We start from the raw sequence: 537,843 nt of genomic DNA, 5'->3' as shown, positions 1-537,843 counted from the left end.
AGAAATCTTATTTTTAAATAAATATTTTTCAAAAACATAGGACTGTTTTTCTCCCCCACCTCTTTATTAATTAAAATCAACCCAAATTCTAGATTTCAGGACCAAGAAATGATAGGCCACTTTTTTTTAGTTTTATGCAATTTAGATGGTTATTCATAATTAGTAGCCTTTTTAGGATACTGTTCTACCGTAATCCCATAATTCATCACACATCAAGAACTAGGTACACATACTGGGGTTGACATTGACAAACACAATATTTGCAGTCAGACATTTTTGTCTTAGAGATGACCCATATGGCTAGATTCAGTCCTCCAGTTTATTTCCCATTTATTGTGCCAGACACTTTTATAGAAATTTTTTTTTTTGAGGAATAATTTACGTAAAATGCAGAATGTTCAGGTATACAACTAGACATTTTAGAGCTAGGGATATTGAATTCCTTAAAACCTTTGCTCTCATGGAGTTATATTCTAGGAGTTTCTGGATAGCTTTTTATTGACAAATTTCCAAAGTCTCAACTAACCGCTTTACTTGGCCATGCAAGAAGTCAAAAAGGAGAAAGTATATTCGTGAATATAAATTGGTCAAAAATACCATCTGAAAATCCGTACGTCTTAGAAACCATGAAGGACTATGAACTGCGTACGTCTTAGAAACCATGAAGGACTATGAACTGCCCTGAGATGGAAAGATACAAGCTTAACTTTAGTTTTAAAATTCTTAAGTTTTTATTGTCATAAAAATCATGTTGATAAATATCCTGGATTAACACTTAAATGACTTGGTAGAATTGTAGATAAAACTACAAACTTAACTGCGTTGGTGAATGAAAGCAAATTCAGTTGCATTCTGACCAACTGAAGGATTCTAAAACTTTAATCTTGTTTCATTTTGTTTCCTTTGCTCTGATTCTAGGCAACATTTACAATAATTGTACTTCCTTAGTGATGATCAATTACAATGATTCTATATCTCTTTGGTCATAGGACTCCTTTACATTCATAAAAATTACTGCAGGCCCCAAAGAGTCTTTGCTTATTATGTAGGTCATCTTAATTACTATTGGCTGTATTAAAAAATTAAAACTGAGAAGTATTTTAAATGCTTATTTATTCATTGGAATAGCAATAATAAGCTGATTGCGTGTTAACATAAGTAATGTCTTTTTATTTAGAGACTCATGAGTTTTGTTTTGTTTTTTTGCAAAGTTCTAGTATCTACCTTCATAAAAGAAATTTGACATCTCATACTGTTTCTGCATTTAATCTGTTGCATTGTTATTTTGGTTGAAGTATCTAGAGAAATCTGGTCTTATGCAAATAGTGTAGTTGTGAAAAAGAATAATGTTTTCAAGTGGCTGTTCATATTCTTTAATATTACACAAAAACTCAGCAAGTATTGGTTTCCTGAACTTGCAACGTGGAACCAGAAACAATACCAAGAAACGCTTTTAAAGTTTTTAATTTTAATTCCAGTTAGTTAACATACAGTGTAATATTACTTGCAGGTGTACGATGCAAGGTGATTGAACACTTCCATACAATACGCCGTGTTCATCACAAGTGCCCTCCTTAATGCCCATCACCTATTTAATCCATTCTCCCACTTACCTCCCCTCTGGTAACCAGCAGTGTGCTCTCTATAGTTAAAGGAGTCTGTTTCTTGATTTGCCTCTCTCTTTTCCTTTGTTCAGTTGTTTCTTAACATCATATGGTATTTGTCTTTCTCTGACTTGTTTCACTTAGCATTGTACTCTCTAGCTCCATCCATGTCGTCACAAATGGCAAGATTTCATTCTTTTTATAGCTGAATAATATTGCATGGTCTGTGTGTGTGTATGTATATGTGTACACACACACACACACACACACACACATCTTCTTTTTTAAGTTTTTCTGAGAGCAAGCAGGGGAGGGTCAGAGAGAGGGAGAAACAGAATCCCAAGCAGGCTCTGTGCTGTCAGCGAGGAGCCCAAAGTGAGGCTTGAATTCACAAACCACGAGATCATGAGCTGAGCCGAGATCAAGAGTTGGACGCTTACCTGACTGAGCCATCTAGGTGCCCCTATACCACATCTTTATCTGTATTCACCAGTTGGTGGACACTTGAGCTGCTTAGCTATTGTAAATAATGCTGTTATAAACATAGGGGTGCATGGATCCCTTTGAATTAGTGTACTTGTATTTTTTGGGTAAATACCCAGTAGTGCGATTATTGGATCATAGGGTAGTTCTATTTTTAACTCTTTGAGGCCTTCCATAGCTTTTCCACAGTGGCTGCGGCAGTTTGCATTCCCACCAACAGTGCAAGAAGGCTCCTTTTTCTCCATATCCTTGCCAACACCTATTGTTTTTTTGTACTGTTGATTTTCACCGTTCTGACAGGTGTGATATCTCGTAGTTTTGATTTGCATTTCCCTGATGATAAGTGATGTTGAGCATCTTTTCATGTGTGTATTGGCTGTCTTCTTTGGAGAAATGTCTGTTCATGTCTTCTGTCCATTTTGAATTGGATTATTTTTTGAGTGTTTTATAACTCCTTTATGTACTTTGGATACTAATCCTTTATCAGGTATGTCATTTGCAAATATCTTCTCCCATTCTGTCAGTTGCCTTTTAGCTTTGTTGATTATTTTCTTTGCTGTGTAGAAGCTTTTTATTTAATAGTTCGTTTTTGTTTGTGTTTCCCAGGCTCTGGAGACATAGCTAGAAAAATGTTGCTATGGCTGATGTCAGAGAAGTTACTGCCTATGCTCTCTTCTAGGATTTTTATGGCTTCAGGCCTCATATTTAGGTCTTTAATCCATTTTGAATTTATTTTTGTGTATGGTGTAAGAAAGTGGTCCAGTTTCATTCTTTTGCAAGTTGTCTCTACTTTTTCCGACACCATTTGTTGTAGAGACAGTCTTTTTCCCATAGGATATTCTTTCCTGCTTTGTTGAAGATTAATTGACCATATAATTGTGGGGTTATTTCTGAGTTTTCTGTTCTGTTCTATTGATCTATGTGTCTTTTCCTGTGCTAGTACTATACTGTTTTGATTACTACTGCTTGGTAATATAACATGAAGTCTGGAATTGTGTGTGATGCCTCCAGCTTTGCCTTTCTTTTTCAAGGTTGCTTTGGCTATTAGGGGTCTTCTGTGGTTTCGTACAAATTGTTCTAGTTCTGTGAAAAATGCGGTTGGTATTTGATAGGGATTGCATTAAACGTGCCGATTGTTTTGAGTAGTATAGATATTCAACAATATTTGTTCTGCCAATCCATGAGCATGGAATGTCTTTCCATTCCTTTGTTTCATCTTTAGTTTCTTTCATTAGTGTTTCCTAATTTTCAGAGCATAAGTCTTTCACCTCTTTGGTTAGGTTTGTTCTCAGCATCTTACTATTTTTGGTGCAGCTGTAATTGGGATTTTTTTTTTTAAATTTCTCTTTCTAATGCTTCATTATTGGTGCATAGAAATGCAAGAGACATTGATTTTGTATCCTGCGACTTGACTGAATTAATTTATTCTAGCAGTTTTTTGGTGGAGTCTCTTGGGTTTTCTCTACATAGTATCATGTCATCTGCAAATAGTGAATGTTTTACTTCGTCCTTACTGGATTGGATGCCTTTTATTTCTTTTTGTTGTCTTCTTTCCGTAGCTAGGACTCCCAGTAGAGAGTGGACATTCTTACCTTATTCCTGACCTTAGGTGAAAATCTCTCAGTTTTTCCACATTAAGGATGATATTAGCTGTGGATTTTTCCTATATGGCCTTTATTATGTTGAGGTATGTTTCTTCTAAACCTACTTTGTTGAGGGTTTTTATCAAGAGTGGCTGTTGTACTTTGTCAAATGCTTTTTTGGCATGTGTTGAAATGATCATATGGTTCTTATCCTTTGCTTATTGATGTGAGGTATCACATTGATTGATTTTTGTATATTGAACCACCCTGGCAACCCAGGAATAAATCCCACTTGATTGTGATGAATTGTTTTTTAAAATGTATTGTTGTATTCAGTTTGCTAGTATTTTGTTGAGGATTTTTGCATCTATGTTCATAAAAGATATTGTCCTGTAGTTCTCGTTCGTTCTCTCTCTCTCTCTCTCTCTCTCTCTCTCTCTTTTGCTTTTGTGGTGTTTTTTTATCTGGTTTTGATATCAGGGTAATGCTGGCCTCATAGAATTAACTTGGAAGTTGTCCTTCTCTTCTGTTTTTTTGGAATAGTTTGAGAAGAATATGTATTAACTCTTCTTTAAATGTTTGGTAAAACTTTCCTGTGAAGCCATCTGATCCTGGACTTTTGTTTGTTGGGAGTTTTTTGATTACTGAATCAATTTGTTTGCTGGTTCTCAGTGTGTTCAAATTTTCTTTTTCTTCCTGTTTCCATTTTGGTAGTTTATATGTTGCTAGGAATTTATCCATTTATTCTAGGTTGTCTAATTTTTGGTATACACTTTTTCATAATGTCTTATAATTGTGTATTTCTGTGGTGTTGATTGTTTTTTCTCCTCTCATTTGTGATTTTATTTGAGTCCTTTCTCTTTTTTTTCCTGATAAATCTGGCTAAAGGATTATCAAATTTATGGATTTTTTTCAAAGAACTAGCCCCTGGTTTCATTGATTTTTTTTTTAACTTCCTATATCATTTATTTCTGCTCTAATCTTTTTATTTCCTTCCTTCTTTTTTGTCTTTTTAGGTTTTGTTTGTTCTTTTTCTAGCTCCTTTATGTGTAAGGTCAGGTTGTTTACTGAGATTTTTCTTGATTCTTGACGTAAGCCTGTATTGCTATAAATTTCCCTCTTAGAACCATTTTTGTTGCATCCCAAAGGTTTTCAACCATTGTATTTTCATTTTCATTTGTTTCCATGTAATTTTTTATTTCTTTTATTTCCTGATTGACCCATTGATTGTTTAGTAGCATGGTATTTAACCTCCATGTATTTGTGGTCTTTGAGGTTTTTTTCTTGTGGTTGACTTCTGGTTTCAAAGTGTTATGGTAAGAAGAGATGCACGCTATGATTTTGATCTTTTTGAGTTTGTTGAGGCTTGTTTTGTGGGCTAATATGTGGTCTATTCTGGAGAATGTTCCATATGTACTTGAAAAGAATGTGCATTCTGCTTTAGGATGGAATGTTCTGATTATAACTGTTAAGTCCATCTGATCCAGTATGTCATTAAAAGCCATTGTTTCCTTGTTGGTTTTCTGTTTGTGTGATCTCTCTACTAATGTAAGTGGGGTGTTAAAGCCCCCTACTCTTATTGTATTATTGATTAGTTCCTTTATGAATATTATTAACTGTTTTATGTATTTGGGTGTTTTCATGTTGGGTGCATAAATATTTACAATTGTTATATCCTCTTGTTGGATTGTTCCCTGTGTTATATATTGTCCTTCCTTGTCTCTTGTTACAGCTTTTGTTTTAAAGTCTAGTTTGTCCGGGGCACACTAACTGTGTGCTCAGTCAGTTAAGTGTCCGACTTCATTCAGCTCAGGTCATGATCTCATGGTTCATGAGTTCAAGCCCCCACACCAGGTTCTGCACTGGTGGTGTGGGGTCTGTTTGGGATTCTCTCCCTCTCCCTCTGTCTTTCCTTTGTTCCTTCCTCACTTGTGCGTTCTCTCTCTCTCTCAAATGAGTAAACTTTAAAAAAATGAAGTCTACTTTGTCCAATATAAGTATTGATACTCCAGCTTTCTTTCTTTCTTTCTTTTTTTTTTAAGTTTGTTTGTTTTGAGAGAGAGCAAGAGTGAACATGAGTGGAGGAGAGGCAGAGAGAGAGAGAGAGAGAATCCCAAGCAGGCTATGCACCATCAGCACAGAGCCCCATGTGGGGCTTGAACTCACAAACAGTGAGATCATGACCCGAGCCCAAATCAGGAGTCAGTCACTTATCCAACTGAGCCACCCAGGTGCCCATCCAGCTTTCTTTTGACATCCACTTACATAAAAATGTTTCTCCAACCCTTCATTTTCAATGTACAGGTGTCTTCATATCTAAAATGAGTCTCTTGTAAGTAGCCTATGGATGGTTCTTGCTTTTTTAATCCATTCTGATGCCCTGTATCTTTTGACTGGAGCATTTAGTCCATTTAAATTCAAGGTAATTATTGATAGATAGGTATTTACTGCCATTTTATTACCTGTTACACATTGTGGTTGTTCCTGAATTTTCTCTGATTCCTTTGTCTTTCTCTCTCTCATGTTTTGTTGGTTTGCTTTAGCGATACATTTGGATTTCTTTCTCTGTATTTGTATATTTATTAGTGGTTTTTGTTCTGTGGTTATCACTAGGTTTGTATATAACCTCTTCTGCAAATAGCAGTCTATATTAAGTTGATGGTCATTTAAGTTTGAACCGATTCTTCTTTCCTTTTAGGTTTTTGGTTTAGGTTTTTGGTTTTAGGTATTTGGTGTCATATTTTACATCCTTTTATTTTGTGAGTTTTTGACTGATATTTTCAAAGAGTCCTTTTTAGTATTTCTTGCAGGGCTTATTTAGTGGCCCTGAACTCCTCTAGCTTTTGTTTGTCTGGGAAGCTCTTTATCTCTCCTTCTGTTGTGTAGACAGCCTTGCTGGATAGAGTATTCTTGGCTGCAGATTTTCCCCATTTAGCACTTTGAATAAATCATGCCACCTCCTTCTGGCTTGTAAGTTTCTGCTGAAAAATTCACTGATAGCCTTATGGAGTTTCCCTTTATTGTAACTGTATTTTTTTTTTTTTTTTTGGTCTTACTACTTTTCAGATTTTGTCTTTAATTTTCCATTTTAATTGGATCTGTTTTTTGTTGATTTTGTTCGGGGTTCTCTGTGCCTCCTGGATCTGGATATCTGTTTCTTTCCCCATATTAGGGAAGTTTTCAGCTATTATCACTTCAAATAAATTTTCTGTCCCCTTTTCTTTCCTCTCCTTCTGGTACTCCTGTAATGCAAATGTTACTACATTTGATGGAGTCATTTGTTCCCTAAGTCTATTCTTGTCTTGCATAATTATTTTTTCTCTCTTTTGTTCAACTTATGTTCTATTACTCTGTCTTCTGGGTCATTAATATGTTCCTTTGCCTCTTCCATCCTGCTGTTCATTGCATCAAGCACGTTTTTCATTTAGTATATTGAGCCCTTTATTTCTGCTATGTTATTCCTTATCTCTCTTTTAAGGGTCTCACTCATGTTTCCACTCTTCTCAAATCCAGTGAGTACCTTTATGATCATTACTTTAAATTCTTTATCGGACATGTTATTTACATCTACTTCTCTTAGATCTCTGGCCATGCCCTTGTCCTGTTCTTTCATTTAGGACAGATTCATCTGTCTTTTCATTTTGTCTTAGTCTCTGTGCCTGTTTCCATTTGTTAAGAAAGTCAGCAGCATCTCTCATTCTTGAGGGTAATGGCCTTATGAAGTGTCCTGAAGTGTCCTGAGTGTAGTGTCTCCTGTTCCCCAGGACCTGGCACTTATGGGAGTGTCTCCAATGTGCACAGCGTGTGCTCTGCTGTTGTGTCCTGGTCACATTATCCTTCAGGCCAGTTGTCTGCAGGGGCTCTTTTTGCCGGTTACGAGCAGTGTTTCGTTCCTGGCCTGAATGTGGTGTGTTTTAATTAGGTGTACCCTGGTCTGCTTATGAAATGGGAACTGTTGCAACTGCCACTGGAACTAAAGCTCTGCAGAGCTTCTAGGTCAGGGGATGTGGTGTGGGCAGGGGTTTGGGCTGGTCTTCTGAGGGGTCTGCCATATTGGGACTGAGGCAAACATAACTGGGAAGGGAAGTTCTTTGGGAGTTTGGGGAGGGGGGAGTGGGTCTTGGTAAAGTCAGTTAGGTAGTGAGTGACTACACTGCCCTGGTTACTGAAGAGGTTCTCAGCTTATGCTGAGGAGCAGGGCAGAGAAGTAGCACCTGCCAGTTTCTTTGTTCTCTGTGAATGCTGCCTCTCTGGGACAGGCTCTGAGATGAACAAATAACCTCCCCATTGGGTGCCCAAGGAACTTTCAGATGGCTGTTTCCATGCTGTATGTCTGCAGGCTGTTGCCCTGCCTTCTGTCCAGGAGCAGCCCCAATGCTCTTTGGGCTCTACCCAAGCCAAGCCCACTGACTTTAAAACTCCAGGCTTTAAGCCCCGTTGGTTATAAGAACTCAACAAAATTCAGCCTCTCTCGTTTTCTAAGCCAATTTCTATGGGAACTCATTTTCTCTGTGCACTTCCGTGTGTCAGTCTGTCTCTTGTCCTTCTCCATGACCGCAGCTACCTCCCTACCACAGCAGCCACAGTCTGTTTCTCTCCCAAACTGAGTCTCTGCATTTTCTGCCTTCTTCAGTGTAGCCTGTTCTTTACCTTTAGTTGTGGAGTTTGTTCTGCCGGTCTTCAGGTTGATGATCTGGGGTATTTAGGATGATTTGATAGTTAACCTAGTTGTATTCATTGGAGGAGGCAAGCCTAGCATCCTCCTACTACACCTCGATCTTCCAGACTCTCCCCAAAGAACTGCTCATGTTTTGTTACATTGAAATCCACTGGTCTCTTTTTTCCCTTTGGAAAGTTCTCTTAACTACTACATGATTTTGTGACAGCATCCATTGGTCATTTGGAAAATATTGGAATAACACAGATCTTCTAAGTGTTGATACGTTTAACTCTATAAAATTAAATTGAAATTTAGAAACTTAACTTCTCTGACAAGGTCAGTAGTAATGTTCAGTACTAGAAAGCTGTTAAACTCATAATACATTACATTTTTCAAAATTCTGGTTTTTACTTGAAAACTTGAATTTTATCATCGGTAACCACATACTGTCAGTAGTTTTCCCTGAGGTGAGAGGAATACCTCACTTACTTTTGAAAAAAAAATGGTCAGATACCTACATCTGAAAAGCCATAGTTGGTCAGTTACTCTTTTAATAAAAAATAGTGTTTCATGAAAAACATGGCTAGTTCAGCTTGCAACTCAAACAGGTGCAACCTGTGCTTTTCCTCAAGAATAATCATAGTTGGGATTGCAGGTGAAATCCTTTATGTGTACTTCCCATATTGTCAAGCAGAACATTAGAAATGCACTCCAAGATCAAGATTTAATAAAATTAATTATTTTTACTGATACATCAAGGGCACTATTAGGTGAAGCTGGCTTATTCTCTTTTTTGAGCTAAAGTTTATTTGAATCTACTCAATTTGGCTCTTTTTAGGGAAAAAAAGCAATGGAGGAAGATAGGGCAGAACATTATGTGTTTGAGACTCAAGTTCATTTATTCTGTATCTGATAAGTGAAAAGGAATGTTAGCTGCTTAAACAGTTTGCATTTGTATATTCCTGCTTTTGAAGCACTTAAAATATAGCATCCTTAAAGATTTACATCTATTTAGTCTTGTTACAAAGAGACAAAAACTAAAAATGCATGATAGTATTATAATACTGCAAAACCATTTGAGAAGCTGCCAGATACTGTAGATGAACAAATCCATACAAATGCTGCTCTAGGCTGACCAATTACCCATATGAACAGCAATTATATTAGCGTGCAAGGGCAATTGGAGGGAAAATTGGACCCTGTGGACATCCAGCTGAGCAAACAGGACTGAGGAGGGAAGGATAGAGGATGTGTGTTAGTTCGAAAGAAAAAAATACATCTAAGCTGACTTAAAAAAAATATGTGTATCAGTTGCAGCGTATTCTTTAAATGTCCTCTGGTTGCTTAGTATTTTTCAAATTAGCCCTCTTCTCCAAACAAACAAACAAACAAAATGCCTCTGCTTAGATCAAACGCCCCAACAGCAATGTGTTTTGCGTGTAAAAAATACCAGAATAATTCAGGAAATAGAGAACTTGAAATCTACAAATTCAAACATTCAGATGCTACCATACATATGCACTGAAGTGTGTCATTAGTAGTTTGATTGTGGCATGGTCTGGATTGTATTTATCCTTCTTAGTACTGAAACTTACTATTTTTATAACTAAAAGTGTTCCCTACTTCTTATGATTCCTGGCAAAAACTGATTAAGGATCTAACATGATGTGGAGCTTTTGTAGTTCCACACTGACACTATGGATGACTAATCCATAATGAGTGAATAATGACCATCAAGCTAATGAAATTTGTTCTATAAATTGTATAAGCTATGTAACTGTAGGCCAGATATAGCCTGATTCCCTTGAGCAGGTTCATATTTTCATGGCGACCAGAAGTAACTGATAGCAAAGTTTTTTGGGTGATCTATACTTCTTAAAACTTGATTTTTGATTTAGAGAGTTCTTGAATGTTTGAAAGCATTTCAAATATTCTTAATATGGAAAAACATCCACAATACGGAAAATACAAATCCATCCAAAGTGCTCTAATTTTTGCCATCCGTTTTCCATGCATATCAAGAATTCAGAAAGGGCACAGCAGTTTTTTCTGTTTTACAGTGTCTGAGGCCTCAGCTAGAAAAACTTGAGACTATGAAGGAGTCCATCACTGGAGACTGCAATTAGCTAACGTTTCATTTACTCCCATGTCTGATGGTTGATACTGGCTGTCAACTGGGACCTAGCTGGGGCTGTCATCAAGAACAGCTCTTTCCAGGGGCCCCTGAGTGGCTCAGTCAGTTGAGTGTCCGACTTCAGCTCCAGTCATGATCTCACGGTTCATGGGTTCGAGTCCCACGTTGGTGTCTCACTCACTGCTGTCAGCGTGGAGCCCGCCTCGGATCCTCTGTCCACACCACCCCCCCACCTCTGCCCCTACCCCGCTCACACACACTCTCTCTCTGACTCTCTCAGAGGTAAATAAACATGAAAAAAAAAAAAGAAAAAAAAGAACACCTCTTTCTACATGTTTCTTTGGGCTTCCTCACAGCATGGTGGCAAGGTTCCAGAAGAGAGTGGCCCGGGGGCGCCTGGGTGGCGCAGTCGGTTGAGCGTTCGACTTCAGCCAGGTCACGATCTCGCGGTCCGTGGGTTCGAGCCCCGCGTCGGGCTCTGGGCTGATGGCTCAGAGCCTGGAGCCTGTTTCCGATTCTGTGTCTCCCTCTCTCTCTGCCCCTCCTCCGTTCATGCTCTGTCTCTCTCTGTCCCAAAAATAAATAAAACGTTGAAAAAAAATTAAAAAAAAAAAAAAAAAAGAGTGGCCCAACAGAATCAGAAGCTATATCACTTTTTGTGACCTAACCTCAAAAGTAATAAAGCCTGCTGAGATTCAGTGAAAGAGAATGTAGACTGTAGTTATTGGGCAAAATGTCAAAGTCACATTTCACAGGAAAAGTATGTTAGCTGAGATGTCCTCCTCTTGAGGACATCTATGGAAAACAAAATTTGCCACAATCATTGTCTTATGGAAGAAGTAAATTACCTTTAATCATATTCCTTAAGATTTCTGGGTTTTATCTTGTGTTTTAAAAAGTCTTTCCTAAATGAAGGTTATGTATTTTAAAAAAAACTTTGATTATGTTGCTCCTTTGTATTATGATACTAAATTCATTTAGAGTTTATGGACATAAACTCCAATTAATTTTAATTTTTGTAAACTTCAAAGTTTTTCGTATACTTATAAGCTTTTATTTTTGTAATAAGTATGTAGTGGGAGACTAAGTTTAAGTTTTTTAGGTGTACAAAGTATCACCAACACAATTTTGGTTCACATAGCTTATTTTTTCATATCACTTGTGTTCTTGGAGGTGTGTTGCATGCATTTAAGTCTTCTAATTATTATTGCTAAACATTTCAGAAGCATTCACCTATGTTTTTATAATTGTTAACTTCATGTAAGAAATGGTATTTTTAAATACCCCCACCCATTTGAAACAGAAGCCTTTCATGTTTTTGTTTTCCAGAATTTCACATAAATAGAATTATACATTTACAGTGTGTCTTCTTTTTTTTTGATAGACTTCTGCTCAGCATGTTTTTGAGATTCATGCATGTTGTATCAATGTTGTTGTTGTTATTCTTTTGTATGAATACTCCTTAATTTGTTATCTATTCTACTTCCTGAAACAGTTATGAATGATTGGTGTTATTTCTTTAAATATTTGATAAATTTCAGCAGTGTAGATAAATGGGCCCGAGTTTTTCTTTTCTTATTATAGGTCTATTCAGGTTTTTCCATTTCTTCTTAAGTCTGGGAAATTTATGTCTTTCTAGGAATTTGTTTCATCCAGGTTGTCTAATTTGTTGGCACAAGGTTGTTCATAGTATTCCCTTAGAAACCTTTTAATGTCTGTAGTGTCAGTAGTGATGTCCCCTTTTTCATTCCTAATTCTGCTAATATGTCTTCCTTCTTTTGTTAGTCTGCTTAAGGTTTGGCAATATTGTGATCTTTTTAAACATTTTTAAAGTTATTTTAAAAATTTTTATTATTTATTTTTGAGAGAAAGAGAGAGAGAGAGAGTGTATGCAAGCCAGAGAGGGACAGAGAAAGAGGGAGGGAGAAAATCCCAAGCAGGCTCCATGCTGTCAGCACATAGCCCGATCTCACAAACTGTGAGATCATGACCAGAGCTGAAATAAAGAGTAGGATGCTTAACCAACTGAGCCAGTGATCTTTTTAAGTGACATACTTTTGATTTCATCAATTTTCTCCAATTTTGTTTTTTATTTTATTGATTTATACTAAAATTTCTTATTTCCTCCTTATTTCTTCTGCCTACTTTGAATTTTCTAGTTGCTTTTCTTTTTATAGTTTCTTAGGGTGAAAGAAAACTTAAATTATTGACTTTAAACTTTTATTGTTTTCTAACTTCTACTGATTTTTCAAAGCTATAAATTGTCTTCTTACCACTGCCTTAGCTGAATCCCATAAGTTTGATCTGTTGTGTTTTTGCTTTCATTCAACTCAAAATACCAGCAAAACCTTAGTTTGCAAGCATAATTCATTCTGGAAATATGCTTGTAATTCAAAATGCTTGTATATCAAAATGAATTTCACGAACCATTGGCTCAGTTGTGATCATGTGATGTTCGGCATCACGTACTACTTGTATTGGAGGACATTGCTTGTTTATCAAGCTAAAATTTATTAGAAATGTTTGCTTGTCTTGTGGAACACACAACAAGTTACTCACAATCCAAGGTTTTGCTATAGTTTCATTTCTCTTAAGATTTTTCACCATGGATTATTTACAAGCATGTTGTTTAATTTGAAAGAATTTAGAAATTTCTCAAATTTATTTCTACTTTTGATTTCTAATTTAATTCCATTATTGTTAGAAAATACGGTTTCTCAATTATTTTAATTTACTGAGATTTATTTTATGTCCTAGCGTATGATGTCTCTTAAAGAATCTTACAAGTGTATGTGAAGAGAATGTGTATCCTGCTGGTTTGGGGTACAGTGTTCTTTAACTATCAGTTATAGCAAGTTGGTTAATATGTTTTCTCAAATCTTCTATATCTATAGTGGTTTTCTGTCTAGTTCTCTTAGCTATTGAAATTAGGGTATTGAAATCTCTAGATATTATTGAATTGTATATTCTTTTAATTCTTTAAGTTTTTGCTTCATGTATTTAGGGCTCTGTTGGATGAATGTAGATTTATAATTGCTAGAGCTTTCTGGTTGTATACCATACTGTTTGGTTTATTACAAAGATTTTATATGTACAAAATATATAGAATATATATGTACATGTATATATACATGCACACACAACAGCACAAAGGAAGAGAGGAAATGAACCTATATTGGGATAAAGTTTCTGTATTTTGCTGGAATTAAGTTAGTGTTAATTCGTAGTAGATTGTAGTGAGTTACACTACACTGGAATAACCACTAAAAAAATAATCTAATAAAATACAATTTAAAATCAGTAGAGGAATTAAAATGGTACACTAAAAATATATGTTTAAGACAAAAGGCAGTAGGAGAGGAATAGAAGGGGGAAAGGATTTAAGATGTAAGATATAGAACGCAAACAGTAAAATAGTTTTTATAAATCCGATCATATCAGTAATCACTTAAATATAGAATAAAAGTTCCAATCAAAATGTACAGATGGCCAGACCGGATAAAACAGCAAGATTCAACTATACACTGTCTATAAGAGACATAAGACTGACAATAAAAGGATTGTAAAAGATAGACCATGCAAACAATAATCTTAAGAGAGCTAGAATAGCTACAATGATATTGGGCAAAAGAGATTTTATACCAAGAAACATTACTAGAGACAAAGAAGAATGTTTTATAAAAGAGGTATACTGAAGGATCATGGTTTAATAATATCAGTAATTTTTACTGCTTCATGAAGGTTTCTTGAGACTGACCTTGTTTTCTTTCAGATTTAACGAGGATGCACACTACAATGATTACTAATACAGTGGGATGTTCTGTCTTGATTTCTGCTAAAAGACCATAAAGCATGGTTTTAGAACTGCTGAATTAGGTCATTTTCACTTAACATAGTTATCATTGTGGTTGTGTTAAGTCTAACATCTTGCTAGTTTTAAATGACTTGTCCTATCCTTTTTCTGTTTTCCTGCCCGTTTTGGATTTAGTATTGTTTTAATACTCCATTTCATCCCCGCTATTGGTTTATTAACTGTACCCCTTTTAATGTTTTAATCATTTCTTTCAGATCTACAATATGCCTCTAACTTACCAGCCTATTTTCAGATATTATTATTATTCCACTTCATGTATAATGCAAAAATCATACAACATTTTGTTTCCATTTCCCTCTTCTTTCCTTTTGAATGTTGATGTCATATATTTACTGGTACATGTGTTATAAAGCTCACAATAACATTATTATTACTTTTCTCTTACCAGTAAATTATCTTTTAAAGCAATTTAAAAGTAGCAAAAATATTTTTAAAATTTGCCCATCTGCTTACCATTTCTGGTGCTTTCAATCCTTTTTTTAGATCTTGGTTTTATGTATATCTTTTTCCTTCTGTCTGAGAATTTCCTTTTACATTTCTTGTGATTCAGGCCTGCTGGTAATGAATTCATTCAACTTTTGTTTGTCTGGAAAAGTTTAATTCACCTTCATCTTTGAAGGACATTTTTGTTGAATATAGAATTCTAGGGTTGGTGGGATTTCTTACCCCACTTTAAGCCTCTTCCATTCCATTGTTTTCTGACATGCATATTTTCTGGTGAGAAGTTTGTTGTAGTTTTTTTCCCCTTCTACTCAATGTAACATTTTTTTCCCCTCTCTCTCTCTCTCATTTAATAACCCCCTTTTCTGTGTTTTTTAGCACTTTAATTATGACATGTCTTGGTATGGTTCTCTTTGTGGTTTTCCTGTGTGGGATTATTGAACACCTTAAATCTATGAGTTTATTCTTTTCATAAAAATTTTAAAACTTTGGCCATTATATGTTCAAATATTTTGTCCACCCCATCACTTGTAAACACGTTGTAACACTTGATATTGTTCCAGAGGTTACTGAAGCTCTGTGTTGTTTGTTCGTTTGTTTGTTTCAGTATTCTCTCCATCTGTCCTTCAGTTTGAAAGTTTCTATTTTGATGTTTCAAGTGTTTGGTCTTTTCTTCCATAGTTAATCTACAGTTAATCCCATGAAGTGAATTTTTCATTTTAGACTTATTTTTTTGTTTCTAGAATTATATTTCGTCCTTTATATCATTAATTTCTCTTTTTACCAGGTACATGTTTTCCATTAAATATTTAAACACAGTTGTAACAGTAATGTTTTAAATTGTGTTTAGATGTGTCTATTAATTCCATCATTTCTGACATTTTTGCATCTTTTTTTATTGACTAACTTTTCTCATGATGAATTACATGTTCTTGCTTTACCTATGTCTAGTAATGTTTGGTTAGATGTTGAACTTTCTGAATTTGACATTTTTGAGGGGTAGATACTGTTATCTTTCTTTAAGAGTGTTAGATTTTGTTCTCATAGGCAGTTAAATTACTTGCTTACCAGTTTGATCCTTTCAAGGCCCAACTTCACCGTCCTTTCCCATTCACTTCTCAGAGCCCAAGAAACACATTAGATACTCAGTTGGCTTGGTGCCTCTCCAACTTTCAAAGAAAAAATTATTAATCTTTTGGTTTATTAAAAATGGGGTGTCGGAAACCCTCAAATTTAGCTAGAATTTCTTTTAGGATCTCCCTCTCTTAGTTTCAAGGAGAGAAAAAGTTGGGTATCCTCCCCCATGGGGAAGGGAGGGTCACTATAGCCTCTTTCTCAGAATATTCCCTCAGAGGCCACACTTACCTGCCCGTTCTTCCTTTGTGTTAATTGGGGGTACTGGGGCTTGAGGTGGGGAAGACTGAAGCAAGCACCTCTCAGGAAACCTAGGACATTGTGTGCCATTCCTGTCTTCATTTGTTAGGAGTCCAGAACAACAGAGAAAATTCTGTCTTACGGTGACAACAGTAGTAACATGAAGCTGTGCTATGAATAGCTAACAATTGTGGGATGCTTACTTTGTGCCTCTGATGGCGCTGAGAGCTTTCCTGGCATTATCTGCTCTACCCCTCAGAACAAGCCTATGAAATTGTCTTCATGATCTCATTCTTACAGGTGAGAATATGAAGTCACTCAGCTAGGAGATGGCAGAGCCAAAATTCAGATGTGGAGTCTGCATTTTCTAACCTCTAATGCTATTTTTTGCGCCCACATGATGCATGTGGCCATCGGTCTTGTTGACGCTATTGACAGGCTCCATCTTTGGGTGTATCTTCGTAGGTATCAGTTGGAGAGACTGCAGAAAAGTGCCGGTGCTATTAGCAGCCGTTTTCAACCAAAAGTCTCATTCTCCCTTTGGAATCTTCTTGACTTTAGGAGTCTGTGGTTTGGGCATAAATAATAAATCTGGTGTCGTAGAGGGTAATAAAACACTCATTGACTTACTGCCAACTTTACTCTAGGTCCTAGTTTCTTTGATTCTCTTAGGGACTAACTACCTCTTTGGGAATTCATTTCCCCGTGTGGATGTGAATTAATTCCCTCAGGCCACAGAATTGTAATCTGGAAGAGTTCATTTAGCAAATGGCACCCAGCTTTTCTCACCCTGGTTTGCCAAAGACAGCGTGAGGCTTTGTTTGAACACAGGCAACGGTTCTGGACAGCAGATGTTTGCAAATACCATTTGTTTAATTGCTCGGGCCCTTGATAATATATTTTTCTCCTAGGCTGTGGGAAACACATCCTTTATCAGCTTTAAAACAGAGTGCAACTTTGGAGGGCCATTCTGTCTGTCTTTTTTCCTTGTGCATTGGTCCAGACAGATTGAGTGAACAAAAAGAAGAGAAAGGGGAAGCTGTTGGCAGTTACCCCTCAACTTGGCCTCTTATTGCCAGCAACCGCAATATAGAAATGAGTACCCTTTCCCATCCCACTCCCCACCCCCTGAAATAAACCCAACCACCAGAAAGGCCCTCACAACTCACAAGCTGAAAAGACAGTCCAGGAGAAGAAGGGTCACGTGGCAGCAGCCAGCCCTCCCTCGCAGCACATCTTGCCGCATCTGCAGTTAGGAGGCGCCTGGGTTCTGGGAACTCCCCAGGGACCTGGCATGGCCTTATGGCTGGCACAAGCTGTAATGGGGCATGTATGTTGGCCCCGCAAGAGTGCCCGGCATGGCCTGTTGTTCTGTGTGCAGTGACTTCAGTCTCTTACGCGGGCTGTGGACGCTTTGACAGCTGCACCTTAGAGGACGTGGGCGTGTGGTAAGTTGGTGTAGGTTTCAGGCGTATTGCTGGTCTTAGATGAGGCTCGCAATAGGAACTGGGGCTCTCCAGAGCCTTCTTCCATGACGTCTTGTAGGCACAGGCTCTTTCCTGCCCTAGATGAGCGTGCCAAGCCTTAGCACCATTCTGTTCCACCCTTAAAGAATTCCCAGTGATGCCCCCAAAACTACACACAGCCAGACCTCACTTGGAGAGTTTGATTCCATCTGTCTTGATCTGGACTTGGGAATCTGCATCCATGTATCAATCTGTAGGCGATTCAGACGTGCGGCTACCATTGAGAATCACTACCTTAGCGCTTTCCAAAATGGGACCCTAAATGTATCATTTGTGTGTAACAGTTACAAGAAGATCTGTACAGCCAAGAATCTCGTCCTAGCTCTGGCACTTATTTGCTGTGTGACCTCGAACGGTTAACCTCTCTGTGCCTTATTTTCACAATCTCTGTTATGGGGATGATAATTGTACCTACCACATACGGTGGTTTGAGAATCAGATAAATCAGCATATGTAAAACACTTAGAATCCAGTAGTCTCTCAGTAAGTTGTTGTAAGCGTAAACTTATTTAGAAGAAAGAAAAAAAAATGGCCATCTATTTGCTTTCAGGCTTTTTTTATTTGAATCTGGTAAGAAAACAGGAAATTGCTTCGTTCTGCATCTGTCTAGCCATTATGGTATCTGGGCATAGAGAGAGCTGTGGAGCTGTGGAGCTATTTTGTGGGGCCAGATTTTCCTTTTAATTCTTGCTGTAATTTCTGTCTCTCTTAAAAACTTTTTTATAGACTGCAGTTTTAATGAAGAGTTAATTATATATTGTTAAATCTCTTAACGGGATTACTTCTGCCTTCTCCAGGAGTCAGCCCATTAGCCAGATAAGGTACTCATCCCCTGTGACAAATACACATATTCTGGGTACATACTCAGTATTTTTTAAAATGTAACTTATCGTCAAGTTAGCTAACATGCAGTGAATACAGTGTGCTCTTGGCGTCAGGAGTAGATTCCCGTGATTCATCGCTTAATGTAACACCCATTGCTCATCCCAACAAGTGCCGTCCTCAATGCCCATCACCCACTTTCCCTCTCCCCTGCCCTGCCCTGCCCCATCAACCCTCAGTTTGTTCTCTGTATTTGAGTCTTCTTATGGTTTGCCTCCCTCTCTATTTGACACTATTTTTTCCCTTCCCTTCCCCCATGGTCTTCTGTTAAGTTTCTCAAATTCCGCATATGAGTGAAAACATTTGACACCTGTCTTTCTTTAGCTGACTTATTTCACTTAGTATAATACCCTCCAGTTCCATCCACATTGCTGCAAATGGCAGGATTTCATTCTTTCTCATTGCCAAGTAGTATTCCATCGTATATATAAACCACATCTTCTTTATCCATTCATCGGTTGATGGACATTTGGGCTCTTTGCATATTTTGGCTATTGTTGACAGTGCTGCTGTAAATATTGGGGCACATGTGCCCCTATGAATTGGCACTCCTGGATCCTAGAAATACCCTACGACCCAGCAATAGCACTACTCAAGTATTTTTCAAGTTCGGTTCACTTCAACAAATATTCGCTAAGTTTATCCTAGGCGTGAGGCACTTCTGGGAGAGGGAGGCAATGAAGGAATCTGACATTTATTGAGCAGCTGCTTTCTACCAAATATACTAAGAACTTTATAGTCACCTTATTTAGTATCTGTGACTGACCACTATATCTTACAGATGAGGAAACTGAGACTTATAGGATTCACTGTCCTTGTACTTTAGAAAATCCAAGGCTCTACCCTTTCTACTTTGTCATACCATCTCAGGAGGTTCAAAGGTGAAGATGGAGAGGGTCATACCGTATTTATTTAGCATGTCATTATTTATAGTCACGTGCACACCTACACTATATGTGGGGACGTAGGTCCAGAGCTGCTGGCTGTCCTGTATTCCACATGACTTCTCTAGAGCTGATAATAACCTGCGTTTGGGGGGCCTTGACCTAAGGGAGTGCCATTGTCTTATCCCCCAGGATTATTGCAACAACCCCATGAAGGAATTAACGACCGTCGTAATGACTCATGGGCAATATTTAGTAAGCACTTATTATCCAGGTCAGCCTGCCTCCGAAGCCCAAGGTCTTACTTAATCACTGTTACACTATGTCATTATCTACATTTTATGAATGAGGGCAGCGAGGCTCAAAGGGGCTATGGACTTACCCTTGGTGTGACCGAGTCAAGCCCCTTCTCTTCCGATGATATGTTTCTGATCAATGTAGTAAAGAGGACAAGCAAGTATACAAACAAATATACTACAAGGCAGATAAGGAAAGGAAATAGGAAAATGGCAGGTGTGTGGTCTGGTGGGATAGGAAGGAAGTGAACTAGGTCTAATAGGATGAATAAGATTTCTAGAAACAGAAATAACCAGGAAGAATATTTGAGATGAAGGCAAGAGAATGAGTAAAAGTATAAAACACAGAACATTCAGAAAACAACAGACACACTGCTATAAATTCACTGTGGTGTGGGGTGCTCGTAAGGGGTTGGGAGACTGGGTTAAAAAATCTATGTGTGCTTGAATGCAAGGAGGGTTTGCTCGTACTGTGTTGGAGAATGGGAGCCATCGAACGTGCATGAATGAGCATGGAATGTGCTGTGATCAAAGCCACACTTTAAGATAATTGTGGTAGAGAACACTGAGACCAGGGAGAGGCCATTGCAGTAGTTCTTAGGATAAAAGGAGGATCTGAACCAGTGTCAGAGTGTGGGAAGGGAGAATTCAAAAAACCATTGCCCTGGAGAGTTTGCAGAACCTCCTAACTGTCTAGGTGTTGGGGTCACAGAGAAGGAGGTAGCAAATATAGTTCTGTGTTGGAGCCTAGGTCCTTAAAAGGATTGTATCATTATAAATAAAAATAAGGAATTAAGAGGGCGTACGTGGGTGGCTGAGTTGGTTAGGTGTCTTGACTTTGGCTCAGTTCATGACCTCACAGTTCATGAGTTCGAGCCCTGCATTGGGCTCTGCACTGACACTGTGGAGCCTAGTTAGGATTCTCTCTCTCTCTGTCTGTCTCTCAAAAGTAAATAAACAAACTTAAAAAAAAATAGGGAATTGAGAAAGAAGAACTAATGGGGGGGGGAGCATAGGCATCTCAGTTTGAAATAGGGCCGCTTTGAAGTGCAGGCAAGTTGTTAACGTTGAAGTACCTCAACCTGAGTGGAAAGTGATGCAGCCAAATTTTAGTTCAGGTGAAGGTGATCATGGGTTAGGCCATGGAAGGAGCAGGCACAAGAAGAGAGACAAGGCATAACCTTTGGAAATTCCTACATTTGGAAGACAAATAGGTGATGAGCTCTTAAAGTAGGTAAGGAAATACAAGACCATGGAAACCAAAGAAGAGAGTATTTAGGAAAAAAGATGTGCCTAACAGTAGGGAATAGGACAGTCAAGGAAGCTGGAATCAGAGAAAGATCCTGAGAGCAAGTTTGATTCCAGAGGAGTGATGAGGAGGGAGGGGTTGGTGGTAGGAGAGCCCAGACGACAGGGGCTACAAAGTGAGTACGCAGGGTCAGGCACAATGAATGGGCTGCTGACTCTCCCAAGAAATCTGTCAATGAAAGTCAAGAGACAAGATCAATTCCCTCCTGTTTTGGAACGTCACATGGCATAACACATGCAAGTCAAGGACGGGTGGTGGCTAGTAATTCTTTTTATATATGAATCTGCATTTTCAGGGGATCTGGAGAAAAATTTTTTAGAAAGTCTTGGGAAGCAACATGAAAGAAAGTTCTAAAGCAGTTATGCTAAAGAGGATGGATAAAACATAGAATACCACAGGCTGGAAATGAACTTGCAACTTAAGAGATCACGATTTTGGCTTTTATACAACATTCCACTAATAATTAGAGGAGAGAAAAACTATAGCCTCTGGGAGAAAAAAAATATTGAAGTCATTTCCAACCGAGACACCAAGTTTCTGGAACCTGCTATTAATGCACCTGGCTACACATGGCTCTTATCTTGTAGATAAACAAGACAGCTTCCTCAAAGAGACACAGTATTCAGTGTTCTCTTACTGAGAGCTTCATTTCAAAGCATTCGCCTCATATCTTCCAACAGATTACAACAAAAGGACAACATTCTTTTGTTTTCCCTTATTATTTTTTGCAAGCTGCTGTCTCCTCACCATGTTACGGTGATGGTCAGATTAAAATGAGCCCTTTTAAAAACATTCAGTCGGTGAGTATTTGAAAAAGCTACACAAACTTCCAGCTCATATGCTGTATGGATGTAATAACTCTATCATATGCTCTGGAATAAAACCACGTTATGCAAAGAAGGGTGACGATTCCAGATGGCCCATACTTACCTCTGACCGCAAAAGACACACACACACACACACACACACACACACACACACACACACACGAAAGCTAAAATAGTACAGTTAGTGAATCACCCCCAGTTTTCCAGTCGAGATACCAAGACCTACTCTTCTCGGGGGAAATAGAAGTCTCATGTGTAAAATAGTTTTGGCACATGGCTGCCTTTGTCTTCCTGTATATAACTAAGAGGCAGGAAACCAGGAAAATACTCATTGCTTACTTACTCTCTACCTCAAGCCCTTATAACTTGAGAGACCCCATTTGCCGTATTCTTTTCTTTTCGGTTTTCTTTTCTTTTCTTTTCTTTTCTTTTCTTTTTTCTTCTCTCCTTTTCTTTTTTCTTTTTTCTTTTCTTTCTTTTCTTTCCTTCCTTCCTTCCTTCCTTCCTTCCTTCCTTCCTTCCTTCCTTCCTTCTTCTTCTTTCTTTCTTTTTCTTTCTTTCTTTCTTTCTTTCTTTCTTTCTTTCTTTCTTTCTTTCTTTCAAGTGTTCAGCTCTTTATTGAACAGATTACAGAAAACAGGTTTGGTCAAAAAGACCAAAGCCCATGTCATCATCAGACTCCTTTGATTCTTCTTTCTTGGCTCCCACTTTCTTCTCTTCAGCTCGGCAGCCATGATGGAAATGGAGGACCTCCTACTGCTGCAGTGCCAGCAGCCAGCTGGCCCACCAGCCCCTACACTGCAGATGAGTCTCCTGATGTCGACGCTGGCCAGGGCCTTTGCAGACAAGCCTGGCCAGAAAGGTTCAAGACTTACATCTGCTGTTTTAATGAGGGCATTGATCTTATTCTCGGTGACCATCACATCGTCACTGTGCAGGATGGGGCCAGAGCAGAGGCTGATGAGCTCCCAGACCGAGGCCACGATGCGGGGGAGTGTTGAACGGTGCTGCCGGGCACAGATGAAGTGAGGGGCTCACCCCAGAGTGGCCTTAGCTTCCTCGGAGGGACCAGCACCTTCCAGCAGCTGAGGAAAGGGGCTGCCCCCTACTCATAAGTGTTCCTTCTCTTTAGGAGCTTACAGAATTGAAACGGCCACTGCATTAATTTTAATGTTATTTTATTTTCATAAAATTGCACTGCAGAAGATCCAAAAAACCAAAAACATTGCCTGTAACCGTATTCTGAGACCACAATCTTTATTTTGATACATGTCCATCAGTCTTTTTTGCTTTGCGTATTTATGACGGAATTGTATTACAATACAGTTTTGCATTTTCTTCATGTAATTTCATGTCTGAAGCACCCATTCAGCATCCATGCCTCATCCCAGGCACTAACGCAGAGATTCCCTACCTTGTCAAGTAAAGCTACCAGGAGACTGCTGTTTACTAATTCTTGTCTCTTGAGGGAGACACATTAGTTGCTTAGATCTTAATCCAACTGTATGCTGTTCACAGTGTGTTTAGCTCCTTAAAAACGAAGAGACTACATCACTATCCAGAAGGCCTACCTGCCTCCCCATCAACAATGTGATGGTTCTAGGGGTGTCTGGGTGGCTCAGTCAGTTAAGCATCTGACCATGATCCCTGAGTCTGGCTCTGTGTTGACAGCTTAGAGCCTGGGGCCCGCTTCGGATTCTGTGTCTTCCTCTCTCTTTGACCCTCCTCTGTTTGTAGCCTGTCTCTCTCTCTCTCAAAAATAAATAAACATTAAAAAAAATTTTAAAAAACAAAACAAAACAATGTGATAGTTCTTTCACCTTGGGGAAGTCTGAAGAAAAGTATGCTCTCACTTTTTTGAAACCATCGATTGCCTGCTTACCGGACTCATTATCCTGCACTTGCTAAAAACTGCTTTGAAATTGGGATTATCACTGACTTCAACATTAGCCTAGAATCATGGTTTCTTTCTCCCTCCCTTCCTTCCTCCCTCCCCTCCCCTCCCCTCCCCTTCCCTTTCCTCTCAAGCTAGTTAACATACAGTGTCGTCTTGGCTTCGGGAGTAGATTCCCACGATTCATCACTTATATACAACACCCAGCTCTCGTCCTAACAAGTGCCCTCCTCAATGCCAATCACCCATTTTCCCCACCACCACCCCCAACAGCCCTCAGTTTGTTCTCTGGATGTAAGTCTTCTTATGGTTTGCCTCCCTCTCTGTTTCTGTCTTATTTTTCCTTCCCTTCCCCTGTGATGATCTGTTAAGTTTCTCAAATTCCACATATGAGTGAAATCATGTGATACTTGTCGTTCTCTGACTGACTTGTTTTGCTTAGCATAATACCTTTCAGTTCCATCCATGTTGTCACAAATGCCAAGATGCCATTTTTTTTTTTTGCCTTCCCTTCAAGAGAGATTTTCTTAAAGCCTACTATATGCCATATATTCTGCATTCACCATGTGATATATTCCTCATAGCAACCCCAGGAAACAGATAGCATCTCCCTGTGTGGGCAGTACGGGAGGGAAAAAGTGAGGTATTCACCTAAAATCAGAAGTTAGGGAAACAAAATAGCCTCAGAGGGTTAGGCTGTGAAACCAACACAAAATGGAATGCAGAGAAGGAACTTAAAACTTTATGCTAAAGATATTTGTCAGGTTGGCTCCCAAGGATAGCAATATGGTCGTTTGGCAATAACCGTATCTAATGATTAAGCGTATTTTAAAGATTTGATTAATAATGGAAGCGTAGATGAGTGGGTGTCACCGAGTCAAATATATATAGGCTGTGCATTCCCAAGCAGGACCATTGAGTTAGTAATCTTCAGGAAACGTTTATTGAATGTCTCCTGTGGGCCATGCATTGTACTGGATGCTGGACATGCAAAGATAAGTAAGATATAGTATTTGCCATCAAGAAGCTCAAAGTTTATTGGAGTTTAATAGACACAAAACAGAGGCACCTGGATGGCTCAGTCGGTTGAGCATCCAACTCTTGATTTCGGCTCAGGTCATGACCCCGGGGTCATGGGATTAAAAGCCCATGTCAGGTTCTGCACTGAGGATGGAGCCTGCTTAAGATTCTCTCTCACTCCCTCTGCCCCTCTCCCTGCTTGAGCTCTCTCTCTCTCTCTCTCAAATAATAATAATAAGAAATAGACCCATAAGCAGATAATTAAAACAAATGCATGAGGGGAGAGATTTTCTTGGAAGTATAGAGGAAAAACACTCACCTCATCTGGGAGGCAATGGTGAGGTTTCCTGGAGGAGGTGATCTTTGAAATGAGTCTGAAGGCAGCTTCTCAAACTATCCATATTAAAGGGCTAATCTTTTTCTCTTTTTCATTTCCAATTTGCTATGTAAATACAATGAAAATGGACGACGAGACCAGTCACAATCAAAAGTACAAACCCAATTTTGTTCTTTGAGGACGCCAATATGTAATGGCTCTGGCTTATTACTATAAAAGTTTCTAAATGCTTGCTTTTCACTTCCAGACACACCTCATTTCACCCTAAAAAACTCAACAGGACAGTTGAGAGCCGGCACCGATGCTTAGAGCACACTTTGCGAGTGGCCTTGTGTTGAAGGATGAGGAGGCATCAGCCATGAGCAGGGAAGGGATGGATGGGGCGGTGGGGAGGGCAGCCTCAGCAGGGACATGGCCAAGTGCAGGGAATGGGGGCTGGGGGTGGAAGCACTGGGAAAATTCTTTGGGCCTCTCCAGTGACTCTTCCTTACTCCTGTTCTGTGCGGGCTCTGCTTGCCAACTTCTCCCAGCCCTGTGCCTTCCGTCTCTTTCCTTCTCTTGGATACATTTTTCTCCTTCAGACCCTGCATTCTCCTCATCTCCTTCCAAACCTGTAATGACGACTTTTCTGGGACCAAGAGACAAAAGGGAAGAGGGGAAGTTGTGATTAGGGGAACTGCCCCATTTGTCTTCCTCTCCCTTTGGTCTGAGAACATTTCAAATTCTTTTATTTAGCATTAAAATTATTTTTAAATGTTTATTTCTTTTTGAGAGAAAGAGAGAGAGAGAGAGAGAGAGAGAGAGAGAGAGAGAGAGAGAGAAAGACAGTGAGCAGGGGAGGAACAGAGAGAGAAAGAGAGGGAGACGCAGAATCCAAAGCAGGCTCCAGGCTCTGAGCTGCCAGCACAGAGCTTGAAGCGGGGCTCAAACTCACGAACCGTGAGATCATGACCTGAGACAAACGCGGACTGACCTGAGACTTAACCAACTGAGCCACCCGGGCACCCTGAGAACACTTCAAATTCTTACTCTAACATTCCCAAGCTTGCAAACAGAGTCAACAGAGAAAGGAACTGAAGAACTTGAATTTGTTAAATTCAATTTTATGAGTTAATGGAGGAAGGGGTCAGTCTCACATTTTCATTTTCTGAAACTAAAACCTGGAAAGGGGAAAGGGAGTAGAATTTTTTTTAAGTTACATGAACTTAAAAAAAAGCGGGGGGGGGGGGCAGCTTTGTAACATGTAATTTTTTGGTCGTCCTAGCATCACTCATGCTCATTACGAAATTTTGTCATAGCCTCAATTAGAATAATTTCTAACTCAGAACTTGAGAATTGGCTTCAGTGAAGCTTCTGGGTATTGTTTGGGTGAACTGGCTTCCCTGGTTTCAGAAGGCTGTTTATTTGAATGATAAATTAAATATGATTGGCGTTAAATCTAGTTATAAACAGAGCAAATGATGCTTGTGTCGAACTACCCTGGGTACTCAAAGCAACACATGGTTGGGCAGAAGAAACCACGAGGGAAAATCTACAGATTCAACTCTTGCCTTTAAAATGAAAACTTTTCTATTATATTAAAGACATCAAAGCCAAAATGAAACAGAAAACCACTGGGAAAAAGATGTATAACTACACTGACAAAGGACTAATATCTATGTTATACAAATAGTTTATCTACATGAATGAGAAAACCACCAAGCAGAGCATATAGTAGATAAATGTGTAAGAGGGTGTGAGAACCTAGAACAGACCCAAGATAAAAATGGAAGTAGTGAAGTCAAGATGTGTTTAAATGTGAATAAAATTAAATTAGAAGGAAATTCTAATCTCTAACGACGATCTTAACCGTGGAAACACTGGAGGGAGTTGACAGCCATTTGCCAGTTCTAAACCCTGTAACACATGCCTGCGTGACTATTTATGGCCAATAGACAGTTTATGTTTGGAGATGTTTTCCAAAAGGAAGAATACGTACTATGCACACAAGATACCACTGTAGCATTGACTAGAAAGCCAAAATGTTCAATAACAAGAGAATGAGGTATTAAATTATGGCATGTTGACTGGATGAAATAGAAGTATAACCCCCTAAAAATAACTATGAGGACAGTAATTCACCAACTTCGTACTCTCATCACAGAAAAATAGTATGTGGCTTAAAATATCACAGAATAAATCCATATAAATTTTTATTTTTCTATGATTGGACGCTATCAAATGGATATGCCTAAGACTAATAACTGGAAGAGAAAATAGAAGGCTGAAAGAAGTAGCTGTTTCGTTGTAGTGCAACACTTTTTAAATCTCCTCTTTCCTTCCTTTCTTGCCTCCCAAACCCCCATCTGCTTTCTTTCATGTTTTAAATAATAGGTTGGTGTGACTTTTCAAAAGCAGGCTTCCATTTGTCCCGATTTCTACACTTATTTCTTTGATAGCTAGTCACGTTAAATTGTTTTTAGGAACAAAGCTAATTATAAATTGATAAATGAAAAAATTAATGAAATGGTGAATAAAAGAGGAAAGACTTGTCTTACGAATGGGCTGTAACTTGACCTCCGCTCCCCACACGTGGGAATGTCCTCTGTGTGTAGCACACTAAGTAAAGATTTCTTTTTTTAATTTTTTTTTTTAACGTTTATTTATTTTTGAGACAGAGAGAGACAGAGCATGAATGGGGGAGGGGCAGAGAGAGAGGGAGACACAGAATCCGAAACAGGCTCCAGGCTCTGAGCTGTCAGCACAGAGCCCGACGCGGGGCTCGAACTCACGGACCGCGAGATCATGACCTGAGCCGAAGTCGGCCGCCCAACCGACTGAGCCACCCAGGCGCCCCAACACTAAGTAAAGATTTCCTGCTGACCTCAGAAAACATAAAGCCTAGCAAGAAAGGAGGATGGACAGGCAAGCAGATAAAATGTGTCCTCTTCACTGTATTCATTCAGGAACGTTTCAGTAACTTACTCCTGTGAACGACAATCGTGTAAAAACCGGTAAAGTAGGGCCATGAACGTGCTTGCCAGATGGAGACGTCTTTAAAGAGAGGACGTTTAAGGGGGTTTTGTTTACTTAGAAAAAAGAATGAATTTTTATTTTAACAATGTAGTGCATGTCTACAGTGCAAAGTGCCTAGTAGTTTCACCAAGGTTTTCATGACCTCAGACACGCCCTGCTCTCTCCCCCCTGGAGTCCCACAACTAAGAGGCAATCACTTCCAGCGCTCTTCAGAGGCTGTTCTACTCCTGGAGAGTAGCCTCTCCAGGATGAAACCTCAGGGCTTCTGGGTGGAGAGGGTATTTGCCTGGCTGTGTAGGGAGGGTAAGTAATTCCAGGGAGCAGCAACTTCTTGTACATTTTTCAGGGGCTCCTGCTCTGTCTTCCATGGCATCCAGCCCCTGGTTCCTGAGTCCCCTCGGTTCTATGAGACCCACTTTGTCACTTGGCTCCCCATCCTTGCTGCAGGCACTCAGCCACTTCTGGCCTGCTAAGTTGGGCATCGTACATCTGCTTTCCACATTCCAAAGTTTTGTTGAAATGCTTCATCACCTGTCAGCTTCTCTCTGCTTTGCCCTTGGGGGTTTATGCATCTTTATTTTAAAAAAAATCCTTTTTATACTCTTTTACCAAGTTTTCAGGAGGGAGCAGGGAAAATGCATCTTCAATTGGCCCCTTCTGACTCGGAGCCGTAAGTCATACTTTAAAGAGGAATTTAAGGGTGAAGACATGGGGGGACGAGAAGGGCATTTTAGGTCAAGGAAAGCAAGTCCGCAAACAGATTTCTGAAAGGCTGTGGCATCGTGTTTGGGAAATGAGGCTCACAGTTGGCTGGGGTGTGGGGTGTACTGGATGGGGGGCCAGAGGCAGGTAGACAAGTCCCCCATGGTAGACTGGCAAAGATGGCCCAACTTATTTTTCTCCTTGGACGCACACAGTCCCTGCAATGTGACTTTGTAGCTTCCTCCAACAAAGGGGGAGAATCTGCCCCGTCTCCTGGAATCCAGGTTGGCCTTGTGGCGGCTTCAGTCAATAGAATGTGGCAGCAGTGATGAGGTACGGTTCACACTAGGCCACCAGCGGCCTTGTGTCTTCCACTGGCCATCTTGGAACCTGGCCAGGTGCCGTGAGAACAAGCTCAGCCTGCTGGAGGATGAGAGACACGTGACCCACCTCACGTCACCCCAGCTAACAGCCATCCAGTCCCCAAAGCAGCCACCCAACTGGCTGGTAGCTGGCTACATGGACAAGGGAGCCCAGCTGAGGCCAGAAAAAGCATCTGGGCAGGTTCTAAGATGGTGACCAGAAAAAGCACCCAACGGAGACATTGTCTAAGTGTCCAACAACTTAATTGTAGAATTCTGAGGTAAATGTTGTTTTTATTTTTTTAATTTTTCAAAAATATTTATTTTTGAAAGAGAGAGAGAGAGAGACAGAGTGCGAGCAGGGGAGAGGCAGAGAGAGAGGGAGACACAGAATCCAAGGCTCTGAGCTGTCAGCATGGGGCCCATTGCAGGGCTCGAACTCACGGACTGCGAGATCATGACCTGAGTGGAAGTTGGCGCTTAACTGACTGAGCCACCCAGGCTCCCCATAAGTGTGGTTGTTTTTAAGTGGTGATGTTTTGGGGTGGTTTGTGACTCAACTAGAGCTAACCAATATGCCCAACAGAAATTGGCAGAGGCATTGTGAGGCCAAGGAAAAACTACTGCTTAGAATTACAGGATCAGGTTCTAGTTCTTCCGTTGCTACCAACAGGTCATGTGTCCTTGGGCCAGTCACTTAACCTGAGCCCTGCCATCTAATTAAAGATGCTGGATGGTGGACCACGTAAGTGGTTTTCAAGCTTCTTGGCCAAGTAAGCCGCCTGGGAGCTTGTTAAAACTAGCCCTTCTGTCCCCAGTCTTACAAGATTGAAAAAAAACTATAGTTTATTTCCTGGTGACTCGGATGCAGCCAGACCAACAGGCATCTCAGACACCAATGTTCAAGAACGTGAGGGTGTCTTCCAGGTTGAAAATCCAGCGAGCTTCCCTCCCTTCAGTAGGTTTTGCTGTGGCTTTAGATGCTTGTCCACCAAGGTGCCTGGGTTTCTTCCTCCCATGGGGCGGCAACTCTTCACCTTCCTGCCCTCTAGCCCACTCCACTCCCCCAGGCTCAGGTGGCTATTTATGACTCCCAGGCTCACCACCTCAGCAGCCATCCATTTCTTAGCTCTCCCAAAACTCTTTTTAAAAAAAAAATTTTTTTTAATGTTTATTTATTTTTGAGAGAGAAAGAGACAGAGTGCGAGCCAGGGAGGGGCAGAGAGAGAGGGAGTCACAGAATCTGAGATGTCAGCACAGAGCCCGACAACTCAGGGCTCGAACCCATGAACCGTGAGATCATGACTTGAGCCGAAGTCGGATGCTTGACCGACTGAGCCACCCAGGCACCCCTCTCCAAAAACTCTTAATTCTTTAAGAAAATGGTCATTCCACAGTCTTCCATGGCCTTAACCCTTACTCTTAAACAGGAACCCATTCAGCTTTCTCATGTCCTTCCAATCACTGCTTCCATGGTCCTTTGGATTCTCTGATAGACAAGTGCAGGTTTCCAGTGTTCGGTGGCTGGCGGCCCATGAAGCGCCACACCTTGTCCAACCGAGGGTTTTCTTAGGCTCTGTGAACCAGTGTTTTATTTATTTATTTATTTTTATTTTTTTATTTTTTTAATGTTTATTTATTTTTGAGACAGAGAGAGACACAGCGTGAGCAGGGAAGGGGCAGAGAGAGAGGGAGACACAGAATGTGACGCGGGGCTCGAACTCACAAACTGTGAGATCATGACCTGAGCCGAAGTCGGACGCTTAACCGACTGAGCCACCCAGGCGCCCCAATGAACCAGTGTTTTAAAAAGACCTGTCTCCTGCCTCTTGACATCACTCGTTTCCCATCTGGAGTGCTCTTCCCGCAGGCCCACGTCTCCCAAACTAGGGTGTCTCCTGGGTAACAGTTTTGCCATGGATACCAGTGGTTCTATCTCTCAAATTGACTAGCAAGCCTTGGTCTAAGCCTTCCTGTCATTTATTCTCAAATCACATTTCCTGTGTGTGGCTGGGGGAGGGGGAAGGAGGAGGAAGACTTTCCATAAACTGCATCCATATTGTATACTCCCTGTCCTATATCAGAAAAAAATTACTAAATAAATGACCTCAGGACATCAGACAAAAGCAGTAAGGCACATGGCAAAACCAAAGTCATTCCCACCAGCCTTATGACAGTGGTTGGGGTTTGCAGGAGGCAGGCCTCCTGGGGGCTCAGGTAGAAGAGACACCCTCTGTCATCCTGGGTGACCCTATAGTCTGAACTCATCTGACACTAAATGCTCTCTTCTCTCTAGATTGCCCTCTGCACTGGGAGTCAGTTCCTCGAGGGGATGCTAATTAGCAAAGCTGAACAATTTGCAGATAGGTTCTACATCCTGTTTAGGATTCTTTTTAATTTAATTTTTTTTTTTTCTTGAGAGGGAGAGAGAGAACACAAGTGGGAGAGGGGCAGAGGGAGAGGCAGGGAGAGAATCCCAAGCAGATTCCACGTCCGACTTGGAGCCTGATTCGGGGCTTGATCCCGCGACTGCGAGATCATGGCCTGAGCCAAAATCAAGAGTCAGATGCTTAATGGGTGGAGCCACCCTGGCACCCCAGGTTCTGTTAAGGATATAAAAAGTAGGTTTTAAAAATCCGTGTGGGTCAATAATGTTAATTTATTTTTTTTTAATTTTTTTTTTAACATTTATTTATTTTTGAGACAGAGAGAGACAGAACATGAACGGGGGAGGGGCAGAGAGAGAGGGAGACACAGAATTGGAAACAGGCTCCAGGCTCTGGGCCATGAGCCCAGAGCCTGACGCGGGGCTCAAACTCACGGACCGCGAGATCGTGACCTGAGCCGAAGTCGGATGCTCAACCGACTGAGCCACCCAGGCACCCCTCAATAATGTTAATTTAATTCTTTTTATTACGAAGCCGGGGCAATTTATTAGATAACGCACATGTGGCATAATTCACTCAGAAGCCTAGAGTCACTTACTGTGTCCTCAGCCGGCGGTGATAAAATAAATAATCTCTTAACAACTTAATTTCCTTGAAAGGAAATTTTATAGCAATAAACTTGGCTCTTGTTCACACCTTAAAGTAAACAACTCGGTTTCTTCGTTGTTTGGCCGTGAGTGAAGTTTCTGTCTTACTCATGGATCTTTGGGTAGATCTTTGCTAGCAATTTGAAGATAAGCCAGCCTTGTTTCAGACCGGATGGTCCTTTTCATGGTCTCTTACATTCATCTTAGTATGGCCTCCAGACTCTGTCCCCCGCACACCACCACCAGCTTTGTGGTGGTAGGGCACGTGGGCTCCCAGGGTCAACATGTGGTCCCACAGGATGAGCGCTGCCTCGTGTTGGGAGAATTGAGTTCCACACGGTGCTGGGCATTGACTGGGCTGAGTGACCAAGACCATCCTCCCAACCTCCCTGCCTCTCCGGTTCCTTATTCTATAGAAAGGCACAGCAAAATTGGTCCCTATAGCTCTTTCAGTGCTGGCTCTGAGAACACATTTGTGATGACCATTTTAGTCCTTCAGTAGACTCGGAGAAATCATCCAGAGTTCCTCACTGACTGATGGGATCGGGGGTCGGTATCGGGTTTCCTTACCCTCCTATCAGCCCTGGGTACCATCTCTTAATTCAGAGGGGAATATTGAGACCTTCTGTCTTTGATTCAAAAGAAGCTTGGCACTAAATAACATGAACCGTTTATACTCTAAATGCCAGCATGAGCTTTGGAGTTCATTTTTCTCATCTGATCCTCACCCTATGAGGGAATCAGGACAACGGTTAGCATTTTTGTTGGACAGGAAAAGAAAATAACGTCTTGCCACTCTAAGTCACTGGTCCACAGTCACGTGGCTAGTGATGTGGCCCGTGCCACCGAATTCAGGCTTCGCGCTTTTCACCAGAGCCCTTTACACGCTTTACTATCCCTTCAAAAATGAAGCCGCCCCCTCAGAGAGCTGACACCCCCATTCTACCTGTGTTTTCAACCTTTCCCGCACAGATACTCCGCAAGATGTGGTCTGTAGTAATTATAAGGAATTATAACCGCGTATTCAGTTTCCAATTTCTCTCTCCACGAATTGGAGCAGGGAGCTGAGGAGGGAGAGTGGAGAAGAACTGAAGGAAAAGCCCTGCAAAATGAAGAGCCCTTTATCCACCAGCCACACACCCTCCTCAGACAAACACAGGTGCCTCTCTGTGCCAGGCTGGGTGCTGGGAACATACTGTGATGCAGGCACGAGGGGCTTGGGGGCAAGGGTGAGAGTCGGAGGAACCTGTGCCATGTGAATCAGCTGCCTCAAGTTAGCTGTTCAGGCTTTAGGACCATAAGTGCATTCTTCACTGGTTTTCTCCTCCATCTTGGTTTCTCCTTTATCCAATATCAAAAGAAAATTAGGTGAGAACAGCACTGCAGCTCTAAGTGTGTTCTCCAAGGTAGCATGGTCCAAAGGAAATAAAAGGCGAGCCAATAGGTGTAATTTAAAAACTTTCCAGCAGTCACATTTTTTTTAAAAAGAAAAAAAGAAGCAGGTAAAATCAATGATATGTTTCATTTAACCCAATACGTCCAAAATGTGGTCCTTTCAGCATGCAATCAATACAAGAATTACTGAGACATTTTACATTCTTTTCTGTGCAATGGGGGGGTATCTTTTAACTTTTCAGAGCGAGCCTCATGTCGGACCAGTCACTTCACCAGTCCTCAGTAGCCACCTTTGGCTGGTGGCCGCCATGTTGGACAGTGTGCACCACTGGGTTTGCCTCGGAGAACAGACTGGTAAAGCAGCGGAGTGAGGCTCTCACCACCCTCGGTTGGGCGCCCCACTCCAAGGAGTCCTGAGGGACCTCTCCGACTCCTGCTCTGATTGTATTGGGGGGGGGGGGAAGCTGCACCACCCTTCCCGTTGATGGTTGGTCAGCCACAGGGAGCCCTCGGCCTCCTTCAGGTTCCAGCCCCCAGCAGGCCTCTTTTCCTTACCGTGAAACATGACCACCGCCAGAGCCGGCCTGCAGGCGCACTTCAGAGAAGCCCCCGTTTGCAGCCCTCATGAATTGCTCTTTCTTTTCCACCACACACAGAAACCATTTCCCCGACTCCTTTTACCCCCAACGCCCTGCGGGGGGAGCTACACAAGGCTCCCTTTGTTTCCCAGGTTGGAGTTCCACAATGTACCTGCTTTTGATAAAAAGCCTTACCCTGAAAAGCCACATTTTGGTCCCTTTTCTTCCTTTCCCATTTTTTACAGAACCAACGAGCAAACCTTCACTTTCAACATTTAACCTTGTAAAATACGAGCAGGTTTCGACTTTGGAAGTGGATTTGAGAGCTCCCCAGCTCCCTGCCCGGGGTTTGGCTTTCTGAGAGGAAATGGGGAGCTAGGCATCGGTTCCGAAGGCCCCAGAAATCCCTGTCTGATGCCTTTTGGTAATTTGGTGACCCTGCATTATTCTCTACTGCTTACTAAAATCCTTTCCTAACCTCACGGGGTGGTGTCCTTTAAAGAAACGGGTTTTGCGAAAACTGGGCAGTTGGGTAATTCAAAGAAAATTAGGAAGCCCCGGCGTAAATGGAGAGATGGGAACGCTCCGCCCTGAGGACGTTAGCTGCCAGTGTCTGCACGCTACAAAGTTGGGGCCATCCTCCCGCAACTCTCCCACCCCACCTCGGATAACCGGCTCCCGAGAGGGTATGTAGAAGGTGGGCTGTCGGGTCATCGGCAACCTTGTTTTCTCATTTTTAACCTAGAAACCTTACATTTGCTGCACAGCAGGACGGTTGGAAACCACATCAAAAGATCCTCTGACATTGTCTTAGGTACACCTTAAAAAAAGAAAAAAAAAACAACGCTGAAAACAAAGCAGCCTTGTGCAGGACGGGGACACACTGGTGATTCGGAGGCTTATCACGGGGTCTCTGGACAGGGGGTACTTTTCACGTAGGCGACTGGAACCTTTAATTTTGGGAGAGAGTCTTAGTGTTATTGAGCCCAGTTTTCCCGTGGAGAAATCATGTTTTTTACTCCTTTCATTCTCTCCCTCCCATGTGGTTGACTCCAGACTCAACCCTTTCCAGGACTTTGCCTCAGAGGAACCTCATTGAGTGACCAGCGTGGTGCATCTATGCTTTGTCACCCACAAGACTGTGGCCCAGGAAAGGCTGTGCCTTTACAGCACTCGCTAGCTCTTAAGGTGGCATTTTTTTTTAAGGTTATTTATTTTGTGAGCGGTAGGGGGAGAGAGGCAGAGAGAGAGGGAAAGAGAGAATCCCAGGCAGGCTCCATGCTGTCAGCGCAGAGCCCGACCGGGGCCGGATGCTGCGAATGGTGAGATCGTGACCTGAGCCAAGATCAAGAGCAGGACACTTAACCAACTGAGCCACCCAGGTGCCCCCACAGGGATGAGTTTCTTCAAGCCCATTCCCTACCAAATGTAATTGCCTCTGTCCTTGGTTTTTGTCTCAGAGGGATGGCGACCTTCACCTGGGCTCACAGTCCCATCTCAGCCTACTTTCTCTGAAAGGTCCATCAAGCATCCTCTCTTCTTATATGTTTAGCCTACTTTCTAGCTTATTTCCCTATGCTTCCAAACAATGCTTACCCCCTGAATAAATCTATCTATCTGTCTATCTATCTATCTATCATCTCTCCAACCTGTCTTTCCTTCAAGTTACCACTCTCTGTTTTTTGGTAGCAAATGACAGAAGAAGTGACCTGAGGTTGAGCAAACAGAAGGGTTAATTAGAAGGATCCTGCGATGGCTCAGAGAACTGAAAGGATAAGCCAAAAGAGCTGAGTAACCAGGCTTCCGGAAGGAAAGACTAAGGCAGCTCAGGTGCCTCGATGTTTAGAGACTCCCAAGGTTGTTCCAAAGGACTCCCCCTCTCTCTATTGCTTACCTCTGCTTTTGTTTGTGTGACTTCAATCACTGAGACTGTATTTCTCTAGCAGGCTGGAACTATGGCCCTGGACATCTCCCAGGATCGTGTCTTTTCGGTATTGCCAACAGAGAGAAATGACCAACTTTTCTCAGTTCCAGCTTACTAATCCCCCGAGAGGGGCTCCAAGCTGCCTTCCTGGAGCCGTGTGTCACCCTGAAGCGGGTACCGGATTACCATATTCTCTGAACCACGTGGATAGAGCAGATCTCCAAACGAAGCCAGGTTCGCTTAACGGGAAGAAAAGAAAAGCACTGGGAGCAAAAATGGCTTTTCATGATACGCTCTAGTTTCCTTCTTCCTTCTTCTACCAAATTTGTTGAAGGCATTGCTGTGCTTTTTGTATCTACTCAATTAATTTGCATTCATTCGGGCTTCTGTCCTTACCCCTCCATCACTACATATGCCTCATTGGGGTCACGGATGCCTTCCTTCTTGTTCTTGGCTTCTCTCGGATTTCTGACCTGATGAAACCCTCCCTTCTCAAAAGCCTTATCTGTTGTGACCTGAGTCGTGCCACCCTCACTTAGTTCTCCTACTTTCCTTTTTACATTTGAGTGTCTTTGTTGGCCCTTGCCCAGCTGATTATTCCTTCAAAATTTTTATTCCCTAGGACAGTTCTTTGTCCTGATTTGTACCATATACTTCATTTGAGCATTGTGCTGGCCTCCTGAGGCTGTGTTTCCTACATATAAACCAGAACTCCTCAAATCTTCTGGTTCCTTCTCCATCCTGGCCTCCTGATTGACATTTACAGGTTCTTCCTCTAGGTGTCCCTTAGGCATTTCAGATGTGTACAGAAACAGATGCAACATTTTCTTTTTTCCCCTTTCGTCTTCTCTCTAGAGACTTGCCTCTTCTTCTGAAGATCCATTTTATTGTATTTTATTTTTTTAACGTTTTATTTATTTTTGAGACAGAGAGAGACAGAGCATGAACGGGGGAGGGGCAGAGAGAGAGGGAGACACAGAATCGGAAGCAGGCTCCAGGCTCCGAGCCATCAGCCCAGAGCCCGACGTGGGGCTCGAACTCCCGGACCGCAAGATCGTGACCTGGCTGAAGTCGGCCGCCCAAACGACTGAGCCACCCAGGCGCCCCTGAAGATCCATTTTAGATGATGGTACCAATCTTTTAAGCCAGGAACTTGGGTTCTTCACTTTGCCCTCTTCGTTTTCCATGTGGGCAACCGAAGTCCACCTCATTCATATCACTTGGATCCATGTTCTTCTCTCAGTGCCCACATTCCCTGGTTTGGTTCCGAAAGTCATCATTGCTTGCTAGGACTATTGCAAAAGTTTGCAAATTGGCCTCTCTATTTTTAAACTCTTCCCACTCCCTGTGGGGTTGTCTTTTAGTGTATGTGTGTGTAAATAGGCATATGTGTGTGTGTGTATACATGTATATATAAAATATATTTAATTATAATATATATAATTTATATGTAATATAGCATCTATTTAATTAGAATATATATAAATTTATAACACATATATAGTTATGACAAGTTTTTCCAGAATACATCTTGATCATGCTACTCCTTTGCTTAACAACTTACACCTTTTCCTTGCTTTCTGAAGCCCTGCACAATGGGCTTGACCAAAATTCACCCCCTTTTCAGCCCTTGATTCAAACACTTCAAACTGGACCCCATTTTCATCGTGCCTTTTAATATATTTAATGTTTATTTATATTAAATTCATGCATGTGTATAGTTTTTATTGTGAAAAAATCCTGTTTTTCAAGATTTATTGTGAAAAGCGGTAACCTCTGCCTGTGTCCTTTCAGAGCAGCCATTTCAGCTCTTTTAGCTGTTTCTTTGGTGTTACCTCCATATTCTGAATAACATGATGTCTGTCATGTGTCTGGTTTGATTTTTCAGATTTAATATCCTGACCTTTATTTCTGCCTTCCCTTGCCTCCCCAACTCATACATGCACACTTTCCTTTCCATATCCTCTCTCTATAGTTATATCATACACTTGATACATATTCAGACTTTATATTAACATAACTAGGAGAATATTTCTCACAGCTGAGCTGTGTTATATATTATGACTATATTTACTTTCTTGAACAACTTTCTGTTTTCCCTGGAGTTAGTAATTGCCATATTTTTTAAATTGTTTACTTTTCTATACACCAGTCAGTGATTCAGTCCTAAGTTCATTGCCAGAAGTTAAAATAGGTCCTCAATATATTCACACATGGCACTAATCCATCTGTTTTGTTTATATTCTTGGACTTAATCTTTCCGAATCCCTCTGTCTCCTAATCTGATTTTTTCATTTGGGTGGAATAGAAATGAGGTTAGGGAAAAGCACTCAGAAATAAAATATATACATCACTCTGGCATTTGGAGGGAAGAGAAAACACTTTTCCTCAGATGTAATACCCATTTACTTTATTTTTTTTTAATTCATCAATTTATTTCCTAGGCCACAGGACTGCATGACCCCTTGGGCTATTTGGATTGGGGTTTGCTCTCTGACTGGTTCATGTTCACTTACATGCAGGCTTCTCCATTGATATATGATGGGATGACAATGCTAGTGGTAATGACAGTGATTCTACAGAAGATGGTAAACAAATATCTCCAAATGTTATCTGTCTCATCTTGCAGAGGAAGGAGAGCAGTCACAGAACAGGAGTAATCAGCAGTGGTCGTTTCATCACAGTGGAGATGCACATGATGCTCTGAGGAGACAGCTCTTCACTAAAACACTAATGCACATAAAACAGGTCTGTAAGACCAGCTTACATTTCTCCAGTGTTTATAGCCTGCCAGGTGCCTCGTGCTGTGCCTGCATTTTCTCACTTAATTCACACAGTAGCCCTATGACTTTGGATGTTGAGGACTTCCATTTGGTAGAGAAGGAGACCATGTTAGTTTGCCCAAAGTCAAGCAACTAGTATCTGTGGGACTCAGGAATTGAGCCCAGGAAGTCTGACCTTAGAGCCCCACTCTTCCCTCTGTGCCTTACTACTCTTGATCTTAGAAGTGATATATGGGGTGTGGTACCAACCAATAGAATAACAAATGATTGAAGCGAATACCGAAGGTGTGCGGAAGAATGGTGTGGCAACTGCATTGTGAGCATTGGACCACTGGGATCTTTTTATGTTCATCTTGATGTCCTCAGGATTGCCCTTGGGTGTATTTGCTGAATCTCATTTAGTAGAACACATCATTTCCACAAATGTGTCAACATATGTTCTCTCTAGGAAAAGGAAGAGAGGGCACATGTTTTTAGCAATACCTACAAGGTGCTGCAAAATCAGAGCTGGATTTTTACTTGGTCTCACCCTTAGACTTAACATTATGTGTCCCAGGTTATTAAACCTTGTCATTTCCTCACCTCCCATGTCCTGTGTGCTTTTGTTAACACTGTTTCACTGCCGTGTGATCCCCTTCTCCCCAACCCCACCTAGCAACACTTATTCACCCTTAGGATAGTTCAGATATCACCTCCTTGAGGGACACTTTCCATGACTTTTGCAGAGGATTCCTTGTCCACATTCCACGAGGATGTGATTTATCTTGCCTCCAGTACAGTATGTCCCTGTGCTCTCTATACCAGTATTTAACACAGTGCTTGGCTCTCTGATGGCATTTAGTAAAAGCTTATTTAATTAATAAATAAATGTTGAACAGGCAAATAGTCTTATGAAAACTGTCTCTCCAATTCTCCAAGACCACTTTTCCTGGATAAAAAAAATTTTCCAGAACTGTTCCCTCTACGGTTTACTTTATCCTATCTTCATTTTTTGGGGGTTATTTATTAAAAATATTGTATAATGGAAAGTGGCCTACCCTTAATGTCTAACTGACTGTTTTTATTAGACCCAACTGAGCGCAAATATTCCATTCCACTACTTTGTTATTTTTTTCAATGTTCAACATACATATTACCCATAAAAATGTGACTTCCTGCTTTATTTCCAGCATAACACATGAGGGTTCTATAAAATTTACTGGAGAAAATAAAATGTAGCGCAGACAGGAGATTTTTATCTATTCATGTGGCTCCCCACTGTCGACTCATATCATGTAATTCTACTTAGCACTTCTGGGCCCATTTCCTTCAAAGTACTTTCCAAGCATTACCTAAGCGATGTTGTATAGACGAGCGGATGGGACGCCGGGAACTTAAGCCGTAAATGCAGAACTGTTAAACACAGTTCTGAGGAAATTAGATTTTAGACTTGGAAAGAAATATGGTCCTGACACTAATACCCTGTCTCAATTCAAATGACCAAACGTCCACCTCCCCTCTGACATCTCCTCTATGAAGACAAGGGGGATATTATATGAAATGGAAGGGTGACTGAGCAGTGGTGTTCTAAAGATATGAAAAGCTATAATCGCCCCAGAGCAACTACACTAAAAAACGTGGGTTTTTTTTTCTCTCAAGATTGTTGAAAAAAGAACTGCCATCGCTTCATAATCAAGACATAGTATACCACACCTGGAAAGGCCAGTAACAGTTCAAGCACAACCAGTATTTTCATGTAATAATCGCAATTGCGATTTTGTGCCTACTCTGTGCCAGGTGTATACCGTATCTTTAATCCTTTCCGTGACACTTAGAACAAGCTTGTGATTCTGCAAAATTGAAGTTTTGCCCGGGCCAGGCTCTGTGATCCCTCCTAACTTCAATCTGGGAGGATTTTCCAATGTAAAAAGGACACCTTTTAGAAAATGCCATCGAGTAGAGAAAAAGGCCAGGGGGCTAAATAAAGCATTGTGCTCACAGAATGAAGTTTTCCAGACTTAGTTTTTCAAACTCATGGAAATATCTGGAAGGTGCAAATTAACACAGCTGTGACCAGTGGGGAGTGGAACTGCAGAGTATCAAGAGAGGGGTAGCTCTCAGTTACTAGCTTATATAGTCTTCTGTATCACATGCAATTTTTTGAAGCAATAAGCATACAGTGATTTAGGAATTTCGAAGTAGTTTTATGGGAAAAACGTATACACTTGTTTTATAATCCGGGTCCTGTTTTCACATGTTGCTTCTCCCTCCCAGTCCGGCGCCATCTGTAAATCCGAGTAGGAATTCTGCAGTTTTTCCTGCAGGCAGAAGCGTGTCCTGTCTAGTTCATCACTGTGTCTACAACCTCAAGCACCTGCCTGGTGCCTACTGAGTGCTCAGTAATTATTGGTTGAATGAATGAGTTCTGTAAAGGAATCTTCAATTTTCTGTTTCCCTTTCTGCCTTTTGATTTTAGAGAGAGAGAGGGTGAGAGAGCTCACGCGAGCAAGGGTGAGAGGAGCAGAAAGAGAGAGAGAGAGGGAATCCTAGGCAGGCTCCATGCTTAGTGCGGTGCCCAACGCGAGGCTCAAACCCACGACTGTGGGATCATGACCTGAGCCAAAGCCAAGGGTCAGACGCTCAACCAAGCCACCGAGGCGCCCCTGTTTTCCTTTCAATGACCGTATCATAAGTAAAAAATTCTAGTTAAGACCGACACCATGCTTTGGTGCATGTATATGCATTTGTGTTTTAGATGGGGCTTGCTGGGCAGCTGGGTGGCTCAGTTGGTTGAGCATCTGACTACAACTCAGGTCATGATCTCATGGTTCATGAATTCAAGCCCCATATCCGGCTGTCTGCTGTCAGGACAGAGTGTGTCCCACCCCAAACCCTCCTTTGGTCTTTCTCTCTCTCTCTCTCTCTCTCAAAAATAAACATTAAAAGAAATTTTAAACATAAGATGGGGCTTCCAACAAATGGGCAAGGCTAACGAGAAAAGAAAACTAGGCAACTGAATATGTAAATGATGTGCATGTGCTGAGCTAAGGTCAATGACACTGTATCAGGCTGTGGAATAATGACTGCCCAGACATCAGACATCGAGAGACCCTTCCCAGTATTGCCATGCCACGCCCAAAGCACCTGCCCATCACTTTCAGGCCCACGTGGGGGTAAACCAGTGATTTCATGTCTCATTAATGTTGTTAATCTGATTTTCACAGAGTTTGCATTTTCATTTTAAATTCTAGCTTCATGGTTACATTAAAGCCATAAACAATATTTAATCTTATTTGTGCCTGTATTTTTTTTGTTTTATTTATTTATTTTTTTTATTTGTGCCTATATTTAAGTAATACTATAATAAAAAATAATTTAAGCCCAACACCGAGGGTCCGTCAAATTGCTTTTTCAAAAAGGAATTGCGTTGAAGAACTGCAAGTTCAAATTGTCACTGAAACTGTTAAGCCGGACGAAACCAAAGACAGAGTCCTATGACATACCTTGAATCCTACAGTTTGTGTATATTTGGTCCATCGAGCAGAAATGCACGTGGCAACTCGCACCCACGCTGGGCAGTGACCTTATCCACAGGATATAATCACAGACTTCATCTTCTGGTTTTTCAAAATCAAGACACATGTCCTGATCCTGGCCCTGGTGAGCTGGTGGCTTGGCTCTCAGCCACAGCCGTTACAAACTCCTGTGCAGACCTCCACCACGTATGGCTTTACTGCTTACGCTGTTTACTCAACTGCATGCAGCTTTTGTCATTATACATCAATTATCACAGCCAGGAGACCAGAAACTAGTCATATGCAGTTGCTGCCTGTCTTCAGACTTGAATTCCTCTACGCTAAGCTCCCACTGTGTTCTTTTGACCTCACTCCTGAGGCCAAGTGGGATGTCAAGCATTGCTTCGCTCACCGAGCTCTTTTTCCCCGCGCAGCTTCTATCTACCCTGGGCCCAAGGGATTGGTGGCTTTGCTTGAATCGCCTATGTAATTAGCATTATTTCTGCTACCCACCTCTTCTGCCATTTCAAAAGATCTGCCTTCTGAGTAGCCCTGACCTGAGCATGAGATTTATGCGGATAAATTTATGTGGATTTATGTGGATAAGGGAATATATATTGTAACAATGATCCCGAGTTGAAAGAGGAGGAAATAAAATTGTATACAAATGCTGATTACAGCTAAGGGAAATATATGCATATATTATAAAAAGATTTGAAAAAAATTATTGTTATTATATTATTATTATTATTATTTTAAAGTGGGGAAGAGTAGCAGAGAGAGAGAATCCCAAGCTGCTCTGCTGTCAGTGTGGACCCCAATATGGGGCTGGAACCCACGAACTGTGAGATCATGACCTGAGCCAAAACCAAGAGGTTCAAACCACTGAGCCACCTAGGTGCCCCTTATATATGATTATTAATAAACTATATTGTGTTCAGTGTTTATTACATTTTTACCATTGAGCTTGAAAATAAAATTAACAAATCAAAGTAAGTGGGTTTAGTTGACATAGCATGTTTTTGGTGAATGTATGACAGCTCCAAGTTTTCACAACTTGTTCTAAGTCCTCACAAGAAGATGAACAATGGTCAGCCAGAAACTTACAACAGAGTGATACTTAAAGTGATCTTTCTCCTCCTTTCAAAAAAAAGTGGTGGTGGGAGGGCATATGCTTTGTCCAACATTCTAGAACCTCTACTATTCTCCATGATTTCTCAAAAAGACAAAAAAAAAAAGGCTGTTGATGATTCTGATTTCATATTTTCTACTTCTTTCAGTGCCCTTGAAATATTCATTAGGGCTGGGATAATCCCTTGGGCTTTGCCGTCAGAAGAATGTTTATGTTTTTCCTATCTTCTTTGGAAATCAGTATTTCCATTGAGAAAAGAAAAGTGGGTTAGACAAGATTATCACTAATGCACCTTCCAGATCTAAAATATTACAGTAGGAACAACTGTGTGTATTATACACAAATGTGAAAAGATCTATCTGGTGTAAATAAAGTATAAAACAATTGAAGTTGGAATGATATATACATATAAATTTAGCCAAGAGTGGTATAATAGAGTGGTTATTTTGTTTTGGTTGTAAAAGCAAAATTGTTTGGCTTCTGCAACAATGAACACTTGAAAATATATTTAAAAAAATTAAGGAATAGTGTTAATTTTATCTGCAGAATTTATTTCCAGTGTTCCTGTGTTTCGCTAAGAGGCTATGTATTAGGCAGTCACAAAAGAACAAAGACCGTGTGATTCCACTTACACGAGAGACCTGGAGTGCTCACTTCACGGAGAGAAAGAAGGGGTGGGGAGGATGATGGGGAATTACTGTTTAATGGGCACAGAGGTTTAGTTTTGCAACATGAAACACTGCTGTGGATGGGTAGTGGTGATGATTGCATGACAATGGGAATGTACTTAATGTCACTGAACTGTATACTTAAAAATGATTAAGACGGTAAATTTTGCGTTATGTGTATTTTACCACAAATGAAAGAGACAACGTACTTATTATTCAAATGCAGAGGTCTGTGTTAGTCCTATATATTCATGTCATTTTTAAAAGTAAAATGCTTAGAAATAAAATTAATGAGAACTTATAAAATCTAAACGAAGGAAAGCTTAAAATTTTATGCAAGGTACAAAATTGGTGTGAGTAATTGGAGAGATGTGCGTAGTTCTAAGTACGAAGATATAAGGTTAAGACTGCTGAGTATATAAAAAGATCTATATTGGGGCGCCTGGGTGGCTCAGTCGGTTGAGTGACTGACTTCGGCTCAGGTCATGATCTCACGGTTTGTGAGTTTGAGCCCCACATCGGGCTCTGGGCTGACAGCTCGGAGCCTGGAGCCTGCTTCAGATTCTGTGTCTCCCTCTCTCTCTCTGCCCCTCCCCCACTCATGCTCTGTCTCTCTCTGTCTCAGAAATAAACATAAAAAAAAAATAAAAAGATCTATAAATTCAATGTACTCCTTTTGTAGAAAGTAGACAAATTGATTCCAAAGTGTGAATCAAAGATATCTATGTAAGAATATCCCAAAAGGTCTTTAAAAAGAGGAAAGGAAAAAAAAAATACCTCTAGATATTAAAACGTATTCTAAAAACTAAAGTAATTTTAAAAGGTTGGCATTATTTTAATAGGCAGATGAATGGAAAAAAATAAAATTTAATGCATGCATACATTTGCTATCAATAAAAATACAGTCCAAACTGTTGGAGGGAATGGATATATTTATAATATTATCATCATTATATGAGAACGGGTACTGGCTAGTCCTTTGGGAACAAAATACAACTTTGCTTCTCATGCAAAATAAGGTCCCGAGAGCTCAACAATTTAAACATGTTAGTAAGACAAATGTACTAAAAGAAAAATTGGGAAATAATTTTTTGTAAGAGTGTAAGGGAAGGACTTTAGAATACTCAAGATCCAGACACAATAAATACATATTCAATAAATAGGACCATATAGGGGCACCTGGCTGACTCAGTTGGTTGAGTACCTCTTTTTTTTTTTTAATTTTTTAAATGTTTATTTATTTTTGAGAGAGAGAGAGAGAGAAAGAGAGAAAAGATACAGAATCTGAAGCAGGCTCCAGGCTCTGAGCTATCAGCACAGAGCCTGACATGGGGCTTTGAACCTACCAACCATGAGATCATGACCTGAGCTGAAGTCAGAGGCTGAACCAAGTGAGCCACACAGGTGCCCTGCACCTGACTCTTAATTTCAGATCAGGTCATGCTCCCAGGGTCGTGGGATTGAGCCCCACCTTGGGCACCGCGAGTGTGGAGCCAGTTTAAGATTCTCTCTCTCTCTCCCTCTGCCCCTCTCCGCCACTCACGTGCTCTCAATCTCCAAATAAATAAATAAATAAAGCCATATAAAAATTAAATACTTTCGCAGAGAACAACCAGGAATACGGTGAATATAAAATGTTAAGGCTATTTCTCTTAAGATACAAAGAACTCTTAGAATTAATAAGGAAAAGACCAACAATCCAACAATGGCCAAGATATTTGAATCAGTTCACTCACACACAAAAATGTGAATAGTTTATAAACTTAAAAAAAAAATGTTCATCATAATTCAAATAGAAATATAATTAAATTTTTTTTGTTTACATTTATTTATTTTTGAGAGACAGAGCACAAGTGGGGGAGGGACAGAGAGAGACTGAGACACAGAATCTGAAGCAGACTCCAGGCTCTGAGCTGTCAGCAGAGAACCCAATGAGGGGCTCGAACTCACAAACTGTGAGATCATGACCTGAGCCAAAGTTGGACACTTAACCGACTGAGCCACCCAGGCGGCCCTAGAACTATTATTTTTTAAAAGTGATATATGTCAGGTTTCACATAGATTGGTGAAGACTAATATGTTGTGTACATAAGAGTTTAGGGAAACAGGCAAATTTACCCACTGATGGAGAAAAATGGGAATTGCAATGACTTCTTTGGAAAGCATTTATGCAACAAATATCAATATTCTATTTTATTTTATTTTTGAATTTTAAATATTTATTTATTTTTGAGAGAGAGAGAGAGAGAGCGCACGCGGAGGAGAGGCAAAGAGAGAGGGAGACACAGAATCTGAAGCAGGCTCCATACTCTGAGCTGTCAGCACAGAGCCCAAACCTAGGAACCATGAAAATCGTGACCTGAGCTGAAGTCAGCTGCTTAACCAACTGAGCTACCCAGGCGTCCCAAGTATCAATATTTTAAATGAACATGCTATTTTACCCAGTAATTCTCATTCCGAAGATATATCCTCACTTGACCGCAAAAAAGTAAGTGTAAAGGATATTCATTTAAACTCTGTCTTTAGTATTGAAAGACTAGGAATACATCTATCTGTAAATAAAACAGCAATTAAGGAAATCATGGTACTTTTATGCGACGAAGTAGTATACAGTCAGGAAAGGAGTGAGTTAGATACGATAGTATTAAGTGCCGTAGCTTAGGAATAGACAGATTGACAATGGAACAAAATAGAGAGCCCAGAAATAGACCTATCCATATCTGCTCAACTGATACTCAGTAAAGAGGAATATCGAGTAGCTTTGAAGCATATAGTTATTAATAATTTTTAGTTACGAATTAAATAATAGGGTTCTATTTTTGTCTGTCAATTGGCAAGTATTTCTGTTTCTATTTTGATGTTTATTTATTTATTTTGAGAGAGAGAGAGAAAGAGCATGAGCGGGGGAGACGCATTCATAGTTTGTTTGGGCTTAGTTTTTTACACACAAAAAGAATCATCTTCCACATCCTGTTTTGTCATTTTCTTTTCTCACTTAACACGCCAAGAATAGCTTCCCACGTCAGTTAATATACAGCTACATCATCATTCTGAGTGGTAATCTCATTTCATTGTATAAATGAATGAGATTTCCCTTCACCAGTCTCCTGTTGGGCATGCACGTCGATCGCTTTTTAGCGATTACAAATAATGCCTAATCCATTGGTTCCCACTGTGTAGCAAACCACCCCTAAAACTTCATAGCTTAAAATAACGACCTGTTTTCTTAAGCTTTTGTTTATATTTTGATGTTTATTTATTTATTTTGAGAGAGAGAAAGAGCATGAGCGGGGGGAGAGCAGAGAGAGAGGGAAAGAGAGAATCCCAAGGAGGCTCCATGCTGTCAGCGCATAGCCTGACTCGGGGCTCGAACTCACAAACCGTGATAACATGACCTGAGCTGAAATCAAGAGTCAGATGCTTAACCAGCTGTGTCACCCAGGAGCCCCTCAACTGTCACAAATTTGAAGAATGGTAACTTCAGTATTATCAGGCTGTTGATTTACTCATCTTGTTGTTGATTTATTTATTTAGTGTTGTTTGTCCATTCATTCAGTTATTTCATTTATATTTATTGTGCAACATGCATTATACTGGGCGCTGAGCTCTTATTGCTACAAGTTTAGTTGATTAGAGACACTCCAATCGTGGCAATATGAATCTACAGCTTAAAATGCTCCTTTACGGCACAAGTTGCCTTCTAGAAATTTATCCCGCATCAATAATCAGGTATGTGTGCAAAGAAGTAGTTAAAAGAATATTTAGTATAGGACTTGTGGAGGATGGAAATGGAAAAAAAAAATCTCCATCCTTACAAGTACATCTCCTGTAACGTGACATGGCAGATATCCCCACCAAGCCAGGGGGGCTGTTTCAACATCTCTTGAATCTGGGTTGGATTTGTGACTAGGAACGGCCAGCAAGAGTTGAGTGAGTGTTTCGGAAGCAGAGGCTGGAAAAGCGCCTGGGCTCGCGGGCTTGCCTCCTGAGACCCTGAGGCCTTGCGTGGAAAAGCCTAGACTAGCCCGCTGGAGGATGGGAGACCATGTAGAGAGAGGCCCTGCTGTTTCAGCTGCACTGGTTCTTCCAGTGTCCTCAAAGAATCGTGAGCTTAAGAAAACGGGTTGTTATTTTAAGCTATGAAGTTTTGGGGGTGGTTTGCTACACAGTGGGAACCAATGGATTAGGCATTATTTGTAATCGCCAAAAAACGATCGACGTGCATGCCCAACAGGAGACTGGTGAAGGGAAATCTCATTCATTTATACAATGAAATGAGATTACCATTCAGAATGATGATGTAGCTGTATATTAACTGACGCGGGAAGCTATTCTTGGCGTGTTAAGTGAGAAAAGAAAATGACAAAACAGGATGTGGAAGATGATGCTTTTTGTGGGTAAAAAACTAAGCCCAAACAAACTATGAATGGGTCTGGTAGATTATACTCTAGTGTTAACAGTGGTTATTCTAATTTTTTAAATTAATTCTTTGCATATCTGTACTGCCTCGTCTTCTACTTAGGTGAAATGAAATAGTAATGAGGGTTGGGGGGCCAGTTATAGAAGAGATACTGAACGGAGTCTGGTTTCTCTAGGTAATATTCGAATCAACTTTTTAAAAAGCCACCGTCTGTATCTATGCCCTGGTCCCCACGCTGTGCTCTCGCTGTTCTCTCCTCACCGCAGCTTCGTGAACCCACCGGTGGGTCCCTGCTCCTGGGTTCCCCTGCCTGTCTTTCTCCTTTTCTGCTTTTCTGGTCGGCCTCCATGAAACGTTCATTATAATTTTATTCTTTGCTTCTGTTACAGCGCCTTCCTATCTCTACTCGGGTTCCCATGCAGGATCTGTGGTTGCGGATGAAACCCAAGAGCATTTGGCTACAGACACACTTTTGTCTTCCCGGTAAGCAAAGTAACAGGAGAACCCGCGGGATGAACGCCACCAAGTGCACGAGGATGGTGGAGAGCATTAGCGATGGGGGACCCGCTCCCAGGCTTCGTGTCAACGAGAACACAGCGCACTGGCCACTCTTCCGCATACCCGCTTAGTGTTTACATTTTGGCTTTTACTCTGGAGCTGAATATTCTTTCCGGAGTGCTATTAAAAATTCTGACTAATCCTGAGGTAGGTGACAGACAGCCTCTTTTCACTGATGGAAATGTGGAGCACCCAAATGACTAAGTGATCTCTCTCAGGGCGGAGGAAAACCTACCGTAAACTCCGTCATCTGGTTGCCCCCAGTGGTCCACGTGTTTTAAGCTTCCACAAATAGACGCTCTGACAGGAACGGTGTGGAAACTCTGCTGGCATTTCTACAAGTAAAATGGTAATTTGCCATTAAAAATGTACAACATGGGGCACCTGGGTGGCTCAGTCGGTGAGCATCCGACTCTTGATTTCAGCCCAGGTCACGATCTCGGGTTCATGCCTTCACGATCTCATGGTTCATGGGTTTGAGCCTCACATCAAGCTCTACACTGACCATGAAGAGTCTGCTTGGGATTCTCTCTCTCCCTCTCTCTCTCTCTGCCCCTCCCCTCCCAAATAAACTTTAAAAAGAAGCAAAAAGAGTAAAGCATCATTGTTAAAAAAAAATTTTACAACACCGATGAATAAAAAAGTAACAATTAATGGACTTAGACCGGGGAAAATAACAATGGTGTTTATCTACATGTCTATCTCTCTGCCTCTTCCTTCATCCATTTCCCTCCATTTATATGTATATATGTCACGGAAACAATTTTTTTTTTTAAGTGAGTTTACATAGGTGAAGTAACGGTGTTTATCAGGCATTTGGGGGCAGTTTCTGAGCCCTTGTATCAGGTTTTCCAAAAACTCAATCAAAATGCTAAGTGATGCAGTGCAATTATGTGGTTTTGTGAGCTTCGGGATAGTTTTTATTTTTTTAATTGGTTCAGGCTCATGTTTTCCCTAATGATTACAAATGATTTGAGGCTGGGAGCTATGAAATCTGCTTAGTGGAAGGTAATCCTGCCCTGGTAGTCATTCACGGTGCCTGGGGGGTGGAGGGAGAGAGTGTTTCATATATTATCAGTGTGAATGGTTGCATTGAATCTAAACCACAGCAACTGTTAGCTGTGGGTGTGTGCTAATCCATAATTACAGTTGAACCACTTTCTTGGAGTAACCAAAGATTTCTCTACTTTGGGTTCTTTAAAACCATGCGGTAAGCGAGTATGGAAATAAATTCCTCAAGCTATGTAAAATCTGACTAAAGTACATTTCTCTTAAATGCGCTCTCTAAAAAACTGTGCACAACTCTGTCACGTATCAGAAATTCCTATCTTATTACACTGTGAATTTTCTTGGCTGGTTTTGTTTTGTTTTATGATTTACCACTTTTTTTTATTTAAAAAAATTTTTTTTAACATTTATTTATTTTTGAGACAGAGAGAGACAGAGCATGAACGGGGGAGGGTCAGAGAGAGGGAGACACAGAATCCGAAACAGGCTCCAGGCTCCAAGCTGTCAGCACAGAGCCCGACACGGGGCTCGAACTCACGGACTGCGAGATCGTGACCTGAGCCGAAGTCGGCCGCTCAACCGACTGAGCCACCCAGGCACCCCTGATTTACCACTTTTTAAAAGGTTTACTTATTTATTTTGAGAGAGAGAAGCAGAGAGAGAGAGAGAGAGAGGGAGAGAGAGAATCCCAAGAAGACTCTGCAACATTAGTATGGAACCGTGAGGTCATGACCTGAGCCAAAATCAAGAATCAGATGCTTAACATACTGAGCCACCCAAGTTCCCCTATAATTTAGCACTTTTAAGTCCCAATATATTGAAGGGTCAGATAGCAGTGATACTAAGATAATAGGGTTGAACTAAAACCTTCTCTTTTTAATCACACAGAAACTATCTCAAAGCTCTGGTGAATTCCACTGGCTGCTCACGCACCTACCCCCCTCCACAGGAGAGAAGGTTGGAGGCTGAGTTACCACCAGGATGGGACAGGGGGTGGTAGTACTTAAAGAGAGAATCGTGTGCCCGTTTACAAAAATCAAATTAATGCTTTAATATACGATACGCAGAAACTACTTGCTTATTCCTCAGATCTTTATTACCTGTTATGCACCAAGAACTGTGCTAGGTTCTCTGGCTACATCTTCCTGAGACTCTGTCCTCAGAAAGGTGCAATTGTAATCAGAGACACGGGTCAGCAGACATATCTGCATTGCAGTGTGACAATTATTTGGTCAACTTCAGTTGAAGAAAGAGAAAGAAGTCTTCAGGGGAGAAATAACGATTGTAGACCCGGAGATTTCCAAACCAGGCATTGGAGCAGGCAGTCCTGGATATAAATTGCACTTCTGCAGAGAAAGTCACTCCATGACCTTGGGCACGTGCACTTATCGGCACCCAGCTTTAGTTTCTGACCAGAAATGTGATAAATGCACATAATACTAGTGAGGAAATACATGTAAAAAGCTTAGCACAATCCCTGATACATAGGACGCTCTCATTAAATGATAGTTAATCAGCATCATCCTTACGACTCACCACCCTTGCGGTATAGATGAGGATTCAACTAAGGCCTACGGAGGCGTCAATTATCCCAGTTCCCACAGCTGTTAAGAGAAGTTGGGTCTTCAGACTCTCGGTCCTCGTTCCTTCCGTTGAACGATGACATCTGGGAGGCGGACGCCACTGAGAAGCCATCCTTCTTCTGGCGTCTTTAGGGCTTGGTCCAGGCTGTGCCCCTCTGTGCAACAACAAACCAGTGGCCACATTCGCTTTGTATGCGTAGAAATGACACTTCCCTGGTAGGGCAGGAGGCTGCTGTTCTTTCTCCGTGAATTTGCCTGAGATGGGTCAAGTGGAGGAGAAAGAAGGATGAGACGTAGAAAGGCAGCAGCACCAGAGAGAAAGCTCTTTATCTCAAGCCACGGACGTTAAAACCCAGTGCAAAACTGACTTGCCTCTGAAGACTTGCCTCTTGTTTTAACTCTAACACAAAGCAGCCCTGAGCCATCTCTCTCCTCCACCATGTCTTGGTTTGGGGATGAGAATGGGCAGAGGAAATGGGTCCCCTCTAAAACACAGACCTTAACATTTTTTTTAATGTTTTTGTTTATTTTTGAGACAGAGAGAGACAGAGCATGAGCAGGGGAGGGGCCGAGAGAGAGAAGGAGACACAGAATCGGAAGCAGGCTCCAGGCTCTGAGCTGTCAGCACAGAGCCTGACATGGGGTTCGAACTCACGGACTGCGAGATCATGACCTGAGCCGAAGTTGGACGCTCCACCAACTGAGCCACCCAGGCACTCCCACAGACCTTAACAGTTCAGGGAAGAGGGGTTCTGTTTGGAGTCCAGGGTCCCAGATGGGCCTTATGAATGGTTTTTGCCTGTGGGGGGGGGACAGTAAAGAAAGGGAAGAAAGGGAGGGAAGGGGATTGTACCTCCCACCCCCCCCCCCCACCAAGTGCTGCTTCATTTACAGAAATTCGAGTAAAATGCATAAATCAAAGACAAAATGGACTTCTGTTGGCCCAGATGTCTGTGGAGTTCTTTGATTAGAGAGCCTTCCACCTGTCCAGAGCTCCAGAGTCCCCTGGGAGGAACAGCAAGGAATGTGTGGTTGGGTTGAGTTTCTTGGTGACCTAAGGAGAAGGGAGCAAAGGAGGACTCTTCCTAAATCGTGTTGGAACTCCGATGTGCTCAACTGCAGCTGGTAACACGCCGGTGTCCCCGGCAGAGACAAGCCACACCGACCTCACTCAAACTTCACCTTCCCAGGAAATTTATAGTTCTGGGATACTCTGCAGCTTGCTTTTCTGGACCTTCGTATACCCCATGCAACTAGCAGACGTGGAATAGTATCCTTCTACAGGCGAGAGCCTTGCAGTTCCGCAAGGCTGAATGTTATATGCAGCTGACAAAGCTGAAGCCAGAGCTTGACTTTAGGTTCTTCTAATTTCATGCCCAGTTCCTTTCCCCCTATGGTCTGCCCTGCTGTAGTGCATGTTTCTGTAAATGTGGATCCATTCATGCTCGGTTGGTCAAAGGGAAATGGTGTTGGTAGAAGGAAGAAACTGCGTTGGTTCATATATGCTTTATCCTCATCAAAGAGTCTTGGACCAACGAGAGCAGAAATTAGAATCTTCAGTGAGAGAGAGAAACACACTTTGCCTGCTGCTATGCTGGCCGCAGAAGCCCCTAGTAGATGTATTTTTATATATTCAAAATAGAAGCTGGCCTCCGGGCTCCCCCCCCCCCCCCCGGCCTGCATGGTCCCCAGCTCACATAGCTGCCCTCCTTCCAGCCCCACTTCCATGGCGGCCCCATTGGCTCACAGCCCCACTTCCAATTGCCCTGCTTTGTCGTTTGTCAGCTTTGCCCTGATCTCTAGCATTTCCACTCTGTTACTTTTGTGAACTCTTCGTATGTAAGGTGACAGCCTCCAGAGATGCTGAGCTACACACTGGGCAGTCCAAGTTACCTCCCCAACTGCCGATGATCAGTGCTTTGGTACGTGCTCTGGTTATAAAAGCGTGTAGGATTTTGAATGGTCTGCCCCAGCCTTGTGTTTGTCATTAGCCTTATTACTTGGTCTCTCAACTTCTGATAAGGAATATATATTCTCTGTACGAAACACTTTATACACATGATCACATGAGTTCAACACAAGAATAGGTAATGTAGGATGAGTTCTATTATTGAGTTCTATTATTATTCCCATTTTATGGAAGACAAAACCAACGCTCTGACAGGTTCTGTAACGTTCCCAAGTGGGGGGACTGGAGTTAAAGCCAAGGTCTGCCTGATCCCAGTCAGAGGTGTGGCTCGTGGCTGCCATATTAGCACAGCCCCGAATCCTTGTGTTCTGCTCCCTCGTATCAGCTCTCTGAGTTCAATGGCAGACGTGCAATTTGTGAAATTTTCAAATAATGCCAAATGACCTGCCTATTGGCAATGCAGAATGGATACTTAGAGTTGCAGGAGGGTTGTTTTATAAGGGGCCTTGTATTGGTCACATTTTTATGAAGTATGTTGTTAGGATTTAAAGGGATTTGAAAGGTGTTGGCATTCTACTGTCCCCCTGTTTCCTGCCCCCCTCAGGGCCATATAGATGTGGCTACATGAATAAGAGAAAACTGGCAGATCTTACCATAGCAAAGTACAAATAGCTGAATAGCGATTGTATGAGGAAAGACTAAATTTCTATATGACCGAAGGGGAATAACAGAATAGTGGAGGTGACTCAGGGAAGCAACAGATAAAGTGCCGTCAGCTCTATGGGAAGAGAGAGGAGGCTGGCTTGGAAGTCAGTGGAGCTGTTCACGCAGTCTAGACAGTCACTTGGTGGGCACATTGTAAAGCCAGCTCATGCACTGGGACAAAATCGGCCTGCATTCTTACATCCCCAAGGGTCGGTGAGTTGGAAATGACAAAGTGTGTGTTTAAACTTTGCACGATCACTTTCTGAATCTAAATTCAGACTTTAGTATATAGATTTTAGCACTGAAGTGAAGATATCTGTCTAGCCTAGATCGCCAACATTCAAGCCATAAGCTGCCTGGTGTGATGCCTATCCTTGGGTAGAGCTTGGATTTCCAGAGAAGAAGATAACATGGCCTCTTGGTTTATTTTGGAAACATCCACCGAGGATTCTTTAGCCTTTGAATTGATGTTGTGATGTCAAGACCACAATACAAAAATGAAATCTGCATTTCAGAAAATGCGTCATTGGTTCATTATCAACTCTTGGAAGAAGACTACGGTGCAAACTGAGGATTACTTCTTCCGGAAACAATGATGGGAAGGTGATAAAAGACCCAAAGTCAGGAGGATCCTGGTAGTTCTTTTAATGTTAAGTACATATCAGACCACAGCAGTCATTTTATAGTGTCAGGATGACTGGTGTACATTTTGGATGGGTCAGGTCAGGGCTCCTCAAACTTTAACATGCGCATGAAAGGCCATGGACTAAACTGTGTCCCTCCCCTATGCATATGTTGAAGTCCTGATCCCCAGGACCTCAGAATGTGACTGTATTTGGTGATAGGACCTTTAAAGAGGCAATTAAGTTAAATGAGGCCGTTAGGGCAGGCCCTAATCCAATCTGACCAGTGTCCTTATAAGAAGAGGAGATTAGGATAAATGAGACACACCAGGGATGCTGGCACACAGAGAGAAGGCCTGTGAGGACACGATGAGAAGGCAGCCTTGTGCAAGCCAAGAAGAGAAGCCTCAGGAGAAATCAGTCATACCGATGTCTTGATCTTGGACTTCCAGCCTTCGGGCTGTGAGAAAATAGACTTCTGTGGCTTAAGCCACCTGCTCTGTGGTATTGATTTATAGTAGCCCTAGCAAAGCAACACATGAATTACTTGGGGGGATCTTCTTAAAGTGCACATTCTGATTCAGTAGGTCTGGGGTGGAGCCCAAATCTATATTTCTAACAAGCTTTCAGCTGCTGCTGCTGCTGCTGCTGCTGGGCCAGGGATGGACGCTTGGAGTAGCAAAGAGCTAGGTTGTGTTGCGGTCATGATTTTACCTTGAGACCGCAGTGGATTAACAACATAAAGTTTATTTCTTGCTACATATTTAATGTCGGTGGGTTTGGGTGAAGGCATCCACGGAGACGTTGCGGAAGTTGGAATGTCATTTGTTGCCAAGAGGCTTGGGACTTCTGCTTGTATTTCATTGGCCACAAGTATCCCATGGCCTTGACTAACTGCAGGAAGGCTGGGCAGCGTCCTCTTCCTTCTGCCCAGAAATGAGAGGATACCCGGATATCAGTTAGAGCTAGTAGTTTCTACTACCCTCTCATTCTGATTTTACTCTTTCAGACCTTTCACTGCTATCCATCATCAGCAGTGCTGAGTGAGAGCAGGAAGATGTTTGAGTTTCCATTTGAGAAACAGAATGGTGGGATTTCCCCCTTACAACCACGAAACTATATTTTAAACGGATATTTGGGAAGGTGAACACACCCTAGACCCTCAAGACGTTATCGCGAGGCTCTCTTCCCCTTGTGCTGACCTCTTTCCGAGACCATTCAAAATGTAAATCACTGAGAAAAATGTTAACGAGTCTAACAATTATTATTCTTGGTACACATACGCTTCCATGACATTCTAGCAACACGAACTTCCCTCCAGATTTCCCTTTCCTTAGAGGTTTCGAAAATATCCCTAGAAGCTATCTCTTAGAGGGGGCAGCCTGCTTGCAAGTCTTTAAGGAGCTCTAAAGTCTGGTTTGCATAAAAGAAAAAGAAGTTTGTAAGGAAGACAAGGGTTTGAGGCCGGCCATGACCAGTGTCTTAGCAAGATGAGAAGCTTAGAGACCAGAATAGAGAAAGGGTGGAACACGAAGGGATGGGCAAGAGGTTCAGAGTACCATTTTTTTTAAGTTTATTTATTCATTTATTTTGAGAAAGAGAGAGAGAGAGAGAGAGAGAGAGAACACGCACTAGTGGGGTAGGGGCAGAGAGAGAGGCGAAGGAGAGAGAGAATCCCAAGCATGCTCCCTGCTGTCAGGTCAGAGCTCAACGCACGGCTTGATCTGAGCCAAACCCAAGAGTCAGACACTTAACCCCTGAGCCACCCAGTTGCCTCCAGAGCACCACTTTTTGAAGGTTCCTTCCTAAAAGCAAGGAAGAACAGTATCCTAGTCTAGCCCATAAAACAAGTCTTAATACACTTAAAGGAATGAAATTATATACGGGGGGGGGGGGGGAGGGGTTCTCTGACCACACTGTGCTAAATTAAATATCAATAAAAGTAAGCTATCTAGAAAATGTCTGAGTATTTGTAAAGTTAAAAATGCACCAGTACAGGGGCACATGGGTGTCTCAGGTGGTTAAGCATTTGACTCTTGATTTCGGCTCAGGTCGTGATCTCGTGGTTTGTGAGTTCGAGCCCCATGTCAGGCTCTTGCTTATAGCATGGAGCCTGCTCGGGATTCTCTCTCTCTCCCCTCTCTCTGCCCCTCTGCCACTCTCCCTCTCCCTCTCTAAATAAATAAACATTAAAACATATTTTAAAAATGCACTAGTACATAATATGTGAACTAAAAAAATTATGAGACATTTAGAAAATATGTTGAAATAAGTGATAATACAAAAATATATCAAATTTTGTTGGGTGCAGCTACAGCAGTGCTTTGAGGGAAATTTGTAGTTTTGAGTAACTACATGAGAAAATAATAAGTGTATAGAATAAATGATCTATGGTCAACCTTCAGGGATTAAAAGAGAAAATTAAGCTGAAAGTTAACTTTTAAAAAGGAAATTCTAAAATGAGAGTGGAAGTAAATGAAATAGAAAACATATGGGTAATAAAGGAAACCAATGAAGTCAAAATTGCTTCTTTTATTTTATTTTATTTTATTTATTTATTTATTTATTTTTTGTTTTCAACGTTTATTTATTTTTGGGACAGAGAGAGAGCATGAACGGGGGAGGGGCAGAGAGAGAGGGAGACACAATTGGAAACAGGCTCCAGGCTCTGAGCCATCAGCCCAGAGCCCGACGCGGGGCTCGAACTCCCGGACCGTGAGATCGTGACCTGGCTGAAGTCGGACGCTTAACCGACTGCGCCACCCAGGCGCCCCAAAATTGCTTCTTTTAAAAGGTTAATAAAATTGACAGAAAAAACCTTGGCTACACTGATCAAGGGAAAAACGAGAGAAAATGAATTACCATTTTCAGGAATGAAACAAGAGTTCTCATGACAGATCCTACTGACATTAAACCAATAATAAGAGGATTATTAGTATAAACAATTTAGGCCAATTTGACAATGTAGATAAAATGGATACTTTTCTTTAGAACATATGCAATCAAAACTGACACAATAAGGTAGAAAATCTGAATAGCCTGTAGCTACTAAAGACACTGATTTCATAATTTAAAACTTTTCCAGAAAGAAAACTCCAGGGTCAGATGGCCTCATCATGAATTCTATCAAACATTTAAGGAAGAAATAATACCATCAACACACAATGTCTTTCAAAAGACAGGGAGGAAGACAACCCATCTCAGCTCATTTAATGAGTCTAACACTGCATTGCTATCCAAAATAGACAAGGTGATTACAAGGAAAGAAAATTGCAGAAAATATCCCTTAAGAACACAGCCACACAGATCATTAACAAAATATTAGTAAACCAAATTTAGCAATGCATGAAAAGTATATATGACCACCTGAAGTTGATCACAAGAATGTAATTCTGGTTTAACATTCTAAAATCGATTACTAATTTGCAACGTGAGGAGATTAAAGGAGAATTCTGTGATTGCTTCAACAGACACAGAAAACGTTTGACAGAATACAACTCACATTCATGATTTAAATTTTTTTTTTCAGTAAACTAGGAATAGAAGGGAGTTTCTTCAATCGAGGTCACTATAAAAATCTTAGAACTAACATCCTGTTTAATAATGAAATATTGAGTGGTGCCTGCAGAGCTCAGTCCGTTAAGCGTCTGGCTCTTGATTTCAGCTTGAGTCATGATCTCACAGTTCGTGGGATCCAGCCCCGCATCAGTCTTTGCACTGACATCACAAAGCCTACTTGGGATTTTCTCTTTCCCTCTCTCTCTGCACCTTCCCTGCTTGTGCTCTGTCTCTGTCTCTCTCAAAATAAACAAACATTAAAAAAAATTTAAATAATGAAATATTGAAGCCTTTCTATCGAAGAATGGGAAAAAGGCAAGAACGTATTTTCTCACCACTATCATTCAACATTGTCCATAGAATCCACTGAAGTAGCAAAAGGAAAAGTATACAGCTTGGAAAGAAAGAAGTAGAACTTCTTCTTCACAGATGTCATGATTGTGTGCAAAGAAAATAAATGCGAAGGAGTAGACAAACGCCCCTCCCCCACAAAAAGTCACAGACCAAAAACAACAAAAAACAAACTCACCAACTGTAAGAACTTATGAGCAAATTTAGCAAGGTTGCTGGAAGTTGAAAGTCAATAATAAAAATCAATTGTATTTCTACAGTCTGGCAATGAACAATTAGAAAATAAAATGCAAAAGTTTATCTGCAATAATATATACATAAGATACCTCAAATATATAAGATATATATAAGATACCTCAAGAAAAATTTTAAACAAAGATAAACAAAACCTATACATAGAAAACTACAAAACGTTGAGAAAAATTAAAGAAAATCTAAATAAATGAAAATATGTGCCACATTCATGGATAAGAACACTAAAAATTGTTAAAATGTCAATTCTGCCCTAAGTAACCTGTAGAACCATTGTAATCCCAATGAATATCTAAGCAGAAATCCACAAGCCACTTATAAAGTTCATACGGAAATACAAAGGAGCTACAGTGGCTAAAATATTCTTGAAAAGAAAAACAAAATTGATAGACTTGTACTTCTTAAAAGTGATAATAATCAGGACAGTGTGGTATTTGCAAAAGGACAAATCTAGCAATGGAACAGACAAATAGACAAATAGAGAGTCCAGACATTGGTCCACATGAATAAGGCCAAATGAGTTTTGCCGAAAGCACAGAAGCAATGCAATGGAGAATGGAACGTCTTTTCAACGAATGGTTCTGGAACAATAGGATATCAATATGAAAAACAAAAACACTGATCCTTATCTCACACCATACACAAAAATTAATTTCAGATGACTCATAGGCCAAAATATAAGAATTCATCAGAAGAATATCTTTGTGGCCTTTGGGTAAACCAAGTTTTCTTAGATAGGAAATAGAAGGCAATAACTGTGAGAAGAAAAGCTGATATTTTGGACTTTACCAAAATTAAAAACATTATTATGAAAATGAATAAAGAAGCTATGTGGGTGCCAGGGTGGCTCAGTCATTTAAGCGTCTGGCTTTGGGTCAGGCCATGATCTCACAGTTTGTGGGTTCGAGCTGCATGTTGGGCTCTGGGCTGACAGCTCAGAGCCTGGATCCTGCTTCAGATTCTGTGTCTCCCTTACTCTCTGCCCCTCTGCTGCTCGTGCTCTTTCTCTCTCTCTCAAAAATAAATAAACATTAAAAAAATTAAAAGAAAAAAGAAGCTGTGGACTGTAAGAAATATTCACAATGCAGGTATCTAACAAAGAACTTGTCTCCAGAATGTACAAACGACTTCTACATCTCAATAGTAAGAAGAGAAGTTGATTTAAAAATAGACATTAGACTTAGACATTTTATGAACGAGGAACTACAAATGGCCACATGAAAAGGGGCTCAAAATTATTAGTCATCAGTCATGCACATTATACCAATTGAGATACCTTTACACATCCACCCAAAGGGCTAAAGTTAAAAAGTCTGACAACACCAGGAGTTGGCAAGAATATGGAACTGGAACTTTTGTATGTTATTTACAGGTGTGTAAAAGGATAAAACCATTCTGGAAAACTGAATGGAAGTTTTTTGTTTGTTTCTTAAAGTGTCGTTATTTATTTTGAGAGACAGAGAGAGAGGGTGGGTGAGCAGGGGAGAGGCAGAGAGAAAAGGAGAAAGGGAGAATCTGCATCTGGCACAGAGCCCGACTTGGGACTTGAACTCACGGGCTGCGAGATCATGACCTGTGTGGATATCCAGAGTCAGATGCTGAACCGCCTGAGCCATCCAGGTGCCCCTGGAAGGTCTTTTTAATTCAGCTAATTATGCATATATCTATGACCAAAGAATTCCATTGCTTATTTACCCAAAAGAAATACAAACATGCCCACAAAACGATTTGTCCATGAATGCTCATAGCTTTTCTCATAATAGTCAAAAACCTGGAAGCAACCCAAATGTCCATTAACAGGAGAATGGATAAACAAATCGTGGTATATTCACAAAATAGAATGTGATTCAGCAACAAAAAGTGACAATAACATGGATAAATCTCAAAAACATCATGTTGGGTGAAAGAAGCCACCCACAAAAGAATAGATACCACACGATTCCATACATAGGAATTTATTTTTTTTTAAGTTTTTTTTTAACGTTTATTTATTTTTGAGACAGAGAGAGAGAGAGCATGAACGGGGGAGGATCAGAGAGAGAGGGAGACACAGAATCTGAAACAGGCTCCAGGCTCTGAGCTGTCAGCACAGAGCCCGACGTGGGGCTTGAACCCATGGACCGTGAGATCATGACCTGAGCCGAAGTCGGACGCTCAACCGACCGAGCCACCCAGGCGCCCCTTAAGTTTTTTTTTTTTTTTAAATACGTATTTACCTTTGAGAGAGAGACAGAGAGAGACTGAGACAGAATCTGAAGCAGGCTCCAGGCTCTGAGCTGTTAGTATAGAGCCTGACGCAGGGCTTGAACTCATGAGCTATGAGATCATGATCTGAGCCGAAGCTGGACGCTTACCCGACTGAGCAACACAAGCGCCCCCATACATATGAATTTCCAGAAGGGGCACATATAAATGGTGATAGAAATCATAACAGGGGTTGTGTGTGCCCTGGGGGGCAGGGGAATAGATGTACCTTGGAGAGAGCAATGGAGAGGTTTTCAGGTCATTGAAAATATTCTACATCTTAATCATGGGGATTATACAGGTGGATACAATTGTGAAAGTTCATCGCTTAAGATTTGTACAGGACACCATATGTAAATTACCTAAATGAAAAATTTTTTTAAGGTTTACTTATTATTTTTGGGACAGAGACAGGAACATGAGAGGGGGAGGGATAGAGAGAGAAGAAGACACAGAATACGAAGCCGGCTCCAAGCTGTCAGCACAGAGCCCGACGCGGGGCTCGAACTCACGAACTGAGAGATCATGATCTGAGCCAAAGCCGGACGCTTAACCGACTGAGCCACCCAGGCGCTTCTCAATGAAACTTTTATTAGGATAATAAAGAGCAACAGGAGCCCCATCGTTACAGGTTATGGTCCCCTGGAGAGTGCTGTAAGAGGAAGAGTTTTAGGGGGCCCTCAGCAGAACTTTCTTGTCCTAACCTTCATTTTCCTAAGATCGAACTGTTTTAAGAAAATGAAGAACATGGTGAGTTTCCTTTTATCCCTCCTTCTTCCAGTCTCAGAAAGGGATTGCCCCGTCGGCTGGTTCTAAGGGAGACCAGAACCTGAGACATAATCAGAGCTTCTGAGATAAAAGCAGGGTGACCTACGGGACCAGTTCTTGGTTTTAGCGTGTGACAGACCTGGTTCTGACTCCAAGCCCCAGCACCTTAACTCTGGGACAAATGTGTTCCAGTCCTTGACTGGCAATATTGTCAAATGAAGAGAATTATCCTTGCCTTGAACGGTATCGTGAAGAATACTGCCCAGCTCTTTGGTCACTTCAGGGAAGCCTCTCCCAATTTCCCCGATTCTTGCAAACCAACTGCCTTCCCAGTTATACATGTTCATAGTAATGCTCCCTTGAAGCACCCTTCATGGATGTCATTCCGTATTTACCTGTGTGAACATGTGATTGATATCATCTCCGCACCTCCAACTATAAGCAACTCCAGCATAAGGCAAGTGTGTATTTTTGCTCACCAGCACCTAGTACGGTGCCTGGCACTTGACAGCTAAGCAATAAATATCTGCTGGAGAAATGAGGCCCGGCCAAAGCAAGTGAAACCATGAAAGTCTTGCCACCCACCCACCCTGCCCTCCTTCCCCCAATCCAAATCCACACCACTCACCCCTCGATTGCTTTTGGGGGCCTTCTTTTTCCCTTTGTCACCTCCCCGAGTTCATTAGGGCCACTATTGCTTGTCTTAACAATGTGTGTGTGGCAAAAAATAGAGCAGGGGAGTGGAGGAGGAAGGTGTCAGGGTACAGGGAGATTTGTCTCTTAATGGCGGCCTCAGAGAGATAACCCTGCCCGGAAGGAGACCCGCGGTAGGGGACTTTGACTCAGCACTTAAGAAACCTGCAGGTGTCTTTGTTTCTTCCTCAGAACTTTTTACACTGGAGGGCACTCCAGGCCACCTATCACCGCTTTCCATCAAGGTTTGGGGGGTTTCATGTTTATCTGTGTTATTCATATGTTCAACCTGCACCGGGCTGAGCGTTCTTAGGCGCCTTAGTTGTGAAACTTGGGTATCTTTTGGCAAAGGCTTGCCTTGTTGGAAAGGGGCAACATGGCAAGATATTGTTACACTGCCCTCACTGCACCTTTTTTTTTTTTTTTTTTTTTTGTAGCTTATTCTGTGCGGTTTCTGAAAGCACGAAGAGAGAGTGCTATTAGAATTCCATGGACTAAGGATGTTTCTAGAACCAGGCAATCCTCTATAGAGGATCCATTCCCGGCATCAGTGTTCAGCAGTTCAAACATTTAGATGGGAATGTATTTTTTACTTGCTTTTCTTTTTTCAATTTCTCATTTTGAAATAATTGTACGCTCACAGGAAGTTGAAAAAAAAAAGGTTCAGGGAGGTCCCCTGCACCCTTCACCTTACTTTTTGTTTTTATTTATAAATGCAATGTACAATCATTATGAAATTTCTAGGGGTATGAAAGTAGGTAAAGTGAAAGTTCCCCTCCACTGATAATCAAGTCAATAGTCTTCTAACATGTTTTCTATGCATAAATAAATAAACAGACACAGTTGAATTGTTTGTCAGAGATGGGATTGTGCTATCCAGCAATCCCCTTTTCTTTATTGAGAATAAAGTAAAAAAAAAAAAAAATCATCCCATGTCGGTGGCCAGACCTGCCACACATTCCTGTAAACAGCTACCTAAAAAGAGAAAATATTTCAAACACTTCTGTTCAGAAAATGTAGCATTTTTTAGAAACTTGCTTGAGGAAAGTAAAAAAAAAAAAAAAAAAAAAAGGCATGTTCTAAGAGAAGCTCAGCCTCTGTTCCTGGTTTGAATCCAATGACTCTTCTCTGGAAACAAACACCTGTCTTTGGGAAAAGCTGTAGGTGGATCAGTCCTGGTATGACTCCAGCTTTAATAACTGGTCGTTTCCATTCTTTAAAGTGCTCAGTCTCCTTGTTTGGGAGGTCTGCCTACTTGTCCCCAAAACAGTCTTTTGTTGAGCGTGCCGGACAGGGCTGGGGCATTCCTTTGGGAGCCACGAGGGATGGGTGAGATCAGTGAAGGTCAGGGCACAGGGGCGGTGGTGGAACGCAACGAGAAGCCGTTGCTGCAGGTGGTGGGGAGCTGGGTCTTTCCAAGTACCCACGCATCCCCCGTGACATGGGATCAGCTCAGTCTGGGCTTCCTTCCAAAGGAGATACCGAATGGCCACTGACTGCCTTCAGACATCGTCACCGAAGGGTGACGGTGAAGGTGGGCCACTGAAGAGGGTAGTGGGCTGCTTGGATGGTCTCGGTGGCCCGAGGGGCAGGAAACCCTCGTCGTTCACACAATGGCCCCGTCTCTTCTCTGCGGAGCTCAGATCATGTGGGCTCTGATGCAGGGGGATTGCGGTGCATGCTGACCGCGCCTGGGGCTGGGGGAGGGCAAGGCTCAGAAAATGGCCACGTGTCACAGACCTCTCCCTGAATCCTCAGAGACCTTAGAAAACTGGGGCAGCCTCCCTCGGAAGAGATGAGGCTGATTTGATAGTTCTTTGCCCCATTCCTCCCCCCATGCGGCACATTCTCCTCTCTGTTGCCCTCCTGCCTGCCGGGGGCCCAGTGACGGGCTCACCAAAGTTCCCTGACAGGAGCCTGGCCTCTTGCTGCCAGGTCTGGGTAAGTGACTGGGTCACGTGCCTGGCTATTCGAAACCGGTTCTTCAGGCTAATATTCTCTCCCTAATATTATCTGGACTTGCCGGCCTCCCTTGTTTTCCATTTTGGATCCACGCATCACCTCAGGGCCCTCCTTCCATCAGCCCGCACACCCAATGCCTGCTCCTCTCTTTTCCCTATTAACTCTCTGCCACCACAGTGTCACCACTGTCTAAATTCAGTCATTCGTGTGGTAGTAAGGGGGGAAGAAGTGCTAGCTGAAGAGGGGAGAGAGCCAAGGTTGAATTCTAGCCCTTCCATTGATCATCTGTGTGCCTGGCAGGGAGGTCTCAGGTCCCTGACCTTGAAGATGGAGGGGAACAGGTAACACCAGAACTAAAATTTAGACCGATTTTGATAATAACTACAGCTTGGAATGGAGGTTTGTGCAGTCTTAGTCCTTGCATTGAAGGAGGCTATTTTCTTTTTTTCTTTTTTTTTTAAATTTTTTTTTTCCAACGTTTATTTATTTTTGGTACAGAGAGAGACAGAGCATGAACGGGGGAGGGGCAGAGAGAGAGGGAGACACAGAATCGGAAACAGGCTCCAGGCTCCGAGCCATCAGCCCAGAGCCCGACGCGGGGCTCCAACTCCCGGACCGCGAGATCGTGACCTGGCTGAAGTCGGACGCTTAACCGACTTGCGCCACCCAGGCGCCCCGAAGGAGACTATTTTCAACCCCCTTTTTGGGTACCCAGAACCGAAGTTCACAGACTAGTTCCAAACTGTACAGCTAGCAAGTGGCAGACAAGGACCGGGGACGAAATCCCCACCCAGGGGCGCTTCTCTCTGCACACCGCACTACAATCTGTTGCTGCCCTCCTGAGCAAAGGGCTCACGCACTCAGGGTAGAATTGAACATTGGGGTCAAAAAGTTAAACATTGAAATAAATCACGATAAAATAGTTTAAGGAAGTAATTCTCCAAATCGCATCTAAACTTGTGGGCTTCCATGAGTCAAGAGCCCTGAGTAGTGATCACTCCCATCCATGGATCCCGATGGGATTTAGGCCAACCTCACAGCCTGGGGGGATGGACGAGAAGCCAGCAAGAGCCCTAAGGTTGGGTGAGTGCCAGCCCAGTGGGTTGGGGGCCTTACAAAGCACTGTGGAGACCAGAAGGGTTCATGTTTTCTTTCTCATTCTGTCCTTTCTTCTCGTTTTCCCTCTCCTTATCTCTATTTCTAGCTCTACTTTCTCTGGTTATCTTTATCACTCTCTTTTTTATGTTTATCTCTCTTTTTAGTTATTTCTTCCTTCCCTGCTCTCACTCCCCCTTAATTACTGGCTATATGATTTGGGTCAAATTATGGGCCTCGATGTCCTTATCTGTAAATAAGGCATAATGCCAATGACCACATACATAGCTCTTATCCATCAGGGTACTGTGTTAGGTACTTATAGTAACTGCTGTAATCCTCATGTCAATTATAAGGTACTTTATGATTACTAATTCCATTTTCCAGGTGAGAACACTGAGGCACAGAAGTTAACCCACCTGCCTCTGGCCACACTCTTAGTAGGTAACAACACTGTGGTTTGAATCCTGGCCACAGGCTTCCGAGTCAAAGCCATTGACCACAACCATGCTGCCCCTCAAAGAAAAAAGGACAGTGAATCCTTGAAGGCAGTGTGGGATGTATGGTAACCTGTCTGCAAGGATTAACGTCCTCTTGCTCAGGTCTAGGCTGATCCCCAGTTTATTTGCCAATGAGGGAGAAATCAAAGCACTCAGAGCATAACTGAGCAATGATTGGTTTAGCCCATTTACTTTGGGCTAAAGATTTGGCTTTTTTACAAGCTTTTGTTTTGCTGGGTGAGGTGTGGAACTTGGGGGAGATGGCTAGGTGGCTGAAAACACAGGAGGGGAGACTGGGAGGGAGAAAACGCAGGGCAAGGGCACATGCTTTGGAGAGAGGAATTTGGGGCAGAAACTCCCTGAGATTAGGGGTATGTTAGGGAGGTAAGTCAAGTGGGTTGTAACACCTACTAAATTCCCCATAAAGCTTCCTCGTTATTCATTGTGATTTAGGAGTCTAATTCATATATTTTTATTATTTATTTTGAGAGAGAGAGAGCACGTCCAAGCAGAGGAGGGGCAGAGAGAGAGGATTCCAAGCCCTGATGCAGGGCTCTCTCTCAAGAACCATGAGATCATGACCTGAGCTGAAATCAAGAGTCAGATGCTTAACTGACTGAGCCACCCAGATGCCCCATATGTTTTCACATCTAGTTAGGCTTCACCCTCTCTCAGGTGAGATTTGTTTAGCTAATGAATCCAGTCACACTGGCTTCCACTTGTGAGCCCAGTTTGCCTGGTGTCTCCCATTTATGAACTAGCCGTGCTTGCCCTGAAGTTTCGCTCTCAATGAAAGACATTCCCCAGGACCCCAGATGGTGAGTGGTCAGCCCCTGGGCATGTGTCTTGTATACCACCCCAGTCCGGAATCCGCTTCCTTTCTAGCTCTGCCAAGAATCCCCCATCACCAGGCCTCTGGCGTTCCCCAGCCAGGCAAATGAAGTGCACAGATTTGTTATTTCTATCCCAGTCTCTTTGTTCCCCATGGTTCATCCATTTGTACATAAGTGCCGCGGCCTCTCCACCGGCTTCTCCTTCCCACTTCCTTTGTTATCTTTCACCATTTCCCACTAATCAGCAGAAGTGTACCCGCGGTGACGGTGACAACGGACCCTCTCAGCAGATACACCTGTGTAGGAGTCGTGCAATGTGCTAAGTTTTAAAAGGATTCCGAGGCAGGCAGGAAAGTGTTTGTGGGCTAAGCAGTGTTCTCAACGCAGCCTGAAGTGGGACTCTGCCCCCAAAGAGCCCCGGGGAAGCCGTGCAGTCGAGAAAGGTAGATGGCGGTCTTCCTTCCACCTAGAGCCACGAGAGAGGGGGGTCATGGCAAGGTCTGATTCTAGAGGAAAGGGAGGAAACGTGGAAGCTTCACTGGCCTCACCTCCAGGCCCACACAATACCCCCAAAGAATGTTCTGGAAATGCATATGAGGTGCTGGGCTCCAGAGGGCTGCTGGCCCTGAGCAGCCTGTGGAAGTGCCTACCTGGGCCCACCCCTTCCCCCCACCCCTGCCACAGAAGCCGGACTTCCTCCTGCCTGTGGCAGCTTTGGGGGAAGGCAGTTGGGACGTGAATGAGATCGTATCTCATGAATCTGCAGCTCCAGTGTGTACAGTGGACTGGCCTGGCACACAGTAGGGCCTCAGCAGGACTGTGGTTACCTGAGCAAATCCAAACTGGAAACCACGATTTCCAGTGGCGCGCTTGCTCTCCGATCCTTGCTCAAAAGAAAGAAATAGGATTGAAGAATGGGGTGGAGAGAGAGAGAAGAAAGGAAGCATGAAGATCATGGGGGGCGGAGGGGGAAGACTTCAAAGGCAGAGGCCAGGGTGGGGCATCCAGTCCCCTCCACCCCCCACTCGCCCAAGAATAAACAGAACAAAAACAAGGAGAAACCAGAGTCCCCCCCCCCCCATGAGAGGATCAGCCCCTTCCGTGGAGAGTGGGTTATTTTGCTGCCGGCCCAGAGTCGGGCCACCGTGAGCTCCTGTCCCGTCTGACAACAGCCTCCCCCGCCCCACCCTTCGTGAATATAAAAACACCCGAAGGACAGAGCTCTCCACGGCCCTTGCTTTTCATCTTTGGAGTTCACAGGCCGAAACGAGTCACCTTTGCGGCCTCACACAAACTGCATGCAGAGAAAAGAAATAGCCGGTAATACAGCAGTTTTTTTTCCCCTTCACTTTGGTTGAATCAAATAGGACTTTGTCCTTTTTTAAATGGTCTGCAGCAAATGTAACTTCTAAGCCTACAAGTCATTTGGAGAATCCTAGTGGTGCACACCGACGAAAAATAACAACACGCCCTGAACGAGGTCGCTTGTGTTGAGGCTGTGCCGTAGGGGTCCCGAAAATCAGCATCGCCCTTGCCTTTTCATATTTCAGCAAAAGAAAGGGCAGGAATCCATCTGCTTGTCCTAGCCTGGATTGCTGATTGTGGGGACATGACTCTAAGCTTCTCCCCGCAGGAGCCAGAGTTTTACTCTCTAGAAAAAGAAGAAAGGCTATGCAGAGCCCTTGTCTTATTAGTACATGTCCCTTCCTGCTTTCTGCGTGTGCTGATTGGAAGAACGAGTTGAGATTTCAGGATGAAGCAAAAAATGATCAGTGTTGAGGAGAAAACGAATGCCCCTCCAAGTGCAGGACTGAGAGGGACGGTGAGGAATTCAGTCTAGAGTCAGGATTATGGGCAAACACTGCCCTTCCCTCGTCGTTTTCACCAAGTCTTCCCGGGATGAAGCAAATAACGTTTCTAGGCCATCTTCGGGGTGGGGGTGGGGGGAGTGAGTGCCAGGCCTGACGGAGAAGCTGTTCTCAAGGCTGATTTATCCTTGCAGACCGCACCGCTCTTCTTGAACAGTGATTTCAAAGAGTTAAACTGCTTCCATATGTCCAGCATGGGAGTGGAGTTTGTAGCCTTTGGCAACCTCGGCTGAATCCAGCTGCTGCTACCTGTGTGTTCCACTGTGTGTGTGTGTGTGTGTGTGTGTGTGCGCGCGCGCGCGCGTGCACGTCCGCGTGCAGTGACATCTGAACCACGTTCCGACCGTGTCAACCAAACTGTTATGTCTTTGTTGGGGCAGATATTAATTCTGAGCAATTACGGCTCCCTCTTTCCTCACTCCCTCCCACCCCTCTCCCCTCCCTTCATCTGCTCCGCAAGGACCATGGACCATGTCAAACAATATACAACAGAGAAGAATGCAAATAAACTTTAGTCCGCATAGCCCAGCAAGGCAGTTAGCCGCCCACTTGCAAGATACTTAACTCTTGTACACATGATACACAAAGAACGCTAGCTACTTTCACCAATCCCTTTAGACCAAAAAAAAAAAAAAAAAAAAAAAAAAAGCAAAAGAACTGATCCTTGTCTTTCTATCTGTGAGGTTCCAGTTCCTCCTGCTAATAAAGAAGGTTTTCCCATGATGCAGTGTGATAAGGATTGGCCTACATGTAGTCCAGAAAGCCACCGCCGACGTTTCCTTGATTAGGTGTCTTATCTTCCATTGAGCTGCATCTGATGAAGATTGCTAACAGCATAATGGCTGGGAAAACATCGGACAGCTCCATAAAATGGCAGCTATGTTATGACATGTCAGCCAGGACCTGGTGGATGGTAAGTTTGGCGTGTTAACATTTTTTTTTCCTCCCACCCCCTAAGCCTCCCCCCTCCTTTCTTTTGAGCTCCTCCTTTATTGTTCCACGCACACGTGTTATAAAGTTCGCTGCCTGCGGAAAGTTCAAGCTCAAGTTGTGGGAGCCTGGGGTGCCTTCGCACGCCAGTGGGCTGGATAGGATTTCCCTGCTATTGTGGCCAGGGACATAGGCCCTTTTTTTTCTTTCTTTTTTTTTTTTTTTTTTAAGGCAGTGTGAGTTTTTGTTCACTTTTAAAAACAAGAAAAAGAAAAAGAAAAATGTGGATGGTATGGTCGGGCCCCAGGCTGGCTGGTGCGAAATGTATGGAGGTGGGGCAGAGTCAGTGGGGGACTGGAGCCTTCTTGGCTAATTGTTCTTGCATTGGTCTTAAAACAGAGTAATGTACTTCTTTCTTCGGCTTCTCTGAATAGTGATTTAGATAGTGTATTGTATCATGTTGTGTGCAGCTCCCTCATCAGTATGCGACTGTCCCCCACGCTTCGCCTTAATTTGGAATCCACCTCCCTTTCAATGAATACTGTAACTGGAGCAGCCACTGATTACTATGCCACTCAGCGTAATTAAATTTAGTTAATGAGGATATGCATATTCAGTTCATTATTTTTCTTTGCTCTGGCAAATGTGTGTGGGTTTGTTGTTGCTGGGTTGTGGGTTTTTTTTTTTTTTATCCCCATATTTGTCCAGCTGCAAATTTGGGGAAGAGGAATAAAAAGGCATATAAATTCAGGACCTTGAGGAGTTCTGTGATTCAACTTTTAAAATAATGTTGAGAGGAGAGAAGTCGGAACTTTCTTTGATCAGAATGCTGGGATTAGGGGCCAGAGTTTTGGGAAAGAGAACCTTTCACATCAAAAAAGTGCTATGTGAAAATTTTCAATCTACTGATTTCTGTTGTGCGGACAATGGTCTCTTGTATGCAATAGTCGTGACATGAATGGGCAAACCTTCCGCAGGCGAGCATTCCAGTATGAATATTAAATTCATCCTTGCGCTAATTCGTCGGAACATTTATTTATTTTTCTTCCTTCCTTTTCTTTTCTCTTCTTTTCTTTTCTCTTCTGTTCCTTCCTTTCTTCTGCCCCTTTCATTTAAGTCTTGACTGCTTTTGCTGGCTCGCTTTGGTAATTATTATGCTTACTACAGGGGCTGTTTTCTCACAATTAGTACAGTGTGAGACAATGGGCACTTTATTCTAGGAGAGGAGGGGTATGGCCAGCCCTGGTGGTCAGCCCGTCCCCAGTGCCCAGAGAGAAGGGAGAGCCTTCCCATTAGTCCTGGCTTCTGGCGCCGCTGGCCAGGAGAGTTTCTTATTAATGCGTGAACTTCCTGAAAGGTACAAGTTATGCTGTTGCTTCTAGGCTCTTCCTGAGCACACAACGTGCAGAGACTGTAGCCTGCAGTTCTTGTGCGCGTTCTCATTAACGTGAGGCGTGAGAGCCCGCGGGAAAACTTTACTGCCGCGGCTACTTGTTGCTGTCTTGAGTGCTCTGTTTCAAAAAGAAAGGCCAGTTCCTCCAGGAACTCCATCCCCCTGCCTTTCTGTCTGTGTCTGGGCCACTTTCTTCCAATTGGAATACGTTTTATAAGTGATATAAGCTGCACAGTGGCAGGTTTTTGTTTATGGTTGCATCTCTTACTAGACTTTAGCACCGGGCGGGTACCTGGGTGCGGTGAACTCTTAAAATCCTGGCACATACTTGGGGAAAGAGACTGCAGACTGTTTATATGAAAAATTTTGCTTGATGTGACTGTACCAAGACTTGGAAGTGGTGTTTTAGTAGCTACTATGACCCCTAACTATCATTTTACGATGTTCCCAGAAGTGAGTTTTAAAGTCGGTACTTAAAATGAAACATTTTTCTGTTGTGAAAAAGTAAAACATTGGGCCCTAAATCTTTTTACGTAAAAATTGGGATTAATGTGGGTATAAGGAGGTAATCCCTGGAACTATTTCACCACTAAATTTTGTCAATCTGGTTCTGCACAGAAAGACCACAGCTTCCCAAGAGAAGCAACGTTGTAAAGGTTTGTGTAGGCTGAGTATTCATTTTTTCAAAGTATCTTCTTTTATTGCCCGAGAAGATGCAAGAATATACGTAAGGATAGATTCAGAGGCAAAATATGAAGTGAAAAAAGAAACTCTGCATGAATTATTTTCCTATTTAATCTTCGTTAGGTTACATGAATAACATGTATGTCTCTTATTAAGGAAAATTCAATTTCAATAAACGTCGTTAATTTAGGGAGAATGTCTGAGATTAATATTTAGTGTAACACTGACTTCTTGGAATGATAGATGCGCTGTGGAAAGTTTAATCAGAGTAACTATTGCATATCGGTAAAATATTGGAAGAAAAAGGAAATGTGTTGTGGTGACTTTACCATGATTCCCCTGTTTGGGATTTAAGGAATATTTTTGAAAGGTGTTTTAAGGTTCTTACAAACTAGTTTGTTGTGGTTCTGCTCGCACTATGACACTGCTCCTTTTATTTTTGCAATTATTCTGGGGACTTTTGTGTAAGAAAGGATATTGTATCCTTATTTGGCTTAATGAAATGAAGTTTTAGTAACCAAATCCTGAATGCCAAAGCCGCAGTGTCTCCCAGCAATTGCTTCCTGACTTATTGTCTGTTTCACTTAGATTCTCTTATTGTGTGACAATGATCATAAATTCTTCCTGACAGGGAAAAAACCCAAACAAGACGTAGTTGTCCAATTCTACATCTGTTTTCCTTCCTAGATAGGCATGTTTTAGTAAAACACAGGGAGGAAAAACATTTTATTGAGACAGCTAAAAATAAACAAGTACAAAAAGAGTAAACTCATTGTGTGTATGTGTGTATATGTTAAATATCATCTACGTACGTGCAGTTTTTTTTAAGTGGTGCATCTTAGATGTTTTACTTCTGTAGATTATTTTGCATGTAACTCTTTGAAGGAGAAAAATCATGCGAGCAGTATAAGTCACAGTTGGTTGGCTATATTTAGAGTTCTGTTGATGACCTTTCACAATATTTAAAAATACCACTTGGGATGTATTAAAGCTGCATCTTGTAAATAGCACTATTTTGTTAATGGTTATTGATGAGGCTATATGTTTCCTTTTGCACCACTGAAAAATAAAAACCAACAAAAACAATTTTTGGACTTTCCATTCTATTTTGCACTGCTTATTTAAGGCTCTCAGTAAGACTTATTAGAACTTCTTTGTTAGCTGTTTGGAACTTCAGAGTAACGGGTATCCACCAGACATTATTTTTTCCCTAAATTTCATAAGACTAATCCTTTGATCCCATCAGAACTGTAAATGAACATTTGTAAATGAAGGGCCGTTATTTAAATATTAATCCACAAAATTTGTTTGAAAAACTAATTGCTGGTCTATGAGACTTGAAATCCTCGGTCTTATAAATATTAATCAAAATAAACAGGCAGGTAAACATAAAAAGGAAACTAGAACTCCTATTGTCAAAGGCACAAAGATGACTCTTGGCTGAACACTGATTAATCTACTCAATTGTAATGTACTTTTTAGTTTTCTCGAAAGGAAATTTATTTTTTGAGAAGTTGGTGTGTTAAAATACGACGTTTACATAATGTTATCATTTGTTTTCAGACAACATTAATAAGGTCATAGATGCATCACTTGTTTGTTTTAAAAATAAAATTCTGTCCTCAATAGAAAGTTGACTTAAATAATTTGACAACACATGACAATACAGGTACAACAACATTGAAGAGATTGTTTTCACGGCAAATGTTTCTCTAAAAGTCCTTGAGAAGTTGAGGTGAACTTAGGTTCACAACGAACTATTTTTAACTGAAAATTCTAAAATTAATCTATCTTCTTACAAATGCTGGGGCTAGTATATCCTATGGTCTGAATTTTATTTTACTTTGTAACGAAAAAAAAAAAAAAGAGTCCCTAAACAGCCTAATTAGTACACTAAAAATACATTTGAGAAAACTACTGTTTACCCTCATGACCACGTTTATACTCGTGTGGTAATCTACTAGCCATGCAAAGATACATCTGAAAATCAAAATTCAATACTTATTTAATTTCAAATTGTGTTTTCTTTCCTTTAGAAGCATAACTGAATGTAGAAATGTAATCAAAACTGAGAGACACCATATAGATAATAACGGCATCAACTAGTTGCCGGAAGATATTATACCTATCCATTAGATATATTTCCAGAATTAGAAGCTATAACATTTATGTTTCACTCGATAAATATTTGTTAAGAACTTACCACAGCCAGGCAGTGTTCTTGGTGCAGGTACGACCAGTGTTCTTTCTCTGTTCTGGAACCAAACCCATGTCCCAGTGTTATAGGCATGGAATCCTCATCATATTAATGAGGCCTTCGGAATGATTTCTGCTTTCTCTATAATGTTGGTAAATATGTAGCTGTTACATTTGCCGATTTGGCACTCATTGTCAAATGTAGTTAATACATCTTTTCATTCGTTGCTCATTGTCAAAGGTAGTTAGCACTCTTTCTGGGTCTTGTAGGTGAACGTTAACATTGCCATTACCTAAGCCATTTCCTGTGGAATTAATGACATGGGCGAAAACTAACAATTTATTATATACCAGTTCTCTAATAAAAAAAAATGATGATGATGATGATGATGATGTCTGAGTGAAGAAAAAAAATGATTTCAACATCTGTAAATAATGTTACCACTTTTTGCATATTTCACATTTTGTCATAGGCTGTGCTTTTTTCATTATGCATCTTCCATATCTATATTCTTTAGTGATGCTTTTTCACTTGTAATACCATTCTGGCATATTTAAATAAAAATGAACTGTGTGGCAGATGTGGTTAAATATATTAATGTCCTTCCAAGATGCTTTCTTATCTGGGCTTGATTTTTATGTTCCTTTCCATGATTTATTTTCACTTATGTGCTTGCATAACAAATGCAACGTATCAACTTTGGAGAAGAAAAATATCCTTTGGATCCCATCCTAATAAATAGTGATTAAATGGTTATTAATTTAATCAGAGAGTAAGGAAACACAAGTGCCTGTCCATCCGCTTTTCCAGTTCTTTTTTGGAAGCAAAGGGTCATGTTCTCAAGGAGTGTTATCTCTTCTATCTATGGGAAAGCTGGTGTTGATTTTCCAGTGTAGAGACTAGTCAACAAAGAGAGATATCTGATGCTCACAGTGTCATTGAAACTACAGCATATTTCTGGAACATAGCTGAATGATGTCAATCACTACCTTTGGGCATTTTTAAATTCCCTGAGATTGTTATTTTGTGACATTTTCCATACTTACGATTTGTAATATATATTCTGAGGGGCTGGGAAAGTGAACTTGGATATAGGAAAGTATACTAGTGAAAATATACCAGGCCGGTGACAAAGGGTCACATTGCTCTGTTGCATCGGGATGTGCAGAATAGTCAGGGTAATGCCCCTTCAGTGGAGAAGTTGTTTTTACGAGCAGGTCTGTTAAGGGATATAGGTACCGATACTATGTATTTCACTAACTTTAAGCATCTTAAATCTTACTACATTTTAAGTGCTTAAACAAAGAGCCAGGAGAATAGAAAGTTATCAATAAATCATTTCAACTTACACTTCACGCGCTTTGTAGTGGGGCGGATTTAACATGTCACATAATGGACAGCTTTAAGGACAATTTTCATTTCTCACTGTTCTAGTACTTCTCTGCGAAATGACTTTATTCAGAAAGCAATCATTTTGTAACTTCCCACGGTTACGTTCATCTTCCAAGGCTATAGCATAATGGATATGTTTATGAGCACGGGGCTGAATCCTGGGAAATGTAGATTTGGTGACCTCTGGCAAATGAATTTGCTCCTCTCACGGCTGGTAGAGCCAGCTGTAAAGTGCAGATAATCATACTCATTACTTGTCATTCCAACCTGCCGTGAGGATGAATGAGATAGTCAGTGAGGCACCTGGTGAATGTGGTATAAATACCAAGTTCATGATACATACCCAAGGGGGCCAGTGCAAGCGGGGACTATTTACACAGTCTCGGGTGTGAGCACTTAGTAGGTGCTCAAAAAAACACACAGGGTGGAGAAAGGAAACATAATTGTAGCATTTTCTATGGGGCTTTCATAATTATGTTGACTTTTTGAGTTTATACACCCCTGTTCAGTGGGACCTGCATACATTAAAGGAATCCTAAAAATTCAGCATTTTCTGTATCAAATTGTAGCAGATTTCTTAAAAGCAGAGCCTCCTTACACTTAGTGAGATTCCACAGCTAATTTATACGTTAGCTTAATTTTATTTTATGATTTTTTTATGCTTATTTATTTCTTTTTTTTTTTAATTTTTTTTCCAACGTTTATTTATTTTTGGGACAGAGAGAGACAGAGCATGAACGGGGGAGGGGCAGAGAGAGAGGGAGACACAGAATCGGAAACAGGCTCCAGGCTCCCAGCCATCAGCCCAGAGCCTGACGCGGGGCTCGAACTCATGGACCGCGAGATCGTGACCTGGCTGAAGTCGGACGCTTAACCGACTGTGCCACCCAGGCGCCCCTATGCTTATTTATTTCTGCGAGAGAGAGAGAGACAGAGAGACAGAGTGTGAGCGGGGAAGGGGCAGAGAGAGAGGGAGACACAGAACCCGAAGCAGGCTCCAGGCTCTGAGCTGTCAGCACAGAGCCCGACGCGGGGCTCGAATTCAAGAACCGAAAGATCATGACCTGAGCTGAAGTCGGACACTTAACTGACCGAGCCACCCAGGCGCCCCTTGTTAGCTTAATTGTAAACATTGTATACTATGATCTTAAGGCTAAAAAAAGTCAATGATGATTGAGGGCCTCCTATTTAACAAGTGTTTGCCAGGTTCTTTGGGAGACAACTTCTATCAATCAGCGTTCAGCACAGTATGATGCAATAGACATGACCCGCCTCACTACGCACAGGAGGCCACTGGTCTCTGAGGCTAAGCAGTGTGCTGAATTGCTCTCCATTAACAGGCGGGAAGGGACACTAAAACCCACCAAGTCGGAGTTGTGCCTGCTTCTCCCCCAGAACCCAACCATCAGCTGTTTCATCCAAAGACCTGGGCTAGGACTCATTATTTGTGGCCACGGTCAAGTGCCTTGCCACTGTCTGCTGTGCACCTGCCTGCCCCTCCAGCTTCAAGCCTGACCTCTTGCTGAGGCTCAGCTCTCTCTGTGTGTTCACCGAGCTGGTTCACTCCCTCCCAAGCTGCGTCTGCGGATTGTACAGCTCTAGGATTGGAGGTGGCTGAATTCTTTGGAAATGTGATTCCATTCATCTTTCCTCGAGACAATTAGATTCGCTATAGGCATAAGCCATCTGGGGGAAATTTTTTGGAAAGAAATTGGCAAGCAAAGCATTTCCATTTTCAGGTTTTGATATTATCTATTTACCTCATGGGGCTGTTGTGAGGCTCCAATGAGATAAAGCATAATAAACGACTTGAAAACTGTAAGATGCAAAACCAATCGCAGGTACACATATTATTATCTGGTGGTGTTAAACATGGGAAGGCGAAGACAAGCTTTCCAGAATTTTGCCAGTGTTCTGGAGCATGAGATAATGGTGAATTGCCACCAGGCGGTACAGAAAATGCTGGCTGTCTGACACATTACAGGATGCTCTTTGCAAATTCTACTGCTAAACTCGGAAGGATTAATCCCTCACATGATAATGCACGACTAGTTCACGAACATCCCAGGCAGTAGCAGTGAGAGCAGTGACCACGTTTTGTACATTTAATGGGAAAGCATGAAATAAACAACATTTCCAAAATGCCATCTGTACCATTTTGCAGTTCAACCCGTAGCTTTTTTATTTCACACAACCACAAAAGACTAATGTTGTAGCAATTCTTTAGTGAGGTTATTTTAAGTCACATCAGTATGTGTTATAATAGGAAAGATTTAGTTTATCACATAATATAATGGGCAGCATAGTATGCTATAAATGGGATGGATTATTTGTTCTCTTAGTTTCAGGATTGTAAGAGGTAACAATAGCGAACACTCTAGCGTATTTGATACAGTTTTTATGCGGTATGTAGGTTGTATGAATGTTCTGATACAAATGACCCTACTTTACTAGATGACATTTGTGATTATGAATATAAGGTTTGTCTTATGTTATTTAGTTGCTCAACCAAAATTATAAGCCCCCCAAGGACTGGGGACCAGGTCTTATTTACCAGCTCTTGACAGTATTTTGCACATAAAAGGCCCCTTAATAAATAATTTTCAGATTGCATCAAGGCTATGGGTCTCCCATTTTATTAATGGAGACAGTTATCTCAGTGGGTCCCCAGGCTGCGCATTGGTCACTGGTGATGGGCTCCCAGACTGCGGCCCACGTTATGAATCACCACCTGCCCTTTCCAAGATAAAACTTCAATGTGCTGGAAGCGTGTAGGAATTATGATGAAATTAGCAGCAAAGTTTTCAAGCTGAGGGTTAGAGAGGGAGGACGGCCCAAAGCAAAAGCAGCAAATTCGTATTTCCCTTTAAGCAGACAGGCTCATGGTCATTACCAAGTGCTAAGCATCAGACGAATAAACCATCTCGTCAGCAAGGATCATCCTGCTTTCTCAACTCTACCTTTATTACAGTGACTAAGACCTTTTGGGCATCCGATGAGTTAGAGAATTTGGAAAAGGCTAATGTATTTAGGGAATAAAACTTTTTGTCTCTTTTCTTATTTTTGAGGAAATAAGTTTCATCTCAGAGGATTGATTATTTTTCCACTCCAAGATTTCAATTATTTTTCCATGCGTGTTACCTAGATTGCAATGTTGGGGAAGACCTTAGTTGTGTACTGACATCTGAACATACAGTGTTTGGGTGAGGGCTGAGGAACATGCCAAGAATAACAGAAACCTAAAATGGATGGGGTACAATATTCAGAGACACAGGTCTTTGGGAAAGTGAGCAAGAAGGTGCCCAGCCATGTTAAGAAGCAACCGCTTCCAAATTATCTCCTTTGAGAGAGAGAGAGAGAGAGAGAGAGGGAGAGAGAGAGCAAGTGAAAAATATCATTTATTTGGACCAGGTCCCGTTTCAACCACTGTAAGTCTGTGTCTGAATGAAAACAGAGAATAGGGCTTCCAGATGCCAGCACTCAGAGGGATCTACAGCCCAATCGGTCGAGTCTGGAGGGTCACCCGCCCTGACTCTCGTGACCCTTTTCCCGGGGTGTTGTCATGAAAGTGAATTTGGAGGAGTAGTCTTGAGGCCCTTGATGGATGTTGGAGCCCTCTCAGCTAGACGCTGTCCTTCTACATAAGCTATGTTTCCACAGCTGATGGACACTAATGCTTTGCTTTACCTAGACTGCTTCAGCCCTTCCATGCTTCTTTTCAGATATTTTGATGGGAAATGATGATAGAGAGATGTGGGGGGAGAAACTGATCGTAGGCCATTCATTACTTTTGCTCCTGAACCCCATTCACCGCTACAAGCACCATCACTGACCTTGCTTCAGGAGCAGGGCCTCTGGTTGAAGGGTAGTGAAAGATCTGTGGCCACAAGATAAGCCGTCTTCCCTTTACCTTCCGGGCATCTTGAGCTGTTCTTACTGAGTTTCAAGGTTAATGCTGATGCTGACAGCCAATTATGCGGCTGTGCAGGGATAAATTTACATTCCTCAAAGTCGAATTTTGGCAGAGGTTAGCGGGAAAATATGAGATTACAAATAATATACATGTCACAGCGGGCATGGCAGAGGACAGTGGTATGGCGATGTTCTCGAATCACGGATAGTTTGCTATTATTGATAGACCTGAACAACCTCGCACAAAAATCTTTCACCTTTTCTGTAAATTTCCTCAGACTTGCTATAGGCAGAATTGTGAGATACTGTGCAATATAATAATGCCCAAGACTTCAGAAGACACGACAATGCCTTTTTAGCCGTAAATCGAAGGAATAACACTAAACTGCCGCTTTATTTTTCCAATAAGATATTAATTATTTTATGTGAGGCTATTCATATTTTTGGCCCCAAAGATGTTTATAAATGGTACCCCACATAATACAAACCGCATGTTTATGTAGCACGAATGTTCAATCAATTAGTTTACGCACACAAATGCTGGAATATTGATGACACATGTTAGCTTTTAGTGGGAAAAAAGCCAACAGAGCTAATTTGATGCATTGATCCTTGGGACACGCACACAGATGTGAACCTTTGACTTCATCACCAGTGATTTGGCTGACAAACAGTAGCTTGTAATTACTGTTGCGCCATTGTAAATTAATTAACAAATCAATCAATCAGTTCAGAACCAGGAGCCCAACCACATTTGTCAGTTTCGGATGTTTCCCTTCGCTTTATCTCCTTTACACGCGCTGTTCTCATCAGATGCTTTGAAAACATTTGCTTGCACCAGTGTAGCCCTTTCTCAAGCTTTAAAAGAGAATTCAAAACAATAGTTTGGTGTAAGGAAATGTCGCTGATGTACTGATTAACATTCTCAAAACTCTTGGCCACAGGGCTATTGATGGGTAGAGCAAATAATTACCAAGCATTCAAAGGTGTTTGGCCAAAACCATCTCCCCAGGCAAAGGATAAGAAGATAGCATTGCAATCTTTCAGCAAACAGGCCGCATTTATAGGCTAAGGCATTGCTAAGGTAATAGTTCCCAACATGGGCCAAAAAAGTACTTCTTTGATTGTGTTTCCATCCCTATCCTGTATTTTGAAAAATTCCATTAACCAAATTATGAGTTACTGCTTTTGTAGACACACCATCTGTTAAGCACCCCGATGTTCCAGGTTCTCTTCAAAGTACTTTGTATATTATAAATTATAATATTATAATTTTATAATATTTTATAACATTATACTTTGTATATTATAAATTATAATTTTATAAAACATAAAATTATAAGTATTAATATTATGAGTTTATAAAATATTATAATTTATAAAATTATAAATATTACCTTATTTGATTCTTGCAACACCACTGAAAAGTAGATATATCTCCCATTTTACAGCAGAAAAAATGGAGGCTCAAGGGTTTAAATAATTTGCCCATATTTATGCAGCTAATAACGTTATGCCCAGAATTCGCGATCCCCAAAGACCACCAGGGAGCCGAGTCCGATGCAAAAGCAAAGAGCCTTTATTCGAGCTAGCTCGAGCTCAATCCCCTACCTGCACCGGACACAGTGGTGAGATGCCGGAGAGAGAGCGCGAGTTTCAAAAGCACAAAGGTTTTATTGGGGTCTACGGGCAGTTGGTGAGCTAATGGCTGTGGCCTCAGCCGATTGGCTGGGGAAGGGTTGTGGCCTCGGCTGATTGGCTAGGGAAGGGTCAGAGTCCCGTTACGCAGGTCGCCGGGCGTGTTTTGATTGGGAAGTTTGAATGGGTGAGCGGTAGGTTACTCAAGGGGAGGAGGTGTGGTCTGAGGTTTCTGCGATTTTCCCGAAAGGGGCCATGTTGGGGACATAGTCACTCAAGGTGGAGGACACAGAACAAGATGGAGTCGACCGGCATAGGTCCGCTCTTTCAATAACAGGCAGTGCCACAAGGAAAAGTCTGGTCATCGTCACTTTCCACTACACCACAATTAACCAAAGACATCAACGTACTTCTGAACAGTGTGTGGAGTTGATGTAATTCTATCAAAAAGCAAAAAGCTTGACGTTTCTGCTAGAAACCTTATTCTGGATAAACCTGCCATTTCTGAGAGGCTTTGTGAAATATTAAAAAGTAGTTTTTGGGTGCTATTTATTATTTTCCAGCTTTGTTGGGGTATGTTTGACAACATTATGTACATCGTGATGATTTGATGTATATGCTGTGAAATGGTTACAGTAAGGTTAGTAAACACCCTCATCACCTAACATGGTTGCCTGTGTGTGTGTGTGTGTGTGTGTGTGTGTGTGTGTGTGTGTGGTGAGGGTACGTCAGATCCGCTCTCTTAGCAAATTTCAAGTATCCCATGTGGCACTGTTAACTATAGTCACCATGATGCACATTAGATCCCTAGAACTTATTTACCTTATAAATGGAAGTTCTTGGATACCTTTCTTGAGTCTACTTTCAAGAGTTTCAAAAATGAGGGGATGGCCTCTAAACGCTTCTTTGTCCTGTTCACTATCGCTTTTGTCCCTGGGTGTTAACCAGGTGTTACTGCTTTCTTTTGTTTTACTTCATTTTCTTGTCCTGAATCAATAGGGACGGTAGAAAGACGGTTACACTGAGAATTGAAGAAAGCTAGACAGACGTCCCCAGGCTGGTCTGTAAGCATAAGCGAGCCATTTGACCTCTGAGCCCTGCCTACTTCTTTGAGCCACTTTGAGAAGCAAATGATACGCAGTGGTTTCCAACATATGGGGGCTTAACATCATAACCTAGCACACATGTATATAAATACATAGAAGGAAAATAAAGTGTTCATAAAACAACCTTTACCCTGCATATTTGAAATGCACTATTAATAGTTTTAATTTTATTCCATTCTGTCTTTTTCAACAAAAGTGTTGTCCAGCTCAGTTGATATCTTAACCCCCTAGCGGGTCATGATACACGGTTTGGAAAATAACTGAGTGCAAAAGTTTCCTGGTGAGTTTGAATTCACTATCTACACAGAAGTGCTTCAGATTCTTGTGTTTCAAGGTCTTTTATTTGTGAGCCCTACCTTTTCAAGGACTTTGATACTCTTGGAAGAGTGTGATTATTTGGGAGACTGCAGTCCTGGTCTGTGGCCCCATTGTAGAACCTTCCACTGGGATGTTTCTCCTTGGAGCTACTCTAAGGGTGAAAGAATGAGTCCGGTCAGCCCTTGGCAGAAGAACAGGTGGCGAAGTAGGTAATGGCTCCTGGGCTGGTCCATGTTTATCACACGGGTTGAATTCTGAGCCTCATCAGAGAAATAGCAATTATAGGAGAGCTCTTTATTTTGTAAGTACGGTAATGAAATGCAATTGAAGACTTTGAGGGGGAAAATGATGTGTATAGTGTTGAGTGCTCAGTTACTGCTGGAAACAAAGACCAGCTTCTTGGTAAACATTAAAGTGTGGGTAGAATAAGCGTTTTCCTAAAGAGTCCCCCCAGCCCCAAAATTTTTAGTAGAAAGAAGTCTTAGGACTATGGAAGGTATCATCTATTGCACTGTATACACGCATCACATGAATGGAAAAAAGTTAAAGATTATAAACAGTTTCTGCAGATTATGGCAACTTCATATTCCTTCTTACCAGTGTGCATTTTATAATGCTTACAAGGTAGAGAACTGAGGGTAGGTTAAATTAAAATGGAAGGGAATGTAAGATATAAAAATCGTTTTGAAGGGTATTTCAGATTATGCTGAGAGTCAGAATAACATTGTGGTTAAGGGTTGCACTTCTGAAGGGGAACCCTCTTACACTGCTGGTGGGAATGCAAACTGGTGCAGCCAGTCTGGAGAACAGTATAGAGGTTCCTCAAAAAACTAAAAATAGAACTACCCAATGACCCAGCAATTGCACTATTAGATATTTATCCAAAGGATACCAAAATACAGATTCAAAGGGGTACATGCACCCTGATGTTTATAGCAGCGTTATCAACAATGGCCAAAGTCTGAAAAGAGCCCAAATGTTCACTGATTGATGAATGGATAAAGAAGATGCGGTATATGTACACACACACACACACACACACACACACACACACTGGAATATTACTCAGCCATCAAAAATAATGAAGTCTTGTCATTTGCAACGACGTGGATGAAGCTAGAATGTATTATGCTAAGTGAAATAAGTCAGTCAGAGAAAGAAAAATACCATATGACTTCACTCATATGTGGAAAGTAAGAAACAAAACAGATGAACGTACGGGAAGAGGAGGGGAAAGAGAAGAGAGGGAAACAAACTACCAGAGAATCTTAATGATAGAGAACAAACTGAGGTTTGATGGAGGGAGGTGGGCAAGGGATGGACCAGACAGGTGATAGACATTAAGGAGGGCACTCGTTATGATGAGCACTGGGTGTTGTTTGTAGGTGATGGATCGTTGAATTCTACTCCTGCAACCAATATTGCACTGTATGTTAGCTAACTAAAATTTAAATAAGGAAAAAAAGAGTCAGGTTTCTAAGACCAGACTCCCCTGGATCAAATCCCAAATACTCTATTGAGCAGCTGGATTAACTTGGACAAATGCTTTAATCTCTCTGTGCCTCAGTTTCTTCGATTGTTATATAGGGGGATGGTGGCAGTATCTGTTTTGTAGTGTTGTTGTAAGGATTAAATGAGGTAATATACACAAAGCGCTTTGCCCAGTAAATAGCAAGTCCTCGTATTAACATTGACTGTTATCTGCAAATAAAAAGTAACCACAGTGGTTTACAATAAAACATTTAACAATAAGTAAGGTCTGTAACTACGGAAAAACAGAAAATAATACTAAAAAAAAGACCCTCAAATAAAAACAAAAACAGACACTGCATGTTGGGGAAATGACTCTTAGCAGTCAAATGAATGATTTTAGGGTCAACTGAGCAGTTAGTTCAGTAGAGTTCCAGAAAGACTTCACTTTGCAAAGTGATATCTCCTGGATTCTGAGCTCTTGTTTATTTTATTCTATGTACTACTAATGTCACTTATTTTATTTTTTCCCTAAACTCAATGGTGTTTTTCTGGGGCAAAACTTCATCTTCTATTTCTTACCCCCACTTCTCTCAGCCTCCAGTACCCTTGTACAGGCAGGGGATCATTCTAGAAGACTTGTTGATTGGGACTGAGCTTGCCTTAAGTTCCAGTTTCTTAGCCCACTATTAGTGCTTTGGGCACACAATTTATAAATTATATACATTTATAATAGTAATATATGAATTAAGAATAAATATGTAAATTTATAAATAAAATCAGTCCTACTTTTCAACCCCAAAACTGTAGGACAGAAATAGTGGGAGTTGAGGCTTAAGACTGAAGGTGGACCTAACAGACATCGTCTTCTTAGTCCCCTTTCTCACTGGTCCTCTACCCCTCTGTCCCAACAGTCCATCCCCGATCGCACCACCGGATAGTGGATCACAATGAGACTCGGGGAATCTAGGTTATCCAGCTGACTAATGGGGTGGTGTTGATCAGTGAGAGTCTTACCAGCAATGGGCTTCTCAGTTGGTGGGGAATGATTATGGAGGTAGGTACAGGAAGTAGAAAAAGAAGTTCCCTTCTCAAGGCAGCTAGAACAAATCAAGAGTTGCCTGTGTCCACAAACATACATGCCTGTCCTTCAGTTACTTCTCTTACCGCAAACAGAGGGCCACGGGTCGATGGCTCTTTATCCTCTCTACAAAACATAAAGGTCTTTGTGATGACCTTGTTCATAACATCTTCTCATTTAGAACATCCATCTTTACTGTGGTACAGAGACCCGAACTTTTTCTTCCCTCTGAATACGCTATTCTCAACTGCATAAAACTCCCGATTCTGTCAACGAATTTTCATAGAGCATTTACAAGAAATGCTGTATGAACAGGGTAGACTTCATTCCCTTCCTCACAGAGCTTACATGGAGTGGAGAATGCAGCGTGGGAAGTCCCCTGTTAGTCCGGTACTGGCTGCCACGGGACTATATGAGAGAGGCGGCTCACTCATCTTGGAGGTGACATACTTTGTCCAGATGCAGACAACAGAAGGGAGAAGACTAATTTCTGCAGGGGGATCAGCAGGTGCCAAGGCCAAGTGGCAAAAAAGCGCATGGCTTTTGACCTGAAAGTAGCACATAGAAGGTGTCGTGCTTTCAGTGAGGACACTTAAATTGAGCAGAAAAGTCCACACCAGCAGCCGTGGTATTTTGCTGATTGATAGAAAGGGGAAATGTCCCAAAACGGGCCGCGGGCTATTAAGACAACCCTACCTACACACCACATATCCACTGAAAGACAAGGATTCCATTATAGCGAAACTTCACAGGCATAGATCAAATAACACAGGACAAGGGTCTAAGCTCAGATGGCTGCTGTTTCTGCAAGTTTCTGGTTCACCCGGCCTATTAGACTGCAGCCAGATGTACTGTGTTACCTACATAATCCTTATCAGCATTATCAGCAGCATTCCATCTCTGTCACCCAAGTAGCAGGAATTAGGCGGGCACCCTTTTGGAAAGTGGCCCAAAGGGCACAGAAAGCAGGTACGCCTTGGAGGCATGTAACCCGCATCCCTCCGAGCTGGGAGAGAAGAAAAACACATCTGAGTTTCTGCTTCTGCCCCTGATCCTCACTCGAACTGCTCCCGCATTCCAGGGACAGGTTGGTGGGGGGAAAGTTGGAGGTTAGCTGTGGGCCTCGGGGTGATGATTACTTTGTAATGGAACAAATTAAATTATGTGAAATTTTAGATGCTTTCCCCCTGCCCTGGCGGCTCCCAATCTATTTAGGGGTAGTCAGGAAAAGGGGACCTTCACAACAGCTGCTTAGCTGCTTGAGCTCAGAGAGGAAAACCGTAATTTGTCTGTAATCCCTAATGCCAACAGTTGTTCATTAAGAAACAAAACTAATGTAATCTTGATTATTTGCTCAGATTTCTACTCTATCATGTTTTGTACATCTGGCAGGCTAATGTAATTTTCCTCAGAAACCCAAAGCAATCTGGTGCTCAGACAACACCATGCAGATTTAGGTAAATTCCAGGCTCAGATTAGCATAATACTAACTAATCACGAATATCATTTGCATTCATTAGAGTGTTGGGGGAAAAAATTGTTTCTAAATGGCAGAAAATTGAAAGAAAGATTAAGGGCAAGAGCTTCAAAATCCTGTTTGGCTTGATGCGACTATATTACAGATGATTTTTTTTTCTTACAAGGCCTAATATTTAATGTGGAAGTATTAATTAGAGTATTGGAAAAAGATTGCATCTAATTGGAAGAAAACTAAGAGAGATTAAGGACCAGGCGTGTGGACTTGCTTCTGCTTGATTCAAGTGGGGAACAGATAATTTCCCGTGCAATGCCAAGGAGCTTAAATGTGTAAAATATAGGGTGATTAATTTTTCAGAAAGAACCATGGCTTTTTTTTCAGATAACAGGAAAACACGATTTCTTTCTCTTGTGGCGTGACAACTTATTGGGCAGTGCCTCTGTTTTTATCATCATGGAATGAAGATAACAGAATTAAACTCCCAAGTCTGAAATACCCCCAAATGAAGGCGAAATCCCATAAAGCCCACACCCTGGGAAAACGTAGAGGTCACGCTAATAGATCCCAAATGTGCTGATTTTATTTTATTTTATTTTTTTAATTTTTTTTTCAACGTTTATTTATTTTTGGGACAGAGAGAGACAGAGCATGAATGGGGGAGGGGCAGAGAGAGAGGGAGACACAGAATCGGAAACAGGCTCCAGGCTCTGAGCCATCAGCCCAGAGCCTGACGCGGGGCTCGAACTCACAGACCGCGAGATTGTGACCTGGCTGAAGTCGGACGCTTTAACCGACTGCGCCACCCAGGCGCCCCAACTGATTTTAAAAATCATAATAAAAAGCCCCCCACCCCCACCCCCACCCCGCCACCTCCTGGCGGTTAGCTCTTTTCCTTGCAATTTTCCAGGTCCAGCCATTTGGCATAAACGGAACATACAGGCTTGGGCTGGGTCTGTGCTGGACTGTGGTTGCAGGCAGTTGTCTGTAATCCTGCCTTTCCACAGCTCGGCTGCCGTGGGGCTCTGCTGCCGTAGGGCTAAATTCAGTGCTGGCTTCCTGAGGGTTCTGAGCAGGTGCTCGCCAATGGCTTTGGCTTCTCCCTCCAACAGATGAGCTAGTTGAACCTGCTCCCCTGGGGAGAAGCCAGCTGAGCAGCCATTAGCAGACAAGCCTTCGGATGGCCAGGCTGGCCTCGCTGCTTGCCGGATCCTGACTGTTTGGGATTCAGTCTTTGGCCTCCGCATGGATAAGGTTCGGGGCAGTGCGGTACAGGAACTTGTTGCCCCTAGTGTGGGCTGGGGATGAGCAGCTTTGGTGATATCTGGAGGCTTGTTGGAAATGAGGAATCTCGGCCCCCACCCTCGACCCACTGAGTCCAAATCTGCATTTGCAGGGAGCCCCAGGAGAGTCAGAGACATCATTCAAGTTTGCAAAGAGCTGGCGTGTGAGATACTCGGCCCGGAACGTTTAGCGGCAGAACTCCCACACCCAGAACTTGTTACAGTTCACATTCCTGGGCCCCAGATTCAGTTTCAGGAGGTCTGTGGAAGGTAGGGTCCCTGGCGCCGCACTAAAGGAACGCCGGAAGAAGGAGCATGGATTCAAATCCACCTTGGCCTATTGGGTTAGTGGGAAAGTTGGTAAGTGACTTTAAGTCCGATGTCCTCATTTTTTCACATGGGAAAATGGATCCTGTCTTACAGGGTTGTGAGAACTGAGTGAGCTAGGGGCCGCAACCGTTTTTATCACAGTGTCCTGTGTATGGCAGGCCCTGCAGGGACATTAGCTCCCTTTCTCCTCTTCTGTGCTTTGCAACCCACTTCCTTCAGCTGACCCCTTTGCGCTTCCCTGCCCCAGGTCCTTCCCCATGTCCCACCCTAGGGGCAGCCGCCCCCTGAGGCTCCCACACCTTCACCTGTTCCTTCTAGCTGGGACGTTTTCTAAACCCTCCCGAAATGTACCTGCCCAAGGCCTATACTTTCAGCCTCTCTGTTCTCCGCTAAATTGGAAGATGACTCAAGGCAAATTGCCAGGTCTCAAATACTCCGTTCCTGTTGTGGACTTAGGAGATACTGTCTTAATCCTGTGACTCTCAAACCTGGCTACACACGACAATCATCTGAAGATCGTTTCAAAAACGGTCCAAGCCCCCTCCTCCACCGAGATTCTGACTCATGATTCATTTGGCTGGGGTGAGACCCAGCATCTGTATATTTTTTAAAGTTCCCCAGGTGCTTAAAAAGGAGCATCCAAGTGTGAGAACTTGTGCCTTAACAAGACGAATCAAGGAGGCCAATAAAAAGGTTGTTTTTGCTCAGAAAGATCTCTGGCTTGTACCAGATTAGACCACTTCGGGCACCTTTCAGATGAAGTGCGTGCTAACTGTGGACCCACATCTCGTTCAATTACCCCCCACACCATTTTTCGTTTTCTAGTGAGAAATGTGTCCTGGAATTAACTTTAGAGTCCAGGCCCCCTTTGTTAAGTCACTTTAAAAACCCTGTGGGAAAGCCATTTCCTCTTTTGTAAATGAATCTAGGAATATTAGGAATATCTGTTGAGTACCTAAATAATTTCAAAATGTCTTCCCCCTGTTTTCAGTAAACTCCCGTTGGAAGAGAGCCAAGCAGGTGTGCAAAGGCAGGAACGTAGCGGATGTGTGTGCGTGCACGTGTGCACACTCCCAGGATAAAATACACAATAAGAAATTTAAGTATAACGTCACGGTGGGGGAATTGCAGGATTAGCTAACAGACCATGAGTCAGACTCCTGCATTCCCACGTTAGAGTTCTGAGAGCAAACAAACACATCAATACACATCTAGCGATGTTCAGTACATGTAATTCCTTCCTTTGTTCATCCATCTTCTATAAAAGCCACGCTGCCATAAATTGTATAGGTCAACTTCTCTAGCTGGAGTGTAATTAAGCTAACAATTGATAAAAATCATTAAAGCTCTAATAGCTGAGGTAGTCAAGATTCAAACTAAAAATACAGATTGTTTGGAAAATACAAAGGTAACCTAATATACATTTATTCAGCACTTACCATGTGTTAATTGCTCTCATCATTACTTTGCATATATTGTCTCATTTCATCGTCTCAAAAATCTTGACCTGGGCATTATTATTATCTTTGTGTTACACTTAAAGGAACTGAGGCACAGAGAGGCCAAGTGGATTTTTTGAGGCCACACAGAGAATCACTGATGGAGCTTGATTTGCAGAAATACAAGCTACCTGTAGAGTTTGCATTTTTTGCCATTATGCTATATTTAGTGTAGAAACTTAGGAGATTTGGTCAAAATCATAATAAAAGATAACAACAGCTTTTAGTTCCTTTTCATGTCTATTTTGTTTTAAGATGAAAATAAACGATTTAAGCCTTTAAATAAGAAGATGGGGTAAAATAACAAAAGAGAGTGGGAATAGAGGCGTTTTTTTTTTTTTAAAGAGAAATCAATGATGTATGAAGAATAAAACAATAGAATTGGGAGGCAAAACGTTGATCCTTTGGGGGGAAAAAAAGAAAGAAAACAAACCTAAATGCATGAAGGTAGGGTTCAGTAAGAGATATTTTTTAATAATAAAAAGAATATTTTATACACTTCTGTGTGGACGTATTTGAAGGTCTAGATGGAATACGTGCTTTTTAAAGAACATATAAGCTACCAAAAATTGGGTCTCGAAATATAAAACCTGAGAAGTCATATTATTATGGAACACCTTTTAAAAGTTAACAGAATGTTGTTTATTTCTTTTTAAAAAAGCTTTGTACTTGTCTTTATGGGAAACTTCTTTCAAAGTTTCAGGGAATTTCCATGTTGGGGGAATAAAATATGTGGAAGGCTATTCAACTTATTGTATAAAGCTAGCCTAACTCTGATTCGAAACCATGACAAAGGAAGGAAAGAAAGAAGGAAGGAAGGAAGGAAGGAAGGAAGGAAGGAAGGAAGAGGTGGAAAAAAGGAAAAGGAAGGTGGAAGGGAGGAAAAACAGGAGGGAAGATAGGAAAGCACTTACTCTAATTTATAAGTAGGGATACAAGAAACTAAGTAAAATATTAATACATTGATCCAGCATTATAATAAAAGCATAGTAAATTGGTGAATCAAGTAGGTTTTTTTTTTTTTTCCCCTGTAGGGACTTTGGGTTGGTTTAATGTTATAACCTCTCTTGTTTAATCTATTACATCAATAGTTTCTAAGGGGAAAAAACCCAAATAATCATTCAGATGTACACCAACGAAGATATACCTAGAAACATGAAGGTACTTTATTAATATGATGGTCAATAGTCTCAAAGTAGCAGACAACCATCATAATTAATGGCACTGTAGACTCTCCTAGAATGTGTCCTCTAAAAGGGTAGTCCCTTCAAAAACTGAACAATGCTCTTTAAGTTTCTTTGTTGAAAATTTCTTTTAATCTTTATTTTACTTTTGAGAGAGAGAGAGAGAGAGGGAGGGAGGGACAGAGCATCAGCGGGGGAGGGGCAGAGAGAGAGAGAGAGAGAGGGAGAATCAGAATTTGCGACGAGCTCCAGACTCCGAGCTGTCAACACAGAGCCCAACGCAGGGCTCGAACTCACGAACCGCGAGATCATGACTTGAGCAGAAGTCGGATGCTTAACTTACTGAGCCAGCCAGGCGCCCTTAAAAGTAAGTTTCTATACTAAATAAACTTAAGGAATATTTCATTCAATGACCTCGTCCAGAAGTTTGACTAGCCACATATGTGTATAGGGTTTGAGAAGTGTTTGGTCACCCAGTTAGACTGTCAAAATTTTCCACATCACTTGTCAGGACTATTGATCCTCAGAGAGCATCTTGGGAAATGCTGAGTCAGAAAATACAATGGAAAGAAATTTCATTCACAATGGTAACATCCATATGGAATAATTAGGAATAAACGAAACAAGCCTGAAGATGAGGACACATTTTACTGAGGAAGTCTTTATAGACGTGATTAAAGAAGTTGGTTATGGAGAATCACATTCTTTATTCCTAGACAGAACAGTTTAATTTTGCAAAAATATCAGTTCTCCAACATCAGTTAATAAGTTAAATATATTCAACCCAAGAGGGCTTTTTTCTAACCTGAAAAAATGACCCTAAAGTTTATGTGCTAAAAGAAATAGTCAAGAAGATTGAAAAAAATTGGGAAAATATTCTCACTCAACAAAATATATTATAAATATGTAGTGATTAAAGCAATATGTGTTTGGGGTAAGCAATCAGACAGATCATTTCATACAATAAAAATCTCAGAAGTAGATGGGGCGCCTGGGTGGCGCAGTCGGTTAAGCGTCCGACTTCAGCCAGGTCACGATCTCGCGGTCTGTGAGTTCGAGCCCCGCGTCAGGCTCTGGGCTGATGGCTCAGAGCCTGGAGCCTGTTTCCGATTCTGTGTCTCCCTCTCTCTCTGCCCCTCCCCCGTTCATGCTCTGTCTCTCTCTGTCCCAAAAATAAATAAACGTTAAAAAAAAAAAATCTCAGAAGTAGAACCAATTACATATAATACTCAAAACACATTCGAAGCAGCCTACAGTGGCTAAGGAGCAGATTCCAGCAGTCACATGTAGCGAATTCTAATGTCAACCTGCCTCTTATGGGCTGTGGGATCTCGGACAAGTCATTTGACTTTTCTGGGCACCTGTTTCCCTATGCATAAAAGTAGGAGTAACCTGCTTCTACTGATACAAAGTCGAAATAATGCTAGTACTTACTTCATAAGCTAATGTGAACCGATGAAACCACATTTATTTTTAAAAAAACAGAAATTGGTGCATAATGAACATTCAATAGGTTATTGCTATTATTGTTATTATTATGTGGCAAAAGGGTCTTTTTAGATCAGTGGGGAGAAAGTAAATGACCTTCTGGAAGAAGATGGGGCAACTGGTAAAATATTTGGAAAAAGATCATTAGATGCATCCAAATATTTATACCATAAACTAAAATCAAACATTAATGGTTAAAGATTAAAAAACAAGAATTAGGAGTGCCTGGGTGGCTCAGGCAGTTAAATGTCCAGCTCTTGATTTTGGCTCAGATCATGATCGGATGGTTCCTGAGATCTAGCCCCACGTCTGGCTTCCACTAACACTGCAGAGCCTGCTTGGGATTCTCTCTCTCTCTCTCTCTCTCTCTCTCTCTCCTCTCTCCTGTCGCTCTCTCTCTTACTGTCTTAAAATAAATAAATAAACTAAAAAATAACCCAAGAATTAAAGAAGAAAACAAACTGTAAAGCAACCAAGGAAAAAGTGAATATCTATCTCAGTGTACCATAAAGGCAGAATCCTTAATGGAAAAAGCCAATAAATAACTGGATTATATAAAAATGTTATATATTTATATATATATATATATATTAAGTAAATATATATTTACTTAAATTATAAATACATATATGACAATATATTATAAATAGATATATAAACTTATAAACAATGTATTTATATTATATATAAATATATATGAATAATAGAATATATATTAATAATATATAAGTTTAAATATAAATTACAAAGTGAATGGAAAATTTGTGTAATAAAAAGGACTATAAAGACTGCGATACAAGATCATTAATTTTAGGGGCAACTAGGTGGCTCAGTTGGTTAAATGTCTGACACTTAATTTCAGCTCACGTTGCAATCTCATGGTCTTGGGATCAAGCCCTGCATTGGGCTCTGTGCATAGCATGGAGCCTGGTTGGGATTCTCTCTTTCCCTCTCTCTGTCCCTCCCCAACTCTTGCTTTCTCTCTCTCTCTCTCTCTCTCTCTCTCAAAAATAAATAAACTTAAAAAAAATCATTAATTTTAAAATACTTAAAAATTATGAAAACATATAAAGAGACAATGCCATGCACAAAAAAAAATGCTAAAGGACTAAAATATATAGGAAAATCTTTAATACTATTTAAAGAAATTCAAATGGAACCAATGAGGAACTGTTTGTCTCCTATATAATTGGTAGAAACTGGATAGTTTTCAGTACTGGAAGGAGAAAGCGTCACTTTTCAAACGTGGCTGCTGGGAGTACAAACATGTAGACATAACACAATTCTTTGGAGGACAGATAGGCAATATTTATTTTAAAAAATCTTCAAAACTGGCACATCTTTTGACTTAGCAATTCATTGAGGAAATTATCCCAGATGTGGGACCCAAATTTAGTTACGAGGAACCGAAGCAGCATTGTTAAAGCTAGACTTAATCATCTGAAATATTAATGCGGTGAGGGAACTCTCACCACATCCTACCAATAAGGGAAGAGAACAGGTTACAATTCAGTGTTGCCATACGGTCACTCAGAAGAAGTGAAAACACATGGGCACAAAGACTGAGAAGATGCACACGAAACATCGAACAGCAGTTATATCTTGACAATGCAATAAGGATCACGGGTTTCTTGAAACGCGATCTTTGTTTTTTAGTGCTTTGTGGATTTCTGCAGTTTTACGCGGTGGGAGAACAATGAAAATGTATTTGGGTTTTAACTGGCAAAAGCCTTACTTGGACATTTGTATGAAGATAAAAGAGAGATTAATTGAATGTCCTCTATGGAATGAAACCCATACACAATGTCCTCTGCATATATGATACATGTTATATGCAAAAAAGCTACCCGTACGACACGTGGGGTTCCGATATTAACATCCAATTTCTCCCCTCAGACTCTGGTTGAAAATAAACACAACTTTTATTACGAACCCAAGCACACGCTTTAGTCAACAGTGTCAAAAAAAAAAAAACCCTGCGTCTGTTCTAGAGGGGAGGGCATCTGGTCTCTCACTGCACACTTCCTTCCTGCCCTTTTCCTCATTCCCTCTGTGGTTTTGGTCTGTCTCCATTGAGGTATCACTTCTATGGGGGCTTTTATTGCTCATTGCAGATAATTCAGGGTCTTAAGCTCCAACCAGTCGTGTCTCAGATGTAAAACAAGTCCTGATAAACTCCATGGGAAGAAAAGCTGCTTCCGCAAAAATGCTCTGAAAACGTCTGCGCCTGCCAGTTTTTAACCTGAAAGAGTCATTTTCGGTGTGGGCTGGGTCCTGCTGCTTTCTGTCTTCTCACTTTCCCATCCCTCTCCAGTTTGCCCCGGTGCTTCGGAGGCAGGAGGGCGGTTTCACCATTCCCTGGCCTTTTGACAAACAGAATGATTTCCAGATTGGACCCAAGGAAATAAATACAAGGGTGGAAGGAGGGGGGGGGGTGGTGGTGGGGATGCTGTTCCTTGCATTTACTTCCTCCGGAATGCAGGTTCTATTTGGAATTTGCCAAGGCAGACTTTCAGTGGCCCATGACATTGGTGTCAGTGACGTTGATTACAACATACTTCAGGGGGTCCCCGAGAGAAAAAGGAGGTGGGAGATGCTGGTTTCTCACCATTACATTTTTGATGAAATGGAGCCCAACGTAGTAGAAGCAAGAAATGGTGCCATGGTATGTTCTTCATTGATAGAACGTAAGGAACTAATTTTTGCCGTATTATCTTGGGTGGGAAAGTGGGTGGAAGAGGCTCTTCATCTTACACCTTCTGCAGAACATGTGTGGTTGGCCACTGATAAAGGTGCCTACGCTTCCAAATTAATTAGCACACAACTAGCTGTCGTTCCAAAGCATCCAGAAAGTTGCTGATTTACTTCTGTGGAAGAAAGAGATAGGATATAAGGTCTACAAGGGTATAGATTTGGGGTTCTTTTGCTGATTGATAACATCCCCAGCGCTAGGAATAGTGCACAGCCCAGAGTCAGCCCTTCAGAACGTTTGCTGAATGAATCCATTCACTTCAAGAAAACAACCCCTTTCCAACATTTGTTTTGAGCAATAGCTACTCTATTTCCTGGCATCAGTGCGTGTCTGTTTCCTATACCCTCATTCTCACTGCTCCAAATAACGGATGTGCCAAATACTGACCCCAAGGAAATAGTAAATCCTCTCAAAGAGTCATTCTGTGCATTTTCTAAGGGGGGGGGGAGAAACCAAATAAGTTTTAGTTTGTGAGCAGGGCTACAATAAAGAAGTTTCCGTTCTCAACTGATCAAACATTTTAAGTAAGTTGCACGTTAGACCGGACCTTTCTGGTTCAAGGTGACCCGCAGCAGCTTGAACTAGCACAGGCACAAGGGGGGACTTAGGGGTTCATGGAATCCAAGGAGATGTGAAAGAATTATGGTGTAGAAAGGAGAAACTTAGGTCTGGGCCACACTGGAACCAGAGGTCAACAGCGTGTGGCTCTTCTTGGGACTGGGACTCACATCCCAGGCACTGCCTCTTTGCTTCTCTCCTACTGGCTACAGAGAGACTTTCTTCCTGAGATGGGGGTTCTAGACTTCATTTAAGGTGCTGGGGAGGTTTCTGATTAGATTGGCTTGGATTAGATCCTCACCCTGAGACCAATCCACAATTTCCAAACAATGAGGTTACCTAAGATAATGGAATTTCCCAAAGGAGATTTATGGATGAGCAATGGACAGTTTCATCCCGGGGGGGGGGGGGGGGGAGGGATGAGAGAGGGGGCCCTGGGCAGACATTCCCATCCACATCCATTATCTCCATAGAAAAATTGCATTATGGATCTGCTATCATACGGAGAGGGAGTACAAAATATGCCGCCAGATATGAAGAACGAGGTATTACTGAAACGTGCTGGGCAAAACCAAAACATTACGTTCTTTCCCTGGATTGTGTGAGTGTTATTATATATGTCAGCAAAAAGTTTGTAATTTGCTGTGCTTTCTTTTCTGATTCAAAATAGCTCTTCATGGTATCACATCGAACTTAATTCTGTACTTGTAACATTTTATTCTATAGCATTGTTATTATTATTATTTTTTTTACAAAGGATCTCCAAACCGTGTAAGTTTCAGATCCTATGAACTGAATGCACTCGACTTCCCACTTCATATTACTGTTAACATAATCTTGCATTTTTATATTGATCATTTTCTTTCTCTGTTTAAAAGTTTTCTTTATTTTGAGAGATAGGGGTGGGGGAGGGAGAGGGAGAAAGCCGGGGAGGAGTAGAGAAAGAGGGAGAGAGAGAGAATCCCAAGCCGACTCCACACTGTCAGTGCAGAGCCAGACACGGTGCTGATCTCCGTGATGAACTCATGGTTCATCACATGAGCCCAAACCAAGAGCCGGATGCTTAACCGACTGAGCCACCCAGGCACCCTTATTTTGGTCATTTTCTATGCCGGTTGAGGGAGGAGAGGGTGCCCAAAGCAGAGGTGCTCGTAGTGACAGATTCATCCTCTGGAATGCACGAACCAGCTGCCCCCAGGTAAGACCAGCCAGGACCAGCCATGAGAGATGCTCAAGATGCTGGAAAGATGAGCCAACGTTCAGACCTTCAGAGAGAAGCAACGTGTCTCCTGAAGAAAGAGTCGGTGGGGGTGGGGCGGGGGGGGGGTGTTGCTGCATGAGATTTACTGGTCGTATCTCCTCTTTGTTGAGAGGAAAAGGATAAGAATTCCAGAGATGGTAAAAGTGAAGCCTTTGTAAGGATAATATAATATGAAACAAGTAATCGGAGGGGATTATTTTGGGTTTTTTTTTTTTTATTACCTACTGATTCATTCAGCTGTTTTTATTTCCACTTTGTTATTGATTTTTAAAAAGTTGTTCCCGAAATCCAGTTAGTTCACATTCAAGGTAATACTAGGTTCGGGTGTATGAGATGGTTATTTAACCCTTCCGAATGGCAGTTGGTGCTCTTCTAGAGGGCAGTATGTTTGGAAACTCTGTGAAGATGAATAAATAGGAACAGATGCTGCAGCACATTTTGAAGATGTGGATTAGGTTTATTCTAAATGGCCCCATCCTTACCTTTTCCTCATTTCCACCCTTCACCCCACCCCTGAAATGATAACGGTTTCAGAGGAGAACAAATTTGCCGTTGAATGTTGCTGTAACTTGAGAGAGCGGGCGAGGGTGCCTGGCCGAAAGGGAAGAGAAACATTTTCCGGAGAGGTGGGTTTTCCGGAAAGAGAAATGTTTTCTGGAAAGGTAGTCGCTGATGAAAACGCTCAGAGTTTTGTTAGGTTTTCTGAGGAGAAAGAGAAGAAAAAAGATGTTGGTGTTCACCCTTTGGATGGCAGAAAGAGAGAGCAAAGGGAACCATCAGAGCTGGCCAGGGCAGTTCATTTCAACAGACGGAAACTCCCAGGAGTTTCTGGGGGCTGTCAGCCAGGCTGCTTGCCTAAGAGACAGGTGATAAAAGTTTCTCCCCTTTGTGACTCCGGTCAGGCAAGGAATCCAAACAGTTTGGCACGTATGGATAATGTTTATGTAGTAAAGTGGTGACCTGTGCCTCTTTCTCTGCTCCTCCCCGGCTTGCTCTCTCTCTCTCTCTCTCAAAATAAAGAAAACTTTTAAACTGAGAAAGAAAGTGATCAAAATAAAAATGCAAGACTTAGGTTAACAGTAATATAAAGTGGGAAGTCCAGTGCCTTAGTTCATAGGATCGGAAACTTAACACCGTTTGGAGATCCCTTGTAAAAAGAAAATAACAGTGTTACGGAAGGAAATGTTACAAGTACAAAATTAAGTAGGACATGAAGAGTTCATGAAGAGCTATTCTGAATCAGAAAAGGAAGCACAGCAAATTGCAAACTTTTTGCTGGCATATACAATAACTCTCACACAATCCAGGGAAAGAACATGATGTCTTGGTTTTGCCCAGCACGTTTCAGTAATACCTCGTTCTTCATATCTGGCGGCATCTTTTGTGCTCCCTCTCCGTACGATAGCAGATCCATAATGCGATTTTTCTATAGAGATAATGGAAAGATAATTCGGGCTTCTAGCTGAGTTGCCGAAAACACGATTAATGCTTTGTAGACGAGTCTGAGCCTCACAACTTGTTGTCAGGAGCGATATGTCTACAAGGATTCATCTCCGGCCACGGCTTCCTCCTTGTAGTCTTGGAAAAGGCCCCAGTAAAGTGAGATGCGGCAGCTTAGGCTTCCGTGAGCTTCCCATCTGGGAAAGGACCTCCTTTAGGAAGTCCTCCTTTAGGAAGAAGTGGAGGAAGCAGGAAGAGTTAACATTTATGAATCACCTGCTGTGTGAAAAATGCACAGCCAAGGTACATGCACATTTGTATGAGGAACTGATTTCCTGAACGGCCAGAATTTGATGGGGTTTGAGCAGAAAAGCTTTGTGCCACTCTCCAACTCGCTCTGTTTGGTTTCCTGCCCCTGGAGGAGCGCGTACTTTCTTCAGCTTCTCGTATTACTTTCAGGAATCACTAACTCTTCTCACTGTCAGGAACTTTCCCTTAGTCCCTTACCTGCAATCCTGAAGTCTCCAATGCTCTAAAAACCCAAGCTTCTGGAAAAATCCCGACACAAGCTGATGTGAGGTATCTGTTGTCATTACGAACGGCTGACAATGTATTTTGTTGCAGAAATATTGCTGTGTTTGATTATGGGGTGCTGCCTTATGCCCCCCTAGTAACAGGATAAATAAATAGCATACGTTCTGTCCAAAATCCAAACAGTTCTGACACCTCTCTGGCCGCCAGACTTTTGTATAAGAGATTAGTACAGAGGCCTGTACTTGAATCGTCAGCCTACTCCAATAGCAAAGTGTCAACTTCTCATCCAGTTCGGAGCTTTCCTCCCTGGGCAGCAAAGGCCTGATTCATGGATCCTGTAGTGCAGCAATGGGCAAGAGGTCAGGCAGTCCTGCACGGCTCAGAATTACTCTTCCATCTTGATTTTTCTCTCATGCTCCCCTCCACTCTCCCAGCAGCCTCTGCCTCCTCCCAGGTTGGGGAGAGAGGAAGAAGACGCACGTCACGTCCCTGGGGCTGTTGGAATCTGGGACAGGTGCCTTCTGTGGCTTTTGTCTCCTGTGGTTCTTCTAGAAGAGTCCTCCCCTTGGGTGCCTCTTACTGCACCCCTGCAGGGAGAAGTAGGCTTAAGGGCACAGAAGGTTGGGGAAAATCTTGCCCGGAGGGTCCACCTTCTCTACTCAGAATGAGGGAGTCCTTGCCACCTACTGTTCTTGGCTTTGGAGCTTCAACAGAAACAAAACCAAAGTGCCCCATTTAAAACTGTCACACATTTATTATCTCCTTTTTCTTGGTACCCTTGCACCCCCTTCACCCATTTTTTGCTATCTCCACCTCCCACCTCGGGAAGCGACCAATCTCTTCTCTGTCTGTTCTTCTGTGATCTTGCTCGTTTGTTTTGTTCTTGCTTTTTATTAGATTCCACATAGAAGTGAGATCATACTGTGTTTGTCTTTCTCCGTCTGACTTATTTCACTTAGCGTAAGGCCTTCAGGGTCCATCTATGTTCTCACAAATGACAAGAATTCCCTTTTTCTGGTGGCGGGATAATATTCCGTTGTATGTATATAGCACATCATCTTAATCCATTTGTCTGTTGATGGACCCTGAGGTTGTTTCCATATCTTGGCTAATGTAAATAATGCTGCAGTGAACATAGGGGTGCGGATATCTTTTCAAGTTTGTACTTTCATTTTCTTCAGATAAATACCCAGAAGTGGGATTGTTGGATATGTGGTAGTTCTGTTTTTAATTTTTGAGGAACCTCCATACTGTTTTCCACAGTGGCCGCACCAATTTACATTCCCACTGACAGTACATGAGGGTTCCCTCCCCAACATTTGCTAGCTCGCTCTCTCTCTCTCTCTCCCTCTCTCTTTTTTTTATGATGATGGCCATTCTGCATTATCTTATTTTTAATGTTCCTAATTAGCCTTTGAAGTAGGTAAGCCAGTTTTTAGTCTGGTGAGTAAGGTGATTTCAAAAGAAGGAAAATTAAAACGCTAAGATTAAGAGAGCAAAGAACACAAGGAAATGAGGTTGTTACGAAAATCTCTGTATCAAAAAAGCCAAAAAGGTGAGCTTGGAGGAATTCACGCCTCTTCATTTTATGAGCAACCAGAAACAATACAGCTTCTTTGAAAGTCAAGGTAAATGTTTGTCTCTAAAAAGTACAACCATGGAGCAGAAAGAGAGTGCAGTTTCCAAAGAACCACGTCTAAACAAGAGGAGAAAAAAAGACACGATGAACAGAAACTACACCACTATGTTGTCTGGAACTTTCTGTTCCCACTCGCCGCTCATCAAAACCCAGAAAAATCTGTAATCTTTAAAAGTCAAAAGTGGGCTTGAGATCCACTGGGATGAGTTTAGAAGCTTCCATTGTGCTCAGAGTGGGTTTAAATTTGGAAATAAACTCAATCCCACAGATTCATTATACAATTGGCACCATGAAGAGAGGAACTGAAAACTTTCCTTGTCTGAATTTCTCGCCGCTTTTGAGAAGGAGGCTTAACGGGAGAGGCTGACATTTCAGAGACAGAGCTTAGCTGAGTTTAGAAACCAGGGGGTGGGCGGTTTTCAGAAGGCACCTGTAAACACCATGTAGATTAGCTGTGGGAAACGCGTGAGAGTTCCAGGCTGGCATGAAGAATATTCTCCTCCCACCAACGGGAGAAAAATGCAGGACTCCGGGGCGGCAAGGAATGTTTCATTCACTCATCCATTCATTCAAGAAATGCTTCTTAAGTTGGGATTTTTGTTTGTTTTGTTCATTTGTTTGTTTTTTCCCAGGGCCGGGCACTGAGATATTGAAGAAAATGGAACAGTAAATGAATAAATCACGAATGGGTATATAATAACAAATGGAGATGAGTGCTCTAAAGGGTAGTATGACTTTTTATAAGAAGGTGTAATAAGGGGAATTAATCCAGAGGGCGGGAACTGTAAGTTTCCCTGAGAAACTAGTTCTTGATGTGACCTCTGATGAATAATAATGATAGCTACCGTTATTTGAGCCAGCCAAGTTGTCATTGCTGTGTGTGCATATATATGTGTGTGTATATGTATGTGTCTATATGTGTATAAATATGTATATATGTACACACACTCATGCAAGCCCCACAACAACACTGTGAGGTAACCATATTTTCTTGGCTCTCTCTGGAATGTTCTTCTCCCTTATTTGCCCACATAGTTCCTCGGAGAAGTCAGTGGAGTAGACCAGAGGCTATGAAGGCACCACTGGCTTGCTGTGTGACCTTAGGCAAGTTCCTTAACCTCTCAGTGCCTCTGTTTTCTCCTGTTATACTGGGTTCATGGTAGTACCTACAGGTGCTGGAGGACTATGGCGGGAGAGGCAGGCGGGCTGCAGAATCTCGCCATGACCGAGTGCCTGCTATGTGGCTGGCTCTAAGTTGGAGCCTCACACCTTCTCCTCCGGTGAGTCACTTCTCTTCACAGAATGCTCATTAACCAAATTATTGAGTAAAAAGCAATTGTGCCTGCAGGCTAGATTTCTTCTTCAAAAAGGAATTGTGCCACCTGAATAACTCTCTGCTCATTAATTGGCCTCTTTTCTCAGCCAGTTGCAATGGCAGGGCCTCCCGGGTTGCTGAAGTAACGGGTTCGGTTCATTGGAAGAGATGAGCTTTGCGCCCAGAAGACTGGGGCGCGGTTCCCACACCTGCCCTGTTCCAGGCTGTGTGATATTAGGCAAGTCAGTTGCCTTCCATGAAACTCATTTTCCACATCTGAAAAATACATTAATCAGAGCTGCCTCTCTAGGTTGCTATAAAGACCAGGTGAGCTCATGCACATGGAAAACATTCTTTGAATCCACAAAGCAGCATATGATGTTACTGACCAGTTGGGTACCCATTAAGAGCTGACTTCTTCCTGGCCTCATGGACCCAGTCACTGTACTGAACCCGAGCCAAATGCCTCATTTGAGTCGGGGAATCACGAAGGGAAAGAGCACAACTGTCTCTAGCCATCTTCCCCGCTCTCATTTTAGAAGCCCTTTTTCTCCTCGGAGTGGGTCCCCCACCTTCCACCGCCAGAATCCTGGTCCTCATCCCCAGGGATTTCTGCCGGCCCTCAGACTTTCTAACTCACCCAAGTGTGGTTAAATAAGGCTTTACTCCTTCTAGGAATATTTGTCATGTAGGAGCCTCTCCTGAAGGAAATGAATCTCTACTGGCATAAATGGTGGTTCTGAAATCCTCAGTATCAACATTCTAGATCTCTCTGTGACTCTCTTGGCCTCTCTGTCTCTCTCTCTTACACGGACACACAGACGCACGCTCACACAATTGCCAAAGGCTGCCATGATAAAACCCTGAAGGCAGGAGGTCCATCTTAACTGCAGAATTCCCAGTGCTCCGCACAAAGCCTGATATATGATAGGTGCCTAATAAATGTTTGCTGTGAAAGTGAATGAATAAATGAATGAAAGACTGAGCGATTGAAATGACCATTAGGACAATGAGGGTTTCCAGTGCTGTCCGTGGCTGCAGACAAAACTCTTAGACTAGCTACCGTGGCTAGTGTTTCCCCTCACTCCACCACCACCAGTATGGTATCTCTCCTCCCACCGAGAGCCCCATCACACCTCCTGCGATTTGGATCAAATCACTATACATCCTTGGTCCGCATCCTCGGATGGTCTGAGCTATTTCTTATCTGAAGTTGTCCTCGGGTGTCCCTGAAGGCATTTTTGTCCATCTCCTTCTAAAGAGAGCTGATCTACTTGTCTTTCAGCTGAGATTTAATGTTCTGCTAGTCCTCATCCTCCCTGCTCACCCAAGCTGACCACTGAGAAGTTGGAGTCGCTCAGTGCAGACAGGTCGACTCCATTCCAGAGCCTTTTGCTAGCAAGCTCTTCTGATCAGGCTAATATTGGCTCAACCCGAACGTGAAATCCACAGTGGATCTTTTGTGTGGGTTGCAGTCACAATTCGACTCTTAGAGGATTTAGACATCTGGAAAGAGTTCCACAGCTTCTCCTGACCTTCTAGGGAGGCATCAGGAGAGAACAGAGCACACACTTCAGAGACAAAAAGGTCTGGATTTAATCTCAGCCCTGCCACTTTGGGGGCAAGAAAATTTTCTTCTCTGAGGCTTGGTTTGTTCACTCGTAAGATGAATATAATAGCTCTTTTATTTGTCTAGGACTCTTTCAGTTACAAATGACATACACAAACTGGATTTGGGGGGGGAGGGAGTGGGAAACCCATGGCAGTCTGTTCAGTTTCGGGGCCACCTAACCACCTGTGTCCAAAGGCTTAAGGCTTGGTGACTGATAGCTTTCAAGGGCTAAAGGCACATGTGAGGGATGGTCACTCCATGGAAAGGATGCTGGAAAATGAATATTAGTTCATTACTGAACTCCTTCATTGGGCTTCTTATGATGCATATGTAAGGGGCCTCACGTATCATGAGATGGGATTTTTAAAGCCTCCGAAAAATTCTAAAAATATTTATTTATTTTGAGAGAGAGTGAGCATGCACACGTGCTCAAGTTGGGGAGGGGCAGGAGAGAGAGAGTGAGAGAAAGAGAGGGACAGAGAGAGAATCCCAAGCAGGCTCCACACTTAGCACAGAGCCCGACATGGGGCTCGATCTTACAAACTGTGAGATCCTGACCTGAGCCAAAATGAAGAGTTGGACACTTAACACAGCGAGCCCTCCAGGCACTCCAGAAGTCTCCAAAATTTTAAAAGCCAGACACAGAGTGGAGTTTAATAGGCTTTATTTCTCTTTCCTCCTTTTCCCCATCTCCTTTTTAAGATCAGAGCACCTCAGTTATAGAGCCCGGAACATATGCTGTAAGTCTCTGGGATGCAATCTCCCAGAAACTGTCCATGAGACAGGGCCATGAGGACTACTTTGGCCTAAGTGACTCGAACCTTATGACGCTTCTCCTAAGGACCTTCATTTATGCATGTGTGCCCCTTGGTGCTTGTCCCACATTCAGCTGCTAGGGGGGGTCCCCCAAAATTCAACTGGGTGGCACTGACAGAATATAATATAAAATAATCCCAAACAAAGTAACATTTGGCAAGGTTGCTTCCTACTAACAAGGTAAAGAACCGAAACCTGGGTATCTGGAATATGACTTAAGGCTCCATTTCCCAAAGTATTTTTCTATAAAATTTGGCTTTCCCGTCAAGTGGTACAAATTGGGCAAAGTCAACCTGTGTGCAGGTTCTCAGGACTTTGTGGGCACCTTGTGACTTACAGACTTGTTACTTGTACCTCGGAGTGTGTGCGTATTATGAGGCTCAGTCTTGATGGACTACGACAAACTAAGCTTTGTTGACTTGAAGGCTGCCTCGATTCACGGAGAAGGAAATACACAGGGCTCGTGAGAGGTGGGTTATACGCTAAGCGGGAAGTGTGGACCATTTTATGTTCACAGAACACAAAGCGAAATGCCGTGGTTGATATTTTCTTTCCCAATAAACTCTCTGCCGGTGATTGCAGGCGGAGATAAGAGGAAAACCCTTGGGGAGGAAGCTGGCTCTGGGAAGGGAAGTCTTCAGTGTTTCTGATTAGACGTTTTCTTTTCTGGGGAGCAGTAAATGCCACAGGGGGTTGTGTTGGTGCCTCACTTATTAGGAAATATGGAAATGGCTTGGATGGGCCATGAAAAGCAAGGTGCCAAGGTTTCCCAATGCGACTACAAGAAGAAACTGAGGTGGTAGAAAGGAGAGAGATAAGAGCTCACAGATTCGGGAGGTGAAGAGGTTCATATTCTGCCGAAGTCAACAAAAATCACACACATTAAATAATGGTTGGTTAAGGGTCTGACTTGGGCTCAGGTCATGACCTCATGGTTGGTGGGTTCAAGCCTCCATACTGTCAGGGTGGAACCTGCTTGGGGTTTTCTCTCTCCTTCTCTCTTTGCCCCTCCCCCGCTCACACTTTCTCTCTCTCTCTCTCTCTCTCTCTCTCTCTCTCACACACACACACACACACAATAAATAAAACTAAAATAAAACAAATAAACATCTCACAACAGTTCTGCCAGATAGTTTTTTTTATTATTCCCCTTTCACAGGTGAAGAAATTGAGGTTGAGAGACTTTAGACAACTTGCCCAACATTCCATGATCAGAAAGCGGAAGGTGTGGAACATAAACTCTAGGTGGTACTCGAGGCTTAACCGCTGCACCATAATAATTTCTGGATTAGAGCAGGCGAGATTTAAGATAGTCTGGGAAAAAAATTAAATGCAGGGGTATTAATAGACCCATAATGGAATTTTCTAAGCTCTTAGTCCATCTTTAAACACAGTTCTGTCTAAGAACAGGCTTTCCTTGTACACTAGCTTGTATTGTCTCCCCATCTGTGTTTTTAATAAAGATAATTAGGGTCACCTTGCCATAACCAGACCTTCCCATTTGTAATTGTACTGCACCTGGAAACCTGAAAGAACGTACAGATTCATCTTTGCTCTTGGTCAATGCTTGGCGTGGTTTGCTTTGACCTCTAAAGTGCAAGTGGTCTTTCTTGAAGAATTTAGGGAATTAGGCGTTGGACTGGTCTAAATGGCCCGGCAATTACAACTGGCCTCTTGCTCTCTCTCAGACACACAACGTCCACTTTTCTTCTTCTTAATCTACTGCTGCTGGGATGTTGGCAAAAACACCCTGCAGCCCTGCTGATCCTGAAATCCCTGTAGCTGTGTTCGGGATGTACAGGATTCTTTTGATTTTCCTTCCCCTCAACCTCAGCATGCCTCTCCTGGAATCTCTCAGAACCCACGAGCATGGCAGCCTTTTGCCTTGTGATTCATTTCCCACAAGCCGGGGGTACAGCCCATCTGTAAGAGTAACCATCCTTGGACCATCACTTTCCCCCCAGTATTTTATTTCACAGACAGATGGGAGATGGTTGCCAACGTGACTATTGTGAATAGAGAAAAGCCCAGGTAACAGGTAATTTTGTCTGCCTCACAGACCCCACTAAAAGGTACTACTACCCACGCAAACTGAAGACTTTGAGCATTTTTCCCCATCGAAGATTTGTTGAAATGTTTATTTATTTTTGGGAGAGACAGAACATGAGCAGGGGAGGGGCAGAGAGAGGGGGAGACACAGAATCCGAAGCAGGCTCCAGGCTCTGAGCTGTCAGCACAGAGCCGGATGCGGGGCTCGAGCCCACGAACCGCGAGATCATGACCCGAGCTGAAGTCAGATGCATAACCGACTGAGCCACCCAGGCGCCCCTCCCCATTGAAGATTTAAGAAGAACGTGTGTGCAATCAGTAGAGTAAATGGCTTTTCAAAAAGGTAAGAGCCGTAAGCATGGGTTGAAGAGAGAAAATGAAGCACAGCATTACTGCTGTGGGGATGACTTTCAGGAGGGTTTCAGAACTAATGCGCGTAGTGGGTGGGAAGGGCCCCCAGGGGTCACTTCTCAGGGAAGGTGGAGACTGGGTCGCTGGGAATGGCCAGTCTGAAGGGCGTCGGTCACAAACACTGAGGAGAAGCAAGGCAATAGCCTGTCCTTCTACAATTAGGGTTTATGCGTAAAGAAAAGGACCCCGCTAGACCCTGGGCCCACTTAGCTTTTGCTAAGGTACAGTCACTGGGTAAGAAAGAATAGATGCATTGAGTGCTGCGTTCAGAAATGAAAGTGGAAACAGAAATCTCGATAGCTGTAACAGGAGTCAGAGCCATGGAGCTATGCTCTACGAACTACCCTTTTGCCAGCCCTGTAGCATTCCATTTCAGTAACATTCGTAACGTGAAAAGAGCCTGATCCCTTGCCCTGTCAAGAAGAAAAGAGCTCCGGGGAAGCCAGCCCAGGCTTAGAAGGACATCTGCACACAGCAGCAATTAAAAGACCCTTTTTGGTCCGTAATGCTGGTGGAAAATTAAAAAAAAAATGTGATCTTTGACATGTCATAGGATTAGAGAACCAAAAATGACACCAAGAAATTCGACAACAACCTCACGACGTTCAACGTTTCCTGATATGAACGTCGAACGTGTTGAGTCAAATGTGGGAATGCTATTTATTATCCTGAACGTAAACTCCTTCCATGAGGGATGGGATTGTTGTTGTTCTTATTGTTTTTGTTTTTTTTTTTTGCTGAATCTAAACATGGGAAATGAGCAAAAGAGGGAAAATGTGAATTCCACGCCAACATCCCACCAGGAACTCTTAACATAAAAGACAGAATAAAAGACAAAAACCCCCCTTCCCTAAGGAAATCTCTCATGTATTAGCCAAGCCCTTAAAGGGTTTGAGAGAGGAGGTGTATTTCCGCAGGTACGCTCAGTGATGGTGCCTTTAATTGACATGAAATCTGATCTAACTTAAAAGAACTGATCTACTTCAAAGGAAAAGCTAGTCCTCTCTGATTCTGCCACTTTAATTAATGAGAAATAAATAATAATCCTCTTGCCTCAAAAGACCTTCCCCATATTGTGAAACAACCTTTACCTATAGGGAAAGAGTAAGGAGGGAGGAAGAAGGAAAACAGCCTCACATGGAGATTAAAGAAAGTCTTTCATATTTTTTAATTTGTGCCAGACACGCTAAAGCACATCCTCGTCCTGTGAGCGGTTCATTCAGCCGTATTTTCATTCACGATTCAATATTCATCCAAGAAATATTTACAGATACCTACTTGGAGCTGAGTAGGAACACAAAGACTTCTGTGCTCAGTGTTGGACAGAGGAAGGAGTTATGGCATCCTTGCCCCCAGGGTGTTTAGTTAATATCTAATACAGCCTTAAAATAAATGATTTAAGCATTAAGACTACACTATTATGGGAGAACTTAACAATGGAATACATTCAGGGATTTTCCTCTTTTAAAAGATCTAACGATGTTGTATGGAAACCAATTTGACAATAAATTTCATATATATATAAAAAAAAAGATCTAACGAGAGAGCTGTAGAAAAACATGCCTTTTCCTTTCTAAAAATCTGAAATCATATTTAGCAAGCAAGAAGTGCTTCTTCCTCAGTCATCAGTACTTCTGGTAATCCAAAAACTAAAACAAAATCTATGATTCTACTCACTCACGTCACATGGTGTGATAATTTATGTGAAATAATGATGAGGTCTCCTGAAGTGTGGCAGGAAAACGCAAGCCCTAATGATAGGAAGGCAGGCCAAATCTCTTAGAGACAGTAACAGGTGAAGTCCCGCATGGCCCTCCACTCCATCCTTCTGGATGCATCTCTGCGTAACAAAGGAGAGAGAGAGAGAGAGAGAGAGGGCACTGCCTTAGTGTAAGAAGAACCAAGTGGCTTCCATCTTGATCCCTGCTGTTCTACCATGGCTACAATGAGCTCATGTGCATGAGTCTGTGAGGCACTACTTGGTGGCATGAACAATTCATAGAAGATGAATTCAGAAACAAGATCATTTATTTATCTCTCCACCATCACAGTGTTGAAGTTTTGGGTCTCCTTCATGCAAAAAATGGATGCAGATTTTATAGGCCAAATAGAAGTCACATGTCATTATTATCTTTGTATTAAAAAAAAAATGGACCTTCCAATTAATAAGTCAGCTTCTGGCCAGTGTCAGGGAGACAAGAAAAAAACAAAACAAAACAAACCAAAAAACTCGAGATAAGGAGCAGTTTTCCACCAGATAAGGAAAAGTTTCTAGATTATTCCATCAGGATTTTGTCCCATTCAGATTCAGAAAGCTGTGAGTGTCTTGAGGATGCCGTGATGCTCAATCACTGTTGCTTCATGCCAGGCCCCCGAACTTTCTCGCAGCCGTGTCTTTTACCATTCTCTGCCTCAGAATGGTTATCGTTGACCTGGCACATCACGTTCTTCCACGCCGCCTGATGCTTTTACATTTTGGTCCCTCTTCCTGGTTGAGACACAGCTTTATTTCCGGGTTAAGCACCTCTCCCTCCAGCTCTGTCCCTTAACACCTGAGTTTGCTTTCCGACCTCCATCAGATAGTCAGGGGAGATGGGTCATGGCAGTTAGCAGTTGCCTGGCTCAGGGATATTTTTCTCTTCTTGAAGTATTTGATTTCTTCTAATCGCAGAAGGTTTGTGTTCATTAGAAATACTTTCGCAATCCTAGAAAACAATAGACGAAAGAATCTTCCCATAATTCCTCGGCTCAACACTGTCAACCTTTGGGTTTTGGTCCTGCTGGCCATATTTCTTGGTGTACTTATCCCCCGTGCTCTTACGTGTGTAACAAGGATGAATGGAGAGGTATTAAATTTGAAGGGTTTGGCCTCTTCCTCTCCCTCCTCCCTTCTGCCGCAATCTGCTAAGGGAATTTCATCTTTTGGTGCTGGCCTTCTTTCTTTCCTTGTCCCTCCACCCCCTCCTCTGCCCTAACCTCTAAGGAGATTCAGAATTCTTTCCGCCATTTCTTAACCCTGTGTTGCTCAGGGGAGGGTTCAGGAAAGATGGAGTTACATTCTGGTAGACAGTTGAAATTCAGCTGTGGAAAGAGCAGTTTCACAGGCAGGTGCTAAGTGTTAGATATACTGAGAGTGAAAAGAATGGGGAACGGGAACTTTTTTTAAGTGACTTATGTTTTCTTTTTCAGTTCTAGGCACGTGATGGCGATTCTAGGAAACTGTCCAACTTTGTCAGTTGTATATAAATACTCAGACAATGCCTATTAATCAGTTTTAGCTGAATTACATATTAAATACTCGTCACACCAATTTTATAACCTCTCTCAGTTTCTTTTTATCTTACACAGATAATTTTTTTTTTAGTTTGGAAATTTATTTTATTTGCTTTTATTTTCTAGTTTCAAGTGTAAGATTTCGTGACTCATCGCTTACATAGAACACCCAGTGCCGTCATAACAAGCGCCCTCCTTAATGCCCATCCCCCCTTTACCCCATCCCCCCCCACCTCCCCTCCAGTAACCCTTAGTTTGTTCTCTATAGTTAAGAGTCTGTTTCTCTGACTGGCTCATTTCACTTAGCATAATACACCGTAGCTCCATCCATGTCATTGCAAATGGCAAGATTTCATTCTTTTGGGGGGCTGAGTAATATCTATCTATCTATCTATCTATCTATCTATATATATCACCTCTTCTTTATCCACTCATCAGCCGATGGACATTTGGGCTCTTTCCATAATTTGGCTATTGTTGATAATGCTGCTAGCATGATAATAATGCATATATCCCTTCCAATCAGTATTTTTATATTCATTGGGTAAATACCTAGTAGTGCAATTGCTGGATGGTGGGGTAATTCTATTTTTAACTTTTTGGGGAAACTCCATACTATTTTCCAGAGTGGCTGCACCAGTTTGCATTCCCACCAACGGTGTAAGAGGGTGCCCCTTTCTCCGCATCCTCCCCAACACCTCTTGTTTCCTGTGTTGTTAATTTTAGCCATGCTGGGGAATTTTTCTTTGAATATCACTTGAGGTTATACTTTGGTTTTTTTTTTGTTTTTCGTATCATCCTGCTTAGACTGCTATACCATAGTGTCATATAATCCCCAAATCTTGACGGTTTATAGCAACATTAATTTTTATTCATACATGTCAGTTGTGGGGTGTCTCGGGCTCAGTTCTAGGTACTCTTCATTGTTGAGCGCAGGCTGAGGGAGTGGTCCTATATCCTCCTCATCGAAGCGCATAGAATGAAAACAAAGATAGTAGAGCCACTGATGGCTCTTAATGCTTCTACTCATAAGTGGCATTTATCACTTCCGCTCACATTTCTGTGGTCAATCGAGTGACGTGGCCCAACCTGACGTCAGCAGGTGTAGAGATGTAATACTCCCACTGAGAGGAAAAGCCACATGTTTGCAAAAAGTAACAATCCACCAGGCTGTATAGTCATTTGAGTCCCTTAGGAAACATTTTCTCTGACGGAGATTTGCTTGCAGAAATCTTATTGGGGGTGCTGTTGGAACAGCATCCGTGAGCGAGTATGGGAAATGGGATCAGGTGGAGAGAAAGGATGAACTATGACGCAGTCTCACCAAAGGCCTCAGGCGACCGGGGAGCTCAGAGACCGAAATGGCCCTTCACGGTTGTTCCAAATTGAGGCCAGGAGCTTGGATGTGTGTATGTCAGTACAGACCAGCCGTTGGAAGAGAATCTTTTTTTGGAAGGGGCATTGGCCTTGGGCTGGGCAGCTCCCTCTAGCCAAGGGCAATGTTTTTGCGAGCTGGAGGACTGTCTCCAGCCAGGAGGGGGCAGTCTAGGTGGCAAACACAACATCCATGCACATACCCTTCAACATTCTTTATGAAACACCTGTAAAACCGCCATTGCTTTTACTTACATTCGGCTTCTGACTCTTGTTCCACTGATCCGACCCCAGTCAGACACTACTGTGGGTCATCTGCCGGTTTATGTAAATGCTGTGATCACAGGACACACACAAATAGGTGTTCTGCTTTTCTTTGTGTTGTTTTAAAAACCTTCATAAACATTTATCCTGTGGTTGTAGGAGACAGGAAATGAGCACATGAAAACGTTGCAGGTATTTCTTGATCCAGTCTAAGAGCGCTTGCTTGGTAGAGGTTTGCAGACTCTAATGACTAGCTGGGAAAGCCATGGTACCGGCTGCCGAGTTAGCTGTGGGAGGTGTGTGGGGTATAGCAGGAAGGAAGGAAGAATTCCAGGTTTCCTTTTTAATCACATGTCATGGGTTCCAGCAAGGGACTCAAGTTCTTTGATTTCCTGTTTTCCAGTTGGAATCACCCAGTTGTCATCCCTCTGAGAGTTTGCTAAGGAGCTGGGGGACCAGGAGAGAAAGGGTAGGTGCTGGGCAGTAGGCTTTGAGGCTACGTTATTCATCAGGGACCTAACTGCCTGTCCTCTGCAATGTGAGTGAATTACCAGTTTATTTCCCAAAAGAGCTTAAATTTTAACAGGATCTTTCTTGCCATTAGATCGGAAAAGTGCTTTTCTCTGCCAGATATTTACTTCCTCTAAATATTCTAATTGAAAAGGGGGTAACTATAATGTAAACGGACCATTTTGAGTTTTCTGTCCTTCTTCCAATTTTGGCTGAAGCTGAGCTAGGCGAATGTTACCTTAACAATTTCTTTTTAAAAATTCCTGCTGTGCATAAAGGGAAGAAAGGCAGTTTTTGTATGTGCTCAAAGCTCGTCTGAATCCGGGGCAAATTTTCAATATAATAATTACCCCAAATAGGAGATGCCTTTCGGTCCCACAACACTGATTTGTCTTATTCAGACAAAATCTTCCCTGGTCTCTAAGCATGCAAAATATCACTGGTTAGGGAATCAAAGAAAGCCAGAAAAAATGCACTTGGATCAATCGATATGAAAATAAAGCTGCACTTATGTTTTAGTTCATAGATAATGCAACCCAACCTTGCAACTTTGACACCCGCCATACATCCCCTGTGTAGATCAATTTCGAAATTAAGTTTGTTGTTTCTACGACTGCAAAATAATGGATGTCCAATGTAGAAAGCATATAAAATATAGAAAAAAATAAGACGTAAACAAAAATTGCTTATTACCCGACACCCATATATACCCCCTCCACACAGAAAATCATTTTTAATATTTTTTGGTCTACACTACATACAGTCAAGTGTGTGTGTGTGTGTGTGTGTGTGTACTTCTATGCATCCATGCTACATGCCTGTTACAGTTTTGATCAAGGTCGCACCCAGGGAAGGCCAGATATCTAATCACTTCCCCTCATAACAGCCCGCATGGTAGACGTGAGCAGGTGGGAAGACCATGTCCTCCCACTGCTTCTTTGGAACTGTTCTCCTCATGTTGTCGGCCAACTTTCACTTCCTTTCCTTGATCCCTGGGCACTCTTCCCTCCTTACTTTCAGCTTTTTCACCCAGGCCCCACTCTTCCCTTTTGGAACTGTCTCTTGCTTTGACCTCCGTGACAGTGAACCTGTGGGCCACTCACTGCTAATGTCACTGAGGATTCTCCCCTATCTGTTAAACGTTGTTGCTCCTGAGTGCTCCGTCCTTGCGTCTACCCCCTCCCCACGCCCCATACTATCGTGCTACTGCTCGTTTTCCTACGAAGCTACGCCCTCTCCAACCTCCAAGTTTCCTTGCCATTAGCTCTCCCTCGCTTCTGAAAGACATCACCCTCTTGCCCCATGCTCATAGACACACTGTACCCGGATGACCCTTGCTTATTTTTAAGATGTCCGTTTAGAGCGCGCCTGGGTGGCTCAGTCAGTTAACCATCTGACTTCGCTTCAGGTCACGATCTCACAGTTGGGGAGTTCGAGTCCTGCAGGGGGCTATCTGCTGTCAGCACAGAGCCGGCTGCGCATCCTCTGCCCCCCTCTCTCTCTGTCCCCCCCCAAAAAAATAAATAAATATTTTAAAAAAGTTAAAAAGAAGATTTCAGTTTAGACATTACTGCATCTGGAAAGTCTTGGCTGACACCCCAAGACAGCGTGCTTCCCGTGTGTGCCCATACTCTGTCCTGTTCCACCTCGAGCACATACGTCACCCCTTGTCGGTACCTGTTTACGTGTCTGTATGTCCTATTCAACTAAGACTAGAGATCACGTTTATAGTCCTCACATCCTCCAGCTCCTGGCAGTGTCTGGAATTTGGTGGCCTCACAATATTTGTTGAATGAAGAGATGCCAACACAACTATTAACACCATTCTCTGTGGCGTATGGGGCAGACTGGTGCAATTCCTATCAGCCGAATTCCTTCATCACATGTGTTCTGGTCCATGGGGACTGCTGTAACGGAATACCGTAGCCGATGTGGCTCAGACAACAGAAATTCATTTCTCACAGTTCCTGGAGGCTGGAAGTCCGTTCTTCGTGAGGGCCCTCTTCTGAGTATGTCCTCACATGGCCTACATTGGTTAATCGGCAGAGAGAAAGAGAGGCAATAAATCAATCTCGTATCTCTTTTTGAATAAGGGCATTAATTCCATCATGAGGACCTCACCATAGCCCTTTCCTGGAGGTCTTTGAATATTGGGCAAGTTTGTGAGGCCTCCATATAGATCCGGGTTCTCAGAGAGCCTTGACATCATTTGTCTTGTTAACTATTAATCCCTCCGCTTCGAATAGAATAGGGCATATTGCAGATGGCCAATGATTAGCTGTTAATGAATGAAGTGCAGTGAATTATTGCCCTGAGGTTGGAGGTGAGAGGTAATGGGAAGTAAAATTAGATGGTCTACACTGAAGATGTAGGTACATTTAATTTATAGTCATTTGAATCTCTGTAGACCAAGATTTGTGTTCTTATGTTTGTTTGTTTATTCATTTTTTGATGATTTTACAAATTCTTAACTTTGTGTCTCCTAAAAGGGGTTGAGGTTGCTTACGGAAACATGAATTTTTGCAGGAGGATAATAAATAGATGAGAAATTGGAAGAAAGCACAGGACGTTGTACGCTATAAGGACCTGCATCATTTGGCTCTGAACTTGCTAGAAACCAAAGCAAAGAATTGAACCAAGTCGGTTATAAGATTTGCAGTATCCATAAGATAAAAATAAACCAGTTGCCAAGCAGTTAGAATGTAAACTCTGTTAGTCGGAGCAGGGATTTTTGTCTCTTTCCTTCACTCTTGTATTTTTAGTAGCCAGAATAGCGCCCAACAAAAACTGAGTGAGCAAGAGACAACTTTTTGATGAATTAATAAGTATTTTCCTAGCCTTCGGGACTAAGGTACCTTCAAAAAAGAAGAAATCACGTAAAAAAGTACGTAACATCCTCAAGACATCCCTATGATAATTACACGTTTAATTTCCCAGAGCTGTTTACTTCTCACACTTCAGTATAAACTGATGGCATGAAATGTCATTCACCAAAATGAATTCGATAATATCCGCTCTTACACGTCCTATCAGTTACAGCTTTTTGATGATCTCTATTGACCCAAGGATAACATGTCGACTATTTTCAGGCAGTGTTCCATGAGGGTTATTTCTCATAACGTTTGATAAGCAAGGAGCAGCACAGAGTCTGAAATCATATTCTTCAACAAGAAACGACAGCACATGCACTCATTGTTGCTGATGAAAGATGGCCATATGCTTTGCCAGTCGGCTGTCTATAGGAAAGGCAGGGTGACTCTCAGACATGCTTATTGCTAACCTCAGTTGGGTAACTTCTCTGCACTAGGTGCGGGCTGGCAGGTTCCTTTAATCCTCTCCAACACCTTGAGGCAGGTGCTATCACTAACCCCGTATCTTACAGGTGACACACCAATGCTTCGCAAAGCTAATGATAGAAACTAGAGAAGGTAGTAGCGTTGTTAGAGGCAAGGTTTGAGCCAGGACATCAGACCTTTTGACCACTATTGGGGCCCATGTGAAAATGAAGGGAACTTTCCGAGATATGCCAGAATCGACATCCCTCTTTTCCTCCCCCCACAACCAGACACACTTGACTGGTTTTCTCTATAAGCAGAAAGATGATTTTCCTCAGAACCCTTTTGAGGACCTTCCTGTATTCTAGATACCCTGTAGCAGTGAAACAAGTGACGTGGTAACAACATAAAATAAAATTAAATAGGGCGCCTGGGTGGTGCAGTCGGTTAAGCGTCCGACTTCAGCCAGGTCACGATCTTGCGGTCCGGGAGTTCGAGCCCCGCGTCAGGCTCTGGGCTGATGGCTCGGAGCCTGGAGCCTGTTTCCGATTCTGTGTCTCCCTCTCTCTCTGCCCCTCCCCCCGTTCATGCTCTGTCTCTCTCTGTCCCAAAAATAAATTAAAAAAATAAATAAATAAAATTAAATTAAATAAAACAACAACAATAATAACATCTTAATCTTCCAAACGTATTTTGTTGTTGAATTTTTACATTTTTTACGGTCACAAACAAATGGAAAATTGAGGAGAATTTTAGAAATGTATCGTTCCGTTTATTTTCCAACAGCCTAAGCAGGAGTTTATGATTCAGTCCATAGCTCAGTTCCAAAAGGGCCATTTTCCTGTGTCTTTTCCTTGAGCAAATAACACACAAGATGATCATTGTCTGAGTGCAGTATCATAATGGGTTTTCTTTTTATTTGAATTTTCATTTATTGATTTTGTTTCTCTTCCACATGAATAATGCATCCTTTCAGAAGGCATCCAAATTCACATTATTTGGCACACTAAATAAAAAGTCCTTTCTTTTGAGCAGTAACAAATACAAATTACGCAGTCAATGTGGTTTTAAATTGTTTAAATATGTATTTACATGCTAAACTGAGGCATTATTGGAGTTGTTTGTATAGCAAGTGGAATTTTAAATTGTCCAAATATCTGTTCAGCATAATAAAATAACTTTAAATGAAGCTGTTGTGGTTCATTTGGGGGAAATAGCATATTTAAATATTGATATAAACAGCATTTCCTATAATAACTGGGGGGGGGGGGTGGCGTAGCAGTTTAGGTTAACAACACAGTCCCTTAAAGGCCTTGCACAGATTGACAGGCTTGAGTAATGCATTGTATCACTCTTCACAACGTTCTTTGCTTTGTGTTCTTCTGTATAATCGAAGGAGAACCGAAATCATGTCCAAATTGTCCACTCCCAATCCGTCTTCCTAAGGATGCTGAATTCACTGTAAGGGGGTTCCTGCAAATGTGAATTAGTAAAGGAAGCTGGCAGAACCCTCATAGGGTGGACACAGGGTAGGAGGAGGATATATCCCCTCCTGTTCCAGTGCCATCAGAATGGGGTGGGGGCAGAAATATGGTGATTTCATGGCTCCCTGTGCCCTTGACCATGGCACTGTACTTGGCAGGGATTTGTATGAAAGGAGAGAAACTGAGGAGCTATTTCTGATACAGGAAAAGGAGTGAGACACATGAATTTATCCAGCTCAGTGATGAAAAAGGTCTTGTTCGTGGGAGAAAGGAGTGATGTAGAACATGGCGTTTCAGGAAGAATCTGGTGGCCATTTCCTTTTGGAGTCGTCTCACTATTCCAGCTCTTTGTGCAGAAGATGGGGGTTGGTCATGAGAAATAGAAGACTGTGAACAGGTTCGGGAGTAATCTAGTGGCCCTGGCACCTGGGAGAGAACCAAAGATGAAAACATTGAACTTTCCAAGGAAGGAGAGACCTAGTGGATGCTACCATCTAACTGTAAGAGTGGCCATAGACGAAGAGACCACCTACTTTACAGATGGCTGGGAAAACCTTGAGGCTTCGGGAGATTAGTTGAGGGAAGAAAGTTTCTGAAGAGATGAGAGAAATCCAAAGTCAATAGGGGGAATAAAGACAAGGGTCGAAAGCTTATTTGCCTACTGACCATTCCCTTTTTCATCCAGAGCATGTGAGTCACCCTTGTCTGGTTTGGGTTCTTCCTGAAGCATACTCTGAGACCAAGATGCTAACACAAGTAGACTTTGGGGAGATAATCCCAGGAACAAGCAAGAGGGGGATGGGGAAGTGAGAAAGGGAAGAACGGGATGACAATAAAGAATACTTTATCATGCCAGTTGCCTAGAGCTTGAGAACTCAGGGACAGTGTAGAGCTTGCCTCTGAGTTGTCTCAGCCATGGGATTAGGAGGCTGAGCTACTTATCGATACATATCAAGCCAGTCTTTGGCTATTTGTCTTCTAAATTAGTAATCTCTCAACTCCCCCACTGGATGAGAGCAGTTTGTAGATGAGACCAGTCATTGGATTAGCTCCCTAGCACTCTCAACTTCCTTGCACCCAGGCCTATCATATTCCCTGGTCTGACAAAATCCTCAGGGATTTTGCTGACACTGGACTCAAAGTGAGCATCCAAGAGGTCATGGGTAAGGCACCAACAGTGTCTACTACTATCCTTTATTTAAAAAAAAATTAATTTAAAAGCTGGATCTGAGATTTCTCAACTCTTCTTGTTACAAAACGATCTTCAGCCGGAGTGGTGTGAAAGGCAGAAAGGCTTTGTACTTGAAGAAGAGAGTATGGTTAAAGGCACCAGGACATCTACCCAACAGATGTATTTCCATCTCAGCAGGAGACAGCTATGTTTCTGTAAGTGTTGATTAAACTGTTCCCCCATGGTGGTTCCCTTGTTTGTCTCATTCATGTTGTTCTCATTTACCTCCTTTTGCTTTGGGAATTTGCCAGCATGGAACTTGTTTCAACGTCTACACTGATTAGATACAAGCTTATGTTGAGCTGGAAGCCAATAAACGTTTGGCTGGAGAACTCGTGGGGCTCATTAACCCAAAAGAGAGTTTTGGACTGAAAATGCAAATAGACCCAGGCAGGTTAAGATGAATGTGCAAACACTAGACTCATAATGGACTGTCCTTCTCAGGCAGAGACACCTCATTGAACTTTTGAGGGTTGACATCTGGGAAAGCCCTCAAGTTCCTCCATGTAGAGTCTTGTCTCTTGAGGGGAAACTGAATACATGGGTTTGGTGCCATTGACGGTTCTTATACTGGCTCTGAACGTTGGAGTAGTTCTAGAAGAAGCATGGTATAGTTGCAAGGACTCAGGTTTAGGAGTCAAAGAGAATTAAATTCAAATTCTGGGCAAGAAAATTAACTGCCTTGTGACTGTGGACAAGGTGTTGAGACTGTTATTTTCCTAAAAAAAAAAATCTGGGTAATAATTTCTATATCTCAGGTTAGGAAGAAGATGAAATTAAGACACCATCTCTAAGGAACTGAAGAGGGCCTGACATAAAATGTACTCAGAGAAGTGATTTCCCTTCCTTTTCGTTGTCTTTCCAGCTTAGAAAGACATGTCCCCTTTCCTTTCCTTTCCTTTCCTTTCCTTTCCTTTCCTTTCCTTTCCCTTCCCTTCCCTTCCCTTCCCTTCCCTTCTCTTTCCTCTTCATTTCTTGGTTTTTTTTTTAAACAGTCAGTGGCTTACAATATGTTCACAACATTATGCAACCACCACTACTATCTAATTCCAAATTTCTTTTTCTTTTGACTTGTTAACAATGGGCTTTGTTTGTTGGTTGGTTTTATGGTGTTTACAAAGAGCTATAGGAGAACGTCCTTTACTAACAAAGCTTACATTTGAAATGCAATTTGTGCTACAGACCGCATTCATAGTATCACAGAGGATCTTTCCCTGGAAGACGCTGGGGGCATTGCAGAGATGTTTTCCGGATAAAGTGAGACACTGAGAGGTGACCTAAGGACAAAACGTCAGTGAGTGGCAGTGTCTGAGCCAGATACCAGATCTCCTGTTTCCTTTCCCAAAATAGTACTCAGTGGTAACATTTTACCCCAGAAACTTTGCCAACAAGTGCAAAGCACTGTCCTGTGGATGAAGCAGGTTGTAAATCACAGGGTTAAGTCTCAGCAGCATGGACAGGTTGTCAGAAGGAATGTGGCCAAAGGCCGAGCATACTCTTGCCTGGAGGTTTAGGCACAGCCCTCTGTGACTCCCACCGCTCTTTCTCCGTAGGGGCTTTGGTTCTGAAATCTGGTAGCATAGGTTTCAGTCCCGTGAGGGCCTTACCCATAAAGAGAAGGAGAAGACAGCAATTCCACCAGAGCTTGCTGGAACATGACCCACAGTCTTGAGTCTCCTGTAGTCTTGGCACAAGGGGCTCGTTTTCACCTTTCCTCCAGCATTCGAGGTCAATGTCTCTAAACTTGGCAACCTACTCAAACCCTAACCAGACCTAGATTCTCTTTTCTTTCATTAAGCCAAGGATTTTGGATCCCTATTCAGTTTTATTTCTTATCATTTATTCCTGTTAGGCAAGATTGTAGTGGGTTTCAGGTGGCAATGTTTAGAAATCACTTCTTGGTCTAATCCTAACCATCTAGCATCTGCAAGGATGATGTAATATGCCAGTGGCTGTTTAAAATTGTTATAAGAGGCTTTAAAAATATCCCTTGTGAATGTGTACCTTGTTAATGGGAATGAATACACATGCTATTTTATGAACAGTTTGAAAGAGTCTATCAGAACAATTTTTTAAATTAATGTTTGTTTATTTATTTATTTATTTGAGACAGAGAGACAGAATGCGATCAGGGGAGGAGCAGAGAGAGGGAGACACAGAATCCAAAGCAGGCTCCAGGCTCTGAGCTGTCAGCACAGAGCCCAATGCGGGGCTGGAACTCACAAGCCTTGAGATCAAGCCTTGGACACTTAACCGACTGAGCCACCCAAATGCCCCCCAAATTTTAAATGTGCTTATCACTTATCCTGTAGTTCTACTTCTAGGGTTTTTCCTATAGCAATTCACTCACACAGATGCAAAGACATCATTATGATAGTGAAAAGTTGAAGGAAAAAATTAAAAATATATTGGTTATCTATTGATAGAGAGGATTCCTAAATTTAATGTATGATGGGATACTATCCATGAAATTGCTTGAAATGACATGGATATTATCCATAGTGCTTTTTGTGATGAAAGATAAAAAAGCAAATTGCAGAACAGTATGTATCCTTTGATCCCGTCTTGTAAAACACAACACTACCAAAATGACCTATAGGTATTTGTGACTTTTTTCCTTTTTACAGTCATAATGTCTTTTGGGGGTGGACCCTGTTAGATGATTCTACTCATGGGTTTGAAGATGGAGATTGTACAGAGAGAGGTGAGAAAGTCTAACTTGTTCTGCATATTTGAAGGAGGGCGAGGAGAGCAGAAAAGATGAGGGGAGGAGAGAGAAAGAAGGAGAGAAGTGGTCGGAGGTCGGCAGCATCTAATACAAAAGGGAGCAAGCAGCTACCTGGGGCAAGATGGGCAAGAACACAAATAGTCAATGAATGACTGTAGGTTGTTTGCCGTGTCCATTATGGTGGGAATTCTGCCTCATAACCCTCAAACTGCGAATAGGGTCACTATTTCTTTGTGTGGACATGTGTGTGCCTGAGCAGGAACAAGATGGTGTGCGTTCCATGTATGAGGAGGTGTGCGGATGGAGGTATAAACCCAAGAAGGGGCCGAGTTGCCCGTCTGAGTCAGAGATGGGGAACTGAGACTGAGACAGCAGGTACCGATGCAGGGGCCCTGCCCGGCTTTGGTCACATCCCACCCCCACCCACACCCCCCCCCAACTCTGTTGTGAAAACCTGCAGAAATTTGGGGGAAGGCATTAGACTTCCTCACGGCATAACACCAGGGGTTGCAAACCCTTGATCTAGATATCATGGGGCAGGAGGGCATCGGTCAACATCAGGGTTATAAATATAACGGATGTATTCTTTGCCAAAATATCTGTAATACGATCAGATTAACTACCCTAGATCTACTAATCTAAGTACAAAAGAACCCAGTGCATCTTCTTAGTTTCACTTTCTAGTCTATGGATTACGGATTAAGAATGGGATGTGGAATATATTTGCACAATTCCAAGTCAATGTCTTAAATGTTATTATTGCTACAACAGATAACCCTAACGCAACCCAACTCATGAATCACCAAATGACCACCAACCTCTCTGCACAATATTTGACCCAACAAATCTCCGTGGCAACCAACCAACGCACTCCCAGTAGATACCATGTACCACACAGGAAAAAAAAAAAAATCACCCTCTCCTAGTACGTGACATGATAGTTTCAATGCTAATAATTTTAAAACTTCATTTAGAGCAATTCCATTATGTGGATGGTGCCGATGTCTGAAGAGGTTAAGGGCGCCTGGACAGCTCCCTCAGTTGAGTGCCTGACTCTTCATTCCGGCTCAGGTCATGACCCCAGGGTGGTGGGATCAAGCCCTGTGATAGGCTCCAATGCTCAAGATTCCTTCTCTCCCTCTCTCTCTGCACCCCCCCCACCCCACTCATGCACATGCTGTCTCTAAAAAAATTAAACAAAATAAAGAAATCTGAATCAGTAATGCTTTATTCTTTAGACATATATTCACATGCATGCTTAGAAACATATTTGAAATGATACCTACCACTGCTTCAAAGGGGAATTTTTAATTTTACCTGACATACTACTATATAAGCATATATTATAATTAAAATAATTAAAGAAAAAAATGTGTTTTTTTGCTCTCTGGCTTAATTAACGTATCTCATACTTGGTAGGCACTCATTCCTCCTGATGTCACATGCTTATGGAATACTGTCCCATCCACACTACCTCAAGAAGAATGGAGTGCCATGTATATAATCAGCTGCAGCTAGATGCTGCTTGTTTTAAGATATTTTTAACATTATCTAACTGTTCCATGGACTCTTAGGATAAGCACTCCTCATAACAATGGCAAATACCCCTAAAAGCAAAGAAAGAGAAATGTATGTATGCTAGTATTTATTTAGCGCACTGAGAAATTGCAATTCCTAATGTGATCTTTATTCACTTGAACATTATGAGCCAGAAGCTACAAAACGGATTGTTTCTATCGTAATTTTTTCTATCATTTTGCACATGGAATGTGTTCGTTTATTCACAGAGTTTTAATCTGAGAAATGGTTGTGGTCTTTAACAATTGAAAAGATCATGGCCATATATGTCACCCCCCCATGTTCCGTTCCTGGGGATTGTTGGGGTTTTCTGTTGTCTTTTGGTTGGTTGTTGGGTTTTTGTTCAAAAGCTTATGGGGCGCCTGGGTGGCTCAGTCGGTTGAGTGTCCGACTTCGGCTCAGGTCACAGTCTCACGGTCTGTGAGTTTGAGCCCCGCGTCGGGCTCTGTGCCGACAGTTCAGAGCCTGGAGCCTGCTTTGGATTCTGTGTCTCCCTCTCTCTCTCCCCTCCCCCGCTCATGCTCTGTCTCTCTCTCTCTCTCTCTCTCTGTCAAAAATAAATGAACATTAAAAAAATTAAAAAAAAAAGCTTAAGTTTCCAGTGTTTGTATTGGTACCTAAATCCATTTGTGATGTTAACATCAAGAAATTAATCAAGAATTTTACATGATGCACTTAAAAGGACAAAGAATCCTAAAGCAATGAAAAGCCTCCAGAAATTATCCAGAAGACTATACATAATAGCATATGGGAATTTTGAATCCTATTACATAACCCATTAAGTCAACTCACTGGTGAAAATCATGAGAGGCCAACAGCCAATATCTGACCTTGAAAATCAGTCTGGCTTACATCCCTATGCATGTTTGAGGGAATGAGTCAAGGTGCCTAGGGTGGGTGCCATCAATATTCCCTGTTAGTTCATGGATACAAATAAATAAAATATTTTTAAAATTTTTTTTTTCAGCGTTTTTATTTATTTTTGGGACAGAGAGAGACAGAGCATGAACGAGGGAGGGGCAGAGAGAGAGGGAGACACAGAATCGGAAACAGGCTCCAGGCTCTGAGCCATCAGCCCAGAGCCTGATGCGGGGCTCGAACTCACGGACCACGAGATCGTGACCTGGCTGAAGTCGGACACTTAACCGACTGCGCCACCCAGGCGCCCCGAAATAAATAAAATATTAACCTGTTAGTATTTTTCCCACTTTCTATTATTTTTTTTGTTTTCCTTTTTCTTTCTTTTCCCAAGCTTTAATGAGATATAATTGACTTATAACATTGTGTAAGTTTAAGGTGTACAACGTGATGATTTTATATACATGTATATTGTGAAATGATGACCGCAATAAGGTTAATTAACATACCCATCACTTCTCATACTTAACGCTTTTTTGTTTGGGGTGACAACTTTTAAGATCTACTCTTAGCAATTTTCAAGTACACAATACAATACTGTTAACCACAGTCACCCTGCTGTACTTTAGATCCCCAGAACTTATTTATCTAATAACCGAAAGTTTGTACCCTTTGACCACTTTCACCCATTCTATTTTTTCTTTTTCTTTTTGTAATAATTTATTTAAACAAAAAAAACTTAACTAAAAACAAGCAAACAACCGGTTCACCTATTTCTCTCATTCCCCATGCCCCGCCTCCACCATCCACCAATCTGTTGTCTGTATCTATGAGCTTTTTTTTTTTTAGATTCCATATATGAGTGAGATAATATGGTGTTTGTCTTTCTCTGTTTGAACTATTTCACTCAGCATAATGCCCTCAAGGTCCATCCACGTTGTTGCAACTGACAAGATATATACGTACACACACACACACACACACACACACACCACAATTTCTTTATCCATTCATCCATCAGTAGACACTTAGGTTACTTAAGTTGTGTCCATATCTCTTGGCTGTTGCAAATAATGCTGAAATGTACCGGGTGGTGCATTTATCTTTTCAAGTTAGTGTTTTCGTTTTCTTTAGATGAAAACCCAGAAGTGGAATTAGGAACTTCTATACTATTTTCCACCGTAAGTGTACCAATTTACATTCCCACCAACCGTGAACAAGGTTCTTTTTTCTCACTATCCTCTCCAACACTTGTTATTTCTAATCCTTTTGATGAATAGGCATTCTAACGGGTGTGAGGTGAGGTCGCCTTGTGGTTTTGATTTGCATTTTCCTGATGATTAATGATGTTGAGCACCTTTTCATGAACCTGTTGAGCATCTGTATGTCTTCTTTGGAAAAATGTCTATTCAGATCTTCTGCCCATTTTTAATCAAATTAGTTGTTTTTTTTTTTTTCACTGTTGAGTTGTAGGAGTTCTTTATATATTTTGAATATTGGCCGCTTATCAGATATATGATTTGCAAATATATTCTCTCACTCAGTAGGTTACTTTTTTATTTTGTTGATGATTTTCTTTGGTGTGCAGACCTTTTCCATTTGATGTAGTCCCACTTGTTGAGTTTTGCTTTTGTTGCCTTTGTGTTGAGTGTCAGATTTAAAAAAAAAAAAAATCATTGCCAAGACCCATGTGAAGGAGTTTACTGCCTATGATTTCTTCTAGGAGTTTTGGGGTTTCAGGTCTAACATTCAAGTCTTTAATTAGCAGTTTGAGTTAATTTTTGTGTGTGGTGTAAGAGTGACCAAGTTTCATTCTTCTGCATCTGGCTGTCTGATTCTCCCAACACCATTTATTGAATAGACTGTCCTTTCCCCATTGTATATGCTTGACTTTTCTGTGTTGTAAATTATTTGACCATATATGGATGGGTTTATTCTGTTCCATTGATCGAAGGGTCTCTTTTTTTTCCAATACCATACTGTTTTAATTACGGTAGCTTTGTAATACAGTGTGAAATCAGGGAGTGTGATACTTCCAGCTGTGTTCTTCTTTCTCAAGATTGCTTTTGCTATTCATGTTTTTTTTTTAAATTTTTTTTCAACGTTTATTTATTTTTGGGACAGAGAGAGACAGAGCATGAGCGGGGGAGGGGCAGAGAAAGAGGGAGACACAGAATCGGAAACAGGCTGCAGGCTCCGAGCCATCAGCCCAGAGCCTGACGCGGGGCTCGAACTCCCGGACCGCGAGATCGTGACCTGGCTGAAGTCGGACGCTTTAACCGACTGCGCCACCCAGGCGCCCCGCTATTCATGTTTTTTTGTAGTTCCATACAATTTTTAAGAGGATTTGTTCTATTTCTGTGAGAAATCCCATTGGAATTTTGATAGGAATTGTATTGAATCTGTATCCTGCTTTGGGTAGTATGGATATTTTAACAGCTTTAATTCTTACAATCCGTGAGCATGGAATATCTTTCCATTTATTTGTGTTTTCAGTTTCTTTCATTAATGTCTTGTAATTTTCAATACACAGGTCTTTTCTCTTCTTGGTTCAATTTATTTATTATTTGTCCTTATCAATTAGCATTAAGGGTTTTTTCCCAATTGAGTTCATCTTCCTTGATGAAAAAGGAAAAGCACTTAGAAAACTCCAGGAAATTGACCTTATTCTTGTCACTTGCAAATTAATCAGAAAAAATTCTATCACCTTCTTTTTGAACCCTATATTTGGTTTAGGGATTAGGGTCAGAATTGATTTCATTTTGTTTCAAACTTGCTTTCTATTGACTCTAGCTCTGACTCCTAATTGTAGTGAGAGGCCAAGAACTGTGTTTTCTGAGGTTGGATGCATTAAGTCCTTTTTCATTATTGATAATTCCAATAGCATTGCTGATTGATGACCCGGATCCTTTGGAACTCAGGGAGTTAATTGGAGTAATGTGGGACAAATCTACTGATTTGAATTCCTTTCTCCAGTGGCATGGTAGTTGAGGAAAGGGGGCATGCTGATTACATTACCTGGGCACAAAGGTGGTGGAACTGAGAGTCAGGTAAAAATCACAAAATTGTCTGGGAAATGTGATCCTTTCGCCAAAACGGCATAAGAAGGGGTCTTTGGAAAGTCTCAGATTCATGCTCTTACATGGCAGTTTGGTAGGTGGGTTGGTTGACCCTGAAACATACACCCTTGTGAGGAGTTGAGTGGGGTCAGGGAGAAGGGGCATGCCATTGCGTGGAAGGGTGGGGAAAAGTGGAAGTTTCTGTGGGGTGGGCAACTAGGGCTTCCAGTTGAGCTCCGAGGTGGAGAGCAGTGAAGGAAAGGAGACAGTGGGCAGTCAGGACTCATCTTTTTCTGTTTTCTCATCTGCCTTTGGCCCTGGCCTGCTACAGGTTTTCAGTTTCCGGAATGAACCACTCAGGCTTGAAGGTTTTTCTCCTCACTTTTTGAGGTTATGAGTACAGGCTCCACAGGCTCTGTTTTGTCACCTTAATGGTCCAAAAGCTGTTATCTCTGTTTTGAATTTGTGGGAACCCTGGGAGGCTAGGCCCTGGAGCCAGACTGTCTGGGCTCAAGTCACAGCTCTACGATTTCCTGCTGAGTGACCTTGGGTAAATCCCTCAAGTGAGGAAACTACGCTTCGTTTGGGGTAGTTGGGGTAATAATACAAAATTGGGGTAGTAATAATGGTACCTCCTTCATGAGCTGTTATGAAGATGAAATTACTTACGGAGCACATATGAAGTGCCCGGTAAGTGTCAGAGGAAAACATTGCCTGAAAGCAGAACACATGTACTTAGTATACAGCTTATACTCCTGTCCTGTGAGGTTTCTATGAGGGTTGCATAGCCTCATTCCCTCTTCACACTATGTCCAGCAGCCCCCCGAAGCCTGCTCGGTGACCCCGACGCGGAGTGGAGCCAGTTCTAGGGCCAGCACTTAGGGGGTGACAGCCAAAAAACCAAGAACAGTGACTCAAGAAAAACGACGCATCGCATGTTGGAAACCTCTCCTTTCCACAACTGGAAAACAAACCTATTAATTTCCCAGTAAAGGTGGTGACACAGAGAAAATCCTATGGGCCTAGATAAAATGAAAAAAAAAAAAAAAGAATGAAGAGCGTGTTATTTCTTTTTTTCTGGAATATTCTTTGAGAGCAGGTGTGACAAGCGCCAGGCAGTATATGGCACAGGGTGACTGACTCAAGGGTTAGAGGGTGGGCTGTGTGGCATGGGTGAAATGAGAGGCAGATACGGGGCCAGTGTTGCAGGACTGTGATGCTGGGAGAGAAGGCTGTGAAAACCCAGCATGGAAACGTGGCTGGAAGGGCCGTTCGTGAAAAACTCACTCCTTTGGGCTTGATGAGTTTGCTACCAAGACTTGCAAGCAGTCTTACTTACTTTTAATAAGACTGGATTGACTTCTCTACTAAACTGGGAACCTCTTCAAGGCTTTCTTCTCTGAAAATTATGAAGTGACAGAATTCAAAGGATGACCCTTAATTCTAGTCTTAGAATCTTGGCCAGGTGGCAGATGACCATTGGTTTCCTATTGCCACCGGGTCAAAAATTAAATCCTTTGGTGACAGACTGTATAATGTTTATTATACAACTGGATTTTCCAAGGGATCCCTAATGAGACATAACCTGTCCTTTAGTGTTTCCCCAGGAGTACTGGGGGGGGGCAGTTCTGAAATACCCCCGGCCTCTGAGACCTCAGAGGTATTCATGCCATTACCTCCAGAACTACATAAATCCCCTGTTCTTGGGTGGTGGGCGGGGTGCAGGGAAAATCCACACCACGAGGTGCTGAACACTGAGTTCTCTTTTTAAAGCCTCGATATTAAGGGACTTCACTGGATGCGGTTCATGGAAGCTAGAGAGAAAAGTGGAAGAAATTTTGAAGCCACGCTTCTCAAGCTATCTGTGGGGAAGGACTAGTTTGGGTTTGGTTCTTCGTTTTCAATCTGTTGCAGATGAACACTTCTGCAAATTGCGAACAACTAGACAAGTGAGGCTTTAAACTAGAACAACTAGACAAGTGAGGCTTTAAAAGTCATACAAATGCAAGCTCCAAGCTTTAATTACTGGGTTCAGCGGACGTTAAAAGTTACTCTGTAAAATCGCCGTAACATTTCTAAGCCCTTACTTTCCACTTTTGTACTTACCCCACTGGAGACCTGGAATAGAAGGTTTTGCAGAGGGACACTAGTCCATGGGCCACCACGGTGCATAGCACCAGGCTGGAGAATATTGGGGATGATAGGTCTTCATCCATAACTTGGACCTAACCTGGAGCCATTTCAGAGAACACAGCAACATGTACATTTATAGTGCTCACTTAAGTGCGCATATCGTCAGAAAATACTGTGTTGGAAAGTATTCTACTGCAAGGGACACAAAATCCACCTCAGGATTTCAGTCAACCCAATGATCTATAGACTCAAGGCAAATTGTTGTTCGTGACCTTCCATCAGTACTGTTTTGACCATGTGAGGATGCCTATTACCAGTCGTCTAAAGAGCAGGGGAACTCATTGAAGAAAAAATGTCCCCTACGGGTTTTCCGGGATAAAGCAGAGAATGAGGTTTGCCAAGTAGCTCAGGGCAGTAGGACCTGAGGACTCTAAGTCTGAGCAACGTGGGTGAACCAATCACTTCAGGGGCCTTGGGTGATAAGCCTATTTTCCCAGCTGGAAGGTAGCTCAGACTGGACATGACCATGATGTCTGGCCATTCTGAGGTTGAACATCACTAATTGGTTTGGTAACGCGGCAGACTAAATTCCCTGGAAAAGTTCCAGGGCCCGTTGGCAGACAAAACAAGGAACAAAGTAGGTATTTGCTGCTTTTAAAGCAGCAAAAGTGAAACCAGACAAACCTTAAATTCCACTCCCAACTGGGCAAAAGAACTATGTAGATAAAGTCTGGCCAAGGTATCCAATGTCCAAAGATGGGCGAATTTAGTGTTCTTCCTAACTAATGGCTATAATTTGGTAGCTTTGCAGTCTTCATGACTGTTTGGGGGGGAAAGTCCCATTTTCCCCCATGTCACTTACTGCACATTTCCATTCCTATAAAATCAGTGTTTGGCTCAAGCCTTGGCAACACTTCTGGGTTGCATTCCACATGTGGTTTGCATTTTATTATCCGACTTGTTTATAAATAAGCCCAGCCACAGGACAACAGTGATTAAAGACGAGCCGACACCTGACCTCAGGGAGCAGGCAAATCGACTTAGAAGCATTCAAGTTTCATCTAGACTTCTCATCCGAAATGTGCGATGTCAGTGCTGTGAGGAAGGAAGTCGGAGCTTTAGTCATCAAACTTGTTTAAGTGAAACACTGCCTCAGTGATTTTGAGTTTGTTGCTTCCTACGATTAAAGAAGTTTAGATTTCATTTCCACAGTATTTTTTAATAGCAACCTTATGCTAATTCAACATATGCTTACTGTATAGATGATTGTCTCCAAGAATATCAGTACATATGGAATTTTTCAGATCATTAATGCTTTAAACTATGCATCCAGCTCAATTACCTAACCATTTCTGGTCCAAGGTCAGATTTTAGGCACCATGCCTCTCCATTTCCATTTCTTTCTCGTGGTCCAAGGTCAGATTTTAGGCACCATGCCTCTCCATTTCTATTCTTTTTTTTTTTTTTTTTTTTTGTCTTGGAGGTGAAGAGAAACTTAGAGTTCACCCACCCCATTCCATCCTCTTCACAGATGAGGAATCTGACGCCCATGGGGCAGCGGGGGTGGGAGGGATAAAGTGACTCATCAAAGGTCTTAACAGCAAACTTTGGGCAGAATCTAGGTTCCATTCCCCTGGCCCCTTGTCTGGTTCTCACAGCAATCAGAATTCATGAAAGAAACTCTGAATAAAACTGCTGTGGACATATGGTCTTGAATTTATACTACAAGATGCTATTCGTTGCCTGCCTGCTCGTCCATGCTGTCTCTCAAGGAAATCGCCCTACCCCAATCCCCTGCCGCCTAAGCAGCCAGATTTTTGTACCATGCAATTCCTCTAATCCTGCTCTTGTTAACCAGTCTGGAGACGATCATCCGGCCCTGTGAAGTTCATCCATAGAAGGGGTAGGAAGGTAAGCTAGGGCAATGAGATTCTTTCTTCCAGGAGAGTAAACCAAGGAAGAGAGAAAGTTACCTTTTGGAAGTGGGTTCATGGAGTCTGAATAGGGATAGTTTGAAAACAAACTGTACCAGGCGCTCTTCTCCACACCTGGCCTGTATGAACTCGTTTTAACCCTCACAGCAAGCCATGAGCTGGATATTAATATTGTGTTTATTTTCAGGTAAACAAATCGAGGCACAGAGAGGTAATGAACCTGCTGAAGGTCATACCGCTCACTTTAGTGCTATAGCACCTGCTAGTCTGTCTCTCATGTCGTAATCCTCAATATAACTCTTTTTTAAAAAAAAAATAAAAAATGTAGTTATTTAGCACAACAGAGATGGAATATTTGGGAAATTTTTGATTTGAAATATTTAAGCATACCATAAAAAACCACCTAGAAAAAGCATAGTCATTTATACATTTCAGTCCTAACAGTCTTTATGTCTCATTCATTTATTCGAGTTAGAGTTTGAAAGCTCCCCAGGCAGAACCAAGATGGCAGCCAAGATATGGGGGAGGCCTTCCTCAGGAGTGTAGGCTGAAAATGAGGTTCTTGCAAACCCAATGTCTGAAAGGGAATATAAGATAGGGGTAGAGGGGCGCCTGGGTGGCTCAGTCGGTTGAGCGGTCGACTTCGGCTCAGGTCATGATCTTGCGGTCCGTGAGTTCGAGCCCCGCGTCGGACTCTGTGCTGACTGCTCAGAGCCTGGAGCCTGTTTCCGATTCTGTGTCTCCCTCTCTCTCTGACCCTCCCCCATTTATGCTCTGTCTCTCTCTGTCTCAAAAATAAATAAACGTTAAAAAAAATTAAAAAAAAAAAAGATAGGGGTAGAAACAGAGGGGAAGTGGAAACACAGCTAATTAACCACAAAAGAGCCCACATGCTCAGCTTCTAGCCAATGAGTCTCAGGCATCTACTGAATGATATGGGACCATGTGTGCTAAGGCAAGAAACCAGTGAAATGCATAAGACTAAGTCCCATCCAAACTTGGAATTTAGGAGTCATTTTAGAACGTGACTGTGGGGCAAAGGCAAACTCACTGACTGTGCCTAAATTGTATCAGTGAGAGGAATATAGGAATCTCAACATGGCCAAAACCAAAGCTGTGATTCTGAGGAACCAGTCTTTTAAAAAGTCATAAAATATAGCCAACTGAGAGGGCTACAGAGTTTTAAACAGCTGGGATTTGAGCCACTGGCTAAGAGGTCAGCAGGAGAGAGAATAACATCAATGAACTAATACTTATCGATCACTAAAAACAATGTTTCCCAAACCTTCATTATGCTAAATATTAGAATACATTGTGGAGCTTAATATAATGAATGAATGAATGAATGAATGAATCTATGAATGAGTCAATGAACCAATCAGTCAATCGATACATTGATAAAACCAAACCATAGGCCCCAACCTAATCCCACCAAATCTGCAGTTCCAGAGAAGACTCCTGGGAAGCCGCCCATGAACAAGCATCTGGGTGATTCTCATCATCAGAGGAGTTTGTGAAGCACCAGAGTGTTGATCATTATCTCATCTCATCCTTACACCAACTCTTTCAGGTTGACATTGTGTCCCATCCCTTTGCCAGATAGTGAAACTGAGTCCTAGAAATTCACCTCAGGCTACACAGCTTGGCAGGTGATCGAGTCCAGGTGAGTCTCCAGGCCTTTGTTTTAACTGAGCCCCCATCCTCCGTGGCTGAGACTGTGTTTTGCCAAACTTGTGAGTGGCCTGCTGAGTAGGAAGAATCAAGTTGGGGCCCTCTGACAGGAGGGCTCTGTGTCAACCCATTGCTAAAGGAATTCAGGGCCTTGCCAAGTTCATTTTATCCCTCCACATCCTAATGTTGGTATACTTGCCAACTTGGAAAAAAAAATGGACGCCAAAAAGATCGTTCCCCGGAAGGGGCCCCCGGAAAGTAGACACAGGCCAACAGCCATTCAACATAAGGTGTGCAGAACGTGAGGATTGGGCATTGCTGTATCTGTTCCCCTGTCCCTGCTCCACTTACGTTACCTGGTGGGTGAGTGTGGAACATGTAGGCATGAGGTATGGTCAGGGATATAGGGAGAGACGAAGGAGGGCATGAGGGGCAGAGGCTGGGGCGTGAGAAGCTGCCAATATCTCTGGACTTATTTTCATTCCAAACAGTAGCTCCTCCTTTGCCTCTGGTTTCAGAGACAGATTTTATATGAGGGTAGACTTTGCAACTCCTCACGCTTATTGTAGGTGTTACTCCTTGACTGCTTCATCGCCGTGATCAGCAATAAATTCCTTCAAATGAGAAGGGTCTATGATTTCTCTGGGGAAACAATAAAGGAGGAGGATTTGGTTCTGTCTCTTTCCAGCTGTGCGATCTTGGGCAGTTTGCTGGTTTAGAGTCTTAATTCTCTCATCTATGAGTGAGTGTGATTATATCTACCTCTTGAAGTTGTGTTGAAATTTCATGAAACATGTAAGTAAAACACCTACCTGCAAAAAGCTCTCACACACGTTAGCTCCTTCTTCACATACGCCCTCCACATCTCCACCCCATCTCCCGAGTAGTCTCTGCCACGTGCTGCTAAGGCAGATTGCATCTCATGTCCCAAGTTCTCCCTGACAGAAGTACAAAGAAAAGGAACAAGAGTCGCTATGGGCGGTGATTTTCATATACTTAGAAACAGTGCAACAAATTTAAAGCTTCTCAAACCAAATGGAATACCCATTGCCACCCCTCTGCTCCATCTGGGTTCTTGTGAACAAAGGATCTCTTTCCCACGTAAGTATGTATTTCTTGTGTCTTTATCATGCGAGATGTTGAAAATGGCTGCCCTCCCGGCCCCTGGAAAGCCTTAGCCCCATATCTTCCCACCGTATCTTACTAGTCAAGAGGTTTCTTTTAATTAGCCTTTTCTTCTGCCTCCCAGAAGGAAGTACAAGTACAAGCATTTTTTCTGCACTAGTTACCTTTATTTTAAATTTGGCAAGTTCTTAAAAGTTCCTTCCGCATTCATAAAGGCTTGCTAAATACTGAATTATGCAGCTAGGATCTGATAAGGTCATGCTTCCCAGTGAACATCCATCCATCCTTGGACATTCAGTTTGAGTGGGTTGGCTGAGTTGGTTGGTTTTCTGCCTGTGGCACCTTGTGTGTAAGTTGGTTAGTTCCTCTCTGAGAATAAATTCCATAGATAAATCCTCAGGCAAAAGGACATCTCCACAGATGAGCAGCAAGAATACAGATCTGGGGTCACACGAACCTGACCTTGATCCCCATTTCTACCTTTTAATATCGACATTGTTATTTGATCTTCAAAAAACTTCAGTTTTCCCATTCGTGAAATGGGGACAAGAATGCATCCCATGCATGTTTATTGTGAAGATTGAGTCAAGTGTAAGGTAAGGTGAGTGGTGCCCCACAAAAGCTCCACAGACACAAGTCTCTATTTTCTTCCCTGACAGATTCCCCAGAGCCCAAAACAGCGACCGACCCATAGTAGGTGCTCAATAAATGTTTACTGAATGAATATTGAATCAATATTGAATGAACAAGCAAATACTATTGAATCCACCAATAAATATTATTGAATAAGTATGTATTTAATGAATGATTCCTGAATGAATAAATGAATAATAAATATTGAATGAATAAACATTTTATAAAATTCTAGAACAAAGACACTGCCCCCCCCCCCCGCCCCCCGGACTCTCTATAAGCCTTAATAAGAACCAGTCGTCAGGGGCTCGTTTGACAGCCCTGAGGCTATTCCCAGCCTCTCTCTGGCTACTCTGTGCGATGTTTCTCCCACTCTCCCATCACCACCAGATTTCACAGGCTTCTTAATACCTTGCTGACGTGCTTGGATCCGTCTGTGAACTGGTCAGCTACTGTATGCTGACTGTACCAGGAACGAGGACAAGGTCTCAGTGCCCCAGCTGGGATGCAGGTCACAGGGGAAAGTGGGGGGACTTCTCCCTCTGGTAGAGAAACAGCCCTTTGCTCCAATCGGGGCAGCCTGTAGTGTCCTCGCTGACCCGTGCTGCGCCCCTGTGCTCGGAGCTCGGGTGGAGTTGCCAAGGGATGAACTCTAGATTCTAAACAACACTCGTCAAGAAAAGAGCTACTACGTCCCCGGAACTCCTTGAGGGGGATCCCTAAAAAAACCAGGATGGACCTCTGTGGTTTCTCCAGCTCCATGGGCCTGGCACACTGGGGTCCCACATTGCCTTCCCACACATCAGAGGAGCCAGGCCTCAGTTCTAGCCCCCCTGGGGTGAGGAATCTTTGTGTCTCTGGAATTTGAGTTTCTGACTTCACGGAAATTCACGGCACTGTAGAGCCTTGGCTCCATTTCAGGAGTTAAGCCTTGCGGGTCTCCTTTCTGTGGGGCTCCAAGCAAGGCCATCCTGGGGGGTTTGCATGGTCCGGGGCTCCTGTCACTTCAGCCCCAGCTCCCCAGCCATAACCCACATAGTTTCATCTGGTTAAAATGCACATCAAAGGAGAGCATATCGGGGAAATAAAGAGGGAGGAGGCATCACAAAAGGGGCCTTGGGGGGCAGAGGAGGGGTGGGAGAGAAGAGAAAAGAAAGGGGGGCCCCTCGCTGGTTGGACTGTGTCCACCCCTGCGGGGAGTTGGAGGGGAGGCTCTGAAATAGGAGAGTCTCAGCACGGACTGTGCCTGGGATTTTGTTTTCATTCTGGAAGCCCCCACCCCCAAGGCTTTTTCCTCCGGCCTTGTGATCTCGGCAGCAAATGGAGCAGGGAGTCTGGATGGAGAATGCAACACGCAGGGCCCCAGACGATGGTGCCACCGAGACCTCGTTCCTAGACCTTCCATCTGCACGTTCCAGGGCCGGCGCCCGGGGTCCTGTGTGTGTTTTCAAAGTCCCTCCATGTCCGATAGTCGCTGGAAAATAGGAAAAGACGTGTCCCCCTTCTTGAGTATTGCCCGCGTGCTACCACTTGGCAGAGCTTCAGGATTTTATGACAAATAGTAATGAATAATTAACAAATCATTTGAGCGGCTACCAAAAGCCTGAGGAGAACAGCAGTGCCTCGCCTCCCCCCCACCCCAGACGGCCCTTGACAGTGTTTTCTCTCCTCCTAAAGCCTGGCCAGGATGCCCGGGCTCTGATAATGATAACACCTTCGTGGCTGGGAGGGGACCGGATCGCCCCTTCGTGCCTCCTGCTTCTCCCCGGGCTACGCACAGGACTGGCCTGGCCACTCTCTCCGTTCTGCCCCGCTTTTCTGTCAGAGACCAAAGTTTGGGGGGACCCACCAGCTCTGCGGGCTCCATCAGAGCCGTGGTTCAACTGGAGGACAAACGTCCCTCAACCGCCACCCCAAGGGATACGTGGTGCTGCCTGGAGATATGTGGATGGTCCCAACTGGGAGAAGGGTGGTTGTTGCTACTGGAATCTAGGGAGCAGAGGCCGGGGATCCTGCTGCACACCCTGCAATGTGCCAGACAGCCCCCTCAACAAAGCTTTATTTACCTCGCCCCCAAAGTGCACCCTGCGGTACCGGAAGAGTGACGAGCCCAGGACCAAAGAAACTTGGGCTCCCTCTAGTGGTGACTTACACTATGACAGCCAAGAAAGGCCCAAAGCCGCAGGAGGTTTGTCTAGCAGGAGTGTGTGTGTGTGTGTGTGTGCGCGCGCGCGAGCGCTAAACAAGACATTTTACCCATCACGAAACACGCTTTGGTTGATGGTGACAGTGATTCTCATGAATCATTAATGAGCCATTTTCTTCTCTCCATGTTGTTAATATCTATGCAGCGGCCTTTGAGTGGAGAGCAGATTTCCTTCTGATTAGTTAGACAGAGGGTTTATTTTTTGAAATATGTTCGCATGTAGAGGAGCGCGTGAGTGTGAACTGGGGTGCTCTCTTTGTGTTTCCTTCCGAAATGGAATCTCCAAAAGTTTTCATCATGTTTCCTAGTCGCGCCTTTGGAAAGAGCACGTTAGAAGCGGTCGGAACCGACAGCTCATGGATAATGCATTTTGGAGGGGGCGAGGAAGGCGGGTGGAAGGTAACTTTAAGATTCCGATTCTGACCACATGAACCCGAAACAGCGCAAACCTTGCACCGTGCGCTCAAATGTATTTACAGGGAAGAATCTGAAAAACATGCCTTGCCTATGATGGGCTGCTTTCCCAGCCAAGCAATACTTTGTAATGAATGGATTATTTGAGGTCTAACTGACCTTTTCCGTTTAACCAGTAGCCTGTCATCATGTCGTTTCCATGTTCTTTATCATGATCATCATCATATTTATTGAGTAAATTCCACACGACAGGTACCGTGCCCCATTCACTAACTCATCCAGTCCTTAAAACAACCATATAAGGCTCTATTTCTGCATTTTGCAGATGAAGAACTGGAGACATAAAAGGATAAGTAACTTCCCAAGATCACTGAGCCAGTGAGTAAGTAATCAGGGCAAAAATGAAGGTCTGTCAGATCCCAAAGCGCGCTGACCCCCTCTGAAATTTTCAGGGCTCTGGACAGTCGGAACAGTCACCCTCAGGGTCTCCACTAGGCATTCAACCTCTTCTACCCAGCCTTCATTTCTTGCGATGCTCTCTTTATAACCCTCCACATCTGAGACCATTTTCCACCGGGCCCTCAGCTAAGTGCTTTCTCAACTCCAGGTCCGTCTGATCCTTGTCCTCCTCAGAAATGCGCTTCCTCACCCTCCCAACACTTTGAAACCGGTTTTGTTTCAAAGCCCTGTCACCACCGCCACCACCACAAAGCGCTCCCTTATCTTTTCCATTTTGAGAACGCTCGCTGTCTAGGTTTGGATGCAAGCCCGCCTGAATCTGAAGCTTTGGCTCTTTCCATAGGCTGTATTGCCTAAAGAGAGAAAAATAACCCATCTCTGCCCTTCCCTGGGTTTCCAATGCAAGGCTTCTGTGCCTCCTTCCTTCTCTGCAAACTAAACGGAACAGACTGAATTAACATGCCCAACCCACTTCCCAGAATTGCTGCGATAAATAAAAGAGACCATGAGGACGAAAACTCTTTGTCAGTGTACTGCATTGTTAGGGTATCAGCCCGGTCTCCCTCTTTCAATTTTTATTGCCTTTCTGTTTCTCTTTTCTTCTCTACCTATTCCTCCCAATTATATTCAGTCATTCATGAAGTAGGTCACTAGTGATGGGTTGGAGAGAAAGTGGGCTTTTTTTTCCTGCTTTCCAGGATTTTCAGCTATGGAAATGCAACATGTGGGCCAGCAGCCCAGACCCCGTTGCAGGCTGTATTTTTAGACAAGAAGGGAGAAAACAGAATGACATCAGTCATATAAATTATCTGAGCGGCCTCCTATGTCCCAGAAAACACAGATTTTAATAAATGTGAGGAAAAGCCACTTGATTGTACTACTCTGCCATGGAGAGGGTCATTATAGAGTTTCTTTGCCACGAAGAGCATCACCATCCCGACATCGATGGGTAAGGGAAGTGACTGCTTTTTCCAGGGCATGTAGTAGATGCATAAGGAAAAATTCCTGTGGGGATTTCCATTGAAATTGCATTGATTAATCCAGAAGAATTGACGTCTTTACACATTGACTCTCTCCGTCCAAGAACATGGGGTAACTATTCAACTCTTCTTTTTATATCCTTTGGTGCTTAGGCTCGTGAAGACTTTTATATATTTTTGGTAGATTTATTCCTGGATAATAGAAGTTGTTCATAGGCTGTATTTTATTTAAGGTACCATCAGAGGTTTCATATTCTTGTGTCTGGTAAAAAGTGTACCACTATGTGAATATTTCCATTCTAACCTTTGTTGTATACGTATACACAGAACAGGAACCGCTGTGGTCAGCCTTGATTCAGTGGTGCAGCCAATGAATGCAACGTGCTCTCTGCCTTTGGGCGGGCTTTGAATGATTATGACTAAATGAAAAATTAATACAATAAACTGACAGGCCGTGACTCTGTGCCCAGATAGCCAGAGCATTCTAAATACCTGGGAATGACTCTTCTATTATATGGCCCCACAGTCCTGCTATTCAGGAAAGTGTCACTTTCAGGAAGGGACAATTCTCCCAGTTGAGAGCCACTTGAAGAAATCTACTCTTTTCTCTCAAAAATAAGTAACCATTAGAAAACTTTTTTAAAGGGGTGCCTGCATGCCTCAGTCGGTTGAGCGTCCGACTTCGGCTCCGGTCATGATCTCACAGTTTGTGAGTTTGAGCCCCACGTCGGGCTCTGTGCTGACAGCGCGGAGCCTGGAGCCTGCTTCGAGTCCTGCGTCTCCCTCTCTCACCCGAGGCAGACGCTCAACTGACCGAGCCACCCAGGCACCCGGCCTGTACTTTTACGGGTTACCCCCACTGGAAAAATTCAGTGACGTGCCCCACAGTACACTGGGCTGATAAGCAGAAACCGAAGGATATGTTTTGTGTATCAACCTAAAGCACCGATTGCACTACAGTTTTTGGACAATTTAACTCGCAAATAATTTCAAATCTATTTATAGTAAGATGGCCAGAGATAAATTATGAGCCATAAGGCCAAATCTTCACACTGCGACCGTACTGTGGCTTTGGTTCCAGACCACCGCAATAAAGTGAATGTGGCAAGAAAGCAAGTCAAACGAAGCTTTGGGTTTCCCAGGGTATATAAAAGTTATGCTTACACCGTACTGTGGTCTCAGGCGTGCAATAGCAGTATGTCGAGAAAACAATGCACATACCTGAATTAAAACTCCTTGATTGCTAAAAATGCTAACCGTCACGGGAGCTTTCAGCGAGTCGTAATCTTTTTGCGGGTGGAGGGGCCTGCCTTGACGTCGATGGCTGCTCACTGATCAGGGTGGTGGTTGCCGAAGGCTGGGGTGACTGTGGCAATTTCTTCAAATAAGAGCATGGTGGAGTTTGTCACATCGATTGAATCTTCCTTTTTCATGAGTGATTTCTTTGTAGCATGAAACGCTGTTTGACAGCAGTTGGCACACAAATGTCCTTTCAAAGTGGAGTCAATCCTCCCAAACCCCACTGCTGCTTTATTAACTGGTTTACACGACGTTCTAAATCCTTTGTTGTCATTTCAACCATCTTCACAGCGTCTCCACCAGGAGTAGGTTCCAACGCAAGGAACGGCTTTCTTGGCTCCTCCGTAGGAAGCAACTCCTCAGCCAGTGGAGGTTTATCATGGGGTTATAGCAATCCAGTCACGTCTTCAGGCCCCACTTCTAATTCTAGTTCTTTTGCTGATCCCACCACACCCGCAATCACTTCCTCCACTGAAGACTTGAACCCCTCAAAGTCATCCATGAAGGTTGCGGTCCAAGTCTTCCCAACGCCTGGGAATGTTGGTATTTTGACCTCTTTGCATGAATCATGACTGCCTCAAGAACGGTGGCGAGTCCTTTCCAGAAGCTTTCAACTGACTTTGCCTAGATCTAGCTGAGGAATCCTCATCTATGGCAGCTAAAGCCTCCCAAAATGTATTTCTTAAGGAATAACACTTGAGAGTCAAAATGGCTTCTTGATTCCCGGGCTGCAGAGCGGATGTCGTGTTAGCAGGCATGAAAGGAACATTCATGTCATGGGACATCTCCATCAGAGCCCTCGGGTGGCCGGATGGACTGTCAGTGAGCCGTAACAGTTTGAGAGGGCTTTTTTTTTTCTGAGCAGGAGGTCTCGAGAAGGGGCTTCAAAGGTGCAGGAAGTCACGTTGTAAGCAGATGTGTTTTGGTGTTCCATTTATAGAGCACAGACTGAGCAGGTTTAGCGTAATTCTTAAGGGCCTGGGGTTTTCAGAGTGGTAAATGAACACTGGCTTCATCTCAAAGTCACCAGCTGCATTAGCCCCTAACAAGAGAGGCAGCCTGTCCTTTGGAACTTTGAAGCCGGGCATCGACTTCTCCTCTCTAGCTATGAAAGTCCCAGATGGCACCTTCTTCCACTAGAAGGCTGTTTCGTCTACATCGAAAATCTACTGTTGGGTGTGGCCACCTTTATTAATTATCTCAGCTGGATCTTCTAGGTAACTGGCTGCTGCTTCGACAGTGACACCTGCTGCTTTGCCCTGCACTTTGGCGCCCCAGAGATGGTTTTTTTTTTCCTTTAACCTCATGAACCAACCTCTGTCGCTTTACACGTTTCTTCTGCAGCTTTCTCACCTCTCTTGGACTTCCCAGAACTGAAGAGTGAGGGCCTTTCTGTGGTTTCGACTCGGGCGTGAGGGAATGTTATGACTTTCTCCACCTCAGCAATAAGGATGTTGCCTTTTCGCACCATTCGTGAGCGTGTGCATAATTTGGCTACGCGTTTGACGCGAGAAGCCTAGCTTTTGGTCTACCATTTGACAGGCCTTCTTTGCCAAGCTTAATAATTTCTGCTTTTGACTTAAGGTGAGAGGCATGTGGGGCACTTGGGTGGCTCAGTCGGTTAAGCTGACTCTTGACCTCAGCTCAGATCTTGATCTCGGGATCACGAGTTCAAGCCCTGTGTTGTGCTCTGCACTGGGCATGAAGCTTGCTTAAAAAAAAAATAAGCAAATAAAAGAAATAAAGTGAAAGACACGTGATTCTTCTTTTCACTTGAACATTTAGAGGCCATGGTAGAGTTATTAATTAGCCTAGTTTTAATATTGTTGTGTCTCAGGTAATAGGGAGGTCTGAAGAGAGGGAGAGAGGGGGACAGCTGGTCGGTAAAGTAGTTAGAAGGCACACAATATTTATCAAGGTCTGTCCTATATAGACATGGCTTGTGGTACCCCAAGACAATTGTAATAGTGACATCAAAGATCATAGACTGGGGGAGCCTGGGTGGCTCAGTCGGTTAAGCGTCCGACTTCAGCTCAGGTCACGATCTCGCGGTCCATGCGTTCGAGCCCGGCATCGGGCTCTGTGCTGACAGCTCGGAGCCTGGAGCCTGCTTCGGATTCTGTGTCTCCCTCTCTCTCTGCTCCTCCCCCTCACGCTCTGTCTCTCTCAAAAATAAATAAACATAAAAAATTTTTTTAAAAAAAATCATAGACTGCCATAACAAATATAATAATTTTGAAAGTTTGAGGGGGACCTGGGTGACTTGGTCAGTTAAGCCTCTTACTCTTGGTATTGGCTCAGGCTGTGATCTCACAGTCGTGAGATCTAGCCCTGAGTCAGGCTCCGTACTCAGCATGGAGACTGCTTGGGATTCTCTCTCTCTCTCTCTCTCTCTCTTTCTCTGTCCCTAACCTCTCTCAAAATAAATAAATGTTACCAAAAAAAGTTTGAAATAACGCAAGAAATACCAAAATGTGATAAGGACATGAAGGGAGCAAATGGTGTTGGAAAAACACGGTACCAATGAACTTAGTAGCCACAGACCTTCAATTTGTAGAAAATGCAGTATTTGCAAAGCACCAATAAAATGAAGCGTGATAAAATGAGGTATGCCGGTATAGCACCAGGCACACCGCCCAGTTTTCTCAGAGGGTCCCAGTCTTCTCTGCCTTTGGCATTCTTTGGGGAAGGACTGAGATGCTCCAGGAGTTAAGTGTCAGGAAGGATGCATACACATGACACTTGAACCTCGTTCTTGCCTCGCTTTCGCTATGTGCTGGTTGCTCATTGTACTCTTCTGGAAGATTCTTGGATGCTTTTCGTACACTTTTGTACCATTGGGTCCAGTGACTCTAGAGCACCCGTGTGAGACCTGAAAGAGTGGGGCGCCTGGGTGGCTCAGTCGTCTAAGTGTCAGACTCTTGGTTTCAGCTCAGGTCACCATCTCGTTGTTCGTGAGTTCAAGCCCCACGTTGAGCTCTGCGCAGACAGCACAGAACCTGCTTGGGATCCTCTCTCTCTGCCCTTTGAAAGAGTAACTGCCACAGCCAAGTTTCCGTGGCTGACAGGGAGTGAAGCGCAGACACTGGATTGTGGCACGTGACGTTTGGCCTCCTGTGTGACACGTTAGTAACTTATACCGACTGGGGTGAACGGGCTGGTGAAATACGGAGGGGAGGAAACCCACTGTTGCAGGTACTACTATGGAAGAAGAAAGACTTGCGCCCGAAGGATTCGTGCGCGCTGCTGCTCTGTAAGATTAGGCCTGGCAGAGAATATCACCTCTGGCAAATTTCAGAAATTCGACCATGTCTGTCACCAGGTCCTGTTTCCTTTTCTTTCGGATTATTTCTCCCTATCACCTATGTCACCCCATCCTCATTGCCACCTCATAGTTGGATTTCTTCAACAGGTGGTTCAATCGTATTCTCTTTCAATAAACGTGCACAACTCTATGCCCGTTGGCCAAGCACAGGGCTCCCTCGGGGAACTCACAATCTACTGAAGGAGACAAATGAGCTGATTACCAAATAGAGGGGTAAGGACGACCACAGAGAACAATAGTGCAGGATGTTATGACACGATGGAAAAGATGGGGGCCTATCCAGTTTTGGGGATCAGGGAGACTTGATGTCTAATTACTGAAAAACAAAGGGGTGGGGAAGTAGGGAAAGGAAGGTGGGAATCCCTTAAGGCAATAAATAAATAAGTAAATAAGGAAAGGTGGCAGGTGAGCAGATATAGGTAAAGGTCTATCGTGGAGCTCGGTTCCTAAAGACAATAGCAAATTCGGGATTAATGGAGGAAAGTAGGGCCAGGGGTGGGAAATGCAGGTGGAATAATGAAGCTGGGCCAGATCAATAGAAGACTTGTATGTCATATTACGGAGTTTGGATTTTATCATCCTTAAATCAATGGGGAACCAGAAGAGGACTTTAAGCAAGGGAGTGACATTATCGAGTTTATCTTTAATAAGTTCACTCCAACTGCAGTGTGGGAAATAGATTTTCTTTGTTTTAAAGTTATTTTTAAATGTTTATTTATTTTTGAGAGAGAGAGAGAGACAGAGGGCAAGTTGGGGAGGGGCAGAGAGAGAGGGAGACACAGAATCCGAAGCAGGATCCAGGCTCTACGCTGTCAGCACAGAGCCTGATGCGGGGCTCGAACTCACGGACCGTGAGATCATGACCTGAGCCGAAGCCGGATGCTTAACCAACTGAGCCACCCAGGCGCCCCTTGGAAATAGATTTTCTACATAATCATTTAGCTAAAATTTGATTATTCTAATTGCATGTAGGTTCACACATAGAATATTATGATCATTTCTGATGTTGGGCTTGGGTTTTGCCTTTGTTTTGTTTTGCCTTTCATAAGTCAGATACAAATTTTTCTGCAAAGGATGTCGATGTCAATTCGTTTTAACTGAAATAGCATTTTTAGTTTAATTTTGTGAAGAGGTAATATATGAAATGGTTCAAGATTCAAAAAGTGCACAGGATGTGAAAAGTATAACTTCATCCTGTTCCCTAACCATTAATTCCTCTTCCTACAGCAACCAATGCTCTTAGTTTCTTTTACGTTCTTCCATAGAAACTTTATGCGTATAAAAACTATAAATGCTCATATATTCTTTTAAGATATATTTATATAGTCTCTACATACCATTTTAAGACCAATGGTAGTGTCCTTTGTCTTCCTTTCTCATGCAATCTGATTTGGACATCTTACGTTAGTATTCAGTTTCCCATTCATTGTTACAGCTGAATAGTAGGTGGCTGTGAACCTGCCCTAGAGCTTGGTTCAGCGTCCTCCATAGCGGACATTCAGAATGTTTCCAGTCTTCTGATTTTGCAAGCACTGCTGCGGTTAATAACACTGGCATTTTCATTTCACGTATGTGAAGGCTCCTCTGTGGTATGAATTCCCCCAAAATGGGATGGCTGGACCAAAGTATGTACTTCAGTCATTTTGACTGGTAGGACCAAATTTCCTTCCACAGAAGTTGTACCAATTTCAACTCCCACCAGAAATGCGTGGGTTTGCCAATAGAGAATGTTATCAAATTCCTAGATCTCTGGAAGCTGATCGGTGGAAACGTGCTACCTTCCTTTAATTTGAATTTGCATTTGCATATAATGAATGACAATGAGCCTCCTTTTATGTGACTAAGAGCCAGTTGTTCGTCTTGTCCCCTGAACTCTCTGTTCATATCCTAGTCTCATTTTTCTTGTGGGCTGTTGGTCTTTTGCATAGTAATTTATAGAAGCTCTTTACCTAAAGATAAAGGGACTTTAGTCCCATATCTGTGGCATGAGTTGGACATATTTTTCCATGTTTGTCATATGTCTTTTGCTTGTTTTTATGGTGATTTTTGCCATGCAGAAAAAGTTCATTATTAAGGAGTTGAATTTAGCTATCTATTTTTTTTTATAGGCCTTTGAATTCTATGTAAGTTTAAAAAGTATTTCCCATCTCAAGATTGCAACACAAACAGTGGTTTCTTTGCGTACTTCCATGACTTCAGTTTTTATTAAGTGAACCATGTGAAATTACCGACATTTAACAATTTGGACCTACAGAAATCGTCGTGTGGTTCAATCCAGTGCATTTAACTCTTTGGTCTACTTCGAATTTATTCTGGTGCAAGATATGAGGTCAAGTCCAACTTAATGTTTTTGCAGATGCGACCTCAACTACAGCCATTTTTTCCCCACTCATTTTTTAAAGTTTTCATTTAGGGGCACCTGGGTGGCTCAGTCAGTTAAGCGGCCGACTTCGGCTCAGGTCATGATCTCGTGGTCCATGAGTTCGAGCCCCGCGTCGGGCTCTGTGCTGACAGCTCAGAGCCTGGAGCCTGTTTCGGATTCTGTGTCACCCTCTCTCTTTGACCCTCCCCCGTTCATGCTCTGTCTCTCTCTGTCTCAAAAATAAATAAACGTTAAAAAAAAAATTTAAAAAAAAATTCCAGTTAGTTAACATACGGTGTGATATTAGTTTCAGGTGTTCATCACAAGTTTATTCCTTAATCCCCATCACCTATATAACCCATCCACCTGTCACCTTCCCATCAGTGTGTTTTGTATGGTTAAAAACCCGTTTCTTAGTTTGCCTTTCTCTCTCTCTCTCTTTTCCCCCTATACCCATTTAGTTTGCTTGTTAAATTCCACATGAGTGAAATCATGCAGTATTTGTATTTGTCTGACTGACTTATTTCACTTAACATAATACTCTCTAGCTCCATCCATGTGGTTGCAATGGCAAGATTTCATTCTTTTTGATGGCTGAGTAATATTTCACCATTATAATTATAGATTATAATGTTTTAATGTTATCTAATCTATTATATATTATATGTATATATATATTTATATTTATAAGATTATATATAATCTTCTTTAACCATTCATTAGTCGATGGATACTTGGCTGTTTCTATAGCTTGGCTGTTATAGGTAATGCTGCTATAAACATTAGGTGCATGTATCCCTTTGAATTAGTATTTTTGTGTTCTTTGGGCAAATACCTAGTAGTCTGATTGCCGGATCATGGGGTAGTTCTATTTCTAACTCTTTGAGGAACCTCAAACTCTTTTCCAGGATGGCTGCACCAATTTGCATTCCCACCAACAGTGGGCATTGTCATTCATTTTTAATGCCAACTCTCCCACACCAGTTTGGCAAATGAGGTTGCGTTTGTTTCTAATTTTCAAAACTTGCCCACTGATGTGCCTGCCCGTTCAAATTGCTGTTTTAATTATGCAGATTTTATATGTTTTAATCCCTCCTTACTCGTTTTGTCAGAATCTTCCTCTCTTTCCTTCCGTATTTCGCCACGTGAATGTAGAATGTTCTAGGCTGGTTTTTAAAAAAAACCAATAATCTTGTGTGTGTTTTTATCAAGATCAGTTAGAGTTTATAGATTGAGCCGAGGGTGAATCACCATATTTATGACATTACATTTTCGGCAGTAGCTACTTAACTGTGTCTCATCTCTTCGCTCTCTGGTCCGCTGCCACCTAATCTGCCTCAAGCACCAGCTTCACTAAGTCACATCCCTGGTTTGTCCTAATCCACACCCTTCCTTGTTTTCACACCTTTTCCCTTCAGGCCGTGTCCTCCTCTCACCCCTCCACTAACTAAAAGCCTTGATAAATCCACTCATCCATCCAGATCACATCTTTGAGTGAAATCCTGCTCGGCTAGTGTGAAACTCCACTGTTCCCTCCCTTCTGTGAAGTCACCGCCCCGTAGCACCGGTTGGCACTAAATCACACGCGCCATTTTTTACACGCGTATATTTACGTCCAGTGGCTTAGGTTTCAAAAGCGATAATCAAACACTTAATTGCATTTATATTAAGCCCAAATCTCTATGGTGGAAATGATGATGCATACCCAGATTTTTATTACTTTGAGTCTGTGTATGCCTTAATTTTCTTGCGTGTATAGATCACGTCTCATCCGTTCCCTTCCATCTGTCAACAGGTGTTCATTGTGTGCCTACCGCATGCCCGCACTTTGATGGACATTGGATATTTGTAGGAATCAAAGTAAGCTAAGCAGAAATGACAAATACCTCATTGCTGTGGCTTACAAACATAAAGATTTCTTTTCCCCTCGTTCTGTGTCCACCCCCGCTCAGTTTTGACTCTACTCCAAAGCTTCATTTCAGGACTCAGATCGAAGGAGCTGCCCCATCTGGGCTATGCTGCTCTCCTGACAAAGGGGGAGAGAACCATGGTAAAACCACGTGGAAACTCTTAATGCTTCCGCTTGGAAGTGGCACATGACAATTTCACTCATATTACATTGGCCACAGCAAGACACATGACTAAGCTTGAGATCAGCGGGACTGGAAACATAATGTTTTTGTAAGAAGGGGTCCTTTAGTGGAAGGTATCGAATATTCTTTCTTGATCGATTTTTTAAGACACTGAATATTTTTATCCAATAGCACAATGTAGCACAGCCACACAGTGGTGAAAAAGGCAGATAGGGGACTGATCTCACAGCACTTACAAGCTAGCAGAGAAAAAGGACATTAACCAAATAACACAATTGTGACAAATGCTCCAAAAGAGAAGGAGGGGATGTTAAGAAAAATAAAATGGGTAAGCCAACACTGTCTGGATGGTTTAAAAGACTCCCTTCCTGCCATCTCCAAAAGATATCTTATTTCATTTATTTAATTTTTAAATTCTTTTCTTTTCTTTTTTTAATGTTTATTTACTTTTGAGAAAGAGAGACAAAGTGCGAGCGGGGGGAGGGGCAGAGAGAGAATGAGAGAGAGACACAGAATCCGAAGCAGGCTCCAGGCTCTGAGCTGTCAGCACAGAGCCCGACGTGGGGCTCAAACTCACAAACCGTGAGATCATGACCTGAGCTGAAGTGGGACGCTTAACTGACCCAGCCACCCAGGTGCCCTGAGGTATTTTTAAGTTAATAGAAATAAACTAGGCAGGAGAGAGAGCTGCCTCTTGGTCAGATGCTTCAAATAATGAAGTCAGTCAAAACTGTTGAACCAACTAATTTGACCAAGATGCACTAAATTAACATCCTTCTAATTTGCAGATTTTCCACATCTAAGTTCAATAAAAATACTCTTTTCAAGGACTCAGTACTCCACAATTCCTTATTAATATGTTTTTCCCATATAATAAGGCAGAGATGACTTTATAATTGCATTATGGTGTTGACATTTTCATTGGCTTTGAGGGACCTTAAATGACAACTTGTAATTAGGCTGAGAGGTACTTTTCTACAAACGGCAACATAAAAGTCTTGATATTAACACTACCTATACATTTGCGCACTATGTGTAATATATGTTGTACCTTCCTTGGTCTAAAAATGCAATGCCATTCACAAAAAAAGTTGGTAGTAATTACAGAGCAAGAGAATGGTTTAATCTTTCAAAAGGGAATGCACCCTATCCCTAACATGTAATTATTAGACCATTTCCACTTTCATAAGATGATATTATGCTCAATTATTTACAAAGAAATAAATGAGTAAACGAATAACGATGCTGGGGTCTTAGTCTTGCTTTCCTAATGGATGCTTCAGAAGAGAGCCTTTGTAATTCTGTCTCCATACCATATGTCTCTGTTGACATTAAAATGCTTAGTTCCAAATGAGTTGGCTTCATTCAAGCATCTTAATTCAAGAGTGGATGATTAGATCTTAAGCTAAAAACCTATTAGTATGTAAGCACTTGTGTTTTTGAAAGGTATTAAGGGAACATCATAGTAAGGTGGTAGATAAATCCTCCCTATCTAGTGGTGGGCTGGCAAAAATCTCATTTGATCTGCAAACATGACTGCCTAGCTTCATGTCAAAGTTAAGCACAGAATGAGAACTCTGCCAAGTGTTTGCTATATAATACACAGATTGGATGGTGTCTGTTTTTATTCTTTGTCAGTAGTAGTTTCAGAGACGGGATCTCTGAAACTCCTAGGGACTCAGTATCTTTTCCATGCAAAAAAACACCCTGAACAAGATTTTGAGCTGCAAGCAAGGAACTCACCTCAGTAGGACTTCTACAGCGAATGCCACACAGTAGTGGGATTATGCACCCGTGAGGTTTCTTAAACAGACACCGCGCTACAAAGCAAGCGGTGTGAGTAGAAAAAGGACAAATCACATTGCAAATATTTTCAATCCCTCTGAGGAAGCACGTATGGATCTAGATAAAACCCAATGCTATGATTATTCCTGCTTTTATTTAACCACATGTGTGGTCCCAACTAATAGGATTCTCCCCCGCTTGCCATTAATTTGCTTTAGTCCCTGTGTAATCCTATCAACAGCAGGGCACAGTGATCTTCATACAGGGAATGGGGAAATCATTTGATAACCATCTGCCTAATGTTTTGGCAGAAATTTAGCTTACAGAGCCACTACCAAGTTGGGACTCCTCCTCAGGAATAGACATTTCGACTAGGGAACAGGGCAGAATATAAAGTCCCAAGACTGAGATTGTCTAATTCTGCTCTGACAGGTGACCAGTAGGCCTCCCGACTAGGCCACTCCTGAAGAAAGAAAGACAAGATTAATTTATCACTATCTAACTTCAAAGGCGTGGGCTAGTTTCTCCCTTGTTCCCTCCCTCCTGCCCTTCCTACCTCTTTCCCTCCCTCCTTATCTCTTTCTTTCTTCTTACTTTTTTTTATGTAAAAAAATGCCATGGATACAATGAACCAGTAAAGGTGCACTTTGAAAACTGCATGGAAAACTTTAGTAGCTCACACCATTAAATATATTCTCCCTAGGCGTTTTCCTTCTTGGTTCACATCCACTGTTGACATCTTCTTTATTGCTCATCAGAAACACACTTGGCCATAAAGGAATGGGAAAGAAATGCTTTATACGAACAGGAATATGAATTGCTGCAAGAAAAATGTCAGATTTATTTGTCAAAGCACTTATTGATTTAAACATGAAATATAAGAGCGGACGTCCCAGATTAACTTGTATTGCTAATACCTCCTAACTGCATCCTCTTCCACCCCCAAGGAGCTTTGAGTATCATAAAGATATCACCTGGTCCAGCCGTGCAAATTAAAATGGGACCATAGGTTCAGAACTTGAAAGAAATAAGACCATGCTTAAAAAACTTAGGCTTCATGAAAATAAAAATTTTTGTGAAAATCCAAATAAAAAAATTGAGAACTGAGACCAAGGCCAGAGAGGGGGTGGATAATAGAAGCTTCTTTACAAGGGGCGCCTGGGTGGCTCAACTGGTTAAGCATCTGACTCTTGATCTCAGCTCAGGTCTTGATCTCAGGGTCGTGAGTTCAAGCCCTGTGTTGGGCTATGTGCTGAGCATGAAGCCTACTTGAAAAATGAGACAAGACTTTTTAAAAGAGAAACATCCCCACTAGGATGAGCTTTCGTATTCTAACTTAACCGGAAGAAATGTTGAGTCACTGGACGTTAATCACCATGTACAAGCTCTGAAATACTAATGGGACAATTGGATGTTTGCACACTGGCTCCACGTTTGATGATATTAACAAACTATTGTCACCTTACACAATGATATTGTGGGGTTTTTGTTGTTGTTGTTAACAGTACTTCTCTTTTAGAGATGACTACTGAAGAAGTCCTAATATTTTAGAGGCGCCTACCAAAATATTTGTGAAAAAAATTCTATTCTATCTTTGATCTGCTTCACAATAATACTGGAAGGAGGAGTACATGGGGATATAGATAAAACAAGATTGGCCGAGAGTCCATCAATGCTGAAGCTGGATGATGAGCGCATTAAAGGCTCAGTATATTATTTTGACTATCTTGTGTATGTTAAAAATGCTTCAGGGGTGCCTGGGTGGCTCAGTCGGTTAAGCATCCAACTCCAGATTTCGGCTCAGGTTATGCTCTCACTGTCAGTCATGAGATTGAGTCCCTCATTGGGCTTTGTACTGAGCATGGATCGTGCTTGGGATTCTCTTTCCCCTCTCTCTCTGCCCCTCCCTCGTTCGTGTTCTCTCTTTCGCTAAATAAACAAGGAGCGCCTGGGTGGCTCAGTCGGTTAAGCGTCTGACTTCGGCTCAGATCATGGTCTCACGATCTGGGTTCAAGCCCCATATCAGGGTCTGTGCTGACAGCTCAGAGCCTGGAGCCTGCTTCAGATTCTGTGTGTCCCTCTCTCTGTTCCTCCTCCACTTGCACTCTGTCTCTGTCTCTCTCAAAGATACATTAAAATGTTAAAAGATTTTTAAATAAACCCTTAGAAATGCTTCATAATAAAAATTTTTAAAGAAGAAACATTTATTATAAAATACGTCAGATGCACAAAGACATAACAAAGAATAATCTGGTGGACACTTACCCACCCACTCTCCACCTGAAGAATTAAAGCAGAAAACTGTGGTTGAACAAATTATAAAGCACCTCTTTTATTCTTCCTTCGATTGTCTGGCTGCATTTGCGGTGTCCCTGCGGGGAGGTAGTGGCTAATGTCGACTCATTAAAACTGGTGACACTTCATATGTGTTTGAGGCCACGAGCTAGCGAGAGTAGATCTCGAGTCAGTCTTCCGTGAGGCAATGCGGCGTCTGCTGTGGATCTAACTGTTGAGCTAACTCAGCCTTGAGAATCACACAAACACCTGGATGGAAATCTCTGCTCTGCCTATGGTTGTGTGACTTCCAGTAAAGTTCCAACCTTCTCTGGGTCCCGTTGCTTCATATCTAAAAAATATGTTTAGTGATCCCACCCTCGAAGGATCACAGGCAATGTCTGTAAATCACCCAGTTGGCACGGGGCAAATAGTAGCTATTGTACTTGTGTTAAAAGAAGACATTTGGACATTTCCTAACTGAAATATACGAGCCCCTCTGAACCAGCAGTTGATAAACACCGTATGGCTAGTTGATAACAACAAAGCTCAGTTTGCTGCTTACCCAAAGGAAAGGGATCATCACCTTGAAAGAGTTTTCGCAGCATCCAGGAGTGGGAGGACACTTAGGAGAATAATGACAATACTCTCAGGAGGACAATACTCTTATTCTTAGGAGAAGAATGAACACACTCGTAGGAGAATAATGACAAAGTTGGGATATTTATGAGCTTGAGGGAGTCTGATTTAAGGTAGGTCTTTCAGTGGCAGTGTAAGGGGACACTTAATGGAAACTGGGAAAAATGTATTACATTATAAAGATTGGTAGATTGGTCGACAGAGTTGGGAGGATTTCAAAAGGAGTCTTGAAGAATGAGTCATCTTTTTTTTTTTTTTTAATTTTTTTTTTTCAACGTTTATTTATTTTTAGGACAGAGAGAGACGGAGCATGAACGGGGGAGGGGCAGAGAGAGAGGGAGACACAGAATCGGAAACAGGCTCCAGGCTCTGAGCTATCAGCCCAGAGCCCGACGCGGGGCTCGAACTCCCGGACCGCGAGATCGTGACCTGGCTGAAGTCGGACGCCTAACCGACTGCGCCACCCAGGCGCCCCAGAATGAGTCATCTTTTGAAGCGATCTCTTGTCCCAAGAAAGGGGTGATGAATGGAGAAGGAATGAACGGGTTTGGGGGAATTTCTGGAAACAAAGAGTAAATTATCCGCAATGCCAGCTTTCTGAGCAAGAGTTTTCTGGACTAGTAAAGTTAGATGAATGCAGTTGAAGAGTAAAGTTAGATTAATGCGAACAGTAAGCTGAATGGGTATAGATTATTTTTATTCTTGTTTATATAAGGGCTCTAAGAAATACTTTCGTTGTCTGTGTTTTTATTTTTAGGCCTCAGCATGCACGGGGATTATATGATGCAAGAACACATTTCAGCAAAATTAGCTTCCTTTATGGCAACTCACATATTCTCTATTGCTTTTTGTGATCTCATTTGAATGTTTCAGACTGTCCTTAGAATATTATTGTAGGGCCACCTGGGTGGCCCAGGAGGTTGAGCGTCCGACTCTTGATTTTGGCTCAGGTCATGATCTCACGGTCGTGAGATCAAGCCCCGCATTGGGATCCACGTTGAGTGTGGACTCTGCTTGAGATGGTCTCTCTCCGTCTTCCTCTGCCCTTCTCCCATGTGTGCTCACTCTCTCTCCCTCAAAATAAAAAAAAAATAGGGGCGCCTGGGTGGCGCAGTCGGTTAAGCGTCCGACTTCAGCCAGGTCACGATCTCGCGGTCCGTGAGCTCGAGCCCCGCGTCAGGCTCTGGGCTGATGGCTGGGAGCCTGGAGCCTGTTTCCGATTCTGTGTCTCCCTCTCTCTCTGCCCCTCCCCCGTTCATGCTCTGTCTCTCTCTGTCCCAAAAATAAATAAAAACGTGGGAAAAAAAATTAAAAAAAAATAAAAAAATAAAAAATTACAAAAAAAGAATATTATTTTAGCTTTACATCAGTGGTCCAGGACCTTGCCTGGACAGTAGAATGACATGGGGAGGTTTTAAAGGTCCCAAAGCCCAGGTCCCACCTCAGGTCAATCAAATCAGAATATCTGGAGTGGGGCCTGGACATCGGTAAGTTTAAACTCTCCCAGTGTGCATGTAAGGTTGAGAACAACAGCTCGGTGCCTGTCGGGAGAAGTAAAAACTTGACCGGGGAAGTATAAGACCCGGGTTAGACCTTGACACCAACTACTGATTGTTAACAATCGGAGCAGCTTTCTAGTGCCCTTCAACTTCACTGGAAACATTAATGATGACACAGGTGTTATGTGCAAACATCCTGCCCTTTCAGGTCTAGATTCAAATTGTATCGCCTTTCTCAGGGACTTAAAGCTTCGTGGCAACCTTCATCTTCGATGACCCATTCCACTAACTTCCTTTGCTTTGCTGCCTTCTTGTAGTGTATGCTGTTCCTTTATTCTACTCTGGCCTTAACTCCCTTTCTTTGATTTGCACATGTGCTCCGTCATCCCAGCACATCCCCCTCCCCGCCCCCCCCCCACCCGCCATGCCCCAAACACACACAAATGGTCATAGAAGCAGATGTAGCTGACTTTGCTGGAGGTTGGAAAGACAAAAGAGGTTTTATGTCACAGAAACATGAAAACCTTAATGTAGGATATTAGATATCAGGTACCTATGGCCTCAAAAGTCCTTTGGCCACTTTGCATGCTGTACAGGTACCAACCCCACCCACCTTTCTTCTCTCACTCACGCTTCCTTGCCCCCCTCTCAAGAGAAAATAAAAATTCCTACCATTGTCTTATGCAGAACCATTCTAGTTGCTTCTAGCCTCATCCCCATAGTGAGCTTTGGAATTCTGTTTGCATATCCAAAACTCATTAATGTTCTCTGATAAACAATGAAGCATCTATTCTAGCAGTGCCTTCTCTATCCCCACTAGATCTTTTAAGGAAAAGAAAGCACCAGAGAAATGCTAGTGTCACTCTTAGGAGAATAATGACAATTCTTTTCCAGTCTCTTAGCAGGTAGAACCAGTTAGGTTAGTTGAGATTTTAAATAAAACAATTTTTTTTTGTGATAACAATTTAGTTTCTTAACTCAGCAATTATGCAAGTTATAGTAGGTGCTAAAAAATATGCAAACTACACGGGTAACAAATCTTCCAGGAATAATTAGTTTAGTTGAGGCATAAGATAGATTCTTTTTTTTTTTTTTAAGTTCATTTATTTTGAGTGTGGGGAGGGACAGAGAGAAGAAGAGAGAGAGAATCCCAAGAAGGCTCTGCTCTGTCAGCATGGAGCCCCACGCTGGGCTCCAAACCCATGAACTTGGAGATCATGACCTGAGCTGAAATCGAGTCGGATGCCTAACTGACTGAACCAGCCGGGCGCCTCAAGACAGACTCTTTTTTTTTTTTTATGTTTATTTTTGAGACAGAGAGAGACAGAGCACGAATGGGGGAGGGTCAGAGAGAGGGAGACACAGAATCCGAAACAGGCTCCAGGCTCTGAGCTGTCAGCACAGAGCCCGACGCGGGGCTCGAACTCACGGACCACGAGATCATGACCTGAGCCGAAGTCGGACGCTTAACCGACTGAGCCACCCAGGCGCCCCAAGACAGACTCTTAAGATATAGTTAAGGTATAATACAAGAGACTAATTGTATACACAATGAACTCAGCTTCCACAAATCTATTTCAGTTCATTGCCATTTATTTTTCTGAGATCCATATTTTCCAATATTAGATAATTTCAAAGGACCAGGCTCTTTCACAATCCCACTGTAGTAACATATTGTTTTTTTGACTTGTGGTCAAATTTTCTGACTTCACTGGTCAGAAGGCCAGATTGGTATGACTTAAAGAACGAATAGAGAACTTACATTTCTAGGGTAGGTATCTGCATCAACCCTCCTTCTATAGACAACTAAAATTCTTGCTTAAAATATATGAAAAACATCAACTGAAATCCATCAATGAACTCTCAAGAAAGGAAGAAACTTTCAGCCCAGGAAATGAGGCCCTTTGTTGAACCAGATGGACTTGAACTCCTGTTCTCACAACTTACAAGGTCCAGGGAATGGGAGACATATCCCCGGGCTTACCAAGGTGGAGAGTCCAAAACTCCTATCCCAAACAGCTATACCCTCAGGGTAAAAATGAACTAGAACCAACACTCTGCTTCTTTTTACCCTCTCCCTCAGTCAAGAAAATATACTGCTTATAACTTGTGATGCTGAGCGAAGGTGAAAAAAGAAAAAGAAGTCACTATTGAGAACTTGGACCTAGAGCTCATATCAAGTTTACAGCCTGAATTCACACTCCCTGCGTGGTCTGCAAAAACCTCAAGCCAAGAATTTATTTGAGAGTGACCCCAGACTAGTCATGTCACAAAGTGCATGGTAGAAACAAATGTAGATCCCTTCTAAAGAACCCAACTTTCCAAGCCCCAAAGAATTCTCAAACACAATTCCAAGAATAATGAGCAGAGCATCGTAAAAATTAATAAATACACAAGGAAATAAAGCACCATGAGCACGAATGAAAAGAAACAAACAAAAACCCCACGTACACAAAACAGATACAGACTCATAAAGACTTCAGATCATGGGCGTTTCAGACACGCACAATAAAAAACTGTTTAACAGTAAGTGACGAACTTGGAAATACGGGCAAGAAACAAACTGTAAAATACGACAACCAGGTTTTGAAAGAACCAAATTGAACTTCTGGAAACGAAGTATAAAACTGTTAAAAAAACTCAGTGAAATAGGGAATTACTGTTGGTTTTCTTAGGTGTGGTGATAGTGTGGTAGTTCTCCACCAAAAAATAAGTATTCTTGTCAATTAGAGATTAGCGCCAAGATACTGTCAGATCAAATGTCACCTCAGAGAAATTACATGCTTCCTGGGAAGTGTTTTAAAATGCTCTAAGAAATCGAGGCGCCGGGGTGGCTCAGTTGGTTAAGCGTCCAACTTCAGCTCAGGTCGTGATCTCGCTGCTTGTGGGTTCGAGCCCTGCATCGGGCTCTGTGCTGACAGCTCAGAGCCTGGAGTCTGCTTCGGGTTCTGTGTCTGCCTCTCTCTCTGCCCCTCCCCCGTTCATGCTCTGTCTCTCTCTGTCTCAAAAATAAACATTAAAAAAAAGTTTTAAATGCTCTAAGAAAAACTCGTTCAATGATTATATACGGAGAAATATTAAATAAGATTGTTAAAATGTTAATAATCTTTGAAGCTGAGAAATGGGCATGGGGAATTTTTCTTTGTTCCATTGCCTCTACTCTTGCACAGGTCTGAAAAATTTTATAATTATAAGTTTATTTAAGGGACAGGGAGTCTATTTACTTCACTATTGTGGGCCCCGATGTTTTTATTGTGTCTGTAAATAAAATTTTTTTTTTTAGTGTTTATTCATTTGTTTTATTTAAAAAAAAATTTTTCAATGTTTATTTTTGAGAGAGAGACAGAGCATGAGAGGGGGAGGGGTGGAAGAAGAGGGAGAGACAGAATCCGAAGCAGGCTCCAGGCTCCGAGCTGTCAGCACAGAGCCGGATGCAGGGCTCGAACTCACGAACCACAAGACTGTGACCTGAGCCGAAGTCGGACGCTCAACCGACTGAGCCACCCAGGCGCCCCTATTGTGTCTTTTAAATTAGGTTTCCCAAATACGATTTTTTAAATGTGTGGGTTATCCTAAGTAATTTCAAGTTGTATTACTATAGGTATGATATATGTGGAAATATTCACAGGCGGATACAGACTATAAATCAGGTGCTATATTAGCGAAAAAAAGTGAAATGGGTAGGTTGGACAGTAGAGTAACAAAATCCAGAAGGAAAGTTAGTGAACTGTAGAAACTGAAACATATAGAAATTCTCCAGGAGGACGCACAGAATAACAAAACACTAGAAAGTGCAAATGGAAACAGAGAGACACGGGGCATGTAATGAGAATAAGGATTTTCCAGAACTCATGAAATATACCAACCTACAGATTCAGAAGCCCAACGAACCCCCAGCAATATAACTACAAACAAATTTGTCCCTGGACACATTAGAGTGAAACCAAAACAGAAAGAAAACATAACACACCAATAAAGCCAAGACCAAAATGAGGAAAGACCTTAGAAGGAGACAGGTAGCAAAGGCATGTTCTTTAGAGAAGCAGGTTTGAGACCTCCCTTCCCAGCAATGAAAGCCAGAAGGGAATGAAACTGTCCGATCTGCTGAGAAAAAGAACGACCTGGGATTCTATGCCCAGTGAAAATGTACTTCAGAAATGAAGATTAAATCAAGACATTTCAGACTAGCAAGCTCTCTAACGGCAATGCTACAGAACACTCTCTGGCCCTCAGGAAAATGTTCCCAAATCTCAGACGCAAGAAGGAAAGAGGAACACAGAACGTGGTAAATATGTAAGCAAATAGAAAGAAGAATGGGCTATGTAAGAAAGTAAGTAATGTCAGGCCAGTCTCACTCAAGAACATAGCATAATTCCTAAGGGAAATCTTAGAAAACCATACCAGCTATGCCCCAAAAAGAAAATAGATTCTGGTTTGTTTTGGGAATGCAAGGTTGGTTTAATATTTGAAAATTAGGGTATACACTGACAGGTTAAAAGAAACATTGTATGATCACGTCAATAGATACCAAAAAAAAAATATTTGCTAAAATTCAATATTCATTTTATGATCTAAATTCTACCACAGATAAAATATTTTTACACAAATGGACAATAGAAGATTACTCCATTAACCTGATAAAAGGTATCTATAAAAACTTAAAGTAAGTACTATATTTAATAATAGATTAAGATGTTAAAAGCATTTACTTTAGGAAAAAGACAAGACTATCTGCTACCACCTGTTTTATTCAAACTTGCTCTATAGATCCTGAACAGCACGATAAAACTAGGAAAAGATATAGAAAAAAAGAAAAAGTAGCAAAACCGTCAATATTTGCACAGGATAGTGTGAGTATAGAAAATCTGAAAAAACATATATAGGTTAATTATTAGAATTGATGACAGGGTTTGACAAGCCTGCCAGATAAAAAGTAATGGAAAAATCAGCTACAGTCTCAAATATCAGCATCAGATAGTTCAGACGAAAGGAACAAAAAGTACAAATGAGCCATCTATAGCTACATGCAGCGGCACGAATGAAACTCACAAACGCCATGAGGGGTATGTGAGTTTCATTCGCCACAAAGGAACTTCATTCAAGTGACTTCATTCAAGTCACAAAGGAATGCGTACTGTATTGCTCCATTTAGGTAAAGTTCAAAGACAAACACAATCAATCTATGGTTGCAGAATGCACACATAGGTAGTAAAGGAATAAAATAGAACAAGGGAATGGTTACTGCAAAAATGAAGGTGTTGGTATCTTTGGGAGAAGGCAGAGAGCGGACAAGAAGGGCTTACACAATTCTAGCAATGTATGCTTTTGACTTTGTTTTTTTAAGTGTTTATTTATTTTTTGAGAGAGAGAGAGAGCGTGAGTAGAGGAGGGTCAGAGAGAGAGGGAGACATAGAATCTGAAGCAGGCCAGGCTCTGAGCTGCCAGCACAGAGCCCAACACGGGGCTTGAACTCACAGACTGTGAGATCGTGACCTGAGCCGAAGTCGGACGCTTAACCAACTGAGCCCCCCCAGGTGTCCAAAACTCTATTTCTATTGCTTCCTATCATCCATGTGTCAATTTCTTCTAGACGCTGCCTTCTAGACATTGCCACTCGAATGACCTACTGTCACCTGAAACTACGAGTCTGCTTTGACTACCTATGTTGAGTTTGTGAATACGCTTCTTAATATACACACTCTTGCTAGTTGAGTTCAGCCATTGCCTTGGTTTTAATGCCATCTATATGCTGAATCTCCCAAACATCTTATTCCAAACTAAGCTTCTATGGTGAGTTCCAGGTTCATATATCCAATTGCCTAGCTGATATCTCAATTTGGCTAGCGCCTTGATATCTCAAACCCACACCGAATACGCAATTTTGTCTGAGGAGCAGCATGAAAATCAAAGGCACGCTTGGCAAATGACAGATAGCTTTGTTTCGCTGGTCTTAGGGGTGGAGGACTGGACAGTGATGTAGAGAATGTAACTAGAAAACTAGTTTCGGAACAGACACTGAAGAACCTTTGGTGTTTTGCTTAAGAGTTTGGACCTTGTGGACAATGGGGATTCGCGTGGGGATTTTTATTTTCCATTCAGTTACTCACAGAACAAGTATTAAGTGCTGACCTACTATGTGCTGGGCATTGTGTTTGGCATCGGGAATGCATTTGTGTTCAAGCCAGGGTCAGGCAAAGAGGGATTGCTGAGAGCGTTAGGAGGTAGAATGTACTGGAACGGGTGTGTCGGGTTACACCACATAGGATGCAGAGGCGCAGCTAGAGGAGGGGACTGAGGATGGCCCCCAGATTTGGGGGGCCATTGGAGGGATGATGACGCCTTTACCTGAGGTGGTGATAGAGAAGGAAGGGAAAGGGGGGTGTGAAAGTCACCTGATTTCAGCTTGGGCAGTGAGCCCGGAATACCTAGGGGACTTGCAGGAGCTGATTGGAGACGCGGGATCGTGTTTGGTGAGAGAAGCTGAAAATGGAGCCACGGGTTAGGACTCTGTCTATAGGAAGTAAGAGTGGAGCACGGTGGGTGCAGGCAGGTAACACGGGATTGCTGATGAGGAGCAAGAAAGTGATCATTCACACTACATGCAAGGGGAAAAAAAAGGCATCGGCAAAGTTAGTCCTAGTATTGCCGTAACTGGCTGTGCAGCCTTGACCTCCCTTTGCCAAATTTCTGCCTCCGACTGTCCCGTGACTTATTCTGGGATGGACAGAGCCACCACCACGTGTCAGCAGGGAATTGTGAGACGGTAGGGTTTAAAATAGCGGGGAAACCTCGCCTGCCATGACACTGGCTGAGGGACCAGCACGGCCCTGGGCTAAAGCATTGTGTGCAGTGGTCCCTGGCAGACTGCAATCACTAAACTTGATTTAAAGAAAAACAAACAGGGGCGCCTGGGTGGCTCAGTCGGTTAAGCGTCCGACTTCGGCTCAGGTCATGATCTCGCGGTCCGTGAGTTCGAGCCCCGCGGCGGGCTCTGTGCTGACAGCTCAGAGCCTGGAGCCTGTTTCAGATTCTGTGTCTCCCTCTCTCTGACCCTCCCCCATTCAGTCTCTCTCTGTCTCAAAAATAAATAAACATTAAAAAAAAATTAAAGAAAAACAAACAAAACACGTTTGTAGTGATGAACGTTATAAAGACCGTCATTACCGAGAAAAAGAGTGGCTCGTGGTTTGTTACGGGTTGAATTGTGTTTCCTCCCACCCCTCCCCCACAAAAAGACCTATTGGGTCATAACCCCCCGCCCCGCCCCAGTAACCTCAGAAATGTGACCTTATTTGAAATAGAGTCTTTAGAGAAATAATCAGGTTTACATGGACACAGAGACAGACAGTCTCTCCAGCGGGAGAATGCCAGTCAAGACGAAGGTAGAAGTCTGGGTGAGGCGTCTACCAGCCGAGGAACGACACAGATTGCCAGCAAAGCAGGGGGAGCTAGAGCAGAGGCATGGGACAGATAGATGCTCCCTCCCATGCCTCAGAAGGACCCAGCCTCGCTGTCACCTTGGAGCCTCCAGAGCTGTGGGATCAGTGCCTGCTGTTTAAGCTGCCTAGTTTGCAGGACCCTGATTACAGAGGCCCTGGGAAGCTACCGCACGGTTGTGTATCGCTTGATATCGTCCCAAGGGCATGTTTTGCTCATTCTTACTGAATCCTCACACCCTCCTGTGGAAGGCATGATCAGTGACCCCTTTTTCAGAGTAGGAAGCCAACACGATCAGATATCCAGGTTTCTCTGTGATGAGGCACAGGAATTTCAGCGAGGAGAAAGTCAGGAAATGTCATCCCATGGGACACAGCCCTGCCTGAGCCGTAGAGTAGTGGAGGGTGCTGGTAGAACAGGGGGGATCCAGAGTCAGTCTCATAGGTGCAAATCCCAGATCTGGTGGCTCAGGCTGTGCGGTCCTGAGCAAATTTCTTAACCAACGCTGCACCTTGGTTCAATGGGGGAAATTAGTAGCACCTAAGGTTCTCCCCGAGGATTAAATGGACGAATTCCTGTGAAACGCTTAGCACGGTGCCTGCTGCGTTACTATGTGCTCAACAAATAGCCCTTTTACAAAATGACCCATGCAAAGTAACAAGGGAGTGGAGAAGCCCCGCAGTAATGATGAGTAATGATACCATCATAGTTGCCTGTGCAACTGTAGTTGTGCAGTGAACGTACTGTGCAAAAGATCTATGCTGAATGCATTGTGTATATTTAATGGTCTCTAGCCGTCTAGGGGCGAAGGACTCAAGGCAGCTGCTGCTTATTCCGCAGGCAAACATTGCTTCCAGGGCCCATCCAGTCGTCACTGGTGAAGGTCCTCTCCCTAGGTCAAGTCCACCTTAATCCCCTAAGAAGCTCTTTGTGGTAGTGATGAGGATTTGAGCCACGTCCTCAGATGTCACGCAAACAGAAAGAGAAAGAGTTGGGGGTTATACATACCTGGGAATGAATCCGTTAAAAGGGCAGAAAGTAAAGCATGGCTTTTGATATAGATGGCGCCCACATGCTTTGAACTTTAAAATCACGGCATAAGGTTTCACTAGAAGCAAGTTCACCATAAAGGGATTTCACGACACGAGTCACAAGTAAAGGAATGCAATCACCATCCTGCATTTTAAAAATGCAATTAAAATTGGTGCAGACCCACTGAGCCTTGCCAAACCCTGCTTTAAATAACAGTTTGGAGAATCACAAACTTCAATTACTTTTGGCAATGCCTTGGTTTTCCATGAGGCACGATAGGTTATTAAATGTCGTAACTATTTAGCTTGCTAATGAATAGTTTATCCTACATTCAGTTAGGTGGGTTTTTCCTTCTCTCTCTTTCTCTCTCTCTGTCTCTCTCTGTCTCTCTCCCTCCTTCTCCCCCTCTCTTTTTCAGCCTACTCAAAGAATTGATGATAATTAAGGGAAAGCTGTCAGGGGGGCGGGTTTTTCATCCAACAGATCTTTATGGTTCTAGGGTTACCTAGGGTAGAATCTGGCTCCATCTTGTAAACTTAGTATCTACCTTCTACATTAGTGGTGGCTATCAGAATGATAATGGGGGCACCTAGGTGGCTGAGTCAGTTAAATGCCCCACTTTGACTCAGGTCGTGATCTCGTGGCTGGTGAGTTCGAGCCCCGCATCGGGCTCTTTGCTGACAGCTCAGACCCTAGAGCCTGCTTTGGATTCTGTGTCTCCCTGTCTATCTTCCCCTGCCCTGCTCATGTTCTCTCTCTCTCTCTCTCAAACATAAATAAACATTAAAAAAAAAGAATGATGATAATACAGTAAGAATAATTGTGGTTGTATGTTCTATGCATCACCTTTCAAACCATTCTGAATATTTCACATTTTGCCTTAAGACCTTAATGTAGTAGATAAGGAGTAGACCTATTATTCTTTTTAAAGTCATTGAGGCAAATTGAAAAACATTCAGAAAAAAAATCAAATGTACTCAAATTACAAACTTCATCATGAATAAAGCAGAACCAAACACGAACAGGTAAGGTAGTGCTTGTTCCCTCAGGCTGTTCAATTCCCTGGGTTCTGTTTCTCTCTCTCAAGTGACCGAAGAATTGCTATCAGGGGAATCTAATAGTATTCCCACGTATTGTTAATTTCCATACTGTTGAGGTCTGATATGGCTACCAGCGGTCCCTTCCTGATCTGTGATGTGCTTGCATATTTCATGGCCCCACTTCAGTGAGGAGAGACGGTGGTCCCAACGGTTACTGCCATTCACGAAGGTCAGAACTAGACATAGACCCGAGGCAATTCGACAGAAGTGTACCTGTGAGATGTGTCTCAGGAAAAGCAAAATTAAACTCACCAATAAAACAAAAAGCCTAAAGATAAGATAAAGAGCTCTAAAAATATTTAGCAGCTCATTCTGAAGCTCTAAAATGAGACTAAACTCTGGAGTTGCGATCCACACGTGGGCCAAATTAATTTTTTAATCTAGTCGGCCTGTGCTCTGTGCCAGGCACAAGGTTAAGGGTGCGGGAGGTAGACAGGTAAGTAAGAGAGAGTCCACTCCTTTGCAGACATCTGTGGTCATGGATTTCCCCCAACCCCACCCCAACTTGGGCCAGGTACCTCATACGTGTAAGAGTTCAGTCACTTGAAGAGCAAATTTGTCGTCACTGCTTCAAGACACAGATCTAGATAGAGAGTAGGGCCAACTGGTGAGCCAAGTACCTGGATCATTCCATACAGAAGGGCTTGGAGGGATGACTCCTGGTTCCTCTCTGTCTCAACCACATCTGCTCCCTCCAGCTCCCATCCCAAAGCCCTTCTGCTCCCATGCCCACGTGTACCTCCTGACTAAATGGGCTCCAGTATTGGCCCCTTTAGGGCAGAAGGGACAACATGACAACTTGCAACCGGGGCAAATAGTCCCTGCTGTGGGCCTTCTTGATGCTTATGCTGTGTTTGTGCCTCTCCACTTACACTTACCCTGTGTCCTAGGCATGTCCCTCGCTCTGGGCTTGGAGCCACCTGTCCAGACTCTGAGGTGTTCTTCCCTCTGGCATCCAGCTGTGGCCCCCTAGCCCCGGTGCCACTTGTCATAAACAGAGTCCCGTCGTGAACCTCAGACCCCCTTTGGGTCCTGGCACATGCTTCCTCTTGTGGCACGTCTTTATCCTGGCCAGAAGCTCAGAGAAGTGTTCCCCCATGTCTCGTTTGACCACACTAGTGCTAGTATTTTATTAAGCACTTACTACCTCCTGGGCACTCTTTTAAAGTGCTTGTTCTTTTAACCCTCAGAACAATTCTATAAAGTAGACATTCTTCTTACCATCATCCCCTTTTGCGAGGGAAACTTAGGCAGGGAGATTAAATCACTCGTCCAAGGCTATCAGTCCCCGAACTTCCAGGAGCCTATGCAGAAACTTCTTTAAGAAAAGTAGCTCTGCAGTGATTGGTTAGAACCCTCGCGGCCGTAAATCCAAAACGCTAACTGGTCTCAGACCTGCCAACACTTCTCTTTCTTAAAACCTCAGCTTCCTGATGTAATGGGAAGAGAAAGTGTGGTCATGGGGCATTCCCTGGCTCTCCACTATTCGATGATCCTGCTCTCCACCCCCCTTCCTCAGGGGGTCCCGGTTGCCACCACCTTTCCTAGATGCAGAGCGGTAATTCGCCGCCGCCCCAGGCCTTCAGCTGTTCTGGGACTCCGAGTTATTGCACATTATCATTAATGGATCAGCCCCCCTCGTAAGGTTTCCAAATAGAGGTCTGGCCCGCCAGATCGTAAAGGTTAGGCCTACGTATTCCGGAGGGCTGTGTCAGATGAGGAATTCTATTAGAAAGCTTTGCATCTGGAGTTTTCTAATGGTGCCTTCAGGCAAAAAAAATTAAAATTAAACCAACAACCAACACCCCTTCCCCCACCCCCGCCCCCACCATTCCAGCTTTCCCCCACAGCAAGATTTCTGACTCGGTTAAATAGAATTCATTAATAAGCAAGGGGGAAAAAGCACCCCAGGCAGTTTACTCTTGAAAATGTAAACTGTTAAAACATGTTGCGGTTACAAGCATTCTGAAAATAATGCGTTTTCTCTAGTGTTTTCAGATTTCTTAGAATCAAAGATTTTTCCGATACATGCAGGAAACACGCGAGGGGTGAAGTCAAAGAACATTTAGCTCTTAGCGTTCTTTATGGTAAAGGTCATGTGGCTGAAGAGTTTGAGATCTGCAATCGGCAGCTACCATTTACTTGGACTTCCCCTGTTTTCAGCTATCTTATTTTTTCCCCCCAAACTATTTCCAAGGGCAGGCATGAACCATCCTTCATTCCCTGGCATGTACCAAACTCCCCTGAATGTACTAGATTGGTCCAGCTTTTGCTCCTTCCCTATTTCCTCTCCCTCTCTTTCTTTCTGTCTCTCTCTCTCTTTCTCTCTGATTCTCTCTATCTCTCTCTCTCTCTCTCTCTCTCTCACACACACACACACACACACATACACACACACACACAGCTTTACTAGGATGGGGATGGGGTTCTAGCAAGATCCCAAGAAATAAATGGTTTTAAGGTCCCTATAAGGTCAGAGCTGGCTGGGCCCCAACTGGAAACAGGACTCTGGGAGGAGGGGACAGAGGAGCCTTCTTTGCAGGGGGGGGTTCCCAACCTGTCTTTGTCTGAAAACTGGGCACTGGGCCAGCCCCAACCCAGCGGATTGCCGCTCTTGGCCTCCAGCCCAGTGACGGATCTGACTGTCATTTCCCTACCCCCAGTGAGGCAGGAGGCAAGCTGAGAAGAGGGATGAGGCGGAGAACACAGAGCTTGGTCTGGGAAAAGAGGTAGGAGGGGCCACACTGGAGGCAGGACTCAGCTGGGGCAGTGGGGGCCTCGACCGCTCCCGGGGTCCGCTCGTCAGCCCCTGCTCCCCTGTTAGAATCCACCATGAAAAATCTGGGAAAGTAATGACTCCATCAGGAGGGGAATCTCGTAGCCGGGCCGCAGAAGGAGAGGCAGGGAGGCTGATGCTCCCTCATTTCTAACAATGAGATGTTGGTGGGCGGCAATCTTACAGAAATAAAGGCTTCCTGAAAAGAGAAGTCCGCAATCTCTTTCGAAAATGAATCCTGTAGCTAAATGCCCCTCACAGGCAAGACATTGCTCTTTATACCCAACTTAAATCAAGAGACCAATCCCTGTGTGTCCAAAACATGTTGCCATAGGCAGGGAAACAAAGCTGACAATATTTAGAAGGTGACACAAAGGACGGCTTCTATGAACTTAGGGAAAACAAAACAGGACAGCTATGCTAGCCATAGGACTCGCTTGGGATTGGCTTTTTCTTCCTTCAAAATGTTTACATGTGTCTCTTGTTCGTGAATTTATTCACAACGTGTCTGTAAATTAAATGTCTGGCACATCAGAAATGTGAGGAATCTGGTCCAGTTTCTCCTACCTTACTGATGAGGAAATAGAGACCCAGAGACGTCTAGGGTCTGGCAGGTAAAAGGGTTGGAGAAAGGAATTGACTTCAGACCAAGCAAGCTGCTTCTTCTCTCTCTCTCTCTCTGTCTTTCTCTCTCCCTGTCCCTATCTCTCTCTCTCCCTCACCATCTCTCTCTTTCTTTCTCTCCCCAAGAAGTACCATGCCTTCCCTGCCTTTCTGTACTTCATCAGAATCTTTAAGCAATACGTGTATATATGTATTTTCCACGACACCAACTCATATATTCCGTTTATTCATCTGTTATTCATCCATCTCTCTCTCTCTCTCTGTGTGTCTCTCTGTCTCTCTCTAGACTATAAATTCCATGAAGTCATGATACGTGCCTCTCTTGTTCTGTGCTGAATACTAAAGATCCAGTACAATGACTAGACTATAGTAAATCGCCAACACGTATTTGTGAATGATATATTCGTGGCAGAGTGATAACATTGGTGTTGACATAGTAAGGTCAGAAAAAAAAAATCAGATGGTAGATTGCAAAGAAGCTGTAAAGGACATCAGAAACCATATTTTGATTCAATCAGTCTTCCCCTTTAAACTGGGTTGTAGGTATTGGTGGATGAAATATATCCCCTAGAAGACAGCGAATGGAAGGGAGAAAATCCTGGTAGTTGTTCCAAAGCCCACCCGCTTCAATGGGCACGAATATTTGGGGCACCCCAGTGGCTCCGTTGGTTAAGCGGCAGGTTCAGGTCGCGATCTCACAGTTTGAGCCCCGCGTTGGGCTCTGCGCTGACAGCACAGGGCCTGCTTGGGATTCTCTCTCTCCCCCTCTCTATGCCCCTCCTGGGCTCCCTCTCCCCAGCACTGGCTCTCTCTCTCTCAAAATAAGTAAAGAAACTTTATTTATTTATTTATTTATTTATTTATTTATTTATTTTTTCAACGTTTATTTATTTTTGGGACAGAGAGAGACAGAGCATGAACGGGCGAGGGGCAGAGAGAGAGGGAGACACAGAATCGGAAACAGGCTCCAGGCTCCGAGCCATCAGCCCAGAGCCCGACGCGGGGCTCGAACCCACGGACCGCGAGATCGCGACCTGGCCGAAGTCGGACGCTTAACCGACTGCGCCACCCAGGCGCCCCAAGAAACTTTTTTTTAAAAATAGGCACAAATATCGCAGAGTCTATCCACAAGGTAACTCACATCATCAACTACAGGAGCAGCCCTTTTGTAGCGGAGGGGAAGGGACCGTGTGACCAGTTCCAGCCAATGAGCTGCGAGAAGAGCTTTCAGCCGCTGGTTCCAGACGGTCTAGAGCTCTCCTGCCGTTTGCAAAGCAGTTAAGCTGTGATCAGGGTAGGAGTTGTTCCCTCAGCCTGGGTCCCAGAGTGAGGAGACACAGAACAGGGCCCTGCAGTGAACATAGTACAAGCAAGGGGAAAACCTTCCTAATTTAAGCCACTGAGATGTGGTTGTTGTCACATAGCATAACCTAGTCTGACAGATACAGTGTGGGGGGGAGGGGGAGTAGTTTAAGGGGGTGTGACGACTGTGGCACTATGAAGTTGAATGTTAAAAATTTTCCTCCCCCCCAATTTTTATTTAAATAATAATATAACTAAGATTTCTAGAGTGCTGACAGCCTTATGTTGAGTTTCTTTGGCACGTAATAACCTATTTAATCCTCATGACAATCCTGTGAAATAGGTACTATTATTAACTCCATTTTCCAGAGGAGAAAATTGAGACACCGAGGTCAGATAAGCAGCCTCGGGTCCTCAGTTAGTAAGGGACAGAGCCACAATTAGAATCTGGACAATCAACTTCTACAGTTTGTACCCCGTGAGTTGATTTCTTCAAAATGTCTCCCTTATTGCTTACTTGGTACGTAGCAAAACTTGTTAAGTGTGGTAAACACCTGACGATACTTCGGGAAACTGCTCTTTGCCAACCAGGAGATTTGCTTTGCCCCCTCCCCCCCTCCTTGCCATGAGTGACCTCTTACCAGGTTCATCCACCTGCTCCTGGCATGGCCAGAGAGCACTTGGCCTTGGGTCCTCCACAGATGTGTGGGGCTCAGGAACTTGGGGTAGTACTCTTCCATGGGAGCATGGAAGGAAAATGGGTTTGGGAGAATTCGAAAGAAGACGGAAGGGGCTAGAGATGATCAGAGGGGAGGGGCTAGTGACCACGTGCCTCTCAGGCTTTCCTCTTCAGAAATACCCTCCCTCCAGAATCACGGGAACTTTCGCACCCACTCAGCAGATGAGTGAGGTTCTTGTAACCCGTACACCATGCCAGCTAGCCCCCACTGCGCCCGGGGTCCTCTCTGTTTAGAGGGCTTCAAGGGGACACCCTGCTAATAAGCCAGCGATTAGAAATAGGTTTCTCTGTGTGCTTTCTTCTAAGGTTTTCAGCCCTTGAAATATCTTGTGCAGACTCCTTGAATTATTATAATAAGGAAATTTATAAAAAATTTCCCCTTGAAACTTACTTAGCATGGAACACTCCAGTTTCTTTGTGTGGTAAATTGCTAAGCATTATTTTCCTTCAGATTACTGGAGGTTTAAAACCTATATATTCAGGGGGAAAATTAGCTTTTAGGGATCAATGAGTTTGACATTGATCAGTCAAAGTACAGTCATCCTGGCTTCCTCTAATAGGAAAAACAAGTATTTCTGATTGTCCCCAGTCCCCGGACCATTTTGTTGGTGCCGTATTTTTTACGACTGTGCTGCCCAAGCACATGGCTTTCAGACTGGTGGTGGAGAAACCACAAAAGAGGCTCCGGTTCGTATGCCACTTGGGGCGACACGATTGGTGGGGTGGCAGTTGGGGGTGACAAATCCATATCCGTTATTGGTTAAAAGTGGTTGCATGTTCTGGCACTCTGTTACCACTCCTCTACCTCGTGACAGATTACAGAGACACGGCTACCCTTTCCCAGCGTTAAGAAAATGTGCATATTTAGGCAATAGATGGCAGTGTTTCCACAAATTTTAATAGTGCAGTGGCTCTTGAAGGAGGCTGAGTACTCAGCTCTCCTGTAGCTCGCCGTGATCGTATAGTGGTTAGTACTCTGCGTTGTGGCCGCAGCAACCTCGGTTCGAATCCGAGTCACGGCAGGAGGGGTGAAGGCTTTTGAAGGAGAACAGCCCTGGCCCCGGGGTTGTCCCGCATCCAGCTAACATTTTGCAACCAGACACAGAATGGTGGAAATCCATAAAACAGAAACCACTGCAAACATTTTAAACTTTAGAGAGAGGGCGTACGCGGGGTGGCTTTATTAATGCACTAATCCTGTTTCAAGCGTGTTGTGTGTGGTTTTTTTTATTTGCACTGACGGATAATATGATAAAACTGGAGTGTAGTGGGCATGTAATTATTATTAATTACAACTACTTAAGCTCTGCTTTGAGCAGACTCGTCAAGTCTGCTTGCTTTTGAGCCTTGCCAGGACTGTATGGTAATAACAAGCCTGAATTATTTGGAAAGATGTCAGCAGTAGATGTGGAAATCCTGTTTAACCAGGCATGAATTGTTGTCAGGAGGTTTTTTTTCAGGATGACAGAGAGAAAATGAACTGTCCCTTATCTGTAATTGCAGGAAACATTTTGTTTCTATGATATGAACTGGCTGTAATTTAACTTTCCTGCATCATTGGATAATGTAAGAAGCCAGTTGTTCAAAACGAAATTCTCTGAAGTGGGCATTTGGGTCTGATAAAGGGCATATTATAAGGAGACAATGGGGCTCAAGCAATAAATAATGTCCATATATGGTGAAACTTTTTAAATGACATTTTCCAAAAGACTGGGGTTTGTATTATAAACGGCTAAACGTTGAATTAATGTGAGTAACACGGCTTTAATGGGCCTTTCTCCAGGACTTAAACACACGAACAATACAGCCTAAAAATGTCAAATATAAGTATGTTATAATGAGGTTTACTGCTCTAAAATTATAACCCGCCATGTTTTAAATAAGGGATCACTCGAAGGCGCTTTCTAATGGCTCTCGCCCCTGTTTCGCCACTGGCTTAGCAAAACGCATGTTTGTTATTTATATAGTACTAAGAAACATTCGAATGAAAATAGGTGCTGAGGGGAGGCACAGAATCTCTTGAGTTCTTTCAGAGTCAGCGATTCCTTACAAATGATATTCTAAAAAATTGCAATAAAAATCACCCCCGCTTCCGAACAAGAGCAGTTTCTGTTTGATTACGTGTTCAAAAAGGTGGGCCTCAGAATATCATGCAGCGAGACAAATGTGTTTTTTGTTTCCTCCCAGACTCGCTTGCAAGACTGTTTTCCACTCTGAGGTGTCTTCTTCCGGCGACTTGTTCCCTAATCTCCCACCCCCCTCCCCTATTCCTCCCAAGTCCTGCCTCCCCTCCCCAGAGGGCCTAGCCTGGGCTCTGCCTCAAGTCTGCAAGGCCTTCTCAGCTGGCTGGCATGAATAATGCTTCTAAGAAGACAGACGAATTGCAATTGGTCTTCAGTCGAAAACAGCCTACGGAATAAGCCAGTACGAGGTTATAGGCGTTTTATCAGGAGACCAAGGAAGCAATCATTGGAAGGAGATTGTGTCGGTCAGAGCTCAGTGGTTGCAAGTGACAGAGACTCAACAAGTACAGATTGAAAGAAAGAGACGTACCCAGGCATGGATACGAGGGAGCTTCAGAATAATCGAAATCACGTCATTGAAAAATGATCGGGACGCACTCCGTCTCAGCCCACATTTCTTCCCGAATTTTGCCTTTATCTTCTCAAACTATTACATGGCTGGAAACATGGCAGCCAGCAGCAATTCCTGCTCTATCTTATAGAGTCTTTGCCTGCAAGACAGCCCTTTGGCCACTGTTCCGAAAATCTTAGAGAAGGATTTGATTGGCTTTGCTTGGGTCAGATGTCCAACACTGGACCAATCAGCTATGTCCGTGGGGGTGGAGCCCGGAGAGCCCTTCCCTTGTCTTGAGGTCAGTCCCAAAGCGAGAGAATTGGCGGCCCAGAAGCCACCCGGGTTACCTCCCTGAAAAGATTTTTTTCATTGCATTACTGGAGTATACCATTTGGTGGCTGTCTACTTCCACAAACTCATGTGTTCAGTTCCCAAACTATTAACATCTTTACTGCCTTGTGAAAGATAAAAACAAAAACAAAAACAAAACAGTCGGGGTTGGGGACAGTGGTCGGAATATGACAATTAGTCTGGACCCAACTTGGAGCTTAGGGACACAGTCAGAGCACCTGCTTGAACAAAGAGCACTTCATGTCCTCTCTCTTCTGTCTCTGCCAGAAAGGGGGCTTCTGCTCTGGATGACTTTGCCAACAGAAATCCACTTGAACGTGGGCAAGTTACCTAAGCTCTCAGAATTAAAAAAGCAGGGAGGGGGGAGGTTAATGCAAGAATGAAAAGAATAATGTACAAAGAACCCCACAAAAAAACAGTATAGAGGTTCATAACAGAACGGCAACATTGGCACCCAAGAAGGATACAACAGATAGGGTTTATTCTTCCTATTCCAAGGCTGCATGGTGCCTTCATCCCCCATCCAGTGTCCATTGGTAGAAGTTCTAGAAGGAGATTTCTGTCAGAAAAAGGGCTCCTCACCATAGGTTTCAGAAGTTTCAAAAAATGACGGAGTGGACTCTAAACCAGAGGTGGCACAAGTCACATCTATGGAGTGACCATATCCCATCTAAGTTTGCCATCCTGGTTCACTCTCTTTTCACATGGTTACCGTGACTGTGGGTCCTAAAAATCAAGGGTCGTTTTCATCAACAAAGAGTTTATTGACATTGGGTTTCCTGTCTGTTTTTCTTACTGATGCTTAACTATTTGGGGCTTTTGTTCTAAAACTAACTCTGGGGGCGCCTGGGTGGCGCAGTCAGTTAAGCGTCCGACTTCAGCCAGGTCACGATCTCGCGGTCCGGGAGTTCGAGCCCCGCGTCAGGCTCTGGGCTGATGGCTCAGAGCCTGGAGCCTGTTTCCGATTCTGTGTCTCCCTCTCTCTCTGCCCCTCCCCCGTTCATGCTCTGTCTCTCTGTCCCAAAAATAAATAAACGTTGAAAAAAAATTAAAAAAAAAAAAACAAAACTAACTCTGTATCAAGTTGGTTTGCAGAAGTGCTAAAGCCTGCATTGTCAGAGGCAATTGATTCTAATGTTTAGTTACATTAACTCTGAGACAATAACTTCTTTTAACTATTTTTTAATGTTTTATTTATTTTTGAGAGAGGGAGAGAGAGAGACAGAAGGCAAGTTGGGGAGGGGTGGAGAGAGAGGGAGACACAGAATCCAAAGCAGGCTCCAGGCTCTGAGCTGTCAGCACAGAGCCCGATGTGGGGCTTGAACCCATGAACCGTGAGATCATAATTTGAGGGGAAGCCGATGCTTAACTGACTGAGCCATTCAGGTGCCCCTGCTTTTCACCTTTGAAAAAGCATTTTACAAAGATGTCCACAGACTCCATTATTGTTTCCATGCTCACATTGTCTACATTTTATACCAAAGCCAATACTTGCTGGTGAGCATTAGGTGACTCTGATATAATCTTTCAAAAGTTGTCTCTCCACCATGTCAGCTATAAAGCATTTCGGGACAAAGATAAGCCACTCGCAACTGGATTCCTTAACAATTTTTTTTAACATTAATGATGAGATATTAGAATACTAACAGAATCCGTGTTGAGCGCAGGGCTTTGTCAGCAATGGTTTTCACCAATCAATGACATCGTTACCCCCTAAATTTGTTTCTACAGATTATAAGGTCAGTTACCAATTGAAAATTCAAGAAACCTTCTTTTTCTTCTCATCTTGGGAGTCAACAAAAATAGCCAGAGGAAGTCTTAATTCTCTGTATGACTTATTACTTTGTCACTCACGTTGGTGTGGCTGTAGTGGTCTATTAGAGTTTGCTCAAACAAAAAAATTGTACCTAGGTAGCTGTAATTGAGTAACTAAATTAAAATTCAGAACTAGGGGCTCTTGGGTGGCTCAGTCGGTTAAGTGTCCGACATCATCTCATAGTTCGTGAGTTCGAGCCCTGCATCAGGCTCTTTGCTGTCAGCTCAGGGCCAGCTTCCCATCCTCCCCTCCCTCTCTCTGCCCCGCCCCTGCTCGTGCACGTGTGTGTTTCTCTTTCCCTCTCAAAAATAAATAAACAACAAAAAAATTCGGGCCTAGATACGCTTGCTTCATTACCAGAAGCTAGGGCTTTAGGTAATTGTCTCTTGCTTTCTCTGTCCAGTATAGTAAGGCAGAGGATCGTTTTCATCTCCACCATTAATCTGTGGAATTGAAGAGAATTTATGTTCCAATATTTTCTATGTCTGTATTTCAGCGATCTTTCATAAATAGAAGAAATTCACATTTAGTTTTCCAATCAAATTGAAGAGCCTGAGGTGAATTTGTAGTAAAATGAATAGTATTTAAAAATCAACATCTGTCTATTCCCTAATTATAAAAAAAAAAATGCAGTTTCGTGTTTTTTTGTTTTTTTTTTTTTTTTTTTTTGTGCAATAAAACCACACTCCTGCATGGGAAATGATTTATTACAACCATGGATGGAATCCCTTCCAGGGAGCAGGGCTGGGCAGGAAGGATGGTTGGAGCTATTGCCTTCTGCATCATTGTGGGGGTAGGTGGGAGGTCTTGAGGCTCAACTCATTGGATCAGTAGTGTCCCCAAACGTGGCAGCCGGTGGTGACTTTGCAGAAAGAGAACACTTACCCACCAGCAACTTCACCCAAGGATCTGAGTTTTGAGAGATGATGTGTGGGCTTTTTGTCCTCCTACAGCTCAGCTGCTAGGTCCTTCCAGTGGCCCGATCTCCTCTGACATGTTCTTATCCCAGTCACATCACCCTCAAAGGCAGAGAGTCTGTGGCAGGGCCTGGAAATGTGGGCCTTCCAGGCAGCAACTGGCAGAGGAGAATTCCCACAGACGCTGAATCAGAGAGAAAGCTTTGCTAAACAGCACCTGGATTCAAATTCCACCCCTCTGCTGCTTCTGCCAGTTTGACTTTGGACTTGACCTCTTTGCCCGTTGGTTCATTAGCAGAACAGGGAGAATATGAGGGTCAGATAAGATGACGTGTCTGTAGTGTGAATCCTGACGAGGATCACACTGCCCTTCCCTTCTGTCCTTTCCTGGGAATACAACCTTTGTTCTCCGTTGTTTGTGTAGACTTCCCGGCATTCAAAAGTCAACAACAAGCACAAAAGGAAACACCCAAAAAACAAAAACAAAACAAAACGTGCCTTGGATTCAGCCTCCCATCGGCAGCAGCTTTGACACACTTGTGTCTTCACTCAAGGGCTGCTGTTTGATTTCAGGTCCTGTGGCCACCAGAAAGGTGTTTCCCAGTTTGATAAGGAGCAAGGAAGGAGCTTTTGCAGGGTCATGGTTAAGTCCACTCCAAGATAAACATGAGCTGCCACTAGATGGCACTGCTCCTTGTTGTTCATCAAAGACAAGGGACTCTTTCTTCTTTTTCTTTCTTTCTTTCTTTCTTTCTTTCTTTCTTTCTTTCTTCCTTCCTCTTCCTTTCTTTCTTTCTTTCTTTCTTTCTTTCTTTCTTTCTTTCTTTCTTTCTTTCTTTCTTTCTTTCTTTCTTTCTTTCTTTCTTTCCTTCTTTCTTTCTCCTGCACTGGTTCCTGGCCCAGGGTGTCTGCAACTGGGATTCTAATCATACTAGAACTCTTCTGTTCTCTGAAGAGAGGTCCTATTTTCAGCATGTTCCCATCAAGATCTGAGGACCAAACAGACTCCACCTACAATCTGGGGGAATTACCTCAACAGAGTTGTCTTTATCCAGAGGTGATTTTAAAAGAATATATTGTATTTGGATGTCAACGTTCAAAGGTTCCAAGGCAGAACATTCCATTTCAAAAGAAGGTGTGACGAATGAAGGCACATAAATCCCGTAGATTTATGTAGAGGCTGGAACAATTTCAGAAATCACACCATACAAATCAAAGAAGCGGCCTTTTCTACATCCTCTCTCACTTTCTCTTATTCTTACTCACTCACCATCTCATCCTTTCTTTCCTTCTTTCTTTTTCCTAGTCTTTTTAATTTGTCCCAAACTCCCGAACGGGAGGGAACTTGATCAGAAATCCTAGATACAGCTGGTCTCAAGCTACTGCGACAGCCATTTCTCCTCATTCTTCCCCCAAAAGATCCAATGCCACGGTTGAGGTTGAGGCTGCAACGATGCTCTCACAAACTACTCACAAACCCTAAATCACTTCTGGAATGCCATGTCGCCCAGTCTTCGTAAGGTGTCTCACTTACAGGAAGCCATGTTTAAAAATCATGTAGATTTTTACCGGAGGTTTTCTAGAACAGCTGGTGTAAGACTCTAGAGACTGCCTCCCAGAGAAATATATCTGAAAGTTCCCGTTGACGTATCTCTGTCAAATTTCCCACTTACCCCAGCTTCTACGTGTGGCCCCCCTCTTCTCCTGGTTCTCCAAACATCCACTCTTTGATTACCCTTCTCTACATCCTGCTCACATTCCCTGTCCCATCCAGAAACTTGGGCTCCCTGCTCCCTGTCATGCCGACAGTCCCCTCAGCACCCCCCAGAAGTTCTTTCTTAGCCCCGTCTGACCCTATCTGCTTCTAAGAATGAGCCCATTGCCCAGAGGAACCATGTAGAGTATGGTATCACGTTGTCTACTGCAGAGTCATGGAGTGTTGTCTAATAGTTAAGCACATGAGCTTTGGAGCCAGATTCCTGTATTTAAAATCCAGCTTCCTAGGTGACCTTGGACAAGTTACTGAACCTCTTTGTGCCTCAGTTTATCCATCTATAAGATGCAAGTGATAATAGTACTTACTTCAAAGGGTTTTGTGAGCACTGAATGAGCTAGTATAGTAAAGCACTTAGAAGAGTGTCTGGGTCAGGGGTGCCTGGCTGGGTCAATCAGTGGAACGTAAAAGCCTTGATCTCAGGGTTGTGGGTTTGAGCCCCTTCTTGGGTGTAGAGATTACTTTAAAATAAACTCTTGGGGCGCCTGGGTGGCGTAGTCGGTTAAGGGTCTGACTTCAGCCAGGTCACGACCTCGCGGTCCGTGGGTTCGAGCCCCGCATCAGGCTCTGGGCTGATGGCTCAGAGCCTGGAGCCTGTTTCCGATTCTGTGTCTCCCTCTCTCTCTGCCCCTCGCCCGTTCATGCTCTGTCTCTGTCCCAAAAATAAATAAAAAACGTTGAAAAAAAAAAGTTAAAAAAAAATAAAATAAACTCTTAAAAGAAGAAGAAGAAGATGAAGAAGAAGAAGAAGAAGAATGTCTGGTTCAGAGAAAGCACTACATGAGTGTTCAGTCTGTCTATTATTATTATCACAATGGCTATAATTACCACTATTATCATATGCCAGGTATAATGGTCGCTAAAGACAATACAAGAGTATGCAAAATAGATAGTATCTTTGTCTCCATGGAGCTTTCAGGCCCGTGGAAGAAACAGAGAAGTCAACCAGCACTCACAATTCAGCATGATGAGATTAGGAGCCACAGGTATAATCACAGCACACAGACACAGAGCCTGTAAGCTGGGAGTCGAGAGAACACTTCCCTTTAGTGCGTACACCCAAACGGGATGCAGGAGGAATCTTTATAAGGATAGCTACCAATACACTCGTCTCTCGTGGCTTTTGTGGGAAAAGCACACGCAGGAAGGTGGGAGCCTTGTTCCCCTTTCTGCTGGGATTCAGCATGGCTCCAGTGCCGTGAGACCCAGAGAAAATCCAGCACCATTTTGCAACCATTTTGAATCTTCAGGAGCCTTAGAGGCTCCCAAGACGGGGCATATATCGACATGGTCAGAGCAAAAGGAAAACTTATTTCTGATTTTCCTCCCAGGCCCTCCCTGAAATACCCAGGCATCCCTTCAGCCAGAAGGATGGTGAAGGGAAGGGAGAAGTTCTATGACTTCTAGTAGGCTTGACAAACCAGCTGGGATGGGAAAATATAAAGACCTCTAAACATGGAAAGTAAATTTCTCTTGCTCCTGCTTTTAAGGAATCATAAGATATCCAGTTTAATCAGTTAACACGCGTATTTTAAATGCCCACACCATAGAGTATGGAGATACAGTAACAAACACAAAGCTCTCAATGGGTTTGCATTCTCCAGGAGAAAACAAGCATGAATTCACTTATAATCCGACAAACTGTGTCGTTATAAGCCCTCGTGAGAACACAGAGGAGGGTATGGAAACTGTAAAGACACAACAATCTATATCTGGCCTCTGGAAATGACAACGGTGAAGATCACAGGGTACGAGATGAAGACCAGGACATTAAAGTCATTTAGAGATTAGCAAGACTCTCCAACTACGAATAGAAGGCTCTATTTTTTATTCAAGCCCAAAACTGTCATATAAATTTAAGACTCGTTCTGAGTCATGGTTCAGAAAGATGTGGGAACACATTGGGGATGTCACTCATGCCATAGAGAAACCGCAGGCGGAACAGTAAAAGTAATTCTCTGCGTGTGCACACCATAGGCTGAACCCCAGGTATTTTAGGAAGGAATCGGGAGCCTTAGTATGCTATGTTTACCCAGCTCTACTCTCTCTTCTCTAACAGATCTGATCAGCTCACCCTCCACTGTCCCCCGAATCCTGCTGGCTCTAGAAAGAATGGGCTTCTCTTCGCCACTTCCTCTTCCTACCTAGACATCCCATGGGTAAACTGGATTCAGTCTACCAAGCTTATGTCAACCTGGAGCTACAGGAATAAAATCCTTTCCCTCTTCCAAACTTACCGTCTCATTCACGATGTCAAGAACCCGTTCTGGAAGCTCTGCCTCAGAGCCAATAAACTTCATGGCTCAGATCTTTGAGAGAGGCAGGGAAGTAATGATATAGGAAGGAAATTAAATGCATGTCTTTAATATCTACAAAAAGCATATCAGTTTTAAGATAATAGGATTGTATTTCTTTGTCTTCTAATTGGATAGCTAAAGGAATGTTGTTCTGCAGGTTGCCTCTGGGTAAACTGTGGCAAGTGTGTCAAGCTCAAATACATTTAGGGAATGCTAAGTTAAACAAGGTTAAATAGGTTTATTTCATGTGAAACCAACGGAACAGAGCCTTTATTACGCTAATGTGTTCTATGAATTCTGATGTGCTGTTTCCCAAACTTATTTGACCATGGAACACTTCTGTCCCATCTTCTGGAAATACTGCATTACAGGAATGGAAGGCGCTGAAAACCCTTTGTCCCCAGAATCAATGAATCCCATCCCATCTTCCTTAAGTGAGCAGAGCAAATGTTAGGGCAAAAGCGTTTCTATTTCTGATGTGTTTCCTAACGGGGACTTTTCTTCACTGCCTAAAGCTCGGTGCTTATTTTCCACTAAAACAACTGTGACATCAGTGTCATGAGCATGAAGTACCTGGGAATCAGACAGCTGGAGACAATAGAAATTAAAAGGGTTTATGCCATAGTTAAACACAACAACAACAACAACAACAACAACAACAACAAGGACAAACCCCTCTATGCCAAAATGAGAGATAGGAGAACCAAATTCCGGGGCTTCTCTGGGAAATCTCTAGTGGAGATGCATACAGGCCCCAGTTGCCCCTGTGAAGGATGGGAAGTGGATGATGGCTCACGGTTAAGGAATGCAAAGTAAGGATCTTGTGACTTTCAATATAAAAATACATATGGTGTAAGATTACCGCACAGTTCCCCACAATCAGAAAGAATGCAAATACTCCCTGCATGGCCTGAACAATGAAAACAGAATCTGAGCAGACAGAAAACTGGGATCAACAGGAAAGTTCTGGCAACACTGCTTTGCAGAGAACATAATGATCTTCAAATAGGTTCCCTAAAAGGGGCATTACCTACGAAAAAAAAAAATCATTGAATCTCAAGGGATACGGATGAGTTTCTAGGGAGGACAATGACGGATGAGAGGAAATGGCAGGAGAAAACCGTAGCCGGCCAGGATAATGGGCCCAGTGACCCTTTTACCTTCCTCAAACTTGTCTCCTGTCTTTGTGTAAACAGAGAAGAGGCCCAACTCGACATGCAAAGTGAAAAGGGGGAAAAAAATTGATATTTCGTGCGCGGCCACATGTGGGCCGAAAGTATAACTCTTAAAGAAAAAAAATCTGTCCTATTGTACACATTTCTGTACAAGGAGGGTTGATTTACATGAGCAGCTTTAGCAGGAGAAACACACAGCAAAGCAGCAGGGAGCTGCAGAGTTCCAGAAGAATCAGATATTACTGGTCACTCTGTGCTTTCGTGTAGAAGAGCAATGAAGCACCCTTTCTTTCTTTCTTTCTTTCTTTCTTTCTTTCTTCTTTCTCTCTCTGTCTTCCTTCCTTCTTGCTTTCTTGCTTGCTGGCTTGCTTGCTTTTGCCTTATTTTCCAAGTCAGTAAAAACTGGTTATATTGGTAGCACTCTTTGAAATAAATTGTGATACTGTCATTGGCCTGTGGGCATACTTGTTCCTCAGGAAAAAGTCAATAGTGATAAGAATGGTAATTTGAGCTGTCAGGAATCCGTGTTAACTCTTACATAAACAAAATACAATAAAAGCTGCTCATACCAACACTACTGGGGTGAGAGTCCACAATGGCTGAAAGAAACTAGGAGAATCCGTGAGCATCGTTGTTTTCCGTATTCTGTGTTCTCCCCACCCTTCTTCCTGCTTCCTAATACGCTGTGGCCAGGAAACAGTACTTTCTACCCCCTCAGCCACAGGGGTGGTCACCGGACTCAGGTTAGGCCGTGTTGGGATCATATCCTTGTAACCAAAGTGATTAGCCCAAGGTGCAGACACACGATTATGGGGGGTCAATCCAAATCTTCCCTTGGTGACTGAATATTGCCTCTAGGCCTGGTTTCTGAGGTTGGGTTTTGTGAACCTGTTGGCCCATAAGCCTTATTGCCTTTTTTAAGCAGTTCAAGCTGGATGTTTATCACGTGCACTTGAAAGAGACCTCCAACTAACGCAGGGACGTGGGCAGAATGAGAAGGGAGTGTTAGTTTCTTTTTCTTACTCCTTAACCATGTTCATAGAAGGCATACTACATGTCAGACCTGAAATACGGTGGTGATCCATATAGGCCCTGTTGACATTCAGGGAGGTTAGGGCCTATGGGAAAGAGCAGGCGTTCGATGATTGCTAATAATTAATAAATTTTCAGTGTTCCCTAAAAAACGGTGGAGGCCTCATGTCCCGGGAAGAGGCAGCCAAGTTTCCACAAAGATGGCTGACTCGAAGAGGGTTGAGTGTTAGCCTCACCTTCATGGGCCAAGGTCTCTTGTGTCATTTTTAACCCATGGTAGCTACCTAAATTTTAAGTGATGGTGACTACCTGAATTTTAAAATGTCTTTTTTGTTTTTTTCTGACGAACTGAGCTATTCCAGCCTGTTTATCTGATAATATTTGTGGGAATATGGATTTTTCTGTACTTGTTTTCTTTTTACTTTCTCTCACATTATCGAGTAGCAACTGCATCAGAGCAACTCTGATTAGGTAGAAAAGTGGGACAAATAAACTTCGAGAAAAAAAATAGTAATTCTAGTTCTTCTGTGGTGAATTATTTTGGAGGCTTAAACAACTATAAAAATTCTGCCCTATCTCCATGTTTACCCAAGCAAAGATGAAAATATAGGAAGACTGCGTATGTTTGGGTGCAAAGACCATGTATTTTTGTTGAAAGTGAACTCTGAAGGTATCAAAAACCAATCTGGGCTGCTGTGCAAATTAGCACCTGGCCAATCCTAGCGCGGCATCCTTTGCTTTGTTGAAATGTTTCCAAGTGCGATGGGTCCGTTGTCCATTGGTTCATAGCAGGCAATTTACATTTGTCAACTCTGATTTGGATGCAGATAGGATAATTCATACTGAAAGCCCATTTTCTTATCGTCCTCAGTGGAAGAGCTAATCTGGTTTACCATTTTTGTACTGTAGGGTATGCATTCCTCTTTAGTATCCTCCATTTCAGGTAGCTTTTGAATGACTTGTAACGTTCATGCATTTACATTTTTCCTCCTAAAAGAATGTCTACCTCTCTTTGAAATCAGGGACCAGGGCTTTGATGCCTCCTCAGACTTTTTGTGCCATGCCTAAAGCATCTCCTCCAGTGACTAATATTGGTAATTATGTAACAAAAATTTCTTGAGCTCCTGACATGTACCGGACACGGTTCTAGGTCTGAGAATTTGGGAAATTACTGTTCTTCCAATTGATGTGATTGCTATTTATCTCATTTAACACTTGAAAAGAACTATCATCGGGGCGCCTGGGTGGCTCAGTCGGTTAAGCGTCCGACTTCAGCTCAGGTCACGATCTCACGGTCCGTGAGTTCGAGCCCCACGTCGGGCTCTGGGCTGATGGCTCAGAGCCTGGAGCCTGTTTCCGATTCTGTGTCTCCCTCTCTCTCTGCCCCTCCCCCATTCATGCTCTGTCTCTGTCTGTCTCAAAAATAAATAAACGTTAAAAAATTAAAAAAAAAAAAGAAAAGAACTATCATCGAGAAGGAAGGGAGGAAGGAAGGAAGGAAGGAAAGAAGGAAGGAAAGAAGGAGGGAACTTATATTTATGAGTGCTACAATTATTTCACATGGCACTAAATGCTTTTTTTGCATAAGACCTAGAGTTTTTAAAATTATGTGACAGCGTTCGGTAACAAAACAGTTGAGGGCAAGCCATGGAAAAGAAATCAATGCAACTTACTTATAATTAATTTAAGATTAACTTAAAAATGAAAAAAAAATTGGCTTACTCTCAGGGTGCTGCTGTTGAACTGTCATCTAGAAGCTTATATAATTAGTGGCAGCATGTTAATTGAATTATGGCAATTAAGTCAGCATTGAGACAAGAGGTCCCTTCTGATTGAAGAAATTGTGGTAATTCTGTAACCATTCTCCCGTGTTGGAAAGTTTCAGGACTGTGTCTCATCCTGCCCCTTAGTACTTTAGCCACCATGATGTGGCCAAATCTTAATTTTGCTGGTGTTAATTATCTACTTTGTGGGTTTTCTGAGCCCCTGGAATCTTCTTCCGCTTTCCGTGGGTTACCGGGTAGTGAGCATGGATAGGTAGGCTGGAGCCTTGGAGAGGCCATGCGACTTACATCTGTTTTTTTTACTACCAAATTATCTTCACGGGTAAAGTTGTGTGTGGGAGGAAATGAAAATATTTGCCGGGGGGAGTGTGGAGAAAGTGATGATCTTTTCAGCCCCCTTTTTAATAATGTCATTGTTGAGTATAGAGTTGAGAAAATACCGAAGAAAGAGTCCGCATGAGTTTGGGAGTTATTTGAGGACTTTATTTGAGGACTGTAGTTGTCTACATTAACCCGTTTTTATAGATGCTATAGCATGAACTAGCCATGGCCCTAACCTGATATTAATAAACAAAGTGGCCTTGGGAAATTTCCTTCCTCTCTCCAGGACGACATTTACTCTATAAAATGAGATCACCATGGTGCCTTTTAACTCCAAAATTCTACAGGGTTTTGGTCTGTTCACAAAGTCACCACCGCACTTTCTAAGCATTTGAATACGGATTGTTAGCGACCTATGCCCCAGGGCGATAGAGCTGTATGGACAGAATGTATGCCAGCCAGTGAAACTGACAGGAAGTGTATGTAGCTTATGCTACTGAGGATTGGCAAAATGGAGGGTCAGAATTGAAGACTCCCCCAGAGGAAAAGAAAAAAAGAAAAAGAAAGAAAGATAGAAAGCCAAAGAGGAGGCAATGGAGAAGAAGGGATGGGAAACCATACTGCGATGTCTAGAAAAAGTAGTCCTGGGGGGTTCTGTGAGTTGGGCCAGCCACCGGATGTGCAGGACTTCGTGCAAAATGACAACGTGGGACCCCTCGTTCAAAAATTAAGAATTTCAAGGGCACCTGGGTGGCTCAGTCGGTTAAGCCTCCGACTTCAGCTCAGGTCATGATCTCACGGTTCGTGGGTCTGAGCCCCGCGTGGGGCTCTGTGCTGACAGCTCAGAGCCTGGAGCCTGCTTCCGGTTCTGTGTCTCCCTCTCTCTCTCTCTCTCTGCCCCTCCCCCGCCTCTGGTAAAAAACTAAAATAAAAAAAAAAAAAATCAAGAATTTCAAAATGGCTACAGCAAGGCTTTAAACTAAATGCAGGGCCTTCTACATGTTGGCCCTGGCTGTAGGCCTGGCTGGGTGGGATTAATCCTGTTTTCCAGGGTTTGAAATCACACTCACCTCCCCTCCTGGGTCCCCCGAATCTGCAGGACTCGCTTCAAGTCAAGTCTGCTTTTCATTCAGTGCTATGTTTCTTTCTTGCTTGCTTTTTTTTTTTTTTTTTTTTAACAGTGCTGCTAGCTGTATAAATATTTTACAGTTCCCCTATGAAAAGTTTCCAAGGGGCCCATGTGAAGGAAAAAAATCTTTGAAAGGATTTTTTCCATAGCAATTAAAACCTTTCAAAGCACCGAGGGCTTCCCAGTCTCACGTTAGTGCAACAAACCTCTATTTTTTTGCCCAGTGTGGATGGCTCTGGGTCTGAAAATAAGCCAGCTTCTTTGTTTGGTGACTTTGTGGGTTGCCGATAGACATTTGGAATTTAAATTCATTAGATACATGGCAGATCTGTGGATGGAACTGACAGAGGGTTTAGGAATGCTGTGATCAGAAACACTAACTCCTATTTCCTGTATCTCATTTACAGGGGTAAAATGACTATAAATCAACCGAAAGCTCATTTCGGCTCCCCAGATGAAGTCAAATGTACACTCTGACTTATGCATATACCATTTTTAGTTAACGCACCAATAAAAATAATTGTGCAAGCCTAAATTTGGAAGTGTTCCCAGCGTTTATGACAAAACTTAATAAAGCCAGGCACATTGAATGTAATATGGGAATTTTATTGAAATGAAATTAGTCCATCATGTAAGCTCCACATTTTCCTCAGATTTCTTGGACTTCATAGGAGAGGTCTCCTGGGGACCCTAATAGGGTCCTGCAAAAATTCAAGTACAGTATGCAGAGACACAGAGTTCGGGCTACAGCTCCGCAGAGGGTACTGCTGCTGATGGGGCACCCCGAGTTTCGGGGCAGCAAACCACACACATTTTTCCAAGCACGCCGGTACACTCTTCACCCCAGGGTCTAAGCACCAGACATATTGTTGTGGTTTTACTCAGAACACGGGACTCCTGGAGAGACGGGGGTGGGCGTGCATTTGTAATTCTAGTAACCATGATACGAGCCAGAGGCCTATTATCTAATTTCCCAGGGGAACCAGCAGTGGCCATTGCATGTGTCTGTAGCACTTGGTTGCTTGGCCATCTTTAGCGACTGGAAGCATGAGGCCTGTGGGATACTTTGTGGCTGCTCAGAGGAGGAGGCAATATTTGTACATCTGAAATTCAGGGTCGGGGTGCTGGGCGTGGGGATGAGGAGATCTGAATGGAAGAAACCAGGTTCTGATGCCCATTCTATTTCGTCTACAGAGGTGTGCGGGCTTTAGTGTGTACAGAAACACTTCCCGGGGTACTTGTTAAAAAAGCAAACATGTAGCCCCCACCTCAAGAGATTAAAAAAAAATTAATGTTTATTTATTTTTGAGAGAGCGATGGACAGAGGACAAGGAGTGGAGGTGCAGAGAGACAGGGGGACACAGAATCCGAAGCAGGCTCCAGGCTCTGAGCTCTCAGCACTGAGACTGGCACGGGGCTCGAACCCATGAACCATGAGATCGGGACCTGAGCCAAAGTCGGATACTTAACCGACTGAGCCACCCAGGCGCCCCAAGGGATTTTAATTCACTGCATCCATAGATAGACCTAGGAATCTGCATTTTAAATACTATCTCAGGTGAAATTAACACAGTGGGTCCAAGGATCTCGGTTTGCAAAATACCGCCATCAGGTTGGTCTTCAACAACTACCAGCAAACTTCAATATATTTTATTGCTATGGACTGAATGTTTATGTTCCACAACCCCAAAATCATGTGTGGAAGTCTAACCCCCTCAATCTGATGGTATTCGGAGGTGGGGCCTTTGGGAAATAATTGGGTCGTGAGGGTGGAACCCTCAGAGAGCCCCGAAGAGCCCTTCTACCCCTTCTGCCCTGTGAGGACACAGTGAGAAGGTGGCCGTCTATGAACTAAAAATCAGGATCTAACCAGACATTGAATCACCCAGTGCCTTGATCTTGGACTTCCCAGCCTCCAAAGCTATGAGAAATAGATTTGTTCTTTCTAAACCAGCCCCTCTAGTTTATAACATCTCAAGCTGACTAAGACATTACTAAGTGTTTATTTTTGAGGTGTTACTATGCTCCTAGTGATAGGTCTGGACCATCTTCTCTGCCACATTTGGACTGCCATCTAGATAGGTGTCTGGCTTACTTTTTAAAAACTCAGGGGACAGATATTTCATAGCTTCTTTTTTATAGCCTGCTCAGTGCTTAATCATCATTACTGTTAAGACTTTTTTTTTTTCCTTAGGTCTATAGAAATTCCTGCTTGCTGAAATTCAAGCCCATTCCCCTGTTCCCTCCTCAGAAAAGATGCAGAATAATTGGATAGTCCCTTCATGGTAATCTTTTATGTATTTAAAGGAGGTTAGAGTTGTCTCCCCATTAATCCACAAGGAGGCAGATATGCTTGTGGTCAGGAGCCAGTTTCCCTCCTTAAATCTCCAACCAGCGGGTTCAAGGATGGCTGAATTAGGTCTGGACTGCGAACACCTTCAGGTGGCTTCTCAGACTGCCTTCATTTTGGAGGACGCTGGGGCTTTAAGCAACTGGTTTTGGACACTGACATCACCACTTCCAAGCCCACATGGAGAGGGTGACTCTCTTCTTTGAGCTTCTCTTAAACCCAGTTTTTCCTCCCTTCCCTCACCTTCCTGAAGTTTCATCCCTCTAATTAACAGACTGGAAAACCTTGCCTGACCTGTGCGGTTAGAGCAGAAAATGAATTGGGAAACTGACACGGAAACTGGGCAATGTCTTTTCCTCTCTGTGGCAGTGGTGGACAGCTCTGGGGTGGCCTCCGGGGGTTTATGCTTTGTGTCATCGCCTCCCTCTGAGTGGGGGCAGGGCAGAGTGTAGTCTATTGATTGCTTCTAATCAACAGACTATAATGAAGGTGATGAGGTGTCATTTGTGTAGCTATGTAATATTATATAAAACACTGCCTGGCAAGAAAACATGCCCCCAGAGACTCTCCTTGATGGCTTGTTGAAGTAAGCAGCCATGTTTGGAAAGCTCATGTGGCAAGAGACCGTGGATGGCCTCTGGGAGCTGAGGGCAGTCCCCGACCAACAGCCTGCAAGAAACCAGGGCCCTCAGTCCTACGAGTGCAAGAAAATGAATTCTGTCACCAACCAAAAGGAGCTTGGAAGCAGATTCGTCCTGGTCAAGCCCCCCTGTGTAAATGCAGCCTGGTGGGACCCTAAGTAGAAGGCGCGCTAAGCTGTGTTCAGACCCCTGACCCACATAAACTGTGAGATAATAAGTATACACTGTTTGAAGCTACTAGATTTGTGGTAAATTATCACTCAGCAATAGCGAATGAAGACACCAACCATCTGATTTGACTTACCCGGCCGTGCGCGGGGAGGGGTGTGTATAACGCTTATTTGGAAAGGCCGCCAAAGAAACATTTAGCCTGGGTGCCGGGCTCAAAAGGGACCTCGTATTTATATACTTGTACATATTTCAAGTTTTGGTGGATCAGAACCATGCTTGAAATCTTGTGTGACATTTACATAAAAGCTAATTTCCCTTAAAAAAAATAGCAGTGGGGCGCCTGGGTGGCGCAGTCGGTTGAGCGTCCGACTTCAGCCAGGTCACGATCTCGCGGTCCATGAGTTCGAGCCCCGCGTCAGGCTCTGGGCTGATGGCTCAGAGCCTGGAGCCTGTTTCCGATTCTGTGTCTCCCTCTCTCTCTGCCCCTCCCCTGTTCATGCTCTGTCTCTCTCTGTCCCCAAAAAATAAATAAACGTTGAAAAAAAAAATAGCAGTAATTATTATAACAACTAGCATTTATTTACTATGTCTACGCTTGTTGCACTTTGAAGTGTTCCGTATATTCTAATTCACTTAATTCTCTTAACTGTCCTAGCAGATAGGCAGTATTATTAATCCCACTTTACAGACGAGGCAGCTGAGGCCCCAGGAAGTAAGACCGTCAGCTGAATTATTAAATGAACTTGAAAAAAAAAAAAAAAAAAGATGAGCATCAAAAGGCAAGACAGGCTTTTGCCCTTTGGTGTCTGATTATGGTTCCACGTATCTTCATCTTTAGAAGATGTCTAAAGCTATTATGTCTAGCTATTATGAAAGTTGGACGTAGCATGAGCCTCTAAGACTTCTAAGATCTGTGTGAATTCATTGCAGCTGTATTTCACCTAATGGTAACAAAATGCCAAGTAGACACCAGTGAACAGTTGGGTGAAATCTACAAATGTTCTTTATCTCTTTAATGTTTATTTATTTTTGAGAGAGCGCAAGTGGGAGAGGGGCAGAGAGAGAGGAAGACAGAGGATCCAAAGCAGGCTCTGTGCTGACAGCAGCGAGCCCGATGTGGGGCTCGAACTCACGAACCGGGAGATCGTGACCTGAGCCCGAGTCGGAGGCTCAACCCACTGAGCCCCCCAGGTGCCCCTTGAGTGCATCTGTAAAGGTGGAAATGGTAGCAAGCCCAAACTCTTGGACCATTCAGGAGGCGTTTTGCAGGCCCACTAACTTTGGCAAGCCATTTGCAATGTTGTCTCCATTTCAGTGGCTTTATCCAGCATAGTCTCATAGTCTCATAGTCTCATAGTCTGACATTCTGTCAAAATTGAGACGCAAAAGACTGAACTTGACGTGGTCAGTGGAAGTGCGGTTCTGTGGCATTCATGGGTCGTGCTGTTTTTATGTGTCCCAGAATGATATTAAATTACCTTTGGAAAAAGCAGCACCACATCCCAAGCTGGTAGGCCTCCTATGATTTACTTTTTTTCTGTAGGCCTTAAATTTAATCGAGCATTCCCAAATTCTACTTGCAGCTTTTTTTTTTTTTTTTTGACTTTTTGTTGGCTGTAAGAACCCTATTCAGACTCAGCTGACATGTTTTTAGTGAGTGCTAGGGGGTAATTACTAGTGTCTTCCCTTTACAGGTTAAAAAAAAAACTGAGACTCAGAAAAGCTGAGCTGTGTGTGGTTAAACAGTTAGAAATAACAGATGACCATCTTGCTCCGTGCTCAGGACTCTGTTCCCAACACCAAAAAAATTCTTTTTTTAAAATAATTTTATTTTTCGTGGGTTTTTTTTTTTTTTTTGGTTTATTTACTTATTTTGAGAGAGAGAGAGAGAGAGAGCAAGCAGCAGGGGGAGGGGGCAGGGGCGGAGAGAGAGAGAGAGAGGGAGAGAGAGAGAGAGAGAGAGAGAGAGAGAGAATCCCAAGCAAGCTCCAAGCTATTAGCACAGAAGCTGACGCGGGGCTCAAACTTACAAACTGTGAGATCATGACCTGAACTGAAACCAAGAGTCGGACGCTTAACTGACTGAACCACCTAGATGCACCCCAGCCCTGCCTAAAAGTTGTTAATGGGAAATGATAATGTGATAGACTGCACTTCCCCACCCCCCTCATTCTTGAGCATGCAGAAAAATAAAGCTATTTAAATTGGCCTGATCATGTGACCAAAAATGGTGTGGGGGGGTATTTGTGTTTTAATTTATTTATTTAAATTCAAGTTAGTTAACATACAGTGCAGTATTGGTTTTAGGAGTAGAATTAGTGATTCATCACTTACATATAACACACAATGCTCATCCCGGCAAGTGCCTTCCTTAATGCCCGTCACCTATTTAGCCCATCCCCCCACCCGTACCCCTCCAGCAACCCAAAGTTTGTTCTCTGTATTTAAGAATCTCTTATTTTTGCCTCTCTCTGTTTTTATCTTATTTTTGCCCCTCTCTCTATTTTTGTCTTATTTTTTCTTCCCTTCCCCTATGTTCACCTGCTGTGTTTCTTAAATTCCACATAGAGTGAAATCATGATGACCGTCTTTCTCTGACTGACTTATTCCACTTAGCATAGTACACTCTACTTCCATCCACATTGTTGCAAGTGGCAAGATTTCATTCTTCTTGATCACCGAGGAGCATCCCATTGTATACAGGCTCCACACTCAGCACGGAGCCCAACACGGGGCTCGAACTCACCACCGGGAGATCAAGACCTGAGCTGAGATCAAGAGTCAGGTGCTTAACTGACTGAGCCACCCAGGTGCCCCAAAGTGGTGTTTTTTTGGTTTTGTTTTGTTTTGTTTTGTTTTGTTTCGTTTTGTTTTCAATACACTGGGAAGGTTCCACCTGCCTGGAAATGTGATCTCCATAATCACGCACTCCGCTGGAGACTTAGTCCTTTGGATCCAAAGGCTTTGTGGCCTTTATAAGTTTCGTTAAGACTTTATCAACAGATTAGGAGAAGTAGAGCCTGATGGGAGGTGGGAGTTTGGAGCCATCCAGGAGTTCTTTGAAAAACTCTCACATAAAGTCTTTTAGTTAGAGGTGGCAGCTGCCAGTTAGAGAGGTATGATTTGGGGTGGGTGTGGGGGTGTTTAGCCTCCTTTAACAAACATTTTTAAAAGCTCCTGAATACAGAAACGTAAAAACCTGTATCCCCACCCTTACTTCTGCTTTGTCCCTGGGTCTAGTTTCATTATATATGCCACGCCCCGAGCAGTCCCCTTGCAAGAGGGTCCCCACAAATTGAGTCTCCTGTGTCCGGGGATGTGAAGAAATTTCCTTCCTAGAGAGAACGGGGAGACCCCAGATTACCTCTCCAGGAGCTCCCAAGGATGGTGAGAAGAGAGTAGAAACTGACTTGCGAGGTATTTGAGAGGATGTTAGGGAGGCCAGTAACAACGAGAGAGGACGTGAATATTCCTTATGCATTTCTCAGAGTTGGAGACAATAACCTAATTTCACCTGTGCTGACTCATTCCTTAGTAGTGCTGTGTGAAACCATGTCCGTTCTGTTATCTCACTTTATTCCTGTGTTCACTGGCACTTCCCAAATTCCTCCTGTGTGCCACACGTGATTCTAGGTATGGGGATTGAACTGCCCACGGAATTCCTTTCCTCAAAGCAGAAATGGTTCAGCGGAGAGTCGGACACATGAATAAGTGATTGCAATCTAGAGTAATAAATTATGTGGGACCATGTAGGCAGACAACCTAAGTGCATCTATTAGTTATTTATTGCTGCATAACAAATAACCCCAGATTTGGCAGCTTAAAACAACATACATTTGTTATCTTACACAGATCCTGAGAGTCAAGAGTCAAGGGAGTAGCTTCACCGGGCAGTTCTGGCTCAAAGTCGATAATGAGATTGCTGCCGCCATCTTCCCCCAGAGCCAGAGATCTGAGAAAGAAACAGAAACTGCAGTGTTTTTATTTTTGTTTTTTATTTATTTTTATTTATTTTATTTTTATTTTTTGGAAAACTGCAGTGTTTTTATAACCCAGCCTCGGAAGTGACTCCCAATCTTCTGCTGTGTTCTATTGGTCACAGACCAACGCTGACACACAACGGAGGAGGGAACTAAGGGAGAACATAAATAGCAGCAGGGAGGTTTCTTGGGGCCATCAGGGGGCCGACTGCCATACCCAGTCTAGGAGCATCAGGGAAGGTCCCCAAAAGAAATGAAGACCACGGGAAGAATAGAATTTGAACCCCAGTATCCTTCCACGGTTCGTGAAGATTTATTACTATAGATCTTTCCAACTTCCTGCCACCATCATTTCCTTCTCTGAATGCTTAAGGTGGCCACATGCCCCCATATTGGGCTCAGCCAATCTAAGGCCCCATCACTTTCTGAGTCAAGATGAAAGTGTGATATAAAAGATGTTAAACTCTGGCCACTCTGAGCTCCATCCCCCAGCATCAGGAGCTTTATCTGAACTCTACTACGACCCTTGCAATAGATCGATTGATAAATTGTATGGGTCGTAAATACGGGCGTGTATCATTATTCCTGATGCAATGTTGAGACCAAGAAGATGTCATTCTAAGGGTCAGTATCCAGAACTACCAACCCCAAATTGCTAACATCCAGTAATGTGTGTTCCCTAAGACTTATTTTGGTCTTCATTTAATACTGACTTTATGAGAAGTAACCGAAGGTCAGGGATGTTTAGTAGAGTTCCAAATGAATGGCATCTTAATATTTATGCTCATTGTTACAACAATGTCAAAATGGAAACAGACATCTACAACAATCACAGTTCATTACTTCTTACTTGCCACTATCAACATTTTTAAAGCATCAGTTATAAGTCTGGTAAAATTTGCTGACATCTGCAAGGTATCGAAGATAACAATCATTAACAAAAGACTAATCCCAGAGACTGGTTATCTTTAAAATTGATATCCCTTTGGGGCGCCTGGGTGGCTCGGTCGGTTAAGCGTCCGGCTTCGGCTCAGGTCATGATCTCACGGTCCGTGAGTTCGAGCCCCGCGTCGGGCTCTGTGCTGACAACTCGGAGCCTGGAGCCTGTTTCAGATTCTGTGTCTCCCTCTCTCTCTGCCCCTCCCCTGTTCATGCTCTGCCTCTTTTTGTCTCAAAAATAAACGTTGAAAAAAAAATTAAAAACAATAAAATTGATATTCCCGATATCAACAGAAATGAGAAAAGAAACTAACGAGTCTGAATTTTAAATTCATCATTTTTTGTGTGCATTTGTGATCTGAGCCTGAATCAGTGTGAGCCTAGCACTCTAGTCCCCAGAACACAGGAATGATGTCACATTTAAGACAGCGAAAGCTGTTGTGTGTCAAAATGGCTGTGTAAGGAGTGTGGATGCTCCTAGGACAGTAAGAGCATCATCTACCTGAGGACTCAGGAATACCCACCCCCTGTGCTCATAACCTTCAACCTGTTTGTTCTCTCTGACTCTGGACTTTGTGTCACTGCAATATCCTGTGCAAGACGGTGCTCAACGTGGCTGGCACCTGCTCACAAGAGCCGATTGTTAAATTTTCAGGAAATTTGTAAGCCACTTACTAAGCATAGCCATGATTAAAAATTAAATTATATATGCTTCCAATTAAAATAAACTACATTAGGGAGAAAACATAATACTCAAAAACAGTCACTTCCTAATGACTTGGCCAAATGTTATTGTTATCGATGTTCTTCAGGCTATTTGTCCACAGTGAGAATATTTGCACCATGAATATCAGCACACACGGCAAATCAGGGTTTTCCCCTGCCGAGAGAACCAATTGTTAACCATTTCCCAGCATTCTAGGAACATCTTCTTATTACTCCCAAGTTTTGTGTTAGTAGTTGCGCCAGGCTGGTTGGGTTTAAACCCAAGTTTTGCCATTTAACCAGCTGTGTGATTAACCTGTGTGAGGCATGTGAATTTCTTTGGGCCTTAGTTTCATCATCTGTAAAATGGAGACAATATGGCCTCGACTTCAGAGGGTTTTATGAGGACTAAAAGACTGATATTTGTAAAGCATTTTGGGACATTGCCTGAAACTTACTGAGCGCTATACATTTGTTAAATAAAATAAACACTATTCGAAGGGTCACTATTCCCTTCTTTGACTTTATCTCAGTTGTTTCTCTTTTCTCAAAATCTATTCCTTTCTTCTTCCACGCGAATAAAACATCTAATTTTTGTTGTGCACATGGTCATGCAAAAGAAAGATTAGATTTCTCAGCCTCTCAGGCATAAATTCTGATCAAGACACTAAGAACAGGAGTATTATGTGGTAACTTCCAGGAATTTATCTCCAGTGACAGTTGGCAAGTTCTTTTTACCCCTTTTCTTTTTTATTTCTTCTTCCATTCTGGTGGCTGAAACTTGGAGGTGATGCCTGGACCTCAAGCCACCATACTGGAGCATGAGAGAGAAAGCCACAACCTGTGGATGTTAGAAATTTGAACAAAGAAATATGAAATAAGTCAGTCAGAGCTGATGGCACGAAAAAATATAAAAAAGTAGCTGAAATATGTTCATGGTTTAAAGTAAGAATGGATCCAGGCTTCAGAGGTCTTTAGAGCTCAACTTAGACTGAATGATCTTCTAGTTCCAGATCCATGAAACCCAGCTAACATGTTTTATGTTCTTGGATTTCTGGAAAATTCCATCTCCCTTATTGCCTTGTGCATCTTTATAATAAAACTTCATTACCCTAACTAATGTAATTGACATTCTATTCCCTACGACCAAGAGTGAAACTAACTAAACATTATGGTTGGCAACACAGCCATGAAAGTATAATTCTACCTACTTGCAGGTATATTTTGCTCATTAACGTTTTCCTGCACCGACCAACTTTCACCACAGGGACTCAGGACTTCTCCTTGGGAAACATTCTGTATCCTCGTGTGGTCCCGGGGCCTCGAGCTGCATCCTCAAGCGTCACCTGTCACTTTCCCATCTTGCGAAGACCCTGAACTTTTATACCACACTATCTAGAGTGTTATGTATTATTCATAATCAATGTTGCCCTTGGTTTTTCCCAAGTAGGCAGAGTTTGCTTCCCTTTTTGACTCCTTTTAGTTGCTCATTCCCACCTGAGCTCAGCTCCTGAGTTGAGCAGGAGCAAGCACGAGGTTACCTGCTCCTCAGAGCTACTCCAGCTCCGTAATATCACAGCCTTCCCCTCCCGGGCTCATCACAAGTAACCAGTTACATACAATATTTTCCTTACAGCATTGCCAAATAGCTGATCAGTTAATCAGACACAATAATTTGACTTGCATTGGCTGTTATCTGACTCTACAATGGATCCTATCATTGACCCATACAGAGGTTTTTAACTCGCCTTTTCAGTTAAAACAAAGGGAAGTTTAATATTTGTAGAATAGGTAGGTGTCAGACGTTGTGCTGAGGACACTATTTAATTCAAGTTTTTACAGCTCATATATCAATCAAGGTTTCTAGTTGCCAACAGGAGAAACCAATTCTGGGTGACAAACAGAAAAGAAATAAATTGAAAGGATATTTCAGAAGCTCACGGGATTGCCGAGAGGGCCACAGAATCAGGCTTGGAAAATGGCAGGAATAAAGATAAGTCAGTACCAGTACATTAGTTGTATATGATATACTATTTGTGTTAACAGATAAACCCTGACATCTCAATGGCTTAAAACAATGTATGTTTCTCGCTCAAAGTTCAATTAGTGGTTGAAGAAAAGGAAGACAGGCTTCGTTCCAGTCACTAAGGAAGTCAGGCCGGTGAGAACTTTAATATTTTCAGCACATGACTTCCGAGAACACCTTGAGCCTCAACACTGTGTTAGCAGATGGGAGAAAAGAGGGAATAGAGCCCATGTGAATTTTTATAGACCAAACCCAGAAGCAACAGACATCACTTCTGTACTCATTCTATTGGTTAGAACGCAGTCACATGACCACACATAACTGCAGGAGAGGTGAGAAAATCTAGTCCGGCTGAGGCTCAGTCAGTAAGAGGAATAACTAACTAGCCAGTGTCTTTCCCAGACCATCTTCTTGTCACTACATATCCACGCCGTGTTTTCTCCCACACTTACAACACAATCACCCCCCAACACACACACACACACACCACACACACACACACACACACACACACACACACACACATTCACACACACACACACACGAAAGATAAACCAAAGTGCTGTCCAGTCACTGAGTTTGGCACGAAGCCCAGATTCCTGGGGATGCTCAGAATCTCCAGCAGGTCTGGATCTACAGCTCATCATGGTCTAGGGCCCTAAAACTAGAAAGACCAGTTCCCTACTGCCTCCTCTCCCAGCACATCTGCTGTCCAGGAGTAGAACAAGGACAAGAGGAGAGTTACAGAAGTCACTGGTACATACAGATATTAAATCCGCGGGGCGCCTGGGTGGCTCAGTCGGTTAAGCGTCCGACTTTGGCTCAGGTCATGATCTCACAGTTCCTGAGTTGGAGCCCCGCATCGGGCTCTGTGCTGACAGCTCAGAGCCTGGAGCCTGCTTCAAATTCTATGTCTCCCTCTCTCTTTGCTCTTCCCCCGCTCATGCTCTGTGTCTCTCTCCTTCAAAAATAAATAAAAACATGAAAAAAAATTTAAAGATATTAAATCCTCATGGGCAGGCTCGGTGAAAACCTCGCCCTGAGAGTGAGAAAAATTTACAGAAGAGACCCTAGATCTGCTCTCTGGGAGAAACTGTCTTCTTCATTGTTCTTCATGGCTCCTGACTCCACCATCTGGAAGTTTCTTCTTTGTCCTTTTCCTCCTTGAGCACTTTGATGTGGATAGAGGAAAGTATGTCCTCCTTAGAGGCTGTGTAGTTCTCAAAACCCATATATTGTTGATAAATTCGGGAGCCCAAGACTTATTATGATGCTCAAAGGCTTGTTTTAGTCCAGACTTATGGTTTCTTTGGCAGTATAATTTCCTCAAAAGCCTAGTAGATTTCTCACCTATCTGCTTCCAATTAGCCTCCAGTGTTGGTAACTATACCCAAAGTCTTTTCCTCGTCAGAATCCTCAAGCCTGATTTATGGCTTCCTAGTCCCCCTGATGCTTTCTCTATCTACGGCCTGAGGCCATAGAACCCGGATGGAAAAACCTCACCCTTGATTTGATCTGAGCTGCAGGGCTAAGCCTTATACAATCTGATCTCTCGCTGTTTCAGTTTGGGAAGCGGTCAATTTTTCCAACTTTTCAACACTCCTAGTTTCTGACATTCCAGTCGTAGTTTTGTCTGAAACAAGCCAATTCTTTCTTGACTTCATCCACCTTTTTGCAAATTGCTACTAACGTTTTGTTTTCCAGCCCTTTTCTCTAGAACTAAAGAATCAGCATACGCTTGACCTGTCTTCTGAGTTCTATCAAGGGGCAGTTTTATCAAAGATATTGCCAGCGCATAACACAGATCTTCATCTGTCCTGCCTCCAAGCCAGTTTCCTTGCCGCTCACGTGCTCACGGCTCACCCCAAATCACGTATTTTAGGTTTTTGTTATGGTAACGTTCCACTTCTGGTACAAATGTGTCCATTAGTTAGGAAAATTTAGCTACCATAAAGATAAACCTTGAAATCTCAGCAGCATAATACAATAAAAGTTTATTTCTCATTCCCTAAAATCTAACTGGCAAGGAGGCCCTGCCCCTTACAGCCATTCAGGGGCCCAGGCTGATGAAGGCTGCGCCATATTCAACATGTGACTCCGGGCTATTGTGAACGCCAGTAGCAGAGAGATTGTGGAGGATGTGGTAGGAAGTCTTTATGGGTTTAACTTGGAAGTGTCAGATGCACTTTCGACAGCAACTTATTAGCCAGAATTTAGTAATAAGGTCACCCCTGATTTACTCGATTTTATTTTCAAGTTTATTCATTCATTTTGAGAGAAAGAGAGAACGTGAGCAAGGGAGGCGCGGAGAAAGAGAATCCCAAGCAGGGTCCGCACTGCCAGTGCAGAGCTAAGGTCACCCCTGATTTAAAAAGGAGACTATATAGATATGGAAGATGCAGTCCAGCAGTATGTCCAGAAGTAAGGGAAAGTAAGGGAAAATGGGTGAAAAACTATAGAGTCTCTTCTGTAAACTAAAACCACAGCCAAAATCACGCTAAACAATACATGAGTGAGGGCATCGCTGCTCTTCCTGCGCAAGGGCTAGACATGGACGCTTGGACCACTGATGCCTCTGGCATCACAACAGGATGCGGTCATAACACGGTTCCCCCCGAAAGGACAATGTTGCCGCTGCCGTCACCCTGTCCACGGCCCAAATGGGTTCTTGGTGGTTTTAAGTCACTTCTCTAAATCATTAGCACCACAGCAAAGCCCGGAGCAAGAAGTATCAGACGAGTAGAGCTCAGATCGTACAGCCACTACTCTCTTACTGCAAATAAGACTGAGACACCAATTCCACATTTTTAGCTCATAGAGTGAGCAACAGACTCTGTCCCCATTATAACTCCCAAGATGAGAAACTCTCCAAATAAAGATGGGGAATCAAACTAAATCAAAGGAATTGATTTCATGATGGAAACTTTGGCAAACATGGCAAGCTGGTAGCAGAGTATTTTGAGCAAGCAGGAAGTGACCTACTTTATTCTGTATATGTGTGTGCATGTGGTCTTGGTTCCTATCTACCCAGAATGTTGAGGTTTTTGCCCTCGTCTCGACCTGTCTCGTTCACCACAGTTATCTCTAGGGCTTAGAATTGTGCCCGGTACTTAGTAGTCACTCAGTTAATGTTTATTGGGGCACCTGGGTGGCTCAGTCGGTTAAGCATCCAACTTCGGCTCAGGTCATGATCTCCCGGTTCCTGAGTTCGAGCCCCGCGTGGAGACAGCTCAGAGCCTGGAGCCTGCTTCAGATTCTGCGTCTCCCTCCTTCTCTGCCCCTCCCCCACTCGCGCTCTGTCTCTCTCTCTCTCTCTCAAAAATAAATACAAACGTTAAAATTGTTTTTAATAAAAAAATATTTATTGAATGAAAGAATCCTTGGCCCAGTAAGGGTGATCATTGCTATTTCTGTTCCTCATTCTTCTGATGACTAGTAGGGACCGGTAAAAACCTAAAGCAGGAAGAGCATTAAAGCGTCAATATTAGATAGCTAGACCAAGCACAGACATGTCCCTGCCTGATATCTGGCTGTGGAAGCACCTGCCTAGTTACGTGACGGGGTCACATGACAGAAAGGAAAGCAAAAACCAGAGGAGGAAGGAAAGAGCAGTAAACGTCGCAAGATTATTTGTAAGATTTTTTTGTTAAAGTTCACTTTGCATAAAGGACACACTGATATTTAAATCTGGCAATTAAAAAAATAATAATAATGCAAAGAGATGGATGCTCTTGGCCTGTGTATTTGGAATTTTCCCCTTGAGGGGTTTCTTTTTATTTATTTCATTTTCTTTTAGTAGGCTAGTGGACTTGACTGTGTATCATGGGAATCTGTGTTTGTCTCTTGTGAGCACAGAATCCCTTTCTGGGAATGTGAATTATGACATCTCTTTGGCAGGAAAAGATTTGCATTTATAGACATTTTAAGCGGCACTGAAATTACATGACAACATTTTCAAAGACAGCCGGCTAATATGGGGCCAAGACATTTAATTTTCCTCTATAGCAAGACAGTCTCCTTTCATTCCATATTATTTTAGCATGAAAAACTATGACACGCATTGCTCTGATGCGCTTTTTTGTTCCCCTTTGGCCCTGATGTAGACAAGGTTAAAAAGTTAGGTGCTGAGTGAGATCTTTAGGAGGAAAGAACGAAGGGGGGAAAGAAGTAGGAAAGGAAAGATCCAATACAACTTACGTTTAGAATTAAGATCTTAAAAATTACAAGTATGTCAGCCTCCATAAAAACAGGAGAAATTTCGGGGAAAGGGGGTGCCCCACCTCTTCGATAACACCCTGTAACACAGATCTGGACCTTGACACCCGACAGGAGTGTCTTGCATGGCCTGCTTGAGGCTGCATGCGAACAGCTACCGTCTCTTAAAGAGATAAGACTGTATTTTGAACAGAGTTCAACGTGGCCTGGAGAGCCCTATCCCTTCTGCAATGCTTCATGGCTATGGATCCTTAGATTTCAGGAGTGTGGAGCAAAGTATTTATTCCATCAATTATATGTTTGAATAGGAGCTAGGAAGGAAGAAGCAAGAGCAAGACAAAAGAAATGTTTTGCTCGCACCAGGCAGAAGTGGAGAGTCTGTAGGTGCCGGCCAAAAGGGTCTTAAACAGGACCGAGAATAGTAGCCAAGGTGTTCTTTTCCCGGATCTGTATTTCAAACACTTCCTGGTATTTGCAAATGGCCTTCGAGTAGGTATGGAAAGTTTTTGACAAGTTCCCTACTTTTTGTTGCAGGATAAGACGAAAGAAGGAAAAAAGTGTGAGGGACACAGAATGAAAAAAATTGATTTTAATTTCCGAGCACGTTGGAGTTAATAGTTTTGGCATCTCGTGTTTTATTTCAAGGCTAATATGCCACGCCATCTGCCAAGTGACGGTGTCTTTATTAGGTTACCATGGTATATAAAAAGCAAAACGCTCTGCAAAGTTTTTGAGCAGGATGATTTTTATTTCCCCCTTCAAGTTTTTTCAAAATGTAAATTAACGTGTTTTCAACAAAACTGTTGAAATTAGAGTTTTAAATATTGAGATGATACTACCCAATAACTTAAGTCCTTTATTTTCTCTTAAGATCTCAATTTTTTAAATCTGAGAATGATCCTGAGGTTTAAAGGATTTAAAAATACATATAATATACGTATTATATATGTATATACTTTTATATATTAAATATATGTATACTGTGTATAATATATATTATATATATATTACATATATTATGAAATCCATAGCAGTGCTGGGGAATAAATACTCAATCACCTCCTCAGAATTTTTTTCTAAAAAAGGGCCTTTGCTTCAACTATATTTAGGAAAAGTGAAACTATTTCGCTCTTCTTTTGTGTAAGCTGGGAACAAAGTACAGAAACTGGAAGGAGATGAAAAGAGCAAATGGGCTTTGTACACTTCTTGACATAAACCAATGATTTTCACCTTAAAGCTGATGATTTCTGTGCACTATTTTGCCTCCGCCTCCGAAAATGCAGTTTGAGGGGGCAATCTGATTGAGCTTGGTTCTAAGCTGGATAGATTTTGCTAGTGTTTTTGAAGACAGTGTATGATCAGCATGCCTCTTAAAAGCTCAACAAAGTTTCAGGCTCTCTTCTCCTTCTGTCTCTCGGGAAAGTTTTCCAGGCTTCGTTTCTTCCATATGCTTTACAAAAAAAAATTTTTTTAGTAAGTTGTTTATGTCCAGAGCCACATGCACACATACACCAGAAGGCACACACACGTATGTGACAGCAGTCATATACACTTTTGACATACTTTGGAATTCACATAAGCAAAGAGTGGGGAGGGGTGGAGATTTCTGGCCCACCAGTCTCACTTTTATCACTGAAACGAAGCACGTTGAGGATTGTTCTGAGCAAGAATTTCTGTAACCCGTGACCTAATTTGGCGATTACACACACTAGGACTGCGCCTCCCGTAAGAGAGAAATTTAACTGATAGGGAAGCGGGCACCGGTAGACGATACAAAAGTACTCAGCGTCATTGCTCATTTCCAATTAAAACTGGGGTTTCCAATGAAACACTAGGCGACTGAGCTCTGTTCGGATCCACCATAAAGAAATTGCATTCGGGGGCGTCTGGGTGTCTCAGTCGTTTAAGCCTCCGACTCTCAATCTGGGCTCAGGTCATGACCTCAAGGGTTTGTGAGTTCCAGCCCCCAAATGGGCTGGGCGCCGATGGCGCGAAACCTGCATGGGATTTTGTCTCTCCTTCTCTCTGCTCCTCCCCTACTCATGTTCTCTCTCTCTCTCTCTCAAAATTAATAAACTTGAAAAAAAAAAAAAGAAAAGAAATTGCATTCCTAAAAGCGACATGGGGAAAGTATAGAACATTCAACTTTCCAAGTAAGCCAACAAATATTTGCTGGGTGACTATTACGCAGGAGGAGCTGTGCTAGGAGCCGAGAACATGACTAAGACCCTGTCTCAGGCATCTGGTAGCCTCAAGCCAATAAGAACTTGCCTTCCCCAATGATGGATAACACTCTGCTTAGAAAACTAAGACCCGGGAGATTAGAAGCAAGACCTCGTGAGGACAGAATCTCACAAACCTGCTGTCTGTTCGGTGAGATAGACTCCATTTGAGAAAGGGGGGGGTGGCGGGGGCACAAAAGAGAGAATGAGAAAAGTCAGATTTGGGTCATTGACTTGGTGAACATTCAAGAGGCTGCAACCTCGGCGCGTACTGAAAGCTACTGAGGTTGTCGGGGTGTGATAACATACTTCACGTGTGAAAGTAATTTATTCTCCAATGAGCTGTTGGGTAAAGATGTGAAATTGTCTGGTCATATCTATTGAGTATCTAGTTGACCAGCACTCCTTGGAACGTGCATAATTCTGACAAGAAATCTGCTTATATAATACTCTGTCTCCTCTTGGAGTGATTAGAAAAACATTGCTGGTTATCAGGGGGAAAAACTGAGGCTACCCTTGGCCGGTGGAGTGGCCGCTGATTGGCCACTTTGCAGGTGGCTCACCAGCAAGGCTTCTGCCAAGCCATCGCCTCCTCCCTACCCCAGTGATGCAATATCACCCCACCAGAATGTTTTGTTCTCCAAGACCCTGGTTTCAATGGGTACATCCCATTAACAAGGCCAGCAGATGTCAGTCCTGATCCACTTTTTCTCAGTAATGAACCAGGGAGGAAGAGCAGATCTGATTTCCCAATCACTGCCTTCTCTTTGCTGGCTTTTCTTCTTCCTGAGATGGAGACCCCCTGCTTGGTTTGCTTTGTTAATATTTGCATTATTCAATAGTTATTATGTGATAAGCATGTTGTTTGCTCTAGGTTTCGGTTGGTTTGTTTTCTGGTGCTTTTATTCTTAGCTGGTGGCTTAACTTGAGTTACAGCTGTGGTCTGCATATTACTCAGGATAGGTAGCATGTATATTTCACGGCTTCTTACCTGATGCCTCAATAATCCAAAGTTGGGCAAATAAATAAATAAATAAATAAAACAACAGAAAATCCAAGGGGAAAAGTCATGTAGCTTTTATTCTGCAAAATCATCCCCTTGGTGTCAGCTTTTAGACTGATTTCTCTTAGGATGAAAAAACTTAAGCCTGCAAATAATACGGCAAACGTTTCTGAATGCACATATTTTTAAGCTTTCTGATTGAGAAATAACGGTAACCCCACACATTTATCAAGCAAGAATCATGTCCCCGAGTGAAAATATTTTATGTCTAAAGACTAAGTATTTATCATCAGTGCAAAATGGAATCCTTGTAAGTAAACAGAATATAAAGCTACAGTTTATAATGCATTCTGCAATTTGTATCATAATACTTATTCTGAAAGCATGCTTTAAATTTGCTTATTGAAGATTTAAACTGCAGAACTTGCTAGTGAAGCAAAATGTGTGTCTCTGCCTTTGATCTAGTACTTTGTTTGTTACCGCTGATTAGCTGTTACTTGCATCAAGGTGAAATTGTCATATAAGATGATTTCAACGTTCTAGGAAAGAATATGAACCATTGTGAGTTGGCCAGGCACAGGGTACATTTGGGCACTACTATGTTATAGCTTAAATTAAATGTTAAATATATATTTACCACATTGCTTAATTCAAAAAAATGAGAACTTTCTTCATTTACTAAAAATAACAATAAAACCTAAAATATATATGCAACTTTTGAATAATTCCCATTGAATAATAGTATAGTATTTTATTTCCTTGCAAAGTAATGACTGTAACAAGCAGAGTCATATCATTGCCGTTTTCCCCCTGAACATAACTTCTGCATTTAAAGAATTTAAAAATCAAATCCAAGTAAACTTGTTTTAATAATCTTCTGGGCCTCAGGGATCAAAAACATTATTATTTCTAATTCTTAGAATATGAAAAGTTAAACACCAAAGACTAAGTATCTGCAACTTCGTATTTCAAGATGATATTTTAATTGTTTAAAAGCTCTTTGCCTCTTCTTAATTAAAAATGAGACTCAACATTAATTTAAAAAATACATATATACAAAAGTATTCATGTAAAATATTTTCTCAGCCCGTATGTAAGATCTTTGTATTATTGTTAACCACAAATTTAAGAGCAAAGCAGAGGTAATTTCTAAAAATTTGTTGGCTTAGCCTATAAAATCACATCCTATTTCTCTATTCAGCTATCTAGACCAGCGACATTAAACAGAAATATGTAATGTGAGCCATAAACACAAGCCACACATGCAGTCTTCAATTTTCTCATAGCCACGTTTTAAAAAGGAAAAAGAAACAGGTGAAATTAATTTCAAATTATTTTCTAACATATAATCAGTATTTATATTGAAATTGTATGTATTTACCGTACGTGAGATATTTTACTTTTTGTGTCTGCGCTCTAAATCTTTGAAATCCTGCATGTATTTTCACTTACAGCACATCTCAGTCCGCACCAGCCACGTTTCAAGTGCTCGGTAGCCACATGTGGCCAGTGGCTATTGTTTTGGGCAATATAAGTCTCGATGATCAAACCCCTATACTCGAACAACATTGGCTGAATGACTTCAGAGAACAGTACTGTTGCTCTGACACCAGTCTAAAAGATTTATATGTCAGAGCTAGATTGTTAGTGGAACAGAGTCCTGGTATGTACAGGAGGAACTCTTTGTTCTTGTTCCGTTTTGCTTCGAACAGCTTGCTTTTCTCCATAAAGATACACCAGTCACCCTCAACCTGTGGGACCCTCTGCTTGCTCATGCCTATGACGTTGAGTTGCTGAGATAGTCACGCTGGAGAAAGTGACCTGAAACAAACATTCTAAAATGGCCCACCTGAGAGGGGCAGAGCCTACAGGAATCTTGTCAGCGATCCGTTCAGGATGTGGAAAGAATCCCAGTATCTGCCGACTTTTGGGTTGTCTGGTGTGCAATCCTGAAATGTAACCCTGTGATTCCTAAAAGAACTCTGTGCCTTGGATATTCTGGGAGAGTCTAAATTTCACATGGTGTAGCCAGTTTTGTTGTTGTTGTTGTTGTTTTCAAATGCCCTTCTTTGGCCCTGTGTCTCGATTCGAGGTTCAGAAAATATGGCCACTCTGGCCAAGTTCCCTCTGGTTTCAATGCTGGCTTTCCAGGCTTTCGGAGCTGACATAGGATTATTTGGAAATGGTGAGGGAAAGAATAGAAGAGGCCTGAGGATAAATTGTAGATATTTCAGGGAGAAGAAATAGCACAGATATTCTGAGGTTTATCCCCTTCCCGCAGGTTGTGAGTTTAGTCGAGAAGCAATTAAGCTGAAAAATGGAGAAAAATCTACAAAACGCAGAGGAATACCTTTCATTGTCCTTTTCATCTTCTACTATTAGACCCCACTCCAAAGTCCTTATCAAAAATAAATAAAAAGTCGTTGGTCTTTGCCAGCTCCAATAACATAACCCGTAATGGTATGGGAAATATTTCTATTAGGTAAGCATATTGCGTAGAACCTGGAACACAGTGGGCACTAAATAAATGGAGGTCATTACTATAAATATACTGGTGATGAACCATCCAGGCAACATGAGAAAACCAGAATGACTGAATGGCGCCATCTCTTTAATATCTGTCATTTTTTCTGCTTTATCTGTGTGCTCTGAAAGGCAGTGCATGCCCATTATATCTTCTTTGTACCCTTCTGAATGGAATCTTATTTTCTTCCTTATTAACATACCTTAATTAATAGAGGTGCATCTGTATAGCTACCAGAGACAGAACACCTCAGTAAGATAACGGTTTTGCATCATATTGCTGCCTGACTTGTTATTCCCCTATTAAGTTTAAAGAAAATATTTGTACCCAGGTATCATCATGAGTCCTTATGGTCTTGAATAGGAATTTAGTGGTTTTCTTAAGTTGGTTCTGAGTCCCTTCTCGGCCTTGGGTCAGATGAAGACTTGAGAAGGATTTCTTAAATCTTGGGGAAAAAAATTGTTTTTATTCTCTACCCATTTTTCAATTCATAAAGAGATGTATCGCATTGGGTATTTTTAAATTTCTTGGCATTGAGAACTATGGATCTTCTCCAAAATTAGCACTTACTTATTATCTTTACTCCTCCCTAAATTTCCGTAGCCCCCACTGAACATTTGCAAGCAGTTTAAAAGGAATTTATCTAATAGCAGGAATACGCAGTTATCTTCGCATATTTACCGAAGCCGTTGGTTGCACGCTTTTTCTTCCCCCCTCAGAGATTGCGTGAGAAATAACTGAATATAATCCTGCAGAGAAAGCAAAGAGTTGGACACGGTAACAGCAACTATTAAAGTTCAGTTTTAGTAGGAGTTAGGGTTTTTGTTTGTTTTCTTTGTTTTTGCCTTTCCACTGGTGTCCACTTAACATGCGTGGCCCCTTCATTTAAAGAGGAAGTAAGAGAGAGAGAGAGAGAGACAGAGACAGTTGGACATACAGAGTTTACTGTAAAGAAATGGTGTCTCCTCATCTTCCCAGAAACAAGAGGAAGACTTTCGTTAGGCTCTCCGACTCTTTCTGTTTCGGGGGAACAAAATCATGTTTACTCCTTGTTAAACTTGTGGCACGCAGGCTAGCACAATGACCTCCCCAAACCCGTCTGCGCGCTCACTCTCTTGGGGGCACTGCTCTTCTCTTTCAATGCCATTAACAGCTCAACAGACCACAGGAACCTCACATTCTGCTACGGAGAATGATACTTGGTCACAGTCAGGCTCCCTTGACAATGACATTTTCTCTGAGAGTTCTGCACAGCTGTGTCACTGTTAACTTTTAATGAACATCCTTCCTTCCTTTGAAAAGTTTCAGTGAAATGAAACGGATGTGCAATTTCTGCTTTCGTCTCCACTTTGTGTGGGATAATATACAGTAATTCTGCATGCTGAGGTAGTCTGTGACATGCCCAATCTGGGGCGTTTCATAGCTAATGAAATAATTTTGCCCACAGTTACACACAAATGTAAAACAAGATTTTTTTTTTTTTCCTGAAAGCCCAGGCCCTAAAAGATCTCATAACCTATAATACACCAAAAAGTAGAGAGACTCACTCCCAGCCCGAATTTGGGCCCCACCGTTCATTTCAGGGGATTGCTGACTCAATGGAACACTCCCGCAGGAGACGTGCCAATAGCTTCTGGGACAATGAGTGCACAGAGGCACCACAGTGTTATTTTGGAGCATTATTCTTTCTTGGTTTCCACAATAGCTGGGATCTGATAATTTAGCATTAAGCCTCTTTTCAACTATATGGAACTGTAATAAGGTGATTTAGCCAATGTGCCTGTCCATTGTCCCAAAGATTCTGTGATCTATTATGCGGTAATGTGTCAAAAGAAAAAAGAAAAAAAAAAAGAGAGAGAGAGAGAGAAAGAAAGAAAGAAAGAAAATTGGGGAAAAACATAAACCAACTCGTTATCGAAAAGATTAGAAGCTGCTTTGAGAGAGCTCTTATTTATTGGCATTTTTTATGAATCAATATAGATATAGGAATCGACTGCAAAGCCTCTGGGTACATTCACATAATGAAAGCCCAATTAATATCCAAAAGCACAGTGCCCTGCCGGCAACAGGAGCTCCAAGGACAATCACTGGCTTCCGCAGCCAACACCGACAGCTGCAGTGCCCCGATAGAAAACAGCTTCAAAGGCCCGATCCCCACCCCACCCCCACCCCAGCCTCAACTGAACACTCCCTTCAGATCGCCCTCACTGAGGCAAGGCCCTGCAGGAACAGATGGGATACCAGAAGCAACCCATGGCTATCTGTGATGTCACCAAATGAGGCATTTGGGGATGCTGTTTGGGTGGCAAAAATGTCAAAGGAGTATGAGAGGAGGTGGGGGGAGGGACGAGGGAGAATTTGAGGTGAAATTAGCGTGGCCTGGCAACCCAGTAGGTCGCAGAATGGGCTGTGTGGTGGTGGCAGAGGTCATACTGGGTCCAGATCTGGGCCGGCTTACGTTTCAGGTTTATTTTCGTGTGGATTAAGGGAGCTTTACATTTGTGGGGCTCACAAGAAAAGCATGTGGCTCCATGTCCCGTAGGCCTGTTTGCTTTGGATTTTTCCAGGACGCAAAGCCCGGGCCAGCCTGTCAGAGATGGTTTTCGGACGCTTGCAATTGCCTGGACCCCCCTTCTCAATCGCTGCTACCTTTTTTCAAACGGGATCCAAGGTTTCTTCCTTAAGACGCGACATCTCTTGCTTTTTGTATTAGTGTTTGTGCCTTTGCTGCCGCAAAATAGGAATCCGTGTCCAACTAGACTGGAATATTGGGTTCTAAGGTGAGACCAGCCACAACTGCGGTCCAGGAATCCTGTTCGAAGGAGCCATGGGGGTAGCGCATATAAGGACACCCCAAATCCGGCTGTCGGGCGTGCTCTCGCACCATGCGTCGATATCGGGGGCACCCAGGGGTTGAGAAAGCCACCCAGCGCAGTCTAGCAAAGTAAAGCTTGATTAAATAGATCATTCAAGAGAAAGAACAGATCCATATAAAATTTTCCATTCTTGCAGAAGTTGAGTGGGGTGGAAGAGGTTATAAGGGGAAAATATTCTCCTTTGCCTTGTAATAAATATGATAATAATAATTTACTTAAACTATCACAGCCCTTTAGGCAATCATTACAGGGATGCTATTGTACAGAGGAGGAAACTCAGGGTCAGTGACTTGCCAATGGTCAAAGTTGGGAAATGTCAGATGCCAGGTGTCATTCCGAGCCTTCTAGACATGGAAGCTGTTTGAAGAAATCCATGAAACAATCCGTGCGTTTACTGATTTCATTGTTGGGCTCAAGCATCGCCTCCTCTATGAATATATCCCTCCGACTAGAGTGTCCTCATTACTCTTACGACGACACTTGTCATGGTGCACTTGTACTTGTGTATCTCTTTCCCTCACTACATTGGGAGATCTTTGAGGGCAGGGACTCTCTCATGCACCTCCAGTAGCCAGCATAATACCTGCTTATATCAATCAGTAAATACTGTTAAAAGAGGATGGATGAAAGATGGACGGATGGATGGATGGATGGATGATAAAAGTTTATTTTAGCTATGTGTATCACTGAGCAATGAGCCGTTCGACCCCAAAACTCCTTCCCATGGCCTTAAAGACGTGGGACATGTTGGGTTTAACGACTCCGATACTTGCTAATTTGCCCCAAATGGTGTAACTAACATTAACAAGACACAAGAAGAAAAAAGACAACCAATCCTGATGAGGAGGGAGAATTATATTAAGCAAAAAATAAATAAATAAATAAAACAAAAACCAAAAAAAAAACCTGATAGGAAAAATGAGGCTTTACTTTGACTTTATTATAGATCCCTGGGAATTGTCCCTTCAGACAACTCGGTAAAGCCCTCTCTGGAGCTCTCTCTGCTGAGGGAGATGAATCCTTGCATTTGAGGGCATCAGTTACTTTTTGGATGCCATCCAAATTAGCATCACTTCAATAAATGTTTACTGGAGCACTGGATGTGCCCGACTTGGTGCTAAATGTGGAGAAGGTTACCAGGTGGACTTGGGGTTGGCCTCAGCCCGGAGGGAGCTGACAAACTAGGAGAGATTATGCAGAATGCCTGCAGACACCTTCAGCGCAGGGCTGTGCCCCAGTGTTCAAAAACGAATCCAAATCCGGCACACAGAGGAGGTTGCTGTGACTTCCAGTATGAGGTGGGAGCAAGGTCAAAGAGGCTTAATGGACAAAGTGGGAGGAATGGATGTATCAGTAGGAGCCAGCGATATCGGGGGAAGCAAGGAACAGTTGGTGACATGGTTTAGGCTGTACCCAGTGCTGTAGCGCCACAGAGATGCTCCGATGTGCTGGAGGTGTAGGCGGCACGTTTCTCATAAAATGGCTAGAGTTAAATTTGTTGGATAAGGAGACGGGGTTGGAGGAAAGTTATTAAAGGAGCATTGCCCAGCTCGGTGCAGAGAAAGTTGAATCATCCAGAAGCGTTGTCCAATTCATTACTCAGAGGTCTACCCTGACATTCAGAATAATGCAGAAAAATGGAATAGGCTCACCTAGCGAGGACAACAATAGGCTTCTCAAGGTTATTGATCTTTAAGAACACGTATACTTAAGATGGTGGGAGTTACTAGATCACTGCTAATGCTCCCCAATAATACGCATATCCTGCTTCTGGAGTAGATTGGTAAGCAGTTCATGAATTAACTGCAATGTGGCTAGCCAATAATTACCCAGTATTAGTCTGTGTATGTGCCAGGCACTGTGCTAAATGCTTTAAATGTGTTATTTCATAACCCTCACCACCACCCTATGAGGTAATTATTTCTCTTAATAACGATTTTATTTCAGAATAGTATAGAGGTTTCCAGTATACGCCTCCACCCAGTTTCCCCTATGATTAACCTCTTAACATTAGTATGGTACATTTTCACAACTAATGAACCATATTGATACATTATCAGCTACAGTCCATATTTTATTCAGATTTCCTTCGTGTTTACCTGATGTCCTTTCTTTTTTTCCGTCCCAGGACACCACATGTCTCCTTAGGCTTCCCTTGGCTATGGCAGCTTCTCAGATTTTTCTTGTTTGGGGCCTTGTTTTGGACCTTGGCTGTTCTGAGGAGTACTGGTCAGGTATTTTGTAGACTGTCCCTCCCTTTGGGTTTTTCCCATGATTACCCTGGAAAATGAGTCCTTAGGAGGAAGACCATGGAGGTCAAGTTCCATTCTCATCACATGATGTCAAGAGCATCTGCTACCTATGGAATTTATCACTGATAACGTGAAGCTGCTTGAACCCATGGCTAAAGTGGTGTTTGTCAGGTTTCTCCACTTTAAAGTTACTCCCCACCAACCTCCTTTCCATTCCGCACTCCGGGAGAAATGCACGGCCCATGGTTAAGGAAGGGGAGTTCCATTCCACCTCTTTGAGGGGCCATAATCTACATAAATTATTTGGAATCTTTCTATATTAGTGGTTTGTCCGTTCTTCCGCGTTCATTGATTCACTTATCTGTATCGGTTCGGACTCAAGGATGTTTATTTTATACTTTTGACTATAATCCAATACCACATTGATTTTGTTGATTAAATTGTCTCAGATTTGGCCACTGGGAGCACTTTTGGTCGGTTCTCATGTCCCTTTGACATACTCCCCTTGTTCTGTTTTTTTGAGGATCTTCTAACTTCCTTGCACTGCAAGATGCTCCAGGCTTATCTTATAGATTCCTTGCCCCAAAGTTACAAAGAGTCCTGGTTCCCATATTAGAGAAGGGTATTAAAAACCAAGATCTGGGGGTGCCTGGGTGCCTTGGTTAAGCGTCTGACTCTCGGCTTAGGTCACGATCTCATGGTTTGTGGGATCGAGCCTCACATCGGGCTCTACACTGACAATGGAGAACCTGCTTGGGGAATTCTCTCTCTGCCTCTCCCCGCCCCCCTCCTCTCTCTCACAAAATAAATAAATAAACACTAAATTTTTTTTTTAAAAAAAGAAAAAACAAGATCTGGGTGTTGGGTATGGAAGCCACTATTTTTATTTTCTGTATTCTATACATGAGGAAATGGAAGTTTAGAAATATGAAGCCACCTGCCCAAGGCTATGCCCTAAAAAAACCATACAACTGAGATTAAAACTCAGGTCTCTCTAATCTTATAACTACGGCATGATTTCCTGCTTTTCTTTTCGCTCTTGGGATATCAGTCTGCCTTCCAATGAGCCGCAGGTAGTGTTGGACGTTCTCCTGGGCTCTTGACATATATTGTATTTCAGCATTTCCTTTCTTACTGTCTCTGAGATCAGATTTTGGTAAGGTTTATTCAAGACAATGGCACTTTGGTTAGTGGTTCTAATCTAAAATAAGTATCCCCAGAGGTAGTGCTGAGGGTCTGAAAGTGATTTTTCCATATTTTGGGAAATCTAATAGAAATCATACGTTTACCCATGACACAACTGCCCAGGCTAAGGAGAATGTCACATTTCTTTGATTCTACATCAACTCATTGTGGCTGGCTCCATCAGTTATTTCAAACCGTTTGAAACTCCGATTGGTTGGTAATGACTTCATAGGAATTTCTGAAGTTGGAGGAGACAATAAAGAGTCTTTAGGGGTAGAAATGTTGGAAAAGGCCACATTCGTTACTGTTCTAGTTGTGATCCAACTCTGATTGAAGTGGAGGGCTGCCTATATATACGTGGCAGGGAAAGAGTAACTTTTTTGGATATAAAGTAGACATCTATATATTTGGTTTATGTTTTACCAATTTGCTGTAATGTTTTAATGTTCAAAATTCTGGTCCAAGTTACTTTTAATTTCTGCTTCGTTTTAGATGCCTGCTTAAAAATTTTAAAGTGTACACATTGGAATGATTTTTTTTTTTTGTATTCTATTTTCTGAAGGAAAAACCTATATCTTACTGGAGATAAGCATATGGATCTATTTAATATGTTCAAAAGCAATGCATATGAATGACTCAGAGCCTGTTTGTGGTGTTTGGATGAATTGCCTGTGCGGATGGACCCAGAAAGGTGGGAGGAGAAAGGGGGAGAGATGAACGTGAATGGGGGAGGAGTAACATGTAGTTCTAGGAAACAAAAGACGCATGAGCACCAGGAGAAGATAACTAGTTTTGATAAGAGGAAAGTTCTTAGTGAATATGAACAGAGCCTGGCTTTGCACACCGTTCCGTTCACATGAAACCACATGAGGAAACAGTGCAATTAAGACGTTTAAAAATAGAGAATATCATTTGAAAGGAACTTTTGAGATCATCTGACTCAGTGGGTCTCTAATTCTGCACATTAGAATCACTGGAAAAGTGTTTAAACAATACTGGTATCCAGGCCCCGCCTCTTAAGTTTCTGATGGAATTGGTCTGTGGTGCAACCCTGGCATGGAAAAAATTTTAAATTCCTCAGTAATTTTAATGTGCATCCTAGCTTGAAACCATTGATCTAGGTTTTTGTTTTTTTTTTTTTTTTAAATTGCAAAGGATTTCAAATGCACAAAAAGTATAGTGAAAATCCTAGTTAGCGGATAACTTTGCCCCAACAAATCTAATTATAAGGATACCCTGTGTTGTAAAATAGGCCCATGTTTCACTCCACAATTATTGCTAAACTATTCTCCAATATAATTATACCAATCTACACGCCCACTTTGCCAGACTTGAACATTCTCTGCCAGTCTGAGAGAGGTGAAATGATACCTTGTTTTAATTTGCATCTCCCTGATAAACCAAGGAGTCTTTTTTTTTTTTAATTTTTTAATGTGTATTTATTTTGAGAGAGACAGAGACAACACAAGTGGGGGAGGGGCAGAGAGAGAGGGAGACAGAGGATCCCAAGCAGGCTCCGCACTATCAGCACGGAGCCCGACATGGGGTTCGAATTCGTGAAACTGTGAGATCATGACCTGAGCTGAAATCGAGTTGGCCACTTAACTGATGGAGCCACCCGGATGCCCCAAATCAGGGAGTCCTAATATATTTGTGGGCATATCTTTGTGGTTTGTGAATTGCTTGTTTCTCTCCTTTGCTCATTTTCCCATTGAATTGCTTGTTTCTTCTTCTTACTGATTTGCCATGATTACCTATATTCTGGATATTCATATTTTGTTGGCTACACGCAGCTGCAAATATTTCGCTCCGATCTGTGGCTTGCCTTTTATTTTTAGGGTCGTTTTCCATAAAAATGTGTGTTTTCTAATGTGTGCTTCCAATGAAGAAGAAACTCGATGCTCACGATTGCACAGTCCTGAATGGTGTCGCCACGCCTGCTGTTCAAACAGTGCAACGAGGTCGAAAAGAACAACGGGTCTGAACCCAAGGTTACAGAGCTCTTCCCAATCTGCTTCTACTAGTTACTGGCAAACCCAGGCTAAAAAACAACTTTTTCGTAACGAGTAAATGATTACATGATGAAACCAAGATACACAGGGATGAATAATTAGTCACCTAATCCTAAGCCATATACTTGTCATGTGCCAAACATAACAGCCAAAGCAGCGAAAATCACACACCATTTCCCAAAGTGTGCCGTAGGGAACCCGACTCCTTAAAAAATATGCTGTGGTCAGTCTCATTTCTCATTTTTTCTTCTCTTAAGAATTGCTGAACTTATTAGTCTGTGGGATCCCCGTTTTCTGTGCAATACCTAATAACATCTCCAGGAACTAATAGCCTATGGAACGGATTTTGAGAATCTCTTAACTTGAAAACCTTTATCTCAGGCCATTACAACCGCGTTCCCTTGTGTTGGGAGTTTATGTAAACAGTCTAGCAAATGTATGCAAATGGAAACACCAACCTCCATTTTCTTGAACTCGTATGCTGTAAAGAGAAATAATAAGGGTAATTTTGTTTCCTAATGGAATCTTGTATGTTACTCCACGAAGATGCATAATAAAACTACCCCCTTCTTTTATGTGTGTATCTCTAATCATGTGAGAATTGTTGGGGTGTATGGGATTGTGATTGCCTATTGAGTTCTGTAGAATAAGGTATGGCTCTTGGGAAGGGTCTCTCACTGAGCTGAAAACCTAGATTTCCGTGACAGAAGATAGAAACTCCGAAGTGGGATATTTGCTAGGCGAAAATTTTCTCTCTGGACTCTATTCTTTTGGGCCAGAATTTAGGTAATTGGCATATGCTTATCCATGCATATGCTCCCAAGAAGGACAGGGGCACCGGGGAGGCTCAGTCAGTTAAGCATCCGACTCTTGATTTCAGCTGAGGTCATGATCTCGTGGTTTGAAGGACTGAGCCCCGTGTTGGGCTCTGCTCTGGCAGAATCCCTGCTTGGGATTCTCTCTTTCCCTCTCTCTCTTGCCCCTCTTACTCCCCCTCCCCAAATAAATAAATGAACTTAAAAAAAAAAAGAAGAAGGACAGTTTGGAGCTTAGGCTTTTAAACTCTGGACAGCAAAGCATCTTCATAAGGTGAAACTAAGAGTAATTATTTTATGTGTAAGAGACAGATTTTCACTATATATCTTTCTCTGTATTTGAAATTTTAAACAAGTATATGTATTACGTATTCAATAACGTACTCGACAATGTTTGACTAGATTTCATGTTACGATTCAGCATGTTAATCAAAGTCACACTGGGTTTCTGACCCCATGTTAGGGATACCAATTTATATATACAGAAGATTACAGATATATAAATCATGCGTGGAAAAATAAGAAGGATCAAAATTTTAGCTGTGGTAGCCTTTGAATTGCTGGTTTTTTTCCCCTTCTTTCTAATTAAGAACTTTCTATATTAGCATATGCTACTTTTCCAATGGTTTAAAAAGTTGATTTTATTTTTAGACGCACAAGAAAAACATGCATGTAAGTATACCAGATGCTGATATGTTTCAGTGTTAATGTATGTTTTGCAAAGACCTCCCAGCCCATTTTGGAATAATAACTGTGTCATGTATAAAGACTGGCCGTGGCAGTTAGGAAGTGATAATATCCACAAGCTTCGGAAACAGAGAGACTGAGGGCTCAGGTCCCACGCTGGCCACTTATTACTGGCTGACCTTGGGTATGTTCCTTGAGCCTCTCGGCACCTCAGTTTCCTCATTTGCTGAGTGGGCAAAATAATGTCACCTCCCCCAAAGGTTTGCTGTGGGCGTTCATTAGATGAGCATCCAACAAAGCCCTTAGCCCTCAGTGTAGCTAACACGCAGTGTGAGTCCTGAGGACTGTTAATTCTTACGAGGGGGTTGAGCCCAAGACTTTCAGCTACATTGGAAAGGACGTCTCCTATGTGAGACAGACAAACTAGCAGGCCTATATGCCTCCAGAAGATGTGCAAACCAGGATGGAAAGCGGGCTTCCAGGAGAGAAATACCATGAAACACTTCTCAGGAGAAGGGTTATTTTTTTTTTTTTTCCACAATAAGATATAGGAAAAGGAGAAGGTGACACAGTGAAAAAAAATCAATCAAATGATCTTGGACACCAGGTATAGTGTTACCTGTGGGAAGGTGATAAGAGCAAGGACTGCAAAGCCACTGATCAGAGAAAACCAAAAAGGGTATTCGAGAGAGGGTCTGATACCCAGCCCCGAATAGAATTTCAGGAAAATGAATGATGGTCTGGGATTACCATGTTATAAATCAATGAAGTGACTCAGATGATATCATAGACCAGACGAACAAAATTCAAATAGATATTAATAACACCTGACCTTGGATATTAACCTTCCACAGAGTCATTTATAATGTAAAATTCCTAGTTGGACCATCTATCCTGTAACCATATGGTTCTCTCTCTCTCTCTCTCTCTCTCTCTCTCTCTCTCTCTTTTTCTTTTGAGAGGAGGAGGTGGTAAAGATTGGCTTTGGGAAGAAAAAAAAATAATTCAATTGAAAAGCAGACATTTGGGCTTTGAAGGCAAGAGGGTTTGGAAAGGTTCGAGGTGCTGAGGCTGTGCTATCAAGTGTCATGGCGGTGTCAGGTTTGTTTTCCGCGAAATATTTGAACTAATTTTATCAGCCGCGTTTCTCTTGGGCTATTTACCACCTGAATAGTTGTCGAGGCCTTTAGAGGAGGCAGCCAAACATGTACATCTGAACTTCTTTCTATTTGCAGCACAACTTGGGTGGGGAAGGCTCTCTGGTGACAGGGGTGGGGAGCCGACAGTAGACGTTGCCGCGAGAAAGTTGGGATTTCAAGAGCTGTCATCGAGATTGCGAGGTCTGGTTGCAGCCGATATTTTCCCAAATGCCAGCCACACGAGGATTGAAAAGAATGTGCAAAGAAGCATGTGGCGTGCTCCTCATGGAGCACAAGTGGGCTAAGTGGCTCGCTTAGCATCGCGCCCCACCCTGGCCAATCCTGGGCGGGAGCACTCCGGCCCCTTCCCTGCAAGGCTTTGGCCACATGCCCTTCTGTACAATTGTGATGAGATTGGATGAACCACGATGCATTTTGGTATTTAAAGCGCTCTTCCATGGCGCTCTTGCAGTTGCGAGATTTCCCAAGAGGCCCTTGCCAAGATTATGTTCTTTCCCACTGGCTTTTAATTTGTAAATTGTAATGGGCTTTAGATATGGCCACATAGGCGGCACTCGGCAAGGTGGCCAGAGATGAGATGCGGTGGTGTAAATCTTCAGGGTACACCCTCTGCCATCATGAAAGGTGCTTTAAAAATAAAAAAAAAAAATAAAAAAGCGTAAAGATCAAATTCTCTTATTGTCAGCAGGCTGCTTGCAGAAACGCTGGTCTTAAAAGAAATCTGTAATCAGCTAGGTCCTTATAATAACTTGAAAATCGCACAATTTCGTTTAAAAGTAAACCACCCTTAAAAATGAAAAGGAAACAGATCAACCACTGGATCATATTTCTCTGTATGTTTTTAGCCACCCTTATCATGCAAACCACGCTGGCAGCCTTCCCAGATTCTTAACACTGCCTCCGACACTCTTCTCTCCTCTCCTGGTGTAACAGCCCTATTTGAATTATTAATTCTGGAACACCTCCTTCCTCTCAGCCTAGAAGGCAAACAGATCCACCCTTTCTGGGCACCGAAAGACTAATCAATGGTATATAAGGATCCGCTTGTATTTCAGTATTGAGCCCTCAATGAAAGGGGCTTTACTTGAGAGTAAGTCCACATCACCCTACGAATAAAGCTGTAAATGGATTTCCTAAGCAGGTGAACTTCACAGTTATGACGAGTTACAAATACTTCTAAGTGACTTTGCTACAAAGCTCACTTTACTAAACCGGTAGTCAAAGAGGGTCAAGGACGGAGTGAGCCTGTGAACTTTTGTTTTCGATTGTTGTCGTCTTCCTCTCGCCAAATAACCCTCTTCTTAAGCGCCCCACATTGTTTTCTTGAGCCTAAGGCTAAGCTAAGAAGTTACCTATTTCCAAGCTGTGGCATACGCTGTTGGGAAACGTATGCGTTCAAGACATGGTCGTGTTACCGTCCCTGTACTGTCCGCCAAACCTTCTAATTATCTCTTCCTTTCCTTGCTCGCTTTTCTTTTTCTGGACTTTCATTCTTCTTTGATGCCATCCCCCAGTATTGGAGCTGCAGTGCATTTCTTGCAATCATTTTTGTTGCCGGGCTATATCCTATTGGAGGAATACATCCCTATTTTCTACGATCCCACTGGGGGGACACTCAGGTTCGTTCCATCTGGGGGTTCTACCAAGCAGCTCTGCTAGGAACTTTCTCGCACATGTAACCGGATACACTTATGCAAGAGCATCGTGAATATTTATACCTAGAAGTAGAATCGCCGTGCCATGGGCTATGCCTGTCTTAGTGGGTAATACTAAAGTGTTCCCCAACGTGATTATCTGACACAATTCCTTAGTGAGGAACTCCTGTGTGTCCAAGATCGCACAGCTAGTAAGTATAAAGACTGAGGTTTTGTCCCGCATGCTTCCCTCTGTAATTTGTCCCCGTCTTCTAACCCGCAGACTATTCTGGCTACAACCAGACCTGCTCCTGCTCTCGTTCCCATGGCCAGTCCCAGGCTTAGCCAGATCTTTATTCTTAAAGCGTGACTCTGGATTCTTGGGGACTCCTACAAGTAAGGTAGCCCTTACGAAAGTAAGGCGTGAGTCCCGGGCCCGGCTCCGTGTACGTAGTAGGTTTCTGAAGATCCCAAGACCTTCAGAAATACAGAGATCTTTCAGCCTTCCTGGGATGCCTGTCCACTACAGTAACCGTTAATTACATGTGGCTGTTTAAACTAAAATTAAAACTCAACCAAATTTAAAATTCAGTCTCTCTGTCACATAAGCCACGTTTCCAGTAACTACTGTATGAGACAGTGCACATTGCATAATGTTGTCATCACCGTAGAATGTCCTGGCAGACAGTGCTGGTTTCAGCGATGTCCATACCCCTTGCAGCACCTGCAGCACAGGTGACAATCACCTGCTCACAAGTGGGTTTGAGGCATGAATACATACTGGAATTGAGGGATATGGGCTGATGTCTATGGTTGTTTTTTGGTTTTTTTTTTGTTTTTAAAGAGAAAAAACAGGAAGGAGAGGCTTCAGGCAAGGAGTATAATAGAGAGGGAAGAGGGGAAAGAGAAAAGATACGACCTTGATAAAAAGGAACAGAAACATAAATTTTGTGGGCTAATGAGAAGTTGCCCCGAAGGCAGTAACACTTGCTGTTAGGGGGCATTAAACCACCACTGTGGTTTACGGCCAAAGTCACTGAGACCCAGAGTTTCATTCAACAGGTACTCTGCTCATCTGCAGCGCAGGAAGTCAGGTGGTCACTGTGAGAAAATTGGGGGCTAGGGTACAGGAACCCCAGTGTGGCAGAGATCTGGGTGATGTGGGAACGGACAAGGTGGACCCGTGACAGCTCCCTATTTCCCCACCCTCGGTTCAAATCCCTGCGCCACCGCTCCAGGCTGTGTGGCTTTGTGCAAATTACCCAGATTCCTCCTCTGAGAAGCAGGGGTGTGGATACGCCTTCTCTGCGGTGCGATTGTGTGGATTAGAGGTAACATAGGAAAAGCACCAAGCCCGACATAGAGCGCACCTCCGGAGATGGTACCTCTTGTATTGTTACGACTCAGTGCTCTGGCACAAGGTTCAAGGCAGGGGTGGTCCAGCGGAAATGCATTTCTTAGGAAGAACCCAGTCTAACGTCTCCCACGTATGGCACGGTGCTCTTGACCCTAGCAGGATGACTCTGCTTTCTTGTTTACCATGTAGCTAACTTCCGAATTGGCTCAAAGTGAATGGAGACATTGCCCCCTTGTTCTGACGGCCTTGCTGCATTTCTCTATTTACATCACCAACTTATTGGGTCAAAATCTGGTCAGGCAGCAACTGGTCCTTGATTTGTTTTTCTGTACCTGGCCTTTAGTCCTCAAGCTCTCAATCTACCTTCTATAACCCCCTGGGCCATCCTAATGAGTGCGATTAAACGGATTTTTCCCTTGCTTCTTCTGGGGTTCCCATGGTTAAAGACCCAGAAGCATTCTAGATCTAGGTGAAAGGAAGTTGCCTGTGGTGCTGTGTGCCATTTAAAATTTTCCATCGGCCAATAGCTCAGAGGTGAGTCTGGTTATTGGACTGAGTTCATTCTTTCAAAATATAGTTAGAAAATTGTACATTATTTGGATAAGAAGTAATGGCAGAAGCCAGAAGTATTCCTAGGTCCTGTTCCCCAAGGGTCAAATGATGCTTTTAAAATTTTTAAACTAAATCATAGTTAATTTTTAACTAAAATGGTTCCTGCTCTTCCTGAGAGAGAAGAGAAAAGAATTTTGTAATGTGAAAATAAGTCAAGGTCTCGGGCAACCCTCTCACCCAGAGTGGAGGTGATGATATACCACAGTGACACGCGGACTTTAAGATTCCTGGTTAAATGGGTCAGGTTATTTACAAACATTATTCTTATTATCATGAAAATTACCAGCAAAGTAGGGAATTTTCTCCTGCATTCAGAACTTACACCACAGCACAAACAGCCTTTTATGTTTCAGCTGGTGAAACCATAAAGAGGTCGTTATTCTACAAAACAGCTTTTCACAAGAACCTAATTCAATTTTAAGAAAATGAATATGAAGGGAAAATACCTGTGCCTGCTCTTTCAATAGCTCTGTCCTCCCCAATCCACTCCTACTCTGAGTCCAAGTCCCTTTATCCTTCCCTAAAAGGCCTCAGGAGTTTCCAGGTGTGAGAACAAACAATTGCCATTCATCGTTGGAGATGTGGTTTCTGCCAGGAGATCCATAAAGGGACGCTCTTTGGGGAAATAATAAATGTATGGAAAGTTACACACAGAGTAATGATGTACTGAGATGTGATTGGCTTTAAGTTTTCCTGAACCCTGTCTTTGAAGCAGCTGCATTATCAGTGGATTAATACACTCTACTTGTACAGTAGAAATGGCTACAAGAGTGTCTCGCCATCATATACGCCTCTGCTAGGCACGAGACACTGGCATCCTTCTCTGTTACGGAGATTTTTTAAATGTTAATATCAAAGTCAAAATTGAACCAAGTCAGAAGCGCAAAGCGCTGCGCTATTTTCAAACTACACTCTGATCCTCTCTTCTGAAAGGGCTGGGGGTGAGTGGGGATGGTGGGACTTCTAACTGACAAGCACTATCCTATACTCACTTAATTTTTCTTCTTAAGTGGCTCTACCACGATCTATTTTTATTTTTATTTGTTTATTTACTTTTTAACGTTTATTTACTTTTCAGAGAGACAGAGTATGAGCGGGGGAGGGGCAGAGAGAGAGAGGGAGACACAGAATCCGAAGCAGGTTCCAGGCTCCGAACTGTCAGCACAGAGCCGGACGCGGGGCTCGAACTCACGGACCGTGAGAGCATGCCCTGAGCCAAAACCAAGAGCCAGATGCTTACTGGGCTGCGCCATCCAGGCTCAGTCATCCATCCCCCTTCCTTTTTATTAATGTAGCAGATATATGTGTTGATTTAAAATTTTTTTCAGTGATCCTTCAAAGTTATTTTAAAAGGCACCACATAATGCACACAATATATGGCTATTTGGATAAAACAAAAGGATTGTTATGCATTGACCCTGTGTGTATGTGTGTGTTAGTCCCTACATATATCTCTGGATAATACCTGCAAGAAATGTTTACTCACTGCTGCATCAGAAAGGGAAAGACTCTTGAAATCTGGGGTGAAATGGAGACTTTTTATCTAGATTGAATTTTTTGCCATGAGTATGTTTATGTTTCATATGAAGGGAGAGGAGAAACTAGATAGAGGACTGCCACGCGGTGAAATTGTGTCACAGCCGGTAGGAAAGCAATCTGATTAAAGTAATTGGCACTGAGTTTTTTGCATGACTAATAACATTAGCTCTTAAAAAAAAATGGACATCTGGGGCGCCTGGGTGGCGCAGTCGGTTAAGCGGCCGACTTCAGCCAGGTCACGATCTCGCGGTCCGTGAGTTCGAGCCCCGCGTCGGGCTCTGGGCTGATGGCTCAGAGCCTGGAGCCTGTTTCCGATTCTGTGTCTCCCTCTCTCTCTGCCCCTCGCCCGTTCATGCTCTGTCTCTCTCTGTCCCAAAAATAAAATAAACGTTGAAAAAAAAAATTTAAAAAAAAAATGGACATCCCCTTCTAAAGATTCAACTGAAGTGACTCTTTAATGGGTGGAATTTTAAGCAGCGCAGAAGAGGTAAGTGAAGAAATTCAAGGGACGACAAGGTGGTCCCTCCTGAGCACAAACACTTCCAAGATGAAATTATACAGATAGTGGAGGAAAGGATCAATGATGTGCAAAAGTATTTATTTTGGCCATCCACTTTGAGGCAATGCAATGCAAAACCGTGTTCCTAAACTAGTGCCTTAAACATTGCATAATTCCACCGGAAGCAACCCATCCGCCTCGGACAATATATACTGGCATTATGGAGGTTTTATATGAGTAAGACAGAGACTTCTAATTTCCTACCCAAAACCTGAGCTTTCCTTATTACTGGTAAGAGAACCCTGATTTCATTTGGGACAGTGATTTTTGCCTCCTAAAAGACCACATTTTTCAGGCTCCTCGGCAGCTAGGTGTGGCCATGTGACAAAGGTCGGGCTGATGAATTATAAGTGAAAATTCTTTGAGGCACTTCAAGGGAAGCTCCTTCCAGGGAGTTAACTAAGCTAGGAGGGGTGTCCCTTTTGCCTTCCCTTTTCCTCTTTCATGCTTGGAGAGTGACATCATGCCGTAAGAATGGAAGAACAGAGATCTAGAAAGAGCCTGAGTCCCTGATGACTGAGAAGACACAACCTGAGCCCCAGATAGCCAGGGGTAGGATCTCTTTTATGCTAAAAATAACCCTTAGGGGCACCTGGGTGGCTCCGCTGGTTAGGCATCCGACTTCGGCCCAGGTCACGCTTTCACAGTTAGTGAGTTCGAGCCCTGCATCAGGCTCCTTGCTGTCAGCACAGAGCTGGCTTAGGATCCTCTGTCTCCTGCTCTCTGCCCCTCCCCCGCCTTAAATATAAGTAAATATAAAAAAAAAATAACCTTTATAAGTTTAAGCCGTTGATGTTAATTGCCTGTCATTGACAGTGAAATAAAATTCTGAGCTGATCAAACAAATTACTTCTCTTTGCAAGAAAGAATATCATGGAATGAAATGAACTTGATATTCATTCATCATCATTCCTAATCTTTGCATTTCCTTATGCCTGCTTTTGGTTTTGTCTTGTTTTAAATTAATTCAATTTTCAAAAGGCATTTTATCTTTTAGAACAACCCAGGGGCTGAATCTTTAGTTCCTCGCACTCCAGCTAAAAATTCCTACTCTTTGAGAAGAACCATCTTTCAACTCCCAGAAACCTCAATTAATAATCATATTGCTCATCAGATGACTCTAGGGGACATTTACTCAGACACTGTGACTGTCATCATAGTTGTTGGAACTGAAGTTACATACACAGATGAACTTTTCTCACGTGTTTATTTTCCATGTGGGGTGTCTCATTTAGAACAAACCCACTGCAAGTCCCCAGTCCCTGAGATACAGGCTGTGTTATGTATATCCTTTGAAACTTCTTTCTTCTTTCCTCCAGGAAGGAGGGGAAGTAAAAGCTTGAGTAAAAGAAAAAAAAAATTAAAGAAAGAAAGAAAAAAAAGACACAAAATAAAAACCATATTTTTAACAAAAGGAGTTTTGAAAGCCTTGGAAAATGTTGTGTTCGCTCACATAAGGCCCCACTGTTTTAAACATATTTTACTATAATTTTTCCTTCAAAATTCTGACATGCAAAGTTGAACAGGGCTCTTCAGTGTACAACCCCAGGACACGGAGAAAGAAAAAGAACAGTATTCCAACTAATGCATACTCAGTGGGAATCATAATATCACATAATTGCTTGAAATTCACAGGCCTATCCGATGTCATCTCCAGAAATATGCAAGTTTCCCTTTGTTTTCTGACTTAGAGATATTTCCTTGCTTTAGGGCTTAACCCTTCGGTTGCTACCCCTAATTACTGAAACATGATTGGAAATGAGTGGAGAGCCACCCTTCCAAAACCTACCCCACGTGTTAGGTAAGATCCCCCAAATCTGCTCACTTTTGTTCTACTGGAAACACAAAATCTGTATTTAACTTCATCAGCGAACCTCAAGAGTTCTCTTTTACCCATTTCCTTCTCAACCTGTTTCTAAACACACACGCACACACACACACCGCCCTTTAAATCCCCACCAAAAAAACTTTGAAAGAACAAAGAGTCGCTATTTCGGAATGTAATGACATGTTTAAAAGTTCATCAACTTCCCCCTTAAAAAAAAAAATCTGGCAATGAGTCTAAAATAATAATTCACAAAGATTTAGAGAAAAAAAATCCTTAAGACTTCTTCCTCTGTAACATTATGTAAATCATAAATATACCACCGGTCTGGAAGTGATTACACCAAGGTACGAGACAAAGGATATTCCTAGGCAGACAGTACGGACAATAAGCTCTCTTTTCCCATTAGCATATGAGGACTGGAAAGGTAAGTTCTCATAATAGTTAATAAGAGATTCACAGCATTATGAAGAATTCCCAAATGTGTGTGTTCCAAGAATAAATCCTAAGTCCTGGGCCATAACTGATTGCATGAACTCATTACAGAAACGTGTCCTCTGATTCAAGGTGAATGAGCCTTTTGGTGTTCCAAGTATTCCTCCACTCTTCTCCAGTTTTCTCTTCGCTTCTCAATTGTCCTTGTCCCCGACCTTCCAAACAGGATCCCTGGAGCGAAGAGGAGGAAGTGCTATATAAACAGTTCATTCTAGAAGTGTGAGTCATTCCCGAATCCGCTCCCCCAGTCCCTATATAAGCGACACCCAGTCATAGCTCAGCTTCTCGATTACTTGTAGGAAGCGTTTCTTTGTTTTGTCTTTCCCCACACCTTTCCAGAGGGCAAAGGTTTAACTTTTTTCACTCTCCTCAGAGCATTTCAACACTCGGGTTGGATACTCAGTTAACAGAATATCAAGAATTTCATTTTGCTTGATAGGAGGGCGTTAGAAGCTAAGGCCAGCCAACTCAAAGGGACACTGCAATGCCATTTTATAATTAAGCGGAGCACCCGCTGGACTGCATGTTATAACAGATGTTTCCTGGCCCCAGGTACTAAGGCAGCACATAGTAAAACTGCCCAGAGCCTCTCCCTGAGCCAAGATGGGTCAGTGTCTGGAACAACTCCTGTCTAGTGTCTCTTACTGTAATTAGAGAATGAGGCTAGCTTTTGGTCATTAATTCCATTTGAAAAATAGCCATGGCTAAATTAAAAAAGAAAAAAAAAAAAAAAGAACCTCAGAGTGCTTTTAAAATTGAAAAGCCCAATAATAAAATGGAGATAATTTATGGGCGATTTATTATTTCTAACGGTGTTTTAGACCTTCTATAAATTCTGTACAATGATTTGCAAAATTCTTCAAGACGGTTTGCAAAATTTTCACTCCACTTATGAAATGGATAAAATTAGAGGCTCCTTATGCTTAGGCTGGAAAAGAGTTTATAGATTGGTTAGGACCAGGAAATCAAACTCAGATGCCATAGCGTCCAGTGGGTAAAAGAACAAAGCAATCAAGGACAAGAGCAATCATTCGGCCTTTTCTCTACAGCTTCCCTTCATTTTCCCGTTTGCCATGAGGGACAGGGGTGCAGGAATAGATCTGTCTACCCTGAGAAAACTGTAGTTGAAGCAAGGCTTCTGCTCAGGTGGGATACCCCTGAGGTTAGCCTTGTCCTTACCAACTGACACGTAGAAGATGCTCTCAGCCCACAGAGTGAGGCCCACCTCTGGGCACCTGCTTTTTCTCTAAGAACTCGCAGCTGTCCCTATGACCCAGCAGCTGGGGAGAGCAAGGCACGCGCAGGATGTTGTTCTAGCACAGAGGTATCCATTCTGATAGGTCAGTCCCCAGGCCTTCGTAGCGAAGTATTTTTAACATCACCCTTGAGTACCAGTACGATGACAAGTAGCAACTGGTATTGACCTCTGCATAAGGCAGACGAAAGGGCAGCCGAAAACGAGAAGGTCGTTGGGGCCCTGGTAAGCCCATGCTCTGTTAAAGAGGGCGGCTACGATAACTGGGTAGAAGTGTGGGACCTGACCCCTGTGACCAGATCTGCTGATTTCTCAAGGGAAAATAAAACCCTGTGTCCTGATACAAAATCTCCCAATTAAACGGTCACCTCATTCAAACACTGTAAGGGGTGAACAGTGTGCTTCTGTGGTCCAGAGCTGTACTAGGTGCTGCAAATTTGCAACCTTTTCCATCCCTGAGACAGAAAAGAGGACTAATGCTGGAGTGACTTACCCACGGGTAACTCAAGGGATCTCGTGGCAGGGTCAGAACTAGCACCTACGGCCCCTGACTTTCCATCCAGTGAGATCTGACTTCCTTAAAACACCATCAAATACCCTTCAAGAGAGATTTGTAAACTACAGAACCTATTAAGTAGGAGCTGAGATGTAGTTAGTGCGAAAGTTCTTCACGTTAGTGTTTTCTCCCACAACAAAAATGTGAAAACTCCTCTCCAAAGCTGACGTATGACGATGGAACCGATGATACGAGGTCCTGAGAGAACAGCCCCGTAGCACGGTGAGGAAAGGTTGGTCCTCTGGCTGCTTGGAAATCACTTTTTATTTTTTTATTTTTATTTTCTTTAACATTTTATTTATTTTTGAGACAGGGAGAGACAGAGCATGAACAGGGGAGGGGCAGAGAGAGAGGGAGACACAGAATCCGAAACAGGCTCCAGGCTCTGAGCCGTCAGCACAGAGCCCGACGCGGGGCTCGAACTCACGGACCGCGAGATCATGACCTGAGCCGAAGTCGGCCGCTTAACCGACTGAGCCACCCAGGCGCCCCGGAAATCACTTTTTAAACAAGGACATTGACAGAAGTCCAAGCAGGGTCTGAACGCACCTTGTGGTGAGGGTTACCCATAGCAGGGGAAGAAAGCATCCGAGTCTGAAGAAGCTCCATTCTTAGGGGTCATCCATTTTCCATGGATTTCTAGTTTCATATCATCCTGAGACCAACCTTCTCTTTTCAGAGCCATTCTTTACCTTTGTTACTAAACAGATGTGTGCCTATGGTGAAGTCGAGTACTTGTGAAATAGATTTGTTCATACACTGATCATGAGGAGCACTGAGTAATGCATAGGAGTGCTTCATCACTAAATCCTGTGCCTGAAACTAATAGAACACTGTATGTTATCGAGACTGGAATTAAAATTGTAAACAGTAAAAAGAGAAAAGAAAAAAAGAACAATAGAGAACCTCAAAAAAATAGATTTGTGTGTGGAGTAACTCACATTTATTCAGAACCTACTATGGGCTAGACCAAAATTCCCAAACATCTGATATTACCCCACCTACTACATGATTTATCTTCCTTTTACCACTTACAATGCTCTTCACTCAATTTTCTTTTTTTTTTTTTAATTTGTTAAGGTTTATTTATTTTGAAAGAGAGTGTGAGAGGGGGAGGGGCAGAGAAAGGGAGAGAGGGAGAGAATCCCTGCAGGGCTCGAACTCATGAACTGTGAGATCGTGACCTGGGCCAAAACCGAGATCTGGAGGCTCCAACAACCAAGCCACCCAGGTGCCCCTTTATTCACTTAATTTTCAAAAAGCCCCTGTGCTCTTTTTCCTTAAATAGAAGAAAAAAAAAAAAAAAGACTGAACTATCCTCATGTTGGGGTTTTAGCAATGAATTAAGTAGCCCTTGACCTTGAGACTCCATGGACCGTGAATACATAAAGACTAAGTAAACTTTTAAAATAAAAGTGTTGGAAGTGCTATGATGAAGGCAAAGGAGGAGCCATTGATTTTTCTTGAGTTGGACGGGGGTGGGGGGAGGTGGAGAGGGCCTCATCCCAGATGTGACATTCGATTGAGCCTTACGGAATGAGCAGGAATTTTTAAGGGCAAAAAGGGGGAGAAGGTCATTATGGGCAGAAGACACAGCTGGAAGAGAGGCACCAGGTCCTATAGTGTGATGGGTGTTTGGGGAATAGCGAGTGGTGCAGTATAGCCGAAGCCAAGGACACATGAGGACAGTGGCAGGAAAATCTGACGGGGCTCGGTTTAAACATATTAGTACATCGTAGGGAGCATAGCCTCTTGCATGGAAGGTGAGGCGAGCCCCACCAATGGTGTTAGACCAGAAGAGCGCCTGATCTGCTCTGTGCTATAGGAAGAGAATCTTGCCTTCAAAAGGCTCATGAGGGACTGAAGGTAAGAAGGTCAAGTGGGAAGCTGTCCAAAGTCTCCACTCAAACCATGGTGAAGGACCAATTGAGAAAGTAGCAGCTGAGATGAAAAGGAAAAGCCAGATGTGAAAACCTTTACTGGGGTAGAAACAATAAAGCTTGGCGACCAGTTGGAGAAGGAAAACGGGAGGAGTAACGATGGACTCCAAAGTCTTTAACGTGTGGGTGGATGAAAATGCCACCTCTCAGGATCTAAGGGGAAGCAGGTGTTTTGGAGAGGGGAGTGGGGAGAAGAGGAGATGGGGCTAGTTGCTGAGTTTGCACTTGGAGATGTTACAGCTGAAGTGCCTTCAGAAGACTCTGATCTCACATGACGTTTTAAACACTCAATAAAGTTTTATGAGTTTAAAAAAAAAATAGACGAGTCTGGTAGGTGAACCTCACCAAGAAAGCATTAAAAACTGGAACTGGGACTCATGAAGGAAGATTATCAGACAAGAGCTTGACCCATGTAGAAATACTCAGGGGGCGTCTGGGTGGCTCATTTGGTGGAGTGTCTGACTCTTGATTATGAGCTCAGGTCTTGATCTCAGGGTTGTGAGTTCAAGCCCTATGCCCTACTTTAAAAAAAATACTCTGAAAATGATCTTTAAGTGATACAGCTGGAAATGGCTTATGCTGAGAATCCCCCACTTATGATAATTAAATGATTTGAAAACTAGTAGTAAGAGAAAGCACAAAGCAGCACTTTGACCAGCTTCCGTGTCATTTTCTTTGAGGGGAAACAAGAAAAAAAAACTTGGGAGGTCATTAAAGGTGCACTGGGCTTAGAATCATGCAGACACAGATCTGCACCCTGATCATCTTATTTACTAGATGTTTGACTTTGAATAAGTTGTTATTGAATCCTTCTTAGCAAGACACTTCTGTGTTTTGGGGCAGATCCTATTCTGGGGACTGGGAATATAATGGTAAATAAACCCTGCCCTCAAAGAAAAAAAAAAAAAGCTTAAATTATCTTCTTTGTAAAACTAGAAGATTGCAAGGAGACACTACCGTCAGGCAGTCAGCACAGTGCCTGACACGTCGAGAGGACTATGAACCTGTCACTTCCTAGGTGCCAAGCGCTTTCTCTTAATTCTTATCCCCAAACTATGAGGTAGATATTAATGATGTTTCATTATGCAATGTGTACAGACTAAGCTTAGCCACCTTGCCCCAGTTCACGGGGGGAACAAACCAAGAGTTATCGGACTCCCAAAACGTTACACTTCTTCTTTCCTTTGTCAGATGGGTGATGTAGGTAAGCACACCTTCTCTCTCAATGCCCCAAAAGATGAGTAAATAAGCTAGAAGTTATTGTCCAAGGAAGTGCCAGTTAAGTTGCAATATACGGCGTATTCACATGAGGATAATCAGAACTGAAACTAGCCAAGATAGCGCGGGTGTAAATTTCTTTTAATGGTATTCAGAATTGACTGAACCAGGGATGGTGTCCTACAAATGCTCTTCAACACGTCACACAGTCATATAGGATGGCCCTGGCTCTAGCTACAGAATAGCTTTCCTACCTTAAATCTTTTCCGGAAATGGGCAGGGAAAAAGAATTAGTGACTCGATAACTTACAGTGAAAAGCGTTTGGGGAGGCGGCACCTGGGTGGCTCAGTCGGTTGGGCGTTCGACTTCAGCTCAGGACATGATCTCATGGTCTGTGAGTTCGAGCCCCGCGTCCGGCTCTGTGCTGACAGCTCAGAGTCTGGAGCCTGCTTCGGATTCTGTGTCTCCCTCTCTCTACCCCCCGCCCCCCAACTCATGCTCTGTCTCCCTCTCAAAAATAAATAAACATTAAAAAGAAAATAAATAAAAAAATGAACCCGGCTGGCTCAGTTGGTTAAGTGTCTGACTCTTGATTTCGGCTCAGGTCATGATGCCACGGTTTGTGAGTTCAAGCCCCACTTAGCATGGAGACTGCTTAGGATTTTCTCTCTCTCTCTCTGCCCCTCCCCCACTCGTGCACACATTCTCTCACTCTTTCTCATAAAAAAGAAAAATAAATAAAAGCATTTTGGAGGTAATTTACACTCTTAAGTAGTGGAATACAACTGCTTAGAAGTCATTCTGGAGTGACAGTTTTTACCACTCTACTCCCTGTTCATGTCTTTCTCTCTGCTCTCACTCTGAATCTTCCTCTCCGTTTCAGCCACACTGGTCCAGTTTAGGCTGTCTTCATTTCTTCTCGGTATAGCACTTGGCTACTTAGCCCCTACCTCCTTGGTCATGCTACCACAGTTGCCCCAAGTCTTTAACCCATCCAGTAGCTCCCCATCACCAAACAAATATACCCACATTCATGTAAGAACACAGGTTGCCTACATACAACCTTTCAGCCTTCATTCTCACTGCACAGAACTTCTTAGGTCCCAAATAGGCCCTCCTGTTTCACACCTCTGATTCTCTGAATTTGCCAGTTCCTCTGCTTGAGATGCCCTTCCCCAAGTTCATCTGCTGAATTCCTACTCACCGGTAAATGCAGAGTCTGGGTGCCTGGGTGGCTCAGTCAGTTAAGCATCTGACCTTGGCTCAGGACATGATCTTATGGCTCATGGGTTCGAGCCCCACATCTCACTCTGCACTGTCCATGCAGAGCCTGCTAAGGATTCTCTCTCCCCCCGCCCCCCTGCCCCTCTCTAGCTGGTGCTCTCTCTCTCTCTCTCAAAAATAAATAAACATGTAAAAAAATTTTTGAATCAACACAGAGTCATTCCCTTTGAGAAACCTTTCATTTCCTTTCCAGGTTCCAGTTTTTGTATCCCACAGAATTCTGTTTATTATGGAATCTGTCACACTAGATGACTTTTACTCGTTAACATGTTAATTTCCCCCCTGAAAGAATGCACATCTTCCTCTGTATCTTTACATCTTTATACCCAGGAAAGCCCTAGCATGTATAGGAGGAGCTCAATAAATACTGTTGTATTAAATAGAATTGAATACAACTGTCATTTATCATCATCATCAACCCATGGTTAGTAGGCTCTCACAGGAGTATAACTCGTTGGTAGGTACTACATTTCATGCTTAGCATGGTGGAAAAAGAGAGCCAAACTCTGCTACTTTTTTTTTTTTTTAAGTTTATTTATTTGGAGAGAGAGAGAGAGCTCAAGCAAGCAGAGGAGAGGCAGAGAGAGAGAGAGAGAGAGGGAGAGAGCTCGAGGTGGGGCTCAAACTCACGAACCATGAGATCACGACCTGAGCCACAGTCAAGAGTCAGGCGCTTAACCGACTGAGCCACCCAGGTGCCCCCCAACTCTGCTCCTTCTGATGTGAAGAAGAGGGCCTATCTAAAATGGAAGGTAAAGAGGAAAAGCTAGAGGAGCAAAATGTGGTCATGTTATCACTCTTGGAGGCCAGAAATCGGGATTTTAGAACAGGCCAAGCCACTTGTCCTAGAGGGTTCGAGCCAGTTTTCTGAAAAATAAAAATAAATAAATAATCCAAGAAATGAACAAAATTAAAATCTGGCCAGAAGGTTGCAGAAAGGAAAGGCACACATTTCTGGGAGGGAATAGGAAGTGGTCTTGTCTTCCGCAGCAGGGCTGTCTAATAAATCTGGAGAGTTTTATTGACTTCATAGGCGCAAGAATAACCACCCGGAGAAGACATCGGGTTTCACTTATTTTTTTGGAAAGTAATTTTTCACAGACGCGAGGTTAAAAGAAAGTGGTTGCACGGGCCTCGGCTGTGGTGGTGTATCTTCTGGTATGCGTAATGCAACTGGCTCTCAATTCTGGGACAATGCCCAGCCTCAGAGGTCTAAAGCCTCTGTTGAAAGCAATGAGGACAGAGTGTTGCCAAAATTTTATGGATGCAACTGTAGATCAATTGTCTTAGTGCAAGGATAGACTTTGATCACGAGCGTCTGGAGGGAGGGGTTTCATTAAATGCTGTTTTCAACTCTTAATTCTACAGCTTTTACGTCTACTTGTTCCTAAGCCTGCCACAGACCCTGAATGGCCCTGACACAGAGAAGCCCCTCCCCGAGCCCACGTCTGGCTCTCAAGCAGCAGCAGCGACTGGCACTGGAAGGAGTTCTGGGGTAGAAAAGATACATGGCTTAGAAGGTTCTGCTCCTCACTCCCTGATGTTTGGTCTCCCGTTAGACCTCTCGAAGAGGAAAATGCTTGAAGCTCTCCCCTTCCTGCCTCACGTCTGTGATTCATTAGGCAAACTTGAAAACTTCCCCTCCACCAAGCCAAGCTTTCCTAAGAAAAGGATTGATAAGGGTGTATGTTTGTTGTGTGACTTCTTCCTTTTCAAAGTGTCTGGCCAAGAATAGAAAATTCAGCTCGTTGTAGAAGGCTGAAGTGTCCACTTCTGAACTCCTTTCAGTTGTCCTCACAATCACAGAAGAGATAGCACCTAGGTAACGTTTCTAGCATTTTCCAACTTTCATGTTTAGTTCTCGGGGTGAACCCATGGGCAACTTCTCCCACAGGGCAAGGGACACTTTTCTTCCCAAGGTCATGTTTCTTTCCTAAATCAAGAGCAAGGCAGATAGTCAAGCCGTGGTCTTGGCCAGCTGGATGGCAGGTGGCGCCACCTGGTGTGTGGGAGGCCAGTTACGCTCAGAGCCCCCCAGCATTCTCCATCAAAGTGCACTGGAATCTGCGAGTAAGATCACTGTATTGGAAAGCGGGAAATAAAATCTAAAGCCACTCCATCCGGAATAATCACCTTGTTTTATAGATGTAAAAGTAAATGGGCGGTTTTGAAATGTATCTTTAAGCAACAAAATCCCTTTTCAAAGGACAACCTTAAATAATAAATTAGCAAACACTTTTTGGTTCCTTGGCATGTTTAGGGCACAAAGCTAAGCACTGTAAGTGTATAGTATTACTTAATTTAACCGTCACTACTCTTGGGGCACCTGGGTGGCTCAGTCGGTTAAACGTCCAGCTCTGGATCTCAGCTCAGGTCTTGATCTCAGGGCCTTCAGTTTCAGCCCCATGTCGGGCTCCACATGGGGCCTGAGGCCTACTTAAAAAAGAAAGAAAAAACAAACAAACCTTCTCGACTCTTCTTTTTTTAATTAATTAATTAATTATTATTATTATTATTTTTTTTTGAGAGAGAGAAAGAGGGAGACAGAGCATGAGAGCAGGGGAGGAGCAGAGAGAGAGGGAGATACAGACTCTGAAGCAGGCTCCAGGCCCTGAGCTCAGCACAGAGCCCCACACGGGGCTGGAACTCACAAACCAGGAGATTGTGACTTGAGCCAAAGGTGGACGCTTAACCAACTGAGCCCCAAAACTCCACTACTCTTCAGTAAGCCCTGTCATCGTGTCTGTCTTAACAGGAGACGAAAATAAGAGATCAACTTGCTCCATATAACACAATATATTACCCACCATAGGAAGCAGATCAGAGCAGCGCTCTTGTGGTGGAATTAGGATTGCAATACATGAACCTTTAATGGCGGGCTGACTTCCTCTTCCACCAACGTCTTCTGTCTCCCTGAAGCAGCTTTGTGGAATAGAGTTTCAGTCTTTTGACTAGATAACCCCTAAAGTTGTTTCCCATCTAATGCCCAACGATCCTAATTCTGGAGATGTAAACTGTATAGTAAGCCTCAAAATGAATTCTTGAAGACTGGATGTTGGCAAACCTTGCTCCTCTTTAATAGGCTGACTCAAAGCCACTTTTTGCGTGTCTTTAAAGAATAGGTTTTTCCAAATTACTGCGCACCAATCAACGAAAAGGTGAAATCAAGGCATTTTGCAGATGGAAACATACTGATGCTCTAACATTAAATGTGTCGTTCACATTAAGACAGCAGTGCGAAAGTCAAGATCGATTTATATTTCTCTAATAATTAGGTTACTAAGTATTTTATAGCTAGCACATTTGCTTATACATTCAGCAACACATCGTCCCCCCCAAAAAATCAGCTAGATGCAAGCATTAGGTGTTAGAATTTGAACCTCTCATGTTAACTAGATGTCTGGGTACTGGCTCACTCAGAGCCGGGGGTTCATCAAGGAAAGGGGGAGACTTTTGATGTCTTTGTTAGCTTTTCACAAAGGCAAAACACTCCCCAGACTGAACCTCTTAACTCCTAACTCACATCAGACATCCCTAAATTGCATGGTTTTTGTGTTGCTAAGGGCGGGGGGTGGGGGTGGGGAGGGGAACAGGCTCCTTCTTACAGCGTGGTTGAAGGCGTAAATCGGTATAAAATTATTGGAGGGCAATTTGGCAATAGCTATTAAAAATGAAATGCTCATAACCTTTGACCCCGTAATAATTCACCTTCTGGGAATTCATCATAGAGAAACACCCCTACAACCGCTCAAAGATGTAAGTGTAAAATGATGTTTGCAAGAATATTTGTTACAGGGAAAACTGGAAAGAACCGAAATGTCGTTAACAGGCAATTGGTTAAGGATTGCATGGTCTGGCCATAGAGTACAAAACCATGGAGCCATCAAAAAAGAAGATTAAAAAGATCACTTTTTTACAGAGTGGCATGGAAGGATGTCTAAGACATAGTGCTAGGTGGAAAATAGCATGCTTCAAAGTTGAAGTATAATCCCATTTTTTGGTAAAATAATAAATGAAATTTTAATATATGCCTTCAAAAAAAATGTTAACGGGTTTTCTCAGCTGTGTGGGATTATGGAAGATTTTCACTTTCAAAGCTATGCATTATTATAATGTTTCAAGTTACTTATGTATGTGTGTATATATATTCATATAGATATGCCATTACTTTTGTGATCAGAAAAAATAAATGTTTCTGTAGCTTGGTCCCTTGAGAGCCCTGTTACCAAAGTATAGAAGCCTAGTCCAAATCCATTAACTTTACTGGAAAACACGACTTAGCTGAAATTGGAACGGGGATGCCGCGTAACCAAAGGGAGGCCACTCGTGGAAATTCTTCTGGCCTTTAGAGTCTACAAGCTATTGTGATAATTAGCCCACAATGGCGTGTTCTTTTAATGAGGAGCTAAGGAGAATAAATTTAAAACGCAACCAGTTTTTGAGCCAACGCTGTAGTTGAGAGGACAGCTGAGGACCGGAGACTCCAAGAGGTCTCCTCTTTAACCATGACTTGCCAGAAGGGGGGTGGGAGGGGACATCATAAAACGTGAAGGGGAGTTTGTGTTTAATTTTTACACTTTTATCAAACTAACATTTGGTGCAATTTACCTAGCTCAAGGGTAGATCCCTATCGCCTGGGATGGGGCGGGAGGGCTATAGTTTATACAATGAAGGGGACTTTTTATTAAAAAGAATGCAAAGTGACCAGGGTGCCTGAGTGGCACAGTTGGTTAAGCCTTTGACTTCCGCTCAGGTCCTGATCTTGAGGTTGGTGGGTTCCAGCCCCAAGTCCAGGCCTGCACTGGCATCGCGGAACCTGCTTGGGATTCTCTCTCTCTCTCTCTCTCTCTCTCTCTCTCTCTGCCCCTCCCCCACTTGCGCTCTCCCTCAAAAATAAATAAAGAAATAACTTTAAAAAGAATGCAAAATTACAAATACAAAATTAGGTACAGCCCTTTGGAAGGGCCCCTGAAAAAGAGAGGCCCTTAAGCTAAGCTTAATTAGTTTCTCAGAGATCTGCTCTGACTCAGAGTTCTTAAACCAAGATAACAGGGGAGAGTAACGGACACACTTCCTTTATTTAAGAATTAATCCTGCCAAAGAGGAGTTTCTGTGTCACACGTGAAAGCTAGAGGCAGCACGCAGAGCCCTGGGAGACTGGGCGATCTGTGCTTTCCGGGGGGGAGGGGGGTACTTGAGTTTCTGTGGATGTTCAAGCTCTGGAGAGGCCTTACTTGTTGACAATGGCAGACGCCCAGTCCTTGATGCTCATAAAACCATGGCAGTCAGAGTTGGAAAAGATGTATTAGGTCATCGATCTAGATTCAGGTCCAAGGCAGGATGGTTCACTATTGTAGTCATTCCAAGCCTTTGTCCAGGCAGCTTGGAAACGTCTTGAGGGCTTCACTCTTAGAAGGCTGTTCCTCTCTTCTCGTTACTGGGCAAACGCGGAGGTGTTTGATGGAAAAAAAAAAAAAAAAAAAAGCATTTTAGAGTTGGAGCCACACAACTACTTAATTATATCCATTCACCTAGATTTCTATCAGTGTTTTCCACATGAAGAAAACAAGTTCGTGTAAAGAAACTCTTGTGTCTCTGGCATAAAGTTGCCATCAGGGAACAAATCACTGATTTTTTCCGGTGCCTTGTATTTCCACTTTGGTGGTGAGTTTCTTTTTGGCCTTAGGGATAAAAGCCAACTTGCTTGGGTTCTTTTCAGCCAGAATTATCAAGAAAAAGTAATATTTAAAAGCTTTTGTTAATAGAAAGTGACTTCCTAAACTTTTATTTTGAGTCTGTTGTTGACCTTTCTTTGATAAACTGGGTGTGCTCCCAATTTTTATTTTAGGTTTTATGGGGCTATAAAAATGGGGAGTCTGAAAGCTACGTTTTTCTGTTGTTCACGTTTTCCTTGAAATCCGTATTGATAATGATGCTAATCTCCCAAAAGATTTTGGTGGCTACTTTTTCATAGCAAACAGGATTGTTCCAGACTGGAAAGAGAGTAGACTTGAATTATTGTTGCTTCATTAATGTCTGCTGTATGTCCTAGTGAAATCTCTTATTCCCTATGCCTCACGTGTGTGTGCTTGTGTGTGTGTTTGCTTGCTTGTTCCTTATGTGTTTGTTTATGGATTTGTTTGTTGTTGTTGTTGTTACTTTTGCCTTGAAAATACTCAGAACAATTCTTTCTTTGATAAGCAAAGCTATAAGCAAATATAAAGTGTAAAAGAATAATATAATATTTGGATATTTGCATTTTTTAATGTTTCCTTATTTTTGAGAGAGAGAAAGAGAGAGAGAGAGAGAGACAGCGTGAGCTGGGGAGGGGCAAAGAAAGAGGGAGACATAGAATACAAAGTAGTCTCCAGGCTCCGAGCTGTCAGCACTGAGCCCGACATGGGGCTCCAACCCACAAACTGTGAGATCATGAACTGAGCTGAAGTCTGAAGTCTGAGCCACCCAGGTGCCCCTGGATATTTGCATTTGAAAGTTTATTCTATTTTAAGTCCAGACAAATGGGCATTAGTTTATTGATGTTTGTGACATCATTATTAGCAACGGGCTTTTCTAGCAATAAGCAACCTTCAGGAACCTCTTTTTTTTTTTAATAAGTCCCAAAGATGGGTTTCCAGTTTATCAACCATTAAGAAATTAACCGCAAATGCTATCTGAGTTAAACTTAGGTGAGTTTAATTAGATTTAAAAAGTTGGCTGGGAATTCATCCAACATGAAGAATGTGCTCATAAAAAAAAAAAAAAAAAAAGCTATTTGAAAGGTATGAGAAAAAAATAGAATTATGGGGGCAGAATTAATTTTAAATCTCCTGAACTAAAAAAAATCAAGGTAGACATTCTGGGTGTAAAAAGATTTTCCTTTTATTTTAAAAATATTCAATACAGTATGTCTATCTCTGGGATTTCCTGTGACACCCTCCGTTCAGAAATGTGCCTATCCATGCTAACAAATTACTAAGATAATGGAGAATAAAAATTCTGGAGAAGTACAAAATTAGCAAAGGCACAGTGTCATTGAAAATCACCAGAAGAGGGGCGCCTGGGTGGCGCAGTCGGTTAAGCGTCCGACTTCAGCCAGGTCACGATCTCGCGGTCTGTGAGTTCGAGCCCCGCGTGGGGCTCTGGGCTGATGGCTCAGAGCCTGGAGCCTGTTTCTGATTCTGTGTCTCCCTCTCTCTCTGCCCCTCCCCTGTTCATGCTCTGTCTCTCTCTGTCCCAAAAATAAATAAACTTTGAAAAAAAAAATTAAAAAAAAAAAAAAGAAAATCACCAGAAGAATAATTCCCAACTTAAAATATTCAATTTGCCAAAAGTTTTTTTTTTTTTTTTATGATTTGTGAATGTACTTAAATGGAATCTCGTAAAGAAGTTAGAATATTTTCATTGTACATTAAACAAATTCTCTTTAGGAAAAATAAGGAAATTATATGAATTTAGTACTGTCCAGAAAAATATGGGCTATGTCATGAAAAGTTAATACTGCTGGTGACCTCAGTAATGTGAGCTGTCCTAAACTCCTTACTGGCAAATAAGTTGTAAGCTGTTAAATGTATGGATATGTGCCCTGAGTAGAACACTTTAAACGTGGTTGGGCTCAGTAAGTGTTTGTGGAACAAATGAACACGATCGAATTCAGGTAGATCTCAGATCGTTCACTGTTTGTTATATGTTTCCCTGATTGTCTTTGTTAGTTATGCCTGATTTCAGTAATAACTGATCAAATGATAGCAACCGTGTGTATTTACAACCCTGTCCGTGCAAAAGAACACTTTCAAATGTTCCCTAAAATTCACATGTGTCTATCGGTCAGGAACTTGGTTTAAAAAGAAAAGAAATTAATGCGTTCATGCAATAGAGAAATCCAGTAGTAGACTAGGTCCAGCTTCTCAAACAACATCGTTCTGGGATCTCTCTCTCTCTCTCTCTCTCTTTCTCTCTCTCTCTCCAGATGTCTACTTGACAACTTTCTGTGCTGTTTTCATTCTTAGGCAAATATGGTGGCAAAAAATGGCACCATTTGGCAACCCCTAGTAGAAGGAGATGGTTTCTTTCACGGAGCTGACCTCCCATTGTCCTAACTAGGGTAACATGCCCATCCCTGGTCGTACGATAGTACCCCAGTGGGTGCCAGTAGGCTAGTTTTCTGTGGCTGCCATCACAAATTATCACAAACTGGGTGGCTTCAAAACAGACATTTATTCTTGCATATTTCTGGAGGCTAACCCTCCAAAGTCAAGGTGTCAGCAAGGCTGTGCTCCCTCTAGAGGTTCCAGGGGAGATTCTGTTTCATGCCTCTTCCAGATTCCAGCAGCTGCAGGCATCCCTTGGCTTATGGCTGCACTCCTTCAGTCAATCTGTCTGGTCTTATTGCCTCCTTGTATTATCTGTGTGTGTGTCGAACTCCCCTGCCTCTTCTTTTTTTTTTTTTTTTTAAATTTTTTTTCAACGTTTATTTATTTTTTGGGGGACAGAGAGAGACAGAGCATGAACAGGGGAGGGGCAGAGAGAGAGGGAGACAGACTGGGAAACAGGCTCCAGGCTCTGAGCCATCAGCCCAGAGCCCGACGCGGGGCTCGAACTCACGGATCGCGAGATCGTGACCTGGCTGAAGTCGGACGCTTAACCGACTGCGCCACCCAGGCGCCCCGCCCTGCCTCTTCTTATAAGGACACGTGTGATTGTATTTAGAGATCCTGGGATAATCCAGGATGCTCTCAGCTCAAGACGCTTCTCTTAAACACAGTTGCAAAGATCCTTTTCCCAAACAAAGTTATATTCACAACTACCCCGATTTGGACACAAACATCTTTTTTTGGGCGGGGGGTGGGGGCACTATTTAAGCCACTACAGCTGGCAGATGATTGACAGGAAAAAAGAAGCCCTGATATATAGCATTTACATAGTTGTGATGTATAAACACTGCCCATGGCCGAGGCCAAGCTGCTGACAGGAAGTCACTCACTGAACATGGGGTTGAAAAGAGACACACAGGGGTGCACTTAAATCATGCAGATCTGATAGATGTAAGTAACCTCAGGAGAACAGGTAATAGTAGAATGTATTCAAATAATTAGGAGGCGATGAGTTTTGAGTGCCTAATAACTCCATTTTAAGTATAATGTATTTAATTATAAATTTATGTACTTAAAATTTTAATAGTGATCATATTTAGCAACTGGCTCACAAAGTTCCTAAAAATTTACCAGTTGGTTCGAATAAGCTGGGATGAGCCAGCTCTGACACACCACTGGATGAAATGTGCTGATTGGTCAGGCCTGACTCATAGAGCCTAAGGCGTAGGGTCGGCAATATTCAAACCACATGAACTGAAAACGAGGTGGGTGGTTCCTTAAGAGGATATTGGGGTGCTATTACTTAAAGGGAGGGAAAGGAATAGATAACAACAATAAAGCCACTTCAGTGCCGTTTAAACATATTTTAATGATTTCAAGCTAAGAAAAATCTTTTCAGCAAAGTTCAAAGCAGCTGCAGGCACAAGCATTGTGGGTAGAAAAGGATCTGCAAATCAGGTCTCTGCCTAAGGGAAACTCGCCATTTTTCACATTGTCCTCTTCCTCAGCTCATAAAATCCGGTTTTCAGCCCGGATACCTGCGTCCCAAGGGAATCAGCTTCAGAAAAAGAGACATAAACCAATGGTCTTGTTAAAAGTATCATTTCTTTTAAACAATTTTAACAATTTTATTGAGATATAATTTGCACATGATGGAATTCATCCATTCAAAATGCAAAATTCAGTGTTTTTCTTTTTCATGTTTATTTTTGAGAGAGAGAGAGAGAGAGAGAGAGAGAGAGCACGAGCAAGGGAGGGGCAGAAAGAGGGAGACTGAGAATCCGAAGCAGGCTCCAGGCTCTGACCTGTCAGCTCAGAGCCCGACACGACGCTCAACCCACGAACTGTGAGATCATGACCTGAGTCGAAGTCAGACGCTTAACCGAGTGAGCCACCCAGGCGCCCCAGAATTCAGTGTTTTTTGATACATCTTCGGAGTTGTTCATTCTCCACCACAATGAATTAATTGTGGAACATTTTCCTAGCCTCAAAAAGAAACCCTGTCCTATTGTGCTGTCATCTTTCAATGCCTGGACTCTGACCCCCAGCCCTCGGCAATCACTAATCTATTTTCCGTGTCTGTAGATTTGTCTACTCTAGGAATTTCACACAAATGAAATCATACGATATGGGTGCCTTTGTGACTGGCTTCTTTCACTTAGCATGTTTTTTTTTTTTTTTAATTTTTTTTTTTTCTTCAACGTTTTTATTTATTTTTGGGACAGAGAGAGACAGAGCATGAATAGGGGAGGAGCAGAGAGAGAGGGAGACACAGAATCGGAAACAGGCCCCAGGCTCCGAGCCATCAGCCCAGAGCCTGATGCGGGGCTCGAACTCCCGGACCGCGAGATCGTGACCTGGCTGAAGTCGGACGCTTAACCGACTGCGCCACCCAGGCGCCCCTCACTTAGCATGTTTTAAGGTTCATCAGTGTAGCATGTAACAATACTCCATACCTTTTTATTACCAAATAGTATTCCATTGTGTGAATGTACCACATTTTTGTTCACCCATTCATTAGTTGATGGACATTCGGATTGTCTCCCCTTTTTGGCCATTGTGAATAATGCTGTTGTCAACATTCATTTAAAACTTGTTTTAAAACACAAGCTTTTAGGTGGACGTAGTTTCATTTCTCCCAATCGAATGGTCTTTTAGACTAAAATTTTTAGTGAGGTTTCTTATTTCCCACATGTTTAAGGGAACTGTCATTCAGGAATTAAGTCAGAAACACCACACATAGAATTTCAATCATCTTAAATATTGGGCCACTCACCCAACCCCTTGAGAATCCAGGGTCTGGCTCAGCTCTGAGGGGGAGTCCTGTTCATACACTTCAGGGAGAAGGAGGGCATTGTCTGTCAGGAGAAAGGAGGAACTGGCTTGGGGTGCACTGTGTAGGTGTGTCTGAATTCCCCCTGGGGTACCTAAGTCTGGCCTGCCCCATTGTGGGACTCTCCTCCATCTGCCGAGTATAAAGAATAATAACAATAAAACCTTACTCTTTGGTCTGGAAATGAGAGTCATGAGGTTTGGGAAACTTGCCGGAAAGAGAGAAATTTAGCTTCCCTAATAGACGCTGGTAGAGAGTTTCATTTTCTCCCTTCCATGATGGGAGGGTTCTTCAGAGGGTCCTGCAAACCTGCCATGGAAAAAAAAAAAAAAAAAAAAAGCTCTACACTAATTTATGTAGCAACTTTCTTCCAAGAAATCCAGTGTCTCAAACAGTCTTTCACTGATTCCCCTTAGGGAGTTTGCACAAATGTGCATAAGAAATTACTTCTTTTAAAATTTACACTCACCCGTTCGCCAATACTGGGCAGAAATAGAACCAAAAAAGCAGACCTCCTGACCAAACATTCCACTATAATATTTTCAGTGAGCTTCTATAAATCAGTGCATATCCTTAAACACAGGATCTCCCCGTAATATCCCCATAATATCCCCATGACTCTAGCCCTGATGACTACATTCCTTTCATCAGGGGCACAGCCTGCCCCTTCCAAATTAGAATCAACTACTATGGCACGCACCATGAAATGGAAGTCTATTATTTACTTCCAATTAAGTGCTCGGGTCGGCCTTAAAACAGGCCAGGGTTCTCTCTTGCAGCTCGGCCCAACAGAGAACCCCTCAAGAATCCTGGGGCTGACTGGCTCCAAAGCGAGAATCCTGGTCACACACCACAGGCAGGAAGCTGGAGTCTAGCCAGTCCTCTCCCACCACTGTTCCTCTCTCACCGCCGTGTCTCCATGCTGCCTTGACTTTGGGCTGCACTGCCCCTCAGAGTCCTACTGTTCATACTGGGGAACAAGCATACGCGGTTTCCAAAGCCCAACGCCAGTGCCTGGATGGATGACTCTGGAAAAGCTTCCAGCGTCAGCCATATGCAGGGCCCAACCCAGCCCCCTCCCCCAAACCAAACATTTAGCTCCTTATGTTGGGCCTTTCATCAAAGTATTCCTATTGTGAAGTTCTCACTGCCCATCCCTGGGGGGGGGGGGAGGAGGGAGGGGGGGCCGGAATGTTAGGGCCACACTAGCTCATGCAGAATCCCAGGGAATCAAACCTGCAGAATATCTGTGCCTTTCCTCCCACCCCCAGAAAATCTCTGGGTCCCATAAATTCTTCCCCAGGGGTTCTCGGAGAAATGGGAGGAATTTTTTGGGGGTCATTCATTAAAATTTTTTAAATATTTATTTATTTTTGAGAGACAGAGAGAGAGAGAGACAGAGCACAATCGGGGGGAGGGGCAGAGAGCAGAGCTGTCAGCACAGAGCCCGACGTGGGGCTCCAACTCACAAACCGTGAGATCATGACCTGAGCCAAAGACAGATGCTTAACCGACTGAGCCACCCAGGCGCCCCTAATGTTTATTTATTTTAGAGAGAAAGAGAGCACATGAGCAGGGGGGGAAGGGCAGAGAGAGAGGGAGAGAGAGAATCCCACGAAGGCTCCACATTGTAGGCACAGAGCCCGACATGGGGCTCGATCCCATGAATCATGACTTGAGCCAACATCAAGGGTCACCGAGTGAGCCGCCCAGGTGCCCCAGAGACTGGAAGGATTCTCTGTATCCAACTGGTGACACAAAGTTCTTACCAGTGTCCCACGCTACACCCAGCCTCAGACCTATTTTGTTTCGGCCCTCATACTCTTAACCAGCACTGTATTTTAAGTTTGTGTTAGCTGTCAACAAGGACTAACTACGTGGTTTGTTGTGCCCCGTGCAACACAAAAATGCAGGCCCTTCTTCAAATCCACGAATTTCCACATGGCCATAGCAGAACATTCAGCCAGAGCACCTGGCCCTTCCTGGGCCAAGCGTGGGGTGCCGCGTGACCGCGCCGGTTGCGTGTTCGTGAAATGCACCCTGCTCCCAACGTTTCAAAAGCAAAAGATTCTTAACCTCTCTTAAAAACTAAAAACATCGGTGACTCCGGGCTGCATCCCTGAATGGATCCACAAGATTGGCGGGCGCCAAGTTACGACCTAGAGTCATTTGCTAGGGCCACCGTGACAAAGTACCATAGACTGAGTGGCGTAGAAGACAGGAATTTATTTCCTCGCAAGTCTGGGGGCCAGAAGTCTGAGAACAAGGTGTCGGTAGAGTCCCTTTTTTCTAAGGCGCCGTCCCTTGGCTTGCCCACCCACTGGCGGCCGCCTTCTTGGAGTGTCTTCGTGTGGTCTTCCCACAGCACCTGGCTGTTGTCCTAATCTCCTCTTCTTACGAGGACTTCCCCGGTCACACCGGTTAGAGCTGCCCTAATGGCCTCCTTTTCACTTAAGAGCATCTTTAAAGGCCCTATGTCCACATGCAGTCGTAGCCCGCAGCCCCGCCGGCTAGGCCTTCAACCTATGAACTTTGGAGGTCGACGAGGCCCACAATGCAGCTGTTCACTTCAGAGAAGCACCGTGCTCCGAGTCTCTGGCCCCCAACCTTTGCCATGGCTCATCCGGTTGAACTGCTTCTCTTCCTCCTGATCCCTTCTCCCTTACGGAGGAACCGGTCCTCTCACGTAGTGTATGGAGTAGTGACCCTGCGGGGTACAGGACAATGGCCTCGCGCACCCTCCACGTCCGCAAGACTACCCAAGTGATCCTCCCCGCGGGCCTGTGATCCGTGGCTTAAAACCAAAAAGCAAAGGTAGCCGCTAGGTAGAGATAAGAGTTCAAGTGCGGTGTAGAAGGACGAAGTCAATCGCCGTGAGGTACAAATGACGGCTCATCGCAGTGATTCGACTTGCGGGTTTTAGGAGAGCGGACTCTGAGCCCCTACTGCATTTTTCCTGGGCCTGATCCCGCTAAAATCACCTGACCGTCCAAGGGATGGCCTTAAATTCCAGTGGAATCCCAACCAGACAGCCCCTTAGAGAGAACATACTCTCAAATTGGTCTTTGTACCTATTCGTAGAAATGTTAGCCAGATTATAGCTGAAAACTCTGCTAATTCTGGGGACGTTTTTGGTCTCATGCCTGGAACTGTTGAAGCATATATTCACACCTACCACATGTAACACTCAGTGGCATAATTTCCAGCACGACACTTTCCTACTTTAGTTTTAAAAGAAGCAGAGCAGAGACTGGAGACCTCACTCTGTTGCTTTTTGCAGGAGGCTCCATAAAGGGTGAAGGGATGGCTTCCGTGCTGAAAAGAGGCATATTTTGCCGTTTTAAAAGAAAAGGGGACACAAACACCTTTGCTCAGAATCAGGGAGCTCATGCTGAAACATTTGTACCTGCATACTCAAAAGAAAAATAAAAATAATGAGGTCCAAATTTCGAGGTTCTCGGAGAATAATAGTGTGGCGATGAATAAATCCCAATATTGGATAGAGCTTGAGAAAAACTTTAAAAGCCATCTTAGTCTAACCCCTTTGGTTCTAAGCCAAGGAAAGGGAGGCTCTGAAATATTTAATGACTCGCCCCAGACCAACACTCTTCCTCAAATGCACGTCTTTTCTCTCTGGTCAGTGGACTTCCTACCCCACCAGGCTACTTTGAAACAGGTACTGTCCTGTTGACTTAACTTGCACGTAAAACAACAAAAATCCTCCTTCTCTGAAACAGTCTCGATTTAGACCCCAGATCTGAGAAAGCAAAGGCTATTTCAACTTCCACTCCCTTAGCAAACAGAAGAAAAGGCATCTGACTGACCCGTGGACTTTTCTGGCTGGACCCTGGTTTCCCCACCCTCAGGTTTCTGCCGCAGCGAGCGGTGCTGACTGCCAGTCTGACACCAGGGGGCGCAGCCTCCTTTGTCCTGACACAGGCATTGAAGGCAGGCTCTCTGAAGTCTGAAGTCTGGCTGGGCCTCAAAAAAAAAAAAAAAAAAAAAAAAAAAAAAACTGACTTTCCCTCCTTTCACCGTTTCTCTCTGGAACCAGCCCGCTCCCCAACCCCCCTCATTCATCTTAAAACCGTTTTTTTCTTCCTCCTGGACGCTCACACTCTCCCTCTGTACCATCTCAGATCTGTGCATGCTGCAGGGTCTTGTGCATGTTTCTAGAAGCGCTTTTCAGAGACACCAGCCCCTCCCCAGCTGCTCCTCTTCTGGAGGAGCCCACGGCCAGGGCCCGTCACTTGCTCTCACTTGGAGCCCCCTCCCCGCTGCCCTCCACCACCAATTCAGGATTTTCTAGCCATTCTTCCCGAATGAGGAACTCTCGAGGACAGGACTAGCTTTTCCTGAAAGAATTATCACACGCATCCTCTAAAATCCCTCTCCTTTCCACTCACAAAAATAGTTGCAAACAATGAAATGATCGGTTCTGGGAAGCTTATACCAGCGTTCACCCTCTCTGCTCCCGAACGTCTAACATCAGCCTTCGGTGGGGGACATCTACCCAAAGGGACAGGCTGAATCATCCCTTCAGCCATGCTTCTTACCCACCCACTGTGCACCCCCAAGCCGGGAAGTGCCTCCTTCTGCCCTCACCAACTTGGCTCTCTGTGTTCTCCCGCAGAAGGAAATCTTCATATTCACCGCAGCCCCTGATCCCAAAGACTCAGTGTTCCCATGTTTCACGGAAAAATGAACATCCCCTTCCACTTTAAGATGTACTTCTATACCTGCTCCTATATGCACAACACCCAAAGGCAAATCCCCATATCCCCCAAGCACACCCTTTTGCAAACAACCCTGAACATTCACCATCTTGAACTGAAGGGCCACAGGGTCCTAACCAGACCTTTGAAAAGCAGCGACTCTATTTACATAAAGAGACTTCAAGTTTACAGTCCACCCCCACCCCCGTCCTCACCCCCTCCCACCCCGTCACCCCGTCTCTCATTTGAGCCTCCCAACAACCCCGAGCAACAGGCAGGGAAATCTGAAGCTGAAGGAGCTTGCCCCAGTCCCAGACAGAGGTAGCACAGGCCGCAGGCAGCACTGGGGTGACAGCAGCTAGGTGACAGGGACACAAGGAAAGCTGTTTGTCCATTTGCACCGAGGCCTGGAAGGAATGCAGCCCTCACAAATGGCCATCAGGTTACCTGCACCGAGAGAGCTCATGGTCTCAGCTCCCGGAAAACTGTAGCATTAGCAGGTGCAGGCGGAGAGGAGAGGAAGGGGTGACATGAACTCTGACTTGAGCCTTCTTATCTGTGGCCTCGCTCCTTGTCTCTCCCCACTCCTCGCCTTCCCTAAGATAGACAGTCATGGTGGTGCTGGGTCTGAGACAGGCAGCCACAGCTGGTTATCCTGATTGGGACACTCCCTGTCCTCACTCGGAAGGTAATGGTGACGTCTATTAGATAAGGACAGAGCCACTAAAGGAATGAAAAGTATCAGCATTATTCTGGAAGAGGGGGCAGAGGAAGAGACTTACTTTCAGTTTACGCCCTTTTGGATTGTTTGAAATATTTTGATTTATGCATATGTTACTCTTATAATTTTTACCGATTTTTATTGGGGCTAATAATGCTCTTTAGGGTTACTGTAATGACAACCTATGTAAAGCGTCTGGCACACAGTGGATGTTTCCTGAACAGTAGTGTCTTGTTAGCTACACCAGCCTCAAAACTGGGGCAAACGGACTTCAAATCAGGAAACCTGGGGTCTGGTGCAGACTCTGCTCTCAGTTCACCGTATGCCCTTGGTAAGCCCAGTCCCTCCTCTGTGCCTCAGTTTCCTTCTCTATAAAGTTACTAGGCACCGTCCAATTGAATAGGAAAACAGTGGGAAGAAGTCCAGCACCCAAAATGCCTGAGGCCCCCTCTAAAATGCAGCCACAGTTGTGCAGAGGCCAGCCTCTCAAGCTGGAACTCATCGGGCACAGACCCTTCCCTTCCTAGGAGAAGCTGGCCTCTAGGGTAGACAGCTCAATAGTTCTGAAGATCATTCAGAATTGAAGTTAGGAAACAAAAATTCATGAACGCTACGTAAAGCCATCAACTGAGGTAGGAACTGGGGAGGGAAGGTTTGGGCTATTCCTCGGGTGCAGTTGGCCCCATGATCATTTCCAAGGAGATGCCCTTGCTTGGCAGAGGGGTGCCTTTCAAAAGAGAGGCCCCAGACCCAGCCAGAGCCAGCCCCAGGCAGGTCCAGAGGCTGAGAGTTCTGTGTGGGGTGCGGGGCTAGCTGTGGTGAGACCAGACCCACCCCTGGCACCGCCAGAAGCACAGCCGCACTCTGGATAAAGTCAAAAGGAACTTGCTGCCCAGGCGGACTGAACTGAAGCACCGCTGAAGCTCCCCCAGCGTTTACCTTTATCTGAACAACAACAATGGAGAAGTGGAGAGACAGGGTCATAGGAAGTGCAGGCGCTCAGGCACTAAAACAGGGGAGACCTGTTCTGGGGCACCCCAGTTCCTGAGAATCAAAGAGAGATTTTGTTCCTGGAACACACAGCTGATTCATTTCCCATCCTGCTCCGAAATCGGAGGTTTTCCTTGTAAGTCTCTTTTGCCAGCGCTTGGCCTTTGGGGACCGGAGGCAGGTAGTCTGGTGGGTAGGAAGGTTGTGACTTTCTTTTCGCCCCGCGGTCTTCTTCCTATTTAAAGCAGCACCGCCTGTCAGTAGTAGCCAAGTGCCAATATTTGCAGGCAGGAAGGTTTTCTGACATTGGAAGGGGTGGAGGCGATCAGAGCAGATGGGAGGCCCTTTCCCAAGGCCATCAGGCAGGGCAGAAATCGGTTTCACCCGCACCTCAGGAGGAATCACCAGCCTCCACTCTCAGGGTCAACACTCACAAGGTATCTGCGTTAATATATATACAAAAAAAAAAAAAATCCCCCGTATCTCTGAATTAGTTGACCACACCCGTTACGATGACATCTTCCCCCAAAGCCCGTGTTGTCACTGCCTAAAGGGGAGGCAGTGTTTTCAACCCTTGAGGGATCTGAAATAACGGTAGCAAAGGATACCCACACCTGGAAGACCCCTCCCTTTTTTGTGTGTGAGGCCTAGCGATCTAAGAGGGGGATAAGGGAGGGGGAGGCAGCTTGTAGAGAGGCTTGGGCAGGTAGCAACAACTCCGCCTGATTTCCAGAGGCAAAACCAAATAAATAAAAATAGCTCCGGCCATCATCCTTTGACAAACGTACATTCTGAGAATTTCTGTAATTTTGGAGAGGCTCCCTCCCATTGTACATTACAAGTCACTTTCAAAGACAGTTCTGAATGCATGGCCACTTGTTAAAATGTCTCTGTGCTTGCTTTTCCGCGTGGTTCTTTTCTGCGCCCGTTTGTATCTCTAATAAGCAGCATTGTTTATTATCCTTGGGTCCGTGCCCCTGGGATTGAACTGAAATAAAACAGGAGCGCAGAGGCTGAGCGCTGGAAAATGCACCGGGTTTCCCAGGCCCGGGAGGGTCCGGGGCTGCGGCGCGGCGGCGCGGGGAGAGCCCACCCGCGCATACGCACTGGGCGAAGGACAAGTTTGCGAGAGTTTTTCCAGACGCCGAGAGGTCCTGGGCAACACGAAGCCCCGGACGAGTGGGCACAGGAAAGAGGCACACTGGGAAGGGAAATGCCACTTAAGACTGGGAATAGGGGTGTGACTTAGGGGCAGAACAGACTAATGCGGCAGGATCATAAAAGACTGCCGCGCGGGAAGCGTCCTGAGCCGTCTTTTAGCTCGAAGTCTCAACTCTCGTTCCTGTGCAATAAATTCTCATTAATAAATTCTCGCTCTTCGTCGCAGCCCGGCAGTTTTCGCTGTCAGAACGAGTATCCTAAGCAAGATGAGGCTTACCCCCCTCCTTCCCTGCAGTGGCCTCATATTTGTCCCCATTTCGTTTTAAGCCGAGTGCGTTGCGACCGTGGAAAATGTGAGCGCATGCCCCGAGAAATAAAGCGCCGCCGTACCCCCAATCAGGGAGAAAGAGTTTCCCTACCCTCGGACCCCAAACGGGCCCGTCGGTAGGGCCTCTCCCAAGTCCCACTGCTCCCCAAATTGAGTGCAGTTCGCTATCAAAGAGCAGAAACCCGCATCGGAGACACAATGCGGAGTGGTTTCCGAGTCTGGGGAGGGGGGGATTTCCCGGCTTAGTCCAGCCTGTGCCTCCACATCCCCCCAGAAGTAATGTCGGCGCAGGCTGTGCGGGAGAGTTTGCCCTAAAGAACGTAATTAAACGCGCGCGCCAAACCCGGGCTGTGCGCTCCCCAAATGAGACTTCCAGCCCCAGGGCCCGGCCGGAACCGTCCTTCCCACCGGTTCCAGCGAGACAAGCCCCCTGTCCCCCAGGCTCCGAAAATTCCCCCAACGGGCTGCAAAGACTACTCAGATTGTCACCGCTAACTCTGCTTCCTCGTCGGGTTAGGCTGTTTTAAGACACAGAGATTCTGTGTGCTCGCAAGAGCAGAGTGATCTCCCTCAAGCAACTCGTGCAAGAGCTTTAAGCAGCCTCTGGATTGCCGCGCGTCCAAGCGGCGGCGGAGTTTTCCGAATTTTAAGTAGTAAAGTGAATTTCGGTGCAGGGAAAAGTGTGGGCTGTTGGAGTGCGGGGTGGGGGTGCGCGCCGAGGAAGCCGCCAGGAGGCTTTGTGTGTGTGTGTGTGTGTGTGTGTGTGTGTGTGTGTGTGTGTTTAAGTTAGACTTGCACCAAGCAGGCACGAACCGCACCGCTTCGTGGTTTCCGAATTACGAGAATCGTGAGAGTTTGGGGGCATCCCTGCAGCCAAGGGCCCCGCACAGCGTTCTAGGGGCTGCTTCCACTTTCCAAAGAGCCCCTGCGGCACGCTGGGTAGAGCCAGGAGCTACTGACTTAGTCCGGGGCTCCCGGCTCTTCTGTCCTCTCCCCAGTCCTGCCAAACCCAGAACCATCCCGTCGCTGCGGGGATTGCGCGGGAGAAAAGAGGGCCGAAAGTCTAGACTGCGCATTCTCCCAACAGGTAGTTTCACCCGGCGGTTGGCCCGGTTTAAACATCCGAGGCTGGGTTGCCCGGGCCGCGCTAAGCTGGAGCCCTGAAGCAGACACCTAAGGAGTTTTGGAAGGGAAGTCGCGTTCCGGGAGTCACTTTAAATAACCTTGTTTTGTCTCCATTCTCCAGCTTCTCCCCGAATAGGGTGAGCTGCGCGGTCTGGAATGGAGTTCAATGGGCCCAAATAAGCCGCTTCAGGCTGTAAACTCACAACTGATTGGGTTTTTCCCCCTTTCCTCTCCTTTCCTTTCTTTCTTTTTCTTTAATTTTCTTTTCTTTCTTTTCTTTTCTTTTCTTTCCTTTTCTTTTCTTCCCTTTTCTTTTTTCTTTTCTTTCTTTCTTTCTTTGTGTGTGTGTGGTCATTTTCGCCTCAATGGTTACTACAGAACCCAGCCAGGCTTTAGAGAGAAAGACATTTATTTGAGAATTGGGAGATACCCCTTCGAAATACACTAGGCTCGAGAGGAAAAGAGGAAAAGACTGCGTGACACTTGGATGATATCATTGAATTCTGCCTTTCCCTGGTGAGCAGTGAGGAAAAGCAGAAAGCCAGGCCGCGTGTGGAACGGGCGGCGGCGGCCTCGCGCTCCAGCGGGCGCACCACGCTTCCTTCCCAGGGCGCAGGGAAAAGTTGGGTAGGGCCATTTTATCCTGCCCCCAGCAAGGGTGCGCGGGCCGAACGTGGCCGAAGCCTGGTCTTGGCTGCGTGGCCCCCTCTCTTTCAGGGGCACTGGCCCAAACATCCCCGCCTGAGGCCGTGGGCGCACGTGGTGCGCGGAGAGCCGAAGCGCGACTCGAAACGGCGCGCGTCGCCCCAAAGATCCCTGGCGCGCGCGGCCCTCGCTGGGCGGGGGAAGATGGGGGACGGGGCCCCTGGGCGGGAGGATCTAATTCCGCCTTGGCAGACGAGCCTTTCCCGCTGTTGCTCCGAGCCGTCGCCCTGCAGTGCTTTCCGCACTGGCAGAGACCGCCGAACCCGCGGTCTTGTCTTGTCCATCTCTTAAGGAAACGTCCCGCAGTCAGCGCCTCGAAGCCTCTGCGGCCGGGGGCGGACCTGACCCAGGATGCTTGGATCTTTAACCACCCCAGGACCTGGCCTCCCAGGAGCACCCCGTCCGCTCCCCAGCGCCCACCCCAGCATTGCTTCTTTGCCCTGCGCCTCCACCACTAACCGCGCTCCCGAAACTTTCCAAAGTTTTCTCGAGCTCCGCCACCGCAAGTTCCCCTCGGCTGGCGCTGGCTGGAGGAGAAAAAGAACCACCACCTCCCTTCTCCCCCTCCACCTATCCTTCTTCTCTCCTCTCCCTCCCATCCTCCCCCTCCCCCGTGAGTCCAAACCTTGCCGGCGGGAGCGCGCGGTGCTGGAGCCCCCGAAGGCACCGACTCTGCAGGGGACGGAGTTCGTTTCGCATCCCCCACTCTCTGCGCCTCGGCCGTTCCCGCCCCCTCCTCCCCCACCTCGCTTTCGGCGGGGACCAGCGGGCTTGTAGTTTAGTTTTGTTCAAATTTATTTATTTTTTTCTTTTCAGATTTTTTTTTGTCTCTAGGATTCCACCCTGCTGGAGCCTTGAGCGTCCTCCTGCTTTGCAGTTCCCCGGCGTGGGGATCGGGGGATGCACTCTTCGCGCTGGGCGGGTTGGCTCCCGAGTGGGGGCCAGGGGCTCCCAGGCCGCGATTTCTCCGGCTGGGTTCCGTCTCCCTGGGAGACCCTGCGTCTCGGTGGGAGGCAAATTCGTGCCAAACCTCGGGCTCCAGGCAAGCTTCCGGCGCCCCTTGCCCCCCACCCCGCGGAGCTTTGGATGCGGCCGGTTTGGGGGGTTGTTTTCATTCTTCTTTAGAAGACGGGCGCATGCGGTGGACGGGGGACCCGGCTGCAACTCCATCCTGAGGTCTTCCCACACAACACTGGGCATTAGAAGTAGAAAGGTTCACTCCCTCCAGGTTGCGCGGTTCCATGTGCCCAGCCAGGAGACCACCACAGAATGTGCTCCAAGTTGGTTGGTTTGTGGCCTATTGTGTTTTTATTTTGTCTAGGATTAGCGGGGTTTGAAATTTTTGTGGCCAGCCTTACCACCCCGGGGCCTCAACTTTCAAACCAACAAGTCAACGGGAACGTTCCGGCGAAACTGGATCTCCTGGTGCGCCGCTGGGACACGTGCGGGGAATAGAAACGAAATCCCCCTCGGATGGCGCGGGGCGGACTCACGGGCCTGGGGTTGCAGGGCCCTTCCTGAACCCCGCTGGACTGGTTCTGGAATCGGACTTGACCCCGCCAGGGTCGTGGCCAGCACTTTGCTTTGATCCTTCCACGTGCCGGGTGTGCTCCTCAGGTCGTTGGCCACCGAGGATGCCTGCCCCTAAGCGATGTCCGTGGGAGCTAACGGGTTGAGCGGGGCTGCGCCTGCGTGCCCAGATCCGAATCAAGTTCTACGCTCAAGGTTAGCAGGATTTCGGTTACCTCGTGCGACCTGGGACGTCAGACGTCCACCCAAATCGAAGCTGCCTACCAATGCCCCCTCCCCCAGGAGTCTCGGGAGACCCGCGCCCCACACCATCCTCTCTTTCCAAACCTTGGGCAAACACGTGTCCCACGTGCTGCCTCACTCCCTCCGGCCGCACCTCCCACAGGCCTCTCTCGGACTGGGCCCGCCGGGAACCAAGGTCCCATCTCCTCGCCCCCCCAGCATCCCCTCCTCCTTTCCCCTGGAAAGGCGGGACTTCCCTGGCCCCTTCAAATGGCACCTGAGCAGAAGCAAAAACTTCGCAATGACGAAGGGCCAGGACACCTATGGCAGCTTTGAAAAAAGGAGGGGGACGGTGGCCGAGAGGAGAAAAGTTATGGTGGGGGGGGGGGGCGGTGGATAAGTTGTAGGTGTAAGCAGCTTGCTTTTTAACTCCTCACCCTGCCACCCCAAACCCCAGCGGCTGACAGAATTGTGTACCTCTTAAGTAGCAAACTCCCAGAGGGTGGGGCGGAGGTGACAGCCCGCTTTGCCCCCAGAGCCAGCCTGCACCCTCCGACTGTGGCAGCCGCACTTTCCAGGGCAGAAGAGTCCACTCCGGATCTGTTTGCTTCTAACATAAAAGATCCTGTTGGCAAAGGAGCACCCACTTCCCTCTCCCACCTCCACCCCCTCTGAACCCTTCCTAGGGCCTCAAGCCCTTGGATTGTATGTAATGATTTTTAATCTCCAGCACCCTAGACTTCAAAGCAAGCAAGGGAAAAGCGTAGTTAGGATGAAGAAAAAGGACTGGGCATTATTTTGGAGGGAGGCCTAGAGATGGAATTCAAAATCAAACGTGGATGAATTTGGGAGTGTTTTGAAATTTCATTTCCTTCAGAAGCTGTCTGCGTTAGACCAAAACTGATTTAAATTACTAGGAAGGACGCGAAGCTAGGAGTCTCTGCGGAAACAAAAAAGTCAGAGGCTTGCGGGATACCCCTTTCCTCTACCCCTCCTCAAACAAATAAGACGCGGCTCTCAGGTCAGCTGAGTGACTCTACCCTCTGACACCACCGGCATAGGACACCCTGAGTGTGCTAACAGTCCCTTCCTTCCGGAAGGCCAAGCCCCAAGGGGTGACCCAAAACAGGCTCCCCAAGCCCCCAGCCCAGTGTCTGTCCTCTGGGTTGGAGCCTGGGAAGGGCCTACAGGAAACAGGTCTGGGTGTGAGGCCAGGGGGAGCCTTGGGTGCCTGCCTGGTGAGCGTCAGGGGACTGGTGGCCAGTCACCCCTATCCCTTCAAAGCCCTTCTTCTGGTGGTTATTTAAAGCCTTGAGTTTATATTTCTCATCTTGATGCCTAGGTTAAAAAAAGAGGGGTAGAACATGTACCAATGTTTGGAGCTATTTATGTATGGTTTCCATTTACTTTGGTTTGTAGGGGTTTCTTCTTTTTGTCCTTCCTTCCTTCTTTCCCCTGGCAGTGTTGGCAACCCTGGAGGAGGACGCTTGGGGGGGGGGGAGGGTGAACTTGACCCGTTTATTCTTGTTAACCAGTCACAAAAACAGCAAAAATACTAACTCTCCATCCTTACTCTGATCTTTTAAAATAGTACAGATGTATATATATATAGCCTGTTAGGTAGAAACTGGTTAGGACTGAGGCATCACTAATGCTACACTGGTAAACTAGCTAATCCTGTCCCTTTAAGAAAAATCCATAAAGCTCTTCCATCAGCCCAGTGTCTGGGAAAGGAGCAAACTAACTGCTTGGAACAAAAGAGACAAAGAGGCCAAACAACAAAACAAACAAACAACTCCCTCTCCCCCCCTCCAGACAACAATAGACTAGACGCAGCAAGTGCAGTGACTGCCTGGCCGGCTGCTGCTGTCCACCTGCCAAATCTCCCGCATTTGGCTGGAGACTTTCCCTCTCGCCCCACTCCCATCGCCCCCCACCCCCCCACCCCCAGCCCTGTCTGTCTTTCTCTGTGTGTGACTCTCTCCGTGTCCCTCTCTTGGGGTCTGGCTATGTGTGTGTGTTTTGTCCCTGTCTCTGCTCTGCTTCGGCTTTCACTTGATGTCGCTCTGTGTCTCAGACCTCCATTCTCTCTCTCTCTCTTTCTCTCCCTCTCTTTAAAGGCCCTCAGCATATTAGCATTCTCTGGCATTTGTTTCTTTATTTGCTAGGCCATTTCTGTGGCCTCTCCAAACTGCCTCCTCAGGACTTGTGTTACTCTGAGGTGTCCCGGCATCCTGCCTTGTATTTTGCTTGTAGCCCTCTTCCCAGGGAGGATCCCAAGGTCCATTTGCACTTCGGTTTTTAACCATTCCTCCTGTTCGGATCTTTGCTCTTTTTCTATAAGGCTTTTGGCACGCCACCCCCCTCCTTGTCCCCAGCAGCCCTTTCTCTGCTTCTTGGCTGCTGCTTGAGACTCTCATGCATGCCTGCCTTCCCTTTCTCTCCCTCTCTCTTCCTCGCTCTCAGGCAGACATGATCACCCCCCTCACCCCCACCCCGTGCCCCCTGGTCCAGCCTTTTCCTTCCTCTTCCCTCCTCTCTACCAAACTTTAATAAAATACTGTAACCATTTTTGCCTGGAGATTGCTTTTCTCTGTGGAGTGAATATGAACCCTTGGAAAGTGGGGAGTGGAGAAAGAAAAGAATCAATAAATGGAGACTACAGACAGCAGAGGCTGAGCTTGGAGCAAGCCTGCTTGCCAACACCCCATCCCCTTTCACATGTTTTTGGGTTTTTTTTTTTTCTTCCTAATAAACCCTTTTGTGATAGCGTCTCTCCTCCTGAAGCATCTGTGTCTGCTCCAGGGAGACACAGGGAAAACCTGGCCATGGCTCTCCTCCCCTGGGCAGCAGGTGACCCACGGGAGGCAGGCTGCAGCCTCATCAGACACATTCCCAGCTCCAGCCCCTCCCCATCTCCCCAGGGGGAAAAACCAAAAAGGTAGAGGCCCCTGGCCATGGGGGCGAGGTCTGCAATCCCTCCTTCAGAGGACTGTACAATGGCTGCTTGAAAAGAAGCTTCTCCAAGGATGGTTGTCTTCTCCGTGAAGGAGGAGACTTCAACTCTCAAGAAGTTGTGGGCAAAACAGGGCTGAACTGTTATCTAAAGCAGACGAGAGAGTTCCCACAGCTGCATGGTATGGGGTTGGCAAAATGGGGGCATCCCCCCTACCCCACCCCCACCCCCGAAAAGTAGTCTATGCCCAGTAATAAGCCAAAGAGCCAGGACAAATGATCTCCCTCGGCCCCACCCTCCTCTTCTCCTTTTTTCAATAAGATACAGGCAACGACAGATGAAAACGACATTAGTGGTAACTCTGGAGAGGAAAACCATTTAGAGTCTGAGAAGAGCAGAAAAAACAGACATAGGAAATTTACTCTCATTGTTTGGTTGCTTGGTGATAGGGCAAGATTAAGAAGCACTTAAGGAATAAAACACACGTGTGCACATGCATAAACACAGGTGTGCATGTATGTGTGTCTAGTTGGCGGAGACTAGTCGTTAAAAGGAAAAGGGAAGGAGTTTGAAGTCAGGTACACCTGGATGGGATACAACCTGGCCACTCATTAACTAAGCAACTATACCTACCCCACAGTGGTGTTCTAGAGATTACGTGGAATCACATATATGGAAAAGCCAAGCGATGTCTGGGCAAGCTGTCTGTGCTCAGTAAATGAGACCTTCTTCTCTCCCTCATTTCCTCCCTCCCTCCCTCCCTCATTTTTTTCTTCTTTCTTTCTTTCTTTCTTTCTTTCTTCCTTCCTTCCTTCCTTCCTTCCTTCCTTCCTTCCTTCCTTCCTTCCTTCCTTCCTTTTTCTTTCTTTCTTTCTTTCTTTCTTTCTTTCTTTCTTTCTTTCTTTCTTTCTTTCCTTCTTCTTTTCTTTCTTTCTTTCTTTCTTTCTTTCTTTCTTTCCTTCTTCTTTTCTTTCTTTCTTTCTTTCTTTCTTCCTTTCTTTCTCTTCCTTCCTTCCTTCCTCTTCCTTCCTTCCTTCCTTCCTTCCTTTCTTCCTTTTTCTTTCTTTCTTTCTTTCTTTCTTTCTTTCTTTCTTTCTTTTCCTTCCTTCCTTTCTCTTTCTTTCTTTCTTTCTTTCTTTCTTTCTTTTCTTTCTTTCTTTTCCTTCCTTCCTTCCTTCCTTCCTTCCTTCCTTCCTTCCTTCTTTCCTTCCTTTCTTCCTTTCTTTTCCTTCCTTCCTTCCTTCCTTCCTTCCTTCCTTCCTTCCTTCCTTCTCACTCCACTGGCTTCCTCCCTGGTTACCTTTCCAAGGTACAAGCGAAGAGGAAATCATCCAAATTGCCCCAATTTTCAGATCCTGAGGGAAACTTCCCTTCCCTCTGAGTCCCTCTGAGCAGTGCAGACAACACTACAACCCACTAATTCTGTGCCCAAGTAGCACCTGGGACCATTTGTTCTCAGATGGGATTATTTAGCTCCATTATTTGACCCCCTCCTCTTTCTTTTTGTCATGAGTAAGGGGAGAGAACCCTTACCCCAAACCCAACCACTTACATGTTTTTAGTTGAGACCATGTGCCCAGAGAGTTGCTGTTCGGGAGGACTTATTAAAAACCATGTCAGAGCCAAAATGTCTGAGGGAGAAGCAGAAAAGAGTATTTTCCAATGGAGTGTGGTCCTGACCCGTAACTTCTCAATTGGGAATGCTGTTTTCTTGGTATTTTGACCTTGTCAAAATGACTGATTTTTTTTTTTTTTTCCTCCAGAGGAGTCACTCTCTACCTAAGCTGTTTCTTGAGCCGTGTTTTGGGACAACACTTCAGTGCATCTGGAAGCATTCACTGGTGGAGGCGCCCGTCCTGGCCCTCCACCAGTGACTGTTGCTGGGATCCCTGCTCTTTCTTTCTCCTTCCCAGAAGCTGAACCAGGTTGTCACAGCAGTGGGCAAGCCCGTGAGCCATGGCTGGGGCCCCAACTTCAGTTGAGGAGAGAATGAGCACATAAAAAAATGTTCCCACCTTAGACTTCCTTTTTCCTTGGGTCTTATTGTCTGTTCTACAGATATTCCATTTCCACATTTCACCAGCTTCCTGTACATTTTCCTGTTTTAGCCCAGCCTTAACGACCATCGAGAGGCGCTGATATTGGAGCATTGGAGCACCAGGGAGGGTGGACGATCCCTGGGAACCCTGACACTTTCGGTCATCTCTTTGCTCTTCTCTCTTCTTCCCTGTTTTCATCACGAGGCCTCTGCTTCTTGTGACAAGGACGTGGAAAACTGTTGTGTCTTTATCCCTCTTCGGGGATCCCACTTTCCGGGCAGCATCTTTCTGTGAACTACAAATAGAGTCGTCTTGTCCTTCCTGGAAGCACTGCTTCCCACTGCACGTTTCAGCCCCCGTGTCCCAGGCACCTTTGGGCAGTGAACAACCTGCACAAGTGAACATGAGCCCCGTGAATCCCCCAATTCTGATAGGTGTGAGTGTTGCTGGCAATTCGTCATGTAGAGATGTTCCCCTATAACGGAAGAGGCCACAAAGTGAGACGCCAGAAGACAGCAGCCTCTGAGGTCTTCCAAAGTCTTGTCTTTTATTCTTCTTGGGCTCTTGTCCAGGCAGAAGCCTGAGATGATGTTTCCTTATTTTGTCTTTGACCTACATTCTTCATCCACCAAGGCTCCATTGCCATACCAGCGGCAGGAAGGCATTTGTTGCTGCATCGGGTACAACGGGTATTAATGTCTAAAGAGCAAACCCTTCAAACGCTGGTGAGTCCTCTGTCCTTTGCTCGACTTTGCTTCCAGTGGGCCAGCTTTCACACTAAACCAGTAGCTCACTCTGGGACTGCCTGAGAGCTTTTAGGTAGGCAGTACGGCCTACAAAGTTAAAGTCTGGAAAAATTGCCAGGTGTAAATAACCACGACCGGGTTACGAGATTCCAAATTATGTCATTCTGAGTTGGGAATGCAATTTGCATTCTTCGCAAGGAAAACGTTCGAAGAGCAGTCAGTTTCCTGTTTAAGAGAAAGGTTTGGGGGCGCCTGGGTGGCGCAGTCAGTTAAGCGTCCGACTTCAGCCAGGTCACGATCTCGCGGTCCGGGAGTTCGAGCCCCGCGTCAGGCTCTGGGCTGATGGCTCAGAGCCTGGAGCCTGTTTCCGATTCTGTGTCTCCCTCTCTCTCTGCCCCTCCCCCGTTCATGCTCTGTCTCTCTCTGTCCCAAAAATAAATAAACGTTGAAAAAAAAAATTTAAAAGAGAAAGGTTTGTTCCCATTCGCTAAGGTACAGCAGGTCCATACTGACCCTATTCTATAGAACAAGAAGCCTCCCAACTTAGGACTCTTTGGAGAAACACTTTATCCTCTGGGGTGGCTCTCAACTATCACCTGGGGAGCATAAAAAAAAATTTACCAGTGCCTGGGTCTCTCCTCAATCCAATTAAATCTGAATTTCTAGGGATGTGGTGTGGGCATTGGTATTTTTTAAAAGCTCCCCTGGGTGATTCTAATGTTTAGCCAGGGTCGAGAACCACTAATTTATAGGTTGAGAGAACAGAGCATCATGGTGAATAATGCTCTTGCCTTGAACAAAATACGTAAAGAACTCCTTCCCGACGTGGTTTGCTGAAGCCAAATGGATGAAGTTGACGGCCACTGTGTTCCACTCCACAAGTTTAGGATTTAGTGGCCAAATGCTGATGCGCAGGTGTCTGAGCAGACCGTCTGTGAAGTGAGATCAACTTCGCTTCTACCCGGAGTGTGGGACTGGAAGTGAGAGCCCCAAGTTCCAATGTGGGTTCTATTACTAACGAGGGAAGTGATCTTGGAGAAGTCTTTGGGCCTTAGTCTGATCATCTTTACATGGAGGTGGCTGAAACGAAATCTCAGAAACCCATAAGCTGAGCCAGGCAATTACCAAATTCTTTGGGATGCTGGCTCACTTCACTCATGCATATACTACGGACAACCATCCTTCTGATGTTCCACCAAATCCCTTTCCAAAAACCCTAAGTATCAGAGTGTTAATTTTTAAATAATACTGGGCTCCCTTAATTCTCTCCCCTGGTCTCTTACAAATTAGCAGATGAAGGGAATGGAGGAGTGGTAATGTCTATGAGCGGTGGGTAATGACTAACAGAAGTTTATCCAGTTGGATAAATGTCTAGTGGATTGCTGCTGGGGTCAGTGTTAGTTCTGGTCTTAATTAACATCTTCATTAATAGTGTGGGAGAGGGAATAAACAATAGCTAATGATATTTGCAGATGGTAGTAAATTCAGAGGTGTTGCTACTACCAGTGAGAGCAGCAAGAGCCATGGGGATAGCAGAGATGTGAACAAGAAGTGATTATAATGATGTTTGTTCTGGAAAAGGCAGAATGAAATGTTTCGGGGAGGGAAATGACAGGGGAGACTGAGAAATGCTGAAAGAAACAACAGTCGTAACTCGGGTGTGCGTGTGGCAAACGAGGCAGCTGATGGCCTCACAACTCCTGTCGCGCACACTGAGATGCTGTCCTGAAGAGCAATAATAATCGTAACACCAACAATCGCAGTAATAATACCCAACACTTACTCAGCCCAGACAATATGCCAGACAGGTTCTAAGTGATCTATTTGAAGGCAATTTTTATTCCTGAAATCGTGGTAGAGTTCTCTTAGGCTCTATAAAGATTCTGACAACAGCTTTACCAGGCTCTTGGATTTCTAGGGGTCTAGAGACCCGTGACTTCACGGACAAATGAGGGGTATGAAGAGCGATGGGCAAGTAAAATAGAGATATAATGCGAGCTCTTTTCCTATGCTCTAGAGTAGAATCTTTCTTTCCACCTTTGTTTTTTTTTCCTGTCCCCAACCCACTCACTACCAACCTTTTCTCTCATTAGGCAATTGCTGGATTAACATGGTTGGCAAGGGCAGACAGAAAAATCTTGCAAAATGGAAAAAGCAAGAAGGGAAGGAAGGAAGGAAGGAAGGAAGGAAGGAAGGAAGGAAGGAAGGAAGGAAGGAAGGAAACTGAAATGTATTGCACCCTATCACAAGTCATAAAGTGCCTGTAGTGCAAGGTGTTGAACTGTGTCCATTTCACAGGTTTTCTTGCTTGACCTTTACATATCTAATTCTTGCAATGACTCTCTCTCATAGTTCCATTAGTGAAAGAAAAGACCCAGAGAGGTTAGACCACTGGCTGTGAGCACACAGCCAATAGATTGAGTAGAGGTTCAAACTGCCGTAGGTTTACTCCTAAACTCATGTCCTTTCCAACCATGGATACATATTTTCTTTTCTTTCATTTCAGCCCTGCCTGGTTAATGACAACATACAGCCACACATAGAGAGCCAGAAGGTAGAAATATTAAGAAGAGAATAAACACTGAGGAGCAGAGGGATAAAGGGAAAGTAGCCAGTATACACATCCACTGCCCAATTCAATGTGATTGAATTATTTATAATTATATTTTGAAATTAGGAAAAATGGAATTTGCAAACAAGAAAGGCTTCAAGACAATGGAACCCATAATAATGTGGATTTGACCTTGAGGGAATTTGGCAGAGAGCATTATTATCTGAGACAAAAGTAAACTGAGAAGAAAAACATTTGAATGCTATAAAAGCCAAGACTCTTCTTGGCAAATGTGAAGCCCAGGGCCAGATGGATGCCAAAGGTCTTCAAAATTATATCAAAGGAGCTTTAGGAAGTTGGAAACATGTGGCCTGGGCATGCGATTCCCCCCTCCCCCAACCTCACTATGAAATGGGGCTCCAAATGCCAACTCCCGGTTAGAATTAGGAACTGCAAATCTAAAAATGATGAGATATACATTTCAGAGTAGACACATAAAAGGTGTAGTTCAAAGAATAAATATAAAGCAAACACCAATGCAAACATGACCCAGGTCAAGAAACGCAACATTGCTAAGGCCTCAGAAGTCCCCTCCCCCTCACCTTCCCCTCCAGAGAGGTAACCATCATCCCGATTTTTCCTGTGATCATTTCCTTGCTTTATTATTTTTTTTTTTTATATTTTAGTTTTAGCACTTATGCAGGTCTGTTTTTGAACTTTATATAAATAAAATCATACTGTATGTATTCTTTTAAGACCTGCTTCTTTCTTTCAACCATATGTTATATATAAATAAACTACGATATATTTAGCCATTCTACCTTTGCAGGGACTTTCGGTTGTTTCTAGTTTGGAGCATTCAAGGGCAATTTTGATGGGAACTTCCTGTGCATGTCACTTGATGCACGTGTGTGGAGTTTCTCTAGGGAAGGGCTAAGGGACCTAACACCCACGGGCCGGATAGAACTCACTGCTTGTTTGTGTATGACTTGGGACCTGAGGACGGTTTCAATGTCTCTAAATGAGAAAAAAAAAAAAAAAAAAAAAAAAAAAAAAACAAGAGGACAGATATCTTATGATATGTAAAAATAATATTAAATTCAAATTTCAGTGTCCATAAATAAAGGTTTATTGAAGCACAGCCAGGCTCAGTGTTAAAAAAATTTTTTTTTCAACGTTTATTTATTTTTGAGACAGAGAGAGACAGAGCAGGAACAGGGGAGGGGCAGAGAGAGAGGGAGACAGACTGGGAAACAGGCTCCAGGCTCTGAGCCATCAGCCCAGAGCCCGACGCGGGGCTCGAACTCACGGACCGCGAGATCGTGACCTGGCTGAAGTCGGACGCTTAACCGACTGCCCCACCCAGGCGCCCCCAGGCTCAGTGTTTAAATATCATCGATGGCCGTTTTTGTGTAACATGGAGAGAGTTGGGTAGAGGCATCAGAGACTACCTGTATGGCCCGCAAAGCCAAAAATCTGAATGATTTTACATGCTGTGTGAATGCACAGATTCACCCCCATGTCAAGCTGGCCCCACCTAAAACATTTAGTCCTTTATAGAAAAGGACCCTGATCTACAGCGTATTCCGAGAAGGGAAATTACAATGATCTTGGGTAAAATAAGACGCTAAATGCAAAACAGCCAGGACGATACCTGGTAACTTACAGGAATTACTATAAACCTGAAGCTCCTTTCTCTCCCACCTTCCACCTGGTCTTCCCCAGCCCCAAGAGGTCTGCCGGGCTGTCGAGTCTTTTTCCAAAACAGTCAGATTGTCAGCTGGCTGTCGGTTACCATAATGGCTGATGACTTTTGGAGTAATACCACCACAACCCCACTCTCTTTGGGGTACACGCATTTTAATAAAAGATCTTTGAATAAAAATAAACTTTAAGCCCAAAGGAACAATGGACTTAAAATGTACAGATATCCAAGCTGGAAAAGTGTCTGAGTAGATTCAAGATTTCTTAGAGAAAACTTGTTAAAGAACAAACCAAGCACCGGAAGAGTTTGCCCAGAGAACAATACAACAGAAGAGTTCATTAAAAGACAGTATTTAAAAGAACGAATTCAGAGAGCTAATACTACTTGATTCAAACATTATTATGTTATAGTAACTAAGATAGTGTGTTATTGGCCTCCAGATAGGCAAACCAATCAAAGAAATAGAATAGACCCACGCATATATGGACAAATGACTTTCCGCAAAGGTATAAAGGCAATTCAGTGGAGAAAAAAAAAGTCTTTTCAATAAATGGTATCAGAACAATTGGATATCCATATGAAAACAATGAATTTCAATCTGTACCTTGCACTTGATATATGACATTTATCTCAAAATGGATTATAGACCTCAATGGAAAGCATAAAATTAGAAAAATTCCAAAAGAAATAGGGGGACAAATCTTTGTGCTGTCGGATCAGGCAAAATGTCTTAGATATAAAACCAAAAGCACGATCCTTAATTTTGACTTAATTAAATTTAAAAATTCTACTCTTCAAAAGATGTGGTCAAGAGACTAAAAAGAAAAGTCACAGTCTGGGAGAAAATATTGTGAGTCGAATGTCTGAGAAAGGACTTGTTTCCACACTATACCAAAGCAAAGCAAAACAAAACAAAACAAAACAAAAACCCCAACTATAATAACGGGACAGTAAGAATGCAAACACCTCAGTTTTTAAAACGAACAAAAGATCTGAACATCTAGATGCTTTACCTAAGCAGATACAAGAATGTTAAACACACATGTAAAAAGATGCTTAACACCATAAGCCATGAAGGAAACAAGTATTAGGGAAACATATTAAAATGATAATGGAACATACTACATAGCTATTAGAATGGCTAAAATTAAATGACTTGATCATATTAAGTTGGTGAGGATTTGGAGGAACTCGAATTCTCATACACTGCTGATGGAATTGTGAGATGATAGTCACTCTGGGTAACCGTTTGACAGCTCCTTAAGAAGTTAAACCTTAAAGAGATACCTACCATATGCCCAGAAATGTCATTCTTAAGTATTTACCTGAGAGAATTGAAAGCTTATGTCTCTGTCGAGTCCTGTATATGGAATGTTCACATCAGCTTTATTTGTAATAGCCCCAAATTGTAAACAGTCCAATTGCTCATCAGCAGGTGATGAATAAATTACGATATACCGCACGATGAAATACTACTCGGTAGTAAAAATAAATGAACTATTGATACAAGTAAGGACATGAATAAATGTCAAAATATGCTGAATGAAAGAAGCCAGACAAAAGAGAATACCTGTTGTGTGATTCCATTTACATAAAATTCTAAACTATGCAAACCAAGTTTTTTTTTTTTTAATTTTTTTTTTCAACATTTATTTATTTTTGGGACAGAGAGAGACAGAGCATGAACGGGGGAGGGGCAGAGAGAGAGGGAGACACAGAATCGGAAACAGGCTCCAGGCTCTGAGCCATCAGCCCAGAGCCCGACGCGGGGCTCGAACTCCCGGACCGCGAGATCGTGACCTGGCTGAAGTCGGTCGCTTAACCGACTGCGCCACCCAGGCACCCCATATGCAAACCAAGTTTTAATGAGAGAAAGCAGATCTGTTGGGAGGGATTGCCAAGAGGCACAGAAAACCTCCCGGAGGCGACTGAATTATTTCTTATCTTGACTGTGGTGATAGTTTCATTAATGTACATGTATTTTAAAACTTATCAAATCATACACCTTAAATATGTACAGTGTATTGTGTGGCAATCATTCTTTTAAAAATGTGCTTTTAAAGCTCACAAAGACATTGCGACATCAAATGAGTGAAATTGCAAGCTGCAAAGTGGGAGAGAAATCAGCACCAGATAGAACTGACAAAGGTCTCATGTCCCAAATATATAAAGAGCATTTACAAATCAATGAAGAAAAACAAAACACAACAAAACCAAAACCAGGAAAGCCCAACTAAAAATGGGCAAAATAATTGAACAAGCATTTCACAAGAGGCTATCCAAATGGTCAATAAACAGATGAAAAGCAGCTAACCTCATCGGTCAACTGGAATTGCAAATTAAAACCAAATTGAGATATCATTATACTCCAGAATAGAAAAAGACCAAACAGTGTTGATGAAAGTGTAAAACAACTAGAACTCTCATATGCTCCCATACACACTCATACAATCACTTTAGAAATCTATTTGTCATTATCTACTAAAATTTCTCATAGGCTACTTAAAAACCTAAAAATTCTACTCCTAGGTTTATGCCCAAGAGAATGCATACATATGGATGCTGGACCGCACGTAGGAGACCGCTCATTTTTCCATTATTTGTATTGGCTTCAAAGTGGAAACAACCCAGTGACTGTCAAGTATAGAGTAGATAAGTTGTGTTGTGTTCATACAATAGAATCCATATTGCAATGTGGGAAAAAAGAACTTTGTCATCTGCAACTGCAAGAAGGAATATTGCATGAAATGTTGAACAAAGTACTTCAGACATAAAAAGGCAAATCATATGTTTCCCTTTATATAAAGTTCAAAACAAACAATATAACTTTGTATTGTTAGAAATCGGGACAGTGGTTACCTTTGGGAAGGATGATGGGGTAGCTTCTGAATTTCTGGAGTGCCAGTAATTTTCCATTTCTAAATGCGGATGATGGTGACATGGGAAAATTGTTTAGCTATACACTTAAGATGTGCACTTTTCTACACGCATGCTATAGAGAAGTGTGTTCTTTTTGTTGCTATATAATGTTCCATTGTACGATTGGACAATAATTTTTCGATTTTTTTTTTAAAGCACAGGAAGAGAGGTAGGGGTAGTCACTGGATCTCACCTTTGGCGGATCTAAAGAATCAGACCAAGGCTTCGGAAGTACTTCCTTTCTCCTTAGTGACTAAGTCTTGTGCTAAGGTTGCCCACACTTATGGCTCCCTGATAGGGAGATGTGGGGCCTAGAATGAGCCCTACAGGAAGGAGGAGAGATTTCACGGTTGGGCCAAGCTACTTTATTGGGGATGGGCATGCAGAGAAGAAGAGAAAGTTTGCATGAAGGTGGTTAAGAGCCAAGAGTCTGGAGCCACACTACCTAGGTTCAAATCCTGCTGCTGACACTTGGGAGCTATTGACCTTGGGTAAGTTATTTAGTTCCCTGTACTCTAGTTTTCTCATCTGTAAAATGGAAACAATATTGTACCTGTACTTTAGGGCGCTGCAGAAGATAGAGTAGAAGAGCTCTAGATCAGTTGACCAAAGCTCTATAGAGTTCCTCAGAGGCTGCTCCCTTCCCCTATTTTCGTTTTTTTTTAAGTTTATTCATTTATTTTTGAGGGAGAGAGAGAGAGAGAGAACATGCACTCACACATACAAGCAGGGGAGGACCAAAGAGAGAGAGGGAGAGAGAAAATTCCAAGCAAGCCCTGTGGTTATCAGGAAGCCTGATGCAGAGCTTGAACCCACAAACCACAAGATCATGACCTGAGCTGAAACCAAGAGTTGGACGCTTAGCCAACTGAGCCACTGAGGCCGCCCCCCCCCCCATCCTCTATTTTCAATAGATAGCTATCCCTGATTTACTGTATGTTGCAAAAAGCTTGGGCACTCCTCTTTTCCATCTTTTGATAAACACCTCTCTGCGAATTTTCTAGAATTCTCAAATCATCCTTCTGACCTCACAAAGAAGCCTGGCAGGCCTATGAATTCAGAACAACACTACACAAGGCTTCTATTTCTGTCAGCTATTCCAGTCTTTTCTTCTCCCTGTCTCTCTTTCCTCTATGCTAGACTATTGTTTGTTTTGTTCACGGGGCACCTCCTGGACATAGCAGGCTTATTTGTTGCCTGAAGAGTTACAACATCTCAGTCAATAGATGAATAACACTGTTTGTGTCAATGGGTTCTGAGGTGTTCCCAATTCTTATAATTTGAGTAGCATCATCCCATGCGTGTCACTAAAGCAGCCCTTTGGATACTGTTCTTGAGGACAGGAGCGGTATCCCATGTCCCACCTTGAGCCAGAACCTGCCATAGGGCAGGCAGTTCATAAGGGGCCCTTGCTGAAGCTGCTCTCAGGTTTCCTACTGTTCTAGAGAGAGTCTAGGAGTAAGCTTGAGATAGAAACTGCCTCCCGCAAACTGCAAACTACACCCCATCCTCCTTCAAATTCATGTCCCTTAGTGTCGGGAAACTAGGGACTTCCCTTCTGGTTTTTCATCTGTAATGGTAAATATACCTGCTCTATGCCAGGACCAGTGGCACTGAGAGGGGTCTTGAGGTCTGGTCATCGTCGCCGACCACGTTAAGTCTTGCTTACCACCTCTCATCACATTTGAAGGACAAGGACAGAGACAAGTAACCTGATAATCCGATTCAGGAAATAGTTCTTGAGAAAGGCTGCATTTCCGACACATTCCGACATATTTTGACGTGCGGTATTTTTTGATCCCCAAACAACACTGAAGCAAGTATTGTAGATTGGTATGCTCTTTTTGGAGGTAAGGCTACCGTGGCTAAGAATCATTACATGCCTTTCCCAGAATCACATAGCTCCCGGGTGATTAAGTCAGGATTTATACCCCGAACCGTGGTGCTTCTAAATCCAAGTCTCTTCCCTTCCACTCCTCTATTCCATTCCTTCAGAAATGCTGGAGATTGCAAATAATCTTGTTACATTCTGTCATGCCTTGTTTGCGACCCAAACTGGTTTACCCAGCTTGATAAGGTCTTTAATCACCACAGGGTGCTGAATGAATCATAGCTATACCCAAAACTCAAATCCACATTCAAAGGAAGAAGATCTATCCCATCGATAATATTTCAAAGAATGTTGCCTGAAGTTCTAAAGGGAATTTCAAAAGAAGAGTAATAAAAACGCTTTAAGGAATACTCTCAAAGCCTTCCAAGGCAACTCCTATAAAGGGGCCACACTCACCTGGGTGATTACAACCTTGCACTATGTCTTTGCCGCACGTACTGGTCAGCTTTGGCTATGGGCTTTGGAATTAGAAAGACCCGGATTAGGAGCACCGTGACCTTTCACGGCTACTTAACCTCTCTGAGCCTCAGGCTCCTCATGTTTAAAAGGGCTGAGATAACATATGACATACTGAGCACAGAGCAGAGCCATAGGTAGACCTAAGTATGTAATAATTATTGTCATTTGTTACGACACTCATTTTAACCTAAGGTTGGGGAAAACCATTGTCCTAGGGGAGACCTTGCTGAATTAAGGTGCTGCTGTTGGTCACAGCAAAGGAGAAGATCCAACGTGTAGGGAGCCATTTAAATACTGTAGAAGACTGTATATCTGGACCACAAGGAAACCTAGCATACAGAGTCTGGCCCCCTAAATGGACAGTAGTGTGCCCACCCTGCTCGGTTAAGAGGGTGCTTTGGCCAGAAGAAGGGTCAAATAAGATCACTTCTGTGAATGAGTCTTGAGCCTGATTGGATATGGGCCTCTCCTGTGCCTGCCAAGAGAGTAACTATAGACTCAACACGTACATAATGTATGAACTTCTCAATTATTTACCAGTTTGACTCTGTGACGTTGTACGTGGGAGACATGCATTGATGTCCATTTGAGAGAAGAACCTAGAGAGTGGATGTCTTGTCTGAAGAACAAAGCACTACAAGCAAGTGCCAAGTGCACAGGACACAAACAGCAATGACAACATGGCAGTCACTGTAATCCAATCCTATTTCTAAGTGAATTTCTAAGAACTGCCCTCATGGGCATAGACATCATGAATTCTTACATGGTATACCTTTTTTTTTTTTTTTAATTTTTTTTTTTCAACGTTTATTTACTTTTGGGACAGAGAGAGACAGAGCATGAACGGGGGAGGGGCAGAGAGAGAGGGAGACACAGAATCGGAAACAGGCTCCAGGCTCTGAGCCATCAGCCCAGAGCCCGACGCGGGGCTCGAACTCACGGACCGCGAGATCGTGACCTGGCTGAAGTCGGACACTTAACCGACTGCGCCACCCAGGCGCCCCGGTATACCTTTTTATTATTTCCCACAAAGCCCACTCATTAAGCCATAGCTAACAATGATTCATTTTTAAAAACTTTTCTAAAACTTGCCCAAACCTTAAATTCATTAAAAAAAAAAAAAAAAGTTCTTAGTTATACCTCGTGTCCTGATTTAACATTCCGAAAATACAGTCTCTGTACAGATACGGGGGTTTTATATTTTCTAGAAGAGTGGTTGTCTACTAGGGTATTGGTACAACATCACACCTTTGTGAGATATGTCTTATAGGCATATTATGAGGTATTTTACTTTTTAATCTTACGTTATCAATGAGAGCAGATTCGACGTTATCTCTATAAAGTGATCAGCTTCCCTCACTTGCATTCTGATATTTTCTTTTCAACGAGAAAAAGAACCCTGTGAGTACGGCCAAGATTTATGGGGGTTCAGGCTTGTGGACATCAGATGGTAATTGTGACCTGGAGCATAAAAGGTGGCAAGTGGCTAACCTGGGACTTTTCTCTAAAGTCTATAAAGGCGCTTGTGGTCACAGTAGTTCCGGTGAGGTTATCCTGCTGATGCTCAGAACCCTGCTGGCCCACATGCTCTGAAATAAACATTAATAAAAGAGCCTTGTTTAGAGTTCAGGGGCCTCTTCTACAATGCCAGCGTGGCTGCTGATTAGCTTAGTAGCCTTAACCAAGCCCCTTTATCTCTCCGAACCTCATTTTGATTTTCTCATCTGTAAGAAGAGCATTCGGTTTAGATCAAGGCTTGTGAAGCCAGGGGTATAAGAGGCAAGCCGGTGAAGCTACAAGAGGAAAGAGGGCCGGTGGAATGAAACAAGGAGCCCAGGAGACTGAGCCCCATCTTAAAGGGGGCAGTGACTCTGCCCCAACCTTTTAAAGGAATCCCAGCGTTGAAAAGATCAGAGGGCAAACCACAGGATGCTGTCAGTTTTGTTTCTTTGTCTCTTGTCTAAAAATCCCCGAAGTCTCTCCTAGTTTTAGCATTTTACAAGTTTGCACCCTTTCACTAATATCAATGATATCAATGGAAGGTTAAGTGGAAGAATTATAAAATTCTATCTACCTTAAAACCTTATGACTGTGCAAGTAGTATATAAGCACAGAGGCAAATGCTGGGTTGGAATATGCGCAAATGAAACAGGTTTTTTAGGCGATGGGACTGTGGGTGGATGTCATTTGTATTTTGTTCCTTGTTCACTTAAAGTGTACTCTTTAAAAAATAAAAAAAAAAAATAAAGTGTCTCTACTCTGTTCGCATAGCCACACAAAAAATTAAAAAGATAATGGTCAAAGAAATATTGAGGGCAGCTCAGAATGGGGCCAGACATGAAGAGAAAAAGGGAGAGGCAGTGATATTAAGTATGTTCTTGAAACTTGTATTTCTACCCTGCCTGTGTATTTGATTGTTAACCATCGCTAAACAGTAAGTTGCTAAAAGAGGGTGGTGTTAATTGCACATAGGTAAACCCTATGTGCCTGAATTCTCCCACCTCACATAGTTCCTCCTTTCTTTCCCCTGTTGGTTATAAAAATACTTCCCATATCATGAAGAATAGTGATATCAAAAGTTTCCTGACTTTGTTAGTCTGGCTTCTGAATACATTATACAGGGGGAGGGGGGGTTGTTTTGTTTTTCGTGGGTGGGTGGGGTGGGAAGGGCACCTGACTTATCGTCCCTAATTACATTTTTCTTTGGTTTCCATCAACACTGTTTTCATTCTACAAACCCACATCAACTACCTGTTATGTGAGCAAAAAACCAAAGGTCGTTGTTTAGTGTGTTTGTCTGAAGCCTTTCAAGATATCCCACGGGAAGTTTACTCTTTTCTCAACAAATTTAGAAGAGAATATTACGACAAATGGATGGAAGGCCTTTGTATCATAAATGCAGACATCCTTTAAAATGTACTCCTCTTTGGATGGTAGCACCCAGCCCCGGGTCGAGACCCATACTAAGCACGTGGTGCACGTTTATAGAAGAATTCTTCCTCTAGCCCCTAGGCTGCATCTAGGCTTTCTCAGTCATGGAAGAAAGGCACAAAATGTGATCATTGATCTTCTTTAGTAGGGGGCAACTTGAAATGATATCAGGATGTTCTAGATATGCCAAGAAGAATCTTTCACACTGAGGACAAGTGGCCACGGGGTGTGGATGCAGGGGACTTGCAATTCATTTTCTTGTTGAAAATGGCCCACTGAGCAAAAGACAGGATGGTCCTTTGCCAGGACTATATTGAAGGATCAGTAGACTGTCTAGCGCTTTCTTGCATCCTGTTGCCTCACTGATTTCTGGATTGCCAGATGCTTCTGTTTTTTGAAAATGGTTAAAAAAAAATACCTTAGCGATTCTGTTGTTTCAGAAACCTTACATATGGCACAAAATATCCTGAACATTTTTTTGCGAAAACACTTGTGTTTCCTTTGCTCAATTTAATCATCATTACAGCCTAAATTCATTCAAGTTTATTGTTTTCTTTTTATGGGCATTTTGATAGTTGAAACTAAAGTTGTATAAAAGTGTGGGTAAGCAAGATATGAAGAATGTAATCGTCATGGCTTTTCTTTCCTAAAGTAAGTCTTCAAAACATAAGTGGGCTAGGAAAGGTTGACACTTTGAATTGAGAATTCAGAACAATTGAGATAAAAATGGTTGTTTTTTTTTTTCAAAGCTGGGAGTCATCCTTGATTTACCACCATTGAATCAGAGAGCAAATTTTTCACACTGAGTCATATCTAGAGGCTTTTTTTTTTTTTTTGCCTTGGTAAACCACCTTAACCCGCTCTTGAAAACCCCTGGTTCATGTACAGAATGAGTCCAAGTCTGTCTCTGTTTAGCCTGTGAAATTTAACAAGACCATAGCCTGGGGTTGGGGAGGCTGTGAGCCATACCACCATCTCAGGTTTTGATGACACCACAAACCACTTGAGATTTATTATGTTAGCAGATGTCATCAGATATATGTGTGCACAGGTGCAGCATGCAGTTAGTGAAAGAAGGAACACTGTGTGTATATATTTATTTTTGTACCCATACTCTCAATGGTTAGAAAATGACCTGTGTGTCTCTCCTGGGTGGTGTGGAGGGCTTATTGCAAGGGCTTATCTGGAAATCTCTTGAAGTCTTTTCCACAGATATAATTCCTTATGATGAGCAAGTATGTCTTGTGGGAAAGATGCCGTGTTTATTTCTTATGATCAATACCTAACAAAGAGGCACACTGGATTATAGCTGAAGACCGCTAATACCAACGGAAAATAGAAATAGTTACCAAAGGTTGTGGTTTATACTTGGGTTTTCCTCTCACACAGCAATGTACTAGATGTGCATTCTCCTTCCCTCAGTAAAAGTTGTACAAAGACAGCTCCCATCTATAGAACCGCAACAAAATGCCAAAACTTGGCACTTTATAAATGTCCTATTTTAAGACTCTCTAAATATTTTTAAATAATTAAGAAATATTTTAAACCATGTCCTAGACGCAATATGCAATATGAATGTTTACACAGGTTTATACCTTATGCAGTTTTTAAATTCTAAAAATATTATCCAATTGTTTTAAAAGGTAGTGTGTTTTATTTGGTATCGTGTCTTAAATATTCCACTGTCTTTATTATATAAAATAAATTTGCGCAAAGGCTAGCATAATAATAGACTAACTACAATAATCTAATAAATTAGTGTGTGTCTTTGAAAATAAGAAAATAGAAATAAAAGCACACTTCTTACATATTTGAGAAATAGAGAAGTAAGATAAAATAAACACCTTTGGGGTAATGACTGGAAATTACTGGTTTAGATAGGGTAGAAGAATTACTTCAATTATGACATAAAGCATTGTAATAATGCATGCTTTTAGAAATAATTATATAGTGATTATTCTCAAAGATAAACACATGCAGATGTTGTAGTACATTAAAAAAAATTCTTAATTTGAAGAACACATACAGAAACTGAATTACCAGTTAATTGGCTTTAAGAAGAACCAGAAAATCTAAAGTGTCAGTGTGCTTGCGAATCTTCTAGTAAGTTCTAAGGAATGGATTGTGCCTGCAACTGAAGGCACAAAAAAATTAGCTTTTCTACTGGAATCACTTCAGTTAGGAGCGTCAAAAGGCCAAAACGCCTATGTAACATTGGACAGTCCTTATTTTTAAAACGTGAGTAGTTATAATTTCCAAAAAAAAAAAAGAATATAAAAAGATAGTCAACCTCAATTACATTCTAGGCAAGGTTTTTAACCAAGATGATTTTAATTTTAAAAAAGCACCCCCTAACTTCTCTAGGTCTGTTTGTAATGCAAAATACGAAAACTGGAAATTCAACCAATATTGTAGGTTAGAAGACCATTATCATTAGCCAAATAAGAGACTTAGGAGCAACAAACTGTTGAGGTGATTACAAATTAGTGAGTCCGATTTCTCTTAAGACATGACTGAAAATCAGTATCCTTATTTCATAAGCACTGGATATCATTTAATTATGATATGTGTACATATTTGACAAACAGGGGTAATGAGTAGAGGAGTAAGTACTGTAAACTTCACAGGTCAGAAGAAACAAATGACACGCAAATAAAAAAAGATAATCTATGAAAGACTGAACATGACATACGATGGTACACTCTATTACTAAATATAAATAGTACGCTTAGGCAAAAAGCCTCTGACAGGTGACACTAACTTCAGATTCATTCAAATCATCACTAGAAGCATGTGGAATCCTTCCCTTTCCCCTTTTCTAGTCCTTTCTCCATTTCATATCTTCGGATATTTCCTAAACAAAATTGGATTCTTCCTGCAATGTCATTTCTTCCTTGCATGAAATAGATGATGGGAAGGATTGGTTAACTCCGCTATGGACTTCAAATAATTGCAAAAGACTTTCTAAGGCACACTTACAGAAGTTTTAGAATTTGGTAACACTGCCCATTTAAACACTCCCTTTGCACTCTCAATGATTTTTTAAAGTTTAGCTGCATTGAATTTTCATATTTCATATTTGGCTACTTAGTGCTAAACGTGACTTACTTAACCATGAAACTACTATTAGGAAATGCTAGAATGGAAACAGATCTGTTTGTTACACACTTGAATTGACTGCCTGAGTAGACTGAGTTATAGCTACACTAGCCGAGGGGTTAAAATTACCTATCTTGGAAAAAGATGTTAAAAATTAATTTTCCTTGGGAAGTTATAGCTGAGTGTAGCGATATATACATGCACATGTGTATGTGTACATACGGGTATCCCCAACCTCAACTCCCTTCCCAAAGCTGTTTAGATACATACTGTGTTAGTTTTTTTCAGAGGAGAAATTGGGAACCATTAAACCAATAACCTATTTTTATATTTGGCATTTCCTGAAGTCCAAATGGGTCAAAATAATTTCCAGTTTTCCACTTACTATCATTGAAAATAGCCAAACATTTATATAGTGTGTCTGTATATATACGTGCAGATATTTAAAAAAAAATCTGTTTTTTTTAACGAGGTCAAAATATCTTTCTTGTTTCATAATGTGTATTGTAGAAACTAAGAACCTGCACAATGTTGTTTAAGTTCTCTTGGACTTTGAGGGTAAACACAACTGGGATTAAAATACTGCCATGCTCACATTTAGTGGAAAGATAAGAACAATTCATCGGGAGCTATTCCGGTCCCACTGGTAATCACATAATTGAACAGGGATTTTAGAGGATATTTGAAGCTATTGTCTGTTGTGCAATTACATAATTAGTCAAAATCTCTGTAATAAAATCTTTTCTAAACACACGTGGGTTAGTACCATGTAAATTTAGGGCTAATGCTATATTTTTACTTCTAATACTTCGATTTTAAATCAGGATTACATAATAATTTAATCTCACCGTTAAGCATTCTTTTACCACACCACAGATGCCTAAAATGAAAATAACCGGATTACTTAAAAACTACACAGAAACACTACGTACCTTTAACCTGAAAAATACTGATCAAAACCACGTTGTTCATGAACATGAACTGTCTACCGAACCTCACCAAGAGCGTTTACCCCCAGGGACCCAAGGGTTGTGTATTTCTTTGGTGCTGATTATTTCTCCCACCCACCCCTAGATTATTGACATTCACATGGATGCATATAAATAGAAGTCAAGAGTGCTCTCCTTCTGGTGGTTTTGCTGTAATGATAACGCTTGACCGGGAGGAACATTTCAGAACTCCTCTCACACGGAAACAAACGCGGCCTTGCGAAGTTGACCGAGCAACGTGGCGGGAAATAGGGGAGTAACACCGATTCCGTAATCATCACTGTTATTTGGTGGAGACTCTCGCGCGGCAGCTCGGCCCCGCTCTCCCCTCCCGCAAGCCGGCGGGGAGGCCCCGTGACCCCGGGAGCACAAAGGCGCGCGGAGCGGCGCGGCCCCGCAGACAGGCGGCGCCGCCCTCCTCGCCCGCCCTCCCCGCGCTCCTGCCCCTCCCGGGCCGCACAAAGAGCAGAGCCGCCACTCGCGAGGGGCGCCCGCGCCGCGCAGGCCGCCACACCCACTCGGGCCCGCTCCCGCCTCCGCCGCCGCGGGCGCCCTGATGAATATGCATCGCCGCGCGCCCGCCCCCGGCTCCTCCTTTCGGCTTCCTTCCCGCCGCCAGGCGGAAGCGAAGAGCCGCGCTTCCCGCGCGCCGGGGCGGCCGGGGCGGGGCGGGGCCGCGCGGCCAGCGAGCCGGAGAAAGAAAAAGGCTGGGAGGCGGCGGCGGCGGCGGGACGAGCGCGGCCCGGGCGCGGAAAGGGTGCGCGGGTGGGTGGCGGTTCCGGGGCAGCTCCGCCGCTGGCCAGGCCAATCCAAGCGCGGGGAAGGGGCGAGCGCGCGACCCCGCGGCCGCGCCCGCTGCCCCTGCGGAGCGCGCCCGAAGCCGGGGAGGGGAGGCTGCCCCCACCTCTAGAGCAGCCCTGCTAAAACAACAATAAAACCCACCAAACACACACACACACACACACACACACACACACACACACACACACACACCTCTCTCTCTCTCTCTCTCTCTCTCTCTCTCTCTCTCTCTCTGGACGGCGTTCAAGTCAACCACGAGAAACAGTCTTCTGCAAGTGAGAGGAAGGAAAACTGGATATCCAGACTGAGGGGGCTGCTTGCTTTTAGACTTGACTTTTACCGCCTTTTCTTCTCAGGCCAAGAATTGGGGCATTGCAGAAACAATAATTTAAAAAAATAAAAGACTACTCCAGGATTGCCTTTTTTTTTTTTAACCAAATGCAAAAAGCGACACCCAAACAACCCTTGAGAAAATCCACAAATCTGTACCTGAGACACGTGAAGTCAGCGGCCCAGGGTTCTGTTGCAGACTCAAGATCCATTTTATTTAATGCAAAACAGTGCAATGGTATGTGGCTTTGAAATGATGGGTTTTATTTGCTCGTCTTGTTCGTCCCTTGCACCCCCTTCCACTCCAGACACAATTTGTTTTTCCTGTATGTGCGTTGTGAAGTGACTGTTTTATCTAAATGTCATTTCTGCTTTACAGGTTGAGCCCAGACCAAAGCAATTGTGTGTGTGTGTGTGTGTGTGTGTGTGTGTAATGATACATATAGTGTATATATATATAGTATATATATATATATATCATTTGTATATCATATATATATGTATCATTACACATACATGTATATAATATATATTATAGCTTTAGTAACTTTAGTATATGTGTCACACTTTGATGGTGGGAATCACTGGATAACATTGTCAGCCCAAATAGTGTAAAATGTAGCCTTTTCCCTGCTTCATTTCTTATTTCCTCCTCTTTCTCCTCCTCCTCCTAATGCTGGAAAAATTACTGTAAGTGATACTTTAGTTGTACCCCGTAGCCCATTCTTTTTGTAGTCCTTTTCCTTCGCTTTAAGGTGAATATGCAGAGCTTTGTAACATATTCTCATTTAAAAGTGCACTTTTAAAAAATAAGTGAGGGTAGTAGTATTTATTTAGCTCTGATTGGTGTGTTGTTTTTAAAATCAATATTTGTTCCCAAGCTTAGTATCCCCCACCTGGTCCCTGAAGTGGCAGGATCGAATTGTTAGCCCTCCTTCTTCACCTCCCTCCCCGTTTAAAAAAGATTATGATGGATTTCTTCCCGCTCCTAGTACTTTTTTTTTAAGCCCCGCTGTTTTTGCTCTAGGATTTTTTGCCCCTCTGCCTAAGTGTGTGTGTGTGTGTGTGTGTGTGTGTGTGTGTGTGTGTTTGTGTGTGTGTGGGAGTGTGTGCGCGCGCGTGCGCCTCCCTTTTCCCTTGTGCTCTCTTCGCCAGGACGTCTGGGACACATTTTAATGCACAATATCCCATCCATTAAGTTGTGGTTGAATGCGGAGTGTGTGAGGACTTGGCAGCTTTCAGGTTGAAGGGGGCGGGGAAGCCAGTTTCGACTTTGACACAAGATGCCGAAGTGGTGTGATTGGAATTATTATTAGGGCTGTGAACATGGCCATCTTCTCCTCCGGTTAGAAGAACTGCCATTGAACTTGAGACGGGACAGACAAGATCTCCAAGTCCCGCCCCTCCCTTCCCCCCCCACCCTCCAGTACAGTAGCTGGCAGGGAAAAGGCGCCAAAATACACAAGATTAACTCTAACTTTCTTTGAATGAATCTTATAGCACCATCTTTTGTAATTTTAATTTTCCAACAGGCGGGAAAAAGTTAACATTTGAACCCAGACTTGAACAGACATTTAAATCAGCTCTAAAATGGAATAAATCCAGCAAACCATACACGCACGCTTGTGTGGTTAGAAAAAGAATGCACGTGTAAATAAGCAGAGTGCATGTGTGTATCTGACTGGGGAGTCCAAGATTTAATCAAAATCAGAATTAGTGTGACTTCTGAGTACCTTTACTCTATGGGGGAGAGAACTGGGAGGCTAAGAAGCTGACCTTTAAGCAGCCTAAGTAAAAACTGCAAAGAGTTGTGAAACACAAAACGTTGTGGTTTCCAGTTTTACATTTGAGGTTTGATGTTTTCATTTAATGGTATGAGAGATGGAGAAAGCTCCAGCGCTGAAAAGTCCCTATTAAATCATATGTGCGCAAAGGTCAAGCACTCCAACTCACTGATACAATATACTGCAGATTCTTGCCTAACTGATGGGGAGCACAGGAAAAAGTGCTTGGGCAATAAAAGTATTAGAAGGGTAATTATCGTCGTGGTTGGGACTGCATTCTTGTGCACTGGGAAAAGGTTTTTACTGGCCCCGATGAATTTTAAAGCTGAGTATTGTTGAAAGCTGTTTTAATAGGAAATTGATTAGCTGAGTGTTTCATACAATAAATGGTGACAGTTTCATTGTTTGATGTCCAAAATAAATTCCTTTTATTCTTGAGCAGACGTAGACATCTATTTAATTTTAATATGATCAGACTGAGCAGCAGCATAATTATGAGTGAATATGATGTCATGAGCATCTGTAACTTTGTTTTTAGAGTTTGTGACATCACACAATTTGACAATATTATTGCTTTGAAATTTGTTAACATGCTGTGTTGTTAAAATATTTCAGAGATAAGGTTTACTGGACATATATTTTGTGTAGGCCAAATTGTTTTGTCTTTTCTCTTTGTAATTGCACAATTGTTTGTCAAATTTTAATTTGAAAGTTAAAATGCACACAGTTCTGTTGTTATGCATTATTTTGATTTTGAAACAGGATGGAGGTTTCAAAGGACGAATTAGAGAAAGGGGTGCAGAAAGTTTGAGTTGGTTTGAATACACCTTCTATACTTCTTAATACAGACTATAAAGACTACTTGGCTATTTTGGATAAAGCTTTTTAAACCTCTCCTTAAAAGTGATCTGTTTCTATGTCAAAAAAGTGTATGTAGATGGGTAACAAAAAACAAGTCTATACATAGAACTAAAATGATAGTATAGTTTTACTTTAAAAGTCAGCTATTTTGAAAAAGGACAATAACTATAACCCTCTCAGTATCACAGAGGAGACGCTCTGTGTTGAGAGTGTACGTAACTTTTGAAGTGTTGTGAGTGAAGCAAAGCAATCGTTGACGTGATTTTCAAGGTTTAAAATAAACCACGCAAAAGTTACAGGCACCTGCTGACTTTGTAATCCGGGAGCAAATGTCTTCAGAAGTTGGGAACCTCTGTTGATGAACTGGCCCCATCTCTGTAGAGAAGTGGAAACCGGCTAACCTTAATAGAGGAATCTGGCCCAGTCGCTGTTCAGATTCAGTCGTAGCTTGTAAATGTGCCCGAAATGTAAGCACACTTAGTGGGATGGTATTTTTTTTTTTTAACAGTCGAGTACAGGCATTTCAGCAGCGACATTATTAACAGCGTCATTTTTCTCATTTAGTTTTGTCCTCAGGGGACACCCAACAGCTCCCAGAGGAGGGAAGAAAAGTCCGTGGTTATTTATTCGTTTCAGTGAAAGGCAAAGCGGCAAAGGGGGTGGGGGAGCTAACCAGTTGTGAATTTTCTAGGAGGGAAAAATTGCTACCCTAATTTGACAGTAGCAGTTTCAGGGCTGAGAGAGCTGGGCATGATTTTGCAATCCCCATCAAGTGCAGGCAATCTCAGTACTTGTTGGTTGTTTATATATGTGTTTTTGAGTGGAGTTTTGGTGTTCCTGCTTGTGGACATAAAATTGTGTTTTCCGGGCTACACATGTATTTTTGTGGTTCATTTGGAAGAAGGAAGGGTCCCTGGGCATGGTGTGGTGGATACTTGCAGTCTTGCAGGCCTGTTTCCTGGGGTCAGGAGGTCATCTGTCTCTTTTGTATTTAGTTTTAAAATATTGATATTGGCGATGCAGCCAGGGTGTGTGGTTGCTGAGCCTCCCCTCAAATCACATGCAAGAGCTAAAAAAAAAAAAAAAAGTCATCGGGTGTATTGAAAATGACAGCTTTGTTAAGCTCCAAGAAACCTTTCCCTAAACTGCCCAGGATTTGCAACCTGTCACTGAGTTTCTTTAGAAGGGAGAAGGTTAAAAGAAAATCAATATTGATAGATACTTGAGATGTCAAGTCCTCTGTGGAGGTCAGTGAAAGGCTCCAACTGGGTAATTTGTTTAATTTTTCAAATATACAACTAGGTTTTGAAAATTTCAGTCTCCTGAAGTACCGACATACCTTCTTGAAATCAACAAACTATCTGTCAGAAAAGAAACTCCCCCCCCCCCGAAGATGGCAGGGAAATAAATGATCTGGGGAGGAGATCTCTAGTAATTCTGAAATATCAAATAGTCCTGTTGATGCAGGAGGCTTTCACTTCTTTCTAGTTCCTCAAACCAGATTTTGAGGTGAATGCAATTGGCCTGTCATTTACCTTTCAGTGTGGGAGTCAGAGAAGAAAGAGAGTTTAGGGAGAGGTAAGTACCAAAGTCTAAGAAGCGTTTGGCCCATTTTGATAGTATCAGAAACTTCTCAGGATACTTTAAAGCCCCTCTCAATACCATGGCACAGACTGGCTGGGAAAAGGGAAAGTGAATAAAATGCATGTATCTTTCTCACTTCCTCCCTCTACTCTTCTACCTGAGAGTTAAAAGATTGGTACTTCTAAAATGAAAGATAGTGGATGAGTGTGCTGAGAGAAGCCAGATGTCCCATACACCCAGATCTACCAGTCTCTTTTTCTAAAAGGCTCCCTTAAAGTTCACCCAGGGAAGGTGTGCGGTGACTTCGACACAGGCTGGACAAGAAGCAGTGTTTCAGGGAGTGTCAGCCATCCTGCCCAGGGCTCAAAGGCCTGGGAGCACAGTCAAAGCCACATACACTGAGCACCCAGTAAGCCCTTCCAGGATGTCTCTGTTGCTCATTCTTTCTTTTCTTTTGGTTTACCCCACCCCACCATTACTCCTTTCTCAATTTCCTTTTTCTTGGAAACAAATCAGAACCCCAAACTACCAAGCACCCTCCACACTCATCAGACTGTACCCAGCCACAAGCGCCCTGCAAACATGGAGCACCTGAAAGAGATTTGAACCCCTAAGTGATAGGCCTGGGAGGCCCCAGACATCTTCACTTCTCTGGGGTCTTACCTGGGTCTGTCGCTGCTTCTTCACCCCCTGGTGCTGCTGCGGATTTGTGAGCTCTTCTGTGTAACAGTTGTCAATTTTTCGTTTTTCTCTTTAAAGCTTGTGAGAAACTTTTGGATGCAACCTAGTTTTGGTGGCAAGGGGAAATGATTTCTGTTGGTAAGGGAAACTAATAGGGGAGGAGGAGATGTCTGCAGACACTTGCCCAGGGCTCAGCACTGGGCCTCTTTTGCCAGGGGACAGCGGCTGGTTCTGGGATCTCTGGCTGAAAGGAGTGCTCTCTGGGTGCCAGGATTTCACTGGGGGTGGTGTGGGGTGGAGGGAGGGAAGAAGGGAGGGAGGGAGAGAAAGAGAGAGAGATGGGCTCTGGATTTTTAAAGAGACCCCGAAATAATGGCTTCTGTAAGAGTCCAGGCTTTCAAAGAGGTGTGTTCAAGGACATGAGTGCATTCGTGCCAGGGGGAATGTCTTTTATGGTAAATTAACTCCGGTTAAATTGAATATTTGTTCAAAGGGAAACTCCAGTAGTTAAAGCTGGTATTATCAGTAGCGCTTCCCCGCCCCCTCCCCGCAGACTGGTGCTATGAGGGCGAGAAAAGGGATGCAGCGTAATGTGCAATACAAAGTGATGCTTTGGGGGGTTTTATTTTAATCTAAGATGAGATTGCCTAAAAATTTCTGAGAGAGAAATGAGTATTTATATGGATTAACCCCGACTGTCACCTCATTCCTTTCATCTTTAAAGACTGTCAACTTTATCTTGGCTTTTCAAAAGGAAGAAATGACCCACACAAAGGAAATTAACGTTGTCAGAACGCTGAGTAGAGGATTTGCCTCGGGGTGGGGGGTGGGGGTGGGGGAGCTGGGAGGCTGCTCCCCGTGGTGTGTGCCCTCAAGGGTTAACTCGGGGGAGTTCTCGAAATTTCCCCGACTTTACCTGTCTTCCCAGATCCACTGCTCCCCCTCTCCCCGGCCTCCTCAGATCCCCCCCCCCCCCCCCCAGCGCTTTTCTTCTTTGGGCTCTCGGTTTGCGGGGGCTGCAGCTGGTAGAGGTAGGCTTGGCAAGCTCGCCTCATTAAGAGAGCTCTTTGAAAACGGACTGTGTTTGAGCATTTCCCTAATGAGGACAGGACGGGGTTAAAAAGTGACCATTTCATGGTTGACTTGAACCTGCCTACTTTTCTTGATGTGTCGTTGTGAAATGCTTGATGTGGATAACTCCCACTTGGTGAAGGAAAAAGTCACTGGTTCCTTCAGGTCCGCTGGGGGGACAGAAGGGGGGGCGGTGGGCAGAAGCGAGAGAGAGCGAGAGAAAGGAGAAAGTTGAGGAAGAAAACCGAGAGGCGACGAAGAGGGGGAGAGGAAAGGAGAATCAGAGGAGAGCCCCCCAAGACCCCCACAGCACAGTTGGGAGTAGGGGCGGCCCCGCCCTGGGGCGGTCGAGTCCCCTTCTTGGCCCCAACCGCCCCTGGCAGCCCCCGGCTAGGCAGACGCGGAGTCCCTGGCACTCACTTTTCCTCTCTCCATTGTCTGGATAGCCTTTGCTTCCACCTCTTCTCCACCCAACCCTTGCCGAAAGCCGGAATTTGGGGGGCGGGGAGAGTGTGTGTGTGTGTGTGTGTGTGTGTGTGTGTGCGCGCGCGCGCGCGTGCAGAGAGGGTGCAAGGCAAATCGCCTTCCTCCAAATACCCGAAATCAAGTTCATTCACTCGCGACCCACGGCTCGCGGCCGGGGTGGGGGCGGGGCGGGGCCCTCCCTGCGGGAGCGAGGCCGGCGCGACCGCCTCTGCAGGGCCGTAGCGGCACACGCACCCAGCTCGCGCGCGCGCGCGCCCGCCCGCCCCGCAGCTTCGGGCGCGCCACCGCCCCGCCCTGCCTGCACCCCGGCGGGGAGGGAGACGCTTTCCGCCGGCGCCCCGGGCCCCGGGGGGTGGGGATTGGGAGAGAGCCAGCGGGGCTGCAGGAGGAGGAGAGCCGAGCGGGCCGCGGGAGGAGGAGGAGACGGAGGAGAAGGAGGAGGGAGCAGGAGGCGGCGGCGGCAGCTCGGCCCGATCCTCCCGCTCCGAGCGAGGCCACGTGCACGGGGCACCCCCGGGAGGGCGGCAAACCGCGGCGAAGCGCGGCGCGCTGTTCCTGCGGAGCGGCCCCGGGGCGCGGGCCCGCGCTGGGGAGACCCCGCAGGACCCCGCCCCCCGCCCCCCGTCCGCGCCGGCGCTCCCCAACTACTTGAGCCGAAGTTCACTCGGGCCCCCGCCTCCTCGGCCTGCCCCTCCTCCCTTCAGCCGGAGGCTTTGGCGGACCGCGCCCGCCCCGGGTGCGAGAGTCGGCGCCCCAGCCTGGGCCCCGGGGCGGCCTGGGTGTGAGGGAATTTTCCATTCGTTCCTTTCTCGGGCCCAGACCGGCTCAGTGCTTCTCCCACTCGGATGTTCCCGCGGCTTAAAGAGTCCGCAGCGGGCACAGAAATACCTCTCCCAGGGCGGGTTTTCGGGGGTGTGTATGTGTATGTGGTGGTGTGGGGAGAGTGCGGGACTTGCCCAAAGGGCGGAAAGAAGATCTAGTTTGGAGGAAAAAAAAAAAAAGTCATGGTTCAGTTGCACGGATATGAGACCTTTAACAAATGAGGGAGAGAGAGAGAGAGAGAGAGAGAGAGAGAGGAGAAGAGAAAGAGAGAAGCAAGAGGAGGAGGAGGAAGGTGGGGGGCGGGGGGTGTGGAGAGGCTGGTGCAAAAGGAATGCGCGTTTGCAGGAGGAGGAGTAAAGCGATGATTGTGTAATTAAATAATAAAACAATCCTTAAGTCTGATTTGGAGAGAGCTCGAGCGGGGTCCAGAGGGTGGAACCGGTGAAATTTTCAACTTCCAAGTTTTGCAACGAAAGAAAGCGAGAGAGGGAGGGGAAAAAAAAAAGAGCCCAGAGCAGAAAAGAGAGGAGTTTGGAGCCGAGCGGGAGAGCGGGATTTATCGTTTGGGATTTTTCAGGAGCTCGTTCCGATCCCCCTGGGCTCTGGGCAGCGGCGGCAGCAGCAGCAGCCTCCTCGCTCGGCCGGGTCAGACGCGGGGCGAGGCGGGCGGTCGGGCGGCCGGGCGTGGAGGAGCCGGCGCGGGCGGCGGCGGCTGCAGCCGGGGACCGCGCCGCGAGCCTCTTTCGCCCGGGAGACCTGCGCCCGAGCCCCCTCCCTCACTCCAGCCTCTCCCTTCTCCCCCACCCACCCCGCCCCCACCCAGCCCTCTCCCGCGCGCGCCCCGCCACCCGCGCGCACTCGCTCACGCTCCCCCTCGCGCACACACATGGTCGGCTCGCGGCAAAGTTTCGCCTGCGATCGCCACTCCGGAATCCTGCCGCAGTGCTCGGGGCTGTAACCTTGAACTTTCCCAGCGCGGTGACACATTCTCCTCGCTCTCCCTCCCGCGCTCTCTCCTGCGCCCCCCTCCCCGCCTTTTTTAAAAAAGCATTTCACCACCAACCACCACCCCAATCCAACCCACACCGAACCTTCGCGCACCCCCTAGCCCCCAACAACAACAACAACTGCAAAACAGAAAATAAATCCCCAAACCCAGGCGAAAAGCAGCCAACACCGGCGGCGGCGGCGGCGGCCTCGGCGAGCAGGGCCAGCGCGCTCGGACTGCAAGAGGGTTAAAAGTGTAGATTGGATTTCACCCCGGGAAATCTAGCACGCCGAGTGAACTTGAATCTTTGGCTATTTAAGGAGGACTGGGTTTGTTGTGAAGTTGCGGTGATCCAGCGCAGAGCCCCGTCCTGATTGATCGCATCGCGGGGCTCAGATGACTGTAAAATGAATAGATGAAATTCTTGCTTCTCGAAGATTTTCTTGGGCATCTCCGGGAAAGTGCGTTTTAAGGCGAAGTCATGATGTATTCTCCCATCTGTCTCACTCAGGTACATGTCTCGGTCGCTCTCTCGAGCTTTCTCTCTAGTCCGAAATGCCTTTGTTTTGTTTTGTTGCTCTCGTCTGCCGACAATTAACGGCTTTAGTTAACCTCGGTACGCCCCTGCCCCTCGCAGAAGTGGCCCGGAGTTGCGGCGGGATTTGCGGGGCGGCGTGGGAGCCGGCGCGCGGCCGCTCGCCCGAGGCCATCCCGCGCGCCCAGCCCCGCGCCCCGGGCTCGGGAGCCGGAGCCCGCGCGCTGCCAGGGCAGCTGGGCCGGGCGAGGCCGCCGGGGGTGGGCAGGGCCCGGGCCCGGGCCCGGGAGCGCTAGCCCCTGCGCGGCCCCCCGAGTGCCTGCTGCTACGCGGCGCCCCTGCCCAGGGTCCCCGTCGCCCCGGTCGGTCGCTGGAGCGCTGAGACTGATTCGGGCTTTAGAGGAGCTTTAGGGGGGACTGAGCCCTTATAAACAAGCAGTGAACTTGGGCGAGGGGACTCCAGCACGAGTGCTTGTGGGCGCCTCTGGACTCCGCTGCAGGCAGTGGGCGGGCGACCGAGCGAGTCGGAGGTTGTGGTCCGGGGACCCATTCCTTTGCTTAATTTGGGGATCTGAAACTCTGGTCCATCGTGATCCGCACTTTGAGGTTTCCCGTGACCACACCACAAAGGCAGTCTTTACGTTGACACGAGTTAGTTGGTCGTGGTGAAAGTTAAGGACTTTAGAACATGTTCGTTTTGTGGAGACCTGTTCCTTTGACGATATTTGGGCGTAGCTCAGAAGGCAGAAAGTAATGCTGGAAAAGTAAGGTCATTTACATTTTTTTCACTTTGAAAATTGCCCTCCTAAGACCTTAGGAACAACGTTATGACATAAAATACTGGCTTTACACGTTTTTGAGAACACGATTTATATAATTTTAAACCAGACGGTCAAATGGAAAAGCAGAGAGACCGAACAGACTTACCTGGGGGCAGTTTTCATCGCTGCCCAGCCAACTAACCACTGGCGAACTCACTAAATACCTTAGCCCAGAGTTGTTATTTGAAGCAGTATTTTAAACCTCCGAAGGTGTCGGACAGTTGACTTCAGCTTTTTGGAGGCAGTGTCACCATTGGTAATTGATAACCATTTTCTTTGACATTGGCAAAAAAAACAAACAAACAAACAAAAAACTAAACAGTTAAAGAAGTGTCGCCAGGTCTTAGGTGTGTTACAATAATTAAAAAAAATTCAATATCACGGTGATGCATTTTTATAATGGACAAATGATTAAGATTTCAATTGTATGACAATTAGAAGCCATTGTGATTGGAAAGGACTAAGGCATTCATAAATTGTGAATGAAGATGAAAACAATGATAAGGCTTATTCAGTGATTGGATACAGTCCTGTAGCTTTTTGGCTGACACATTTTTTATTGTTTATATTTTGTTTGGCATCTGAGTATGATTAACTTAGATATGGCTATTTTCAGCAAGTAACGTGCACTTTAATTTCACAAAACTGGAAAAATGAGTTGCTGAGCTATTTGTATTTTAAAGCTATGAATAAAGGCTAATACATATGATGATGAAACTGTTTCAGGTATAGCGAATTGCCTTTAGTTGTAAAAGTTACCTTTCATATTAGCCATCAGCAGGATTTTTTTTTCTCCTAGTAAACCATGTTCATTTGATATTATTTTTACATTATTGAAGCATAGCTCCATTAAAACAAATTGAGGTAAGCTTTTTCGCTTACAAAGTACCACATCCCTTATTCTCACCTGTAAAAGATTGCTTTTCTATATAAATTTAGATTTCTAGCATCAGTTGCTCAGAAACATTGCTAGCGATTACATTGCATTTTTGATTTCCTCTAAATATCATTGTAAAGTCACTAGCTTCAACTTAATTTCTGTAAATTGGAAATAACATTGCAGCTTTGTGACATATGGAATATTAGGAGCATATATAGCATAATCATTCAGCTCTCACATTAGTATTCAAGAACACATACTTACCAACGCTAATTCATGATGACTAATATTCTCTACTGTTTTAGTAATGTAAATCTAGGTTGACGTATTAAAACTGTTTTTGGGATTGAAGGCCTATACTACAGAAGGGATTGTAGCTTTCACATTCTCACTTAATTAATATCTCTGTGGCTTTATAGGTAATGTGGGGTGTTACAAAAGTAAGAGCACATTAACAGTGCAACTTTTATATCAGACCAGTAGTTTAGTTTTGTATGATAGGAGTCTAATGGCTAGAGCAAAATGTTTTTTAGGATGTGTAAATACAGAATAGAGAAACATTCTTAACTGGTTGAAAACTTTACAAAGTGTCTCAGTTGTTGCAATAAAGTGTCTAGGTTTTAGAAAGAATTTTAATTCAAAAGGAGCTACAGTTAAAGTTGCTATTTAGCAAAGTGTGATGTAAAAGTGTCAGTATATTGATATAAATCAGTATTTCTACCTCAGTATAAATCAGACATAAAAGGAAAATTAAGAACCATCATATATGATTTAATATTTTGCTTTTTCTAAAAATAATGTAAACCCTTAATAAAACTTTCACCTGCCATGATTGCATTGACTTTTAAAATTTCATTGTCAGTCAAGTTCTTCAGGTACATAGCTTTAATGGTTTATTATTATATAGCAATGCTCCAAGAAGATCTAGTATTTATTCTTCCACCTCTATATTGATCTAATTTTCCATCCGTTTCATGGAAACCATTGTTTCTGTGAAGAAAAATAAATATTTCTGGTGGAATTAAGATTGTTTACTTTTATATTTGAAATTTGTAACTTGGTTATTTTATCAATTTAGATCAATTAAAAGAAGTTTGAAAATAGAAATGTCAGTGAATTTTGATAAAAATTCTGAAAGGGCAGGGTGGCATATTACCTTAGTATAGAGCCATTCGATCTTAAACCACTCAGATGCTCAGCTTAAGAAAAAACTTTCATAATTGTTCAGTAAAGTGTTATTGTGATAAACTATTCATTAGGACATTTGAATACCTTAATCACTTCTTTTTTTTTTTTTTTCTTTTTTGGATGAAGACAGTTACTATGTTCCATATTCATGTCACTCAAAATGACTAAAAATATATTGCAACTCATTGTTAGAAAACAGTCACACTTGAGAGATGACATTTTAGGTATGTTAATACAGAAATATATGTGACTTATAACAAACCTCTACTTACCATTTTTTTTGGTTTTTTTGGAGGTTATGTCTCCATGTTAAGTGTTTTCACTTGAAAGGAGTCCACAGAATGCTAAAGCCCTGAAAGATGTTTATAAGGCAAGTTTGTGGAGGGAGGAAGTTTACTATTTCTAGTTATCAATAAGAAAAAAAGTGTGTTTTAAAAACATTACTTGGCAACATTGGCAACAAACTCAAGACAAACTTAAAAAAAAACAGCATTGTTTTGCGTGCATTTGCTAAGAAAGTCCAAATTCAGTCCTCAGATGTGCATTTTGATTGTGTAAAATAATTTATTAACATTTTGAGGTTTGTGACATGACAGATGATTTGAAACTCAAACAGATTTAGTAAAAACTGTTTGATGTCTCTATAAGAAAATGAAATGTCACTGAACATAGTACTTAAGGATGTAAGCACTTAAGAGTTACCCCACTGCTTAATAATATCTGTTAAAATAATACAGCTTTTTAAAAAGTGGGGCAAGGGTAAAACACCGGGACAGAGCTCCCTCCCAGCCCCATGTACCCTTTACATTCTCAACTCTTTGGCTGATGAGTACGTATGTATGTTTTTTAGTCATATCCATAAATCATAGTAGAAGTCAGATTATAGGAAGTGAGTTCCCAAAGCATGTTTAAGTCCACATTTCCTTGAACAGGGCTTCCTTTGCATTATGTCTAAGGGGGATAAGCAAAGTTTTTGTAGTTACAGTGAAGACTGAAAGCATGGCCTCAGAAAGTATATGGAGATAGGGAGGTCTTATCATGAGCTGTGGTTGCTGTTAGCAGGACTGTTCCCACACAAAGAACAGATTGTGGTTTAACTCTTTCCATGGCCTAGTTTAATGTGCTCGCATAGTAACCGAATTGTTCAAATCTCTGCTGGAAACTACTGATCAGTTTAATGATTTCCTCCATGGCATTTGGTTATGCCTCACGCTGTGATGTAATCATCTGCATTCTGTATTGTTATAGAATTTTGATTTATACTCATTCTGCCGTAGGAATGCTTTACAGCAATATGTTACAGCCCTTGATAACTGCATTATTGATCGGATGGGACATACATACACCTTTTCCGTATGGGAAGTGCAGGCTGTGAACATACCGCGGTCTTTAGCATTGGAAACCTGAATTTCATCTTAAAAATGGATTCAAAACTATATGGGATTTTTGGGGGGACACCTTCTTTGTTAGAGTGGCATCAGTGGCACTTTCTTCATCTTTAACCCTCCTGCAGTTCATCCGTCTGCTGGTTAGATAGAGAATTTATTTCACATAGTTGAAGGTGACTAGCACCAGTATGTACATTCTACTTTGGGATATGATAGGCTAGAGAAAGTTATTTTCTGGTTGGGGTGACAATACAGTCAGTGTGACCAGAAAAGTGGCCACAGCGGAAGTTCTTATTTGCTTCAGATCTTGGTTTATTGCATTCATGCAGAATGCGTGCACAGGGGGTTAGCTCTTTCTCTGAGCAGTAAATAGGCCTAAGCTTATGAGACAGGTTTTACCTATGGCAGGAAGTAATGAAACGCTAACTGCTTTGGGAAGTCACTTGAAATATCTGTAGGTGAAGATTATTTGCCATTCCTCACTGCCGCCCTCCCTTAAAAAAGACTTAGATGGAACAGGCAGGAAAAATGCAGAACCCTAAGGTAGACCACTTAATTCAAAAGGCAGGATACTGTACGGTCGATACACGTGCAGCTTCCCAAGCCACGCATACACGCACCCACAGTCCTGCCGGAGAATTCACATGCGTAGCAAATGCATTGTATTGATTCCACAAAAGCAGTAAGTGACCAGCGGTGCACTCCCGGTGTCACCCTGCCACCGCATGCAGAGACACAAAGCATGTAAAGTTGGTGCCAAGTTGCCATTTTTCATTGTTCACCTCAGATGGATTTTTAAGGGGTTTAGAATAATTGCCATACTCCTGTGATCGGTTAACAAATTAACCGACTCTGTGGGGCTTCGGATTCTGTAGGAAAGCTGCCGGAAGAAGCTTCGTATAATTTTTGTTTTCAACTTTAGAAACTTTTGCTGAAAAGCGAAAGAGCGTGTCTCTGTGTCTATGAGAGAATAGAGTGAGAATGCGTGTGTGTGTGTGTGTGTGTGTGTGTGTGTGTGTTGGAGGTTAGTGTTGGTGGTGGAGGGGAGAGAACGCACTGCTCAAAGTATGGAAACCTTCTGTTCAGGACACTGATACGACAAGCTGTGTCCTTTGCCCACTTTCCCTCACTGTATACCGGTTTCTCTAGTTACCACTCTTGGAATGGTGCTGTTTCAGTGTTGGAATGTTGGACGTTTGATAAGAAAATGGATCAAGTTTAATGGCGCATGCTCTTTGAGCCACCAGCAGCCTCTTGCTGAGAGCATGCTCCAAAAGCGGGAACTGTGTGGCATTACACTGAGCATCTATATGCTTTGTGTTTCTGTGCCACAGAGAAGAGAAATGAACTGTGGCATCGCTCCTGCCTTCTGAACAGCTCTGCTCCGATTAAAAAAAAAAAAAAAATCTCACTGTGTTCTTTGTAAAATGGTACTGCTTAGCGTTAGTTGGTCAATCAAATATTTAGATATTAAATTAGGTGCCAAGCACCTTGGTTTACTTACGTTTTAAAGAATGTAGGATGCATGGTGGGAATGAGGGGGATGGGCCAGAGTGGAAATACAAATATAAATCTTATTTTCTTTTTAGGAGGCAGAATCAACCTGTAAGTTTTGGTGGAAAAGGGGTTGCTTGTCATACTTTATTTTCTTCTTGTCTTGCTATTTTGATAATTTTAAATAAGAAAAGAATGTTATTTTTATGCCTAACTTTTTGTAGTGCTTGGGAATGGATTGTAGTTTTTTTTTTTTTTTTTTTTTTAGCCTTTGCAATGAAACTGACTGTGTATGTATTCTCCCCTGACCCCCCCCTACCCCCATCTTCCACAGGATGAATTTCACCCATTCATCGAGGCACTACTCCCACACGTCCGTGCAATCGCCTACACTTGGTTCAACCTGCAGGCTCGGAAACGCAAGTACTTTAAAAAGCACGAGAAGCGAATGTCAAAGGATGAAGAAAGAGCAGTCAAAGATGAGCTTCTCAGCGAAAAGCCTGAAATCAAACAGAAGTGGGCATCCAGGCTCCTGGCCAAACTGCGCAAAGACATCCGCCAGGAGTACCGAGAGGACTTTGTGCTCACCGTGACTGGCAAGAAGCACCCGTGCTGTGTCTTATCCAATCCCGACCAGAAGGGTAAGATCAGGAGAATCGACTGCCTGCGACAGGCAGACAAAGTCTGGCGTCTGGATCTAGTCATGGTGATCCTGTTCAAAGGCATCCCCTTGGAAAGTACCGATGGAGAGCGGCTCATGAAATCCCCACATTGCACAAACCCAGCACTTTGTGTCCAGCCACATCATATCACAGTATCAGTTAAGGAGCTTGATTTGTTTTTGGCATACTACGTGCAGGAGCAAGGTAGGAGCAGATCGTTCTTTCTTCTAGCTCGGCAAACACTGCTCACAAACCCCGTATGCGGAGTATCTGGCTTGGGTTAGATGGTCCTCGAGGCCCCTAGACCTCCTTCACCCACTCTGGCTACTCCCATGCCCACGGCCACGTGCAAGCCGTGGAAATAGACATGGAGCTTTCGTACCTGGATAGGCGTGGATGTCTTACAAAAGACCACAAAGAGATGCATTTTCAAATGTCTTTGAAAGCATATACCTTTTCAAAGACGCAGACTAGTCTGCAAAAGATAGTTAATTACGATTCACTTTTTGTCCTCGGCAACATTCCTTGCATGCAGTCATCTTTTCTCAGTCGGAAAATGTAAATTTATTTATGAAGAGTCAAACCCGCTTTTTAAAAATCTCAGTATAGCCTCCTAACTAGCGTGGTAGACGAACTTTACTTACGAATCTAGTCCTATTGCACCGAAAATAGAATTAACATTTCCTATTACAAAATGCCCAAGGTAGCATTTATCTATCAGAACGTGTATCTCACGTAGAGCTAGATTTATTTAATTTAAATATTTCTATCAACACCTACTTCTGATTGTGTAATAATAGTCGCTGTCGATGGAATGGATTGTAGTTCTTGTTTAAATAATTTACGCTATAATATTTCCCCAGCGTGACTTGGGAAGACTTAGTATCATTAGTTTACTTGAATGTGAATTTATCAAACTTACCGAGGAGAAAAGGTGTAGCCCTCCTTACAGAACAAAAACAGAAAGTGGACTGGTTACACTGGTTTAAAATAAATCTCAAAAAGAATGTGGAAACCACATACCATACCTATTAAAAAAATACTTGGTAAAGAGGGTGGTGTAAATGTTGCCCGGATGAGTCAAAAATAGGTGAGATTTTTGCTGAACGTATTTTTGAGTTCATGAAATGTTTCTTTATTATTTTTTATTTTTCTTAGTATGTCTTTCCTTAAATAGTGAGAGTTGCTCTTCTTCAAATACATGGGTCAAGATACAGATTTCCACGTATTAGCAACAGTCCGTAGTAAAACATCATTTTAAAAAGCAGCATACCAAAAGTGGACTGAGGTTGGATCTGTCACAGGTTGGGTCATTTCCTACCTCGGCCTGGTGGGAGGGAAGCAGATAGGGGTGGCTGACGGGTATCTGACGTTCGTCATACAAATGTGGGATTCAAGAAATCGGTCTGAACTTTATTACTGTCCAAGAAAATAAAATATCAGGGTTATAGTCGTTTGGCTCAGAAATCTAGATACTTATCATGTGCTTTTTGTCTTTATAATTCCTTGATACAGTTTTAGAGATAATGCTTAAACGTCATTGAAGAATGTCTAGTTTGATTTTAAATAATATGCTGGACAACACATATTTGGAACGTTTACTATTTTTCTCTTGGAAACACCGCATTTACCATTTCCGTGCATTTAAGGATTAAAGTCCAAGCACTGATGGTTTAGGGAAAACTCTGTTTTCACCCTGTGTGTCCTAAAATCCAAGGCCATTAACACACGACACTTAATTTGACTGACAGCTGTCTAGGAGGTGACCTGGGAAGGTGGGCTACGTATGTGCGTTGGACTGTAGAGTGTGTTGTACGTGAATTGTGAAAGTCAGGGCTGGAAGTAAAGTTTTAAAAAGTGGGTCATGCAACTTTGTAGTGCAGGGAGGGAAGATTCACTGCTGCTCACACTCTGACTTGCTGGAAGGCTAGTCCTGGAGGTGTGCACGTATGTACATTCCCTCCCGGGGCAGGCAGCCAACTCTCTTGGTTGATGAACTGACAATAAAGAACACATCCTTTGGATTTGTGAAGATAGATTGAAGAAAGAAAACCGCATAAATGCCTTCTGCTTTGCACCATTGGTCCTGATAATCACGAAGTTTTAAAAACAACTCTCGGAGACCATGTTTTCAGATAAGACACTGATTTTATTGTTGTTCTAAGTATCTGTCATAGAAAGCTTTAGTTATTTTACCCCGTACATCTATTCTGTATCCTCTCCTATCTGCCGGCGCATCATCTCTTCTTAACATCTGTTGGCTCTTTCTTTGAAAAAGTCACCTCAGGATGCTTTTGCGTTTTCCTTTTTTTTCCCAAATTTGTATCTTTTTATTTCTTTGTTTTCTTTTTTGGTCAAATGTAGGTTAATTGTGTTGGTTTGCAGTACAATTGATTGAAGAAGGCGTTTACAAAGATAAGTCTGTGGTCAGTCAAAGTGCTGCGTATGTCCCATCGTGACTCTTTATTCCTCCTTTAAGTACATGAAAACCCACTTAAGCCTGTTTTATAAATCAGGCAAAGAAGTATGAAGAAAAACATGAAAGAAAAATAGGAAAAGAAAACTGTAATGTTTACAGTAGAATGAGCAATGAAATTACCTTTCTCCCCCCCCCCTTTTTTCTCTGTCTCCCCACTTCTAAGCGACTGGGAGGAAAACATGAGAAAGAACAGAGAGAATGCCAAAGATGGTCGCCACTGGCACCAGGATTGGCATCAGACCCTCTTTGTTTAGCTCAGGATGCCTGTGATTTGTTAGTTGGCATCCGCATTGCAGTGTGGAGTGATGTTACAATATATTGACAATTTCCAGATCTAGAAATGTCAATAGTCCTCTTGGTTATTTATACAAGATCACAAGCTGCATCTCTTTTGGAGGATGAAATAAAGACCAACATATAATAAAGTTCCATTGTTGGCCAACTTCCTATGCTTTTCTTTTTCCCTCTTTCTCTTTTGGTTCAACCCACACTTCTTGTTTTTCCCCCCCTCATGCCCAGCAGCCTCATGTTTTTTGAAATGTGGAAAGTTCCTAGAGCTTTGACACAAGCCATAGTACTACATCTGCATCTGATATGGTTTTGGGAAAACTTGATGCATTTTGAAATCATTTTTGATGTGTAGTGCATTAGACCTTTGCATCACATGGCCACAAGGCAGTATTTTCTTTAAGGCTAAATCTCTTTGTTATTCAGCCTCTTCTACGCATATAGCCCGGTTGACCGCAATTTAGTCCATTTGTTCTATTTCTCTACATTAGTAAAGGGTCATGTTCGATCCAGTCGTTTGTAAAATTGTATAAGCCCCTCACTTTACCTAAAATGTACACATCATGGGGGAGTAACTGCGTTTAAATCCATAAAATCATTTGACGCTATTGATTCAGAGAGCTGCGCTTCGGCTGTTTCGTTGCTACAAGAACCGCCATTTTGTTTGTGAAGTGCCAGGCGAGGGGGAAAAAAAAGGCAGACACTGTGCTTGATGCCAATAATGGTTGCCAGTGGCACCGAGGTTGGCATCAGACCCTCTTTGTCTAGTTGCTGAATGCCTTTGATTCGTTGGTTGGCATCCGCATTGCAGTGGGCACACTGGAAAGTTTTTGACAATCCCTGAATGAAAGCTGCTTGCTTGTTTGCTGCAGCAAACCTTAGCTAATATAAAACCCTTCCTTTTTATTTTTTAGGTGTTTTTTTTTTTTTTTTTTTTTTTAAAGGCTGGGAGAGATTAAAGGGAAAAATAGCTCTAAAGTGGCCTCCATTTTCCCAAAGATGTTAAAGATGTCCAGTGATTCTGGGGCAGGTGGTAACTATTCCCCATCTTGTCTTTGTGATTGCATCCGTGAAAGCAAAACAAAACAAAACAAAAACCAGGCAAGCCTTGCACAGGACACCTTACTGGGACAGAAGTGGGCTGTATGATGCGGGGTGTGCAGTGAGGGTGTGGAGGGCCAGCTGAATGGAGTGATATATAATGCATTCATTATGACTGACTATTGCTTTCAGTCACATCACTGCTTATTTCTTATGCAAGTTTTAGTTCCTTCAGTTTCTGCCCTTCCAAATTTTGTAGTAACATGTTGAGAGGATCTAACTTTTCTTTCTAGTTAGCAGTGTGTAACAGTGTAAATGTTAAAAAAAAAAAAAAAGCAAATCTTAATGAGGAAACCTATGTGCTAAGGTCTGATACAAATCGTTCATTGCTGAATTTCCCAATTCTGCCTCAGACGGTTGCCAGATTCTCAGTGCACAATTCTGCACACCAGGAAAAGCAACCAAAAGGCTGAAATAATTTTGGTTGAAGTTTCCTAGATAGTTAGCATTACTGTCGCTTTCCCGTTAACCACCGTTATCTCGTTAATTAATAAGAAGGATTAGCAGTTCTACCCAAAGGGCTGCAGGGAAGGAAGTCTGGCCTATGGGAGGCCTTGGGTCCAGGCTGTGTCCCGGATGAAGGGGGAACAGGCTGGGTTGGGTGGGGGAACTGGGCTTTCTCTGAGGCAGGAAGAGGTCAGAACATACTAAGAAGTTTAGAGATCTCGAGAGATAGTAACTGTTGTCCTGAATTTAACAGGTTAGAGTTTAAACTAAGTCAGCCTAACTGATTTTTGGACTCTCCTTTGCACTCCTATTAAACCTGTTTCGGATACTGAAGAGAGGCCAGGAACTTCATGGCTCTCATCAAAGCGGGGTTTCCTTTAGCCTTGTGGAGCCCTTAAAATCATGGTCCGTTGCTGGATGGCAACTTTTGTCGTGTTATTGTTAAGTGTTGTGATCATTAAAGTACATTTGGAAGTTGTGAGAAATGTGACTTGTTTACATCATTATTATTGTTTTTGAAATCGAATCCTTCCCGGTTGTCACATATCATTAGCGAGGAAGCAAATGCGAAGAATTATTTTCCTCCCTCAGTTACTGACTTTTAGAATCCTTTTGGGTAACAATTATTTCTTTATGAAAAGCTTAAGTAGATAATGGTTTGCAAGTTGACAGCGTGTTTTAACATTTTAATAAATTTCACTTCATTTGCAGGTATTTCCCATTATGGGGAAAACTAAGCTTTTATACTGTGTTACAAGTAGGCTGCTCCCTAGGATGATTTGGCGTGCTTGCATTGCGAAGTGCTCAGAGAGCGTAAAGTTGGTGTGCATGTTTGACTTAGGGGCACACTGCTAAGTTTTCCCATCTAGCATCCTGTCCTTGACTGAACTCATGAACTGCAGTGCACATTTGTTTGCATTCTGGCTCACACACAATTCACCAGATAAAGAATGGCTCTTACTGGCATGCCTAGCTCCTAGGCTTAATGAGACCTTTGTGGGAACATATATTGTAAGATAAGATACTTAGCAATTTTCTCACTGATAAGAAGAAAACACAGTCTAAGGGGCCAGAAGTTCACCCTCCATGCCATGATGTCCCCGCCATAAGAGAGCTCTGCTAGACAATTCAAGAGTTAAACTCGGAGGCCCCAGTTGCCAGCTGGGAAAGCTTGGCATCTGTGTTCTGATATGGCAAACTAAGCTCTTGCATTGCTGTTAATATGATTTCACTTTTCAAAGGGAAAGGGGAGGGGGAGAGAGAGACAGAGAGAGAGAGAGAGAGAGAGAGAGAGAGAGAGAGAGAGGAGAGGCTCGTTTGTTACATCCATTATGATTTTCAAATATTAAAAAAAAATAACAGTGACCCACTTTCTGGAGGCAGCGAAGGTAGGGAAAATATCCTACCGACAGCATTAGACATCCCACACACCTTCTGCCCTCCCCGCCCCCCCCCCATATGCACAGCAGTACACATTTTATAATAAAAAATATTCATCTAGATTATGGGTTTGGATCTGCAAATTCAGGGCACTATGCCTCTTGAGTGGTAAAATGACTCTGTATGTAAAAGAACCAAAATGCTGTTCATTATTCAGGAATAACGGTAATTTGGGGGGAGATGTGACTCCTTCCCAAGGGTGACTCCTCGACAGATTCAGTGTGTGCCTTGGAGCTTGGGCAGGAGCCATTTAGGGAGGACACCTATGGCCACTGCTTTAAGTTCTTTAAAGTTGCTGTTTTCTAGCGTGGTGTGGGAGAGTGTTTCCACACGTCGAGGTAACATAGATTGGGTAGGATTTCTTATTTACTAAGTTGTTTTTCCTGAAAGTTGGAACTTGGGAGGGAATTGCCAAAAGGAAATTAAAGTTTTAATCCTTCCTTTAACTTTTTCCTTTCACATGTGGCATTTCAGTCTGAAACGCTCCAAGATATCTGACCTAGTAAAGCCTTTCTCCTCATAAACGTTCACTGTGCCTGACTGGACTGAAACACTGGATCAGTGGGGTTAAAACACCTCTGTCACGACACTCTTTTACCCTTGCCACCTCTGCCGACCTGTTAGGATTTCAGCACCTGAAGAGGGAGGGGCCCAGCGCACGGCTGAGTCAGAATTCTCTGGAATTCGTAGAAGTGGAGATAAGTAAGTTTTCCTTTCTGTCATCCCAGTGGCTTGTATGATAACTGACTTTACAGTGAAGGGAATAATTACCGCTTTGTTGGAAGCTTAGGGCTGCAGAGAGTGGAGATAGCGGAGGAAAACCTTATTGAAATGGGAGATTGTTCAATATCAGAAATCGTGGGCAGAGGCAAGGGTGATGCCCAGCTTCTCCGTAGGGGTTTCTGCTTGGGGAAGGATAGCATTTTCTCTGTGCCGTGGCGGAGCAAGTGACCAGCCACACGTAATGTTCTAAGCAAAGTTTCCAGCTTTTTCCCCCTCCATCCTTGTGGGGGAGGAATAATTTTAGAAGTCTCAAGGACTGGTGGTTATGTGATGGGAAACTGGGGTTCTTAACAGCAGCGTGCCTCAGCGCCAAGCACAGCAAGAGGGGAACTTCCTCTGAATCATGCATGCTTTCCTGTGGCCACACGGTACGTCGTCCCGTCGTAGAGAGCATTCTTGGGCCCTTGAACTCTAATTATGTGATGTGGTTAATTTAACTGAATTCAGTTGTGAGGATTTGGCATCGAGCATAAATCATCAGACGGCGAGGACCTTGTGAAGTCCGTGTAGTGAGGAGTGAGTCTGTGGGATTAGCTTGTGTTAGACTGAACGGTACAGGATGTGAGGCTAATGGGACTTGAATGGTTGGGCTTTTGGTTGTTATATTATTCAGAAAATTGGAAGAAATGGCTAGCAATTAACCAATGAGGTGGAAAGACCTTGAGGCTGAATTGAAGGCCACACATCGAAAAAAAAAAAAAAGTCCTCAAAATTTACATCAAGCAGGGTTCTAAGATAGGAATGCAAACTATTCCTGTGCATAAATATATTGTTTATAATAAAACACTTAGGAACACATATTCTCTCTTTTATGATGATAGTTTAAACAGGACAGCGTTGATGAATCACAGACAAATTAAAGAACTCTGAATAAGGACTATATAATTGAAAATATGGGGTGATGGATGAAGTAATTTTACTAGCTGAGAGTTGCCTGGAGGTTGTATATTTTCAGAATCCCATCCTAAGGCAGTTCAGAGCATGTAGTAAGTTCTGGATGAGGCACAAATCATTTGAAAATGGGATTTGTTTAAACAAGTGCAAAAAAGAAAGTAAGAATTGCCTTTGGGAAAAAAAAGTCTTTATTCTAAGTCTGTGCAGTTTAAAATTTGGGGTTGGATTTAGCTCCGCTTCTCAAAATAGAAAATCTAATACATAGGATTCCGTTGAATTTTAAGATACACATATCTCCCACGAAACTACACAAGAGCCTTTAATAGGAATCAGTTAATACGAAGTGACACTAATTTATATTCTGATGCTGAAGGAGGCTGAAGATTTCTTTAAAAACTTGGGTTTTCCAAAGCACACTTTGAAAAAAAATGCGTGGAAAAAATGTGTCGCTGTTAACAGGGAATGGCAGAGCTCAGGACAAAAATCTAATCATGAGCACAGATGTTAAGAAAGTTATTTGAAATAGGGTGCATTCTGTAATTCACGTGAGGAGGGGATTACATTTATGCCTATGTTAATAACACGAGTATGTCAATACCCAGTCTATACCCCTCTATTAGTGAAATCTAAAGTGTGAAAAATGTTCCTGCTTAGGACAACTTGTATTTTATTATTCTGACATCTGCAGTTTCTGGATGGATTACCTTAAATTTGCTATGCTATGTTAAAAGCCTTGTTTTATGAGGTCGGTCTCAGCTTCTGGCCTTGGTGTCAGGAACCCTGCTACGTGATGCAACTTGCCTTGTTAGGTTTAATTGACCAAAGCTGATGTGTTAAAACAATTCATTTGTGCTGTAACTTATGCCCTGGCTAAGTTGCTACCTGAATCCTTTGACCTTGACTTGTCTGGGTCACGAAATGGCTGCAAGCTGTTTGACCTTTCTATTGTGCAGTAATGTCACTGTTTCCTCTTATTCTTTTATGGTAATAGCTGACAAAAAGCCCCAGCCCTGACTTTACACCCCAGTGGATTCGAGGCGTCCCTCTGCAGTAGCCATGTCTTCTGTTTGACATGGTCTGGCTGTAGAAGTGACTTTCTTTTGTTTGCTGACAGTGATGGGGACAAATTTGCAGCCCTCCTTGCTGCAAGAGTTGGGGGATAGTATTCTGGCATTTGGAGGGATTTGAATTCCTTCTGCTTAGATTTTCAGTTTCCGTGTTTTATGATGATGCACATCACAGTTTCCTTTCCCCCACTCTTCTGGGGTCGACTTTTCAGCTTTTTATATTTATGATTTCCTTAATAATCGCTTTTCAACATTTTCAGCTGTTACAATAAAAATATTTTATTGTCATTGCATAGGGTGAAAGTGATAGATTTATTTATGCTTTTGGGTACCAATATATAAGTCCTAAAACAACTGACTTCTAAACTTCGCCATGTAAATCTTTGTCCAGCATTGGAAAAAAGCCTCCTACTAACCATGCAGGACAAGCCACGATTTTCCGGAAATCAGAGTGATGTTGTAACTTTACGTATTCCATCTTATAACTCGGAGTGTATAGTTTTAGGGGAAGCCTATTCTTTGTGACTTAAATAGCTAAGTTCCAATACATGGTAGCGAGCCATTAGTAGATTGGAAGTTTTTATTTCTGTGGGGACTTCTGCCAGCATGTGAAATTGAATATTTATTTTCATGAACATAAAAATTGTCTTTGTATTCTTCACGAAGATCCGTATGCAACAATGGAGTTTTACCTCTGTTCTCTTCTGAAGCAGTGAAATAATTTTATTTTTAAAATATTGGAAATGCCTTCTAAAATGCTAAAACAGATATTTTTATCCTACCAAATTTTTCTTTGCCAAATATGACACTGTAGTTCATGATTTTTCCTATATTTGCCAGATTAAATATTTAAAATCCAAGCTGTTACATTTTATTTTTAAATTATTAGAGGAAAAAAGGAAGTTTAAGTTAGAATGTGCATTTCCTTACTTGCACGCCGCATGCTGTTTATACATGTGTGTGGATACGCTGACAGATGAGAGACAATGTGGTACAGACACTAGAACCTTGGGAAAAAGCATTAGATTTTTCTATTCCCATTTAAAAAAATAACTGAAATGGCAGGTGAGAGGATTTTACTTTTTCTTTTCTTTTTTCTTTTTTGTTAGGTGACTGTTGTTTGCAACTATTTTTCCCCCAGGAATGTTCACAAGATCAAGGAATTTAAATGCTTCTCAGCATTAATTGTGTTGATAATCCAGCATCCCAGGGGTTCGAGGACGAAGGGTGAACGAAATACATGAATCTGATTTTGCTCAGTAGCGTTAGTTTTTCTCTGTTCTATAAAACCCAGTCTAGACTCAAAGACATGTCTCTTGGCTTTCTTTTCACTCGTTGGCTTCCTCAGTGGTAGAGCCACCATAGAGTTGGGTTTGGATACGGCTAGTGGGTTAATGGGTCGGATGCAGTGGGACAGTGGCTGGAAAACATTGACCAGCTCTTGAGGGTTATGAATGTTTATGACTTCTTCCTGAAGTCAGTCTCGGTTCCTCCAGCGAAAGAACTTACAATGCATCTCAACTGTTGAGTTACAGAGGTTAAGTTCCTGGACCATGGGTAGTTGGTGGATGCTGGGATGTGTGTGTGTGTGTGTGTGTGTGTGTGTGTGTGTGTGTGGGTGTGTGTGTGTGTGTGTGGGTTGGGTGTGGGTGTGTATGTGTGTACCCAAGTGCATGTTACAGAAGTTAAAGAGGAAAAGTGAAGGTGGAAAAAAAGAGAGAAGTAGGGCTTAGATCTTGTAGGAACTACTTAAGAGGGATAGCTCATTCATAGCTTGAAGAGCAACTAACAATGCAATTTAAAATACTGAATTTTGGGTTGCTTTTGGAGTTGAGTACATCTCCCTTCTTCCTGCCGTTTTAGGTTTTTTCCAGCACCAAAAGTAACGTGCGTGACTCTGACAATTAGGGGTCTAGTCTTGATTCTACCCTGTATCAGCTTTGTGACCTTGGTCAAGCTCCAGGTGCCTTGGTTTTCGGTTTTGTAAAATGGGGATTAAAATGTCTGTTTCACAGGACTGTTTGGGGATTAAAGGAAATAATTCATGAAAGAAAAGCGATAATGTTAGTAATAGCCATTCTCGATCTACGTACAGGAACGTCACATAACATGGACGTCCAGAGAAGCTCCCATAATGTTGAAGAGAAGGAGTGATTGGGTGTTGAAGCAAAAGGTCATCAATTAGTTTGTACACATCAGGTGATAAGACATTCCCAAGAGAAAACGAAAGGCCTGATCAGTGATGTGAATTGATACTTGTTAGTAAGACCTCTAAATGTAGGAATACAAAGTTAGCTAGTTGTATATAGTTTTAAAATCTACTTTTTTTTTTTAATTTTTTTTTCAACGTTTATTTATTTTTGGGACAGGGAGAGACAGAGCATGAACGGGGGAGGGGCAGAGAGAGAGGGAGACATAGAATCGGAAACAGGCTCCAGGCTCTGAGCCATCAGCCCAGAGCCCGACGCGGGGCTCGAACTCCCGGACCGCGAGATCGTGACCTGGCTGAAGTCGGACGCCTAACCGACTGCGCCACCCAGGCGCCCCTTAAAATCTACTTAAACTAGGATAACTGTGCAGTTTTAGCAGTCCTTTCTATCACATTTACCAGAGAAGTAGTTTTGTGATCAATCTAGTGGTGTGTCAAAGGAAGGAGTAAAATAATTCCATTAGCAGCTCTCTGAATACATAACTCAACTTTGGTATCTGATGAAGGGTGGCCTAGCAAGACTTGCAATTCATTGCATTCCAGTAAAAGCATAAGACTTTTATTTACCAAAAATTTAAATTGCCAGCATTTGGGAGAACTGCACTTGTGTTTTAAATTTGGTTGGGCAGAAGTGATGATGTGGCCAGCTCGGCTGGATTGTTCTTGAAGAAGAGCATGCCGCTGGTTTTTAGACGCTAAGTCTGTAAGTGTCTTATTTAAAAGTCACCCCTGGTTGGGTCAACACTCAAAATGTTTAATTAGTTGCATGAATTGTTTTGACTTCATTACCACTTAGCTTTTCTCCTTTAAGTCAGTCTTCCCCATTTATCCTTTTTATGGTTTTAAGAAAATTAATTAAGTGATCTCCAGGGGAAAAAAAAAAACTTGCTATTTCTTACTTAAAGTGATTTCAGTTTTATTGAGAACAACTGGAAGCCACATGGGAAAGGGTTAGAACATTTACTTCTTCTCAAGCTAGATTTGGGATGAGTGTTTGACTTTATGGCTCTGGTTGGCTGGATCCTGTGGTCAGCTTTTGTGGGCAGATCTGCGGGGAGCTGGCCATAACACTTGACGTCCGTGGCCGGGGGGTGGCTCCCCTCGCTCTCTCTGCCCAACAGGTTTGGAAAGTGGACAGATTCACCCACACCCACCATCTCTACCAGAGAATGTCACGTTGGTGCCGTTCCAGAAAAAGTCATATTCTCATATGAAGCATTTTATAATAATACCTGGGGGTTCTGGCCAGGAGTGACAGGAAAAGCTATGTCACTGTTTGTTCATCTGTTAAAGGATAACTGGGATGTGCAGCAGGCCGAATCAGAACATTGATTAGTTTGTTTCGATTCTGGCACATAACTGTGAATAATCTGTGTCACGCGTTTGCTCTTTGAGGCCATACCTGGTGTTCAGTTGCTATTCTTCTGTTCGTGGGATACGCAAAAATTAAAAAGCACGTATTTTAGTCCATGAAGCAAATTTTATCCAAAATTGTTTAACATACGTAAAACGGATTGCTGTTGATGGCAGAAGGCTTTGGTATTTTATCTTTCCAATACATTGGAAAAGCTTTGTTTACACTTATGATTTAAAGATGAGGTTGACCTAAAATAGGAGTGCATATATGGTTCGTGGTTCTTAAATACTGGTTGCCTTTCATAGCCTCCTGGAGATGCTAACATGTTTCTTTAAATTTCCTGACGGTAAAGTATTAATATTTTTGGATAAGACTTAGAGTTATCATGTAACAATATCTGTTCTATTTACAGTCTCCAAATAAGGGGAAAGCTGCTTATAGTAATATGAGGATCACTGGTCTTACAATAATTAAATAGACTTGTTATACTACATTAATCCCTTTTGGAACATTTGGAATGACTTCTTAGTACTAACAAACATAGCATTAGGGCCTAAAATTAATCTGCTTTTTGTATCCAACATTTTATAATATAAAACATGTGTATAGAGAAACATATTTTGGGTTTAGGATGAGTTCATAGGAGGACAAAATGAAATTATATTGCAGTATGATTCCTAGTACTGATAAAATATGGAATTCGTTTCGAATCAGCCTAGGTAGACAAATTGTTTTTGGTAAGGTTTGGTTTTCTGGTGAGCACCATGTTTGGGCTCTCGGAATTACTTTCCCCCTGTGATCCAGGTTTTGTAAATGCCCCACCAGATATATGCGATGTGAAATGGGAACATTTCAATCCAGTATCAGGGAGGCTGTGTTAACACCTTGTGAGCTACTGTTTCTTGGTGCGGCTATGTATTAATCCTAGAGAAAATGAACAGGGCTCAGTTTCAAAGTCTGGTCCAGTCTTATTCTATGTTTCATAGACATGGTTTGAGTTAATGACGGACTCTGAGCTCACACAGCATTATTGCAGATTTGTTGAAGGGACTTCTGAAATAGGGTGACATTTATATCTTCTGCTGTAGAAGCCCCACAAGGCATAATTTCCTCCTCAGTGTGGGCTATTTTTATTGTGGAGTTTTTCACACCCAGGATGTGAATTCCACCTGGGGTGTTCCAGTTCCAGGGAAAATACTTCGTGCAGGATGAAGTATTAGTTCCCATCTAGGACAGATTGCATGCGTCTGTGCAGAGTGGGTTGGATGCGCTGAGATTATCCAGTGGTTTGCAGCCATTTTAGACCGTGTGCCTGGGACCAGCTAACACATTGTCAGGGAAAAACATGATGTAGCAACAATATTAGATCATGCAAATGAGACTACTGAATAGTAATAGTTATGGGCAATATTTTGGAAAACACTGATTAGTGACAGTTTTATTACAGCAAATGTATGTATCAAGTCCCCAGATTTCATTGTAATGCACTGAAAACAGATGTCAAAGTGTCCCAAACAGAATTTCATGGTTAATCTACATATTGCATGGAAAGTACAAACAAACCATTTAGAATTCTGTTATTTAATCCTTTTAGAAGGAATGAAAATATACAATTTAGATTTACTCCATTCTTTCTTTTAATTTCAGTTTTTGTTTTCTAGGGGCTGATGATAAGTTATTTTTTTTGTTGTTGTTATTTGCTATTTTCTTAAGATGCGTATGGGAGAAGACATATCTTCACATAGACATGGTTTTACTTCATGTACTTTGAACTGTAAGTTTCTGAACATAAGGTCTTTGCATTAAAAACAAAAAAAAAAAAGGAAAAATTAGGCTCTAAATTATTTAGTGACCTGGCAATGGAATTACTTCCTTCCAGTCCTTTGTTTACTGATGTAGAGTTTCTTCTCTGCCACATAGTGATTGAAGAAGCATGCTGGAGACGAGGAGAAGAAAATTGGTAGTCCAAGTACCCAGGAGACCTTGAGCCTTTCAGGGTCTCTGTCAAGTGAGGATATTGGCCAGAGGACTTCTACTATCCCTCTTAGCTCTGGCCTCTTAGGAATTTAGCTCCTGGTTACCTTGGCAGAGGGACTATCCTCTCCGTGTTAAGCAATATTTAATAAAGTTTAGCATAGTGTTGTTAAATTTGAGGTTTTAATACATTTTATTTATTAAAAAGAAGTAGAAAATGTGTAACTTGCCTGTTGAGTAACCCTTTCACGTTGCTCAATTCAAAGTCCAATAGTCAAATTGGTTCAAGCTAGATTAAAAAGCTTGCTTTTTTCAAAAAAGAGAGCTGCGAGAATCTCCTAGAGACCTTCTCACTTCGCGGCTGTAGGTACTGAGTCTAAGACAGGCCCCAAGCCACTTTGGGTGTTTGTGTTAGTTTTACTGCTACAAGGACATAAATAAGCATAAATAATGAAAAGTATTATTTTGTGAACATAGCAGCAGTTTTTTTTTTTTTTTTTTTTTTAAGGAACATAGAGGGAAATTGTGATTACAAGTCTTAGTATTTTCATTTGTAACATTTGTACAAGTCTTAGTATTTGTAACATTGAAATCAACTGATTCAGGAGGCGGGTGTTTTCTTTCGTACCTTTTTGTAGGATATATTCTAATGAAGTCATTTTGCAGCCATGGTCTTCATGAGAATGGCTGCCTTTCTTTTTTTCAGTGCATGGAAAATCCTGCTTAAGTTGTGGTCCACTAATAGGGATTTGATACTGGTTGGAAAACAGAGAGGATCCGTTAAAAATGTATTGCCAGATTTCTAGTAATATCATAGGTCATGTTTGAGACTGGTTGTTAAGAAAAACTAGCTTTTGGAAGTTAAATATTGGAAGGAGAGGTGGGAGCGGGCTATGAGGAGTTGTTTTAAGCTCTGCTTCCTGGATGTCTACAATTTTCAGATTAGCTTAATAATTGCTATACCTCCATTTTCCTTTGTGTGGTATATGTCTCTCATCGTAGTTTTAAAAAAGTGCTTTTTTTTTTCCCCAAGTGTAAAACAAACATCCGTATACCTCCTTTTATTGAAGACATGTTTCTAAGGATTTTTTCTTAGTTTAGTTTTTAGAAACCAAAACATGTTGCAAGGTGGGGTGCCAGAGTGACTCATTTGGTTAAGCGCCTGACTCTTGGTTTCTGCTCAGGTCATGATCTCACAGTTTGTGGGGTTGAGCCCCACTTTGGGCTCTGTGCTGATAGCATGGAGCCTGCTTGGGATTCTCTCTCTCCTTTCTTCCCCTCCCCTGCTCTCTCTCTCTCTCTTAAAAATAAATAAACATTAAAAAAATAATTTCATAAGGGGAATTCAATTTCAAAAGGCAACTTTCAATGATTCTTTTTGCTAAGGTAAGAATTCTTTCATAGCATAAAAGATTTATCTATAAATGAAATTGCTTTAGGAGTGTCCTGTAATGGGCTTATGTATATCAGGTTACCCCTGAATACAGCGGAGATTAATAAATTAAAGCAGAGACATTAGTAGTATTAGAAAAAAATTTAATATCATCTACTTTCGGTAGCCAGTTTCGAGTTTGATGCTTTAGGGGGAAAGCTTGAAAGCATGTTTTAAAGGCACAGTCATAGTTGGAAAAATAGGTGAATAAAAGACGGGTATCGTGTAAGAGCATGACACCAAAATCAACGGAAATTTTACAGGAGCACACTTTGAAATACATAATATGTATTTGTTCAGTGAATGAATATAGATTATTTAAACTGAAGGTAGAACATCATGGGCAGATGAGATGAGTGTTACTAAAGTAATTCAAAGGAAGTTCCTCAATCTGGGGAAATCTTTTTATCGAGACTTGGTTTCTTTCGTGTCTCCACTGGTGATTGGCCCCTGTGTAAGTACTGTCTTCCCCACCTCCTCTGTCCTTTAAATGTCAAGACAGGTAAGATAACAACAGAGGACATATAGCGTCCCTATTAGCAATAGAGCATATTCTAGAACCAAGTTGTGGGTTTCAGTGTTTGTTTTACTACTGTTCGCTACGTGACTGGGCAAATTAGTTATGTTTTCTGAGATTCAACTTCCTGAGCTCTGGGGTGGGCACTTACTTTATTTGGCAATTGCGAGGGTGAACCAGGAAGGTGCTTGTGACGAGCTTAACACCATGCCTGTCATATCGCGGCTACTCTGTAAGAGGCTCGCAATGATTGCTGCGGTTTAATCAGCAGCCAGTACGGTGCCTACACGTAGTAGGTCCTGAGTACTTCTTTATTCAGTGACTGAATGCTCACCGCCTCTGCTGAGGCTTCTGGAAGACTTGATCTCCCTTCTGTGGAGCAGAGCCTTAAGTTAGGCACCGTGCTGTGCCACAGGCGGGAAGAAAAAATATTCATGTGGCAAAAATTGAAATACCGTATTTGCTCTGTGATGTCTCAAAACTGACCCCTAAAGAAGTGAACAGTATAGAACCACAGCAGAGCATTATGTTCAGCTCAGTGTTTGCCGGTGACTTAAGGAAATACCATTACTAGGAGCGTAAAGACACAGTAGGTTCCAATGTAAATGTCTTCTTAGAATCCAGGATACTCTCCCACTACGCATTTTTCAGAAGGCCTTTCATTTGGGTTATAAGGAAATCCCAGACATAAACATAATCAGAAACAAACGGCAACATACCCATAACTGTTGCCTAGCAGGGAATACTGAAGGCAAGATTGTGTTTATGTAGTAAACCAACACTTTAAAATCCTAAACCTTTTGTTGGGCTTGAATGGTGATATGTAGTTTTTCCTCTTTTATGTTTCCAATAGCACTGAGTTACTGTCCCACAAAAAGTTCGGAAGGAGTATCTCTGTATTTTCTGTAAGATTTTCCTGTGAAGAATACCTTGGATTGTTTTGTCGTTAAAAACGTTACATAATTGAAAAAGTCATTTCATTGACAATGTATTTTCAGTGCCTAAAAATTTTTGGTGTTGGCAATTTTTTTTCGGTAGCCACTGGATAATGGTCTTTATCTTGTTATTGTTCATTTTATCTGTCATTAAGTTTTTCCAAAGTGTGTGTATGTACACATATATATGGCATATTATTTATTTTTATTTTGGTAGGTCATTAATATGATTCCACATGCATCATATAGTCAGGGAAGTAGACCTATGTGAATTTATCACGATTTATCTTTCAAAGGAAATACAAAACACTTGGTAGAACAGAAGGTGGAAAATGGTTGAGAAATGCCTATTGAGTAGAAGCTCCGGGCTGAGCACGTCCAGTATTTTAAGGAGTTAGGAAAAAAAATAGTGAAGATATAGATGGCCTCTCCCAAGTAATTTACAAGTAGAACGGAAAGGATAATGGTCACTTACAGTGTTTCTGGGAAAGGAAAATGCCAGATCTTGCAATAAGCATATACCTAACTGACGGTCTAACCAGCTACTCTATATAGTTAGATTTGCTGAGCTCTCTGGGAGAAGAGCCTGTGGGACTATAAAGGAAAGGTTACAGAGAGGAGGTGATTCTTAAGCAGGGTTTTCTTAGGGGTTATGTAACAAAAGTAAAACAAAATGAAACAGATAACCGAGAATCTTCCTCTTACATAAATGAACTCTATTTGGCAATGATTGAGATGATCTACTGTACTGAGATTGATATATTTTGGGGCTTGGGGGACTGCAACTTTGGTGTTTTGTTTAAAAAAATTATTAATAAAAGAAAAATCTAATAGAGAGCTTTAGCCGCGATGCAGAGAGTCTTATTACTGAATGGCTTTGATTGGTTAACCTCTCTCTTTCTTTATTTTAGCTTGGGTAGTAAACTGAATTCTACTGTTGAAATGATTTTTATGTATAGCTTAGCTCTTAGATTTCAATGTAATCCTATATACACTGTTTAAAATGTTTTATATAATGTATTTTAAAGTTAATTTTAGTGTTTTTATTGTTTGTAATTATAATCTTGAAAGGAAAATGGTAATATATGCCATCTATCTCATAATTCATTTTTGATATTTTAGAATTGAGAAGATAATAATTCTATAGGCAGTTACAAATCTGGAAAGAAGAATATTCTGCCAAAAATATTTTATTTAAAAATTATTCTGAAGTAATAATATTCTGAAGTATTCAGAATAATTACTCTGAAGTAATAATAATAATTATTATTATTTTAAAAATCGAGTGTGGGTCCCCAGCTCGGTAGAAAAAAAATAATTGTTTCATTGGGATAATACACGTTTTAGGTTGAGCTAAGGCATCTGTTCGGATGCAAATTTATACTTTTGTTACAAAAGCAATGGGCTGATATGGTGACACATCCAGCAATAAAATAACCCCCAGCTTTATATATTGAATTTTCCTAATATATTTTACTCTCTATAGATGATACCTATTCCAGAGGAGAGTGTTTCCTCATAGATAGTTAGAGAAAACAGTAAGAGGGAAACTATGGTAATTCTTTGACTATGCTATATTTAGCTCTTTTAAAGTAGCTTGCAAACTTGAAAGGTTATCAGGCTTACCTCCTAAAGATAGAATTGAATCCAGTGTGTGAGATTCAGTTTCTCTGTGCTTTCCCCCACCCCCTCGGACAAATACAACGTGAATGTAAGTTCTTAGAGGGCGGCCGTCAGGCTTTCTCTCTTTTCGTACTTCTCTTCTCCTGATTCTCCATAAGGGGACCCACAATGTTGATTGTTTAGTTGAAGGCTGATTATGATGCACAGATGTAACAAGATTATGACCAACGATATGTGAGAAGTGACGTGTCTCACCGTGCCATTTTATGATGGCATTTCAGAGCCATTCTATCTACACATAAGTTGCTTGGTCATTCAACGAACATTCACCGAGTGCTTACGATGTATCAGGCACCGTGTACCAGGTACTGGAATTCCGATATAGAGAAGACAGGCATTTTACCACCTTTCCAGTAACGATTTAAGAATTATCTGAGATGTTTTTTGTTCTTTTTTCTTCACTGAAAAGCACTGCTGTGGGATGCTTAATAAATACTTCGTGCAAAGAGTCATGGCAGCGACTGTATAAACACCATCTGAAGGAAATGATGTACGAAAACTTGTGACAGTTTCTGAGGAAATAGCGAGACCGTGAGAACGCATTATTCTGATGAATGAATATTTTTCTTCATCTGTGCGGCAAGACTATTTTGGTAGGGTATATATGGTAATAACAGGCATGCTCTATGACATCTTGTAGCGCGTAGCTGTTCTTGCAGGAAACTGGAAATGTGTCAGGATGCCTTTCTGAACTCTGGCCTAGCTCCTGACTGGAGCCATCGCACTGGGCTCTGAGCGGCATTAACACCATGCCATTCAGAAGTGAGAAAATGGAGAACTAGAGGGAAGCCTGAAGGAGTAGTGAGTGCACGTTGGGCTTTGTGATGACGATTGCAGTTAATGGAACAGACAGAAGAACAGAACGTGGCGTTTGGGGGTACACACCCAATAATCTCCCCAACTCTTCAGATGTCAGCACATCTATTGCCGGTTTTGCAATTAACATGTCAGTCTGAGCAGGGACTATCCCTGGAGGAAGTTAACCAGGAACGCAGGGAGTTGGAACTTGCTGGAGGGAGCCATGAAAACAGTATCAAGTCTGAATCAGGAGTCCTGTGTCTGAAACCCAGTTTTCATAATGTTTAGCTGTATGACTTTCAGCAAGTGTTTTATTTATTTCTGTTTTTATTTTCGAGAGAGAGGGCAAGCAGGGGATAGGGGCAGAGGGAGATAGAGGGAGAGAGGGAGAGGAAGAGGGAGGGAGGGAGAGAGAGAGAGAGAGAGAGAGAGAGAGAGAGAGAGAATTTTAAGCAGACTCCATGCTCAGTGTGGAGCCCACCTGAGGGCTCGAGTCGATGACCCTTGGATCATGACCTGAGCTGAAATCAAGACTTGGATGCTTAACCAGCTAAGCCACCCAGGCACCCCTCAGAAAGTGTTTTAAAGTCTCCATGGCTCTATGTCTTCTGTTGAAAATGGAGATAATACCAATCTTAAGAGGTTTTTGTAGGGCTATTAAAATGAGTTCAGGACTCGGAAAAGGCCTCGTACAGTGACAATCGATAATGCCTTGTCAGGTGCTCAATCAATAATTTGAATAAAGGTGGGTAGGATTTTCTAGGCTGGGGTGATTTTTCACAATGCTTTTTATTATATAGTTGCCCAGCTAACATTCAGTGAACACTTACTGTGTATGAGGCATTGCTTTGGGAGTTTTATCTACGTGACCTGCTCAATCCTCAATAACCATATGAGGTAGATACTTTACTGTCCGTTGACAAATGGAAACTCTGCATTCAAGCTAGGTAAGTGACACAGCCCAAATCTGAACTCCTGGAGTTTGCCTCTGGAGTTCTTTCTCAACCCTAATTCTAGTTAGTGAAGTGACTCTCTTCACTTGAGAGTAGATGAAATAACAGAAAATACTATATAGTGAGGTATAATCTCTGCATCCTAAAAAGAAAAGCTCACTTTAACTTACAAATTTTAAAAAGGATTGAACGATCATGTGTTATCTGGGACTTGTGAGTTGTTTCTTTTAATTTTGGTTTATTAATTCTGATACACAGAGTAAAGTGATAGTGATTTCCAAGCTAATCTTTTCCCTGAAACGAAGCAGTCTTTCTCATTTGTCATTTCCCCTATTCTAGTGTGCTTTTGTATGAGACCCTGAAATCGGATGTGTTTATTGTGTAGCACACAAAGGATACGTAGGGAAAATAAAACAGTCTTAAAGGGAGGATTAGAAAGTCAAGAGCCATACATAGTAATCCAGATCTTCAAGAATAGACATCTTGGTCCTTATGATTGCTCTATGATAAAACCCTCATACCATCCCAAATGAATGGTTTTTCTTAGAAGTCTTGGGAATTTCTTCTGTTTTTTCTTATTTTTTAGAAAAGTTGGGATATTTTTCTCTGATTTATTCACATCTGCTTGCACCTGAGTAAATGTACTCCGGGGTCCTTCTGTGATGACATCAACAAAGGACATGCATTTTGTCTTCCCTAATAATTTCTTTGTTGAATTTTTTTTTAGAGCCAAGGCTCTGAGTTTTGGGCGCTTGCCCTGTGGATTATTTAGATCAGACGTTCTGAGATTTTGTAAATGATTTCTAAGGTGTGCAGGACAGAAACTCTCCTTCTCCTGTAGTGTTTCATTCACTTTTTTGGTTCAGTGGATTGATTGCCTTCTTAGATAAGACAGTGAATATTAGTGAGAAAGACGCTGATGGAAAGAACCAGCAGTGACTCCCCTTTCTCTTCAGAAAGACAGAAATCCCTCTTATTATTACTGCAATTTTATCATTATTTATTTATTATCATTATGGATTATGCAATTTATTATCATTATGGCAATGATAACTGATAGTCATAGTGGCACTAATAAAAATAACTACAGTATGTTGAGAAGGTCCTCTGTGCCACCCGAATTATTTAATGTAATCATTGTAGATGCCCAAAGAGGTAGGTATTATTATCAACATTTAATAGGTAAAGAAATCGAGGTGAAATGTGTTAAATGAATCTCCAGTCGGACGGCTAGTGGCAGAGCTGAAGGTTTAAATCCATGGCCGCCCCCTTCCCATCTCATATTTCCAACTTCCCTACGGTCTCTATTTAAACGCTTGCTCTCCAGTCCTCTTCAAGTGAAATAATGTCCTTTTAGGGGTATTTTCTTTATTTTCAAGGGATACAAGTTGCCTTTTATAATAAATGTGTGCTGCGGGAGGTTGAAAGAGCTGTCACCGAATCTCAGTAGGGTCCTACCCGGAAGAGGAAATAGCCCTATGGTTTCTTTTTTCCGTCTGCTGTAAATATTTCCTCTTTCTACCGGCCTGGATGTGCGTTGGTTTGTTCCACGGGCACTGCTCTTCCGACCCTCAGCGAGCGGCAAGTGAGAGAACTTTCTCTGGTGTTCCTGGGTGCCGGAACAAAACAATGAGACATATTGACTTGGTATATTTGCCCCCGAACACGAATATAGATACTTTTCTCTTCTTCTTCCTTCCGTTTCCTTTCAGGGGTACCTTATGAAAAGAACAGTGAAGGCCCGGGCTGAACTGACTTGAGTTTGTGCAGGCCTGAACACTCTTGCCCCGAATGAGGAGTTCATTGTCCTCGAAGACATTATGTTAAAGCCCTTAACTGTGAACTTACAGTCAAGATGCTCGGCTTGCCAGTTGGTTACACAGAAACTATTCTGTCCAGGCCGGAAGGTGGCAGTTTAAACAGGGGAACTTTGAGCCCCAAGATAAAGCGGGTACAGACACTAGTGTGCTGTTACCATTCGACCACAGTTTTAATTTGTAGACTATTTTCTCAGTTTAATCTAAACGTCTTCAACCTGTGCCCAAGGAGTGGTGGGTATGACATAAATAAGTGAGCGCTGTGTGAGAAAATCTTTAAGAAGAGCCAGAGGGGCTCATTTTCCAAGACCCCCTGGTTACGAATTATTGTGATGTTTAGGGACGTCAGTTAGGTTTCTTTGAGAATGTCTGCCAGACTTTAATCTCGGGATTTGATATTTTTGCGGCTCTTTCTTTAATCTTTTACCCGTGTCAAAATTGCCTTAGACAACTCGAAGACGGCAGTGACAATAACAGCACGTAGTGTTCATTAAGCACTTACTATATGCCAGGCACTGCATTAGGTGTCTTGGATAGCATGTCACATTCAGTCTCTCGAGTACCTGACGTGGAAGCCATCATTGTCTCCATCTTCTTGTTAGAAGTCAAAGTCCTCAGGCAGAGAGCTCTTCGGTCATGTCCCAGGTCTACACGTGTCACAGCGGGTGAGAGCAGAGACAACGGCTTGCCCCTGAGTATTCAGGCTCTGGAGCCCCGCACCTGGCTGTCTGGCTCCATTAGTCCCTTGGTTTGGGGTAAGTCAACACCCCCTTGAGGAACCTGTTTCCTGATGTATTAAAAGAGCAAATTCTCTTACCTACTGAATCAGATTATTAAGAAGACCAGAAAAGCATGTGAGAAAAACTGTTAAGAAATACTTTTAAGAAATATGTAAATAATTGAGATTATTTTAGTGACGTCAACACATTCTAAAGATCATGTTTCTATGGATAATCTCCTCAAAACCCACATCACTTACCAGTTGGACCTCTGCAAAGTGGGCCACCACATGTCGTATGACAGTGTTGTGATTTTCACATTTATATTGTTGCTGATGGCACAGATAATTTTGTACGTGAGAGAAAAGCTATTGAAAAGAATATTGCATTTCATTCCAGAGTAGCGTGCTTAAATAATATTTATTGACTATTTATTGCCCTCTCGATGCCCTTTGGTACCACTTTGTGGGGAAGGAGACGACTGACAATTATAAAAAGAAAAGAAATGGATATAATAGTTCTGTCTGCAGCCAATAAAGTGAGGCCAATAGTTGGATAATTATTGCAGAAATGTTGTCAGCGTAAGTAGATTGTTTAAGCATTTAAGAATAACCCTCCAAATACTGTAACCTAAACCCAGTTGTACAGTAGCAGAAGTTTTAATACTGAATCCAATCTCCTCAATTCTTCTTTTCCCCAGAGTAGATACAGCTGCAAAATAGAATATTTTTAGAATGAGCACTTACTACAAAACGTTTCTTCTAAAATTTACATTTGGCTTTTTAAAATATAATACTAAGATTTTTTTAATAGTACAGTTATCTGACCCATACGATACATGGCTTGTATCCCTTTGAGTATTTAGGAATATATAATCATGATTGTTTTTATGTTCACTAAATTCATTTCCCTAAAAAGACAGGTGTGGACTGTTTGCATGCATGCATGTACATCTGAACGTGTGAAACGCAGCTTAGGGATTACAACAGTTTAGTCAAGGTCATAAGTGACCTGACGTGCCCTTGAGCATGCTGTTTATAATTGCTGTGGTTAGTTTTCCTTCTCACTGTTTCTACCTATAATGTCAAAACACAATTATATGGAGTTGGTATGTTCACTAATAGCACTTTATCTCTGCATGGTTTATAGACAGAGTCGAAAGCCAACAACTATAATTACATCCATGTTTCTAACTTAGCAGTGAGCTACAAAAGTGTGGTTGAAGTATGCCGTGGGTAGAGTGCAGCCAGTAGGAATTACAGGGTAAAGTCATTGCTTTGCATTCTTTTGGTTTTACAATAATTGTTACTTTAATTTTGTTTTCTGGATTTTACCACTGTCTGTTGTGTTTATATGACCACATAAAGAGTGGTTGAGTTACGTGTCTCTCCACTCTATTTTTCTTCTGCTCGCCTTCCTCTATAAATGTACTGCTTCTTTCACTTTTCTTCTGACTCAGCAGACAGTACATTACAGTTAATAGTTTTCTGAAGCGGCCTGATATTCATGCTCTATGGAACCCATAAGACTTATACTATTTGCATTATATGTTTAATTGGATAATTACGGGAACCATGTTGAACTGTTAACAACTGTCAAGCCTTTGATTAATCTTTTGAATGTTCATTGGCGTGGTTCGAGTTAGCAACCACAGTACAGACTTGTTGTTGTTTTGTTTTTGTTCCTGTTCTCGTGATTATTGGAGAGGGTGAAAATGATTTCTCTAGAACGGTACATACGATCTCTCGTTTGGGTTCACTTTACCTATTGTGGCAAAGAGATACAGAGCGATTTGCGGATCACCATAATTTGTTTTGCATATGAGATGTTGCAGTTTAATAAATCTCAAGGAAAATATAAGAAAGCCTTCTTATATTTTAAAGGAAATAGTATAAGGAAAGTATCTTTTCAATGATCTCTGTGATATAAAATAGAATCTTTTGAAATACTTTTGATTTGAGCCCACATTTGGAAGAGGTGACGGAAAGGGAACTACCATATACCTGAAGAATATTTGGTATTGAACCAGGGAACTAGGAATGAAATACGTAGAAAATTGTTCTTTTTCTGCTTATGTTTAGTTCATACGGGTCTTACAGGACATGAAATGAACACCGGAAGTAAGATTGCAGACAGTTCTATTTAAACGTAAATAACTCTCGGCACCCTCACGATTTCATGTCTGTTTTGCTTTAAGTGCATGTCGGTATGCTTGTGGAACAATAACATGCTTTTCCTTTGGTAATTGGTATATATTTATCATATTTGACCTGACGAGTACAATTTTGGGTTTTCGTGTGCTTGCATTTTGCTATTGGATAGGGAAAACAGGTCAGGTGCATAGTGGAAAAGTTAGAATGAATAAATGAATATTTGCAAAGAAATCTTCAAGAGCTTATATGAATGTGATAGAGACAGGGACGTGATACTATATTTGAGTGGTCTTCGTATTTTCCCTATAGATGCTGCCACTCAATTTTATAGGGATGGTTGATGAGAAATATCAGACCTCTTTCTACATCATAAATTCAAGAGTAGGACTTTGATAATACTATGTCTTTGAGATCCAGGCTTTTAAATACTTAAGTAATATTTAAATATTAGTTTTTGGTTACACAAGTGACACTTGGTTTCTTCTTGTAAAAGCTAAAATAAAGCTAAAATTCCTCCTGGCCAGTTTCTGCTCCTCCTCTGAGGAAACCCCTACCTCTGATGCGCCTGCCCCAAGCTGGCTTCTGCATCCCCCCCTTTCCTAACACCGTCTGGTGGAGAAATGGCATTCTCCGCGAACCGGTTGGCCATGGGAGGTGACTAGGCAGTGAGGTGCCTCATGCCTTGAAGGCCTGTCGTGAAGTGAGATGCGGGCACGGGAGCGCTGATGTCGTGGGAAACGCTGCCTCACATCTAGTTTTAAAATAAATACAGTGGGGGTGCAAGCGTAGGGAAGATTGAAGTATTGAAATCAGTTGAAATCGGTAGGTCTGACCGAGGAGGCGGCCTCTGAGAAATGACGTGAAGGAGGCGGGTGACCAGCGGCACCTGTTAAGCACCAGTGCACGCGCATGCGTGTGCGCATAGCTGCATAGTCAGCCCGTCTAGACGTCAGCTCCGTGAGGCAAGCTCTGTCATCGTCTCCTTTTCACGTGTGAGAGAACCAAGGAACAGAAAGGTTAAGTTACCTGCCCAAGGCCACATAACTGGCGAGCGGTGGAATCAGAATTTGGACATAGGCAGTTTTGTTCAGCTCTGGTTTCAGGTCAGCTCTTAAACGGGCTTAGTGAAGCTGATCCAGGATAGGAATAACCTCTTTAGCAGACTTTGTACTAAACTTAGGGATACAGGACTCAGATTAATTTGTCTTCCTGGGCAATAGAATATTGGATTCTACCTGTCATTTCCGAAGCGTGTGGTTTTGAAGTACCATCTTAGATCACGTTAATAGGGTCGGAATGGGTACTTCAGCTGCTAGCAAAGCAGTCCTACTTATGTCGACAGTGTATTTTGGTGCTTTAATCAAAGGCACAAAAGATGTGGGGGAAGGAGGATTGTTTCCGATGAGGAATATGCAAAAGGAATCTGCACGCCATTCTCACCTCTTGAGTTTGCATTATTTTTATAAGACCATTGTTTACAGTTGGGAGCTTTATGGTAATTGTACCTTCCATTGAGGTTCAAGATGGCTCTTCAGCCAGCTCATAATAGGATAATGAACTGGAGAGGAAGAGTATGAAAGGAGTGTGTAGAAGGAGCAAATTCACATTGCAGTCCATTGCAGTCCATGGCCCATAAATATTCATCTAAGAAAATGTCTTAGGTACATTGAGTTGTAGATGAGCAACTTACATCAAACCGCATTTACATTTTGTTCACCAAGTAAGTTATTTCAATCCCTACTGCCTCACACACTCTTTCCTTGAAGTGTCCTTGAAGCCCTTTGACCTGCCTTCTCTATGGAGGCAGTCCGATCACTGTTAGCCTTAACGTCCCTTTATTTGGGTTTTCAATAATAAGCTTCCAAATCTTGGCAATCGAGCCTTAGGTAAAATGGTTGTGTGAAAGGCAACAGTGAAGGTGATACAATTTTGAGAATATATTTATTAATATTGAAAATAGGATTCACAGTTTTCAGGCGTGGTATGCTTTTTTTCATCATGGGGATCAGCAGATAGCATATTCTTCTGTTATCCTAGAAGTAAGGGCCATGAGGGGCAGACCTGGCTTCCATTTTTGGTTCCATTATAAGTCACGGAGACTTAGTTTCAGTTTCACCATCTGTAAAATGGTGCTAGTATTAAAAAAAAAATCTTTATTTACTTATTTTGAGAGAAAGAAAGAGAGTGAGCAAGGGAGGGGCGGAGAGAGAGGAGAGGGAGAGAATCCCAAGCAGGCTTTGTGCGGTGCTGTGGGGCTCAAACTCACCAACTGTGAGATCATGACCTGAGCTGAAGTCAAGAGTCGGATGCCTACCCGACCGAACCACCCAGGTGCCCCCAAATGCTGCCAGTGTTAACACTTACTCTAGAGGATTAATTCCAATAATGTGTGTGAAAGAACTTTGTAACTGTGAACTGCTCTCCCTCTCTCTCTGTCTCTCTCACATATACCTGTGTGTGTATGTGTAAATATATAGAAATGTTGATCATGGTTTTTCTCTCTCCTACTTTTGCACTCACGTGAAAAATTCCTGAGAACATGAAATGTGACTTATTCTTTTTTTTTTTTTTTAAACTTTTTTTTTTTCAACGTTTATTTATTTTTGGGACAGTGAGAGACAGAGCATGAACGGGGGAGGGGCAGAGAGAGAGGGAGACACAGAATCGGAAACAGGCTCCAGGCCCTGAGCCATCGGCCCAGAGCCCGACGCGGGGCTCGAACTCACAGACCGCGAGATCGTGACCTGGCTGAAGTCGGACGCTTAACCGACTGCGCCACCCAGGCGCCCCGAAATGTGACTTATTCTTAACACTTGGCTTAATACATAATAATGATAATATTTTTGTATTGAGCCTACTTTGGATTTTTAGCTCATCGTAGATGTTTTACTGAAAATCTCCTCAAGTTGGTTAATCCATGGTTTTTTTTTTTTTTTTTTTTTTTTTTTCCTCATTGTATCCACAGTTTTAAGCAGACCAGACTTCCACTGTTGGAAAATACAAGGGAGAGATGACATGGTTCGCCTCATGCCCTGACCAGAAATAGTTTCTCTCAGTGCTCGTTTGTTACTTTCTTTAGAGAAAGTCACCACTTATGAAGCGCGCTGGGGTTAAAGGTCTAAATTCCCTACGACACAGAACAAACATGACACTTCGGTAATGCTCCTGTGAGGGTCCTGCCCCAGTCCCTAGCTCTCCTTTGTTGTTCCTGTTTTGCTCACGTTTCAGGGTGTACTCAGTCAGAAGTTCCCATCGTTTCTCTCCTTGGCCACTGAGACAGCCAGAGGGGACACACCGGTCCTCCTTCCCTAGAGTGTTTCAGAACACATGTGTTCATTTTTCACATATGTTTCAGACCATTGGACTGTCCAGTTTCAGAGACCCAAAAGAAGACTTCGATTGAACATATGTATCTTGTTAGCAGTGTTATGACAAATCACAGCAGCTGTATAAACTAGTCTTTCTGTAGTTTCACACAGGGGACTCCATTAACAATGGACCGCTCTGTCAGCATTTAATCCTTTTTACCTTTTGGTTCCTGTGAACTCTTCTACTGGACATCAGGATTATCCTTACCCACAAACAGAAGAACATGCCCAATACTACGTGTCCGTTGAACTCCCCTTGGTGCCGTCTAACGTGATCTGGAGAAGGGCTGGCAATGATCACGATGAATTTTTTGGTCCTAATTAGAAAGATATACTGGTCATGAGGATGGCTGTGACAGAATTTGGGATTAACTTGGCTTTGGAATTGTTTCTGAATTTAGCACCAGAGTTCATGGTCCTAAGAAGCTGACCTCTGAAAAGTTTGCAGTGACTGTGGTATGGGCAGGGCAACAAAGACATAGCTTCTCCCAGAAACAGTCCCAGCAGACAGACTCATCTGTCTGAGCACTTTGTCCATGTACAAGTCAACTTTTGTGTGTGATAATTTCAAGACATGAGAAACACAGAAATCTCTTTACCTTTTACCTCTTTAGATAATTTCTATCTTTATTTTTTTGTCAGGAAAAAAGAGGGCACACTGGATGTTCCAGTACAGTGGGGAACTTGGAAAAAGCAGAGTTATAGCCTTAGAAAAACAATGAACAAAAGTTCAGGGTCCAGTTTAAATATACTTGACATTTGAACCCCTCGTTTGAAGCCCTCGCTTTAGGTCTGTCTTCAGAGGACATCTGAAATTCCTCGGGCTTCCAATCTATGGCCAATGAACAAGAATGGAAGACAAAGGGATATAAAGATAGAGCTCAAACAAGTTGTTGTTAATTCTCCTTTCACCTAAGAGGGCTAATGAAAAGCTTCAATTACTAAATTCAGACTAGACCATTGTCGCTACTTGCCAAACAGTACGTGCTTGTGCGTCTGTTTAATCCATATTTGAAAGCCACAAACAGAAGCACATAATTTGGCAAAACACCAAAAACATGCCTCGGCACACTTCTGGAGATTCTTCCAAATGACTTATTGATTCAAAAATTTTAGAAAGAGAGAATGTGTGTGCGTGTGTGTGTGTGTGTGTGTGTGTGCGCGCGTGCTCGCGTGCACACATGTGTGCATGCTCATATTGCCTGGAAACGCTTAAAATAAACTCTGCCGGCTAACCATGCATATTACACTTGCTTTAGGAGGGTTTGAGGACTTTCTTTTAAGATTCTGAATTGTGGAAAGCAAAAAATACAGCTGTTTATTGGGCAGTTACTTTCTCTTTTATTTTCAAGTGCAGACTCGTTACTTAAAAAATACTCCTCCCAATGCAACGTATCTTCACAACAGTCTTTGCTTTAGGAAAGTTAAACTATTCTGTTTGTTTTTAAAATGTATTTTGAGGTTTTGATTTTTTTTTTCTCATCGGTGAGTCACAAAGAGAAACTCATTACAAGGAAGAATTCTTCATAGCACCGTAAATAAATTTCCTAAGTTGATGAATTATTCCTTTCTAAGGTTTTTACAAAAGTATTTTTCCTTTGCCAGGTTTCTGCTTGATATCGAATATATGCATTTAAAAAAAAAGATATAATTTGAATTCAATACAGAATACTTGAAGATATTTAGAAGGTAACTACGTGACATTATAATAACGAGACAGATGTGGACTAACAGTCCATAAGAAATCATTGGTGTGGTCCCCTTTCCCTTGCATGAATATTATTTTTAAAAGTCAGTTGCTTTTACGTGTAGTATTTTGTTTAAACATCCCAGCTTCCGTATCAGATAGGTACTATTATCCCTCATTTAAAGATGAGGAAATCAGAGCTCCAAGAGAGTTTAAGCTGCTCAAGGTCATACAGCTAGGAAGTGGCAAAGGCAGGATTCATCCAAAGCCTGTCTGACTCCACAGATAATGCCCTGGTCACAGTACCTTCCAGCTTTCTCCAAGGGTGGTAAATATTACGAATCCACGCCTTTCAGTCATTCGTCTCCCTTCCATCCCTTGAAATGCACGCCATACTGCTCTGAAGGTAATGGCATGTAGGTTATGTTAATATATTCCCTTATTAAAGGGTTTAAATTATATGTTATATTTGTAAATTACTTAGCACTTATCACTTACATCTTTTGTTTCCAGTATCGTATTTAGTATTTATCCTATTTGGGCAAGATGGATATTGTTCCCATTTTACAGCTGAGAACCATTAAGTAATTCACCCAAGAGCTGGGGGCTGGGGGTCTTCAGTATAGGATTCTTCCCCAACTGTTTTTTCCATTGCATTTTAAATGCCCCAGATCCAAAGAAAAGCTATGCTTGACTTCCACCTCATACTTAAAAATTGAATATGAGAAACCTAGAACTTTCTGGATTAATTAAAAAAAAAAAAGGACCTGCACTATGTAACCATGTATGTCTCTGTGAGCATCTTCTCACAATACAGTGCAAGTTCATAATTGGTTGAGCTGTTGTACCTACGTTTGAGAGATGCTTCATTTTTCGTTTTGAGTGAGAAGTTCTTTTCTTTTTTTCTTCCTAGTTTCAAGGAAGTTTGTGGTATACTAGCAGGGATTTGAACATCAGCAACTTGTGCTCCTTTGGCTTCATTAGGCATAATAGGATTGCCTAGATTAGGATGACAGAATTCACAGACACGTAAAAAACAAGAAAGAGGGTGGGGAAAGGAGGGCAAGAAGTTAGTTCTCGCTGCTTTATTTATCTGTTTGTGCTGCTATTTGAAAACTGTCCCAGCAATGTAGTGACTTTTCCCTCCTACCACAGGCTTAGTTTTGCATCAGTTCCTTGATAGGTAATGTAGGATAGTGTCACATTTATGCCCCTTGAGGTAAGTATGCACAAAGAAGAAATAAGATGGTAAGGACTTACCCTCCCCCCCCCCCCCCCCGCCGCCCCCACTGTGTGTAATAGGGTTTTCACTTGTATAGGCACGTGTTATTCTTCAAGGTGTCAATGCTGGTGAATGGAGTGACTCAGGAGGTAGTCATGAGAGTCTCCCTGGCCTGGCAGTGTTTCCTCACCATGGCTCCTTGTACTTTTCCCTCACTGTTTCCTCCAACTGCGCTAATATCCCTCTATTATTTCTCTTACTATGACTTTGAGATTGACAGTTGCCAAAACCCCAAAACCGTTATGAATAACTCAAGTGTGCTCAGTGATTGGAGGAGGCAAATGTTGGCTGGTGAAGAAGAAGTTGACATGAGGAAACCAGAGAAGTCATGAACTCTGGATCACGCAGTTAGTTAAATATGTGACACAGATGAAGAATTTGCAGAGTCTGATATATGCAGAGAGGCAGTGTTGGCCCAGCCCATGTAGAAACTCCCATCAGAATGATCAACAGCAAGGTCCACCTTGCAAACAGAGACCCATTGGATAGATTGAGGCATGGACGAATTAAGAACTTCTAGTGATGGTTCAGAACTCCTCTGGATTTTGTCATGGATTTGTATCAGATTAATGGTCTGGGACAGTTAATTTGGCTCTCTCATGGAATCAATCGACTAAACACCAAACTCCCCTATTTATTTGTTGCCGAAATGATGTTTCTGAGAGTTAACTGCCTTACAGTTGGTTTGACTTTCTCAAGAAATCAGTTAATTTAGTTAAAAAGCGAAAATAACTCCACCCCCTCTTGTCTGGTGCTTGAACAATGTTTCCAGAAGATTACTGTCCTTCAGCATGCTATCAGAATGGAGGAGGCCCCATTTTTTTTTAAAAGATAATACTCCGTCTTTATTTTGTGAATTTTAGCCTATTTAGACTTAATTCTTGGGCCTCATATTGAATACTTGTTCTAGGGAAATGTGATCCCAGGAATGCTGGTGATTTGCTGTTTTAAAATGGTGCTATGCTTTAGGTTTCTGTTCAAATCTAAGATTTCAGAAGAGTCAGTAACTGCAAATAATCTAAAAGGGGAAGGGTAAAGAATGCTTCTAACTTCCCTTTGAAATGAATAGCTCTGCCAGAGCAGCAGCTATTAGAAAAACAAAAACGACCAAGAAAAGCTGCTCAGCTCAGCACACAGAGGTAAATTTACTTACATCAGACTGAAAAATGAGGGCTGGGCTTTGAAAAGACATCCCTTCAGACTAGAGGAAAGCTTGTAATTTTGGCATGGCTGCAGTCCTCCTAAGCCCCTGAGAAATTCTGAAAAACATTACAGAAGACTGTCCTTAATATTAATGGATGTCTTCCTCTGTGTGTGTGTGTGTGTGTGTGTGTGTGTGTGTGTGTGGAAGAAAACCACCGGAGGGAGAAGGGGGAGACAATGAGGGGGAAGGGATTACTTAGGATGAAGAACTCCCGGGGAAAATGTCGAATTGTCTAATTTCTGGACAGTCATTTGTCTGTTCTTTTCTAGTCTCCGACCCACAGAGTATTTGTCAAGATGAGATTCGGAGGAACACTAGCCATGTAGATACTTTAAGGTAGCCTTGCAATACCATGGCCCTCTTCACAAACTCTTCCTAAAATACTTTGTTCGTAGATAATATGGCTCACTGATAGAATCTCAGATCGTGGCCTTATCTATTATATGACATCAGAGGTGAAAAAAAGACTTGTTTCCCTGGGGCTAATTGTGGTGAGTGTCACATTATGTTGTACTATGGTGAACAATTTCAGGGGCACCAAAAGCACGCGGCTCTGCCTCTTGGGAGGGGACTTTTCCTTTGCAGCTCAGCTTCAGGAAACGTGAACATTTGTGTTTTCAAGACCACATACCATTGGGAAGGAAGTAGGGGTGGAGATTCGTGCTGAGATTAAGTGGAAACGAGAATCTCTGTACTGTGTATGATCTGGGAACTGCTGCATTTTATGTCGCTCTCTTTCTGGTGTGCCTTTAGAGTTTTGAAAGTCAGGCCGACAATAATACTGCTACTTGCTCAAGATATTGTTCACAGAATAATGTGTTGACTTTTCAGGCTTGGACAGACAGACTTCTGTACAGCATGCCTGACTAGCATGGTTTGAACTTGTGTGTGTGTGCGTGTGCGTGTGTGTGTGTGTGTGTGTGTGTGTGTGTGTGTGTCTCAGGAGACTCAGGCAGGAACATGCTGCCAGATAACCCACGGTTGTACTTGGGGATGTATAACTGTTACCTACCGTGGTAGAGGAATTTAATAATTGTGGGAACCGGCTGTTAAAAAACAACCTCAAAGTCGTTTTCAGAAGGGAGGCATTAACTCCTCAGAGCTGGGCTGTCACTCCACCTTGGGCACCGGTTCCCTCTACCTTAAAATTAGATGCAAGGACCTATTCCAGTTAGACATATGGAGACTTATGCGGATAATAAACAGAGAACCCGACTTTCTTCTCAGGACTGACGACGTGGAAAAAGACAGAAAATTCACCCATTTTAAAAGATTGCCTTGATTTGCTGTGGCGTTTAAAACTGGGAACATGTTTTCCCAGACGTGCAAAAGCTCTGCAGCATTGTTGGCTAGTTAATGAGTGATCTCCCTGGTCTGCTCTGGCTGTGCGTGTTTTCTTGACTTAGGACTGACACTCTCAATATAATCTTAATTCACTTTTGGTCTAGGTTGACTAAATTGTCTGATTTGGCAAAGTAGAGTGTCAGGATTGCCATGGTTATGTTTGCTCTGGATTTATATCTTAAGTTGAGGTTAAGTAACACATTTACATAAATCAACTCAGCCCTAGACTTCTGAAACAAAGTTGTTCTACTGAGAGAAAAAGTAATTGTATTGCTTCTGAGATTTGCTTTCATTTTATATGAAGGATTTGTGACATGTCCTGTGTTAAACATGAACTCTTCTGTGGGTCTTGCCTCCGTAAAACGGAATGAAGAAAACTGTATTTGCGAGAACTGGTGATTAGCTGTTGCCACAACGGGAAGACTTTTCTGGAGGTAGAATATAAAATATAGTAGGCTAATGTCATTTGGCAAAATAGCAATATGTTTTAAAAGGCAGATTTGTGTTTTCTGATCGGTAGCACAAGGACTCCAGAAAAATAAAAAAAAAGATTTTTCAACAATAAAGATATTGCAGCAACGTGCAGAAGGTTTACATTTATAGGTGCTGATATTTAACTAGGAGGGCTCTTGAAATAACAGTGATTTATTGTAATGCATGTGAATACCTTTTCAGAGATTTATTTTTCTTAAAATAACAGCAGGGAAAACTGTCACGGCTATATTGATTAGGTCATCATCTAGCCATTCATGTTCTTTTTTTTTTTAAGAATTAGTTTTATTAAAATTTACCTGCATTTATTCCTAAACACAACAACGAGAATATTTTGTCCCTCCAAGTTTGAGGATAAGCTGTTGTGAAATATGCATTATAGTTGCAAATGCCAAAAATGTATGCAAAGAGTAAGAGATTGGCAGCTATTTTAAGTTTATTGAAAATGCATAATGAAAACTTGCTACTTTCAATACTCTGCAATATTAGCAACGCAGTATTCACTGTGCAATATAATATCAAATGTCTGATGTTTAAATGTAGTATTTTTGGGGGCCACTGAACAGAATTTACCTTTTAATAATGCTAGTTTTAAATGCTAAATAACTTTATGACAAGTTTTTATTTTTCATCTTTACTGTATTTTCTTCCTAGACTGTTACTGGCATTGCTAAAGTATCCTTCTGTATGTCGGGGCGACAGCCCTCTATCCCGGGTCTTTGTGAGTATATTTAAGATGGGCCAAAGGACAGGGGGTCACATTCGTTAGGAACAGCATTTTTTCCGCAGCAGGATGGCTTTGTAGGGCGTTTTGGTTTGCTTAAAGAAATTATTACTGACTCTTTAAGTGTTTTCCGTGAGGTTCCATATTCCCTGACTTTATCTCATTTTGCTCCACTTAGCAATGGTGTGGCTGGCCAACCACTCATCCTTCTTCGTCAGTTCACTTGGAAACCTAGGATCCATATTTCCAGTCTCTGAAAGGTGGAAACGTGCGTTTTGTCCAGCTGAGTCTCTTGGTCTGATTTTTTTTTTTCTGGTCCTAATACATGTTTATTCCTACATGTGACAAATCTGCAGTCGTGTTTTCTTTCTGAGTTATAATGACTCAGATGTCATAATTAATTTGATGAGCAGGTGGGGGTTATTAGCCTTGTGCTTCACTTGCTAATAGCTGCACAGTTTTTCTAAAGTACTCTTTCAACTAAGGAGGCATTTCTTCACATAGAATAAACAGTACAGCACAAAAGCCTCAGTTAGATAACTATCCGTGGGCTTGAAAAGCTGCCAAGCAGATGTTGTTATTGGAGCTGGCCCAGGCGAGATTGGGCAAAGGCAGATGCTCGTGGGGAGGGGAGGGGGGAGGAGATGTAAGAGAGCAGAGGTTGTGGGGCGAGGGGGAGGTTCCACACGGCTGTGATGCTTTCTTTGCAGGGGCTGGGCCAGATTTTTGGGGGTGGGAGTTGTCTTCTCATGAGCCACCTCCACGGTCACGGCCTCTGGTTGGTCCCTTGAAATGTACATAAACGAGGATGGGGTGGGGTGGAGGGGACCCTCTCTAAATATCCACAAGGGAGTGAATCTGAGTGTTCATCCAGCAGTCTGAGACTTCTGGTTTGCATTAGGGCGGCTGTGTGCAATTTCTGAAGGGCCTTCGGAGACTCTGCCTCATACCTACCCACATATGTAATGGACATGACGGCCTGACATTTACCAGAACTCCTAGGTTCTGCTTTATTGCTATAAATTAGGTTGTGCAAATTTAAGACAAAATGCTGTTTTGTTTCCTGTCACCTTACTATATAATTTTTTTTTCTGAGCATTTTCCACCCTTTATTAAAATGTTGCAAAGTCACAGCATACGTTTAAAGATTACAGTCGATCTTGGAACATGTCAGGTTTGTATGAGGTAAACGTGTGGAAGGTTTATCTAAACTGATCTTGTTTCTGTCCTCTGCCTTTTTTTTTCTTTTCTTTGCTTTTTTTTTTTTTTTTTTTTTTTTTTTGTGATCTAAGGCTTTTTAGAACTCGTCTCTCACTCCCCTTCAGTAGATTAAATTCTGTAATCTCATTTTTCTTTGAGCTGATCTCAAGCCAATGGTCTGGGGATTTTATAGCCAAGGGATAATTTTTGATAATGGGCTATTAAAACACTTGCAGCTCCTACCCTGTCTTTCAAATTAGTGTGTGCACAGATTGTCTTTCTGGGGAAAAAGTCTTTCCCTTGGCAATAAGCAACTGATTATGGGCCACAAGCAGTGTAAAAGCTTCCTGTAACGCTTATATGAAAAACATAGGTAAATAATAAAAGATACATAACAATGGTAACTAGCTGTATAGTGGGAGCAGCAAGTGTGCCCAGGATTTTTTGTTTTATCCTTTGGAGAAAAAGGCTTGTTTTCCCTTATTCAGACAGATTTAATGTGTTCTGATAACAGGGTCATCTAACAGTTTCCTTAACGATGGAAGTACAGTGGCTTGAGACAGCTGTGCAAGGTCACGTAACTTTCATTGTTGTTTATAGTGTAGCTTATTAATAGGTTAAAATGAATAACTCGCTGGACAGAGGTCAGGTAGCACCTGTATAAATAATGAATCTGCCCTTCCAAAATATGTGATGCAAAATTAATATACATAGCTTGCCACTTTGTTTTCTTATTCAGTTCAACTTCCTTTCTTTTCTGTAGTTGGGAGGCGTGATTAAAGTAAAAATGATGGGTTCTGAGAAGGCAAACAAATTTGTTTCCTAATACTCTGTTTTAGTGTGACTGAGGCTTTGTTAGCGTAATTAAAGCCAATATCCTCTGACTAAAGAAGATGTCTGATTTTATGTCTAAATGATCTCTCACAAGAAAAAACTTTGGACATACAGGCATATGTAACATAAAGTACCATAAAGCCACCAACTGTGAATCCGATGTGACGTGAATTGTGCCGAGGGTTGGCATGAATGCTTTTCTTCTTCATGTGTAAAATTAGGCTTCAGACGTATCATATGTGTGAAATGCATTGCTGCACCGTGTGCAGATGGTAAGAACACATATGTCTCAATACTGTTCTCCTAGCCTGTATGCTTTATCGCTCAATAGCCTGACAGATGCATATGGGCGAATTCATTCATTGCCGACTCTGCTGATTGGTAGTGCTTTTGGAAATGATGTTGTAATTTGGCAAACTGAATCTTGGTGGGGGAGCAGTATGGAAAGTAATGAAGAAATGACACGATTATAGTTCTGAACCCCGTACTTGGAGTTATAAGGCTTCTTCAAATATAAGGTTTTTGGCATTCCGTAATGTTAAAAAAGAGGGGGGGGGACCCCCTAGTGTCACATCTGATGCAGAATTTGAAAAATGCCTTTCTTTTTATCAGCAGAAGAGGATGAGAAAGCCCCTGAATCATTAAAAAAATTTTTTTTAATGTTTATTTATTTTTGAGACAGAGAGAGACAGAGCATGAACGGGGGAGGGTCAGAGACAGGGAGACACAGACTCTGAAACAGGCTCCAGGCTCTGAGCTGTTAGCACAGAGCCCGACGCGGGGCTCGAACTCACAGACCGCGAGATCATGACCTGAGCCGAAGTCGGACGCTTAACCGACTGAGCCACCCAGGCGCCCCGCCCCTGAATCATTTTAGATAGGCACAGAATCAGATACGATGTCATATGTGATGTCAGGTTAAAAAATAACAGGTCAGCCTATGGACATAGTCTGTACAAATGTTTTTAAGGTAGCAGAGCACCTCGTAACATGAGTCGTTGTTAAGAAAAAAGGAGCGTTTGTGTGCTGGGACTTAAATAATTTTCCTATGCTGGGAGAACTAGATGTGACAATTACTAATATAACACTGTTAGCTGGTAAAGTGGGCACCAATGCAGCCTCTCTTCCCGTAAATGGTTGTGCTGTACCTGGGGCTTCAACTATATAAAACTGAAGTCCAGACCGACCACCATCAGTGCCTCTTTAGTTCTTCAAATTATGCGAATGTTTAATTCAGTGCACATATGTTTAGCACCTCCCGTATACCCAGCAGTGTGCTAAAGGTTGTAGAAATACAAAGACCAACAACCCCGATGATCCCTGTTCTCAGGAAGCTGATAATCTAATTTGGCAATGGAAACAGAAAGCTAACCACCTATATCACATAACATAGGTTCTAGCTGGTGCCACCCAGATCGCTAAAAACTGCGATTGGCATGCACGAGAGGGGGTTTAGTAATTCACGAGGAGTCAGTGAGGGCTCTTGTGACTCAAGAAGAGTGCTTGAAAAAAGAGTACGGTTTCCTCAGACAGGAATGTGAGGAATGGGGGTCCTGGAGGCTGGGGATAGCACAAGAAAAGGTGTCATTGGGAATGGGTAGGGCATGTGGGTGGTTGGGGGTCATGAGCAGTCAGGGGGAGGGGGAGTGGACTCCAGCTAGTGTCAGGGTAGTGAGGAGAGTTGTAAGAGCCTAGGCTGACGTTCAGGTTGCAGAGGGTTTCAGTTGCCTCGATGAAGAGTTTCCAGTGGGTAGCTCTTCAAGCGTTTGAGCAGTTATGATCAGATAGTCTTTGAGAAGACAGCTCTGACAGCAAAATGGAGGCTGGTGAGAGAGGAGAGAAAATGGACTCAGAGGAGGAAGGAACTTTAAGCCGAGCTTTGAAGTTTTCATATGAAAACTTTGTCTCCTCCATATGTATGGGGTACAGCACATAAAGATTTAGAGCAAAAACCATGGAAGACATGCTTATTCATGTCGGTGATCTAAAAAAAAAAAAAAAAAAATTTAACTGAACACCTACTATATGCCAGTGACATTTCTAAGGGCTGTGGATACAGTAGTCAACAAGACAGGCATGACCGCTGCCCTCTGGGAGCTTACCTTCTATCAGGGGGAATGATCAATCAAATCAACAAATTAATAAGTAAGCGATTTCAGATTAGGGTACCTGCTGTGAGGAAGCAAATAGAATGACACGATACAAATGCGTAGGTTAAATTGGAGGTTGGGTACGGGATCTTTGTTAGTTAAATTTCTCTGGGAAAGCCTTTCTGATGGAATGAAATATGAAAAAAAAAGTAGCCTAATATCCTCATATTTTTGGTACCAGTTTGTGACCTCATTTATGAATACAGCCTTGGTTAAAAGTCCCTTTGAGGCATTTGTACTTACAGAGATATCCTCAGGGAGAGTTAACCTTTCAGAATTGTCAACAAGCTATCTATAAGAAGAAGCATTTCATTATATTTCTGTATAGCCTGCATTTGCAGAGTCATGATTTAAATTTTTTAAATGTTTATTTATTTATTTTGAGAGATTGCACAAGCAAGCATGGGAAGGGGGAGAGAAAGAGAGAGAGAGGGAGAGAGGGAGGGAGAGAGAGAATCCCAAGCAGCCTCTGCAGTGTCAGTGCAGAGCCCAATATGGGGCTTGATCTCCCGAACCATGAGATCATGGTCTGAGCCAAAATCAAGAGTCAGATGCTTAACCACTGAATGGACTGAGCCACCCACGTGCCCCTGTAGAATCATGACTTAATCTTGGGTGAGCTTCACTGTAAATGAAATATTTAGGAAACATTTTGTGTGTAAAAGATCCATATACAGAAGACCTTTGCTCCTTTTATAGAAAAACTACTTTTTCCTATGACGTTTTTCCATGTCCCTATTCAACTCCAGTAATCTTTTTTTTTTGAGAAATCCCTCCCAGGCCACAGATTTGTTGGCAGGCTTCTTTTTATCTGATGACGAGAATTGTATATCAATCTCGTTTTCTCCTTTTCCCTGTGTGCTAGGAAGCTCAAAGCTCAACATTTGTGTTCATTTGTCTGTTTCTCTCTCATTGGATTCTATGACGGTGTCGTCTACTTTGTGTCTGCCTTCATCATTTGGACTTTATTATTCGCGGATTGTTATTAGTGGATTATTATCATTAGCGGATTGTTGCAGCTTTCAACTAAGTGAGGTGTGAAGTCATTATTTGTAATAGGAAATTAAAAAAAATAAGTCTTCAGATTGGATGGTTAGGGCCTGACTGAGAGTAGAAACAATGGTAATTGCCAGATTCCGGAAGTACTAAGAGAGGGGACCCTGCGGATGGATGGATATGAAGAGTAGAAAGAGGGTGGGGGAAAAGGAGTGGGTGAATCCTGAGGCTGTGCACAAAGACGGGCAGTACACGAGGAAGAGCCGATCTGAGGAAGGATGAAGACTTGGCTTTTAGACGAGCTGCTGGTCACATGCCCTGCTGATATGACAAACGGCCAACTCAAAGAGTGCTGAGAGCACAGAGGAAGGTGACGATGAGGAATACAGATTCCAGTGTAACTGAGGACTTGGAAGTCAGTGGGGCTGTCAGGGGAGGGATTGTTTCTGAAGAAGGGCTGCAGATTATCCTTGAGGGATGTTTCCGGTGAGTGCCTGGGGGGAGAGGAACCCACATCTTCCAGCCCTCAGGACCTTTGTACAGTGTCATCCAGCCAAGACCCCCATCCTTCATCCTCCAGCTGACTAGTTTCGGTTCTTCCTTCTGGGCCCATCTGAAACATTTTCCAGTGCAGTAAGTTGATCCCCCCACCCGCCTTGTCTGAGATGGTTGCCTCTCGTATGGACTCTTAGAGCACTTTGTACCTCCTTGCCATAGGGCTCACCACATACCGGGGTTGCTTATTTAGTTCTTCTCATGACATTGTAAACTCATTAACAAATATATCTCCAGCTCGGGGCTTGCCACGTAGCTGCTGCTCAGTACACATGTGTTAAGTGAATAAACAAACTGGAACGAGTGAGTCATCCCAAAAGTGACAGGAATGGTGTCTCAGAGATGTTAGGAGAAGACACATGAGTGTCTCAAGAGAGGGACACGTAGTCAACACAATGGCGTTCATGATGTGTCTCCTGTCTTCGTCTGCTTGGGCTGCCAAAACCAAGCACTGCAGACTGAGTGGCTCAAACAACAGAAATTAATTTCTCACAGTTCTGGAGGCTGAGAGGTCCAAGATCAAGGTATCAGCAAAGAAGTTTCATCCTGAGGCCTCTTCTCCTGGCTTCTAGGCTGCCTTCTCACCTGTCCTCACTGTGGCAGAGAAAGAGCAAGAAATATCTCTAGTGTTTCTTCTTAGAAGAGCACTAATCCTATCAGATTAGGGCCCCACCCTCATCACCTCATTTAATCCTAATTAGCTCCATAAAGACCCTATCTCCAAATATGGGCTTCACCATGTGAATATCAGCATGTGTTGTGTGTGTGTGGGGGGGAGGCTGTTTCACAGACATTAAGTCCATAACATCTTTCTTGTAGCTGGATGCCATTTATTGTTTGTAGACAGACAGACGGACAGACAGGAGATAGATATTCCTGGTTGCAGGTATGATATATCATGTCCAATCCACCACCGGAAGTGACTACCTTTGCTCTGGATCCTGATCCAAAGGGCACTGCTGGGACGCAGATATACCTAGCCAAAGCCAATCAGTTTGATCCAGTAATCCTTAAGACTGATCTTCTGGACCTGCTTGTGTTGTCCACTAAATCTGCCTTTGTACTCACTTAACACGATTGATAACGGCTAAACGTGCTTAGGCTGCAGCTTGAAAAGGAATTTCGTGAGGGGAAGGTGTCAGGCACAGGAATGCAGTAGGGAGGGAATTTATGGAACCTGATTTATTTTAAAATTAGATTAGATGATTATCTTCTTAGGTTGCTATAGGTGTGGCTTTGCCTTAGGCGGAGGGATAGCCCAGATTTCCTTTCAAGTTTCTTCTTGGCTCTAACATTCTGACTGGAATTTTCAAATTCATATTTTCTGGATTGTTTGAAATTATTCCCTTCTCTATCTGCCACAAATACAGTCTGTTGGAAAGAAGACAGATCTGGGAAAGAGTATCTATATAATGTTGTAGGAGGAGATGTTGGATGATCAATGAAAATATTTCTCTTATAACAAACGGGATAATCCTCATATACATAAAAAGTCATCGCTGATTGTTTTTACTTTCCTGAAGAAAGCATAGCCATATTTTTTCTTTTCTTTTCTTCTCTTTTCTTTTCTTTTCTTTTCTTTCTTTTTTCTTTTCTTTTCTTTTCTTCTTTTCTCTTCTCTTTTCCTTTCTTTTCTTTTCTTCTCTTTTCTTTTCTTTCTTTTCCTTTATTTTCTTTCTTTTCTTTTCTTTTCTTTTCTTTTCTTTTCTTTTCTTTTCTTTTCTTTTCTTTTCTTTTCTTTTCTTTTCTTTTTCTTTTCCTTTCTTTTCTTTTCTTTCCCTAAATCTTCTTAGATGCATAGACAGTAGGGGTTCCTCTGGTCTCTTTATTTTGATAATATTATTTAACCTCTTTCAGTCACTTTGTTTATTCCAACATAATAAATAATAATGTTATTATGTCATAACATAATAATGTTATTTTATTTATTGGGCATACACTTTGAATTGTGAAAAAAAAAAAAAAAAAAAGACCTAAGTATAGAAACTTCCCTGGTTGTAAGAGTGGTTGTTGCTGGGACTGGCAGAAAAGGCAGGGGTGTGTAATGGGACTCCTCTCCTAGTAGCAGAGAGGGAGGAAAAAATCATTTGACTTTTTGAAATATAGCCCATATCTGGTGTTAGCTACTTGTGTTTCTTTTCCGGGCAGTTTTAAGTGGGCACCTCTATATCTCTATAATGCTTGCCGGGACATTTGTTCCCTTGAGCTGGGAGTCTGGGGCTAGAGGCAAGGCTGTTGGAGTTTGTCTCCTTTCTAACTCTGTACACGAACATAAATCAAAACCAAACTCTACTCCCTTTACTATATTCGACAGCCACAAAGCATTGTTCCACCCAAGTGAGCAAAATCACTCCTTCTCACTTGAACTAAGATTTCTAGGATTGCCTATTAGCTTCCAGCATATTTTGGGGGGCATAGACCTGACGCAGGAGCATAGTGTCGGGGGTGCGGGGGGTGGGGAGTGATTATCAAAGCCTGAGCACAGACCCTGGTGTTTGGGTTCGTAGATTGCACCTTTTTCACTTTTATTCAACAGGCTACTCCGTTTACCTGGGGCTCTCCTTACCTCTTGCTGTTCCAAGCTCTTCAGTCATGAACGTGATAGTGTAGGTCCATAATTGTTCTTCACAACGAGCACGTAGCACAAGTTCTTTGGGCTACGGACATGAGAAATCTGGGCAGCAAACCTGTGCTGCCCGGTCACTTACATCTGTTTGCGGTCGCCAGTGTTGAGTTCCACATGTAGTAGATGCTGATCCAGGCTGTTAGGGAGGCTGCAGCCCCTTCGCCTTATCTTTTTGGGGATGAGTTTATGTTTTCGTATTTTGAAGACGGTCTTGCTTGCACAGACAAACGCAGGTACAGAAAATGACTTAGAATGAGGGCACGTGCTTTATTCCTTGGGAGCAATGAAGGAGAATGCTGAAAGTGGACATTCTGGCAGAGTTTTTCTTCCCAGGGAAGCACTGGTGGCAACCATTTCTTCAGGAACATCCCTGAGCTTTGTGGCTTTTGCGAAACGAAGCCCCCTCGTGCCATCCAAGCCACCGTTGGAACGCGCACCTTTGAATAATACATTAAAGAGAAAAAAAAAAACACCTTGTTTAACAGTTTATTTAGAGGCGGTGCAAGTAACGAAATCATGTTATAGGTTAAAACAAAAAGCCGCCCCATCCCGCCCTATCAGCCCTTTTCTTTTGGGGGAAGCGGGCCAGATGTTGAAACAATATCGCGGGCCCTGTGTGCGCCACGGTACTTGGAGACCTTGGGAAAGAAATCATGTCTGCACCCCTAGTGTGTCACCGTTTGAGACCCCTGACCCAGAAACCGTTTAAACAGATGTTTAGTTCAAGGGATTTATGTCGACATGGAACTTTCTTTGCTTTTGGAAATGGCTGCCTCTAACATCGCAACTCTTTACTAGAAAAAAGGCCCAGAGAAACAACCACATCATCGCACACAACTTTCTAGTTTTGTGCAGAACAAAGCAAAGAAACAGCCCCTGCCTCCTCAGCCACTGCTGTTCCCCTGGAGGAACATCTTGTTTCCCTCTTGGTTCTGTGTGTGGCGAGTGCGGACTCTGACTCCTAAGTGCTCCAAAGAGGAGACAAACCCCCAGAAAACCCCCGGAGATTAGGAACCAGCATCAGTCATTGGCTTCCCTTCCTTGTCTCGTCTCCAGCCTGCAGATCCCATGCTGCTCCTTCTCCCAGGAAGGATTCCTCCCAACTTTGATCCTGGTGTGTGGAGTTCATTCTATAGCTTGGGTCAGTCGCAAACGAAGCATTGCTTCACAGCTCCCTTTATGAAGGTGTTTATTTCATATCTGAAATGTTTTCATGTGCACTCGCTCTGCTTTGACTTGCAGAAGGAGAAAGAAAGTAGTTTTACTGGAGGCAAAACAGCCACCTGTGAAAACTAATTGCGTAGGTAGAGGTTTGTTGGTATCTCTGGGAGGGATCCAGCAGGAAGAAAGTAAATGTTCTAAATCTACAAGGAAATCACCCGTGTGCCAAGCTGACCCTCTTCATCAAAGCCAGGATTGAAATATCCCATCAGATTGGTGGCCTGTGCTTAGGAGGCCGGGGTGGGGAAGGCAGCAGGAGGGAGGAGTCCCGTGAAAGAAAAACGGTGCAGTTCGTCTCAGCCGACTGTGGAGGTACGAGAAAGATGATAAATGTGATAGGCTCGACCAAACGTCCTCATTAAAGGCTGACATGTGATGTGAATGGTCTTTAGTGACTTTCAAACAAAAGTTGGACGTGTGGCTGCTTTTGAGGCCCTTTTTTCTCCACCCCCATCAAGTTTTCCTTTTTAAGTCTCAAATTCTGCGGTCTTGACCTTTTTTTTCTTCCCCCTTTTCCTTGATTCCACCCGTCTATTTTACCCAAGTGTTCCTCGCCATGAAAAGGCCAAGATGTCCTGTGATGGAGAGGCAGGAGTCGATGATGCAGGCTACCTTTTGTCACCACCTGTGTAGCTCTCTGAACCGGTTGCCCACAAGCTGAGAGAGAGCAGGTCCGCTGGGGCCACGCTGTGTCCCCACCAGTAAGCATGTTGCCTCTGTCTGAACCTGACGCGGAAGGCGGATCTGTGATTGGTCTTTCAGATGGTGGGATCTGATCCATGCCGCAAACCGCTCCATTTTGCCAGTCACTCTGGGTAGAAATCAGTCGTAGTCTCAGTACTGGATGTGCTTGACTAACACACCTACATGTTGCCTTAGTTGAGCAGCCGGAGAGGTTTCGGAGCGTGCGTCTGCATGCAAGCGAGTTTTCTAACTGGCTGTCTTCCATGGCTGTCTTCAAAACTCTGGAGAGAAGGGGAAAGCTCCTAGTATGTGAAGCAACATGAGATTTTAGGAGATTTGGGGAAAGTTAGATGATCCTTCCAGGAGCCCCGTAAAAATGAATCTGTAGAAAGAGACGAAAGGGGTTTTAGCTCCATAAACTAAATGAGAACACAGATTAAAAGGACACTTATGTGGTTTTAAAAGGAAGCATTTTTTTGTGTGGAAGACTTTGGACACATTTCTTGATGTCCACGGTGATCTGAGGCCAGTGCTCAGGCGGGTCTGTGGTGCATCATACGGTGCTGAGCCACCCCAAGGAGCTGTGCATTAGGAGACCAGAGGGCTTTCTCGGAGGCCCCATTGCATTACGTTTTCACTGTCTGGAAGGTAACTAGATCCCTATCTCCGAAGTCCATGAGGCCTCACTTATCTCAATGCACTTGGGCTCCTCCCTACCTGTTCTCTCTACTGCAGTGTCTCATAGGTTCTCTCAGGACTGGTGGTTCTACCATGCACCTGTTAATGAGAGCGCTCCCTCCAGAACTTCCCACTTTACATTGCCATCCGAGGCCGTTCTCCGGAAGCTAATCTCAGACCATCGTGACTCTATCTGGTTGCTATACTGGAGGCCCACTTCTTACATGCAACCCCAGCTGATGAAAATATCTGGTTTTCCTCAGTACCATTCAGACAGAAGACCTTTCCAATAGTGTCCCTTGGTGTCCCCGGGCCCCAGAGCTTAAGCTGATGGGTCCCTGCTCATGTGAGAAATTTCTTGTCCATCGTACATAATCCGAATCTTGCTCAAGACCACCCACAGTCACTTCTTGTGTATTTCCAAGTTGCCTAGGCACTTAGGCATTGTGGTGTATATATATGCACATAATATATATATAATATATATATATATTATATATATATATATATATATTATATATATATATGACATCTGTGATATTTATGAGAGATTTATCCAAGGATGATCATGAGCTTCTAAACTCACAGGTAGCCCTTAGGAATATAATTTCTTCCCCAGGTACCTGTATTTGGCCAAGAACCACCATTTCCATAGGCTTCCTCACATTCTCTTTACTTCTGTCACCGGCACAGGCAATTGGCTTTTCTTCCAGTGACCTTTTATTTTTTTTAAACAAAGAAACAATGTTATCGCTTGATAAACTTTGTAACAATGAATAAAGAGAGAACAATAAAATCGCTCTGAGACGTGGCTATGGAATCGTTAGCCAGGTTCAAGAAATATCAGAGTGATTTCTCTCCAGCCTTGGGTGCTTGTGACTCGAATTTGTTTGCAGCAAAACTGCAATCTGATTATAGAACTCCCCCTCCACCTCTAGCGAATATTATTAATATTTTGTGGACCTGAGAACATGGTCTAGGGAAACGCTGGTGTCCCGTATGAGCTCCCAAATGAAGGCAGATCCCAGGAAGAAGATGCAGTGAGAAGAGCCACCCACGACTCTTTGTTAGTCCTGGGGCTCAATGTCAAGTTGAGCAAGCGTGTGTGTTTGTGTGAATGCGTATGTGTACGTGTGCACTTACATCTATTATTTTTTATGTTTTCACGCAACCTGCTTTATTTTTTTTTATTTTTTATTTTTTAAATATTTCATTTTTTTTTTCAACGTTTATTTATTTTTGGGACAGAGAGAGACAGAGCATGAACAGGGGAGGGGCAGAGAGAGAGGGAGACACAGAATCGGAAACAGGCTCCAGGCTCTGAGCCATCAGCCCAGAGCCTGACGCGGGGCTCGAACTCACGGACCGCGAGATCGTGACCTGGCTGAAGTCGGACGCTTAACCGACTGCACCACCCAGGTGCCCCTCACGCGACCTGCTTTAAAATGGACTGGTAGCCATACTAACCCGACTTACGAAGCCATGGTATACACTTTTTTTTAAAAGGTATTTTGGAAACGAAGGTGTAACAGGGAAGCAAAATATCTGTTGGCATTCTTTCTCAAAGTAGTTTCCTGGTTCATCCTGAACATTCAGTAAAGTCTCCTTTGCAATGGTTTCTGTCATAAGATCCCCAGCGGCAAAATGAAACATACTGCTGGGAGCAGGAGCAGAAAGAGAATTCACAGGGCATCATATGCCATGACACCTCAGCAGTCTTTATCCAAGAAGTACGGGCTAGTTTTATGCCACCTCCGTGTTCTGCGGCAGAAGAGAGACCTGGCTAGGAGAACAGATCTGGCTGGAAAGGCAGCACAGGGCCACGTGCCCCAGATGTGCAGAAACGGTCAACATCCTGTTCTCACCCACCAGCAAAACTCTTTGGCTGGAAGGGCTGAGTTATTCAGCATAATCCTGAAAGCATTGTTCCCTTACTAATAAGCATCCAAGGTTAAACAGCCTGTTGGCTAAATTGCATGTTGGAATCAATTGCCCTGCTAGATCAGAGCAGTTATAAAAGTCGTCGATCTGAATGGAAGTTCTCAGTAATGATAAGCAGTACCTTTGCTTCCATTGAATTTATATTCTAAAATGAGTCATCAAAGAGGTTCTTTTACAGCTTACCACATCCATAAAAGAACACTCAAGATGCTTGACAATAACAACGAGCTACCGACACTAAAAACATAAACGGGGGGGTGGGGAAGAAAGCCCGTGCTGTTCAGACAGTTTAGTAAATTGCATTATTTAAACAGAACCTAATTATGGGAGATAACTGATAACATGCTCTTAAGAAAAAAACAAAAACAAAAAAACTTGTCCCTTTTAAAAATCTTATCTTCCCCTAGCACGGCAACAAATAATTCTGCCTATGTGTATTAATAAATTCAAAGACAAAAGCACACCATAGAAAGTGGAATTGTCTCTTTATTCCACAAAACGTTTTGAGGTTTTTATTTGTTCCTTCGGCACCAGACGAGGCACTGGGGTTGCTGGTTTTTGCCAGCCCCTGGGAATTCACGGTCCGCATCCGGCTTGCCGCACAGCTACCTGCCTCCCGCAGACTTTTCCCGTAGCCGCGCAGTGGCTGGGGCAACTCATGTTCACCACCTCCTGGGATGCATCTTATCTCATCTCCTAGTCCCAGGAACCTTGCTCTTATCCCCATTTTATGGGCGAGGAGCCCGAGGCTGTGCGTGGAACTGACTTGGCCAAGGCCGGAAGACTAAGAGGGGTCCGAGTCAGGTTTAGAACCAGAGCCCTCAGTGCTAAACCAGGAGGCCCTACTGCCTCCTCTTGAAAAGTGTCCGAGTCCCTGTTCGGAGTTGGGCCCTTCTTCCAGGTGCTCGTGCTGCTGGGTCGCGTGAAGGCAGCTTGACCCTCTCCGCGGTGCTCAGTTCTGATGTGAGACCCGAGGTAGTGACAAAGCCAGGCAAAGACCGTGCCGTGGGGGGCGCACTTCCTGGTGCTGTTGGGAAGGCGGTGGGTCGGGAGGCTAACCGCCTGAGCTGCCTCCTGGGGGGGGAGGGGTTTGAAGTGGGCCTGTGGCGCAGTGTTGGCGCGGGTCACCCCCACTCAGGTCCCGCTCACCCTTCTCACCCAATTGGTCTTGTCACCTTGGGTCCAATTTCACGAGCTCATGGTGATTAAGTAACCATGATTCTCATGGTTGTGCAACCGGCTGCCAAACAGGCTAGGGTTTCTAAAATATTTTAATGGTATGAATATTCTCTTTCTTTTTGGAAGTTAGAGGCCTGGAGGCAGGGATACGAATATTATATTTCACAGCCCTTCCTTTCTTTCTCTTCCTCTGCTTCTTTCTATTAGTCTTTCCCTTTTTCCCAGTTTTTCTTCTATCTCGTTCTTTTTACATTGGTGGTGTGGACTACGTGGAAGAATTTTTCTTTTAAAAGAGGGAAACTTAGTTAAAATTTTTAGGGAAATGAATTTCTTTCTTAAAATTTTTTTTTTCATTTTTTAGCATTTATTCATTTGTGAAAGGCAGAGAGCCACAGAGCACAAATGGGGGGGAGGGGCAAAGAGAGAGAGAGGGAGACACAGAAACAGAAGCAGGCTCCCCGCTCTGAGCTGTCAGCACAGAGCCCGACACAGGGCTCGAACTTACGAACTGCGAGATCATGACCTGAGCCGCAGTCGGACGCTTAATGGACTGAGCCACCCAGGCGCCCCATGGGAAGTGAATTTATTTCTAAAATGCAGATGGGTATGCAGTTAATAAATTGTTTTCCTGGCCACATTTTCCCCTCTGTAACTGCATTTGGATATGAGCTGAAAAATGAAAGCTGAGTTATTAAGGCAAAAAAAAAATCAGTAAGACCTTTATCACCTTGAAATTCACCCTCTCGAGTTCGATGGATACTTTTGTTGGTCTGAGGTCTCTGGAAAAAGTAGGCCAACATGTATGTTTTTGGTAAGAGAGAAGCTGCATAGAATGTTTCATTTTATCCACACAACAGCCGCATGGTAGGAGGAACCATTATTAGCCTCATTTAACGACGGAGGGAGAAGTGAGGGGCCTTTTCGCCACCACACAGCCAGTCGGCGGTGGATTTAGATGAGGCGCTTTGATTCTGGAATCTGGACTTCACTGTTAGATTAGCATAACTGGGGGCCAGGGGAATAACACGCCCCTGGAATCTGGAGCTAAACCTGAATAGGATACAGTTGAACTAGAAATTTTGGAAATGCATTCAGGCTATCACTTGATCATTTCGCATATATGGATGGCATCCTTATTGTCTGTTAAATGCTCTACAAAACACACCAAGACCTGTCAATAAACTAAATTGTTTAAAGGTCGTTTTTAATGACCTTGTACAACTTTCTCCACACTCCAGCTGTTTCATCAATAACAGTGAATCATAATTTTTAAAAAATATCTTAAAAAAATTTTTTTTCACGTTTATTTATTTTTTGAGAGACAGATCATGAGCTGGGGAGGGGACAGAGAGAGAGGGGGAGTCCCAGATTCCGAAGCAGGCTCCAGGCTCTGAGCCGTCAGCACAGAGCCGGATGTGGGGCTCAAACCCACCAACCCTGAGATCGTGACCTGAGCCGAAGTCGGCCGCCTGACCAACTGAGCCACCCAGGTGCCCCTAAAAAATCTTTTTAAAGGATGTTAGGAGGGTTAATCTGTTACTACCTATAAAATACTTTATATATCAATTGAGGTGCATGTCCACAGTAGTTATGTTAGATCTGATTCTCACCACACTTACCAGGCCATCAGTACACCCTGCACTTTTGCGTCTTGCTTGGTTAATATGAAGGTTATCGTCCCCCCGAGTCACTAACTGTATACCCATTTTTTTGTGACTAATAAAGCAAAGCCAGTTTCTCAAAGTCGTTGATAAGTTTACAGTTGGGATTGAGTCCCCATGTGGTTTTCTACTAAAGATATGCCATTAATGTGTTAGAAGCAGAATGTTCAACACATTCAGAAAGATTCCCTTGAAGTTGCAGAACAAAAAGTACCCAAGAGTTGACTCCTGATGGTTCAGCCAAGTTCATTTCATTTCGGAATTTGGAAGCAGGGTTCGTACTTTCATATGCTAATGTGTTGAGGCTTATAGCTTAAATGTTTTTGTCTGAAGTTCACTGAAGAGGGGTAAAAGATCATGGTTATCACTTAGCCCTCTGGCCCCTGACTGTTAACACACATATACACACGTGTACACATGGACCTGCTTCTATACCCACCCCCACGGAATCCCAAGCAAGCAACACAAAGCAGAATAAATCTTCTTCCAGCGAAGGGATGAATGGTTCTGTTCTTGGCGAGATTAATAAGCATGTGATAATTCACTTATGTATTTCTGATACCTGTGTGTTATTGTAAACAACACTGGCGTTACAGTAGACGAGCTTTTGCATCCGTGGAAGGCCTTTGAGCAGCTATTAGAGAACCAATGCACTGGAGGACTGTAAAATAAATTAGCCTCATCAGTTCACTTCAAATCAGCAAACAATTATTGAGTGCAAGTCCCCGAAGACGCATGTCTCCATGCTTATATGCTTATGTCTGGTGGAGGAGATAAGATCAGTAAGTCATGCAAGGCCGCATCAGGTCAGTCTCTGAGACAAGTATAAATGTGGAGCCATTGAGAAGCAGTGGAGGGGTTCACATCTGGTCGTGGGGGAGGAAAGAGCATCTTTGGAGAAGTGGTATTTTTGGTTGACCTCAAGCAATGGCTTTTGAGAAGTGTGTGGGAGGCATGGAGACCAGAGGAACAACATGGGCAAAAGTGTAAAGGTAGGAAATTGCAGGATAAGTGATGCAGTGTGGCTGGAATACATAACTCATGGGTGGGAGGAGGGGACGGGGCAGCAGGGGGCCAAATGGGGAAAACAGATTGAGGCTCCCTCTTGGACAGCCTTGAATGTTGGATTGCGAGATTTGTACTTCTTGTACTAATTCCTGGAAGATATCTGGAGGCAGCCCCTGGTATCTTATTCTCAGGTGAATTTCAGACAACTCGACTTAACACATTTTATTTGTACAGTATTAGGTTTTTTCTTTTCCTTTTTCTTTTTGGCCAAAAGCATCTAAATCTCCCTGGCTTCTTTGTTTCTGGGATTTTGGGGGGCTGTATTGTGTAAGTCAGAGAAAACCACGCACCTACAGGCTGTGCGCTTTCTGTACATTTCCAGCCTTCCTTGAAACAATCATCTTGAGAACTGTCAAATTATCCAGCTATAATCTAATTGGTGGTGACTGCCTAGTCCCTTAGCACCAAAGAACTTGTATCTAGCAAGCTTCTTTCTTTCAAACATTTGTTAGTTCATTAAAGATGTTATGTTAGAGGTAAGATATGATGATGCATCTGAGAAGGAAATAAAAGACCAGGACAAAAGACAAGTTGAATAGTCAAAGATGAGCTACAAGCATCAGGGAAAGCTAACTATAGCACCTGATTTTGATTGAATAACTGGTGATAGCATTGGCTTTGAAGTTGTTGCCAATCTGCTTAAACTTTCTTCATGGACAGAATGAATGAAAATTATGAAGCATTGATGTAAAAATAATTTTTTTTTGCCTGCCTTCTTTCCTTCTTAAGAATCTTCTTTCCTTTCCCTTCCTATCTCCCTCCTGTCCATCCGTCCATTCCCCACACCCCCCCCCCCACCCCACCCCTTCTGAATCTTTTTCTCCCTCTTTCTCTGGTCTTTTCGTATTGCACAGTTTCCTCGACAGATTGACTTCTGCTTGTAAAAGGTTATCTGAATTTAATACAGACGATTGTCGTAAGTGCAAACTGTAGCAGAGAGGGATGTCCCAAGCTACATCAGTAAACCTTAAGACACGGTGTTGTCATAATCTTGTTCTCAGTGACTTTGCTCCGATGTTTCCCCAAGGTGCTATTTAGTAAGACTGTACCAGTAGTGAAGAGTAGAGAATTCATTCACTCCTTCATTCATCAAGTATGTACTATCTTTTATGCTAATAGCACAGTTAATTGAATTATTACATTTCTTTATGTTTCTTTTGCATGTTATGACCGAGGCAATTTCTGTTTTCTTTTAAAAGAGGTAAATGCCTAAAAATCATGGTAGTACTTGTACTGCTGTGTATTCTGTCTCAGGAGTTAAGACTTTAGTACCTGATTTACTGATGGAACAAAGAAGAGATAAAACCAACTATAAATATCACGATATAATAGAAGATCTCTGTATAATGCTTTTAAATTTAAAAATATTTTCAGATTTAATCTCTTTAAAAATGAGTTTTTATGATGAATTTATCGTAGGTGGGTTTCATAGTGCCCCCCAGAAGTAATAATAAAGAGGAAAATTAGAAGTATTTCAAGGTCCTTAAAACATTGGGAAATGTGTTACGGCTGAGCGTGGAGTTCACTGGCTACCCCAACCCTTTTGCTGTTCCTGACACATATTTCTTCCTAGAGGAAGAAGACTAAAAGTGGATCTCATTTTTAATTCTCTGCTTTGTGTTTCGGGGAGCAAAATGGTTTCTCCCACTGAGAGATAAGGGTAACCAAAGGTTGAAAACTGGCTACCCCTTGAATGCACCTGCCCTTGTAAATCCTGTAGCAACTGAAAAGTCTCCAGGTAGACGTAGAAATTAATTAATGTCTTGCTACAGTGCAAAGAATGTGGGCACATGTGGATAAAGCTGACTAAATCCCACAGAATTTGTGCAGCTTGCCTATTAACCCTCCAGTAATGCAATAGAAGTGAAAGCCAAGGCCCATGTTCTGTTGTTTGCCTATCCAGCTGGTTCTTTTATGAAAGTTGGGCCTGTTTGTTTTGTGCTCTGAGCGTGTCTCATCCACTGTGCCTGAGTAATTCCTGGTCATGGAGTGGACCAGAGAATGCGGGGCTCCGTACAGGATTTGGGTCATTGGAACTGCCCAGCTGGGATTAGCTGCCCTCCTAGAGGAGGCCCCGGAGGCCCCTGAGCCTGGGTGAGAAGGAGCAGCGCCTCAGTTGTGTATGTGACCTCTAACAGAAGTGCTGGTTAGCTCGCGGATACCATTCGCAGTAACCTGAATGACTGGTTATTCTGGTCAGGAGAAAATAGCACTGACATCATGTGATTCTGGCAAAGTAAACCACATTGGAACTTGGCCTTTGAATACCCAAGGGGCTGGCAGCAATCTCAGGGGTTGGCGGGGAGCCCCATTGAGTTCACTAGGAATCAGTTGACTGCTGAGCTGGACAAGCTGCCCTAGTTTTCCTGACAAGCTCGGTCTAAAAGAATGATGGGCAGTCTGCCATTAGGATTTTTGAGCAGAGTTGCTAAAGGTTAACTCTTTAGCTACTGTACATATTCTCGTGTCCCTCATCATGTCTTGGTAGGCAATTAGATAAAACTTTGGAGCGAAAGTTCCAATTCCTCATTCAATTATTGCACACAGAATTCCTCCCTGGCACAACAGACACCCATAAGCAGGGAAGAGCCCCGTAAAGCCCTTTGTATGTGTGTTTCAAAGGAATGCCAGTAGGTGGGTTTTCCTTGAAACGTCTAGGTTTGTTTGTTTTTTTTTTTTAAACAAAACGCTATAACTTTCAATGAGGCAAATGTCAGACATTGCACCCCAACCCTTCCTTGGGAATAGATACCACCTTAGAGAAACCTTTGAAAAAACTACGAGCATTTAATAATGGTTTGTTATGATAGATGTATCCATGCTTATTCTTTCCAGAAAACTTGGTAATCCAGAGTATTCTAGAAGAAAGGAGGTATAGTCACAGCCCAGAGAAACCAATTCTTTTGGATAAACCTGACTTCTCAATGTGCTTCTCTGCTTATCTTTTACTAGAAAAGGTAATGCCTTGGTAACTTTTATTGCTCCTCTCACGTAGTTAAAATAAAATACAATTGGTAGAGTTAAACAGGTTGGTCAAAAAATTCTGTATGCTGTACTCCTGGCGGTAAATTTGTCAAGTTTAGTCTTGCTTTATGCTGCAGTTCTTCTGAAGGCACCCTGTGCTTCCTAGAGGCAGCTATGGCCATCTCGATTGGACAGCCACCTTCTGTGACGGGGCTTCCATACTCCTGTATACAGCCACACTGAGGCAGTGATGATGCCACTGTGGCAGTCCCAGTGATGTCTTGGGACTCTTTGTCCACAGTTGGCCGTCTTAATGGGAAAAGCTGAAGTTCCGGACTCCCTTCTTCCTACTGAGTCACGGCTCGACTTCTGACTCTCCTTTGCTCTTTTCTTCCGAAAAGCCGTGTTTGAGGAATGGTGCAGTTTCTCTCTCATGTTCAAGAGGCCTGTGACGTTAGCATTCTGGGCACATGGCTGTCCTGCAGAGAGTCGATATAAAGGGAACCGAAAGACAGCACATGCACAGGTAATTTTTGATAGACTGTTCCTGTTCCCCACACCCCTGTCTTCCTCCCCCCAGCACTATACCGCTTGATAGGCTATAGCCTCCAAAGAACCCTGCTCATGGCACAGCTAAGTGTCCAAAGTGATAGCCTTTTGGGTGCGTAAAGGGAAATTTTAATGAGTTTTTAACTTGACCTGTCCCCCTAAGACTTACCAAGAGAAGATGAGGGGCGCGTGGGTGGCTCAGTCAGTTGAGCATCCGACTCTTGATTTCGGCTCAGGTCATGATCTGCCAGTCTGTGAGATGGAGCCCCGTGTTGGGCTCTGTGTTGGCCATGTGGAGCCTGCTTGGGATTCTCTCTCAACCTCTCTCTCTGCTCCTCCCCCACTCGTGCGTGCACTCTCTCTCTCTCAAAATAAATAAATAGTCTTTTAAAAAAGAGAAGATGAAAGCAACTCCAGGGGTTTGAATAAGGGTTTATAAGTAAGTGAAACTTTTTAACTTGTTTATTCCTACTGGGTATGGTTTAGGGGAAGGGCCAGTGAAAAAATCACAAGGTTTTTGCATTCCCAGTGAGATTCCTGCACAGTTCAGGAATTTGTCCCCCTGTCCCCTCTTGGTGAGGACAGTGTCACCAAGGTCCCCAGGCCCCATTTTTCTAAGTAAGGGCTGGGTGGGGGGGTGAAAGAGCAGGGCGGGGATTGTGGAGCCACCTTCCTCCCTTCTCCCTTTTCCCTTGTGCCTCCAACCTCCTCCCTCCTCACCCCTCCCTTCACGCTCTTCCCCCCTGCCCTCTCTTTTCCTTGTCCTTTCAACAATTTTTAAAAAAATTTTTTTTAAAAAACGACTTCCTGAACATCTCCTCTCGCCAAGGCAGTGCACAACGACGTGCACTCGGGGAGTTTATAATCTAGTGGGGTACCAAGGTGTCTCAAACCCAATGATCACAAATATGAATGCGAAATGGACGATCACGTTAAACAGTTTGATGAGAAGGCAGGTGATGCTATCAGGACACAAAGCAAGAGGATCTTATGATGTACCTAGGTGATGACATTGCTTGGTCGTCAGCACAGCAGGAAGTTAGACCTGAGGTTGGATCTCGGCTCCCCAACTTAGTATTTAAACTTGAGTGATGGACTTAGGCTCTTTGAGCCTTAATTTCCTTATCAGTTAAATGAGGATAATAATATCTACTCCCCAGGGTTTATATGTGAGTGGAAATACTAAATTTGAAACATTTAGTTGACGCAGTACGAATTTAACAAAGTTATCTCTTACTATTATTAATGCTATAACTCAATGAGCTAAATTAGAGATATCCTATTGGGTTTTTTTTTTTTCTTTTTCTTTTTCCTGTCGTATTAAGATGCCACTGACAACCTAGTTTCATGCGTACCGATCGTTTCCGCAAACCAGCCTACTAAAATGTCATAAATGATACCGTGTCTCAAGCAACATACACTACCATGGACACCCAGTAGTTTTTAACCCACTAATTAAACTCCAGTTCTGAGGGGGTGTGGTAACCCATTGACCTTTCCTGAAAAATGCTGCCTGGAGCTTTGTCCGACTTTCCTAACTTTTCTTTCTGTTTACTTTCAGGGGTCCTTGTGGTCACTGAAAGGTGTCAAATTCTTGCTGCCATTCGGGTTGTATATTAACTGCAGGTGTCAGAAACTGAAGCCATGCGGACAGAAGTGGGGGAGGGGGCGGTTATTGGCTGATAGAATTAAAAAGTCCGGTTCATCCTCAGGCATCACTTGGCTCAAAGGCTCTGATGATGTACTCAGAAATGGCTCTCTGACTCCCCTCCTGTGCCCTTGCTTTTGTTACCTTCCTTTTTCTCCAGCAGGCTCTCCCTTGGCCTTGGCCAAGGCGAGCAGCAGGTTTACAGTTCCCCCCCGCCAAGCAACCCTGGTGTGGAGGAAGCAGAAGGTCCGGGGCTGGCTCTCCCCTGACCTCCCGGGGCCAGTCACTGAATTGGTGCTGGCTTCCCGTCTGTCTGCACGCCCGAGTCACCTGCCTGCTTCCTGGAGCAAGGGGACGAGGGCAAGACCCCCAAACTACACGATCTCAGAAAGTGGGGAAGAGTGGCTCCCCAGAAAAGAAACATGAACACGTTATTACGACGAGGAAGTGCTAAGCGCGGTGCAGGCAGCATTGGAATAGGGAGACGTGCACTATAGAGAAGAAATGAAAACTCCTCCCGTTCCTGCTTTTAGTTTAGGCGGGAGCGAAATTGGTGAGGTACCCTCCTGCTGACGGTGGAGGCTTGACCGGACGCCAGGCGGTGGGCTGTGTGCTTCGGTACGTTGTTTCTGATAACGCGCCGCAGCCCTTTAAGGTAAGTTCCAAAATTCTCCTTTAACAGAATAGCAAAGTGCCACTTAGGCGGCACGACTGGCGCGTTTTCCTGTGGGAAGCACGGAGGAGGCTTCTTTTCCAGGACAGGGGTTGGAAAGCCAGGACTTTGGAGCCCCGTTGCAGGTATGGTCACACCGACTCTCCCCGGGTCTTTGGGTGACGCGTGGAAAGCGTCGCCATCTTGGTTTTGTCTGTCTGTAAACTGGTGATGATGCTGTCATCCTGTTGGGAGATGAACTGGCCTGCCTCAAAAGTGATATGCCCCGAGCATCCGTCGCGCCACAGGTTTTAGAAACCAGTGCCCCGGCTTCCTTGTGGACGGCTCAGGCTCCATTGCACTGGGACCCGTGTCCTAGCGCCTGCCACCATAACAGAATACCCAGAGACTGAGTGGCTTGCGCAACAGACATCTGTTTTCTCACAGTTTTGGAGGCTGGGTGTCGGAGATCAGAGTGCCAGTGTGGTCGTGTTCTGATGAGAGTTCTCTGCCTTGCCTTGCAGACAGCTGCCTTCTCCCTGTGTTCTCCTGTGTCAGTGTGAGAGCTAGCCCTTTGGAGTCTCTTCTTACAAGAGTACTAATCCTCTCCTTTCGCGGCCTTTCATGGCCCCACCCTTACGACCTCCTCAAGCCTCCGGTACCTCCACAAGGGCCCTGTCTCTGAACACAGCCAGGCTGTGGGGGTAGGGCTATAACAGGACGTGGCGGGGGGGAGCGGAACACAGTTCAGTCCACGGCAGTAAGGTGTTCGTGGTTTTGGGAGAACCACGCACCTGCATTGCTATGCCACTCTAGCCCATCAGGTCTGGCAATGGCACCAGATAAGGGGGCTTGCTAGAAGGTATTTTCGTTTTGCGTAAGGCAATGTTAATGACTCACTGAAGCTCCCAATTACAGCCCGGCACACGTTTTAGAAGATGATATGAGAAACATGTAGGCATTGGCTCTACAAATCCAGATGTGAGATGTGTGGAAATAGAGGTATCATCAAAGGGTCTAAAAGTTCAGAGGAAGCACTAATCAAGAGTCAGTTGGAGAGGACTTCAGAAAAAGGAAATTGAAGGAATTTGGATATCACAGGGGCACCTGGGTGGCTCAGTCGGTTAAGCATCCGACTCCGGCTCAGGTCATGATCTCGCGGTTCGTGAGTTCGGGCCCCGCGTCGGGCTCTGTGCTTACAGCTCAGAACCTGGACCCTGTTTCAGATTCTGTGTCTCCCTCTCTCTCTCTGACCCTCCCCCGTTCATGCTCTGTCTCTGTCTGTCTCAAAAATAAATAAACGTTTAAAAAAAAAAAAGTGGATATCACAGAATAAATGGGGTTTCACATGGAGGAGGGCAGGGAGGCACCCTGGTGGCCGAGAGACAGTCCTATGTGAAGGTGTACCTGAGGCAAAAGGACTTTGGAGAGCCAGGGAAGCTACCTGCTGGCTAATAGCATCAGAATTTGAAGTCCCTCAAGTGCCTTGCCCATCCAGGGTATTTGGACTTTATTTGAGAGGCAGTGGAAAGTCCTTGAATGTCTTATGGAAAACGGAGAATATCAGAGTTTGGTCTGGGTTTTGGGTGGGCAAAATTTTAAAAATATACAGGTTGACTTGGAGGGTAGGGAGCCCAGAGTTGGAGGCCTAGCACACGCTGTTCCTGCTATCTAGAGTGCCTTTCCCTCCCTTTGTGCACTTCCCAAACCACTTTCATGCTCCAAGCGCTGTTCTAGAGCAGTGCCCACAGCCAGGTGGTTCCTGACCTGTCCAGACAGAATAGTCACTGTCTCCTCTGTCCTACTTTGATAATTTATGCGTGCCTGTTATGGCTTGTACAACTTTATAGTATAATTGTGTTTATATAACTCTCCCACTACTTGACGTGAAAACCTCGAAAGAAGGGGTTGTATGTTTGTTTGTTTGTGTTTTCTAGTTTGTTTTGTTCTGTCTTATTTTGCATTCACGGCATACAATGTTTGGTGCCTTTGTAGGTGCTCCGTTCTTACTTGTTCAACACAACCAACTTGAACTAAGCCCGCCATGAAAGGCCGGAGAGAAGTGAGAACGAGAATGAGGTTGCACTGGTGGGATAGAAAGGGGAGGGCATGTTATGGATGCAGGGAGAAGGAGCTGGGGATGATTCTGAGGTTCCTAACTTGGTCATCTGCGTAAAGGTTAATTCACAGAGACCAGGATTGTGAAAGAACCTTGAGTTTGGAGGAGAGAGGATGCTTTTGGATTTCCGTTTTGATTGCTTGGGGACATTCAGAGGGGGGTGATGTCTAGCAGGCAAGGGGCAATTACAGGACTGAATTTAGCTTTGCTGTTGTCTCAAACCTTTGAAGCCAAAGTGATTGTGATTGCAGGGACAGGGAGAGGACCAAGGGTGTATCCTTGGGGAATTGCTGACTTTTAAGGAAGTGGCGGAAGAATTGGAATTAGGAAAGGAGAATGGAAGCGAGAAATCAGAGAAGTGGGAAGAGAATCAGGACAGCTCGATGAAGAGATGAGAAACGAGGCATGTGCTAGGCCAGGGTCCGGCCAGTGTTTTATCATAAAAATACTTCAATAATAACAAGACCAGTGGCATCAAGACAAAAAAAAAATGAGTATTTACCATGGCCCAGGCATTTTGCTCAACGCTTTCCCCTCATATCTCATTTAATTTAGACGCCTACGCCTGTCGTCCTTGAACGGCCCTTTGCAAATTCAAACTCAGGGGTCAGCTCATTGTCCGAGGCCAAACAGCTCTTACGCGTTGAGACTGGCCATGCTTTGTGAACTTTCAAATGCGGCGAAGAATACTCAGCAATTATTTTATTTTATGTTTTAGCGGGGGGAGGTCTGTGGAGATGACGGAAATTAAAGTTAACTCCAAAACGTATGGTCGTCATCCCTGTAAACCCAAGTGAAATAGAATTCTCCCTCCCTTAACATGGGGGAGAGAATATGGGGGAGAGCTATATTCCCGTCCACCTCTTCTCGTTCAAATCAGCTACTTCAAAATATATTAGCGACTGCAATGTATCTGACCGCACTAGGGTGGGGGGGGGGTGTGTTTTAACTTTATTTTCTGTTGTAAGGTCATTTGAAAACCATTCATATCTACCATCTCCTCTACATCCCGACTTTTGGTATAACAAAGGGAATTATTTAAATTGGAAGGAGAAATCTGAATACTCTTAGCAATCATTTTGGGTAGTGCCTCCATGTAGAATTGTAGGCTTACGAGAGACACACAATAGCAGTTCCTGAAAATATTTGCTCATAATCGCTGCACCCTTATGGATGTGTTTTCATATATAATTCAGGAAAGAAAAATTATTGCATATGATAGATTAGTATTACCACATAAAAGTACTGATTTGTGCGTCCTATTTTAGCGCTTTGCTAATTCTCAAGAGATAACTGTACAGTAATTTCTAAGCAACCAGACAGTTTAATTCTGCTGCTCGTGTCATCTTAAAGCATTGGTGCGTGTTTGCAGCCGTGGCTGCTTCTTCATCTGGCCCCTTGTGCAGGAAACCTTGGAGCAGCAAGGACTCTGGCCTGGGCTTCACCCAGACATTTTATTCCCACCCCAGTCTCATCGCCTCGTCGCTTGGGGTTTCCTGGCCTTGAAGGGGGTGGATATCTCCACCTGTTAGGCCACCTCAGGCGAGGCGGAGATTTCTCAGAAAGAACTGTTGCAAAGAAAATGCTCAGGATAAGGGAAGACAACGGGATGCCACGTAGAGAAATAGGTGAACACAGGTTTGTTTTGTTTTGGATCCTCGTTAGGCGCATTGAACCATAGAGTAATCTTCTGGCTGGACAGGAAGGCTCGCCGCCTCCAGTTTATCTTCCCTCAAAGACACAAACACAAACACAAACACAAAAACCTGCCGTTTTTTTAGATTCCAGGAGGGCTTTGGAATTGGGGGAGAGAAGGAGGGCAGGACAGCTGTGATCGCTGCTTTCTCCCACCTGGTGGTTTCTCTTACTGAGTCACATTTGCTTTGGAATCACAGGCCAGATTCTCCACTTTCAAACACCTTATAATGCAGAATATGGTCTTTTCAGAAGAGGTCACGTAAATTGCCTTTACTTCTCTCGCAAACTATCGCTTATCTCTTTCTCCGCTCTGTACGTGAGAAGCTAAAAAGCCTCTCGGGATTTCCATCAAGTGATTGGTTTCCACAGTTTTTGTATCAATGAAGAGGGAAAGGATGACATATAAGTCTTTCGTTTTTATTTTTATTTTTACTTTTTTTTTGAGATTCAAGTTTTCAACTGTAGCCTTCGGGACTAAATTATTCGCAAACTCCGTTAAGCCAGAGAACTCTTTACGCAACTGTTGGATTTCTTTCAAGGTGCTGTCTCCTTACCAACATACTGTGCAAATAAGTACAGTTTAATATAGATATATCTTGATGTGGTTAGATTTGGTAAACCCTCTTATCTTCCAAACATGCATCATTTATTTAAAATGCATAGGCATATGTTCAGAACAAAGTTATTTTCAGTGCATATATATTCATTAGCCCGTGTGTGAAAGTACATTTCAAATAACAACCATTTCAATATTTGTTTTTCTTTCAAAACTTTCTTCTCTCTCCTTCGTGGTTTAATTGAACTCCAGGCTGAACTCTTTAAAGCATTCCCATGGAGCCGGGGTACATTTGAACATTTTTGACTGATATAAAATTGCTTTGTTGATCGTATACCCATGCACGATAAGATATGCATAAGAAGAAATCTGGTACAGAAGTATAAATAATACTTATCTTTAAGCCAGCATCTGTCATCCGCTTCAACAGACAGTGCTTGCTTGCTTCCTAGCACAAAAAGGGCTGAAAGATTAATGGAGCAGCTTTGTTTGTGCTCCGTGATGCCTAATCAATTTTTATTAAATTCTAAATTAAAACTTGGCTTTCACTCCAGTGACATCTCTGATGTATAGAACAAGGGGAGAGATCACGATGCCCCGAAAAGGTTGAGCATCGCTGATCTGAATCCCCGGTCTGTTTCTTCCTACAGGACTCCTCTCAATGATTGTTGTTAGGTCTGACCCAATCCTTGTAGGCTCGCGTAGGAAAAGATAAATACACCCCAAACTGCAGATGCTTCAGACTCCTGGAGTGGGTGTTTGTAGTTTGACTTTAATATTCTCATGCATGTTCCCATATCTGGGAAGAGAGTGTGCAGGTCATGGGCTCATTCTGCATTCAGAGTGATCTGGTAAATGAAGATTCACTTAGTTATGACTGTTGGCAGTCTCAAAAGTTTTTGGTAATCGAGGCTTAACGTATCAAAGATCTGACGGAGACCTGGGCGTTTTCCAACTAGTGTACCTTGTAAGTTCTACATTTGGAATTCTCTGGCTTTCTCTTATAAATTCTTCTTTGTTGAATACCAACCAGCGGTAGGAGACCCACTCAGAAAGGCCAGTTTGTAAGTGACCATCTTCTTATCTTTGTAACCCGATGTGTATAAGGAACATAGATTCATAAGTCAAATGGGAAGATTACTTTTCAGGTCAAAGGTTTTAAAATGCTACCTGTGATAGGTTTTCTTGGATTCTGTATCTATAAGGAAACGGAGAATACGATTTAATTTAAAATATAGTTCTCCGTTGAATACTGATATTTCTGTTTTTGAATTTGCTTTTTCTTACATCTGGTACACACCAGACTAACCTGTATATATTATTCCTTTGGAAACATATGCCTGTGGGCCCCGATCCAAAAGTAGCTTATGTATCTACATTTCAAAGTATCAGATTTCTTGAAGGGAGGGGGACAACTATGAGATTTGTTGTTAATTATTGTTTATTTTCTAGGAAATATGGCAAGCTGTAAACTTAAGACCAGAATATCTGTGTTTTTGAATTAGGTAATACGCTACATAAGAGAAAAGTGAATTGAAGAAAAATTCGGAAGCCAGTTCTTACATGCCCAAAGAAAAGTAATAGTTCTTGCAGCTGGCCCTCTCCTATCACTCATCTTTTCATTGCCACATGTATACTTTTATCTTACATGTTGCTGTTTTTTTAGGTATAAATGCAAAGTGTCCAAGATGCCCGTATTGACGTATTCTGTTTATCCACTTATTACCTGAGTCTTGACTTTTCCCGTTTTGGTAATGCCTGGTACGCTCCTGTATTCGAACCTAGGGAAGCAGTCTTTTGTGTTCCGGAATTCTTCAACAGCCCAGCCCAGAAAATGGCTAACTGGCAGGTTATTGCCCCTCACTTGCCTGGGATGTATTTGGTGCCTGGGGGCGTTCTTACCGTGGACCCTCTTTCTCAGCTGCTACTGCTTCAGGAAAACCTTTGGAAATTCCCGGGGAGTAGAGGAGAATGTTTGGATTACGGAAACGAAGAGAGCTGTGCTCAACTTGGTACACAAATGAGCTTTGAGCGTGCAGTGTAGTGGGGTCCTGGCTTCCGAACCCCGGGACTCCGCGTTACCACCGTCCCTTGCCATTGCTACCTCATTGTGATACTTGCAGCCCGCGAGCTGCAGGGTTTGTCTGCTCTCTGCGTTTCTGCGGAGTAATTTTGAGAAGATGCATTGAGGCGTGGGAGGGATTGCCAAATGAGGTGGTGATGATGGCTAAGGAGACTTGGACTTCGGGAGCGCTTTCTGGCAGAAGTACAGCTCAGACAGTATCGTGTTTTTGACCATGGCACTTTAGACACTGCCAAGTGTTTGTGACGAGAGAGGGCTGTTGCTATACTTCGCTTTTAACTTGACTTTTGCATACAGTACGTCGTCCTTGTTTTATAAACTGTGTCGCATACTTTTTGTACCTCTATAAACAAGTGACGCTGTTGAGTCTTTGGATAAAGTTTGGAGCCGTCTTGTGTTGCTTCCTCTTTGCCGTGTGCTCCAAGTTGAGAGCTGAATAGTGAGATCTTTTTTCACACCATTTATAATGCGATGCACATTTTGAAGGCAATTTAAATTCTTTTGGCTCCCCAGCCATATGCTTCAAAATGGAAGCATTATGCATGTATGGATGGGGGAATAGGTAGGAAATTGGAGCATAAAGATATATGACCGGGTACATAGTGGAGCTCTATTATCCTTATGGAGAGAGGGAGAGAGGGAGAAGGAGAGGAAGAGAGAGAGCTGGTTGGGGGGGGAGGGGTGGGTTCACTCTCTAGGAATTTTTCCAAACTTTAGGCCCAATTTTGCCGAAGAAAATAATATTGCAGAAGAAGTTTAAAACGTTTCCACAGGCTATACGGGAACCTTTATGTATGCAATTTATATCTCTAATGAGATTTTGGAACTGTACCAGTGTATTATTTGAGCAATTGGCAATATAGTCAAGAGGAATGAACTTTAAGGTATAATTTTTAATGGAAGAACAAAAACTAATATAAGTTAAAATTATATTCCTATTTTATTATTACATTTTCATTCTTTTTTTAATGATTTCATTCCTCTCCACTCTTGCCTTTGCCTCTCAATTTTTCTCAGTTTCTTTCTATGTTGGAAGAGTGAAGTGTAATATTCTCCTTAACACATAACTCTTTCACTCTGTCTCTCTGGAGGATATTTTTACTGTTTTCATCATCCATTCTGCCTGAGTAGAAAACACCAGATTTCTCCAATATTCTGAAAATAAGTTCTACTTTGCTTTGATAGAAATATCCTGTTTCTGAACTTTTCTCATTATAATCGTGTAGATTTCCTGTGGTTATGCCACACCGATCACATGGGTATCATTATACATTAATTTGGCCGATGCTTGGGTTGATATGTTTATACAGATTTAAGTTAGAACAGGGGCCCCATTCTCATCTAAAGCTTACTTCCTTATCTTTTTTCCCCCCTTTTCCATCACAGATAATAAATGACTTCTAATATTAGATCGGATCCAGTAGGTACTTCCTTCTGTAACTTTCATCAGAAATGCAAGTGCTGTGTCAGTCTAGGTGGCGCTGTCCTTTTTCCTGAAGGAGGCCAGTTGTAGGTTGAAGTATACCTCTGATGCATTTACATTTAGAGTAATACTCTTAGAACGTATACACGTGCCCTTTTCTCCTGTGGCTCAGTGATCACTGTGTGTGCAGAAATGGTGAGAGCTTCTTGCAAAAAGACACCCAAGTTTATGTACTCTTTTTTTTGTGGCCATTCTTTGAAAAACCAGGCTTCAAAGTTCACTTACTCTTCTAACATTTTGAAAATCAAACGCTACAGATCTTTTTGGTTAGATTGTGGAGAATCAGTTCGTTCCTTACAACAACGTTGTGTTAATTTTAGCTTCTTCAATCCCTAGGGATACAATATTGTCTGCTTTTTTGTAGAACACAGACTTCTTGGTGTGAACTACACTGCGTAGCACAATAGTTTTTGAATAATTATCATATGTTGCACTTTCACCATTAATTGACTTTATGTTGTTTCGGAGAGGCAAGGGAAAGCTGAGAAGTAAGAAACAAAGACTGAGGGAAAGAAAAAAAAAACAAGCAGGCGCTGAATTTCATTCATTCATTCATTCATTCATTCATTTATTTTTCGAGGAGAAGGGTGGAAAAGCCCACAGATCTGTATCTCAGTAGGGTGAAACTGTGTTACTGTTTATCTGTACCTTTTTCCCCCTGTGGCAAGAGACGTGAAGAATAGACACTCACTCCCAAAGATACCAAGTTCCAAAGCACTGACTCATGAGTCCACAATGAAATACTAGGATGCAGCCATTTCCTACCTTTGTTTAGCCATGAACTGATTGGACCAGGCGGAAGTAAGCCCTCAGCTGCAGTGCTTTACAGAAGGAAATGCTTTTGGTCTCTCTTAGGTACTGGGTGCTCTTTAGCAACTTCTTTGTATTTGGCTGAATCAACCAATGTGAAAATGGTTCTTAGAGTATGTAAAATATAGCTCCTGAGCCTGTTTGTGTTTGTGTTTGCGCCCACGGAGTCCTTAGCTGATCGCATAAGGCATGCACTCCTTTGGATGCAGGCATTTTAAATAGGAACTGATGGACTGAATTGATCACACCGCTTCCCTGTCTCTAGATTGGGCTCCTGTATGCTTGCAGCCTGCATGTGTAATGGTGACTGTCATGTCTCTCCTTGTTTCCCTCTCCCACCGGCTTACACTCCACCTGCTGTCTCAGTGCTGGGCATCGACCTTCTTGCCATTCCTCCAGCACAGCTGGGTCTCCGGCACTGGGCTGTACTTGTTCTTGCTACTGGGAGCCCTTTTCTCCCAGGTTGTCACAGGGCTTGCTCCCTCACTTCTTACAGAGGTCTGCCCAAAAGACATGTGGTCAAGAGGTCTCCTACCACTCCGTCTCTTGCTGCCCCAACTCTCTTTCTTCTTTACTGCACTATGCATTTGCCCCGTAGCTCCCTGACTCCGGATGTATTTTATATTTACTTGTTTCTTCGCTTACTTTTTCTCACCGCCCCTAGATTGTAAGCCTCATGTGGGTTGGGACTTTGATCATATTGCACTCTTTTCCCGGGGCTTAGACCATAATAGAATCTATCTATCTATCTATCTATCTATCTATCTATCTATCTATCTATCACCTGTCTATCATCATCATCTGTCTATCACTCTGCAGAACCTATTAGATTGACAATAAATATCTGTTAAGTAAACAAACAATGTAGACCTCCCAGAGATGGTGCTGACCTCTTCTGTTGGGCCATTTGGCATTATTTAATTTCTGGATGCCTTGGCTTTCCCGTTTGATGAGTGGTGACAACCTTTTGTACACCTCACAGACATCATGGCAAGCCTAATAATGGAGAGCAAACTTTAATCATGAGGAATAAAAGATCACTAGTTTGCTTTTATGGAAAGGAACCCAGAAATAATGAAAAGGGCAGGTGCTTGATGGGTAGTGGAGTACCGTAGATGTTCAGGGTTCTCTGTGTGTGTGTTGGCTTTCAGAACTTTGTCGGTGAGGATGCTTGTCATGGGCCTCTGAAGATGAATGAGTGGAGAGCCAAGACTGGCTAAAGCTTGAAGGATAATTTTGGGGTCATAGTAAAGCAAGAGAATAAGATAAATGAAAGGAACTGGCTCTGTAGAGAGCGTTTGAAATCCCAGGTTTTTGTCATTTAATCACCTACAATTCTTGGACATGGTCGATGTCAGTCAAGTAGCCTCCGGGATTTTCAGAAGTGTGATTTTACCTTGAATGTATCAGGGCCGAAAACAATTGTTTATGTTTATGTAGTTCATAATTTTGCAGTTTAGTTTGTGTGGGTTAGTGGCCCTACTGTTCAACTGGATGGCAAATCTGTGCTAGGAGGATACCATATGCACAAGTATTTTCTTAAATAATGTTGGCGTTTGCCACTGGTGTTAGGGGAAGAAGGAAAAAAAAAAGAGAGTAATTCTGGAAGCCCTCCAGTAAGGGGTTAGGAAAGAACTTAGGGACAAATGCTCCTACTTGGAACACAACACCAAATAGTGGTTTTTTTGTGTTGTTTTTTTTTTTTTCAAGAGAAGCCAAAATTAAACACAGTAGAGTTTACTGTTTGCTAATCAGCATGTGTTTACTTTCTCTTCCAAAACTGAAGTTGCCAACCAATACATATCCTACCCAGTGCTATGAATCTGTCCAAATAAACATGGGAAGTAGTAAAACAATGACACCACATGAAAAATATATCCTCATTCATTAAATAGAATCCAAAAAATTCTCTGGAATTTAATTCTAGCGATGAAATGGGGACTGTTTGGTCAACTGAGAAGGGATGATACCTTGCTGCCTCAGTGGGTCTGGCATGGAAGAATGGGTTTTTAAGTGGCCATACAACTCTATGTGCATTGGCTGAAACCTATGGAGATAGAAATGGATTCCTCCATATCAGCCCCTCACCCACATTCCCTGTGGACTAGGGCATTTGGGGTATAACACCGTTTTGTGATAATTACAAGCATAAGCAGCTTGTAGAATCCAAACAATCAATTTCAATTTCTGTCTCCGTCACTAAGGATCACTGACAAGGAAGTTCTCAAGATGAAATTAGGGAGTACTTCCTCTGGAGATTGCACACCGGAGCCAACAGAAGTTGTAAAGAGAAGCTTGTACCCTGTGGTCAGTCAATCTGGGAAAATAAATTCAAAAGCAGGAGCTCTAATCAACATTATGGAGAGCCCTAAATTCATAAGGATGCCAGTATGCTTCAGCTAGTGAGTGTTTTCATGTAAAATTGGGATCTGTAATGCAGGTACCTGTCTTTGTCAGGAGGCTTTGTCGTATGAATGCAAGACGGAGGTACAGTGATTATCACGTTATTGTTGTCATGGTGTCAATTTGCCTTTAAGAGATCCGCAGTGTACTCTTTAGACAGGAGCCGACTCCTTCAGAGCCGGCTCTTGTCCTTCTATCAAAACTTGCTCTTAGGAAATAACGTACTGTTAGTCATTTACTCTTTCATGTGAGTTTAAATAAATGCATTGAGTTTTCAGTGGTAATTACACTGAAAACCCTTTGAGTACCGTAGAGTTAGGTAGTTAGTTGGAGGTCAAGCCTTGGGGAGACATAGTGCAGTCCAATAGGAACAGGAATTCTTTCTGGTGGTAGTCTTACTGCTGAGGTGATCCCTTCTTTCTCCTGGTACAAATAAAGCCAGCTCCTTGACCTTTCCTATCAGGCAGGTCCCAGGGATGCTTCTGGATGAGCAGCAAAACAAAAACTCGTTGTTTCTTTGAAGGCGACTTAGCACCTAATTGTAATTCGGCGTTACATTAAGATTAGAGTAGAGTAGTTCTTTCTACAGCGGTACAACAGTGCGTCTTCTTCCTTTTCTTTTTTTTTTTAATAAGAAATTAATTATCTGAACAAATTTACTTCTTGGATTTAGTTAGGTAAATGGCATATAACCAAATAATAGTTTTCAATAAAACCAACATCGTAGCACATGAAAACCCATAGGGATCTTTTAGGACGAGATAGCGTATGTCAGAGTCGTCAACCAAAAGCTGTATAAACATGGGCTGTTGGCCTTGTTATCTAATCTCATCATTTACAGATAAGGAACCTGAGGCCTTCAGCAAGAAAGCCTCCCATAGCCTCCCAGAGCTGGTGAGGAGCAAGGATGGTCTAGAAGTATTGAATTCCTGAATACAGACCACATCCGACTCTGTCAAGGGGCCGCTGACATTTTAAATGATGTTCCTTGAACACAGGATTGTTCTTTAAAAAGTTTTCCAAGCCTGAATTTCAAGGAAAAAGTTAGAAAATTAATGATGATTTTCTGAAAAACCAGCATTAGCAGCTGCTTTCAACATTCAGCTCATACCTTCATATATTAGTCAAGCAGTAGGTCTAAGAAGTTGTTTGTTCTCTGTAACTTGTTCGTCTGACAACCTTATATAAGGATACACATATACATTTACATACCTATACACTTCCTGGTGTTAGAGAATGAGGATAGTGGGAGTTTCTGTGTATCCTTTAAATTAAGGAAGAGAGTAGAAAGATTTGAATAGTCGTGGAGTTCATTCAACCAGTCCCTTAACAGATAGTGGATATGAATAGTGGGGATGCAAAATGAGAGGGACCGCCACACTCCTTGGCTCTCTGCAAATTAATTAATATCCCTCAAGTAGTTGCAGGATATGGGCAGGGAGACCATCAACCAAGTTTGATCAAAGTAAGGGAAAAGTTACAATGTCGACGTATAGACTCTGGGAACAAAAGGGAGAGAGATCCATACGCCAGATCAGTGAAGGCTTCCAGAATGAATCAGGGGAAAGAATGAAAGTTCATCTGGGAAGTGGGAACAGCGTGTATGAAGGCTCAGAGAGAGCCCAGGAATGGAAAGAAGGTTGGTAGAGGGGAAACTTCAATGAGCAAATCTGCAAACAGGTTGTTCTTCCTCAGAAGCATCAGTCTGATGGTCTTTTTTCCGAGTTCCCATTGGAAGCTCTTAAACCGTACATAAAGGTTTTTTTCTGGCCGTAGTGTTTGTTGTTTACATTGTTTTTCAATCACCTAACATACTCTGTAATGTCCGCCTTGAGTACAGTTATCATTGCCATCAACAGATGTATATTTATTAAGTACCTACCCATTGTGAAGCCCTGAATGCTAGGAATGCCACATCTGAGCCATGATCATAGTAAAAGATTCAAAGCCTAAAAGATTAGGTTGTTCTGGATCTGTTCAAAGTGACCAAGTGTGCATCCTTGAAGTGATCTCTCTGTCTCTCTCTCTCTCTCTCTCCTTTTTTGGTTCCTTACAATTCTTTGATCTGGTGATGGTACCTCATTATTTCTATTCTAATGCCCTTGATCAGTTGTTTTCAAATGTATTTTGAAACATTTAAGATGTAAAAACGAGAACTCCCTTAACAGACACATGCATCGCCCAATTTAAGAAATAACCTTGTGTTTAAATTTATTTGAATGAAATGAAAAATAATGAAATAAAAATTCCAATGGATTAATAAATAACATTACTAAAAAGATGAGGAAAGTAACCGAGTCAAGGCGTCAAGGGACTCCAGGCCCCAGTCCTGGGCTTTCCAGGAGTCACAGAAGTTTTCCATGCATCCCTCCTTTGAACATGTAACATAATAATAAAGCATTGCCCTTGACTCTTGCTTTGGTAATTATAATCCATGCATGTTTTATATATGTACGATGGTATATAAATGACAGAGTTTTCCTTTTGAGTAGTGGAATTGGTGCTGGATTTTTAACTGAAATATTGCATCTCATAGTCCTTGTTAATTTATTCTGTCTTGTACACATGCTCACTTTGCGATGTATGCAGTTTACAAAAAGCCAGATTTTAATATTTAATATTTAAATATTCTTTAAAGTATTAAAGAATAACAGCCAGACAGCTGAATGCCGAACCTCAAACTGTACTAAACCTCTTTATGGTAGATTGTTAAGTGCTTTTCGTGAAAATTTTTGAGATCGCCTTCTGAGAAGTTCCTTCACATCTGGAAATTTCAGCTTCCAGTTACCCATGGAGGAATATAAACGGTTTAATTGTCATTTGCACTGGGAAGGGGAGTATTTTAAGCTATATTTGTGTGGATTTCGCATTTGCAACATGATTTACTGTCTTTAGGGCTCATCCACGTGTCTGTAAAGGGTCTTTTGAAGAACAGTAGTAATACAGTTAGTTCAGGAAATGCCGCAGGTTAAGCTTCCTGTCATTTGCCTTGACTTTCTCAAAAAGTGGAGACCTTCTGCTCTGTCCTGTTGAGAGCAAGTGCAGCATGTGCGAGTGGAAGGAAGGAACCAGAGGCGGGCCCTCCCTCCTGACCCGTCCCTGCTGCGTGTGGCCATTTGCTGCATGAGACCTGGCACGATTGGTCTGTGCATCAGGGCGGTGGGCACTCCTGATTCCTGTGATGATAGACTCCTATGGTCGCAAAAGATGGTACAGAGGCAAAAAAGAAAAAAAAATGATAGAAAGATTTAAATAAAACAAGATGAATAATAGTTCAACTCATACTAGGAACTTGTCAAAACTTAAGATTCTGTGAGAGACATAGAAGACTAAGGATTCAGCTCCCTATATTTCTAATTTAAAATTCTCTCAGGTAATGTCCATCATAGAAAATTTAACACTGAGGCTTGGCCACTAGTGCTCTAAGACTTTAGATGGACCTCTAGACTTCACTGTTCACACCTGCCAGCCTTGTCTTCCAGTCTTTTCTTTTTTAATTGAGGTAGAGTCGACATACAATGTTCCATTAGTTTCAGGTGCACAACATAGGGATTTGGACAACCCCTATACATTACGCTGTGCTCACCATGATAAGCTCAGTTACTGCTACCGGGTATTTACCCCCGCTGCAAAAAAGAAAACACTAATTCAAAAAGAGATACGTGCCCCTATGTTTATTATAGCGTTTTTTACAATAGCGAAGTTAGGGAAGCAATCTTCCTTGTCTTCATGATTTCCACGATGTGGAGTAAAGCCGGTGGCTTTTATTTATTCACTTCTTGCCTTGAGCAAATGAGGGGTGTGCCAGCAGCGGGGTGGCGTGTCTTCTTCCCTGGCGGCAAATGATTCAGAAAGCGTGTAGGACCACTGTGCATTCAGTGTGTTTTGCAGTGAGGGGACCAGGCACGCACAGAGTTAAGCCCAGGGCTGCTCTGTGTTAAGCGAACATTCCCAGTGAGACGGAGTGGTAATCCCTAAGCAGATGCCGTACGGGGTCTTGTTATTGTCCAGAAGTGGCTCTTGTATGAGAAAACGCAGCCATGCAGAAATGGCACAAATACTGTTGACTCACCCACCATGGCTGGTGGGTGTTTTTTGTTTTTCGACACCCATGAGCCCATTCCGTCTTCACCTAGCCGTAGAGTGTGGTACTCACTTCTCTCCACCTTTACCTCATTAGAAATAAAAAAAAATAAAATAAAACAACAACAACAACAAGGAACGAGAATCAAATTGTAATGTTCCCTCCTGATAAGAGGTTCTGATTTACCTTGAGACCTCTCAAGTTTGTTGTTGTTGGCCAAGGCCTTGTTTCTTTCTCAAGTCTCTCAGCCACATCGTGGCCTTTCAGAACCTTTAAGTCCTGTAATACTATATTTTGTGAAGAAGGGGGAAAAAGATGAGATTTTTTTTCCTCCTTGCTTTTGTTAACCCATTCTTGTTTCAGACTCCAACAAAAAGGGTTTTTGTTAACTGGAGCTTAAAATCGGCCAGCTTGCAAAGTATTCTCCCTTTTTATGCAAGGAGGATTAGCTTGGCATGTTATGCAGTTCTCTTGTGTGAGCCATTCACGTGTCCTGTCATAAGGTGTATAATTACTGCACTTCACCATCAGCAATCATTCTTAAGTTAAAACCTGTTTTAAACCTCTCATTAATATAAATCACACCGGGAAGGTAGAAAATACACCTTCAAAAAGAACCAAGTGTTAGGGAGTTAATCTGTTCTTTTCATAATAGACCCAGAGTAAATAATTTTTACTTAGCGCCTTTCTCTCTGTGCAATCAAAATAGTTTGTGATAAAAGATCTGGTCCCAGCGATTGCATAAAATGTGCGGTGTTTTATTCACACAGGACTGGGCTTCCTGCTCGGTGCCAGCCTCGTTTTCTCTCTGTCACCCTTGAACAGTGAAGTGTGTAATCCTCCGCTCTTCTAAAGTCAGCCCTCTCTGAGAGGGCTGAGACAAAATTCCCTCTCTCTTCCTCTCTCTGTGTCTCTCTGTCTCTCTCTCTGCCTCTTTCTCTCTCGCACGCACACACACACACACACACACGTGCACCTGCGCGCACACACACACACGCACACACTCCTATACGTATATTCAAAAGCAAATTGTTTTCACGTTTCAGCCTTTCTTTCAGTGAACTATCCCAGCATGCTGAGCTAGCTAGCAATCTGAACTTGGAAACAGTGTCTCCAAGAATGGGTTTTCTCCCAGGGAAGACCATAGGCGAAGGACTCAAATGTCCGTGGTATAGTTTGTCATTAGCGGCTCATTTCAGTATAGGTGCGGCAGCCCTAAAGGCATTAGCCCCCGTCACCCACCTTGCTAACGTGCAGAGGCCACGTCCACTCTCCCTCTTGTCCTGACACCACCAGAATCCACCTGCCACTGGCTGGCAGCTGTTGTGGATGGTTGTGGGCAGTTCAACCCAAGACGGACTTCTCGCTGCAGAGTTAGGCAGTGTCAGAAAAATGTCTCAAATCCTTACCCAGCCTGAAAAGCCCAGCATGATCCAGTCTTTCCCCGCCTCTCCAGACTCATTTCTCACTTTTCTCCCTTGAGTTTCTGGCTCATCATCTTCAGAATCTCCTTTCTCTTCATATGTGCCAACGAACCCTACTTTTTTTTTTTTTTTTAACCAAAGGGCCTTCACTTGTACGGATTCTGTTTCACCCAGCTAAATTTTACTCTTTTAGGTCTAAGCTTAAGCCAGTCTTCCTTCTTTCCTCCACATATATTGTTTTAACTCAGTGTCTACGATGTGCCAGAAATCATTCGAGATGATTTCTTTGAGATTCTAGATGAAATCTTTTTTAAGTCAGTGTCTACGATGTGCCAGAAATCATTCTAGATGATTTCTTTGAGATTCTAGATGAAATCTTGAGATTCAGGGTTGATTCACACTGACGGCATCCCTGCTTTCACGCAGATTACATTCTAGGAGAGATTTTCCACAAACAAGTCTTTCTTGACATTCCGTTTCATGTTTGATCCCTTTATGCTGCATTTCCACAGCACTCTATGGTTCTTCCTAGCATTTCTCCACCCTGGTCAACAAATGTATTTAATGCTTCTTACAAAACATTAGTCAAACTTGGGCAAGTTCTGTCTTCCCTGATGAAGTCTAAGCTCTATGAGCGTAGGTCATAACCTATAAGTCTAAGCTCTATGAGCTTAGGTCTGACCATTCTCTATGGTCAGAATTCATCTCTCTGTCCTATGTCCATCCCAGAGGCACTCACTCAATCGATGCTGAATGAATGAAGAAATGGCTTTCTTCCTGTCTTCCAACATCTTTCAATTGTACTCTGCCTGAATTTTTTAAAAAAAATATTTATTTAAGTAATCTCTACACCCAACATGGGGTTTGAATTCACGACTCTAAACTTCAGAGTCATACATTCCTTGGAGCGCCTGGGTGGCTCAGTCGGTTAAGCGCCCAGCTTAGGCTCAGGTCATGATCTCATGGTTGTTGAGTTTGAGCCCTGTGTCGGGCTCTATGCTTGCACAAGATGATGGAGATGAGGAGATGGGTCCCAAAGAGATAGGAGAGGGATGGCAACACTGGTGGGAGAGGGTTTTGAGATTAGGCATCGTTTACGTCGGGAATTATAGAGAGAAAGGCAAGAACCCCTTTTCTTTTTTGTCCTTTGGGAACAAAGGACGGGCACTGAGATTAAGAATCTTTTATGAGCCAGGGACTTTGCATGTATTTTTTTTTTCAGACCTTATTTTATCTCCAGTTTATATTTAGGAATCAGGTGTCTTTAATTCCAGAATAAGAGCATGTAAAGCTGACACTCTGTAGCATCTTGGTACTCAATTAATGTCTGTTGAATGAATGAATTTACTGTATAAACGCTCGATCTCCATTTTGTCCTAACTCTTTTTTTTTTTTAATTTTTTTTTTCAACGTTTATTCATTTTTGGGACAGAGAGAGACAGAGCATGAACGGGGGAGGGGCAGAGAGAGAGGGAGACACAGAATCGGAAACAGGCTCCAGGCTCTGAGCCATCAGCCCAGAGCCCGACGCGGGGCTCGAACTCACGGACCGCGAGATCGTGACCTGGCTGAAGTCAGACGCTTAACCGACTGCGCCACCCAGGCGCCCCTTGTCCTAACTCTTCAAGCCAGCTTCCCTAGACTAGGAATTATATTGGTACTATTGCTGGATAGTTGAGTTGTATTCGGGGTTGAATCATACTTGACGGACGGGTGTGAAAACCTAACCATCTTGCACGATGTGTCAATAGGAGAATTCAATGTGGGTTCCAGACTGTTGACTCATGTGTCATCTTTAGAGCTCTGTTCCTCCGTAAGTTGGGATTACCTGTATGTGAATGCAGAGATCATATGAAATTTATCGTGTGTGTTCTATTTTCTTGTGATATTTCGGGCACTTCTTTTGTGATTCTGAGTTGAAGTGGCTCTTTCTGTTTCTTTTTGTTTGTTTGTTGGCGTAAAACTCCCCAGAGCCTTTTTACAAGTAGATGGTACATATAATAACAATAGTGATAAAAGTTAACAGTAAAAAGATTTAAAGAAGTGAGAGAATTTCTTTTTTTTTTTTTTTTCAACGTTTATTTATTTTTGGGACAGAGAGAGACAGAGCATGAATGGGGGAGGGGCGGAGAGAGAGGGAGACACAGAATCGGAAACAGGCTCCAGGCTCCGAGCCATCAGCCCAGAGCCTGACGCGGGGCTCGAACTCACGGACCGCGAGATCGTGACCTGGCTGAAGTCGGACGCTTAACCGACTACGCCACCCAGGCGCCCCAGAGAATTTCTAAGATTCTAAAAACGTAAGATCTTTTGATATGTCCCCATGTCATATTGTATCACCGGGAATGTGATAGTGGGCTAATTGGAGTTGGATTGAATTGAAAGAGAAGCCACATTAGTGATGAACGCTAATAAGAGTAACATACAGCCACAAAAAGAGATCCCAGATGGGTTGAGAGAACCGAACCAGAAGACCCTTTTTTTTTTCTCAAAAATTTTTTAATGTTTATTTATTTTTGAGAGAGAGAGAGAGACAGAGCATGAGCAGGGGAGGAGCAGAGAGAGAGGGAGACGCAGAATCCAAAGCAGGCACCAGGCTCTGAGCTGTCAGCACAGAGCCCGACTTGGGGCTCGAACCCACGAACCTTGAGATCGTGACCTGAGCGGAAGTCGGACGCTTAACAGGCTGAGCCACCCAGGCGCCCCAAGACCCTTTCTTATATAATGGTAAAGCGTGGCCAGAGAGGAAGTTTTTCTTATAAGGATATTTGCAAAACTAACTTTACGCTAATTTACAAGGAATTTGAATTTGTATGCAGTTAATATATCTCAAATATATTAAATGCACAATGAAATGTGTTTGCCATTTAGACCATTGACATTACGTGAGTGGTGGCAGTGAGTGGCCTGCTTGTACGTGGGTTCAAGTAGAAGCAGAACGTTATCTGGTTGAGACATGGGGATTACTATTAAGAAACATAAGGTTCATTCAAAAGTTCAATGTCTTTGGTGAGTGTGTTTCTCTTCCTAGAGAATTATTTTTTTTAATGTTTATTTAGTTTTGACAGAGAGAGAGAGAGAGAAGGCGAGCACATGAGGGGGAGGGGCTGAGAGAGAGGGGGACACAGAATCTGAAGCAGGCACTAGGCTCGGAGCTGTCAGCACAGAGCCCGACGTGGGGCTCGAACCCACGAACCATGAGATCATGACCGGAGCTGAAGTCGGACGCTGAACCGACTGAGCCACCCAGGCGCCCCACCTATGTAATTATTTTTAGTCATCCTCAACACGGGGATCTTTATGGTTACTTCCTACCGTTACCATACATGTAAAATAAGATGTATACAAAATACAAAGTTGGACGAGAAAGCTGGTCAAAGGAAGAGTAAATGAACTATTCAAAATGAGTCAAAAATGAAAATTCAAACCTTTGAAAAGTATTATGGTAAAGTATATTTGTAGAAAGAAACGTAAAATGAAATTAATAGATGCGGATTACTTGAAAATACTGAGAGGCGCTGCACGTCAGGGATGGAGCACAGCTCCAGAGATAGAGGCTCCTCTGTGCAGCTCGCCGACAGTTTTCCCCGGGGCAAGTTTATTTAACCTCTTGAGGCCTCTCTTTCCTCATCTCGAAGATGGGCTGATAATAAGAGTATTCACCTGGACAGGCTGTATTGGGAATTAAAGCCAACTTTCGTGATGCTTCTTGTAAAATGCAGGCCTCTCCTTGACATCTACACATAGGGGTTATTATCAATCATTATACGGCATTGGGGAAAACAGGTATTTTTTAAATGATTGCAAAGAAGTCACAATGTACGGTCATTAGCTTTCACGATGGTATTCATATTACTTAGGCCCCGGGGAAAATATCCAATTCATGAAAATCCAAGGCAGACCTTTTATTTATTTTTTTTTAATTTTTTTCAACGTTTTTTATTTATTTTTGGGACAGAGAGAGACAGAGCATGAACCGGGGAGGGGCAGAGAGAGAGGGAGACACAGAATCGGAAACAGGCTCCAGGCTCCGAGCCATCAACCTAGAGCCTGACGCGGGGCTCGAACTCCCGGACCGTGAGATCGTGACCTGGCCGAAGTCGGACGCTTAACCGACTGCGCCACCCAGGCGCCCCCAGACCCTTTATTTTTTAAGACATGTTACAATACACGTCAAGTCTGAAGAGACACATTCGAGAACAACGTTCTCTGATTCTTCATTCAGTTAAAAAAGTATTGCCAATTACTTGTTCACTCAACAAACAATTCCTCAGCACCTACTACTATTTCATACCATGTACTAACCTCTAGGAATAAAAAGCACAGGCAAGGATATCACAGTCTAAAAATAAAGTTTCACCCGTGAACTGGTGATCCATTTAGACACCGGTAAGTGGCAGAAACTTTTGAACTGATAAATAAGCTTTTAAAACTGTAGTCGTTTTCTGGGCACATTTAGGAAGGATTTCTCACACACACACACACACACACACACACACACACACACACACATCTTGAATTTATGATAAACTGGAAAACACTTGAAATCTGAACCAGAAAGTCATTTTTAGTTCATGGCAAAGACAGAATTATCTGAATAACTCTAATTGTTCACTTCCAGGGTTTTTTTGGGCAGTATTAGTCTAATGTTTATTTTCAAGTGCAATTAGCAATTACCTAGAATAATTTTGTAAATATACTTATATTAATGAAGGTCTCATTAAGTTTTTTAAAAAAGAATCATAGGCATATATATCGATGGCTTTTCTTGATGGTGGTTTTACTGAATAGATTTTGATCAAAAATATTCTTCAAATATTGCTTATTAGCTTATTAAAAGGGATGATTCATCTCTCAATGAATTCATATCTTCAGCTTTTGTTACAAAGCCAAATTGCCATCATTAAATGATTTTAGAAAAAAAAATCATAGGCTCTTGAAAAATGTATGGCCCATACCTCCTTAATTAATTACCTTGTTAGTGCTATATTGAACAATGAGGGGCAATGTAGGATTATAATAATTCAATCTTCTGAACTAGGGTTAAAAATTTGCCTGATCAGTGTTCCAAGTCATATTTTTATCAACTTCACTGAAATCAGACCCATTCAAAAGAAAATGGCACATTTTTATCACAATGACCAAATGTTAGATAATCAGCAGGAAAGAAAAAATTCATTAGAAACAAATAGCTTGGCCTGGACCCGTAAATATTTTGTTTTGTGTTTCTGAATACATTTTGACCTTTATCATGGAGAATCCCACAAATTTGAGAGTACATTTTGATACTTTGGTAAAGCTAGCTCTGCTCCAAAGCACAGGCAGGAAAACTTATTATTTTTTATATCATCCTTTAATGTCATATCCAGCGATGGTCTTTTTCTGTTGTTTTCATAAGACAAATTAAAAAAAAATATATACTTAAAACCATTGAATCACAAAACTCCAGACACAATCCATCACTCGTTCCATCTCAAGTTCAACCACTGCTTGCTTTTTTTTTTTTTAAGTGTTTATTTATTTTGAGAGAGAGAGAGAGAGAGAGAGAGAGAGAGAAAGCTCAAGTTGGGGAGGCACGGAGACAGAGGGAGTAAGGGCAAGAGAATCCCACGCAGGCTCCACACCAATGCAGGGCTCGAACTCATGAACTGAACCACAAGATCATGACCTGAGCTGAAGTCAGATGCTTAACCAACTGAGCCACCCAGGCACCCCTCAATCATTGCTTTCAAATGCATCATATAAGATGCCCTGTTCTTGAGGAAGAATATAGTGTGAAGATGAGCCCAACACCAAATACTCACTGGCCCCTTACGAACAGCGTTTATATTTTCTTAATTTTATATAGTGTTTCTTAGGATTTGGATCCTCGCATATCCAAATCAAATGCATTCCAAAAAAGGTACAGGCCGTGCCTTAAAAAATACTTTCAAAATAAAATTTATAAAATTGCAGAGATAACATCTTCAAAGGAAAAAAGAATGTATATCTACATTAGTGGTAAATAAATATAATAAAGAAAATATAATATAAATATAAAATGATATGATGTTTTATAACTATAAACATAGTAAAGGAAACATAATTCTGGAAGAGAACAAGACAGGACAGGTCAATAAACTGGGATCGTATATACCTTGGTTTTTGTTCAGAACACTTTTAATTCGAATTATTTTCTTTGATTCTTAACTGTTTATTTTTAGTGGTGTTTTAATCACTGTGTTCCGTGATTAGGGAAGTAGGGTCTCCACACAGAGCTATGATGGAGTAGCTAGAATATAACTGGTATCGCATTGTGGTATCAGTGAACCAAAGTCTCAGCAAATGCTGCTGTAGTTTTTTTTTTTTGCAGCGCAAAAAAAAAGTGTTTTCCACGTTGTGTTTGTTTGAACGTGGCTTTCTGGGTAGGCCAGAAATATCTTAGAAGCTGTTCATTGTTCAGGGAAATACAATAAGGGGTGAGCTTGGAAGAAGTAATTTGAGGAGGGACTTTTTGTTTCTTTTGTTGTATTTTATTTTGAGCTTATTTCTTGGAATATCGATGTAGATTATTTGGGGGACGGGCAGGTAGAAGCTTGTTTGCCCGAGAGCCAAAAATCCTAGAAGGTACACGGAATACCCATTGTGGCTTATTGGTCCACTGGAGTGTAGTCGAGGGGTTGACAGGTTGCAGGGTGGCTGGGAAGGAAGCCACGGCCAGAAGCCGAGGTGGGTTCCTGCTACTATACTTCTCACACTTCTCTGCCAGGCACGGGCACTTCTGTGTCCTTACTAGACAGACGTACGTGTAGAAGAATTGAATGACAGCTGATAGGAAGATTTTTCTAGTTTGCATTTCTCTGCAATTAGATTGGCCTCTCCTTTCTTCAACCCATCTTTCCCTTCTTCTTCTTCTTTTTTTTTTTTACATTTATTTATTTTTGATAGACAGAGAGAGACAGAGCACAAGTGGGGGAGGGCAGAGAGAGAAGGAGACACAGAATCCGAAGCAGGCTCCAGGCTCCGAGCTCCGAGCTGTCAGCACAGAGCCTGACGCGGGGCTTGAACTCAAACCGTGAGATCATGACCTGAGCCGAAGTCAGACACTTAACCGACTGAGCCACCCAGGCGCCCCTTCTTCTTCTTTTTTAAATGCTGTGGGAAGGGTGCCTGGGTGGCTCATTTAAGGGTCTGACTCTTGATTTTGGCTTAGGTCACGATTTCATGGTAGTTCATGAGTTTGAGCCCACCATCGGGCTCTGTGCTGGCAGGGTGGAGCCTGCTTGGGATTCTCTCTGTCCTCTCTCTCTGCCCCTCCCCTGCTTGTGCTCTCTTTGTCCCTCAAAAGAAATAGATTAACTTAAAAAAAAAAAAACATTGAAACATGATTTTTCAAAGCTTTCCCTCTGCATTTCTCCCTTCTGTTGAATTGTACAATAGGGAACGAAGTTAAAGTATGAAAGAAGCCAATGTAATTATTGAGTAGTTCATGGCTACCACATTTTCATAGATAAATGGCCTATAAGAAATTCTGGAATGCAAAATTTTAATAGCGTTCCCATCTATTTTCTAATGGGAAATGTTGGGGGGAATTAGACGCCCTAAAATTTTTGCAAATAGGTTGCAATCCGGAACAACAATGCAACATGGAAAGTTATTATCATGGGTTGGAACTAGAATTTTATACAGTCACTTATCAATAAGTGGGGGACTTGGTCAGGGCAGATCAGCTCAGTAATCTGCTCTGCCTCTCACCGGGCCCCGGAGTGCAGCCTGGCTTCTGTCATGATAAGATTTTTGTCATCAAGTGCCCGCTGTATGGTCTGGGCAGAGTACCTCACCTCTCGATGCTTCTGTTCAGCTGTGTAACTCACAAGAGTGAGGGCGCAGCAGAAAGGCACAGTGGATTAATTCTGAGTCCAAAGAGTAGGAAAGGTTCTACGAAAGAAGTGTCATTTAGTGTGGTCTGCATGGAATGAGGGTGTCTAAACTCACTTGGTACAGAGGACAGACTTGCAGAGCAAAGGCACAGTGGCACAGCTCCCTAGGGGAGGCGTACCAATTAGTGTCAGGGGAGCTGAGCCTGGAATTTGGGAAATAACCCCTGAGGATCCTGGATGCCATATGGAGTGACTTTATTCACTACGTGTATGTTTCTTATGCCTTGTAACAGATTAACAGTTTAAAGCAACACCTGTGTATTAGCATGCAGTTGTGTTGGTCAGAAGTCCAGCACATTCTCTGGCTTCATTCTCTGGGCTATTATAAGACTGAAGTCAAGGTGTTGCCTGGGGTGAGTTCTCATTTGGTAGCTCTGGGTGAAAATTTCTTTTCAAGCTCATTCTTTTTTTTTTTTTAATTTTTATTTTTAATGTTTATTTATTTTTGAGAGAGAGAGAGGACACGAGCAAGTGAGCAGGGGAGGGGAAGAGAGAGAGGGAGACATAGAATCCGAAGCAGGCTCCAGGCTCCGAGCTGTCAGCACAGAGCCCGACGCGGGGCTTGAACTCACAAACTGTGAGATCATGACCTGAGCCAAGGTCGGACGCTTAACCGACTGCACCACCCAGGGGCCCCATCTTTTCAAGCTCATTCTTGTTGTTGGCAGACTATAGCTCCTCGTGGGTATAAGACTGAGGTCTCCATTTCTTTGCTGGCTGTCAGTAGCTGCCCCCATTCCTTACCATGTAGGTTCTATCGTCAAGCCAGTAATGGAACATCAATTCCTTCTTGTGCTTTGAACCCCTCTGACTTATCTTCTGAAACCAGGCAGGGAAAATTCTCTGCTTTTAAAGAGCTCATGTGATTAGATCAGTCTTACCTGATTATTTTCTGGCTTAAGGTCAATTTTGCCATCTAATCGAACCTAATCTAATCTAATCTAACCATGGGATTAAAACCCATCATATTCACTGTCCCGGGGACTTCACAGAGCCCATAGTCCAAGGGGCAGGAAATTTTAGAGTCCGTCTTACAACTCTGCCTTCCACAGTAGGTAATGGGGAGCTCCTGCAGGTGTCTGAGCAAGAGAGTTCCATGATCTCTTTTTATCTAAAGCAACGTTTTAGAAAATTACCATTAGTAGAATACATAAAGTGTTTTGAAAAAATAAAAGCCTGGAAGCAGTTGACAACGGAAGAAATCTATGCAATATCAAAGGGCTTTGGTACTGATTGCATACCATATAGTATTGACTTAGTACAGGTTAGCTTAAGAAGGGCTTTGGGACATTGGAACTAGAGGTCCAAAGACCCAAAGGAGGACTTGACTGCTTGCTAACTCCTAGTCCAAGCCAAGATTTTATCAATCTGTGTTTTATCGAGGGAAGGGTAATGAGTGGTGTTTTATCAATCTGTGTTTTATCGAGGGAAGGGTATCAAGGGAAGGGGAATAAGTCGATCTCTTGGTGTCTTCTCTTCTTCATCAAGATAGCTTTGATCTGTTTGATGTACTGGCATGTCAGTTTTAAATTGAACATATTCTTTCATTTTTGTTGTTTAATCTAAAAGTACGTTTGAAGACTGCTGGGCCTTTCGAACGCGGCCATTTTAGAAAGGAGAAAAGGGTGGCCCCGGGGAGGGGCAATGACATAGCTGCTAGAGTTTCTTCGTTTGGCCAGGTGTGAGGTTTAGTTTGAGCATCAACAGCTCGCCGGTAAAGAAGGGGCGGACAGCGTGCAGGGCATCAGAAAGGACAGCTCACCGAATTCTGTCACGGACTCCAGGGAGACTGGTATTAGTTTGGCTTGGGTTATGGCCGAAAGCGGGTCTTCGCGTGGCTGTTAAAGGAAGTAATGGAAAGCAAACGAGAACTGCCTGAGTGAAGGTCTGCACGGGGCAAAGTGGGGGGTAAGAGAAGCTCAAGAAGCAGTGTGGTATAGCGGCTCTGAAGTTCGGGGATCTTAGGTAGGTGAGCTATGTGCCACTGGGGAAGTTACTTTGTCTTACGAGCGTCATTTTTTCCTACTGTAAAATAGGACTAATAATTATGCTCATAAAAATACATGATAACAGTTTCCTAGGTCAAAACCCATTGAGTATCTGAGATCTCCTGTTTCAACTGAATCTACTCATACCTTACAGTGCTGTTGTGGGCCCCGGATGAGGCCATGCATAATTAGCAGAGTACCTAGCACGTAATCGGTACTGAATGTATAATAACTATTCTAAATATTGCTCAGTATGTGATCTTATTCAACTCTTTAGGGCAAGAGAAGTCTTTCGCTTTGAGATACAGGACAGTAGACAGGTTACAGGCGAGAGGAGTTGGGATTTCAAGGGAAATGTCAGACTATCAACTGGAAGCTAGGGTCAGGCGGGCACAGAGACTCCTGACGTGTCTCCATTTGGCTTGACCTGGGGACACCAGGTGTAATGGCTGCTGATTGTGGTCCTAGAGGAGCTCACAGACTTGGGTGGGAGTAGATGAGCTGGTAGGCACGATAAAACCTAGTTTGGAGCGGAAAACTCTTCCTGGGAGGGAGAGAGGGGGACAGGAAAGGAATCAGCGGTAGGATACACGTTTGGGGGTTGTGGGTGGGGGAGCAAAGAGGCTAGATCTCGCTGGATGAGGAGCAGAAGCTCTGGGCGGTGGAAACTCATCCGGATAGGACTGATATTTCGTGATGTAAAGAGCAAGAAGTGGGTAAAGTTACACTTTGATGAAGGTTTTTTTGTTTTTTTTTTTCCCCCCAGAAGGGAAATGAAGATTCCTTAGGGAAGAGCAGAGAGCTGGGGGAGGGGCAGTGTGGGGAAGGGTGTTTGTTCCTGTGGAGGACGTGATGAGGACACAGAGGTGGGAGAGCTGTTGACTTTGACCCACAGGCAAGGACGCGGGGGGTCCAGCATCTAGAGAGACACCTCCGGGGAGGAAAGGAGGGCCCCTTGTGCAGAGCCATCCTGCCTCTTAATGCTCACCTTGAGATCTTGAAGAATGCCACGTCTTCCCCCTAGTGCGGGACATGGAAGCAGAATGAAACCATCTCTCTCTGGGCTTGTGGACCACAACAAGGGCTTTAAGGCAGCTTCAGAGAGGTGCGTTTACTTTGCAGTGGCTCTACATCATGCAGTGGCATGAATACCAATAGTAACTGATGAGATGAAAATTTAGAACAGGTGTCCGGCAGTCCTCGGTGGAGAGAATTCAGGTGATCTTGTTCCCCGACTTTGCCTTCTCTCCACCCGGAAAGGAAGCGAATGAGCCCATTAGACCACAGTCCGTTGAGAGGAAATTTCTTGACTCCAGGTGACGAAGGCACGGTATGCTGAGATTACTGTTTCCCCGGGACCAAGGCTGGCTGCTTTGATGCCCTCCCAAGACTCGAGATGGAGAAGAGGCTTTGGCGTAGCTCCCTTCCCTCACAGCGAGGTTATTCCAGTTCCCGGGCATGGGACCTTTGCCTTCAGAGTCACAGGGCGGCTTCTCATGTAATGAATCAAGATATTGGCTTTCAGGAGAATGCTTGATGCATTGCTCTATTTACCGCCGCTTTAATTCCGCTGTATAAACAAGAATATGCCATTTTCTCGTCATCTGAAGAACTCCGAATTTCCTAAATCTCATCAAGTGTAGTGTTATTTACTCAAGCTTTTATCTGAATTCTGCCCTGGAGTGCTTGTAGGCAGTTACATTTATCTCTGTAACATTACTCACCATTTAGTAAAAGAAACAAAACAAAACAAACCCCGGCGAAAATACCTCCTCCATAAAACACATAAAACAGGAGTAACATGTGAATGAACAAAATCCTGGCTTGAGTCAGTTCTCTTGTAACAAATGTAGAGTTGTTTGTAATTTTGAGTAAATGAGTCTGCAAACCAAAATAGTCAGTAGGTTTAATTTTAGGTTTACAGTTTTGACATTGTAACCCTAAATTACATCTTATTTGGAAAAAAATCCCTTCGACGGGGACTTTTTTCTTTTTTAACCTAGCACCACATAATGACTCTATATTAAACTTTTCTGAAAATAATGGAGGTCTATCTGTCTATGTATCCACTAACCTAAATTAATAGATAGATAATAAGTAGCAGTGTTTGTTGTCAAGGTAATACATAATACTATTTCTTTGATCTTAGATTTGCTCTTCTTGTCGAAAATCGGGCAGTCCTAAAGACACCGAATTTTAAAAGAATAACAACAAAAAACTTCAAATATGGCAGAGAGAGGGCATAGTCAGAGGCTGTACCAAACTCCATAGGATGCAACATTTTAGGGGAGAAAAAGGGCTAAAGCAATCAAAATCTCTACCAAATTGGGTCACCTACACGACCTTCATTAGCCACCTTTTTTTTTAATTTAAACAAAATTTTTTTTTAATGTTTCTTTATTTTTGACAGAGAGAGGAGAATGAGGCAGTCATTTAATGGTGTCCAGTTAGAGCTAGCAGGAGGCTGAGAGAGGAGTGTTTCCTGGTTCCTTAGAGGCCAGGAAGTGTTTCTTTCAAACTCCTTCTATGTGGTGCCTCCAAGAGCCACAGAAACAAACAGGTACTTAATAAATGTCTTTTGATGGTGGTCATGGCCGGATGGAGGACAGATCAATAACTGAAATTACCTGGATGTACAAAACTAAAGACTAGTAGATACCCAGGCCTCAGCTCTGATCAAGGCCAAGGCACTTAAAGAAATGCATTTCCACCTTGAGCTCATGCGAAAAAAGGGACAGCGCATTTCAGATGCCAAACCCCTGACCAAATCTGGGCAGTCGTAAGAGCCTCTTTAGGCCTTTGGTAAAATCCCCAATAAACTAAATACCAAAATCAAATATAAAAAATGAAGGGAGCTCTTTGAGCTGGCTGAGTGACATGTGTAGTCAGTGGTCTTTCAGGAGGCGAGGAGCCCAGGCTGGAGTTCTGTCACAGCCCATTCCTGCCTGCCCAGAACCTTCGAAGTCTCCCATTAACAAATGAGAAGTCTTTTTCCAGCGCCTTATTAAAGCTACACTGGCTTGGACAGAATGCCACTGGGTGGAATCTGAGTTTTATCAGGTGCCACTTGAGGAGAGACACTTATGGGAGTTCAAGAAAGCACTGGAAACAGAAACAGCCTTTGGGGGTTATTGTTAGGAGTCCGACTGAAAGGATCATGGAAACAAAACGGCTTTAACGTTTTAAAAAAATTATCATTTGATTTTATATTTGGCCTCAATGTGGTTATGGTGATAGTGTTTGTCCCTATTTCCTGGACAACTGGCCTTTTCCTTCAGTATTTTTCCTTTGGGAAAATCTAAGCCTTTCAAATGCTGCCTTGTAGCTCACACCCCATTATTCTTATTCTCCTGTTAGGCTCAGCAACCTTGCCTTCTCCTTGAAAGTGCCCTTAGCTCTACACAGTAAGGCGGGACTCTCAGCAAACCCAGAAGACGGAGAGCCTACTGGCAATCTATCAGGACCCGGCGATTACGTTTTTGTACGCTGTTAATCCCCATATTTCTTTTATTTTCTTACCTTAACTTTCTCTTCACTCAGATGGACCCTCTTGTTTGTTTTATCTCCATGGTCTGTATATTTTTGTAAGTGTTCCCCAATGTTTTGGGAAATGAAATGGAGTGTAAACAAATAGATAAATATGGATATGGTGAAGTCCTATCTTCAATGACGTAATCAGCGCTATCAGCGTTTAGAGCAGGGTTTGATGAGTCTTCCAAAATAATAGACTGTTTGCTTGGTTTGTATCTTTTTTCTATCTCCTAGAATTATTAAATAATTAATTTATATCTTATCTTTTGGTTGTCCGTGCTCACTCCAGAAATAATTTGTAAGACAATCTAATTTAGATTCTATCTGCTTTAAATAGGAATTAGTGTGGGTTGAATATAATGTATGTGAAAGATGCAACCTGGGAAAAAGTTATTGCCCGGAAGGTTTGGAAATTAATACTATTCTTCCTTTGAGCATCATAAGGCAAATGATCACAATGGTCAACCTAATACAAAGAGTATGACTTTGGGGCATAACATGCTTATGAATTTGAATATTAAATCATATCTTCCACTTTATTAAGTTCTGCCCAATAGCACTTTCCAAACATTACTCATAATTTACTTCTGCTGTTATGGCAATATTTCAGAAGATGGATGAGGATGGCTGTTCTAGTTTTCAACGTAAAACACCATGTCCTGTAGATTGTCCCGGGTATTCCTCATGAAATAAATGAGTTTCAGTTGTTGGTCTGTTTGATGGAGATTTTACTGGAAGAGTATGCTTATTTTCCTTTCTTGAGCATGACTCTGAAAGCAATTTTGGCAAATACAGCACAGTCCTTATTGTCACATGAAGATGATGGAATTGCGGCGACTGTCAAATAGTCCTGACCTGGGCATTGTGACCAGGGTGACGTGAGCCCTTTTGAAAATATAGCATCTTTTTTTTCTGGGGCTCACCCCCTTCTCAGCTTTCTACACACATACACACGCACACACGCACACACACACACACACACAGACACACACACACCCTTCATTCTTACCAGTGGATACCGATGAACCACGGTAGGATTCACTTGAATCCTGCTTTGGGCATTTCTCATACCTGAGTTTTTCAGTTTCCGCCCCATCGTCACAGGGACTGTTGTGGTCAGCAGAGTGACTTGATAAACCATTATCTGCCACCGTGTTAGGGTGGATTTTCCTTGTGGGATAAGCCTGGCCTGCTTGTCAATTTTTATTTTACATTTTTTTGTGAATCATTTTTACTTTAAAACGATTGTAGGTATTTTATTTTTCATTTAAGTTCATTTTAGAAAAATCACAAACAAATCTTGACCAGTGGCAATTAGTTTCTCAGCTAGCTGTTGCCACCCTGTGTTTTGTAAAGAAGACAGTCTGTGTTATTTCTTAATGTTAAACATTATTTTTGACTAAATTTGAATTCTGCTGTGTCCAATAGAATCAAAATGTACCATTTTTATTGTGATTACTAAGAGTGATGACAGTACCTACTATTTATTACACACTTGCTATGAACAAGGCACTGTGCTGGGAATTTACACAAAGTCTCTCAATTAATTCTCACTACAGTCCTGCTTCAAGAGATTACTATTTGCTTTTTAAAAGATGATAAGAGGAAGTCTGAGATCATGGGCTATTTATCCAAGTTATGGCAAATGAGTGGACAAGTAGGTTGAGAATTCTTTATTAAATTCGGCTTTGAGAAGAACAATGTTTGCTTTTTATAATAATTATTGGAGGACTTCAGAAATACTAACAGAGCAAGTTAGACTATTCTCAATACATCATTCAGAGAAAATCACTGTTAACAATGGTGCATCTTTATCTGACTGCTTGAGAATAAGCCTTTTAGTGTATCTGGTAATGTTTAGAGTAATAGTTTCTAATACTTTTTCTTACGACTTTTTGATGATGTACTTGTAACTTTCTTTACAATTGAATCAGGAGACGTTTTAGATTTAGAATAAGTGAGAATTCTCAGGGCAATGTGGCTTTACAGTTTGCTTTTTGACATTTTTTTTTACCCCCAAATACTCAAATCCTTCTTCTTTATTAACTTTTATCAATTATTTATTGTTAAAATAGTCTTCATACAGGATGTGTGAGTATTTAATGTTGTCACTTCTGTGTTTCATTTAACACTATTAAATGTATAACTAGAGATTATATTTTCAAACTCCTTGTTTTTAAGTATGTGCTTTTTTCCCCCTGTTCTATGAGGTCCATGAGAAATCTATGTGAAAATTGGTGTCTTTGGAGATCAAGTAAAGACTGCGTTAGCCATTGTTTTTCTATTTCTTGCTCGATTAAGCACCCAATTAATGAGCTTGACATAAATTATTTTTTACCCAGCTATTTACTTTGAAAAGTGAAAAGTGATACATTTATAGAAAATATTAAATACTACGTACAAGTAAAAATGGGAAGTAGATGTCTTCTTTTCTCCTGTTTCTCTCCTGGCCCTATTCCCAATCCTAAATTTCTTCTGTTTCCGGATTTTCTTAATGGAATATGAGCATAGGTATGTATATGTGTATGTATATATTTTAAGTAGTGGGTGTTTTTAAGTTTAGATTAAATAAGATGACTGTCTTCGCAGTGCATATCTCCCTCCTGTGCTCCCTGCTTTGGGGAACAAGCAGCTGTCAGCAGAACATTCATATTCAGTAAAATAAGAATAAGTTTTAAACGGGAAAGAAGAATCAAGACCAAGGTCATAGAAGTAGGGGATCAAAATATGGAAGAGGATACAACTTTGGATTATAAAATTCAGCGATGTTGCCTGCTAGATTAACAAGCATCATATAAACAAAAATATTTTGCAGTTAAAATAAAAAAAGAAAATAAAATCAGTAATATATATATATATATATTTTCATCTGGAAGAAGGAAGTATGAACTGGTTCTTAGTGGAAAGCTCTTAGTGTGGATTGCTAAAATTTCTTTTATAGACTATTAAAATTTTTTTTAACATTTATTTATTGTTGACAGAGAGATACAGAGAGTGTGGGGAAGGGGCAGAGAGAGAGAGAGGGAGACACAGAATCCAAAGCAGGCTCCAGGCTCTGAGCTGTTAGCACAGAGCCCGACACGGGGCTCGAACTCATGAACTATGAGAACATGACCTGAGCCCAAGTCAGATACTTAACCAACTGAGCCACCAAGGCACCCCTGGCTTGCTCAGATTTTAACGGGGACTGCTATTTAAGGTGCTGGGGTGATGCCTAGTGAAGTAAGGCAGGTCACAGTGGTAGACAGAAATGTCTACTGGTGTGCCTGGCAAAGGTGAAGTGTATCCAGCTCCGTAAGCCACGCAGCTTCTTTCTCAAAAGGTAAGAATTTCAGGACAGAGCATTAAGCCACATGGGGTGTATTCAGCCAAATGCACGCGCCCTCTTTGGGTTTTCCTGATCCTTGCTACTTCTTTTTTTTTTTTTCTTTTTTTCTTGTTTAATTTATTTTTTATTGTTGAGAGAGAGACCGCAAGCAGGGGGAGGGGCCGAGAGGGAGGGAGCCAGAGAATCGGAAGCAGGCTCTGTGCTGTCAACAGAGCCCCATGTGGAGCTCATACTCGAACCATGAAATCATGACCGAGCTGAAGTCGGATGCCTAACCGACTGAGCCACCCATGTGCCCCTAATGCTTGAGACTTCTTAAGAGGGGGGTTGATGGTGGGCTAGTGTGTGGCTGACTTGGGGCAGGATGAATGGGGAATAACGTGGAAGGCATAGAGGAGGGTTCTGCTCTCCCCCGAGAGTGGATGCCTAGACAGAAGGCAGCATCTGGGAATTAAAGGAAAGGGTGTGAGGCGAGGGGAATGCTTCTCCCTAGGGTGTTGCCGGATGGGAGTGGGGGTGCATTTACAGACCACTTCCAGGGTGTGGAGAATAGAGACCAGTAGGCTCATGGTTGCAGTTCCTTAAGGTGTGAGGGCAGAGGGGACACAGGTCCTTACCAGACATCACAAAGGGACACGAAACTCAGCACGGTGGCCTGCGATGTCAGGAGAGGCTTCCTGCATGACGTGGCCCTGACAGGGATCCTGAGGGATGAGTCCAGGTGGAGAGTCAGATGGCCAGGTACTGCCCTCCACGAGGCACGCAGGACTTTATGCTCAGGGCAGTGGGGGAACAACTGAAGGCTTCAGGAGAGTAGCATGGCCAGATTCACATTTTTGGAAGCGTTTTCCTTGTTTGTGTAGAGCAGTGGTTCTCAGAGTGTGGTCCCGGACCAGCAGCATCGGCCCCATCCATTAGCTTCTTAGCAATGCAGATTCATGGGCCCTATGCTGACCTATTCAATCGGATCTCTGAGGATGGGCCAGACCCTGGGTCAGAACAAGCTCTGTGGGTAGTTCTTTCCCATGTGAAAGCTTGAGACCCACTGCTGTGGAGAAGAGATGATAGAGGGGGCTTAGGAAGTCTTTATCAGGAATCCCTTATTTGACTACTGACGAACTGGAGGGCCCCGAGTGAGTAAGGAACTTATCAAAGATTAACTTTGCGGTGGATGATAATTAAGTCACAAATCCTGACTGGGCCTAGTCTTTCTGCCATGCAAGCTTCTTAGGCAGCGAGGGGATTGTCACAGAATTTTTAAAAGGAAGATGTGATGGAATGTTATACCACCTTTTGAAAACAGCACCTACAAAAGTTCAAGTGGAAACAGACAAGTAATATAATGTATGAAATGACTGAAGTATGATTTTTGGTTGTATCATATTTCACGTATGATGCATATTACGTTCGTGAGTCTCTGAGCCTGGAATGGGGAAGAAGGAAGTGATTTATCTCAGCTTAAGCTAATTATTCTCTAAGCGGTGAATTTACTAGCTCTGACCTTGGGCAAACATTTAATCTCTCTGAACCTCAACTTCCTTCTCTATGAAATGGGGTTAATAACACCTACCTCACATGGCTGTTAGGATAAGGTAGTTCATGTGAAAGTGTTTCGCAAGTTGTAAAACATTATAAATGTGAGTGATGTAATTTTTATCACATTTTAGACGTAAGTCCATTCACCTAGCAAACATTTATTTATTAAACACAGATTATGGACGCTACTGTAAGCATAGGCTTTTTAGAAATGTGTTTTTGTTCAGAGGAATTCTAAAACTTTTGAGATGGTTTCTTCAATTGTTCACATTACTACTCAGGAGGAAACCCGTTCAGACTTAATATGCAAAATTTGTATTTGAAATACCCCATCCTGTATTTTGGGTTGAATCTTACCTTAGGTAGCTAGTTCCCTTCCGATTCTCTCTTAATCCTTATTTCAGTAGAGATAATTAACCGAGACACTGTGAGGTACATTCTACTTTAATATTTTTAATTTTTTCCTTTAAGAGATGATTCAATATAGTAATTAAATAGGTATATAAGTATTGATAGAGCCTTCCAGACTAGCAACAAAAGTATCTGAGTGATTTCTAAGTAAAATTAAGTCAACGAGTAGTTTATTTGACTCCTCAAACCTTAAAATGAATTGGAATAGTTTTGCTTTCCTCAGTTAAAAATAACTATCTGGTTATTAGTAGGAGTCTTTTGGTTTGCTCATTTAAGCAGGTCAGGAAGTTCCTCATAGACATAGGCTGGGTTCTCTCAGGGATTTTGTTAACTTGTGTCTCTACGGTGTGAGAACGGTTCATTTTAACTGACTTTTAAAAACGCTTCTAGGGTTAACACTTTTTTTTTTTTTAACGTTTATTTATTTTTGAGACAGAGAGAGACAGAGCATGAACGGGGGAGGGTCAGAGAAAGAGGGAGACACAGAATCGGAAACAGGCTCCAAGCTCTGAGCAGTCAGCACAGAGCCCGATGCGGGGCTCGAACTCACGAGCTGCGAGATCGTGACCTGAGCCGAAGTCGGACGCTTAACCGACTGAGCCACCCAGGCGCCCCTAGAGTTAACACTTTTTTAATAAATGGAAGTTTATCTGCATTAACACTAAGGCAGTATTCCATCTAATACCAGCTAAATTGAAGTTACTAATAAAGCCCAGTGGTGCATTTGTTTGATGTGGATATTCTGGTGGAGAGATAATGATTTAAATGTCTTAATCTTCTAAATGTCAATTCTCAATGCTAAAGATCTTTCTAAAGTGTACACTTCCTTTCCTTTAAGTATAATATCATTGTCAGAACATAATCCTATGGTACCATATGGTTCCACTCGGATTTCGTTGTTCCAGGAGAAGGCTGACCTGAGGGTGCTCCCCACCTGCAGAGGCATGGAAGGGGGAAAGAACATCGGGATGACTATTTGGGGTGGTTCAGTATCTCTGCGATAAATGAACAGATCTCTGGCCCTCATCCTCATTATCGAGCCGTTTTACCTTGCTTTGCTCCTGCCTCTGGACAATGTCTTTTGTACTCAAATTACAGTCTGGTTGGGTACAGTTGGGTCATTGCTTTGAATAGCTGTTCTAGTATTTTTTTATAAAGTTTTTTTTTTTTAAGGTTTATTTATTTTTGAGAGAGAGAGAGATCATGCGCACCGTGTGCGCAGGTGATCTGGGGAGGAGCAGAGAGAGAGGGGGAGACAGAATCCAAGCAGGCTCCGTGCTGTCAGCCCAGAGCCCTATGGGGAGCTTGAACCCAGGAACTGTGAGATCGTGACCTGAGCAGAAATCAAGAGTTGGATGCTTAACCGACTGAGTCACCCAGATGCCAATGTTCTAGTATTTAGTTTTTATTTTTTTTAATGTTTATTTTATTTTTTGAGACAGAGACAGAGCATGAGCAGGGGAGGGGCAGAGAGAGAGGGAGACATGGACTCCAAAGCAGGCTCCAGGCTCTGAGCTGTCAGCACAGAGCCTGACATGGGGCTCGAACTCACGGAGATCATGGCCTGAGCCAAAGTCAGATGCTTAACTGACTGAGCCACCCAGGCGCCCCGTCTAGTATTTTTAAAAGGTAGACTAGGGGTGCCTGAGTGGCTCAGTCGGTTAGGCATCCGACTTCAGCTCGGGTCATGATGTCACGGTTTGTGAGTTTGAGCCCCGCGTCCGGCTCTGGGCTGACAGCTCAGAGCCTGGAGCTGGCTTCAGATTCTGTGTCTCCCTCTGTCTGCCCCTCTGCTGCTTGCATTCTGTCTCTCGCATTTTCTCAAAAATAAATAAACATTAAAAAAAAATTTAAAAAAAAAAGGTAGACTATAAGATGGTCAAATCTATGTGTATCACTTTTTATAGTAGTGTCATTTTAAGGTCACTAAGACTATTTTCTTTTCTTTTCTTTCTTTCTTAACTACTGTAGACCCACTTTATATATATCCCCTATATATCCTCTCTGTTTCTGTACATTTCCATGCTGTTTCATAATATTGCTCTAGGAAATGTAATGTATTTCTTTTAAGAAACATCCTTGATCCATTCATATCTGAATTCATGTTGTATTTGAATATGGTTCTTGTAATTTAATTCCAATTCCAGGTTAAAAAAAAAAAGAGGGCAGGTTATGTTACCATTAAACACACACAGTATGTATTTTTAAATTCAGTGTCATGGAACATCAAGGTAACAGCAATTTGTTTTCAAATGAAAGATTGCAAAATGAACTATTGGGACTTCATCAAGATAAAAACCCTACTCCACGATGAAGGAAACAGTCAACAAAACTAAATGGCAGCCTACAGAGTGGGCGAAGATATTTGCAAATGACATGGCCGATAAAAGGTTAGCATCCAGAATCGATAAAGAACTTATCAAACTCACCACTTCAAAACGAGATAATCCAGTTAAGAAATGGGCAGAAGACATGACTAGACATTTTTCCAAATAAGACCTCCAGATGGCTAAGAGACACATGTAAAGATAAAAGAAAGATTCCACTTTTATCCCAGGTCTTTTCCAGGTTGCGATGATACCTAACATGGTAGAAATATATGTATATAATTAACAGTCTAAATCTCTAGAGACTAATTGTTGAATATCTGGCTTCTAGTCTAAACAGACAATATAATCATTTACACACAGGTCCACAATTTCAATACAATTTCAACTTGTTAACTAGGCTTTCTTTTAGTTTCACTTAGTCAGGGGTGAGTTACATAATAAATTCCCAGACAATTTGCCGTATGTAAGAGCTACAGCTATTTTGACACAGATTAAAACTGATCCTAATAAATGAAATTCGAAATGGGAAGTTTTTTTGTTTTTGTTTTTGTTTTTTTTTTTAGGACTCATTCGAGAACATTTACATTTGAGAGTTAAAAATATTCTTTCTGGTTTTTTTCCTAGTAAAAATTGAAACAAAACAAAATTAAAATAATGAATGATCTTTTCTACTATACTTATTGTAATTACCTCCTCTGCTTGAAATTTTATTTTTTGGCCTCATATGAAGTGACAGATCATTACAGCCAATTTGTGGTTTTAACAATCAGAAGTAACTGACTAATGATGCTATTCATATTTGGTTGGGGATTAAAGGAGAGTCAGTGTGTGAATGTGTGTGCGTGCGCACCCGTGCACGTGTGTTTATATTTTAGTGTGTTTTCTTCATAACCGAAATGTCAAAAACAATTTGCAAAGCTATTCTGAAGTTCTGAATTTTCAAGCCCAAGGGTTTTAATCTCTTTTTTAAATTCTTTGCTCAATCGTCTAAAAATTTCAAGTTATTTTTTGAACAAAACGTTTAAAACAACACCACCGCCACCAACCAGGAACTTTTGTCTTTAAAGTAGAGCAGATGGACGGGTAGAGATCTTAACCATAAGAAACGTGTTTTAAGTGCCTTCTACATTTACTACTTTTCTTGTACAACTTGGATGCCTCTCTATATATTTAGTTTCATTCAAGTTTTCCGTTTTTTTTTTTCATTCTGAAAAGGAAGCAAAATACTGAATCTTTTTTCCAAAGGAAAATGTTTGTAGTGTCATGAAAAATGAGAACAGATGGCCCTGCGAAGCGCTGGGGAGAAATGCTGTACTCCAATTCAAATTGTGAGGCAGAGTCAGAGACGGGCTATGAAGCTACCAATTGTTGCCGTTATTTCTACGTCTTCATCCAAGCACGTAAAACAAGAAGCTGCAAGGTAGCGTTTTGCCTTAACGTTAACTGAAAGACACTTCCCTCGTTTACAGCCCAGACTTCGCTAAGCCAGTGCCCAAGTAGCCAGGTTTTAGTAGGAAAAAGACTACTCCAACAAAAGCCGTCCTGGTCACTTTACAATGCATTCTGTAGTTGTGTGGGTTTCACAGTGGGCAAGTTTACCCAGATGCAGTGTGACAGCCTATTAGCAAAATAAACAGGTCTTCTGAACTTGGAGTCCTCTGCTCTTTTCCCTCCACTTTTAACTAGATTAGCTTTGCAGCGCATCAGGGCTGGGGTTGTGGTAGGGTGCATTAACTTCTGCTCACACTGTTCTCATTGAGCAGCAAAGCATCCATTACCAATACCATATCCAAAGTGACGTTTCCATACAGGCTGCCTGCTGTTTCATTCATAACCACAAAACAGACTGAAATGACTTTACTTCTTTTTACAACTTGCAAAGAGTTAATGGACTGTGCTGGCCCCCTGCCAAAACCTTTAAGAAACTTTATTAATGTGTTATGAGGCTGGGACACCATAGTGTGGGATTTTATTGGTTATTCATCTTAATGAATAAAAATATGTATGCACAATTAAAGCCACGTTCTGTAGCAATTGCCTTCCAATAAATGTTGAGTCTTTGTCAGAGCTCATAATTGCATTTGCTGATCAATTTTGATCCTTTTCTGTCCAAAACCTAACGTTATCAGCAGTGCAATAACACGGGCTTTGTTTAAAGAAATACCAGCTTAGCATTTGAAATGAGTAATTATTTTTTTTATTTAAAAAAAATTTTTTTTTAACGTTTATTTATTTTTGAGACAGAGAGAGACACAGCATGAGCGGGGGAGGGGCAGAGGGAGAGGGAAACACAGAATCAGAAGCAGGCTCCAGGCTCTGAGCCATCAGCCCAGAGCCCGACGCGGGGCTCGAACTCGTGGACCGCGAGATCGTGACCTGAGCCGAAGTCGGATGCTTGAAATGAGTAATTATTTAATGATGAAAAGAAGATTCTCAAGCAAGTGGTAAAAGTGACTATGGTTTAAAAAAAAGTCTCCGTGTGAAAAACCTATTCATAATCTGCATCATTTTCTCATTATATACATATATATATATGTGTGTGTGTGTGTGTGTATATATATATATATATGTATATATATAAACCTGATCTATGATGTATTGATTCTTCATTAGACAGAGACAAAGTAATTTTGTTGTAAATCATGTAAGGGATTGATATTAGATAAGAAGCATTAAATTTTTTCCCCCATGTGCTCTGTTCTAGCATTACAGTTACTAGATAGCATTTCCTTTTTATTTTCATATAGTTTTATTGCTGTTTTACCTCTGACTTTTTCCCCCACTTCCTCTGGGGTAGAATGTTGCAAGGAGGGAATGAGGGTAGAAATTGTATTCTCTTGAAACTGAATTAAAAACATAGACTGAAGAATGGCTGGGTCTAGATAAATTTAATGCTGTAGTACTTGAGAAAAGATGAATATTTTTGCATCTTTTGAGATATGTATTTGCTTCCCCCAATAGAATATTATACACCTCTAAAAGATTATTGAAAGGTCCTTTTCAATTTGTGAAAAGAACTCCAAATACCTAAAGGTGAAGAAAACTTCCAGGGCATTTTTTGGCAAAATGATTTTCATATTATGGTCACTGGAGTGGTGAAATGTTATACCACTTTATCAGACGTACTTGTGAACAGTTATTAAAACAATACCTTTGGTAAGTAAAAATACAAAGAGAAGGAGTACCTTATTCTTTTAAAGCAGTACATTTTTATGAATTTGAATAAGAGTATCTTGATTCATGCTTAATGTTTCTAAAGTCATCGGTCATGGTTTTGCCTTTAGTAGAAATGCAGGTAATTCAGTTGTCTTGAATTAACAGATTCAGAAATAAATGTAATTTTTTTTTCTTTCTTCGACAATTTAACCTGTTGTTGAAATGGAAACCCAAATGGCCACCGAATTTCACACCTAGCAACTTATTCTCTGACGAGTGAACCAGAACTCGACTTGAATTTTAAACATGGTGTACCTTGAAGTCATTAAAATAAGGTTACACACATGAGAATACAATTTGGAAGATGATTCAAAATGACTTGGGGTGGGGGTGGGGAATGAAGCTATTTTGGAAATGCGAAAGCTCTCAGCTTAGATTTTGAACATCGTAGGCAGCCGGCCATTTTTTCAAGTTGGGTCCTCATGCTGATGAGGCATGTGGCTTCGTGAATTTGATAGTTCTATGCTCTTTGTTGTAACTAACCACCCCATCTGAAGCAAAGGCATATTTCGATCTTGTATCTTTCCTGGAGTCTCACTCAGCTGAGTAGGAGGAAGTGGTGAAAGCAGTGTTGGTGGATCTGTCTTTCAGGTGGTGATGGAAGCTGGCTTTTCTGTGCCTCCATGTTGTGTCGGTAGAAAAAAACATTCAGACCCTAAACCCTCGTTAAGTACGGCTAAGACTGTAGTAACGTTCATGGGAAAAAATGGCACACGGGAAGAAATCAGACTGTCATTTGTGAGATGTGGCTTAGAAGGGAATTACTTGATCCTGTGGTGAAGTCTCAGGACTTTGGTGGGAGATTAGGAGGTTTGTGGGGAATGAAGAGGGTAGTGGCTTTGGAAAGGGTGTCTGTTGTTCACATGTTATCACGGCGCTGAGCTGCTCGGGCTGCACTGGCCCTTTGCCTTTCAACTGAGCGCACTTAGTCCTCAATTTGTGGCCTGCCATGGGCAAAAAGGGTTTTCTGGTTTCATCCTTCTCCCAGTTTGTGCACATTACCGAACCACAACTTAAACTCCCCACAATTAGCAGCCTCCACTCAAGGGACGCTTCCGCTGAGGAAAATTGGGAAGCTATGTGTCAAAAATTAGGAAAGTTGCCCTAGGAACCTTATAATTGTAGAGGAATAACCTCTATCTGGTCTGTATTTCTGTTTCTACTGGGGATACTTCTAATTTGAGAAAACAGCAAATACAGGTAGGACTCTGGAGTCAGATTTGCTTGAGTTTGATTTCCAGGTGTTTTCATTTATGAGCAGAATAGCCTTGGACAAGTTTTCTCCTCTGAAAATGGGGATAATAATAATATCTAACTCTTAGTGTGGTTTTGAGGAAGAAATCTATGTATCATATTGAGAATACCTTTGGACACGTAAACAAATGTCCAGTGACTGTTTGCCTTACTATCATTCTTAGTGCTATTTCACCCACAAGATATTTGCTCATGAAGAGAAGGATATGGTAATACTTAAGCATATACAACGTATCAGGCACCAGTGCTTTATGTAACCGATTGCATTTATTCTTACTAGGATTTTGTCAAGTGTCAGAATCAATTGTATAGGTATCGCAGTTTCATGCTCTCGGCAAGCGTATGACCTCTAGAAATTTGTATTTGAGGGGGGGATACAGAATATACCCACTTTGGCAATATGTACCCAAAATGACCAACATCAACAAGAAACCACAAAATCTGAAAGTGTTTTTCAGTTTTTCTTATAAAGCAATGTCTTCATCCTATAGTTCTCTTTCTTTTTATTTTTTATTTTTATTTTTTAACGTTTTATTTATTTTTGAGACAGGGAGAGACAGAGCATGACCAGGGGAGGTTCAGAGAGAGGGAGACACAGAATCTGAAACAGGCTCCAGGCTCTGAGCCGTCAGCACAGAGCCTGACGCGGGGCTCGAACTCACGGACCGCGAGATCATGACCTGAGCCGAAGTCGGCCGCTTAACCCACTGAGCCACCCAGGTGCCCCATATAGTTCTCTTTCTAATAGCACAGTCTCTTTGCCTATAGTAGATGATCAGTCAACATTTATTGAACTTCTCTGTTTGTGGGACAGATTGTCATTTTAGAATTTGGGAACCCTCGAGGAAGAAAAGTTGACAAGTTAGCCGTATCAAATCATAAAATCTTATGAAAGCAAAAAAAAAAAAAATAGTTCAAGTCTTAAAAGGATTAGTAAGTTAACAGAGAACTGGCGATATTTTCTGATCACAAACTTTGGTTCACTAGTGAGTCAAGAGTGGCTTGCTCTTTTGCAACGATGTGACTTTGACCCTCCTGATAACTAATTAAACAAACACTAAAAGTCCCTAAATGTCTGTTGTGCAGAATTATAATAACGATGAGAAATTTTTTCGGCCTTTACTAAAAAGGTCCAAGAAGTATCTGTATATATACACACGTCCTATGGTTATATACTTGAAGCTAGAAAGAAGCCGGGCATTTAGCGAACAAGTCTATGAGTGTAATGAGTGCCCCTGGGCTGTGTCAGCATTGTGGAATTTATTCTTCACCTCTGAATTATCTCTCGGCAGAGGCAATGTTGGATTCAGTTGAAGCTTAGAATTACGGAACGGTTCTCACTGCCAATAATGATTACAGGATAGTATAGCAGGACTAATGTGTCTTTCAACCTGAGCTTGAACTTGTGGAACACCTAAAAGAGAAAAATCCTGTGACCTCATTATGCAATATTTGGCAGCTGTGGACACAGCTTTTTAGTTGGGACTTTATTATTATTATTTTTTTAGGTTTATTTATTTATTGAGAGAGAGAGAGAGAGAGAGAGAGAGAGAAGAGCGAGTGGGGGGAGGGGCAGAGAGGGAGAGAGGGACAGAGAGAAACCCAAGCAGGCTCCGAGCTGATGACACAGGGCTCCAACCCCTGAACCAAACTGTGTGATCATGACCTGAGAGGAAATCAAGAGTCAGATGCTCAACGGACTGAGCCACCCAGGTGACCCTAGCTGGGACTTTAAAAGAGGAAAAAAAAAAAAAAAAAAGACAAAGGCAATGCACATCTTGTGGGATCTGGATGTACTTCTGAAGCATTTACTTTTATCTTTCAAGTCTCTTGTATATTCCACACACCCTGAGCAAACAGGTTAATCTGTAGTTTCACACAGTGTCTCCTGCCTTGTCCCCTCTCCTTTTGGTCAGCCCTCGGAACTTGCAGAGGCTGTGAATTTGGTCTAAATTTCCACAGTTACGTGGGTTTTGTGCTAACGGTGTTTTGCCATAGGAGGGTAGAAAAAGTTTTTGTTTTTGTTTTTAAATACGTCATTTGTGTCGGAGATGCGTAGCCTCTTCAAGAAAGAGAAGGAACCAAATTTAAAGCGTTTTGTTTTCATTTTGTATACACATAGGCTTTGATCAAGAGTATAAATCCATGTCAAAATTATGCCATTGCAAATGGGAAAATGTTGGCTTTGCTCGTGCTTTTTTGAAGGAGGTTTCCGTATGGTGGGGAAGTTTTTCCTTCTCCTTTTCTCCCGCAAAAGTGACTGAGTTTCCTTTCATTAGCAGAAAGCATGGCGGGCATATGTGTAACTGAAAAGTTGAGGTGAGTGAAACTGCGGAAGAGACCCCTCGTCACCACTTTCTCACTTGGACGATTCCAAAATTGCTTTGTGGTTAGTTTTTCAAGCAGCTGAAAAAAAGAGAGAGAGAGAGAGACAAAAAGTGGTAGTACCAGCTCGTATTTATGCGGGAAGGCCGCTCTCTGGCCTCCCTTGAGACAGCCTGGAGACCCCTCCCGGGCCGCAGGCCTGCCCTGGGCCCCGGCGAGGCGGCCGGCCGGCGACATTTCAGGAGGCCGCTTGGCAGCCATTTTAGATCCTGCCCGCGCGGAGAGCTCCTGGCTGCCAAAAACTGCAGCCGCTCCGTGCCAAGACGCTCTTGGCAGTGGAGATAAACTTTGTAGAGATACACAGTCCAGAAATATCTTATAATTACAAAGCACAGGGGGCAGAATGTTTTTACAATACAGCTGTGCTAATGTAAACATTTAATTTGGCAGCCTTCTCCACCCACTTTTCAATTAACCGGGTTTATGCAGATACTTTAGGTCTGTAATAAACTTTATTGCTACCTCTCTTAGAGTACAGTTTATGAAACCCAGATTTGAGGGGCTTTTTGGGGGGGGTTTCCACCCATCTAGGAAAGCACAATGTGAATGTGATGTTGCCGTGAAGGGGGGGGGGGCTATAGCTCTGGGTCTCAAAAATGCCACAGGCCTGGCTTAACCGAGACAATTGCTTTAGGGGGGGTGGAAATGTGGGGGCTGTCTCCTTTGGCTTCTAAAGCATGCACGAGGATATTAATAGAAAGAGGTAAAATCACTTATACAGCTACAAAAAGACACTTGTGTTGGTGATCATTAAAAAAGATAAATGTCCCCTGCAACGCAGGAGACTGTTTCAGAGATAAATTCCCGATAACAGTTCTTACAGTTATAATTATAATAATTGTGTGATCGCCGGGATAATTATTCTTATAGAGTGAAAGAAAGTATTTTCTAGCTAGAGTAGCATTCAACTGTTCAGCTCACAAAGCTAGTCAGTGGATCCTTTTTAGCTAACCTAAAAAATGGTGGAGGTCATAGACTTTGAAAGCTAAATTTGGGTTTAATTGACATTGTGAAAAGGAATTTTTTCCATAAGGTGTATGACATCACATTTCATGTTAGCTGTTTCCACGCGCATTGCCCACACGGCTTTCAGATAAATGAGAGAAACCATATAAATGCCGTACGTATGGATAGTTTGGGGTTTTTTTAGAGACCAGAAAAAGATTTTCGATGCGTGTTTTCCCATGTTTCCGTTTAGAAATTTTGCCTTGGTTCTGTTTTTTAAAGAATTAACCACTTCTAGAAAGCCATTCTTATGTTTTCCTTCAGGACTCCTTTTGAGTCCCTCATTTACTCTGGCTCCGTCAGCATTCGATCTATGGGGTGTGACCACAAAGTAATTTTTAATCTGAAGTTGTATTCGACCGTTCAGCTCCCAAAGCCAGTCAATAGGTCCCTTTTGGCCATCCTGAGGGATGACAGAGGTCAAGGGGACTTTAGAGCTATGGTCTCAGTACTTCACACTCCTGTTATTTTGTGCTGCGATAGCTTTTTTTGCTGTCATATGGCCTTTAAGCGTTCTCCTTATCACCGCTAAACAATGCATTTGCTGTGGCTCTCATTCTCTCAGATGTTTTGCTCATTAAAAACAAAAACCAAGCACAAAACATTTGACTGTCTCGCTACTAAATCTGTGGTGTGTATGTGTCTCTGTGTGTGTAACATGTCAATTTTATTTTCAAGATGTAATAATTGTGGGTGCTGCTTACCGGCACATTTTAACCAGAGCCCCCTTTTCACTGGTTAGCAAGTGAATGAAAGTCAGGGTAGGGCAAATTATACTGTAAGCTACGTGAAGACCGGAATAAGTCATGTTTTGTTCACCATTGTAGACTTGAGTTCCAGGGACTGAGTTGCAGTGGACTCTTGTAGGTACTCAATCCTGTTTTCTTTTTTAAATAAACAAACAAATGGCTAAATCATGTACGTACGAGGTAGAATCGGGCTATTGAGTGTTAACTGTGTAAGCTGGTAACTCATCGTGAAGCTTTCTTTTAAGATTGTTTTGTCTTTCTTTGGGAAATTCATGCTCTCCTCATTTTCTTCGTGGATGGAATATCCAAGATGACGTCCTGTCTGCCGCTTAAATGAATTCCCAAAATTATTCAGGGTACAGTGTGATATAAGGAGGTCACAGTCTTATGTCGGGAAGCAGCGTAAAAGAAACCAACCGGCACGCAGTGTTAAAGTTCTGTATTTGGAGGTATAAGTGGGTGCTGTGGACCCGAGAGGTGGCCTCCTTGGGTGGGAGAAAGAAATTCAAGTGCCTTGAAGGTGAATTAGGAGTTTGTCTAGCATCAAAGAAGGGATATTCTAGGAGAAGAAACCATATGGGCAAAAGCAGAGAGACCTGTAATTACACAGCATATTCTAGGAATTTTAAGCAGTGTGCTAGAGCTTAGGTGTTGGGCAGTTGGGTGTAGATGTAAGAAGGGGTGAAACAAAATCGTTTGATGGATATAGTGAGGGGTGAGGCTAGACCGGGGCCAGATGACCGAGAGCCTTGGATTTTGTCCTAAGGAAGTTGTAGACTCTTCTGAGCAATAGGGAGCCATCAGTGTTTCCAGAAGTGAAGTGATGTGATTCGTGGAGGCGGTGCAGAGGACAGAGTCTGGCTTCACTGTGAAGAATGACTCCTAATGACCTGAGGAGGCTGAGGCCATTGTCAGATGAGACATGAAAGCTCCATTAGGGAGTGTGCAGCCGTGCAGGTGGAGATGAGGGAATGGAGTTGAATGGCAGAGTCTTTGCCAGCAACTAACTGTGAGACTTTAGGGAGACGAGGTTCCCAGATGCTTAGGAAACTGAGTGGATTTGGGTGCCATTGATTGGAATGTGGACAGGAAGAGGCTGAGCTTCTGTAGGGGTTGGGCACTAGCAATCTCAAGAGGGAGTTTGCAGTTAAAAAGACAGGTTAGGGCTATAAATAGAGATTTGGAGTCCAACGCAAATGGGTGATTGTTCTTTTTTTTTTTTTTTTAAGTTTATTTATTTACTTAGAGAGAGAGAAAGAGGGCACATATATGAGGCAGGCAGGGGCAGAGACAGAAAGGGAGAGAATCCCAAGCAGGCTCCGCACCATCAGTGCAGAGCCTGACGCATCATCTGAGCCAAAATCAAGAGGCGGACGCTCAACTGACCGAGCCACCCAGACGTCCCCCTGCAAATGGGTAATCGTAAACATGGAGCTGGTTGGGTTCATTTGGGCAGGTAAGAAGGTACGAAGGAAGGTCACTCGGGTGGCCTGTCTTGGGGCTCCTCAGTAGGTAAGGTGCTGACAGATGAAAAGAAGCTTGTCGTGGAGATTGGAAAGAAAGACCAGAAAGAGAGGCCTAGAACCAGGAAGAGGTGGTGGCCTAAAGGATAAGAGAAGGAAAATTTTTTAAAAGTCAGGGATAATTAGTGTCAAGAGTCAATTCGGTGGGAGTCTGGGAAGATCAAGACGTGCTGTGTTAGATAGAAATAGTAATTTTGGAGTTAGAACACGTCTAGACTTCTTTACTTGGAGGGATGGTTTTGGACAGAAGGATTATCATGTATCCGTTTTAAATGGTGATCAGAGAGCTTTGAGTTTTGGACTTGTGTTTGATTCCCCAGCGTAACTTTACCAGAATAGATTCAGTCATACTGAGGTCCTGGGCTCCTCAAAGGATGAATATTCTATACAGACCGTAAGAAACTTCTGGCAGAAAACAATGGATTGTATTTAGTTGTAATCTCTTCAGCCTCCTAATTCTGAGGAGGAAATTTGCATCTTTTTCTCCATCTAATTTCACCACTGGCTACTATAGTCAAAGGAGAACCACTTAGAAGTTTTAGTGTGAGTTTGGAGAAGGCATGAACAATTCCACAGAAAATAAAAGGAAATGTGGCCAACCAGTGCACACACCCCTTTAATGGCTCTTACCAAGCCTTCAGACATGCCCCTGGGGGGAGAATTATGGTCCCCCTCCCTGGATTCACCCTATTAGCAGCAGCAGTAAGGAGCGATTTATTTGCACAATCCCCTCTGCTGCCTTTCTCCCTGTGTGACTCCCCAGTTTAGCAGTAAAAGACTCAGAAAGTGGTGATATTATGCCAGTGCACACAGATTCTATTAGAAAATATGATTGAGCCAACCAGCTTGTAAGTAAAAACAATAGCCGACCGTAAACGGGGTGCAGCTCTGTATCCTCCCGGGCTCTGTTAAAGGGTTTTAAAACACTTTTTAATGCCTGGAGCCTGCAAATGTGCTGAAACTCATACTCAATATGCAATGTTCACTTCGAAGTTTCCTCCGAACGAAAGTAAATGAGCAAGTGGGATACTTTTTAGTTAAAATCCAAAACACAGACGCACGTGGCCCTCTCAGAAAGCGTGTCTGCGGGCATAATGGACTTGAGTGAATCTTCATTTTCTCTGCTCAGCCCTTGCCATCCTGAGAGGCTGCTTCACCCCTTTCTCAAGGAGGCACGAACAGGAGCAAATTACGTTTTCTGAAAGTAACGTTGGATCTTGTTTAAGTAGATTAGGGTCTGGCAAACGAGTTAACTTTATCAGGCATTTAAAGTCGGAGGACGTACGCTGTGGCCGACTGTGACGTGCCAATTAGCTGGGCTTTCCCCACTCTTTCTGGTTTGGCAGGGACGAGGTTGTTCACCCTGCCACACTGCTGCCTGCCAAGGACACATGGCCAGCTCCCGGCTTCCTGTCTTCCTCTTTGTGTCCTGGCCTAGCCTTCCAGGGAACTGCCAAGACACCGTTGCCAAAAATCTTCCTTCGGAAAGGTCAAGTAACCTCACGTCACCTGTGCCAACATTTGTGTTTTCTTTTTAATCCTTCTGCGTTCAACTTGGAGACAAGCGTACCAGCGAACGTGCAGAGTGGAACCCCAGGTCGCTTTGGATCACTTGGAGAAAGCCGTAGAACCCAAAGAATCCCTTGGCCGGTCAGGGGAGGATGTTTCTAGTAGAGTTCTATTTAAAGCCCCGTGAAGTGTGATAGAGTTCAACACGGTTCAGTGTGGATTTGGATTTAGTTTGCTTTTTAGGATTCACTATACACATGTGATTTTTGGCTGAAGCCAGCTCCTGGGGCATCACATGGCGGGGAGAGAGAAAGAAAAGTAGAGTCTGGTCTTGGCCTAAGGACTGCATTTTTGTTTGTTTGTTATTTTAAGACTCTATAGTCACATATGACTTTGTGCTTTCCAGTTGGGTGTCTGTAACGACACATCCTTGTAAGCTGTCTAAGGAAATGCAGAGACACCCCCTGGGGTGTCTGTTTACGGTGCCACTCTCTGGGCCCAGTACTGCTGTAGGGCACAGCCATTAAGTGTGGGTGGAAGAATCTAAATTTTTACCAGGCGTCTTGAAGGATTCTGATGCTCACTAGGATTTGCGGACTGAATGTGTCACTGGGCGTGCAATGAAAATAAGGCGAGTGGCATTTATTGTGACCGTACAGCGGATGGTCCCACATGTCTCCTCTATTTGAAATCTTTTGGGGGACCTAAAGCTTAATTGGAATCGTCAGATGTATGCACGTTGAACAGCCACAACAACAAGCCCTTTTCAGAAGGTTGCAATTATTATCCCTTCTCTGAAAAATCTTCCTTCAGAAAGGTCAAGTAACCTCACGTCACCTGTGCCAATATTTGTGTTTTCTTTTTAATCCTTCTGCGTTCAACTTGGAGACAAGCGTACAAGCGAACGTGCAGAGTGGAACCCCGGGGTCGCTTTGGATCACTTTGGATAAAGCAGTAGAACCCAAAGAATCCCTTGGCCGGTCAGAGGAGGATGTTTCTAGTAGAATTCTATTTGAAGCCCTGTAAAATCTCAAATTGTAAGGTTTTTCATAAGATTTTTCACTTTTCATCAGGCTTTTCCATGGCATATAGAGCCCCAGAAGTTGTGTACTAAGCAAGTCTGGAGGGCTCCTTCCCTGTAGCCCCCAACTGTGAATGTTGCCTCTTGGAGGTGTGCAGTGTGACAGGACCCGGTGATACCTCTCACTGAAGGAAAGTTCCGTGTCTCCAATACTTCATAATGCAAAGCAGCTTTCTTCTCTACCTGGACAAGAGGCCACGTGAGGAATATGGAGCTCTTAAAGTGCCTAACACTGAGCCCCTGCTAATGCTCAAGGCTGCTGGCTTTGAACAGAGAGGAGACTGTTAGGTTCTGCCTGTAGACTCATAGCCCTTTTGGGGAGGGAGAATGACCTCTTCCTTCAAGGTCCTTGTAGCAAGACTAAGAATCAAATTGACACGACACAGATTATCAGGAGAAAATCAAATTTAATAGCACACCTATGGGAATGAATGGATACAGAGATGGAAATTCCAAAGGCAGTTGGGCAACCTGGTGTTTGTAAGAGCTAAGGAGAGGGGTGGGGGGTCTGAAGATACAAAAGGGAGAAGGAAAATTCCCAGAAAGGTGAAAAGAGATGTTTGGAAAACGGGGTAGTCCTATTATGCAGATATGTTTCTTAGGTGAAGAAGAATCTGTTAATAGCTTTCTTCCTGATCCAAGCAGACAGTTGAGGGAGGGGTGAAGAGCTTTTCCTGATTCTGTGGAGCTTTGATTGTTTTTAACTCAAAATAATGTTCATGCCAACGGGGCCCATCTGGGGTGGCCTGCCCTTGGCCCCCACGGCCCCAATATTCCCTTTTGGCTTTTCATGTAAAATGGTCCATAGTATTTACTTCCTAAGCTCTGTTTCCTTTTCCTATGTGCCTTTTGTATCTTGTGATACGTTATTTTTGCTGATAAGAATGGTGTAGGCTTGAACCTTTTTTTGTCTTTGGTTTCGTAGCATGCATAAGGATGGGCCCAGGTTACCTTCGTAATTTTGCCATTTGTTCCTAAATTATTTCCAAAATTTGCTGGAAAGTGCAGCCTCAGGACACCTCTGCCTTTCTGACACAACTAACAAACACTACACTAATTTGGAACACATGTTCTGTCTTTACCTATAGCCTTGGATTCCAAATTTGCAACTTCAGCATCTTTCATTGAAAAGAAACAGTGTATGTATATATATATACACACGCACACACATATATATACATACACACATATATGTGTGTGTATATATATATATACACACACATATATGTGTGTATATATATATATATTTTTTTTTTCCTTAAACTCCCCCTTTGCCTCCCCTTGAACCATCGTCTTTTATAACAGTAATAAGGAAATGTGGTTATGGGTATAATTGCCATGAGGCAATTGTACCCTTGAGAACTGGCAGAATTTTCTTTTCTGTAGTCTGAGGACTGGGCTCCGTCAAGCTTCATTTGCAAATAACTCAATTAGAATAATAACAACAATGTCTTTATTTTTATGGCAACTTTCCCTATAGAGATCAAAGCACGTTAGAAACATCCTATCAGATCCTTTGTTCTAATACCCTGGTGGACTGGAATAAAAAAGTTTTATTATAGCTCGTTTGAGATAGGCGATTGAGGCAGGGAGAGGTTAAGTGACATCCCAGAGGTCACAGAGAAACTCAGTAGGGGAACTGCAACGAAAAATCAAGGTTTCCTGTTACTCTGCAAGTTATCAAGCCACATTCTTTCCTGGCCATTGTAAAGGATGAGAATAAAGCACAATAATGTAGGTGAAAGTGCTTTGAAAATTGTAAAGGTATTGCTGCTATCTATATCACTTGGCACAAACGGAAGGTAAGAAAGAGCCTTATTGTCAATGTTTAGTTATTCTAATACATATGAAATGGATTTGCAGATTCAGGTTGGTTGGGGCTGAACGATCAGTCTCCTGGATCATTAGTGAAGGACTCATGAAAAATCACATTTATAACTCTAAACAAAATGACACGTTTAAGCATCTTAGGGCTGTTAGCAATTCTTAAGTGTAAAGAATTCTATGAGGTTGAAAACAAACTTTGAACAGATTGAGAAGCCAAAGATCATCGTTGCTCTGGTTCCATAAACTGCCAAACATGAAACTTCACCAAGTAGGCTGATTTTCTTTTTTGTTTCTTTATTTTTTTTCTTTGTCTTTCTTTCTTTCTTTTCTTTCTTTCTTTCTTTCTTTCTTTCTTTCTTTCTTTCTTTTGCTTTCTTTCATTCTCTTTCTTTTTTCTTTCTTTCTTTCTTTCTTTCTTTCTTTCTTTCTTTCTTTCTTTTTTTTTACTTTCTTTCATTTTCTTTCTTTCTTTCTTTCTTTCTTTCTTTCTTTCTTTCTTTCAAGGTTTTTACTTTTGACTCTATAGTTCTCGGGGTGGGTGTGATGAATGAAGGCTCTATTTTTTTTTAACGGGAATAAGAGAACTGGGAGTAAAATTGCTACTAATCTTCCAATCTGATTTCAGGAAGCCTGGGAGGACACATTCTCTGGGGAGGAGACACAATTAACTTGACGCTCTTAATTACTATTGTTTGCTTGGTGGTTAAAGGTGGCGCATTTTGGTGGAGGGCTGTTGGCTCCCCAAGTGTCGGGTGTGCTAGTGTTGGGGGGGCGCAGGAATGGCAGCGTTCTCACCCTTGAAGAGGAACCCCCCCTTCTGCTAACTAGCAGCTGAAAACTCAGAAATGTCCCCAATTTTATCAGACTTTGCCTTCTTACAGGAAAAATGAGAATTTAGACAGAATACCAGTACGTGGGGTTTTAAAGCTCTCTCTCTGAGTTTCAAAGTTCTAGAGTGAGTTCATATTCCTTGCCTGTAACTCAAATAAATGAAGCGATCTCCCACTTCTCATCCATCCTCCCTGTCACTCCCCTGGGAAGAGTAATGGCCTTGAGAATTCATCTCACCATCGGTGCCCCTCTTGTTGTGTCTTAATGCTTAATGAATGTTAAGCTGAGAACGAATCCAGGTAAACAGGTGAACAGAAAGTAAAAGTTCAACCAACACGAACCCATGTGTAAATTAATACAGAAAGGAAACGTCCATCTTTTAGGAGCACTTTTAACATGGTGAATGGACTGAAGAGATACGTGTTGTTCCCTACCAATCGATTGCATTATATCAGCTAATTCCAGTTTTGATCATTGCTGGATGATATTAATAGAGAGCACTCAGTTGTTGCTTTATTATGGTTAATGTAGTTTTTAAAGGAAGATTTAAAAACAATTTTCTCAAGCCCCCCTTCCTTTTTCTTTCAAATGGCCTCCCTGGATTCCAGGGCTCTCTTTTCTCCCCCTTTGTGCTGTCTATTGTATTTTGGTGTTCACAGCGTGACATACACATCCATAATGCCACAAAAGATTCCAGCCCAGTGAAAAGAAAGCGGAGCGGTGTCGTCATTTTAAAAACACACGGGTCACGTTGAATGAGATCCTAATATGAGGAGGAAGCTTTGGCTGGAATCTAGATGGGGTACCCTAACTTGTGTACTCAAGTTGTGTGTGGAACCCTGACTTCATTGTACTCACAGATATTGACATTGGGTAAACAAACCTAAACGAAGAGAATGATGCAGCAGCCTGGTGAAAGTCTTCCCACTGGTAGTTTATATTTTCAAGCAAAAAATGGAAATTATCATTTTGGTGGGGACCTTATTTCTCTGTATCATATCCTTTCAAAATTAACTAGATTTTAATCCCATCTTCCCTTCCTTAAAGTATTCATACCCTAGATGTAGCTTATATATCCTTGAGTTCCTTAGATGCAGATTTTTTTGCTAAAAAAAATCTAATATTTTGTCAACAAGATGTAGAATGACAAGCATAATTTTCTCATAAAGAACTTTTGTTCTTCTTCACTTTTTTTTTTTTTTTAGTTTATTTTTTGAGAGAGAAAGAGAGAGAGAGAGCGTGGGGTGGGGGGGCAGAGAGAGAGAGGGAGAGAGAGATTCCCAAGCGCAGAGCCTGATGCAGGGCTCAAACTCACGAACTGTGAGATCATGACCTGAGCCAAAATCAAGAGTCGGACGCTGAACCGACTGAGCCACCCCAGCGCCCCAAAGAGCTTTTGCTCTTAATTTCATTTCTTAAACCGTGTCACAGGCAGAAGGGCCGTGACCCTCTGGCAGGTGACAGAGCTGTGTAAGTTGGCAAGGGACACAGTAACATCCAGCCTTGCCGTCTTCATTAGCTGGCTTCGCTTCTGCCTGTGTCAGTCACACCCAAAGTCCTTCACCTCTTCCAGCAGTTGAATGGTCCTATGAAGTCAGTTAATGGCTGCAGTCAGTTCTTGGGCAGAAAGACACCGTAATTCGTACTTTATGTACCTGCCTTGGCACTCGCAGGCCAACATGCCAAGGCTTAAGGGGGCCAAGGAGAATACAATTTCCTTCTGGGCCAAGCATAGCACACGATGAGGAGGTCCAGGGATGTCACACTTCAAGATTTAACCTTTTGGGGCAGGGATGGGTGAAGAAAGCTGGGTTGAGGTAGTACAACCCACCTCCAGTATTAAAAGCATTTGCTTATAAACTATTTCCATGGCATTTTGTAGCATTTAATCTGCTGTGCCATTTGTAAGTGGATGGAGATTTTGTGTTTGTTGGCTTCCAACCAGATCTTCCAAATACATTGTTTGAAGGTGGAGATTAGTGATCCTTTGCTCTATCAGCTTGTTTTTAGGAGGGTGCCTCTTTAAACCAATTCCTGGGCCGGTTATGTCTGTCATAATTTCAGTTATCTATTTAGTATAATGCAAACAATTCAATTGTATTTGTTTTATCTTGGCTTTAACTTAGTTATGTATTCCTATGTGATGGTTTGTAAATCACAGAAACTACACATAGAGTACATTGAAAGAACTGGTGATATTTTCTTATGTCCTTTTTTGGGTTGTAACTTATAATTACAGTTTAAGTTTGGAATAACGTGTGCACAGGGGCGCCTGGGTGGGTCAGTCAGTTGTGTCCAACTCTTGATCTCAGCTCGGGTCTTGATCTCGGGGTTGCTAGTTTGAGCCCCTGCATTGGGCTCCACATTGGATGTGAAGCCTACTTGAAAAAAATTGAATAATATGTGCACAGCAAAAAACAGGTGAAAATTTAGAATCACTTTGTATCTGGCATTACGCTTCCTGCCCATCACCCCCATTACCAGAGACACTCAAGGGCCGTTTCTATCTTGTGGTGTCAGCATTATTCCTATGGTTTTTAATGCCTGAGCAGCATGTCTTCCATCATATTCTGGAGGTTATCTTTTGGTTTAATCCATTGCACTATCATTTTCTCCTTGGAGATAAGAGGGAAGGGAGGGAAAATGCCAAAAGTGGAAATTCTGGCCAGACTTGATTCATGATCACTTTATGCCTATGTAGACTATGCCCCATTTTCTTTTTTCAATTAATATTTATTAAATTAAATTTACATAGACATAAATTTCAGACTCAGGTATAAACATTTTAACGAACAGTGGTTTTTTATTTATTTATTTATTTTTAAATTTATTTTTTTTTTCAACGTTTTATTTATTTTTGAGACAGAGAGAGACAGAGCATGAACGGGGGAGGGGCAGAGAGAGAGGGAGACACAGAATCGGAAACAGGCTCCAGGCTCTGAGCCATCAGCCCAGAGCCTGACGCGGGGCTCGAACTCACGGACCGCAAGATCGTGACCTGGCTGAAGTCGGACGCTTAACTGACTGCGCCACCCAGGCGCCCCCGAACAGTGGTTTTTAGTTGGTATTACAAACTAAGACAATCATGTTTAAAAGACATGAAAGTAAGAGCACCTGGGTGGCTCAGTCGGTTAAGCATCCAACTCTTGGTTTTGGCTCAGGCCATGATCTCACAATTCATGGGATGGAGCCTCATGTTGGGCTCTGCTGACAGAGGAGAGCCTGTTTGGGATTCTTTCTCTCCCTCTCTCTGCCCGTCTTCCACACAACATGCACACCCCTGCGCTTTCTCCTTCTCTCTCTCAAAATGAAGAAATAAACATTTTTAAGACAAGACATGAAAATAAAACTTGGAGGCCTGGGTGGGAGAGTTCAAAATGATTGAAGAAAACACACAGTGCAAAGCTGATAGCTGAGTGTGCCCACTTACCACCAGAGTCATCTGTTAAAGTTCATCAGAAAAAAAAATGACATTGAATAGATGCCATATGTTTTCCTTGATGACACTTCTGTCTAATGGGGCTGTTATCTAGGACACGGTAAAACATCAAGTATATTCCGTATTATTTGCATTTGTGATTATAAAGTTTGGTACTGGGAGTTCATATGCTTCCTTATGCATATGAACATCAATATTTTTATGCTGTCTCCTATTTGTGGAGTATTCTAGTAAAGCATCGTAAATTATACAGTTCTGATAGAAGAAAATACTTTTGACTGTTCTTATTTAATGCATTTGCCTATGTGAAAATGCTGGATGTCAAGTGAGGTCTTGTGAATGATTTGTTAGAGAAAACAGTAATGTTGAAATTATTTTTCTTTTCAAGTATGTATTAGTCTTATGTTGATATATATTGGTGTATATTTAAGACCAGTTTTTGATTATCCCTACATGATATTGTTAGCTATTCAGACAACTGATAGGCAATTCAAAGTTGTTTGTGTCATGAGATGTAAATAAATGTATAATGTCCTATGAAAATAATCAGACTCAATTGGTCCAGTCAAGGAGCAGACATTCATGTTTGTAGAAAAATCATTTACACAAGAAAAAACCCAGGTATCATATATATTGTTGGATGGAGAGACTAACTATGAGATGGTAAAAAGAAGAGACAGTAAACCTGGGTGGGTGGTGACATGTGCTTAGAGCTTGGTGTCGAAAATCTAAGTAATTTGTCTGTTTGGTTTTTTTTTTAACTTGATTATTTTTATATTTCAGTATCCTACATTACAAAAGACTTTGAGATATAGGAGTTCATACTTGGTACTAAATGGTGGCAGTGCCTTTTCACCTTTTTTATGAGAATCATAACAACTACTTGAAATCTGTTAATACTCTAGATGGTATTATATTTAGTCTGTCTAATACTATTAATTCTATTACCTGACATTTATTTTAGAGTGATGACTATGTGAAATTTCAACAAGCACATATATCTGTCAAGGTCCAGAGAAAGAGAATTCCTACCAGAGAGTCCAATAGAAAGATTTTTATGAGGGCAGAGCCAGGGGGCAGTTACAATATTGCTAGAACAGGTGAGACGCCAAATGGGCAGTGAGGCAACCCAGACGTTAGCATAAGCAGGAGCTCACTACCTCAACCAGGGTGAAGGGTAAAAGCAGAAGGTGGTGTTACCAGAGTCCTTGAGCCACAGCTGTCCTAGGGGGGGAGTGGGGACCACAGACAGAGAGACCCATCCAGTGGAAACCAGAACAACAAAGGATTCCTAGCCACCACCTGGAGACACCTGTCGAGGCAGAGGGAAGAAATACTTTCCCTCTCCTTTCTTCTTGCCCTCCGATTTCCCAGACTCCCACCAGTGCTTCCCATTGGTTGAACCTAGCCCAAATCCAGTTGTTAGCAGAGCTGGGAAATGTAGTTTGCAGGAACAGAGGGAGGGATGGCTCTGAGCACAAGTTACCAGTACCTGGCAATTCTGGTTTTTGAGGTGGTGTGGAGAGGTGGCATTGAGGTAAGGTTCAAAGCATTCATTTTATGGGAGAGGTTGTGTTTGCATGACATTCTCCAAAGGCTCATTCTCCTAGTTTTTCTTACTGGCATTGAGTTACCAATTTATTTTTTTATCCTGCTAGGAAATTTAGTTTATGATTTTTCATGATGGCATATTGTTAGATACCTTTGAAAATTTCCCATGAATAATTTTTTTTTTTTTGGTTAATTTTCAAATGTTAACATCCTTTAAATGTCAGGAAGAATTTTTCTTCTCTGATTAGAACAAATCTTTAAAACCAAAAACAACAGGTGACAGGCTCGATCATTCTATTGGCAGTTAGCTCTGTCAAGGAATTAGAGATGACCTTGCCTCCCCTTTTCCATGTTTTGGAGGTACTGAGAGAGTTCGACTGTCCTTGTAATCAAGCACGGTCTCCAGCTTGGAAACGATGCTTGTGGTTTCTTGGTTCTTTTGTGATTTCTTTGGAGGCTCGCTATGCAGCATGGTTTGTTTTTTGATTGGAATGCAATGCCAGTTTTGAAATCGCATCATAATAATCAATTTGGAAAATTGAACATTAGCCATGGGTAATGTGTGTGCAGTAAAAATAATCTTCATGAGCATAGGAGATGAGCTTGCAGTAAAAAACTTGAAGTTGGTCTGCGTTAAAGTTTTGTCACATCTGGAAGGCATTTGATGTATAAAATTACATAGGTTTGATACCATTCAGGGTTAAGACATATGGATGGAACATTATGCAGAAACTGGTTCTTTTTCATACTCTTTAGACTTCGCTTAGAGATTTTTTAATCATAAGGAGTCCATTTGAATCTCTATTAAAGATAAACGAAGCTAAATGACAAAATGGAAGGAATTTTGAGCACACGGTACATGGCTTTGCACCCCCGTAGTCTCTGTTCCCTTCCGTAAAATGGATACAGCAAGCGACATATGTCTCATCATTTTTTTCTCATTTCCCGAATAACCATAGTAATGAACAGTGGATTCCATGGTAGGCTTCTATTATAGCAGGGTCTTTATTATTCTTGGTTAACATTACCTGTATTTTTCACTTTCCTTTTACAATGGCATTTGAAAGAACAATGCCACGTAGGATTATAACAAATCTTCATACCTGTCTTGGGTTCTAAACTTTTCAGAGTTCTTTGAAACTATTCCACTTATTCGAATAACCTTGACCTTCCCTTAGAAAAAAGATAGAATCACGTTAGCTGGGGTTTTTTGGTTTGTTTGTATTTTTATCAGTGAAATTGAGTTACACTCCTCCCAGGCACAATTTTAATTTGCAGGGGGAAGTTGCTCTCTCCTCATTCGTTTCCTCATTGTATCCTTTTTTGAAAATGTTCATTCGCATGATGTATTGTTCAAGTAGTCTTATTCCTGGTAAATTAGCTTTTGTCCTGAAAACATGGGGACAGAACTTCTTTGAACCACTTATCAAGGAACTGTTAGGACATTTAATGCCAATCTCAGCCACATCAGCAAGCTTCCTGTTTCATCAAGTGACTTCTCTGACTTTTTTTCCTTCCAATTTTATGATAAAGCTATTTTATAAACAAAAGCAGTACTGAATGTCTGACAAACAAATCTGCCTTATTATGGTAGGAAGTAAGTATATTATTTTTGTCTTACTCTATTGTCCTGCTAATGATCGTGCACCATTGGATTCAACACATACATTTATTTGTATATGAATATGGCATCATGGACTTAAAGAGCCATGATTTAATAATAAAGCAAAGGCTACTCATTCATCATAAATAACCAATACGGTATGTAAAAAGCTCATTCAGTGTCTTTTCTCTAAGCTTATATAATGATTTAAACATAAAAATTTTAACGATTTGGTAAAGTATCTTTTCACCTGGCATAATGGAGAAATGTGTGCAAGGAAAAATTTCCTTTTTAGGAGCTCCCGCTTAGGATCAAATGAGCACCTTTCAAACAAGAATAATGACTTTTGAGTCATTGATTGAACCAATTGCTAAGTTTGTATTTGTGGAGAGGTTCTTTAAAAGTAGAATATGTTGGGATGCCTGGGTGGCTCAGCCGGTTAAGCGTCCGACTTCGGCTCGGGTCATGATCTCGAGGTTCATGGGTTCAAGCCCCACGTCGGGCTCTGCGTTGACAGCATGGAGCCTGCTTGGGATTCTCTCTCCCTCTCTCTCCCTGCCCTGTCCCTACGTATGCTCCCTATCTCTCTCAAAAATAAACATATAAAAAATAAAAGAATATGTGTAGACAATCATCAGGCAAGTAATAGTTATGATTGGCATTACTGGCAATTAATTATAATTTGAGGAAGATGAAAAACATCTTAAGTTATAGCGGCCATCAAGGTCTTGTCCACTGTAAAATAATGGTTGTTTATTCAACAGATGTTGGTTGAGCATCTACTAACATGCCAGGAATCATACTAAGCAGTGAGTAAGATGTGCATGTATCTTGACCCCATGAATTTGATAACATAACAGAAGGGTTGGACACTATTCTATGCCTTTAAAATTTCCTGTGATGTTAGTGTTTTTAAAGGGAGGTATAGAGTGAAAACAGAGGAGGACCAATTAGGTGGGATGTTTTGGGGAGGAGTGAAAGTAAGAAATTAAACCTTAAAATATATTTACAAAAATACGTTAGCCTTGCTCCACAAACACTTGTGCATATTTTCACTGTTGCATGAAGTTATTTTTCCCCCCTCTTATTTATGCTGTAAATGACTAAGGCTAAAAAACTCTCTCCTTTTTTGTGTCCAGTTTTAAATGATTGGGCAACATGAAAACTGATTCAGGCGTGAGTGGTTTGCTCAGGGTCAGAGCACAAGTGGTTGGCAGTTACTGAATGGGACCCAGGATTTCTGACTCTCCAGACAGTTTTGAGAAAGCACATCCTGATCCCCAAAAAGAAAAATCGCCAATGAAATATTAGAAAGTCTTGTATCTGGTTTTAATCTAGATGTACTATATTATATTAAGTTTTGGAGAAATACATGAAACGACATAGCACAAAAGGGCCATGTGTCCACAGCACTATGGCGTATGTAGGATTTGGACTAATCCATGAAGACCCCAGGACAAAATAAAACAGATAAGTAAGTCACTGTGTCAAGCAGTATAACAAGTGCTATTCAGGGCTTTGGAGGTATGAGAGCATTTATTTTTCTCTGCTTTCCTTTTAAGAGAAAAATCTAAGACTAATATGATCATAAACATTGCATTTGGTTTATATTGAAATTCTGCATTGATTTTTCAATTTGCCTCCATAATTACGTTCTTGAGTCTGATGACATTCTGGTTTTCATTTTCAGGTTCATATTTCACCAACATTCTCTTTGCACTACATACCTTACTATAAAATGCAGGTTTCTTGGTTTCCAAGAAAAAAAAAAGTGTATTACATAGAATAGCTGAAATCTACAATGTCTCCCAGATGGGAAAGACAGAACATACATCTCATCTTTTCCTACTGGATCTGGCTGGGCTTTGGAAAGTACTTCATCGTTTTCATGTGGCAAAGCGTATTGGCCAGTTGTTCCTTAAAGTACGCAGTGGCGAGTTCATCTAATATTATGAGATATGGGCAGCATTTATGAAAGATTATAAATCTTACAACTCTCTTCAGAAACTTAAAATACAGCTGGAGATGTTTTGCTTCCAACAAACATGCAATCTTCACAAAATTGGAAAAGAAATGTTTTGCATAAATAATATCTTGGTTTATTTCTCTCTAGTGCAAGAACTATTTTTTTTTTTTAGTCAAAATCATGCCATAAAACTCCTCCCTCCACGACACTAACACCCATGCTCTGTATTTATATTTTCCTGGTGCATTAAAAAAAATTTTTTTTAAGTATGCCAGATTGCTTTGCCTTGTTTTTAAAGATAGAAAACTGGATTTGCTCCCAGGGACTCTTTCCCTAACTAGGCCAGTTTAAAAACTAAACAAGGATTGAGTCAGTTAATTAATTTAAATGAGATTACAAATCAAAAACATATTACGCAATCTTGATTTAATTACCACATTTTATTTACTTAATTGAAAACACACTGTAGAAACTTAGCAATCCTGACAATGATCAGTATGGTATCTTTGCGTTCTATAGGCTGAAGGCTTCGAGGGCAAGAAGTGTGGACGATCCTGGTTGTGACCTTTGGTTCACTCAATCCCTGGATCAGTAAAGAGTCATTGAACTTAATCTTAGGCCAGAAAGGTCAGATACGATTATCCCTGCTTTCATTTGTGAGGTTTTGGTGCTAGTTAATGAAGCAGTGCAAACCTCTGGTCAGAGATATTGGCAGGTTTAACACTTTTTGTGCAGGGGTATTTGTATCCAAACTGGTCAATAGTCTCCTCCTGTGAACAGGTTTAATTTGCTCGCATCTGGTCATGTGATTTTTTTTTTTTTTCTAAAATTTCAGTGGCCTCTGTCTTTCGGCTAATTCCTTGTGGACAAATTTTGGTCCTGAGCCCAAATAAATCCTTAGTTTAATCCTTGAGATATGGTTCTTTAAACCTAATCACCCTGCTAAGCAAAAATGTGGCTCTTAAAAAGAAAGTTTAAAAATGGAGCTAGTGGAATGTGTAAGAATAAGGAATAGAGGATATATTACATATCTCCTCTCTTGTTTTGTATTTTCTTTGGTTAAGTTAATTTATCTGTAAGGACGTTCAGCATAGCAACCTCTTTTAAAACGATGAGCTTTGTTATATTGAACACATAGTTAAAAATCTGTGTTAACCAATAGAAAGGAAGGTCTGAAAGTATGGGCCTTTCGATGGGACATAATATAGATTACAAAGCATGATTTAAGAATATATAGAAAGCCACGTTTCCTGAATATTATTTTGATTCTGCTGGGCGTATTCAGAGAGGTTTGATTTCTCTTCCCACTCAGGACTGGGTTTAGACCAGGGGGTACAGATTCGGCAAGAGCATTTCAAGGACTCCATTAACAAATGCCAGAATTCATGCTTTCTGTGGGTTAACCAAGTTTTGCAGTGAAGTGGATGCCATATAATGGGATGTCCTATTGAGAAGAGAAGAGAGGCAGAAGCAGAAAGACAAGGGAGAGCAGGAGAGACAGAAAATGGGCAGGCATTTCCCTACACATTTACATGCTTATGAGCTACAAGGAAAGCACTTAGTTTTCCTATGTTCTGTGTGTGTGTGTGTGTGTGTGTGTGTGTGTGTGTGTGTGTGATTCTAATAGACATTTACTAGAGGAAAAAGAAAATTTTATCAAATTATAGTTTTGTGTCACCCCAATTGATAAAACAGTCCTCCATTTAAACTGAAGCTGTATCGTGTTTTAACCGTGCTGGAGAAAAAGATGGTGAATTATGGCATCAGAATTGCAATTATATAAAGCAAAGTCACTGTAAATCCTGGGGAAGCAGTCATTGCAGAAAGCAGAGTTGCAAGAGTGAGGCAGTGAGGCATAAGCCTTGAGGCAGAAGAAGCTAGAAGAGGGTGAAGGGGGTTTGCCCTACGAGAATAGTTTTCTCCTCCTCCCCTTTAAAAAGGTGCCTAGTTTTGTCTTACTTTCTCGTGTCCCTGTTATAAAATGCATGCATCTGGATCCCTTCCCTCAGGGTTTTGCTTGTTCCTTACATCTTGACTTTTCTCTTTCGTAAGTGATTTTTTTCTGGCATGTTGTGTATTTGATTTGTAAAAATATACTATTTTAGGGTGCTGGTAATTAATGTTTAGGAGAGAAAGAAGGGGACCATTCTAAGTCTTTAAAAAAAATCTCGTGGTATTCTTTAGTTGACAATGGGCTATTTCTTTACCTGCTTAAAGCAAAAAGAATATGACAAAGGGGCCTTTATCACATGATGACTAATTTTAGTTCTAGCAAGAGGCTATCTGTAGGTTAACAGGTTACGATGTGGGTTTCATTTACTCTTCTGATATCCCTTGATATAAAAGCCATATTGTTATAGAATCATAGAATTTTAGAGCTAGAAAGGACCTGACAAGTTACCTTGTTCCATCCATTCTTTGCACCAAAACAACTGTAAATTCAACTCCCGCCTCCCAAATTTGGTTTTCCTGTTCATAGTGCAGTCGTGGTGTCAGAGTCGAAAATGAATTCCTGAAATGCATTTCATCCGGGAGTAGAAAGAGAGCTAATATATAAAGGTCATTAAAGGCTTCTGGGCTTGCTTCCTGGACCCTCACCAAACATTTCTTCCCTTTGTAGGAGAGCACCAAAAATTACTTTCTCACTCAAAATAGTGTCTCTTGCCTACCCCTCCCATTTCCAAATACTCCTTCAGAACTGAGCCTTAACATCGGGCCAGGAGACCTGGTCCCGGGGAATTGTATACCTAACCCTCCTCCACCTTTTTTTTTTTTTTTTTTTTTGCCACAAAAGTTATATCTATTTGACTTCTACTGTATGTTTCTGCCCTGAGGGACGTGCCTAGTCTTTCTTCTTTGCACACTTCATAGTTTACACGCCTGTTGTTTTTTGCTCATTTGCTCAGCCAAATGTCGAGCCCTACATCACTGTGTATCAAAGATTAGGGCTGTAGGGCTAAGTAGGTCAGCATCCGGGCCTTCATGTATTTTAGAATCTAAAAGGGATGTCCTCAATATGGAGGACTTGGGGGAGGAAAAAAAAGGGGGGGTGGAAGGTGAAGGCTTGGAAGCATCCAGTGTAAGTGACCCATGGGGGGAGCAGAAGGCCAAAAGAGGACCGAGGGGTTGGTAAGGACCAGAAGGTACCTGGAATGGCCTACTGAAACATTTGGAGAGTTTCCTGTGAGTATTTGGAGTACCTGTAAAGGTTTTAGCTGTGAAGTAGCTTAATCAGTTTGGGGTTTTAAAGAGATCACCTTGGTAGTAGAATAAGGTACTAGAAAGATATGAGATCCGATCTGTTCATCTTTGAAGACCCTGTCCCTGAGGTCCCTCCCCTCTGATATCTTTATGACACACCCTCGCTCATCCTTCCTAGGAAGAACCAACTGTTTGCTGATCTTGATATATATTCGTTAATAATACCTATCATGGTGTATTATATTTTATTTGTACATTGTTTCCTCTTTGGGAAGAGTCTGAGCTCTAGAAAGCGTACAATATATGTGCTTCTTGTTGGAACAGTATTTTAAAGGGCATTATTATACATTAAATGGAAATTTAATAAGCGTGTATTGAGAACTTACTATGTCCCAGACATCAGCAGCTGGACTACCAAAGGTGTCCCGTGAATCTTTCTGAATCACATCTAATTGATGCTTACAGTAGTGACCTTCAAAAAATTTTCAGTTTTGATGATCTGCCCCCATCAGGTAATTGAGCTCATCAACCTCAGAAAGTTAGTACTCAATAACAAACATGGAACAGGTTATTATTTGTTTATTATCTTATATATTTAACAAACCTTTTATTGGCCTTCCAGTAGATTATTAGTAAAACTTGAGATTTAGAGTTGTCCAATCTTTTGAAAGCATCAATCAGTGTATAGATTTTAATTATGTCTAACTTAGAATAGCTAAGGGTTTTTTAAATTTATGAAAAAGATTTTGAATGTATTGGTAAATGGTGGGAAGGAGGAGGAAAGTTAGGGGTAAGGTAAAGTTCCCAGAAACATTTAATCTGCTGAAAGATCCCTTGGCTGTGCATGATTTTAAGATTGTATAATACCCACTCAAGGGGTAGTGTGTCTGAATGGGTGGCCCATGGAGAGAACATATGTTTCAAGAGTTGCCATGTAACTTTGGACAAATCATTTAGGTCACTTACATATCCCAGGATCTTCCTTAAAATCAGGCCATTAGGGAAACTGGCCCCTGTTTAGGTAAAGTTTAGATAGTAGAAGAACCATAAAAGGCTGACTGCTTTTTAAAAGGGAATGGGGGGCGCCTGGGTGGCGCAGTCGGTTAAGCATCCGACTTCAGCCAGGTCATGATCTCGCGGTCCGTGAGTTCGAGCCCCGCGTCAGGCTCTGGGCTGATGGCTCAGAGCCTGGAGCCTGTTTCCGATTCTGTGTCTCCCTCTCTCTCTGCCCCTCCCCCGTTCATGCTCTGTCTCTGTCCCAAAAATAAATAAACGTTGAAAAAAAAAATTTAAAAGGGAATGGAACAAAAGAATGGAAGAAAAGTTGGAAAGGGTCATTTGGAGATGTGAACCTTTTCTTATTTCTGGGGGAGGAAGAATAGGTTGAGTTTATAAAGTAATTTAGGGGATGCCTGTGTAGCTCAGTCACTTGGGAGTCCATCCGACTGTTGATTTCGGGCCAGGTCATGATCTCATGGTCCATGGGATCAAGCCCCGCATTGGCTCTGCACTGACAGTGTGGAGCCTGTTTGGGATTCTCTCTCTCTCCCTCTCTGCCTCTCCCCCCTCACAAATAATTAAATGGACTTAAAAAGAAAGTAGTGATCTAGAAATGGATTCATTAACTATTTTCTTCCAAAAAGAAGATATATGTTTATTTATACTTTTAAAACATAGAGAATGGGCTAAAAGAGATTTTTGTAAGCATGCAATACAAACTATTTCAGTTGTACATTATGTCCGGTGAAGTCAGAAAGAGACAAAGAAACGTAGAAGGTCTAGATTAAGATCAAGGAAGAGAAAATAAAATGTGGAGGGTATGATGGAGGACTGGTTTAGGTCTCCTGCCTGCAAGGTCTGTTCCCCTCTCTTGTTTTCCACTGCATCCAAATTGATCCTGGATTCAAGACCCAATGTGCTGGGCAACTTACAACCCTTATTCTTATCAGTCTTGCTCTCCAAAGACTTCAGTCTTCTGGAAGGCAGTCTTCATCAGGTGGCTGGTATTTACTGCCTTTTGAGTGTGACAGCTCCTGAGAGTCTTGTGATGGTAGTGCCTGCCTCTCTTGAGAAGAGAGGGGGGCTATAGCATTTACATGGGAATTCTCAGTGGGCACACACTCTTGTGGGATTGAGCCCCACATCAGGCTCTGTGCTGATGGTGTGGAGCCTGCTTGAGATTCTCTCTCTCGCTTTCTGTCTGTCTCCCCACCCCAGCTCATCCTCTCTTTCTCTCTCTCAAAATTAAAAAAAAAAGGAATATTAATCATTTTTTTTAATGTGACCTCTGTGTTTACTATCTTTCATTTACTGATTGTATAAAATGTGCCTGGCCAGGGCTTGATGGTTTATATAATAAAAGCTTTGCAACAGCTCTATGAGGTAGATAGTACAACAGTTTTAAATATCAGGCCCACAGGGCTCCAAGAGTGAAGTAATTTTGCACAAAAATCCCACTACTAGTGAGGAACAGAACTAGAATTCATAATAACATATTAAGAACACACACACACACACACACACACACACACACACACACACACAGAGGACTTGATGATGGAGGTGGTTGAGTAAAACCTTTGGGTGTAGAGTAATGTGACCTGGGTGGTGAATTGGAAGGGTTTTAGATGTGGTCTGAATAATTCCTTCTCTGAAGCTAACCACAATAACAGTTCTTTTTGGTTTCTCTGCCAACTGTGACTTTCGGGTTATTTCCTTTTCCAGCAGTTGGAATTAAGTGACCAGTATAAGGTGCCGTGAGAGTTAAGAGTAGATTATAGCCTTAGAATTTACAGTCTGAAAAGTAAATGTTCACTGGCTCACTCCCTGAGGGGCCCTCTTCTATGTTTTGGGATCCAGTATATGCTATTTTCCTTCATGAGAAGGCACAGACTTTGGAATATGAGGGAAAGTCTTCCATTGTGTGCCAGTAAATGCCAGATCATTTTAGAAAGTGGAATTCTTATGAAAAGCAAGTGTGTGACTCAAATTTAGTGTCTTCTTCAGTTTTCCCTCAAATACTTGTGGTGTTTTTAGTAATAATATTATTTTCAAATGAAGAAGTTGGTGTGCATTTGTTGGAAATGGGGGAAAGGGTAATTTGCAGCAGAAAAGAATAGGGTTTCCCAAGTGGGATGTTGTGGTAAAAGGGGTTGCCATTGTTCTAGCTGAATACTTTCTTGGGAGTAGAAGAGACCTCCATTCTTTAATTGACCTAAGTTTTAGTAGCCAGATGTTGGGAAAGAGTTTTGTGGTGCCATTTTGAAATTGATTTAAGGAAACATGCTAAGGCTCACAGAGAGTCGACAACTCCTGTTCCCTGAGGACAACCTCAACTGACCTCATGTTGTGTCATCAGGAAGGTGGCATTAGCCACCTTGAGGGATGCATGTTTAGACCTCCATAAACGTGAAGTCATTTTAGAAGGAAAAAGAAAATACGAAGAATCTCTGGTCAGTGGGTATGTTAATAATAATAAGTAGGGACTTCTCAAAATGTTAGAGTCACTTGAGAAATTAAACTGGAATGTACTATCGATATTGAAGGACATTTGTCAGAAGAACTCAAGGCAGAAATAGCTGAAGCCGTAGCAAAATAATGTCATTTATCATTTTTATGTAACTATCATACTCCATGCCTGGAAACTGGCCAATATTATACCATCTTTTATAGGAATGTAGAAAGAGAAAGATTGATCTTCTAAGTTATAAGTCACTGAGTCTTGCCTCCCTTCCAGAAAAAGCCAGAGTATTCATGAGAGATTAGAGACAAGCATTGTAGAGAATACCCAACTCTGTGCCTGTCAGCAGGAGACACTAGCTGAAACTCAGACTGCAGGAGTAACCCTTACCAGTTTCTTTACTTCCATTTTGGGAAATCAGAAATGAATTGGAAGATAATGTGGGAATCCATAAATATATTTGCTAAGATTTCACAAAAACTATCCTAGGGGAAAAAAAAAAGATGAAGGAAAATGGATGAAGAGGTAGTCTTCTGATCTCAGCATTAAATCTGGTGAGCAGGCATGAGGCAAAGCACAAAAATAAATCACCAAGTTTTATACGGTAAGAAGCTAACAGGATGCCCTTGCATTTAGTAATAGAAGCAGCGATTGCTGTATGTTAATTGCTTACACGGAAGAGCAGAATAACCCTGCTGAAAAAAACCAAACAAAACAGTGTAAGATTTTTCTGCTTAAACGAGACTGGATTCCTATCTTGGCTTAGGTACCATGGCAGGATTTCAGGGAAGAGACTTATCTAGGGCCACCTATCAAATTTTGTGGGCATGCACTATCCAGTTCAAAACTGCCTTCTCTAGGCAGGCAAGCAAGGCGGCTGAATCTGAGCCTGTCATTCCTCTGGCATTTACCGAAAGCCCAGTGCATTCACAGCCACGAGCAGCACCCCCGCGCACTGAGGGAGACACAAAAGGAGTAGACAGAATCTCTGCTTCTGCCTTGGAGCATGCAATTTAGTTGGGGAGACAAAACTTAAATACTAGAACCAATAAAGGAAGATTACAAAGCAACCTGCAAGTAAGTGTATAATAACATGGGGCCAAATGACACAGATAAATGCAGAGGGGACACGGAGGAAAGAGGAGTGAGCAAAACACAACAGTGTTAGATTAGCTAGGAAGGGCGTGTTGCCTAACTGTAGTATTGCCTCCACGTTGCTTTCCCTACAGAAAGCATCAATGGAGAATAACGTGGGATAGGAAATTCAGATATACTACATTGATCTTTTTCTCCTTATCTGCAGAGTCTGTCTATCACAGATGGAAATTAAATTGATCCAACAATTTGCTCTCCACAAAGCTCTGTTAGTTTCTACCTAGTAATTTATGCTTTTCTTGGGTGTTTGCAAATCGATTGCTATTATGGGATGCAGGCAAATCTGGGCCTGGATCCAGTAGGTTGGGAGATTATGGGAGTGGATATGTGTGTATGCACATGAAATCCTGGAAAAACAGACTCTCGTTTCTATCTATTATACTCATGGAATAAAAACATTTTCAGGTTCTTAAAAGCATGTTTAATTACACTCAGGTTGCATTTTTAGGGAATGTATCTGCTTTAGTTCATATGGCTACTGACAGGCCCAACCTTCAAACCACCTTCAGCAGCTTTGTGGCCAGACCTTTTGTTTCCAGAAAGCCTTGCTCCGTCCTGAGAAGATGATAGGTCTCTACTCACTACCCCCCCGCCCCCGTTTGACATAAAAATATGTATGGACATTCATCTAGCTTGATAAATAAAATGTTACCGCTTGAAAGGCTTGGGAAAGTATACTTTATTTCAACACTCAGCTTCATTGTTGGGCCTTAAATTTTTTCTTTAAAGTCCGTTTGAGGATTGTGAAATTCTTTCAGAACAAATTAAAAAGAAAACATTTTCTGTGATTTCTTTACAGATTCTGGACAATCAGGAAGTCCAAGCCACAATGATCCTGCCAAGAATCCTCCAGGTAAATATGTGTTCCAGGACGTTTGCAATCTAACATTGTTGGAGAACAAAGGTACCACTGTATTGATAAACACCCCATCATTGGTCAGCTGCCTCTTTTGTTCTGGTAGGCAGGTATGATCAGGATGCGAGGTGATTCTGTTTGGGCCCTTCACAGTGGCGAATTCTTCTATACGGGCGTCATCAGTCTTAACCGAATCACCGTTTTAATTTTTGTCGGTGTTTCTGGAAAAATGAACACGCACGTATTTTAGTTGTGCATTGTTCAGGTGCTAAACGTCATTGCTGCTTAAAAAGCCAAAAAACCCTCTTAATCATCCTTTTAAAATGCACCAGAAAAAGTAAAAATTTCCATACTCTTATTATAGTTTATCAACCGTCATTACTTTAAAAGGAGGGGTGTGGTCGTGGTTGGGTATGTTTTCAGGGAAGGGTTCTTTTGCGAGCGAGTTTTTCTTCCATAAGGTTTTTATTGGATTCCAAGAATCAGGGAATAATGAAAGTCGGACTTTTCCTTTAGTATAATACATGCCAAATACCCTCTTTATTTTCAGAAGTTGTTCCAGATCTGAAAATGGGCTTTTATAACTTGGCGCTCTTCATAGTTTTGTTGTTCCTAAATCTGAACATACAGAATTTGACATTGATTTGGGAGAGGTTTTTTTTTTTTTTTCCCCCCTCAGGACGTAAAACTTGTCAAAGCAGGGTTTCTAATATTTCGTTATCATAAGGATTTTGATTATATCTGTAACTTTGGTAAAAGAGTGCTCTAGGAATAACAAAAACAAAACAAAACAAACAAAACAATCCACACTCACCACACGTGCCCTCTACTTCCCAAAATAATCTGATCTGTTTTTTTTTTTTTTCCATTGAAAATAAACCAAAACGTTTATGAAAGGTAATAATAAAAGTTTCCTCAGGGAGAATTAGCGTCAGGTCCTTAATTATTCGATCTCCCTTGTCCTAATGCTTTGCTAATATGAGGTGGAAATACCTGAAGAATCCCCAACGTGTAAGAAAATATGTCAGGCCAGTCTTGTTTTAAAATGATGTTGGAAAGGTACAGTAGGTAAATACGCAAGGAGAAGTGTGAGGTCCAAACAATATATTTTTTATTTCTGAGTCTTGCCTGTACTTTGTTCTTTATTTTTATCTTAGAAAAAATATATTTTTCCAACTACATCTTAACCTGTGCGGTATTATACAAAACCTTACTGTTGGACAGAAATGACATATAATTCAAAGGTAAAAAAGTCCTAATTAAATGTAAGTTGAAAAATGTACCCTAAGTTGAATTTCCTCCACTTTTTAAAGTCAGAATCCTTCAAAATTCCTACAGATCAATAACAAAACAGGCAAAAATCACAACAGTTTTAAATGTAATTTCCAGTTAAATGTATTATTTTATTTTTTGGGTTGGTGGGAGATTAGAACCGAAAAGGCAGACTATTTTGAATCTAATAAATTTTGTCAGAAATTTTCTGAAGTTGAGAAAATTTCATTAGCTTATAATGTCTTTAACTCTCCTAAAATTTCTTCTTTTCAGCTGAGTAATATTTTCTCTGCATAGCACGATAACCCAAAGTGAATTGTGTCCAAACATTTTGTAAAAGCTTCCTCACTCATTTTACAAAGAATGGGGTGGGGGAGGGTTAATAGAAGAAAAGTGGATAAGTAATGTAAGTCAGTCAGACTAAACAAAGGATATGTTCTTTGCATTTGAAATTGATAAAGCTGTTATTGTTTGAAATTCATTTCTGAACATGTACAGAAAGAACTACCCTCACTTAAAAACGTTCTGTACTTAAGCTGAATAGTTGTTGAATTGTTATATAATGTCAGAATTTGATTTTTCAATATTTGTCAAGAAGCTTGGTTAAATTTTTTTTTTTGCTACCTTCAGCATAGCACATCTCTTAAATCATCTGTTTGCATATAATATGACAAACAGAAGTAATCAAGGTAGGGCACCTCTAATTTTTTTCCCTGTTAAATTTTCTTTGGAACTCAAACCTTTTTGAGAACGATGTCTTAAAATTGGGATGTTGTAGATCATACTATGATTAGTTGGATGTTGTATATACTTAAATGGCACATCAATTACCGGTTTCTCAGGTAGAATATAATAAAACATATATGACACCCAAATAAAATAAAATAAAATTTGATTTTTCTTTAATGATTCGGAAACATTCCATCATTTTAACATACATTGTGTATCATTGCATTAGGCACCTGATCACGGAGATTATTACGGAATCTGGTTTGAGGAAAGTAAGAGTTTGTTCTGGAATGCCTTGCAATAAATCAAGCCACTAGGAATATAGAATGGTTTCTAATCTGAAATGTGAAAAACCTGAACTTACTAAGGTTTTGTTTTCAGTCAATTAGGATAAACTATACATATTATTGAAAGCTCTTTTCATTAAGTATAAGCATGTTTGGTATTTTAGAGCCTAATTTATCTTTAGGAGGCTTTTTCTTCGGCTGAAATGTGAAATCTGCAAAGTTTCAGATGCAGGATCTCAAAAAGGCACAATGCATTCATGGGAAAATTCAGTCTATGACCATAAACAATGAAACAATCACTTTGCTGCTTGTGTTGTTATAACAAAGAGAAGCTAGCTAAACTTTGGAAAAAGGTCTCTTTGAGGGCTAACACTTTTCCTACAACCGGTCCTTTTAGTTGGGGGGTGTGTAAACCATGCGGCAGCCACCGTCTCCTTCTCAACAGCTTGGGAAGAGATGGCGAAAATTCAAGTCCTTTTGGAGGTGGAAGCTCTGTGAAATCTGTTCCCCACGGGAGACGTGAAGGTGGAATCCCAATCAGTCATGCATGTGTCTGCGCACAAATCGAACCCCCCTCTAGCTTGGCTTTTCTCCAGCATCAGACATGACTGTCTGACACGGAGACCACTTCCCTGCTGATTCAGAAGAACTTCTGAAGGGTGACCTTGAAGCTCTTCAAACTAGTCTGGATGTCTTCATATAGGCCTTTAATTTTTTAACTTGTGCTTCTTGTTTGGGTTTAGAACTTAGTGAGGAAACTGAGCATAAGCAAACAAAAGCAGCACATTTTTGGAAGGAGGGATATTTGATATTTGTTATTTTTAAAAGCATATTTGCAGGGGCTTATTTTTATTACTTAAACATTAAATTTTTTTTTAAATTTTTTTTTAACGTTTATTTATTTTTGAGACAGAGAGAGACAGAGCATGAATGGGGGAGGGGCAGAGAGAGAGGGAGACACAGAATGGGAAGCAGGCTCCAGGCTCTGAGCCATCAGCCCAGAGCCCGACGCGGGGCTCGAACTCACGGACCGCGAGATCGTGACCTGAGCCGAAGTCGGCCGCTTAACCGACTGAGCCACCCAGGCGCCCCTAAATTTTTTTTTAATGTTTATTTTTGAGACAGAGAGGGAGACAGACAGAGTGTGAGTGGGGGAGGGGCAGAGAGACAGGGAGACACAGAATCGGCTCCCAGCTGTCAGCACAGAGCCAAACGCAGGGCTCGAACCCATGCACCGTGAGATCGTGTCTTGAGCCAAGGACACTTAACCTACCGAGCCACTATTTTTTTTACTTTAAAAAGCCGTTAAGCAGTTTATTGCATTTCCTTATACTATCTGTGGTTTAGTATTTTGTTTTTATTCTTCGTTACATGGTGGGATGGGCACCATAATCTTTTCAGGGCTAAGGTGCTCTAAAATTCTGGTGGTGTCCAAGGATATGACATTGTTATTTTAGTCAAGAAGCACTAGACCACTTATTTATTTATTTATTTTTTTGTGATACACATTTTCTTTGTTTATGATGGGGTCGGAAGTAATATGTTTATATTTAGTTACTTCTTTTTGAACATTAAATTAATCCCTTCTAAGCCATGGAACTCTGCATCATCTCTCAACATAGCAAATAACTGTTTGGCCCAAAGGAGAGTAAACCACTAATTTAGGGACTTAGACGCTGTCCTAATTTTCTTTGTGATAATTAAAATCTCCATTGTCACTTTCACGAAATATGTGATTGAATGGCTATCTTTTGAAATTAGCTTTGACTTAACCCTGTTGTTCTGTGTCTTAACATTCCCTGAGCTGCGATCTTTTAGATACCCCAATCTCAGTCACTTGCCTAATGCCCGAATAGTTAATAGCCAAGAAAAACAAGGCAATCTGGAAATTGGATTTTGCCTCTAAGTCAGCTAGTCGCTGACACCTCATTTTGGAATTTAGGAAGTCTGTAGTTATGTGGGGAGCTAGCTCTCTCTTGGCTGGAAATACAACAAAGAAATACTGGATCTTAGGGCCATTTTTGCAAATACTACGATGAAAACTTACGAAGCGCTCGAAGTATCATTAACCAGAGCCTTCTCAACTGGAATGACATGGCCTTATGTTACTTTTCTTTTTTGAACATCTTATAGGGTGCTTGTGCTATTTTGTCTGTTGATTGTCTGCATGTACTCTGGCCAAACCTCTGGAAATCATTAAGATCATATATTGGGTGAATGTCAAATAAACTACTTTATATCCTCTCTGGAACAAGGATGGAACTAGATAAACAATTGAATACATTAAACAAGGAGTATCTATTAACTATAGCAATATTCTCATCTGACATTTAAGAAATTCTTTATTATGTATATAAATATATAATATAATATAAATTTAATTAATTTGAAATGTAGAAATCTATATAATAAATATATTCCACATATCAGAGAGAGCATATGGTATCTTTTACTGTCTGATTTCTTTCACTTAGGATAATGCCCTTGAGATCCATGTTTTTGCAATTGGCAAGATTACTTACTTTTTTATGGTTGAATAATATTTCATATATATATTCCATATATATATACACGTATATATACGTATATATAAGTATATATATACATATATATATATACTTACATATACGTATATATATATATACACACACACACACACACCACATATTCTTTATCCATTAATCCATAGATGGAAACTTAAGTTATTTTCACATTTTGGTTATTGTAAGTAATGCTGCAGTGAACATGGGGATATATCTTTTTGAATTATTGTTTTCGTTTTTGAAAATAAAAACCCAGAAGTGGAATTGCTGATCATGTAGAGTTATATTTTTAGTTTTTTGAGGAGTGTCCATACTTTTTTCCATAGTGATTGCACCGATTTACATTCCCACTAACAGTGCAGTGGGCTCCCTTTTCTCCATAGTCTTGCCTACACTTGTTATTTCTAGTCTTTCGGGTAATATCCATTCTAACAGGTGTGAGGTAATAAATATCTCATTTATTGAGGTTTTGGTTTGTATTGTCCTCATTATTAATAATGTAGAGTGTAGAGTATTTATTCATGTACCTGTTGGCCATCTGTGGGTCTTTTTTTGGAAAATGTCTATTTAGGTCCTCTGCTCATTTTTTAAATCAGAATTTTTTTTTTTTTGCTCTTGAGTTGTATGAATTCTTCATATATTTTGGATATTAGCTGCTTATCACATATATGATTTGCAAATATTTCTCCTGATTAATAGGTTGCATTTTTTTTTCTGTTAATGGTCTTTTTTCCTATACAGAAACTTTTTTGACTGATGTAATCCCTCTTGTCTATTTTTGCTTTTATTGCTTTTGCTTTTGGTGTCAGATTCAAAAAATCATTGCCAAGACTGATGTCAGAGAGCTTACTGCCTATGTTTTCTTCTAAAAGTTTTACAGTTTCAAGCATTACATTCGAGTCTTTATTTTGAGTTAATTTTGTGTGTACAGAAGAAATAGTGGTCCAGTTTCATTCTTTTGCATGTGATGGTGCAATTGTCCCAACACTGTTTATTGGAAAGACTGTCCTTTCCCCATTGTATATTCTTGGCTCCTTTGTCATAAATGAACTGAGTGTATATGTAGGAGTTTATTTCTAGGCTCTCTGTTCTGTTCCATTGATCAGTGCGTGTGATTTTGTACCAATACCACACTTTTTTTTTTTTAAGTTTATTTATTTTTGAGACAGAGAGAGAGCATGAACGGGGGAGGGGCAGAGAGAGAGGGAGACACAGAATCGGAAGCAGGCTCCAGGCTCCGAGCCATCAGCCCAGAGCCCGACGCGGGGCTGGAACTCATGGACCGTGAGACCGTGATCTGAGCTGAAGTCGGACGCTTAACCGACTGAGCCACACAGGCGCCCCGACACACTTTTTATTGCTATAGCTTTATAATACAGTTTGAAGTCAAGGAGTGTGATGCCTCTAGCTTCGTTCTTTCTCAAGATTGTTTTCGCTTTTTGGAATCTTTTATGGTTCCATACAACTCTTCGGACTGCTTGTTCTATTTCTGTGAAAATTGCCTTTGGAATTTTGATAGTGATCGCATTGAATCTGTAGATTCCTTTGGGTAGTATGAACATGTTAACAATATGAATTCTTCCAGTCTGTGAGCATGGAATATTTTGCCATTCATTTTTACTTCATCTATGTCTTTCATTGATGTCTTTTAGTTTCCAATATACAAGTCTTTCACCTCCTTGGTTAAATATATTCCTAGGTATTTTAATTTTTTTTGGATGCAATTGTAAATGGGATGTTTTCTTAATTTCTCTTTCTGATAGTTCACTATTAATATGTGGAAATGCAACAGACTTTGAGTATTGATGTTTTATCCTGCAACTTTACCAAATTTGTTTGTTCTAACAGGTTTTTTTTTTTTAGGTTTGTTTATTTATTTTTAGAGAGAGAGGCAGAGAGAGGGAGAGACAGAATCCCAAGTGGGGCTTGAACTCATGAACCGTGAGATCATGACCTGAGCCGAGATCATGAATTGGACACTTAACTGACTGAGCCACCCAGTCAGGTTTTATTTAACCTAGTAAATAAAAGTAGTAGAGTGGGCATCCTTGTTTAGATCCTGATCTTAGAGGAAGAGCTTTCAACTTTTCACCGTCAAGTATGATATTATCTGTGTACTTGTCATATATGGCCTTTATTATTTTGAGGTATGTTCCCTCTGTACCTATTTTATTGAAAGTTTTTATCATAAACAGACATTGAATTTTGTCAAATGCTTTTTCTGCATCTATTGAAGTGATTATATAGATTATATAATTTTTATCCTTCATTTTGTTAAAGTGGTGTATCACATCGATTTGCAGATGTTGAACCATTGCTGCATCGCTGGGATAAATCCCACTTGATCATGGTAATGATCTTTTTAATGTAGTGTTGAATTTCGTTTGCTAATATTTTGTTGAGGATTTTGCATCTATGTTCATAGAAATATTTCTTTTCTTTTGGCATCCTTTTCTGGTTTTGGTCTCAGGGTAAAGCTGGCCTCATAAAATGAGTTTGGAGGAGTTCCCTTGTCTTTTATTTGTTTGAGAGGGATTGTGTTAGTTTTTTTTTTTTTTTTTTTTTTTTTTTTGGGCGGGGGGACTGGCAGAATTCTGCTGTGAAGCTGTCTATATAGATGTTTGTTTGTTGGGAGGTTTTTGATGACTTATTCTATCTCCTTACTTGTAATTGATATGTTCAGATTTTCCGTTTCATCGTGGTTCAGTCTTGGTCGGTTGTATGTTTCTAGGAACTTATCCATTGTTTCTAGGTTATTCAGTGTGTTAGCGTGTAATTTTTCATAGTAGTCTCTTTAAGATCCTTTTTATTTGCACCATCAGTTGTTTCATTTATTTCTGCTCTCATTCCTTCTGCTAACTTTGGACTTTGTTCTTCTTTTTTTCTAGTTCTTAAGGTATAAAGTTAGCTTGTTCATTTGAGACATTTCTTGTTTCTTGAGGTGGGCATTTATCACTATGAACTTCCCTTACAGAACTGCTTTTGCTGCACCCCATAAATTTTGGTGTGTTTCATTTCCATTTTCATTTGCCTCAGCGTATTTTTTGATTTCTCTTTTCATGTCCTCTTTGATCCATTATAGTGTATATTAAGTGTATATAAGGATATGCTAATCTTGCATTTAAGAAATTCTCTAAATAATAAAAATTTTGCAGTTGATCTCTCCCCAACTCCATTTTATAGGTACTGAGATAAAAGTCAACAGAGGGTTGTCATGAAACTAATGAAAACCAACCAAATAATTATCGATAAAGCTAGCTCAGCTCTGTAGCTGAAGTTATCATCTGTTGGAATCAGTAGGGCCCATATTTGCTTGACTTCTCACTGATGTCTCCAGAACTTAGAATTTGGGACAAACTTTACTCTCTAATAGTTACAGAAGTAATATAACATTTTTCTTTTTGCATGTGAAGGCACATACATTTTTCATAGGCCCTGAAGGAGCTCATAAAGCATGTTTTGTCTTAGAATATGATGTTCAAAGTCAAAGAAAAGAAAATTTACTTGATTTTTAAAAAAAAAATCATAGCCTATTTACTCCTCAGTAAGTTCAGACCCACCCATTCTCATGTTCTCATTTTATTGTATCCATAAGAATCAAGCATTTTTTTAATAGAGAAAAAGGCACGATTTCATGAAATTTAGAAGTAATTTTAAACTTTGGTATTAGACACTATACAACAGAATATAAACAGGCTTTCTATTCATGGAAGTATAAATAGAAATACAGTGGAAGGATGGTTAACTGTGGTAAGGCTTGACATCGTAGGTAGACCTTTAATGTAATTTTAGAATGAGGTCTTGTACAAGTCAGTGCAAAAATAAAAGGAATTTTTTTTGTAACAGATTTTGTTTCAGAGACGTTTTTCCTTTTTATCCTCTAATTTTTTTCAAGATATCACATTCAGTAAAGTTCTTAAATGTTCAAATTTAGAATAGAATTCAGAGTAAAGGAGTAGAAGATTAGGAATGAGTTTTCTTGGCAAAGTCCTCTTTAAAAAATTTTTTAAAATGTTTATTTATTTTTGAGAAAGAGAGAGACAGAGTGTGATGGCGGGGGGGGGGGGGGGGGGGTTGGTCGCAGAGAGAGACACACACACAGAACCCAAAGCAGGCTCCAGGCTCTGAGATGTCAGCACAGCTCGAACTCAATGAATGTGAGATTATGACCTGAGCTGAAGTCAGACACTTAACCGACTGAGCCACCCAGGAGTCCCTTGGCAAATTACTCTTAAAAAGCCAGAAGGGCACATCGCCCTCAGCTCCTTATTTTTATAGGCTGCATATGGGTGCTTGGGTACAACCCCTACTTTGCAAAAGTTGATCTGTATAGAAGTAGCACCAGGCCCAGCCTCTACAATGGTTTTAGTCTGATCACCTAGTACTACTTTTGGGGGGAAAAGATAATTTAAGAATGTCTTATAAGGTCATGAAAGAAGGAGATATTTCCATGTCTCCCCAATTACCTACCCTGTTGGGCAACAAATAAAATTAATTGAGTGCCCATGGGTTGCTGGATTCAGAATTAAATATTACATTCCAGGGTACAAGGTGTGGGTTGAGTCGGCTTTAAATGGGTAAAGTCTGCCATTGGCCTTGGGGAAGTTGGAAATATACACCGTGCTACACCAAGGACAATAAACATCTGTCTATGGGTGGATTTTTCTGTAACGGATGTTTAATGAGCATCTATTGTATGCGTGGCTCTAGGCTAGATGCTGTGGAAGGTAAAATAGAGAATGGTTTTACAGTGGTTTTGCATTACGAATGGACCTTGCCCTCCCCACACTTTTGTTTTCATAAATACATAAAATTTTATAATTTTAATGCAGACTACTTGAGGAAGAGTCAGTGTGACAACTCCAGTGTCATGGGAGTTCAAAGTTGTGAAATACTGTTTCCAACCATTGTAGGGAGCAAGGTGGAGTGGGAAGAACATGAACTTTGGAATTAAATTTGTCCCCCTGAATCGAGGCTCAATGTTTTACAATGATCATGAGGCCCATGAGGAGCATGAGCCAATCAGCCAACTTCTCTGGAATTCGGCGCAATTCTACCCCCGCCAGTTGTAAGCATCAGATGGGAGAGCATACTTGGCAAGTAACAGGTGTTTGGTACAAGCGAGGGCTTTTCCATGCTCCTTTCTCTTCTAGCTAGGTTCATCAAAAAGACTTCCTACAGGAAGTATCGTGTGATGCGGATCCAAATAGAAATGTGTTGATTTGTTTTACGTAGCATTCTTCTAAAAGCTTGAGATGACATAGACAAAGTTATAGCTCAAGATAAGATACATAAGAAGAGAATGTTAGAGATTATATAAAAGAGGCAAAGAAAGATATTTTCAAGTTTTATGTGGTGTAGAATTGTAGTTTTTAGGTAGTCACTTTTGTTCTAAGGCTTTTGACATCAAAGGAGATGTGGTGTGAAATTTTGTGACACAGTTTCTAGTGGTGATATGAGAAAGGATACAAATGTATCATTAGCGATTGCTTTTCCCTTGGCAACACTTTATATCTTAGTCTTTTGTATTCACGTCCTGCAAATACTTTTCCCACTTGCCTTTTTATAGTGGTCCTACTTTTGGAAGCCGCCAACTTTTCTGTCTCCATTGAAAATTTTCTGTGTCCCTTGCTTTTTCCAGCTTTCTGCATATATCACCTTTCTTCATTCCTGGCAACTTACTTCTTGTTTAAAAAAATGAGTCTTTTGCCCCTCGTTCAGACGCTTCCTTCAAATTAGAGTCCCATATGTCCCTTCTTCCTCATGAAAAGGACTCTAAAATTCCTCCTTAACTTCTCCCACACCTGTGCTTCTGTTTCCACATAAAATGATGCTCATTTAAGCTCATAACTTTTTATGATCCTAGGCCAGTGGTTCTTTTCCGTTCTAGTCCAGCTCCAATGTTCTTGAGCATCTATTCGATCCAGTTGACCATGTTCTACTTAAAACTCCCTTGCTTTTTTTAAAGTTTTATTTTATTATGATAAGAATACTTAATATGAGATTTGCCCTCTTAAGAACTTTTTAAATGAATATAGTTACAGTATTGCACAACAGATCTCTAGAGCTATTATTCATCTTGCTTGACTGAAACTTTAAGCCTGTTGATTAGCAACTCCCCATTTCCCCTTTACCCCAGCCCCGAACAACCACAAATTGACTCGGATTCTGTGATGTTGGCTATTTTAGATACCTCACATAGGTGGAATCGTGAAGCATTTGTTTGTCTGTGACTGGTTTATTTCACTCAGCATGTTGTTTTCAAAGCTCATTCATGTTGTTGCAGATTCCACAATTTCTTTTCTTTTTAAAGGCTGAATAGTATCCCCTTGTATACATACACCATGCTTTCTTTGTACATTCATCTGTCAATGGGCATTTAGGCTCTTTCCACATGTTGGCTATTGAGAAGAGTGCCAATAGTGAACACGGGAAGGCAGGTATCTCTTTAATATCTTGGTTTTAGTTCTTTTGGATAAATACCTAAGAGTGAGATTGCTGGATCATACGGTAGTATTACTTTTAGTTTTTTGAGGAACCGCCATACTTTCCTCCCATAGTGGCCGCACCATTTTGCATTCTCAGCAACAGAGTGCAAGGGTTTGGACTTGCCCACATTTTCCGAAACACTTGTTGCCTTTTGTTTACTTGACAACAGCCATCCTGATAGGTGTGACGTGATATCGCGTTGTGATTTTTATTTGCATTTCCTGAGCCTTTTTCAGATGCCAGCTGGCCATCCATGTGTGTATCTTCTCTGCAGAGACCCCGCTCAAATCCTTAGCCCATTTTTAAGTCACGTTAGTAGTTGTTTTTGTTCTGCTTTGCTACTAAGTTGTAGGAATTTCTTTTCTAGCTCCTTCTCAGATACGTGGTTTGCAACTGTGTTCTCACATCCCATTGGTCACAGTAACAGCCTGTTAAGTGTTTTCCTTTGCTGGGCAGAAGCTCTAGTTTGATACAGTTTCACCTGCTTTCTGCTTTTGTTGCCTGTGCTTTTGAAAACAGGGCCTTTTCCTAGTAACCCGGGAACCATTATGTTTCCTTCCAGTTGCTTCTTCCCTTTACTTAACCAGACTTTTATCTTTAGTTCTCCATGTGTTTGCAGACCCCCCCCCCCCCCCCCCCCCACCGCCGTGACTTCAAGGTCACTTACCTTTTGTTATTCTCAGATATGCACCTTTGGAACAGATCTCTCTCCGGATGTTTCATGTGCCCAACTACTTTTTGGACACGGTTCCCTATACGTCCCATGGGCAGCTCAAAATTTAACATTCCCAAAATTCGATTCACTGTCTTCTCTACCAGATTTGAGTTTTCCTCTGTGTGAGATAGCTTGGAGCTATCTCTTGGTTAGATAGCCCATGAGTCTTGTCTGGGGAACCCTGTTCTGACAGCACAGAGCCTGATATGGGGCTTGATCCCAGGAACCGTGAGATCATGACCTTATAAAAGGCAAAACTTACTACAGTTGAGTTGGAGTGAGTGTCGGGGATGGTTGGTGGTGTGTGGCAGGGAAGTTTTTATTCAACTCTGAAAGACTTGAACATACAGAGATTGGGAAGTGAGGGAGAGAGGATGTTTGCGCTTCAGTCGGAGAATAGCGTGAGCAAACACCCTAAGCAAAGGAAGAGTAGGATTTGTATGAGAAACCGTGGGCTATTGAATTTTTCAGGAGTGAAGAATGTAAGTGGAGGAATCAGAGATAATTTATACTTGTTTCTGTCTCAGGAGATCTTTTCCGTGTCCCCAAGCTGTCAGGATGCCTTTGCTCTGCCTTGTCACAGTATCTTCGTGCTTATTTCCATGATGGCCATACAACTAGAATAATGACTCAAAAGGCTGATGGGGCAAGAGTTTTTAGTTTTTTTTTTCAACGTTTATTTATTTTTGGGACAGAGAGAGACAGAGCATGAACGGGGGAGGGGCAGAGAGACAGGGAGACACAGAATCGGAAACAGGCTCCAGGCTCTGAGCCATCAGCCCAGAGCCCGACGCGGGGCTCGAACTCCCGGACCGCGAGATCGTGACCTGGCTGAAGTCGGACGCTTAACCGACTGCGCCACCCAGGCGCCCCAAGAGTTTTTAAACTGGAGGTTATACTTTGAAATCATGCTATTTATTTTTTTTTATAGTTAATATTCATTTAGATTCACCCATCTATTTATTCTTTCTCATGCTCTTGATTTCTTCTTGTACAATTAACCTTCCATCTGGGATCATTTTCCTTTTCCTTGAAGAATTCCATTAAATATCTCTATAGTAGCAACAAATTTCTCTCGGTTTTTGCTTGTCTGAAAGCATTTTCAGGGGCGCCCGAGTGGCTCAGTTGGTTGAGCGTCCAACTTCGGCTCGGGTCACGATCTCGAAGTTGACGAGTTCAAGCCCTGCGTCGGGGCTCTGTGCTGACAGGTCAGAGCCTGGAGCCTGCTTCCGATTATGTGTCTCCCACTTTCTCTGCTCCTCCCCCACTCATGCTGTCTCTCTCTCTCTCTCTCTCAAAAATAAATAAACGTTAAAAAAAAATTTAAAAAGTCCTGATATCTCACTGCTTATTACCCGCATTCTATGTCATGAGTTTAAATGCTATTCAGTATCAGACTGAATAGGTCTTTTTTTCTGTCCCTTTTCTTTCTGTCCTTTTCTGTCCCTTTTCGGTCCTTTTCTGTCCCTTTCTTTCATGCAACACATTGCTCTTCCTCTGCCAGGCCTTCTGTGTCCATCCTACAAAGTCTTGTTTATCCTGTAGGTCCAAACTCTTCTATGTGTCTTATCAGATTCTCCCAGGCAGAGTGGGACACCTCTGTTTTCTGTTATGTGTTTATTTGCTTACACATCCCCCCACCAAGGAAACAGTTAAAATTTTCAAATGAATAATTTACTACTATACTCCAACATCTTTTTTTTTTTTTTTTTTTTTTGCTTGACACACTCAAGAAAGCATAAGATGTCAGTGCTTATACACTGCTAATTCAGTTTCTTCTCTTCACTTACAAAAATGGGGCAAAGACGGTAAGTGATTTGCCCGCGGTTCCGATTAGTTACTGGCGGACGGAGGTTAAAACTCACTTTTTTTCGTGGGTCCAAAAGCTTAAGCCGGTATAATCCCACTGCATCATTAGTATTTTTTTCCTTGCTCTCCTCCCCTGCACCGGATGAATAAGACCATTTACTGTGGTGCGATGCCTGGTGAAAAAATGAACATTGGCCTCGTCTACGCTTGGCTAAGTGTTCACGAGCGTGCACTTCCACATAGAGAAAGAAAGGAGAAATCTTTGTGCTGAGACCCTTTGACAGGACCGAGTCTGGGCCTCCTGGCACTCACAGTGGGTGCCGCACTTGAGTTCCCGGGGGGCGGTTGTTACAGCCGTAGCTGCTGGGATGTGGGGGCGGTGGGTGGGGGTGAGCAGAAGATAGAGGTGAATCGTGAGTGACCCTTGCCTGAGTGGGGGTGAGTTTGGGGCACGATGTCAGCTGAGAGCCTCTGAGGCTGTGGGGTCAGGGCACTGACCAAGCAGGGGGTGTCCTCTGTGACAAGTTATTGCACCTGCTAGAGCTCTGGAGCCCCCGTCTTGTTCTTCTGTTCCATCTTTCCTCCAGGGTCGCGTGCTGTGCACGTGTACAGGTCAGGAGCCCACTTGGTGCACAGTCACAGGCGTGATTTAAACACAGCGGATGCTGTCCTTTCACAAAGCTCTGAGAGAAAGGACTAGCTGTGGGAGAAATGACAGCCAAACTTTTGTTTCTCCTAGCTTTATAACTGTACTGCAGGATCCTGTGGTATCTGAAACGACACCCAGTAACATAGAGTCCAAGTGAAATTTCAATATATTGATGTGGGCGCCTAGTTCCAGAAAAGTTTTAAGAGGCCTTGCACCGAAACAGGTTGCGATTTGTTAAATTGTAAAAGACCAGTTTGTCTTACAGAGCAAATTTTCTTTCTTTGTTAAATACCTGGATGCCCTACAGTGAGGGTGAGGGTCCCCTTGTGAAAGAGGTGTAGCTCTTAACTAGACCCGGTTGGGCTGTGACCCTACCCATAGCCCTAGGCAGTTGTTTTTACTCATTACTCAAGTATCTAAGGTTCTTTTAAAAAGGACTGCCCGCATCTGGAGTTTCCTCTCCATTTAAATTCTTGTCCCTCTCCATATTTACAAGGTCTGTTTTTGCAGCATATGGCTACAATTTAATAATGCAAAGCATTCCCCTCCTCACAGCTGGAAAGCTGGGGTTGTTCTGTATCACAGATAGAGTGGACTTACTCCAGGCCAGTTAAAATCATTCAACTCCCAGAAGCTAAGCTTGCTGGATGTTCTGTCCTGCACAAAGGCACCCAGGGGATATCCACTTGCATATTAGAGCATCATGCTTGGAAAGAGGGATCGATTCTATGGTGATACATTGCAAGCAGAATAAAATGCCAAGGAGAGAGACAGACATATATCTACCTAAGTTTTCATCTGTTCCTACCTTACAGAAGAAGAATGCGATTTAAAGTTATTAGGCCCAAATCCTACTCAAGTTTCATTTCTTTCTTTTTCTGTAACTGTAAGAGAATATCAAGGTGTTGCATAATTTAAGCCAAGCACTCTAATTGCGTGGCAATTAGAGTCCTGTTGGCTTTTGCACCATGTCATGGACGATAGAAGAATTTAAGGAAAAAAATCAGGTTTTGGTTTTCAACGTTGTTATAAATCTTTTTGGGTCTTTTGACTTGTATGCTGCTCTTCAGGGACCATGCACTCTTTCATTTTATTTTACATAATGGAACTCGGAACATACTCCTGTTCGCACTGAAATATTCTTAATTCTTGAACCCAATAAAGAGATTTCCCTCCCCCTACCATCCCCATTCTATCCCTTGAGCATATTCATGTCCCCAGGGCATTCAGGAGGAAGAACTGAGAAAGACCACTGGACTTGCAGATTTGATCTTATCACCATTAAAATCATTACATGCACTTGTTAATGACAGGGGCATGCTGGGTCCCCCCCCCCCCCATATATCGTATGGTTTTATTTATGTGAAATGTCTAGAATAGGCAAATCCATAAAGACAGAAATTAGATTAGTGGTCGCAAGGGGCCTGGAGTTGTGGGAAACAGGTACACGTCACTAATGAGTGTGGAGTTGCTTTTTAAGGTGATGAAAATGTTCTGGAATTAGATGGCGGTGATGGTTGTGCACCTCTCTGAATATACCAAAAACCACTGGATTTTTACGCTTTTAACATCATATGTGAATTATATCTCGATAAGATGTAGTTTTTTGTTTGTCTGTTGTTTGTTTAAAGTGTTTATGAGCCATTGGGAGAAAAGGGTTTGGAACTCACGGCGAGGATAGATATTTGGGGGCTCTTAACCCAGAGTCAGAGACCTCGGAGGATCAGGGAAGAGGCTCCAGGGAGCCCTGACACAGGTATAGGGTGCATTGCTGTGGGCTGCATTATATCTTGGTGAGGTCCCTAATTCTGATAAAGTTCAGAGGCCACTGGCAGGTGTGGAGGACAAGTGACATGATGTCTTGTAAGATACTGGCTCCATTGTTTATTCTGTGGCACTTTGTTTTTAATGTGGGGATTTTTAGTTTCAAAATTTGGTATTTTGGATTGTAGTCATTTCCTGAATTGAACTACTTTCTAAGCAGAACAATGCTTTCTAAGTAAGTAAGCAAGGAATAGAAAAGGTGATTGTCTTCCTCAGGGCATAATAAAGCATTCGGCTGTTTTATACTTAATATGTCCTCGTTGGTATCCAGAAATAACCCACATAAATTACACTACTTTGCATAGTGTTGACAGGTGAAGAAAGGACTATCTATGAATTTTTTGAGAGAACATGTAGAAAGATGAGCAAAGAGATTAGGAAAGGCCGTTGGTGGGGTTACTCTTAGCAGATGAGGAAGGCAAATACTTTAAAAAGAAGATAGTTGCTCCTGAATCTTAATGCATTATGATTCTCTTAAATATATTTACACTCTGTCCTTTTAACTAGAGCACTAGTTATTAGGAACTAGAGTTACTAGATTATTGTAGTAATTTCCCTACAATAGATTACTATTGTAATCTATTACAATAGTTACTAGATTATTGTAATTCTCTCTGTAGCTCGTATTTTTTGCCTTGGGTCTTCATCCCTGTGAAAATCCACTGCAGGCCCACGGCGATTTCCATAATGTGCAAATCTAATTATTTTATTCTCTTCCTTGTAAGTTTCAAAAATTTCCACTCTAGGCTAAACCTAATCTTTAGCATCTAATACAGCCCTTCATGATATGGTTCCTACTTTTCCTCTCACTGCACACGAGGACCTTGCATTTAGCCTTCGCCTTAACCATGTGCCTCTCCACTGTGTCTCTGCCCATGTTATTTTTCTGCCTAGAATGGTTGTTCTTGACACCTCATCAGTGACACTTCTCCAGGCCCTCTCTCTAGGACGGTTTGCAGTAATAGCACTTACCGCATTTTTGCCACTATTTACTTCTCTGTTTCCCTTAGTGGATTCTGCACACCTTCAGGTGAGGATTGTAATGTTCCATTTGTAAATTTAACATCTAAGACAAATACGTGGTCAGAGACCATATTTGGCAATGTTCGAAATTTATGAAATGGAGGCTTAGACCAGTAATAGGCTAAACAAACTGTAACCTGTTTGTGCAGTAATGGGACCGTACCCTTCCTTGGTACTTGACCTAAGCCAGGGAAAGCATGATGTTTCATGGAAATGGGTACAGCAGGCCTTTTCTGCCTTGTGGGTACACTACACCTTGGACATGACTATTGGGGGAACGTTATGAACTCATAACTTTGCGTAGCATAGCCTGATGAATTTTGTAGGGACGTATCAGACTGAGAAATGTAATGTTAGAATACAGTGACTGATTCAGAAAACCAGTCTCAGACAGATCAAAGTTTTCTTCTTTCAATCTGATGAAGTGTGAAGAAGACCTTTTTTCTGTTCTTATGTTTGTGTTTAGCGAATGTACATTAATGTTGTTAGAGTTTACATGATCATGAATGAAGGAACAGGTAAGATGTCTTTCTAGAAGTTGCATAAAACAAATACATGACTGATTAAACGGAATGTTTCGGATTCATCTGTGATTCTTTTTATGATGTGCAAATCTTACTACTTTGTAAAAATCCGGAGACCACTGTCTATAGATCACTTGCTCAAGAAGGTCATTTTTCTCTTTATTGAGGTGTAACTGATATACAGTATATTCTGTATATAGTGTATAGGCTATAGTGTGTATACCTAAACACACACACACACACACACACACAAATATATAAAGGGGAAAAAAGGGAAAAAATATATAAGTATCACCAATATGTATCACCATAACCAAGATGATGAGCATTTCCGTCAATCTCAGAAGTTCCCTCTGACCACTTCAAAATCCATTCCTTTCTCTACCCCCATCCTCAGATGACCTCTGACCTGCTTTCTGTCTAGTTTACATTTCTAGAATTTTATATAAGTGATATCCTACAGCATGTATCCTTTTGTGTCTAGCTTCTTTAATCTAGCATGAAGACCATGCTTTATCCGTGTGATTACATTTATCAATAGTTTATTGGTTTTTATTGCTGAGTAGTATGCCATCATATGGATATACCACTTATGGTGTGAGGTGAGCGTTGATATCCTTTTTAAAAAATATATATGGATATCTAGTTAATCCACACCATTTGTTTAAAGACATTTTTTATTCCCCCATTGAGTTACATAGCTACTTCTCAAATAGCAACAATCACATACTTATGTGTCCATTTATGGTTCATCTCATCGGACCTCATACGGTCCTGATCTGGTCTGTATGTCTTCTCTTTTCCCAACATCAAAGTATTTTTTTATTTTCTCTATGTTTGTGATGTCTTTATAATAAGTTTTTTTAAAGTTATTTTCTTTTAGATCCTGTGTATTTTCATATAAATAGGATCAGCTTGTCAAATTCTCAAAAAAAAAAAAAATTCAAAAAACAAAACAAAGCAAAAAAGCCTACTAGAATTTTGATTGAGAATGGTGAGATTTAAAGCTAGGCCTTTCTGGGGCGCCTGGGTGGCTCAGTCGGTTGGGCGGCCGACTTCGGCTCAGGTCATGATCTCGTGGTCCATGAGTTCGAGCCCCACGTCGGGCTCTGTGCTGACAGCTCGGAGCCTGGAGCCTGTTTCAGATTCTGTGTCTCCCTCTCTCTGACCCTCCCCCGTTCATGCTCTGTCTCTCTCTGTCTCAAAAGTAAATAAACGTTAAAAAAAAATAAATAAAAATAAAATAAAGCTAGGCCTTTCTGGCACACAGCAACATGACTGTCATTGGCTATCTAATATAAAGTCCACATGACCTGCTTAACTTCGGATCCAGTTTCTCCTAGTTCTCCACTAAAATTTCCATTAGGATATGTAAACACTGAACTTTTTTTTTAAGCACACTAAAACTGAGACAGAAGGATAACTTTTATTTAACTAGAAGCTTAGAGGCTTATCTCATAATTACATAAACTGTAGAGTTAGACTGAATTTAAAAATTGGTGGTTTTCCTCTCTTACATCTCACAAAAGACAGCAGTGTTGGTTCCTTGAGAAATTGTGGACATTTAAGTTTGATTCTCCCCTACTGTCATCCCCTAGGTTCAGAGATTTTCCTATATTAGCTTAAAAGGCTAGAAACCCAGAGAACAACAAGGTGAGGAAATGTGGCACGAAGAGGGAGTGAGGAGGAAGTGTGTGGGAACACATCTTGCAATCTGCTTCCATTTCCTGATGCAAATCCTTAAAAAAATTGTCTACTCTGGGCCAGAGTCTAACTCCTTCGTACCATAGAGAAGACCCTTTGAAACTCAGTCTCATCTGCCCTTCTAGAGCTGCACATTATAGAAGGTGAGAGGTTTCATGTCCTACCTGGTAGGATCTTACACAGCTCGGTGACGGAGTGAGAAGAAGCTCATGAGATGAAAACCAGCAACCGTTGGGAATTGGCAAGGAGCTGTGCTTACCAACTTTCACCACCACTGCCGTTACTTCAATACTGCCACTCGCAATAAACATTTATGGAACCCTAAGCACTTTATATGCGCTTTCTTATTTAATCTTCAAGTCGTTGAGTTCAGGATTATTTTTATAATTCCTATTGTACAAATGGGAATGGAGGGGTAGAGACTTTAAGTATTCATTCAAAGTCATTAATAAAAAAGAAGCACATCTGGAAAATGAGCTGATAGAGTTCACAGTGCTTAGCACACAGCCTTGCTTATAATAAACACCCAACAAATGATAGCAGCTATTATATTATCAACATCATCATTGTTATTATTTATTTATATTTGTTTATGTTATATTTATATTATTTATTTATATTTATATTATAATTAGAAATTATTTATATTATATTTATATATTATATTATGTTTATTTATATATTATAAATACATATTATACATTTATATGTATAATATTTATATATTATAAATAAACATTATATATTTATATTTATAATACTTATTTATATTATTTATATTAAATATATACTATTATATTAATTATAATATATTATTTATATTTATATTAAAATGTATTATTTATATGTATTACATTTATATATTATATTATATTTATTTATATATGATAAATAAATATTATATATTTATATTTTATATTTATTTATATTATTTATGTATATTAAGTGTATATTATATTAAACTAATATATTATTTATAATAGAATATTGTTTATATTTATATTAAAATATATTTCTACTTATATATAATTATATTAAATTTATATTTATATATAATATATTATATATTTATATAATATTTATTTATATTAATTATTTATATATTATTTATATTTATATTATTTATTTATATTAAAATTAAATTTATATTACTCAAATTTTATAGCTAATAAGTGATAAGACAGGAATTCAGATCCAATCACGTCAATTCTGGAGCCCTCAGTCTCACCCCATATGGAAATCTTTACTTACCATATCCAAGGGGAAGCCACTTTTCTGAGGCAAACCCTAATTCGCTATAGACTACGCTCTAGGTAAAAGAAAACAGTCACAAGAGTACGCCCTTGGTGAGAACATGGGGAAAGGTACATCATCAAGAAGAACGCATCTTTGAAAATGAAGCCTTGAAGAAAATCTTAGGGAAAACAGTTTGCTTACTTCGAAGAAAGGACTCGCATGGGAAAATGAACAGATAAAAGAACAGCTTCAGGGAACAAAGTGCTGTGTTAGATAAGCAGCAATAGCAAGAAAACTGAAGTCGTTTTCATAAAAATAAAGTCTGCATTATAAGAAATAAGAAACAGAATTGATATTGTGGAAATAATCACTGATACAGAGGGCAAACTCGAAATATTTGCTCCAAAACCAAAAGAAAAGAACAGAGAAGTTAAAATAATGACTAAAAAAGAAAAAAAGTTTATGGTGGGAGAATGGAAAATTTAATATTAGTTTAGGTGTTCTTGGTGAGAAATCAGAGCATTTAGGAGAGAAATAGAATCAAAGACAAGTTGGGACGCAGGGTGGCTCAGTCAGTTAAGCGTCCGACTTCGGCTCAGGTCATGATCTCAAGGTTTGTGAGTTCGAGCCCTGCGTTGGGCTCTGTGCTGACAGCTCGGAGCCTGCTTGGGATTCTCCCTCTCTCTCTCTCTGCCCCTCCCCTGCTCACGCTCTGTCTCTCTCTCTTTCAAAAATAAATAAACATTAGGAATAAAAAGACAAGTTAAGAAAATTTTAATGAGCTAAAAATGACCTAAGCATTTAGATCAAAAGGACTAACTATATGTAGCAAACGATAATAGTATCTACATGTATCTTATTGAAATTTTTGTATTTTGTGGATGAAAAAGAGAATCTTGTAATCATCCTGGAGGAAAAATAAGTTACCTGTACTTTTTTTTTTTTTTTTTCTGTTGGTCAACATTAAATAACAGAAGACTGGGGGAAAACTTAGAAGTATGATGAAATTTTTTTTTCAGAGGGAGAGAGAGTGCATGTGGATGAGCAGGGGAGGGGCAGAGATTGAGAGAGAGAGAGAGAGAGAGAGAGAGAGAGAGAGAGAGAGAGAGAGAATCCCAAGCAGGCTCCACACTCAGCATGGAACCCATTGTGGGGCTCAATCCCACAACCATGGGGTCATGACCTAACCTGAAATCAAGACTCGGATACTCAACTGACTAAGCCATCCAGGCGCCTCATGATGAAACTGTTTTTATGTTTAAGGAGTTTTATATGTAGTCAAAGACAATAGAAATATATCCCTTATTATTTGTCACCTTTCGTTTCATAGAGTCTTTTATTTTCTTTGTAAAAATTTTCCTTGCAAACCTATACCAACTAATGAAGTGATACACCAAAATAAAACATTTTAGGAACAGGAAATTCTCAGATATATCCCTAGAGATATGAATATAGCTATAGATGTAGACTAACAATGAGAATAGTAATCAATTGAACAGAATTATACCTAAGTAATTATTATTCTGAATAAGATTACAGACATAAATACCAAAGTAAGAAAGAAAGTAGTTTTTTTTTAATTAAAAAAAAATTTTTTTTAACGTTTATTTATTTTTGAGACAGAGAGAGACAGAGCATGAATGGAGGAGGGTCAGAGAGAGAGGGAGACACAGAATCTGAAATAGGCTCCAGGCTCTGAGCTGTCGGCACAGAGCCGGACGTGGGGCTCAAACTCACGGATGGCGAGATCATGACCTGAGCCGAAGTTGGACGCTCAACCAACTGAGCCACCCAGGCGCCCCTAATTTTTTAAATTTTATTTTCCATGTCTCCCCATTCACAATACAGACCAGGCACAAAGCACCTGGGCTGGGGTGTATATGGGTGGGTTTACTCTGCCTCCTCTTTCTGTACAGGCAGTGTAAGAATGCAGCCTGTGGTAAGCACCAGGAGGCTCAAAAAGTAATTCTGGAAAATATGTATATAAACGAGAATTTAGTGACAATTATCTGAGTTCCAAATTCCAGATTGCAATTTTTTTTAATGGTAAAATAGTGGTATTTGAGTGGCAAAATACAAATAAAAGCAGATTTACCATGTTCATCATTTATAAATGTGCAGTTTTGTAGTGTTAGATTCATCTGTATTGTCACACAGCCCATCTCCAGAACTTTCTCACCTTGCAAAACTGAAACTTTGTATTCTCCACCCCCCCTTCCCTCATTCCCTCGTCCTTTGAAATCTACCGTTCTACTTTGTTTCTATGAGTTTAACTTCTCTAGATACCTGCCTCATCTAAGGGAAATCAGGGAGTTGTGTGTTTTGTGTTGTTTTGTTTTGTTTTACGGATTGATTCACAGATTACATATTTAAGGGCTTGAGGGTGCTGAGTCTGAATGGCAGATTCGTTTTCTTTTAGGACAGCTTGTTATGTTTTGCTAAACAGTCAATTAATTGCTCTTATCTCTATTTTTACTTAGATCTGTCATTAGGAAAGCCTGCTTTTCTTTTCTTGTTGCCGCCAAGTGCCTTTTCAGCATCAATTGATAAGGTCGTGTGTTTTTCCTTTTTTTCGTTATCATATTGATAGATTTTGTAAGAGTGAATCTCACTCATACATGGAATAAAACCCTAATGAGAATGGTGTCCTGGTTTTTTTTTTTTTTTTGGAAAACATTGCTATATTCAATTTGAATATATGAATTTGAATATCTTCCATTTTCTTTAGGACCTTTGAAGTTGCATTTATATGCGTGGTTGGTTTTTGGGTGATTTGTTTGCTTGCTTTGGCTTGACAAGGGAGGTTGCACATTTAGTTATTTAAGTTTTGCTGGTCTGATAAAGGCTCATGAGAGAGCTTTCTTCATAAGGAACCTTGTCACCATTTGCTAAAGGCTGGGAGAGAATAAATATCCTTGGAATTTCAAGGCTACAGAAAACATAAAATCCAGCTCGACACTGTTCCATACCTGGTGCCATTTTAAAGGTGGTTTTTAAATCACATTTTGATTCTCTTCTAGGCTTTTCCAATTTTAAAGTGCGTATGAATCACCTGTGGTCTTGTTAAGCTGCAGACACTGATTCTGAGGGTCTGGGGTTGACCCCGAACTTCTGTGTGCCTACCAAGCTCTCCAGTTACGCCAGAGCTGTTGGTTGTGGGACCACATTTTGAATAGCAAGATGCTAACCCAGTGGTTCACAGACTTTGCTGCCCATTTGAATCACCAGGGGAACTTTTAGAACATCCTTATGTCTAGGACACATCCATACCAATTAAATCAGAATTGCTGGGAGCCAAGCCTAAGTTGTTTTTCAAGAACCCCAGGTGGTTTCAATGATCAGCAAATTTTGGGAACCACTGCAGGAGGGGTAATTGGTCTATTCAGGTTTCCACTTTGCTCAATTTTGGTTACTTTTATTTTAGTAAGTAATTGCCCATTTAAGTTTTCAAAACTGTGGTCAGTAAGTTTCATGTGTTATTCTCTTATAATTTTTTGTTAATGTATTTGGTTTCCATGGTTATGTTTCCCTTCTATTCTTTTTTTTTTTTTAATTTTTTTAACCTTTATTTATTTATTTTTTTTTGAGACAGAGACAAAGCATGAACAGGGGAGGGTCAGAGAAAGGGAGACACAGAATCCGAAACAGGCTCCAGGCTCTGAGCTGTCGGCACAGAGCCCGACGCGGGGCTCGAACTCACAAACCGTGAGATCATGACCTGAGCTGAGGTCGGTCGCTCAACCGACTGAGCCACCCAGGCGCCCCATCCCGTCTATTCTTATATATTTTTGCTTTTACTTTTTTCCCTTAATGAGGCTTGCGAATGATTTTTTCTGTTTTGCTGGTCTTCTCAGAAAATCATCTTCCCTTTTTATTCTTTTATTTTAAATATTTCTCTTTTTGGAATTTATTAATTTCAGCTTTTATCTTTAATTCCCTTTTTAACTTTTCCTGGATTGTTTTGTTATTCTTTTGATCTTATGGTAAAGTGATTTTTCCTTTTGTCCTTTTCATTGCTTTCTATAGTTTATCATTTTTTCTTTTGGCATTCTGTTTGATCCATAGCTTATAATCTTAATTTTTAGGTACTTCAGAAAATTTGGTCGCTTTTTATTTTTTCCCTTTAATCTATTTACTAAAGACAAAGCAGTATAACAGTTTTCTCCTTGGCCAATGACATGATCAACTCTTATAAAATGTCTGTGGGCATAGTAACAAAGCACGGTTTGTATTTGAATGATTTGAAGTTAGTCATGGTCTAATAGTCGTGTTCCAATTCTAAAAGAATCACCACTTACATCTCTAAAAGGGATGTACTCAAAATTCTCACTATAATTGCGTTTTTTGTCAAGTTTCTTGTGTTTTAATAGTTTTTGTATTATGCATTTCCCCCACAATATTGTTCGGAGCATGTACGGTGTATGTTTAATTTTCTGTATTATGTATGCCTGGTATCCATTCATAATGGCCTTTATCTCATTTATTGTACTTCATCTTAAATTCTACCTTAACCACTGCTAATTGGCACGGCTTATTTTCGGTTTGAGTTTGCCTGACTCCCCTCGCATCCCATTTGACTTTCGACTTTCTGTTCTTGTTATCATTTTGTCTTAAATGTGTTCCTTAAAAATAGATGCATTTTATTTGCTTCCGTTGCTCTAATGCTCTTTATGGGATAATTCTGTCTACTTACCGTTGTGGTGAGGGTCGATATGCTCGATTTTACCCCCTTCTGTTTTTCTTTATATTATTTAGGTTTTTCATCTTATGTCCTTAGTTTTGTTGTCCTCCCGTGTTTTGGTTTTCCCTTTGTTAATTTGGGGAGTCCCGCCTTCCTTTTCCCTGCTCTTAAAGTGAAATACCTCTCTTTATTATAATTGGAAAACAACGACAGTTTTCATATTGACTCCTAGATACTCGGATTACCATCTGGATTTTAGAGAAGACAAACATCGGGTGTAGAAAAGTTGCTTAACTTGCCTTAGCTTTACATAGTAAGTAGTGGCGCTGATCTTTTAGTATAGTTTAACATAATGTAACATTAATTACAGTCTATTTTATGATAATATTATCGTAAAAGAACTTTAATTTAATGTAATTTACTCTGTGTAAAAATACACAGAGTCTGCTTAGGAAACCATGAAATATGTGTGCTGATAAACTTTAAAATATGAAAGAATTGATGATTTTCTTGGAAGGTATATAATAATATTGCCTCAAGACCAGAAAACAAGAGTAAAGCAAATTCATGAAAGACTCAAAGTTTTGTCTTCTTTGAACCAGATTATGAGAAGATATTTTACCAGTGAGTTTTTCCAAACTCTCATGAACTTTTCATATGTTTTCTTTTTTGTGTGAAGAATGACTGTCATCCAGACCATTTTATGAAGCAGGCATATAACCTTGGTGTGAAAAGTTCACAAATAAAACAAAACCCCCCCACAAGAGTATACCAGCTACATACTGGTATATGAGAATTTGGAAGAAACTGTTAGCAAAACAATTTAGCAGTAAATTAAAAGAGCTACCTTCCGTGGATAAGCAAAGACAGTTTAATCTAAGAACTCAGTAATATATAACACAATAAATGCTTTAAGGGAAAAAAAAGGGGATAATCTCTACTAATGCCAAAACAACATCTAATAATATTCAATAACCATTCTGATCAGTACACTTTTAAAAACTCTGTGAAAACTAGGAATAAGTGAATATATAAAATGATGAGAAACAAAATCACTTATTAATAGCCAGCGTTACCGTTAACTGTGAAATTCCAGCATTCATCTCATTAATATTAGGAATAAAATATTCCCGCTAGCACAATTCCTATTTTACATATTTTTAATGTTTGTTCCAAGAGAGAATGCATAATGTCTGCACAATTCCAACTTTATTATAATTAAATAAATGAAGCTTATTACATTATCGTAATGATATCTTTTCTCTATCAACTTGCAACAATTAAAACAAGTCCCCATTAATATGAGTAATATGTAATTCTGGGCAGTAGGGTGGTGACACGGACAGGCTCATTCTGCCCAAGGGAGTATAAGTTGGCAAAAGTCTTCATGGAAGGCAGCTTGACGGTTTTTAACCAAGAGCTTGAACAGTTTATGTCCTTTGACCCAATAATTCCACTTCTGGGAACTCCGGCCTAAGGAAATCATGAGAACCGCTGACAAAGATTTGTGTGCGACTACGTTAATGGCAGTTCTGTTTATAATATTTAAAAAAATGGGAAATAACCTAAAATGCCAAAAGAAAAAAAAAAGGAGAATGGTCAAATAAAGTACAGCCAGACAGTGTAATAATGTACAGGCATTAAAATCACGCTCTTGAAAACCTGTTTAATCTAAAGGGAAAGATACAATGTTAATTAGAGAAAAAGCAGGATACAAATTTATTAACTTTTGATCTCAGTTGTTGAAAACACATTTGTCTATGTTATATATATGCAGGAATAAGTTTAGTGGACTGGAAGGAAATACTAAAAAACAAATAACATAAATACTACATTAACATAGTATTATCAGAGTGTGTTAGAGTCAGAAATTGCTGTCTCTCTGTTGACTCACTTAAATCACCAACAGGGACACTTCATATTGAAGGATAAAATTAATTCTAAATTAGTACTGGAATGCGAACCTCGGCCATAGACCAAGGTTCAGTCTCTGTGCAGAGAATCATTATCTTTGCAATGATTAGTATGTCTATTTCCAAATCACAGTTTCCATTCTTAAACCATGGACAGTTCAGACCAGTTGAGAAACTGCAGATAAAGCCATGCCTTACAACACCACTACCAGAAGGTCCCAGTAGGTCAGTTGTGGTATCGGAAGTCATATGAAGATTGGCGAAGAGCTAGTGTAAAATAATCTTATCTTCTCCCCTTCCACATCCATAAACAAAAGCACTGAGTCGTCTTTTACACTCTGTTGAAGGGAGTGAACAATGGGAATTAGAAGCCTGGAAAATGCCTGGGAGATACCTCGGGGTCCTGTTCTTTCTCCAAACAATGCAAGAAAACTAACTGGAGAAAAGCTATGTAAAAAGTGGAACCTAAGGGGCACCTGGGTGGCTCAGTCGGGTAATCATCTGACTTAGGCGCAGGTCACGATCTCCTGGTTCGTGAGTTCGAGCCCCGCATCGAGCTCTCTGCTCTCAGTATGGAGCCCGCTTCAGATGGTTTTCCTCTTCTCTCTGCCTCTCTCTCTTAAAAATAAACATTTAAAAAAAGAAAAAAAAAAAGTGAAACCTGAGCATTGCAGTGGGCTTCAGAGGTGCTCTTATTCAATTTCCTACTCTAAGTGGGAATTCTTAAATCTAATGGGGGGTTTTTACAGGCTTTGGGAGCCCCCCCTACCTCTATAGACACAAGTTTCCTCATCTGTAAAATGGTAGCATTTACATGACAACCGGTAGGTTCGTAATTATGAACATTATGTGAATTGATGCTTTTTAAGATCTTAGAGCAGTAGCTCGGCATGTGTTGGTTGTTACTACCTTTGCAAAGTTTCACATTCCTTTCTAGGACTTTTCTTATTGGATGACAAATCTGTTTATTGAGCCAAAACACAGTTCCTGGAAATACGCAGAATAAGTCTTATCCAACATCTACATTAACAGTCCTTCTAATACTTGAAGACGGCTTTCATGAATTTAATAACTGCTTTCTGTGGTTTTTTCTTTTTTAATTTCAAGAATAGAACACAGTAGACTATAAAAATGAGCGTTATCAGTTTTCCTTTGGATTTTCTATGTAAATGTTGTTTAACATTCAAATGGAGCTGATTATAATTTGAGATATTAACAGTTAGATATGCCATTGTGTCCCTTTGTGATTGTTTGTAAAGGAGGTTAAACACTATATTAACTTCTGAGTAGTGATTTATTGTTGCTTTTGTTAGAGAAAAATAAAAAAAGAAGTAAAATAATATAATTTGATATTGCCTTTGAGAATTTTCAGTTTGCAGAGGTCTTTATTTCCTACTCAATTTTATTTTTTAAAAAGCATTACATGTAGTGTAAATACAGCATCACATAAATGCCGAGTTGTTCTTTGCTTCTTGGCTTAAGCTGTTGTGTAATATTGCTCTGTAACCATTAAGCAGCTGCTGTGCCTCAGAGATGCTCATATTTCCTTTAGTAGATGAAGGGAATTTACTATATGAATGTCTCCAAATTGCTTTAAAATCGTTGGCCTTTGTGTCAGCTATTTACATTCACAGTGGTCCACGTAGCACATGAAAACCATGTTTCTGGAAGGCCCCAGCAGCCGGGAGGTTACAGATGGGGCTGTGTTAATAGTCATAACCTGCATTTTGCTGAGTCTCATCCTCTGTAGTATCACAGGGCTCCTGACACTCTGCGTGACTCCCCCGGCTATTTTGCCAGAAGTATTGTTTCTTATATGCTTCCTTGTATGCTATTAGCTATCCAGGAACTATGTCATCCACTGCTCCTTTTCTTTACCCTTCTCATTGGGTAAGTCTGTCCATTGTAAGGCTGTGTGTGCTATGTGCCAAGAGGAGTGAAGGAGACAGCCGCCTCCTTCAGGTGCTTCTCCGAGGCTACCCCATTGCCTGATCCATCCCAGCCCCCACTCCCCTAAGGTCATGTTGGTAAGCAGTACCGCTCATCCTAGGGAGCCCTCCTTTCAATGAAGTCTCACTATGCCCCATGCAGGAGTGGAGCCCAGTGGGACCTATGTGTGGTGCAATATGTTCTGACATATTTTCATTGCCTTTCATAGTTTCAGCAGAATAACTCTTTCAGATTTCCTTGTAGATTCAAATTCCTTGGAACAGGAATTGGAGGTGAGGAATGGAGAAACACCACGCTACATTCTGAATTGCCTGCCCTTTCCTATGAGACGGTCATTGTATTTGTGTGTGTGTGTGTGTGTGTGTGTGTGTGTGTGTGTGTGTGACTGCCTTACTGTCTTCTTGCTGGTAGGATTAGCTTGAGGGGCCTCCTCCCTCCCTTTTGATTTGGTTCTTGATGTCCACACACCATTTCATCTTCATGGGCATGACCAAAAAGCAAGTGAAGCCTTGGCTACTCACTGGGGTCATAAGGAAGGGAACTGCACGTGAGATTTACATATGGAGATGTTACTACATGACATGTGATATAATTTTATATAAATATATTGAGATGTTCACTTTTCACTTGTTCATCAGTTTATTTTACAAATATTTTTGAACTCTGACTCTTTAAACACTTCTGGTTTCTTGATGGTTCCTTTGTGGTAAATGCCTAAAATTAGACATTGGTATATAACAAAGTCAGAGATCTAATCTGATGGTGATCATTGTTCTTTCCCATTCTACCCCAAAGCCTGAATAAACTCCTGAGCACAAGTTCCAGAGAAGAGCAAGAATCAGCACACTTATCCTTCTATCTTTAGCCATCTGTGCCTACCTTGTTATATAATTACTAAGATGTTCATTTGTGAGCCTGTTCCAAAAGGTTAAACTTTAACCTTCTGTTCCATAAGCATTTACCTAGCCGTTACTGTATATATGTAGGCACTGAGTTAGTTGTTAAGGGGGATTCAGAGATGAACAAAACCCAGTCGCTCTCCCAGATAAGGGAGCTGATAATCCAATAAGGACGATAAGACTTGAAAACACATGTCTGGGAAACTCGAACGTGAGAAGTGATGTAAAGTAAGCACAAACTAGGTGCTACGTGAATTCAGCAGAAAAAGATTATTTCTGGCTGGCGCAAGGATGGGGAGAGGAGGGTGGAGGAACAGGTTCGGGAGCAGATGGCAGTTGAGGTGGACACTGAAGGATGAGAGCAGAGCCTGCAGACAGACAGCCTTCTGATCGGAGGGAGGGAACTGCGTGAGAAAGATAGGAGGGCATTTACAGAGCACCTTTGGGTGAGGACAGACACGCTTGTCCGATTGGTTAAGTACATGAACCGCCATCATGATGCATAAGGTCTCCATATTTAATCTATTTGCCAAATATAAAATTTTACACGGGGGCGCCCAGGTGACTTGGTCTGTTATGCGTCAGACTCTTGATTTTGTCTCAGGCCGTGGTCTCATGGTAGTGAGATCGAGCCCCACGTCTGGCTCTGCACTGACAGCGTGGAGCCTGCCTAGGATTCTCTCTCCCTCTCCCTCTCCCTCTGCCCCTCCCCTGCTCATGCTCTCTCTCTCTCAAAATAAATAAATGAACTTAAAAATTTTTCACATGTACCTTATATAGAATACAGTATAATTTGTTATACTTCACAAAGACTGTTTGTTGTTTTATACGATGATAACCTAGCATGGTTCAGAAAATTGAAAATGTGTTTTCTGGAAACCACATGAAGGAGGTCGATGTCTTTTTTTTGTTTTCATGGCTTATGCACCTGTACGGTGTAGGCTACCTCAACATTTCTCAATAATCGCTGAAATGAGTTCAACCAGGTGAACAATTAAGTTGCTCAAGCAGTAAGAGTGTCTTAAAATACAGATGCATAAAATGGGGATGTTTGGTTATTACCCTCTTCAAAATGTATGTAGTTTTTCAGAGTAACGACTTAATATGACACCTGAGTTTTGTCCCCGGCTGAGATCTCATAATTCCTTCTCACTCTTTCTTTTGTTCTGTTTCTAAGGAAGGTGGACGGTGGGTATAATACCATGTTCAGACATGCATGGCTCCTTGGTTCACAACAGTGAAACATATATGCCCATTGAATGATCTTTGGTCTCTTCATGCTATGTACAGTTCAAAAGTGGTGTGATAGCTTTTGTTCTGGTAAAATTTCTAAATCAAGATTTACAAATAAGTTGAGACTGTCTGGAACCCAGTGTGTGTAACTCAACGTACAGGGGATTGTTGACCCAGCTGGCCAATCCTAACTTACTGGGAGGGAGCATTTAATCAGTGCCTTCGGTCACTTACCATTCATAGCAATTTTAGGATCTCTGATTTATAAATGAGGAATAGGAGACAGCAAGAGTCTAATATCGTGACCACGATTCCACACTGGTAACATGTGGTTGGGAGTCAAATCCCAGCCCCTTGACCTGAGTGCTCCCTGTTGCTAAACCACCTGTGACTCACATTCCTGCCCTGATTCCAGGCTCTTGGTCAGCCCTAAAACTCTATGTAAAATCTGATCCAGTTGCCCGTTCTTGGAATCTAGAGTTTGCTTTCCTGGAAGCATTTGAATTCTGAGGGTTTTCAGACTTTTCTTACTCTCTTCCTGGGGAGCAGAGAGTAACCATAACCCTCCTTCCGGTATTCTCTCCCCCTTCACCCTCAGTACATCTCCTTCACATAAACGAGAAGCCAGGGACATGACTGGTATTTGTGGGCCATAGCTTGACCACATACCACCCAGGACTGAACTTACTCAGGCTCGTGGACAGTGGGCCACAGTCACTGTGGACCCTGTACTTGGATGTCCCAGAAGGGTCATGTGGCATTCCTGGAGGCCTGGACTTAGGACCATTTCCTTAAATAATAATAATAACAACAATAATAATAATATAATAGTAGTAATAATAATAATAATAATATAATAATAATAATAATAAATTAATAAATAAAAAGTACCCGGATCTTGAAATGAAGGAAGTTCCAGGAAGTAGTAGCAAGAGTGAGAGAGCAGTGAAATCATGTGAGGTTTATCAAAGGCGCATGGAAATAGGTCTACGCAAAGTATTTGCAGTATGTACAAGTTCTACTTTTGTGTGATTCATGACCCTGGAACAAGGGTGGGGGAGTGCTGGTAACGGCAGCTCACTCTTCTTTAATCAGGGAAGGATTTGTGAACGAACAGTGGTTTCGAGAGACCTTTGAAGTAATTCCAGCAAGGTTCTAATTGTGGTTGTGGTTTTCCTTTTTCTTTCTTTCTTTTCTTAAATGGGTAGACTTTAGTCTCCCAGGTGCCACCGAGCTGAGTGCATCAGTAGGAACCCCTGAGCCTTCATTGTCTGTGCACGGGCCATGGCAAATAAAACCGTAGCCATTGCCCTGTATATTTAGAAAGCTGAGGAAAAATTTTCCTGGGAAATTATTTGGCCTCTAAACGTTTCACTTTTGTTTAAACAGACCCAGATTTTATTCAAAGAGTTCTGCTTTACTGGTCTTTGTTAGAAGCATACCTGGGTTTCGTTCTAACCTTTGGTTTCAAAACACTTGAACAAATTCTGGTGTTTAATCATTTATTTGCTTCCTGCTTACACTGATCTTTTTTCCTCTTGATACTTGTTTTCAGGTTACCTGGAGGATAGTTTTGTAAAATCTGGAGTCTTCAATGTATCAGAACTTGTGAGGGTATCCAGAAGTAAGTAAATTGTTTTCTTATTATTTAATTATATGGTATGATTTAACATATTTTATATCTTGAAACTTAAATGCAGTATTAAGAGAATTTGAGTGTTAAATCTCCGTCTTGCTGATAAAATCATCAGTGAGTCTATTTTGTCTGATTTTCCAAAATATTTGCATTTAAATCCTCAAATTTTGGAGTACAAAAGTTATTTGGGGGTTGCTCTGATTGCTGTGTTATTGGTATCCATTTAATTCACTGCTCGCTCTGTGACCATAGATGGTCATTTATATCAAAGGAAGCGTGATTAATTCAATGTGCTCCATTTTGTTATGATAACCCACATAAGTTTCCTGTCGATAAGTGCTTTTTCATTTTACTAACATTTTGGTGGAGACTTGGAGATGTACAGGATATACACAGTAACATGCAGCGTGGAGAGGGATGCAGAAATTAATTTTGCAGATTGTCGTTTGGATATAGATAGAAAGCATTGTTATCCGAAACAATGTCCAATTGTTTTAACTGGCCACCTCACCTGAGACAGCATTCTTGACAGGCCGGATGCGATTTTTCTCCGGGAAGTTCACCTGGCCAGCTAGTTACCTAGGCCAAAGAGTAGTTTACTGACTCAACTTTTTTACTTATTGCTGATGGGTACAGAGGTGGCTCTTAAGGCACGGCTGATTGTTAAAGGAGGGGACTCATTTCTTCTTGCTCTCTTCTCCGATTTAGCTTATTTGTGTAACTTTGAAGGCTGTTCACCTGACATTTTGTTAGAGAGCGTCACAGTTGGGAATGATATCACTCAGGTGACGTGGTGGCATTCTGTTCTTGTTTCATTTGTGTTTGCTATTTGGGTCAAATTCTGAGCTCATGGGAACAAGAATTATGGTGATCCAAAAAGAACAGAGCTAATCATGGAGGGGAAGTTTAGGTGGTCTTTTAGAGTTATGGCCCAGTAAAGTGATCCCCAAGCTAGGAGGTCTTTTGAACCATAGTTTCTTCAAGAGTTCCAGTTTCTTGAGTGGCCAGTGCAAATAGCATGTATCCCAGGGAGTCATATACGTGAACATTTAAGACCTTAAATAACTTATCCTTTCTGACATATTCTTCAGTAGATGAACATATGCGCCCAAAGACTTCTTTCATGGGTCTGTTTACTTAGGGCAGTGTAGACCGAAATCTAATATCCTATATCCCAGCAACTCCAGGGTTCGTTCGCTAGACAAGAGGATTCTGATGGTCTGCTTCATTGACCAAGGCAATGAGCCTTGCGTGTTTTTCCCTGATCGATAATGGGGTATGGAAGGCCTCTGACATTTGAAAGTTTTCTGTATTTATTTTTAATTTGGAAAGGAACGTGCCTGACTTACTTCCACTCTCGGGCATCATGTAAGGAAGGGGGAATTTGAAAGTGTGTGTGTGGGGGGGTGTTTTCCCTATCCTGTTCTTTAGCAGAGAGGCTATACTGCTACATTAGGAGACATTATACCATTATTTGTTTAAATTTGTCCTTTTCCAAGTTTCATGATATATTTTCCTTCTTCTTGTGAGGACAGACCAACCATCTGTTAGAACATATTATTAATTCCTCATTCTAGGTAACATTATGCTAGATGCTACAGAAGGGCAACCACATAGACCCTTTAAATTCCCAGGGTGATATTTTGAAAAAAATCTGAATTTGAAACATAAGAGACGGTGAGAAACATACCTCTCTGTAACAGTTGAACAGTGAGGTAAACTTAATATACTTCATTCTTTTTACACTTATACTGTCATCTCTTAGAGGTTTTTAAGGTATTTGTTAGGACACACATTACTGATTTGTAATTCGTGTATTAATTATCTGTATTTTCATTCATTAGTTAATTTATTCAGCAAACATTTATTTTCTACTCGGTATATAAATAGGTGTCTGTGAAATGCTTGAGAAGTTATTCTCCTAAGTGTTTTAATATATCCACACCATAACCTTATTTACACAATGGAACTTCATTGTTTATGAAATAAGGGTTTGCTAAGTAAGCAGAAACTTCAGCACAACCCTTCTGCTGTAGATCACCGGTTCTGACTTCCCGAGGGTTTACGGTATGTTAATGGCTTCTGTCCTCCAGGGTTTTACTATCATGTGACCCACTAATGTGCGTGTTGACTCTCCTAATGGAGCTGCTCAGTTGTAGGATAGCGATCTTTCTGTTGCACGATATTATCTCCATCTTAAAAGTTGATTTAGGATCGGCTTTTGGAGTGAGAAGAACAACGAGAGAGATGAGGGGTTGGCCTCCAACCCTTAGAATCTGAGGCTCTTCGGAGCTCCTTTTCTAAGAGGATATTGGCAGGCCTCTTAAACATGATTTGCAGCTTTCAGATTTCTTGCAGTTTTCCGGGAGAGGCGCTAACACTGGTCTTTGCGTCTGATGGAAGTTCTTTCCGAGGCTTTTAAACAGGAGTATCAACTTGGGCCTTGCCATGCTCACATACTCTCTTTGTTATTACGTACATTTGGTGAGAGCTGCTTCAGATTTTGGCCATGTTTGTTATTAATCTACTCGTCTTCTTGCACTCTCCCGTTTAATGTCAGGGTGCACACTAAATTTTTACAATGCTCATGTAGAAATCGTTTTTATTGATGTCTTGATCCTCTCTAACAATCCTTCTGCAACAAAATTTAGAAAAATAAAATTTCCAAAGATTTTTTTTTTATTACTATTTTGCTATGAATTTCATCTAGTATGTTTATGGCCAAGCAGTCTGTGTTGACTGTTAAGTCAGATGTGTGAAATAGAAGCTACAGATCTTCGCTCAAATATTGCATAGCTTAATACATTTCAAATACTTTACAAAAGATATAACCTGTAAGTTTCCTGTTAGTAATTCAGTTCTTTGAATTGTATCCAGTACTTGTAGAAGGCTGGACAGATTACTGACTTTCACTGAGTCCCTCAAATGCCTCCTCCTAGCACATACCCTGCTTTCCACTGTCACATAGAACATGATTCTAATAATAAACTTTAAAGCATGTGGTTACTGTGGGATTTTTTTACCTTGCATTTTTTTAACCTCCGGTGTACCTCAGGCCACAACAAGCAGTTACATTTCAGCTGCCCAAAGAATTCAAGCCATTAGGCACAGTTACACATTGAATACAAACATTTTCAGTGTAAAATGAGGTTAAAGTGCATTATATAAAGAGTGATTTAGCAGAAGGTACAAACTCCAGAAGTTTGGAGCTGAGATTATCCTGTATATATTGATTTTATTTTTATTATGGGAAGAGAGATGTTCATTGTGTGTTCTTTGATTCATTCTCTGCAATAACACATGTGCCTCCTACTCATACTTTCTTAAAAATATTTTAAGGTTAATCTTGGCCTACCTGATATTGAAATAGAATTCATGGGGCGCCTGGGTGGATCAGTCGGTTGAGTGTCCAACTCTCGGTTTCGGCGCAGGTCATGATCTCACGGTTCATGGGATCGAGGCCCGCTTCGGGCTCCGTGCTGGGAGTGTGGAGCCTGCTTGGGATTTTCTCTCTCCTTCTCTCTCTCTCTCTCTCTCTCTCTCTCTCTCTCTGCCCCTCCCCCATCTCTCTTGCTCAAAATAAATAGACACTTAAAAAAATACAATTCAGCTAACAGAGAACATATTTAGCGAACACATTAAAATTCTGGGTAAGAAAAATTCCTCGAAACTCTGCATTCCTTTTGGGATCATATATTCAACTTGAATCAGTTAGGAGAGAGGAAGATTAAGTAGACTGTGTGTTCTTCGAGTGAATCACAAGGGCTCTAGAGTTTTGTTGCCACAGTCCCAGGACACCTTTTCTCTCATTAGAGCTTTTGAAGGCCTGATAGAAATAGGGAAAGAAAGAAACTGTTCTTAAGCACTGTCCTTTGACACCAACCTGCCTGGTCTCACTGTGCATATTATCTCTGCCCCTGACTTTGCTGTTGTGATAACCCCCTGTTGAGAATGACCTCCCCTTAATACCTTACTCATTCTCCAAAGTCCAGTACAAGCTATGGTTTCTCCACAGAGTTCTTGGATCATTCAAGCGTGGATTGGATTCTTCTTCCCATGAAGTCCTATAGAATTTCTTGGTCATGTTTTTCATTGGGCATCTTCATTGTAATCCGCATTACGCTGGTGTTTCTGGTTTTTTCATAAGTGTTTTGTTCACCCAGATTGTTGTCCAATCTGTTTTATTAAGGACGGGAACTATCTCAGACTGTCCTGAATCCCTTGCAGCACCTGCCTGTAATGGACACAAGTAACAAGTTGTTGAATGAACAGATTTGCAGCAAATAGGTTCATTTATACCTCTTCATCTGCTTTTGGTGTATTTTGAACTGTTCACTCTTTGCTAACTACTCCAGACTGCCAGGGAGGAGATGTGGGGAAGAAATCAGGGAAAGAAGGGGACTCCCATTGTTGAATGCCTGTTATGCACTAGACAGGATGCTGGGCTTTTATCACTCTTTACCTCATTTCATCTTCAAAATAATCATAGGTGCTAGGTTACTATTCTTCTCATTATACCGTTTGGGAAATTGGAGCATAGAGCTCAGAAGTGGCAGAGGGAATTCAGAGTCAATGGCTACCTCCCGAGACTCTTCTCCTTCTATTACAACATGCTGCCTCCTGGATTTATTTAAGATGTCTAGAAACCAATTTTTGAAATTGGAACAGATGTCATCCATTGTACCAAAACCAATACTTATATATAAACATCTCAGTTCCAAATGTATCAGCGAACTCAAAAAGATTTCCTTTTTTTTTTTTTTCAGAGAAAGAGAGTGTGAGCATATGCATGGGGGAGGGGCAGACGGAGAGGGAGAGAGAATCCCAAGCAGGCTCTGCACTGTCAGCATAGAGCCCAATGTGGGGCTCGATCTCATGACCTGAGCCAAAATCAAAAGTTGGATGTTTAAACGATTAAGATTCCTTGATTTACACAATAATACCTTAAAGTGTAAAACTCCATGAGTACATTTTAAGTGATTTTTATAAATTTGGGCATAAAAACTTAAAAAAACAAAACATAAATATTGAGTAAAAGCCACACTTAACTATTCATACATGAAACCTCAATGTGTATTTTGGGAGGAAAAAAACTTGGCTTTTATGTTCATATGTGTCAATGTTACTCATATACCTGCCCTAATACAAGAATTAGTTATATCAAATAATGATTAATATGATTTCTAATGCATTCTAACATTAATGTTAACATTCTCATTTGATTTATTGAACAAATGATTTGGTTTTTGAGAACCAACTATATACAAAACACCTTGCTTGGTGTTGAGCAATAGGAAACATGTCGTTTCCTCTGACGCATCTACAGACTAGTGTGGTGACAGATGTAGTGACAACTGTTACAAAGGGGTGAGGGAAGAAGGCTGGGGACTGGGAAGAGGGGAAGTGGTAGCCAATGATTATAGTCTGAGTGCCTCAAACTTGAACAGTGTCCAAACTTGAACACTGGCATCATGAGGAAGTCTTCAAGTTGTACCCTGGTGGATGGCTGAGGTTCGAGTCTCAGGGTAAAGAAAGTTTGCCCAGGGGCATGGCAAGTATTAGATTATTACATTCAAATGGAGATGGCAAGTGTAAATGTCATTCTTGATGTTTCTTTTTGTTTTATTCCTCAGCGCCCATAACCCAGGGAACTGGAGTCAACTTCCCAATTGGAGAGATCCCGAGCCAACCATACTATCATGACATGAACTCGGGGGTCAATCTTCAGAGGTCACTGTCTTCTCCACCAAGCAGGTAACTGAAGGAAGAACTGTGCTTATTCTCAGTCTGTGTGCAGATTGGTAGACGGGTGTGCAGATAGGAAGGTAGGTAGATATGCAGATGGGTAGGTAGGTAAAGATAGAGGGGAAAGAAAGCCGAGAAAGAGTTCAAGACTTTTTGCTGATCTTACATATATTTTTCATCTTAGATGATTGAGTTTATTTTGATATTTGACAATTAAATGTAATTGTTGTTCAAGGCATTTAAAAAACTCTTTTGGGTGGGACAAAGCAACTCTGAAGCTATATGAATATGATTTTTCCAGAGCATCACATACACCCGTGATCAAATGTAAGCACATACATGAATTCCAGAGCAAAACATTTCATTGTACGATATCTGCTTTTTAAGAATAAGGGAATACGGGTGATTATTTTCCTAAGCTGTTCTAATGAAAGTTAGTTGCATTTGAATTAATTATGGAGCTATGCACATTTATGTGTTTATTAACTGAGTTCAATTTTATATCACTTATGGTCAAACTGTATTTTCATATAGTTTGCATAGCAAGGTAATTTGGTTTATTATCACTAAAATAGTGACATAGTTGGGTCTTAAAAATGCTTTAGTTTTTCTACAATTGAGTGTGAATAGTACTTTCTTATTTGGTCTGATCCGGTCTTATTTGGTCTGATGGGTCAGCCATTTGGTTTTAGATATTATGCCATTCACAATAAAAACGGTTTCGAAAACATTTCTTTGTTATTTCCTTATGAAAATCTTTTCTGTCTCACTCTCAGTCTCCCCTGTGTATTCACTGCTGATTCACAGCTGAGAGAATTAGCTTTATGGAGAGTTTGAAAAAATGTGCATCCTAACTTTGGATACCTTAGGAATAAACTAAAGAACAATTATTAACTCTCACCGTGGTTTTGCATGGATAGAAATTGCCATCTTTACATGATGTTAATACTCTGGGAACCATGAGTCCAATATTAATCACAAGTACATCGGTGAATACACACAGAGGTACGTGTGCTTCTAGGATTTGGAAACAGTGCAGCGAAAACGGGACAGTCTTGGAAGTCAGAAGTCCTTACTTTGTATCAGGCTGCTTCCACTAACATGCCCTGGGAAATTCACGGAATTTCTCCAAATTTGTCTCCCCACTTGCAAGAAAAAGGAGGACCGATTTATGTATGGGAGTTCTGCAGTCGGACTTTGAGAGCCTGTGACATTATGTTTATTAGCACTACATAGTTAATTCAGAAGATATCTTTTTTTAGTTTTTACCTACAGAGATGTGAATAAGGGTTCTTTTTTTTCTTAATTTAAGGAAACACATCCATTTTCATAGTCCTTATGACTGTTTAATAGGGCATTGGTGGGAATATATGAAAACAGTATATCATGCCAAATGGTCTGTGCCATGAAATAGCTTTTTAAGCTCTACCCTAAATATTTACTTTACTATTTTAAAAAAACTTTTAAAGCGTTCTTAGTTTGTTTTTTAATGTTTACTTACTTTTGAGAGAGACAGAGATAGAGTGTGAGTGGGAGAGGGGCAGGGAGAGAGGGAGACACAGAATCCGAAGCAAGCTTCCAGATTCTGAGCTGTCAGCACAAAGCCCGATGTGGGACTCGAACTCACAAACCCTGAGATCACAGCCTGAGCTGAAGTCGGATGCCCAACTGACTGAGCCACCCCGGTGCCCGTATATTTACTTTTCTTAATAATTGGGATGAACCGTGTTTTCTTTATCAAAATATATCATTTTAGAAGTATATCATTTGGTTTGAATTTGGCAATGGCCTGTTTTTCATGGTTGATCGTAAGAATAAAAGATCACATGGGGCACCTGGGTGGCTTAGTAGGTTAGGCGACTGACTCTTGATTTTGGCTCAGGTCACGATCTCACAGTTCATGAGTTCTAGCCCTGCATCATGTTCTTTGCTGACAGTGTGGAACCTGCTTGGGATTCTCTCTCTGCCCCTCCACTGGTCACATGCTCTTTCTCAAAATATGTAAACTTAACAAAAAATAAAGGATCACTAACCTACTTTTTAGAAAAATATAAAGAATATATAAAATAATTTATAATCAATAAAGTATAACAGAATTTTTAAATATTATTAATTATAGGATTGCTGATAATAATTACATTCAATAAGTATCTTCTAAATGTCAGCCACTTAACTAAGAGCTTTCCGTTTAATAACTCATTTAACCCTCTCAACCACTCCCCTTTGAACTAGGTTTTATTGTTTCCATTTTATAAATGATTAAATGAGTTTAGAAAGGTCAAGATTTGGTACGAGGCTGGTTCCACTCCAAAGTTCATGTTCCACTTTAGTCAATTGCCTTATCTTTGAATTAATATGAAAAGATTACATTGTTAATGGCAAGTGCTATGCTAATGAATATTATTAATATTGATAATAATGATAAGAGTCAGGTAAGTCTTAACAGTTTGAGAATTAGTACACACATCACATCAAGAATTCACTTTTTAGTACTGAAATTTCTTTGGAAATCTACTTCAAGAGGTAAATATAATAAACATCCTACCTGTTAGGCAGGTACAGTTATAATATGGTGTAATAAATGATATATACAACTAGAAATATTTGCTATGCCTATAGAAGTCTTGAATACACTCTATTATTTCAGAAATGATTCTGAGATACTATTACTTTGGTTTATGTAAACTTTCACAGTAAAAATCTTCTCAAATCATATACTGTCACATGCTACATGCCGTCTTAGCCCACTAATGTAACTATTATCATATTTTAACAGCAAAAGACCCAAAACTATATCTATAGATGAAAATATGGAACCAAGTCCTACAGGAGACTTCTATCCCTCTCCGAATTCACCAGCTGCTGGAAGTCGAACATGGCATGAAAGAGATCAAGGTGAGCCATAAGGAGGTTCCTCTAGAGACTTTCCAGTACGATGCCAGCTGGCTTCAAAAGTTCCATTTAGTCAAAATTTCATAACTGAATCGATATGGATTATATTTTCTTCATAAAATGATTGCAGTGAAATTATTTTTAGATAATGTACTAGTCACATGTCATCAAAGTTACAAAAGTCCCTTATTTTCCATGTCTATTGGACTTCTTCTCCCAGACAGAATGATCTTTTAGAACCTCCCATTATGGATGTCTGTCTGCATTCGTGGGTTGGATTGCAGCAAGACTACAAGCTCTGACTCAATGAGATCAGATTGCTACTCTGTGTGGGGTATTTCAGGGAGCAGCCACACTTTGAGCGGTTTACAGGTGCCAGTTACTGAAAATTCCCATTTCAAGGAAGCCATAATTCCATTTGAGAAGTGGGTACAGCGTAAACAATAAATACAAGTGTAATGTAAGGAACTTTGTGTCTGAGTCAATCTAATTGTTCTTTCTAGATGATACTATGACCCCGTTGTAGGGCAGCTTTGAAGAAAAGTTGAATTTTATAGACGTTATTTGGCTCTCTAAATGGAGACTTAGCTCTTTTTCATTCTTAAAGTCTATTGGATTAAATATATTTCATTAGACATCCTCATGCCTTTTGGCTACGAGAGGAAAAGTATTAAACATAGAAATTAAAAAATTAGCTAACTCCAGTGTCTTGTTGGCATGTGTGTGTATAAATATGATTTACATCAGCAGCATAAAAAAGTTGAAAATTTATCTTTTACATCAGATATTACATTTTATTAAAAGTGTAAAGGAAAAAAAAAATCTCTTTACCAATGGCTTTTAGCCCATGACTTGAGTGTCTATATCTCAGGTTGGGGGACTGTGTACTAGGTTACCTCAGGAGACAAATGACTCTGAAGCATAGCAGTTAAAGTCAAAGTCAGCTCCTTATTCAGGAGCTGCTGAATATTATTTATAGACGTTTGCTATAAATAGACGTTGCTATATAGACGTTGCTTATTTGCTGCTCCCCATTTTCATACCACGCGCCATAGGGTTTAAAGAATAATGAAACAACTTCATGGAGGAATTGGACTTTGAGTCAGGTGGGTCTCCTGCAGCATGTTGAGATTGTCAACTGGTAAAGAAGGGGCAGGGCAGGCAGAGGGAAAAGTAGAGCCAAGCACTGTGCAAGAGTGAGTTTCAGGATGGCCACGTTGTACTGTGTGGCGGGACACTGCGTGGGTAAGGAAATAAGGAGAGATGATGGGCTGTTTTAAAGAAGGATCTGAAAATCAGCTGGAGGGTTTCAGCTCTGAGATGACCTCCCCCTCTTCCAAATCTATTCTTCAGACAGCAGACAGGGTCTTTATAAAACTTAATACCATCATATTACTGCCCCGCTTAAATCCTTCAGCAACTTTCCAGTCCTCTTAGGAGAAAATCCAAATTCTCTTGTATGATGGACAAGCCCTGTTCCTTGTCTGGCCTCAGACCGCCACCCTGGCCTCAGCGGGTGCTGGCTGCTGTTTCTTCTTGCACTTTACTTGCTGCTTTGTAATACTGGGGAAGGCAAAACCTAAGAGCTTCATCTAAGCCATGCCCTCTGGAATTCTCCTCTTCTAACTCTCCATCTGGCACAGTTTTTGGCATCTTTCAAGTCCCAGCCTAAATTGAGGAAGTTCAATCTAAATTAGATCTTGCTATTTTTCTCTCCTGACACCCCATAGTTGTCCTTTCGTTGTTCTCGTAATAGATAGTTACGTGCTCATTTATGGGATTCATTGTCTAAATCTGTCTGCGCTGTGAGGGCAGGGACCTTATCTATTTTGGCTATTATGTAACCAGCACCTTGGTGCATAGTAGGGGCACAAAAGATATTTGTTGGATAAATGAAACACTGATAGAGCATAGGTCTCATTAGTGAAGGCAAGAAATAGTATTTCTGGGACTTTCACCAGATTTGCAGAAGTAAGAATAAAAAAACAAAACCCGCAACCCTTTATATATTATTGCTTGTTTAACTGGGCATTGTCAGTTTCTTCTAAACAAAGCCATATTTTCCCCTTCCGAAAATTATTCTGGAAAAGATTCTAATGGTAATAATAATAACACTGTGAATGTGTGGGAATGGATGTGTTGTTCAGAAGTGTAGGTGTTCTTTATTATAGAGAGTGTCACTTTTTAAAAATTGATTCCTCTTTCAGCCTATTGAATAAAGCCAATCTCAAATCATATTATAAAACATTTTTGAAAAGTAGAAGAGAAACTGTCATTCTTTCTCTTTGTAAAATCGTTGTATTGTCTTGGTGATTTTCTTTTGTCAAGATGACTAGAATTACTGGAGAAGTCTGGAAGGGCATATTATATTAAGAGTAAGGAAGAATGATCCATTCTCAAGTGTACTTACAAAAAAAAAAAAAAAAACTCTTGTCACTTTAATTCTGAAGACCCTGAAGACTTTGTAATGTGCACAATAAGCCATTGTGGGAAGAAGACTTGAACTACAATAATAAAAAAAAAAAATGAGGGCAGTACAGTACTATCTTTTTAAATTTGCTAAGCCAGATGCAGTCCTTTTGTTCTTAGAAAATTGCTTTTTTAAAATTTGCAAAATAAAATGCCCCATGGTTGTTCTTGTCCGTCTTCAAATATTCTTCAGACACACTTGCCCATCATGAGGGGACTATTCTAAAGGGCGTGCTGAGCACCACTCGATATTTGTAATGGCTTTAGTCTATGTCTTATACTTGTTTCTCCCACAAAGCCCTGCGCTAATTGGTAATCAATAACTACTTATTGGTTGATTGAAATATGCTTGTGTTTATAATTGGCAGAAATGTTTAAAATTTCCCATTAATTATTTCCCAAGCACGCCTTATTCTGTTAGTGTTCACTTTGCATACTAAAAGCCTGCCAGAGCCCTTAGCAACACTAATTTTTGAAACATAAGAATTAAAGGTAACAAAATTATGGACAATACGTGGCATTCTACTTTCCCTTATAATCTGAACACCAACCTAAACAACCATTGAGATTTATTCCATGTAGGCAAAAATATAGGATATAATATAACTAAAGGAATACTGTATACTCACTGTATTTTAAAAAGAAATCGGGCAAATTTGCAGTGAAAAAAATCTAGGCTTATGTAATAATTAATATTTATGTGCTTCTTAATAATTTAATGAAAAAAGTATTTTTATTTTAGGGTATTATAAGCATAATTACTCATATTCGTATGTCTTTTTTTTTTCACAATGCAGGAAAGTTACAGTGTCCTAGTCATAAAAGAATTGTAATTTTTAATTTTGCGGAATAGAGACGTGAACATTTAAAAACTAAGCACTATGTAATAGTGTCAGACAGTTGGTAGGAATCTATATAATTTGCTTAAATTTCTCCTGATATATAGTGAGGGAAACTAAACTAAATTTATCAGTATCTACATTATGTAATACTTATATTTTTACTTTGTGTTCTTTTACATGTTGGGAAGGGAAGGAAAAAAAAAAACTGGCCACTAACAAAGAGCTAGACAGCCGCTGTTACATTTCTTTCCTAGATTCTAAAGCATCCTTTCTTGCTAATCTCTTCTATGAATTTCCCAGCCTTAAACTTCCTGACTGTTCCAATGCACTTGAAAACTTGGGTTTTTTGTATATGATGTTCCATCATTTTCAGTTTTGATGGTTAACTTAATAGAACCAGATTAGCTTATCAATGTGCATGCTGACAACTTCTTTTATTCCAGTAGCACACAAAAAATACCATCTGAGATCTTGTGTGCCTTAATTTTTTTCCACCTGAGCCACTTCAGAGACTCAATTCCTACTTGATGTACTTCTCTTGAAATCATTAGAGTACTTTTTATAACTTCTAATAAAAGAGGGGGAAAAAAAAGAAATAGGTCTTGTGTTTTCTTCTAATAAATTACTTTCATGGGGCTAAGTCTTGTCATATGATAATGCCTAGGAATTTTTTAATAACTTTTTTTGATGTTTATTTATTCATTCTTATGAGAGAGACAGAGCATGAGTGGGGGAGGGGCAGAGAGAGAGGGAGACACAGGATCCAAAGCAGGCTCCAGGCTCTGAGCTGTCAGCACAGATCCCTATGCAGGGCTTGAACTAGTGAACCACGAGATCATGACCTGAGTTGAAGTCGAGCGCTTAACGGACTGAGCCACCCAGGCTCCCCAATACCTAGGAATTGAACAGACAAATGGTATGCTTCGATATTTGAAACAATGCTTTATCAATAACATTCTGTCACTGTCATTCTAATACTTCCAGATTCATCTAAGTCTGCATATAAGGCTCCTAAAACACTATTTAATAGACATTTATGACACAGTAAATATATTTGTTATATACAGCTGGGCTTTCTAAATGGAAAACTAAACAGCTTCTCAGTCTGATGAGTATTTAAACAACTTAGTTTTATAAATTGTAAATTCAAAAAACCTTTTCATGCAGTAAAATTTTACTAATTCCAACACATTTAGGATTTTAGGTAATTGGACTCAATTAACATTTATCAAATGCCTATTATTTGCCAGGAAGTTTTCTAGGCATTGGGCACATAAATATGAATAAATTAAATTTCTAGCCCTTGACCTGCTGAGCAGAAAAATAATATTTTGCTATTTATGAAAAAAGGTTCTTCACAGAGAATAAATCATGTAAACCAGACTATGAGGGGACTGTCTGTGCCTCAGAAGTAGTTTACTTTTAAGCAGTATGGGACATAAATCTTTACACAAAAATCAATGAATTGGTGGTATGTTACCTAAAACTAGCACTACTTAGCAGTATATTGGTAGGTTATTAGAATTTTAAGGGTAGTTTAAAAATGTATACTGGACTCTCAAATAGGTAGTATTCAGGCATCATGTTCTGGTTGCTCTAAGTACTAGAAAATAACACTAACTTTAAAAATTTACAGTTCAAGGGGCGCCTGGGTGGCTCAGTCGGTTGAGCGTCCGACTTCAGCTCAGGTCACGATCTCGCGGTCCGTGAGTTCGAGCCCCGCGTCGGGCTCTGGGTTGATGGCTCAGAGCCTGGAGCCTGCTTCTGATTCTGTGTCTCCCTCTCTCTCTGCCCCTCCCCCATTCATGCTCTGTCTCTCTCTGTCTCAAAAATAAATTAAAAACTTAAAAAAAAAATTAAAAAAAAATTTACAGTTCAATCACATAAATAAGTCTCTTCAGTTAGTCTTTTGAAGTTTTCATATATTTCCTAGCCCTAGAGATATTTTGTAATAATTTTTCAACTGTTTCATTGGTAGTATGGTTTTAAATCTTGTGCTAAATGTCAGGTTCCACTTCGTAGAGTTGTACGAGAATGTAGGATTAAATATCCAATGAATTGGACCAAAAGTCTCCAGGGAACACTGGGGCTACAGAATAATAATGCCAACCTAACATCATGAGTTCAGTCAGTCATAGAAAATATGATAGAACCAGAATAAGAGACCAGTATTTCTTGGTGTGAGTTGAAGGAATGTTAATAGGCACACTAGATACAAGAGCATTCAACTGAGTTTGGAAAACTCCATTGTAACAGAAATGTAACCTTTTTTTTTCATTCAGGAATCAATTTGTAGAATGTTTAATATACTGCCATGTGCTATCAATGTGGCTATCCTTGAGTGGATATTGACCGTGTTTAAGTTTGTGAGGTCAGAACATCTTTTTTTTTCCCACTCAAGAATCTACAGAGAGGTTTAATCCTAGGTTCAAATTTTGGAAAACAGTGCTTTAACCTTAACTACAGTCCAACAAATGATATAATCTCAAGATTTCTGTAGAAGAAATAAAAGGAAAGATTTCTATAGAAATATGGGAGCTGCATAAATGAGCAGCTTTTACAAATAGTTGAATAACTACTGTCTGGGGGTCATTAACATTAAAGAAGTCCTAGAAGAAGGCAAGGCAAATGCTTAGTAATCTTCCTGCAAGGATTTTTAAGCTCCCTTTGGGAACCAGATAGAACACCAACAATTCCTTACATTCTTAAGGTTTATATCACAAGGATTAAATATCAAGTGCTCAAATATCAAATTTTGAGCTGGACAAAATCTGAGATATAAGTGCTTTTGATAAGTGCATGTCAAGAAATGGTTTGAATGTAATGTGCAAGCACAATTTTTAAGGTTTTTTGTTTGTTTGTTTAGCTGATAATTGAAAATATCGAAAGTGAATGATTTGCAGCTCTTGCCAAACTTTCTGTGAACCTCTCCATGTATCTTGATGCCATTGGAGAGCAAACTCCACACTCCGGGGATTCCTTTGTCCTGCTATATTTCTTTCTCCTTCAGCTACACTGCTATAGTTGAAAAATCACAACGTGAGCATCTTTCAAACAGAAAGAAAAACAATAAATCGTAGGTGAAAGCTTTCATCAGCAGCTTCTAACCAGAGGAGTATTTTGGACGGGGCAAACCTGGGGACTTGTTAGAAAGACCAATACTACTTAATAGGGGAAAGTTATATTCAGTGCTCCGGAGACTTCATGACTTGAAAATACAGCATTTTTTTTCAGACAAACGACATTGGATAATTAGTTTGGAAAAATAACAGCTTGCGATTTAATGCTGGGTCTCTGGATTGATGGAGCACAGCCTAAATAGGAAAGTGGAAAACCCATGAGAGATGGTGTGCTCAGTATGATAGTGCGCCATGCAAAGTTTTTTGGAGTGATAAAAGGTTTTAATTCAAATCCTTTTACACATTGATGTCATGTTTAAGTTTATTTTAAAGTAGTTTAGAAAGCCAGTTTCTTTGGAGTTATTTTACTATGAATATCATATACAGTAAGAGATTGATTTTTCAGGGATAGAACACGGATTATTAGAACCCTAAGCAAGATGTAGTTCAAGGGCCTTCTTTTTCAGCTAAGCAATCTGGGGATCAGTGAGGGGCTGTCTTATCCCAAGTGTCTGGATAATGAAGAGCAGAGCCTAGGTCTTCTTTTTTAAAGGCTGGTTTTTTTTTTTTTTCCCCCTCTGTCATCCCACAACCCGTCTAGAGAATAAATATGTAAACTTAACCTATTTAGGGAGAAATGGAGAAATAGGAGAATTTGAAAGTATTCAACACTGTCTTGGCAGATGGACAGTTTTTCACGGAAGAGTCTGTTAAATCTTGTAGAACAAAAATGGGGGAGTGGAGGTGAATTTATGAGTTTTCAGGGTTCTGGAAGAATTGTCAAAACAAAGTATTGAGATAGTAAAATGTATAGCTGATTTTTTTTAAAAAAACCTATCTTTTAATGTTAGTGTCATGATTAAAAGTTTTTGAACTAAAAAAACAAACAAGATATGCATGCTTGTGATAGATAAATGTGGAGAAGAGCCTTGGATTGAATGTTGAAACATGATGTTTTAAAAGCTTTTTTGTTTGGGAAAACATGAAAGTAGACAGCTTCATAAGGTGAACGTCCATGTACCCAGCTTTAAACTGTTACCAACATTGCCAATCTTGTTGCATTTACTAACTCTCTGTTTTTTGAAGTTTTCTTAAAATTAAAGCCCAGACATTGTCATTTTACTTATAAATACGTCTAAGTGTTTTTATTTTTATTTTTAACACAACCCCAATACTAGTATCAATTTAATAAACGTAATAATTATTGCTTAATACCACCTAATATGTATTCCATGTTTAATTTCCCCGGAATATTTCATAGCCTGTTTTGTTTAAATGAGGACCCAAAATGGTCCATTTAATGTGCTTGTATTTTCAGCCTCTTTTTAACCTATAATAGTTATATTGACTGTTTTTCTGTATTAACTATTTTTATTCGAACTCCTTTTTCTTTCTTTTTTTTTTTTTCAACGTTTTTTATTTATTTTTGGGACAGAGAGAGACAGAGCATGAACGGGGGAGGGGCAGAGAGAGAGGGAGACACAGAATCGGAAACAGGCTCCAGGCTCCGAGCCATCAGCCCAGAGCCCAATGCGGGGCTCGAACTCACGGACCGCAAGATCGTGACCTGGCTGAAGTCGGACGCTTAACCGACTGCGCCACCCAGGCGCCCCTGTAAATTTTTTTTTTAACGTTTATTTACTTTTGAGACAGAGAGAGACAGAGCATGAACGGGGGAGGGGCAGAGAGAGAGGGAGACACAGAATCGGAAACAGGCTCCAGGCTCCGAGCCATCAGCCCAGAGCCTGACGCGGGGCTTGAACTCCCGGACCGCGAGATCGTGACCTGGCTGAAGTCGGACCCTTCACCGACTGCGCCACCCAGGTGCCCCTCGAACTCCTTTTTCTATGTCATCTATTTGCTGAAGGAACCACAGAAACGTAATTTTGTGTTCAATAAATACATGCAAATGAGGAAAACCAGATCTTCCTGCCCTTTGTGGCTACTGTTTACTGAGCACTTACTACCTTCGAGGACTGGGCCAAGACTTTACATGGATTTTGCTTTTCAACGCTAGTCAAAGAAAAACCGTTTTACAGATCATTTAAACTAATCACTACATTGATTAGGAAAGTTGACATCAATCACACAGATGATAAGTAGCAGAAGTAAAATGGGAACCCTTGTTCATTTTGCTGCAGAACCCATACTACATACACTACTGTCCAAACAAGTCATTGTGATGTGCTTTGCAAACTAGTTATAAAACCTCTATGACGTTTTTGTTTTTTTTTTTTCCCCCTAATACATGGAACTTAAAAACAGATAAATGCACGTAATGTAAGAAGGGTGTGTAGACTCTAGTGTTTCATGAATACAGTCCTTGGACTGGTCATGTTAAGATCTCATTTATATTTAATACTAAGACGTTGTTAATAAATAATCCTAAAGCCTTGGGGCGCCTGGCTGGCTCAATTGGTAAAACACGTGACTCAATCTTGGAGTCGTGAGTTCAAGCCCCACGTTGGGCCTAGAGCTTAGTTTAAAAAAAAAAATGTAATTAAAAGGGGCACCTGGGTGGGTCAGTCAGTTGAGCGTCCAACTTTGGCTCTGGTCATGATCTCACAGTTCGTGAGTTCGAGCCCTGCGTCGGGCTCTGTGCTGACAGCTCGGAGCCTGGAGCCTGCTTCAGATTCTGTGTCTCCGGCTTTCTCTGCCCCTCCCCCCACTCGCACTCTGTCTCTCAAAAATGAATAAATGTTAAAAAAAATTTAAAAACCCATAATTAATAAAAAATAATCCTAAAGTCTAGAATGTCATATATCCATATGTGCATATTTTAGTTCTGTTTCAATTTTTTGCCTTATGCTTAGAGCACTATAATGGTGATCAGGAAACCATGTACTGGTGTGGCCTTAGACAAATCCCTTAATTTCAGAAAGATTTAGCGTTTTCATCTGTAAAATAACAGGGTTGAATACTAAGGTCCCTTCTTGTCCAAAATGCTAGATTTTAAATTAATTGAACTCAAAGAATTTTTAGATCTGCACTACTTGAGTTTTTAAGCTTTCATTAACATGGATCTTTTTGAAAATTCAGAAAGTTTTCCGTTTCCTAAATTATTTTTTAGATGTTTATTTTAAATACTGTCTTTGAATAACACAATAATTGGGCTGTTTATGTGCTCGCAGGCACCATATGTTTTGCCTTATAGCTGAGGAATGTGCAGTTCTTACAAATACATGTCCTGTCCTGCACCATCCTGGTACAACAAATGATTGATAGAGATTGAGTTATTATAACAGAACCTTGTTATGGGATCAGTGTCTCCTACTTTGAAAATAAATGACTCAGCCAGACGGCAACATTTATTTTCTCTAAATGACTAGGGATGTAGCAATAGGAGACCATTATCCTGTGACAATATTCTGTTTCATTGACATTATCTCACAAATGTAATTGGTCCATTACTAAATAGAGGTTTTGTTACTGATCAATTTCACGTGATTTCTAAAACCATTAGGATAATAAATATGCCATCATAGTAATTTCATTGACAGAAGGTTCTTTTTTTCTTCATTTACATTTGTTAGAGGAAAAATATAGATTTAGGTTGAACTTAAACACTACAATTTATACCAGTTTTGGCTACTTTTCCATTAAGAGAAATAGAATATTGTGCAGAGTAATCATATTTGCATTGAGCGGCTGAACTAACGACCTTAACATTTTCGTGATTTTTTTTCCTCTACCACACTAAACCACATCAAATCATAATTGTTCCTAAGCAATTAGTTTACTACCTCATTTTAATGATTTTATTTGAAATAAGTTCCAGATCATTTCTAGGACTTTCCTGTAAATCCACTAAAGTAACACATCAGTTAAATCAACCCTAACCATTACCAGCATGGATAATAACAGCATTAGTAACAACAGAAACCTTGAGATGTCTTGTAGCATAAATGTTTCTAAATGCATGGCTTTTCCCCAAATGTTCTCCTCTAAAATCTCATCTGTAATCTTGTTAAATTAGAACTCTTCCAGTATCTTTCTGACTTTTACAGCTAAGGTTACGGTATTGATTTTATTTTATAGTCCATGGCTCTCAGATGCTTAACACTAATAAGCCTCTATAGCCAAGAGGTTTTCCCCAGAGGCATGGTGAATAGCAGCTATTTACCTATGCCAATATTTAATAAGGGACTAAAATATACTCCAAATCCTGCATAATTGTGTGGTGTTTTTCCTCCTTGCAAGCAAGGTTTTCTGACATTACTCAAGACACTTTACCATTGTCTGTCTGTTAAAATGAAATTGCTTAATGGACAAAAGCATTTTGAAGTATTTTTTAAAAGTAGTTTTCATTTATTCAGTATTCATTTAGCACTCTTCTTCATTATTCAAAGGGTTGTTGTCGTTTTTTTTTTTTTTTTTTAATGTCTCAGGAAGATGTTTGTGAGCTGCAAAAGTGGTTTGAGCTTTAACTTTGTATTGGGTGTAGGTGTAGCCTGGAGACTTTTTTTTTTTTTTTTTTTTTTTTTATAATAGAGATGTGATAGAGACTTGTAGTAACATGCTGCTTAACGTACTGGGATTGAAGTATACAATGGAGAGACTTAAACGATCACGAATGTTTTAAATTGCTGAAGAATACAGTAATATGCACAAGTGTAGTTAAGATTAAACAGCTCAATGATTAAAGTAAGAATTTTCATTTATTTCACATGAAGGCTACCATATTTTCTTTTTTAAAAAAAGAACTGATTTCATTTTTAAAAAAAGATTGAAAATTTTAATTGAAGATGATATCTTATCTCCTCTTAATGTAGCTTGCCGTTTTCCAGAGTTATTTTAGAGTGTGATAAATGTAAATATATATATGGAGATACTTTCTTAACATGGCAGCTAATTATTTTTTTGAATCATCTGGCATCATCATGAAACTACTGTAGTGGGATTAAGTCCATATGTCTTGTCATAACATTCCGAGCTTTTTGTTAACTTGGAGTGTGTGGGAAGGACTTATTCACATTTGCCACACAATCATAAAATTTTACATCTAGAAGAGTCTTTGGAAACAGATAGTCAGATATTCTCTTCACTTGTATTCTCAAAAATACATTGTTTTGCCTTTAGCCAGCTAAATTGCAAGTGTTACATTTAGGCATCTCTTATTTTATATATTTTTGTAACCTCCAGTACTGAAGACCCGTGAGGCATGTCCTTACATTATAATACTCTGTGGAGCCACAGGCAGTATTTCCCCCCTCCCCCCCAAATACATATTTTCATTTTTTTTTTATAGTAACAGTAAAAATTACTTGTGGGAGTTTTGGGAAAACAAACTGTCAAATATAAATAAGAAAATAAAAATCACCTATAATCCTATCACATAGATTTTTATAATATAATGGCATTTTACCATGTCATTCAATTTCCACTCTACAAAGGCTGCATAATATACCAGTTCCCCCTCGCTTGTACTATAAATTTGTAAATGTCTACTTTGCTTATGGAGGTGTAAGTAGTTTGCAAGCTTTTACGTAATGAAGATACAGCGAACATCACCGTATGGAGTTATTTGTGCTTCAATCTGATTATTTTGTTCCAATCTAGTCATATTTGCTGTCCCCGAATCTAGCATACTGTCTATCTGGCATCATGTCACCAAGTAGATCGTCCATGAAATTTTGTCAAAGGAATGAATACCTTCCTACTATAGAAATACTGAGTTAAACATTGTCCACTTTTAAGACTTTTGGTAAATATTGGTACAGAATCCAGGAAGGTCTTATGAATTTACCTTCCTACTAGCGGTTCCTGAGCGGTTGGTTTAACTCCACTGTCACATCCATAATATTGAAATGTAGCACATGGCTCCATCCGCCATTTTGAAATCTGTCATCTGAAATATATATATATATTTTTTAATTTTTTTTTAACGTTTACTTATTTTTGAGACAGAGAGAGAGCATGAACGGGGGAGGGGCAGAGAGAGAGGGAGGCACAGAATGGGAAGCATGCTCCAGGCTCTGAGCCATCAGCCCAGAGCCCGACGCGGGGCTCAAACTCATGGACCGTGAGATCGTGACCTGAGCAGAAGTCGGACGCCCAACCGACTGAGCCACCCAGGCGCCCCATGAATATATTTAAAGAACGGTGTCTCCATGGCCTTGGGACGCTGCCCGTGCACCTTTTTTTTTTTTTTGGTCATTTACATTTCATTTAAACCATTGGGTTTACTTTTTCCACAGTAAAATGTGATATCGCATAGCTCCATTTTACTGTGGAAAAAAAAAATAGGGAAATGGAGACTGTACCTCAGGGATTATATAAAGCTTTCAAGTAAAGGTATAGCCCACTGTGCTCTGCCTCCCTTCTTCAGCCTTCAGGACACACTCCCTCAGGGCACCTCCCAGCCATCACTCCTTTATCTGTAGGTAAAACTTAAGGCAAAATTCCCAGGGGTTCTCCACAGGGAAACAATAGAAATTAATACATCAGAGCTTTGGGCTGGAATCTCCTAGGCTTGATAATTGCAGTATTTTACATAATGTGTATACAGTTATAGATAACCTCTAAACTTTCCTCCCCTCTTCCTGATGTACCCCAAGGCAGAAACAGAGGAAGAGAATCCTTGGTCTCTATGAGCGTTCAGTTGGCAGAGTCCAGTTCCCTGCCTTCTTCTCGTCCTCTGGGCACGGGGCCCAAGCTGTTTGCTTCTCTCTGGACTGACTCTGAATTTATGGCCTGATATAAAAGTATCAGATTTCTAGCTCCTGACCTACAGTGTGGTCCCCACACACTGGATTTGGTAGCCTCTCATCTATTACAAACAGCATCTTTATTTTATGCAGGTAGCTCGTTCCTTTGTCATGGTGGCTTCCAGCTGCCACCCTAGCATTTTAATGGACAGCAGAAATTCCCCTGTTTGGCTGAAGTTCGTTTTCCACCCTCAGTGGCTTGTGTCGCTTGACCGAATTTCAGCAGAGTAATGGATGTGTTCACCACCTTTGCTTCATTCAACAGTGAATTTGGTCTCTGTCTCTGAGGAGATTTTCTATGTACAAAAATTTTATTCTTTGTAAATTTATAAAACGCTCGAAGAAAAAAAATCGATGAACGTCTAAAACCTGTAGAAGATAAAGAAACCTAGAAAACTCTAAGAGGTATTGCCTTGTAAGACTTGCCAATATAAGATAAGCTTAGCAAATCTTAGAGACTATATGAGCTAAGTGTTACCACATAGGCACGTTCCTTCTTTGGTCTCTGTCATGCTCATCCTAAAGGGTCAAGGTTAACAGAAGTTTCCCTCTTATTGTTTTTCATTGCTCCTGAGTTTTCTTCTGCAAAAGAAAAAAAAAAATCCTGTAACATCTGTTCGGCATCTTGATAATGTAAAAAGTAAAGAAAGCATTTTTAACAACGATGATGGTTTTTTAAGCACTTCATAATAAAACATACCTTCACCTTAAATACTGGAAAACAACAGAAGCCAGCAAATGATGACTTGCAGGTAGAGGGCTGGGTTAGACTTGTTTACAAGCATAGCATATAAATGAGGAAGGCAATTTAGGAATATGGGCAAGGATTGGACTGTTAAAATATTTTGAGACAACTTGCTTCTTTGTTAACTAGATAGAAATGTTTTTCTAAATTATAGGAATGGCACAGTTAATATATTTTAATTTAGTGTTCTACCATGCTGAAATTAATAGCTTCCAGAAATTCAAGAATTCTTGTGTGCTCTTACATAATTGATTTGAAATAGCTTAAACCGTATGTATTATTGTAGAGAAGAAGAATAGACTTTTATTTTTTTTTATTAAGAAAATGACGTGTTTTCTATATAGGTGATAGAAATTCGGTTTGTAACCTTAATCTACTCAAGCATATTGGAAAAGCTAACATATTGCTCTACTATATGTGAAAAAGGAGCAGGTGTCCCAGACAGGCAGGTGTTAAGGTGGCTGTTTGAGCTTGCCCTAGATCACTAGTTGACTTCAGTGAAGTTCTACTAACAGGTGGCTAACTGATGGGAGTGCCATGTGACATTTATCCCGGGAGCGACTTGGATGACAGGCTGCTACAGACTGAGGAAGGGGTCTTTGCTTTGATGAAGAAATTGCCAAAACTCATGTCTCATTAGTGTTTCCTAAGGTTCTTTGGAAGTGAACAACAGTTTAATTAAGGGCTGACGTAAACACGTTTCTGCACACTTTCCCTGCAGCATTTTATCACATTAGAATTGATCAAAATTGTTGCCTTGGGCTGACTTGAACAGATATACATCTGGAGCGCCATTTGTGCAAGCTGCTGATGAGTCGAGTGCATACGCTGTGTTTCACAGCAACGCTCTTCCTTTGTAGATGAAATTACCTTGTTGGGAGATGAGTTGATCTAACTCTTTATTTGCTTAAACCTTTATCTCTTTGAAGTGATGCTGTAAAATGAATGACACATCAGGGCTTAGGATGTATGTGTGCCCCAGTGCCAAAAAGAATTATATTATGGCTAGTAAAAATTGTGGGATGATTTGATTTTGCAGACTACTTATTTAAAGCTATGCTTCAATATAAATGAATCAGCTTATATATCACTGGCCTATTTGGACTTTTTCTTATTAGTGATCTTTTATTATGTGTTTGACTTTACAATTGGTTGCTAAAGCCATAGCTAATTGTCCAATTACAAATCCAAACTTGGGTATAGACACGGGAGAATAACACCATCAATGTGAATCTTCCTTTTTTTTTTTTTTTTTAATTAGCCTCAGTGATTTCTTTCATCAAGAAGAATTTTCTCTACAATCTAATATTATCCAAGTTGCAACTACTTAATGAGTTTTTGCATTTGTATTTGTTGTAACTATCTGTCCTCACTGCTGAACTGTAAGCATCACCAGGTCAGGGAGCAGTTGGTCTTATTTAACATCTTGAACTTGATGCTTTGCCCTAGTTTCTCACACTTCCTAAAAACCCAGTGACTGAATATGGGTTTTGTTGTTGTTTTGTTTGTTTTGCTTTCCTTTATTTCTCATCTGGTGGTATCTGCTCCTGCAACTATGCCGTTTATGATATACCGAGGATGGTTATTTCATTCATCTTGTGCTCCTAGGTGTCAACCCGCCATCCAGCTTCTTTTTTGTGCAAGAGACTCTAAAATAAATGGTCTGCTCTAACCTCTTCTACTGCCTTTCAGGGCTAGATTTTTGAAAATTCACTTCCCAAGTAGCATGTTCTTCCAGCCTCCATAATCTTTGTATCTTTAATAAAATCATCTTGTATAGGAGATAAACCGTTAATCAACTCAAACACACACACACACACACACACACACACACACACGCACACACACACACACACACTATAGATAGAACAAGTACAAAGTAATAATGATAATACACCCATCAAAAAAATAAAAATAAAGTAAAGGGGCGCTGAGGTGGCTCATTTGTTTAAGTGACCAACTCGTGATTTCAGCTCAGGTCGTGATCTCACACTTTGTGAAATTGAGCCCCACATTGGGCTCTGTGCTGACAGTGTGGAGATTACTTGGGATTCTCTCACTCCCTCTCTCTGTGCTCCTCCTCCACACCCATGTGCACGCTCCTTCTCTCTCTCAAAAATAAATAAGTAAAGAAATATTTAAAACATTTAAAAATGAAGACAAAATCCATCGGATAATATCAGACGCAAACACAAGATAATTAAGGAAATCTAGACCTCTGCAGTCCCAGGAGGGATTGCTTAAAGTGAAAATAAATTAACTTGGTTCAATGGATAAAATACCTCTCTATAGCTGGAATAAGAAGGTAGGAAGACATCATTTTCTCCCCTGAGGGAATGTCCTCTGCAAGGAAAGACAGTAGAATCACATCCTTCCTGGCTCCCTCCTCCTCCAGGAGACCATAAGTAAATGAATTTAGCTACAGTTTAAGTAAAATGGAATGATAAGGAAAAGCTTATGTAAAAATGGGATACCATGGTAGATCTTAAAGTGAGGAAGATACATTTTGAAGGAGAGGATTTCAACTACTGTTTTTATAATGAGCTGGGAGGAAGAAGGCCCGGAAGGGGACTAGAGGAGAGATTTCTGATATAACCAGGTACTAGTGAAAGGGGTCTAGTGGAAGCTACAAGAACAGAAAGAGAAAAAGATAATAGAGCTTTTGGAAAGGTTTCCCCTCCTGAGGTCAATTCACTTAAAAATTGTTACTTTCTGAATCAAATTTAAATGTCTTTGTCTCACTGCAAGCTGGCACTGGCCTTTGTTTCTTTCTCCTGGACCACCAACAACTCCTGCCTCCTTCCCACCAACAGAAACACCAGCTAATCCTTTTCTGATCGTGTTTCTTCTCTCCAACTTCTTCATTTCATGTATTATTCAACGTATGCATTATTATGTATGTATTTTTATTCAACTTATTATATATTTATATATTGTTCAGCTTTATTATTATTCAACTTATTTTCAACCTAATCTTTTTTATCTATTATTCTTCCGGCTTGAGGGACAATAGATTATGAAAAGCATGACATTTGTTTTTCTCCACAGAAAGGTCACTTAAAACCATCTCTCCTATATATTCATTCCTCAAACATTTTTTTTTTTTATTTCTATAGCCTGTAAGTGCATTAAAAATAGAAACAGTATCATTTTTCAGTTTGGCATGAGGTCTGCTAGACTGCAGACATCCAAAATAAAATTAAAATCAAAACAATACTAGTTTGATTCATTATTAAAATGTAATGGCTAGAAACTCTACCCTTACTTCTCCCAGATAATTGACATTTTATTTTTATTCTTTCTCCAGTCCACTGCGTTTTTTTCCTTTGACTGGGGGAGGGGTTTCACTTTGTGGCACCTGTACACTTAGCCTAGTGCCTTGCACACGCTTGGTAGCACTATCTTTTTATTGATTAATGGGCTCAAAAATTATTTTCATCTAGGGGCGCCTGGGTGGCGTAGTCGGTTAAGCGTCCGTCTTCAGCCAGGTCACGATCTCGCGGTCCGGGAGTTTGAGCCCCGCGTCAGGCTCTGGGCTGATGGCTCAGAGCCTGGAGCCTGTTTCTGATTCTGTGTCTCCCTCTCTCTCTGCCCCTCCCCCGTTCATGCTCTGTCTCTCTCTGTCCCAAAAGTAAATAAACATTGAGAAAAAAATTATTTTCATCTAGTGGGAAGACAATGGCGGCGAAACCCACTTTCCAATACTATCATTCTTCATCTGTTTCTAAAGAAGTCATTTCAGTGTGGACAGAGGACCTTCTTGTTCTTCTTTTTACTGTTATAAGTTAGCTTCATTGTTTGAGGAGAAGACAATTTGGGGTCCCTTTTACAACGTGAAGAGTGAATTTTATTTCGTTTCTGCTGTCTGGGCCTCTCTAATTCCTTTGAGTGTTCCGAACACGAAGATACCATTGTTACTCGGTGCGTGCCTGCAGAGAACCGGAAAAATAAACGGGCTTATAAGAATTACCCAGTGGGGCGCCTGGGTGGCGCAGTCGGTTAAGCGTCCGACTTCAGCCAGGTCACGATCTCGCGGTCCGTGAGTTCGAGCCCCGCGTCAGGCTCTGGGCTGATGGCTCGGAGCCTGGAGCCTGTTTCCGATTCTGTGTCTCCCTCTCTCTCTGCCCCTCCCCCATTCATGCTCTGTCTCTCTCTGTCCCAAAAATAAATAAACGTTGAAAAAAAAATTAAAAAAAAAAAAAAAAAAGAAAAAAAAAATAGAAAAAAAAAAAAGAATTACCCAGTAAAGCCAAGGGTATGATTTTGACTAGGAAACTGCAAAGGCTTCATTTCTGAAAAATTACCTAGTTCACCCATGTTCTTGAACTTCTGTACCAACACCCTTGATTATGTGCTCTTTACGAAAAAAAGTGACTCAGGTGAATTTGGCTGTGTTTAATGAAAATTTGGAAACCGTGATAATAGTTGCAAAATAGCCTTGGTTGAGCTTCTCCAAAAATGACATTCATTCTGCTTCCCAAGCTCTAGTCACATTTTACTGTTTTTCTGTGATGTACAGTAAATGCCTTATTATTTATACATGGAGTCTTTAGAAACTGGTTACGCTGGTTAATTTTATTTAAGATCTACATTTAAGTACAGGTAAAGCATAAGGCTGTCAATAGATATCTTTTTCTAAGCGTTAATTTTTTTAAGTGCTTATTTTTATTTTGACAGAGAAAGAGAGAGAGAGAGAGAGAGAGAGAGAGCGCACACGCAAGGGAGCACACCAGCAGGGTAGGGGCAGAGAGAGAGGGAGAGACAGAATCCCAAACAGACTCCTCACTGTAAGTCCAAGGTAGGGTTTCATCTCACAGAACCTGAGACCATGACCTGAGTCAAAACCAAGTCAGACGCTTAACTGACTGAGCCACTCAGCTGCCCCTAAGAGTTAATTTTAAATTAAAAATTTGGAGGGGTATGTGGGTGGCTTAATTGGTTGAGTGTCCGACTCCTAATTTCAACTCAGGTCATGATCCCAGGGTCGTGAGATTGACCTCCTCACTGAGCGCTGAACCTGCCTAAGAGGAAATTCTGTGTCTCTCCCTCTGCCCCTCTCCCTCTCTTGAACTCCCTTTCTCTTTCTCTCTCTCTCTAAAAAAAAAAAATTAAATGTTTGGAATAGAAACTTAGTACACTATCTGCAAAGTGAGGGATAGAATATAGCTTCTTTCCACCCCTAAAAGCCTGTATGTCTATGATTAGCTTCTAGCAAGCCCAAATCTACATTTGTGCTATTACCTTTTAAAATCATATAGCTCCACAGACGCCTGGGTAGCTAAGTCAGTTAAGCATCCGACTCTTGGTTTCTGCTCAGGTCATGATCTCAAGGTTTTGTGAGTTCAAACCTGCCTGGGATTCTCTCTCTCCCTCTCTCTCTGCCCCTCCTCCGCTCATGCTGCCTCTGTCTCTCGCGAAATAAACAAACTTAAAAAAATCATATAGCTCTTAAATGAAATTGAGTATTATTTTTGGCATTTTGAAGGTATCTTAGCTGAAATGAACTTTTTTTGTCTGTTTTTTAAATGGTCTTAATTTTTTTTTTCTCTTCTTTGTAGCAGCATTAATTGCTGTAGTTTCATTAGGGATATACTTCTTTCATTTTTTCTTTTTGAGAAAGATATAAGGAAATGGTTCACCAACTCATCAAAGTTCGGATAGGTTAATGACAGCCAGTTAGTCACAAATTATAGCTTATGGCTACCAATATACCTGTCATTTTTTTTTGACTGTGATGTCTACTATTTTAACAGTAGCATATCCATTCTTTAAGTGCCAGTGTGCTGAAACACGTATTTAATTTTATTTCATGCCTTTACCAGAGTTCATGTAATTTTTCAAATGGCAAATCCTAATGATAACTAGTTTCTTATATTAATAGCACCATATACATACATATATATACATACATATACATACATATATATACATACATATACATACATATATACGTATATATATACATATATATATGTATGTATGTATATACATGTATGTATATATACATGTATATACGTGTATGTATAGATACATATATACATACATACATATATACATATATATATTTTATTTATATAAAATATATATTTATATATATATTGTATGTATATATAAATTTATGTATATTTATAAATATAAATATATATTTATATATATATAATGTGTGTGTGTGTATATATATATATATATATATATATATTAAATAGCACCATGAGGAGCGCCTGGGTGGCTCAGTCGGTTAAGCAACCCAACTCTTGATCTCAGCTCAGTCATGATCCCACGGTTCGTGAGTTTGAACCCTGAGTCAGGCTCTGTGCTGACAGTGTGGAGCCTGCTTAGGATTCTCTCCCTACTGTGTCTCTGCCCCTAAACTGCCCATGCTCTCTCTCTCTCTCTCTCAAAATAAATACATAAACATTTTTTTAAAAAACAGCATGAAGCCTTTTTCTCATTAAAAAAATAAAAATGGAAATTATATATATAATATATAAACATATATTTATAACCTAAATATAAAATATATAAATATATATATTTAATGCGATAAAGTTTTAGGTTTTTTTAAAAATAAAAATTTCTTTTTTACAGAAACTGAAATGTTTATAAGTGAAATTATTTGATGTCTGGGATTTGCTTTAAAGTAAAGCAGGGGCAGTGTGGATGGGGTAAAGATGAAATGAGATTGGCTATGAACTGATAATTGTGGTAGTGTGACCTACTTTATACTGTTTATAATGTTTTATAATTCCCTTTTATTTTCTTATTTTGTATTAAAAAATTTAATGTTTATTTATTTTTGAGAGAGAGAGAAAGAGAGAGGCAGAGAGGGAGGGAGACACAGAATCCAAAGCAGGCTCCAGGCTCAGCGTGGGGCTCAAACTCTTGTACCGCGAGATCATGACCTGAGCTGAAGTTGTACGCTTAACTGACTGAGCCCCCCGGGCGTCCCTATAATTCCTTTTTAACTCGTGTGTATCTCCTCCCTAGTTTTTAGGTTTGCAGAAGCTGAAACCAAATCTAGTTCACCATTGTGTCTCCAGCAACTGCAACGGTGTCTGGCATCTATCTATTAAGCCTACAATAAATATTTATGGAAGGAATGTGTTAATTAATCTATCTTCTTAAGTGGCTTCCATGATTGCTGTCTCCATTGTGGCTAATTCATCCTCCATGTAGTTTCCGGAGGGATGGCTTTGAACTGTAAAATGTGATCATATTTTGTTCATAGATAGCATTCTCCCATCAGGGTAAGCATTCAGAAATTTATACACAAGGTCCGTGGCCCTTCATTGTGTGAGGGAGCTCCTTGCTTCCTCCTCCATGTCTGTACTTCAAACCACTCCACAGACTACCGTACGACTTGTGTATTTTATGCCCCCCTTCTTCAGAACATTTTCTCTCTCTGGGAGTGTCCTCCCCATCCACATTTTAAACATGGCGCCACTGAGGCACCGTCCTTTACCTGGAGAGGCCGAGGTGATCGCTGTCCTTGTGCAGTGAGGCTGGAGAAGTAGCAGCAAACACAACCACAACGCCTCTGCTTTCAACACACTTCCTGCCTCTCAACTCTGGCAGCCATTTTCTTCTTATCATTTTCCTCTTCACTGACAGGGAGTATCTCTACAGCAGTTACTTTTTATTTTTCATGACATCCTCGACTTTACCTGGCACATAGAGGAAGCCAATAAATATTTGCAGGATGAGCAAATGAAGGAATGTACTTTTTGTTAAACAAGTAATGAGTTTTCCATAAAAGATATTAAATCAATGATAGACTTACCAGCATTCCCAAAGGTTGTTTTTCACATTTGCACCAGGTTTTCCTCTGTTTTTTTCCACAGTGTAGTCAGCAGGTCAAAAGACAAACCCTTGAATCGTGTACATCTAAGAATGAAATGCTGAGGTAAAAAAGACCTTGATGTGAACCAAGGTGCCGAGGGAAACGTGATACTTAGTTTTTCAAAAGTTCAAGATTCATTTAGTAGGAAGAATAATTCTGATGATAATTTTAATGAAGACTTGGGTTAACTTCAGTGGAGATTACATCTGACAGATATTTCAAGTCTCCAATAAAACTGGGTCTTTGACCCTCAGTACATATTTTGTACAAGAGCCAAAGTACAAAAATAATAAAATGTGGGAAAAGAGGTCTTTTATTATGTTAATGTGAATGTTATAGCTGAAGAAAGAAGCTTGAGGTTTCCCTCTTCCTTTGCAGATATGTCTTCTCCGACTACTATGAAGAAGCCTGAAAAGCCACTGTTCAGCTCTACATCTCCGCAAGATTCTTCCCCAAGATTGAGCACTTTCCCCCAGCACCATCATCCCGGAATACCTGGAGTTGCACACAGTGGTGAGGAGTTCCAAGCATAGAGGAGAAGCCTCCCTCTTGTTTGCAGAGCTCACTCTCAGGGATGGGACAAGAGTTACAGTTCTAACTGGGGTGACCACATTTTCTCAACCAAAAGAGGGAGGGCCATGATCCTATCAAATATTTTCTTCTTATCAGTATATGAGAAAAGATTTTCAAATAATTCCATTACATAACATTTATGTATGTATTTTTAATTGCCTTTATTGGCAAGATTATAATCGCAAAAAATTGGAAGATGTGGGATACATAGTTATCTTAACAATAGCTTTCAGATTGGCCCCCATTCTATTTGACCGAAGAAAGATGGGATTTCAAGTATGTTGCTGAGTTCAGAGTATTTCCAGAGGCATTAAGATCTACAGACACTATTTCCATAAATGTTATTTTCTATATAAAAATCAATATTTAGCTACTTATTTAGGAGTGAAATTAATCAAAAAAATAAAAGAGCTATTTTCCTGGGACATTTTTTTTTATGTGCACCAGTATTTCCTATAGACTGGTACACTTGATATTATGTCTATTATCTTAATTTACATAGGAAAAAGAATACAATATTTCACCTTTGTACTTAAAAAAAAACTAAATCCCCTTTCAGAAATTAAAAATCAGCTATAATTAATAAGCAATACTGTATACTTTCTACCTATCTATTATTATGGAGCCCTAGAAAGGAGTATACTGAATTTTTGGTGGGGAAGGTTTTGTATATAAATGTGTTTATAGCAATACTCTTATTACTTTTAATTTAGAGATAGGTGATTTCTTATCCTTCAAACAAATTGAGTCTGGTTTTTAAACCTTTATTCAAAGGTTACAGCTTCAGGTGTAAAAACGTCCTTAGCTTTGTTCTGTGCGTGTTGATACGTATTGTTGCTATACAGTGCTTTACAGGTGCATGGCCTTCCTTGTTATCACTAAGAAAATTATAAAATTAAGAAAGGAATATACAAATCAAATGTGATGAAAAAAATTATATTCATATTGTTTGTGCTGCTACGATAGGTGAAAAAAAATCAGTAACGATTCATGGATCTGTAATGCTCCAATATTAGGAGCAGAATTAGTTTCGTCAAATTATCCATTTATTATGACACCTGACTAAAATAATCATATTTCTATCATTTGGAAAACATTAAATAGTACATTTTTATATACTGAACCATTAGAAACCTAGGTAAGCTTTCCAGCTTGGTCCTTCTCCAGATATTTATTCAAGATGTAATGTGCTAAGGCCTATGGTAGGCACCTTGGTCATGAGAGTTTCTGTTTTTAAAGAGCTCATGGGACAGTAGGGAGACGAGGGGACCACATCAGGTGGGCATCAAATCTGAACAGGACTAGACATTTGCAAAAGGATTAGATACCTGGAAGCGATGTGTTCTTAACTCAAGTTTAAAGAGGGACTTCACTATGAGAAGGAAGAACCAGCCAAGAGGAAGGTTGTTTCAGACAGAGTGAACAGCAGTGTCACAGGAGTCATTGCAGCAAGAAACTGCCGTATATCCCAGAATCCAAAAGTATCTTAACGTGGCCTACCAGGAGAGAGTGGCCAGAGATGAGTCCCAAGAAGTGAGCCAGGACAGGTTCCTGCAGCACCCCGAAGACCATATAAGCCTGTGAAGTCGTTGGGCAATTATTCTGGAAGCAGTAGGGAGCCAGTGAAAGCTTTTTAGCAGGGGAGTTAGGTGCTTAAAATAGTATTTAAAAAAAATTCATTCATATGAGACCATTAAGGATGTATTGGAAGGAGCAAGACTGGGGGAAAGAGGACAATTGCGAAGGCTTTGCAATAATGTAGACTAGAAATACATCTACATACATGTATGCATATAGGAATTCTTTGTGCCTTGTGTTTTGCTTTGCCTTTCCTCAAGGACGAGAATGACTTTTACTGACATGAAGTAGCCATTTTTACTTTTAGTTTGAAATGTTATTTTCTGCCTAGCTTGTATCAAGCCAGTTACCAGTTAGGCGAGCACAATACCAGGGAGCTCAGAGATTTGAGGCCTGATTTGAGAGGTGCCAGTCTCACTGAACAAAGAGCTCTTCCCAAACTACTGGTGCCGTATTGATCTCAAAGCTCAGAGGACCCAAGATGGAGCTACATATGTATCCTTCAAGGGTTTGTGTATAGACACGGGTGAAGACCATGGTTAGACTGAGCCGAGATTAAGAGCACTTCAACACCAGATAAAAAAGATGCCCAATTCAACTTAGGTGTTCGCATTTCCTTAAATTATACTTTCATGTGTGCATACTCCTTAGAGTGATATTTCAAGAAGGAGTTTCGTTTAAAGAAATATGTCATTGTTCTCTGAAATGCATCCCTTCGATGGAGGATGCACAGACTTCAGTGTGTGGAAAGATTACATGAGGCCCTTGTTTAAATCGTATTTTCTAGTGTCTTACCCCTGGAGGGCTTCATCCAGTAGGTCTGTGGTTAAGCCCAGGAATCTGCATTGTAAGAATAATACAGGGGATTCTCAGCTCTCCCTGGACATTCAGGGAACAAAATTGTGACCATAAAATTGAACTTATGACTCTTCTCCACACATTCTTAATTTCTTGTATTTTCTGGAAAAAAAAAACTTTCTTTGGAGAAGATAAGTAATATCCCTTTAAAAGTACAGTATATATATATATATATATATATATATATGTACATAATTACAAAGTTGGAGATAAGTCTTTCCAGATGATTTTCATTAATAGGTCATGGAAAGAATTTATTTTTCAAATTGTTTGCTAAGTTGTCTCATAAAACACTAAACATTTATCATATGTAATTTCCTATGATTTGGATCAAAATATTAAATAGAAACAGACATTTAATCTTCACTTCTACATATACTCGTTGGTACTCTTAAATTGTACTCATGTGGTTATTTTCCTCAACGTTATAGAGATAATGATCATGCAATTATATTCTTTCCCCATTTTTCAAACTTAAGAATTATATTTTAAAATCTAAACAATAAATTGTGGTCATACTGATGTTGAAAAATTACAGTACAATTAAACATCGCCTACATTGCATATGTTTTATATATTATTTCCCTTTATAAATATGCAATTTATTGGTAAGTTAATGTGCCTATATGAAAGTTTAAATTCACATTTCTGTGGGTTATACTCTTGGTCTTATCTTAATAATGTCTTTTAAGCTATATGTAATAAAAGTTAGAGTAGGAAGAAGAATACTTATAGAATAGAGCCCTTTTGGTTTTGAAAGGAACATTTTCATTAGGAAAAAGCATTACCAGACCCTGTGTTCAGATGTTCATAAGCATTTATACAATGATCAGGTACTTATTCAGGACATTATTGCTTACTAATTATTGGCTTCTCTTTTAACCAACCACCTGCCAGGATGTATAGGGAAGATATTTATTTAGAATTGGAGTACACTTCTGTTTGAATTCTGATAGTCTGTGGGTGCCCCTGCCCTTTAATTAATGCTGTGAGTTGATCTGAACTTAAGACCCAAAGACTTTCTGATCAAAGATCGTATTCTGGATGGGAAATAACTTTGCTTTAAGACATGTTTCATGAAGCACTGGCTTTACCTATACAACGGAAACTTCCTCGTCTCCTCGTTCTTAGATCTAGAAAGCGAGATTGCTGGTCCCCTAGAGGGGGGTAGGGTCTGCGTGTTCTCGGTGCGGGTGTGGAGCGTAGAGCGAAAGACTCGCTGTCTCCGCAGGAGAGTTTGGGTAGATGGTGGGGAAAAGGGAAGAGCTGGAGTGGCGCAGTCTCACAGGGTTCTCAGGGTCGGGTGGAGCAGTGGGCATCACAGCTGACGTCCGTCTCCCCTTTTCTATCTTCTACAGTCATCTCAACTCGAACTCCACCTCCACCCTCACCGTTGCCATTTCCAACACAAGCTATTCTTCCTCCAGCCCCATCGAGCTACTTTTCTCATCCAACAATCAGATATCCTCCCCACCTGAATCCTCAGGATACTCTGAAGAACTATGTACCTTCTTATGACCCATCCAGTCCGCAAACCAGCCAGGTAAAAATGAGAGAGAAAATAAGCGTAGAGCCTAAGGGAGATGGAACAGGTCTGACTCTAAGACGTGAAGCTTACTCAGACACTATGTCTGGCAGAACATCAAGCTTTTGAAATCCACCTTCAGGAAGTGTCTTGGTGACTCAATAAGTTTTTATTTAAAGGTGGCTGAATGACAGGTAGGAAGTGTATTGCCCCAAAGGGGCACATTCATGAAGGTGTTTTTGGTTTGATGTTTTTGAATTTTCATTGACTGCAAAGAAAGTTGATGCAGAAAGTGAGTGCATTGACAAAAAAGCTCTGAGCTGGAGTTCACACCTCTGGAATACCTGCTTTAACACAGAGACAAAGTGCTTATTTCAGGCAGGGGCGAGGTATGCGCTAAAATAAACACACACAAAAGAACTTACAGTTGTATTTATAGACCAACTATTAGGTATTAAAATAAGCTTTGGTAACGTAAACCTTTTTAGTGTTTGACGACTACTTGAATATTCTTTGCACAGACATGACTACATTTAATAATCAGGGGCATTGCCAGAAGTGTCTTTTTTCTATCTATCTTTCTTTCTTTCTTTCTTTCTTTCTTTCTTTCTTTCTTTCTTTCTTCCTTCCTTCCTTCCTTCCTTTCTTTCTTTGTTTCTTCTTTCTTTCTTTCTTTGTGTTTCTTTCTTTCTCTTTCTTTCTTTCTCTCTTTTTCTGTCTTTCTTCTTTCTTTCTTTCTTTCTTTCTTTCTTTCTTTCTTCCTTCCTTCCTTCCTTCCTTCCTTCCTTTCTTTCTCTGTTTCTTTCTTCTTTCTTTCTTTCTTTCTTTCTTTCTTTCTCTCTCTCTTTCTGTCTTTCTTTCTGCTTTCTTTCTTTCTTTCTCTCTTTCTTTCTTTCTCTTTCTTTCTTTCTTTCTTTCTTTCTTTCTTTCTAACATCATGCGGTGGTTTTAGGGACTTTTATTGTGTAAGTGTAGTGACTTACATGCCTTTCTCACTCCCTAAACATGTGGCTTCTTCTATGGAGAGGTCACTTCATAGGGATTTGATATAAGAGGATTTTTCACTATCAAATAGACAGTCTTTGTGCCAGAGTCGGCACAAATCATAATATCCAGAATCTGTACTGTAGTTTTGATCTTATGGTCTGGTACTTGGCATTGCTGCTTTCCCTCCAAGACTCCTGCCCACTCCTTATTATGCCTTTTAACGCGCTGAGAGATTGTCATAAACATTCTGTCATTAATGCTGTTCAGTTACTAAAATGCCAGTAAATAGTATGTGCATATTAATTTAGAATTAACAAAGAAAAGATCTGGAAAAATCATGTTGGTCGTGATTGTTAAAATGAAGGAAAATGGTCTTTCCTGAATGATTTATTTTGAATAACGACATAGCCAGCACCATTTTGGTTACTTAAAAAGTTACCTGTGCTTGTAGTTCTGTTGACTCATAATACTAAAGTAAACACACCGTTCTTGAGTTTTGAATTTGTAATTAAGCCATTTGTATTTTAGAAGAAAATATCCAAATGGTATATATAGCACTTTTAATGACTATAATAATAATTACTAAGTAAAACAGTAGATCTTAATATATCAGTTTAGAAATAAAATTTGCTGTCAGATCGTGGATTCAAGAGTCTCAGTTCCATAGAGCATTTTGCTAGACTCAGCTGGGAACAGTGCACACAAGGTCTGATTTTAATTTGTGTAGAATTTCCATGAATAACAAAGTCTAATTAAGACATCCATTAAAAGTCCTTAACGTTAATTCAGTGTGGAAAATCTTAGAGTTCCATTGGATTTTTTTTTTAACTGATGTCTTAATTAGGCACTGTTAGGGGAAAAATTATGCAAATTAAAATCAGGCCCTTAGTGTTACGCATTTCTTTAATTATTCAGTGCTTGTTTTAGGTATATTTCCATTTCTTTATAAGTTAAGAGGGCATATTAGGTGATAATCTGCCTATATTGTTCTGTTTTTCTTCCTATTTTTAAGGTAAAGATCTAGCTTCTAAGAGAAGCATCTTACTTTCATCTCAATTTAAAAAAAGAAAAATTTCCCTCTCAGGATTTTATGTAATAGGAGCAACATCGTACTATGTAGGGTAATCCTTTCCTAATGCCGCTCAACTTCATCTTCAAATGAGATGTCTCTCTTTTCCTATCTGTGGTATGAAAGTTCATCTAACAGCCTTAAAAGAGACGCTTTATAGTAGTATAGCTTCATCTGTTTGAACCAGTGGAAGACCCAAAAGGAATAACCCCTCCTATTCTGACTCTGAATTCCAGAAGAGTTGTCTGTGTTGGCTTGGGACTTGTCACTTTTGTCGTTTTTAAATGAGTGAAACGTCTGTTGGTTCATGTCGATTCCATTCCAGTAGACAAAGCTTGCAGGATCGGCGAGGTAATAACACATCACGTGCAGCATTTTCTTGACATTATTGCCATTCTTCCATCCCGTGTTCTCAGGTAGGTCCCAGCAAACTGTTTGGGGTACACAGAATATGGAAACACTCTTTACTACCGCATGTACCACGAGTGATAGAGAGAGACCTTTCTTCTTTCTTGAGGCAGATACTCAAAACAGTCTTTTGCAATGTGTTCAGAGAACCAGAAGTTGCTGGTCTGCTTTAAAAGAAAATGACTTTTTCCCCTCGAAAGGAAAAATGTGTCTTTCTAGTAAATTACCGAATTGTTTCCATGGGCACCTCGTACCTGCTTTGATTTTTAACTCCAACTCAAAAACCAGTTAAGTTGCATTTCAAAAGAGGATTCTTGATACTTACCTGTTTAGCCCTAAAAATGGGGGGTGGTGGGGAAATGAGGACTCATTCACCTGTAGTTCACTCTTCCTTTTGAAATATCCTGTGGCCCTGCGCTGATTTTGATTGTTAAGTCTGGCAACTGAGAGGCCTTGTCCTCCCCACAGCAATTTGGAGATTAATTACGTCGCTGGTGCACCGATTTGAGTGAGACAGTCATGGTACTCAATGGATTATTTTAAATAAAATTAGTTTAAAGATATAACTCCCTCATAAACTCTCTCGTAGGTTTCCGTGGGGGAGACGCTGGTCAATTTTCCTGACATAAAGTTAAATACTTAAAATTACTCATGATGAATAGTCAGGATATTCAAGAAGTCCATTATTCTTTACAGAATAAATAATGTGGCCTCCGAGGAACCTAACCAAAGACTTAGCGCATGTCTCTCATTGACTGTGTTTAAGTGTTATTAGCTGTTCATCTTTTTATCTAAAGAAACGTCTTCTGGTGATTTCTGTGCAGGGAATTAAATAACTATTCCGTTCATGGCACTGTTTACCTTTAACACAGAGAGCCGAAATATTTGTGGAGAATACTCTCATGGCAAATTGTTAGGTACATCCTGCAGTGGAGAATTCCAACATGGGTGTAATCAAGGATAGCATGCTCTGTCTAGAAAAATACATTCCAGTATATTTTTTTCCAACAGTGTACCCTTAGGATTTTGTCTCCTTACCATGGATACTGTTTTCTTACCCGAGGCTAACACTCAGATATTCATGTCTTTTCTATCATTGCCCCGGGGGATTTTCTTAGCTGATTCCCACAAAAGTCAACAATAATGTTTTGCGTAACTCTCCATGCCCAGCAAGGGAGGAGTAACTTAGGTAACAAAGTATATTTGATTGATCTCTGCTTTCCTTCAGCACATTTTAATTGACTTTGGAAATCTTTTATTTGTAGTTGTGAGGTCAGACCTAGTCCATCATTTTACATCGTGTGGATCTGAAGTTTTAAATGCTTGAAATATCATTCTATCTGCCTGTATGGGTCAATCGTCAAAAGTTAAGTGGAGATCCTAGAGCCTAAATTGCTTGGTGTGTGTGTCCAAGCGTACTTGTGTGTGACGGAGAGCTAGAGTTTTTGAATGCCAAAGATGGGCTTTGACTATAAATAATGGAAACTATTGAGTTGGATGTGTTTGATCTCCTAGATATCCTTGTCTTGCTTGGGTCAGTGATAGCATCCTTAGGTGAAAATCGCGTGCTGAACGCCAAAACTGACTGACCGCGGAAAACGAACGGCAGAGAAGAAGAAGGCACGGTTCAAATTCTCACTAGCTCAGGAATTATTTACACTCCAGTCTTGGGCTAAGCGTGTAAGTCTCCACCTGAGTCTTGCCCGTGCTACTGAATGAAAGGATCAGTTCCGCCTGGCTCTCAGGCGTGTTGTAAAGATGAATTAACCCGTACGAAGTGTTTTGAAGGTGAAACTTCCTTTTAAGTGCTGCTGCTTCTTTTTACTACTAACCATCGGTTGGTCTCTCTGACTCCGACTTGGGAAGGCGTGTGGTGGTTAACAGCAAGTGTACCGGGTCCGTGTGGCCAAGGGTGCTGAGTGGAAGTTGTTGGACAAGATGACTGCCTTTTGGGTTGTTTCACCCGCCATTCTGTTTTTGTTTTGTAGCCTAACAGCAGTGGTCAAGTAGTAGGGAAAGTGCCTGGCCATTTCACACCTGTCTTGGCACCCTCTCCCCATCCCAGTGCAGTGCGACCTGTGACCCTGACCATGACAGATACTAAACCCATCACTACATCCACTGAAGGTGAGGCAGCTTCACCTACAGCAACCAGTAAGTATTTCTGTAGGAAATGAGAAATGTCCATCAAAGGCACCGTTGGACGTCTGATCCAAGGTGGAAAACACGGCAACTTTTCAGACCAGATGGAGATTTCTCATTTATGTGGAACTAGCAGGCATGTATGTGGCCTGGCTCTCACAAGCTCTCTCTTATCAAATTTCAGGCAGTCCATCCTATTTGAAAAGGGAGAAGCTCATTTGTTGAATAAACAGTTGTCAGAAAAATAATAAGTCATGCCTGCTCGTTCGAGGTATACATCGAAAATTACACTGAATAACATAACTCAGTGTACAAGGTTTTTATGGCACCCAGAGAGATTAGATAATTGTTACTTATTGGAGAATTCCTATAGAAGTCAATGCCCTTCACACGGCAGTTCGAATCAGGGCCTCTGTAAAATAATTGCCCGTTTACGTCGCTATAGGCTATGTCATTGCAAGAACAAAACAAAACAAAAAACAGTTACACCATGTTGGATGCAGCTAACATTTTAAAGTTGAGTATTAGGCACACATAAGCCAATTGCACTTTCATTATCTACGGCCATTTTTTGGTTTGTTTGTTTGTTTTTTTTTTTTTTTTTCATTTTTGTTTTTGTTTTTTGTTTTCGTTTTTGCCTATCATGGTACATCAGGTACTGTGGTTTTGAACGTGGCCATAACATTTTAAATGTCAGAGATTTATCCAGTGAACTTACATCGAACCTACCAATAAACCAAATGATTCCTTTGCTTCTTCGTATGGAATACTCATAAATACACAAGAAATTATCATGCAGTTTTTCAATTGGCTTCATTCAAACTACAGGCTCCCTGGGACTGGAATTGGCATGTACAGATTGGCCAAGTGGAAGAGATAAAGCTCCAGTCAGGAGGAATTAGCAGACTCCTCATCAATTGTGCATTATATACCTGAAATTCAGAGGTCCCATTTTCTTTCCTAGGGCAAAAAAAAAAAAAAAAAAAAAAAAAAAATTGAAAACCTCTGGAAATGTCTAAGTAAAATTACAGAATTACAGAGGCACCCCTGGCTCTTCCTTTTCTCAGGCTTTGGAAAGATGTTTTCTTCTTGGTTTTTTTTTCTTTCTTTCTTTCTTTTTTTTTTTTTTTTTTTTTTGCGGCTTCTGAAAACCTAGAAAGGGACCCTACAAGAGAAATGGACAATACTTTGAGTGTACAATGAATTCAGCATTTCTTTCTCAAAATTCATGAGGCCCCATAGCCTAATCAGTCCATGTAGGCTTGCAATTCCCATCCATAATCTTTATTGTTTGTAATTGGTTTGTTGGTAGAGGGTCCTACACTAGGGAACACTTCCCTGAATGCACAGATGGGTGAAATCCAGTCAAGGAGGACTAAGAATGCTTTTGCTCCAAAGGTTAGCTGTGCACATTACGGCCACTGAAATACGACATCCAGATTTGATTTTATTTTGTGCTTATTTTCTTTTTCTTATGAAATTTATTGTCAAATTGGTTTCCATACAACACCCAGTGCTCATCCCAACAGGCGCCCTCCTCGGTGCTCATCAACCCGCTTGCCCCTCACAATCCAGATTTTAAAAGTGGATGCATTGGCATCTTTGAGCAAACAAAAGTCAGCAATTTAAATAAAAGCCAATGAAAACCAGAAGATTTTTTTGAAAAGCATTGGAAAGACTATCACAGGATAAATGATCCAAACCGAGTTCCGGAAACTTCATTTACCTAATCTTATAGGGATATTAATAGAGGACCTTCAAGGGAAGATCAGACCCCAAGGATCACAGCTCACCATGGGAGTGCTATTAGCCTGCTTGCTAATGAATTGTTCTTATACTCACCTGTAGGTTGATCAAAAGGGATCTGATTTGACTCATAAAATTACAAAATATTCAGAAGGTTGGTTGTATAAAGATGGCTGTATCAGCTTATTTCCCACTCCCACATGAAAGAAATCTAGCGAGTTGTTTTTCTTTCCTATAAACAGACTTGTAGCTCCAGCTCCCGAGACAGCACTGATCATGAGAAATTGGTCATTGAACTGATAAGTCAGTGAAATTAAAGAAAACACATAGATGAAGGAAACCTCCTTCTCATGGTTGAAAAGAAGGAATATCGCTTTCTGAGCCTCTGTGAGGCTCTTCTCCAGCTGTCCATGCTTTGCGCTGAATGCCAGAGGCCTGGTCATCAAGTAGGGCCACTGGCTGCTTATGGCTGCCCTTGTATGGGCCCTTTATTCAGGAGTGATTAAAGCTGAATTGTGAGCATCTTCACTCTTTTAAAAAGTTGACCTAAAAAAGCTTCAGTGGATCAAATTCTGCAACCCTTCACATGGACATGGCAGAATTAATATATTTGGCTTAAAAGAAAAAAGCCTTTTTAAAATTCATGTCTGGATTTTTCATTAATCTGATGGTGTTCGGCCAAACATTTTAGCTTTCTTCAGACCTATGAATGTAACATAAATGGCGAAAATATAGTTCTTCTGTTTCTTCCAGCATGAGGCAGTGGGGTTGCTTAGTGCTGGAAAGTCCTTTCCTTGTGAAAAGAAACAAAAATCTTTAGGAATAGGGAGGCGTTTTCTTTGGAAAATTCACTCTGTACCAAAAGTACTTGCAAGGTGAGATCAAAATAATTTCAGGAATATTCCCCACATGTACTTAACGCCTGGTGGCCAAGGATCTAAAAGATGTCACCACTCCCTCCCTGGGCCAATCACAAGAAATTGACTCTTTGCGCTTACGAAAAAGAAAGAATTTTTTTTCAAAAACATTTCTCTCCCACTTAAGGTCATTTTCACATTAACTGAAGTTCTGACCTGATTCACTCTCTGTGCTATCGTAAATATAGGCTTCTCCTTCATGTTCGTAATATTAGATTTTCTCTTTAGCAAGACGTTGTTCAGTCGGTATCATCAAGCCCATCTGCTTACATCCCGTTATTACAAGCTTTCACTCTTTCCCGACAGACTTTCAGTCTGCTTTCACGTTTAGAATCGCAGACCCTCATCGATTATTCCATTGTTAGGCAGCTAATATCTGGTGAAACAGTACGAGTAGGAAAAGGGCCCTGCTACAGAGCCAGCCCTTGGTACTCCCGTGGGACTATAACCGGAGCACGTTAGTGTGAGACACCCACCGCCAAAGGTCAGATGTGGTTTACTGGATAGATTTCTGGGGAGGGGGAAAAACGAACTGATTTGAGGTCAACTGCCCCTTCTTTTATGTATCACTTGGTGTTCACTCAGACAAAAGAATAGAAAAATAGCGAGACTTTTATTTTATTTTATTTTATTTTATTTTATTTTATTTTATTTATTTTATTTATTTTTTGGTTGCAAATCCCGCCTCTCTGGGTTTCTTTTACATGGACAGGGTGTTCATTCTGATAGTTCACAATTTTTATCTTTGTTTTTGTTCTTCCTTAATCAGCCTACACAGCCTCAGGCACATCTCAAGCCAATCGATATGTGGGACTAAGCCCAAGAGACCCATCCTTCCTACATCAGCAACAGGTGGGCAAGTTTCACCCAGGTGTGATGGTGTAGCCACGCTTCCGCATTGGTGCTCTCTCCATGCTGCCTCTCAGATCTGGACTCAGAACGGGGCTCCCGGGGGCTTCTGGGAAAGACACTGATCATTTCATTTTCCAGAATATTTTCTCATTTATCCTTTGTTTCTTGCCTCTCTAAACAGGGTTTCTCAAATTGGCCCAAGACGTTTTCCACCTCTGTGGCCTAGATCGATAGCATCCATGAGTAACCAGGGTCTCGGCCAGGGGATTTTTCCCAGTCTTACTGGCTGTTGAGAACTTACTAGCCTGTAGCTTCCAAAGACAAAAATTGAAAACTGATTTAAAAGCCCATTAGAGTAGAAGCAGGACACAATTTGTGTTTTTGAGCTCTTTCATAGTTTCCAGATGTTTTACTCCTCATTTTGGACTTTTAGTCCAAGAGGATGAGTTATGAAGCTAAAACCTCGGGTGACACATCATTCCTATTTTAATAGGCTTAAATTGGCTTACTGATTTCAGATGTGATAAAACACTTTTTTGTTGTTCTGCTTTCTTACATCATTTATGTTTCAAGTAGCATTTTAAATTTCACATCTCATTAATGCTGTAAATTTAATGCAAATGAAGTGTTTACCCAAACTGTGAAAATATACAGCCAGGATTAATGGTGGCTTCTAAACAAATTAGCCACAGTCAAAGGCACGGAACATACCAATACAGAAATCCCATGATTCTAGTTACAGGACGACAGAAATAACTCTAAACACTTTGGAATTTAGATATATTTTATGATGCATATGTTCGCTGCTCTCAAGTTCTGATAGCAGAGCAGTTTGAAATTAACAGTGTGCAAAATATTAAGTAGGGAAAAATAGGCTATCGTGAATAAGAAGGAGCTGGTGTAAGCTTACCTGCTCTTCGTTCATAGGTTGTAGGTGCATTTGTCTGGGTCGTTAAGTAGGTAGTAAGCCTCACCAGGGCCTCTCGCCTGCTTCCTTTTGTTCCGGACGTGCCCACCTAGCTTGTGCTCTCTCTTAGCTGTGCTTCACGCGAAATTCCCAAGTCCTGCCCAGTTGTGGACCAAGGTAGCAGACCACATATATCAAAGGTCACCACCTGCGGAGTTCAGAGAAAATCATAAAGATGATAGCTTACTCAAGATACTTGACATCGCGCCAGATTTTTAAAAAGCAAAACCAAACAAAAGAGTGAGAACTAACTGGAAACATCTGTACACAGTTATGAAAATACCGAATAATAATTAGTGGTTTTGCCAGCCATTGGCTTTTCAACATAATTCTCTGGAATGTTGCTTTTTTTCACCTCTAAAATTGCTATAATATGAAATGTGTTATAATTACTATAATATGGTTCTATTTGACAAATGTGTATGTTCACTGTGTTTATTAAAAAAAAACATGTAGGATTTATAGGTTTAGAAACTTGTTCTTTTCAAAATCATTCCACATATTTTCAGAAATATCTTCATCATGGGATTTGCATTATTCTTTATGACACATCTCTACTTTCCAGTTAATTTTTAATTCATAGAAACATGCCTCCTTTAGCCCCAAACACATTTAGACTATATCCAATTCCACGTATTTAGAAGCAATCTCCCCATCCCGCTGTGCTAACCTGTGGCAGCTTTAATTTCTTTTATTTACCACAGATGACTAACTTTAGAGGCTCAGGTAATTATGATCACAAAAGTCCATCATGTAAAATTTACTTTGTCTTTCGCATGTCCGAGGATGAATCGAGAACACTTGGCAGGCATCGGGAAGGAATGAGTCTTAATGTAGATGGAGATCTGGGCACATTTTAATTGAAAATACATATATGCGAGTTCCAGAACTACCAACTTTTGTTATTAAAGACCACCATTTCTTATTTAAGTGGGCAATGTCAAGTGAAGACCTCTTACAAAAGAAATATGATTTGTTTGGTCAAATGCGGTTGATATTTATGGAACGTACGATGTGTATAGATCCTCGGAAGAAAAAAAAAAAACTATAGAAGGGTCAGAGCTAAAAATGAAATGTTCAATTCTAGTTCGAATCTGCATTTACCCTGCAGACGGATAATTTGTCCTGTAGATGATGAAAGAGTGCTACTTTTTGACACGAAGAAGCCCAATATGGCAAATTTACAATGAGCTACAGTTTTGAGGCATGCGGAACATGAATGTATGTGCATCTCATACTATCCACGAATATTACTAAAGTAAGGTTCCAGTTAAGAGATTATTACTTTTCTGCTTTTAAATTTCGAAAGAATCACTGAGATGAAGTTTTAGGCTGACTCTCCAGGAACAGAGGGACAGAAATACTTTAAATGACTTCAGTAGAGTAAAGGTTATGCTTTCCTTACAGCAGAAATGAGATTGATTTACTGTGTCCTTTCATTACTTTACAAAGATTTAAAAGAGACCACTCTTGTAGCAGCAGGTTCTAAATGCATTTGGTTTAAAGCACTCAATGATGAATGAAAAGGAAAATCAAGGGGTACATGAAATAAAGGTAATCAATCATTTTATATTAGCTAGGAGAAATTCAAAATTAGAAAGGCAATGGATGTAGTCTGAGAGAGTTCTTTTAAACATTCCCCATAGCCTTTAATATACATGACCCCTTAAGAATAAATATTGTCACCAGGTACATTCTTCAGTTTATTGGCGGCCTCTTTGTAAAGATTTATCCTTTTAGGTTATGAAAAGTATTGATGTGCATTGTGCAGTGCTATTTGTTTTCTCAGAAAAGAACTTTAATATAGCCCACATAAATTAGGGTTAACAATAAATTTAAGATTGTTGAAGAATTTTGACTATCTTATAAATAATCTTTCCACAAAATGACAATAAAGGAGACCTTTCAATATAGTCATTTCAAGCACACAGGGATACTGGCATTCTTACATTGAGATGGCAGATATTAAAATGAACCCAATATTCCACTGGTAAGAGTAATACATCCATATTGGCAAATCTGAATACTAGAAGCATAAAAGCATATACTTTTGTACCCATTAACTTGGTACACATACAGCTGTTGTTAGTAATACTATATCTCAGTGATCCTTAAAATGGTTATTACTGATTAATGTCGGTTGCTAACTGCCTTGAAATACTCGTGTTTTTTTTTTCCTGACGCGAGAATTTCACCTATCATTGTAAATATGATATCTCATTTGAATCCAAAAAATAATCCGTAATCAGGAAGACTATTTCAAAAAGATTCACGTAAACGAGTTGATCATTTGCCCTGACAAACAATCCTCTAATTATAATCATCAGCTCATGCCAGCTGATCAGGACTTGAATTTTTCCTTTATCTCCTAACATAAACCTGTGTGTCGCGTTGTTCAGGGTCTGGAACTAGACTGTCTTTGGGATGATTGGCTTCGTTCCTGCGTTCACTGTTGGCTTGGGGAGGTCTTAAAAGCAGACATCAACTGGAGCTTCATTTTTCTTTCACTTTTCTATGGGAAGGTGGTGTGGTGGCTTGAGGAACCCCTGGGTCCTGCTTTGGCAAACTGAACTCTTTGGTCTTTCCTGAGAAATGTCTTTTTATGATTTGGACCTTTTTCAGAAGTGTCAAGGATCTCCACGCTGACTTAACTTCACAGAAGCTTAGTAAAATGCAGTGTTTCTCTTCCTCGTACTGCGAACACACTGTGCACGTTCCCTGTGATAGGCAGCGAGGGGACCCACGTGTCCCAAGTTTTGTAGCTGAGAGAATGGGAACTACATGGCAGAGCGTTGGACTTCCCAGAAATTATTTTATAATCCACGCTAACAATTTTAGTATGAGTGGCGAACAGGAGACGGCTTGCTCGAATTAGCACCAGTACCTTATCTGGTCAACCTCATCATGAATTCGTTAAAATTGTAGGCCTTCTGTCTTTGCTCTTATTGGAAGTTACGTGATAAAAGAGGGTCTAGTCAACTTGATTTTCACCATTGCATTTGAGTGCAAGGTTATAATAAAAATATGAACCTTCACTGTTACACGTTAGTACAACATATAAAAAAAATCTCACTGCAAGTGGGAAATAAAAGTTTGTAGCTAAGAAGCTTCTTGTTCAGAAATAAAAGGTTACGAATCGAACCAGGTATTGAAAAGCATATGAACCTTTGGTACAGATTTGAGGTTTTTGATGCCATAAGTGGGAGGTCACTTCTGCCTTCCGAAAGGGAGACGACAACGTCACACAAGCTCTAGTTTATAAGATGTAAGACTTATTTTCATAGTCTCAAAATTATAATCTCCTGATTATATGTACACTCCTTATCATTAGAGCTCATGAATGAATGGCCTGATCAGCTCAGGTCCCTGCATTATGTGCACAACTGCATGGGTTTTACCGGTGCCTGAGCTTCAGCATGTTACATCTCTTGCATGACCACTTAACGCTATCATTTCCATTGCAATCACTGGGCTACCTTATATCAAAATATTTTCGACACTTTCCCTGGTATAATTTTGAAACTGGAATTTGGAAGTGCCTTTCCTTACGCTGAAAATTTCCGTTGCACCAAATGGCCTTCCTAAGAAGTTGCCTCTGTAGGAATTTTTTTTTTTTAATTAAGATATTAATTGAAATTTCTTTGCAACGTTTGTCCTGGCAAATGGCAAAGCCAAAGCTAGGTACCTTGAGACCACTGGAAAGGTAGTCTTTTATTAGAGGCAAGCAATTGAAAGGACACTAGCAGACTATCAACAAACTTTTCAATAAAGTCAGGAAGCAGGCTATCAACACTTGTGGCTGTTCTTATTGTGTCTGTTATCATAATTGACAGCTTGACGTAAAACCCTATCACATGACTTCTGGGTAGGTATGTAAATGGATAAGAGGTCACTCTTCACATATGCTAGCTGGAAAGGAAACACATTTAAAGGAAGTTTCAGTCAAAATAACGGCTATGCAAATGTTTAGCCTTTTGGCTAGTTCTTATGCTTTTAAAAAAAACCTCCCGTGGTCTGCTTTATCATGCCTTCATTTATTTATTCACTCACTTTCAGTATTTATCACATTCTAGATAAACTAATTAATGTAAAAATAAAATTATGTTTACCGTAGCCTTACATTTCGATCAACAAAATCACAAGGGAAAAATTATCTTGTCCTCTGAAAATATTTACTTTAAAAGATCCAAGTTGAATCAAGGAAGTAGAGGAGATTCTGAAGGTTATAATTATAGCCATTTTAGCCTTAAATATTCTTGGTGGGGTGGGTGGGGGGCACATGAAGCATAGGGTAGGGAAAGAACAGTGGTAAAGCAATCAGTATCTTTGGTGAGAACCAGGGGTTAGGAGTCCGGAGGTTTGGTTTTAGTGTTGACACAAACAGGGCATGTCTGATCTTGGACGAGTCCATAAACTTGACTGTCCTGTATCTTTATCTTGGAAAGGAAAATGAAGGGGTTGAACTTCACAATCTCTGAGTTCCCTTGAAATCTTACATTTTACAAGTTAAACTAGTCTCCGTGTGAAGAAAAAAAAACCTCTTCATTTGCTACTACTTAGGATTTATGGTCAGTTATGTTTATGTAGTTCATGGGCTATGCATACCCATTTAATGTAATTCTACTGCGCTAGCTAAATTAAATATCAAGAAGCATGGGTTCCAGAAATTGACATTAGAAGTAACTTTAAGGTACCAGGATGATCTTGAATCTCTCTCTTTTTTTTTTAATGTGTTATATGTTTTACATATAACAATTTTATTCTGAACGTTCTGCTTGTTCATTTAGAGGCCATTTTATTTGCTCCATGGTGAGTAATTAATAAAAGCAATAAAATAAAACTCTACTAATCTGAGAGTTAGAGGACAGTTTGAACATTGGATTGTTTATCTTTTAAGCATCCCCTCAAAAGCACCTTTACCCCCAAAAATCTGTTTCCTTGAGGCTATCTGTAGAAATGAAAACAAAAACAAAACAAAACAAAAAACCCCTAAGAACGTAAAACACACCTTTCAAGATATTCCCTTGAGGGTCACTGTAAACTTAAAAAAAAAAAAAAAGTGAGAAGGTAAATTTGCCTGTGTTGATTATTCTGTTTACAGTTTAATGGTTTATTGGTTCAACTGAGAGCTGTTGTCATCATGAGGGACTGTTAGTACATCGGCCTGTTTGCTGAGTCTAGCAAAATAGAACGTTTTGCTTACCTTCTTTCTTTTGTTCCCAAAGCTAATTGCTAAGCGTTTAACAAAAGCCCCTGTTAATAACAATGGAGGGCCCTCATTTGAATAAACAAAATCTTAACTCTGAAATCACAAGCAATATTGATTCTTTATAGCTGTCAGCTACCTATGACTAATGTGGGTACAGCCTAGGAAAGGATAATGACCCAACTCTTAGGTGTTTTTTTTTTCTTGTGTAGATTTTTGAGGGAAACTGCTTGAACCCATCCTTGTAGGCAAGGAACAAGGTTCTCATTCCAGAGTCTTGATAGAATGCCATTCTAAGAACATAGGCAGGAAAACTTGACCTTCACTTCTTCCTTACTTGTTACGTAGGTAACCCTTTACTCATAGCTTTCCTGGAGGACAGTCTTACTTCCTTACTTCACCTTCTGCTTGCTCTTGGAATTCTGGGCATAATTGTTGTAATGTAAATTTTACCTCAGTTTTCTAGACAGTCTAATTTCATATTGATAGATGCATAAAATTAAAGGATTAAAATTATTTATGGGAGTGTGCATTTCTATAAGGATATGCATATGCTCAGGTCTGTTAAAGACTATGTTACAAAAATAGGAATTGCTCTCTACCTCCATTCAAACACACAACTCTTACAGACTAAATATTTGAACTAATCTGTACCTAGTGTTTTCTATTTGATTACTATTGGAGGAAACAAGTAATTTCCTTTTTTTTTTTTTGACGAAAATACTTGGAAAAACCATTACAGTGTTATTGAAGCCTATGTACTACTTGAAATTAAAGTCTTCAAATTTAATTTAAAGAGAATTGATAGCTACATTATATAACAGTGACTCTTTCCCATGACAGAAATTGAGGAATCATCACCCCAACCTCAAATAACACTATCACCTGTTATTTTAAATTTATTTAGAACATAATGTAACGAGTTTTTGCTGTTGGGAATAGTGACTTATACTAAGAACATTTAACATGCCCCCAAAAGAAGCGTAATACACCTAGTGTTAACTTTTTATCCCCGAGATTCTATTCAAAATTTGCTGAGTCAGAACTATCTTCCTCAAACAAAGAGTCTTAGTAATTGATTTTATTAAGAATAAGAGTGAAGAGTGATTTCTAGTTTAATTATTCAGTTGTTTCCCCTGCCACACCATCACCTTTAAAATTAAAATTTAACTTCGTCAGGAAGTTCATTAATTCAAAGATGCTTTATGCAAAAGAAGGTTAATTAATAAATTAAAAAAACATAAAGAGTGAGGGTCTTGCTTAAGTGACCTGCTTTAAGTAATTTATAACACATAAGCGTGTATAAACAGGTCTCCTCAGAAATTTTTGGAAATGTTGATAATGCTACCCCACAATCTAAAGAACTAAATAAATCTAATTTATATTTTTCGCTCTCAGTAACCGAGAGGAAATTAATTTAATACTAATTAATATCCTGCCAATTTTTTTGGCATCTAAATTATTGCTAATTCCTATGTCTAGTGATTGTTTTGTATGTATTTCATCATATTTTCTGTTTTGAAAAAAAATTAACCCTATTGAATTTATCTTACGTATGGATGAAAGTAAATAGCTATGGTCAGGTTTAACCCCTTTGGGACTACTCTTAGGAAAGAAAAGCCCCCAAATACATTGATTTTAAGTGTTACAAATGTGGCCAAAGATAGCCCACTTGACATTTGTTAGGATGGTAAACAAACAAATAAACAAAACATTAGCAACACGAACAACAAAAAAGTAAGCAGTTTACAAACACATCCTTCCAAAGAGACACAGTGTTCCTGTCATTGTTTGTGAGACAAGTCAGTTAATCAGTGAGTAATATTTAGGTTCTCCTGGCGTCATAAAAGCATCTTTTTCTGAAGAGTTCTGCAATCTAAGCTGTGAGCCCCACAGAAACTCACCTGAAGTTAGCAGAATTATCATGAGCTCTGCCTGAATATACTCCTCCATTCTTGAGAATGTTTAATTGACTAAAAACTAGGGATTTCACTGACTAGAGTAGAATCAATAAGTGGTCCCTAAGGTAATCTTGACACAAAGTCAAGGGTTTTTTATTTTTAGCTGTTTTTAGATCTTTTTCATAGTACTGCTTTAAGAAAATGCATTTTGAAAGAGACAATAGGCTTACTGTTACTGTAAAAAAACATTGCCCCATCACACTGCATTTCTGATTAGATGATTCATGTTGAGCACTTAAAAAAAAATCTTGCCATAAAGTTTGTTATCTGTTTGGTTTTAAGACTAATCAAGCATACATTTTCTCTATTATGCAAGTATTATGGTCCGTTTTAAGAATATTTTTCATTCTAATTTAATTTCTTTACTGGTTTATGGCTCCTTTATGGGTACATTGTGAGAAGAATCCGCACATCCTATCAGTCTGTTTACCTGGCCATCTATCTACCGACCAACCTGCCTACCTACCTACCTACCCACCTACTTATCTTAAGGGAATTTTTTCAGTTCTTTATAAAATTGCTTTCACCTAAAATATCAATATAATGAAAACATGTGTTTTGGAAATTTTAGATGGTATATTTGGAGACTCATAGATCTGTAGAAAAGGGTGCAAAACGATTATTCTAAAACTCCAGAATCACTATTACTCACAATGTGTAGAAACTCATTGGTCTAACAGGAACAGTAAAGGCTCTTAATAGCCATTTTTTTAAGCCATAGCATTATCAGAAAGGATTACAATAATTTATCAGGAGTTTAAAGGCACTTTGGCTGCAATCATCACCTTGTAGAAATCCTCACTGAAACACAGCAAACAAGGTGCAGTGGGTTGCTCTGAATAAGACATCTTTTCAATGCAAGATGCAGTTAATTCACAGCAAGGCTATCTAACGATAAAAACCGTGATTTTCTAGTGGGGTTTCCCCCCCGGCCAAAGCCAGATAAGTTTACTTTCATAGGCATACAAATAAGCAATATATCTTTTCAATAAATCTGCTAGCACCGTAGGGCAGCTGTGAACCAAACAGAGCTGGATAGGGTTACTCGAACCCTCTTCCGAAGGGCAGAGCTGATGATTCCAAGATCTGGGAAGAATTCGTTTCAGCTTGTACTCAGTGCATTCCTGGCTCTATTCAGATGTGGTAAAGTATTTTAAATGCCATTACTCTGAGTTTAAAATCAAAGTAGAAATCCTCATCAACTCCTTCTAAACAGTGCCACTTTGACTGCAGCAAAATTAGGAAACATCTAGAAGGGAATACCTTGATGCTTCTAAACATAAGCTAGGGAGAATGTATAAGGTGGGACCTTTACTCCTCTAAACTGCATGTCTTCTGTGTTTTGCAAACTGCATGCTTAAAGTTATTGATTATTTTACTCAGTGCGGATTATTTGGTATGTTGCATAAAAAAAGCTTTTTTTTTTGTTTTCTTCCTAAAATATATCTCTCTATTGAATATTAACGTTTGCTTTTATTTCAGCTCAATTTGTACTCTAATAATGGCTAATTGTTATGTTCTAAGCATCGTTTCTCTTGTATGCTTTAATTAATAGAGTGGCCTATTGCAGTAGAGTTTTCTAAAAAGAGTGTCTAGGAATTTTGCTTTGCAGAGTAAGGTTTTCTTTTGCTTTTGTTTTTGTTTTTGTTTTTGTTTTCCTTTAAGCTGCCTCTTGGGAAAGTAAGGTTAATGCCATGTACAGTACTGGTTTGCATGTATTCATTTAAATACTAAAAACTGTAGAACTGCTCGATCCATATCTGACTGCTAGGTTTCAATTGACAGCTGAGGATTTGTGACTGGACCATGAATCAAAACGGCAGGCATTTATACCCCAGTACCAGTGAGGATACATTGGGAATTACTTGGCAAAGGTAACATTTTAATTATTTCCAACCCTACACTTACACCTAAAAGTTACATGAGCTATAGTGTTTGTTTTTAACCAGCTTTACAGAAAATATATGTTAAACATGTAGTTGTCTGGGCTATCCCTCCGCTCTTTCCCTACTGTCCTCCTGTATTTCTTTTGTCAATGCAACTTCAAATTAATTTGGGACTATAGCATCTGCTCGCTGATCATTGGAATTTCCAACCGCGGTCAAATGTTTTCAGCAATTTATAATTTGGGGAGGGGGCGGGGAGAAGATTTGACACTTCACATTTCAGGACCTAAAAAAAATGAAATCATAGTTTTAGGGAAGATTTCTCAGCTATTTGAGGTCTCATAAAGCATTGGGTTTTTCACATTATGGGTTCTTCTCATTTCAGCTCTTTCCTCTACTGCTAACTTTAAACCATTTTACTATTCAGTTATTCCCCTGTTGGAGGGGAAAAGCTAGAAGAAAATTTCCAAATTAGTTGACTTCACTGTTATCAGCCGCGTTCGTTAATGCTGGAGTCAGACGATTGTTGAAATCAACAGCTAAAGAAGGAATTTGGTTTAAATGAAGGTTTTAACCTCTGTTCATTGATATGAATCGTTGAGAACTGAATTTGTTTGGTTGGCTGAGGAAATGATCCTAAAACTAGTTTCTTCTTCAAAACTAGTTTTGATACTATCTCGTGTATTGCTTTTGGAAGGTAGTGCTGAGTCAGCTTCTTATGTATTATGTTAATAAAGAACGAATTGTGTCAAATTGGCAAATTAAATAATTAAAATTCATGGTATAATCATGTGCAATAAGAGATAAAAATTCCTAGAAGAGCGTGAGGGAATCCCATAAGGAGTTCACCAAACGCAGAGCCAACGTAATTTTCCAACACTGCTATGAGTCTGATGCTGTATTGTAAAAGTACATACTCAAAAATCAGCTGTAAGTGGACTGCCGAGCTCCATTTCACGTGATAGAAGCTGCTGAAAAGGAGAATCTAAAAGAATGGAATTGGGGCGCCTGGGTGGCGCAGTCGGTTAAGCGTCCGACTTCGGCCAGGTCACGATCTCGCGGTCCGTGAGTTCGAGCCCCGCGTCGGGCTCTGGGCTGATGGCTCGGAGCCTGGAGCCTGTTTCCGATTCTGTGTCTCCCTCTCTCTCTGCCCCTCCCCCGTCCATGCTCTGTCTCTCTCTGTCCCAAAAATAAAAAAATAAAAAAATAAAAAAATAAAAAAATAAAAAAATAAAAAAAAATAAAAAAAAAAGAATGGAATTAACAGAATGTCCACCTTTCCTCTGGTGAAAACCGAGACAGCTAGTTGGATCCAGTTTTTAAAACTTCACGAGTTTTTATTAATGCATTTCCTAAAATGAATACGATACGACTTTTCCTCTTCTTAAAGATCGATACACATCCACTTTAGAAGGTATTCATTTTTACATATTTTCATTTTTTCCCCCCAAGAAGCTTATATAATCCCTCCATTTGGAAAAAAAAATACAATATATACTTACAAAAAAGAAATTAAGCACAAGGAGAACATATTGTTTAAATAGTCTTAAAAAAGAATATGAATTAAATCCCATGAAAATGTCTTATTTAAATAGTCTTAATTGGTTTTAAATTAATTTCATCGGATTTGATAACACCATGTTTGGATTTAATTTTATTAAATAACTTTCTCATAGTCCATGTTCTCCATGTCAGTGAGCATAAAAGCCAGGTCTGTGTGCAAATGTTACCGTATTTATAAGAATTGCAAGTCAGATGGAGTGTACTCGTGTTTTTAAATGTGGCTATACCTGTGGGAACCTCTAAATCTGTGATTACTGATTGACATTTACTTATCTAAAATAGGATAGTACCTTTATAAAGTACATGAAAGCCAAATAAAGGTATCAGTTATTGGTTATTTGACATATGACTGCACCGGGTTCCTAGTAATGTTTTGAATCAAAAATTGACATCCCAGCAAAGGAAAAGGTGAGTGGACAATGAATCACCCTATGTATCAGAGTGGATTAATACGATGACTAAACCCAGCTTAGGAGACCATTGTTCATGTTACAGAACCCCTTCTTGTTGCAAAATTGGTGTGGTAATCAGCTTCAAGTTATAAGAAGTCAGAAAGAAATTTAGAATTCATTTTGTTAAGATTTTTTTCTTCTCCCCTCAAAGATAGTATTTTTTTTTTTTTTTTTGGTTAATTGATAATGATATATAGACTGGCTTTAATCCTTCAAAGAGCTTTAAAAAGGTAGCTTTCGGCTTGTTCCCTTTTTATCGTGATTCAGAAGGCCCATAATTGATAATGGCAGGCATCACGTTCGTGCATTCAACAGGTGTTTATTGAATCTCTATGGTACGCTGTCCCAAAGGCTGTGTGACTGATTCAGGTGCTCACAGTTCTTAGAATCTGAGTATTATACAGTTTACAATAAATATACTCAAATAAGACAGCAATTTGCTTTGCTCTGTTGTAGTTTCTTCTTTTTTTAAATAAGCTTAAGTAGAGTCCACATTTGATAATACAGATAAGCCATGTCTGTGGCACAACACGTTCTTAATTCATTCATGGTTTATAGTTTGTACTCTGTGGTCATTTATGAAAAAATTTTTTTAGAAAGGACATCGAAAAAGGAAATCAGAAACTTCTGCAATATTACTACTACTTTCAAGGGGATGACAGACATCTAAGTTCATCGAGGCACTGCTACAACTTTAAAATGATCTGATTAAATAGAAAATATTTGAGGAATGTAGAGCAGTTCAACCAGAGAATTAAATAATTTGCCTTTGTCATAATGGCATAAAGAAAATATCAGGTCATTTTTGCTGTGGCTGTTGATTTTTGGTTTTAACACAAGGCGATCCCTGGAGACTCTATACTAGAAAAGGACAAAGCAAAGAAGGTGTTTTGGTTTTGCTTTGTGTTTGGCCTTTGCTTTGTTTTATTTTGTTGTGATTGTTGTTTGTCGCCATTACTTTCTTGGTCCCACCACTCCTCCACAGTGGCCTCCTTTTCTGCTTTACATGAATCCTCCCCTGGAGGTGTTTCCATGTCAAAGGCAGCTCCTTTTGCACGACTGAAAATGGCAGTGAGGCGAGAGCCCGAGAGCCCTGCACGTGTAATCCAAGCTGGAAGATTTCCCCTATCCTCCTCCCTCCTTGTCCTGCCCCCAACCCCATGTATAAACATTCCCTTAGGAACCAAAGCGACTCAATCGGAAAGTTTTCACAGACTTATTAGGTTGCTACCCTGAAGGTGTTTTGTTGTTTTGACCTTAGCATTTTGTGAAGTGTGTGTGTGTGTGTGTGTGTGTGTGTGTGTGTGTGGTGCTTGCACCTTGAAAATGTGAATTTTTCCGTCTAACCCAAAGGTCAGGTACTGCAGTTAACCCAGAGTGAAGTTTGTTGGTGAAGGACTCATTTCTTGAGTCAGGAGGGGCTCCGCTCTTGGGAGGGTAATAGGTGAGGAGTTGCTTAAGCTGTTCATAAGAGTACTGTCGTGTCTGTGCTTTGTCCTCCGATGTGGACAAATGACACTGTTGCATATGTGAGTTATGTGGGTATAAACAAATACAGCAGTTAACTCCCTAACTGGCTTGCTTTCTTGAGACTATAGCCAGAGCATGCCTTGTACTATCAAGTATGAAAGAGCAATGTAATTGAATGAAAAAGAAAGCTGAAGGACAATCCAAGAATAATATAAACAGAAGTTATTTTAAAACATTGGAGGGAGTGCTTTATGCAAAAGAGAAACTGGATTTATTGTTTCATTCCCTCTTCTTTCCCTTCACCCCTTTCAAGAGAAGCAAAGCCACAAGTGAGTGGCTGTATGTGTCTGATGGCTTATATAAACATAGAAGAAGCCTTCAGATGGCTAAAATAAACATGCGCGTGTTACTGAAGGATATGTTTACACAAACCATTTGCTCAGCCTCTGAAATAATGAATAAATGAAGATTTCACTGAAATAATTGGAAGGATTTTTGTGTCTCTGCTGATGCCATAATTGAATGGCACCAAAGAGACTTTTATCAGCTCTTTTCCACGTTACATGTGTTAGCAGCTCCTTTCTGTGAGTTGAATACTTCATTCTGTAGTTACTTTACACATGTTTTGGTAAGAAATTGTCGTTTATTACTGCAATTCTAGGGAGTTGCTTGATTTCCCAGGAGAAATTTGGCAGCCAGTAAAGATTATTTGGATCTGGTTGGTCAGGAGAGGGGAGGGGGGCAAAAGGAAGGGGTAGGAGCATTCACTTCATACATCGAATCCTATTTGCATAACACTGTCCTCAACCATTTACCACTTGCCTTGCTTTGCCCATAAGATGGTCTTTGCAAAATGTATGTCCTCAGTGATACAGGAACAGAAATAATCTTCAGTATTGGGTTGCAAACCGTATGTTTGTGTGTAACGTATGTGTGTGTGTATGCACGTACACGTGTGGATCACACATGTGTGCATACACATATTCATGTGCGTGTGTGTGCGCGCACACCTACACATGCGGCACATGTATGATGAGGAAACACAGCATGTTTCCTGGTGTTTCCTGTCCGCAGGTAGTATTAAGAGTTAACTCTTATTTCAACATTACACTTAGACCATCCCTACAAATTCACTAGGTTAGCATTTCCTGCTTTCAGTTTGTTATCTTGACACATAACTACGGCACAACAGCTGGGTTGTTCCTGGAGTTCCTGGGGGGAGCTTTATTCTCAGAGTGCTGAATTTCCTTTTCAGCTGTCAGCTCTAAAGTGTGTTCAAAATGTTCAACTTTTTACACACCATTCTGGGCCCCTAGCACCACTCTGGGACTATGATAGAAGTGCTGATCAGGTAGATGCATGGAAGGATCTTTGGTTCAAGGAGGAGGCTTGCAAAAGCCAAAAATGCACATGCTCACCGTTTGGTCCTGGAGCTGCTAGCTAGTGTTGTTCTTCGTATTTGAATACTCGTTTTAAAAGAATCGCTCCATTCTCATCAAAAATTATTTGCACCTGTTATGAAATAAAAAATGTTACCGTCCTTAAACACTCCCTGGATCCAGTGTTCACACACACACACACACACAGTATCAGTGATCTGGCTGTTGGAAAATACATTGGGGTTCGCAGTAGTTTTGCCTAACTTTCTCCGTTTATAAAGAAAGATTTGCACAACACAACATTTCCTTTTTATCTAGGAAACTCTTCAGAACACTTCCTAAGAAATTAATTGTATTCCAGCCAGACTTGCATGCTGCCATCCCACAGGAAATGGGTCAGCAATCCATTAAGATGCCATTAGATAATCTAATTTGGAACTTAATCTCTAAATTAACCATGCTCCATACTTGAAGCATACTTGAGAGAAAGAAAAAAGTTTACGTTTGAATCGATAGGGGAGCCGAAGCGTGAAGAAGGCTGTTTGTTTTTTCTGTAGCTGTGGTCACGTCTCAAGCCGTCTGGTAACCAGGAGAAACCAGACATGATGTAATTCCAGATTGAACTTGAACTTCAGGGACTTAGGAGAGGGGAACAATGGACCATAGGAATCAATAATGTCCATTTTCCACATGATTATGTTTGGAGCTTTAAGTTAACCTTTATGGGAGAAGCAGCGGGATCTGCAGTGTGACCAAAATGAGATGATCCAGAGACAAGATGTTAGAGGAAAGAAAACAACTTTTTCCGTGATATTTTCTGAGCAGCACTGCGGATTCCAGCAGGATTAGAAAAGTTCCCGCTCTGCAGTAAACCGGTGGCCTGTTCAGAGCACTCTTTGTTCGCTTAGGTAGGACAAACTTAATCTTATGTTTCCTGTCAGATGATTTTTGGCTGCACTACGGGAGAGGGCGGAGCGTGATTCAGAAAATTCCCAAACGTAAACCTTGCCGCTTAACCCTTTGCAACGAAAGAAGGACATTTGAACACCTCCTTTATTTGAAGATGTTTTAGGGAAAGTGCCAGATTTACATATGCATTACTTCCGTCAGGAGTCAGCTCCTCCGGCAGCCAACACCCCTTTTAGGAGCTGACCTTTTGGGTTTCGTGTTTGCGAGTGCTGTTAGTAGGTATATCGTGAATTTTTTTAGTCATATTTACTTAGATAACAAAGCATATGAATGAGTAAATATACTACTAAACATACGAGAAAAGAAAAGGCAAAAGCCTGTTTAAGTCCCAGAAATCGAAGACCACAAATTTTGAAGATTTGGAAATTTGCAGAAAGTGACCGTGACTCCCTCCTTTCTTAATTTCTGTTTTACATGAAGGAAGATTGTTGTTGTTGTTGTTGTTGTTTTGTTTTTGCACGTGTGATTCTCTCTGCACATATATTAGCAGGCATAATATAAAAAATGTGTGCAGTTCCTTAATCGGTTGTGGTTTTATGGTTCAGAATTCTGATCCAAAGAAATTCTGTTATTTAGAGGTGAAATTACACAAGTTACACTGATTTTTGCTTTTACATGAAAGTCCCTTGGGAAAGAACAGGCTTTTGCTCTTGTGTAAAACTTAACATTTCTTTTTAATTTAGTATGCCTTGGGTGATTTTCTCTAGTGAAAGGCACTATTTGGGAGCATTATTTTTGCAGAGAATTTTGTCTGCTGTTGGAGACTCACATATGCTAATCAGGGGAGCAGGCGCACTGGTAACAATAGCATTGAAAGGAACCCAGGGATAGAGAGGAATACAGACCAGAGAAAGGATGGAAATCCACATGTCGGGTTCTCTGCTGTGGTAAGGTCTGTGGGAGGAGCTCAAATAACCACTGGGAGCCTGATCATGCTAGATTTTTTAATTGGCTGAAACCTCCCACAGCCACATAAAACGTTACGGATGTGTGCATGCGTGTACTGCGATTTATTTACAGTTAGCCACCTTTGTGGGAATTCTCTATCTTTCATTTTCAGTTCTAAGACATGAAAAATCTCAAACGTAATTTTTTTTTAAAAGTCAACTTAATTCGGCCTATTTAGGGGACCTGTATTTTCCTTATGTCTGAAGTACACATTTTAAGGAAATAAGTTTTTATTATTTTTAAGGATATAGGTTGCCTTGTTGAAGGCTCTTCTAAGATTTTGTAAAAGCTTTTTGCTAAAAGAGTCTAGTAATTATAACGACCACATTTCATATTTAGCTGCAGTAAATGTGCCCTGTTTATTTAGTCGCCCTGTGCTCTTCATTAGATAAACTATTTCACTGGCATAAGCCATTATTTTACCTAGAGAATGCTGATACCCACACATGGCAAAGTTAGCATTCAATCCAGCGTGCTCCAATAACAAAACACATCTGAAACAATTGAATATAAATTAATGAGCTTTGATGGCCTACCGTTTTGATATGTTATTTCCAAAATCGTTGGTCCCCAAAGAGTAGCCATAAAGAAGGCTATTTACCTACTTAGTTAAGAAACAAATACGTTTCTTTTTCATTACTATGAAGTGCTATTGCTTGCAGTTAGAATAATTCCATGAGCCACCTGCAGTTTATGATATTTGGTGTTTCCCAGAGAGCCCACAAGAGTACTTTGCAGTTCAGGTAAGAGCCGGCCAGGGAGCTTTCTGATACAGATTATTACAAATAGTAATAATCATTAGAAATCATCTTGCATGCAAATAGGATCATTCGGATAGCAATAATGATCCTTAAAAACGGGGGACATAAATCGAAGGAACCCAAGACCTGTGTAAAGCACTTTGTATATTTTACTTCTAGTTTAGCCTCATCTGAGGTGGAACTCAACAAGCAAATTAGACATAGAGCCACATCTGCACATACAGGAACAACGGCAAATATTGTATTCAGCTGAAAAGCATCTGGAATTGGATAAATCAAATACAGTGATTTGTGTTACAATTTGGACTCAAGAGCCATCCTTCCCTGGGAATTTCAGTGTTCTAAATGATATGGACCTTAATTCATAGGATCTCTTATATAATTTAGGGATAATATAAGTTCTTGCCCAGTTGATAAAAGTAAAGTTTGTTTCCAAAAGAGGGAAATGAGGTAAAGTGTAATGGGTGAGAATGTAGACCCTAGAACCACACTGCTGGAGTTCAAATCCTGGCTTCTGTAACTTAGCAGCATGACTTGGGCAAGGCGCATAACTTCCGAGCTCCGGTGCCCTCATCAGTCAAATCAGAATTAAACTGGTACTTTTCTCATCGATTTATTGTGAGGATTGAAAATTCATAGAACAGTGCCTGGCAAAAAATGCACACCATGGAAGTACTAGCAACTAGTGTATTTACTAAGTACCATTTTTTGGTCCTAATACCTTAATGAGTTTATAAATACATTCTTACTATGTAATGACACATAATAATTCTTATATGTATAGGTTCTTAAATACTACCCATATATTCCTTCAACTGGTATGACCTAGCATGTTTTCCTAAGGCACCATCCATAACATTTGCATCGTGTTGAAGTGAGCAGCCAATCCAAACGCATTCCTGCACAATTCGGGATAGCACGGCTTTTCTAACTTAATGAATACTTAATTAACTGGCCCGTGATTGGTCTTCCCAGGTAGATTTTAGCCGTTGCCAGGGGAAATTGTTGTGCATTTTGGGAGAGAGATCCCAGTACAGACGTGTTAATTATTGTAGCGATGAAATTAGGAATGTTTAGCTACGGAAGTAAAAATCTTTTCTTTTTGGAGAGGTAGCTAAAACAGGTGCAAAGGAATTAAAGGCAAATCCTTCTTTTAAATTAAGGTAGTTATTTTATTTACTTTCTGTGCTTTTTGCACCATTGCTTATTTTCATTTCTATCTATAAGTAATGTAGCTCTTAGGAGAGTTGAGGTATTCCTGAATATATATAATCCTTTGTGCTTCATTCTTATATTTTTTATGCTTCTTGAAAAAGAAGCATACTCACTATCTCTGAAGGAAATATAGCAGTCTTAGGATTAAATCAGCGTGTGAACTCTGAATGGGCAATGTTATTATTCCCCTAAAAAGTATTAGGGTGCTGGATATTTTCACATTTTATAAAATGCTTGCCAAATGGGTTACCCAACTTACTATCAGATAAACACAGACTAGTCATAAATGAAGTTGGCCATTCCGATAGCTCTTATTTCAAGCCATAGTTGAAGTGAAGCCTTTGCCTTTGTTTGGTTCCTTACTCAACTTATTACTCCATATATGTTTACTTGGCACTCCATGGTTCTTGGGTGGTTACTGAGGTAAAAGCCAAGGGCCCAATTCTTTTTGGCCGAGAAGACACAGTCTTGCATAATTTTAGACAGCACAACCATTCAATGTTGATTTGCCCAGAGCAGTTTTCTCTCTTTCTTTCATTGAATGGCATAGTCTATTTACTACTTGTACATACAAAGGCCAACTCCTTTATCCAATTTATCCAAGGATATGAAATATATAAATAGTGTATCATTTTTAAAAGGAAGAAATGGGTATCTTCTTACCCCCATAATCCTCACCATAAGGTCACTGTAATACAACTTCAACTGGATTTGTTTTCAGAGGATATATATTGAGTTTCAGAGTTGCTTGATCACCCAGACCAAGCACATATTCTGTGCACAAGTCCCCTGCACCATTTCTTAGGTTGTGATCCAGCTGTGTGGGGCACGGGAAATTCACTGTCTCCTGAAGCAAATATTGTCTTGAGGAAACTCTGTTCAAAAGTTCTGTCTAATGTAGGGTCAATGTCTGACCTCCCAGGGCAACAGTATAATATAGGGAAATGGCCATGGGAATCAGAACTGATTCACATCCGAGGTCTAGGTGAGTAACTCAGGGCAAGTTAAACCTCAATTTTCTCATCTGTGAAATGGGACAATGGCAATTTCAAGAGTTCACTGAAGAAATTAAGTGAGATAGTGGATGTAGAATACCCAGAATGGCATCTTACTCATAGTAGGCCCTCATCATGGTTGTCTTCTGAAAGTTTCTCCCTTTATGCTAATTCTTTCCGCCTGAACTATACCGAACAAATCTACATTTCTTTCCAACTCAACTGTTGTTATCTTCCCTCTCTCCCTTCAGCTGTTCCTCAGATGACATGATTTGGTGAGTTTCTTCATCAAAGAAATGTCACAGAGTTTGTTTCTCTTGAAGAGTGATGCCTAGAAGCAACACAGCGCTTCAGAAGTAGTCTGATCAGGATAAAATGGGCTATCACCTTCCATTAATGCATCTCAAGGTCTAAATAACTTGTTTCTTTGCTTCTTCCCTTTTTGAGGCAGCCACATCATGCATTTGGCGAGAATAATGTGAACATGCTATCCATGACATCAGACATTTTTTAGAATTTTGATCTAACTTATATATACCTGTTTTGTGTACAATGAAGTACCTCATTATATACATAGAGTAGAAGTCATTAGGGTGAATTTTCCTTTGTGTTAAGGTACAAAGTATCTTTTTTGCTTTTTTTGTGCCTGCTTTTTTACTTTTGTTCTTTTATTTTTTTAATTTAATTTTATTTTTTAATTTACATCCAGGTTAGTTAGCATAGCGCAACGATGATTTCAGGAGTAGATTCCTTAATGCCCCTTACCCATCAACCCATCCCCCCTCCCACAGCCCTCCAGTAACCCTCTGTTTATTCTCCGTATTTAAGAGTCTCTTCTGTTTTGTGTTCCTCCCTGTTTTTATATTATTTTTGCTTCCCTTCCCTTAGGTTCATCTGTTTTGTATCTTAAAGTCCTCATGTGAGGGAAGTCATATGATATTTGCCTTTCTCTGACTGACTAATTTCGCTTAGCATAATACCCTTTAGTTCCATCTACGTAGTTGCAAATGGCAAGATTTCCTTCTTTTTGATTGCCGAGTAGTACTCCGTTGTGTGTGTGTGTGTATACACACACACACACACACACACACACACACACCACATCTTCTTTATCCATTCATCCGTCGATGGACATTTGGTGTGCCTGGTTTTTTAAAGTACTTTATATTCTTTTCCATTTTTAATGGTATGGCCTTTATATATTTTCTAAAGATGTGTTTTCAGCTTTTAGTTACGCTTATCTTCTGTTTGCCTGAAGAAAAGGTGCTTCGGCAATGGAAAATGGAATGAAAACAAAGTCTATGCGTGTTTGAAGATCTATTGGCTGAAGTAGCTTAATTTGACCTTGAATATTTTGAGGTCTTTCAATTATGTTCGCACATCTCTTAATACATAGAGGCACAGATTATTGGATTAGACATAAGATAATTCTCACTCCACTATGGATTAAAACTATTAAGCACTTTACATATAATGAGCTTATATATGGAGATACCTATGAATATGTGTGTTTATTTTACCCATACTGGTGACCATTAGCATGGATTTATACAAGAGGGAGTTAGATATGTAAACAGCACTATTGACATTTTACCTGAAAAACTATGCAATTTGAGACATTCTCTTTTTGAGCTGAAATGATCCAGATTATCTTGTTTGATTAAACGTTTTTTTACATTGTTATCATAATCTTTGAATTTGTCTTAACAGACTTTTTTCCCAGTAGGACTACCAAAAAGCTCTAAGAAATGTCTGTGCCTTGTAGTTTTGAACCTCACCTATAAATTGGCAATAGGAGACTTGTAAAACTCATATATGAGGTCTGCATAGTGTTAATGTTTGAGATTTATTTTCCCCCAAAGGTTCATAAACAGTATTGACAAATATATTGCACGCTGCAATTTTGACATGGTCATAATGTAGGATGGGAGGTTTGAAAGATTGAAGTAAACATCTAAATTGAATTTGTTAGATATTCTGCAGCTAGAGTCCTGTTAGTCACTCACATCAGTTTGTTTTTATTGAGCGTTTTCCAAAGAATAATCCGTGTCTGTTTTTAGAACCTCATAAGAAAGCTCTTGCAAAATAAACCCTGAATTCTTGTCCTTCCTGCCATTAGTGAGACCCAGTTCTCTATGTAAGGAGTCACATCTATTTTCAGTCATTAAAATATACTTTGTATTTCTAAAGAATGCAATCTCTCAATCTCTAAATGACTTTCTAGAGCCCATTTAACTTGGGACTCAATTTTGCGAAGTGATCTGCCTGTTGACATTGTCTTTTACTGTCAAGGATTTTATCGATTTCAGTTAAGTCTTTTTGTTTTTCATACACGCTTCCCATGTTGGGCTCAAACTAATGGATATATGTTTTGGTAATTTATTTTATTTGCTAAGAAATAATTAGCATCAGCGATAGCCAGACTCTACAAGGATTAATAAGACAAAGTTATTTTCTTTATGGAGCTTACCTTTCAGTCAATAAGATTATCACAGATACAGGTAATTATGATATGAAGTAATAAATGCTATAATTTTACTGTGTAACAAAGTGCAGTGAAAGTACAGTTGAGGGGAAAATAGCTTTCATGATGTATCATATAACATTCTCTCCCAATCAATCTTGCAAAACACAGAAATGGAAGATGTGTGTGGGAAGAGAGAAATATGTGAAAATAATTAAGTCTCTTGGAAAAGGTTTCGATAACAAGTATTCTCACTCTTTCAAATTATGACTTTCCATCAGATCATGAGGACGTATCTTTTTAGTTTGAATTATTCCTCCTTTGAATTCTTATTTGATGATTCCCCAAGAGTTAATTTTTGTTAATACTAAACGTCTCTCATTTTAAGTTTAGAGATGCCTATTCTCTTTTTGTAGGGGGCCAAATCACAATGTATTCGTGCAAGTATGTGATGCTTGCAAGCCACGCTTTTAAAAAATACATAGTTGGGTGTGATTTGGAACACTTGGGTGATTTGTGTATCCCAAAACTTTATTGATCATCTACCATGTGCTCGTATGATATCAAATGGAGAGCAGAAAGAGGAGAAGGACTTGGCTATGATAAAGCCCATCGTCTAATTATAAAATCTCTTGGGCATAAAAGGTCATTGTGAAATGTTTTCTGTTGAAATATCAAATCCAAAATACGCACCTCCGCATGTACCAGTAAGACGCATTGTGTATAGAGGTATCACCAGAGTGAAAGAAGTTATACGTATCAGGTTCTTTTTTTTTAATCCAAGCATTTGTGTGTGTGTGTGCGCGTGCGTGACAAAATTGTTCCTTCAAGTTAATATCCCATAGAGGTTTTTGTTCCTTTGGTATTCGAATGTGAAAAAATGAGGGTTGAGCGCTACAATTGTCATATCCATCTCACCTCATGGTTTCAAAAGTAAAGGCTATTGAATTGAGTTTAGGGGAGCCTGGGTGGCTCAGCTAGTTGTGCGTCTGACTTCGGCTCAGGTCGTGATCTCGCAGTTTGTGAGCTCGAGTCCCGCGTTGGGCTCTGTGCTGACAGCTCGGAGCCTGGAGCCTGCTTCGGATTCTGTGTCTCCCTCTCTCCCTGCCCCTCCCTTGCTCGCATTCTGTCTCTTTCTCTCTCAAAAATAAAGAAACATTAAAAAAAATATTCAATTTAATTGAAAACCTCAAAACAAAGTCTCCAGGTCAGACCCTGACAAAACAGGGTATGCAACCGTCAGTTTGATGTTTTCTTGGTTATTTATGCAGCTGTGAATTAGCTGCCATTCATTCTGAGATGAGTGTTGAAACAAACGGTTGTCTGATTAGGTATACCCCCCAAATGTAGAGTGCGTGGTGTTGTTTTGTGATAAGTAGATCTCAGGTTTTATCTTCCTCCATATGATACTCGTTTGATGAAAGAGGATGTCGGTAGTAATTCGAGAGCTCTTCTTCAAGCTTCTTTAACTAGCCCGAAATCCAACATAGATGAACTGAGAGTTGGTTGGAGGGGGACAAGGACCTCATCTGCTGGCTACCCCCAGCGCCCCTCCTGCCCACCCCTTCCAGCTCTTCAGACTCAGAGCCACTTGGATGTGGTAATCTTCCTTACTGATGGCGGGGACATTGAGCGCCCAGGCCTCTGGTGCCAGCATTTCAAATGACATACTACGTCCTGGCCTCCTTAAGAAATAGATTTTTTCTTATTGTAAGGAAAAAGAAATACCCTTCATTGCAACTTTCAATGATATTCAGTCGGTAAGCAGGTAAAAAACTGAAAATTGAATTGCTTGTGAACTGAAAATAAAGCAGGATCGGAGCAAAGTTGGCAAACCCTTGGGTCACCATTGTGGATTTGCAGCTTTCTTTCTCTTTCTCTTTTTCTTTCTTTCTTTTTTTTTTTCATCGAAGTAGATCAGCTATTTTAGGAATATGCTCCGAGTTCAAGAATCGTGTGTTAAGCCCGACTTTGAGCTTATTCTGCCTCACCATTAGTCTTACCGTGGGGTTGCACCTGGCCGGCTCAGTCGTTGGTGCGTGCGAGTCTTGATCTCGGGGTTGTGGGTTCGAGCCCCATGTTGGGTGTAGAGATTATGTAAAAAAAAATAAAATAAAATCTTAAAAGAAATTAGTGTAACCTTCCATGAAAGAAATAGACCATGCGGGGAATATACCTATAATATTTACAACTTGGCACACTTATCTCATATTAAACTGTAATATGGAAAAAAGTTATAGTAGTAATTTGATGCCTGTGGAATTTATATTTCTAATATTGCTGTAGATTTTAACGTTGTGTTTTCTCTTTTTCTCTTCCCTCCCTCCTGCTCCTCTCCTGTCAACAGTCCTGGTACCTGGGCTAGCTTGGTTCCTTTCCAAGTATCAAATAGGACACCCATCCTACCGGCAAATGTCCAAAATTACGGTTTGAACATAATCGGAGAACCTTTCCTTCAAGCAGAAACGAGCAACTGAGGGAAAATGAAATACACCAGTAGTTTAAACAATTAAAAAAAAAAAAAACGGAAAAGAGGAAGACTGGACAAAACTTAGACACAACAAACAAAAAGGGAGAAAGGAAAGAAACTGAAGAAAGAAGATAATAGACCAGCAATTACGGCACTTACAATCACTAATTCCCTTAAGGTTGAAACTGTAATGACATAAAAAAAAAAAAAAAGGGTCGATGATATTTCACTGATGGTAGATCACAGCCCCTGCAACGTAGCCTTTGTTACATGAAGTCCGCTGGGAAATAGATGTTCTGTCTCTATGACAATATATTTTAACTGACTTTCTAGATGCCTTAATATGTGCATGATAAGCTAGTTTTATTGGTTTAGTATTCTTGTTGTTTACGCATGGAATCACTGTTCCTGGTTGTCTCACCGACAAAGGCTAGGAGGCGACATCAGAGGTGCTGGGTGACGGAGCCATGAGCCAGCCATTTTATAAGCACTCTGATTTCTAAAAGTTAAAAAAATATATATATAAAATCTCTGTAGCCTTTAGTTATCAGTACAGATTTATTAAATTTTGGCCCTTAACCCAGCCTTTTCCAGTGTGTAACCCAGTTTGAAACCTGAAAAAAAAAAAGAAAAAAAAAAGAAAAAAGAAAGAAAAGAAAAAAAAAGAAAAAAAGAAAAAAGGAAAAAAAAAAACAGTTTGAACACAAAGGCTCTATGGAAGAAATGCCTCGATGTAGGTGAAGTGTTATCTCTGCATGCAACAGTAAAAATTAATATAATATTTTCCCCACAAAACACTTAACAGAGGCAAGTGCAATTTATAAATTTATATCTAAAGGGGAATCATGATTATAAGTCCTTCAGCCCTTGGACTCTAAATTGAGGGGATTAAAAAGAATTTAAAATAATTTTGAACGAATTTATTTTCCCCTCAGTTGTTGAGGGCATTAAAAAGGCATTAAATCAAGACAAATCATGTGCTTGAGAAAAAAAAAATTAATGAAAACACAGCACTTATGTTGGTTTAGCTGCAGCCTCCTTGGAGGTAGAATTTATTTATTTAAAATTACTGGTTGCATCAAGAACCCATAGGGTGTACGTACAAAAGGTTCTATAAAATCTTCATTATAGAGACAAAGAGGCAGGCAAATCCATGCCACAAGGGTAAAGCTTACAGTTTACAAACTGGGAACGCCAGGGTGTAGGATATAAAAACGCACTCTTGAGAAAACAAATAGAATCAGGGTGCTGAAAACTTGCATGGTGCTTTCAGACATTAGCCTTGTTCAACAAATTTCTTGTATTGACAGATCTGTAGTGTGCATGGGCAGACACATTTTGCCTCTATGTCTCTGAAAATTTTAATTAAAAATACTCTTTCCAGTAATCCTAATTTGCACGAAGATATAATGTCCACATTACGTGCCTTGCCTTGAAATCTAAAAACAAAAAAAAACAAACAAAAAACACAAAAAAAAAACAAAAAAGTGACATCACTACACTTGTTTTGCTGCATTTATTATCATTTTAAATCTTTACCATTTTTATGACAAAATATTTTGTACTCCAGACGAAGAAAAATGTGTGACATCATGGATTTTTTAGACAGTTATACCTTTATCTCACATTTATAAAGCATATCATGGCTGTGTATAGTTGCCGCTTAAAAATTGTAATCGACCAGCAATATTTTCAGTATTTTGGTGTTTTTTCTATTAACCTTTCATGTTTTTCATCTTCCAATTAATATTGGGGGGGGAGGGGTTTCAAATTTATACGAATTATGCAATACCAAGTTTTGCCTATGTACGTAGTGCTTTTAGCTGTATTGGTTATTCTAGGTAAGTACGCAGATTGAAAAAAAAAATAATGTATGCTTTTTTTTTTTGTTTGTTTGTTTGTTTTAATTGACCAAAGTGGGTACTGCTATTTTTGCAGTGTGATGAGGTCCTTTGTGTACTGAGAGATGGACAGGGGATTTTTTTTAATATACATATATATATATTCTGGGGTGGGTGGGAGGATTTTTAACACTTTACAGTGTAGCTGTGAAGCAGTACACCCCGAGACGGGCCTGGGCTGCAAAGCAACTGTTCTGTCTACTGTGACAAACTTCAACTTACACAGATTCCCCCTTCTCTAACTTCCCACCTGGGGTGCAAGCTGAACTCATTTCTGGTTTTCCTAACAACAGAAATAGCGAGAACAAGCGAACACAACAAATTCCTCCTGGAGGCAGACTTGGCTTAAAACAAACTGTCTTACCTTCTTCTTCTTCTTCTTCTTCTTCCTTTTTTTTTTTTTTTTTTTTTTTTGGTGGTGGTGGTGGTGGTCTTGCGTGGAAGTTCTGGATCCACAGCGGAGAGTGAGCCCGCCTCCTATTTGGCAAAACTATCTGCCGAAACATCCACGTAGTGGAGGTTTCGCACTTTGGGAGTTGAACACACGAGTGTATTTTCTCCTACACAACACATCGTCCCGGCCGGAGGGAGTGTTCCCGTATTCTTTCTCCACTGCTCCTCTTCCCCATTTATTCGTCTCATTCATGATTTACCTGTGACTCACTACTTCGAAAGGACGGCAGTGCACTTGGATCTTTTTTTTTTTTTTTTAATACATCCAGAGGATTGAACGGAGGGTAGCTGTATTAAATGTATTTGGACTTATAGATTAAAATCAAAGTTCAATTTTTAAGGAACAAAAAAAAAAAAAACCCATCATAAATCTTGTTAAGTTGTCCTTTTTACCTGCCCTTTTAAACGGAGAACCGGAGCAGAAGGGAAATGGAGAATTTTCAGAAATTAATGTTCCTGTGGATGAATTAAGCCCATTAGAGGCTGATGGGATTTTTTAAGGGATGGTGCCTCAAATATATATTTGATTTCATTGCCCCTGAGGGCGAGTGGGTGAATGGAGGCTGGTTTTACTTTTGCTCTTACACCCCTCCCCCCAGCCCCCAGTCCCATTGAGGGAATCCATTACTAAAAGGAAAATCTTTCAGAATTAGTGACACATGGTGGGCCGTCTTGAGGAGCCCCCTGACCCCCTTCCCCCAGGCCATGGCCTAATAAAATAAACTGTCCATTGTTCTCACAGCATATGATTTAATAATGAATACTTTAGAACAATGCTTATGGGCCTAGAATTGTATTTGATTAGCCCATTCAGTCTGATAGCCCAAATGCTGAATAGCACAGCAGGATCCTAGCCACGCAAGTTGGAAAGTAAGTCCGATCATTTCTGCAGATACTTGCCCTGGTACAAAACGGCTTATCTCAGCCAAGCTCTTCAAGTATCTTTGACCTAGTAGGTGAACAAATCGACCTCACAGGACACGCAGTATTTCTGAAGGGCAGACTCGCTCTCTTTTTGGCCAGAGAATGAGCAGTTCTAGCTAAAGAAGTTACACACTGTGGGTATTCCTGCCTGCCTCTTGAGTACAAAGGCCTAGTTCAAGTGTTGCTTTTTTTTTTTTTTTAAATCCATTTTTTTTTTTCTCCTTTCCTTTTGTGAAAAAACTATTAAAAATACTACTATCTGTATAAAATCTCAAATCCATTTTTCGGCCTCCTCCTCATTTACCAGGAAGTATATTCTGACGAAGGGCCCCGCGTTTGCAGGTCTTGCACACCCCCCCCCTTACCCAGAACTGCAGAGCTTCAGGACGGTGAAGGTCACCCAAGGGCATCAGTAGGGGCTGGCGTCTGCTGCCCCCCCCCCTCCCCCGGGGTTTGTTCCGCGGGGCGCTGTTGGGCTTTTTTGTTGTGTGGCTTTGCTGCCCCACCACAGCGCCTCTGAAGTGTTTCCTCTGGAGTGACATGAACGTTGGAGGCTTGTCTAAGGGAAAAACAGTAAATAAAAGGCAGTGAAGGAGACTGTACATAAAGACATGGCAAAAATCTTAATTATAGCAATATAGTTATGGGGTGATGTTCGGGTGGGCAGCTCCATTAAAAAAAAAATATGTGAATGAGTCTGTGAAGCTGCAAAGTAGCAAGAAGAACGAAAGATCTTCTTAACGAACCGCCTACCTTGTAGACAGTAATTTGTACACTGTATAGTTTTGTTAAGAATTTTTTTTTTAAATTAAAATTCCCATGTTTGTAAAGCTAACTTTTTAACAATTATAATGGAACTGTATGTTGTTTCCATTTTTAAAGTAAACAAGAATATTCCTTGTGTAGAGACTGGACTTGAGTTAAAACTCTCCAGTCTCTTAAGTTATGTATTAAAAAAAAAAAAAAATCTGTCCATGTTAGGAGTTATTTCGCAGATTCCTGGGCTTGAAAAGTACAGGATACTAATCCTTTAAAAAAAAAAAAGTGTAAATGGAGAAAAGTTATATTTTATGAAGGTTATTTTGTTGTATTTAGTATTGGAAAAGTTGGTTTTCGGAGCATTTCAGAATGTCGGAAGCACCACTGTCTTTTTCTTAGTCTATACGGCCTTTAGCAAGAAGTTTTTGTGATTGTTACGCGATGGTATTTAAGGTTAAGTTTCACAGAGCATTCGGGATAGGCAGAAAACGAAAACAGTGCTGTGTCTCACATAAACGTGTCCTCAGGGAGCAGAATCTTGGATTTGTGACTGGTAGCTTCATAAGGACTCAACAAAAAGCGATTGCACAGAGACATCTTCAGCGGTGTGAAATCGGGACGTGTTCGTTACCTAGATGCAAAACCTACGTACTGTGTTGAAATGATGAAGGCTGCAGAAAGTGATCTCATATTCAGTGCACGGTATTCATTTTTAACGAAACAACTCTGCAATATTGCTGGCAGATAGGCCCCAAGCATGACATTCAATAGGGTTTACATGTTCCTGTCAAGGTCTTTTGTTAACATGAACCAGCTGCATGCTTCCTGGACTTTAAAAAATTGGGTTTCTATAGAAAGCAATTGTTTTTGTTTTTTCACGTGCAGGCTATTCAAGTTCAATAGTAAGAGCTCAAAATTGAATGTTTTACTCCATGCTGAAGGAGCTGGAAAGCTGCCTTCTTCCTATTTTGCACTTTCTGGTAGTTCCCCTGTTTTTTCCGATTCCTTCAAAAATTGTGTGGGTGGGGTGGAGCCCTGCAGTTGGGGGGTAGCATGGACCACTGATTTTGCCCTTTGACCCTGCACAATGACCTTTGCATCAGCCAAACTCATTGCCATGACAACTCTTTGTACTGTGTCCGTGCCACAGATCTGTTGGTTACGTTGTTCATAGTAAAGGGGACAAGTTGGAGACGGTCAATTTTTACATTTTTTTTTTTTTGTCGTTGCAATTTTTTTCTTCAACGGTTGTAAGTAGTTGTGTTTTTTTTTTTTTAAATAATAAAAGGGTTCACTAGTTAATACTCTTTAGGAATATCTGTGTGTTGCAATTCAAATGTACGTTGAGATTGTGAAGTGCTTTAGTGCCACGAGCCTACCTGCACGTTGGACTCAGCCTCTGAGGACTTCTGTCCCAGGACACAGCACCGGTAACAAAAGGTGGCCTACATTCACGGAAAGCAGCGTAAGCTAGCGGCACTAAAGCCCGTCTTGTATTACTGTATTTTTGACAGACTGGTTTCGAAAACTGCGCTACAGGGACTGATGTGGCAAATATATCTCTTTATGCAGAAGGAAGTCTTTTTTTTTTTTTTAAAGAAGTATGGCTTATTATGCATTCTTCATGGAGGGCATTGAAGTTGCATGGACTGATAAAAGTTGATGCAAAACGAGAAAGAAACAAAAAAAAAAAAAAACCAGCAAAATGTTTACCAAAAAAACTCAAACAAATGAGCAGTGCCTGTTCAATTTCACAGTCTCTGTTGAGTTCAGTTGTAAATATGTTTCAAATGACATTTTCTTGGGAAAAAAAAAAAAAAGAATCTCTACAGCATTGTAGAATGTGAGGGGTAGCTCCGTCCCAGGCATAGGCTTTCTCGAAGCTGCATTAGATTATGTCTTCATCAAGCTGTTAATTTGTGCTTATATCATATAGAACTCTTAGCATCCTGGGAAAAGGTGCCCCCACCTCAATGATATTTCTCTGAGAACAACTTTTGTAGGACTGTGTGTTTCTTTAGATACATTTAGTACAACTGTAGGTGACAAGTAGTCAGTTATTGCTTGCTAGCGACACACCAGGGTTGATCCATTTTAAAACTTTTGGCATGACGTCCTCGTGGGCCATGCGTACGGAACCTTGTGTTTTCATTAAGTTTTCTCAAAAAAGGAGGCACATGCACAATCTCCGTGTTACGAACCGTTAGCGGTAGGATGTATTATATGACAGTTACTTAATTTCTGGCGTTCAGACCTCTGGGATCAGCCCCAGACTGGGCCAGAATGTTAGCGAAGGTTTTATTGTGCCCGGTTGGAGGATAATGTTCTTTGGGTACTTTTTGTGGGTTGCAAATGAACTCAGTCGCCACAAGTTTTAAACTGGTGTAAATCAAGCTTGACTTAATGTGATTGTTACTGTTATACCCAGCCTATACTGCTAGCACCTGCTCATACTGCAGTCAATTACTGGAAGCGGATATATTTCCTATGCAAAAACTGTTTAAACAATAAAATGAGCTATGCTACAGACTCTGGCCTCATGTTTTCCTTTCCTCCTCAGCCTCTTCCCGCCGCTCTCCCGACGTTAAGTGTTGGGGGTCAGTGGTGTCTCGGGAGCGGATCTCGGTCCTCCGATTGGGGGATGTCGTAGCACCGGTTGAATTTTTGTAGCATCTGGGATAGCTCATATTTCAGTTCACTACTTCCGATTGTACACCGGGCGCATGTATATATGTGTAAGCCCTCTGCGCGCTTTCGGCCCGACGGAGCCTTCCAGAGTCTCCAAACAATGGCAGTATAAATGCAAGTGTAAGTTCTAGAATGTCGGGCCCCTCTCACTGAGAAAGGCTTTTCAGCAACCAGGCAAAGGTAACGTGTGCCCGGATGACTGGACTGTGGTCCCTCCAAACGAAAACCACAGGGCCTCAAACACACACGCTCACCAGGAAAGGTAAGCCCTGGGGCCACCCTGCGGCTGTGGGTTTAGTGGTTACGGGAGCCCGGAGGAGAAGAGTCTCTTTCTCTGACACCCGAAAAGGAAGAGCACCTTAGGTTTCTAAGACGCAGGGCTACTTCTGGGGGTAGGCAGGGTGGTGTCCCTTATTCGCAGGGAAGTATGACACCCATCTGGTCGCGTGGGGTCTCGAATCCAGACTGGTTGAGTGCAAGGTTTCGGAATGGAGTCAGCTGGAGTTCAGTGACAGCTAACTGAAAAGGAATGAGCCTGTATGGTTTTGTGATCCGAGTGATGTTGCACAAAGGAAGCAAAAGCCATGCAAGCTTCATTGAAAATAGATAAAAATGCCGGGAATTTGACCATTCCAATCAAAGACCTGCTGGGACAGATCCAACTGTCCGATTTGTGGCCCAGGCGCCTCTCACCTCCCCAAACTGCCCTCCTACAGCAGGTCTGTCTACACTGCTGCACGTAGAGATACATGGGGATCAGTTGACTGCAATCTACTGAGAAGAAATATTCTGGAAGGCTCCCGCAGGAGATGATCATTGGGTGTCTTAGAAGATTAAGACATTCCTGGGGAAAGAGTTCGAGGACACTGTGATCGACATGACGTTTTTACCTATAGAGAGACGTTCTTCTGTCTCTATTGACGTGTTTGACTTCATTGGCATCGATCACGATTTGGAGATAAAAGAGAGATGGCAGTTACTAAGACTCCACAGCAGCACTTTAAAGTCCAGGCTCTGGGGTTAAAATGCAGGATTACAAATGCTGGAAACGGCCCGGCTTGCACCACAGCAAAGTACAGAAACTTCCTTGGCCTCAGTTCCCTCATCTGCAAAAGTAGATACCGATGAGAGTACCTGTCTCATTAGGCTGTCAAGAGGATAAGATTATTTATGTTAAAGCTCGTGCAGTGCCTGGCATTATGACTTCTTATTACTATTATTATTATTAATTATTATTATTAGGCAGTTGACACATATGTCAGGAATGAATGGATTAATTAGGTTGTTTCTTTTAGAGTGAGCACACGAGGACACGCACTGTTATTATTGGCAATTGTTTCTTGTTTGTTTTGTTGTGATTTTAAAATAATGGAAATGCTGCCGGTTGGAGATCATGGCTTCCTTTCCCATTTAGTTTTAATCCCGTGGCAGCCGGCCTCTACTGGTAGATATTCCAGCAGCTTCCTTCCGAAAGACCACTCCTTGAGTGGAAACTGCAAGCCTGTACATGATCGGTTCTTGGCGTCTAAAGTTCCCTCCAGGTGATGTCAATATTTCCCTTTCTCTGGGAGGAAAGCATCGATTTCTTAATTGTATTAATTCTCTCAGGAGCTTTCTTTTATAGGAGACGCGCGAATTTGCAAGGAATAGAGGTTTTCTCAAGTAGAGAAAAGACACGAGAGCTGAAGATGTTGAGGGAAGAGGAAGCCCCAGGCGAGAGGGGGGTGTCTGAGCCCTGGGCCCTCCTCTGACAAGCTGGCCGTTGCCGTCGGGGCCTCTCACGGGACACTTTATTCTTTGCTCTTAAGGTGGGGACTGGATAAGGATGTGAAATCTGGAATGGACAGGGAGAGACTGGATAAGCCTCAGATATGTAGCTTTCTAAACTTCGTACAAAGGAGCCCCACAAAGTTTTTATAGTCTGCACCCTCCCTTCATTCCTTGTCCTCCAGCTTGCCCCGGATTGTTCTTCCCGCTCAAGGTTGGCACCTCCAATGCTGCTCGCACTGTCTCTTGCTCCCAAAAGGTCCTGTCCTCCGCGTCAACCAAATACCTCCTCCGTGGCAGTCGGGACTGCTGGCTTTTGATGTGACCCGAGTGGTTCACATGAGGGCCTGAATGATAGATTGAGGGCAGAGAGGAGGTGGGGAACTTGTATTTGCCAAGAAGTTATTGCACTATTATTTTTAAGACAGATGATTCCTCCAGGAGTAGATTATATGAAGAAGCCTTTGCGATGTGCAGGTTTTCACTGCAGGGGTCAAAAACACAAATGGCTACAGCGGGGGGTGGCGGGGGGCAGGCGGGGAAGGCAGTCTAACTGGGTTAAGCCAGCTGAGTTAACCAATAGGGTGGGTGGGGACTGAGGACCTGGGGAGGGACATTTGCATTCAACAACAACCGCAGGGGACTGTGCGAGTCCTACCGAAGCACCCTCACCATCTCCTGCACCCCCGTAGTGTGACCACTGAGGAAACCGCAGAGGAGCCTGCGCTGTCTATGGCCAAGGGCGGCATTGGAGCCAGACCCCACCAGGTCTCCTGGCGGCCCAGTGCCCTGAAGGGTAGAAGATACTTTTCTCAGAGAAGACTTAGAACGCTGAGGCAAATCCACGCGGTCCTGATTGCATGTTTCTCCCCGTTACTCTTTCTCACATTTTTACTGACGGTTCTAGAATCAACATTCTCTTTGTCGGTACCAAAAAAAAAAAAAAAAAAAAAAGTTACACCATCCAGAGAAACCTACAAGAGGAGTGACAGCGTGGAGCTATATCATGGTTAGAAATCCACATTCAAATACCTTTAAATAAAATTTCAGCCCAATATCCGTTTATACTGCAGTTCTCATTTGTAAAAACGCTGACACGTAAACAATCTAGTGTTTGCAACACTAAACCGAATTACCCAGAATACTGCAATATCCCCATCGCTTAACGATTGTATAGTTATTGCTTACGTCGATGGCACTGGCTGAATCAAGAAGAATTGATTTTTCTGTTCCAAAATGTGTTGATTCCGGTTCAAGGATATTCCATACAAAACTAAATGTGAACTGGAATTTTAAGACAAAAATGTTAGCATGAGGTTATCAATTTACATTGTGAAAAAGTGCGAAGACTTACTTTTGGCTTTCCCATTAACCGTGGACTTTTATTTGGGAAATACTGCTGAGGTGGTTTCATAATCTAGCAATCGGTTCCAAATTAGGGTTCAGATTAGATAATAGTAACACAGATAAAAGTATCCTGCCCTGCTTGTAAACATAAACACTCTTTTCCACTGCAGACAAGTTTTCAGAAAAACACACATATTAAAAAGTCAAGGGTTCGGGGCACCTGGGTGGCTCAGTCTGTTAAGCATCCGACTTCGGCTCAGGCCATGATCTCGCGGTTTGTGAGCTCAAGCCCCGCATCGGGCTCTGTGCTGACACCTCAGAGCCTGGAGCCTGCTTCGGATTCTGTGTCTCCCTCTCTCTCTGTCCCTCCCCTGCTCATGCTCTCTCCCTGTCTTTCAATAATAAATAAACGGTAAAGAAATTTTTTTAAAAAGTCAAGGGTTCAGTCTAATTAATGTTACTTTATATCTTATTGCTAACGTAGGCAGTGGGGGGGGCGGGTGGGATGGGAAGGAAAGGAAATAATAGTCTCCTTTGCTTCCTTCATTTGGGAGAAAGTACGAAAGTACATGTACAAACTAGAATGTACTCAACCACTTGTAACGATCTGAAACATTTTAATGCACGAGGCATGGCCTGGGAAAAGCAAGGATCATATTAAATTAGGAAAAAGAATGAAAAAAATGCAAACATGGGGTCATAAGAAAAGATTAATGCCACACAAAAATGTTAGTGTAAGGTTATCAATTTACATCGCAAACCCAACTCCATGATAGTCACAGAGTTATAGCTAGTCTTTCTAATTAGAGCAGGCGGAATACAGTAGAGACGAAAGAAATCATTCCTAAACGTCCATGACTTTTTCTGATGCATTTGTGGGTTCTTCGCAGATAAACCATAAATGGCTCAGGTTTTCAGACCAGTTCTCGTTTCATCTGCTCTTGCTTTTTGATTAATCAGTTAAACTACATAAACTGCATGACGACATTCAACTTTTATATCCTCATACACCTTTGCATATAAGTACAGTCCTTAAGCAGAAGAGACCCAGGTGATTTTCTAAGGCTTGTGATGAAAGGTGCACCAGCAAATGTAGATGCGGAATGATCTCGCCTCCCCAAGAGCTGAAACCCATTGGGTCTGGCAGAGATCAGATGCATTTTTCTCATTGACCTTTTACCTGGCTAGCCTGAAGTCAAAACTGGGCTGTGCCCTAGCTTGTGTCCTCACTTATTAAAGGTGTGAGTATGTTACCTGGCGCTAATGAGACCCACATGGGTCGCTCCAAGCTCTGTGCTTTCTGCTTCTTGTCTTCTGTTTCCGCAGCGCTGTCCCCGCACGCTGCCCCTCTGGTGAGAAGTCTCAGGGCACGTTGTCCATCCGGTGTGAAGGAGGTTTGTGTGGAGAAATAAGTCGAATGAATAGCACGTGTTAAAACTCCCCACCGAGCCACAGTATCAAGGTTTTTCCCATGAGAGCGGCAAAGCGACCTAACAGAGGATATCAAGTGCAGGAAAAAATTCCAAATAAGAGTGAGAACGCTTTGTGGGCGGTACTATAAGAGTGGACAGAGCGCATTTATTGAATGATTCCTGACTCAGGCGCTGGGCTAAGTATTAGACTTCTATTATATTTATTTAATTCTCCGAAGGCTCACTAAAGGGAAGTACTAGTAACGTTCTTGTTTTATTGATGAGAAAACACCGGCACCGAGAGATGAGGAGACTTATTCCAACAAATGGTGGGAAATAGTAGGTTTAAATGGCATCCAACCAGCAGACCCTACTTGCTTAACAATTTGGCCCAATGAAATCATTTGGTTATCTTTTTTTTTTTTTTTGAGTAGTCCACAACTTGAAGACTTTAGAATTCCCTGAACCCTAGACAGAATTAGAGATTAAAGCAACCATTGACCTTCTCCGTTTTCTGGGATTTGTGTGTGGCCGAATAGTTTGGTCATCAATTTCAATTTCAAAAGCACAAACCTCGTTCAGTTTTGGGAAAGGTAGACATCCAAAACTCAATACTCCATCAGTTATTCTACCATTACATTCTTTTTTAATTTATCATTGGGCTTATAATAAAACAAGATAGTAGCTATACCATCTATCAAGGCTTTGTTACTGAGTGAGGGTCGGGGTCTGTGCTAAATATTTTACATACGTTATTTAATCCTCAATGATATTTTGGCTATAATTATCCCCATTTTGCAGATGAAAAAAGAGAGATTCAGAGATTGAGCAATTTACTCTAAATTCACACATCGTTGATGTGGTGGACCCAAGATTGAAACCCAGGCGTGCCTGACTACAGAAACCATGATCACTGGGGGGCGCCTGGGGGGCTCAGCCAGTTAAGCGTCCGACTTAGGCTCAGGTCATGATCTCATGGTTCGGTTGGTGAGTTTGAGCCCCGCATCGGGCTATCTGCTGTCAGCATGAAGTCTGCTTCGGATCCTCTGCCTCCCTCTCTCTCTGCCCCTCCCCTGCTTGCACTTTCTCTCTCTCTCTCTCTCAAAAATAAATACACATTAAGAAAAAAATGATCATTACCTTTTTGTTGTGTCTTCACATCCAAATAAACCAACAGATAAATACAAGGTATTCAAGAAGAGTAAAACACTTTTAAATGAAAACATATTTATTGTCATAAAGGTACTAATGCCTCCTGGAAGAAGGCTTTCTACAAGTGTGCAATTCGGTATTTTGCGGACCAGATTTTAATCTGGTCCAGGGGGGTTACCAGGGCTCACTCATCATGATCTCAGAAATCCGAGGATGGCCTTAAGGGTGTTTGTGCCCTTGTGAAAACCAAACCTCCCAGAATTGTGGCACCTGGGAGGGCTTTTCATCCTTTACACTTTAATATTCACTCGGAGGCTAGGGGAGCGCGCATCTGACGCTAACGCGGCCCTGGCCCGTGGCTTTGCAGCTACCTGAGATTTGAAAGTATCTCCGTGTGTTCACCTGGAGAGGTTGGTGCTTCACCGTTGGCCAAGCAGTCTAATGATGATGCAAGTGGGCTTCCAGGCCTCGACAAGTTTTCTTTCACCGTGGGTGCCCTGAGGAGAAAGGAGGGGTTCTTGGGATGGCCTCATTGTTTGAGCCTGCCGTGCAGGTGCCCAGCTATGAAACAAAGGCTTCCATTGATGGCGGCGCATGGCCCTGCGCAAGCCAATGCAATAAGCCAACGCATATTGCTGAGGGCTGGTACGGAAGTCGACGGTGAGGCATAACCAGGTGGGGGTTCAGGCTCGAAACGGCTTCCTTCTTCTGACTAAATGAATCATGGCCGTGCTAGACAGCAGCCTACCTGCAACATGGCAAAAGGCACGTCTGGAAGTCTGGACGGACCTTGCAGTTCTGAGGCTTTGCCATCATGGAACATGCATCCACTTTCCACATCTTCCCTCTTCCACGTTCTCCATCTTCCACGAGGAGAGGAGTCCTGAATGTGCAAAATTACACGCCCTTTATTTTTAAAGAAGCTATGTCTGTAGGACTGTCTTTCCTGCAAAAGAGAAAGAGTCACAGAGACTTTCTTGGATTAAATTTTGTCGGTTTACTAGAAGAAACACAGGTAAGGGGATGAAATATATCGTGGGATGTTTAAAAAAGTCATTACCATGATTTAAACAAGGAAGTACTGAGTGCCTAATTTCACATGTCTTCAGTCCTGATTCTTCTGAGCCTAAAGGTTGTCAGCCGAGGCGCGGAGATCTGGAAATACGTAGAGAAATCTGGCAGGAGGGAGCATAAGAATGTAGCTCGGCCTTGCTCTGAAGCACTTTTGAGAGAGAAGTCATTCATTTATTCATCCATTTACTTAAGGAACATTTGTTAATCTCCTGGAGTTCATTATGTTTAATTAACGACATTACATAAGCTTTCCATCCTTGGACCCGAGTTTTTCAGGCTCCTCGGTTTCCAGGTCTGGGAGAGAAGTCACCTTGAAGCTACGGCCAAGATGCCCATTTTCATTTTTCTCAAACACAAAACAAAACAAAACAAAACAAAGCAAAACAAAAACCTTTATTGGCAACAACCGTGTGCCAGCATCCTGATTTGCACGGGGGACAGAAGAGGAAGCAAAACCGCCCCTCTGGCCCCTTCCTTCGGCAGTCTTTCTCCTTCCTTGGCACGGGGCTCCTCGGGCTTTTCCAGCATTTCCTAGCTGACGAGCACCTGACGGCAACTCTACTTAATTGAACTAAATGAGGCAAGGTATGACGAGCACCCGGCGGAGAGTCAAAGTTTGTGGGTGAATTACTAACACTCTCGAGGCCTCACTGTCCTCCTCTGTAAAACAGGAGCAATGAGACCTACCTTAAATGGTTGCGCAGAATTAAATGAGATCATGTTGAATACCACCCATCACAGTGCCTAATAGACGCGGAATGCACCAGAAAGGGGGCTAGCCATTGTGGCCAGTTTGGATTACCTTGCCCCTGTCTGTCTGTCGCCGAATTTATGAGCCGCCCTATGTGCTGAGGCCACACTCAGGGCCCCTGAAGAGCTTGTCAGGTGGAATTTCAAGGTGCGTGAGAAGTGAACTTCGGTTTCTTAAAAATCTCAGACTCTTGCCTGGTTAGCACCGTATTCTAGCCTTTTTTCCTCCAGTGAGCCTTCCTCCGGCATTTTCCACCTCACAGATTATTTTTTTTTCTCTCTTTGCGCCTAACAGGAGTAGGGAACTGGCAGGTGTCATGGAAGGATTTCCCCTTCCCTGATTCCCCAGATCACCCTCACTCTGAGTCCCTGCTGAGGGAACACACTTGTCATTACCTTGAAAACGATTTGAAAACCAACCCCAGGGTTTGGCTCTCGAGCATGGACGTGTGGGCAGCAGCCAGGCTGAGAAACCAGTCCGGATGTCAGGCCCCCCGGGAAAATGTGCCTGGCTCTGTTTGTATTGGCTTCCAGAGAGCCCTTCTGACCTGACGTTGTGCTAACTGGGTATTGTGGGAAAGTCCGTCTGACCACTGGCTTCCTGCAGTTGGCTTTTGATTATGCCGAAGGAGGAGCCTGAGAATCCGTGTATGGATCCGGTCTCCGGGGGGGGGGGGTCCTCTGTTGGTCCAAGCACAAGCCTTCCCTTGCTTGGAGAAGAGGAGGAGGGCAGGGAAGGACCTAACCCAACCTCAGGAAGAAACACCGCGTGCTCAAACCAAAAGTCGTGCTTTTCACTTTTGGGCTTAACTCGAACCACAGAGGTTGGCCGTACCCCTCGCTGCCATGGGACAGAGGCCTTTTCTCCAGCCGGGGTCACAAAGAGGGGAACCCAGGCCAGCACAGAGTAAAATTTAACTTCTGTTCATTTTTTTCCCCCTTACTTAAAACACCTTTGGCCCCAAAAGACACTTCCCCACTTACCCCTGCCCATTGTTCCTCACCAGCACCCTGACTAGGTTTCTGACGTCCTTACTGTGAAACCAGAAATCAGTTTGCTGCCTCTTACTTACTGGCCTTCCCATGATTTGGTTAAATCTGATAAGAGTTAAATGAGTTTTGCTTGGCAGGAGCAAAAGAAGGAGCAGGTCCTAAGGGGGAGAAAACAAAGTAAAGTTTATACGTGTTAACGTACCTCGGCCTGATGTGACCTCTTGGGACACCCCCTCTCCTCTTCCCTCTCCCCTGCCCTCCTGGTGCCACAGAGCTTGTGATTCTCACAAGGGTCCCAGCCGATCCCTCCCTCTGTCCTACCCCTTTTCCTTCCCCTTGTCACTGTCAGTGATAGGGGGTTACCAAACTCGTACACACTCAAGTAGGAACGGCTGATGAGTCACTGTTCTCTCTGCCCTTCCTCCCCTTTTCCCAGAGGTGTTTTCTCACGGGTTGGACTTCGTTTAATTTCATCATGGGGGAAAGAAACTCTCCAGGGGGCAAGATTTAGAGGCAGGCAGTATGGGTCGAGAAAGACGACAGCTTCCAGAGCCAGATAGATTTGGGTCCCAGCTACACGTGTTGGGTCAATTTTGCCTCATCACTTTGAGCTTCAATATCCCCATCCACAGAGTGAAGATAACATCATTTTTAGAAATGATGTCAAGCTTCTAGCTTGGTGCTACCTGGAAGACACTCTCTATATCATCAGTGAGATCATTATTATTGGCTGCTCTCTGTGGATTTCAGACCAGTCCCAGGGAGGGACGAATGTTAAGGAGGCCTCCAATGGGGGGAGCCACAGCTGCCGTTATCTGCCTACTGGTGTTGTGTCCTAAGGTGCCCCTGAAGGAATCTGGGTGCCAAAGAAGGACGAGGAAGAGACAAGGAGAGGCAATAATGTTGTCCTGCTTGGAGTCCATGCGAAATGACATGTATCACCTGTGATCACCTGTGGCCACAAAGGTTTCATTCAGGTGAGGAGACGAGAGGCTCAGTGGACCAAGCCTCTTTGGTAATGGGTAATGGGGCAGTATTAGCTCACTGCCGAGGCTGGTGACTCCATCTCTGAGGGGCTCCCAAGTCCCCTAATGCCCCCAACTTCCACAGGTCACCCTTTTCTTTCTGTGCCAGTGATTCTCTGCACCTTAAAATCTCGTGGGGGCATGGGCCTGGCCACTGTTAAAAGCTCCTCAGGGGAATCCACTGTGTAATCAGTTGAGAATCCCTGTTGGAGACCCAGCCTATCCCCATTCTCCCCAGATGGATCCCAAACGGTCATGGAAGCTGGATGACAATTAAACATGATGTTTAATCTGTGATGCATTAAATCATGCATTTTGTGTACTTTAAATTTTGTATATTCCTAATTCCAACAAGCATGGTCTAACGTAGTATGGTCATCTTGCCCAAACAGTAGATTTCTAGCCTTACAATGTAAAAGAAAGGAGGAGGAGGAGGAGAAGGAGGAGGAGGAGGACGAGGAGGAGGGGAAAGCAGAGAAAGAGGAAGGAAGAAGGGATCACCACTTAGGTTCCTTTCTGGAGCAACATCGTCAGAGAATAATTAAGATATTAAAAAACAGTCTTTTCAGGACAAGTCTAAGAAACCTTCCAGGGTGGTTTTTCCATTTCTTTCAACTGATCAATTAGCCCAAATAGCCTCACACAAAGTGAGACATTTTGTCTTTCATGACACCTGTGTCGTCTAAGTTGCTCTTTTTGAAATTCCACATGCCTGTCAAACCTGCACACTGATGGTTGACCAGGTTTCCACTCTCACGGCAAAGAGGTACCTGCGACATCCTTACAGCTTTAGAAAATTGTATTTTACTCTAAAGAGCTACTGTGACACTTAGCATAGGCACACTAAGGATCGAGGAAAGCTGAGGTTCTTGACATTTAATATCTGCCCTAGGAGGATGATCGAGAAGGACTGAGCCACCCCCCACTGTCAAAGTATTGAAATTCTGGCACAAGAAAGAGTGACATGACTAGGATTTTTTTTTTTTTAGGTTCAAATGAGTACAACGCGGATGAAGGGTTAGAAGTTACAAGGAGATGCATTTCTAGCAAGTGTGAGGGGACCCTTTGTCGGTGGAAGATGGAAGGAATGAGCAGCACACGAGAACATCTCTTGACCAGTAAGCTCACACACCGGGAGGTCAGAATGGTGAGTGTTCCAAGGCGGGGGTGGGGGGGGTGGGGGGAGGAGCTACCTCGCTGGTTACACCGAAGACAGAACAACTGAAACCAACAAGGACAAAGGCAGGGAAGAGAACACATTCATTCCGCATCCGAAAGTATCTCCAACGTTCACGAGAACTTTTAGGAAGAGCTTTCACTGTAAGACGTTTAAGCTGCTAAACCTTCGAAAACTCTTCAAAATGAAGTAAATTCTACATTCAGTGTCTATTTCAGGCAGTGGTTTACTCAATATTTGGTCTGCATATCAGGAGGATTTGTTCGGATGTGCTAGCCGACCTGGCCTCTCAGGGAGGGCCAGCCATTAGACGTATTTTCCAAGCGAGCTCATTCAATAATATCAGTCATAGATGGGCAAACGTAAGTCTTATTTGAATGTGCCAAGCCTGCTTTCGCATTAGCATTTTGTTGGGTTGTGATTGGCCTCCCAGCCTTTGGGAGCCAAAGTAGTCCTTATGCCACCCAGGTGTGCCGGTGTGCGTGCATTGTGTTCTCAGCCACGCCAAGGAGATGCAGGTCATTTCCAAATCCTGGCTCTCCTACGTCTCAGCTACTTACCTAGAGTGAGGCATGGATTTCTTTTTTATTTTTTTAATTCATTTTTTGTTAATATTTGATTTTTGAGAGCGAAACAGAGCATGAGCAGGAGAGGGGCAGAGGGAGGGGAGACACGGAATCCGAAGCAGGCTCCAGGCTCTGAGCTGTCAGCACAGAGTCTGACCCGGGACTTGAACTCATGAACCATGAGATCATGGCCTAAGCCGAAGTGGGACCCTTAACTGACTAAGCCACGCAGGTGCCCCGGATTTATCTTGTCTGACGGCCCCTTTCTCTTGGG

The 537,843-nt window shown here is 41.7% G+C and overlaps 1 protein-coding gene, 2 long non-coding RNA genes, 2 other non-coding genes and 1 pseudogene across 19 annotated transcripts; 2 read left to right on the top strand and 4 right to left on the bottom strand.

The window, feature by feature from the left end:
• Positions 1–22,504: 22,504 nt before the first annotated feature.
• LOC109493577 lies at positions 22,505–34,928 on the bottom strand (annotated as a pseudogene).
• A 34,966-nt stretch (positions 34,929–69,894) lies between these two features.
• Positions 69,895–526,147, top strand: NFIB (nuclear factor I B). 11 transcript variants are annotated; one of them, XM_019815963.3, is made up of 12 exons: positions 69,895–70,058; positions 290,351–290,882; positions 418,689–418,742; positions 451,781–451,849; positions 457,495–457,615; positions 460,383–460,501; positions 482,599–482,733; positions 486,588–486,772; positions 491,207–491,372; positions 494,793–494,875; positions 504,795–504,883; positions 519,459–526,147. In XM_019815963.3, exons 1-12 carry the CDS (start codon positions 69,963–69,965, stop codon positions 519,586–519,588), a joined length of 1,779 nt encoding a protein of 592 aa, XP_019671522.1. In that variant the 5' UTR covers positions 69,895–69,962; the 3' UTR covers positions 519,589–526,147. The 11 variants fall into 11 exon arrangements, 10 of the variants coding, with proteins under 10 accessions (XP_019671522.1, XP_019671523.1, XP_019671525.1 ...); XM_019815964.3 differs by having other exon boundaries at positions 69,896–70,058; positions 491,207–491,345; XM_011288336.4 differs by lacking the exon at positions 69,895–70,058 and adding an exon at positions 283,059–284,221.
• Positions 105,567–135,717, bottom strand: LOC109493803. 2 transcript variants are annotated; one of them, XR_002148221.2, is made up of 4 exons: positions 134,453–135,717; positions 133,096–133,221; positions 108,593–108,751; positions 105,567–105,765 (listed from the first exon to the last, which is right to left on the bottom strand). It is a non-coding gene; the product is annotated as an uncharacterized LOC109493803 (long non-coding RNA). The 2 variants fall into 2 exon arrangements; XR_002148220.2 differs by having other exon boundaries at positions 108,589–108,751; positions 134,453–135,715.
• TRNAH-GUG lies at positions 169,337–169,408 on the top strand. The gene has a single exon. It is a non-coding gene; the product is annotated as a tRNA-His (tRNA).
• LOC102901864 lies at positions 234,657–281,184 on the bottom strand. 4 transcript variants are annotated; one of them, XR_002148217.3, is made up of 4 exons: positions 280,326–281,146; positions 240,690–240,829; positions 240,464–240,545; positions 234,657–235,034 (listed from the first exon to the last, which is right to left on the bottom strand). It is a non-coding gene; the product is annotated as an uncharacterized LOC102901864 (long non-coding RNA). The 4 variants fall into 4 exon arrangements; XR_006588627.1 differs by lacking the exon at positions 280,326–281,146 and adding an exon at positions 250,891–253,920; XR_002148218.2 differs by lacking the exon at positions 240,464–240,545 and having other exon boundaries at positions 280,326–281,142.
• LOC111557668 lies at positions 441,373–441,505 on the bottom strand. The gene has a single exon (XR_002737902.1). It is a non-coding gene; the product is annotated as a small nucleolar RNA SNORA51 (small nucleolar RNA).
• Positions 526,148–537,843: the final 11,696 nt, after the last annotated feature.

This window comes from Felis catus, chromosome D4 (genome assembly GCF_018350175.1).
Source record: "Felis catus isolate Fca126 chromosome D4, F.catus_Fca126_mat1.0, whole genome shotgun sequence".
In the NCBI taxonomy this organism is placed as follows: domain Eukaryota; kingdom Metazoa; phylum Chordata; class Mammalia; order Carnivora; family Felidae; genus Felis; species Felis catus.
Note: the sequence above shows the minus strand (reverse complement) of the source record. Positions and strands in the feature narration are given on the sequence as shown.

Bases quoted from the DNA above. Each gene is read 5' to 3' on its own strand.
- NFIB (XM_019815963.3), top strand. From the start codon at position 69,963: ATGAAGATTGCTAACAGCATAATGGCTGGGAAAACATCGGACAGCTCC. The intron at 290,883-418,688 runs GTAGGAGCAGAT...ATTTCTTTACAG, and splicing joins ATACTACGTGCAGGAGCAAG to ATTCTGGACAATCAGGAAGT. The intron at 491,373-494,792 runs GTAAGTATTTCT...TTCCTTAATCAG, and splicing joins AGCTTCACCTACAGCAACCA to CCTACACAGCCTCAGGCACA.